This window comes from Motacilla alba, chromosome 4, assembly GCF_015832195.1.
Source record: "Motacilla alba alba isolate MOTALB_02 chromosome 4, Motacilla_alba_V1.0_pri, whole genome shotgun sequence".
Lineage (NCBI taxonomy): Eukaryota > Metazoa > Chordata > Aves > Passeriformes > Motacillidae > Motacilla > Motacilla alba.
Genome location: NC_052019.1, coordinates 46164164 through 46701626, shown reverse-complemented (window position 1 = coordinate 46701626; position 537463 = coordinate 46164164). Strand labels below are relative to the sequence as shown.

At 40.1% G+C, this 537463-nt stretch overlaps 4 protein-coding genes across 9 annotated transcripts; 2 read left to right on the top strand and 2 right to left on the bottom strand.

Annotated features, from left to right (window-relative positions):
- The first annotated feature begins 169436 nt into the window (after positions 1–169436).
- RPL34 (ribosomal protein L34) lies at positions 169437–172340 on the top strand. Its single transcript, XM_038136266.1, has 4 exons — positions 169437–169597; positions 169694–169793; positions 170512–170615; positions 172214–172340. Exons 1-4 carry the CDS (start codon positions 169533–169535, stop codon positions 172296–172298), a joined length of 354 nt encoding a protein of 117 aa, XP_037992194.1. The 5' UTR covers positions 169437–169532; the 3' UTR covers positions 172299–172340.
- Positions 172341–174878: 2538 nt separating this feature from the next.
- Positions 174879–179599, top strand: OSTC (oligosaccharyltransferase complex non-catalytic subunit). The gene is made up of 5 exons (XM_038136265.1): positions 174879–174995; positions 175131–175419; positions 175621–175714; positions 177261–177458; positions 178555–179599. Exons 2-5 carry the CDS (start codon positions 175281–175283, stop codon positions 178571–178573), a joined length of 450 nt encoding a protein of 149 aa, XP_037992193.1. The 5' UTR covers positions 174879–174995; positions 175131–175280; the 3' UTR covers positions 178574–179599.
- A 31164-nt stretch (positions 179600–210763) lies between these two features.
- On the bottom strand, positions 210764–224576 carry ETNPPL (ethanolamine-phosphate phospho-lyase). The gene is made up of 13 exons (XM_038136322.1): positions 224416–224576; positions 222833–222951; positions 222511–222670; positions 221585–221659; positions 220050–220143; positions 218863–218979; positions 217081–217163; positions 216360–216585; positions 215339–215493; positions 214516–214605; positions 214174–214304; positions 213218–213285; positions 210764–212361 (listed from the first exon to the last, which is right to left on the bottom strand). The coding sequence occupies exons 1-13, from the start codon at positions 224469–224471 to the stop codon at positions 212230–212232; spliced, it is 1506 nt and encodes a 501-aa protein (XP_037992250.1). The 5' UTR covers positions 224472–224576; the 3' UTR covers positions 210764–212229.
- Positions 224577–229924: 5348 nt separating this feature from the next.
- Positions 229925–528198, bottom strand: COL25A1 (collagen type XXV alpha 1 chain). Of its 6 annotated transcripts, none has more exons than XM_038136316.1 (39): positions 527271–528167; positions 526631–526700; positions 377165–377209; positions 375070–375077; positions 349767–349784; positions 332798–332824; positions 332606–332632; positions 321279–321338; positions 319358–319465; positions 316319–316354; positions 304726–304752; positions 302226–302270; positions 293453–293506; positions 291863–291889; positions 289447–289491; positions 285415–285447; positions 285215–285250; positions 281298–281342; positions 269928–269990; positions 269372–269440; positions 268419–268463; positions 266390–266434; positions 265788–265865; positions 262827–262850; positions 261888–261932; positions 260272–260316; positions 259889–259969; positions 258978–259040; positions 257348–257398; positions 256962–256988; positions 254825–254905; positions 252950–252985; positions 252050–252103; positions 247149–247202; positions 245960–245986; positions 245170–245223; positions 239386–239472; positions 236505–236543; positions 229925–235752 (listed from the first exon to the last, which is right to left on the bottom strand). In XM_038136316.1, the coding sequence occupies exons 1-39, from the start codon at positions 527661–527663 to the stop codon at positions 235750–235752; spliced, it is 2175 nt and encodes a 724-aa protein (XP_037992244.1). In that variant the 5' UTR covers positions 527664–528167; the 3' UTR covers positions 229925–235749. The 6 variants fall into 6 exon arrangements, with proteins under 6 accessions (XP_037992244.1, XP_037992249.1, XP_037992245.1 ...); XM_038136321.1 differs by lacking the exon at positions 239386–239472 and adding an exon at positions 238865–238942; XM_038136317.1 differs by lacking the exons at positions 262827–262850; positions 268419–268463 and having other exon boundaries at positions 527271–528198.
- Between the last annotated feature and the right edge of the window lie 9265 nt (positions 528199–537463).

Genomic DNA, 537463 nt, shown 5'->3' with positions numbered 1-537463 from the left:
GTGGGAACTGTGCGAGGGGTTGACCAGGCTTGCCCGCGCCCGCATGGGACGAAGGGCAGAATTAAGACATCCCCATTGAATCCAGCAAGTGCCCGCCAGGAACGAGTAGTAGCCCCCGAGAGACGGGGAGAAGCCCACCGGGGTGAGCTCGTCCCGGTTTCGGACCGGTAAATGGAGCCAGAGCAGTAACGGAGGTTCACCCCTCCACCCTGTCCCGTTCCTCCAGCACCGCGCTGCCCCGCTAGCTCCCGGTTGATCCGGCATCACCCGGCGCCAGGGCACGGGTGCAGTAAAAAAAAAAAATCATCCAGACAAAAGCAGGCGCTGCGCTTGGGGAACGTCAGGATCCGCAACTTTTATTTTGCGAACACGATGGGCGCACATTTTGCAGGAAACAACTTCCCAGTATTTTGGCATCGGAAAAGTGCGCTTTGTGCTTTGCACATGCCCCGTCAGGTTGCTAAACCTTCAAGCGCCGGGAGCCGGAGGAACGGGAACATGTGGATGCTCAATCCGTTTTCGGCAGATGCTGGGTTCGGCACGGCGGCACTGCCGGCCGGGACACGGGCGGGCTGAGCCCGGCTGCCCACGCCGCCGCCCGCGGCTCTGTACAATCGTCCTCGAACGGGTGATTAAAATCCCGCTGAGAAATTAGACCCTCCAAACCCCGAGAAAGGGAGCAAGGTAGCGGGAAACGGGGGGTGGACTTGCCAAGTCGAACAAGTGCGTGAAATAAATGATCGAGAAAGGAAGAAATTAGAAATGTAACTTCTGGGAAAGGGCTTAATTGTGCAGAGCTCCCCAGATACAGGGAGACCCCCTCTCTCCCGGAGACGGCTGCAGAGAGGCGACGGGGAAGCGGTTGTTTGGAAAACGACAGACAACTCAGGGATGGTTCCTGAGCGGAGATGCACATCTCCGCATCCCTCCCGCCCCTCTTCTCTTTCCTGGCGCTCGGCGGGCACCGGACACCCGGACCGGGCAAAGCTGCCCCGGGACGCTCCCGTTCTGAAAAAAAGACCTTCGCTGCGAGGCTGAGCTTTGCAACTCGCTCGCCCGACGGACGGGGCGGCGCGGCCCGGGAGCAGGCAGGGACCCCGCCGGAGGAGCCGGCAGCGCGGCCACTCCTCCGCTTCATTACCGTGTCCCTCTGGAAAAGCAGCCTCCCCCAGCCCCTCCGCCGTGCCTTTACGTGGGCTGGAGTCTTTCCCGGATCGTTTTTTTGGTGGAAGGATTTTGAAGGCAAAAAAGGGCCGGGGTGAGGGCGGCGGGACCGGGGCGGGGGAATGTGTGTGTGTGGAAACCGTAATGATTTACGACAGAAAGATAAACTCAGGAAACGTCAACTCCAACGTCAGATTTGACTGGAGACAACACAAAGCTGTCGCTTTACTCGCAGTCCTTGGGGCACGGCCGGAGGAGGGGGGCAAAGCCCGGGGTGCGGGGACGCCCCTCGCTGGCCCCGCTCTCGCCCCCGGCGGGACCCGCTGCCCTCCCCGGGCCACCGGGAGCGCGCCCGCCGCCGTGCCCGGCACCCGGCTCCGCAGCGGCTACCGCGCCGCTTGGTACTTTCGTAGGGGTGATTTTTGCGCCTTTTTTGTGTTTCTTCTTTTTTTCTCTTTTGCTTTGAGTGTGAGTTTGTATTTTCCCGTGGTTTTGCTTTTGTTTTTTGTTTGTTTGTTTGCTTTGTTGTTTAATTACGGGCAGGTTTTGCTGTTTGTTTTTTTTTTTTTGGTCGAGTGTGTTTTAGCGTTTCAGAGGGAGTTGAGGAGTTTTTGTTTGTTGGGATTTTTTGCATTTTCAGCGTTGAAGGCACCCGCACCTCGAGCACTCCCCGACGGCCAGCCCGGCTTGCCCGGGCTCAGGGCGAGGGGCAGCGAGGACGGGGAGGGCAAAGCGGCGCCGGGGCGGGCTGAGCTCTAGCGCTCGGGAAGCGGGACGAGACCCGTGGAGCTTCAGGGCGGCTGAGAGGGGGGAACCGGGGTGCCAGCGACGACCCCTCCGGGCGCAATAAGCGGGGCGGGGGAACACAGGACACTCTCGCGTGCGAAGCGGCGGCCGCCGCCGGCGCCCCCTTTATAGGGGAAGGGCGGGAGCGGGGCGGGGCGGCGGCGCCTTTGATGTCCCGCCGGCGGCCCCTTTCATCCCCCCCCGGTTCCCCCCCCGAGCTCTTTGTGTGACTAAATTTGGCAGGAGCATGGAGGCGCGCCAGGGCGCCCACGTGTGCGCCGAGCTCCCAGCTGAGAGAGCCGGGGTTTTCTTCCGGGTAAGGAGACAGCGGGGGAGATCAAAGAGTTTGGGGAGCTGGAGCCGAAATGTGCAGTGGAAATAAAGTGAAATAAAATAAATAAATAAATAAATAATAGAGAAGGGGGGAGGGGGGGGAAATTCCTCCGTCCTGGACGCGTGCCAGTCAGAGGCAAGGGGGAGCAGGGGGAGCACATAGTGGTCGGGGGCACCGGCGGGAGGGAGGAGGGGGAAAAAAGTATTCTCGCAAAAGGGGGTTGCAGTTGTTTTCTGAAAAGGGAAAAAAAATAAAAAACAACCGACGAACCAACAGACCAAGCCTTTTGTTTAAAGCCGCCGGGCTGTGGAGCCAGGCGGGCTCCGCTGGGAAGAGCCGCCCGAGAGCGCGCCCAGGAGCGCGGCCGGGCCAGGGCTGCGCGCCCGCGGGGCAAAACTCCTTCCAACGGCCTGGGAAACGCAACCAGCGGCAAATATCCCCTTCTCCCGCCCGCCAGGCCGGCGCGGAGGTTCGAAGGGAGTCTTTCTAGGCAAACCCCCCGCGGTTTTTCTCCCCTTTGGAAGCGATGTCGAGGGTGGTCTCCCGAGGGGTGGGTGCCCCGGGGGCCAGGCGCCCTTTGCGGCAGCCCACGCTGTGCCCCGCGGCTCCCCGGCGGGCTCAGGGACAGCGGCGCTTCTTTCTGAGCTGTGCTGGCACGGCCGGGCTGCGCCACGGGAATCCCCGGGGCCCCGCTGCCGCCCTGCGCACCCTGCCCGCCCCGGGCCTGCGGCGATGGTCACCCGGCTCTCGCTGCTCCCTCAGGACTGCAAAGCACAGCAAAGAATGTTGGGTTTTAAAATTTCTCAAATCGAGCCTTCTCGGTGCCTTTCAAGGCAATGTGACTGAGTTATGCGTGTTCCCCGGGTCTGCGTTTGCCACCCCATTTAGATAACACCCGTGAGTTATGTGTGAGTTGAATATATAGGCTGAATTCCCAAATTCCTTCTGAAGCAAATAAATCCTCCTGCTTCAGGACATGGGGTGAGCAGGGCCAGGGCAGAGATGTGATGATTAGCCCTGGCTCTGCAGAGTTATCGCTGGTGTCCTGCACAACCCGCTGCTGCACAGCATCACTGGGGAGCCAGCCCGGGCTGCCTCAGGTTGTATGGATGTGTTTGCAAATATGGACCTGTTCTGTGCCTCTAAAACAAGGATAATACTTCTAAGGCAATTTTTTTACTCTGTGAGAATAAATGCATTGTTGTGTTTGAAGAGACTCCTCTGATGAACGCCGTAGGGAAAGCTGTAAGTAACAGATGAGGATTTTTGGGGGGGAAAACCCAGTGTCCTCCCTCACTCTTGTATTGTACCAAGCAGACAGTCCTTTTGGTGGTGCAGTCCCTTTTACAAGCACAGTGTCCGGATATCTGGCATACTTTTGGATTTGGGTCCAGGTTTGGATTGCAGGCCCTGTGGCTCACACTCCATGGCCTATGTCCAGCTGTTTATCGGGGTGGATCACCTGCTGTGGCCTTCAGGTGATGCTGATGCCAGTTCCTGGTTGCCTTGAAGGAACTTAGGTGTGGAGGGGATTTCTCATTGCCCTTATGATCCTTCCTGTCATGGTGGCTGAAAGGGATTCTTTCCGACAGTCAAGTCAAGAGGATTCTGCTGAGTGAAGGGAACTATTCTGTATTTGGTGCAGATTTATATTTTAAATGGAGAAAAAAACCAAAAAGGGAATAATGTGTTCTGGTTTTGAAGACTCATTTATTATGAGCCTTTATGAAATACAGACTCATTTTTCAAATTTATAACAAAGGGCATCCTGGCTGTGTTTCTAGCAGCTATATCAAAGAGTAACTGCACTTCTCATTTAAAGCTACTTTGAAAGAGATCACATGTAATAGGTATTAGGATATTAAGAGTGTATATGTGCTTTTTGCTTTTTAATTTACACATCCAGCTTTCTAGTTCTGGGATGCCATTAATGTTCTTAGCCCAGAATTACTCTATTTAAAGAGCTAGGTTTTCTTAGCTCTCGCAACAACATGGGCTTTATGAGATTTGAGTGCGCAAATCTTACCAGTGCATTTTTACTGTAAGAGCTTTTGTTTAGAGGAAGGCATTGGTGGCTCAGATCTCACGAATGTGTTTTTATCTTATTTTGAGATTAAAATAGTTAGTAGTTAGTGGCTGCTTTCTTCTTTCTTTCTTTCTTTCTTTCTTTCTTTTTTTTTTAAGTGCAAGATAAAATACAGGGCAAGTGGCATGGTTTATTGAAATAAATGATGACACAAAGTAGCTTGCAAACTAACCCTTACATTGAGCAGCAGGATTATTTCTGATGACTCATCAGATCAGATAATCCACAGCATGTGGATAAAAGGGGATGCAGGACTCAGAACTAAACCCAGAAAGCCACGCTTGGAAAAATGCAAAGTGTGAGGTTAATGTTGTATTAAAGGTAAGACCTGAAAAGAGCACGGCAGCATGCTGCCCCCCAGCAGGGATTTTTAGCCTGGCATTTTTGAAAGGACCAAAGAGATGTTCAAAGGGAGTGGAGTAAAATATCCCTGAAGGGGCCTTTGAAAATCCAAACTTTAGTAGTTTTATGGGACGCCACATTAATGTGAGATTCTAGCTGAAGAAATGTGTTTTAATTTCAGAGTAGCACTTTTGCCCACTTACGTCAACATTTCCTACTTTCTTGGAGGGGCAAGTTCTGCTCCTGAATAAATAAATGTTACACGTGTCCCAGAACGGATGGGATTTTCTCCATCCCCGGGAGCCAGGATGCCACACCCAGGGGCAGTGTCTGTGGGCAGGCTTTCAAAGGCCCCTCCAACCGAGACCTGCTTCTGCACCTCTAGCTTGGACTCAGAAGTGCTGATGAGTGTCTCATGCTGCAGCTTCTTGGATGCACCAGGGAAAGCCCCTGAGGGCCCCTTTTGCTGGGGTTTTGTGCACGTGTCGTTGGAAGCCTTATGCTGAAATTGTTTATTTCTATTAGTACTTGATTGCACAGTGCAAAATTAGTATCTGGAGCCCCATAAGTACATGAGGTGCTTTGTAAAGCAGTCACCCTTTTACAATAGCCCTTGGCTTGGTTCTAGCTTGGCCTGTTTTGGAATTCAGCATACACCAATTGATATATTCTGCCAAATATATAATGAACATGCAGAGCTGACTGTGCACCAGTGTTTCCTTCTAGCTTTTGAAATGGCGATCGTTCCCTTTCTGAGCTCCCAACGAAATCAAAGCATCTTGTAATCCTTTGCTTGTTTTTAACTGACAGTAGTCCTCTGTTCCCTGACAAATATTGCCAGCAGAAGCCTGGTAGCTCCAGACAAGGTCCTTTGAAAGAGGTGGGAGGGAAGAGAGGCTCTGCAGGCAACTTTCCAGCAGCAGCTGTGCACTAACGGCATGGGAGTGTGGGAGGCTACTCCCGGGTTAGTAAGACAGTTCAGCAATGCAGTGAATGTGTGCTCACAGTACATGACTCGTATTTACTTTTTTTTAATTCCCTGACCTTTGTCTGACCAAATCCGTCGCCGAAACGCAGCTGGATGGGGAGGGGGAACAGCAGCCAGGCTGTGCCAAGGATCTCACTGCGCTTGGTGGAACACACAGCACTCCCCCAGGGAAAATGCTTAAGGCGAGTAACGAGGTGGCGAGTTTTCCTTCTTGCTGAGAAAGTTATTTGGGGTTGGGTCTTATTTTACTGTACCATCTCTCACTTCCCATGGAAGTAAGTGCCATTAATTTGCCTGACAGAGGTATTAAACTGTAACAGCTGAATATCACTCAAAGGCAGCACTGTTTGATAGGGCAGTGCCAGAGAAAGAGGACTTTGCAGGAGTCTGGGGTATTGTTCAGAGCCTTGTGATCTCAGCTTCATCACAGCTTCACAGTTTCAGGTCTGGTACTGATCTGAAAATACAAGTCTTCATGGTGACTGGAAGGCAGAGAGGCACAGCCTGTAGGGACAGCAGTTAGGGCTCACCTTTTGATGAAGAGCAAGATCAGTCTGAATTGCAGCTGGTCATTTCACCTTCAGCTCCATTTTCCTTTGAGTGGGTCTCATGGACTATTTGTGTCCACGTCCAGGGGAAACAGGCAGTTTTGGCTTGGAATTAAGAGTTTCAGAAAGACTCTCTAAGACCAAGGGAAGTAAAGAAATGTGAGCAAAAGTTCTGCAAGTTGTCAAAGGAGAACATCACATGCAAGGAGATTTCAGTCAAATCCTGCAGAACCTGACTCATAATTGTGCTGGAGCAGGGACCTACAGATGAGACCCCGTGCTGAAAAAGAGCTGATGGGGGTGACACTAAGGACAGTGTGGGGTAGAGGAGAAAATTGCAAGTGAATGGTGTCACTTGAAATTCCCAAATTCCCTGCGTGGTGCTGCTCTGAGTCTCCCAGACTGCTTGTGGTTCATGCTGAGCTCAGCCAGAGCATGGATGCTCAGGCTGTCTTCAAATGAGCCCTGCCTAAGGAAGAGGATGGTTTCTGCCCTGCTGGAGAAGGGTAATGAGAGAGGGGGACCCTTTAGGCTGGCTGGGCTATTGCAGAGGCTGGAAGCAAGGGTTCAGATTGTGGCCCTTGTTGCTCATCTGCCAGGTTACACCATGACTGATCAGCCAGCTTCTGGCCTGTACATCTCCACAGAAAGCTGTGCTTTTTCTCCTGTTTCTACCTTGCCTCCTCTGCTGCTTTGTGCTGGTCAGAAGGAAGGCGCAGCTGCAAAACTTGCAGCCTCCAGTCGTCAGCTGAGCCGACAGCCCTTGCCCACGCAGCAAGGCTTTTCAACAAAACAAGAGACTCCGGATGAAAATACTCTTCCTGACTAAAAGACTTTAATAACTTTTACTAACTTCAGCACCTTTTTAAACAATGTGTAATTAAATTATGAGGTTTCTTGCTGCAAGATGTTATGTAGTCTGACAGGATGAATGGATTCAGAAAAGGATTAAGCAAATTCATTTTGTCTATGAAACAACCGGTTGGATAGAACTTCCAGCTTAAAAACTCCCTGAACCTCCAATTGCAAGCAGTCATTCCGGGCACACGGAAGGTGATGCAGCACAGGAGTGCAGATTGGAAAATCGAAAACTGCAGAAAATTACTCAAATGCATGCTGTGATGGAAAAGTCAGAATCTGAATTTGCAGCATGCCGTCAGTCACTGGCCTCAAGCTATAACCAAGGTTGATACCAGCTGATGTATGCATGCTTCTACTTATGTTGATAGTGAAATAAAACTTTCCCTGCTTTATTTGTCTGTCCCTTGAGGAATTCAGTTTTTCAGACCTCTTTCACAGCCAAGACTACTTTTTATTATATTTATTTATGTTTGCTGGCTGTGAAGCATCTAAATAGTGTTTCATTCTAAAAAAAAAAAAAAAATTATATGAGAAAGATCAGAAGCGTTCCGTGGTATTTATTTTTCTTTAAAGAGGGTATCTTTGGCATGCAGACAGGCTGTGGCTCACCATTATAAGTTAGCAAAGGATCATCCATGAGCTATTAGCCATAACCAGAATAATATTAGATAACTAGAAAAATCAGCTTTTAATGGGATTTCATTTCATGTAAGATATATTATTTTGAATTTCAGTAAAGTTTTTCCTTGAATGCAAACAAACACCTTGTTATTTTGAGTTCTCTTCCTCTAAAACACTGTGCATTTAGCCCTGATATGGGCATAGGATTCACCAGATTATTTTGCATTAGAAGAGTGCTATCTTTAGTGAGAGCAATTAAGGCAAAGGGGCTGCAGGCCAAAGCACTGGAGCTGTGTAAGGATAGCAGAAGCTGTAGATTAAGCTGTATATTAATTACTTGGTTCCCTACTTGGAGCTATGAACAGTGAATTCTTTAATGTTATGTTGCATTTTTAAGGTAGTTTGTGGTTCACTAAAACCCAAAGCATCGGGAGGTTTTGCAGGTAGATATTAAAATGGTGAAACTACTACGGATGTTTTGAAAAAACCAGCTGAAGCAGACTGCAGAGGTGGATCCAGAGGGAGGGGAGGGAGGGCACAGGGCAGCATTTGGAGATGTCCAGGTACATTGCTTTATGCAAGCTCTTGCACAGGGCTGCAGTGAGATGGGTTTACTTCATCCACACCCTGACTTGGGCTGTGGATTTGATGTTGTATGAATGAATGTCTGGTTCAGGCAGGAAGGTCTCCCCTCTTGCTCCACTCCATGGTTTATGGAGCTGCCCATACAGCCCCTGTTACACATGGTATGCTCTCCAAATTAACAGGTTTCTGCCCCAGAGAAGCTTATGCTCTGGAGGAGGTTCATATCTTTGAACTTATTTGAATTATCCTCATCTGGGGAAGTGAATTCCTTCAGCTCATTCTCAACTCTCAGAAGCTCCTTGTCCCCTCAGTCACAATTTTTTCTCTCTTGTTACTGCTGCACATCCTCCCTGTGGACTCTTCCCACAGCTGGGGAAGCCTGCAGGATCCCCTGGGGCTGCTCCTGATTTCCTGCCAGGCACCAGGGCAGCTGCCTCTTGCCCAGTGCCCGAGCAGGGGAGGGGGCCCTGTTAATGTCACTTTGTTCAGTTGATCTGGGGCTTGTCAAACATGTGTGCCTTCAAAGGTCCTGGCTCTGACCTGGGAAACAGGTGGCACCTTATTAGCGTTTTCAAAGGGAGCTCTCCTGATCTGCTGTGTAATTTAGGCTCCTGTGTTAAATATAACTCGGTGTGGAGCGATGCCTGTAACCATCGTGCTTGGGCCAGTGCCTGCATGTCAGCTCTGTGGGGCTCTGCACAAATGCAAGAGCTCCCACTGGGCTTCCTCCCACCAGGCTGAGGGTCTCTGCCTGTGGTGGCTGTCATCTGTCATGCAAGGAAAGGATCTTTTGTGCCTTACTCCCATCAAAAGCTCAAATGCCCATTTACTCTATGGTAGAGGAGGAAATGGCAGCAGCAGCAACACTCTTCACACTGATTCTGAGATCCAGCCCTGCCACAGAGCCACAGAATCAATGACATTGGAAAAGACCTTTGAAATTATTGAGTTCAACCTATGACTGAACACCACCATGTCAACTGAGCCATGCCACCAATCTTTTCTTAAACACCTCCAGGGACAGTGACTCCACCGCCTCCAAACGTAGCCTATCCCAGTATCCAAATTCCCTGATAACAGACAGTAGTGTAATGTAACTTAGTAAGTGTGAAATAGTTAACATTTTACTTCTCTGCCCCTTTTCTTCTGTCAGGAGCCTAAATGCCAGCCATCACCTGGCTGATGTGGAAAATGCATGGCTTGAGATTGACCCGAGGGCTGAGCTTCCTTCAAAATTGCTGTGTGGCAGGAGGATCCCAGAGAGAGACATGGGCTACCATCAGGCCAAGGAAGAAAGAGTCTGTGCCCAACAGGATTGTTGGAAGTGGTTTCCACAATCTCTCCCTGGAAAGGCAAGAGGCAGCTAAACCAGGACATTTTATTTGCTGTTGCCTGCTTGCCCTGCCTGAGTTCAGTCCACATAGCTGTGGGACAATGTGAGCACACCTCGCTGGGCTGATATGGTGGCTGCGCTTTCCATCAGCAATGAAAGGTTTTCTGCTGTGCAACTTATTGTGCTGGGCTGTGCCAGGAGCCAAAGTGCTTATCCCAGGAGGAATAAAGAGTCCACCATCTCTTTTGTAAAGGTGAGTAGGTCTGGCCATTCAGACACACCAGGATAACCAGAAGGTGTTATCAGTAGGCATTTTTCAGGAATACGGATTTATTTAATTTACATAGAGGCTATAAAGACAGCTCTCTAAGTTTGTAAGGCTTTAAAAGCTTAAACCAAGTGAAATGGTTAGAAGAACACACACCTGCTCACTGTACTCTGTCAGCCCAGCTCCTCTCTCAGAAACCCACCTCTGCTGGATGCAGCCTAGAAATACATGATTTACAGTCCATGACGAGCCTTTGCTGATGCTGTCCTGGGAAAGGCGAGAAGAACTCTCCATAAAGCTGAAGGAGCCTCACAACAACTACAGTCCCCTGGAGCCCTTGCTCCTTCAAATCTCATAGCGTCTGGTGCTCTGTCAGATGTGATGGCTGTGGAGCAGTGCATGCAGAAAAGCTGCGAGCCATCTGGAGCAAAGAAAAAATAAGACACCTGAGAGTATGATGTCACATGGAAATATCAGGGGCAATCAATAGTAATTGCACCTGCCTGTTATTTATCAGACACATTTTGGGGTTGTGCCGGCCTTTTTCTTTATGTGCATGAGGATCTGCCCCACTTCTCCATTGCTTCCAAATTCTGAAGTTGTTTGACAGGAGTCGGTCAAGTACACTGTCCCATCAAGTTTGTGGGGGTTTTTCTGTGTTTCAACCTAGAAGTAGTAGTTTTCTTCAGCAAGATTTTGGAGCAAGATTTATTTTCAGTTTCTTTGAGGCAGTTTGGAGCCAGAAAGGAACAAAAAAGCCTCCAAACACCAAAGGAAATAGTGCCACTGAACAAAGGGTCTCTTGTTTGTGAACTTCCATTTTAAAGTGTTGGTGCATATTCTACTGGAACAGTTTTTCATTTTTCACTTGCACAGTCCAATGCTTTAAATACTAACCTATTCAAGAGTCAAGTGTTTTTTAGGGCCCTTTGGAGTGTCTTTTCAGTGCTGCATCTGTTTCTGAGAAAGCTGAGCCGTCTTCACTCCTGTGTATCGATCCTCTTAGATAATGTATCCAAAGAGAAAAAGGAGAGTGTTTCAGTTGCAGAGAAGCACAGCTGAAGAGAGGGAGCTGAATCTGTCCTGTAATCTGTCAGCTGCAGAGCCTTCATCACTGAGTGATCCTCACCTCATGTTTCTTGCAGCACAAGAGCAGGACTCTATTTCAGAAAAATAACAACCCAGGAACGAAATAAACTAAAAAAACCCAAAAAAACCCAAAACACTCCATTGCTCCCCCCTCAAATTTCCTTTGAATGTAGACGTGGTCTAACCAGGAGAATTTTTTTTCTCTGCACTTTTACCTTAATATTTCTGTCTACATTACTGTGCCTCTCTCTCTGCCGCCAAAGCTAAGTGTTTGCTGAATTAAATAAACCATGCTGCATTGACAGAGCTCGTGAATGCTGCTATTGTCACCAGAATCCCTTTTGCTGGTCTGACCCCAAATCCTAATGCCAACTGTGGTGCAGTCATAAGTGAACAAGAATCGATCATGCTGATGGGACTAAGAGACTCTCCAAAAGGTAATTTTATAGGCTGGTTTTGTCACCACGTGGCAAAACTTTGGATATGTTACATCTGGTCTTGTTTGGAATTACTCCTGTCTGTCAGAAAAGGTTTTTTAAGAAAGTAAATGCTCAACACATTCAAGAAAAGCTCTTGTCATATGGCTAAAAGCCCCAGGTAATCATTTCAGTTACAGGGTCATTAATAATATTGGATTTAATGGATTTGCAGTGTTTGCATAATGCAATAGGGGTTCACAAGGAAATGGATTGTTCCTGTCTGTATTGTGGAGAAGAACTTAAGGCTGATGCAATATAAAGTCTCTAAGATGAAAAATTCAAGTAATTTCAGACAAGATAGTTTCTTAAGTCCTGATCAGGAGAGGTCTGAATTTTCAAAACAGAACTGTAATAATTAAAGTCTCCTAATTTTGCATGTCTTCAATGCCTACGTGCTGTTCTATATTCCAGAACCACGTATTACTGAGAAGTCAATATAAAATATTGGGTCTACTCTTTTTTGTGTGGGGTCTAGAGACAAACATGTCCAACTTAGAATCCAGCTGGTCTTTGTCAAACTACCCAGAAAAAAACCATCCCACCTCGAATCCTATGCCGTTATTTCCTCTGGCTCCTGTTGTTACTTCTCCTTGTGGACATGCTGAGCAGCAGCTGCAGCAGAAGAGTTGCTTTGGGTAGTTCTGGTGAGGAGCTGATAGCTCAGACCAGTATTGGAGTTCCAGAAGTGGTATTGACCTGTGTGTTTCAATTTCTCTTCCAACACAGTCGCGTGAGGCAACACTATAACCCTTTTTAGCAATGTTTTCCTCTTCACTTTGTCTTCCTTTCTGCCAATATAGCACAAAAGCCTCGATGCGGTTGTACAGAGAGAGGCTGCATGAATGACTCAGGCTGTCTGCAGACATTGTGTTCCACTGACACACATCCTCACCTGGGAACTAGGGTTTCTCCCAAAATGGGCACTCCCTGTGTGAGCTTTACAGAAATAAGGAGGCTGGAGAGACCTTAAGGCATGAGGAGAAGTGTCCTAGTCTGTAATACTTTTAGGTTTATAAGCAGAAGCTCTGGGCCATCAGGGCTTGCTCTGTTCTGGCTCTGGTGTCTCGGAGGATTGCGGGAGCGCCAGTTCTCCTGAGCTCTGGAGGCAACGCGAGAGCATGGCAGGAGGAAATCCCTTCCTTCCCAGCCAGGAGAGAGAGACCTGCAGCTTTTACAAAATCCCTTGTTCAAACAGTGATGTCAACCTTGCCATGGCGGTGATCAGCAGAGCCCAGGTTACCATTTGACTCCTGCTATGCAAGCAGAGGCTAGTACAAACCAAACTGATAATTCACATCCACCAGAAGTCAGATTGCACCTCAGAAGTGACTCTTTAAAAGCTTTGGAATAATTATTTCACCTGTAGTTGGAATTTTTCTTCTCCAGGCTCGACTTACAGTTTATAAATATGCGAGACAGGCGATTGGTAATTCAGTTTATAGTTTGTATGAACCCTGAAGCTTATGTCAATGCTGTTATCTATTATAGAAATGCAAACATGCTCTTTGATGTGTTATTCTCAGTGACTTGGGAGGATAAAGACGGAATACTCTATGGGCATTTGTAAAAGAAATTCAGAAACTGCAAGTCTACTAGAATCTAACTACATATTTTCATTTATTTTTTTCTCCTTTACAATATGCTTGATTGCAGTAACTTAAAAACAAGAGAAATATTGCATCCATCTAGATTTCTGCAGTAGGAGAGCCCAAACTGGCTCCCCTGCTATGCCAAAAGCCCTTTTTGGAGTATGCCAAACGTGTTTTGTATTATAGCAGAAGGGAAATTTGGTGCCACAGATGTAGGATTTATTCTGTTGGACAGATTTCCTTGCTATAGGAGCACCTCCTGCTGGCTCTGCACTGCGCTGCCCTTGGACTGCCTGTGTTTCCCAGACTTGGGAATAAAAAAGGAAGCCACATGAGGTTTCTGGAGATAGAGGAAAACGGTCAGGTCATGGTGGGACCAGTTCTGCTGCTGTGAAGGGTGAGAGGGAAAGCTCCAGTGACTGACACTTCCCAGTCTGCTACAGATACGTATTTCTATAGTCCCTAGTGGGGTGTTGGTACTCCGCTAACTCGGTTCAGGGGTTACACACTCTCTGCTCCCTCGTGTCTGCAGTGACCCAGCTGAAGTCCACAGAGCAGCTGGGAGTAAAACTTGGTAATTAGGAGGTGACAGAGAGCAAAAAGACATTGTGTTTGTCCCTGGTAGCTTCAGTTTGTCCATGAAAAATAGCTCACAATGCTTTTCCACACAAAATGCCTTTTTTTTTTTTTTTTCTTTAAAGAAGAGTATACAGGGGCTTTGTGGTCATTTTAGTGAATTTTATTTGAAAATATAAAAGTGAGATATTAATATGTCCTTTTTGATTGCTGCTACAATAAGCAGCTTCGGTGTTTTTTCCCAAGCAATTTCTTCCTTGAAGGTGGTGGTTTTGTTTTTGGTTTTTTTTTAGGAAGCAGTTACTAAGTAGTTTAAAAAAAATAAATAAAGTCAGCCTACAAATGATACATTAAAGCTAAGTGAAATAAGCTATCCTGACCAGAGTGCTTTTCTTGCTTGGAAAACTAAACCAGTTGAAAATACTTGCTGTCATTCTGATGCACAAGAAAAATAAGTCCAAAATATCAACATTTTCCCCAGAATGAGAACACTGCCAGCTCTGACATGTTTCCTTTGGTGATCAAAGCTCTTGGGATGGCTGGAGATGACATGAAGAAAACGTGGCTTGTTCGTTTAAATGCAGTGGGTGGGGAGCATGAGAGAGCAGAGTGTTGTACGGAGCAGGACTCAAACACAAAATGAGCAGTAAAGATCTGTTCATCAATGGCTTTTCCTAATATTAAGCATTAGCACTGCAGCAACACTTAAAGGCTGCTGTTATTGTTATTCCTACAGTCTAGAAAGGGGCTGTTGAAATGGGCACCAGTGAAGAAGCACAAGGAGACACAGACCTTGTCTCTAGAGCAGTTAAACTTCTGGTTTACAAAGGGACAACCCATGGTTTATTAAAAAAGCATTTTCTTCTTTACTGCCCAGTTTTACTATTTTGACACGTCCTAGTGAAAGCCCAGCAGGCCACTGCAGTGCCATGCCCTGTTGTCATGCACTGTCTGGCTGTCCCTGCAGCCTCTCCCTTGGTCGCTTGTCACTTGGGGCAGGCTAGCTGTTCCTGGGAACGGTGCCACCAAGGTGAGCAACAGGGATTGGTGACACCCATTGCAAATGCCCCAGAGTCAGCCCAGGCAAATGCTCAGCCAGGATAGTGCCCTCGGTCCTACATCCTGTATGGCACACATTTTACAGGAAGAAAAATTGGGGAAAAAATTCAGAAATACTGTAGAAAATGGTTTAAAACTTCTCTGGAACTACTTTGGTAAATCTTGCTGCTTGTAAAGCCAGACTCCTTTTATCTCATAGGAACTGAGAGGCAGAAGAAAATTATGCCTACTATATTTTTAAGAATTTGAAAAAATTACCTAACCCCACATATTTGGAATATCAGAATATTACCATTTAAGGCTGTGATTTTCAAAAGAGCTTATGGGATTGTGGCACCCAGACCTACTCCTGCCCCCATGGAAATGCATATTAATTTGCTATCAACTTCCATGCGAGGGATCAAAACTCTTCAGCTCTCACTGCATTTCCCTGGGAGGTTGGTGACTGTTGCAAAAATCCCAGCTCAAACCTCTTCGCTGTCACTCTCTTTTCAGTGGAATTCAGTGACTATTGCAAAAATCCCAGGCTGAACAACCCGATAGCTCCTGGCTTTCAGGGCAGGAAGCAAACTCTGTGCATCCTACCCAAAACCAGCAGCAATCTCTCTTCCCCAGTTCAGAGGGGTTTGACACTTTTTGCCTTTGACATTCCTCATGCTGAACAAATAATGACCTGTCTGAAGGTTGTGATGGGTTTCTGTTATTTGGGCATTGAGAAAAATCCATGTCTGGGCAAGAGAAAGCAATCCTTAATCTGGCTGCAGCGATCCATTTCTGTTAAGTAATTACTGTTTGAAAGGTGTCCGAAGCCAGGAGGTCTCATGAGCTGGGGGCAGAGGGCTGGGTCAGTCATAAACACACATTCCCAGCCCATTTCATCTGTACCAGTCCATTTGTACAATTTGACTGTTTGTGTGTGTGTGTTGAGGGTGCACACCCTGCTGCGTGTCACACGTGCAGTTTCTTCTGCTCGCAGAAGAAACAAATCTGCTTTACACCAACAGCTCTGGATCTCTGCTTGTTGGACAAAAATACTACTTACAAACACATAAACCAGCTGTGCTTGCCTGTGCTCTCAGAGCAATGGTAATTACATCGATTTTTGGTCAGCCCTGTCATATTTACTCCACCAAATTGATTAACCTATGTAATGAGTACAGGACTGTGACCAATGTTGACCCCACATCAAAGCCTGATATTGCTGCAGTGTGCTGACCTGAATTTTAATTGTTCAGTAGGTTTTGTAATTAAACCGTAAATGTGCTAAAGAAGAGATTAGGCATTTCAGTCTATGTATCAGCTAGCAGTCTATGTATTTTTTCCCAGGTGTGCCAATTGTGTACATTATAAAATGTCCAATGCCTGCCTCAATACACAAAGTTCTAACAACATGCCATTTTACAGATGACTGAAGCTGCTTCTATTTTTTTTTTTTTGCTTGATATATTAAAATATGGAAAAAAATGTAATTTGTATCCTAAAATTTTCTGTATACATTATCATGTAGCATTAAAGCTCTTGCATAAAGGTATATAAATAAATCAACAATGAATAAATAAGGACTTCAAGTCTCTGTGAAGTTCCCACAGGCTTGGTCCTCAGAGTCCAAAAGAACTACTGCAGACAGATGTGTTTTTGTTCTTCAGGATCATCAGTGTGGTACATCTGTTGCTTCAGCCAGTGGCTATGCCAGACTTGAGAGAAAACACGTTGCTCATTAAATGAAGACAACTATCATAAATAAACGAAAACATTTGGAAAACTACCCATGCCTCACTTTTGTTTGAAAGAAACTTCTCTTTTGGAAGTTCTCGCAACATAAAAGAGAGGAACTGCACTGCCTCATTCCACATGATTCTTTCCTCTTTCATTTTTCTGGAGAAAAACATGCGTTTCAACATCTGGGCTTCCAGCAAATGTTGCGTCCTACCTCATGCGCCTGCTCCTTTGGCAAGGAGAAATCCAGTGTCTCTGTTGGTGCAGCTCCCTGCTTTATTTTCAACCACACAGAGGAGATGGAGCTAGAACAAGGTGGGTTAATCTGGAATTGGGTGGGTTGCACTAGAAGGGAGCAACTGGGGAGAAGATCCATCTTTCATTCATAAAATTTTGTTTGAAACACATGGGGAGAATTAGGAGCTACATTTTCATCTTCATGAGCTGGGATTTGGGAGCCTGCCTTGCGATTTATTCAAGACCATGAGTCTGGTTTGAAACTGTTCTTCTTTGGTGCGCTTGTGCTTCTTCCATCTTCCTGTGATTTAGTCCATCTTCCTGTGATGGGTGTCACCAGAACTCAAAAAGGGGATTGACTCTGTGGGTTCCATTGTGAGCAGAGAGCTTGGCTGAAGGAAGAGCAAGACCAGGTTTCTTGCCTAGAGGAAGACTGTTGTGCATAAGGAATAATGAGGGCAAGATGATAAAATGTGTCATGTTTGGGGAGTAGCAGTCTGAGACACAGGCTATTTGTCTCATAGATTTGGTACCCAGAGTTCATCTAGAATTGGCAAAAAAAAAAAAAAAAAAAAAGTAGTCATCTACTGATACTTGGAAAAAAAATTGAATGTAGATATGTAATTTACTGGAATGGTGAGACAGTCCTCATCTTATCTTTTTTATTAAAAATTACCCTGCAGACTAAAAAGTACCCACCTGGCACTGAATAGCATCCTGTAGGCACTGATCTTAACGTAACACTGACAACTTATTCTCCAGGAACAATCTCTGCTTTGCTTTTCTTTCCTGTGTTCTGCCCAGATATCCCAAAGGCATCTCTGGGAAGATTTCTCTTTCAATGGGGAAATGTTTTATTCAGCCACGTAGTTGAGTTCACCAACTGGATGTGTTTTTCCCTTTGCAGTGCACTCCAGGATGCCTTGGTCCATGATGAGAGCCTCAGAATCCAGCTGAGCATTGCTTGGGTGTGAACTTCCCTGCCTGTTTCCCTGCACAGGTTCCTCTCAGGCACAAGATTCTACAAGCTATTTTGGTTGGTCCTGCCATGAAGGTATTTTCTGCATGCTGGAGTTTTTAAGAGTGTTGATTTATGTCATTTTGGCAACAACGTGCTGAATTTTTTCTACCATTTTGCAACTGTTATTCATCCATTTAAGCATGTGACTAGTCTTGATAAATCAGTGAAGGCTCTTAAATGCTGACTGTGGGAACCTGTGAAGAATGATGCCTTCATTATCACACTTCACTATGCACTGAACCTTGCTTCCCTGTCCAGAGGCACCCTCTCCTCCACTGAAAACACCCTACCTGCCATGCCTGACTTTCTTGAATGTATTTGCAAGGACTGTGCATTAAGTAAAACACTTGTGATCGAAATAAAACAATGTAGCCCCTCTAAAAAACACCAACGTGTTGTACTCTTTAAGAGTAAATGCATGCACCTGAAAGAGCAGATTTTTAGTTTGCTAACAAGACCTCCACATTTTCCAGCTGTGACAAAAGACCTTGCAGTGCATAACGATGAGTCCAAACAAAACTATACAAATATGCCAGATAAATAAGTTTTTGCTCGCCAGAGATGTCAAGCTCTATGGAATAGGTTTGGACTCTTAAATTGAGACAACAGTTTTCAAATAAAATTAAATGAGGTACCCAAAGACTGAAATCCTAATATAAGAATTAAGAGGCAAGAAAAGTCATAAACAAATTACTGATATATAATTTTAAGGTAAATATGTTAATTTAAAATAAGTTTGCGTACCCATTTGAAAGATGTAATTTCAAGAGAGAATAACCAGTTTAAAATTAATATAATTTATTAACAAATAAAAATTATAACACAAGCAGAGCTAGGTTGGAGGTGCAATATTGAGTTTCCTTTGATAGGTGGAGTAATTATGAAGTATGCTTTTGAAGTTCAAGAAGAGAGCCTTAGGACACAACATTTTTTAAAGTAAAAATTGGCTTGCACTCTGTTCAAGTGATTTATTTTGCACTAAGAAATGGGTGTGAGACATGATGTGATTTAAAATGTCATCCCTTGATGGAACTGCTTGAGGGTGACATAATTTTTTTTTCTTTTTTTCTCTACTTTTATTTATGTATTTGGCTGCTTTATTTCTAAAGTTTTCTATCTTAGGGAATCTAATGAAATCACATAGATATTTTAAAAAACCCAAGCCATCAACACCTTTGCCATCCCCCAAATAAAGCTTTCCCCTTAAGTTCAGGAAGCTAAAAGCTAGACTCTGGAGGGAGCCACTGGGAAGGAGCAGAGGTTTCAGCTGCACCCATGTCATCTCTGCTGTGGCCAGCTTTGAGGAATTCCACTTGCACGTGCCACCAAACAAACACATGGAACAAAGGCTGTGGGAGTGTTGCTTGTCTTCAAGACCAGGCTGTCCCACACATCCCTGGACAGGGAGGGCTGCTCCTCCTCTGTCCCCTCCTGCTTTTTTTTGTAGGGACCTGGACATTGCACCACCTCTTACAGGATATCTTAGAGGCCGTGTGCTTTGCAATACATGTGGCAGTCAACAGCATGGCTTTTGGGACATCTTTGCTTGCACTGGGCTTCCCTGTCAGGGGCAGGAAAAGCTGGTTCTTGTGGCAACAGACCCAGAGGACAGAGGTTGTGCTGTGGCCAGAAGACACACTTGCTTTGCAGACCTGCCTCTTGAGGAGTTTTTGTTTAACCTCAGTGGCGTTTTCGTATGCCTGGTGATTTTTATCGTAAATCTCTCATATTCTGTTCAAAGCCCTAGCTGTTGGAGGCCGCGGATTTATGTGAGAATGTCATAAATTTAACTTAAATGTGAGTCCCATGATGTTTTCCCTACTGGTAGCTGAACAGATCTTGAGGGTCCTGGATGGGACAAGATTCTGGACACACAGAGTGTGGTTAGGCAGCTATAGGGCAGATCCACCTGTGCTTCTTATATACAGAATTATAGAAAAAAATAACCCAAACAGCAGCACCACCACCCCGCCAAAAGAACCCAAAAAAACCAATCCCCTAGGGAAAAAACCCAAACTGGACAACAAACCCCTCAAGTTTCATACAGATGTGCTCTGAAAAGCAGTAAGATATGGATGGTCTCTGAGCTCTGCAGGCTGAATGGCTAAGAACAAGGGGACCGTGTTTCGTCGCCAGCATCAAAACATTATAACCTAACACACACAGGCACAGATCTGCTGAGTAAGAGAAGCCACCTTTTTCCTTGCCATTTTTTCAGCTAAAACTGCCATCTAATCTAAAACATGGCAGTCTTGCTGAAAGTCTGTGAATTCTCTTTGTGTGAGGAGCTGCAGCAAAGTTCATAGCCAGATTGTCATAAAAAGACAGAAGTTAAAAATAGCTGCACAGTCAGGGAGCAGGATCCAGCTCTAAAAGGGTGGCCCAGTTTGCTCTCACAGTCAAGTATCGTAAACAAAAGTCAACCCTTTTGTTTTTAGGCTGCTGCTGATAGCCTTTTCTTTTCCAGGGGGAAATGTTGGTGCTTCCCTATAATTCGACAACTTTCAACTCTTCTTGTGGTCTTTGTGAAAGGTCTGTGCCAACAAAGTGCCAGTGTCCTTTTGACTGCAAGCAGGACTTTTTGGGAAGGTGTTATTCATGGATGAGAGGGAGTAGCTTTTTTTTTTTTTTTTAAACTGAAGAATGTTGGAAAGATTTCTGCAGGAACTTTGCAAGGAGCTCACAACACTTTTCTTCTAGGCCTGCTGCAGAAGTTGCTGCTGCCCTGGTCAGCAGACAGAATTACGAGTGCAGTGGGAGATGGAGTGGCTCCTTTTCTGCTCTGACAGCCACGAGGCTGCATGAATTACACAGCCTGGTGTTCTGGGTGGAGCAGTTCCAGAGGATTCATCCCAGCTGGGTCTCACACCAGGTGGCAAAACAAACTATAAAGGGCTCAGGGGCTGGGAAGTGGGTTCCCTTCTTGCCTGCTGTGCTGTGGGCAGGGATTGCTGTGGGTGATTGCTGCCCTCCTCGATGCACAATGGAGAAAGCTGAGCCTTTGAAAAAGGAGGAGGGGGTAAGCGATATCTAAACTGGTATAAGTCTGTTATAACTGGAAGGTTGGGGCTCTTTAAAAATGCTTGCTTGAAGAACTGAGTCAGTTCTGTGTTTTCTTGTGTTGATCCCCAGCCTGGATAAAGCCAGTGCTGTATTGCTTTACAGGCTATGTACATTAAATATAGCGTGGAGAGGTCTCTCTCTCCATCTATGAAATGGGAACATAGTATTTATTGATCTTACAAGGTTTTGTTTTTTTTTCTCCTGAGGTAATTTTTTCTTTTGTTTTTAATTTTAAACCTTCTGAGGCTTGGTTCTTGACTTGTGGGACTGCTTGGTGCCAAGCAGAGGTGATGTTAGAGACAGACTGTAAAAAGTGCCATAAAATCCATGGATGCACAGGCTAAAGAGTGAAAAGACATTCCTTTATTTTAGCTGCTTAAAATGGGGACAGTCCATGGAAAGCTGTAGGCATGTTCTCCATTACTGACTCATATTTTAATATGTGGTCTTGTGGGAGCAAAAACATCTGCTGTTTTCCTAAAGCTGGTATTCCTAATACTTTATACCTCTGATGCTGTGTGAGGGATAAAGTCAAAATATGTATCTGTTGCCTAAGATATATTTGATGATATTGTAGCCTGTGGTGTCCTATTGCTGAATCAGCTCTTGCAAGAGGCTTGGAAATCTGTTACAAAGCTGGGAAACACACAGCTAATCCATAAGACCTTAAATATATGTAAAGCAATGTGCAAATGACACCTACTAACTGGAAATTGCTACAGATAAAAGAGATCTGGCAGCTGAATCACAAAAATATTATTCAGAGTAAATACTTACACCAATTTAATAGCCTAGGAACAGTTCCACCACTCAAACAGCCTTCAGAAGTATCAACTGGTTTGAAAGAGTGGGCTGCTGTTAAAATAATAATGAATCCAGCCTTGTCCTTTCTCATTGGTATCCTCCAGGCTTTCGCTGGTGGGGTGTTTTGACTGCTGTGAGGATTTAAAAGAACTTTCTTATCACTGATAAATATCAAAGCTGGTGGGACTGCTGTGTGTGGCAGAGGGTTTGCAATATGAGAACATTAAATACTGATGCTATACTTGATGCTGTAACAATTTCTGCTACTTCAGCAAAAAATACCCAGGAAAGGTCTCTAGTCCTTTCCCAGAGGGGAGTGGGCACATTAAAATGAATAACTAAGAACGTGACATGTTGCTGGCGTAATGCATTTGCATATATGGCTAATGAAAATCAACTTGTTTCAGTTTTGGTAAGGCTTGTGTGGTGTCTTGCTTGGCAGTTCAGGACCTATTGCCCATGCAGTATGAGGGAGGTCCTTCCCTCTGGTCAAGCCAAAATGATGTTCTAGATTTTAGGGTGGTGATCTAGGGCATGGCAGCTTTATGTTCATCACTGTACTCCCTGCTGATGCAATGTTAGGCTTTGCTTCCCCGTTGAAAATAGTAAGGATACAGGGGTGGTGCGAGATTGCTAAAAGTTGCTTTTTGATACTACAGTGGTGTTATGGGTCTAAGATGTACTTGCAGAGGATTATAATCTACCTTGTGTATATTAATATCTAGAAAGCTTGGCACTGGATTGAACAAAAGCTGCTCCTATCATTCTGAAGAAAAAGTAACAAGAATATTACTTTAGGTTGTTTTTTTAGTTAAGGACTTCTGATGCTGTAATTTCAATAAAATTATCTACATTCTGCTTATTGTGGATCTCTTCCAGTGTTGATAGAGAGGTCATCTGCTGAGCTTGATGCTGCCTAGTCTGGGCTGCTTCTCTGGGAGGTGATTTGCTGAAGGCTGGGTATCTGCCCTGCCATGCAGGGTGCCCTGGGGACACGCCTTCAGTGTGTGATTTCCTAAGCACTGCTCCCTCACGTACGGCAGATACTCCTGGGTGGGTGCTAGTGCTTCACAGGCTGTGGCTCAGGTTCAGGTATGCAACTTATAGATTGGGCATGAGACATGTAAAAGACTATTAGATAGTGCCTTCTGAATTCCATGCTCATAAACACTGTGAAAGGCTACCAGGGTCTCACAGATTCATAAGTTGCATATTCCTCATGCATTTCTTCCATTACGTGAATCCAGTGCTCAGCATCTCTAAGGACCAGGTTAAGAGTTAAAACTCCAAATTTCTTAGGCTGAAAACCTCATTATAACTACTTGACCTCATTATTTATTGAAGAACAGTGTCAAATCTTAAAAAGAAGAAAATAACCTGTATTACACCTGTCAGAAGTCGGGGAGGATACATCCTGGCACATCCATGGGTGTGTGCAGCCCAGCTGCTGAGTTGTTAGCTCAGCTTCTCTCAAGGAGAGCTGAAGACCCTCATGGTGTTTCCGGGTGCTGGATTTTGTACTTTGACCTGTGCATTAGCACCCACATGGAGTGGCAGCTCGCTATTGGATGTACATCTGAAGAGTGCAAGTCATTCCAGCAAGGGTCTGCTATAAATTACACGTGGTAAATTGCCTCCAGACAAATCTGCCTTGGACTCTGGAACATGAAGAACTCATGTGGTGTGCTAAAGTCTCCTATTTCTCGCTCAGACCCTGCCTTTTTGCAAGGAGTTGCTGTGGCAGTCCCAGGAATACAGATTTTGAATCGGGTTTGGGATGGCAAAATCCTCCTGGGTCACCTTTTGCACCAAGGCTGCTATCAGCCTCCTGGGCTTATTACTTAACTGGGATGCAGGCAGTGGGATCTGAGAGCTGTATCAGATACTTCATATAGCTGTAGCAAGTTGTTTTTAAGTGGCAGATTCATCTTCATTTTTCATCTTGATGCAGGCTGAGATTATGGTAGAGGTAGACATGGTATAGTTGTTTAAACCTCAAAATACATTTTAAATAATTGATTTCCATGCATCTGAAGTAAAGATCAGTGATTCAAAATTGTATTTATATTTGCAAAAAAAAACCCCAAACCAAACAATATGACAAAACAAATACTTATAAATAATTTACAACATATTTTGAAGCTTTTAATGTTGCAAAATATGTGTCTCCAACAGTGGTAAAACCTCAATAAATATGATTTAACAATTCTTTGTATTTAATGCATAATTGAGCTACTGAGTAGAAGAAAAAAATTAGGTTTAATAAAAAGTTTGACAATGTGGTGGATGAGCTAGAAAAGCCAGCCTTTAAACTGACACCTGTTTAGTGAAAGGCATGCACAATTAACAGTAAATGGGGAGAAACTGGTGTTTATTAAGAATTCCTAATTATTGATCCAGTGCTGGGTGCAAACAGTGCTTTATAATCTGATAAAGCTGTGTTGGGAGGCTTCAGGCTTAACATGGAGCTGAGAGGGTGGCCAGACACTATAATCAGCTTTCTAGAGAGGTGATTTGTGTCCCAAGCCTGTCAGTGATAAGTGGTATTTGCAGAATGCTCTTAATGTGTGTTAACGTTTGGTCAGGCAGTTGGGCTGGAGGATCATGGTATGTCCATTCCAGCTGAGTTTTCTGTACGAAAGGCTAAATATTCATTGGAGTTCTGCAGGCTGTTAAGATCAAGAAGTGCAAAGGGAAATTTAAAACGGCTGGTGGCATCTAGGACAGACTTTATCTCAACTGCTGAGGTTTTGACTGGTTGCATCCCTTTGTCCCTTTGCCCCAGGGAATTTCAGTTCTATGCCTGAATCTTCCTTACTGATACAAACAAAAGGTGAGGTATAGATCTTGTTTTATGATACTAGAGGCAAGCTGGCTGCCCTTCCTTGGGCGGAGCTTCTACTGGCTTTACTGGCTGCTTCCTTGGAAAAAAGACATCTGAGCATCCACCAAAACAACATTTAGGTACTAAACAGTGGGCTTCAGTCTCACTTGTAATGTAATCAAGTTACCTGCCTGTAATTTCCTTTCCTTTTGTAAAATAGCTGTTGTTTGAAGTCCACTGCAGATACTGATGTTCCCTTACTACAGTAAAATCATTTCTGGCAAAAGTAAAGACAGACACAGGAGTTCTGCAGTCTGTAGGTTTTGAGCTGGCTTTGAGTGTGTGCCCATCATGTGTTGCCATAATGCAGTGGGCTTCTTTGTGAAGAGCTGCTGGTCTCAGTAAGTTGTAGGCTTGTCTGCATGGAGTGTGTTTAATAACTGAGTGAGAGTGTGAATGAAACTGCATTAGCTTTTCTTCATGTCTCTAGGAAGATACTCTTTATCAGGTCACCTTAATAAAGATTGGGCTAATCCACGTCCGAAGTTACTTAGCACATTAATCTGTTCTATGCTAACTTTTCCAGTGCTTGGCAGGCTCATACATCGCCTGTCTCTCTCCTTTCTTTCATTCACCCCCGTTATATAGCAGTGTGATTATACACACAGTGTTTCCGAAGTATCCTCAGCCTGGTGGTCCCCAGTTAGAAGCTAAAGGTTTCATGTTGTGCTCTCTGTGAGATGATGGGGGTGCCCATAAACACGTGAAACTCCTGGGTCTCTGCAGGGAGGAAGTTTAGGTGAGCATCCATCTCCCATCGCACCGAGCGCTGTTTCGCGTGCTTTTGTGGAGAGGGTAATGCAACACAGAGTACTGTACATGGGTTCTTCCAGCTCTGAATTAGTCTCTTTTATCTGCCTCTGACCACAACAGATGTTGGCAGCCTTTCTATTCCATATCCTTAAGTCAGACTAAGAATATAAGTTCCGCTTAGAGAAGCTGTTGGGGAAAAATTTAACCCTTTCAGGAGGATTTTTACTGTGTTTTTCTCTTGAATGCTCTTGACTTAATTTAAATGGGGAAAAAAATTCAGCAAATGATCGGCATAGTCTTTGGGGCCTCCTCAGATTGTTTTATAGTAGTGCTCATTGGTCTCTGCATTTTCAGTCAACTTCCCTGGACAGAGGGTAAAAAGACCACAGTAAATATTTCTAACACAGTTTGCATAAGAATTTGCAAAAGAATGGTAGCAGTTCTGTAAAAGGCTTGTGAATATAACCTTCAGCATAGACACCAGAGACAGTACTGGCCATATTTATGGAAAATTAGCCCATCTGACCCTTCTCTAGCAATCAATCAGTTGGCTCTGTTGCATTTATTATGGTATGAAACATCCTTTAAAAAGTCTGAAGTTTGCCTTTTCCCTGTAGGTGGAATTAACAAAAGCTTCACATGCTGAGATACTCTTCAGGATAACCTTGGGCTATTTGCTTTCATCTTAAAACAAACAAAAGCAAACAAAAAAAAAAATCTATAATTTAAAACAATCACAAATGTGCAGATATTTTATTCCTATGGTTTACTGGGAAAAAAGCTCATTAGAGTCATAATTATAAGAAAGTGCCCTCTCTCTCTCTCTCTATATATATATATATGTATTTATACCATAATAATTTGGGAAGTGCCCATTATATCTCCAAAGAGCCCTTGCAGACTGTTCACTGCTGCTCTCCAAGATGACCAGCTGTCGGAAAAACCTTGGCAATGGCAGAACCAAGCCAGCATTCTTCTTCCCTGCCTCGCTCATGCCTCTCACAGAGACCTGTACAGCCTGATGTGTAGCTAGTTACTTGTCTTCGAGGGAGAGGGGTGTAAGGATCTAATTTTCCTGACTGACATGGGCTGCAGAAGCATACACAGCTTGCTCATATCCTTTTGTGGAGTTGGAAGTGGAGTCACCTTTTTTCTTTTTTCCTTTATTTTTTTTTTCCACCACCCAGAGACGCCATCACATATGTTCAGAGGCTGATGAGCTGAAAAGATCTGGGAGCCACATGTGACCAGCAGAACGAGCGTCAGCCTAGAGTAGAGTTTCAGTGGGAGATGACTTTTGGGAAAGTTCCCACAGAAATACCATGGTAGCATTTCTGTCCTTGCTCAGCCTGATTTCATTTATTCTGAGGCTACTTTACATGTCCCTGGCACCACAAAAATACCATTAATCAGACATAAGGAGCACCTGAGATCCCGTCAGTGCTCTCTGGCATCACCAGAAGGGTGCCAAAGGGTTGTGTGTGTCAAGGTGGACCTGGTCCAGTGTGTTTATTGACAGAGTAGCTTGTGCTGAGTCACAGTGCCTGCCCCACAGCCAGGAAAAGGAAGGGCTTGTTTTCATTAGGGGACATTAATGCTTTCTGGAGGTTACAGAGTACTGGGGTGCAGAATGTGCTGGGGGAGGGTCACAGAAACCTTTTTGGAATGTTAAAGCAGAAAGAAGTTACTGTTGTGAGTGGCAGAGTTGGAAGGCTGATATTTTCAATAACAGCACAACAGTCTGTCCTTAAGGTTCGATCTCCCAAAGGGGGGTCTGATCCTTCTCCTCTCCCATGAGAATAGAAGCAGAAGGCCTCAGGAGGCTGGGATGACTACACGGGCGGGTGAATCCCCAGACAGCTCTTGTTAAAGCATGGGCATCACCTTCTTCAGGGGAGGCCCTCAGGTTGCCTCCAAATTAGCTGCCCCTTCAGAGAAGGGAGCAACAAAAGCAGACTGGAGGAAATGCAGAGGAAAGGTTGTATTTTCCCCAGGTTAGAAGTTTTTGACATCCTAGGGAAAGTTTGTTATCCAGCTTACAATGGACTTTTTGGGTATGGCAGGAGGAAGTGGTGGTTGGGGTGGCAGTGGGGGTAAGTGCTAAGGGGAGAGCTGCTCTCAGAGGGTTGATTTTGTTCATCTCCTTTGGTGTAGGAGATGGTGCTGTGGAAACACCAACCTACAGCTGCTGCCTTCCAGCACCCTGCTAGATGTGGGCAGGAGGAGTCAAGAAGATAAGCAAGGGCATTCCTCAGCCCTCCTTCCTGATGATAATAGGATGTAGTGATGTCTAGAATTGAGAGTTTGTCTCTGGGGGAACTGTCCAGACTCCTGACTGAGGGAAAATATCAGATTCCACTGATTACTTCTGCTATCTAAGTATTTCATGTGTGAAACTTGTAATTTGGGGAAAGCTGCAAGCTAAGAAGTTCAGAGGCAGCCACCCCCATCTCTGTGAGACTGTTAAGGCAGAACTGGTCTCTGCCTCTAGGAATTTGTTTCCTATATTGGAGTGTGAGTAACCTCCAGCACCACTTTCCTGGGTGTCCATCTCCTGTAGTGCCAGGGTAGCACTAAGGGCTTTTAAGCCATCCTAGTGCTGTGCACATGATGAGTATCTGTGGGGTTTCGTGCCCCAGATTGGGGTGACCCCGAAAGATGGAAAAGTCTCTCCTCCAACCTGTGCCTTCAAAGAAAGACTCAGTAGTCCTCTGTTATCCGGTCTCAAGGTAGTTTATTGTTGGTTATCTAAAAGATTCTTTTCCTGAACTGCTGTGGCCCGTTCAGCAGGTCAGACAAAGGCACACTGCCCTCCCAGGGGGCTGGTGCCATCTTTTATATCATATATTACATACTACAGTTTTATACTTTTTTCCCCAATGCCTACTATCTATATTGAATGGTGACTTTCTACTCTAAACCAATCTGTGAGTGCCGACATCACCAAAGACATGGAGGCTAGGAAGGAGAAAGAAAGAGGACAGGGCACACCCAAATCCCTCCATCTTAGAACCCTTGACCCCTATGTACAAAACTTGGACCCCTGCGTACAAGGCTTAAAACCCCCCTGTACAGCACTCAAAAATCCTTCCTTTCACTTCGTGACTACTTCTACTACAATACCTAAACTTGTGTGTGGCTTGTAATTCTTCCTACAGAGTTGGTAATTTGCTCCATGGGCGAAGATCAAAACCCCATGTGTGTCTTTGGCTGCATGCCAGGGTCTCAGAGCCCCTTGCCAGCAGCTCTGGCCATCCAGGGCACCCAGAGGGATGTCCTGGGTTCCCACAAGTATCTGTTCATTTTCAGGCAGAGGAGGGTCTGGGACAGGCTGAGTGCTCTATCCACTTTTAAGGAAGTGGGACATGCAGTGGCCTTATGCAGTTCTGTGCATCTGGCCCTTGTCTTCACTTGATTCTCCTCCAAGCACCTGCAAATGAAAAGTTACTCACTGAGAGCATTTTGTGCCTGATAGCTTGCTTTCACTGTTGTAAGAAAAATGCAAGTTTCAGAGGGGTTGCAGTCAAGACCCTCCCCTGTCCCCCCTGTTTTGTTGCCAACCCAAAAAATCAGCTTTTCCTGTAATGCGGGTGCCAGGACAATACCAAGTGTAAGGGACATATTCTGAAATAACTTATTGTGGTGAGGGCTTTGGAGCTTCTCTCAGGAGACTCCTCTTTCTGGGAGCTGTTCTCTCATGCTTAGTGTGTGATTTAAACACAAACATATCCTGCAACTACTATAAAATAATGTTTAATTATTTTAGAGCATGCCAGGCCTCTTGGTAAATGTTTTCTAATAATTGATTGTTGGAGTGTTTCTTAGTTGCTTGTGGCAGTGTGGTCTTCCTCTTTGCAGAGCTATTTGTCTTTTAAGTAGTACCCAACCACTTTACTCAAAAGAGTGGAATTCTAGATTCAGCTAGGAAACACTTTGAAATTATATTTAACCTAATGCTGCCAGTGTTACAGAACATGAAGGGATAGTATTCTTTCTCTCTTCTGCAAATTCACATGCACATGATTAATTGCATTATTTATCCATGACTAAATACTGTATAAAGCTCTATCTTTATCAATCTCCACTGCAATTCAGAAGTGATTTTTTATAGATGCTATGTATAGTCTCTGCTAAGTGTTGACTTTTCTGTTTCATTAATATGTACTTTTGCATATACATGAAATTCTAATATACTGGAAGTCTAATAACTAGTCATTTAATGCTTGATAAACCTGTAATATCAATTGAAGAATATGGGTAAAAAATGGGATATGAGCCAAATGGCACAACTGAGAGCCATTGACTTCCTGAACTCTTGCTCTGTGTTCGTGGGGTGACTTTCATAAAAGGATTCCTAAAAGCATCCAAAGTTGCTTCTACCTGCCCAAGAACATGGAGAAGTCCCATTGACTCCAGGTTTGTTTACACTGCTGTGTGGCAGAGATTAGCTCTAAATAAGATGGATTAAATTCCAGAACTGCAGGAGACAGTCTGGGAGACCTAAAACTGGTCTAAGAATAGCGCTTGGAGATAGGAGAGATGTAAAAGAATGAATTAGGTACTCGAAGTTCTCATGTCTCTTAGTGCACTCCTCTCTGTGGCCCAGTCCAGTTAAACCTGGAGTTGAGGTAATTCTTCCAAATTTATTTTTTTTATTATCTTCTACTAATTAGGGCCAGCCCATTTCTGTGAAGTAGGTTATGGTGTCAGGTAAACAGGCCATCAAGGCTGCTCTCCTCCAGAGGTCTGTGAACCTGGAAAAAAGGCTGGTCTACTATCCAACAGGTAGAGATTGGAAAAGTACTCATACAAATCATGTTAAATTCGCTTGTGTAGTGTTGGAAGAACTTGGGTCTGAAGCTGCTGAATACTTGGTTATCTGCCTGCAGGCTAATTTTGGGGCTGAAGAATTCTATGAATACTGGTGCATGTTCACATGAGATTTTGAGTCATATTGCAATCACACATCATATAGCATCCTCTAAAAGGCTGTGAGTGACATATACAAAATCAGATTTTCTGTTCTCTAGGTTCTTCTGTCTTGGTCTTTTGAATCAAGTTTTCTTGTAAAATAGTCCCCAAGTTAAAATTTTACTAGCCCCCTGTGGCAGTTTCATGAATTGGCTGCTGAGATCCTTATTGAAAAAAATCTGCACTGGTTGACTCAGAGCAGGGTTATTTTTTTAAATCATGGTCCTCAGTGATGTGGGAAAAAATGTTGCAGCTTAGTGGGCTATTTCTCTCCTCCATAATGCCTTTCTCGTCTGCATATTTTTATTCTGGGATGTGTCATATTACAATATATTTTGCCTCAATCAATGCCTTCTGTTGCTGTCAAATGTAGCTTTTCTGATATTTGACCTTTCAAGGAGTATTCAAGAATAGGATGTAGAGAATCCCTGAGTCTGTCCATCTATGATCTTCAGCAACATTTGGCTACCTGAATCCGTAGACAGGAATTTCATTCTGCCATGGTCATATTTTCTTTCATCTCGTGCCTTGAACATTGCCTCCATCTTGTTGAAAAAATAGGAAGAGAAGAGTAACTCCCCTCTCCTTTTTCATTGCCATCTGATGTTTTGGCTACAGATGGTGGCTGACTAATGATGAACATCCTGTTCCCTTATGCTGCAGGAAGTCCACACAGGAGAGGTAAGAGCACAGATGCAAGGGCAGCCTGCTGGGCTCCCCACCCTTCAGAATCTGCAAGTGGCAGCACTGTTCTGAGCTTCCAGAAAGTGGGAATGGCACAAGAGATTGCCATGTAACTCCTGATGCTTTGTGGGTAATCGGAATGGTGATGCACCTGACTGATTGTTTTTTAGCCAATTGCTGCAGTTTTCTGAGGTTGGCCATTTTAACCCACGGTCTGAAAATTTTATGGTTTTTTTTGAGAAAACTAGGTCCCTTGTGACCATATCTCTGCTCAAATGTGAGTAAAAATACAGTGGATATTCAAAGCAACACAATTCTTCAACCTGGAGAAGAAATCCCTGCAGATTTCAACTCCAAGTACTACTTGTGCCTTGTCTGGGTGGATGGAATAAAGAAATAAGGAGGCTCTGAAATGCTAAGCTCAGCTGCAGCAAACTCACCAGCTTTTGCCTGAGAAGATACTGCTTCTTGAGCTGTACAGTGAGCATGAGCTATTTAGTCTCCCTTGAGACAGGAAAGCCCTGAACTTTCCAGATAAATCCGTCGTTTAATCCAGTTCTGGAGTAATTGCAAAGGCCCTGAGCAGAACTTGAAGTTGTCTGGGCTGGATATGCTGAGCTACTCTTCACTCTTTCTGTCTGGGCACCTTGGAAGCACATGTGTCCAGTTTCAGGAATACTGATCCTCAGAAGTGATAGAGCCTTAATGCTTAGGTCATGCCAGAAAAGGTGTACAATGATTATGTTCATCCCAGCACAAGGGTTGCTCATTAACTAGTTTCCAGTTAGCATTATTTAATGTATAGGAAAGATAGTAAATTTGCAGGCTAAGTAATTTCTCTGTTTTAATGCTCCATGGATTCCAGTGTTTGGCATAATAAACTTCATGTGGTAAATTACACTTAGGTTTCTTTTCACTTGTTTTGCTTTTGCAGTTGCATTAATAAAGTCTCCAAAACTTACCTCTAAATCTTAAGAAAAAGAACCCAAGTATCTAGCTGAGAAATTGTAGCCTGAGTGATTTCTTCTTTCTCCTACCTGCCCCTCTACTACAAATGCCTGATGTTGAAAAAGAAAAAAATGTAAGGATAAACTGAAACTAGTTTTAGGAAGCTATGTGTCACAAGCAGGTAGATCTAAAAATAGGGTATATCTGCTATTAGTGATAGCTTTTCTAAGCCTCCCAAAGCAGGCTAAGAACTCCTTAGGGCTTCAAGGAGCAAGATGATGGATGTTAAAGTACCATAATTTTTAGGCATTTTTCAAAATAAATGGCTATTTTTCTTGCCATTTGGTGCTACAGAGCAGTATTAATGGTAACTAATGCAGTGCAGGTTTAGATAAAAAGTAGTCACAGCAAAGCAATTTTAAAAGTCTCTTCAACATTATCCAATACTGTAAATAAATAGGAACACATGATCACATGGCTTGCTTCATTGGCATGACTGTGAGATACTCATGTTGCTTTCAAATAGCATATAACTTAAAATAATTTGAAGAAAAAGGTTTTCCAATGTCCATTCTTGAGTATTCTGTATGTACTGCCTTTCAGTGTTTTGCTAGATATTGTGCAGTTTTACGAGTCCAGTCTTTCTGGCAAAGTTCATCAAGAGCTGGACATTTTACAAGTATTGGGTGGTTTGTGATCCTTCTGATATATTAATTTTACTTGAGGTCACAGGGGAAGCATTGTTTCTATGCCTTGGGAAAAAGCTGTAAACTTATAGCAGGATTGCTTTATAAAGTATTTGCAGCTGTTGATTTTTCTCCAACTCCTTTTTCTCCCGTTTTTGACACTTTCCTCAAAAGGTTAGCAATTTTCAAGAAACATCATAATTTTACAATATATTTAGCTTGTGAGGTTAAATTTGGCAATCTTAACTTCAAGTAACTCCTTTCCCTACAAAGAGGGAAAATAGAAGACTGATTGAAAAAAATGTGCTAGGCAAAAATTTGCAAATAAGATTGTTGAGAAATAGTGCCATTATTGATTTAGCAAATACAGCTATTAAACAAACAGTGAAATAATTATCATTGTGGGGCAGCTATTCTGTGAGAGTTGCAAAAATGAGGATAAGGGTCCACACTCAGGGGAGGGAAGGGGAGCACAGACAGAGGATGTTCAGTTGTGAGTCAAGAGAATAATGACGCTTCAGCATGTCTAATTGTCTAATGCTGCAGCATGTATAAACTAGGGCAAGCTGTATATTATAGAAATTAAAAGCAAGCCTAGGCTGACAACTTTTTCTCTGAGTTCTGCTCTATTGCAGAGGAGTTGGCTTTGGTGGCAGTGGTGTTTTCTGCCTTGCTTGCTGCTTGGCCCTCTCAGTGTGGAAGTGAGGATGTCGTTCAGTCAGTTTTGAAAGATGCAGTTGCAGCAGCATGGTATTGCTGTTAAAATTCTTTGAATTATCTCCAACAACCCTTCTGCCTTGCCCTCAGAGATTTAAGCTGGCAAGTGCTCAGCATTGCTCTAAGTCATGTATTTGGATGTGAACTGAGCGTCTTCCTTGTGACCTTCCAAGTTGGCATGTGGAGTGCTGTGCACAGGATGCACTAAAGAGAACAGGAGTTGTGCTGGAGCAGGGAGGCTTTGCATCATCTGGCTTCAGGCTCTGGAATTGTGTTGACTAGAAGCTTGATCTCCTTTGTAGTGAATGCAGAGACTGAATCTCTCCTTTCAGGAGTCTGAGTCTACACTAGAAGCCTATCTCTTGCAAATTTTTTTGAGTTTTGGAATTACAGCATCTGGAACAACCCTTCTGAATATATTAAGACCTGAAAAACTCTTGTTTGTGAAACTACTGGAGGAGATGGGAGCTGGCACTGAGAGAAATAATGGAAGCTAGTAAAGTGTAAAATATTGCAAATTACAAAGAATAGTTAGCTTGGGAACTTCTGTTTTCCCTGTCTCACAACATTCTGCCTTCCAAACTTACTATGCTATATCACAAAAACTCTTCCTTTGTTGCCTCCATGGGTATTTGTCTATTAATCATCACTGTCTGCTTTTTCCTTTTAATCTCTATTTTAATCATCTTGTTAAAGATCTTAGCTGTATATTTTATTTGGTAGTAAAAGCTGGCTAATCAAAAAGTTAAACTGAACTGATTTTTCTGCAGCTTGATGTTTGTGTCTCATCATGTCTTTGACTGGGTTATTCAGAGTCTAGCTCTGTTCCAAGCTTTTCTGAGATTAGGGTGCTGTCAGCTGCTCTTGTGGTATGCTAGTGAGCCTCATGCAACTCAAGGACTGAAACTATTTTGGCTCAAGTCTTAGCAAATATTATTTAATTATTTTCCATTGTAACTTAAACCTGTGCAAAAATTAATGTAAATTAACAGGTTACCTAATGTGAAAGGAAATTACTTAGCATGGGATCCACTCATGGAACAGAAAAAAAGAAGCAATTTGGCAGCTTAACTTTACCTGGTGCTGAAACATGGCAGCCATATAGGCAGCCGTCCTCACACAGAATGTTAAAATATCAGGTGAAGAATTTCATCCCTCAAAAGCCAAAGACAAGTTCAGATTTTGGGTACCCTGCTGAAAACTAAGTAGTTGCTGCCCGTGTATCACTATAAAAACCAATACCTTGGAGAGATAGGAACATGGACACTGTAGAGGGATTTTGCAAGATCCCTGTGCTTGAACAAGGATTAAAGCACTGCCTCTGCTCCCAGCTGCAGCAGAACTGAGTTTATCTGTGTTTCTAATCTTTATAGTGTCAGGCTCTTTTTGGTTCTATGTGGGACTGGATGGGTGAATGGGAAAATTAAGAAACTTATGAGAAGGCCTTAACCTGAGGGGTTGCCTGGTTCAGGCTGAAGGCTCACCAGACAGAGGTTATTAAGCCATCAAACTGGAGAGTATTTATCAGAAGAAGGCAGGCTTCTGAACTGCTGGAAGCTGTTCTGTGAGGAGTTGAAGGTCACAGGTCAGATCCTTCATCAGCTTTCCCTGCAACAAGCTTTCAAAGGTGAGAGCCAGCGCTTTGCAAACTACCAACATAAACATCATCTTTCATATAATGCTGGCAGGTGTCTGTGTATGCAGGTATATGCATATGACTCCTATTACTAAAAAACCTTCCAGGGTCAGACTAAAAAGAAAGCCACAAATCTGTATCTTTAAACACCTTGGTATAAACCCATGGATCTCAGCACACGTGACCTTTGGAGAGTTTGAAAACCTTATACAGATTTGGATTTTGTCTATAACACATCTCTACTCTAGTCAAGTTCAGTGTGCTCATGCCTTTTAGTAGTTATGCAAGAAAATACCCAGAGACAGATTTCTGTAATTAAAATCCTGATTACTGAGTAGATCAGCATGTGATGAGGCAAGAAATGGTGGCTAATATCTGATGCTATCTTGCAAAAAAAGAGAGCCCTAAGCTTGAATTTGTTTAATGCTCATTTGCCTTCCCATATACGAAGATAATGATCATTTTTTGACAAGAACAGCTGTGATAATGGGTGAGTACAGGAGCGTTGCTTGCTTTGGTTTGCATTGCTGAGCATGACATTTAAAAGCAGGGAAAGGCATTTGTTTAGAGCCTTTCAAAGAGCATTTTCAGAGTCAAGCTTCACCTTCTCACTTCTGTGGCACTAGGTGCTCACAGGGCTGAGCAAGTGTGACCCAGCATCACCACCTGGCTGCCTGCACCTTCTCTGTTGCTGCTGAAGGACACCTTTGTAGTTTTTCAGTACATATCTGTGAAAAATGTTGAACTATGTGTTTGACTTCTGGAACAAGGGACAGGATTTAATGACCTAAAAAACCATCTGAGAACAAGATACACTTGTATATAGTCAGTGTTTCTCATGAATTGGGAGCTCGGCAAAGAAGACGACCAAAATTACTTTATTCCCTCTGAAATTTCAGTGCTTCTGAAAATCGCATCCACAGAGAGCTGTAGTCAGACACTGACAAAGAATCCTTGCCTTTAATTAAATTGTAAGTATTTCTGGGTAGTGATTACAGTTATTTTAATTATTTCCTCCAAGTAAAATCCTACTGGCTCACACTGGAGCTTTTCAAAATACATATCTCTCCCTAGAAGGGCAAATTGTATGCTCTGATCAGTGAACTCATGTGATTTGGAGATGCTGTAGTTAACAGGGATTAGTGTTTCTATGATTTTAAAGATTTAGCTGTCATCTTCCATTTACTTTTAAATCTCACTTTTCTTCTTTTTATCCAGAGGGTATTACAGAAAGAGTTTCTTGCTAAATTTATCTTGGAGTTATGAAACTGAGAAAAGAAAATTAAAGAGGACTCATAGTTCCCACAAAAGGTAGAGAGATTATTCAAGCTTTATTGGGAGGGGAAAAAAAAGGCAAGAGAAGAATGAAGCAGATAAATAATTCTACCATGTAGATCAAGAGGGCATCCCATCTTAGAGACTATTGTGTAGAGTGGAAAAATCATCCTGGTGCCAGTGGGGTGGTGGGTATGACTTGCTGGAGCTCCCTGTTGAGCAGTCCCCTGGTCATCCTCATCTGTTCCCTGTTGCCCCAACTTTAGAACTGTGCAAATCCCTTCCTGTCACATGATCAAGGGGACCTGCTCGTGCTCTTTGAACAGAATGACAGTCGTGCTCAAATGAGGAGCATGTGTGGTGCCTTAGAATGGAACAAGTTCTGCTGTGATAGGTTGCCTCATCTGAATTGCCTGACAGTCCTTACACTCTCTGCCTAGGGAATAATTGAGGTGGGACCCAGGGGATATCTCTAATTGGGTAGTACCTCTGGTCACATCATAAGGGATGTATCCTGCTGTAGACCCCATAAATATGATGATCAGTGTGTATCAACAAATTATCCACTTTGAATATAGCTTTGCCACTAAGTTCAGTATTTATACTAATGCTGAATTACTTTTATTATTTCCTCCATGGAGAGAAAAATTGCAATGTAAATTTACAAATGGAAAATAAAAATCATTGCAAGAAACCCTGTGGAATGTCACTGGTCACTGGTCTCCACTTGGACCTTGAGCCATTGATCACAACTGCCATACAGCCAATTTCTTATTCATTGGGTGGTCCATCTGTTAAATCCGTGTGTCTCCTGTTCAGTGACAAGGATATCTTGTGGGCCAGTGACAAAATTTTAACATCTATTTAACATCTGAGGTAGTAATTCCCTAACATGAGGAACTGGAAATTCCTAGAGCTGGTTACAGGTAATGCAAATACCACAAGGTACCATGAAACATAGTAGATGGAGCAAATTTTCCCAGAGAGAGAAGGAAGGGGTTTCTTCTTCAGAGAAAAGACTTCTTGTGGAAGGGTCCTATTTCAGTTTGTATTAGCTCCTTTAATGTCCTATGAAGTGCTGATTCAGTGAGTATGGTGTTGTCTCTGAGGATTGGTCACCAGTACTAATTCCTGTCATTTTTTTCTCAGTGTCTGAAATTAAGGTTATTTTTAAGTGCTCTGCTGGGCCACAATTCCTATAATCACTTGGTCTTGTGTGTTTCAAAATTAGTGTATCTGTGTTTTCTTCCTGATACTTTCATACTTCCCAAGGGGTCTTTTAAAGTGCTTCTCAGAGGTTGTCTAATTGTCTCTGTGTCATAATCCCCCAAACCATTTATTTATGAAAATAAATGGCATCCTAGCTTTTAACACTTCCATATGCAGCCTTGCCTGTAGAATAACTGAGCAGAAATCAAATACTACTTCCCACTTATGCAAAGTTTGTTTCTCATCAGAGCATTTCAAAAAGACATCTATTATGGTAATAATTTTAGCTATTCATATCAACTTACTCTCAAGATTTGTGCTTCACCTCTTTCAAAGACTTGCTGAAACATTTCTTCTAACCCTCCTCCAAATTTACTCCTTTTGATTTCTTTATAGTTTGGGGGTTTTTTTGGTTTTTTTTTTTACCTTGCAAACCTTAACTGGTTCTGCCTTCTCATTTAGTTTCTTCCTCCTCCTCTATTTCCAATACAGATTATTCTTTGTCCTTGGAGCTTTGAGTGGTCCCATGTGAACACTCATCCGTTGTTACTGCTGCTTTGCTGACATGAGTGTTGCAGTGTGCAAAACAGGAGAGTCAGCAATGCTTGGACCTTGATTATGAGAAGACCCTCCCCCTGCTACTTAAAGCCTCCCTTGCAAACACTGGAGGGGAGGGGAAACACATGGTGGAGCTGATATATTAATACACATACAATAACACCAATTGCCTGCAGGAGTAAAAAACCCTGAACACCTAACTTGAGAACAAAATTAATTTTAAAATGTAGGTCATATGCTAATACAGCTCCCAGTGTAACCTGTGTAGCACCACCAAGCATAACACAGGAACTGATTGTGCCTTGCTCCTCTTGCTTGTTCTTTTTGCTGCTTTCTGCATGTTTACAACTAAATTAGCTGTCAGACTCAATGGCCACATTAAAGAGAGGATTTTTTCAACTAATGATCAATAACAAAATGTTTTGCATAATTCTTAGGGGTGGGTTGAGAATATTCCTCCTTCATTAATGGTGAGTGAAGAGAGACAAGTAAGGATTTCTCCCATGATCACAGTGATCCTGGTGTGCAGGCTGTGTTATGCTGCTGTCCCACTTGCCTAGTGCTCTGCAGCAGCTGTGCCCAGATGTTCTGGCCAGGGGGACTGATGAGCTCCGACCTACCAGCCAGAAGCTGGTTGTGCTTTATGGATGCTTTCTGTGTGGTGTGAGTAGACTTGGAGCATGTGCAGAGTATGACTTGATTTACATGCATAGACCCAGTGAAGCTGGACATCCTCTTTCCTGCCTGCCCCTCACAGTTTGTCTCTGGCTGCTGGCTGGCTATTCAGCTCCAACAAGATGGATTTTCTACCGCTGTTGAGGTCCTGTCTTTATCACACAGTTCAGACCTTTGCAAAGTTCAGGACATTTCAACAAAGGCAGTCACAGAGTTAGAGCTGCACAATGAAAACTTATGAATGCCATATGCTGACCTGGGTTACTGGGCTGTTTACTGCATTATGATATTGTTTAATTCAATACAGAGGGGTGGAGAGAAATAGGTGATAGAAAAAGATTGCCATAAGGGACAATGCCAAAAGAAGAAAGAGGGAGAGCTCCTCAAGAACGAGGAAGCAAATGCAAGAGTGGAATTTGAGGTAAAAAGCTCCAGCATCTCAAGACAGAGGAGTGGCTGACTCTTTGAACCCCTGCAGCACCTATCTGGAAAAAGACTGAATATCAGTGTCTGAGCAAATTGAGCTTGCCTGTGTTAGTGTCTGCAGGAAATGAGCATGTAGGCAGATAGTGATCAAATCAGCTCTTCAGGGCTGGGTGTACTTCACAGTGTGCATCAAAATGGGTATTCGGTGATGCCAATTAATATTATAGGAGTTTGTTTTTGTCCTGTTTGGCTGTTCAAAAAATATTTGTAAAAGAATATTTTCTTCCAAGACCATTTTAAAACATTGCCATTTTGTGTCAAAAGGCTTAAGAAAATGTAAGTCAAGCAAGACATTGTTTCAGGCAACTAAATTTATTTTTCCTTGCCTTTGCTTTTCATTTCAGTAATAAAAATGAGGGGATTTATGCAGAGCAAGGTCTCTTGGATCTTCTGGCAAACAATCACTTTGTACAGCTGCTAATAGTTGGTTTAGTACTTTAGAAGCAGCCTCCTCAAAAAACTACCACGGATTTGGTTTTAAAAAGACTGTCAGACTGATCAGTGTCTAGGTGTGGTCTGACTTTGATGGAAGAGCTGGGACCTGGACCTGCTAAATGAGAGCAGAGGCTTTAATGGGTGTTTTCAGCCAGTGCAGCAAGTGCACCAGAATAATGCATGCTGCCAGCACTGGGCTGCAAGCTGCTTGGCTACCTGATATCCCAGGAGCTGTGGCCCCTGCTGTGCACATGAAAGTTGGATTTCTTGGCAGACCTGTAGCAGCCCACCTTGATCTCCATGTGTTTGGATCTGGAGTAGTTGGTATTACTGCTAGCGTGTCAGAGCTGGCACAGCTGTGCTGGTGTAGGCACTGCTGAAAGCAGCAGAATTGAGAAATACTGCCCTGGACAGATATAAACAAGACCCTTGGAAAAAGAGCAGAGAAGAGGGTGGCCTAGCTTCCCACAGTCACAACATGAGTTTCAGTTAGAGGAAGGACTCCTTATAGTTTGTGATTCAAGGACTGATAGCCATTGTGTTGGGCTGTTCCTAGTAAAGGTGAGCATGTGGCTCCTGGCACGGAGCGTGTAAGCAGAGTGTGGGTGTTCTAGTGTTTCATTTTTGCTACTACAAAAAGCAGTTGTTGCTCTTAATTTGTGGAAGTGGCTGGATAAGGAGGTTTTGAGAAATGGCTTAGGTGTTGTGCACCCAAGTGTCCACCCTTCTGAAAAAGCTACTGCCCATTTAAATGTCTGCTCAGTTATGGTGGCGCCAGCTTGTCCCATGTTCGTAACAATGTGCCAGCATTTTTACAATAAACCTTCATTATCTGAATTTTATATTTGCCCATAAAATCTTGCTCTAGGCAGGGATGTGGTGTATAAGATAGGAGGAAGGAAAAATGCAAACACCCATTACAAGTTAAGGTATAAGTGGGCATCTTGATTTTGAAGAAAAGATTGTGACTTGGCCCTACCTAGTGGACTGAAAAGAAATGTATGCCTGCTGTTGAGAAGAGCTGGGACCTTTGTTCTCCCAACTGAGTGGGAAGCTGAGGGTCTTTCACCTTGCTGATGGCTGCGGGTGGGGTGATGTGAGGTTCACATTGGCTGTCCTGGACAGAAGGGCAGCTGGCATGTACCCATGCAGTACCCTGCATGCTTTGGTGTGATAGCCCCCAGCTGAGCCGTGCTTGCCACATCTGCTGTGATACAGCCCTCTGACCAAGCCATTTCATGTCTCCACTGCACTGCCATACCCTCAGCTCTTGCCTGAGATGACACGACACATTTTCCATCCCCTTTAGCTTCTTTTGTCTTTTCCCTCTGCTTTTATCGTTTGTTTTTGACTTTGGTTTTCTTTTTCCAAAGTAGGCAAAACAGGAATTGTTTTACGATGTTTCTCAGCATCACAAGAATGCACAAATGCAATATTCAACAAACCAGAGTTACCAATTCCCACACACCTCTGTGTTTCTCTGTAGTTCTCAGCTCTTTTTCTTAGAGTCACAGCTTTATGTGCTCACTCCAGTGACAGAAGTAATTCAGAACAAGAAGCTCTTTCCCTAGTTGTCATCTGCTCGACTCTCTTGCCTCTATCTCAGCTGTCCAAGTGCTTCTGTAGTCCCCTAAACCCAGGTTAGACTGGCTCACATCTGTTGAAGTGCCTGCTTGTTTACAGCACTCTGGTGACATGGACTCATTTATTTGACTAAAGACAGCCCAAATGAGCTGCAATGACCCGCTCAAGGGAGAGCAGCACAGGCAGCAAATGACTGTCAGAAGGAAAAGGCAACTCTTCTTCTCTTCTGTGTTACTCATTGTTTTTAAAGAAAAATTTTGAGCAAGATATATTTTTAAAAGCAGTTAGTGTTGTAAGAATACCATGTGATACCTGAGTTTATAATTCTACCAGTGGTGTTTTCAGGTTTTTACGTGCAGTTTAAAAGTGTGTTGTCAGTTTTGCTCACTCATTTCTTTCACCTGCAAGTGTTCACATTTGTGTAAATCAGGCATTTAAATGTCAACACCCCCAATCCAATGATGTCTTTGGTTCATCTTCTCCGTGTTGAGGTAACTGCAGGGGCCTCTGATTATCAAGTAATGGGAATTAGCAAGACAAATGTAAACATTTGTTCAAAGGGATTGTATTTGGAGACCTTAATTAGAGGGCATGGAGCCATTAAAGAGTAAAAGCCGGCTGGCCTGGGGCTGGTGGGGAAGGCTGGCCTTCACAGCTATAAGCCCAGCCCACTCTCTACCATTTCATTTGTTTTTAGAGAGACACAGCTGGAATATTCTGGGTTTTTTTCACAGTTAAGGCTCAGACACTTTTTTTCACTTCATACCCAATTGATTACTGTATGCAATGTTTGCTTTCAGTTGTGTCCTAGAAATACATCCACGTGCTTCTTTCTGGCACCTAGTCTGGCTGACACTGAGATGCAAATTTTGTAAAACTTTTTGCATTTCTTTGTTAAAATTCATGCAGGTAAACAAAGCAAAAGCCATAGAAATTTTTTATGGTGTTAGAGTAGCACTGAACCTCAGTGGCTGGTGACTTCTCTATTTTAAAACACACATCCTAAGGAATGTTAAGCAGAATATCTTGATTTTAAAGAACATGAAAAAAGGGGAAAGAAAAAAAGTCATATGTTTTGCAGGTTAAAAAACACTCAAGCCACAAACAACAAAAAATCTCCAAACAGCATTACAAAAACCCTCCTCAAAACCCAGTGAATAAATTCCAAATGAAATGAAGAGAAAGTCTGCTGTTAGTATAATGCAAATGTTACTTTTGTGGTTAAAAAATGATGTTTATTGGGCCTGGATGGCCTAGAGTTAGCTGGCTTTGTAGAAGATTGTGTGGGGCTATGTTTTGGATCTGTGAGCTCTTGGTCATCATATCAGTTCTTTCTGCCTTGTGTTTTCTTCTGCTTCCTTGTTACAAGAATTATATGTGACAAAAGCTGTGGTCTGGTTATTTTATTTATTTAAGTAAAACACAAAAATCATTCCTGTTGGGGGTTCCTATGGGATCAGGATTGAATCCTTCATTAGGGTCTGACCAATGAAGCTGTTAGCCTCATCCAGAAAGTTTGAGATCTGCTACACAGTTGCAGGTCTAGGTGCTGGTGCTGGATGAGGAGGAGTGTCTGGGTAGCAGTGTTACTAACAGTGCTACATGAGTGCAGTCCTGGGGGGACTGTGTCTGAAACACACAGCGGAATGAACTGGAGCACATGACTGAATGGAATGAGCTTCTACTTTGATGGCAAAATGACTTCAAATGCAGGCCTTCTCCCTGCTCCAAAAGGCTTCTGCACATCTGGTGCATCAGCTGTGATCCACACCCATACCCTGAAGGGCCATTTGTCCACCTTGTTGCTTGGTGTGGCAGTACTCCCTGCAGAGTTTCCTTTCAGGTGTCCTTGCAGTATCGTGAGTTAGAGATTCATGAGGAAAATCCAGCAAGTGCTGCTTGAGATTTTCAAATGACAGGCAGATAGCTATTAGCATTAATCCTCTTTCTGTATTCTCCAAAGAGCTCTTTGACAAGGGTGTGTGCAGGACAGGAAACACTTGACAGGATTCAGCTCCTACTCAAATCCCTACATTAAAAATGAAGAAAACAGAGCCCCTTTCCATCATCATCCCTGGCACTGGTGCAGACAGCCTGCCCTGGAAGGCAATCTCTCCACTGGGATGAGTGATGGGGGATGTTCTCCAGCATCTGCCTAAAAGGCCACCCAGTAGTTGTGTAGGATTGAAGAGCAATAGGCACTGAAAATTTTGGTTAAGGCACAAGCCTGCATCCAAGAGCCCCTGGAACATGACTGAGATGAGCACTGAGGGGGGTCATGCGAGCCCTGTGACACCAGCTCTCCAACTTTCACCCTTCCCTTGCTTGTCTGTGATGGATGAGGTGCAGTGAGGAAGTGCTCCTGCCTCTGCTAAAAGAAGTGTGATCTCCACTCAGTCAGATGGGCCCCATCAGGCCCCACAGGGTCTACCCAGAGCTGTTGGCTCCCTGAGGAAAAGGGGAAGGGTTGTCTTAGCTTGAGAGGTTCTGCACCTTTGGCCTGAGGGGATTGTGGGTCAATGTTAGTTCTAGAGACTGAATAGGTGCTTGCGCTGCGGTTTTGTAAGTGGCTTCTAAAGAAGCATGAAGTTATGTATTTTCTTTAAAATGTATATTGCTTATAATCTTATAGCTTGAAAAGGGAAGAAGTTTCCCTAATGGGTTGGTTGTGGTGAAAATAGCCAGTGTTGCATGTGTATAGCCAAGTGTACTGTGGAGATGAGCAACTAGAGGAGTCTGATTGTAGTTCAGCTTATGTCAGTGAAGCTACAGATTATAAAAAAAAATCAGAATTTGTCTCACTAGGTTCTTCTTTCAATCCACACTTCCTTGATCCATAGTTGTAGCTGATTTGCAGTTAGTCAGTGACTTTACAATTCCAGACTTTTCTGCTACAATCCATCAGCCTTCCCCATGCAGATCTAAGCTTTTATTTGGGAAGGAAATAATTTAGTTAATTTGCTGAATAAGTATGTGGTAGAGTTTTGTGGGAAAGCCTAAGGGAGAAGATTAAAATCACAAAACACATTTGAACATCAGCTGGCTGTATGAAATACAAGACAACAAAAGTCAAGACAGTGACAACAGCAATTTAATAGTTTTCTTAAAAATCTGTAGCATTTTGCTACAAAACTGCGTATTGATCAAGGTTCTGAAACACCTGTGATGAGGTACTATAGCACATCCCATAGGAAGGTAATACAACAAAAATAACAACTGGAAGAGCAATAGTTTGTAGGAAGTCTGAGGATGCTCTTCCCTCCTTTGCTGTCTCATGATCAGTCTAGCTATTGCCACATTTGAACTCTTAATATTACATCACCTCAAGGAAATCTGCACTCAACATTTGCATTAAAGGATCACTTTTAAACAAATTCTGGCCTTAACCATGTGATAAGTCTTGGCTTTCCAAAAGCTTGATTGTTGTCTGCTTCTGACTGCCCCACTGGCATTGTATCTCTCTTAAGACGCTCCAAGTTGTTGAGCATAGCTTGTGGTTTCACAAACAAAAATTTGGCTACAAAAATGTCACCAGACCATGTAGCTGACTTGAGCAGGTTTCACCATCCCTTGCAGGAAATTCTAATCTGAGAACCAAGATTGGAAGAGACAATAGAGTTCAGGTTCTCCGGTAAGTGGTTTTGGCCGTGCAGTGGTGGTCAGCATAGGAGCAAGGCTGAAGTTTAAAGATCAAACAGGCAGGTCCCAGGAGCCTGAAGATGCAACATGTTTTCATTACATTGCTTTTTGGGTGTACTTCACAAACAGTGATTCGGTCTTATCCCTGCTGATGGACACTATCTACTTGGTTTCCCTTGCTCATATTCACAGACTTTTCTGTGAAATATCTCAGTCTCGGCCTCGAGGATGCTACAAACATGAAAAGCAGTTTGTTTGGGTGGTCTAGGAAAAGTAGTCCTTCTAAGAAGAGAAACAAACTTCCCCTGCTTTTAAAATTAAAAAGGTGAAGGAAATGGGGCTTTGAAGGGCTTCAAGAACGGGGTCTTTTGTATTTGGCCTGACTGGGGACAAGTGAGTGTCTGACAAACTGGAGGCATTCTTCATGTTATCCTAGTAGATAAGATTTGGATTTGCAATGTTTAGGCCTGCTAAAACATGAATTGAAGTTGTGACCAAGACCTTTCTTGAAATTGCTAGCAATAACAATGCCTCTCCTTTTATAGGGTCTGTTTAAAGGAGGATGATGAAAGGAGAAAAAAAGCTAAACGCTCAGATGCTAGGCTTTTTAATGCTTTCAGGTATCTCAAGTTTATCACAAAAAAATCACAGGTAAAGTAAAAAATAGCTGGAAAACCTGGTTTGATTTAGGGATCCCAAAACTACATCTCCTGTATGTGGTATTGTAATCTCTTGTGTTCAAAGCAAGGCAAGCTCTTAAATCAGCTTAGTTCATAGATGATGTGGCCACCTCTCTAGCCCTCCTGAAATTCAATGCTCATGGCATCACACTTTAGAACAAAGGAGGACTGAGACCTTTCTTAGTTGAGAGGTCCTTTATAGAATCTTGTAACTTCAGAAAAAGCCATAAGAAACTTTATGTGCAGGACTTGAGATAAAATAATTTTGCAGTACTATTGTATTATGTTCTGCCCTGTGGTCAAAATGAGGCAGGTATATTTCATCTGCCTGTGACAGAGAAATTGAGACAAGGCACAGTTGTGTTGTGCCTCTCAGGATCACAGTATGGGGACAAACCCCACTATTCCTCACCCTGACCCTGTTGCATTGGCTACTGAACTAAAGCATCTGCTGTGCTTAGCTAAATGGTGCTTTTAGTTACCTGCTGATGCGGATAGGAATCTCTTTGGTGTTTTATCTTGGTTCTTTTGGTGCTTATTGTGGTTTACACTATCAACATTCAGAGTGCGTGCAAGTGGCATTTTGTAACTGAAAGGTGTTTTCCATTTGCATTTCCATTTTGTTCATAGCCCTTGAATTAAGTCACCATGGAAAAATGCCAAATAATACACCCTTTTTTGGCAAATAAATGTAAAAAACTTGATGCCTCAAGCATATTACATGCTTTGCAGGAAATTCCCAGCCTCTTACAACAAAGAGACAGCCAGGCACCGTATCGGCTCTTCAGAGCAGATCAAAATTGCAGCTACTTGCAGAGTTATGGGGCTGAATGTCAGAACTCGCCTCTTTGAGCACCATTTACATGCACCCCTTTCTAGGGGGCTGGTATCCAAGATGAATTCTGTGGCCGCTGCTTTGTCTTTAAGGGGCATCATTAAATGAACCAAATATCCATGCCAGTTTCAGAAAGCTAAGAAGGAAAATAGCAGGTATTTGTCAGTTATCTCAAACTGCAGACCCCAAGCATACAGCAAGTTACCAAGGTACTATAGTGTACATATTTCACTAGTAATAAGAGAACTCTTTGTACTGGAACACTTGAATGTGTTTGGGGTGAATAGGTAGCTTCCATCTCACAGCAAGGAATTTAGGAGTTGGACACCCTGTTATACAAGGATTATTAGATCTGTATCTATAGAGCATATGCTGATAAGCCTAACTGCATTTTGGTGAAAAAATGGCTTATGTGTGATCAGACTGTGTAAAGTAGAGCTACCCAAGACAAAGGGCTGAACCTAGAGGATGCTTTTTTGATAAAGTCACTTGTGCTGCAGCAGAAGGATGTAAATTACCCAATCCATGTTCTCTTTCCATTACATCAGCTTCTACTGCTTGGTTTTGGCGTGGCAGTAAAAATGTGGGGAAACTGGCCTCCCATATTGAGGCAGAAAGGATTGAGCAGTTTGCATATGTCCAACCTCACAAGACATGGCTTGTCTCAATTCTGTTCTCCTAATTTCCTGGGTATTACAGTCTGGAGGGTGGGATTCTCCCTAGGGAGACGTGAGGCCTTTGTGGTGTACCAGGACTGAGCTCTTCTACACAGGCTTCAAACAAAATTATAGTCCATGTCTGAACAGCTCTGATTTTTGGGGAAAAATATTCAGAGCCAAATCTGGACTTTGCAATTCAAGACCTTGGGACATCTTAAAACAATGGCTGTATTTGCACTGTGACTCATGTTTGGGGTGTGGGTGGATGACGCCCTAACTGTGACTGAAGAGCAAAGAAAAGCCAGGGGCAGGACTCCTGACCTCATCCTTGCATTTTGTTCCCAGAGAGCAAAATCCTGTTCAGAAGCTCAGTTGATGCAAAGGGACCAGTGGGCTTCAACTCCTGCCACAGCTGCAGACTCCACTGCATATTGCTCTGGATCAGTGAGGCTCATTCCCGAATGTCACTTTTGTTTAACACCAGGGAAAAAAATTGGATAAAGCTGATCAAAGGGAAAACTTAATTTGCACATTCCACAAATCTCTCAAAACTAACTTCTGTAATTTTTGTTTTGCTCTTATGCCCTCTTGAGTTACTGAGTAAGGGTTTTTTTGCATTATGGGTAAAACAGGTGTCTGGACACTGCAGAATGTATTTTTTTTCCCCCCCAGTCAAACATTTTGTTCCAGATGGAATGACCTCATTTTGCTCTTCCTCTTCACCTGAACCTGATTTCATGTGGTTGGGCACTGAGGTAGCACATGGTGATGCAGGAGTGTAACTTCCTCCTGCTTAGTATCTCAATGCTTTTATTGCGTACTTGGACTACAATCCCTTGCTTCAGTTTATTTCCCCCTGCCACAACTCTTTGAAGACACTGGTAAAATTTGCAGTTTTAGTGGTTTCTGTAACATAATATATAATTTTATCAGATAAAGGTGGATATCCTATAGAGCCTAATGATGTAAAGGAAGGTGCCAAGCAGTGCCAAATCCAGTTTGTGAATATTAGTAGCTTTAATGACAGAGTTCATGGTGGCAACCCGTTTTGAGAGTCCCATGTCACTTAGACACAAAACCTCCTGACTGTGGCAGTAATTAACTTTGACTTCTGCAGAACCAGGACCTGCAGTTTTAGTTTCATAAAGGAGTTGAGAGCTGAGTTACTGATATATATCCATATAATCAGAAACTTACATTTATAGCTCAAAGACTTAATTGGAAATGTGGAAAAAAATGCTTAGGAAGGCTGTGAAAAACTTTTCTTTTTCCTCACCTTTTACTCTCATTTATTTGATAGCCTGTGGAATGCTGTCTCTCAGTTGTCCATCTAGGAATGCCTAAAACTTTGAGCCTTCTTCTTAGATTTAAAATTTGCAAAGCATTGTGAGGCTCCAAAGTCAGATTTTGCTCTTAATATTTGTGTGGAACCATAGGTGATTTGCATGGCCTCTGGCCCAAAGACATTGCAATCTAACTGAAACTCTACAATACAAGGTGCTCAGAGAGATAACAGCAAGCAAGGAAATGGAGGAGGAGTCTGCTGGACAGGTTTATTGACTGTTTGGGATACATCATTACACAGCATGTCAAAAACTTTGCATTTTTAAAAGTAGGGCAGTGATTAGCCTGCTATTCTGTGGAACAGCGTTGTGGATTATGGAGCTATAGGAAACAGTCTTAAGGAAGGGGTTGCATGAAGCCTGTGGGAGCAGATCCATAATAATCAGACTGTGCTGCAGAAATAAATATCCTATTTGACTAGAAAGTCTAAGATTTTTTTTTTTCTGTACTGAAATGGGCAGTGCACTGCTCAGGAGCATTTGAATCTAAAATGAACATGTGAAGCATCTAATACACTTGCATTTTCTCTTCTAGTTGCTTTTGGATTTTCTCGCCTAGTTGCTTTTGAATTAACCATTAGCTAAATAAAACCTCTGCCTTCTTCTGTCCCACAAGCACCAGCTCACACTCAAAATAAGTATTTGTGTAGGTTAAAAAAGGACCATTTTATTGTGTATTTTTATTATTTATTATGTTTCCTTTACTAACTTCGATTTTTGAAAAATCTTCTGATTTTTGAAAGACTTTCCTCTGAACCCTTTGCTGCCTCGCTTCTTTGTTTCCTGTATCGGGGTATTTTCCTACATCAGCTTTTTTTCCTAAATCAGCTCTGACTTTTGGTAGCAATTATAGGCATTTTTTCTCCCATGCTTTTGGACTGATGTCCTTGAGAACTCCAACCCCTATAAATACTTTTATACAGGAAACTGCCAGTTTTGTCTTCCTTGCTCAGTTAGAATATCAAGAATTATCTGCACTGTGCTAACACTCTTGGTTGCAAGGCAAGATGAGTCTTTTAAATGTGCTCAGTGTTCAATTTTAATGTTTTGTGACTATCTGGAATTGATAAAATATCTTGATAATATAAAAACATACATAAAAAGCATACATGTTCTAATTTTATCAAGAATTTATCATGCCTTATAATCCTGAACACTTACAAAGTATCAGTTTTCAGACAGGGAAAAAACCTGGGTATTGTTAAATTAAAACAGTTACCTTTTTAATCTGAAAAAAAGATGGTTCATGTAGAAATAAACCAAAATAATTAGTATTAAAGATACAGCTCTAACCTGGGAATGACAGTGTCCTGGCCAAATTACACTTATAAGCAGATCCAAAGAGATTTCCTAAAGCACTGAGCATTTTAATTCTTTCACAGATGACTGAGTTAACTCCTTCTCTGCTATTGACCCTTATTTGTTCTGACATCTTTTCATATGTCTCTTACTCCAGAGTGCTTGGATGTAGCATGACCTATGATATTCCCAACAGTCTGACCTCCTAACAAGGGCATAATGCTCTGCAAGTTAAGTAGGAATTCAGGATGGTTTATCTACCTTGTTCTCACATCTAGCCAAGGCTTTGATTTTTAACAGGAAATTCTGCTGGAAGGAATATCTTACCTACCTGTCATGTAAAAATTCAAAATGTGAGAAACATCCTTCTTTATTTTGATGACAAAAGCAAAGTTTATTGCTGATTTGCAATGGCAGCTTTCTGTTACCCCAAAGTAAGTATCAGCATAATACTCTGAAATAATTTTCTGGTTCAGGCAAGTTGGCTTTCCATTATTTACTGGATGATATCCCTATTCTTATTCACTGTTAAATCCAGTTTGGGCTTCTGGGCTGAGGGTGCCAATTTTAACTAATCTGACACATTCATTTTACTGTATTGCAAAACATACTAAAAAAGGATGCCCCTGGCCACCCTAGTAGTGCTGGACTCCATCAGAGATCCTGCAGAACCAGGCTGGCTCTCCTGTGGATGCAGCCCAGGGTAGGGGAAGGGAGATAAAGGTAGCCTCGAAAGCAGATTGATGCCTTCTGTTTTCCAGCTGCTCCTGCAAGTCTCGTGGCATCTCACGATGCTTTGTGTCCCAGTGAGCTGGCCCAGAGTAGTCTTGGAGATCATGTACATTGGACCTTGCTTCTGCCCCTCCAGCCTGTGACATGTGTTTGTGCTGGGGCTTCACAGGAGCTTGCACGTGCACAGCTTGTGGTTGTGCTGTGCGGGGCTCATTCGAGGGAGTCAGGACTATCAAACATTGCCCTGCTTGTCTTACCTCTGGGAAAAACTCAGGCATTTATAACTAGATTGGCAAAATTTGGACAAAGTGACTAAAAATCACGTCCTCTGATGTAGGTTTTTGTGGAAATTGCTTTTTTGTGAAGGACACGGAGCCAGTCAGCTTTGTTGCTTTACTAGGTGTGTGGATGATAGTGAGAATTCAAGCTCTCATACCAAACCTTCACTTTTTGGAGTGTGCAGTAAATTGCCAAGGGCCATTCAAATGTCACAGGTTGCCTGTGTGCCTCTGTGTGTGAGACCGGCAAGCTCTGTGCTGGGCTGCAGGTCAGAGCACTGGCCCGCCACAGCTCCATCGCTGCCCTTCACCTGGGTTTTTCTTTTGATAGAAAGCAGGAGGTGTCAGGTGGACAGTGCACTTGAGGCTCATCAGCATCCAAGGGGAAATGTGAATCTGAAGTGGGAAGTGCTCTTAGGGTTCCCTGAGAGTAGCTAGACCCACTGAGACCAGTGTTTGGTCAGCTTCATTATACCACCCTTGTAAATGTAGGAAGGAACCACTTACTGATTAAGGGAGCATGAAATATGAGCACAGCCGGGGGTTTTTCTCTTTCTACTGCTTCTGCTTGGAGCCAAAGCAACATTGTCCTTAAATTTTAATTTATAGCTGTTCTTTGCAGCAACAACAACAATAGGAAAGAAGCTTTCTGGCACTATTTGCTGAAGTACTCTTTCTCTTAACACAGTCAAATGATTCATAATTAGAAAGAGTAGTGTACTTTACTCACTCTTTTCTGATTATACAGAAACTCATTAAGCACCATGCATCCAAGTGCACTGTTTTATGTAAACAAGACCTCTCAGAGAGATATAGATGTCTGATAAAGATGAAAAGAAAAACAGACTTATACCAGGCCACATTAATAATGGCCATGTCATGTTCTTAGAAAACAAAAGTCATCTGCTATGCAATTATTGCACATTTCACAGCAGGATGGGGGCAAGGTAAAGAACAGAGATGTATAAGGAAAGGTCAGTTATGGATTTTAGATCCAAATTATTTAGTTGCAGCTAGGTTTGAAACTTGGCGTGATTTTTGGTTTGTGATGAAATGGGACGGTCTCTGTTGTGCTTCCAAGTACTTGAGACTGGTATTTTGTGGATGTTCTTTACTGAGACCTTCAGGATGCAGTTGTAACTCATACTGAATTCATCTAACCTTCAGCAGCTGAAGTTGCCAGCATTTCTCTTGTTGTGTCTAGGTAAGGTTTAGGTTATTGATGCATTTAGCTGTGGCCTCTGCTGTTAATAATGTATTTAAACTAATTGGATGGTTCGAGCTTAAAACTGTTCCTCTGGCTGTGTTCCCTGGTGCTGAGTGGATGGTTTGAGCTCTCTGAATTAGTTTAGCTTTTCCCATAAGATGCGCAGGCTTTGACCACATGAGCTTCACAGCACTGCCATGTTCTCTGTGGTTTATGGAGGGGGCAGTCCTTCCAAGCCGAAACCAAGATTTGCCCTGCTCCCTTCAGCTTTTCTTTGCCTACATTCTGATCCTTCCTTTTGGAATACAGAAAGCAGAAAAACGACATGAGAAAAATCCAAGTTGAGATGGCATGGGGAGGTTTTCAACCCAGTTTTATGGAATTGAGAGAATGAGATTTTCCCTGTGTAATGAGTCCTTGGATTTGCTTAAATATTGGAAAACAGAAGTCAGGCCCCCAAGCTGCACAGCCTGTGGAAGATCATCCAGCTTGCATGACTCGAAGTAGCAATGTCTCAAGACCATGAACACCTCTAAAATGTATAGCTATGCATGCAAAGTTTAATACATAAAAATAGTTATATTATATAAACATAGATGCATATGAAGATGCACTTAATAAGCAGCATGCTGTTTTCTAGTAAAAGGCAGGGGTTTAGGCTTGACCGGTGTGAAAAGATGTAGTATGTAACTTCCACCATATGGTTTGCTCCATTCCAAAATAAGCAAAATTTAACTTAAAATATGTCATTAACAGCTGATTGCATTATCCACTTTAAGCAACATAAAGGTCAGGCACTTCCACTGAGACTAGATAAACATGCCAGAAGTATAATTGCTTGCATTTCAACTGAGATATTGCAAGCACAGTTTACATAAATATTTGTACTAGTGTACTTTTATGAACAGAGCTATCTTAACTTCTTCCACAGATAATCATATAAACTCAGTAAACTCTGGGCTGTAGGCACTTATGCCATGCCTTTTGCTGACAACAGTGCTCCTGTGTAGCTTAGTAGGCCTGATTGCCACCAGCACTGAAGGAAGAGCTTCAGCCTCTTTGAGTCTCTTTACAACTCTCCAAGATGATTTCTGAGTAAACCGCTTGTTTCTTTGTTCCCTTTTCCACACACTTAGTGCTGTGGCTGATGCTATGTGCTTATGATTAAGAGCTCCCAGAGCTCAGATTCTGTGATCACAACATTTCTTCTCAATGATAATAAAATCTCATAGGGCAAGAGGATGTTAAAATAAAGGCTGGATGAATATGAACATAATTGGTAGATTTTGGCCTTTTAGTGTAAATTACCTGTTCTTCAAAGTAATTTGGTGAATTTAGTTGATGGGTTTTTTCTCTCTTTCTTCTGAGGGAATGACCTGAAGTTGTGGCATGGGAAGGTTTAGGTTGGATATTAGAAAAAGATTCTGCACCCAGAAGGTGTTTGGGCACTGCAACAGGCTCCCCAGGGAAGTGATCACAGCACCAAGTCTAAAGAGCTCAAGATGAATTTGGATAATGCTCTCAGGCACCTGGTGTGATTCTTGGGGATGATCCTGTGCAAGGCCAGGAGCTGGAGTCAATGGTCCTCATGGGACCCTTCACACCCCGCATGTTTTGTTGGTTCTGTGATTCTTCATATTGTTTTTTCAGCTCTTTTTCTACCTGTTAAATTTCTGATGGTGTCTAGAAGTGACCACAGTGCTCTTGTCTACAGAAACATCTTCTGTTGAAGGTACTTATCACTCTTTCTACACCTCTGTGGTCAGAGGCTAATGGTCACAGAGGTGACAAATGATTCTCAATAAAACTGAATGAGTGTCTGCTTATGTCCTGGAGCCAGAAGGGTCCAAGTTCCTGAAACAAAGATGCAGTTTCAAGGGGTTTTCCTTCAAGGAGTTTGGGACTCAGAAGAGTGTTTACAAGAATTGCGCTGCAGTCCAGCTGGGGATGGGAATTGCAGTGCAAGGCATATCTGCATCCTGTGTATTTTCTACTATTGAAGATGCATAAGCAGCTGATTCTCAGCTGTTATACAAATGCTTCCATAAAAAAACCAGTAGCTCTCCAGTGCTACCTTTGAAGGACACTCAAGGAGAGAGCTGAGATATTGCTGGGGTGTTAACTTGAATGGGTTGAGCAATGATAAGATAATATTTGCTAGGTAGGAAAAGTACTTTGCTGGTGCTAAATGATTAGTGCACAGTTTTACTTTACAAGCAATGAGTCCCTCAGTTTGCACTTGCTCAGCTTACATGTAAAATTGTATTTTCCTGCTATCAGATGCCAAATGACACTCTTCCTGTCATTCTCAAAAACTGACTGAATGGAGATATACACTAGGTGAGTGCACTTAAAAAAAAATGAAGTAACTTTCCTCTCCTGATGAACTGCATACCAAATTTGTCAAGTGGCTGAGAGCCATCCAACCTGTATCTTGGAGACCCAAGGAAGGGGAAGCAGTAGATGCAGTTCACTAGTTCACTAGATGATCATGACTGTGACCTCTCACTGCAAAAATAGGAATGGAGGGGCATAAAACCACATGTCAGAGAAACTTGGCAATACTGGCCTGTGCCCTCCCTGCTGACTGATGTCCCACTACAAATGCCATTTTGGACTGGCACAGGATTTATGACGGCTCAGCAGGGTCCCTAGACATAGGCTTCATCCTCAGCCTGACCGGTGTTTGAGCTGCTTGCAAACTGCACATACTGAAAAGGCAGAGCCCAACAATCCTTACATTAACCTATGGCTGTGCTTGTGAGACTCATAACATGGAGTCCACCTCAATGAGGCAAATCAAATCAGTGCTGAGTGTGTTTCAACATCCTCCTTAGTCCCCAGTGTATTCACTGCTCCAAAATGTAGGTAACATAGAAACACTCCTATGTCTTCCTCCTCCCCCCTTTTTTGCTGTTTTTATTATTCTTCTCTCCATGTGTTTCTATCATGATGCTGATTGATCATCAACGACATAGAATTTTTGGCCTAAGCTTGATAAGTTGGATCCTGAGGATTTGTCTTGCTTATTGAATATCTGTGACTCATATGTTTTTGGGGGAAATCCACTGAAAAATGAAGCACGATAAAGTATTACAGATTATGGGTACTGTTACTTCAATGCAATGCTATTATGGAGCATGACACTAAAAGTATAATTTTCCCCTGTTGAATACTTGCAGACATAGTCAGGTGGGTTACTGGAAAGATTCTGATTGAAGTACTGAAGTGGTCAAATTGAAACCGAAACCCTCAAAAGTTGATTGGTCATTGGTTTTGTTAATTTTTTGCAAAGATTGGGGTTGATTGAAGGAAGCAAAGTGCCAATGTTTTCTATTGGAAGAATTGAGGTGGGCCAAGTGCCTTTCATAAGTATCTCCAGAGGATTTATTTCAATCACAAATCAAACATAACTAAAAGTAAGAAATGCTGCATGCCCATAAGATCCAACCACAATGGAGTTAACAATGAATTGATTTTATGCCAAACTGTTACATCCCAAACCAGCAGCAGAATTCAAACCCACTGCTACACTGGGAAACAATGCAGCTGCCTGAATAGGATTCTTCCTCCCTCCATGGTTGCAGCATAGTGTATGTTTCGAAAGACAGGGGCTGTATTTTGCCAAAGAAACTGTCCTTTTTTTTTTTTCCTTCAAGTTTAAAGGCCAGAAAAATCAATTAAGAAAGAAAAGCAAACAGGTCATGCAGAGGCAGTAGAATGGCCTTTCATATGTCCTGGAAAGCACCTGGCACAAATCAGAGTAGCAGAAATGCATTGGTGGCAGCTTTTAGGGTAGCCCTCGTTCCCTGTCCCAGCCCCTCTCCTCCCTGTTCTGTCAGATAGGGTCTTGTGAAACACTGGCTTTTTCATCCAGTGTTCTGAAATCCAAGCACCGCTGCATGTTTGACAGGTATGTTGCTGCTAATCTTACAGATTTAAAACTGAAAAAGTGAAAGCAGAGGATAATTGGTCAATTTGTAGCCAGGAGGTGGTACTTGTTTGAGATACATGCAGATTGTGCTTTTCTGTATCAGTGCAAAAATCCCAACAAATGATCTGAAGGAGCAGCCGGCGCTGGGGTGAGGATGTGTGTGTGGTGTGCCTGGTAGGGTTTTTTTACCCGCTCTCGCAAAGCACAGGCCTTAATGAGTTCCAGGGGGACAGTGGCTTGTCAATCACAATATACTTTTCAAGTAATAGTCATCTCTGCCCCATCACAGAACCACAAGGCATGAAATAATTAGAAAGCCCAGAGTAACTGCTCTGTTTTACAAGAGCAAAATCCTTGTGTGGATCATTTACATAAACTTGTCACTTCCCATTACGGTTCTAATGCAAGCTGGGTAATAATCATGGGACCAGGAGAGGGGAGGTCAAGGTATGATGCTCCTCCATGTTTGAAGCACAAGGTACGCATGTGCCCAGCTTTCCATCCCCCACTGAATTAATGTAAAGTATCTTTTATTTTCCATTAAATAAGAACTATTCATGCTGCTATGGTAGCAGACCATGTGCAGCCTTCTCTTCTTAAGAGAGAAAAAAGGCTTTTGCGTCAAGCCATTGTTAGGGGAGAATTCACTTTGAGGAGCATTTCAAAGCTGATCCGATTGGGGAAGGAATAATGTTAAATATTTGGTATGAAATATTTATAAGATGCACACATGAACATCTGACAAAGTAGCCTGGAAAATACACATTCTCATCTTTGACAATTTTAGCTCTTTCCCTGTGAATGAGAGGGTGGAGAAAAGGTGTGTGCAGAGGGAGAATTTTGTGTGTGTGTGCGTGTGTGTGTGTATAAATGCATCTAAACACTCGCACACATACACACTCAGGGGCAGACACACTTGCATACGAACGCCTGAATGGGTTGATGGGATTTAAGGCAATCTGCATCTGAATACTGCTCTCCAAAGATGGTGGCAATAAGGGCTTGCTGAAGTCTGTTTTAATCATTGTAAAGGAGGAAGCTCTGCACTAATGCCTATCATGAGGGGCATCTGGAGAGTGATGGAGGTGATGGCTGCCGCTGTTGCTGCTGCTGTTTTCCAGCAACCATTTTGTTGGTGTTCTTCACAACTGTTGTCAGGCACTTTTTTGTCACATGAAAACAAGACTCTGCTTTTTGCACAGATTGACTTTCCCCACCTGCATCCCTGCATGGCTGTTTCATTTCACTTTTATTTTAAAAAAGGTGTGTAAAGAGCAAATTTACTTATACACAGCCAGTATTGTTGGGTTTTTCTACATTTTCATCTCTTTCAGATAAAAAAGAAGGCAAAAATTTTGGTGTTTTTTTTTTTTTTTTCCCAAGGGTCTGGAAAGGTTTCAGAAAAATGGGTTATATCACCTCATTCTCAGTCCTTATGACAAGGGATAAAGAGAGAATGTAATGACTCACTCCTTATGGCAGTCACAGTGAAATGCACAGGGATGGCATATATTAAATAACCAGGATAAAGGCAACCATGTGATCTGCTCTCCTTGGAAGGGGATCTAATAGCTCTCTTTTAGAAACCTTATTTCCTTTTCCTTTTCTTTTTTTTTTTTTTGCCTTGTCTCTTCTTTGCCTACCCCACTTGTATCAGCTATAGGATGTTGTTATTCTCTGATGTAAATGCCTGCTTGGTTTAGGCTGTAAACAGGTTAGAGCAAGACTTTTGTGTCTGTAAATATCCTTTTTACACATCAGTGCTAAACACATATTAATAGCAATGGTCTTGATGAACTACAAGGCCGTATATTTCTCCTCCTACAGGCTTGGGGATTTATTCTCTTTAAAATTTGCTAGATGAAATGCTCTGGGCGGGCTTCATGCATTGTACAACATGTTTTTATGTGAGCAGGCGGCTCAATAGCAAGGCAGCATCGTTTGCCCTCATCTGCCAGCTTTTGTCTTTGAGTGGAAGTGTGGGGCCTGGTGAGAGGTAGGATATGAACTGTGGCCAGACTCTGTTCCTTATCTCTGAGATCACCAAGAGGGAGGGCATTGTTGATGGATTTAAATCAGCTTTTTCTCCCCTTGTGCACAACAAAAGTCTAAATCCCTTTTCAGGCCAGATTGCTCCATTTCGCTGCATGGGCTAGGCAGATTGGAAACATGTTTGTCACTCAGCTTTTCTCCCAACCTAATCAGTAGACACTGGGATGGTGGGATTTCGGTGCTCAGTGTATCACCCTTTAATCTATGGAGTTGGCCTTTAAAAGCTGCTGATGCTGTTGCTGCTATGTGCGAGCTGCTGCTGTCTTTCATTTCTGAAGACAGATATAAAAATAATGTTAACCACGAGCACAAGCAGAGGGTTTAGCAGGGATTTGAATCCAAAATGTGATGCTTAACACTGACCAACTTGATTTGGTCCAGCAGAGCAGAACCCCTTATTCTGTTATAATAAAGTGTGTTGTATGTGGAGATGATGGCGGTGGGATTTACTGTGTCTGTATTTTAGTTCTGCTGATGAATGGGCCTAAATGGGGAATAACCATAGGCCACAGGGAACACATGGTCCGAAAAAGGTAGCTTGGCAGATTTGTCTTTGGGTTTCAAAGGTCTCTCTGATAAACCTACAAGTTCACCAGTGTCTTTGCACTTCTGAGCTCCATGGAATACCATCCTCATCTGTGCCTGGTACCATGGTCCTAGAGGGACAAATTGCTACAACATGCAGGTATGAAGAAGCAGGCCGGCTCTTGTGAGTTTGCAGAGGTCAGAAGGATGCTAAGAGGGAGAGTTATGTGATAGGTCTGATGAAGGATGTTAAAAGCACTGAAACAATGTAGGCTCTTTGGAGCAGAGGCTGCAGCTCTGTTTACACACAAACAAGTCTGTATCTGTTTGCACACACACTACCTGTTCTGTTAAGCACAGCCTGAATCAGATATTGACTGGGGTCTCTAGACAAATACAAGATAATTCCTTCCAGGAAAAGATATAATTCATTGACTAGGTATGCGATAACATTTCTAATTCTTTTTCTGCCACTAAAATACTCTGCATGAACTACCTTGCATCCTCTTGAGCCACATTTGTACTGCAAGGTACAGGTAGCATGCAGAATTGCATCTACCAGCCCTGTGTAATGCCTTGTTTGGCCATGAGAAACCAGCTACAGAGGGAATTAAGAACTCTGCATTTGTGAAGCAGGGATGGTTCAACTATTCAGCCCAAATGTTCAAATGTAACATTTTGCTGTAAGGACAGGCTAGGTGGGTTTTTCAAGAACCCATTTTGTTCACTGATAGATGGGGGAGGAAGGCTTGCTCCTGTCAGTCTGGCATCCCAGATTCCCAACATCTTGCCCCTGGTGGTGTCAGGTCCCTGCCTGGAGCTCTGACCAACCTGTAAGAGTAGGAAACTTTTTAATTTCTTCTTTTTCTTTTCATCATTTAAAATACAAAAGAGTTTTTGAATGGAAGTTCCATTTTCAGTAAGCTTGAGTTCTTTCTTTTTAGTGGTTGTGAACTATGCCAATTGTTTTGTTTAAATGCTGAATAACTCGGTTTAGTTTTGGCTTCCCAAGGACAGCAAGAAAAATACCAGTCCTCTTTCCGAAACCCTCCTTTGTTTTTGGGAAAGAACACAATTTTTTCAAGACTTTCCAGATTCTCTTTACCCCTAGTAGAGGAGAGGGAATATAAAACAAGACATAAAAAGGCAAATTTCCCCAGATATTTCTACTGGTATTGATTGTCCCAGCCCTTATTCCTTCTTGACATAATAACTGGGAATGTTTTTAGCAGCTTCCAGTATTCAAGTACAAAATTTCCAATGAGGTGGACAATGTCAATATCTACAGTAAGAGCCTGTGGTCTTATTGTGAATTAGTAATGATCTTTCTGAAGATGCCATTCCAGTGGGTAACTCTAGGAGTGGGAGCTGAGGCCCTTGATCTTCCAGGCCTTTTCCAGCCTGGAAGAGTTGATGATTTCCATGTCTTGCTGGGTGGGTCAATAGCAGAGGATAATTGAGGTAGATTCCAGGTAGCGTCTCTGAAGAGCTGAGCGACTGTAATGAAAGTGATAACACTGAGAGAAAAAATGTGAAGGGGTGTAACCCACATCTCTTGAAAAAAGCAGCTTTCCTGCTGGACATGGTACAGTTCATGGTACAAGCCCAGTTGGCAGGTGGGAGAAGTTTTTAACCCACTACCCTGGTGAAATAAATCTAAGCAGTCCATACAAGGACTGGACGATAATGAAAATCTGATTCCAGCAATGGGAAGCAGGGAAAGCTGGTAGGCTCCTAGCTGATCTCTCTTTTCAAGCAACGTGTTGATATGTATTTATTTATATTTCTAGCCAATTAATTAAACAAAATTCCTTACGAGCTGAGACTGCACAAGACAAGATTCACTCAATAACTGCCTTTTTTTTTTTTTTTTTTTTTTTTTTTTTCCAATTCCCATGTTCAAACAGAAGTCCCTAAGAAAGAAGGGCTGGATATTCCACACAGAAAAGTATTAGTTTTTCAAACAGGTTGTTTACAGAAGGTTTTAGTTAAATCATCTAATTGATTAACAACAATTTGGTCCCTGTCTATGTGAATGACAGCTATTTCCAGTTGGGCTGGCAATTAAATGACGAAGAATTAGAAAAGAAATACAGCTCAGGTTAACTGAAAACTTAAACAAAAGTTTTACTTCTGCAGAATAATTTTTTTTCAACTAGGATGTAAATGGATTTTTCTTATTCAGGACAAAATTTTGTCAGATGTAACATTTTCTTTAATGGCCCTTTTAAGGAGAGGAAATGACAAAGTAAATGCAATCTCTTTCATCCAAGAACTTGGTGATTAGGGCCCTTATTTTGTGTGTGGGAGGCTAGGATTACATTTTTTCCTCACCTTGAGGACATTTGAATTGATATCACTCATATATAAGGGCATTATTTAAGTGGAGGAGAGAGTTCTTAAATCGTCTTATTGCTTTAATTTTATTGGGAAAACACTTGAAATATTTTGAAGGCCATGGAGAGAATAATTTTGGGGCTTAGTGCACTCACCTTGGAGGAATAATATCTGTGCTCCTGGCTGTATTACACCAACTACCTAATTTAAGTGTTTAAATGTCTCTTGGAGCAGGGACTGCAATCCTTTTCTTCTTTTTCACCATGACTCATCTAACTTTTTAGTGATGAAGTTGTTTTGCTTGCTGGGCCCTGAAGAGGGTTTTATTCTATGTAAAACACACAGATTGAGCAGGAGGGACTGTAACTGTGTGAGCACAGACAGGCAGCCTGCAGAATACGGCAGGCAGAGGAGAGATGGTACCCAGGTCAGCGTAGTGCCTGAGTGACAGTTGTGCCGCTACCCGGGAAGACTTGCAAATGTAGCAACAACTTTTTATTTCTCTTTTTTTTTTTTTTACTTTCACTAGACAAAGCTAAAAATACTGGTCTGTTGTTCAAAATACCTGTGGGAAGACAAGAAACCACAGTTAGTCAAAAAACCCTTTGCTCGGTTCTTTTTCTTTTTTTGACTTCCTAGTCACAACTGCAACTTGAAAAAGATAATTAATAGTTACCTTGATTGCTTGGTTGGGTGCTTAAGAAAGGAAAACTGAACTTCAGCAAGACTCTAGACTTCTTGTCAGATCAAACAGTGTATGAAAAAAACATTGGGATTATAAAATTAATACAGAAGACAAAAGGTACAGGAGGACACTTGTATTTCTTTTCCTTGTTTCTTGTGTTTGGGGCTGAATCTTGGGGGACAGCTAGAGGAGTCAGTGCAAGTAGCATGGGTAAAAATGCTTCCATTGCTAATATCAGAGATGTATCTCAGAGATAGCACCAATAAATTGTTACTGTTTCCTTCCCCTTGAAGTCTGAAGGGAAGGAGGGACAAAACACCTGAACTGTGGGAAGAGCAATCCTGTGTGGTCAAAGGGATTATCTAGATGAAAAGGACTTTCTTGCAACTTTAAACTGTTTTATTCCTTTTCTTGCCTTCCTATTCTTCCTGAATGAAAAACCCCTGAGTCAGGTCAATTTTATCATTTTTTCCCTGCTGTTGCACTGTAAGACTTTCTTCTGCTCTCATGTTAGTGCTTACCCTGCTTTCTTCCACAGCGCAGGTCCTTTCCAGAGTGACTGCAATCAAAAGATTCCCTAGCTGAGAAGGATGCCAAAATAAACTGCTTGAGGTCCCACCTCCCAAGACTTTCAGGAATCCTAGCAGAGACTGATGAGTTAGATTTGGCACCAATTTCGTATTTTAAATATATTAGTTTTCCCCTCTAGGTCATGGATATTTAGACAGATGTGTTCAGTGATTTGCAAAAATTAAGGGAATGACAAGGTTAGTTTTGTGTTGTATAAGTGACCAAAACCCCAGTCATTGCCACAGCAAGTGAGCAAGTCATCAAGGCCCAGCTATTCTAGACTGTGATGGAGTTGTTCTTTCTGATAGCGACAGCTCTGTTCAACAGAGATGTTATGACCCTTATGACCTGAATTCTTGCCAGGGTCATTCCTTTACAGCAACTCATTATACCTTTGTATTGCCTGAGCTGCTAAAGCGCTTGCTTAGGCCTCATGAGAGACTGAACTGGGCATCTGGCACCACCTGTGAAAATCCCACCTGTGATGCCTTCACCTCTGCACTTCTGCTGGAAGCAAAGCCCTTTTCCTAAGCAGAGGTGTGATTCTCACTGCTGTGCCTTCAGAGAAGGAAAGCCTTTTAATCAAAGAGTTACACCTGAATGACTGTTATCCCTGCAGGAAAAAGAAATAGAACCTGTCTCATGGGACCAACAAATAACTCTTGAGTCTTTCTACAGAGCAACAGCAAGAAAAGTATGTCACCTTGTCTTGTTTGGCTTGGCAGAGCCAGACTGCTCATAAGAGGTGAAGCTGCTAGGACTTGCCTCCCCTGCTCCCAGAGCCACGCAGCCCCGGCTGCCAAAAGCGCTCTTCCGTCTCAGCAGTGCGGCAGGTGAGCGTCTGCCAAGTGACAAAACACAAACCTGCAAATGAGCAGCTGAGGGTAGGGTGGGGATTCCAGATAGAGACAAATCTATGTCCCTCAGGAGATCTGGTGCAAACCGATCGGTATAAGAAGTATTTCACTGCTAATTAAGTTTTGATCCTTTGGCTTCACTTAAAACAATTTGAGAGTATATCAAGTTGGGAGAGCAGGTGCTGACTGGCTTGAAAGCGCTGGTCCATCAAATCAGGTAAGGGTTTTATATTCAGAAACTCCCCTAGAAGGGAGACTGTAACTTGCTAAGTGATAGATATACCCAGACCCTTTCAAGTAAAATGCATTATTGACAGAGTTATAATGCTTGTGACTTTTATTCCCCCAAACGCTTGCAAAATTCCCCTCTGCTCTGAAAGAGCCTCCTCTTTCTCATGTTCTGTCCTCTTCATTTATGTGTATGGAATGAATGCCGAAGGAGATAAATAGCCAGGTGCAGCTTGGAGATCCAGGAGCAGTTGCTTCTGGTCTTCCTGCCTTGATTTGGAATCCAAATTCAAACAGGAAATTCTGATTTAAAGGACATGCCACTTCTGTTCCACTGTCTTCAAAAATTCCAAAGGTTAAGAGCAGAAGAAGGTTGGATTCATAGTATGTCTTCTCCCCTGATGCCAGAATATTTAGAGAAGTGGTCACCTTTTGTTAGTAGCTCTTAGGTGTTCTTGACTGACCAGAATAAAGGAAGGCCCAGCAAATGTGCAACTGAAAAATAATTAGCTGCATATGCAGGGGGGAACTGAGAGAGAGGTCATTAAAAATTTGGGTTATGTTTTTCTGTATCTCAAAAACTTCTTAATGATCTCTGTGCTACAGAGAACAACAAAGCAGATTAGAATAAATAAAGGCTGTACCGTGCCTCCCTACTGATACAGCTGCCTGAGGACTGAATACAGAATGGCACATACTTACAGTGGTATGACCAGCTCCAATTGTTCCAAATTATAAGTTGCCTTAGAATCGTGGTCTAAAAGTTTTTTTTGGGGTTTTTTTGGGTTTGTTTTGGGGGGTTTTTTTGTTGTTTGTTTTTTGGGGTTTAGGTAGTTTTTGTAGTTTGCTTCCTGAAATTTAGGTCTCTAATGCTCACTTTTTAAAAAAAGAAAAATTTCAAGTGTCATATTACTTCATTTCTGGGGCCAAATTAATTCTTCACCCACCTCATCAGTTGAATGAAAGGCAAATGTAAGTGACGGAGAAATATTTGCAGTTACAGAAGTCATTCTTTTTACTATTCCCCATTGCATGGTTAGTGAACTTTTAAGTAAGCATTTATTAGCATTTTTGGTATGCCTTCAAATTTTTGCTGCTCACACTGAGAATAGTATCAATAATGGTGATAATATCACACTGGTGATCAATAATGGTAGATGGATTTCCCTCACCATGGTAAGGTTTTGAGTAGGGTCTTCCCTCAAGTGTTGTAGTAGTGGTGCAGTTATCAGCTTGTTTCTAGGCTTGTGGAATTTGGCAAACAGCTGACAGTAGGAAATTTCTTAGAAAAGGCAAAAGAAGCAGCAAAGGGATGCTTTACTCCCTGATAACTTGCCTTGTCCTGAGAAATCTTTGCAGGGCTTTGTCTTACTGTAGAGTAGTGCCCGTCAATGGCTCGAGGTGTGTGGTGCTCTCAACACCTCAGGATTTTTCACTCTACAGTTCCTGAACAGTTGACATAAGGCTAGTGGGACAGCTATTGTCTAAATCAATAGCATATTTTGGATGTAATTGGAGGTAAAATTTTACCCTGCAACAGATAAATTAAGTCTGGTGGGCCTTGTACCAAGCAGCAGATCCATGTTCTTCAGGCTCCACTAGTAATGTGTCAGCCAACAAAATCACTTACGCTGGTTTTGTAATGGGGACTCCTCATGTCTGTGCTTCAATCATTGTCCTTTCCTACCAGAATAAAGAAGTCTTCCTATCCAAGCAGAAACAGTGGAAGGATTTTGTTTTTTCTATCAACAGATCTGTTGTAAACCATCCATTAATTTGTTATGACAGCTACACTTGCTGAGAAGTATTTCATTGAGTCTGAATATCATAGGTAAAGAAAGTTGCTCAGTGTGTTGTGTGGATAAGAAGTGGTTGAAGTGTGGTGTGACAGAAATTACAACATATGGGTGCATATCCAGAGTATCCCTGTTTCTGTCAGATAAAAACATGCATCGGTGTATGCCCATTGTTATGTAGTACCTCTGAAATAAATGTGTGAAGATTTCCTGAAGAAATTGTGCCTAAATCGTTTGCAAGGTAAAGGGTCTGTGGAAGAGTCCTGAGAACTTCTTTCATCTGAACCACAACACTGTAGGCACAATGTAGTTGCGTGAATTTGCCTTTTCCTTTCAGCAGGGGAAGTGAAAGAGGGTTAATAAATTCAGCGGAACATCCAGCAACACTAAGCTATCATCTCTAATGGTTATACCTTTCATTTTCTCCTAATTGGGAGCAATGGGTAGTTGTTAATGGTGTGAGCCTAGAAACAGAAGCTGGAAAGGAAATAAGAACGTAAGATTGTGTCTCTGCAATTAAAATGCATTTGTGATGGCTGTTCTCCATCCTGCTGTAGCCTTTTTGTGATGGTGAAGCACTGAGGATGAAGGCTGCTTAGCTTTATTCTCCCTGGGCTTGATTTTGGGGTGTGGTGATTTGAACATGAGGCTGTAGTCAGGGAATGTGCCCCTTCCAACTACTTCTACTCACAGAGCACCATTGTCTCCTTTCTCAAGGCCCTGTTAGGTGAAGCTAGCACAAGAGGTCATGGAGCAAGAGAGGCTTGGTGTCTGCTTCTAGAAACATAAAATGCATGTGGATTAGGAGCCCTGAATCTTGTACACAGCAACTGAAACATGTAAAGTGATCTGGGCAAGCCCCATGAAGGCATCTTCTGAGCATGACCTGCCAGTCTACTGCCCTTTTTTGGTGCTGCCACCACACAACCAGTAATCTACAGTGCCTTGCACTCTTTCTGGTTGCTGGAGACCCTCTTAGATCTACTTTAAGTTAGTGAGTCTATTCTAATGTGAAAAGGGTGAGAAAAAGTCCCCAGGTTTGCTTAGTCTTTCCCTCTTTTTCTTCATTCATGTGTTTGGTAGAGCTTGGTTGAAATGTTGGTATTCACTGGCTCTAGTGGTTTCTGAAGTTATTAGCACGTGGGTACAAGTTTTGGCATGCTTAAAACTGACCCATTGATTCCAAGGTGTAGCCGCACTGAGTGCCTCAGCCAATGCTGGGTCAGATATTGGCAGCAGGAATAAGGCACAGGTTATGTTCACCCATCCCTGTATTGAAAGACCATCTCAGCTGAATTCACTGAATTGTCTTCTATGCTAGTTTCTCCTGCATGAGGCTGAAAAAAATCATGCATTCAAATTAGTGTTAGGGGCTGCTGTCTTCCCCAGCTAACACTGCCTGAGTCTTTTAGTGCTGATCAGGGTGTGGATAATTTCTTGTGGAAGAATTGTGAGATGCTCTTCAAGTATCAAGAAATAATTTTTGCATTGGTTTTTTTTATCCCATACCAGTTTTAAAACAAACAATATTTGAAGCTGGTGTGCTGGAGGAAGAAAGCTAAAATTATCTCAGTTCTTCCTCGCTTTAAATGTGACCCTTTCCTTGGAAGGGGAGGAAACCCCACGCACTGATGTACTGCTGTCAATTCTTGGGGAAGCCTGACTAGCTGGAAAAAAATGTTGATGCAATCAGCAGTCTCCTCGCCGCTGCCTTCCGGCCTCTCTGGGATGGATATACAGCACCTCCAAGATATGGCAAATGTCAAGTTGCTTGCGAGGCCACGTCCCCACGTTTGAGCTTGGAGCTACCAGCTGGCAGTGGCAGCAGCCCCGTGCAGCCCGGGTGGTTGCAGCAAACAGCTTTGAAGTTCTGCCCTTCAGCTATCTCCTGTTGCACGCAGCTTGTGATACATGAGTCTGTGTCCTGCAGCTGTCTCCGTTTAAGTCAGCAGGCGTTTGAAGCAATGCTGGCCACCCCAGGGAAAGGGGCAAGAGTTGAACAAAGTGTTCATCTTCAATTAAACCGTTGGAATGCCGGTGCAGAGTCTGATTCCCTGCCACTTTCTCCTCCAAAACCAATGTCGTGTTTGAGCTTTTTAATAGGGGAGAGCAGAGGCAGCTGTCAAGGTCTGCTAGTCAGTTCAGGTTTGAAACAAAGGGAAAAATCAGTAATGGTATCAAATGGTTTGTGAGGGAGACACACTGAGTTTTAGGCAGTGATTTCAGCATTCTCCGGCTCCCCTTTAGACTACTGTCTTCAGTTTGAAACCTTGCTGCTGAATATGTCGGAGGAAACTAACAAGGTGATATCCAGGAAGCTTCACCAGCAGAAGGGTTTAAAAATGTTTCCTTGCAGTGAGCCAAACTCAGCTCCAATGTAAGTGCAATTCCTTCTAAAGTCAGTTCGGAAGCTGCTGCTGAAGATGGGTTCAAACCGGCAGTCCAGGTCTTTGCCTTGAATTGGGTGACCTTGGTTGTCTTCACTAGGAAAGATTTAATTATGGTAAAGATAAGCTAGAGGAAAACATGACCCACCTGGCTGCTGCACCCATTTAGTCCTGGGCTGAACTTGCTCAATTCTCTCTCTTTTTTTCTTTCTTGCATATCAAGTATGGCTGTCTGTTTGGAGCCACAACAAAAGCAGTAACAACAGACTTTGACACCTGTGTTTCCTCCAGCTGTGAGTCTCATCTTTCTTTCTACAAACAACTTTATCTGCCCCAGAATGTGGGACCAGTTCTCAGAATTACAAAGGCTGCTGTGCAACAAATGGTCTCCTAGTTTGCTTTAACTGTTCAAACGTGTGCTTTTTGGTCCAACTTCACATTTTCTATGAACTTTACATGCTGCAGGGTATGCTCCTGACTTATGGAGTGAGTTTGATACAAATTGCGTAACAAAACAATTTACAGTGCAGGCTCGTATGTTTAAATCCATGGTTATGTTCTTAAGGATCTGACTTTTGCCTCTCCCTTACCAGCTGTCCTCTTTTAGTGACTTGTGCTGATAACAGCCCTGCTGAGAAAGCAAATGGTAGAAAGCAAATTGCTTCTTGGAAAAAAAAAAAAAAAGGCACTGGGGGGAGTGAAGAACTAAAATGAAAAAGAGGGTCAGAAAAATTTATTCTAAAATACAAACTACTGTTATGGCTGGATAACTAGCCTGGCAATCTTTGATATGGCTGGAATCATTGCCAACAAAATGAGCAGAAAGTTTTGTTGTCATTCACAGCAGAAGAGTAGCAAAGGAATTTATGGTATGAAAGTTGTCTGTCTTCTAGTGCATCTGTATACACCATGTGCTGGGACACTTGGCAGGCCAGGAGATTATGTAAAAAAAAAAATATTGGAAACTCTGCTGTCTTTGTTTAATATATCAGAAATGCTATTCTTCCATAACCAGGGCAGCAGCTTGGTAGCAGAATTTTTAATACAGGGTAGGGAATGTGCGCAGGAGGAGTGAAAGCTGTCCTGTTCCCATTTCATGAACTTTCAAAAGGATGCTGAGGGTAGAACCAGAGCGGTGTGGTGGGGAGTAAAATAAGAGTAATTTCTATAATTTCTTATTCTGTAAAAATATTTTATGTTGACAAGAAAAGGAGACAATCCAAATAAAATTACATTGTATGGATTTGCCTGCTCTATTGCAGCAGGAAAAAATAATGAGAATAGAAGAAAAGTCACTGCAATGCTCCAGAGGGTGCAGTCAGGAAGCCAGGAATGCAGTATGTAGTTGAAACCTTTTGAAAAGCTTTGAAAATCTGACCCTTAATTTCCAACACTGGATGAAATTTAGGTCATTTTGATCCACCTGCTTCCCCGTAATGGGTCTGAGAGAGGAATTCTGTCTGGGTAGACACATCTCCCAACCTAGATAATTAATTACATTCATTTATTTTAATTTAATTAAACCAGGAATAATTTTACATCACAAATTAGTTGTCACTATTTTTTTTTTCTTTTTTAGTGTTCGTATTTAAGTCAGCTGGAAAGATCAAATAGACTTGTTCATTTCCCTCCTCGCTTGCAGTTGTTTTTCAGTCTGCTTCCTGTTCAAGTTTTTATGCACATTAGAGTTCACTTTTTATTTAAACTCTACTGTATGTTTTCAACAATATTACTTAAACCGTGTCTAATGCTGCAAGCTTCTTTCAAGCCATTTGTGGTCTGCTGGACTTTCCAGTCTCTTTCATAATTATTTGGAGCCTTAAGCATGAATTGGTAACTTCAGATGTGCAAAAGAGCTCACTATTCTGGTTAGGACTTCTGCTATTTGAGATATGTGTGATCTGTAGGACACCATTTCATAGCCCAGATATGCAATTTAGTATAAGAACAGATAGCAGGTGATTAAATTTGGAGAAGTGCTTCATCATTGTTTTGAGAATTAATAGGCAGTCTGGGACTCTGATAAGCCAGTCTTTAAAATGCTTTGTTCTAGCAAATAAAAAAAGGGTGATCCTGATAATTTCTCAGTCTAGTCTAAGCCATCGCTTTCAATATTTTGACAAGAAAGAATTCAAACCTTGCAAATATACTTAGTTTAACCTGGAATATTTGTGCATAGGTAATAATAATCTCATTCCCAACCTATGTGCATCTTCTATTCCCTTTATATTACTTTCCTATATAAAGTGCAGAACCCATACCAAGCTCAAAAATGTATTTGCAAAGATCTCATGCTCTTATTGTGACCATGTTTTATATGGGTCTTCCCCAAACAAACAGTACTAATTTGTCAAAAGATATTAAGTGAGTTTTTTCCACAATGGGTGCCTCATGTAAGCCTATACTTAAAAAAAATATTGGTTTTTATTTCGACAAACATAGTAGAATTATCTCATTACACTCAGTCTCAGCCTCCACAGTTTCACATAGTCTGTCTTCATACAGAAGATTATGTAACATGATCAGGAAAATATTGAGTCTATTTTTTTAAGTTCAAGAGCTTTTTTCTCATTTTAATTTTGTAGGACTTTCCTATAAGGACATAATATCTGTAAAATATTATATTACAAAAGAAAAAAAGGAAAAGAAAGGGGATTTTCTGCTTGAACTGTTTTCTGTCAGGGCTAGTTCAGATAGGTTGGGCAATGAAGCTATTGTAAATTACTATTTTTGCCTGAGTTTCTGACTTCTCAGCTGGCTCTGCCCATCTCTAATGGGCAGTGGTATTGAGGGCTGTGCACTTGCCTCTGGGTCTGTCATGAGGCTTGGCTGGAGCTGGACCTTCTGAGAATTGGCACAGCACACTTTCACACGCTGCAGAAATAATTTCTTGTACTAATCCCTTGTGGCATTTACATATTACACAAGACCCTCTTTATAGAAGAAAAAACCAACATTTTCCCATGACCATAGTTAATGTACTGTAAATCTGTGAACTGTTGGATCTGTAAGCCACATCTCAGGATACTTTTTCCTCCAGAAAAGGACTTGGAACAGCAGCGTGCTCGCTATCACAGAGGAAAGTTCTGGTGTGGTTAAAATATTAGTTCTAGGTTCTAGAGGTCTAACTTAGAATATCTGCTCATCTACTGGTTGCCTTGTAACTAGATTTTAGGGCACCACATGAACAGAAACCCAGGGCAGATTATCTGTGAAAGACAGAAAATTCAAGAGTTTAAGAACATCTGTTATGCCTCTGTCTGAGGGTTCATTGTGCCCTCTATCCAGGTGGTTACAAGAAGATGCACAGGGAAGAATACAAGTATGGAAAGAAATGTACTTCCTCCAAGTATACTCCAAATTCCCAATTTCATTAACCTGATGTGTGTTTTTTTACTATTTGATAGCTCTGAAATATTGGTTTCTTCAAGTTTCTAGTGCAGGTTCCCTATCAGCCTGTGTAAACTTTTTCCATCCATGATATTCTTTTCCAAGGAGTTCTGTAACAGACAGAACTGCTGTCTTTTGTTTTTCCTGAGCCTTGTTCTTGCACATTTCATGTTGTGTCCCTTAGTTTTTGAGCTGAAAGACTCAGCATACTTTTAATTTTTTTTCCAGTTTTTCAAAGACACACTTTAATTTGTTGACCTCTCTCATGTGTTACCTGTTCAGGTTGTCTCTTCTCCAGGTTTACAAGTCTCAGCCTGCTATGCTGTCTTTTCAATTGTATACAAGGTGGCTGTAATGCTTTTTCTCTAGTGGGAATCCTGGAGAGTATTTGGCAGCAAAATCATGTCTGTCTGTGTGTGTGTGTGTGTGTTTGTATGTATATAAAATAGAATGAAGATTTGAGAATGGTACTATGCAGCACAAGACTAGTATTAGATATTTATTCCAAAGCTAATATTAACAAGATAAATCTATATAATTATAATCTTTTGGAAACAGGAAAAAAAGTGACCATTACCTTGTAAAGATCTTGTAGCTTCCTCCTGTGGGGCCCCTCTTTTACCTGAAAGACTTAAATGTCCATTTATGCAAAAGCTGGAGCTCTGGAAAAATGCCCACTGAGGGCAAGTGTGTAACCAAGCAAATGCCCAAAACCTCTGTAATGCATTTATTGAACTTGCCTCTTAACAGTCTATTTTGTTCAATCTTTTTAAAGAAAATGAAGGCTGACTCTCACTGCTGCACACTGGCTTCTCACCATTCGACTCACAAGTGAAATCACAGGTCAGGTGGACTGTCAAGACCTTATGACCTCCTGTGGCCTGCTTGTGTGCTCAGGCTGAGTGCATCATGTGCATCTCTGTGGCTGTGGGGGTAGCGGGGGAAATGCCCACAAGTTTACAGTGTCTTTCAAAGCATGAAAGACACTACAGTGTCTTTCATGCTTTGAAAGACACTGTAAACTTGTGATGTTTGGCTTGGTGCTAGGACCTGCCATCTTCATGCTCTATCAAAGGCAAGCAAATGCAGAAAAATGTTACAGAGGCTTGGAAGATCCAGTTTCCTCCCCAGTGACCCCAAGGTAGACATTCCCCTGATTCCTCACTTGGGCTTATCATTGCTACCTTTGCCTGAGCTGTGAGACCTGTTGTTTTTGCACTGAGGGGATAGCATAACCCAGAGCAGGTAAAATGTGAGAAAACCTTCAATTTATACATGATGTACATAATGACATAATGATGTTCTTTGCTAGGAACTACAGAAAATCCCAATATTTTATTTGCTTGGTTGGGTTTCGTGGGGTTTTTGTTTGTTTGTTTTACTGTTCCTGACTGCTGAACTGATGTTTAGGAAAGGCAGTTCATAGTATTTGCAATGCAAGTGAAAAAAAATCTAGCCCCAGTGTGGGCAATAGGATAGAGCATAACCCATTGGAACCTAATGCATCTTCTGGTCCCTTTATATTGTTGAGAAAATGAATGCCTGTTCTTTAAAAAGTAAATTGGGTTTTGACAGATAACTTTGCTTAGATCTCGACTGAATTACTGTAATCTAATAAAGGTATTTTTGTTGGTGGATTTGGCTAGGAAGAGGTTGTATGCATGGAAGGAACCCTTAAAAGGTGGGGCAAAAGTCTACTGGTGATGCAGGTGGAATGGGGCTGATGGAGACTAATGGAAGGAGTGAAGCTCACATAAGGGTTAGGGTAATTGTCTGTCTAGCAGCCAGAGAGAAAGTCCTGGCATAGCCTGAGAAAATCATCTACTTTGGCTCCTTATGCTATTGCTCCTATAGGCTGAAGGAGTTTCTTTTTTTTTTGCGTTTGTTTCCCCAGCTTCTGTTCCAAATCACTTGTATGGGATTCAAAAATGGAGCTCAACTCCTTGTTTCAGGACTAGGGTATAGCAGGGAGCAGAGGTACTTGAGTACAGTCAAGTTTTGCTTGCCTTCCACACATGTTTGTTCAACCATCTCTGCCTTGCTTGGTTCTGAAACTGTTTTCTTCTGAGATTGCAAAAGGAATCCCCTCTCCATTGCATGAGTCTCACTTTATTTACAAACTATGTGTAAGGTTCTGCTCTGCTAAAGCAGGTAGCAGAGTAGTATGAAAAGTATTTGTGTTTTTTTAACTGCACCTGTTTTTTTGGGTTTTTTTTTTTTTTTTTTTTTTTTTTTTTTTTTTTTTTTTTTTTTTTTTTTTTTTTAATTTTCTTCTTTCTCAGAACCAAATTACAGCCAAAATCTTAGCCATTTGCTGATTCAGGAGTGCAGCCATACTGAAATCCTTTCCTCCTCTCCTCCTTCTTCTTTTGCACAGACAGAATGAATAATGCTGTGCATTTTGTGCAGAAGGTGATAGATGAAGAAACTAGTTAGGTGCTTAAATATTTTGGTAACAGGGTACCAGATGAGCATAGAAACTAGTGAGATTATTTTTCTCTTTTTTTTCTGAAGCTCTCATTTTTTTATCTTTTTTCCTACACATGCATCATGACTTGTATGCCTATAGGCTGCTTAAATCTGAGGTGGTCAGTGGAAATGAGGCCCTCTAAAATCAGATAAAAGCTGATTTTCCTGTCCATCAACTTTCCTGTCCATCACAGAATTTTGCTTGGGCTGCAGACAAGGAATGATCATACAATCCACTCTCATGGCTGACTCTAAATCTCCAGCAGAGATCCACCAGCAGACTAAAGAAGGGCTACTTAATGATGAATGGGTTTGTCCAGGTCCTCAGTCTCTGTTAAAATGCTTAAGGATCATCTGTGCACAAGTGCTCAGAGTTGCTGTGGAAGTGGCACAGGCTTTCACTGCAGTGCTCCTGTGCTTCCTGTTCATGGCAATTCTCTTTCTGGAAGCCTTGAGCAGAAAAGCATCAAGACAGTGAGATGCTGACTTTGACTAATCCTTCTGAGCTGTTTTTGATCAAACACAGTCTTAGACCCATGGCCAGAAGTCTTTTTTTAGAAAAATAAAATAACTAAAATAACAAATTAGAGATCTCTCTTAGAAGTAAAGGTCCATCTGTCTTCTAGTAAAAAAAAAAAAAAAACCAACAAAACAGTCTGGATATTTTACTTTCCCCTGCAATGGAATGTTTTCAGCGAAGGAACACAACCTTTCACAATACTCCAAGTATGTAAAATTACAAGCCTATGTGGTTTTTTATCTCCTTCTCCTCAAATTTAACAATAACCCTGCATGCGTACAGGGTTACATTGGCAAGCTGCTTACAAGAAGGCTGCCATTTCTGTTGCTGACATATCTCTTACTTTTTACTCCTCCAGACTGTGTAGCATATTTAATTAAACTTTGCAGCTTTGGTATGAAGTTTAGGAAAAGACAAAGATAATGTTCATGGGGAGAAAAAGGAATTCTTTTCAAGTCAGCTTCATTAACTATTAGACTGTAGAGTGAGGGTCACTTTGCCCAGACTGAAATAACTGGATCTCCCTAATTGCATTTTACTGGAATTATTTCTTTATTTCAAACATGTTATGCTTGTTAGTGATTTAATATGACTGCAAGCACAAATTAATTATACCTGGTAGCTAATTGTAGGAAAACTATGGTGATCAATGTTTATGCTTTTTTTTTTTAATGTCTACCTTTAGTATACATACTTGGATCAGCTCCCTCCCAATCATGAATAAATATTTGCTGCTTATATGTTCCCATGCAAATTGGATTAATTTTAGCATATTCATGGAAGAAGGACATCACTGCCTACCCTCAATATTAAGCTAGCTGAACAAGCAAAGGTTGGGGTTTTTTTCCCCTACTTAAGTAGTGAATGAATGAGACAGACAGAAAATTCAGCACAAGTTTGCTTATCCCAAATGGTTTGGGGGCATCCAGGGTATTTGGAGAGATGGAGGCAAAGTCAATCAAAGAATTGACAGAGAAAAGCAACTCTTCCTGGGGCACTGACCTTGAAGAATTTCAGTTAAGCACTGCTCAGCTAAATGAAATGATAATTGGATAAACAGAGTGGTGGATGTTTGGGTCTGGGTATGGACAGAACTCTGCACATGCCTGTAAGGTTTTCTCTTTACATTTTCAGCATCTCATGCAGCCTTTGTGTCTTCTCTGACACCCCTCAGCTGCCTCACACTCTGTGATGTAAATGCACCACAACTTTGGCATCAAAGACTCTTTCTCCCCATTTAATCATGCGCCATTTTGGATATACTTTTTTCCCATGGGGCTCTAAGGACAAAGGAGCTGTACCTTTTCTGTATGTCCCCAGCTATGCTCTGTATGTCCTCTGCATGCTGACTCTGGGAGCTGATCCTATGTGATGCGACTCTCTTCTTGTAGTGGTAACTTTTTTCCAGAGCTAAGTCTTGATGGTACCCTCTAAGTTGTATCCTTTTCAGGGGTTTGCTCATCTTTTCCCAGTTTTCCTAACAATATGGGTGGGTCATCCCTTACTGGAAACTGCACAGTTGAGAAATCCTCATCTCTGCATTTGTCAGCTGAACAGAATTGTGGAATAAGCCTTGAAGTGGAAAGCCTTTTTAGTCAGAGATGTGACTTTTGGCTTCTTTTTTTTTTTTTTTTTTTTTGGCAGATTGATTGGTTGTAGGAGTGCTGTTCCCTCTGAGACAGCAAGTTGCTGAGGACTTGGACATTGTTCTTGTGTTGTGATATGGTATCAGGAACAATCTGGAGACAAAGGCACAGGGGTCAGGCAGTGCTATAGCATGAAAGTCAGCAGCCAGCTCTGTAGGCTCTTTACTGTGGAGACTCTTATCATTCACTTATTATTGACTGAGAAAGGCGCTGTCATGCAACACCATTTTGGGTGTTCAGCACTTAGATGAGGTGGTGTGCACAGGAATTTTAGCCTTCCAGCTCTGGGCCATCAGGATTCAAAAACCTCAGCCAGGATTCTGAAAATACCTAAGAAAATACTGGGATTTTTGTCGCACCTTGCAGACTTTACTGTTCCATGGTGAAGGCAGCTGGATACAATCAGTATTTACTTGGTTCCTGATGTTCTAGAGGATACAAGGCCTCTAGAAAGGGCCTTGTATCCTCTAAGAAGGATAGAATGGAAGAAATTAATGGAAGAAAGAGCAGGAACAAATTCAGATTTCGATTTTGAGGCCCTTAGACTTGATCTTTCACACCAAAACAAAAGGATTGGTGCTTCTCGTGCCCCTGTGGTGAGTGTTGCCAGTGTGTTGCTTCCTGTCCCATAGGATAGGAAGATACAGAGCTGAATGATATTGAAAAGCTCAGCAATGAAATAGTCAAGACATCATAGCTTCCAGTCCTCCTCAGAATAGCAGATCCAGCATCCCTAATGAGCATGTGGACACGCACATGTAGATGACCCGTGCTTGTGCAGCTCCTTCAGCGTGTCCTGTGCATGCCTGCCTCCCGTGATGTCTGTGCCTCTCAACTCCTGGGGTGCAGCAGAGCCTTGTGTGATATGGAGCCGGTTTTTGCATGGTTGGTGGCCGATCGTCTGGAGATTTCCAGATGTTACAGCTGTTAATTGTCTGGAAATCTGGTGGAATACTGCCCAAAGCAGTTGAGTTGGCCAGCGTGAAATGTCTTTTACATGTCTAATTAATTTAGTGTGCATGTAAAATATCTTCCCATGCAAAGAGGACCAGGAAAAAAGCGTGAGTTACTAATAAAAAGGCTATAAATTAGAACTCCAGACCTTCATTTTCACATTTCTTATATCAGTGCTACTATTCTACCAACATGCAATAATGAATATTCAGCGAGTGTACTTGTCTTTACATGACGTCTTCTGCAACATTTTAGTTTCTGTGTGTGTGTGCATGTGTGTGTGTGTGTTAAAATTCAGTCGCTGACTCTGTTCCCTTTCTGCTGCAAACTGGAATTAGATATTTAGTGACGACCCAAAGGAGCACAGCAGATCCACACTGATTATCATTGCAAGTGACACAAGACTGGGGGGAAAAAAAAGAATTATGAAGAGACCTATGACATAGACCTTACTGTCCATGAATTGATAAGGTAAAGGAAATGTAATTATTTGAATGTTTATACAATCAAGATAGGATGGAACATGAAGGTAAAAATATTAAAGCTCTGATAGCAGAATGGGAGACTCCCTGAGAAGTGACGAATTTAGAGCGTAGTGGAAATTTTCTAGCAGAGAGCAGTGGAACAGTGACTTCATGACATTCTTTAAGATGTTAACCATCATTGGAGACATGAGCAAGGAAAGGTAAAATATAAACAGAGAATGTCACAGCAGATCTAATTGGGAATTCTCTGCAGTGTCACATTCTGTCATCAAAAATTCAAAGAAACTGATGATAAATTGGAGACAATTCAGGGAAAAGAGGAGATTGCTCAAGGAGAAAAACTCCCGTAGGGTGTGTAGGAATGCTGAAACTCACTTTATAACTTACCAAAAGGCAGATAATGTGAATTATCTTGGTCAGAGTCTGCCAAGACCTAATTTTGTACTAGCTTTGGAAATAGACTATTCTAGATCTAACTGCTGGAAATTGAAGCAAAACACGTTTTAACTAGTGAAAATGTGTGGGTTTCTAACCAAGAGGGTAACATGGGAACATGTATTCTTAATTGAGAAACAGCTACAGAGCATGCAATTCCTTTAAAAAAAAAATAATTAATTGGCATCATTGCTTTGGAAACAAAACTAAAGGGAGTATTGTTGCCTGTGAAAGGGGACCCATTCAAATTTTATAAGAATGCTTATTCAGCTGAGCTAATTTATCTTGACCAGAGGTATATAAAATAAGAGGACTTTTTCTAAATTTTTTACTGTCTTAAAAATTCCTGTAAATATTTAATGAATTAATGTAGTTTGACATTTGTGCATATTTTGTGCCTTACCATGGTAAAATATTGAACTATGATAAGGTTTTAATAAGTCATGAAATTTGGTCCAGGTGTGTTCTGTAAGTGTCTCTTTGTGGCCAGAATTTCCCACTGGATCTTCAGCCACAAGGAAAGGTTATTTCTGATGCCTGTTGTTGGTAGGCTATTGTGAGATCCTGACATTTAGAAAAGAGGAAAAACAGTGACCTGAAAAATCCCACCCTGTATTATTCTGGAAGGACTTTGTATTCCAAAGCAACTGTATTTAAGGGGGGTGTTTAGCAAGTGCACATTAAAATTTTTTGGAAGGAGATCAAGAAATATTATTTTAGATGTGTGGGAACCAGAATTTCAAAGAAATGGGGGGGGGGGGGGGGGGGGGGGTTACATGTAGTTAACATGATGTATGTGATAGAGATAAAAAAATAAAAAAATTAGAATCATCTGAGTGAAAATTAAAATCTCATGATGAAACTTTTCATAGTCTCTCTCTTTAAAAGTAAACACTTATAAAATGAATTGAAATGTGTATTTTAGGCCACATTTTCTAATGCTCAGTCATGCTGACTTCTTCTATAAAATCAGAGATTGTACATTGTCTTTTAGGAAACTGTAAAAATGTGTTGGAAAGGGTTGTGAACATAAGACAGAACCATGTTTGTCTGTGCTCTAGTCTATTGCACCTTCAGAGCTGATATGCAAACAAATGCTTTTCCTGGTACGCTGGCCTTGAAAATGTAGTCTGGATCAGAAATCCAAAGAGTCTTTTTTTCTTTTAGCCCTGCCTTACTATCCTGTTCCTCTTTTGTCCAAATGGGGGAGGCAGAGGTGAAAAGGTTGATTTAAAAAAAAAAAAATACTCACAAAGTAATTAAAGATTATTCTAAGTAGACCAAATGTCCTGCAGAAAAATCAGCCATACTGCTTTATACATTTGCAGTAGAATGGTTGGGCTTGCTTTAACTTCTGTGATCCGTGGCATGGATTACTCAAAACTGCCTGGTAATAGTGGCTGATGTTAGATGTGGGCATGCCCTGCCATGCAGCTGGCCGTTATCAGTGTGTATTGCCTGGTGAACTGTTCTAGTGACAGCCTGCTTTCATCTTTCATTTTGTCAGAATTTTAACAGGATATTCAGTGGGTGACTCTCTGGTCTGGAGGGCTGTGGTGTGAGCATCCACAGCAGGAACCTCACTGCTGTCAAGTGACTACTGTCACCACAGGAGCTGTTTTGAGGTCACTTCTGTGGTTGCAAGGATTAGAAAGTTGTTCTAGAGTGAAGAAGATTACGTCTCATAAAAAGAGGCTCTAAGGAGGAGGAGTGGAAGGGAGACATCAAATATCACAACATTCACAACAAAACTATGCGTGGTGACCACGCTGCTCGCTCTCACTGTAGGGATTGACTGAACCTTGGATGACTGTGATTTCTGTTAATAAGAAAAGGAAAAAAAAAAAAAAGTCAGTTCAGGCTAAGGTAGACCTTGTATTTCTTTCCACTCGCCATGCTTTTTTTGTCTGCACATGTGGGTGATTGCATTGTACACGAGCAATCTTGCTCCCCTCTTTTTGGCAGGCTGCTGAGCGTGCTTTCCTCCTCCTCAGTGAGAATGCTTGTACTCCTGGAGCTGATTGTGCACTGGTACTTATCACGGAGGGAATGGCTGAGTTCCACCAATGAGGCAGAGGGGATAGCGTGCCTCTGACTTCAGCCCTGTGCTTTTGTTCAAATGAATGCTTTCCCAGTGATACACCTGCCCATCGGATAGCTTCCACCAGGTCTGGGCTTGACCCATTGTTCTACCAACAATATAGTCACTTCAGCAGTTAATGCATGCGTGAGATGAAAGCTGAAAATAAATATCTCTGCCAGATATAGTACATGTTTTAGTGCTCTGCTTGCTACAAAGCAAGCATACTTCATAGTATTCAAGTTGGAAGCTGTAGGAGTTGCCACAATATTTTTCAATGCCAAAGGTCATGTCTTTTAATCTTTCATGATAACAAAACTAGGTTAGCCCTTATGAGAAGAAAGTGACATCATTTTGCCCCAGTAAATGAGCTTTTAAACAGGTAGAGTTCAACTCATTGTTGGCACCAAAATGCACAGCAAGGGATAAAATTAAAATTTTAGTATATACTTTTGAGTCAACATGAATAAAGAAGAATAATAAAGCGAGTGAAAATAAAATATCAAATGGGAGGTAGTTAAGGCTAGACTTACATGATGTTTCAAAGCATGAATTGTCATATGTTTAAATTATGACTGTTCCTTTATTCTCAGAATGTGGGTTAGATTTTGAATGTGGAAAAGAACTTAGTCTTTTTCAGAAGTTGCATTCTTAACAAATTATTCTTAAAATGAAGCTGTTTAATGAAATTGCTTTGTAACTGCTGTATAAAACCATGCATTATTAACAGATGACCATGCATAATACAACATAACACTGCAAGGTAACAAGAGCTTTGCTAGCCTTGTGCAGTTTTAAATTTTACCACTTTTACTTTAAAATATAATGGGTTAAGCATAGTTTTTGTTGGAGGTCAGTGACATGTCTAAAGCGCAGCTCTTTTGGCTCAGCCTCAGCTCTGGGAAGTTCAGGGTGTTTTGCAGTGAGCAGGTGGGCGAGTAAGGCGTACACTGCAGGGCAGATTGCACAGCTGTAAGATGTGGAATTCCCCTCAAAAGTATCGGCATGTCTTTGAAAATGAATTCAGCACTGAAATAAAAAAGATTTCTGGTGCAGGGGAGGAAAATGGGGTTTGATTAGTTTCAGATTAACTCTTTTTGTGTTTATTCTGTCTTAATTTCCCCCTCTTTACTCCGTTTTCCCAAGAGATGGTTTTCTAGAGAGAATGCAGGGGAGTTTTCATGTTTAAAAGGTGGCACTGGACTGTTGGAATAAACTCTTCAGTGCAGCCTGCTTCTTGTAAACACAGAGCCTGCTGGAAGATAGTGTGTATGGAACACTGGATTTTGCAAAACCCATGTTTTCTCAGTATCTCTTAGGAAATATATTCATTACTTATTTTCTCCTCAGAATTCTATTTGCAATTATTTTTGTTGTATATTTTTGTGGATGGTGGCTGAACAGGGCACGATTTAGGAAGAATGGCTGCAAGGATTCAATGCTGCACGCTTTAAAGGGACTTGCATATGTGCAGTACCTAGCAGGATTTGAAATATATAAAATATATGTAGCACTATAAAAATGTGTTCTTACTTATGAATACATTGGCTGCATGAATAAAAATACTAGGATTTAAATGCTAGGTTTCTTTCCTTATGTCCTTGAACTTGCTTGCTGTCAGTTAAGACCTGAGCAGACATACTCTCCAAGTTTTTTTGCAAGTGCCATTGCTTTCTGCCCTCAGAAACTACCATAAGGTGGGAGCTGATGATGATAGGCCATGGGGAAACAAATCATCTGCCAAGAACTTCAGAAGTTCTTATTTTATTTTGAAACGCCAGCATTTTCTCTGCTCTTGCTGATCAATGTGAATAGTTTCATGGCAGTGCGAGTCAGCCAAAAAAAACATTTCTCTTTTGCATCTGATAAAAATTTTATTGCCATATCAAGCTCCAAATAAAACTCCTACTCTTTAAGCAATTCCTGAAAAACACAAATTAATTTGGGTTCGAATAATACCCCCAACATGTTAAAGCTGCCAACTGAAAAAGGAACAGATAATTAGGAGATGACAACAGACAGTACAGAGCCAACGGAGGAAAAACTGGAACACAGCTAGACAGCAACACTGGCCATCTAATCCATTAACAGCCTCCTATAATTGTTTTGCTTTTGCATTAAACTGGTACAAGCACAAAAAGACATTACTGAAGTTTTAATCTCCAGCAAAAGAAATCTCCTCCTGCCTAACAGCACGCAGCACACACACAAATGTGACTTCAATTAGCACTACCGTAAATTTTAATTTAGCACTTCGTAGGAGCATTCAGTAATGTATGTAAGAAACAGGGCCTGATGCTCCATTGAAGACATTCCATGCAATTATCCCATTGATCTGTTGATCCCTTGATTCACATTTGTGGGGTGAACAGGATGGGGGAGGGTTTAAGAATTTAGAGCTTATGAAAAATGCTAGAAGAAATTTTTCCCCTGAAGTCTTCTGCACCTTTTCCCTGTAGCTGCACTTTGCCTGCTAAAAATGTGTCACTGCCACCTTCCTGATGCCTGGGGACTCAGCTGTCCTGTTTCTGTAGAGGCTGGGATGGTGGGGGAAAAGCAGCCCAGGCTCTCTCCTGCGGCTCAGCCAAGCCCATTGCCCTCTGCAAATGGAAAGCACCCACCCAGCCTGCTCTTCACAACTGCTGCCATTTAATGCCCTTGAGGTTAGAATTCTGTCCCATGGACATGTTTTCTCTCAGCATGACTTGGATAACCTATGGCACACCGAAGCATTCTCGTTTAGTTTTGCACACTAGGCCGTGCACCTGACAGCAGCCCAACAGGTTAACAGTGTTAATTATTAACACTGGTGTGCATTTCAGAGCTGCTGCACAGCGGTGCTTTCTGGTTGTGACCATGCAGAGCTGACTTGTAAAGTCTCCAGTATCCAGCTCTGTCATGGTGCACCTGGCTCTCCTTTTTTATACTGTCTCCTTTTTTTACTGTCTTGTGTGGGTAGCATATAGGTTTAATACTAGCAGCCAGCTGTGATTTGGGTTTAGCACATTAGAGCACCAAGAAGTTGTTTGTTGTTGTATGAAGTTATTCCCTGGTGGCAATGCTTATTTGTGTTTAAACTGCCGATGCCCGCATTTATACAATTTGCATTGTTTAAAATGTCACTATTATTTGTTGAAAAAAAATTCTGTTAGGCTTGACAGTGTATCCTGTGATTTATACTACAGCCCTCTGCTATGCCATTTTATTGAGGATCTTGAAACAGAGCCCTGTGGTTTCTTTTCCCCTTTTGCTGTTTGTTCTGCTCCTTAATTACATTCATATCAGCTACTTTGAAGTTAATGAGACTGTTGGGATATGTAAAAGAGAATCCTGTATTGATTTCAGTCCTAATATCTTATCTTTGCATCTTTCTCTTCCTGAGTGTAATGTGCTCTGAGTCACAGCTGCTGACATGTTGTGATGGGTGCAATAGTTTTGGACTGACACAGAGCTTTATCTCACAATCCAAATGTAAGAGGAAATAGACAAACACAAGAATCCAATCTGCCTTTTCATTTGCTTATTAAAACTGGTCTTTAAGGAGTATAATATATTAAAGTTACTGGGTTTCATATGCATCCTGGGCTATAAGAATTTTTTTTTCTTGCTACTTTTCAAACAAGCCTCCTCCTGACTTGTCTTCCTCTCCCACTGAGGAAAAAAAAAAAAAGAGAGTAATACATGTGCAGGTGATAATTACAATGATCAGATATTGATTTCAGGTACAATTTTAAAAAAAATTGTTCTTATGCCCATTGGCTGGAGCCAGGTTCTTCAATACAGTCAGAAAATGACAGAAGAGTGTCTGCTAATGTGAAGGGTACAAGTCCAACACCAATTGTTCACATAACTGTTTTGGTATCTTGAAAAGAATTTTGTAAGCCATTAGATTTTATCTGGAGTTTTTTTTCCAGTCAAAACAAAGTAAATAGTCACTTTGTGGTTTTGGAGCTATTTCTGAACTTAAGCCCTTCATTTAAGCTCAAGTTCACCTGTTCCATTGCCAGATGGAAATTCCTGCAGAAATGTTACTGAGTAACTCTCTTCCAACTGCTTTTCCTTGGTTTTATTGGCAACCCAGAAATGCCAGGGAACAGGAGCTCAATAGACATACACTCCACTCCACAATCTGCTTGACCAGCTGAAGACAGCAAAAACTAATGGTGTATTTTTAAATCAAAGTCTTTGTGTGCTGCTTTTCAATTTTACAACTCTACTGTGCATGTGCTCTCATTCAAAAAGACTGTCCTATTGTGTTTTGGTTTTGGTGTCATTTACGATTAAACCGTGATTTACACTTGTGATATCAGATCATTTGGAGCCGTGGGAGAAGCCTGTGTTGGCAGGAAAGCATCGTAGTGTTCAGCTTGGTTTCAGTTTACAGAGCACTTCCAAATTCACCCAGAACTGATTAAAACATAATTCAGGCAACAGAGTTTCATCCTGTTTCCCACCAGAAGGTTGACTTTGGATATGAAATAGCATCACTTACCTTTTGTAAGTTCTGGTGCTGAGGTGTTTAATGATACCTGAGGCTCTTTCACTCCTGGTATTTTCTCCAGACTGTTCACCACAAGGCTTATTCTATCTTTGTAAGGGATCAACTTGCGTTGTCTGTATTATAGAACTCTTTATTTCTTGTAATTTTTTTTACTAGTGTGTTGTATGGGAATTGAAAGACAAGAATAAGGTTTAGAAAGTATACTCCTGTCTGTAGGAGTAGCAGAGTGCCAGGACTCTGTACAGGAGAGTATGAGCAGAGTCAAGAGATGACTGGACTGTAGGGGCCTGTAACAACATTCTGTTAAATTCTCAATCCAGTAAAAGATGTAAGGACATTCTCAATGAGAAGAAGCCAACGATTTGTTTATGTTCTTTATAGAGTTGTGTTCTTCTAGTGCACATATAGGCAGAAATGCTTTGTAATATTGGCAACTAAATGTATGTTATACCCAAGGTTTGAATACAACAGTCAAGTTCCTTTCTTGAACACTCCAGTGGCATTTCCAGCTTTACTTTATCTCTGCTGTACTGAAAAACTTTGTCATATTTCAGGAGGGCGCCTAAAAATTATCTGTGGACAAGGATGACCTACTTAATAGTCGGTGCCGAGAAAAGCAGTATGTTCAAAATCAGTTTCAAATTTTAAGTGCAAAAATGAACTGGCCTTAACATGAAAGTGTATTTTTCCCCCCTGTGAATAAGAAGTCTTCCTCTAGCAAAATGAAGCTGCTTCAATTCCCAGAAAAGGCAGTATCAGCTGGAAACTAGGGTAAGAGTCCCTATATTGCAATGTATCAGGGTTCTGTAGGAAGAAAAATTCCACACACTCAGTACTATGTATTGGCTGTAAGCTGTATATTTTTGATGTATGAGAGCAAACTGTGAGGACAACTCTTTTATATCCTGTAATTTTTGACTATGTAGATCCCTTGAAAGGCCACTTCCCTGGGTTCTGTCTGCCTTGCTCCCTTGCAAAATGAGGTTTCCCATTTCAGAAAGCTCTCTGAGATGTCCGGGCAAAAAATATCTACCTTAAGTCTAAAGTATTTTCAATTATGCATATACACACCTGCCACATGTATTTGGATGGTACAGTGTTTTACTGATTTCCTTCATGGCAGATTTCTCTGATTTCATTGTAATTTTTAAAACTCTGTATTTTTCTATTCACAAAAAACCCCAAACCAACCCTGCATAAAGTCTATTTGTCCATTTATTTGTTTTTAATTTAAAATAAGATGATGCCTACTACAATTCCATCTGTAAAAAATATCTTGGCACATCCTTTTAGAATGAGCTTATCTAGCCTATTAATCTTTTCTAAAATTCAAACCTTTCCTACACTATTTTGCAGTAAAAATATATTTTAACACAAGTGAAATTCCCTCAGTACAAAGTGTTTTATTCTATAAAATTATGCTGTCAAGCAATGATAGAATAAAATTTCCCCAGATAAATTGGGCCATTGTAACATTTTTTTCTATTTCTATTCCAAAATGTGGATTTTATGTATGATAAATCATATTTTTGTTATGTAGTGGCAGGAAGCTGGCCTAAAGTTCTAAAATAAAATATGCTTCATTGTCACAAGGAAATCTACTCACCACCTGAACTGCTTAGGATTTTGATTCCTATACAATAAATATGAGGCACTTGAGGCAAGAAAAATTATGACATAATTGGCACAAGTCCCATCTCCAGATGGAAGAACTTCTAAGACTGACACATTAGACTCGCATAATTTATGGGAGAAATAAAATAACTGAACCCACCTCTGATTGCTCCACCCAGAAGCAAGGTTTAAGCAGGCATGTTCTTTCAATTAAACCCAAATTCTTCCCTGAAGTCTTGACTAAGTACAGAAAACCTTGTTCTGAATGATACAAAAAGGGCAATTGCTGCAGTTAAGCCTAAGCTGTGGGACCCAAGAGCAGTTCTCAGAGCCATTACAGATTTGTTTCTACTCCTGCAAATGCATCTCAGAGATTCACATTTCTCCTGCTCTTCTAATATTAGAGTTCCTACCAGTCTCTATTCTTACAACACTTTGTGCAGAGGAAGAGGGTTATTCCTCAGATGGAGAATGGCAGGATGCAATAAAGGGATAGCTTGTTAGGGAAAGGGAATTGAACCTCTCTCTGATGTACAAGACCCTGCTGTCTCCTTTGGGCAGTAGCTGTTCTGGCTTATGCAGAGCTTGGGCTGTGTAAGACCAGGCTGCCACGGCACAGTGATGCAAAACACTCGTGTGCCAAGCCAGCTGGATGTGTCTGTGCACAAGGACACACTTACCAACACTGGAGGTGGCAGGCAGGAGGAATATTTGGACTAGCTGGGGACTGAAATGATGGTTTAATGAAAACATCTCACACAACATCTTTTGAGGATCACTTGACAAATGTCAATGCTCACTTTTCTTCCCATCTCTGACTCTCCTTGGTCACAGAGAATACAAACTGAAGAAGAAGAAACAAGAGCATGAGTAAGGTTGGGAAGAATCTTCTGATAACTGTTTTCCTTATCTTCTGTCCTCAGTACAGGTTGTTCTTGCTTTTGTTCAAGACAAAAGAGACTGTTAAATATTTTCCACTAGCACTTAATATCTCCGAAATTGGATGCCAATAGCCTTCATGCAAGATTTTAGGGTGCGTTTTCCTGACAATTTTTAAATAAAGGGTTAACTAATTTGTTAGCTCATTTAAGAAGCTATTACATTCCTAGCTTGCCTCAATATCCATGCAGCTATAAGGAGATGGCTCCTTCAGTATATGCTGCTGCTCACAGCAGACACTAGTGTTGGGTGGGAGGCCAGACATGTGCTCACAAAGTCTACTATTCATCTGCTGCCCACATGGCAGTCTTGCTGTTGAACACAGTCATTAGAGTTTAAAAAGAAATTTCCTTGTTTCTGCTCACTGGTCTCTGAAGTATCAACAGTTTGAATCTATTTATGAATGTCCAAACTAAAGGTGTGACATGCTTTGTCTGCAAAGTGGCAGGAAGTTGGCATTCTGCCTAACTTTCTCTATGTTCCCAACTTTTATGTGGTAAATAGATTTATCGGTTTTTCATTACTGGATTTGTTTGATTTTGGTTTGGGGATTTGTTTTGTTTGTTTTTTAACTATTTAGGTTGTGCTCTTAGCTGAAGTGTGACACTTTTTGTTGGAGGGTGTACAGGAGTAAACGAGATGGCTTTGGTTTGCCCCACCCTGGTAGCTTTCCCATTGTAGTCACCCTGGAGCACAAGTGCTGTGGTACTCAGCCACCCTCTGTCCTGTATCCTCTTGGGATGTAAAATCCAAAATATGTTTCAGGTTCTGAGGGATTTTCTGCCACACCATCAGGTAGTTGCAGAATCGTGATGAAGGGAGAGTCGCAGCCTTCTGGGTCTGAGCCTGAAGAATGGGAAAAAGAGGAAATGAGGAGGAGAACGGGCACAACTAGAAGGATGCTTGTCTGTCTAATAGGTGTTTTAACAACTACCTTGGGAACCACCTGTTATTTTAACAGCCTGTTCCGCTCAGCTGTCCTGAACTGCCTCCAGAAAGCTTTGGCAAACACCTTTACAGAGACATTTGTAGGATAAATAGACAGCAGAGATTTTTCTTTTTTCCCTAATCTTACCATTTAGAAGTTGGCTTATACCCTAAAAGTTGGCAGTTATGTACTTCTGTTTATTGTAATAATGATATTTCATTTTTAACTCCTGTTGTAGTGATTCTTGTCAGCCACAAAGTTCTCTGGTCTCTTCTGAAAATGGTGTTTGGCTCTTGGTCTCTTGGAGGATACAGCTGGAAGGTAGGAAATCCTGTTCTTCTAGGGATCTTATTCATGTGGAAAGTTCTAAAAATAATGTTTATTTCATAATTTAATGTTTGGCCTTGCTCAGATCTTCTCTCATCTCCTTTCTACATGCTTCAGTAATTTTATTTTCATAACATACTTGGAAATAAAAGCTGTGAAAGGTTTGAACTAATGATCTGCCTGTTCAGGTGTTCTGAAAATTTCATCTGTTATATAGTGCTAGTCTGGATCACACAGTACCCTCTAGGGGTCCTGTTGTCTAATCCTATTGTTATTCCTGTAAAGACTTACTGAAAGGTCCTCTGCTGTTGGGAAAGGACTCCTTTGAAACGGATTCTTTAAATATAACTCTGTATTTGTAGAAATACAGAACATAATATTCTATTAAATTCTGTGTTCAAATACCTGTAACAGTTAATCCTACTTTCAATTATAAAATACATTTCTACCTGGTAACAAGTATCAGAAAAGTGAGCTAGTTAGAAATACCAGGAGCACACCATTTGTTGTATGCCAGAGATCAGAGATTCCAGAATTATTCCCATACAGTGTGAATGTACTCGCTGCTGGTCTGAACAAGACATGAGCAGCACAGGTTGCAAGTCTTCTCTCCAGGATATGAAGAAAAGGGCATGAGGTCCTTGCAAAGCCATTTATACCTCACTCCTGAGCTGGGCAATGAGTAAGGGAATGTGGCATGGCTGGGTGGTGTGCATGGAGGTCTTGGCTGTAGCCCAGTGAGGTAGCCCTCATTCAGTATGTCTGACACCACAGCAAGTTTGCCTGTTAAAAGAGGGGACGTGCCAGCCACGGCAAGAGAATGCGTGTGTGCCCTGAAGGTGGTTTTCTGCAGCCTCTGTAGCGTGGAGCATGTTATTGTGGGTTGCTCTTTCACCCACAGCACTAATCAGGTCAGCTCTGTGCAATCCCCCACAGATGCTGTGACTCATGTGTTTGTGTTCTCCCTGAAACTCACTTTTAAGTTGGCTTGAAGTCTAATTCTCCTAGTTGTCAGTCTCTTTGGACACATTAAAACCTGGATGGGATTAGCATACAACACAAATGTGACTGCTGTCTACAAGAAGCTTGAATGGAAGATCCTTGAGCTCTTACTGTCTACCTTCCAGCAGTCCCTTTTTCTTGCTCTTTCCTGGCTTGTAGTTCTGTGATGCTGGTAATGCATACACTGAAAACTACCAAGAGACCTCTTGTGAGCCTCATTAAGACAAGACTTAAAACTTCTTTGAGATTAGTTGAAAGTCTGATGAACACGCGCCCCCTGAAAATACCACCAGGAATTTTTAAAATCTTTCTCCATTCATGCTTAGGCACCTGAGCTGTCTGTCATTTGGCATTTTTCTTTGCTTAAAATTGATGAGAAGTAATTTTATGTACAGGGAAAAGTAAGTGTATGGATAACAGAGGCAGGCTCAGAATACAAGGAATGCTCTTCTGTGTGTGAGCTTTGTTGGGTGTTGGAGGGCAAAGCTGCTACCTGTTCCTTCAAGAAAGGAGTCACAGCTGTTTCATGCAAAAATTCAAAATGAGTCGTGTGTCATCTGTACTTCCCTACAAGCAAAAGGCCTATGAGGAAGAAAATCTACATCTAGTATTGTTGGTGCTTCCGTAACACATTGTCTCTTCAGACTCTTAGTACAAACATTAATTCATTGATGTGATTGCTTTGCCCAAGATCACTTAACCCTTTGCTTTCAGTTCTAGAGGTGATGTTATTGAATTGAACTGCCAAACACTCAGACTCAAAGCACCTCATGAAAGTTACATCCAGTAAACCATCGGATCCAGTCAACTATCACTGGATGATGATGTGGAGTGTGTAAGATTTATGGAAATTATACAGATCCTCTGGAAATTGTATAAGATTACTCTGGCAAATAGGAGCAGGTAAAAAGATGACAGAATGCAAAATAATTTTCTATTTGCTCTCTGGGTTGATAATAATAAGCCTCTTATTTTCATGAGGCCAGTTTTGTTAGAAATTCTATTCAAAGGCACAGCTGTCAACAGCTGGCTGTAGTATGAAGCCTCTATTTCAGAGCTTCTAATTCTCTGTTGTCTTAAGTTAAAAACGCTGCGCATTCAACGTGGTTTCTTTTGCATGCAGGCTATAAGAAGTAGTTAGCCTCTCAGGAGAATGGCTGTCAATTATGTTATGTTATTGTACGTCCTCCCTGCCAGACAGTGTCATACTAGATGTGCCTTCAATAAGAGCAAAAGCACAGTCCTAAAGTGTTAAAAAAGCACTTATAAGTAAAGACCAAAAAAAAAAACTGTAGGCTGAGAAAAAGGAAGAGTTGTGAGAGCACGCAAGCAGTAGAGGTGGCAGGCAGAGGTCCTGGTGTGGTAGCTGTCAAACCGTCACCGCTCTGCTCGCGGTGCCCTGATAATGATCTCGCAGCAGTTGTATCGGCTCCTTCCACAGACACACGCTGTGTTTGATCACAAACGGATGTCAGCCTGCTGCACTTTTCTCCAGTAGTTTAAATTTGAAAGTTTGTACCCTAACAATGCAGGCTGTGCTTCAAGATCCTTGGTCTGTCTAAACCAGTGGCAAAATCATTGGGACAGAGGGAACGACTGTGGCTTGTTCACGCATTGACAAGAAAGAGGAAGGAGGACTCTGCAGTGCTGGCCTTTGTGATCAGGGGCTGCTCATTACTGGCTCTTTTACCAGCCTTGCCAGATTTCTAGGCTGGGCTCTCCCTCTTCCTGGGGTCAGGAGGAGGCATGCTCTGATCTTGGAGAAACACTCAGGAAATGGTTTAGCAAAGGCAAAGAGGCCTCTATGAATTTCCATGTTAGAGAAGACTCTGAAATCAATACTCTGGCCCAAATGAATGGAGCTATTCATTTTGGTGGGGTGTGTGTGGGAAGAGACCAGGATTTAAAAGACTGCCAGATTTTGTAGAGGCCCTGCACTATTCCTGCAGAGTGTGTCTAAGAGCCCTGGCCAGCCTCTTCCATGGCAGGGAGGTACTAGTGAGCAGGCCTCTGAATCATGGCTGCTCTCCCATCCCACCTCTAATTGTTGTGATTACTGCTATCCTTTACAATCTCAGCTGAAGCTGCTTTTGCCTTCTTGGCTGACATCCTGCTTGACCTCCTAGCCCCTTGTCCTCTTTCCTTCAACCCCTTGACTTACAAGCCCAGAGCAACACTCCCACTCACTGAAAGAGCCCTGCTTCTGTTTTCCCAAAACACTGGTTCTCCTCTGTTCAGTTTGAGCATGGCTTTCTCTCTCACATCTCCACTTCCTTCAACAAAGCATATTTACCCTCTACCCCTTGACTCACCCTGCCCTCTTGAGACCTCCAATCCATTAATGTCTGTCACTTTTTTGTCACTCTCGGCATCCTCTCCCTGTTCTCTTAAGTGATCTCAGCTATTGCTTCTCTCCAGTCTTTCCTTGACCGTCAGCTCTTTTTGCAGTGCCTCATCTGAAAATCTGCCCCATGAACCCACTCAGCCCAGCTTCATGACAGCAGCTATCACCACACTGTGCTTGTAGCCTTCCCTATTTGTTTTGCTTCTTCGCTCTGTGTCCCTGGCCATCACTTAAATTCAGAAAACACTTTCCTTAAACTGTCCTGTAACCTATCTCTCCTTCAGATCTTCTTCTGAAATCTCCTTATGTTTTGATACAAGAAACATTTGGAATAGCAAACATTGTTTGATGTTGAAGATGTTGTTCCTCTAAACATCTTCATGTGACTTGTTCTTCCATGCCTTTTGCTATCTGTCAACTGTTTTGGTATGTTCCTTCATACTTCAGTAATGTATTCTTGCTAAAAAGACAAAAATGTAACAGTGCATGGATCCATCCAGACAGGAGAGCTGAGGTCTTTTCTTGCTGTCTGAACAGGAGGAAGATGCTATACTTTACTCTTTCTAGGAAACAGGGTCTTCCCAGTTTGGTAATATATCTATCAGCTTGACCACATACAGCTGCCATTGGTGGGGATTGAACACTGATTTTCCTCTAAATTTACCCCAGACTGTAATTTCTGTAAATACCTTCTGTGCTGTGCTGGTTTTGACTGGGCTAGAATTAACTTTCTGCACAGTGGGAAGATGGGGCTAAGTTTTGGATTTGTGCTGAACACAGGGTTGATAATACAGAGATGTTTTTGTTACTGCTGAGCAAGGCTTACACAGAGCTGAGATATTTTCATACTGCTGTGTTTGTGAGGAAGTTGGGGGTGCATTGGAAATTGAGAGGAGACACAGGCAGGGCAGGTGACCCACACTGACCAAAGGGATATTCTTGACCATATGACATCATGCTTAGAATATAAAGTAGAGGGAAGAAGAAGGATGGAGTGACATTTGGAGTGATGGCATTTGTCTTTCCAAGTTGCTGTTACGTGTGATGGGGCCCTGCTACCTGGGGAAGGCTGAACACCTGCCACATGGGAAGCACTGAATTCATTCATTGTTTAGCCTTGCTTGTGTGCACTGCTTTTACTTTCCCTAATAAAATCTCTTTTTCTCAGCTCATGAGTTTTTGACCTTTTTAACTTTTTGATTCTCTTCCCCATCCTGCTGGTGAAGGAGTGAGCAAGTGGCTTTGTGGGGCTTAGCTGTTGCCTGAGGTTAAACCACGACATGTGCTTTGCACTTTTTTGCTCAAAAATATTTTTTAAAGCCTCTGCATTGTCTTTTCCACATTAGCAAGTGAATCAATGCCACCAGCAGCTGATTCCTGAAGAAGGAAGCACTGTCTATCATGTCCCCATTGGTTATTGTTTTAATATCCTTGAAACATTACCAAATTTGCTAACAGTGCTTAGCAGTGAGTCCAGGAAACAAATACAATTTTCTCTGCTCAGAATAGGTTTCTTCAGAAGCCCATCAGTAGTCTGGAAAGGGTTAATGGAGGCTTGTATACCTCTGAGAGCTGTTGCTGCAGCTCAGGCAGGATGGGACAACAGGTAGAAGGCAGGAGGGTGTTTCAGTCCAGTTCCTCTGAGATGTAACCCTGCGACAGGACAACCTACTCAGGGCAGGCACAGAGCTGCAGTGTGGGGGCTCACCTCTCACCCTCTCTGTAGATGGCTCCAAACACTCTTGTCATTCATTCTTTGTAGTCAGCATTGCTTGTAGTTTATTTTTATGCTACTGTATTTGTCATGATACCACTTCTCTAACTCTTTATTGTAGAAACTCTTCTTGTTTCTTAACTTAGTATGAGTTTCCTATATCTCCCACCAGGCCCCTAAAGTATCTATTTATTTCTTTTTTTTTTTTCTGGGGCTTATATCAATTATATTTTATGTACTCTTAAACAAATATGTGTAGGATTTATAGGTGTTGTTAGATATATTCAGAATCTTGAGTCTTTTGACTGCTACTTTCCAGAGAGCTGTCTTTAAATTTAAACCAGGAACTTGTTCAGGAGATTTTTTTTTTTTACTTCTAAAAAAAATACTGTCCAGAATTCTCTACAGCAAAGGAAGAACATTCCTTCTAGAAAGAGTCTTAGTAGCTGAAATTTGGTTACAGTATTTGCTAGGAAAATTTAGCTGAATTAACGTGAAAAATTAAATAATTTTAAATTAAATTATATTTTTGATACAATCATAAATTTGAAAATGATTCTTGATTTCTACTGCTGAAGCTGGAAAAGTGAATAGCTAGAAATAATGCTGATTACAAAGACTGTAGAATAGGCTGTAGAGCTCCCCAAGGAAGCCTTGATTAAAGACAGCATTAAGCTCCAAGGAAAATGGAGGCTTGGAAAAATCTTTCAAAACTTGTAACTTGAGAACGTTTGCCTTTTTGGAAGGGAAGGAAGATGGATGATGCTTGAACTGTGCCTGAAATAAAAGTGCCTTTACCCTCTCCTCATGATTAAAGCTTTTAAAATTTTCCTGGAATACTGTGATTGTGCTTAAATATATATTTGCTTTTGAAACTTGACTAGTTTCAGGAGGTTCCCTGTCTTAATTATAGAAGATTTGTGCTCAGTTTCTCATGTCACACTCCTGTATTATAAAAAAAAAAAAAAAAAGAAAGCTGGAGCAAGTCTTACTAACCTCTTAACCTAGGAATTGAAGAAATCTCTCAAGCTAGTAATATGGTTAAAAAACCTAAGAGAAACTAGTTTAAAAATGAGGAGGATTGATTTTTTTCACTTTCAAGGGCACTCTTCATGCAGGTGCTGGTCCAGCTCTTCCCTCTTTGGGGCTTCATTCTAGTTGTGGCCCTGGCTGTCGAATTGTTGCACCTGCTTTTCTTTTTGATGCACAATAACTTGGAGCACTGGCAATAGCTATGAGGGTACAGAAGATCTTGGAAAGCTCAAGCCTTCACAACCAAAGCTCAGCTACATCTGCTTCTCCATTTTACATCTGGTACAAAGAACTCTTCTAGAACAGTCTGTCCTTCCTTTGGCCTGACTTTGTGGTCCTGTGGGAGTCCTGTCTCCTACAGGAATGTGTACTTCAGCCTGCAGTTTGCTGTTATGGTCTGTGTTCCATACCTCATGGTGTTTGTCATCTATCTGTTCAAATCACTAATGAATAATAGCTATAGCCAGCAAAGGTGTGGTATGCCATTCCTGTAGCCTTGCTGCTGCTTGTTTGGGTGGTTAAAGGGTTTCCCCTCCCTTCCCACCCAATAGACCTTCTCCCTGCCACTGCTGCCTCCAGCGAGGAGGACAGTGAGGGTTTGCAGATGGATGTGTCCCAGCCTAGACCGTGGTGGTTTCTCTGTGAGCGAGCCAAGCCCCCTCACTGGCCTAAGAGGAGAGCACCTCCTGCTCCCTCCTACCTGCCATGAGAGGGCATGGACAAAATAAAGTGCACTGGAGCAAAAACAGAAGACCCCCATTGACTGTAAGAAACATAGACTGTAAGTCTCCACTATCTTGATTATTACTCTTAAACAAATTGAAACACAGCATAAACAAAAAAACCCCTGTAGCCTTGTACAAGTTCTGCTTATTTGTGTTTCGTATTTGGAGAGAATCAAAAAAGAAAAAAAAGAAGTTGTATTGAGGTGCCAGTGAGTGGCAGCTTAACTGAAATAATCATAGTCCAGACAAAGGCAGTAGTGCTTAGACTTTGATCAGCACCTTTTAATCCCTCCTGTGAGAATTGAAAAAGATTCGTCTTCATCTCCAGCTACTGGAGTTGGATCCAGTCTGGTGCCCAGATGACTCAAGTCTGGTGTCCTGTCAATTTTAAGGAAGTTTGGCTCCAGGACTACTTTGCTGTTACAGTCTAGGGTGTAGAAAAACAATGCAGACTTTGGATACATTTCATTTTGATCTCTGGAGATCCAACAGACTAGTCATGACTGTGAATGTGGCCAGTTTGTAGGAAAATTGTCCCACATGCTGATTGTATATCTGATGTCCAAATCTACTCTGTGGATCAAAGGGCTATCTGCAAGGAAACAAGAAAGGAAGTAAATCTGAAAACAGCCCTAAAACTTGTACACAACATCTGAAAGAATTTGGCCCCCTTATGAACTGCTGACAATTTTGCCACTGCAATCTGTGTGAGAACCATCAGAAACACTGGAGGGAAGCAGAAGTCTAAGACCAAAGCAGAAAACACTTTGCCTCAATCTAATGAACTGAAAAGGGAAAGATTTCATTTCCAAAAGCACATCTGCACGATGTGAATTCAGCATGTCAAAGACTGAACACAATGGCACATACTGAAGGAAGACAGAGTAATTAGTTGGCATGTTATCAATTTCTCTTGAGAGTAATTTTAGTGACACTGGTACACTTATACTTGAGTGACTTTGCTCCCAAATAACAATTTAATTTGATAACAATTATTAAAATAAAAGTAGTTTCACAGGACCTTTTTATGAAGTCGTTATAAACAGTGAATGGAGAATATCAAAGCCTCACTTAGCAGTTCCAAAAGGTATTAGTTGGGTTGAGAAAAATAAATAATTTGTTTGGGGCCAAATTCCAAGAGAAATCATGTATATCTGAGCATTTCTCAACCAGTTATGGCAGAAAGCAGTAACATGAATATTCTTCAGAAACTTATTTTTTAATGTATCTAGGAGGAGATGGTAACCATCTAGGTTCAGCAGGCCTTGACTCCCATTCTTATTACTGTAGACTTCCTAGATTTTTTTCTTCTGGTCTATAAATGGGTGTATGGTGTAGGTTTACTCACGTTCTCTCTCAAAGTCATGCCAAACTGATCTGATTTCCTCTTAGGTACAGAAAATACACCTCATAAGAGGAACCACCATTTAACCTTACTTTGTCTTTACTAAGGTGTTTGACATTCTCAAGGGCATAATAGCCATTGCCTTAAGATGAACAAATGGGGGCAAAACTGCTCAGATAATGATGATCACTTCCCTGTCAGATAGAGGAATAAGTAAAGCACAGCTGAGATTTGAGATGAGTCTTGTTCTGCTTGATGGCTTTCATTGCTAATGGTGGGCAGTTACCCAATGGAGTACAGAGAGTCCTTACTGTAGTGACAGCAACCCAGAAAAGAAGAGTGAACACTTCAGAGATGAGCTTTGGAGTCTAAATGATCTTGATGAATGGACAGCGTGGTCTGGAGGAAGCAGGATGTTTTTCAGCAGTGGTAAGGAAGAAGACAAACTCGGCACCAGGAGCAAGAGCTGCTGGAACAGGGAGAACAGAACTGGGTAGGTAGTAGTGCACTGAGGGATTTGTACTCCATGGTTTGTGTGCCTCTGGGCAGCTGAGCTCAGAAAGTGTCGGGTTTTTTAAATTGTTATTTGGTTACTTGTGCATGTTGTACCTGCTTTGGGCTGATTTCTCAGGAGAACTTACAGACCCAGCTTCAGTTGAAATCAGTGAGAGTTTTACTCAAAAATACTTTTTAAGCATCTAAATCCCTGTTCCTCATCTGTAAAATGTAGAAGATAATATTTCCCTCCCTCACAAGTGTGCTTTTAGCATAAATACATTAGAGATTGTAAAGAATTAAGATGCTCCAGTAATGGGGATCATATAAGTACTTCAGATAAAGCTGTTTTTCTTTCCTCCTTGCACCTCTCTACATGGCAAATTAGACTAAAATTAATCCAATATAGCTTTCTCATCCTTATAGTATTTTTATTCAGGCATTTACATGCTTTACATTGCTGGGGTTTGACACTTCTCTCCTTTAGGGCATTGCAAGGAGAACTGTCTGAGAATTGTGGACTCGATGGGACAGAAAATCTGAGCATGTGGATACTAAAAGGGTTTCTTGGCAACAAAAATAATTGCAGAACTCCCAGAACGTTCCCTTCTTCCTTTTGACAGTCTTTTTTTCCTTATAAATTCATAACGGAATATCTCAAGTTGGAGGGCACCCATAAGGATCATTGAGTACAGCTCCCAGCTTGTGATAAATAATCAAATAGTGGGATTCCACTTCCCAAATTGGTTCAAATTAAATCCCTCATAGCCACCATTTGGAAGTATGCACTTTTAAGCATATTTGGTTAAAACCTTACCTTAGACTGCAAGAAATACAGGAATATACAGGTGTGTTATGTCTCCTCGGAATTTAGAGTGAAATGAAGCAGCTCTACACATGGTTCTTCAGGAGGATTTGAATCAGCAGAGGACACTGTTTTTAAGTGAGGAAGCAAAAAATGGCTGGAGGGAAAATTTGCATTAAGTATGTCCAGAATGGTCCCAGATAAATACTCAAGAAATGAAAGAGTCCATGTAAAACCAAGAGAAAGGGCAATTAGAAGAGAAGCCCAAGTCTATCTCCCTTTCTTTTGATAGCAGAAGAGTAGGAAGCTGGACTTGAACATTTTGAAGCACGTTTTGAATTATGGGACAGTTCAAATTTTAATCCAAGTGAACTGATGTTCACCATCTGCTGAGGAGGGATGTAGGATAATGACAATTAGTATGAAACAGCACTGTCTATATTTGGTAGGGGACTTGAATAGCAGCAAACCAAAATGCTTTTACTGCTTACATGTCTTCTGTACAAGACAGTTAACATCAGAAGCAAGGTGACCAGCAGTGACTAACAGTAGTGCTGCTCAGGTCCCAGTCTATTGGCTCTTCCTACTCCACTCAGGAGAAACAGGTTGGACTGAACAAAAGAGAAGTTTTATGTGCAGTCTGCTTTCAGCAAGCGCAATGGCTGGCTGTGCTTGAATTTGGAGCCAGAGGAACCAAAGGGAGAGCATGGGGAGGGAGCAAAAAGGAAGTGGTGTCTGTTGCACAGCTGAAGTGGTGTTGCCTGTAACACAAGCAGGAACCAAGGTGTATGTTGGACAGAGAAGTAAATATTTGTGGTGCTTTGGTTTTCAGGAGGGTTAAGACTTGAGACTTTACAAATCTGGTGGAAGAGTCAGGCTGCTTTGATGTGGAAGTAGTTCTGTAGTAGGTCTGTAATGGGACTTGTGTTCTCTAGTTTCCGAAAGCAGCTTTAATAAATAAATGTTTTAGGGTGGCCTATGGAGAAAATTTTCCTCAGCATTTTAATATTCACGGGAGTCATGCCTGTGAGGGCCCTTCAAATGTACTTGGTCTTCTAGGGCAGTTTCTGCTGCCGTGACTGGGCTCACTGTTAGCACAGCAGCAAGAAGAAATTCAGGCAGAGCTTTCCAGGCTTTATCTTGTTATTCCTGTTCCTATGAAGTCTCTTTGAGCTCACTGGCAGCAGATCCAGCAGCCACAAGTGAGCAAGCATCAGACCACCAGACAGAAGCAACTACCCAAAGGTTTTAGGGTTTGCCCATGCTGGCAGGATGTATGAATAGCAAAGCATTGCTCATGTGCAATTTTAAGTTGTTTGTGACCAGATGTGCTTCTAGCACTGACTGCACAGTGCAACTGAGGCTGCAGCCTTCAGGGAAGGCACTCAGGTTCGTTGTTGTTATTATGAATGCAAGCCCAGTTAGTATGACCTGAGGCCATATCCTGTCCACTGAATTCAAGAAAATTCAAGCAGGGCTTTGCAAGAAACACCTGTATGGCTTTTCCAAGTGGTTGCCAGAGTATACAGTGGTCGTCAGCAACTAAAAGATCAGGGAGATAAGGGGCAAGAATGACTGCAAATTATTCATAACTTTAAATGTGTTTTAGAGGCAAAAATGTAGTTTTCCAACACACAACACCATTGATCATGAGTGTCAGGAGTGTTATAAACCCTAGAGTTTACAAACCAATGTACTAGGTTGTGTTTTCTTTAATAAGTCTATGCAAGGAATGGGAAGATAAGAGGGTTAATAAAAAAAATTGGAAGCATCTTAGGAGTTTGCATATATTTTCTGAAGGAAGCTTAGGGATCTTCCCTCATGGAATTTAGCTTCTCATTTGATAAATGTTTTTTCCTTAAATGCAATTTTTGTGTCATCCTTGATTTTGAAGCTGGAACATGTCTGTGACTGCTTGTTTGTGAAGGCTCTTCATGCTTTCTCACTATACAATTGTGAAATGTCTGAATGTGCTTTGATTTGCATTATTTCTTTTCTGTCTTTCTTCTCATCCCAATTTTCAGCTCCCTTTTGTCCTGAGAAATTAAATAATTTTCTTTTTTTGGCAGCAAAGCGGCTGCCTTGTTGGAGTAAAGATGTTTTTTTCAGCTGTGTCCTCTTGCTGCAAGCCCCAGGCCAGACTCCCTGAGAGGTCACCCTGTGATGGCACCAGAGTCCTCTTGGGAGCAGTGGGAGCGCTGGTATTCACGGCAGTGCCAGGGAGGGGATGCCAGGCCCAGCTGGCCCCCTTGGTGCCCCCGAGGCAGCCTGGGCTACGCCACACGCAGAGTGCCTACGTCAGGAGGTGCAAGGCAGCCAGCAAAGAGCCCACAAAGCAGAAAGGCAGGCTCCTGCTGCCAAATATCGTGTCCTTATGCTCTGCATGCCTCATTGGACACCCTGCAGCAAGGGCTCGTTATTCAGCCTCTTCCTTGCCCTGCCACATCAGCAGGAGGTTTGCTGCCAGGGCTGCACCAGGACCCAGAGCCCAGTCTGAGGTGAGGGCTCGCTCTCCCGCTGTGTGGTGGGCAGAGAGGTACCTGGATGTACAGGCAGGCTCTGTGGCCCTCCATGTTTTGAAGGGAGGGAACAGAGCTGCAGGAGCAGCTGGAAGGGGAGCAGCAACAGGCCAGCAGAACAGACATGTCCTGTGGCTCCCACGGTGCCACGTTGCCATGCATGAGCTGTCTCCCCACCCTCACCCAGACGTGGCCATGCTGGGTGAGCCACAGCCCCTCCTGGGTTCCATGAGTCACTCCCCGCCTGCGGTCTTGCTGTCACATAAGATGTTTGGTTGTAGCCCCTGTGACTTATAGGTGAGTCAGGGCTAGCTGTTCTTGTTTTCTCTTGCCCCAAAACACAAGGTCTGGCGAGGAGCGGAGTGCCTGGAGCTGTATGGAATCTCAATGACACCAAGTTGTGTGGGAGTGTTGATCTGCTGGAGGGTAGGAAGGCTCTGTGGAGGGATCTTGACAGGCTGGATTGATAGACCAATTGTGTGAGGTTCAACACAGAAGTGCTGGGTCCTGCTCTTTGGTCACAACAACCCCAGGCAGTGCTATAGGCTGGGGAAGAGTGTCTGGAAAGCTGCCTGGTAAAAAAGGACTTGGGAGTGCTGGCTGACAGCAGCTGAACGTGAGCCAGCTGTGTCCAGGTGGCCAAGAAGGCCAATATCATCCTGGCTTGTGTCAGGAACAGTGTGTCCAGCAGGAACAGGGCAGTGATTGTCCCCCTGTACTTTGCACTGGTGAGGCCACACCTTGAGTACTCTGTTCAGTTCTGGACGCCTCACAACAAGAAGGACACTGAGGTGCTGAAATGTGTCCAGAGGAGGGCAATGGAGCTGCTGAAGGGTCTTTACAGTAACTTACAGAAGCTGAGGCAGCTGGGGGTGGGTATTCAGTGTGGCAGAAAGGAGGTTCAGGGGAGACCTTATTGGTCTCTACAACTACCTGAGAGGAGGCTGGGGCCAAGTGGGGGTTGGCCTCTTCTCCCAGGCAACCAGTGGCAGAATGAGAGCAAATGGAATCAAGCTGCACCAGAGGAGGTTCAAGTTTGATAGCAGGAGGAGTTTCTTCATGGAAAGGGTTGTTAAACTTCGGAATGGATTGTTCAGAGACACGATGGAATCACCATGCCTGGGTGTGTTCAAACAAGCAACTGCATGTGGCATGTAGTGCTCAGGTCAAGTTGACATGATGGTGATCAGGCAAAGGTTGGATTCAGTGATTTTGGAGGTCTTTTCCAACCTAAATGATTCTGTGATTTTGTCAAAGTGCCCTGCAGGTTTAAGGCAGGGTTGCAGATGACGACACTTCAGCACAAGGCTAGGGTGTTGGGATTATGCTTGGAGAGAATTTAATGGACAGTGACAGAAGGTAGATGGCTCCTATTTTTCATTCAGAGTGCGAACTGTGCTCAAAACTAGGTGAATATAAGCCAGAGGACAAGCAGTGTTCATCCTTAAATGCTGCCCGGCTTCTCAAACCTATTGTGTATGGTCTGTTTGTGGCTCTTTTGACTAGTCCTCTTCAGATGAGCATAAGCCCTGTCCTCTGAAAAGATGTGTCAGGCTTCCCCAGCTCTTGCCTTCCTAAAGCCCCTTGCTTTGAAACATGACCCTCGTGCAGTTTTCAGTAAGGACCATTCCAGTAGGGAGGCTGTTGCCTGGTGTAAGGGTGATGCCTTAAGACCCTGGCAAAAGTCCCATTCTGGAGCACCTGGATTGCTTCTCTAGCAGCACACCTGCCCTACAACCCATAGAACGTGCTCACTGCTGCGTTAAGAAAAGCCCACAACAGAATGCTTGCCAGATCCTTTTGGACTTTGTTTCCCCCAGTGCTGTGGTGTTCATGTGCACTCTGTGCCTTTTGTGCTACACCAGTGGTGACGTCTCCGTTGGTGGGCACAACTTGTGGGACAATGCGCTCCTGTGGCAAATGGCTAGGATGGTAGGTCGCCAAAAATGTTGCTTTTAATAAGTAACGTGCAGAAAGCAGGAGAGCCTGTCATATGCAGTACTGTTTCCTTCTCTGTGAGTTATACCAGGGGAAGGTTAGTGCCTTCTTCTTCTTCCAGTCCCTTGCCAGTCTTCCAGTCCTTCCACAAGAAAGAAACACAGTACGGGGATGGGATGCCACCACTATGAGTGGATTGCTAATGCTGCACAGTCAGGCTTCATCTGGGGAAAAGGAGCACTGCCTGTTGGTTGTGGTCTAAGGCTGGAGAGCCTTCATGCAAACCCTGACATTTCCCTTCATGCAAACCCTGACAAGCTGGGTGGTCTTAGTGGAGACTTTTAACCTCTCTGCCCTTCTGCTTCCCCAATGTATAAAATGGGGAGAGTAATAATTAACTCTTTCACAGAGGTGCCATGTTTTCATGTCCATAGAGTGCTTTGAAGGGGTAAAATACTTAGTGCTATTGTGGCTTTTTAAGTTTCAGCTGTATTTCATTGCAAGTATAACAGAAAGTGATATATTGGTTTAAAAACATATTTGAAACTGTTGGTAATTAAGAAGTCGGGCAATGGCAATTAATGCTCTCAGACATGGTGTTACTGCTCTTCTCCAAACTATAGCTCATTTAAAATGCTAGCCCTATAATTTATTAGCAATATTTAATACCTCAGTGACCATAAAACTCAGTGTTTTATTACCACTGATTAACATATGTTTGATGTTCTGCCCAGTGTTACACAATCCAAAACAAATTACTCTCAGGAAGCTGGATATTATATAAATACAGAAAAGCAATAAATAATGCATTGAAGAAACAATTTTCTGTGGGTTCTAACATGCCACAATCTCTTCAAATGACTTAGTATTCTTAGGCAGTTTCTCAGTCCTCCAGGACTATTTGGACGAAAGAACCCTCTTCACACCACACTGGCTACTACCTCTGCAGCAAGTTTGCTGGTGATTCTTGGCATCCTGTCAGCCTCTGACACTTCAGTCTGGTCATGCCCTACCAGAGAAAACCTGGAGTAGCTTGGTCAGAGTGTCTTCGGGTATGATAGTCTCCTTAATAAGCTACAGATGTGTGAGAAACAGAAAGGCTCTTTCATATTTCAGGGTGATTTCCCCCTCCCGCCCTCCATCTCTCAATCTGGTGTGAAGAAAAAGAACAACTTAACAAACACATGGATTTTTTTTTTGTTTTCTCGAGGCCCTTTAAGACACAGCTTGGATAACAGTGAGGGGTGAGGAGAGGGAAAGCTGATGGACATAGGGAACATGAACTGCCCAGAATCAGACTATTGTCAGCTAGGTTTGATGGTGCAGCTGTGATACATACCAGTTGAAAATCACAATATCTGGTTAGATTTTCATTGACCACACCCAAAACTCTGCAAGTTTCAGAGATTCCAGTTAGAGCTAACAAATCCAAATGAGAAAGGTCCAATTATGTAGCTGATTTATACCTGTACAATCCACAGCTTATTTTTCTGAGGACCTGAAGTTCCACCTCTCCTAAGACCAGAGATCATATGAAGCACTAGTAGATGTGTGCAGCAAAAGCCCAGACTCTGGTCAACAGTGTCTTTATTCAGTAGTGCAGGCCTGGGCTTCCCCTTCCAATTTAAACAGCTAGATGCTGCAACTTGTAGAAAATGAGGATTTTACTTTCATTTAAAGTCATATTTTCACTGAGAGAAGGGGGATAAAATTGTTTCAACTAACTTGTCATATTTATTTTAGGAAAACAAAAAAAACCCAATATTGCATTTGAGAAAAATTGTTCTTCCTGTGGCAGTACAGATTTGTGGTGAAAAGCCTTTACAATGGACCAGGCAGGTACTGCTCAGGCACAAAATAAAATATTGCTTGCTATCCTGAGGAATTTGCTGTTTGAGTCTGTGATGCAGAAGTGGGAAACAGGGAAGAAGAAACAGTAAGATAATGACAGTGTTTCTGGCTGCTGTAATCCAACCCTGGCTCCAGCACTGTGAACAGCTTAATGGCTCCTTTCACGCTTCTGCTCAGCCATACGGTATTTGGAACCTCAAAAAATGTGCTCAAAACCTCAACCTCAAAAATGTACTGACTGCACACCCTCCCTTTTCCTTAAAACTGTTTCTTGCCTCCAACACGTTCTAGCAACAGGAGGTTTTAGTCATTTAGCCAAGTGGGGTCAATAATGGATATTTTGTTTCGGTGGCTACCTTGAAATTGGGTTGGGCCAAACAAAATGGTTTATTTTCTTTTTATTGGTGTAACACCAATATGAGAAAATTCATGTTAAGGGTCAATGTTGACAATTTCATTCATCTTCAAACAAAAAGATTTTTTTCAGTTTTTGACTATTTAGCTTTCTTTCTTACTCTCACACAGGACGACCTTTAAATGAAAATGGCATTGCACAATGACAATTGAAAAATCTATTTAAAAATTTTTGAAAAAAATATTTCAGCATCTTTGAAGTGTGAAACATGTCAAGTTTTGTTCTCTTTTGTTTTTTGGAAAAAACCACAATTTTTGAAGAACTTACCAAGAGATGTGTCTGTTGTGTATCTATTCATAAGCCATCTAATAAACCACTCCCAGGACCAGACCTAACATTCCCTTCTTCAAGGAGCTTTCTGTCAAGTCAGTAGACGATATCAGAAAACAAAGTTTTTGGAACGGTGTTGCAGGCTATTTGCTATATAACCTAAAGTTTTCACTTCTTTCTTTGCCCTCAAGCGGTATGAAACAGTTTCATGTTGGCACCAGGGACAAGGTTCAAACTTCTGTCTTGCTGTGACCTTGCCGTGTACAAACTAGAGACTGGGTGCTGCAGATTCTGTATATAAAACCTAACACTCCCACAAATGTAGGCAATTTCAGCCCACCTTTTTATACTCCTGGAGAGTATATTCAGAAGCTGAGAAAAGCGAGAAAGTTTTATTGGAGGCAGTGTTATGTTAGAGGACATCCAGCTCTTTCTCAGGCTCACCCCTACCCTGAGAGATTTCTCTCTCTAAAACTCCTCTCATGAACATCTGCTAATTTCTCTCAGAAATATCAAGAATAAGGTTGTGAAAACACCAATTAAAAATTTACAAAGAATTGCTAGTGACTTGTTTAGCATTTTCTGAGGCAGATGAGAGATTTGGGTGCCAAAAGATAAAAGGATTTTGACACTGTGATTTATATGTTAAGAAGCCTCCCCCCTCCCCCATTCTCTTTTTATTTTTTAAACTCCCCTTAGTCCTACTGCCCTGCAGCATTCATTTTGAGAGAGGCTAAAGCAACTTTTTATTTTCTTGTGACTGCATGTCAGTGCCTGTTCCTTAATTCTACATCTGGCTTAAGTGCATTCAGGTGACTCATAACTTTGGGCTTAGGTTTTTTTTTTTTCTCTTTCTTCATTCATCAACAACAATAATATTATGTGGGAAGATTTTTTTTTTCTTCCTATTCTACTAACCTGGAAAGCTGTGTGAGTAGCCCTGATGTGAGCAAATAATAAACTATTAGACAAGATAGTGAGGGAAAATGAGATTGCTCTTTCATAATGGTTTGGTGATGAGTTAAGCTCCCTCCTGCTGTTATCTGGATTTATACTCATCCATGTAGACTAAGTGTACTGTCAGGCTCTACTGAAGTGACTTCTTTTTCTTCCATCCCTCTGCCTTGGCACAGAATTCTGTTCTTGTCAGTCTTGATCCCTGCGACTAAGGAACCCAAATTACAGATTTTGTGCCATGACAAATCATAGAATCGTGGAATAGGTTGGGTTGGAAGGAACCTTAAGGATAATTTAGTTCCAGCTCTGCTGCCATAGGTCTTTCACTACACCGGGTGACTCAGGCCTCCACTCAACCTGGCCTTGAACATTTCCAGGGATAGAACATCCATAACTTCTCTGGGCAACCTGTTCCAGCATCTCATAAATTTCAGAGTAAAGAATTTTTACCTGTATAATCTAAACCTACCCTCTTTCAGTCTGAAGCCATTCCCCCTTGCCCTGATACTGCGTAAAAAGTTCCTCTTCATTTTTCTTACAGGCTCCCTTCAGGAATGCTGCAATTAGGTCACCCCTAAACCGTTTCTTTTCCTGGCTGAACAAAGCTATGAATGGACCACAAAAATTCACTCTGCCACCAATGTGCACTGGGGCTTTTGGGAAAGGGAGCAGCAGGAACAAACTCCAGGAGTTGTTCTAGTTCATGTGACCCACAGTGGTCTCTCCCACCTCTAGGACAAGTTACTGCAACTTATCTGTGGAAACTGCGCATACAACTTGTGAGAAGCAGGAGATCCTGTGATATCTTGCACACTTCCCTTATCTCAGGAGCAGGCATGGCTGAAGTTTCTGGCAGACAGGAACTATCATTTGCTCTTTTTCTCTGTGTTACTAAGCTCAAAGGGTCCAACTGAGGTCAGAATACACTGCTACAGCATGTATATATAATAGAAAGCTGTCATCAGCTTCTAAGACAGTAAGCAGGGCTGTTCCTGTTTTTGTGGGACTTGGAAAAATTCACTTTTACAAGGAAAAAATATATGTCTCTGTTCACAAGAAATGTTGTTGCCACTGTTGCCAGAAGCGCCCACTATCACCAGCATATTCAAACAACAAAGCCGAACTGAGCTTCCGTCAAAATTTAAATCAAATGTTTTCTTGATAATGTGGAAAACAGGTCTGTCTTTGTTTTTCTATATCCATACTATAGATGTGTTTATGTCTATCTGTACTCTTGTTTGCTTAGATAGATGCAGGTGTCCAGGAGCTCAGCAACATTCATTTACTAACAGTACCTAAGCTACTGAATTAAATTATTATTCAAAGTACAGGGAGAGGAATACTTAAAAAAGATTAATGCTCATTTTGCTAAGTTTCACTTAATGTAGAATGTGTATATATTTGGAAGATTATGGAAAACAGTGAGCTTTGTGCCACATCTTTTTCCTTTCTTATCTCAAAGCCAATTTGTGCCCAATTACACCAACCACAGGGATGCCTTTTGCTCATGCTCTGTATGTTCTTTGCTGCTGCAACTTTTTGGTCTTCTGCATCACATGTCCTAGGCTGGAAGAGTGACTGAGAAATGTGTCAAATTAAATGTATGGTAGTTTCCTGAAGTCAGTGTTTAGCTAGTCATGTTCCTAGACATCAGAGTTTAGGTACATAATCCAGAAAAGTGTCAGCTGCACGTGCTGGGTAGCTGTAGTATTTTTAAAGCATCTGATGATGTTGCCTACGGTCAAAGTCAGGCCACTAGTCAGATGTTTATGGCTGTTCCTATGTGTGTATATGTACATGCATAAATAGCAGAGGCATGTAGGGTAACTTGCTAAGGGCTTCTTCTAGAGCTCAATACAGAACAGGAATAATGCTTGGTTTCTGATCTGGAGCTGCCTGCTCCAAGGCCCTCTGCCAGGTGTGGCTTTCACTCTGGTACTCAGTGTATAAGTTTACCTTGGTACTCTACTCACCCGTGATGTTATTTCTTCAAAGAGGTCTCAAGAGTGCCCCAGGCCTGGCCTGAGCTGGGAGCATACCTTCTTTGCCTGCAAAAGGCTAAACAAAGTCAAATGTCTTCCTGTTTCAGTTATTCAAGGTAAATGTTGTACGTGGGTTGCCTTTCATGCCCAATAGTAAAAAGGCTGCTGTTTGTTTTTGTGCCTGCTTACGGGGATCTCACTGGTGGTTTGCTTGCCATCCTCCACTCCGCCCAGGTGAGTCATGTGGGAAGTCACTTGGGAAAGTCAGAAGCAAGCCAGGTGCAGACACTATCTGGTTTTGGTATCTCTTATGTACAAATATAAACAGAAGGAGGTTCTCCTTGAGTGATGCTGGAGAGCAAGTTGACTTTGAACTGTCTGCCCTGTTCATTCCAAATATGTCTTGGCAGTATTGTTAAGGATGCATTTTGTGTGAACGTTATGCCATATTCTATACATAATACAGACATGGCTTTCTAGAAGTTTCTTTTTGCAGGCAATGGGCTGCAGGCTATGTCATCTCCCAGGTGCATTGCTTAATGTTATCTTCTGAAATGAAAAGTTCATACATGCTTGACACATCCCTATGTGAAAAAAAAAAATCACACCCTGAATCCAAACAAATACCTGTAAATAGCAGCAAATATAAGTTAATTTGTCATCTGCAGCCCCAGTAAAATTACAGTATACAAGTCAGATAAAATGAAAATAACACTGAAGTCCCAGCCACTGGGGAATGCTGAGCTCAAGCCAAGTCTCCTTCCTGTGCCTGCCTTCTTTGTGTGTGTTCAAGTATAAGACTGAACATTGTGAAAAGACCTTCTGAGAGACAAACATGCGGGGTCTTTTTTGAAAACCCAGCCACAATCTGGCAAAATGTCATACTTCAGGGAGCTTCAGCCACTCTCTGGAACTGCTGTCTTTCATGGGACTTGTAAAGGAAAACCTTTTGATCCCATTTTGTAGAACAGATAAGCAACTACTCAGTCTCATCTGGCTTACAGTAGCGGAGAGATCGCTCATATCTGTCCTGTGTTTTGCAGCCATTCTAGGCAGCATATCTCAAGCTAGATTGTATAATATAAAACTCAGGAAGACAGAGCACCATAATTCCATTTTTTGTGATAACTGCCAATATTTTTAACAAGGGACTCCCTCAAGAGACTTCCAGACTTAGTCTGGGATAAAGCTTGTGGCTAGAATGTCTGTCTTCCCAGGGGAGAAGGAGAGGTTTGGGCAATGTACTAATTTGTTTTTTCCATTCAAAATAAATGCTGCTTCATAACCCAATCAAGGAAAGGAACAGCACCACCCAGCAAATAAACTTTGCTGAAAATGATCCCAGTCTGTTTTTGGAAGTTGGTTGAGTATGTTGGAGCCAGAGTGCTTGGTTTGCCTAGGTCAATATGGCACCCGGAGAGACATCAGGAAAAAAGAGGCAGCTTCTTGTCACTGAGTACAACCTGGTCTGTTGCAAAAGTATATTTCAATAGCCCTTTTGTGATTCTCTGGGCTAAATCTCTTCTGATGTAGGTGACTAAGCAACTTCAGAAAGGAGGTGAGCATCAGCAGTGTAGAGGAAGTTCCCTGTTGACTTTTTGGCAAATAATGCCTGTAAATTCAATTTATCATGCAGCCAAGATCATCTTCACGGCAGTATATTTTCAATGCAGAGAACCATTTTAAGCTTATTTCATCACTCTCATTTTTTCCCCAAGCACACATATCCATAAGCGCCTACTTCACTTGTGAGGTTACAAAATGAATATGAGGATGGATTTTGCCCACCAAGTCAAAGTGGTCATATTATCCCCACTCATTAGTGAGGTAAGCCATTGTTAATGCCTGCAGAAGCTTTCCAAGCTCAATTAAGTTATAGCACTGTAAAACAAATGTTTGCAATAGGGCAAACTTGTTCAGCTCACATCCGGCCAAATCCGACAGTGAGAAGTCGGCAGACTGCCCATGTTTAATTACATTTATCCTCTGCCTGCAGTGTACCACAGGCCTCTGGAGGAAATCCAGGGCCATATATATTTTGTTTATATTTGCTTGTAATTTTTAATGGTTGATTGGAGTTTTGGAAAATCGTTATGTTTAAAAAGCCCCAGCTTTGGAAATGGATGTGTTAAGACTCTTTGTCGTGGCTTTAAGGAGTTGCACTACGGAAAAGCTGCCGTGAAAGAAGATGGGGAAGAGATTCCTGCCATTTACACCAACACAGCTGCAAATATGTTTTGTTTTGTTTGTCATCATGTCTTGTTTTTTTTTTTTTGTGGCCTTAGTGCATTCTGTTCTAAGTTTAGCTGATGTGAGAACAGGATTACATTAGAAGTACGCAGGTTTGAGGGAAAGTTGGATAGCTTATGAATCCCAAGGGAGTGATAGGTTGATGGAGACAATTCAGACCATGGAACAGGTGTTGCTACTGACCCCAACTGTCGGTCTTTCTCAGTCTTGTTCTGCTCCTGAATGAGTGCCAGAATTGTTGAAATTAACAGCTCTGATGAGGAATTCCCAGTGACCGCCATGTTCAGATCACACTTCTCCCCTTGTGATGAAAACTGTAGGATTTTTGAAACTAGTTCCTGAGCTACACTCACCCTGTACGGAATGGGACCAGCAGCTGAGGGTGGTAACCTGGTTGGGCATTCCAGGCTCACTTGTCAGTGAAACATGTATGTAATGTAGGGGGAAAGAGAAGAAAGAACTATTGTTTTGAGTAGTTATTATTGAGTTATTCAGTCATAGTGGTCTGGAGTCTGATTTCCAATGAGCATTTATTGCTCCCTCACGGCTGACTCAGCAGAGAGATTAAAAACTAGACTTGTATACATGTTGGAGTCTGTTTTTTGCTGAATAGGGGAAGGCAAAGTTCTAAGTAGTCTCTGTCTAATGATACCATTCAACTTCACAGAAGTCACGTGTAATTAAGCATCATGGAATAGGTTGCTTCTATGCTGGAGTTGCAGTATCATCCATTATTCTGAACGTAAAATTTTTAAGGCAAAATTTGGAAAAACATATTGATTTTCATTTTCCTCCCTAGCCATTTTGAGGATAAATTTGTTGGTATGGCCTTAGTGGATAAATATATGAAAATGGCATACATCTGCATATGTAAATCCAATAACAGAGTGCATATATTTACCTGCAGAGTCGCCAAAATTGCATGTGCTGGTGTGCTGTTCTGTGGTCACCACCACCTGTCTGCAGGAAATGCAAACTCCTTCAAAGATGGGTCCTTAATGCATTACTCAAAATAGTCTTGCTCTATTTCCATCTTCCCACAGGTTAAATTGTCAAAAGGAGTGAATAAACTAGGTAAAGTCAATGCCTGGCAGATTGTCATCTATTGGACAGCTACAACTGTGCTAGAAGGACAGGAGTTCCTGAAACGAATTTTGCATAAAGGACTTCTAAGTCTTCAGCTGGAATTTGCTTCTGAACAGCTCTTAAAAATGAGGGTCTATAATGATTATGAAATAAACTTTCCAAAGTTGTACATCATTTTGTTTATGAGTAGCCTGAGGGAGAGAAGTTCAAGAATCCCTTTCTGGGTTTCTCAGATTACCTGAATTTCATCATACGTAATAAGAAAATTATTTTGTATTAAATATAAAAGGTAGTTTTCAACAGTTAGGACTTGCTATAATTTTATTATGCTATAGCTTTAAAATTTTATTGTGTTCATGTGAGTAAGATTTCCATTCTTGTTTTTTTCTTACACAAAGGGATTTGATGTTGTTGCTAATATCACCATGCAATGCTTGCCAGGACTAGAGCATTGTATGTTGGTGCAAAAGAAACATGTAGAAAAATCCATTCTCTGCCTGTCACTTTGGTTTTATCTGTCTTTGTTACGGGTAGTGTGGGTCATGGCACTGTACCTGGTACAGGGCGTCAACTTTGGCTGAATTCCATGTCAGCCTTCTGCGTAGGCTTCAGTAGGAGCCTAAATGACACTTGCTCCATGAACTCATCCACTGCACAAAGAGAGATTTTACTTCTTGAGGACTAGCAAGTGTTCAGTTGTCAGCAGTGACCATGTGTTACCAACTTCAAAGAGATCCTGAGATCACTCAGTTTATTTAGAACTAAGTATAATGCCATGTCCCAATAACAGTTGCAGAAAATATTTACTTCATAATTTTATTTATTTATTTATTTGGATTAATACCACTCATTTGAAAAAAAAAAAAAAAAAAAAAAAAAAAAAAACCAAAAAACCCAGAAGAGGTTGTCTGGATGGACAAGGATGTCCTTGTAAAACTTGAGAAAGCTTCTGGAGTTTTACATGCAGAGAGGCAAGTGGGTGCATGTGCTGGCAAATGGAAAGATGGTAGTAAAACAAGGGTAAACTCACATCCTTGGAAAGGTGAAAAGTGAATATAAACTATACTGTGCAAATTAATCCTCCCTTATATAATTGGGTCTTGCTTCTAAATGGAGTTTTTCCAGCTGTCTTTAAGTACATCTGTGTATTGTTTACATTCTTAGGCTGTTCATGTTCATCAACTCGTTAAGCTTTCTAGAATTCAAAATGAATCTCTAAAAGCCTTGCTTCAGAGGAAGCTGACTGTCTAGAAAAGATTTGGGATCTTATTTTAGTTATCCAAATGTCAGCAGGCAGAGAAGAGAAATTTCTACAACTTTCAAGTAACTTTTGGAAATGTACATGCTTCTTAGGTGCAGAGATGCTCCAGATGACTTGGTATGAGCTACCAGGCAGCAGGACAGTGCACAATGCAGTGTGACCAGTTCTGGCCCTGTAGGTCGTGTTTTACCATAGCTGTGAGTATTGAGCCTGAGCTGATTCTTCAGATCTCCTGGGAGAAGGGTCTCTGGCTCGTGTATACCACTGCTGAAGTATGTGGAGTTGTGCACACAGTAAAACAGATTTAGCTGAATTTACTAACGAGCCATGGGTATTGACAACAGCACTTTTTGGTCTAGAGCTGGTGTGCTCCAACAATGGCTCTGAGGTGACAATACATGTATACAAAAGGTGCTGGAGGAAGTGAGTTGCTCTGAGGGTGCTGTAGATCTAGAAACCCCAGACAAATATCCAGAGTTCTGACATTCTACCTCATAAAGATTACCATGATGAAAAGAAGGATGTGTATCCAGCAGAGCCACATATTTTGTCCTAACATCTTAGAACATGGTGCCTCTGAACCTTCATCAATATGGTTGGGATTCAGGTTTGAATGCAGTGTGAGGCAAGTCTAGGGTGAAATATTTGGTACCTAAGTCAGAGAGACATGTTTAAATTCTACCTGAAGCCCACAGCTGTTGCACTGATGCAAATACCGTGAAGTGGCTTTTGTTCTTTCTCTTAGTGTGCTCTGTTTTCCCTCTTTTAATCTGCTATAGATTTGTGGCAAGGGTGTTTTTATGCCCAGTTCTCTGGCTGGGATGAATAAAACAAACAGAGGTCAAGTGACTAATTCAAACCCAAACAGTGCACCAGCCCTTCAGCTAGGTTTTTGGAATGAGCTTAATGATGTTTAACTCCTTGCTGTAGCTCCTGCTTTAAAGTGTTCCCAGTTCCCAGCAGATTGTCAACCGGGTCTACCAAGCTACTAAGGACAGCAGGCCTGTTCCTTGCCATTTAAACCATCATAGTACAAATTGCCATAAACCCAAAAATGTTTGCACCAGTGCATGGACAATATAGTGCACAATTCTGTGTGTGACTATTCTCCAAATGATCCTGGTGTCAGTGTTCAGGGCTGTGCTGCCTGTGCTTAGTCATCAGAAAGGCAGAATCTGCCTTATATGTGATGACTGTGTGATTGATCCTTGAAACTGAGGTGGTTAGCTGAAGAATATAGTGACACATCCAGAAGTAAATAGATAGTGCCCAAAAAGCTGCTCTTGGCAACCACAGAGGCCTGTGAGAGGGGCAAGGAGGCAGAATTAAAGCTGGGAGGGTTAGAGTGTTAGACAGCTGACCAAAGCTGATGTTTTTTCAATCACAGTTGGGAAAACAATGGCCCTGTATGCACTTCATCTTAATCTCTTCTGCAGGAGCCTGGGGCTTTTTTCCAAGCTTTTCTTGGGGTTCACATCTCCCTCTCCTAGACATGGCTGTCTGGAAGGGATAGGGATGAAAAAAAAGTCTTCCCCTTGCAATGCTGCCTTTTCCTTTTGACACAGGAAGGGTGTATTCCCTGCCTGCTCCTCACAGTGAATTCAGCACTCTGAGGGGAATATTAAAAAGCCACTAGCGGGCTGTCTTGTCCCATTTTGGCCAGCCTGGGGAGACAGAGACAGAGACAATCTTTTACCAGAATTAGTAACTGTGGGGCCATGGAAGGGAAAATGCCCATAACGAGAGGGCCTTCTACATGACTCCCACCAGAGGGGTTGAGTCCAAATGACACAGCCTTGTCTGTCGCAACTTGTCTGTTCCAGTTTTATGTGACTCAACAATAGAGTTTCCACTGTTTCCCTTGCAAGACTCAAAAGAAAGCAGGTCTTACAGACCAGATAACCCTTCCTTATTCATGTGGAATAATCCCACTAAGAAGTCATTCATGGGTAAAGCAAAGAGAAGCTGTCCCTAAAACAGCTTTCTGCATATATTTGAACCAGTGGATTCCTGCATGTACACTGTTGTGCTTGTGGAGCAGAACACACAGACTAGGGGCACCCTGTGCATGTAACTTCTCCTCAGCACAAGCAAAATAACCTCACAAACAACTTTACCCTTCCTCTCCCACCTGCCCCCATCTTTTAGGGTTCTGCTTGAATGGAGAAGTAGAGAAAACAGGTCATGGCAGGAGTTGTGCTTGCACAAACAAGGAACAGTATCCCTCACATACAACACAACCAGACACCTCTGGTAGGTGTTTCAGACAGCTTGAAATCTTGAAGCCCCGTGTTATAGGTGTTATATCCATCCAAAGGAAACAAATTTAGCTTCTTTGTCACTTGCACTCTTTTCTCTTAGGAGTGGTGAGGTCTGTGAGTAATTATGAACCCTCAACAAGAAATAAGTATTACTTGAGTCTGTGAACTTTGCTGAGCTTGGACTATCAGGTTGTGAATGCAATGGCAGTCCCAGACTCTGGAGAGAGACCCGTGAAGAGCTGAAAGACAGGTGTCTTGTCAACCAGTTGACACAGCACTTCCAGCTTATCATTTGGCAATCTGCACTTTGAGTGAGTCAAGTGCAGTGGCCTTTGGCACAGCTCCGTAGCTTTGAGCAAATACACTCTCATATACGCTGCAAAGGGATGCCAGGTAGATGATGTCAGAGATGAATCCAAAACCTGTTATTGCTTGCATTGCAATCCTTCAGATAGATTGGTGTTGCGACGAGTGAGGCATGGTTTGATAACTTGTCCAGTGGGACAGCTTCAGGGGCTGTGTGCAAGTCAGATGAGGAGTGACATGCAGAACAATGAGGAACCCCGCAAGCCTCATCAGCCAGTCTCCCTGAATAACAGCTTGAAAGGATTAAATCTTTGGCTGGTTGCACCTTACATTCAACCAGACCATGTGCCTAGAGACAGCACAGCATGATAGTGACAGCTCAAATTAGTGTGCTTTTGCTGAAGTTCTTAAAATCACCAGAGTTAAAAGGAGATCCTAGGGTCAGATGTGACAGCATCCAAGAGTCTGTAAAGTTTTGTAGTTGATAAAGAGTGGAGAGGGTAACACTGGCTGTTTGTGGGGGGAGCAAAATCACCTCGAACCTTCTCTAGATAAAATTTAAAATTGATTTCCAATAAATCAGTTGTGTTATCAGTATGGGATTTCTTGGGCATTTTCAAAAGAAATAATATTGGAGCTTTTGCTTACGCCAAGGATCTTGGTAAGTAATTACCTCCTTTAAGACCTTTTCAGCTGGTCTCATACACAGTATCAGGCCAATACTTTCATGACAATGTTGACTTGGAGACAGTATAATAAGATAACAAAAGTGTCAACTAGTTTGCTTGCGAGTAAGAAGATAGTGTCCCCAGGCATTATGAGCAGGTAGCTTTTTTGTTGTGTTAAAAATGAAGTGAACTTCTTGGACAATTTCTTGGCTGGCTATTCCCTAATGCCAATGGGAACCAAAAGGCAGTGTTGATTATTTGACAGTCAGTCTTGCTGGCTGAACAGTCAGCATGAACAGACAAAGTGAGGAAATATTCCAACTTCCAGTGACAATGAAACAGCACAGTCTGGGACACAGCTGCAGCTGCAGGTTGCTTGGAACACTTGTGTTAGGAGTTCTAACTGGCTTGAAAACATGATAAGATCTAGCAAAATATTTCACTTCTTTATTCATATGGATTTAACAAGGAGTATTTCAAGATAATTACAGGAGTGACCTGTGACTTTCATGAACCTAACATGGACAAATGTATTTGATTCCTGCAAGGGTAGGAAATGCTTCTCTGTCAGTCTTGCACTATTTTATCTATTAAATACCTTGATTGAAGCATTAGGGACTTCATTTCTAGACTGAGGTATGTCAAGGCAGTAATACAGCTTCTCACAGTTAACAACAAATGGTGTCTGTTTCTGTGAATTACCACTGAGTTGAACGTGACTTGTCAAATAATTTTAAAGGCCTCTGTGTTAAATAGCAAGTCTATTGCTATGAAAATCCCATGGAGAAAAGGCCATGAAGATCAGCACTTCAGTACTTTTTCTGTGGTAGAAAGCTGTGGTAGAAGCTGAGCTATCCAAAGAATGCCTGTCTGGGTTTTGGCACAGAGGCTTATTGGATTGTTCCTATCAGTATCTGAAAATTACGCCAGCTGCAATGATGCAGCAGTCTAAGAAGGAGGGCACTAACCCCACCAATTTTATATTTTCTCTTTACAACTTGGGTATTTGATTCCTTAATAATTTCTAAAGTTGCTCAGAAACATGTGACAGGCAAACAGATGAATGCACAACCTCAGGCAGAAACTTTGCTGAAGAGTATCTGGAAAGCGGAATACTCACAATTCATTGCAAAATTATTGATGCAGCAGAAATATCAGATTGCAAATGCCTGACTCTCCACCAATTTTAGTAGTCTCCACTGACTCTAGTAGAGTCAGTCCTAAGGAATATGATCACATTAATAAGAGTACTTGGATAAATATGATCCACTGAAAAAGTACCAGTGTGGCCACTGTGAGGGGGCCACACATTCTAGCATTCTGTAGAGTGTCAGTAAGCCTGCAGATAAAAAGGAATCCAGTCAACATGTTATGCTGGGATGCTCAGAAGATCACTGATTCTGTTCCACAACAGAATATTTTAGCAATATAAAGTTGCTGTAGGGTTAGAGGAAAGGTTCATTTTCAAACTGAAAGCTGATTAGAGATGAGGAAGCTAAGAGTAACTTAGTGGCCGCTTTTCACAATGGAGAAAAGTCAGCAGTAAGATCCTTTTGAGATCACTACTGGCCCCATTTTGATTCTGAAACATCATCAGTGACAAAACTGAGAGTGAAGAGTTAAATCTCTAATTTTTGGATAAGCATTTTGAGTAAATCAAATGCTACACCAGTGGTGAAGGACATTCAACGAACATCATAAAACTGAATGAGCAGAAAGCTGGTGGATACACTTCACTTTAGGTAAATAAGAGCAAATTCATTTATGAAAAAGTAACCTTAACCAGGCTACATTGTGCTGGACTTTAAACTTGTTATCACTTCCGTAAAAGAAATTTTAAAGTCATTACCAGAGATTCCCTGAAATTCTTGGCTTAATGTGCTGAAGCTGATAAAAAGCCAATGAAGTTGTGGGCATCAGAAGGAATGATACTGTGAACAAGACTGACATTTTGCTCCTGTGTAAAACTGATGTGTCTACGTCTTGAGTGTTGGGCACAGTTCCAGTCTCTGCACCTGAAGAATAAAATAGTGGAACTGGAAAATGCCCAGAAGAGAATAGCTAAAATGATTGACACAGGAGAGCTATCGTCTTCCCAGGAGAGATTAAAAATACAGAGACTCTTCAGATTGGAAAGAAAAAGGCTGAAGTGGTATATGATTGAGATGTAAATTGGGATGTGAAAGTGATGTCTAAACTAAAGGACAAACTGCTAGCACGTCTTGTTACTCTAAAGCTAAGAAGCATTTTGGGAAACAAGTAGGAGATAATTTAAAAGACATAAAATAATCTTTGATAAGGCAGGTAATGAACTTCTGGACTTTCTTACCCAGGATATTTTGCAGGCATGGTGTCAAAAGGTGATTCGACAGATTCACAGATAAGTAATCTATAAAGAGATATTAAAAGGAACAGGCCAGGGAGTATATAGCCTCTAGCACTAACACCACTGCAGTTCCTAAACAGATAAGAGGGAAAGAGACCACAGAAAGTGGTCTCCCTAAATAGCATCACTTCATGTCCTGCAATGCCCTTGCCAGTGATCTGCTTTTTATATGCTTGAGTGGGTCTAATTTCATGACAGGTTTTCCCTCAGCAATAACATGGTATGGCCAATTTACGGCAGATGCTGATATGAAGTGTGTGCTGAGATTGGTGTTAGTGCACTTTTGACTACCACATGCTGCATTATACCAACTGACTTCTGACTTGGTACAATTGGGTTACTTTGGGGCTTCTTTGCCAATGAGGTGCTCAAGCTCTTAGGTTTTGGGTGAAGGGGAAGAGATGTTCTACGTGGAAGAGCAAAGGCAAGATACATTCCTATTTTCAGAAAGTACTTGTGGGGAAAAAAGGTTATTTCTATAGGGGTTCTTGACTGCAAGGACATTCTTATGTAGGAATTACTGTTTGAACAGAGCTATAGTGAAAACTAAACCTTGTAACTTCCAAAGGTATCACTATCAGGACCCCTGTAGTGTCAGAAATAGGACAGAGTGGTATTGACCCTACTAAACAGGCTGATGCAAAAAAAGGTGTCTCCATTGGTAATTGACACCTCTTAACTGGATCTGACTTCCTTTATACAGCCTCTTTCATTAGCCTGTACAAGTCACTTCTATGGACATGGAGTAAAAGTCTCTTTATTTCTTGCAGAATAAAATAAGAATAATTGTTGTCTTGGATCAGCAGGCTTCTGTATTTTCCATGGTTCTTCTCCTTTCCAGAAATGATTCTCAGTGTCTTGGAATGAGTGCCTTGCTAAATAAGGACTATCACAGATGTCATCCCCAGCTTCAGCGGGGACTTGGGTGTTTGCTCTTGGCAGATGATACTGATGTGGCTGAGTTCCCAAAGTTCCAGTGGGTTTCTCAGTGACAACTGTGATGAAAAAATGTGCTTGTAGGGTTTTCCAAAATATAAATTTTCTTTCTATATATTTGCATTCACTCAGTGCAAAAGATCTATTCCTGGGTGACAGTGAAGTAAATCATATAATCACAGAATGTTTTGGGTTGGAAAGGACGCTAAAAATCATCTAGTTCCAATCCCCATGCCAAGGGCAGGGACACCTTTTACTAGAATCAAAAACTCCTCCACCTTTTACTAGAATCAAAAATCCCTCCACCTCATCATCTCCAGAGGAGACAATTTCTCACCAAGCTACCAAAGTTTCATTGTTCAGATATATGATGCAGTACAATGGGCAACCCAGCTAACAACAGCCACAATAGCTTTCTTGTTCTGCTTGTGAAATTGAAATCTGTGGCCAATGACTAATGATGTAGTAGGCAACAATTGTGCCTTCAGCAAGACTGCAGTTCTGCTGTTTCTCTCCATGTGAGGCAAAGTGAGAACTATGAGAAATATGATGATGACAAATGTCTTAGCTCCAAAGAACTACAAAGGGAATAGCCTGTTTCTGATTTGGACTGTCTATCTTGTTGGCTTCAAGGTGATGTAAAAGTCATGCATAAGAATCTCATGATACCTCTGGAATTCCTCAGTCCATCCCAGAGTAGTCATCTCAAATTGTGGGAGAGCCCATTTGTTTGTATCCCGCAGTGGCAAAGCTTTTAGTGCAAGGGCTTCCTGGTTGAAAGACTCCTTTCACCTCTCACTGGCTCCAGAAGTCTTGCTGTCTGTTCCTATTCCTTAGCAGAACCCACTCCTGATGAATGGAAATTTGACAGCTTATTTATGGGAAAGATTGCAGAGACTTAAAGCAGCAAGCAAATGTAACTTTTTCACTGACAGCCCTATGAAGTACAGCAGTGGATGAATGGCTGCCCCGATTCCCTTGGCTGTTGCTGGATGAAGAAAGAGGAGAAGGAACAGAATACAATATGATTTTTTATCCTTTGGTATAAACAAGAAATAGAGCACCTCAGATAGATAGGCATTAATGCTCCATAAAATTGAGGTGCTCTTAAAATGATGCATATATTACCTGAAGGGAATATAGAAAGACTGTGAACCAAAGAATTGATTATTGCTGCTTTGAAACTAGAGCAATTCAAGTGTGAGCCTGCTTAAAATACCTGTTGGAAACCTATTTCTGACTAGAAACATTTAGAGATAATTTGTCACATTGCTACACACCATCAAGAGGCAAAGCAGAAAGAGATATTTTAACCTCTTGCCTTCCAGAAGGAAGTGCAAAGGAGAGAAAGGAGAAGAGGGAACTGCCAAGAGCAGTGTTTCCATTAACAAAAGAGGAACCTACCTTGGACTTTCATGATCTCCTTTCAGCTGCAAAACTGTGATGAAGCAAAAGCAGGAAAGCTTGTTCATGTAAATGTGAGGTGGAGAGGTTTGGTTCCTGCCCAGTATGTGTTTCTTAGGAAAAAACCACAGGAGTGACTTTACTTGCTATCTAGATTGTCTACCTGTCTCTCCGTACTGATAAGTTGGTGCACAGAAAATGTGTGGGGGATGATGCTGACAGAGGAAATAGAAGCAAAAAAAGCATACACTTTATTTATGCAGAAGAGTAGGCCCTCAAAGCTACAAAACAGGCTAATTGTTTAATTTAATGGGAAATTGTGGGAGAAAACGCTTATTGAGGTAAATTGCCACTGGGAGAACAAATTCAGAAAATTCTTAAGTGCCTTGCAAATCTGGCTGATGCTGAAATACAGCTTTGGAATCTAAGTTGAAGATACGCATTTACCTCGATCTGAATGAGGAGTTATCAGACAATACCTAAAGCCCCTGAAGGAAAGCCTTGAGCAACACAGAGTGCATTAGTTTTAGGTAGTGTGGGTTTACAAAAGTCGTCAGGTGCTCTTCTCCCAAATACCCACTAAGTTCTTTTCTCCAGCTTTTGTGCCTGATGCATTTCCCAAATGGTTGGAGAAAATTAGGCAGGGTAAGACTCTCAGTCTCCCACACTCTTCCAAAATATTTTTAAAGGAGCACATGGCAGGAAAGTTCCTAGTAGCTCACTGTAATGATTTTTATCCAATGTCTAAAGGTGTTTGTTTATTCTAAGTGGTATTACTTTCATCTGCTTAAAGGACGTAATAAAATCCCTAAGAACTATTATGGCAGCATCTATCTTGATTAGTTCTTGGCAAGTAGGATTGCCCATTGTCACACAGACACCCTCACCTAATTATGCCCCCCCCATAAACAGAAAAATATTTGGTCATTAAAGCTACAAGAAATATCTCATATTACTCAAATAGGACGGTACTTTCCATTTTAGTTTACCTCCGGCAAATTAAACAGGCCCCCTTGAAACAGTGACAAGAAGAGTTATAGGAGCTTAGCACCAGGCACCAATTACAATTTGAGAACTAAATGCCATAATTAACGAGACGTACACTTTAATCTAAAGCAACTCAAATATGTGGCTGGATAAAGAAAAAAGGTGAGGGTAAACTCTGTAATTATAATAAATCAGTGTACTGAGAAAGTGTGTACCCTTGAGGTATATTCTTTTATTCTGCAATTAACTTTCAAGTGTTTTGCTTAATAACACCCTCTTCCATGCACACATAAAAAAAAACTTCCTTGAATTCTCATATTCCCCAGTCCTCTGAATAAGCATTCATTTCCACAGACACATTTCCTCCTGTCTGTGAGTGATAGGTGTGTGCCAGTAGTGCTGCCTGGTAGTTTCTCCCCTAGCTCTGGGTTCTTTTGGATACCCTGTAATGGCCCAGTTTTGCCTTTGTGGGCAGGAGCAGAAGCACAAGGAGCAGTATTTGTACATCCCACTCAGTGCAGAGCTGGGGCAATGCTGAGTGCTTTTGAAAATCCCATTGCAAACTTCTTTAGCATAAAGGAAGCTTTAAAAAAATATAAGGTTTCTCACTAATATATATAAGTAATGTGAATTTTTATACTTTGTTTTACATTATTATCTGATAAATAAAATCACGCTCCTGATATTTTCCCTTTAGTGTATTTAAAGGACAGCCTAATGCATCCTCCCAAGAGCCTTATTTATGCAAACCTCTGCTTTTGCCATATTTCTGTCATCTGCAATAGAATTCTAGGATATAGTAATCATCTAGAATTACTCCATGCTCTTGCTAACAAAGATAGGTGAGAATTCCCTTGCTTTTTAAGACAGAACAATAGCATCTTCTAATTTAGAAAACTATGTGCCAGAACCAGACAAGTGAAGAGGAAAGGAGAAGTGACTGTTAAAAGTGAAGCTTTGTGAGTATAAGATAAATGTGTCAAGGTTAAAGTATTCCTCTAATCCCAGAGTGAGGAAGGAAAGCTGTAGCTAATAAAGTCCATCCATGCAGTTTTATCCACTTGCATGCACTTTACTAGAGGAAGAGGTGCAGTCTGGAGACCAATTACAAATCACTTGTCTGATTCTTTTAATCCTGTTATTTCCATATCTGATCAAAATAAAGATTTAGTTTTTTCCCATGTCTAAGAAAAGAAAAGAAATCCCAAATTTTTCTGCAACACATTGTTTTCTGTTATTGACATGCAGCCTCATATTTTATTCTGAAGCTTTTCTGTTCCTCTGAGTCTGAGTTTCTCATGGCTATGCATGGGTCTAGATTTGTGTTTGTTCATTGTTTTTTGCTGGTTTGACATGGTTTGGGGAAAAATGGGACCATAAAGCTCAATTCCATTAGAAAGTCCCTACTTTAGATTGACCCTGGGCAATCCCCACTGGAACCAGGGCTGGAAATTGGAAGGACAAGCACATGCACAGCAGCAGACAGAACTGATTCCTTAGTACTGTTCTGGTTATGCAAATGTGTTTCTGTTTTCAAACTACTGTAGTCTTTTCTAAAACTTAGACCATGAATTGTGGTACAGCTGCACCCACAGTTTCAGCTACAGGCGGAGACAACATCAAGGACTTCCAGTATTTTGAGTGAGAGCAGAGGAGGTCAATGCTTTACCACCTTCAACAGGTCACATATTTGGGAATGGTACTGGGCAAGGCAAGGGGGGAGTTCCCTCTTCTCACCTAAGTGGATTTTAGCTACTTCTGGTCATCAGGGAAGGCAGGGAATGGTTCAGAAGCTGAACATATTTTGTTCAGCACCATGATGAGAATTGAGAATGTTAACAGAAAATTCACAACTTCAGGGAGTTTGAGTGCAAAAGTCTGAAAAAGCCTCAGTGTATGTGTTGGTGTTTGGACATAGATACTTGTTAAAGAAGGTCCTGTCTTGGTTGTAAAAAGGTGGAGCACTTAATTGAACCTCTCACTTATTAAGGATATGTAATATTATTCTCCATTTTAGAAATTTGTTTTCTGCGTTTCATTAGTCCTTTGAGTGATCTCTTATGTGTTTTGTGCTAACCAAGCCTAATAGCCTATATTATCCCTAAGCAGAGCAGTGTGAGTGAACATGACAGTTACTTCTGGCACTCAGTGTGGTAGAACATGTATTTTATTCTCTTAATCATTACGCTCCAGATGCAAGAAGTGCCCCACATCAATGAAGTGAGCTTCAGCCTACGTCTGCTGTGCAGGTGCTAACACTGCAAGCTCTTTCTGCTCCTTATCACTCATTCCCTCCCTGTTGTTCTTTCACTCTGAGGCTGTGTTTCTAATGCTGCTCTCCAGCAATGAGAATAAAGTGGGTGCCTGCAAGACAACAAACCCTGAAGTCTGACTGTTGCAGTGCTGGTGATAAGATGCAAACTAAGATTGTATAACTCTTCCAGCAAAGTCTAGCTGCGAGTGAGATACTCTGAGCAAAGCTCATGGGGTTTGATTCTGTCCTCAGATAGGGAGAGCCCCAGTGATGCAGAGTGTCTTATCAGATCAACCACCTGATTTTACAAGATTTGCAGAATGCTGTGCCCTTAAGCTAAGGTAGATGCTGAGCACTGGGTATGTGTTGCACTTTTATTTAGTGGTGGTGTAATTTCTTAATACCTTCTCTGTCACTTAGAAACTGTGCCTTTTGTTAGAGGAACCCAGCTGTAGTATCACACCAGTCTCCACTGCCGACTGGGCTCTGTTGAGAATTCTCTATCAAGAATTACCTGAATGTTATGAATTGGTGAGAAAAAGCCAGACAGGGCCTGTTTGAATACCAAAGAAGAAATCTAGAGTGCAAAAAGGTTTGCATGTAGTGGCCAGGTGTCTGCTCTGGGCTGATCTACTTAGCATGGCTTGCTTTACATGGCTGGGAACAGAGAATAAATGATTATTTAACTGATGTGTTTATGGAGTTAATGAGTAGCAGTGAATGCTACTCAAAGCTCCTATGCCATGGTTTGCTCAAATGTCTGGAGAATCCTCCTCTTGAGATGTTTACCTGTCTTTTTGCCATTTCTCTCTGCAGTGCCTTATGGACCCAAAGGAAGTGTGAGCCTGGTCCACTGGCAGAACTGAGTTAACAGGAACTGTCAGCAATACTGAGCTTAATCCATTTGTATGGGAGTATTGAATACCTTGGTTAACTTCTGACAATATTTTCATTCTTCTTTTTTTCCCTTCATTATTTATTTATTTAGTTAGTTAGTTAGTTATTTTCACTCTTTACTTGCTTTTTCACACTACTCTGACAAGTATGAACCGTTATTGATTTGGCATTACTAGGCTAAAATATCATTAGTACAGCATGCTAGTGACCTACTGGTCATTCTTTGTGTGCTTATATTTCTAATGTGTCTTTTGTGTTTAAATAATGAAGTGAGTTTTGCAGGAGAACAAGAGAATCAACATGGCGGGTTTTGAATTTGTAGCCTGTGCTGTTACTTGTGGGAATAAATCTGGTTTGATTGTGGATGAAAGTTTCAAAACCATGTTGAGGACTATTCCTTTTTGAACACACTTGTCTAAATCTCTGCTAGAGGCTTGATGTTTTCAATCCACATCTAGAAGCACTTGCACAAGGTGGCAGTGCTGAAGCTCCTGGTCACTCCTTTCATTTTACATATCTCCTGGCAAAAGTTTCTTAGAACCCAAACTGGTTTTGAAAGTGGGGTGAAGACCTAAAATCATTTAGATGTCTTTGTTCCCTGTCTAGTAATCAGGCAACAAATTCTGAAAAATCCAGATCAGCCTGTACCCGAAGCAATAATTATCTTTTCCGTGTGCTGCTTTCTTGCTGTTTCTGCACTTGCTCTCAAGCATCTGGGTTGCTTTTCTGTGTTGGATCATGTCAAGATGCTTTCCTAGTCCATTGGATCTTGCAGGACATCTTGTGAAAGGAATTTGCAGGCTCACGTGATTTTCTTCTGCATTGTAGAGATTGGGTTTCTAGAGAGGTCAAGGTAAAAGTCTCTACAAGTTGCAGTTTTTGGAATGAGATTTAGGTGTATAAATCAATATATGCACTTGAAAAAATTTACTTTTGCTCTTCATTATTAGAATTTCCAGCATATTTTTGAGGTTGGTATGATTTCTTTCCTTTGTGCACATGAAATGCTTGCCCCTATCTTTTCATGTATCTGTATTTTTACATATGCTACAAATAAAAGTAGATTTGAGCAAATGCTAAAGAATATTGCCTCAGGATTTAAGCTGAGATTGTAATATGTTGCTTGAAGGCTCTGGACACTAGTGCTTGAACAAAGAAACTCTTTCAATCCAAAAGGGTTTGTTTTCTGTAATGACTCTCAAACCCAATCAATATTTGTTTTATTAACCTGATGGGTGGATTCAGTTTAAAGTCTTAGTGTAGTTTGTTTGAAGTGCTTTGTACTTGGAAGCTCTGTGAGAGGTAAACAATACTGAGAGTCACAGCAACAGTGGCCTATTGTATTGAGCAGGTCCCTTTTGTATGGAGGCTGTTGACCACTTGTGTTGTTTTTTGAGGATATCAGCCTGTGCTTTTTGTCCTGACACAACCTCCAGCATTCAAACATCCCAAAAGTTGGTAAATATTTATCAAGATGCTTTAAAAATATTTTTCTCACAAAGTGTTTGCTGGCTCTACTGTGCACTTTTCTTCTCTTTTAATACTGTGGTACAGATGCAGGAGGAGGTGAACAAGATCATTGTTTGCCAACATCAAGAGCAATGCAGCTGTGCCTGATTATATTAAATCATACGATGACGCACCATTTTTGACATATGCAGCATCTCTTTATTGTAAATTAATCACCCTAAGAATCTATTTTCATTAGTTAGAACATTAGTGTTTTGCCTCTTTATGTTTTGCATTATTTAGAATCATCATGGACCGAGATGTTTATTTACATAATTAGCTCCATATGCCTTCGCTATAGTCAACATATGACTGCAGCCGTGCAGGACTCCTGTCCCTTCAAGAAGCTGTGCTGGCCCTGGAGGCAAGCCTGGGAGAGATCCTCTGGGGATCTGCATGAGCCTGCAGTCTTCACCACCTTGAGTACTGGTGTGGTTTGGCAGCCACTTGGAACCTAAAATTTCTTTAACTGGGATAATAAAGAATAAAATACCCATGCCTATGATGGCTGGTGATAGCTCACCAGTGGGAGGTTGTGTGGGGAGAACCAAACTGTTCAGCAAAACCCTGGTATTATCTTAGCTGCAAGGGAGAAGCCTTCTCAAAAGCTGACTGTGGCCTCAATTTGTTATGATTTTGAGGCATCTGTAGTCCTGCCAGACTTTCATGCTCAAAAATCCTGAGTTACTCTCCAACATAATGTGAGGTTGATGGCAAAATCATGAGATTTCAAAGAAAAAAAGAAAAAAACAGTTCTGGATTCTTTTATTTTCTTTGATATTCAAGGCTTCCCATTTCCAAGCTTTTGTTTGAGAATATGAGCACTAGAAACTTTGCTTTGAATTACAGCTGAGAAAAATCCAAAACTGCAGGATCCCTGGGTGCTATGACTTTGACTATGACTTTCCCTGCACTTCAACTTCAGATATTGCAGCATTTGAAGTCCTGGCTCATGGTCACTTGTTAGTTGTTTCCATGAATGCTGCTATGGGTACACCTCATATAGCAGCCATCCTGTTCCTCTGATCCTCCATCTGCTCATCAGCTGATCATCAAGGGGATGAAGCCTATGTGCTCTGAGCCATGGCAGGGAGGTGCCAAGTGGAGGAATAAAGCAGGAGTGAGTTTGTAACTCAGCAGGAAGGAAAACTACAGACCTGCAGAGAATGTGTGAAAGGGAAATACTAAAAAGGGGGCAGGCAAAGTTTAAAGAGAAGGAATAGACAACCTAAACCTGGTGAAAGAGAGACCCATTTGAATTTTTAGTTTGTTTCTGGGAAATGCCGCTAAAGCAGCCTTGTTCTGGTATTGGTATTTTCTACATCCTTATCACAGTTTCCACGTGTGTCTGTGGAGAGAACGATTGTACCCACGTGCTGGCAGCACCTAAGGTATCTGACTGAGTTTAGGCATCAGATGTAATTTGGGAGCATGGTTCCCCAGTGAATGCTTCAAAACAGGGAAGGGTGCTTAAAGGTGTGCTAGTCAGAGGACATGCAATTTCCCTGTAGCTGCTGCTTCCTTCTGATTTTATATTCTGTTTCATGAAAATACTAACTGTGAGTGCCCCAGATCTGCAGCACATATGCTGGGTAGTTAGCAAGGGAACTCAGTACAGCCAGGAGAGCTGTGCCAGCCATCCTCTCAGTAGTGGAGCACTGCTCTGTTATTTACCAATTTTATTCCCCGAGCCCTCAGGAATTAGGGAAGAATTATTGCCCCTTTCCAAAGGATATCAACACTCAGGCAGATTAAAGATCTTGCTGATGGTTGCACACAAAATCTGTACTTAACCTGACAAATTAATTTAAGCCTCTAGAGTCCTAATCCAGAACCCTTTCTACTACAGGAAAGATAGCTAATCTGAGCTCTTGAACTCTATGAGTGTGAGAGCACTTTCAGCAGGGTTGGCATGGGAAGGCAGCAGCCCACTGCTGGCACAGGCTGGCCAGAGCAGGCTCCCAGTTGCAAGGCAGCAGAGTTAGTGCTGAGGTGGCCCTCTCTGCTCCTGATAGTAAAGTGGTGGAATGCACAGAGCTATCCTATTCAGCCTTTAGAGTTTTCCCAAGCTTTCCTATCTGCTGCCTTTTGAGTGGCATCTTCTCAGCCAGAGGCCTGGGACGTGGTTAGTGCCCCAGCTGTGTTCTTGCGTTATAGGCCAATAAAAGGTAAGGGGATACCCACAGAAAGGAGACATAGGACTGTGGGCCAGGAAAGAGCTGGGGATGAGTTGAAATACAGTCTTTTTGTCTTGTAGCTCTACTCCCAGAAGAGTTTAATATGCAGTTAGTAAAACCAGAAAATTTTGCTTCCACTTTTTCTATCCTGTACATGGCTTATGCATGAATGTAGGACAGATTTAGCCCATCAATGACTACAAGTTATGTAGTGTACCTATCTTCTCCCCCTCCTCCAACAACATGTGCTTCATCCTTGAGCTTCCAACCTGATCCTCTTTTTCTCCCCAGGCTGTAGTTCCTTTGCTCTGTTGCAGTGGCTTTGCAGGCTTGACTGATAGACTGCTACACATACCCACAGAGAAGCATATGCATGGGCAATATGATTCATGTTGTGTGACTGAACTCATCCCAACAGCTTTAAGCAATTGGTAATTTCCCTCAGGCTCTGCCCCTTCCAGTGTTTGCCACCCCAGCAAGAACAATAAGGCAGCGACACCAAGAATGACCTGTGTTACACATTGACCAGAAGATACTGACCTGGGCTAAGTATTTCTGTCAATCATGGGCCATCCCACATCTACTCACAGAGAACACCACAGTGGATTGTAGCATTAAATCCTCTCTCTGCAGTTATACTGAATACCATTCACTTTGGACAATGCACAAGAACTGTTTTTGTTATTCATTACCAAGTCCTCTGAGGATATGCCTTTTTTCTCTCTTTCTTCTGGTGATTGTTCTAAAACCCTTGAATCTTTAATTGGAATGAAAATTTGCTTTATTGCTCAAGAGTCTTAACAATATAGCAGTTTGAATGAAATGCTCAGACACAGCTCAGCATGCATCCTTCCACACTGTTCTCAGCCCCCCTCTCTCCCATGTGCTATGCAGACATGTACACTTTTCTTGCCTCCTTAAACATATTCTGTTCCAAGACTTCCACTCAGAGAGATGCTGTATAACTCCCACTGCATGAACAGCTACCTTCTCCATCTGCACCTGGCTCCTTCTTCATCATACTTGTTCCATGTATTCTCTCCTTTCCCTAACACCTCCTGCACTGAGGTGCATCCTGCCACTGAGGTCCTGACGTGGTGACTGCCACCATGTCAAAAAAAGAGCACAGCCCTTGCTTCTCCATGTCTGGGTTTTACTCCTGGCTGGAGTGGTAAGAAGAGCATCCCTCGAATGATAAATTGGCTTGGGCTTTCAGAAAGAAGAACATTTCCAATGGACTTGAGCTTAGTGTCATGAATCTCTGCATAAATTAGTGGTTTAACAAAATAATGATCTTTATGGAAAACATATAAAATATTTCCCTTTTCCAAAAAAAGTTATCTCAGTAAATCTATATGACTTTATCATCCAGCCTTTAGAAGGACAAAACAGCTAAGAGTCCTCAAGTCTATAGGTCACTCACCTCTTTTCCCCTGACACATAAGGATTGCTCATTCATCAGATACTTAGTTTTCCCTTCAAGTAAAAAGGGACAGGAAAAGTTGAAACAAAGATGACTTTATTCCCATTTTCTGCTTTCTCAATGCTTTTTGTGCAGGGCTTAAGTGGGAATAGTATTCAGGGGAAAAAAAAAAAAAAGTGTGTTTGAGTACAAGCTCCTGTTTAAACAGGATACATTTCAGGCTGCCAAGAGAACTTTTACAGAACTAAATACAAGGTTCTTAACCGAAAAGGAAAATTAATTTAATATCTTGACAGAGCCTTTTTTATTATTTATTTTTACAAGGGACTATTCATGCATGTGCACGATTCCTTAGCCTTACATAATTGACATGGTTTTTTTGCATCTATAAATATTCAGGTTAGCATATGCAGGACATTGATTTTATGGGTGATACAAAGTCTTCTATTTGGTGCAGAAGGACGGTTCAGATGACTGGCTTGTAATTATTTCTTTTTTAAAATGTGCAATCCGTGTGATTCAAAAGCTGCTTTGTTGTTGGAGACGTGGCCTGAAAAAAAAGCTCAGCAGCTCGTTATTTCGCGCAACCGGGCTTTCACCGTCGCGGCGTCGAGCAGAAAGATGAGTCTGCTCATGATGTTTACCCACCTTGGGCCCGTGTTTGCCTAATATATATGAAAGGGATCCTGTTATCATCAGGCAGGCATTCCGGAGGAAACACTTTGGGAGCCGCAGCCAGGGAGGGGAGCGGGGGATGCTCCCTCCTTCTCTCCCTCCCTCTGTCCCCGCCGCGGTCTGTCCGTCCCTCCAGCACCATCTAGCGGGACCCCCGTGGGTGCCGGGCTCTGGAGATTCAGGGGAATGCTCCGGTGGTCTCACCGAAGAGCGTGGACACTTCTCGCCTTGCTGCTGTAATTTTCCCAGGCTGGGTTGGCACCCGACCCGCTTGCCCGCGGGCACCGCTGGACGCCAGGGCTCGCCGCTGCTCCCGCTCGGCTTTTGCTGCTGCTCTGCACGGGCTGGGAAAACCGCCGTGCCTATTTTTGCCTTGGCTTTCCCATCTGTGTAACACATGTCATGGTTGAGTAAGGTTAATAGAAGGCATAAATAAAGGCAAATGACCACGAAATCCTGAACTCAGATCTGCTGATAATACAGTTTTGCTACTTATCGCTTGATTTGCTCTCAGCTTTTGGTGTGGCTTTACCATCCTGCTCTCCGCACACCAAGGCAAATGCTGTGCCTGCATCCTAGGGCAGCTGGGCTGCATGTGCCCCGGCCAGAGCAGAGTGTTTATTTAGAGTTAAAAAGTAACATTTGGCCGGCGGGAAGGGATAAGGAGGGAAACAGACTGGGGCAGCATGCTTCCATGGAGGAGTAAATAAGTTGCTTGAAGAGGGAGAAGCTCACCTGGGATAAGGTGGCAGGATAGGGCACATGTGCCAGGAGTATGCCCAGGGCTATGGCTGCAGAAGTAGAGATGCTGCAAAGCAAAAACTTTCTGAAAACTGGAGCAGGATTTCCCCTTACCTTAACTGAAGGCCAGTATTGCCTGACATACATATTGTAGAATAAAACCTGACAGATTTGCACTGATGTTGCTTTAGTTTTTCTTGACCTGGGCAGGGGGCAAGACTGCCCTGTAGCCTCCATGGGGATGCATAACACAGGCCATGTTCCCAGCATCCTAGGATAGGAGTGCACACAATTGTCATGCTGATATTCCACTGCAGGAAGCTACTGGTTTCAAAGAAAAATCGTAGTCACTGTGTATTTGCATAAGGCAGTGCTCAGAGACCTTCTGGCAAGCAAAACTAGAAATGTCTTTCCCCCAAATGCAAGCAACCCTTGCCAATCAACTGGTGTGTTGAACATTTAGTCATAGCTCAGAGAGACCTTCCCAGTGAACCATATCAGCCTGTTAATAACATGAAGATGCCTACTAATAGACTGGATATAGCTGTATCCTGGGTTAAATATACTCAAAGGCCCTCAGGATATGATTAAAAACTTGTAAACCCCCACCATCTTAAGCTGCAATTCCACCACCTCTCTCTCCTGCATTTCCTGAAGAAAGGGATAACAATTCAGAATTTTCTTTTAAATCACATAAAAGTTCATTTTTCAGTGCGTACTCTTAGAAACAAAGGCTTAAGCTTACCAGTGGAACAGATATGATTGTGAACAAGTCAAACTCCCCCCTTAGCTCTCATCTGTCATCTGAGGCATGGTTCACACTGGGTGTCTGCTCTATTGGCAGCAAAGGTGCCTGGTAGCATCAGCTGCCACGTGAGATGCACACCTATCCAGATTAATATTTTGGAGGGCACCAAACAGATGTGATAAACTGAAGTTTGATCTTAGTTTTACAATAGAATTAGGTCTTAAGTAGTTCTCAGATTTGTGCCTGGTTTAACAGGGCAACCCAGCAAACAGTATCTTCTTCAGCATAACCTTCTGTTAGATTAGAGAATCAGACAAACAATCTTTTGGTAGGTTACAACTTCACTGAGGTTTCTCATGTTTTGAGACCTTGCCTGATTCAGACCCACAAAGATTATCAGTTCCATGATCTGTTATTTCTTTGTTAATTCGGTAGTAGTTTGGGGAGTTGTAAGTTGTCATCCAGAATTTCTACCAAATCACTTCTACCCCGGATTACTGATCTGTGTTTTTGCAGATCTGGCTGGGAATGAAATTTGCTTCTGAGCAGCTGCCAAACAGGGCATCTGTCAAGAAATTTACATACTGTTATATTTCTGTAGTTCCGTACTCTATGTAAATAATGTTTGCCTCCTGGCATCTTCCTCACAGAACTGATTTCTTCCCTGTGGTTTCTTGCCAGATTCTTGGCCATTTCAATAATTGAGTCTCACACTGAGACCTCAGAAATGTTAATACCCAAAAGCACTAAAATCACAGAACACTGCATGATTAAGACTGTTCTAAAAACTGCATCAACAATCAAAATCAGGATATCTAGAGAAACATCATATTTGTTTGCTCCAATTCTGTGCCCCTTCATAATACAATAGATGAAAACTGGAGCAACACCTGCTCAGTTGATATTTGTATTATTCTAGAGAAAGGTGGCCAGTACAGTTACGCCCGTTCCATTTCACCCAGCACCAGAATAAGGGGATCGAGGGATGTATGGGAGTGTTGAGAAGGTAGGTTCATCACCAGTTTCACCAATCCATATGTAATGCAAACTATCCCATTACCCAGAGCCAGCTAGTACTGTGCTCCTCTAGCTCAGTTCAGGAAATAGCAGCAACCTGAGAGTCAGGAATTTATAACCAGCTCCCTAAGGATCTCTTTAATCTTGATCCAGGAGGGAATGCATCTCCAGCCTTTATCAGCAGGGTCTTCCCAGGCAGGGTCTGATTCTTGTCTCTGTGAGTGCTGTATCAACGAAATCATATGTGCATCTAGGCAGCTAAATAAACCAGGTCCAGGGAGCAAGCTGGACTGCAGATTGCCTTTGCTTCCCACTCCTTACACAAACCAGGGAAAAGCGTACACGAGGACTATTCCCAGCTGTGTGGTACTCAAATGCTGCACTGTCTGGCTCCTTCCAGCTTCTGTGGTGTGCTTAACTCCATCCATGACACCATCCTCCCAGGCATCCTCCCACCCTTGGGAGGCCCCCTCATGCCTACCTGCCCCAGGGCATGCAAGGTATAAACTCAGCATCTCGCTATGAAATCTCAGAAGCTGCAACACATTATGCACACACTTTGAACTGAAATAAATAGATGAAAAATAGTAATTATGTATTAGACTTCAGGGCATCTGTGGAGCCTATGAAAGACTCTGGAAAGTGCTACGTGGTGTGATTAGGCCATAAAAAGTCCCTGGTCCTGCTTGATTACCTCTATAGTCAAGGTGTTGGTATTAGAAAGAGTGTTGTTATGTTTATCGTGTTTCAGACAGCGTAAAAACTTGGTGAGCTGTGTAATCCACAAAGAAAAATAGCATCAACCCATCACCATGCCCCACAAGCAAGTGGAAGGGTTGTGCAGTATATGTGTTTCTCTAGTTTTGCATAATATTTCATATTCTCTCCCGTGTTAGCTGTCCTAGTAGAGGCCCATTCTGCTTTCAAATGAAAAGTTACTTCATTACTTAAATGCATAAATCACAGTATTATCTTTCTATCTTGAGCTATGTTTTCTAATGAACAAATACGTGGTCCATATTAATTGACGCTATTGAAGAGAATTGGGTCCTCATATTTTTAAAGCTGAACTGAAAGGCATTCATAATTCATTCTCATCAATTTAGCTTTGCAGAAAAGAAGTATGAGATAGGAACTTCTTTGCTTTTTTCATGCCTTTCTGTGGAAGATATTTTTGTATGTGATATGCTGTGAGATACAGGGAACAAGAGTTTAGAGAGAGAAGAAATATTGTATACATTCACAGAATTGCACTGCTTTGAATTATAGCACTACAAACTCAAACCAAACCCATTGGCTCTTAGTGAAGCTACTTTGGTTTTAAAGGCTATTTCTTTCTGGTCTACTAGAGTACAGACCTGTGAAATCTGAATAGGCAAGGCACCAAATGGGGCAAAGGCATAATAAAAAGAGCAGGGCATGTGAGGTGGAAGCACATGGCCAATTCACTCCGTGAGATCTGCATCCACGTCCTGCTGAAGGTGAATGAGACTGGAAGGTCCCAGCCTGGTGGGAATGTTCAGAGAGGCAGTGTGTTGCACGATCTCCACAGTAGAACTGGACAGGATCTACTTCATTTTCAAGGTGTTTAAAAGAGTTAGAAAGGTTTTTATGGGGCCTTCCTCCCACTTCAAGATTACCCTAACCAGTGGAGCTCTGGAGGGTCAGAAGATCTGTTGCTCTTTGCAGGACTTCCCAGGGCACAGAAGTTATGCTGGGATTCTCTGAGTGAAGGCTCAGAAACATGCTTTCTTGCTGTTATATAATTATATTTTTCTCTAGGGGATGTTTACAGTAGATTCACATAGAGAATGAGTGATAGAGTGAGAAACTGGCCCTCATTATTTTTATAAAAACTCCTGCTTGATCAGATCATGCTAGCAGAATCACTTCAGTCCTCTCTTTCTCTTAATTAGTTTATTTCTTCAGAAGGGATTTCATTTTTTTCTGCAGTTCCACTGCATTTCCCATGTACATTCTAGAGCAAAAAGAAATCAATTCTTTGAAGAAGCTGCTTATTTCAAGAGGAAAGATCCTTGTTTAAGTGGGCTCCAGTGCATTAAGATCTGAGCTGGATGCTACTAAGTTAACAGCATTTCCAAACACATTCCTCGGGTGTTTAGCAAGGTTTAGGGAGTTGCCATGGAGGCTTATTTGCCTCCAGATGAGTCAGAATTATTGAAATACATCTATCTGAATCAGAAGATTTTATTCCAAGTTATGAAATGGGTGCAAGCCTTCCTCTTTGAACAGCACCTCCCCCTGCAGCTCCCTTTCTGCCAGCTTGCTGTCACTTAGTTCCCAAAGCACTTTCCCTTTTCAGGTCCTCTCCTGCTCTAGTGATTTTGTGAGTGTGTCTTCTCTCTTCTTCAACTGGAATTTGATGCCATGTGCCTTTCCACCACAGACCTGGTGGAAACTTTTGAAACCAATGGAAATCTTTTCTTTCATTGGCTCTGCTAGTTGTTTGATTACCCACACCCCATCTGCCACACTTCACGGGAATTAGATGCAGTCCCTTTTGAATCCCCAGTAAATGTGCAATGACTGGAATGTCCCCTCTCTCCCTGTGCTTTTGGGCTGCCCAATTGCTGTATAACCTTATTCTTCAGTACTGTGTTGTCCTCATCCATGGAAATGTAAACTGTAGATTGAAAGAGTGATTTAGGGAAAAACGGCCTTCACTGGGCATTAAATCCATGATTACCTTAAAAATTTGTCCCTTTTATGTTACCTTAAAAATAAATCACAGACCTGAGTGGAGAAAGAAATATTAATAGAGGAGTGATCAAATGTTACCCTTTCTTCTTCCCAAGGTCTGTGAACTAGAATGCATTTGAAATCCTTCAGTCTCATGTCAACAGGAGGAATAGGTGCTCAGACCTGTCAGAAGCAGAGCCCCGTGCTGTTCTGGGCTTGCAATTTCAACAGCTCCCTTTTGTGTTAGGAGGGCTGTCCTCTGTCTACAGAAATGTCACATCTCCCTGAGCATCAAGATGTTTTTTTTTCCCCTACATCCTCTGAACCCTTACAGTATCAGGAAAGATGCTATCAGTTACCCCTTTACGCACTCCCACATTGGTTTATCTCGGTAGTGAGGAGTGTAATTGCTAATGGCTGTTGAGGTGCACATACAGGTACAAAGATCAAAATAGTAAGCATATGTCAAGCATAATTATGATACACCTGTGAGCATGTCTTCATCTCTGTGGAAAAAAACAGCACCAAAACCATTTTGGTTGTGGTCTTAACCCAAATTTACTTCACCAGCCTCAGGTTTTCACAGAGCCACTTATCACTAGTTCTGCGTTCCCTCAAAGCAGGGATTTCCCATGTTACTTTTTGCAATGCCAGAAGCACTAATCAAATGGGAAGAGGTCTGATGCAGCCATATGTAACAGCATGACCTGCAATTGCTTGCTTTTGGCTGTGGGAAACCTTGCTCTACCTTTATGAGGAAGTCTAGAGGAAAGGAAGATTGTTAAAGTGTCTGCAGCTACAGCAAGGTGAAACCTGTAGTCCTGAAGGCACAGAAGAGCAGGCACTCACCTGATGTCACTATTCCTAAAGTTTTTCATTAAGTGAAATTAACCTCTTTTCCCAAATACACAGTGCTTCAAATTCTAGGCAAGACAGTGTGAGCAGAGAAGTGGTACCTGACTAGAGTAGGTGGACACTCAACTCGGTTTCGTGAGCATGGGTTTTGACACAACATTTCTTCTGGTTAACTCCCACACCACAGAAGGTTAAATGTAATTTTTATTTTTCATTCTTAACAAAATGACGGAGTAAGGTTTGATAGGAATGTGTCTAGCAGTCTGTCTTTAGAGATCATCCCAGGCACGTGCACTTTGTCTCCTACAGCTTTTGTTGTCAGTGACACGTTACTTTTCTCATATAATCATGATGTCAAAGCTGGTATAAAACATATTATTGCTTCTTTTTTTTTGTGTCACATTGGTTTGAACTCAGTGGTAGACACTTTCACTATTTATGCAGAGTCAGACTTATTAGCCCAGGGCAGCTCACAAATTAATGACAAAATGCTGTCATTCATATTCAGAGCTCGGACTGAAATATCTGTGGAAGTGTGCTAAGATTTGATTATGCTTTTTGTTGAACAGGTGTCTCACATCTCAGAATATTATTTGCTCTTAAAAAGTCTTTCTCCTATCAAAAACCTTGTAGCACCAAAAAATATTGTAAAACTAAAGGAACTGAGTGGCCAAGTTGTTACGCTCAAGAAATCTGGGAAGAAGTCACGCAAGTAGGATCAGTTTGTGATTCTTCCCATTTGCAGCAAAGTGAAGTAAATAGTTAATAGTCCACCAAATGTCTTCCTTCCTTGGAGCAAAGCATTCACTGTGCCACCTTTTGCAGTTTCCTCAAACATGATCTCACCCTAGTGCTTGTGTTCAAAGTGCTAACAAGAACAGGCAGATGAGGTATTCATCTTCCATCATATCCCAAGGGATCTGGAGCATTTGGTCTTGTAACACTTGCAGCCTATGTGTCTGGAGAGTTGGGACCCTCTGGGTGGGGCTGACCCATTTGTTTTTCCTCACCAGGATGTGACTGACTGGCAGCTCATACAGGTCTTGGCAATTATTTCTCAGGGGAGGCCTCCTCTAGCAGAGCTTTCTGTGGAGATGTGGAACATCAGAGACTAAGGTGTTTGCCACCACTATGGTCATTATGTTTTCCTTCAAAAATGGCTTCCTGCATGCAGAGTATCATCCAGTTTCTTCTGGAAGCTGTAAGCTTGGAGAAAAGCAAGCACAAAACATTAAGTAACTGATTCCCCAGCTGCACAGAGATCCACTTCCATAGATTTTTACATTTCATGGATTTATATCAACTTTAGCTGGCACTTCTATTGCTTTTAATTTACTATATTCACCCTTTATAATGATTTTCTTGTGTTCCTGCTAGTGCTAGCTACATTAGGATCCTGTCTTTGTTATTGCTCTTTATTTGGCTTCCAAAAAGTACACAGACTTCTGAGCTGTAAACATTGAAAAACATTAAGGGGAGAAACAGACTGAAGATTTCACTTCCACACAGAAATGTTGCATCACCAAAATTATTGTAAAATTGAAGGGAATCAAATTTTCAGTTTGCTTATGCTCTATACATTAACAATTTTAGGGAATTTAAGCTACAGGAGTTCAGACACCTACCTAAACTCCTTAACTGAGGAAACTTGGCTCCCTCTGTAGTCAGTGAAGAGAAAGAGAGAATCATGTCCAGATAGTAGTTCCAGCCCAAGAGATGAAAATTGGCTTATTATTTTCCATGAAGAGCTAGAAATCTGCCACCATAAATACAACTTGCAGGTTTTTTGCAATTTTCTAATGCTTTCATGCATCTTTCACTTACTTAGTTTCTCACTTACTGAAAAAAGACTTTAAAAAAGTATTCATGAACCAGAGAAACTTGCATGCAGAATTTTTCACGTGTTCTAAGTCCAGGTCATGTATAAAGCTTTCTCTTTTGAGAATTTGGATTAAATATTCAAACTTTTAGGAGAGTCAACACCAGTCTCTGCAACTGAGCCTTATATCTAATGTCACACCAAATTAATGCAAAAGCTCCACAAAGTCAGCTTATCCATGCTATTTTATCTGTATGAATGAGATTTCTGGTAACTGTTTCACACACTGTTCTTCTGCTTTTTCCACCTCTTCTGCTGATTTGGCATATAAATATCAGCCTGTTTTCAGTACACACAGAAGAAATTTTGAATATTGATGAGGTTTTCTTCTGCTTTAAATGTAAACAGCTTTATGCCATGTGAAAACCCTCTTTCCCTCTCTCTTTCTAACATGTAACTTTCCACAGAAGTTAAATGACTTTTTTCTTAAGTGACAAATGTGGCCAAAAGGTTTGAGACCCTATAAATCAAGCAAGGTTGCTTTTAAGCTGTCATCTATCTTTTGCTGTATAAATTAGGGAAAAAAATTGTATTATCTTCCATGACAATGAAGATACAGCTGGCAGGACTGAAAATGTTTAATAAATAAGAGTGTAACACCTGTCTACCTTGCTCTGGGGCCAAGCACAAGTCCTCTTAGTTTGCTGTTACATTAGTGGGAATTGCTTATCTGCTGAGTAATTGGCATTGCTCTCAGAAGGCTCTTCCTTCTTTCTCTGAGATACAGACACACACACATGTAAACAAACTGGTCTTTTAATCTACTAGGATTTATTTTAGAAGATATTTTCTCTACAGTATTTGACAAGAAATGAAAGAAAAAATTCCTAAGATTTCTTTGGAGAATTTCAAGCTTTTTAAAATCTGCAAGAATAATGGAATTTTGCACTTAAAATTGTTTTCAGGTTTTCAAAAAAACATACAAATCTATAGAAGCAGAATTTTTCATAAAAAAAAGCATCTGTCCACATTGATACACATTTTGTTTGCTTGTTTATTTTCTTTACTTATCAATCTGATTCTGTTTCAGGATGTTCCTTTCAACAGATTACAAAACTGCATAGAATGATCCCTGTCATTCTTGTGGTAATTTTCTGTGCAATATGACTGACTTCAGCACAGCTGTTTGATATTGTGGTTAAACTGAAAGGAGAAGGCATATCCTTCTTGCAATAGATGCTTTATCAAATACATATCTTACATCTGTTGCTTTCACTAATTAAATCAATTTAGCTGATTCATAAATTTTTGGCCAAGCCCAAACAAATTTCCCAGTTATCCTATAAGAAATGTTGCTCCGCTCTAGGACTTTTAAAATCATTATTCATGGAAAGGAACGATTAATATTAGTAAAATACGTTTTAGTAGCTAATGCTTTCAAAAGTTGTTCTTTTTCTAATAGAGTTTATAATTTAAGAATGGAATTCACTCATTTCCAATGTATCTTAAACCTTGTTTTGTAGATTACCGCAAATCCACTGAGGAAAAAAACCAAGGAGGCATCAGAAGTGAATATTGGTGACGAGAAGGATAAAAGCAGAAACCCAGCAACAAATACTTTGCCTGTTTGAGCGAGAGATTTGAAACTTTCCCCAGCTTGTGAGTAATATCAGATTTCCCCCTCCTTGTCCCCACCCTCCTACTGAGATCAAAAGACAATATTCCTGCCTCTTTGTAAGCACTGTGCCATCTGCACGGCTCCATTTGCAGCAGCAAAGTCCAACTCACCCTCTGTTCCCTCACTTAGATGTATGATACCGTCTCTGCTGCCAGAGATCTGATGTGGTAGGAGCAGTTTTCTTGTATGTGAGCCTAGCAAATTGAAACCTGCCCCCTGTGCTCAGTCCTAGCTCAAACAGCTTTCCACAAAGTCAAACATCAAGATCACAGTCAGTGTTTTGAGGCAAAAAATGAGGAATGCATGCTGATTTTTCTAGTGCCACAAGTGTGGTGGGCAAAAATGCTATTTAATAAATATTTGTGACCTGATGGAGTTATCTATTCTCTTGCTACACTGATGAAGGTAATATGTATAGGAAGCCACATGAAATGTTCTTCAGATGGTGGCCTCTCTGTCACCATTCAAAGACGTGTTGAAACTCCAGCTGACTGAGGACCTGCCTGGCCATGGTGGTCTAGAGAACACTGCTTATTTTCGTGCAGTGTGACAAATCCAAGCTTCCCATGGGTATTTCCAGCCCTTCTGGTAGTGCTGAGAGGGGACAGATGCCTCTCTCAAAAAGTTATGGGCCAAATCAGTTGGAGGAAAGAAATTTTAAAAGAAAGTAAAAATTGTAATTGACAACTGAGGAGAAACATTTTCTCAGATGGCCAAAACTCAGAACTTAACATTTGGAAAAGGGGATTGTCCTGTTTTTCTAAAGAAAATACCTGCAAGTAAAATTATTTAAACAAAATAGAAAAGAAAAAAAAATTGAGACATGGATAAAAACCCCCAAAACAACTAAATTAAGGAAGTTCACAATCTGTATAATTTAGATGTTAGAAATTTAAGAATTACAGGTGAAAAGGGATTGTTTCTAGAATAAACATTTCTGGTAGAAATAACTCAGGAATTATTTTGTCTCTTTGGAATCAACTTATTGTGGATATATTTAAAAGTATTTTTAATAATACAGAAAAGGTGAAAATGCGTAGAAATTATTTTACTCTCATGTGGGAGTGTTCAGACAATATTTGGGTGAAACCAATAATGGGTAAAACACTTTTCACTCCATGCAGAAATGTGAATGTGGGCATTTTCAGTCTGCAGGTTTGGCCACCCTGCATTCTTTGGTGAATGTAGTGCATCTCTCCATGTCTTGTAATGCTTTTTGTTTTTATGTGATCCCTTCCTGATGTTTGGACTACTTGAGGACTTCCCATGACACTGCAGGCTCTCAGGTCAGCCATTCTCTTTGCCTCAGTGGTTTACTGTCTTGGTAAACCCATGCTATTTCTGATTTCAGGTTCTAGATTTTGGCCTTTGATGCTTCACAGAGGGAAGTTCAAAACCTTAAAACCCTTCTGTGCTGCATTTCTTCTTGTGATCTCTGTATCATGCTACAGGTTTTGTATCTGCTTGAATTACAGGGAATATATATCTACCTCTCAGAAAGTAGCCCAAAAGTGTGGATGTCAGTAAGACCAAGACATCCAGGTCACAAAAGTATGACCCTGTCTGAGACCTTGCAGTGGAGCTCCAAGTCTGTGGAGCTGGTTGTGAAAGAATGAGGTCGTTCACTATCCCTGCGTAGCAAAAATAGAGCAGTTTGTTGTTCTTTATAAAGACTGACGTGCCAGGCCACAAATATTCAGGAAATGCCTCTTGCCAAGAACAGCAACAGCTCTGAGCAGGTCTCGAGGTGGGCTCTAAGGAACTGCAGTATTTACACTGTGCCCAGCCAGGGTCTGCTCTGACTCAGCCCCCCTGAGCCAGGTTCTAAGCTCTACCAGTCCTCCCTTAACCTAGCAGCACAGCTCTGCCTGCCGTGCTGTGGCCAGAAGCAGTGAGCTCTGCTGCAGCACTCTCCCAAGGGGACACTGAGGTCTCAATCCTGCAGGACCCAGAGCTGGCTCCTTCCCAAGCCTCTCTTTTGGAACAGAGCTATGATGTAGGACACCACCATCAGTGAAGAGGACCACTGTTGTTCACCTCCAGCACCTGGCTCTGAGCCACCACACATACACACATTGTGGGATTGTTTTTATCTTAATGGCATTTTTTAATGTGCCAACAGGACTTCCAAACCTTCAGGATGCATTGAATTTTATTTTCAAGTTCCTTTCAAATGGAAAACTTAACTGTGTATTGTGCTTAAAGGAAACTTTTCTGTAAGCCAACAACTGGCTTTTAAAAAATGTGACCCATATTTTTAGGCCAGAATCCCCTCTGAATCACTTTTTCTTGAGTTTTGAGTTTTTACCTCCATTTAGCTCCACCAACATCCACAGCCCCCTCTGTTTCCCCAGGGGAAGGCAGAACAGGACCCAGCCTGTTCTCCTGAAGAAACAGAACAGGAAGCCAGCGTGCTAAACTCTGGTTATTTCTCTGGCTCTGTGTATTTCCTGAGAGATCTTGAAACAGAATCATATACACAAGCTATTTAGCTGGAGGTGAACTATGAAGATGATAAAAAAAAAATATTGTGGAGGGAGTAGATGAAGTTAGCACATGATGGCTTTTGTAACAGCAGAATATAAAATGCTACTATCTTTTAGGATACATCTAAGTGTGTATACAATCAGAAAACAAATTTCTGTGCTTTAGGCTGGTCTACTTGCTCTGAAAGAGAGCATTCGATAGCTTTTGCTCTGTGAATGGGTCTCTTGGCTTTTGGGTGGGATCTAGGCAGAGCAGTTGCAGATCTGTCACCAGCCAAGACTACCCTTAGTCGCTGTGATGTGACCATGGATGGGCATTTTTGGGAAAACACTATGCAAAACACATAGCTCTCTGTTAGTTTTAGTGGTTGTTGGGTGTGCGTGTGAATCCATCAGAAGAGTGGCAGCTGAAAGGATTTGATTCTCTTCCCATCAAAAATAAATTGCAAAAATTGTATTGATTTCAGTGCAGGAGGATTGGACCTTAGCCTTCAAGAGGATATTTAATATATTCTGTTACTAGCATCTTAATGGGATACAGCTATACCATGCTGCACACGGAGCTACATATGATACAGCTCCCTCAGGCTGCTCGACAATATGCTCTCCACTTCAGAGACTAGTACATAAATACAATTCACATGCTCTGTCTTTAGTCATGCCACAGTTTTGTCAACCACATCACATTTTTCTGCCTCAGGCTGCGGTGTGTGCTGTTAACGCAGGTCTTCAGACTCAGGTCAGAGAGTGCAGGGACAGCATTGCATTGCTTCTGTTTTCATGGGACTTTCCTGTCTTTTCTTGTCATGCAATTAACTTGTCTCATTCCTATTTTGGCTTTTTTATTATTGTTTTTTTTTGCCTACCGCACAACATCTATTTAATGTAAATACAATATAATTTGTACAATTCGTTCTACCGTATTTTTCAAGTAGATGTAAAAAATGCTGAAGTGTAGGAAAAAACCTCTGTAGCATATGATGGTTCTGAGTAAGTGAAATCCACTAATTTTCTCAAATTGCCTCCAAATTTTCTTTCTTAAGTTTTCTTCCAGATGATTTTCAGCCAGTGATTCCTTCAAATTGATTGAAAATTATCATATGTTGATATCTTGATTAACCTTTGAACTCCTGAGAATTAGCAAGGGAAAAACCTTTCACCCACTTACAAAAATATCCTTCCCAGTCATAGAGCTGGTCAACAGTTTTGGAATTTCCATATGAAATTTCATAAAAATGGAGAGGGAGGGGGAACAACCATCAATATCTCTTTTATATTTAACTAACACCAAAAACCCTGCAGCTGGAGAGGCTGCATGGTGGATCGGGTTCTTTGTTGCTCCTTATATTCATGGGCAAAGTTTCTCCCAGGATGCTGGCATTATTCTGGGATTTCCTTCCCTCTCTCTCCCTGGACTGATTTTGCCATGGCCTCATGTACACAGCAGTGAAGTAGATGAAAGCTGACCAAGGGCATAGAGAAGGCAGTTCAGCTGTTACTGCAAATCCCTCTTCCTTCATCCTTGTTGACTGACTCCACCCATTAGAAAAGCTTTTGTCTAAGAAAAGCAAAATCAACATAAGACTGTGTAGACGGGTGACTTGCTTTGTCTCCATCAGCAGCAGTAGCTGGATGAACAAAGAGACTGCTCAGCTTCCTGTACTTTCTGGATTCAAAATGGAGAATTACCTTACAATAACAGTTACTTCTTTCCTCTTGGACACATTCATTCATAGAGAAAATGTAGCTTAAAAAATCATAATGCCGCTGTCTGGATTTTTCTGTAAAAATTTAGTGGCTTGCCTCTAAAGTTTCTAATGCATAAGCATTCATTGCCACCATTGTAAATCTTTTAAAGCAAAAGAGAGTGAGAAATGTTAATGACAAAGGGGAGAAAGGGTTTGTCTTTGAGAAGTTTCTTTCTCTGCTGGACATCAAAACAAAATGTAAAAGGCAAATTGGTCTTCAAGACATGCAGCTGGAAGGAACTCCAGCGGCAGGCAGGCACACACAGCCACATTCTGGCCTCCAAATAGAATTTATTGAGTTTTAGAGTTGTACCATCCAGATGAAGGTGGTCACTGTATCATGGCAGAGCTTTGCTCTGGCCTTGTTTCTGTCCTTTCCTTGATGGCCATGGGCCTGTCTGGGTGCACGGTGTGGTGGGACCAGAGCTCTGTGGGGATGGGCAGGGCCCTGCCCGGGTCCCCAGCTCTGCCTGGGCTGAGCGAAGGCACAAGAGGAATGTGGGACATTTTATCTCTTGTGGTGGGGTCAGCTTAATAGAGAGTGATTTCAGGAGTGGTGAATTTCTCCTGGATGATTTGAGGTGTGTGTTCAGCCCCACCACTTTGTGTTCATTGTGGGAGCTTGACTTTATTTATTCTGGTAAAGATAAACTGAAAGGGAGCCTAAGCTGCCCTTGGCAACAAGTGAAATATGTATTGATCCTGTTAGCTGTGGTCCTGAGCTCTCAGTGGTGTGAGAAGAGGGGCAGTAAGGGGACTGGGGAGCGGGTGGACAGTGCCTTATGCAGCAAAATCCAAGCAGTTGTGGAAATGTAGTACTGACTTTAGCAACAGAAACAGGGGAATAACTAGCCTTGATGATAACTTGAAGCTTTCTTGTAGTCAGAGTAAGGAAATATTGGAGGGAAGCGGTGGAGTCACCATTCCTGGAAGGATTTTAAAGACATGGGATCATGGTTTAATGGTGTATTTGGCAGTGCTGGGTTAATGTTTGAGTCTGATGATCTTAAAGGTCTATTCCAAACAAAATGATTGTATGTAGCACATGACTTTGTGCTGCTCCTTTAGGGATGTGTTATTCCCAGGGAGGGAAAGGCTGGCCAACCGAGCTTCAAGAAACCAGTCCTAACCCCATCCTGGGCTCTTCTGCAGCTGCTAGCCCCTGCAGGTTGAGACCTCACAGAGCTGGGACAGCCATGCCATTTACCTGGGGGCTGCTGGCCTGCCTTAGGTGACCACAGTCACCCTAGTGCTGTGGCCCTGCCTTGCTCTACCACTGCATGCTGGTTTGGCCCAGGCAACTGTGAGTGTCATCGTAATTTCCTTCATTAGTGACATAACTGACAAAGCCTTTTAGACATCTTTACAAATCTCTTCCCTGGTGCAGAGAGAAAATGTCCTTATGTGAGTACTGGGGCAGTGCAGTGGGTCTTGTCTCTAAGCAATAACATAACTTCATTAAGTCCATGCTGTCCTGATTTCTCATTCCTCACAGATAGCTCAGCATGAAGTGTAAGCCTGTCTTTCTGCTCTAGGCACTCTGTGGTCTGATTACAGCCATGCAGTTCCACATCCCCCTCCCAGGGGACAGCTGATGGTACTGCAGCTATTAGTTCAAACCCTGAAAGTTTTGGTTTGGGAAAAGGCGCACAAAGACTCGCAAGAAACAAAGGGAAAAAATACCACAAAATTCTGTGGAGTAAACAAGATCTGGTTTGCAGAGGCTGACTAGAGACAGCTCGGCAAAGGCACTTCCTAAAGTCACAAATTTTCTTTGCTGCCTCTGTGCCTGTTTCCTGAAGGACCTGAAGTGTTTTCATGGACTCCAGATGTAGGACAAAAGGTCGTATAATTGAATATCCAAACCAAAAGCTATCATAGCTGCTAAATTGTATAGTTCACACCAAAAGTTGGTATTTTTACATCAAAAGTGTCATTTGGTTACAGGACCTCAAGTACAAACACACAGAACAGCCTCTTCTACCAGGAAAGGCAGGTCTTAGGATCTTAATCATGGAGGTCTTCATGTTGTTTAGGCATCATGTGTGAGAAAGATAAAAGAGGTAATTTTTGTTTTGGTAAAATGTGTTTATTTTGCATTTTTTAAACCCACATATCATTTTTGGAAACATTCCATTCTCCGTTCAGTCCCCGTAGTACAATGTTCATAAAACCCAGGGGAAGAAAAAGTACCCTAGTATGCCATAAAAAATAAGTAGGATGTGGCATTTTATGTAAAACAGCAGGGTGGGGTAGGAAAAAACCTCAGTATTAATTCTGAAAAAGGAGCAGTCACTTGCTTGAGATGCCCTGATGAAACAATGGAAATCTTTACATGAACAGCTGCTCACTGGTGTAAGCACAGGTTGCTGGATTTGGCCAGCCAGTACTTTTACTTTGTTAAAAATAAGGCCCAGGTATGATTTTTAATATATCCCATGGGCACCCTTTCTTGTGATTTTATTGATGTACAATTGAAAGGAAACTCATCTAGAAATAAAGAGACCAACGTGTCACATCCTGATATTAGTGCAGAGTTACATTTTGTGGCCCGTGTTCAGTGCAGCCCTCGAGTGATCTGTTCCAATAATGCAGATAAGAGCCAGTGGGATGATTCACCCATCAAGCAATAATGAGCAGCCATTGCATCACCTTCTGTTGTTTATTGTACCCTCAGGCTTTTCAGAATATAGTTGCCTTGATAAAAAGATAAAAGAAAGGAACATAAAACTTGGGTGAAAGAAAAATCTTATTAAACTGAATCTACTTCTTGTCTCCCCTTTCTCTGTTCTCTTTAAAGTTATTATTAATAGGGTTAGACTGTTTGATAGTGAGCAATGTTTGAATGAGATCCATTGCTTGTGGAGCAACACCTCTGAAGGCTTTTGGTGCTTTAGTCAATGAATAAATGAAACTCAAAGAATGTAGGATGGATTAAAGATAAGTCCAGCCCAGGAGAGAGACAGGTACATTATGGGCCAAATTCTAAACACTTTGTTCCACATATTTGCGTTGTCCAGAGGTCAGTAAGAACTCTACCAGCATAAGAGACCTGAGTAAAACCTGAGTGATCCCCACAGGCTTTGAAGCTATATTAATGTTTATGCCTCAACCTCCTCTTAAAGTTCATAATGAGCATTAATTAAATACACCTCAGGGCTCCCTGTGTAAGAGTAAAATACTCTTACTCTCACTAAAGAGAGAGAGGAAACCAGTCCTTGCACAGGAGGGCTTGAAGTTTCTTCTGGCTCTGGGTCTTATTTCAAAGGACTTTGAGTGGTCAGCTAGACATCAGATTTAGCTGTGACCAGAAAGATTTAGTTGTGATGTTTATCCTGTGGCTCAGTTTTTGGGAACTCTGACCTCTTCCAGCTCCTCATATCTTCAGGCGGCGATGTTGCTTTGAGATCCATATGCCAATGGATTTATTTATCTTTAAGAACATGGGGTAAAGCGGCAATGTATTAAGTAGATCGTCAATATAAATGATGTTGAAGATAGCTAGTGTACTTAATTTATGTGAGGTAGGCACCAAGTGCAAACTTAGTAAGAAATACACTTTATTTGTTAGCCTCAAAAGTCACCAATATGAAATCCTCTCAAGTCACCGAAGAAATAATTCAACAAATTCATTTAAGTAGTTAAAACAATTACATTGATCTGAATGTGAAACAAGGTGCCAGACTTCACTCTGGGAGGGAGCACTGACAAAGTCTTTGTCACAGAAATGGCGCTGGATGTGTCAGCATGAGCCACAGCACACGAAGAAAAGATGATGTAGAAAGAAATTTATTGCCTGTGAGTGCTGAAAGACTTACAGGAACAAACCTTGACCACTGCCATCATAGGGCCATTTGCTTAGATGTGGCCCATGTGCTTAGACAAGGTCTTCTGATCAGGTGATACTTCAGTTTCCTAGCAGCTGTTTCACAACCAGCACCCACAAGAACCTTGACAATGGTGAAAACTTGGAGGGTGAAGAGGTACTTACTGTACAAGTTATCATGGTTCATTCTCTCTTTTGCTGCTGTTGAACAGATTCCACATGTGACCATCATATGCTCATGGGCATGCAGGAGCATTTCTGCTCCTTCTATGTCAGATGGTAGCACTAGCAGAGCTCTCTGTTTAAGCTCACTGGTGGAGTTTAGGCCATGACCATCACTCATCTCAGTGGCAGCTGAAGAAAGCAGAGAATAATGTTTGGCTCTTTTAAAGAGCTACACGGGAGAATCAGCACAGAACTTTTTATCTCTAGAACAGGCCCCTCTTGGGCTGGGAGTCCTGCAATACCAAGCAAGTGTTTACATGCAGATCCCTCACACAATCTGCCTGGGAGGCTAATAACCTAAAGCATATCATCTGCACACTATGTGCAGGTTCCCTTCATATAGACCATTTAACTCCAAAAGCATATGAGTGTACACACTTTCATGCTAATTCTCATACTTATTTCTTTGCATTATTCCTAAAATTTTACAGAATTAAATCACTCTCCCTTTTCCCTAGACTAAATCAAATTTGCAGCTCTTCTACTTTTCTGAAGTTCTCATGGTTTCTCCAAGTTTTCTGTGGTTCACTTAAAAGTAGTGTTTGGTTTATAAGTTGTGACATTTTCACTTTAGTTTTTTATATCTAGATTATGCTGTAAAATCTCAGATTCATTTAGCTGTCTAAAGTAAAGGAAAAGTTATAAACTTTTGCCCCATGTTTGAGAACAAGACATTCCTTATGGCAAAATGACCGTCAGGAGGAAACTAGCCAGACAGTCTGAGTGATGACCTGTGGGGGGGTGATGGAAGCCCCTCTGGGACAATGCTTTTTCCTGCTTCTGGAAGTCCCTCCTATTTCCACATTGGCTTCTGCATCCGGTACTTTACCAGGATTCTCTTTCACATCAAAGCATCTCTCCCCGGGCTACACATGTAGGGGCACAGCCTTAGTTTCCATGGGAAATAGTTTTATCCCAAAGGAAAGGGAAAGAAATGTTTGGTTTAAACATGCTTAACACTCCCCCTTCTGTATAAGGCGCTCTGTTGTTGCACTTTCTCTGGTCCCTTGGGGTATCAACATGCTCTTTACCACACTTATGCTTATTTTCTTAGTTGAGGTGTTTAGAAGGGGCTGTGGGGAATTTTTTCTTTCATCCATATTGGTTAAATAAGCATCATCAGGCTGAAAGCTTGCTAAATTAATTGCACCAAATTATTTTTTGTTGGTTTCACCCTTAGGATGAGTTGGTCCCAGTTCTACCATTTAAAAGAACTTCATGATGTGGACAACGTGGAGTTCGTGTTTCTCTTCTAAACTTACTAGAAATACAGAGGGAGCCAATGTATGGGTGATAAAGCTGTTGCTTAGCTTAGTGAACAGATCCCTGAATTACAAGTGTTTGCTGGTAACCATGACTGATACCAAGGAGGAAACAACCAATGTTTTCCATGGTCAGGATTAAACCAAATCTGAACACACTAACCACACATGTTCCTCCTTATCCCAAATACTTAAAAAACATGTAATTTGGTAGCCCAGTTACTCCCTTTTTTGAAGTCTCCTGAATTTGTTTGTTTTTCAACTGTTGATGCCATTAGTTCCTCCCCTATTTCCCTCTGTTGGCATGTAATTTCTTTAGGTTGGTTGCTCATGCCTTCAGGGTTGCTGGGTTTCATTCCATGACAGGCTCTTTGATTTTGCCTCTGTTTGGGGGTGGGTAGTTTTTTTGGTTATTTGAAGTGCTTTGAATGCTGACTTTAATTACATTGCCTTGTAAGATGTTCTTCTGCAAGGGTTGCTGACTGCAAGGCCTCTGACTGGCTCAGGAGCCATGCTCTGCTGGGTGGAGAAAGTGCCATGGAACACATGTGTTTTATAAAGACAGTAGCCACTGAAGTGCAAAACTGACAAATTCCCTTCAAGAATGTGAGACTTGGTGTTGTTTTGTTTGTTTATATATATATATATATATATATATATCTCAGTACTAAATGAAACTAAAATGCTTACATCTACCATGGAAAAGTGCTAAATCTGGAAACAGATCTCTAGCATCTCACTCAGAAGTGTGGTATTTTTCTTAGCAACAGATTGTCAGGCAGGGCCCAGCAGAGTTGAGGATGTAGATGAATTGGAGACCATCCAGAAGGAAGCAACAGGAATGACAAAAGCTTTATAAAACATGAGTGATGAGGAAATGTTAAAGAAACTGAGTTTGTTTAGTCTAGAGGAAAAAGACTATGGGGGAAAACCGTATGAGTTTTTCAATATGTAAACAATTGCTTTAAAGAGGACAGCCATCATTTGTTCTCCATGGCCACTGTGAGAAGGATAAAAAACATCAGCATCATTTGCAAGATAAAAAAAAGTTAAGCTATGCTTTGGGAACTCGGTTTTGTCTGGACATTGAGCCCTTTCATCGGCAGATTCGAGAACAGGTTAGACCAACACCTTACAGGGAGGAGGTGGCTAAACATTATTCTGACTCATGGGAAGGTATAGGAGAAAACTACTGCAGGAGATTCTTTCCAAGACTTCTAGCTTTATAAATTTATGAAGAAGGACTTCGAAGGGAAAATATTTGAGCTGGGTGTAGTAGCTTTTCCTAACTGTTACCTCCAATCACCCTGGTGTCTCTTCAACAGTAAGAAATTAAGTCTTCCCTGTGTCAGCTTTTCTGGGAAGAGTTTTTAAAGCCATACAGCTACTCTGTTTAGCAGAAGCTCCCATTCTTTCCTCTTTGTTCATCCTCTCCACATTCCTCCATAAAATGTAAAATACATTTTGGTCTCCTGCTTGAAGGACTTGGAGGAGCCACATTCAGCTTCTCCCACTGGTTTGAAAGAAATCCCCAGTCTGCAATCACAACCAATCCAGTCTTTCCAGCAGGGAAAATGATTCACAGTGCCATGGGGGGATATTACAGTTGCAAGTTTTAGGTATCACACCTCAGGCAAATTGTTCTGGGCCCTCAGTGCCACCCTGAGGAAGTTTTCAATCCACATTCCTGTGATGTTACGGTATCGGGCTTGTCAGTGTGCATCAACCACCATTGTGTGGTCAAATTTGTAGCCCTGTTTGCAACAACAGAAGGAGTGTAGTGTTTGCTGTGCCTGAGTAACAGTGGAATTAAAATCATCTGGGGAAAGGTGCTTTCTGACCCAGCCAGTTGGTGGGTCAAGGGCAAAGTGGAGGAGCAGCTGAAAAAACCAAATGCTTTAGTAATGGTTTTAAAATCATTAGAAAACTTTCATGCAACAGAGGAGGTTAACAAAGAACCTTTGGAAAATGTCTTACTGCATTTTCTACCTTCGACGTATTTTTCAGGGAATGATAATTCATTTATAATTAATTGCTAATGGATTTATTATTATCAATATTGATTTCACTTGACAAGGCAAGACATAAAGTTAACAAGTGTGAGGCATTGTGTGCAAAACATGAAACACCTCCAGCTTCATTGCCATGCCAAGTAGGTTGATCAAGAGCCAAATTTGCAAAATGTGGCATCAGGGGACCCCTTACTGCCAGTCTGACAGAGAGGACAAGAGTCCTGGAGGCAGAATTGCCATCAACAGAGGAGGCATAAGCAGGCAGCCTTGAGCAGGCCATAGGGGAGGTAGTATACTTCTGAGATTAAATCCTATGTGTCTTAATAGAGACAGCTTCTCTCTACAGTATCTTTCAACATTCTGTTAATTAAAATGAAAAAAAAAAAGAAAAGAGAGGACTAGGATAGATTTACAAAAATAAATAAATTAAAGAGAAAGTAACTTCTGTCAAAAAATGAACTTTCATGTTCATCTTGAAACTAACTTCCCAGGAGCCAGCTTTCTCAGGGAATAGCCTGTTATCAGATAAAGGAAGGACTGAATAAGAAAGATAATTCCTTTGTTATGAACATCATCCCCCTTTATCAGGACATTCTCCCCCAGCTTTTAATGCTCACCGAAATTCTTCTGATCTCTTAGCATCTTTATATTTTCCCACCTGTCTGTCAACCTCCTCTGAGGGTATTTTCCTTCTTGAAGCTAAACTTTGCAACATAACTAAGAGAAAGCAAACAGAAATTTCTTCAATCACTCTCATTGCTTAAAAATTCATCATAATTTCTATAGCCAAAGGCAGAAAAGCTAATTATTTACTGTCCCAAGCATTTTAACACCTCCTGGGAAAATGTACTATTGAGCCGGCTGCACTGATGCATCCACAGCAGGCAGCTCTCATCACTGGGACCCGAGTGTGCCAGCATCACCAGTGGGACTTCTTCAGCTTTGAACAGGTCTGCTGCAGCAGGCTAGCTATAAGGCAGAGGAGCTCAGCCACCAGGGACTGGGAATACAGCAGCATCTTGCTTCTCTCCCTTGTGAACCTTCTGGCCATCTTCATATTGGCATTTACAGGAAAATGAACTATTTAGGAAAAGATTGTAATTTTTCTTTTTTCAAAGTGCAGCCCATTAAAGCTTGGTACATAGGATATAATGGAAAAGGAGCACCAGTAGAATTCTGGCTGATGCAAGCAAATACCTGTCCAAAATGATTCACTGAGTTGTGGCTTTGCCTTTCTGTTTATGTGTTTGTTTGCCTTTTATGGAAAGATGCCCAGCTCTGGTTACTGCTGTGAGAGATTTGGACTTGCTCTCTATCTCACATTATACTGCTGTCAGATTCCACTGGAATGTATACAGGCATCCTCTTCCTCATCCTTTTTCAGGCAATTTTTTCCCTCTCTTTCTTATGTATTTTCCAAGGGCCTTTCACAATCTGCCCCTGAGTTCTCATCCAACATTTGTGACTTGTTTGTAACATGTTCTGAACCAAAAAGACCTTTCTCTCAAAACCTCAAATTCTTTGAACTGCCCCATCCAAATTCCCAACGGACTCTTCTTTCCTGTCCTTTTCTTGCTTTTTGTTGTCAGCTGGAGTAGGCTTGCTACATTTCTCTGTAAAGACTGAGGAGGATAAACCTGAATACACAGACTTTCCTGAGGTCTCACCATGGGTTACCTCAGGCACTGTCTGCTGTTCTGCACTGGAACAAGAATAGTCAGAGAACTATAATATGCAGTAATTTACCTGGTCTCTGACGAGCTTTAATTACCATTGCTGATTAAAAAGACCTGGAAAGGCTAAGTGTGAGTGGTGGGGATCTAGCAGAGGTGGATGGTCAGGGGTGATACATCAGGCATGACATGATGATAGTACAGAGAGGATACTGTGCTGTCAGCACTGGAGCTGCATGTGTCAGAACTAAGAGAAGCAGCAAATCTGAGACAGCAGTGATGGGAAGGGCCCTGCAAGGCAGGGAATGAATATGGGGGAACATGATGCAAAATGGAGGAGAGGGCATTAGGATGGCAAACATATCTATGATTGGCAGGTGCAAAAAGCTAGACTCATTCCTTTTCACAGTGAATGTTGTGGAAAGGATTGTGCTATTTTTAACCCTTGGAACTAGATTAGGCTAGTGTGATATGCATCATAAATCAACCAAGCATATATGTAGTACTTGCCATGCATCCAAGACAGCCTAACTTCTGCCAAGGACACCCCACAGAGGTGCTTGTGGATTCAAGCAAAAGGCAGAGTCCCCATTATGGTATTTAGTCTAGACTTCAAGACATCCAAAGGGCTGCTCAGAACTCTGCCCTGCTATTGCTCCACTGTGGCCTTTCCCACCTTGGCTGTGCCCCAGCTCCTAGATGTCCCAACTCTTCCTTCCATCAGGCTTTGGCTTCATTTTGCAGCCCCATCTCAACACTTTCTCTCCCTGCCCTGAGCACAGCAGCCGCTCTGTCAAGGCCACTCTGTCTCCCACCCTGCTTGTGAGGGGCAGTGCCACCTCCTCCCAGCACGCAGCTGGGGTACCTGGCACAGCTGGGGCTGAAGCCAGCACAGTTCACCAGCCATAAGGAAAACCTCTGGATAGTTAAGCCTGCTACTGTTTCTGGCAGAATAATTATACAGACACATGCACAGGAAGTTTCTACCTTTTCACGTGTTTTCACTGAGAGAATTCAGCATTGTTTCCCAGGGTTACTATGAACTAATAGACTGCAGACATGGAGCAATGACAAGATTTTTCCCTTGTGAAGGCACAGGACTAGTGACTTTCTCCTACAAGGATAGCCCCATTCCCTTCTTCCCATGCTTCCACTCTCCCATCCACCCAGCACAACTTGATGTTGCATTGATTGAGTAAATTGTACAGAAGGATGCAAACATCTGGGTGTTGGCAGAGTGTCTCCCAGATGGCCAACACTCTTGCTTCCTTCTTTTTCAAGATGAAAGGGTACATTTTAAAGCCAGTTAAAAGAATATTAGAGAATTGATCCGAACACAACAAAGTGAATAGGCCAAGTTACATTTTCATCCTCTACTGCCCTCTATTGAGAATGGATACATCTGCAGAAAAAAAATCTAAACTGCAGTTATTAACAACAAAATTCAGCATAGAGTTTTTGCTCCACAAAAAAATCACTACTTTTAAAAGCCCATATGTTCAGTTCCAAACAAAGCTTATGATTTTGCTTTTTGACATATTTGTTAATGTTATTTTTAGGTTCCATACACGAAGGCAAAATCCTTCCCTGGGATACGCTTACGGAGAACCTGTTATATTAATAACCCAACTAATAACCAAACTGCTACAATAATCCAAAATAATCCATCTGGGACACGATGATGCCAGGTGGAAGCTGCTTGGAGGGTTCTGTGTACAACATGTTCCACATACATTATGGCAAAAGCACTTTACTTTCACCCTGACCTAATCAGCTCAAACATCAGTGGATGAAAGGGCCATTAGCTATACTAGTCATGCTTGGAAACCAGAATGACGATGCATTTACCTAAAAAAAAAGAACTCAAAAGAAAATGTGCCTCTTGACTTTAAAACCACTCTCTGGCAGTGTAATTCCTTGGCAACATCATTCCTTCTTTGGCAATATTTGTGGAAAAATGTAGAGGAACAGAATGAGTTATAGTGATGCTAGCAAAAAGAAGACAGAACAGACTGTCATGTCCTGTATTTTTCTATCATGTTATCGTCTGAAGAGCTCTAAAGGCTTACAAATAATTGTTTACAAATTAATTATTTGCAAAGTAATTATGTGGAGGTAATTATCTGAAAAAGCAGAATGGACAAGCAAAGATTAAATTTGGTTTTGTTTTACATAAAGGGAAATTTGAGGAAAAAAAATCATATCTAAACTGTTTAGGTCTGAAGCCTAAAACTAGAATACTCCATCTCATCTTCTCCTTTCAAACAAAAAAAAAATATTCACAGGTCTGTAGCACTTTCAGCTACATAAAGGATGGCAGGGGAGTCATATTGGTAAATAACATAACCTAATATTTTTTTGAGGTGAAAGTGTCCCACTGTGACATCATCTTCATTGTGGAATTTAAGAGTGAAAAATTATGTGTTCTGGATAAAGCTGTGATGATTGGAAGATGAATTTGCAAGAAAATCCCACCTATTTTGGATGCTGATTCCAGATAAGAGTTGGAGAAGATTCACTTCTCTGGGCTTTCTTAATTTCCCTGCTATTTTGATAGGTGCCCACTGATGTTTCTAGATCCTCTTCTGCCAGTGACCCCTAAGCTCTGACAGGCTTTCCCCAGCCCAATTTACTTCTTCCTCCCTTGTATACAAAATGGTGTAATTTTTACAGAACTTATATTTTCCTAACTATCTTCTGCATCCCAGATGCGTAAAATGGCTGGCTTACATTCCAGAAACACTAGTCCTTCAGTATAAATCTGAGCACCCTGAATGGGGAGCTGGGATCTTAAAAAACAAAGCCCTCTGCTCCTAGAGCTCTCATGGCATTTCATAAAAGCAATAATCCATCTTTTGCCAAGCAAGGATTCTCTCCCACAGACCATCTATGTGGTTTCCATCTGCACATTAATTGGAAACTGCTTGGGGTAAAAAAGCATTTATATGTTTTGAATTGCAGCTGTTCCCATGCTCTGGCAAGGTGCAAGGGAGCTCTTTTCCCACAGTCCAGCCCTCCAAGGAGAAACCACAAGCTGACTGCAGACCTGGAGCACTGAATCTCTGGGGCATTTGGGTGGCATAGGCCAAGGTGGAACCGTGTGCCAACACTCACTACACAGAGCAGTGTGCCTGTTTGCTCTTGGGCAAAGGGCTCTCTGCTGGGCACACTCCTGCCTGCAAGTCTTCAGCAGTGTCTCCTTCTCTCTGCCAGCTGTGGTTGAAGGAACATGTATTTTATATTGTTTCTGCCAGATAAACATTTTTAATGCCCCTGACATTGAAGATGATGACTTCCTTCAGGCACATAAGTCTTGCAACACCTGCGAGAAACCTAAAAACACAGATGAGAACTCTCATCTGTGCACAAAAACTAAGCTGAAAAGCATCAGAGGCTGAGCAGACAAAGCATTTCTGTCTTACTCAGACCCTCTCTGGAAACTGGGACTTGCCCATACAGAAAATTAAAGGGACCATGAAGAACAAAAATGATAACAGGTAGATAGGCTTTGCATTGGACTTACCAGGAATAATCTAGCAGTGGCTTACACTCAATCAGTTTCTCAAAACAGCTTTTCCCATGTGCAAGGGCTAAACAGCTTTGGCAACATTCATCCTCCAGTAGCACTCACCGATCAGATCTAAGTAAGATTTTACTCAAAAACTGCTCTGGCATCTCCTTACTTAGGAAATGATAGGCACAAGAAACTGGAGAAGTGGCTTAGATGGCCTGTATCCTAACTGGAAAACTGTTTTGCAGACTTGCTCTCTGTGTTGATCTTCCTTGCAAACTCATCTTGGGATCTGTAAAAAAAAAAAATCCCCAACATTTATAAAACATCAGAGCAAGTTTATCCATGACATGAGAAACATTCCATGGGTATTATTTTAGCAATAGATCCAGATGGTAATCTATTGCAGCTTAGTAACCAGAAAGATTTTTATGCTGCTGTGAGATAAAAATTTCCCAGGTCTGAAATCAGAGAAATTGACTGACAGTCTCGCTGCATCAAATAAATAATGTGAAGAGACAAATGGAATATTAATTTTTATGATTAAACGAGTCAGCGGGTTAGTTTTAATATAATGTAAATGCAGGTTTTATGGAAGGGATGTACATAGCTAAATGCTATGCACCAGTTTTCCATTGCTACAGGGATCTCCCTGCAATGTATTTAAAGCCCCGTCCTATGTTTCAGCAGGGCTGAAAGCCTGCTAGTGCTTTGGAAGGATGAAAGCAAATGAAATTGAATAGCAAACAAAAAAAGTCCAAACTTGATCAGTGATGATGAGAGAATTCCAACTGGGTCCACTTGGGAGCAATGATCAAGAATTAAGGTCTTGATTTTTTTAAGCTAGCAAATGAAGCTTCTTTATTCTACTTAAATGGGATAAGAAAAGCCCTATTAAAGGGAGCTAACAGTTGTACTAATCTGCAAGCCACATCTCTATTGGCCCCTGTAGGGAAAAAAGGAAAGACTTCTAAAAATGTTTAACAAAACCCACAGAAAATGAGAAGAGCAAGAGTTAACTCTAAAATGTGCAACTTTGTTTCTGTGGAAGAGGAAAATAAAATCTGTTTTCATAACTGAGTGAAGAGGCAGGAGCATGAGGTGCAGCTCTCATCCTTAGCGCTCCAACCTCCGGAGTTTACAGTCTGCAGGCTGCAGAGGGGCTCTTGCCAGGTGTATGAAGGTGGCCTGGGGCTCAGGGTTTTGCCCTTTTTTTTTTTTTTTTTTTTTCGTTTTGACTGAGGATTTGATCCCCCCAGGCACCTGCCTTACCAGGATTACTTGCATTTCTGGCATGACTGATCTCAGCAGGTGGCTCTATGAGGGCAGTGTGCCCATTCCTGGCCAAGCCGAAATATTGGCCCTCTCTGCTGTCACATTGGCAGCCTTTAATGCATGCTCATCTCCATATAAGTATTGCTTAGGCTCCAGATTTGGCCAGTTGTGAGATTACTGTACCATCTGTAATCTGTACCTTCTCCTGAATCTCTGGCAGGCTCGCTGGCTAAGGGGATCTTTCATCACTCCTGCTGTATCTCCTCCATGTCCATGTGCTCTTGGTGGCACCATTCAGTGTCACTGACTTGACTCTAGCTGACAGGGAGAGCAATAGCTGTGAAGATGTGTCAACATCCCTGGCTGCCAACATGTGGAGGCAGCCTGAAAGCATGCCCAGGACTCCTGGGGAATTAAGATCTGGCTTCTAAATCTTGTGGCTGTCTCTGCTCAACCCTGGTGACCTGTGCTGGCTGGATTAGTGACAGAGTAGTGCTGTGAGGACACTTTCCCAGGGCTGGTGGACTAATCTCTCAGCAGGGGAGGAGAGAGAGGAATAGCACGAGCGAGATAAGAGAGAAGATCCCTTGGCAAATGTGTAGCAATAAGTTCGGAAGGAACCATTGCTCTGAGAACTAAGGACAACATGCCCTCATTAGTCTAAGACATAGAAAAGACAGGGGGTGGCATGGGGTGTGCAGGGACAAAGGATAAAAGTTGGCCCCACTGTAGAATTACATAAAACAATAGTTGAACCAGAGTCTTACTTTAGTCTTTTTTTCATATGGACCAAGCCCAGCAGTGAATTGATAACCAAAATACAATTTTGTCCTCAAGTCAGTGTTTAAATGCATGTGATGAGGAAGAACTCTCAGTAGGACCCTGAGCTCATTAAGGAGAGAAGGCTCAAGGGGAATCTTCCCAATCTGTAGAAATACTGAGTGAGGGAGAATAAAGAACACAAAATCTGAAACACAACAAGTATTGAAATACGGGAAACCAAATTTATACTTAAAATAAAACAGATTTACTATGAAAGTGGTCAATCACAGAAACAGATTGCTCAGAGAGGTTGTGGAGTCACCACATCTGGAGGTATTCCAAACCCAACTCCATGCAGCTTTTTGCAAAGTGCTCCAGCTGACCCTGCTTTGACCAGAGGGATTGGGCTAGATGGGCTCTAGAGAACCCTTCCAGCCATTTTTCCCCTTTATATCTAATCTCATCATGGATTCAAATTGCACCCTCTTGATGAGACTTGTACAGGTCTTAAACTTCTGCTCAGCAAGCACATGTGAGATATCCCATGGAGAAGCATGTTTTTACATGAAGTTCACAAATCTCCCATGTCTTACACTTTTAGGTAAACATTTGCCCCTAAAATTGCAAGCTATAAAGTGCTTCCTGACTTGCTGTTAATGACTGCATCAAACAGAGCATCAGTGAATTCAAGGCTAAAACAGGGGGGTCTGTCAATGAGCCTCAGAACTTCCAGCTGCTGCACACAAACCCCATTAGTGCAGAATTGTGACACAGAATAATGAAGTAATTTATCCAGGCTAAAATGGGTCAGAGTTTTGACAGTGATTTCAGTGAAAGCATGGTGAGGTCCTTTGGGTTTGGATATTTTTTTCAAAGAACCAAACCTGATTCCTAGTACAAGGAAGTGTGCCCAAGTTACATGGCTCTATATTTTAAATAGAACTTCTTTTTAATAACCTGGATTTAATGTGTTTTACAATGTATTTATTATCTCACACTGTGATATTTTGTAACTTAGATTTTCAGCTAACGAGTAGCTCATCTAATGAAAATAATGATTTTTTCATGCTGTACTACATGGAAACTTAAAGTATTTCAATTAAACAAACCACCTCATTAGTGTGCCTTGATAACATAGTTGAGTTTTCTTTGATATGGTCAGAAATATCTAGCATGCTTTTGGGATGCAATCAAACTCTCCAATAAACTTGTTGCTAAAGACAGCTGCCTAGCACCATGTATTTCTTGAGCAGTCAAATGACCTAGTTTAGAAGTGTTTGAAGCCATTTTATACTCTGGAAGGAGAACAAATTAACCTTGTTTAACAAGTAGTCATCAATTTCTGTTCAAGCACTCTTCTGCACTCTACCATCTCCAGAGCAGTAGCACGGCCTTATTTCATCCTTCCTCTTACATACCCTATATACTTAATGCTACAGCTTTGGGAAGCACCTCTCATCTGCTGCAGGGACCCCGGGAGGAGGTAGTGTCACTGCACTCAAAATGCATTTGAAGCCATAAGTCCTGTTAACTGAAGTCTGCTTCAGTTTTTTTGTACTTTATAAAGAACTAACAGAAAATCAGGGCCATTGTTACATTTTACTCAGATTCATTTTGCCTGTTCCTTTCAAAGGCTTGCTCAATTGGATATTGCCAAGATAGCAGAGAACTCTGTAGCAAAAACCCAGCCTTTGGTTGAGACAAGACCACACTGATCTTTTTTTGCAGAAGATTTCTGTGGCTGCAGCTAATTCTGTTGAGATGTGGGGTCAGACCTGTGGCTATTATAAATCAACATATCTCTGTTCAGGGAGCTGGTTTTTATCAGATGAGCATCTGGATTCACAGTTCCATAGTTTCTCTGAGAATGCGCATTTCTGGATAATATTCTTTCTATAAGGCTAGCATACATTGAAGTTACAGTGAGTTGCTGCCTTTTAGGCTATTCCCTTGAAAAACTTAGTTCAGATTTGGATCTCATTGCAGGCAAAATGATTTGCAGAAAATGTCTCTGATTGTTGAAAGTAATTTGCTACTTTCTCATCAGCTGCAGTAAACGATGCATTTAACACTAGGTAGCTACACCATCTCTAAGAATTCACTATAAAGGAAAAGCAGATGAAAGGCATTTAGTCCATGTGCCAGCTCACCTGCACTAACCTTTCCTGTCACTGTACTCTTTTGTTAATTATTTCAAATGGGACTTGAGGGTGGCTTTTTATCACTGTGACAACCACATTAAGCAACAAACAAGCAAGCTTTTCACACACAAAATTTAAGTGGAGCATTGTTGCAGTTGGGAAGCTACATGTTATCTCCCCATCTACATTCTTTCTCCCTCGGCAGCAAAACTAAAGGGGACCTTGTTAGTTTTCTATTCAAGTTAATTTTGATGCCCACTGTTCTCAGCAGATAAGGTCTTCATCCTGCTGCAAAGAAATATTTACAGCCAACATGCAAGCTCTCATCCACCTTTGCCTGCCTGTTATAAATCCTAAATTCTAAGATTAATGTAAGTTGGCAGTGTCCCTTTAATCAAAATTTAATGCTTGTCTTCAATCTCCTCAAAGCACTTAAAATCTAGCAGCTTTAGAAGGGAGAGAATCATTAGTGCTGCCGTCCTCCGCTCCCCTGCAAGCAGGAGGCTTGACCATGGGGTGTTACAAAAATGGGGGTGTTGTGTTGCCCTCCACTGAGGCCTGTTTGGGATCAGCCTGTCCAACTCCTGCTGTTTTTGCTGCTCACAGGGAAGAGGGTGCAGAGCAATCAGAAAATCTGCTCAAGAATAAGATGAAGCCAACACTTTCCTTCAGAAGTTCAGAGCAGGCTCTTCTTTGCACCTGCCATCTCTGGTCAGACAGGTACTAAAATTCACATCTGACTGGGTCAGAAATACTGCATTCAGCTGTCTCAGCCTCTGTCACAGGCATATCTGCTCATCAGCCAGTTAGTCTGGGATGTTCATAAGAGATTGGTATCCACTGAGTCATTCTGATTCCTGGACCTGTGAGAAGCCAGGCTTGCAGCTTGGCAGCCAAGTGCTTGGAAAGCTGGCTGTGAGCCCCTCTGAAAGTCTGGCCTTTGCAAATCTGCAAATATGCAACTCGGAAACCCCCGTAAGGAGCAGCCAGTCTGATGCCAAACATAAGCCAAGTTCATCACAGCTTCATGAAAAAAATACCACCTTCTGGGATTTTTGCAATGCACAGCAAAGTACAGCGTTGCAGAAATATTTTGTAGGCAGCTTTCTGTATAGTAACCTGCTGCTCTGCAGGCATGGCTACCTAATGTTGATCCAGGCATTTCTTTCAGCACAGTGTCACATCTTGTGTTCTATCAGTGTGATGCTTTAAGATTTAATATGCTCCATTGTTTGCTTCTCAAACAATTTAATTTTTCTTCCAATTTCCCTTCAATCAAGGTGAATTTGCATTATTTCTTTGTTACAAAACTTCATAAATGCAGAGGTATATGGATACTTCTAGGCTTTAATTGTTTCCTGCTGAATACCGATAAAAATGTATCTGGATGGACAGATATTTTAATGTGTCCCTAATTACTAATGTACAGTTTAGGTTGTACCTAGCAAGGAATATCCAAAGCCCCAGATGCACATATTTACTTGCTTGCTTTTGCTCTGCTTCTCTCCCTTTTGCATCTAAAGTGTGTAGGATTGTTCTGGACTTTTACCTTTGGAGAATTTGGTTCAATCTGACTTACACTGTCAGCAAAATTGAGTTGCAAAAGATCATTCTGATTATTGGTAGTATTTGCCTAATCTTTAGCATGTTACAGCCTGGTCATTACCATTTACAGTACATTACATTTTTAGCTTTTGGGCAGTATCTTGATAGCACCTGCACTGAAATCTGGTGTGAGGGGAGTGTATTCTGCATACAATAAATACAGCATGACAGTCTAAAGGGCAGGAGACTTGGTCCAATGAATGTCCAGTAGATCATTGTTTGAAGGTGAATAATTTTACATGTAGCTAGCTATACAGAACACACATCCAAAGGGATTCTTACCTTCATGTCTTCTTGAAGAAAGAAGGCATTTATGGAGAAGTAGGGTAAGGAGACACGGGGAGAAGACAGGAGGCAGCTCATTCATAGACTTAGCACAAAGATATGGATGCACTTAACTGAAGAGGGAAGGAATGATGTTTTCTTCTCTCTTCATATGATGAAAATAAAAAGTGATCAGGATAGATTTTTGTTATCCTCTGGGCATTAAAAGCTTAAATGCAAAATGCATGACTTATTATATCTAGCCAAATCTTAGGGGTAAATAGGCAGTACGGGGAATTAGTTGTTGTTAATTGGACTTCTGAGCTGAATTCCCAGGGTGCTGCACTGCCAGCATTTCCCTTTTGTTTTAATACTGAAACAGGGAGAAGCCAATTCTATGATGGATTCATTCCACTATAGAACAGCAGAGCCCGCTAAATCATCTTCTTCAAAAGAAGTTGCATTTGTTGAATGTAAATATTTTAGGGTTAATTTCTGCATGTACTGTAAAAGGTATTTGTTTCTCCATTGAGCATTTTGAAACTGTAAAGTAAATCTTCAAGTAGCATAAATTGCCTAATTGTTCTGTAATATTTGAAGATATGAATTGCTGTTCCTTAAGCTATTGTATTTAGATCACATTTTCTATGTAGTTTGGGGCAGTCAATTCTGCTGCTGGTGAGTTGACCTTTTCTGAATTCCATGGCAGTGAGTGTGCTTTCAATGATACTAAGAGAACATTCAATCTCAAAAATCATATTTCATATTGTTTTATCAACACTATACACAGTGTTCCTTCTTTAGAAAGTTTTAACAATAATAACAAAAAAAGCCCCCAAAGCCAAAGATATCTCACAGATTCGGGAGACCCAGAAAAAATAGTCTTTGCATCAGGCTTTTGTTCTAGCAGCCAGTCCAGTGTCACATGCTGAAAAAACCCCTAGAGCCAAGCAGAGGCCACAGGTCACACACCTCCTTTAGCAGCCTGTTGTAATTGATGCTCCTTGCATAGCTGATTTTCACTCGTATAATCCGAAAGGTAACGGAGAAAAACAGGCTTCTCTTGCATGTTCGATTTGGTAAAACATCATGAAGAAATGTTCCTAGTGCTTCTGAAGTGCTCAGAAAAAAACCAGGGAGATGTTTGTATGAATTATAAGCTCCTCAGAGAACTTAAGCAGCAAAACCTTCCTGTACTGTTAATGTATCTTTAAATCATTAAGATAAGTATAATTTTTTTAAAAGGTACACTAATGCATTATTGACCTTTCTTCATTCTTTATCTCTCCCCCTCATCCCTGTATGGTCAACATTTGCCTTAGTAGGTACCCATTCCTTATTTAAAGAACAAAGCAACAGAAAAGTGTCCAAAATTCCAGATTCCTCTGACACTCAACCTCTCAGTCAGTGGTTTGGTCGCAGTCAATTCAAAAGAGTTTTATTGCTTATTAGACTTAGATAGAAATAGAGTCTATCCTACACCTTTCTCACCTGTTCATGGGATCCATTTCAATTTATGGCAGATAGTTTTGAATAATTTCTCGTGGAAAGGGGCAGCTACACGGGGCAGCTAGTATTTGGTGCTTACTTGCTCTTTACTTGCACAGGTAAAGAATTGTACTTTAATTGTCTTTACAGAGTCCCAAAGATTTTATTAAATAATAACATCAACTACATTTATTTTAGAACAGGGAAGGTTGGACTTAAACCAGTTAGGACTAGTATTTAGGGAACTAGATTGTTAAGGTATTTGGGAGGCAACACTGAGCAACCTGCAAACATTACATTAAAGATACCCAAAATCACCACCACCAGTGCCCACACAGCTGATTACACTGCCCTTAATTAAGTGATTGACCCAAGTCTGCCACAGGAAACTCTGGCAGTGAGAGTGCTTTGCCCCTTTGATTCTGGGCACAGGCACATCCTCCCTCTAAGGCAGGGAAAATTTGGCCATGTCCCTTGCCTTGGGTGGCTGCTGTTGGGGGAAGGAGCAGTGTGAGGTGATGATCCCAAGCAGCTCTGGAGACATTTCCAGTGTGAGTCTTCCCAGAGATGTGAGATGCTTACAGCATAGTACACACTGCTGGGGAAAGATTGCCTCTATGTCCTTGATGCCTGGATGGTCAGAAGGCTTAGACGTGAGTAGCAGACAGGGGGTTTAGCTTTATTTGGCACAAAGGGTGAAATGCAGTTTTCACAGCCTGGAAGAGCTGTTCAGAGCCTCTTTATTTTTCCATTGCTCTGTGTGGAAGATGCATGGCCCGGCTTATCATGGCTGCACCAGGAGAACTGACAGGGGATGTTGTAGGCCAGGGACCCTGACTTCAGCCTGGGGGCTGATGAAAAGCAAACATGAGCTGTCACCATGAAGAATTCACATCTCAGCTGCTTGTGCTGCCCATGGGCTCAGTACCCTGCTCTGTCTTAAACACTTTTCACAGGGGAGGGTGAGTGCACACAAAGCCTGTTTAATTAGGTGTTGCATAAGAAGGATGAACTCTATCCCAAGTGAGATGGAGGATTGCATGTCTTCTCCAGATGGTGAAAGTCTTTATTTTCTTTAAGGCAGGAGAAAATAAGCAGGTGTGAGTATGGGACCTACCTGTATTGGTTTTAATCGGCAACTTTAGGCAAAGTCAGTGTTCTCATCAGAAAAAGGGAAAAATAAACAGCTGAGCACTGTGATTCATTTACACTTCAAATATACTTTGAGTTGGTTATTCCTCAATTAATCAAATAGCTGGTGTATCCCTAAAGTAGTATAAAGTGACACGCTGTGTGAAATCAATTTTCCCTTCCAAAATCATTAAATTCAGTAGCCTGTGACTACATCCCTGCTAATTCTAGTACCGGTCCTTTCATCCTCCATTAACTTTGGCACGCCTAACAGGCTGTCAAAAATAATTTCCCAGAACGTAAATAATTCAGAAATTAAAAATTAATAAATAATAACAGAGAGCTACTGGGAGATAGACTGGGTCAATTAGTCAGCTCTGCATTCTGTTTCTTCGCAGCAGGGGGGCAGCCACATTCGTTACTAGAATCTTTCCTCCGATTCCTAGGTCTGATTTACGGCTCTTCATTACTGGATCCAGTCAGACACAATTACCTCCATCACTATCTCAGTTCCTAACTTCAAAGAAACACACATTTTCTTGTCTGCTTTTTTTCTCCTTGCAGCAGCCTCAGCTTGACGTCCCTGGAATTTCTTCCACGCGGACTAATTAATAAGACTTTGACTTATCATATTCACTTCTCTTCTTTGATGTCCTACCTTAGTCAATCATCCTATTTAATTAGAATTTCAATGATAACTTTACTTATCTCGTAGCTAGATGTAAATTAAAATAACGGGATTTTAATTCTCTTTCTTACAGGGTTATGACATTTTTGACAGAAAAAGTTTCAACCCAAATACGATATTATGTACTTCCTATGCTAGGACTGCATTCCACTAAATTGTTTTTCCCTTTGCTACAAAATAATTTTGCTTGTTTAACAAGCTCCACTGAAATGGAAATGAACTACAGCTTCTCATAACGTAATTTGCACAGGTCTGTGTTGTGGAAGGTTATGTTGATAGAAATTAGTATAATCAGATTGCAACACATGCCACATAGTTAACAAGGAAAGGGAATGAGATTTTTAAGGAAAAAAAATCAGCTCTGGAGAGACAGTGGAGCCGAGGACCTCTTCTTTCTACCCTTTCAAACAGCTGCTAATACTTTTCCAAAAGGTCTTGCTTCCTTTCCACATTTATGGATCTGGGCCTGTTGGTTGTATCCAAGCAGCACCTGAGGTTGGATTCTGACTTCAGTGTGACACTTCTAAAATATGTACTGATACACTGTTCATGGAAATGGCATCCTGACTGCGACTTAACAGGAGCACCTTACCTCTCAGCCATCACATCTTTTCCTCTCTGCAGCACTCAGTATGTGCTTGCCTACAGGCTTGCTTTCCTTCCCATGCCTCTTAGAATTTGCTAGTCTGGATTGGTACAACAGCAAGTGAATATGAGTGAAAACATGTCTCATTTTTTAATTGAAGCTTATTGTGGAGAAAAGCCCTAGAGGGATCCATGAAGAGAAGTTAATGGGGCAGTGGAACCCTCCTGGGCCTGGTAGATTCCTGGAAGTGGTACAGAAGTGTGAGGAAAGTATAAGAGGATCCAGCCAGGCTTATCAAGCCTTTTGCCTTTGGGAACTCTCACTCTTACTCTGTTGAAACTTTCCACGTGACCAAGCAAATTGTCATGCACACAGATCAGGGCTTTCAGTAAAAAGAGAGATCAAGAGAGGACCATGTGGAAAAGACAGGATGGTCAACATACCAAGAATTGGTCTTAAACTGTGAACAAAGTGTCCTTCTGATGCATTAAACAGAATATGGTGACAGCCCGCTGGCCAGTGCAAAATACATTCCATTACTAAACAGCCATCAGAGATGATTATCCTTCCAGTTGGATCTGGTGGAAAAGAGCTTTACGGTTTTACACTGCTGAGAAGCAAGTACACCCTGGAAGCCAGCCTATAGTTTTCTCAATGAAAAGGCCCACAACCTCAGATGCTCTGCTTCCACTGACATCCTAGAAGAGAAAAAAATGGATTTTAGAGGATGCCACTGTTACTTTTCCACATTGTTGTGCTGTGCATTTGCTAACCCATCCCCTTTCTGGCATTCAAGGAAAAAAGAAAATGCAGAAAGAGTTAACAAGACATGTTGGATGTGGAAAATGACTGCTCCCTAAAGAGACGTTTTGGTCCTGTGAAGAGGTAGGAGTAGCAGAGAACATGAATCACTTGACTAATCTGTACAAAATGGGCTTAGTGAGATTCTGCTTCAAATCTTATCCCCACATTAGATAGCATTAAACCAGTTGTCATTAAGCTAACATTTCCAGATGCTCTGGTGAGCCGTTTGCCTGATAGCCCTGTTCCTCTTTAAAAAAGAACTGAAAATGCTTGAAAAACTAGGCCAGTACATCAGCAGAAGCAAATGGCTGGAATTTAATTGGCAGTTTCTAAAACTTACACAGGTTGAGTTTAGAGCCTAAGTGGGGTAAATTCAAATGTGTATCAATACTATTGTCAATAATAAAATAGTTACCTGTTCCACTGACAATATCTAAACTGTTCTATCATAATTTAATAGTGCTGTTCTTTAACAATTGGATTCTGTTACACTTTTATATCTAGGCATGATTATTTAATCTAATTTAATTGGCTTTTTTATTCTCCTCAGGGTTCTGGGCCCAGAAAGTTCACGTTAAATACTCTAATTGCGCTGAAATTTACTTGTCTTCTAAAATATGCGCCTATTTTAAATATACCCTAAAATCTAGTTCATACATATTTTCTCCTCTTTCATGAATTAAAAAAAAAAAATCTGGTGTCCATGATTTGCACTTAAAAAGAGTCAATAATTAACCAAAATAATAATTATAGATTGAAAACAGGGAGGATGCCGTACAACAAACTGCGAGTTACATAAATAAGGCCAGGAGCACACATCAAAGCATTCTGAGCACTTGCTAATCTCCAAAAGCAGAGCTGAAGCCACTAACGATGGCAGCAGCAGCACCCTTCATGCTTAATGTGTGGGTCCCTGAGTACCACTGTGGAACAGCGCTCAGGTCAGTGGAGCAAAAGAGCACTTGAGGGCTCACAGACAGTGGGCCCAACCCCATCCTCCTTGCAGATGGTGATTTCCCATTGATGCTGCATGGAGATTTTGACTGTGCGAGTCAGTATCAATTGTGGCAGCAGCCACAAGGCATTCACACTCACCGTGAGAAGGAGGACTCGGTGTGGCAGTGGGAACACGCCACGAGAGGCTGGGGAGCAGAAGTGATGGAAAAGTGTGCTTTAAAACCTCTTGGTCTTTCATATGTCAGAGTCAGGTGGCAGGGTGGCATCCAGGTCCATTAGTAAGGTCACAGATGGATAACAGAGGCCAGATGCTGATTTCAGAACACAGAGGCAGCCCTGCTTGTCAACATGCTCTTCAGCTTGGCAGGGACTGGGGGTGTGGGATGGGAGCTGACACAAACATCTGGGAGAAGTGTAGTCCAGGGAGTGTTTCTCCTTTCCTTCCTATCAACACAGTGCTTAATAAAAAGGTGAGGGGCTGCCAGAGGTACCTTCTGTGCATTTAGATTTTAACATGGCAGATCTGGCACCACTGGAATGCTGTTTCTGCCTACTGACAAGCCATCATATAGTCCCTTAGCTCTGGCTATTTCCTTTCTTTTCTTTTGTCAGGGGTCTACCAGAGGCTATTAAATAGATTTCACAGAATATTCTGAGTGCAAAGGGACGCACAAGGATCATTGAGCACAGCTCTTAAGAGAATGGCCCCTACAGGGATTGAACCCACAACTTTGGTGCAACAGCACCATGCTCACACCAACTGAGATAATCTAAGGTCAGAAAATGTGACCCAGCTCAGGACCCTTGGAGGCTGCTGATGGATGAATGCAGGGAGGATGTGTCAAGGGACAGTTCCACTAGCTGTGTCCTGTTTTTCCCTATGCTTTTCCTAGGTACCTGTGGCCTGGAAATGGGGGGTTGAGTCAGGCGGACCTTTGACCTGACCAGCAGAGAAAGGTTTGTAACTTCATGCTCCTGTGTGAGCACCTGCTCCAGAGCATGTGGCACAGTGAGTGCAGCAAGGAGGTGGCAGGCAAGTGTGGACATTGGATGGCTCTCCAGAGGGTCAGTTTCAGGATAAGCCTGTCTGCCTGGTCCTATGCCTGGGAAGGCCAGTGCTGGTCAGGAGTGAGGGCATCTCGAGGGGAGCATGGCAATGACAGCCCTGCAATGCTCCAGGCAAGGCTTTCGAGGGATTCCGTGGGACCAGCCTTTCCTTGTGGAAGTTTTGTGTAAGACACACAGTTCCCAGGTGTGTCGCGAGGCAGTGTGCCATGGAAAAGCCTGTAAGAGTGACTTGTAATTCAGAGCAGCATGGGGAATGGCTTCTGGGCCCACAGCTACGTAATTGCCATAATGAAGCACAAACCCTTCTTTCCCAGGACAGAAGCCGATAATTTAGTCAAACAGTTTTTCAGCAAAACACACGACAAAACAAAACGGTGCCCCCATGGCGCCCATTGCTCCGGCTCCCGATCCCGCCGCCGAGCGGCGCCCCGTCTCGCTTCAGCCGTACAACATGGCGCCACCCAGCACCTCCGTGCCGTACAACATGGCGCTGCCCGCTCGCCGCCCTGCCGGGTAGATGTACTCTAGTGCGCAGGCGCTGCTATTTCTTCCGGGCTCCAGCGCGCCGCTATTTCAATGTTGACCCGCGCATTTCCGCTTCCTCTTCCGGGTCCGGCGGCGCCAGGTATGGCGGGGGGCGGGCGAGGGCTGTGGGCGCCTATCCGCCTCCATCCGCGGTCCGGCGGGCGGCAAGCGCGATCCGAGGCCCCGAGGGGCTGTGGGGATGGGCCGGCGGCGCTGCTGCTGCCCGCGCCTGGGCTGGAGCGGGGCGCAGAGCCGCCCGGCTGAGGCCGGGCCTGCCGAGGCCTCCGCGGTGAGGCTCCCGAGAAGGGCCCGCGTCTCCCGGGGCTGCGAGTGACGCTTATGTTGACTTAAAAATACGGAGCTGCTAAAGCTTTAAGCAGTCTCTTAGGAGAGCGTGACATAATCCAGGCAAGACAAGGATGTTTTAACAGTGTTCCAGCTAGTTCGGGTGAATTTCCATTGCGGATCGCATCGTGCCCGCTGTCACGCGATTTGTTGTTCTCTAATCCAGTCCTGGTGGTTGTCGCTGGTCAGGAAAGGCTTTAGTTGTATTAGTATCGAATCGGCAGCTGCTGATGCACATCTGGCTCTGTACCGGTGATCATGTGAGATGCGAATTCCTGTGTGCGTGTCCAGCTCTTAACTAGTGCCTCTTTGGTTTTGATTTATTTAGGGGTGAAAAATGGTGCAGCGCCTGACATACCGCCGTAGGTTGTCCTACAACACAGCTTCCAACAAGACCAGACTGTAAGTAAGACAGTGTGCAAGAAAACTTCTGTTGTAAACAGGTGATGCTTCACTTCCGATTGTTACGTTAGCTGAGTGTTTCTCTGCTGTGCTTAGGTCCCGAACACCCGGGAACAGGATTGTTTACCTTTACACCAAGAAAGTGGGAAAGGCCCCCAAGTCAGCATGTGGGATTTGCCCAGGAAGACTTCGTGGTGTGAGTATGAATAAACGCCCAAGGGTGTTGCTGTGCTGCAGCTTTTCTTCAGGACAAAGAGCCTTTCCAAGTATACACTGGGCCTTTTTACCGAGCAGTTCTTGTTGAAATAACCTTTTTCTTTTAAATATTCAAATCAAATGTTGTAAAGTTTGCTGGCAAAATAAGCTTTGGAAGCTCAAACTTTTTTTGATGTTCCTGGTTTGCATTATAATTAAATATAATCTCTTGCTTTAGAAAGTCTGAAATTTTTGAAGCTAGACAGGGCAATTCTATAGCAGGTCTAAACATGTAAATTGGACCTGTTAGACTTGCAGAAAAAAAGGGTAAGCCAAGTTTGGAAAAGTATTATATTTTAGGTATATTTCTTCAGAGTGTTTTCATGAAGTAGCACCATTGCTTTTAACAGTTACGGGAATGCTTGACTAATGTTGATCTTTGAGCAGTTCCTGTCTTTAAAAAAAAGTCGTTTTCATCACCAATTTTTTAATGAACCTCTTGTGGAGCCCCTGTGGTGGAATTAGCAGATCAGCTTAGGAATGCTGAGGGTGGCCCATGCAATGAGCTGCAGCCTTGGTCACTTTTTAGCATCTTGAATAGTAAACTTCAAGTGTTGCTATTTTTTATTTTTAACTGTAAAAGTGATGTTGTTTTTTACGTGGCAGAGAAAAAAAATTGCTGTCCCATGACATGCTTGTTTACTTTTTGCTGTCTGTAGGTCCGTGCTGTGCGCCCCAAAGTTCTGATGAGGCTGTCAAAAACGAAGAAGCACGTTAGCAGAGCCTACGGTGGCTCCATGTGTGCCAAGTGTGTCCGTGACAGGTAATTTACAGAAAGCCAGCTTTTTTCATGGGGTTGCTTCTTACACAATTTTTACATCTCTCCCAAATTTTGAAGGCTCTTGTCTGACACTGGTATGTGGAGATAAAGAGTGTGAGCTTGGGGCACATCAAGCAATGACGTGTGTGGTTTTTGTCCCTTGGATTTGAGGGAGTTCCTGCGTGTGGAGCTCCTTTGTGGAGACCTCGTGTTCTTTAGGATTTCTTACTGCAGTGTTGCATTGATACCAAGTAGTCTGCTCATGGTGGATTTTTATCTTTTGTATTGACTGCCCGTAGTAAAGATTATTCTGTTCTGTTGTCCTGTTTTGCCTTCTGCAGATCTAATTGAATTTTTCATTTCTTTGTAGTGTTTTGGGATTTGCAGATATTACTTGGTAGTGCATTTAGCAGCTTTATGTGGTTAAGCTTTAAAAAGGCCTTTGCCAGGCCTCACTGAATTCAGTTTTACTGTGTAGCAATTGCATATCCTATGCTTCCTTGGCAAGTTTGAGGAAAAATGTGACAATGAGTGTGTCATCTCTGTGAATGGTAAACAAAGCAGATGTCTGGGGTCAGCAGTCTAATGCCAGGGTTTTTATTCATCTGTAGTGCCAGCATTTTTTTTTGGTTTTTGGCATTTGTAAGTTCTAAGATAAATTACATTAGGCACCCCACTGAAGATGCAGAGCCATAGCATAACTTTTCTATGTTAAAAGCCACTTTTTTTCTGAGTGTTTTCCCAAACCCTTCATGAACTTGATAGGTAATTTTCAGTGCATCAGTGTGTTTTATTCCTACTGTGCCTAATCCAGAAATTACAGCCACCTCCTTTCCTGTAATGGTCAGGTTTTCTCCTGCACCTGCTTAGGCATCTTTGACAGGTTTGTGTACTGCAGAAGTAGCCATATCTACCAGATACTTACAGGAGGCATTTTATTGTTTAAAGGTAGAAGAAAGTGTGTGACGCACTTGTGCTTTTAACTCAGAACCATCAATAGTCTGTTGGTGTGTGAGTGCTGGTGCACAGATCTGTCCCATCTACCTGGTGGCCCTGCACGTCTTCCAGAAATAGTCATATTTGGGCACAGCTTGACTTGCTATGCTTTGCCCTGTTGATGTGCAAGGAGCTTTAATCCTGACAGGGAAAGTATTCCTGTTTTTGATAACTAGATGCATGTAGTTTCCTGTAGTTCTGAGGAAGAGAGCTGACCACGACTCTTCACACCAATTCTGACTTCAACAGAATTAAATTAATTCTCCAGTTAGGAGTTCTGCTTTTTGCCTTTGAAGTTTGTGAGGATGGTAAATTTTCCCATGTTCAGCCATCAAGTATTACCTTGCTTCCCTCCAAGCCACTTACCTTAAATTTGCAGGCACTGTAGGCTGCCATCCCCAAACTGCTGCATTCCTGCAGTGCTCCTGTCCCTGCCTTTTGCTGCTGGCACGAACAGCAGTGAGTTCCCTTTTTATGTAACTGTGGAGCTAACACCACACGTGCAATGAATGTGGGAGATGGTAAAATTAATTGTAATTTGTCTTATTTTTATGTTTATATTTTAGTAGATAGACACATATCCTAAACTAGTTTTTCTTTTCCAGGATCAAACGAGCTTTTCTTATTGAGGAGCAGAAGATCGTTGTGAAAGTGTTGAAGGCACAAGCACAGAGCCAGAAGTCAAAGTGAATCTATTTGTAGTTTCAGCCCAATAAATGAAATCTCCACTTCTCTTGTGTCCTGTCATTCCATGTGTGACTCAAAGCTGGTAGGAGCTGCTGCTTCTCGCAGGTTGTACAGTGCAGAGCTGGGTTTTGCTGCAACAGAGCCTGTAGGTCAGGATGCTCTGTTCAGTGCTGCCTGCTGAAAGGAAGTCTGGTTTAACAGGACTCTCAGCTCAGGCTCAGTCATGTAGAGGGATTGGAATAATTTTCAGCAGTGCAGGCTTTCTTTCAGCAGCTGTTTATGAAGTCATTGGAGGACCTGGCTCAGAAGAAAGTTAGGACTTTAAAAAGGAAAAGCAAGCAAAAGAGGACATCTAGTATAAGCCTAAGGTAGGTGTTTTTTTATTTTTTTACTTTTATGTGGTATTACTCAAGTGAGGGTGGAGAGAGTAGTTTTAACTTCTCAAAGCCAGTGCTGCAGTGCTGTATCCACCAGACAGTTGCCTACTTCTGCATCTGGATCTCTGGAAGAAAGCTGCAGCTGCTGTATCCTGTTAGGTCTTCTGGATCAGCAGTTACAGGTATGATACCAACAGAGCTCTAGGGTGCAGCTAGGACAGACCTTTAAAGGTTTCCTGATTTAGACTAGCAATTTGGGCCTCTGGTATTGAAATTCGAACCAAAGTTTGTTGAAGGATGCAATTGTAATGTAAGAAGTGAAAATGGCTTTGCTTCTTTCTGTTTTGTAGAGAACTCTAAATGTTTTTCTTAATGCTGTCCAGGAGTGTTATAATACAGTCAGGATAATTCTTGCTTTGCCTGTATGTGCAGTGGTATTCCTCAGCCCCAACTCTGAATTTTGAACTGCTTTTAGTATCTGACAGGCATCTGTTTTTACCTGTTTTTAACCAATAACTGTTTTTTCAAAACGTAGTGAGCTCTGCCATGAGAGTAAGGAAGGAGGAGAAATAATAACAGCACAGAGGCTTACTGGGAGCTGTGAGAGTGCCACTTTAAGGGGTTTCTAAGGTCACCTGTAGTGTCTGCTCAGGCTGTGGCTCACGTGTGTGCAGGTTGCTCTTGAGTGCATGCTGCCTTTCTACCCTGCCTAGCTCTGTCAGCTGTACAGTCAGCCAAGGGACAGAGGACAGAAGGCTGAGTCAAAAAGCCCTTCTGGTGGCAGGGAGCTGGTGCTTTGGGTGAGGTGCTTGGCAGCTCTCAGCTGCCTCCTGGGTGTGACAGCAGGAGGTGGCTCTGGTCCAGGATACGTGACTTAATACCCTGCATGTTGAAAGGAGTTGTACCTCCCCAAGGATTTCTTCACAGTGTCCCAAGGAGTTAAAATAATCCTCAATATTCTCAAAAAGGATAAATGTGAAACATTTCTCCTCAGCTCAGGTGCAAAGGCTGTAGCTCACTAAAGGGGGTTTTGACCCTAACATTACTACTCTTAACATTTTTGGATGTTGTTACTATAGTTACTTTACAAGGTTAACATCTCTTTAGTTGTCTTATTGTTCTAGTGTAAATTTTAGTAAATTTGCTGGGGAAAAAAAAAAAGCAGCAGCTAGGGCAGGTGTGTGTAACCTGCCCCTGTTTTGCATGAAAAGAGAGTTTTCCTTCAGGCTTTTGGAAAGAAGTAGAGATGGAGGGAGAATAATTTTGGAATAATGAGGATAAATGTCGTGAACATCTGTTGACAGGCACTGCAAGGGAGGTTCTTCCAAAGAGGAAGGGTAAGACTGTAAACAGCTAGCTATAAATGACATGATTGCACCAGAAGGCAACAGTTAGGAGTTAGGAGAAGTATTGCCACTATAGGCAGAAATCAAAGCAGTCCTTAGGCAGTGTGTCAGTGAAATGGTAATAAGGCCTGTAATTGTTTTAAACTGTGCAGTTGGCTGCAGTGTAGGAGTGGGGGCAGACATTTGGGGAATGGCTGTGCAGTGGGAGGTAGGCTGGGTAGCGTGGCAAGATGGGCGAATTCAGCTGGTGCGTGTGCTTCGGGACGAGCTCCTGTGTAACCTGAAGAATTCTTCCCCGCCCCTTTCCTTAGAGAAGCTTCCACTCAAAAGGGCGCGTTTTTCTGACGTGCTGCCTCGGTGCTGCTCTCCAAAGCGAGCTGAGGACAGAGGCAGGAGGGGCCTGGCTGGGCTGATGAGCTGTGTGCACCCTTACAGGAGCGTGTGAGATGGGCTGTAACACACGGTACCCTGCTTGCTCTCAGCAGCGACTGCTGTGATGTGCCTTTTCCTGCCTGCTCTGTGTGCAGCGGTCGGGGTGACCTCTGGCTGTGGGGTCAGGACGGCCCCACATCCCATGGTGCGCCCAAGGGGCATCCCAGCCCCACGCTCCCCTGCAAACACAAGGACCGGGGCAAAGTCCCACTACAGAACTTGGTCTGCTCGCCGGCTCTGCATCTCCCCAGTACGACTGTGCAAACTCACTCGCGGGACGTGGCTTTTCCTTGCCCCCGCCGGAAAACGCATCAGCACAGGGGTGTCCAAAGGGTGCTCCTAGCCGTGGCAGGGGCTGCGGCGCCGGTGTCGCCCCTGCGGCAGGAATGCCCGCGCGCGGCCAGCGGGCAGCGCCGGGGCACCCGCGGCGGCCACGTGGCTGCCCAGCCCAGGGGCGGAGCCTGCGCCCGGCCACGCCCCCGGCCACGCCCCCGCCCGGAGCCGGTACCCAGCGCCGACACGTCAGGGCTGCCGGGTCCTGGCAGGTGAGTAATGCGGATAGACACTTCGTCGGCGGACTGGCGGCGTTTCCATGTCTTTATGCAGACAAAAAAAAGTCCGAATCTGTTATTTAAGCCTGATCGCAAGTTTCTAGTACTTTGTTTGGTTTGTCTTTTCAGAAAGGGATCCCTTTCCCCCTGTCGGGACGCGGCAGCCCATTTCCGTTTCCGCCTTCGTGTCGGTGGCGGAGCGCGGCCGCGGCGGGCGGGAGCGGACAGCGCCGGCACGGAGCAGCGGGGCCGCGGCCGCCCCGGGACCGCACCGCGGCCATGGAGACGCTGTACCGCCTGCCCTTCGCCGTGCTCGAGTGCCCCAACATCAAGCTGAAGCGGCCGAGCTGGGTGCACATGCCCTCGGCCATGACCGTGTACGCGCTGGTGGTCGTGTCCTACTTCCTCATCACCGGAGGTGAGGCCGGGGTGAAGGGGTGAAGGGGAGGCCCCGCTCACGGAGCGGCTCTCCCTCGGTCCCTGCCCCGGGTGGCTGAGCCGCGGCTGGCCCCGTGTCCGGGTCCGAACGCGAGCCTCGGGCATCCCCCAGCGTGCCCGCGGTGTCAGGGCGGCTCTCGCTGCTGCGGGTCAAAGTCGGTGCTTGCTTTCCTCCCCGCAGGAATTATCTATGACGTGATCGTGGAACCTCCGAGCGTGGGCTCCATGACAGACGAACACGGACATCAGAGGCCGGTGGCTTTCTTGGCATACAGGTAAGAGCAGGGCCCTGTTCCCACTAGCGACGTGCTGCACATGCCTAAGCTCAAGGGAATAAACCCCGTCTTGCCGAGCTGTGCATCTGTCCCTTCCCTTCCCCTCTTTCTCTGCAAGGCAGGAGTTGTTTTATATCAGTTCTTGATTTGCCAAGAACTATTTTTTGTTTTTTTTCCGAAAACCCCACCAAACCAGCATTGCAACCAGTGGAAAGCAAACAACCTAGTCCTAAAACTTTTAAAAATGAAAGGTCTGGTTTGGGCTGGGGGTACTTCTTTTTCTTGCTCATCAGGTAGAACTTTATACTGGATGAATTTCATCAGTTTTTGTTGCAGAATATGTAATGTTTGGGAAACTTTTGTTTCTTAGGTTTTAAACGCTAGCGTACTTGGGACTTTGGTGGGGAACATTGTTACAAATGTGTAACAACAGGGTCTTCCTTGTGCCCTTGGCTTCCATTACTGAAAATGAGCTGGAGACTCCTAGTAGCAAACTGGTCTGAAGAGAGTTAAGTCTAGTTTTGTAACAGGGGGGAATCTATGTGTGTGGAAAAAAAAAAAGATTTTTATTAAATACCAAAAAAGTTGGTTGAATCCGTGAGGTCTGTGACATGGTTGATGTGACAGATTTTGGCTTGGACTAGATATGTGCTTCAGACTGGGTTGGATTGTTGCAATGTTGATGAATCAAGTTGCTGCAGGGAGTTGCTAGCACTGTCATTTGTCAGTGTAAACAAGACCAGAGAAGACAAACTTGTTTGTTTCCAGAGTATGAGGCAGTAATGATAATCTTTATTTCTGGGTGGCCATCCACAGAAATCAATGCCAGTTTTATGAGGTTGCTATTTAGGAGGATGGGAATATGGCTCAGTGACTGTGAGAAGCAGGGGATTCGTGATCCAGGTGCAATACTCTTTCTGTACCCCAGCTTCCTCCTCTCTCCATCTCTTTCCATTTGTAAGAAGGAAGTCCAGCTGTCTGGGCTGACAGAGAGCCCCAAGGGGCACCCCCAGGCTCCCTGCCATGGATCCATGCAGGCTCAGCAAGCAGGCAGCAGAACATCCTGCAGGATTTGTGCTGGAACCAGCAGATGTGCTTCACACACTGCCGTAGTGCTTTGAGTGGAATTTGTCCTGAGAGGAGGATTGAGGCAGTCCTGCCTAAACATGGGATGGAAATAAGGAGGTCATGGTGCCATGCCTTGGGATCATCTGTATAACTAGGGACCTCCTTGGACTAGGTGGTTTTGCAAACCAGTGAGCTGGGTGGTAGCTGTTGGTATGCACAAATATGTATAAATCCTCCTGTGTGTTGCACTGGGCACCTTGCAGTCTCAGTTCTGGACATAAATTGTGTATTAATGTCTTGATGTAATTGTATAACATTTATAACATTTTCCTACTTGCTCTAGTTAGAAAGTCAGCCGTCAAAGTTAATCATCCTGTGTGTTTGTATAGCTAAAGTGTGTTGAGTAGATAGGGTTGTAAAAATGTAAATAATTTCTTTAATATTTTTCTGACTCTTTTCACCTTTTTTTCTCCTTTAGAGTAAATGGACAGTACATTATGGAAGGCCTTGCATCCAGCTTCCTCTTTACAATGGGTGGTTTAGGATTCATAATTCTGGATCGATCCAATGCACCAAATATCCCCAAGTTGAATAGGTTTCTTTTGCTCTTTATTGGATTTGTCAGTGTGCTTTTGAGCTTCTTCATGGCCAGAGTTTTCATGAGGATGAAATTACCGTAAGTGATTTGTCTTTCAGTCTTTATTCTCTTGTGTGGCTCGTGTGTGCTGTGTTAAATTTAAGAGTAACAGAAAATATAGTGATCTTCAGTTTGAAAATAAGTTGCTTTTTTCACTGCTTTTTTGGAACAAGTTACCTTAAATGAGGTGGGATGCTTTGGGAGTCAGCTTCTGTAAGATCAGGCTGTAGTTAAAAAAGGGTGACAGTTCCTGGTATGTTAGAAAATATGTTTAGTGAGTCTGACTTGCTCAGTGTACCTTAAAATTCATTGTTTGTACTAGTCAGGTAAGTAGCTACAAAGCAGGGCTTTGAGGAATATGGAACTGTCAAAGTACTGTAGCTTTCAGGCTGTGCAAAATCCAAATGCAGGTTTTCCAGTTATGCCCCCCTCTGTATTTTTCAGTCCATCCATTTAATTTAGAATAGCTGAAACCTGATGTTTGGAGGTACTGGTAGGTAATTTATGGAGTAGCTCCATGAAGTGTTGAATTAATAGTGACAGTCATTCTTCTATTCTTAAATACTTTTTTTGGCCTCTGCAGCATGCATAAGAAATTTGTTTCATAACACAGAAGAGATGGGTTCCCTGGCAGCAGGTATCTGGATAGGGACCTACCCTATATTTTCTTGCTTCATTGATGCTATATGGGTTTTTTTTGCTTCACTGAGTACATGTCTGTCTGTACAACAGTTCTCATTCTAAAATTCATGAAAAGAACAGGGCTTCACAGAAATGAAGAGAAAGAGACAACAGGTTTGTGTGAAGTGTCAGAAAAGATCAGGTTGTATTGAATATCTTAACTCTTGTAGTTTGTGTAAAGGACAAATAAAGAACATTTCTTAGGGTATAATGTGGGCTTCAAAAATTCCAAGCAGTTACCAAAGCTGGATTAAGAACATTGCTAATGCATTTTCACTGTTCATTGAAGAAAATCAGCTGAGGAAGGAGTGTGTAGTTAAGATGGCCAAATAGTCTTGATCAGCAGAGGCTTTTTCAGTCTTAAGTTTTGGTTTAAGATTGTCTGCCTCTTGATTTTTGAGGAGTGCTGCCTATGTTTGCTAACTTTTTCTCTAAATTTATTTTCTTCCCGTAGGGGCTACTTGATGGGTTAGTACCTCTTGTGCTGTGTGAAAGTTTGAGCTGAATTTCCTCCTCTTCACAAAGTGTTTTAAGAAGAAACAGCAAGAAACAAGTTCCAGTCACCATCAACAGCAGAGACCTGGCCATGAGAAACAACTAGGGAAAGAGTGCTTTCTCTGCAGACAAACTGTGACTACCAGTGGCTGATCTGTATTTTCAAGCAATGTTTTATCATTTCTGATGTAGAGCTTTTGAAAAAGAGAAAGTTAAATAGCTGAGTATTTCTTTTATATTCCATCTCAGTATGAAGTAGAGAACCTACCTTTAGCTCTACCTGAAATGAGTATTTGCCATAGACGGTTCTTTGTTGCAGGTCTGTCTCCTCTTCCCTGTTTGGGACAATTATGTATGTGAATCAGAGAAGAAACACTCAAAACATTGATTTCCAAGTTGTAATCAGAAAATTAGTAACTTTGGATGCTTTACAGCCAGAATACAATGTGTCTGAAATTATTGTGAAGGCATCTTTGGCCTTGATATTAATGATATTAATGCTCTATGTGAGCAAATGCAGACATGCACTGGGAAGGGCAAACTGTATGAATGTGCATTTTTTTTTTAAGAAAAAGTGTACAAAAGGAGCCAAATAAAACTTATTTTCTAAAAAATTATTTTAAATTTGTTCAACTTGTAAAGCTTTTTCTTGTTTGCATGGACTGTTCTACATTCAGACGTGAGGTGCCATACCATGACCATGTAATTTCAGCTTTGTTTTTCACTGTTGGATAATGATTTTATTATTTTTTTTTTAGTATCAGGGACAAGAAACCTCATTTTCCATGACTTTGTACTGTATGCAAACAACATGTTGTTATCAGCAGCCAAGAACACTTACTTCTGAAGCTTCTGCTTTTTTGTGTGAGGCAAAGTTCCAGTTTAATTTGTCTTAATTTTAAAAGATTGAGTGTTGCTGAAATGTTTAATTCAAGTAATGTATTGCATTTTGCGGGAAGGAAAGATCCCTCTGAATCACCATAAATGTCTTTTTCTGCAATCCATATGTGTTTGAAGCACTATTTTAATCAGTATAATAATATAAAGTAGAAAAGTTATTTATTCCTGTAATTGTGAAGTAAGCATTACTGCTCACAAACTTACTCAAATTTCTGAGCTAGTTGTTAATCATCTGCCCTCAGGATGTGTCACTTCCACTGCCACATCCTTACATACGATGTGACACTTTTGCATCTGTTCATCTTACATGCTTGTCATTAAGATTTGAGGTAGTTCGAGCTGTTTTATGAGGCTCATAACTGCAAAATTTCCAGTCTTTTTGACACAGTTATCTTATGGTCACTCTGGTTTTGGTGAGACACATGCTTACCTTCAGGGGGTAGTATTGATATTATGTAAGTAAATTACTGGATCTTAAGTCGTCTTTTTAAATACTCTTGAGAGGTAAGTCAAACCAGAAAGTCAGTTCACTGACTAAAATCAAGATTCCTCTGGCTCAGTGCTTGTTGTAGTGCAGTTGAGCTTCAGTGTCCCGAGTTTGCAGCTGGTTCTAAACGAGCAGGCTCTTGAACATGATTTTAAAGGCACAGTTCAGTGCCTGTGCTATGTGAAGTGCCTTTCGCTGTACTTGCAAATTTGAATTGTAACTTGAAGCAACAATTGAAGCAGATGTAATTGCAAGATAGAATATAGTTTTGGGTGAGTAAAACTAGGTGACTCCCTTTGCAATAAATAAGGCTGTAGGAACATCACAGATCTTTGGTCGCACACTCCCAGCTAGGTCTGATATGATCTTCTGCCCAGGTCTGGCACAGAGAGAACCAGGACAACAACAAATGCAGAGCAGAAGATGGACTACGCAGAAATGAGGCACATGGTGGGTTGGAAGATGGCAGAATGCACTGCTGGAGGTTGGTTAATTTTGAATGTGGTTTGAAGGCTTCCTTGTCACCAAAGATAAAATTTCTACTGAGTCAAATAAACTGCAAAAAAGTATTGCAGTGTGTTAGATCAATCACCTTTGCAGTAAAGAAAGGCTGGTATTTTCTGTAATTGCCTGCTGTTCTTTATAGGTAACAGCAGGTGGCCTCTAATGTAGGGGCTTGGAATAGTAAGAAGAATGTTTCAGTGACTGAAGGAAAACTTTCTGTAACTAGTGACAATATCCATCTGTGTTTCATGTTCATAGCTTCAAGGTTCAACTGAACTAGATCGTGGGTGAGAGGTTAAAAACAAGGTAAAGGTAAAGCAGAGCTTGCAGGAACACATCTTTCCTGATTAAAACCAGAAATTTGGCCTACTTCCAAGTGCAACAGAAAGAGTCAGGCTGAAGTGTAGAGGTCTTGATTTTCTGGCTGTCTTTATGGAGAAAATACTGAATGCATGGCTTCAGTATAATCTCTGAGAGATGATGCCTGGTCAGTATAGTCAGGAAGACATATATAACTTGTGTAGCTTTTGAAAGTGAGTATATACATATATGAACCCTTAAATGATTTTATACTTAATCGAGTTAAGTTGAAAAATACATCTAGATGAAAAAGAACAGACATTCTGACTTCATTTTTTTTCCCCCTCAATGCATTTCCCAGACTCCTGCATATTGTGGAACTGTAACAGAATAATAGAATCATTTAGGTTGGAAAAGATCTATAAGATTATCAAATCCAGCTATCAACCCAGCACTGCCTAGCCCACCATGAAACTACGTCCCTGAATGCCACATCTCCATGTCTTTTAAATACCTCCAGATGCAGAGGTGCTGGTAAGTGATGGGAAGTGGCTGAGTGAGCAATTCTACCAATTGCCTCTCCTGAGGATCCTTGGATAGATCCCATCCAGGCCCATAGATCTGTGTGTGCCCAGGCTCTATAGCCCAGGCTCTGACCACTTTCCCTTGGATAAGGGGGGCTTCATTCTGTCCCCCATCCCTGTCTTCCAGCTCAGAGGGCTGGCTACCCAGAGAATGACTTGTCTTGCTATTAGAGACCAAGGTGAAGAAGGCATGAAGTATCTCAGTCTTCTCATCCTTTGTCACTACGTTTCACTCCAGATTCAGTAAAAAATGGAGATTCTCCGTAGACTCTCTTTTGTTGCTAATGTTTTATTTAGTTGTAAGTTTCAGTTGTCTTTTATAGCAGTAGCCAGGCTTAAGGTCTAAGTGGACTTGACCCTTCTAATTTTCTCCCTGCATGTCCTTTTGACATTTTTGTGCTCCTCCTGAGTTGCCACGGCTTCTTGCAAAGGTCATAAACTCTCCTTTTTGTTGTGATTTTCAGCCAAAGCTCCCTGTTCAGTCTGCTTCCTGCTTGTCTTGTCTTTAGGCATATCAGGATGGCCTGCTTCTGCATCTTTACAATTTCCTTCTTGAGGAATGTCAGGCCTTCCTGGACTCCTTTGTGACCCAGGGGACTCTGCCAGTCTGGGCCATAAGCAGGCCAAAGTCTGCCCTCTGGGAGTCCAACACAGCAGTCTCACTGACCCCACTCCTTACTTCTCCAAGAACTGACACATATTTGGAAGATTTGTGTCACTGAAATAATTTGTGGGAGAAGGAGGATGATTCAACTATTTTGAAGAAATATGCATATACGCTCTTAATATGTTAATTAGGAAGCACTATGTGTTTGACTTCTAAAGAGTTACAGTCTTATAACCTGAGACAACCCTAAATTTCTTCTGCTGCCTTCAATACAGGATGCCAATGTGCCTGTGGGAAAGACAGCAATTCTCATTTATTTTTCCTGACACATATGGAAATTCTGCATGAAATGGAAACTGTTTTCCTACAGCATAGCAACGTCTGTGATAGTTTAATTGGTATTGCATGTTTGTGAATGTGATTATTGCATTTTTCCTACATCTCTATGATTTTCCCAAAAAAGGTTGCAGCGACAACTGGCCTATTTTCAGAATTTCTGATTGGTACTTCGTAGCACTGCAGTTTCTTTAGAATATATTTCTTCCAGAACATGGTAAAAGAGGATCGAAACAATTAGAAGAAATTAAGTGGAACAGTTACAGTAGAAATCTCAGAAGAATGTTTTTTAATACTCTGCAGTCACATTAAGGTTTTTCAGCTATACTACTGTTTGGAGAACTCTGGAGAGATCTGGATTTTAGTGATAACAAAAAATATAATTAATGCATTGAACTCTTTTCAAAGGGTAGTGTTTCATGGGAAGCGGCTAGTAGGAATATGAAAGTTTCTAGGTGATTTGGTTTCTTTGGTAAAAACTATTTGTGCTGGTGTCCTTTTTGTTTGACATGGATACCTGTCAGCCAAGAACTGGACTGAGACCATGAGCTCATTTCAGAGCAACAGCTGTGGCGCTGTAATGGGAGTCAAGCATGTCTGATTTCTACTGTGTTTTAATTAGAGATGCAGATGCAGGGCGCTGCATTCTGCTGTCCACTGTCTTCAGTCCGTGAGGCAATTTGCCTAGCTCCTGTTTGATGGTATCAGTTTAGTTACTAATGTTCTTCAGGCATGAGATGGAGTTACACTTCATCATGTAGCTATCCCATATGGGTTCTATAAATGTCAAAGCTCTTAGACCATTCTACCTGCAGGCTGGAAGAAATAGTATTTATCTCTCAGTAAATCGGACCAATATGGTATCATCTGCTGCCTAACGCTTGTGAAAGACTGACATTTGTAATTTCCTTCTCATTTTGGTATTAGTTTTCCCTACAGAGATCAGTGTGGTTGGGGATACTGGTTTCCCTTTGTTGTTGGTGGAAATGTTATGCTTTTAGCTGTAAACAGGGAAAGAAAAAGTTTGAAAGAACTCAGACTGGTTGTAGTATTCTAAAATAAACTGTGAAAGTTAAACTTTGTAGACAGCCTAAATAATTTAAGAATTTTTAGGTATTTCTGACAGATCCTGGATGATAGATAGTATGTGTACTACAATCAGCTTTCCAGTGCATCATCTGTCTTTAAATAAAAAAAAAATAAGCATAACTGCAGTTGGAAGAAAAGCTTTTGGGGTGTGGGGGAAGCATTTTAAGCCCCTGGAAGAAAATGGCAAAAAGATGAGTAGCCAACTTGGATTTTTAAACAATAAGTCACATGAAGATAAAGGCATATATGAGAGTTATGGGCTCCATGGATAGAAGAAAATCTTGTCCAATCTAAGATGTTTGGGCTGTAGATTTTGATACTGTCTAGCGTGTTTTGGAAACTTGGCTTAGCTGAAACAGCTATAAGCTGAATTCCAAAGTACTTTGAGAAGCATTTTCATGGAGTGTTTGCTGATTAGTTGATGTCCTTATAAAAGAGTGGAAAGATAACTTACTTTTTAGGTCTGTCCTGTGGCTAGTTTTGTTCAATACCCACTGACCTGTATTGAATAGAGTTTGCTGACTAAATAAGCAGAAATCATAAAACTCAAAGACTGCTGGGAGGACAGAATTAGGATGTATAGTGATCCTAACAAATCAATGAGTGGTCTAAAAAACCAAGGCTGGTTTATTCTTTCTGGGAACAAGTGCAAAGTATCGACGTTGCTCAAGGAAAGTAGCTGACAAAATGTGGGATGTGAGTAAGTCCTTGGGTCCTGCTGCACCACAAGCTGAAGAGGAAAGCAGATTGCCTTTTGTGCAACAATACAACATCACATGGAGACACTGGAAAATCTTTAAACTTCCAACTACACAAGGCATAAAAATTAAGTGTGAAAATGAACTAAGAACTTTTTTTTTTCTGCATCAGTAGTAGATAGAGCTTCAATAGCATCAAGGAGGAGTTGGGGTAATACTAGAGGAGTTTTTATAATGGTAAAATAATTTACTACTGGACTAGATAGTCTGTGCCAGTGACAGCATTTCTTCTTTGTGCAGCTTTGCAAATGCCTGTTAAAATTTGCAGGTACCTTTGGCTTCTTTTGGGATGAATGACTGGTTTATTGAGATGTCTTTCATCGACTGCCCATCTTTATTATTCCATGGCTGAGAACAAAACTTTTGACTTTCCAAACACCAAGGCTCTGTGTCTTTAAAAACAGTTGTTGAAGGTCTCTGTAAATAGCTAAATCTGCCCTTTAAAAATATCCCTGCAGTGCAGTTGTAGGACAGAATCCTGCTGGACTTGATTCAGCCTGAAAAATCAAGTGGTTATATGAGCTAGACATGACAGCAGAAAGTGGCTCCATTGACTGCCTACAGCCAGAACAGGAAAAGGAATTAGCTGTTTGGGCAAGGAAAGTAGAAATGTATGGAGGAATGTTTAAGGCCTTTTACTTTTCAAATTTTCATCTTAGTCCTTCACCTAAAATGTGTTATAATTAGACAGCTGTCAGTATAGCTGTTGTATTAGAACAGGGTGATGAGTGGGAGGAAGGAGCCTGTGATACTTCTAGGACATATTTTGCTGATGGTGCTTTTTCTCTGTTTTTCCCCTCTTGGAGCTGGAGCAGCAGTAAGATACTGACACATTTCTCAATTACACCAACTTCTCCAGACACCTCCTTTCAGCAACTGTTCTTCACTGACCTGTGGAATTTAACTTCTATTGTGTTTTCCCCAAGTGTGTCTACCTCTCTCTGCTACAGATGGTTGTTAAACCAGCTCAGAATGCTGTGTCCATCTCCTTCTGCTTGTCTGATGCTGGTCTGAGCTTATTCAAGGTCTTTATCCTATTGTCTTTCAGCAGCTGCCATCCCTTGTTTCTTCGCTGTCATTCCAGATTTCTGAATTTCAGGATACCACCGTTGGTTTTGATTGCTGTCTTTCTAACTGCTGTGGTATTTCTACCTTCAAAGGGTATTATTTATCAGTCTCCTCAGCTTTTCCACTTCCTTATTCCTCCTCACTGGTACTTGCTCTTTTATCACACTGAAATCCATCACTTAGCCCCAGCAGCCACCTGGCTGTCTATGAGCCTTGCTCCTCTTAGTATTCCTACCTCTGTTCCTTCTACTCTGACCACAGGCCCTTCAATTTTCCCTGCTGGCCATTGTTTGAGCTACTTTACCCTGTACTGACTCCACACATCATTAGCTCCTGCTATCTGTGGCAAAGCTTAACCTTCTGGCTTCTCTCCTGCTTGCAGCCTCTCTCATCCTCTGGTTGTTTCTTTGTCTGTTCCAGTTTTCTCTTAGCTGTCTCATATCTTTGTCTTTATTGTTCTACACTCTACACCATCTGTTGTGCTGCTGCCTGCATGACTCATCCTGAAAACAATAAAAATCCTACTGCATTCCCCATCATTACACCAGAGAGCCAAGGAAGGCATGCCAAAATCTACATCAATAGCAGTCAAACCAGGATCCACATGGAATTCAGGTACATAATTTTTGTTTCAATCAGTATAAGTTAACTGCCAAATACATCTGAGAATCCTGCCAAAGCTTCATGGCGACTCTAAGGAAAGGAGGCAATTGTTTCCTGGGGCTGGATTTAAAAACACCTCTGCAGGGATGACCTGCAGGTTCTTAAGTTTCTTAGCAAGTAACATGAAAACAATTTTTTCTGCACATACAGTTACTGAGTGTTTTATGAGCATAGACAACATATGGTCTGTACACAATAGAACAAACTAAGAAAAATCTGTCACAATTATCAAGACTCATATACGTAGTAGACAAGGCAATAAATATGAAAGGTCATAAAACCAGGGAAATGGAACATTCCATCAGACTTTCTTTAAAGGTACACAAGGCACACAATGCTTAAAACCACTGCTAAATAACAAAATTATTAACAAACAATATTTGAGTCATAGTTCGGTTTCATAGCCTAAAGAGGAATAATTTCAGATGAATGAGAAGTTTTTTTCCTCTAGTGTTTTAAAAGGCAGCAGACACACAGTTACCTTAGGTATTTTTTAGTCTCACCTAACACCTAGGTAAACCCAGGCTGCACTTCACTGAAATCAATGGAGATAGACCTGTGCAAAGAGGGAAATAATACTTGTAGTATTTTGGATGTGTCTAAGGATTGTGTTTAACCACTGCTTGTTTACTAGACTGTAACTGAACAAGCCTAATTTTACCTGCTTTACATGGTCAGTACAAGGTACTGCCTTTGTGCCCCTACATTTGGAAAATAAATGACTTGTACTTAAACAATGTCAATAATATCTGAAGCTGACTAAGAAAATTCCTTCCATCATTGCTATTTCCAGTCATTAGCTACTACTCAATTTTTTCCAACCTTGACACCTTTAAATTTTACCTTTCTGCAGATCCAATCCCCTGTTAAGCTGTTGGTTCCCCACTGGATGGCAGTCCCTGCAACGTTATTTGTTCTGGGAAGGAAAGTCCAGCTTTAAAGTAGCGAGCTGAAATCTCAGACTGCTTTGTAGATGAATATGTACACGAAATGTTACAGCTGTGAGTAGATTTGCATTCTTTTTTCTTGTTACAGTGTAAGTGTGTGAAGGATTTTGCGGTACGTGTCTTACAGTCAAATTAATTTTCCAATTGAGACTTCAGGGCTTAAAGCCATGCAAGAGGGTAACACTTCTGTAGATCAATCCAGTCCAAAATTTCAAAGTATTTTACACAGACTAGGTCAATTAAAAAGTCAATGTGTGTGCATGTGTTGTGTGTGTGTGTGTGTGTTTATGTGGATTTTATACATAGCTCATAAAAAGGAAAAAAATATGGAGTTTTAAAAAGTCCTATGAATTACACGGAACTACACTGCTTACCTAGAAAGATAAAAAAATAAGGCTTCAGTGTTTTGATTGAACATCCACAGTACATCTGATGGTGGGGATGGAGTTCAATGGCTAAAAGGAACAGATTATTTAAAACACAGTAAGTATGCAGATCAGAACCACATAGTACAGAAATTACGACTGATGTTTTTAAATTAGAAGTCAAAGCATAGGTTGCAGAGGTAGAGAAACCCACGTGGACTTGGGATTTCTGAGTATTTCTGTGTCTATGGTTTTAGAAAAATTCCTGCCAAAATCTGGGGCTCTCTGTACTGGCATCTGTATGGAAGCAAAAGGTGAAAAAGTATTGGTACAACCCCATAAAATACTTCAATCTCTAAGGTGCACTTCCCCTAGGTGGAAAGGTTTTCACCCTAGTATATTTTAATGCAATAAGAGTCTGCTGTTTCACTTGGATAGAAATTTATATAACAGCTTATTACAAGAAAAGATGTTTCTCAACACCCTGAACATTTCAAAGCACACAGGTGGCTGGTTTTGTGCAACTTTTAGAGATGTCATGTTGAGATGGTAAAGTGACTAGCTTAAAGTTATGTAGCAGCTTAATCACTGTGCTAGGAATAAAATTAAGATCTAATTGTCAGTTCTGCATCGTACTAACAGCACTAGGGACTGTCAGCAACAAGCATTCACCAAAGTTTTTACAATATTTTTTTAATTCTAGAAAATTTCAGGGTAACAATGACTTTTTAAATGCTTTTGTCAAAGGACACTTTCTGTAGAAAAAAAAAATGCAGCAACATTTTATTGAAAGTTTAAGCACAGTATGTCCTTCTTGCTGGTTTGTTGGCAAGCTCTGTCTCTTCTGTTTCCTGAAATGTAGACAGCGAGATCATTCCTTCACCCTCCTTCACAACTCATATATTACTGAAATGGTTACTCCCAGCTCTCTCCAATTAGTTCATTGTGCTAAACTTTCTCCCTTGATAAATTTTGAAAGGAGTTCTGTCAAATTTTCACTTCTGTTAGGCTTTTCACTTGTGCCCCATATACTTCTGCTGAAATATCATGTTATTCTTTCCCAAGCACACCTCACTTTGAAACTGCCTCTGATCCTGGGGTACCTTCAAACTTAGAGGACTGGATTCAGCTCTGGTGCTGAGACCAGCTCGATGCCCCTCCATCTCCCCCTGTTGCCCATCTATTTGCAAATTGCCCAAGGGCAATTTGTAAACTCCTTGGGACAAGGGCAGCCTCTGTTTCTGCCACACCTTGTCCAAGTTAAGGACTCCTCAACATTTTGGTTACACCCATAGTAGATTTTGCATTAATTACATTTTATCACATGAAACCGTATCACCAAATTCCTGACCAGCTGTACTATCTAAGTTTTCAGATTACTTCTATCTGACTAAGGTTTCAGATTACTTTCTTTCTAAAACTGTCTTTGCCACTTTTCCACACTTTTCCACATCCAGCTTTCCTTTCCTTCCCCTCCACCCTCCTCCCCAGCTTTCTGCTTGCAGGGAAATGCTGGTGCCCTCATTAGTGTGGCCCGTTTCTTTGCATTTCCGAGGCCTTTATTAAAACCCCGGGCCAGCAACTTTCTCCCTGTTTATTCTGAGCTTTTCTGTGCCTGGGAGCGTGCCCTGACACACCCTCTACTCCTGCCCAATCCTTTTCCATGCTGACGCAATTTGTTTTTTTTGGTCTGCTGCCTGTCCTGAGATAACCTTGCTCACTATCCCCCCGTAGTCACATCCTCTTCCTTAGGAAGAGAGTGCTCTCCTCAGCTGGACAGGCTTTGCTGTAATAAAGTGCAGACCGTGGTAGTTAATCTGGGAGACAAAGCATGTTACTTTTAGCTGTACTTCAAGCTGATACCGAGGGCAGAGGCAAGTTCTGCACAGAGCAGGGCAAACAGCCATGTGACAATGAAGCTACAGCAGCTCCAGCCTAGTTGGACTCATGCAGACTCTTTCTGAGTGACTGTCCCATCTGAAATGGTGAGGAGAAGGAAAATGTGTAGGAATTTATTGATTAAGTACTTAACTGCAGGGGAGGCAGACTATTCAGTTATTGTTGATTTTTTTCACTTCCTACATTGAGGAAAATGTCCCTAAATAAAAAATGCCCCACAGGGTTAGAAAAACCAGTCATCCATTGAGGATGAACTTGGAGTACAGTCCAAAACTTTGTTCCTGACTGAGATAGAAACTACTTTATGGTGTGGGTACACATGAGTCCAGGGTTTTGATTTGGACAGCTGTAAAGACAGGCCCAGCTGTGATTGGTATCCAGAAATATATCACAGGGGTACCACATTTGGAGATGTCATTTAAGGCTTTTCTCTTGCATGGACAAGTGTCAATAGACTTTCTTGGTGCACACAGTGGAACCACATTTGTTCTCTGAATTTTAGGTGGTGATCTTTGAGTTGCTGTGTTGCCCTAATAAATTCAGAACAAAATATATCTGCCTGAAAAGTCTCCTGTATTCTCTTGTGCTCATTTATAAAATGGACTTGTGCATAGATTAAGTACCAGTGGACAAAAGGAGGTTGCTGTAACTTGTACCTACTTCACCACAACATGACTTTAAAATATTTTATTATAGAATTTTGTAACTGACACTCCCTTGTCCTGTACATATTTTCCTGTTTTGTACTGGTGACTTGGATGGGACTTATTCTAGGCAGCTTTGTGATATGTCTGCACTGCAGGAAACATCCTTGGGTCCTATGAAGCACTCGGGGTTCCCACACGAGCTTTAAGCCCATGCTAATTGCCCTCCACACAACCTCTGACACTAGTGGCCTGTGACAATTCCCATTTCACACCTGTATTTTCTTATTGATTACCTAGTATTCTTTTTGAGGTTACCATTATTAAAAATACATGGTCATTGCTTGTTCTGTGGCAATGCTTAGAGGAGCAAGATGCCTCTGTGTTTCACTGCTTTAGTTATGTAAGCCCTGGGATGGCACTGCTGAGTTCACAGGAGAAAAGTTTTTGTATCCCTGTGGGTAGGGAGGCAAGAGGAGTCTGGTGATTAGAGAGCTCTTCGTACTACCTGCTCCATCCCTCCAACCTGAAGGACTAGCATACACCATGGAATTGAAACTTTTTGGTACCTGCCAGAAGGTTGTTTCTGACACATTTCAGGAAGTACTTTCACCATACATTTGACATGTTTTCCTATATCCTTGGAAAGAGTCCGCTAAGCTTTAATTCTTACCTGGTTTTGCTTTTTGGGAGGACCTCTCCTTCGCTGATTTTTGGATGGAACCTCATTGCTCCACATTTTACTTAAATATATTGTTCTCTAGGGGTACATGGAAAAATTCCCTGGTAGGAATTGCCTCTGGGTGAACTGTGGGTATTTATGTCTGTGAAAGCTGGATGTTTTGCAGCCTGTGACCACAGACTTCTTTTAAAGCCAAAGAGTCTGAGAAATATAATTGCGTTATGTTATTTGATGACTTTTGACTTTTGTTATTAATGCAGTACTTTTTTTGATGATGAGAAGAAAGACGTGGGAAATGTGTTATCTTGGTCAAAGATCTGTCATATGATTTCAATTCACAATAGGGTGACCACCAGGACAGCAGAGGATGTGGGTTGTTTTCAATAGTTTCTGTATATATGTCATATGTCTATGTGACTGCTGGTATTGTCAGTGTAAAGGGTTAATATAGCCCCACCAGGATTAGAGATGTGCAGGAAGGCAGACTATACTTAACCTTATTACTGAAATGTTTAATCAGCCAGTTCTGACACTAAAACATATTTTTTTCCTGAGTTGAAAAGAGGACATCCAGTACAGGGCAAAAGCAGAACTATACAGCTTCATGAGCAGCAGAGTCTGCTGACTGGCTGAATCCATCTTATCTGCTGTAACTAAGAGAGAAGAGAGGAGAGTGATAAAACCTCAGGGGAAGGGCAGGAGGAGACACAGATATTTACCTCCTACTCCTTAAAAAGGAAGTTATTTGCAGCAAGGGAGCTCCATAACTAGAGGTGATGCTTGAAGAGAAATGCACCTTTTGTTGCTGTGGAAGATGCAAAAGACGCTGAGGAGGGTTTAGGCAGCTGAGCTGGAGTCCTGCACTCATGTTTCAGATGCACAGAGCAGCAAGGGTAGGTATGTCTCAGGTGGTGCAGAGCTACAAGGTGGATGCTGACATGAATTATCCACATGCCACAAGACAGGGCCGTGCAGGGATGCTTGCAGGAGTGCTGGAAGCAGCACAGCTGCGTCAGCTTGGTGCCATAGAGATATAAAAGCTTGTTAAGTATTGGGTGCTAATGTTCACTGTACTGGGCTGCTTCAAGAACTGAAATGAGTCACTTGGTGATACCTAGATCTCAGTTGTGCTCTGTAGCTTAGCCTGTCTATTTCATTTAATCTGTGAGTAAAGCAGCTGAGGTTGAGAATTTCCATTTGACAAATCGATTGTAAGGGAGTAGAAGGTGGAGTTGTAGCAAGAACACCTCTGGACTGTAATGGAGTCCTGGAAAGTTGTACCTTAAGGTCTTGAGGAGCCTGACAGGGGGAAAGAAAGAACATCATTGCTGGAGTCTGGAGAATAGTTTCAGACCAGATGTTGCATCCTTGAATGAAAAGTCTTCCCAGCCAGAGCAGTAGGAAAAAAAAATGAGGTCTAATATCAAAATGAGTTGACTGTTCACAGAATGATCTCTGCCAGTGTTGAAATAATTTTCTTGTATTTTTTAATGAGCATCATTTAGTTGTTGTTATCTTCTTACCCTGTTTTAAGCTTTACAGGAGAACTTAGATCCTTATGCAGATTCCCATTGATACCAATAAAAATCAACAGCACATCAGTGAAATCCTGACCAAATACAAATTTTCCCTGCAACACCATTCATTTCCAGATTTATCCAAGAAATTCATTCTTTCCTTCTCTTATTGTATAAAAATATGTGTTCAGTTGCTTGCAGTGAGGAGCATGACAGTAATAAGCCATTAAAAGAAGGATAGGGACTTTGGAGATGAGCTCAGGAAACTTGCTGCTCATCAGGGATTGGGGACAGTGATCATGAGGGAAGCTGATGAGAGCTCTGGCAGAACAGGTGTGGCGAGGAAATGTGGAGTTAGACAGGGAGGGATAAATGGGAGGAGGGGAGGAAAGGCAGCTGTATCCTGGGATTTGTAGGTGGTGACAAGAAAACTGTATTTGCTGTGACAGTAGATAGTGAGCAAGCGGGACATCTGTCATCTTTACTTTTCAGCCCTATGGAAAATACTGCTTAGAGCTTCAAAGTCATATTGCCTTTTCAAAATGAAATGATCAAGTACCATGTTTCAGGGAGGATCATTGTCTACCTTAATCCCATGCATGATCTTTGCCTTTTGGCCCTGGTTTGTTAATTCACTCAGCTGTTTTGTGCACACTTATCAGACATGTAAAAGCCAGGCCAGCATTTCTCATCATTATCAAGGATGATACTTTGAGCTCTAAAGCAGCCATATATGTGGGTAAAAGGCTTGCAATTCGTGCTATTTATTAGCTACTGTTTTCCAGAGCATGAAAATCAGGAAGATTTATAACCCAATTGTAAATAGGAAAAGACAGACTTTTAACTGAGGAAGACAGCAATGGCAATGAAATATGCATTATGAAACCATGAGCAAGTTCCTTTATCACAGAGCACTGTTGGGAAATGCATTAACTGTTAACCACCAGTTAACTGGCAGGTCAGGCAGGCAAACCAAATGTAAAGGTCTATTGCCCCTCACAGCAACCCTAGGAATGACAGCTCATCTGGGAAGGCAGCATAATTCAACAAGATCTTGTCACTGTGCTTCCCCTGCTGCCATCTATTTTGTAGTGATTTTGGGAGAGACCATCATCTGGTCACTGGAAATACTAGAATGATCAGCAGTTACTCTCAGGAACATTTGATCAAAGCCAATTCTCTATGAATAAATAAAAACTCTTTGATGTGCATCCACATAAAAACCCCATTTGCTATAAAATATGGCTATGAAATGTATAGAAAATGGTTGTATTTCAAGTGACCACTGACAGGTTGTGGCTTTATGAAAAAGAACTTTGAATCTTTGGAGAAGGGATGAATTAAAAAAGAGGGTAATGATTAAAAATAATGAATTTTGCTTGGGAAAACTATTAGCAATTCATTAAAATACCTGAAAGACAAAATAAGTTGGTTTTGTTTTTTAGGAAGTTATGTGTAAGAGCTTTCAAATTTAGCATTGCCTTGAGAATAATTAAATGTGTTTTGGAGGTGGAAGGAAAGCAAATTATGGAGATATGTGTTAGAGGGAATATGAGTCTTGTCCACTGAGTTTTCCAGACCTGTCAAAAACTGGGGGTGATGTACGAGACCTGAAAAAGTGGCAAGATAGAAGTATTTCTAGTCATACCAGAAAAAGCTCTACTCTTGGCAAATAGCAAAAGTGAAGTTTCAGAAAATGTTTGAACCAGTCTAAGAGTGTGCTGCTTTTTTTAGTGTGATTCTGCAGTTTTCTGAATCCTCAGTGAGTTGTTCAAACCGTAAAAGCAGAAAGCTAAACCATGAAAAAAACAGTGATTGATTTTCTGCCAGCTAAGTTTCCTGACTTGCTTCTCCATTGCATCAGATGGGTGCCCCTGCTGGCCAAGGGGAAGGGTGGGAAGACAGCTAGGGGTCTGAGGAGGAGGAATAATTGTTTTGAGCAGCAGCTAACCATTCAGTAAGGCACAGTTTTACAATATGGCAAAGCCAAAATTAACTCAAGTACTGTGCAAAGAGGAGGTTCAAAATAATAAGATTTATCTAGTTGATAGGAACATTTCTGATTTTTTCTGTTGATATAAACATTTCTGATTTTTTTCTGAGTATTGTGCTCACCTCTGTGAGTTGTAGCATATGAAGAAGAACACAACATTTTATATTCCAGATTAGGATACTCATGGAAAATTAAAACAGAAAATAAAGCATTTTTGAATTGAAATGAAGGAGATATGGAAACATGAATTCAGATGCACATCAGAAATCTGGAGAGGGGTTGCAAATCTGTTGTTTTACTTTTAGACAGACTGAAAGATTTTAAATCAATAAAAAAACCCCAGGGTTTTACTAAAAAATAGCAGCAATTGTCCAGTTTCCAATTCTGTGAAGCAGGCCACCAAACACTGATGGTCAGTGCTTTAGTTCCAGATTTTTCCTTTAGTTGGCACGCAGCTAAAACTCACAGGCAGTTCTGGTGGTCACCCTCCAGATGGGAATGACAAAATAACTCAGCCATCCTCCCATTTATCAAGTAATTAATTCTTTTTTTGGGGTCAGGCATGTACGTGGAGTGATGTACAGTGGCATAATAATTAGGAAATTGCCTTTTTGTTTTTAAGTACATGAGATGATTCCACTAGTGGCTTGATCTGTCTTTACTTGGTGAAATATGAGGTTCACTAAGTATTTTGCCTGAATAAGGACTGGAGAAAGGTGCCCAGACTGTGAATTCAGCCCCCACACCACCTGCGGATCTGTCACCCAAAGGCTAACTGGTAATTCCCTTCACTGCCACATGTGTATCCGGGGTAATTTCAGAAACATCTAACACCCTCCTAGCCCAACAGGAACCCAACTCTGCTGCTCTGTGAATTGAGGTAAGCCATGGTCCTTTCCTGTTTCTGTTGAGAAGTTCAGGAGGCATGTCATGAAAGGTTGTCGGTGTAACCCAACCGGAATTCTCGCTGGATAAACCCAGGCACTTCCAAGCAGAGGAACAAAAGGTCAGAGCACTGCAAACCCAACACCGCCACCAGCATCTTGGGTTACAAGGTTATGGTACAGAGGAAGGAGGGGGATGAAGCGTAGCCTAGTAAACACTCAGTCAGCTCTCAAAAATAGAAAGTGACATGGGTTCTAGGAGTAGAAATATGAAGCTACTGTATAGTGTATATTCACCTGTCATTATCACTTACATGGGCTGAGAGGTAGGGCAGCTGGCTCCAAACTTCTCCCCCAACTGAAGAGATATTTTTAAATAAAGTTAATGCAGTAAATTTAATTTACTTTAAGGGCAGGAGAGACTCTGGGACTTTCATGATCATTTTGGAAATGCTTCACTTTAGACAGCAGTATTTCATGATGTCTCATGTTGAATCAATATTGTTCCAGCAGTTTACATTCAGGTAAAACTGTATAAAAACTGTATAAACTGTATAAAAATGGCCGAGATCTTGTTCTGATACGCTCTTAATTCATTTGAACAGCCCTCTGATTAAACTGCTGCACATTTCCTTTCATTTGGAGCAGGTCTTTGAGGGTCATTAATCTGTATTTGTTTTTAGGAAACCTCTAAGTGAAACATGGTTCATTGAAAGTGAAGTATCCTTGGTGCCATCTTTGAGTCATGGGTATCTCCTCTTCAACATAATCTGCAAAATTCTGTGTAAGGCAACAACTTATTTAATGTTGTCTGATACAAGCATAGAGGAGAGACTGTAACCGGGATATTTACGCTGCTATTGCAGTTCGTACTGGAAACTGGAAATAAATTATGCACACATAGATACTTAACACAGCAGTAATAATTTTAGTTAGAAAGCCTCACTTTACATTTGAAAAGAAAATAGAAGACACCAGAGTAAGGAGATTGACCAAAAGACTCTACCAACTGTTACTCTGTGTAAGCCAGAGTCCTATTAGTCTCCAGCTGCGCTCCTGAGTCACCCTGTTGGATTAGCTGGAGTGCCAGATCCTGCTTTGCCTCTCAGTGCATGTCAACATTGGAACAAGCCATAAAAAAGCAGGGTTCTGTTTCACAAATACCTCAGAGTCTTTCAAAACTTTTGAAATCTTCTGAAACTTGTAATCAGGTATGACTTTGTTGAAACCTCTGCTTGCAGAGTGAAAAGGTCAGTCTCTCTATTTAAGTGTATCTCTTTTATGTACACTGGACTTGCAAAATCTAGTCAAAAAAGTTGAAGCTGATAATTTGAACAAATGTGTTTGGTTTGACAAAGCAATTTCTGAAGGAAAATCTATTATTTAAACAGACTTGTCGCAGTTCCAACATAATAATAACGCAGCTAAGAGGGATGTCTATTTCATTTAAAGACTCCTGCACAGAACAGGATTTTTGTGGTGAGTCCTTCTCACCACATTTCAGTCCTACTGTCCTCAATGCCTCTGGGGGTCTGGAACTGGTTGCATGGTTTTGGAATTGTTTTGATCAAAAATTTTTTTGGCAGGTCATTCCTGCATAAGGGCTGTTGATGTACCTCTGCCCTGTACTTTATGGAACTATTATTTAACTCTTTTCAGGCAAGACATGGGCTTTTACTCTCCTGGTAACTATGTTCCTGGTGTTCTAGTGCTGCCAATGTTTCCATGTATCTGGGAAAGCTCCTGGGTATTTTTGTAGGAGACTTGCTGTGATTGTGAGTAAAGACTGAATGTAGCTACCCTGTCCTAAAATCAGGCAAACTGTTTTGGATCACCTGAACCAAATTAAAGTAGTTCTTCTTTAAGTGCTTTGAAGTTTGATTATCTCTTTATAATTTATGTCTAACTTAATGCAGTGTAAACAGTACTGAATTGGGCTTCCCAGTGACATGCAGAAATGCTATGCAAGTTATATAATCCAGGAAACCATGGTGTTTGTCTAAACCCACAATTTCTACTTTTATTTTGGTATCCAAAACCAGATTGGGTTTTGCCAGGGTATTACAGAGACTGGCACTTACCAGTGATTGCTCTTTGTATTTTAGTTGCAGTTGTAGGAACCATAAGTCTGGATTAGGATTTTGATGTTCCAAGTACTACACAACTAAACAGAAAAACAACAGTTCCCCAGAAATTTTCAATGAAACTTAATAAAGCAATTCAATAGTGGGATGCGGCCACTTAATATTATCTTGATAAACCCTAAGGAAATTCATAGGAGTAAAAGGCCAGAAAATATAGTTAGGGTTACCTGATTTGATTTATTAATACATTCCATCCTACCTCATGCCTGAACCTTGCAGCTAAATTGGAGCATTTATTTGAAAGGCATAGAAAATAAGTAGAATTAAGTTGAAGAAACAATAGAGAAAGGGATTGGAGTTACCATGGGTCACAGTAATACAGCTTTGAGTAGACAGACAGGGAGACATATAGATGGATAGATAGATGGATAGATAGATGGATAGACGGATAGATGGATAGATAGATAGATAGATAGATAGATAGATAGATAGATAGATAGATAGATAGATAGATGGATAGATAGATGATATTGGTATTGTTTGGAAACTGGGATTGGAGAAATGAACTGTAAGTCAGCAGACAGTAATTCTGTACCTCAGGACCCACCATAAAAAGTGCTGCATTCAGATACTTGTTTTAAAACAAGAAAGCTGGAAGAGAGGGAGATCAGAGACAGCTCTGGAGTAAGTCTGGCAAAAACGAGTCAAGCAGCAACACCAGCAATGGGTACAAAACATAATTGATAGAAACCCACATACACGATAATTTATATATTTATAGCTCTGCTGCACAATAATGTCCACGTTTTCCACACTGCTTATTAATTTCCTCAATCATCAAAGACGCAAAAAAAGACACCCTTTAAATTCAGGTGAAGAGTACTTATAGAGTGGTTTTACCTTTTTTGTTATTGACTAAGCTACCTGGTAACTAGCTACAAACAAATGATTACTCATGGTTGATGTAATTTGTCCTACCGGGTCGCTCAAGGTTCAGTAAGAAATTAAACATCAAGCGAAAGCACTTGCAACAGCTAAATGAAGCAAAACAGCTGAACCATAGCTCATGGGGAATAGCTTTTGGGTCATGCCCTCACCACCTCTGCAGGGTCTATCTGCTGGCCACTGCTCCCTCTGCCCTCTGGTTACCCTAAATCACACACAGCCCAGGAGAAGAGCCAGCTTTTGTGACTATAGATTCCATGAAATTCTTGCATGAGTGGGGTCAAAATCTTGCTGCTCCTGAAGGGCACAGGCACCACTGAACCTTTGCAGTACCAAGATGGTTCAAGAACTTATGAACTGGAGAGGGGAAAAAAAAACAAGGTCAGTCATTTTAGACTGCTTGTTTCAGGTGTTACTAGCTGTCTAATAAGTGCTCCAAAAAACCTGATTACTGCACAATTTTGGGGAACACAAAGGATGTGTAGGGTTTCTTGTACATTATTTTATGTTTGTTTTCCCTGTGCCTGGGGGCTTTGCGGTATGAAAACAGAAATCACATACCCAGAGTTTAGGCGATATCCTCTCTGTGTTCCAGTCCAACATTGTTCCTGTGACACAATCAAAGCACAGTCACTAATTCTGTAAGCCTACAAGGATGTTATATCACCTCCTGTGAAAGCCTCTGGTGAAGGTGACTCAACCCACATGGTAAGCGGGTTATCCTATTGCATAATTTGCTTAATAGCAAAATTAGACATGGTCTCAACCAACAAAGTTTGCTTGGAGATCCACGTTTTTCTGAGACTCAGGTTCACTTGAGTAATTTTAAAAAACCATGTGTTTCTGTACTAACTTGTAAATTTCCATGTAAAGTTAGACCAACAACTGCAGAAGGACTTCAGGGCTAGCCGCACCAGAAATAAGGATAGTAAAAGATGTAAGGGTGCAAATGACCTTGTAGTTTTGTACTAAAATAAAGAAGTCCTTATTATTTGTCACCTGCTCCTGTGGCCCAGAATGACTCACATCAATGTTAGCCTCCAAGAGCAGGATGAGTACATCCAATCTGTCACTTGGGAATGGTCTACTTGCACCAACTCCCTAATTTTATCCAGGAAAGTCTGGAAAAAAGCTGTGGGCCATCATCATGTGTGCAACACACCATGAGAACTTAATAGGACAGACAGCTGAGTTGTTTTATCCAGAGATGTTTGCAGGGCCTGCTAACAATAGACAGAGCCAAAAGTTATCTGGCCTTTGTTTCCAGCTGAAAAGAACCAGGTTGTTCCTGCACTGCTGACAGTGAATGTGGTTGTTCATACTGAAGAAGTTTCTTCTCCTTACCAGCCTAACCAAAACAGAAACAACCTTCCAGGAGGGAACTTGGGGTACACCAGCGTAAAGAGCAGAAGATCCGAAAACAATATCCTGTGTCCTGGGGCCATGGTGGGGGAAAATCTGTGCTTGGGCCACCTCCAGGCCTGGTGGCCATGTGGCTACCTGCAAGGTTGTGGTGTTTTGGAGGGAGCAGTTTCTTCAGTGAAACAATTTCTGCTTTTTGTAGAGCAGAGGCAGTTGTGTTTTTCCAGGTAGTCCCTGTCATCCTGACAGCCTGTCTGGCCTGAGGGCTTCATAGGCAGTCAGGAGCTTCTCCTGGTGGCTCTTTGGTTTCTTTGAGTGTCAAGGTAAAGAGCTTTCAGCACTGAGCAGGTGTGACTTTGCCTGACAAGCCACGTGCTCCAGAGCATGTGAGGCATTGTGATGGTTTGTTAGAGGGCTGATGCAAGGAGGGCTGGGTGCCTGTGAGGGCACAGAAATATTTGATCCCCTCGAACAAGCACTGGGAGGGAGAAATGTCATGGAGTGCAGCAGACACCTAACTCTACAGCAGATTCTGTGTGGGCTTGACAAGGAGTGTGGGGGGTTTAGGAAGTGAGGCTTAGCCTAATGCTATGGCTCTCAAGGGTCTTTTTTGTTTGCCAAGTTGATCATAGGTTTGTGGAATAGTAGTTCTAAGTTTAACAGATGAAGCAAAGCACATTGCTTTGTTCTTTGCCCAGATTTTAAAATGTACATGTTTATATGGTTAGGTTCTTTGAAAGTGTGTTTCACCAGAAAGTGTTCATGTCCATGGAACTAGATGATTTTTGCTGAAAAAAAGATTTCTGAAGTGGCTTCACATAAAGCTTTTGAACACACCTGGAAAGTAAATGACAAATAAATATTCTAATACATTACAGATTTTTTCCTAGAATGTGGTGATTATTAGAGATCTCAACTCATAGTTTTTGGAATTTGTTTCTAGCAAAGAATGTATCAAGTAGATTTCACAGAATAGTAGAGGTTGTTCTCTTGTATTACATTGACAACGAGAAAACTGGAGGGAATAGATGAATTCTTTAAAGGTTTTGAACACCAAAGGAAATTATTGCTAGGAACAAAGTAAATTCAGCATGGTGCTTGTTTGCAAGCCAAACTGATAACTCTTTCAACCATTCTCAAAAATTGTGTTGATGCTTCATTTTTATGTTAGATTAGTGCAAGATAGCATAGCCTGAGAGCGTGTGAGCTGCTGCAAACAGATGGACTGTGGGTTTGTACTTCAGGCTATCTGTGTACTTTGGGTGTAAAACACCACGTGTTTCATACAGTTGTTTGAATGCATGGGACAGAGGATGAAGGACTGTGAATGAAGATACTGATCCAAGGCTGTTGTGACTTGCACGACTTCACTGAGGCCAGAAGTGCCACAGTAATTTATACCATCTGGGAATATGATACCTCCTAACAAATTTAAGACTTGCTCAATAGAGCTGATGAGCAAGCAGAAGTTTGATACATCCTTTCATGTGGAAAGCTCTGTGTGGTTCAGATATTTACATGCATGTTTCAGGATGGACATGCACACTCTTCCCTCTGTCTCTCTTACTCTGCAAGGTTGCTCCCGACCTTTGAAATGCTCAGATTCCTGAGGAAAAGTGCTTCCCAGCATTTTAAAAATGAACAGTCCATGAAGGCAAAGAATTAATGCAGGACAGGTATCAAGATATATTTCTGTGCAGAAGTCATAAGCAATGTAGATAATCTCTCATAATCTGAAACATCTCATCTCTTTTAGATTTATCCTACTATGTATCACAACTTAGTGAATATTAGAAATTAGTGAAACACCGGTGAAGACCTTCCATGTCCCTGAGTTCAGTCTGCACCATCCTCTGGCTGAACATTTTGGTGTGAAATACAGGATAGCACATGCAGGTTATTTGAAATTCCTTACAGTGGCTCCCTACCCAAGCCATGCAGGGTTTCAAGTGCTAACATACCTAGGTAAGTAATGTAACTGTTGTCACACACTGAGATTTTATGTGCCTTAAAATGCACTGTTTGCTGCTGGCCATTTTACATCCAGTACTGCTGCTGAAGTGTAGAGACACTTTCAGAGATGCTATATCTCTTCTTTTTCTCATTTGATTGTCTTACACTGAAAATCATCATCCTTGGCATGTTCAAAGCAGTGAACATGCTTTGGGTATCATCTGCAGCAGCATTCTTCATCAGAACAATCTGAGGATCACCTAAGTCCTCATGTGGTGATTTATACTTGCAGTTTTACCAGAGAACTGGATGCCTTTTTTGGGCATCTGTGTCAGACTGGTATCTAACTTCTGGCCTCAGGGCACATCATCCAGGACCAGATACTGGCTCTGCTCATGTCAAAAGCATTCTGGAGCCATGATTCCACAGAGATGAGATGAATACACTTGATGACTGAACTTCTGTCAAATTCACCAAAGCACATCACATAGAGTTTATAGACTCTATGCTATCTGCACAAGGACAGTATAAGCCTCATCCAGCATAATATTTGTCAAAATATTTGATCATATCCACGGAACTAGATGATCATGTCCATGGAACAAGATTCCACTCTCTCTGTCCCCAAAATTTAATATGCTGTTTATATACCGAATCAGCTCAAGATGGCTTGTGGCCACATTGGTTTTGATCTGGTAGTAGCCAGCCTAAAATTGTCACATTAAATCCTCACCCCAGGTGTATGCTTTGTGGTCAAGAGCACAGTACTGAAAAATGGGCTTCCTGCCTGGCTAATCCAGGGCTAGGATACAATCAACCATTTTGTTCAGAGCAGCAGCTTTTAGGACTGTCAGAACTAGAGCCAAGGAAAAGAAATACTGGCTGCCTTGAATGATCTGAAGTCATCTATTGACATGACTTTGAATTTTTATTGTGTTTCCTTTTTATATATGTTTTTTGTTCAAACATTCCTAATAGAAAGAGTGGCTACATACATAAAGAAATATTTCCTTTTTGACTTTATGAGCCCCACTGGAGGAGATTGACTATCCCATTCCATGAGAGTTAAAAGTTATTGAGTAAGCAGTTCTGGCCTGCTAGATGGTGCTGGAAATGAGCTAATTTCTAATCTCTCTTGCAGGCAAAAAGAGTAAAACACTGTCTAAAGAGCCACTGATTCTGATTCCCAGTATCATCATTGCTGTGTTCAGAGTCTCTAGAAGACTATGGCAACCACAATTTTGAGCAAAATGATGGATATCTCTAAATATAATGTTATTGGATGTCGTGGTCATTCATTGTGCAGTTGTAGTGTACAAGCTGGTCCTCTCCCTACTCCTTTCAGAGTTACTGAGACAGAGTCTGCTATGCAAAACACAAAAGGGACTTGGGTACTGTGGTTCTGAAGTTCTGAACCTAAAGGTACAGATAAGAACATTAGTTATTATATCTGCTGTAGAATTCAAGGATGTCAGCAGGTATTACTCGATAAGAGGTTCTCCAGAAGAACTCTCTTATCTTTTGTTATTCCCTTTATCCTTGCTGCAGAGCTAAATTAAATGTATACCAAAAAGCCTACTGGAAAAGGAAGAATAGTGAGAGAAAATGTCAAACTCAAGTACATCTGAAAAAGAGATCTCGATTCTGATTTGTGTCGGATCCCAAATTCTTCCTTTCAGACTGAGTGAATTATCCAAAATGGAGTGAGGCAGACTGATTCCAGAACAGGTTTTCACACATGAGTTATTCTGCAACAGTTATTGCAATGTGAGTTCACTCTGTCCTGGTCAGAATTAACTTACTAGTACAGACAAGTCATTCCATTAGACTTGAGCAAATTGCAAAAACATTTAATAAAGATAATTAGTTATAAAATCTGCAGTGGCATTTGTTGTTCATTTTGGTTTTGCTTTTCACAACATTTTGTGAGCTGGAACTAACACCACACCACCCCCCCCCCCCCCCCCCCCATATTTTTTAAATAATGGAGAACCTTGTTAATTCTTCTGTGATAGTGTATGCCCAAAGAACTGTTGATCTGAAAATTGTTAAGGAATCAGCAACTCGGGGACCATTTGAAACTTAAATAATGAATTCTCTGTTAACAACACTCATAGCATCACAGATGTAAATTATTCCAGAGCAGCCTAGCGGGTCACATGAATGTTTACGATTTTCATAAAAGGAACACAGAGAGAACTGTCAAAGGCATGAGCTTACACATCCCCTTTTGCCCAAACTGTGGCCATTGCCACCTCCATTGCCACATATTTGTCCTTCAGTGTACACTAGCACCGATCTCTAAAGCAACAGGAGAATGACGTTTTTGGTGCATCTTGTGTCAAGTTTCAAATCAATGTCGACTTTTTCACTGACATTTCAATGGCAAGCACACCTCCCTACTCAAAGGATGAATTTTGGCACTGTCTACTTGAGTTAATCCTTTTAAAAGTGCTTCAACATCAGCAGTAGTATTTGGCTCTGCATGCATGATTTCTGGGCAGCTACTCAAAACTTACTAAGCAATAATCTTTTTGTTTAATCATTCACTGCAAACATGTTACATAAAATGGTCTGATAACAGAGTCATGAGACTATTTTTTCCACTGCTATTGTACAAATTATGAGACTTAAAAAATTTTGGAAGATAGGCAAAGCAAAATTAAATTTCCTGCTGTGGTGAGAAACTGGATTTTTTCAGACCAGTGGAATTAGGTCTTGTTAAGTAACTAGTGCACCTCTTCCCATGGTCTACTGATCATCTTTTGGAAAACTCAGGTGCTGAAGTGCTGCTGCATGTTTTTTGTTCAGTAGCAGTAGGGGTGAGGCAGACATGATGCACCATCAGGAGCTGGGTAGGCTTTTATGGAGCCAACAGTTGTGTACAGTCAAAAAACTTAGACCAGTTCAAGAGAGCCATCATTGCATCCTCACTGGGAGAGATTCTTGGGTGTGAGATGAGGCAATGCTGCTGCTCTAAGGCCCTCAGCAAGTCTGTACTGGGACCTGCATTGTGTTGATCTCCACACAGATATTTACATGGTATGGAAATATACTGGCACTGCTACATGCTCCATTGGCTGGCAGAGATTTCTCCCATCTGTCCTTCTGTTGCGCACTTAGAAGGTGCTTAAATTGTACGACTCTCTGCTTCCTTGTTGTTATTTCTTGTTTGCCTCTTGCTTAAGACAATCTGTTTGTCCGTGGGCTGGAACGTGTCACCACTTTCTCCCCATGTGATTTGCTCTTCATGCCCATGGTTCAGCTGCCACGAACCTTCTCCCTTGAGCAGCCTGCTGCAAGTCGTGATCAGCCAAAACTAGCCAAAAGCCATGTTTGCTCCGCAAGGAGATGTTGCAAATGAAACCCTGTTCATGCAGAGAAGGCAAAAACACAGTGGTAGAAAATGCAGGTGTGACCGACGAATGTTATTGCAGAAGTAAAAGCTGTATTTGGGCAAGCCGTGGAGCTGTTTATTGTGCATGTGTAAAGTAGTTAATTGAATAGAAACCAGTCCGGAAAAACAGGAAAGAAAGAACGGACTGTCTTGAAGTAATTCACCATTCAGCAAGCATGGGGGATTGTTACTGGACATGCCAAAGTTGCCATCTTTGACTTTCAGCTCCCTAGCAATTGGCCTAGAAGCCTGCCTTGAAACAAGGCAGGAGGGAGTGCAGTCTATGAATGGCCTTAGAGAAGGGAGATGAGGAAAGTTAGCTGTGCTTGTTTCTTTCCAGATGCATTCTTTTTGGGGGAGGTGGTGGGGGAGTGAGAGGAAAAGCAAGCAGAAAGATGATTTTCCTCTAGGCAATTTTGAAGATCCTGGGTCTTCTGGTAAATGTTCCTGTAGGTGCCACAGTTTTACATGTTGAGAAAGAATTTTGTTTTCAAAGAGCTAAGAGCACAGTCACAGACACTTGAGCAGCGCTCTGCAGCCTGTAGCATCATTGCAGGTGCAGAGACTTACAGCCTTACACTCACCCCCAGAGTAGAGCTACTCCAGCTTAGGAAAGCTCAGGACCATAAAGTCTGATGCCTAAGACATCGTGTTGCCAGTTTTAGCAAGGAAGACAAGCTCTGCCCCAAGAACTGCAGGTAAGGTTGAAAAGTGGTTGTAGCTTCCAGCAATTTTCCTGTGTGAAGAAGCCTTGCTATTTTTGTTTACAGGCACTCTCTAGGCATTTAATGTTTCAAGGCTCTCTTATGCACTTTTTGGCTGCAAGGTTTTCCACAAAAACCCTTTCTGACAGTATTAAACCTATAGGTAAACCAGGCTAATCCATACAACATGTTTTGGTATAAAAATTTCTCAGTTTGAAGAATGGCATGCAATCAAGACCTGGACTCTTAAGTGGTGGCTTCATAGTTGTTAATGTAGTCTAATTTGTCAACCCCACTTTTAAGTCTCTGTTTTCCAGGATTTGTGCTTAGATGGTATTTTCTTCTTTTCCAGAACTGGCCTACAGATATCTTACTGTCTTTTCCTTTTCTTTGCCCTCTGTGGAAACAACTTTTCCCATGACAGCAGTATGAGCAAGTATTCTTAAAGAGTTCTCCTGCTAGTATCAATCTCTGAAGCCCTCTCCCTTCATAAATTTTTTTTTATCTCAAAAATATGTCCAATGAAAGTTCCCTCTGTTTCATATTACGTTTATTGAGTATAAAGAGGTTGCCTGTCAGATAAATTGCTTTGGAACGCATCTGTATACATGTTTCTGTAGGCTTTTGTGCATATTTGTATATATATATATATATAAACCTACTCATAGATGCATAACATACATGCACACATATTATTTCCAGAAGAAATGCTAGTATAAGCAGCTCCTATTTGTTCTTCTAGACTGTTCTTCTGGAATGTAAAATAACAAGTTTATACAGAAGGCAGTATTGTTAGAAGCCGGACAATTTTTGAAAGACAAGGCAGAAGAAGATGTTTGGCAACTTTATGATGCTGGAATCAAAATAAAGTGAGGACAAAATATACCTGGAGATGAGTACCAGCAGCAAGCACCTGAAGGTTTATGCTGCTTTGACTGTACTATGGGAGGAGGGCATGTTTCCAATATGAAGTGCTCTCTTAGCATGCTTTCCAGTGTATCCCATCCCCCTGCTCTCAAATCCAAACTGGAAAAAGATTTACAGTGTAGGGTTGGTGCAGTAAAAAGAGAAGAGGATTCTAATTGGAATGAAGCAAGTAAGAAAATAGGCATGAAGAAAAACTCTTCTGAATTTTATATGAAGGCTTTTGCATTTCTGGGCAAATAGTTTCCTACAGTGCTTGCAGTGCTCCAACCTCTCCCATGAATTGGGAAGTAGTTTAAGGCACTTTAGACAAAAGAATGAAGATGCACTCCTTTCCTGTAGGTATTTTCATATTTACACCTCAATATCAGAAAAAAACTTTCTTGGATCAAATCTAGCTTGCACTGGAAGTAATTTCACTGGCATTTGGACAAAAAACCCAGTGTCCTCCTTTAACTGTGAGTTAAGAAACCAGCAATAAATGCTGTGATTATTTTTGCATAGAGGCATAATTTGGAAGGGAATCTGGTCCTGTCTCAGAGACTAGTAGGTCTCATCTGCACTCAAATGCTTTCTTCAAAGGTGAATGTGCAAAATATAGTCTGTCCTTATAGCCTCATTTATTTATTATTTATAAGCTCTGTGTCTTGCCTAATAGAGAATAGAAGAAGGCGAACTTAATTGAGAGCTGGTTATAAGCACTGTGAACAGAAACCTTTGTTCTCAAGAGCCAGCCACTGGAGCGTGTTAGCAGCACATTTTCCAGATGAACTCCTTTCATGCCTTACTTTGTGACTAGAATGAAGAAACTAAGCAATGAGTACCAAAGGCCTTCTATTTGTTTGAAGTATCTTTTAGCAACTGAAAATATATTTACAGACCTTTAAGCTTCCTGGGAGATGCTAGCCAGACTGCTTGTGTCATGCTTCTGCGGTTGTGTCTTTTCATTTCTACCTGATATTTCACATAATCGCTCTCTGAATACCTCCTGCTCATCATAGGGGTTTATTCCCTGACAAAATCACAGGCAAGCAAGGAATAAAATGAGATAACTCCAAATAAGTAAATTGAGCTAACTGTACTGTGGGTCTTGCAGTCCAGTATCATCAGTATTGTTCCTGATAAGGTGATTAACCTTTACAAAGCATAATTAAGGTTATTACAGCTGATCTCACATGTGGAAGTAAATAGAGACATAAAGATGTTAAGTCACTATATGAGCCATGTAATGGATCAATAGTAGGTTGAAGCCAGGAATCCTTTCCAGGTTTTCTTGTGACCCCAGAACTTTCTGCCTTGTAGATTATTAAAGTCTTAGCAATCTTCAGTGCTGTGCCAAAACACATTTTTTTCATGTTCTTCCCCTTCCCCTTCCTTTAATTTAGTTTTTAATTCCATATTGTTGCAAATGTATGTCATTGTGATATTGGAGCAGTGTTTACCTAAGACACATGAATGGCTGTGAGCAGAGGTGGACAGACTGAAGACTGTTTTGCTTAGTGCACATTGGTCTTGAGCTGCAAAGCTCAGTGAGGGCTTTAAAATTTTGGTGCTTTGTACCTTGGGTTTTCATTTCAGCCCAAATGTTTTTCCTTTTGAAATATTGCCATGAAGAGCCCTCCTCTGCAGGGTTGTCTCTCCTGGACTTTGTCAGATACCCTGCATCTCTGGAAGCTGAAGCCTACAGAGACAGCACGACACAGTCCAGGCATACAAGTCAGTGGGAAATGCAAAGGTGTAACTTGCCTCTTCTAATTCAGCTTTTCTGCTGAACCACAGGCACCAACAAAATCAAATGTTCCAGGTAGGAAAATACAAATGTGTGGATAGCAGAGATAGGGAAATCCCGTCACAGTCATTTGGCCTTGTGTTCCCTTGCATAATCCTTCTGGCAGAACTTGGCTGGCAGCAGCACAGGCCAGGTCCAGGTTGAAAAGAGGCACTGCTAGCAAACCTGCTCAAGTCATCACTGAGAAACCTGGAAAATTAAACCAACCTTTTTGCTGCTATGAGCTATTTTGCCCTGCTTGCAAGCATAATTCACCTGTTTTTTTCAAAGTTATTTTATTAAATGGAGACAAAGTCCGTGGTGGCAGGTCAAAGATGCAGCTACAACAGGCTTCAATGTGTATGCCTAGTACATAACTGTGCATCCCAGTGCCTTATTTGATCTAATACCAATTGCCTCTTCTTTGACACATTCTGTTTTTTTCAGCTCTTAGCTTAGAGTAGCTGTCGCTCTGGGGGCTTACTCTCCAAGAAATACCTGTACAAATTAATTTTGCAAGAGCATCCACTTCCTTATATTTTTATGAGTGTTTATGACTGTTTCTTAGGTGTGATTTTTTTGCATGTTGGTGCTGAAATTGTTGCCCCAGTTAGACATTTAACTCAAATTTTACCATCTTAAAGATTAATTTTTGTCTTTATTTTACTTTTTTTTTTAGCAAAAATGCCTTGTGTGTTGCAATGACACATGTAAAATAAGTTTTTCAGGCTTGTCCCTTGGTCCTCTTAATTTACCTCCCTTATTTTATGAGCTACAATCAGAACTTGCTGCTTCTGGTTGTGTGTGGGGTGGGGGGGGGGGGGGAGGACTTTGGGAGGACTTTTCTGGACTTTTGGGAGGACTTTTCTGGACTTTGCTGTGTTGGGGCTGTCTGTTATTTCCCAGCCACCAGTTGTGAAGATTATAAATGTATTATCTGAGAAGAGGCTGTTGTATGTCTAAAAACCATTCATTTAAAAAGTATAATACCCCTTAATAATTCTTCTATTCAGTGTAGTCCCATTGCAATGTTTTACAGAGGTGAGGCTGAGGCTTTTCTCTCCAGATGAGAACACGTGGCATACCCTGTTTCCCTGGCAGTTCTGCAGCGTCGTGCTGACATGGCAACTTTGGATGCTGATTCCTCTCTCCAGAGCAGTGCTGTCCAAGGCCCAGCTTCCTGACTCCACAGAGTCTCAGTCCTGCTTTCTTTTGTGCAGCAGAACTGGCAGTGGATTCAGACTCTCAGCGTCACATTTTCATTGGTATTTGCAGCAAGCACTGTCCTTCCTTGTTCCCTTGTTCTAACTGGTCTGTTTGTTGAAATGTATAAATGTGCAATATAAAAGTGATGAAAAAAGTTACAAACTATGAGAATTCAATACCATTATCTTGATTGGGGTTCCAGTAGGATGATGAGCTAGAGTGAAGATACAAGTGACTAACTCCACTGGTGTGTCCACTTGGGATGGATTCCTGCCTTTCCCTCACTCCAGTCTCTTACTCCTGCACGAGCCTGTTCCTTAGCCTTCCAGAAAACTTGGGGGGGAAAGGTGTGGTCTTATATTTATTCTGAAAGGTTAGTGAGTGGAACTGGCTTATGGACGTGTGTGATGATTGGAAGGGCTGGGTGGAGGTTGAAATACATGGCTAAAACCAGGACTTGCACAGCTGGGACAGGAGAGGTAGAGAGATGAGAAAGAGAGATGGAATTGGAAAGGGGAAGAAAGTCTTTGCCTGTTTAATGGAAGGAATATATTTGATCAGTTCAGCTGACTGGAACTGTGGTCCCTGTGTTTCACCTTAACTATTACTGCTTATACTCTCTCATCCTTTAGTCACGTTCTTCTAATGAGTAAGGCCTTCATTTCTGTAGGGAATGTGCATAATCGTCCAGGTGGACTGTGAGATACTGTGGGAACACTGATGGGGTAAGTCTAGTAGGTCCAGCTCAAATCTTGGTAACTGTTGAATTGTTTCCTCCATTTAAATGACAGCGGCTCTTTTTAGTGTGCATCATAGGAGTGATATCCTCTCTTGTTTAAAGGAAATAAAACACTTAGTTTTCCTAGGTAACCTGCACTTTGCAAAATGAGCAGAACCAACAGGTAGAGAACTTCCTGACTTGTGAAGCAGAAGCTGGGTGAAAAACACAAGTGGATTGGAGCAATGGTTGTTCCAAATATTTTGAGCATGTGCAGAACCAAGGCACAGGTACAGGGAGAAGCAGAAAGGCACAGGCCTCTTGTGTTTATGAGGTTGCAATCTTCAAAGCATCCCACCTTAGATTTAGGGTAATCAGATTTTTTAAGTCTAGTTCTATGACATACTTCTGAAAATTAAATATTAATGGCCACAACAGCTGGTGTCATAGTACAGACTGGTACTGAGCTCTGTGCCTTTGGGCTTAAGCCTTCTAATAAATCACACAAGTATTTGCTTGCTTGTTGCTGCACACAGTGGATGAGGTGAAATATAAGTAGTGGCACTCCATACAGGGAGTGACTTAAACTGTGCCCTTAGACATACCAAATTAAGTTCACTTAGTTCTTTGTGTAGTTTCATTTTGGAAAAGACCTGTCCTTCCTGGTGCAGAGTTAGCAGGGAATGAACTGTGGCAGCTGAGGCAACATTTGGCTCGAAGGGTAAGAGCTGCCAACAGCTGAGTGCCTCAGGGAAACACCGCCTAGTCAGTTCTGCCTTGGCATGGGGACAACCTCCAGCTAAAACTGAAGTAACTTCCCTCAGCAAATGGGTGTTACTGCAGAATAAAATTAAAACAAACAAATAAACAAAAACCCCTCTTTGTGTAGGACATCATAATTACAAATAAGAGATTTATTTTTGTGGAAGAATTATTCAAGGATCATGAAACAGAAAATAAGCCAGCTTGAGGATTTTGGAAAGAGTTACACCAGAAACATAGACATAAATGTAGCAAATTGTGGAAAACATAAAATTAGATAAAGTGCTCGATTTTCAGTCATATCAGTAGGATAATTAGCAGCAATTAGGAAATAGCAGAATTTAGGTATTAAGATTGAAGAGGAAATAAATACGCTTTATATTTTTTTCTGAAGCAGAAACTATTTGGAAAGCCCTCAGTGTCCTCCATAGCACGGAGCTGCTCATGTATTAAGAAAGAGAAGCAGGGCTTGTGTGCTGTCATTGAGATTTAACACTGACAGTGAGGCAAGTCAGCCTGAAGTATCTGCAGCACAGGTAGGCACTGGTTGCATGCATGGTTTATGCAGTGGTCCTCTCCTTTCAGTAACCTATGCAGTGTTACCATTTTTGTGTCAGGATCCCATGGAACTGGTGTGCAACTCTTCACCAACACCGACAAAAAGTACCAGCACCACTTTGACAGGATCAGGCAGTAATTCCCATGACTCTCAAAACAGCTCAAATCCATGGGAATGCAAGTTGGCCTGTCCCTGGGAACCTCATTTTTAGACACCTTCGGGTTAAATTCAGTCAACCAGTATGTCTGAAATGACATACACTTTACTTGCATATTTTATAGACTGATAGGAGTCAACCTATAGACTTTAGGGGAAAAAATTTGAAATCTTACTCTATATAAATATTTATAAAAGTTGCTTTATTCATAGAAAATTAGATTCTTTATTTTCCTTGAATTTATAGTGAGAGTGCTCTGCAAAGACATTGTGTCTCTACACATAGAGTTGTAGACTCTTAGCAGAGCACTGCTGACATTAGCAAAGCTACTCCAATTTACATCAGCTGGGAATATGGTCCATAGGACCTAAGTTACACTAGAAGATAATAATGATTTCTTTTTCAAGCATTGTTTAGTGAATTCAGCCATTAAAACATGGGAAGTAATTAACATCTCAATATAACATATTGAAATTTAAAATATTGTAAAAATAGCATGTTAAGCATATATTTTTAAACTTAATAGGATTGGCATCTGTTTTATGGCAGTTAAGCAAATCAGATTCTGCATAACATGGATAAATCTGCAGTTTTCACCAAGTTTGTGTACCTATGTCACACCGGCCATCAGCACCAAGGTATTTTTATATCGCTTGTCCATTCTGTCACATCTAGATTTCAAGCCAAATGGCACAGTTCTCATGCATCTGAAAAGGGATTTTAAACCTAGTGAAGCTAATAGAAATTCAGCCAGTTTATGAAAGGCATGACTAGGCTTCAAACAGATCCTAGGACTCAGGCTATTGCACTCTTCATCTCAAAAGCAAGACGGACACAAATTCAAACTGAATGAAGAAACTGTCCCTCTTCATGTTCTTATTCTTTTACTTGTCACTGAGCGTTTTTTCGAATAAATCCCATTTTCCTGTCGGCAGGCAGCTCCATTCATGTGGCCGATGCTTTCACTGGCACCTTCTGGTTGAGAACTCTCTTCAGTGGTCTGAAACAGAAAGGACATGTCAGTGGAGGCACGTGTGTGCCTTCCACCAGGCACCCACTGGACCTGGTTCCCATCAGGTAGCTCTGCTTGACTCTCTATTGCCACAATGTCTTAGTTCTGAAAGAAATTGAACTGATTGTGTAAAAATGTCTGTAAGAGTAGGCTTGCACTCCAAACCTAGTAAAATCTAGATATATGGCAAATAACTCATCAGGTCTCTGCTTAACTTTCACACCCCATGGCAGATGAGCTATTGCGTTCCCCTCCCCACAGCACCAGTGGAAAATCCACCAAGGGACAGTTTGGAAAACTTTCCTGTAGAGAGGGTGACATGTTTTTAAGGGTGTGAGAAATCCTATGTGATTTATCCAGAGCTGGGGCTGCAACCTAAGAAGTCCTAATTTGGATGTGTGTCAGCCATTCATACTCAAAGAGCTATGGTGGAAACAAAATCCTTGGAACTCTCTGAAAACCTGGACACCTTCCAGGCTGCAGGCTTGCTTAGAAAGCCAAATATCTTTCAGTAGCATGTAATACCAAGAACCAAGAGTTGCTGACTGCTGTGCTCATGACTTTGTGTAGCCCAAAGTCTGGTTGGTGTTGTTTGCACGCAAGCAGATAAGGCGGGTGGCTTGTCTATAACATGTTGTTGGTCTGGATTACTCAGCTCTTTTTAGATTTAACCCAGTGAGACAGGGTAAATCCTCTCAGGTTTCTAGTAGCGAGTTACCCTCTGAGCTCAGTTTCAATGCACAGAGCCACTCACACTACCAAAATGAAGGCATGCTCTACCAAAGTAATTTATACTTGTTTTGCCAAACACCTATCTGAAAGAGTTAAAAAAATGAAAACATACTTTTCTTTTACACTGCACATTTGTAGATGCATTATTTTCTGTCTTCATTCCAGTGGCCTCTTCCAGTTCTGAAAAAAAAAGTAATAAAATAATTAAAGTAAAAAGAAGTGGGGGGAAGTAAGCATATCATCAATTTAGTAGCTGCCTGAAGTTAAAAATCAGCTATTCCTCTGGGCATTTATCATACAGAAGAATAACTGAAGAGTGATGAATACTTCCTAAAACATTTTTTGAGGCAATGTGATTAATCTATCAGGACTGTCTAGCTTGATGGTATTTAGAGAAAAGAATAAAATTAGCACGGGGGTATCAGAAAGACCTTTCAGGGTGGAATTCTGCCTTTTTCCAGCAGGTTAATGGAAGTCTAACTTTAGTTGTTACATGCTCAGAAGATGGGAGCCTTTAATGTATAACAGGGTCCAAGAGCCCTCATGCTAACAGTATAACTGATGTTATTTTCCCCTGGGTTGGTCCTCAGGTAAAAAAAAAAAAAATAGAGGTCGAAAACCTTCAGGCTAAGTTTGAGTGAGACAATCACATTCCAGTACTCTAGTTAAAAGATAAACAAAAAGAAAAAAAGAAAAGGTAGAGAACATTATGGAAAGTTACACCTGTGTATCTGCAGTGTCTTTCAGGCCTGTGCTGAATTAATAGATTCACTCCTTAACAAACAGCACATGTGACCAGAAGTGAGTAATAACATTGAGTCTGTAAGAGAAAGGCTCAAGAGCAGGATTTTGTCTAAAAGTTTAGATGAAATACATACGGGGGGGGGGGGGGGGGAGGGGGGGGGCTTTGTATATATTTATAATAATTGGCATTGAGATAGCAGTTTGATGAATGGTAAGAAATGCAGTTGATTACTTTCTCTTGCATGTAATGGCCTAGTCTATGATGGTGTTTCATTGGGAAATGAACAAAGAAGAGCATTCCCTTGAACCCTAGAGCACACATACCTGTAAGAAGGGCATCAAGTGTCTCCACTGCGTGTTTTGCATCTTCCATTGTGAAACACATTGGTGGTTTAAATTTTAAAATATTCCTGTAGGGTCCATCTGCACTAAGAAGGATTTGATGCTCTTTGAGTCTGTGGAAAGAGGAAACACCTGTGTTAGACACAGGTACAAAACTATGTTGTGTCCTGTCACTTCCTTCAAGCTGAGACAGATTTTGAAAGTTTTCTTTTTTTAGTACTATGTCACCAAAAACTACAAAAATTGAAATAAAAATTAATGACTAACTGCTGGAAAATATTAGGAGGGTTTGATCACTGCACACAGACTTTAAGAACTACTTACTTGTAAATAAGATGAAGGGCTTCAGCTGTGGCTGGTGTTCGCTTCTGCTTATCTTTCACCAGGTCCACTCCAACAAACAATCCAACACCCCTGGAGTAGAAAAGAAAAGTACAGACAAGTGAAATCCGGTGTGAGTAACCCAAACCTTCTGCTGCAGATGCAATACCTGTTTCTAACAACTGCAATTCCCTTCCCTGAAGTGCAAATGGGGGATGGAGAATGAGAGAAGAGACTTTGACTTTGGTCACCTTTGGCAACTTCAATCAAATGGGATAACAGGTATTTCTGGATAAATAAATCTACCTGGCTCATTAATGCTATGTGGCCAGATAAGAATGACAGAATAATTTTCTTTTGTGCTTATCTTGAAGATTGCAAGCCAGGGAGACAAGTAATGAAAAAAAAAGAAGTACAAAACCCCTGCAACCCAACCCCTTTCCCCCAAAAAAAAACCCTGAAGGCAATTATCAATGGTAGTAACATGAGATGAGGAAAATCCATAGTAAATCTCTCTAGGAAATTCCAGAGATTTTAACAAGGTCTGCATGATTACAATGGTGTGCTGACACCTTGGTTATTGCATGTGGATGGCTCTTTCTCCTACTCTCCCAGAATTTTTTTAGTGGCTATGCTTGTAAGTAATTAAGCAGAGGAATGGACAACTTTAAAAAAAATATTGCCTTACAATACCAGTTTTGGGCAGTCTATTTTAAAAGAGAGGTGTAGCAAAATCATGGCATATTTCTGTGTTCCACTCACACCAAGTTTGTTGCTTTTTCTAGCACAGTTACTTTCTTCTCTGGCATTGCTGTGATGCACCCACCTGATATCTCCCACTAAGGGATGTTTCTCCTTTTGCTCAGCCAGCAACTCCAGGAGATAATTTCCTACACGTGTGGCATTCCCTTGAAGATCTTCTTTCTCTATTACATCCAGCACAGCCAAGCCAATGGCACAAGACACTGGATTGCCTCCAAACTGAAAGCAAAGACAAAACAAAACATGTCATCAAAATCAAAACCTATCAAAATAAAACATTCACCTGCGGCTATCCACGTTGTTTTCACTTGCCCTCTCCTGCTTGGCATGTCATGAGGAAAGCTCGGAAAGGTGGGGGTTTTGCGGCATTCAGGCTGTGGAACACCATCCCCTACATTTGGGCAAGGGAAGGGCTCCCTCTTCCTCTGCTCCAGGTTACAGTAATTTGAAGATCTCAGGACTGAAGAATTCAGCTGATTGCACGTGTAGGTAAAATGCTCCTGGGAAGAGCAGTGGGTGATAGATTTGATATATTTTGATTCAGAGAGTAAAAAATCCATTTGAAACAGGGGAATTCACGGTAGCTGGGAAGAAGGCTGAGTCACAGGAGCAGAAAGTGGGCTCAGTAAAGGAGAAGACTGAACCTCTGTGGCATGCAGACAGATGAAATATTTTCTGGTAAAGGATCACTGTTTTGTTAAGTGTCAGTTGCAGAGCAAGGTCTGCCAGGTCATGAGCTCCACCAGCACAGAGCCTAGCCTAGAAAATGGAATTTTTCATAATCAACATTTCAGAGTGAGGGGAGGGAAAGAGATGTAGGCAAGAATTTATCTGTATGGATGTGAGCTGAGATGCATGACCTGCCAGAGAGCTTGTGCTGGTCTACATGATAATGTAACACTTGATACAGAGCATACTTCAAAGCCTCTCCACTTGCATTTAGATACTAGACTGTGGTCGACTCAGGCTCTTAGTAATATGATGCAGTGATTGCTGCAGATGTTGTCTGGATCACCTGGAGAACTTCTAACTGGTAAATGCAGACCAAAAGAAAAAAAAGGGCAAAGCTTCACCTATGAACTTACTGTATTGAAATACTCCAGTCCAGAAGCACCAAAGCCTTCAGCAATTTCCCTTGTTGTGACCACACAAGACATAGGGTGTCCATTGCCAATGGGCTTTCCCATGGTGACAATGTCGGGCACGAAGTCTTCACCTTGCAGCTGGAATGCCCAAAAATGCTTCCCAACTCTGCCAAAGCCAACCTGGACCTCATCAGCTATGAACACTCCACCTGCTGCACGCACATACCTGAAAAGAATCACAATACCTTGAAAGTCTAGTGCTGCAGAACACGGGTAGGCAATCAAGGACAAGGCAGTCTGCATCACAGAAATTCTGCAGTGTGAGACCAAGTTAGGAAAAAAAGAAAGAATACAGTTATAGGTATTTTATAGCTATGGAATTTTTAGTACACTACATGTTAAGAAAAAGAAAATTGACATTTTAATGTCAAATAGGAGTACTGTAATGGTACTGTAGGATTATAATTGGTTTAACTTCATCTTCCATCAAACTTATGGCTGAGGATTAAATAGGAAAGGAATGGCAATTATCTAGCTAAAAATTAGCCAATATTCCATAAAAAATTGAACTGAAATCATACTCTTCAATAAGCAGAAATGAACCACAGATAGCCAAAACCAGGAGAGGTTAATAGCTGAATTGATTAGATAAATCTATAGTGAAAAAAGCTATTTCTTTGTTTAATTTCCCCGTTATGCCCCTCTGAAGTGCTGTACGTACTCTGCCACTTTCTGGAAATAGCCAACAGGTGGAATTACTTGGCCTCCACAGCTCTGCATGGATTCAGCTATGAAGGCAGCAATCTACAAGAGACAAACTCATGTGAGAGCTGTGTTCATCTACTTGGCCTTGGCAGAGACATCTAACAGTCTAGAAATAAATGTTTAAATGTGGGCCTTAATTTAATCACACAATGGGCTGGACAACTGAGAGCTCTTGAAAACAGCTATGGCTAAAGGATTTATTAATTTTGTAATCAGAGTGCCCAAATTTGCAGTAGCCAGGGCCACCTTTGCAGCCTGATGGGAATGCAAGGATCTCCATTAAGCCCTTATGTTGAGCTGGATGACACTTCCTGGTGTCAGTGGATGTTGGATTAGGCTCCTGGGAGCTACATAAATTTATTTGAAAATGTCAGTTTACAGGAGGCACACAACAGTGCGTACCATCTTCCCTAAGAAGTTAATAAAGCTTGCAGGTATATGTGGGTTTTGGTTTAATCCTGAACACCAGGCAGAGGCGGGTGGAAGCTGACCTGTAAGATGACCTGTGGCTAGCCTTTGGGCACTCTTGCCTACATATCACTACACAAATAACATGCCAGCATGAGGCACTTCACAAAAGAAAAGAAAAATTCTACAGATGGAATAATTCCAGTTGCTAGGAATGAAAAAGGAAGTTATTTCAAGTCAGGAAGGGTAAGAACAGCAGATCAGACACACTGGAACATCAAAATTCGTTTCTTGTCAACAGCAGAGGTCTATGCAGCAGAGATACAATATTACCCCAAGGTCTCAGCATAAGTCTGCTATATAAGGGATTGCATCCCCACACCACTTGTGAACCCCTCCCTGAGCATCAAGAGGTCTCTGTGCTGGTGCAGTCTTCCTGGAAACAAGGCCGAGCAGTAACGTGTAAAGAGCCGTACACTACATGTGAGTACACGGCCAAAGAGTACGGAGCTTCCCATAGCATGTCAGGCTTAGCCTTTAGCACAACTTGTCCTGCCACAGGTCTATGTCACCACAACCTAAGAAATGTGCAAAAGAAAGGAAACAAGGGAAGAAAAAACAAAACTATCTGTTAGTAGAGAATAAAAAAAAAGTTGATGAAGAAACTAAAAGAGGGGTGATGTAAGTCCATTGGACTAGAAGGGAACATGTTCCAGTCTCCGCTGAAGTCTTCTGGGACTTCAGTGGGTTTTGGAGCAAGTCCTACAAGTCTCAACACACTAATGCCATCATATAAAAGATTAACACACATTTTAGGTACACCTGTTCAGAAACTGTCCGTTTTTATCAAGGTCATAGTGTGTATGAGTGAAAGTTTCACCTTTTTATATGACTTCAAAGTTATCTTAACCGAACAGGCTCAGAAATGTAGTATTAAGATTTTTTCCAACAGGTTTTCTCCATGTCCTGGATTTTTTTTTATGTGTCTTTGCTAAAATTTTTGATGTAGTTTCTCAGCTGGCCTCAAACCTTTCCCTATGATATTAACAATCTCCTGATTCAATGCATAAAATAGGAAATTTCACAGCTTTGATTGTATCTGCTTATATACAACTGTATTATTGATCCTTTCATTGATGCCTAGAAAAATTATCAGAAGGGCATCAGATAGAAAAATGGCCCTTTTCGAACAGAACCCATCATAGAAAAATGAAGGGAGAGGATAGCACATGAAATTTGGAAAGAAACAAGTCCTTAGTTGCCTGTTACACACCCCCATGCCACAATAAATAGGTGAAGCCTCAGCATTTCTAGAGCACAAAACACATACCTTGCGTCCATTCTTCTGTGTTTCTTCAATAATCTTTTTCACCTCTTCAGCATAAGCACTTGCTGGGTCTGGGTGGTCTTCCCTGTATTTCCCTCTGTAGACATCTGGAGAAGGAGCCTGAAAAGACCAATTTATTTATTTGTTTTTATGAAGGCAATACTTCTGTGAAACTTTTACTTTCTTTTCTATTGTTCCACTTTATTGGCTTTTCCCACAAATAGGTAATAAGAGTCAGTACAGCCTGAATGTTTGCTTTGAATTGCAAAAATGCTTACTAGAGCTTAAACTCAATCTGGGCCTGTCATGCTTTCAGTATTACTGAACACAGATGTTTTAAGAACAATCAATCTTCCTCATCCACCTTTCAAGACTGTCCTTCCTCTCCCTCAAGACACAATAATGAGTTCCCATCCACCACCTTTTCCAGATTCTCGCAGAAGATCCGTTTCTGCAACTGGAGAGTAGGGTTTTCCAGTCTGCCACCTCCCTTCTGGCATTTTAGTCATGGTACAAATCTGTGTGACATTCAAGCCTCTACAAACGGTGTTAGGAGAGATTCAGTAACTAAGAGACAGGAAGTAGTGCAAAAAGGTGGATGCTACTTTGGCAGTGTGGTTAATGTAAGGAGTCTTAGACAGGAAAGGCCTGCTTGCTGTACATTTCTAGACTGAGAAAAAAATTTGTCTTTTTAAGATACATAAGTTTATGTGAAAAATAACACTCCCTTAGACACTCAGGAGCCCTTTACCCCAAGTTGTGCAAACTTGTGCAATCTGCATTTCCAGTTTTGGAACTAGACTCAAAATCCTGCATATCTTTAACCAAACCAACGCTATGGATATTGGCTAGTTTCATCAAACTGTGGAACTATACAATGCAGTGACTAAGAAAACCAGCAGCACAATGAAGGAAGCGTTCAGCCCCACAGCGGAACACCTTCTTAGAAATCCAAAAGCAAACAATTTTGCTGTATTTATTCCACTGAAATCAGCCGAGCATATGTACACTAGCATCAGCAAAACAGAATGAAAATATATTTACACCAGAAGTAGGTAATACAATATTTTGCATCACAGGCAAAATGACAAAAAAACCCCAAACCCAAAACAAAATAAAACCACAAACAAACAAACAAACAAAATCCCAAAACCACAAAAAACCCCAAAACAAACCAAAACCATACTTACCACATGCACATACTCCTTCTTGCTGTCCTTCCCCAGCTGATTAAATTTATAGGGGCTGATGTCAATCAGAGACGTAACATGGCCATGGTAAGCACTGTGTGAGTGTTAAATATCCAAGTCACTTTTCACCAAATATATAGAAGAGCCAAATTTACAACTGTGCCTATACATAATCCAGAATAGCAACCATATCTGCATCACAGCAGCATTGTTTGTGAAGGGATCTTGATTTAATTTACTCAGTCTTTCCCTCAAAGACAATATGAAATTGATGTTGACTTTAATGCACTAGCAAGACTGGAAACAGGATAAAAACAAATGCCAACATGGGGACAGACCAAGATGATGTCTGGACTGCACTGACTTCAAGGTGGCTGCACTAGCAGCCTTACCCACAGCTGAAAGGTGGGTCCAGCTGCTTCACTTACAGCCCATGGGCCCCACTCTTGCCAGCCCAAGCTTTGCAAGCTAGACCCCACCACCATTGTGAAAACTCTCAGGAATGTGCATTGCATGGAGAAGTGGGGACCTTGTGCAGCAGCAGCCCATCACTATCTGCCCTGAAGGCATTGCAGGCGAGAGAGTTTGGCAGAAGCCACTGTCAGGAAAAGGATATTGTTTGAATATAAGTGTTTTTTACTGATTTAGAAATGAGGAACCAGAGCCTTTTGAGCCTAAAGCATGTAGCATCTTTATTCAGGGAATTCAGTAAACACTTTTGATCAGCCATAAACTTGAAGTGAAGCAAACCTCAAACCAAACCAAAGACGCATCACGATTTCTCAGTAGAACACATGTAGGTTAGTGTGTTGCTAACTGGGATCTAAATTTAGCTGAGTCAAACAAGCTTTGTGCTGCTCAGATAGAGACATGTGCCCGTGCATTTGCTCTGGCTGGACTTTCTAATCACAACCTGAGAAGAAAATCCAGCACTACAGCAACATCACCAAACCTACAGCTGCATCTAGGATAGGAAAACCATGAAATGTGGTCGGCCACCTACCCTGAAGCTGGCAGCCCTTCCAACACCTCCTGATTTTGCAGCCCCTTGGTTTTGTGGGCATACATGTGTTCACTGAAGGAAAGCTGAGCATCATAGCAGCACTGCTGCAGAACTACAGGATCTTTCTTCTTGACCACTGAATATTTATTTGTGCAAAATAAAACGTGTCCAGCAATGCGTGATGAAGAGAAAGTACTTTTCCAGAGCAGCCCAGTAGCCAGACCACTCACTGCTTTTGAAACCAACATTTAAGTCTCTGGCATGAATTGCTTTGGGAGTCTGTGGGAAATGCCCTCTAACAGGTGCCTGACCTTCTGGGGTGACCAACAATCTTATTTTTCAGAGATCTTCAAAACTTGTGTTTATCCAAATGTGGAAAAGGGATTTCCTGATCTGTTCTAATACAAAAGCAACAAAGCTTTTCTTTCAGCAGGCAGTGGAGCACAAACAGCAGGGGGTTGCTGCAAAGCTGCTTCTGAAGTAATGGCAGGGGCTGCTGGCTGAGTTCACATAAGCTACTCCGTGTACTTACTTTTCCAGGGTGATCACATCTTGGTGCCCACGGTACTGCCGAGCCAGTCGTAAGGCAAGATCATTTGCTTCAGACCTGCATAACAGATACAGCAGCAGACCAGTGAAGGAGCACTTCCAGTTAAAAGGGTATTCCGACAGAAGGCAAGGCATGGGACTCACGGGTGTAAGAAATCAACACAGCAGATTCTGTTACTGTACAGATTACAATGCTAAGGTTGAGACTATAAGTGCCATGTAAGGGGGCAAAGACAAAACAGCCCTTTGTATAAACAGCAAACAAAGAGATGCTTTCTTTCCCTCCCCCCGTTAGCCTGTAGATATTTACCTCCCCTTGGTACAAAGGAGGCAAATTTGCAGCTAAGAACAGAGTGCAGCCACTAACCCTCAAAAAGCAATGCCCCATCTCCCACAGTCCACAACTCCTTTTTCCCCAGTGCTTGCACCATCACAAATCTGCACCCTGGAAGAAGACTCAAGCTTCCAGCCTGATCTGTCACAGCCCCTCTGCTCACAGGCTGTTTTGGACATGTAAGTGATCACAGACTACCAAACTACCTAAAGAAGACTAACTTATTTCCAAGGTTGTACATCAATTTACAGATGGCATTCATCAGTCTGTACATAACATTCACCAATTTGCAGAATTAATTTCCTCTCCTTGCTTTCCCCCCGCAACCTTTTTTTTTTGCATAGCATTCAGCAGGCCAGTTTCATGTTTTGGCTCTCTTGCTTTGAGCCATCACTCCAAATATGATGGCTGCAAATAGGGAGCAAGTTTTGATCAGTGCTGGATATATTTTTGTTGCATATTACTAAGTCCTACTTAGTAAGATTCAGAGCAAGCTGTCCTGAGTGTCTGTCTCAAACAGGAACAAAATAGTCATAAAGAACAGTCATATTAAAAAAACCACAACTCAGACCTACCCAGAGTTAACAAAATAGCAAACAGAGAGTTTCTCAGGCAGGGTGGCTGTGAGTCGCTGCGCATACTGAACGAGGTTGTCATGCAGGAAGCGGGAATTTGTATTGAGCAGTTCCATCTGTTTTGTTGCAGCCTTTATCACATATGGATGGCTGTGGCCCACTAAAGAAGAAAATTATTAGTTATTACTAGCCAGCAGTCAATTACTGAACCACACAGGGAAGTTCAGAGAAGCACTGTGAACATCACCACTTGGCAGAAATGTGTCCTGATCCCTACTGGAAATTAAGGAATAGAAGCAGTCTCACAGGTCAAACTGCTTACCATGTGCAACATTGTTGATGCAGTCTAAGTATTTTTCTCCTTTCTCATCAAACATATATTGGCCCTGAGCACGGACTATCTTCAGAGGGTCCTTGGCATAGAAAACTTTGCAGGAAGGCCTAAAACATAATAAATATAACACCATTTTAATTTTCTCACTTTTTCTCCCTCCCTTGAGTGTTGAGGAGGTTGATTTTTTTGCAGCTCTGGAGACAATTGCCTCCTTCTACAAAAAAAAAGCTTGTGAGTCATTCAGGTGGTGGTCAAGCAAGGGCTCCTGCTCACAGTGAAAACCCATGCACTTCCCGAGGCACAGTGGGAACAGAAGCTGGTCTTTAATAAGGGTGTTTTCAAAGCCTGACTCTGCCTGCAATTGATTTCACAGGAGAACAGTGTCTGCACGTCGTTCCAGGTCCTTATATGTCCTGCCGTGTTCCTAGGCTGTAGCTCTGCTTGTTTACATGCCTTACAGACATCTATGGCCAAATAACTCTCTGGGACTAAAGTAAGCTGTTAAGCACTGTTTTATACTATAGCCAAAATATCATTACGCAATGGATGGCTGTAGCATATAGAGGTCACAGTCAAGAACAAAACACTAATGCCTTGCAGGCTTTATTTTCAGAGGTGCTGAGCAGGTCCTAAAACCCTCACACTCTCACCCTGTCTGCTTTGGATAAAAATCTTTAAAAGCAGCATTTTGTAAGCATCTCAATCACACTGACTTGCAGCAAAACTCAGGCTCCTTATAAAATTAACCAAAGTACTATTTAAACACTCTTATATTTCTTCCACTCACCCCCCCCCCCCCCCCCCCCCCCCCCCCCCCTTCTTGGAGATCGTGCCAGCTATGTAATTATGTTAAATGATATTACTGAGCAGAGGGAAAGTCTTCTGAACATTTAGCAGTGTTTATATGAACTTGGATAAACACAGTTATTTCTAGGTAAGTCTGAGAGCTATTGTTGGGTCTACTGAGGTTATGAACTTGTAAATGTGACTCCTGGATAGTGAAGGAGTTTGCTTTCTTTCTCACAGCTTCTAGCCGTGTTTCAAAGCCACACAATTTCCTGTGCTGATGATACATTCTTTTTCTTGATCAGTATCGGTCACAACCTCTGGCAGCCCTCCTGCACGTCCCTCAGTTAAACTCAGCTAAAGGAATAGCAACAGGTTCATTCAGCGGACGCGGCTGTTTTGCAGGTGCATGCACAAAACCACCCCAACCCTGCGCATCCTCATTTCAGACATACACCTGGGTACCACATTCTGCCCGCTTGCTTTGATCTGTTGCAAAAGCGAATGATGCTTTTGACGGGCAGCGTTCTAACGACGGCATCCCTCCGCCCACCTAGGGAATTCCGGCTGGCCCCGAGACCTGGCAATCCAGAGGGATGACAGCTCCTGTGTGTGTCCGTGTCCCCCTCCCCGCTGGTTCTCGCCGCGGGCCCGGAGGGGCTGCCCAGCGCTGGCAGTCCCCGGGCAGCGCCGAGCGGGTCCGGACGGGCGCTGTCACCAAAGACAGACCTTCCTCCTCCTCGTCCTCCCCTCTGCCCCGCTCCCGGCCCCGCCGCCGCCCCTACCCGATGTGCTTCTTCCGAAGGGCGAGGGTCTCCGCCTTGCTGTAGAGCTCCTCCATCCCGCTGGCAGACAGGCACGGCACGGCACGGCACGGCTCGGCACCGGAGAACACCGTCCGTCCGAGCCGCCGAAGGGTTCCCCGCCTCTTATCCCGGCGCCGGCCCCGGCCAAACCCCTCCTCCCCGCCTCCCTCCCTCCCGCCTTCCCCGGCGGGACGGGGCAGGACGGGACGTCCCGTCCCGACCGCTCCCCCATCCCCCTGGGCTTTCCTTTCGGGGGGACTCGTGTTTCCTGTTGAGCTGAGGCGGGCCAGCCGCGGGTGAGTCCTGTGCCTTGGAGCTGTGTTTTGATTTAGTTTTTGTTTTTGTTTTTTTTTCCTAGGGGTGCAGACCAGCACAAATTCGCGAAACAGCCGGCTTGGTGCGTGGGAGCGGGTCTCAGCTCCCACGCGCGATCCTGCCATTCCTGCCAGTCGTCGGTCAGCCTGGTGGCCACAGCGCCACGGCCACAAACATTCGGGAGGGGGGGTGAGGAACACGAAGCGGATTATTTAATCAAAATCAGGCTCATTATTCAATGTCCCTCTCTGTCTCTTATGTCCCAAAATCTGCTTGTAAGAGTAGCTGAGATATTACCGTATATGTCCATCAAAGCCAGTATCACTATTTCCGCATTTCTTAAAAAGGGAGGCAAATTCGTAAGATCTACAGCTTGCCAGGTTTTGCACGTGTACCTCGAGAGCCGCGGTGCTCAAATACATGGGCTCACTCTTAGGTCCAGGCAGCATCTAAATATACCTAGTCCTTGATCCCTTTGTAAACACAGAATCAAAAAAAGAAATGACTTGCTCGAATGTGGCATTTCTTCGTGATTACACTTGATAACCATCTCTTGATAACCATCTGGACATCAAAGCCCACAAGAAAAAGAAGGGAGAATAAGACGGGGGAAGAAGGACAGAATTCCCATCAAGAGGCATCACATTTCAAAACAGCGAAGCTGCTGGTGGAGCACCTGGGATTTACCTTCTGCCTGCCAAGCACGCACCGTCTCCTCTGGAGGCTGCGTGAGCAGACAGCACGAACACTCGCCCACGGCCCTGCTACCCCATCTGTAGCTCGTCTGTGCCACCTGCAGCACTATGTTTGGAAGAGTTTTCAGAGAGCATATGTAAAGCCACACAATTTCCTGTGCTGATGATACTTCCTTTTTCTTGATCAGTATCCAGCAAGTCATCCTAAATTCTGCATATTGAAGAAACACACTTCCTGATTTTTACTTTTTTTTTTTTAATATCTCTGCCAGCAAGCCACCTTTCTTCTTCTCTAGACAGCACTTCTTTCCATCTAGTCATTTACTTGAGCTTCCTCAGTGTTAAATTTGAAGCTTTGACATTCTATACTCCTGCTCCATTGGAAACCTTGCCTCACCAGCCAACAGAATAGCAGAAGTCATAGCAGCTCCACCTCTATATCCCAGCAGAGACAGCTGCTGCCTGTCTTCAGTGCCTTGTCCAGGCAGAAAGACATAAAAAGACATAAAGGAATTGCCAAAACTGTCAGCTAGGGCAGTATTGGACAGGCAGTGATGAAATTCATTGATGGGTCCTCAAGAAGAGAACATGCATTTAGATCTGCTAACATCCAAACAGAGCCAAGGCTAGAGTCTGTCAGGAATGCTCTCTGCAATGCTTTTCCTTTTTGCCCGCACCTCTGAGAAGTGGGCAATGCTATTCAGCACAGGGTAGATGCAGTTCAAGTTGTACTACACCTTACATACTGACTTAGCAGCAATCCCTGTGTCCCAGCAGTGTACAGAAGGGCTGGGCCAGGCAGCATCCAAGCCTGTGTGTCCCAAGGCATCTCAGGAGAGATGGTTTTCCCACACCGGGCTGCTGCCTGCCCTCTGTCGGTGCTGAGCGCAGCCTTGTCCCTTCCTCCAGGGCTGCTGCCGATGCCAACACTAGAAAATCTCAGCTATTTATGCTGATATGCCTCATCTTGCTCATGCAGAAACCCTGGGCCACAAACAGATTTAAGGTATATGCAAAATATTGTGCTGCTACTTCTTTAGAAGCATGCACTGACAGCCTTGTATCAGGGCTTCTGTTTCAGGTTTAGCAAAAGCAAGTTTGCTCATACTAGCTTAGTAACTGCTTGAAGCAACAGCAAACCTGACCAGGAAACCCTGAAGTGGCAGGTGAAGTAGAAGAGGGAGATTGTTTCTCTGTTCCTTTAAAGCCATGGAAAGGGGCTTAACAATCAAGGAAATATCCCTCCCTCTTGGCTCATAGTTCTTTCATGCTCTTTTGATGCTATAAGCAGCAGCAAGCCTGCCAACTCTCATGTGTGGAGTCTCTCCCAAGATTAGCAGAGATCCTGACCCAGACACAGGCCTTTGCAGCACCACTTGCCCTCATAATGCTAAGCAGTAAATACTGGCCGCTATCTCTTCATGATATATAGCAGGATTACAATAGATTCTTTTCTTTCTTTTCCAAAATACTTGTGTTTTAGTAAGAAACCAAAAATGCAAACCCAAACATGCTGTTTACTCCATCTTGCTTTACAAAAATGTCTTTATAAACATTTTGATTTTCTTTCTTCCACGCTTGCTTATGGGCTTTGTCCTGGCATGGTACCAGAAATCAGAAGCCTGGCTTCCTGCATGAAGGATGAAAAGGAGAAAATATTTCTAACAGTTACCCAAAGTATTCAAGTAAGGTGCCTCTGGCTACCTATGTAACTGCAAAGGAGTTCCTCTGAAAAACAGTATGTTGCTGGTGAATGCTGAGAAGTAAACCCACTGCAGATGGATTTGCTGTGGAAATTGATCTGCACCAAAGAGCTGTTTCAGTGCAGAAATTTAAAGATGGACAAACCATAGCTGTCTGCACCTTCTCAGGGACAGGCAGCTGCTTGGCATTTGCTCTGGAAGAGGAACGGACTTGCCTGCGAGTTCATGCAGTGACCGGTCCAGCAGGGCCCCAAGTCAGTTAAGCACAGGGTGTGTTGGCAACATTTGTTTTTATCAGCTTTAACTCAACCAGAATCAATTACCTCACAACGATTTTAATATAACAAATAGAAGGGAGATCCTAAAAGCTGGCAAAAAGTTACCAGATACTTGTTAGCTCCAGGAGGGAGCAGCCAAAGGTGATGTCAGAAAGACCTCGTGACAGCTCCACTTAGGTGTGGGCACTTTGGAAACTCAGTCAAGCTGTAACCTGCACATAAAAAAACAATCGGGATATTTATTAGCTATTGAACATTCTGTCTTGGTGTAAGCACATGAAAAAAACCCTGCATCCTGGTTATGTGACAGAAGCCATGTCCACCTCTGATCTGGAAGATAAACTAAAGCAGCTTGAGTAGAACTACACTAGCAGACAGAGAGAGATCTCTCTGAAGAGGTTTGTGTACAGTATTTTCTGAACTCTAAAGGTTTATATATATATATATATATATATACACACATTTATATATGTTCATGTAGACACATGAAGACATTAATATACATATATATGTATATACATATATACATATATGCATCTATGTGTGTGTACATATATATATACACACGTATGATACGCATACATATATGTACACAAATATATATATATGTAGCAAACCAATGTATTTTTTTACTACATCTAGGAGATGGAAAAGTAGAATGCCCTGCAGCTGGAAATTTCCAGAAGCCAATGGAAGCAAAGACAAATTATTAACCCTGGGAAGACAGAACCCTGCAGCAACATGACTTATGTTTTGGCATTCCCTTGTTTTCTTTTAATATTTATTTGGGTGCAGTTGTTACTACTTGCTGGAACATGAAATGCTTTGTCAGCTCCTTAGTTTGTTTTGTTGTTTTGTTTTTGTCAGTTCGTTTTTTAACATTTATGTGTTATTGTAATGGAACAAGGTGAAGCTCTGTGAGAAGAGGACATAAAAAGCCACTTCTGTTGCATTATTTGGGTAGGGATTAGCAGGTTTAGTAGCTCCACAAGGCAGAGTTGCATAATAGCCTTTAGGTATTTAATTAAAGCTCCATTAAAAAAAATAAAGAGGCAGAACTGGCAGGCATTTCACATGCAGTCCTGCATGTGCTTTGGCACATCACAAAATTATGAAGGAGGCATGTGAATAGCAGGCAATGCCAGAGGAAAAGTCATGTTCCATGGGTGCAGTAGGATGTGAAGGCTCCAGGATATTGGTTACCTGAGGTTTGGCCCTGAAGCACCTGAAAGGAGCATAGAAGTGAAAAATAACAGGGATGCTGTCAAAGCACGGAATGGGAAGCCCAGGGGGTGTTGGCTCTGGCAGCAGCTCAGAACACACGTTTGTGCTTTGGCAGGACATCCAGAACTGCATTTCTCTATGAAAGCAGAAGAAAGGAGAACGATGGAAGCAAGAAAAGGGCAAGAGTGGCCACAGCTGAAGCAAGGACATCACCTGGGTCAGGCCTGCCCAGCTGGGGTGACAGCAGCACTTGCAGCCCTCGGGGCCACACGCTCAGCCTGGCACAGCATAGCACATTAAGCTGGAAGTACCCCATCCTGGAAAGGGAGCAAAGATATTTTTAGCCCCTCCAAGAGTCTAAAACAGAGCTAGACAGATTAATGGACATTTATGGGGATTAGCAAGAGTTAATAGGAGAGGCCAAACCTCTCCACCTACAATTCCCTCCATCTGCAGTGACTGCATTTTTGAGGTGATGGAAAGGTAAACGTGTTCTGTTTGTCTGAAATATTTTGGGATTTAGAAAATCCAAATATTTAAATAATGCGTTTAAGAAATTACAGCTGCTCCTCAGTGTTTTTTTTGCTTTTTAAGTATTTTGTTCAGGGAGACTCCTGCAAATGTATGTCTTCTTAAACCAGAGAGCTTAAAAATATACCATTTTGTAATAATTATTATTAACATAATAATTATTACAAAACAAGCTAGATCTGTTGAAAAGAGACCCTCACATTTTCTAGCTTGCACTGTTACTTGTGATGCTGCCTGCACACATTTTTATTTCTCAGCAGTTCAGGTTTATTTTTCACCTTCAGAGCTACACAAAAGGGAGACTGGTGATTTTCAGCTTTATTTCTTTAGATCCCAGGGGGCCTCTGAACTTGCCTAAGCAATAGTTTCAACTTCTGGTGAATACACAGATCCTTGCAACATTCCCAGAGTGAGGAAAGGCTCCAAGCTCTGCAGCAAAGCTTCTTCCTTACATAATTTGTGGATGCCCACATCCTGTGCTGGCTGTTTAGAAAAGATAATGAAGAGACACTGCTTTGAAGGGGAAAGACACACTAAGAACACAAAGAGGAAGGTGAGTTTTCTTACTGCACACGTGGCAGAGGCCCTGATTTTTGTGTGAATATCTGACACAACTTGGTCTAGACTTCAAACTTCAGGTTGGCACAAAGCAGCACACACGTTTTCCAATCCAAAACAGACTAGAACAGTTTTTTGCATCAACATAAAGAACTTTATAGCTATTCAAAATCAGCACCAATGGTTGGATTAATATTTTAATAATTACACACTTTTTACATTATGAAAATAAATCATAAATAGTGTAAAAATAATTCTGAAGATCAACTTCTCACAAGCAAGAAACAAAATCTGAAGTACAAAACTGAAAGAAAACAAAACAATATTCAACTGAAAAACAAGGAGAAATTTTAATAATAAAAACAAAAGCATGCTGTTTGATTGGTTTCAATTAAGTCCAGAGCAGTGGCCACAAGAAAGTGGTAAATAATAACAAATTAAAATGGGTGATTAAAACCTTGCAATTCTTTACACTACTCATCAAAAGAGGTCTTGTGACATATTTACAGTGCTAAGACACTCAAAATAGTTCTAGTATTGATAATATGATGCTGACCCATGTATTTCCCCCCCAAACACTGAAATCCTTGCCAAATAACTTTTCTTTGTATTTTTATCTCTTCTACTTCATTTATGACACAATTTGCAATACAAAAATAACGGCACATATAGATGAACTTAAAAAAGTAAAAAATACAAATAAAAATATATAATATTTTCCAAAGGAAAAAGTCAGATACATACATCTTAGCAACATTTTTAAAGTTGTGTGATATTTTCCCAAACATGTACAATAATATAAGAATATCCACATATATGTTAACAATATGTAAAACATTCTTCCACCAACCCAACTCTCCATAATACTTCAGGGAAGTGTGCAAGTACCAATGGGATCTGGGAAGTTCATACAATTTCTTTTTAAAATAGAAACAAGTAAAACACTAACGGTCCCAGGTTAAGTTAAGGCCCCCTGCTTTCAAAGAAAATTCAATTTCCAAGCAGCATTGATAATTGGATGCATTCAAAACCAAAATGAAACAAAAACAACACTCCAAATCCCTTTTAAAATACAAACTCCATTTGTTCTGTAGAGTATCTTTTTCAGAAATGATGGTGGCAGGCACTTGTTTCTAACTGCATTTAATGAATCCAACCACCACGTAAAATACTTTAATAACAGAGGGTGCAAGAAAACCTTCATTTGTACATTACAGCAACATTGACATCCATAAAAACAAATGGCAGAAAAGAAAAAGAAAAATCAGTGTTAGTTTTAATTCCAGTCACTGAAATAGAATTTTTACAATGACTACAAATCAGACTTTCTTTTGACCACTATCTTTGCAGATGCACTTTGTGTGAGTCTTTAGTGTGAAAATTTAGGAATCTCATTTGGTAAAACACAGAGATTTAAAAATGCAATTAAATGGCCAAGTAGCAGATATCAGGAAACTTGAAGGGAAGGGTCAACCTCTGCATGCCTTGAACCTTTTCACCACTTTCAATAAATAGGCTGACAATATCTCTGCAGATCTTGCTGAAGTAGCCGTGATTTAGGCAAAACGCCACTGCTGAAGGTGGTAATATTCCCCTTGTTACAAAGTGTAACACCTGGGTCCTTCCTCCTGAGTGTCTCAAAGAGCTTTGCAAGGAGAGGACTCATCTCTGTCCCCAGTCCTTGCTGCAGGTGGAGAGGCACAGCCAGGGCTGGAGCCTGGCAGGCTGAGCCAGGTTTGCAATCCCAGTTCTGGGGCGGTCAGTGGGACAACTCCCTCTACAGCCCATGGGATCCAGGATCTCAGCCAGGTATCCTGGCACAGCCCCCAGCCCTGCAAGCACCACCCTCCCAGCAAAGGCCTGCTGATGTCATTTGGGGTTGCTGTGTCTCTCTCGTGGCATAACCAGTCACGCGCACCCTGTCCACGGGTGCGATGCTCAGCGGGGCCAAAGCTAACTTTCCACACCGTACATCAACCTTAACAATTATTCCAACTCTACACATGTGCAGATAAATGGATTTGATCGTTCTGAAACTCGTTCAGACTACTTACACCATAGAATAAAAGAATATACAAACAGCTGGATGAAGAGTATCATTCTGCTTTGCTACACTATCAGAATATGACATCACGACCAGCAATAAATAAAAATATAAATCAAAAAGACATTGTAGCATCGTTCTGTGATTTAACATCTCATGCTTCATCTCAGGAAAAAAAAGAGTTTTCCAAAGCATCCTGAAAGAAAGCTTTCCCATAGTTAGTCCATGAGTATGAAGACAAAGACCATGTATGTCAGACATATTCCATACAGTGCTTAAAAGATTTGTGGCCTCTGTAGCAGGACTTCTGCACAATGTGGTTTTAATGCACTAGAGTAACAGATAATTACAAAACTTCATATGAAACAAATACTGAAAACTCTCCAAGAAACAAGGATTAATCATACCTGGAAAAGTCAGGGATATAGAAACTGTGTAGACTAATACCACTACACATTTCTACAACTGAAAAGACTGGTAGAGGAACTACTGTTCCTGTCACAAACTAAACAAAACAAACCATATCTATCTGGAGGAATGCCACTAAAAGATACAACAACACACTGGCATTTCAAACTGTAGCTTTGCCATCAAAAGCAAAAATATATACTAGCACCAAAAATAGTTGCTTCTTGAACAAAACAAACACGTTGCAAGTCTTCACAAGGTGCTTTTCTTGATGAAATATTAAACCAAATTATTTTTTTTTCTTGTACTGACCATGCAACTTTTCTAGATATGCTTAAGTTTCATTTCAATTCAATCTGAGATGCAAGTATTAATGCCAAATCTATGTATGTAGTTTAACCATTCAAATTAAATTGTTTATCTACTGCTCACTCATAGTTATTTAAAAGGAATGAACATTTCATGATACCGAAAAACACAAAGGCTAAAAAAGCCAAGTAAGATTATTTGAAAAAAAAAAAGTATTCCTACCTGATGGAAATTTATTAAAGAAATTAATTTACAAGATAGAAAAGAAAGCAAATGAAGGTGCTTAAGTGTTTCTTCAGTAGGGTCTCGGTGTCAGGGAGTTCAAGGAGAATTGAGTTTTGACTAACATTTAACAGTAGCATCTCTAATTATTTCCTGAATGACAAAACCATGGACAAAGCTCTGCTAGCTTTATTGGTGCATATAGAAATGGATGCTAAGAGGGCAGTTAAAAAACATAGGAACACAAATAAATTAAAAAAAAAAGGAAGTGCTAATTATTTATCAGCATTATTTATCTTGTTGCTATTTCTTAAATGAGTTGTGTTTGTGGACAGTCTCAACATGGAGTGGCTGAATCATCTAGCCAGATAATAAACATCCTACTTGATTCTGCATGAAAATACTCTGAAAGACCTTTAAAAATATTTCATCTTACTGTATTGATTGCCAGTATTCAATATCTTCTGAAACATTCAGCTTCTGGTCTCCACATCTACCATACACCCAGCCAAATGTGCCAAGTCAGGACACTGACATGAGTGACTCTTTTCTGGCAGGCAGGAGCTTGCTCCTCACCCAGCCTGCTGGTTCTTTGAGACAGTGCTGCCTCAACAAGCAGGCTGAAAGTGGCAAGTCAGAAGCTCACATGCTGCTGCTCCTGTCCTCCCTCTGAAAGGCTCTCAGTAGTGTTATTTATTGCTGTAACTCTCTGGTAACGTTTTATATCCTGTCTGTGCCTCCTGAAGGTTTTCACTGTTGTAATCATCACTATTCTAATGGGCTGATACTTGCATCTCTGAAAATTTAGGGAAAGCAAAACATATTTCCTTATATCTGTGAACACTTGTTTATTTCTTACTATTGGAAAGAGGGAATTGAGCAGTAAAAATACATATGTGTTCAGTGTATAGTGTGAGATTTTTGTTTTTATTAGTAAGATAATACTAATTGGAGGCCACTAAATTGACTTTTTGCTTTAAAAATCTGGGTTTTCCTCAATGAAAAGCTGGGTTTGACTCCAATATACCAAAATGACAATAAAGATTTATCAAAAAGAAAGAGAAATATTCAATTATAGCGGCATTTCCATTGATCTGAGATTGTGAAGCAATACAAAAAGTGTGACCCCATCTTCACATGATTTAGAAATGATGGAGCAAGGAAAAATGTGCGTTCCAAGAAGGGCATAAGGTGCCCTCATACGAATGGAGACAAACTCTCTTCTTCAACTTTAGTTTTGGTCTACATATGAAAGACAACTTCTCAAAAAAACCCCCTAAAAACGGGACGATTCTGCTATATACATTAGGAACAGAAGTGATATAAAAAGAATTTCCATCTGCCAAATATGGCACCATTTCTCATAAATTATACTCTCAAACTAACTTCAGTGCACCATATGAAGACTCAAAATTGTAAAAAATACCTCGTGGCAAAACTACAAATGTGCACAAATCATGTATTTCTAGCAACAAAAAAAAAGTGGAGAAGGAAATGTTTCTCTAGAAAGCCATCTGAACAGAAAGGGAGAAAAATCAACACATTCAACAGTGGAGCGTGGTGACAAGCGTGCAGTGATAATCACACAGAATTGTTTCTCACCAATGGTTTTTGAGCAATAATGTCCACTAAAATCACCATGACAACATAAAAGGAGCAAGATGAATACATCATTCTATGAAACATAAAAATAAACTCTTTCTTTACTAGACTTAAAGGCTTCAAAGACTCTGAAATAAAAACTCTTAATACTGAAACAAGATGAATTTGTGGCTTGAAAGTATTTTCTCCAATGCCGTCATCACAAATGTTGAATAGATTATTGAAATGCATTCTTTATGGCAACAGAGAAACATGAAAACAAAACCAACCATTGCTTCCAAATTCCCATAGAGAAGTTCAGCTAGGCTAGAAGTTCAGCTAGTGTAATTTAAAGTGAATAACCTGAAAACCACACCATGATACATACATCTCTGGTCAGTTCCATTGTTATCCTCCTCTGGAGGATGATCTGATTCATCCCCACCTCAAGAGTGCTTTCTCCTTCAGCAGTCCCAAAATACAATATGCAGAGTGCATACACTCTGTCCATCCTCCAGTGAGGTTGAGAAGCGTCTGGTCTCAGGCGGTGTCTGCCATCAAACGATCCCTGCAGCACCTCTGTAACCTTTTCAAACAACCCACAGAGAAGTCTGGTTTCTTCTTCAAACTTCTGTCCCTCTTGATTAAGGACTCGACAGGGCCTACCGTGAATGTCTTCACGACTGTGAGCAGTGCAAGGCAAACCGACGCTGATCAACAGGCGGGACCCTCTCTGATCAAAGGGGCCAAGTATCCCGCAAGAATGGAAGCCATCCACCTGCAGCTGGAATGCTACTCCCCAAAAATTCAAGGCCTCTTTCTACGCTCCTCTGGTTTATCTCTTTTTAGCAATGAGCCATGGTGTGACTCCCTTGAGATGACAAAAGGAAATGACTCAGAAGCTGGAATCAAAGGTCACCGTCAACAGCCACTCATGATCACACAGCAAGCAGGTCTGGCACACAAACTCATGCTTTTAGTTCATACGAGCAGATGCGGTGTCATGGACCAGTGACGTGTTTAAGATGGACATGGAAGCCAAGTCAGTAAACTCCAACAGCAGCTGGTACAGTACATTTCATAGCATTTTTTGCTCTTATTTGGTCACAATTTCTTGTAAACTAGTTCATGGCACTCATTGTCCATGCACATCCACAAGCCAAAATATAAGAATTTACAGAAATATTAATTTCTATTATTGATCATTGTTTCGAGATCTCTCCCATTAGAGAGACAATCTTTGCAGGTTTATCCTGCAGTTATTGTATCATCTAACTGCAGGTGTAGGTGAAAAACAGATGTACGTATGGACTATTGCAAACAAGTAGAAGCAGCTACATGTAAACATATCTCAGACTTGTAAAATCAAATTTTCAGTTCTCAACTATAAATAAAAAAAAGTGGAGCACTATATACACAACTTCATGCTTGTAAGGTTAGATTCATCACTGCAGAGACAAAAAGAGATACAGATTAATCAAATTAGTATGATATTTCAGACATCTATTACAAATCATAGATAAGGCAGAGTTGCAAATATGGATAGTTATTTCCTCAGCACCAACTATTCTTCAGAGATAAATACACCCAGGATTTCACTTATGCTTCATGTTTTCTGATATATTATATGCCAGTATTCCCCCAGCTAAATTATTCTGAATGCTATGTTTTTAAATCAAGCGCTGTCTAGGTTAAATCTTTACTAAAATAATGTCACCAGTTAATATTGCCATAAAACACAAAACCCATGAGGATTTATTGAAGAATAGAAAAGAAAGGCAAAGAAAAGGTCAGGATACACTGTCCTTCTCAGTATCCCAGAAAACCAAAATAATAATAAATCCACAGATATATTTGACAAAAATGCCACATCCATGAGCTTTTATAATTAATAGGAAGCACTGATCATCTGCAGAAACCAAAGGATGTGTGAGTCCTCTTATGAAAAAAGAAAAGTCTTGGAGTTTTCACAAAACTAATGCCAACTATTTCTACAGTACTGCCTCAATGAATTATTCTACATAAATTACAACATATCACATGAACTACTGTCATGGAGAGGTCTGATCTTGCATTGCTGGACATGTCTATCTAGGAGGCTCTGAAATGTATCTTGATACTGTTCAGTATGATTGTGACAGGCATTTCTGTGTTCTAAGGACATACTGGTCCTGAAAAGAAAAAGCTCTGCCCATCCTACCTTTTGCCAACAGCCAGGCATTGGTAATCCATCAGGACCCTGTTTCAAGGGGAGTAAAAGGATGAAAAAAAAAAAAGAGCATAAGTAAGTTCACCAGGATAGATATTTCATCAACATCTGTTAGAATAGCTGAAGCAGCTTTTTACCTTCTATCTAAAAAGCAGCTACCAGTTAAGTTATTTCCTATCTTATTCTCAAAGTGAAGGAAAAGCCAAAGGCAGGAAGGTTTACTCTGTAAATACATACGTGCACTCCTCTGCCATACAGATTATTTTTTCTAAACCATTAGCAGTTCTTTATCAGTTTGTCATTACTACTAGAGCTCAGGTTACATGTTATTTTAAATATAAGCTGTTTTATTCACAATAATCTGTATCTGAATGTACAAGATCAGTGAGAAAAAAAAAACGATCACTTTTATCTGGAGAGTATTATGTTTTATGGGCCCCTTGTTCAAAGGTCACCCTGTGATAAGACAGCAAGACTCGAATGGGAGTAGGATCTTTTCACTTTCAATATCAGTTTTTGAATGAAGCAGTGAAATCCTAAGGCCTGAACATACCTTGAGTGCCACAGTGGAAGAAGACATCAGCAATGGAAGCAGGGCAGTACAGCACCACTGGTTATTCCAGTGCTTGGACAATATGGCCATCTAATTGCTTACCATGTTAGCAAGAGTCACTCCTTTTCATGTATCATTTTTTACCTTCATGTATCTCCATGCATCCAGTAAGATCAGGGCCAGCTTTTGACCAGAGTCACACTGTTTTTCGTGGATCTAATTCTGATTTACATGGCTGCCCAGGGTTTATTCAGGGAGTTATATGCTCAGAATTAGGAGCACATACAATGTAACTAGACTGTGCATAAGCAGAAAAAAATCAGGCCTTTAGATTTCTTACAATTTAGAATACCAATACTTAATGTTACCCTACATGTGAAGATAATGGTTAATATGGATTTTTTAATATACTTGCATGTGGTCTGGTGTGAATTACTGGCTGCCTAAACAAGAGACAGTGCTGCATGCTAAAAAAACTTATTCTAGCAATTTTCCACGAACAGAATGTTTTTGATCCATCAATGATTGTTAGTGAATCTTGAGATACAAATGATAATACAGAGACAGAGAAGCATTTTTAAATTACAAAAGCATGCTTGATTATCCCCAACAAAATATGAGATATGGTTACCATTAATTGGAAGCAAACAACATGGACTATGGAATAATCTTAATGGACTATGTATTTACAATTAAAAAGCAATTGACTTCAAATAGAAGTGCCATAGTCAAAATACAACCACTTAAATTTAACATTCATCTCAGAGAACCGTGCTTAACCACCAAACAGTATCAGAACATGCAGATCAAATTTTACTGTGAACAATTAAAAAGAAAATCCTCCTTGTATCTTTAGGAAATGTGTATGTACTATTCATTCGGAGTTTTCTTTCTTAAATGGAAAAGAGTTCCAACTTACTTTACCACTAAATAAAAATCATTGTTGCCAGATTGGTACAAGGGAGAGGGTCAAGAAGTAGCATTTTAGTATAGGTGGGAACTTGAATTCATGCTAGCATAGGATGGGGAGTGTTGTGTGTATTCCAGGAGGGTAAGTTCCAGGGGTAAGACCATTAAATTGAGGACATTAAATAACAAAGACAATGAGGGTTTGGGCTGCAGACTGTTATATTCTTACAAATATCAGGTAAGCTTTTTATTTTCAGATGTGTTTGAATACCCTGATGAACAGGCCAAACACCACAAACATTATTTGTGAATGGTCTGGAAGCCAAGCTCCAGCTTGGCTTACTGGAAACCTTGATTTTTAGAAACAGTATTTACATCCTTCTGTTTGTGATTCTCATTTAGGCCAAATTGTGAAAACATGCCCCTAAGATGGCATGGATTTGGGAGGAAGAACAGGGTGCAGAGTAGCTACAGGACAGGCCAGGGTGTGGAACTGAGCCAGTGCAGACAGAAGTCATCAGACCTGATTAGAGGTGAACGTTGTGCTGGATTTCTACAACTTGGGTTCAGGGTGAGTGAGGCAATGGGTATTTTGCAAGGAAAGTAACAAACCAATGATTCTCAGGGAAAATGTGGGAAGGACACAAACTTATAAATTACCAGGTGATGTGGGAGCAAATTGCTGAGAGTTAGGCTTAAGGTGTCAACAAAAACATGTGTTCTCTCACGGTGGTTATGATCACTTGAAGCAGCTGGTTTGTTCATGCACATGCACGTGTTATGTGAAAAATGTCAAGCCAGCTCAGAAAAACATTACTTTATATTGAGAATGGCTGACTACAAACAAAGGAACTGCATGCAGGGTTGGTAGGAAAGAGAAATACTGTACCAATTGGCAAGGGGCATCCAGCCCATCCAGGCCAGGCTGGCCTGGCTCCCCTTTTTCCCCCTTAATTCCACGGAATCCCTGTTTGTAAAGATTAACTTGCAATGTTACTGTCAAGGAAATGCCTTCAGTATTGACTTAAATGGAGTGAACAAAAAACAACAGAGAGGCAAGAGGAACAAGCTGACTGCTTATGACTTAAACCTGTGGGGTACTGATTCTGGCACATTCCAAATTTGGCTCCTTTACAATGTATTTTGCAGAAAAAAATGAAAAAAAAGAAAAACCAAAAAATCCACTATCAAAACCTCACAAACTTAAGACTTCAAAGGACTTAAGTCTGGTGCTTTAACCCCAATTAGGAGGTTTACAAAATCTGCTCCAGAATTTGCACTTGAGATGAAGCTGTGTTAACAAAGATCAACAGGTTACACAGTAGCTGGTGCTTGTTCCTCTCCCCTCATTTCTTATTCCATCAGTTTACAGCAGGATGACTGATCTTCCAATACACAAGCGAGACGTACCAATGGGCAAGGTGCATCTAATCCAGGAGCACCCTGTTCTCCTTTCTCCCCTTTAGGCCCTTTTTTGCCTTTCTTTCCCTTTTCCCCCTGTGGATACAACGGTTTGGATAAAACAAGTTTCATTCTTTTGAAAAAAAAAACATTAAAGAAAGATTGGGTTTAAAGTTTGGGTTTTTTCTTTTTAAGCCAATGGAGAGCTGAAAGGACACTTACCACTGTGTTCAGGTTTGGATGGTGCATTATGTGGAAAAATAAATTATATGATCACAAGCAAGAACTGCAATCAGTCTCTATTAGTTTGTGTTGGTATTTCATATCAATATTATGAATGTTTTGAAACCTAGAACAGGGCTTGAAATCATTGATTTTTTGAGACAGAGGCAAATCTGCAAATCCCCCCAATCTGCAGTCCAAAATAAGAGGCCTCCTATTTTGTTGATAAGTGATAGCACTGAAAGGTACATGCTCACTAAGCTGAACTTGTCAGCTTCCCAGAGGATTTGCCACTAGTCAGAAGTAACTTTGGGAGAGCAGAATCCATCAGCAGAGTCTTTTGACAAAAGACCTGTGGCACAGATGCTCCACAGGGATGACTGACTCAATTCCGTCAGCTTCCAGGGTGTCACATCAAGGTTGAACCTGGCCAGGAGCATCCTCTGCTAACTGACCCTCTGCACGCTGGTAAGAGTTTGGAACAAATCCTGTTCTCTGTGGTGTCCACAGAAACCCATGGACATAACTGAGGGTGCACTGCTGTTACTCCAAATACAACACGACCATTTCAAACCCTGTTACAGGAATCAAAACACTCAAACTGCTTGATGGAGAGGTGCTATGACGCTTCCAACAATTTCATATTGTCTTGGTATCATAAAGTAACCAGAAGTGGTAATTAGATTATTCATTTAAGCATTTCAACGTTCAAATATTCTGTCTTTTGCAGGCAATGTTTCATCTATTTGCTTTACCAAAATTCACTCCTTTGATTTCACCCTGAGTTTTCTTTTTAAATGCAAAACTTCCAATGTTTTCATTCTCATGGAAATTAGTTGATGCCCCTGAACAAAGCCACCTGCAAAGATGACCTCACCTTCAAGCAGTGTAAGAGGTTTAGAGAGTTCATTTTATAATTGATTTCACACCAGTTGATCACAATGGTAAATGAGTTTCAGGTTGCTCTCAATTTCACAAAAATCAAAAAGGGATCACTTAAAAAAATAACAAATTGGACTAGGATTGTAAAAATGGGATAGGAAGGATGAGTAAATCAGGATATCACAAAGAAATGGGAAAAATAGTCATAGGAAAATTAGTATAACATTGGAGTACCAGCAAGTGAGGTTGTGGCTATTGGGAGGATTTAATTTGTGAGGAAAAGGGTAAAAAAGACAGAGGAATTGTAAGGAATGAGGGTAGAAGGAGAAGGAAGGAATGCCCCTTTGGAAAGACAGACGGATTTTGGTGAAGCTTATTAAATAGACATTCAACTTGTTCCACACCAGTACAGAAAGGCTTAATCCATTAGCAATAGAGAAAAATATTTTTTATACTTAAAAAAATTATATAAATAATATATGAAAAAGGAAGGAAAGCACATTAGTCATTTAATATAACAGGATACTTGACACATTCAAATAAAACAAAATGTTCCACAAACAAAACATACTGCATCCATGTCATGATAGAAGCTAAGTTACTTGTCTACCTTTTCTGTGTGCCAAAAGGTCACAGGATAATATTTGGAAAAACAGCAACTCAGACATTACCAGATGACACCAATGATAAGATCCTTACCAAATGATAAGACTGTGATGTAAAAAAATCCTCACAAGAAAAGAACCATAAATTGCCTACATTTCCTTCTTAAACCTACAAAGATGACAATGTAGCAGAGTTCATTGCTCTATGCTATTTATTCGTGCTCAGTGTAGCACCAATATATCTGCAATGAGTGTATGCAAGCACAGAGCATGGACATACTTCAGAAAGGATTCTGAAAATGAACAGCACAGTTTGGTTTCTGACTGTTTTTTAAACTTTTCAGATTTTTTGTTTCTTTAACTTCTTGTTTTACAAAGCCAGCAGGTAACTATTGTAGTTAACTAGGTAACTTCCAGTTTTGCAGGCAGATCTATGATCTTGCTCAAACCAATGCTGCAGTCACCTGTGTATTAAAAAGTCTGAATTTCCTGGGTACTTTACTACTTTTTCCAGAGACTGAGTTCTTTCTTTTTAATCTTTGATCTTTACTCCTCATCCTGAACTATAGAAACTCACAGGAGTTCTGGGGTTTCTACATGTCATGAGGATAAAAAAAAAACAACTCCTTTCTGTCCTTCCTCAGTGCCTAGAGAAATAAAAAACTGGCACTTCTGCAACATTATGGTTGGAACAATCTACAATCCTCACATGCACAGATTTTCATCAGTGCAGAGTGTAGGGGAAAAGGATAATGCCTTTTCATCCTCTGTTCAGACACACCATAGTCCTCTGTCAAATACATAACAACAGTCACAACTGTGCATCTGGGACCAGGGGCCACTTTCCTCCCTTCCCCGCAACACAATCTCTAACTTTTGTCAAAGCATATTCGTTTTTGAAAGGACTTTCTTTTCTATTCATACAACTTGAAAATACAAACCTTTTTTTTGTGATGAGTGCTCCTTGACTACAATTTCATGTGAGTAATTACAGCTAGAACACTTTTTAAAATACTTTTACAGCCATATTAAGAAGACATAATGCAAACACTGACTTGCTTTCACTGTAGCAGAACTACTGATGGGCGACAACACAGATCAGCAGTCTAGACCTCATTTCAAACTTAAGAAATAAAGATTTATTCCCTGCATGTCTATGAAAGAAGTGCCACTGGTTCTCTTTAGAATGTTCATAATTATATGTATTTTTGGAGTGCAATTTAAGTTTCTTAACTAGAAACTCACTAATCTCAATTTGTATTCTGTCAGACCAATAGCCAATACTGTAGAAATATTTAAAAACCAAGAAACCATAAGCTAGATGGTCAACTTGTTTATCTGTTATTACAAAAATGGTTTATCTGTTGAAATGGGTGCTGTTACACCAATCTGGTCATAGATAATTTGTAATTTACATAAGGAAAACCACCAGAACACCGAAAAATTATTATAATGAGAACTTGGATTAATTGTATTGCTTTGTATCTTCTGAGAGTCAGCTTTCTACTTGGAAAATGAACTACTGATGCAGCACAAGTAATTTTGGTGAAATAAGTTTGCTTGCATGATATAAATATTCCCTAATTTATGGGAAAAATGCATTTAAGCTGTGCAATGGAAGTGTCTTCCACAGAGGTCTCAGCTATATCTTCTGTGACTTTTCAGTGGGAAAGGCCTTCCTTTGCCTCCTAGGTTTCCTTAAATACTCTGGGAATTTTCAAGGCAGGTATTCAATCTCCATTTCTGCCCTACAGACTTCCTGTTAATCCTCTTTCTGAAAGTCCACACAACAGTATGTTTTTTAAACATGTAACAGACTTGCTAACTACTTTATCCCATGCATTCTCCTCAGGAAACAGGATTTGCCTTTTCATGAATTTGTAGGGGGATGGAGGACCAGAGTTCCCAGGAGATGCGTCCTGCAGCACAAGAGAACAAGTCTCTACAGGCAGCCTAAATCACAGCTGAAGTCCAAAAAGGGTGTAGCTGTGCCACACACCATTCCCTCACTCCCTTGCAACTGGAAGTCCCATGTTTGACTTATCTGGTCAGTCCCTGGGAATCAAGTCTCATATCCAAAAGCAGCATGCTGGACTCTGGAACATGAAAACATTTTTACATCCTGAGTGCTGAATCTCATCTGTTCCATTTTCACATGATATTTGTATAAGCGAGATTTTTACCAGCTTTCCATCTTTTCTTCCAGAAATCTTCTGGAGCTCTGGTGGTTGAAATTTGTCTGCCTATCTGCTCTAGCTGTGCATGGAAACACAGACTCAAAGTCTGGCTGAAAGGGAGTTCTGGAGGTTGCCTAAGATTGCCATTGTGATCAGGAAGATTCCTGGCCCTACGTCAGGTCAGACCAGACCACGTTCTGCAGTGCTCCTCGGGCAGGGGTCCAGACCCCTCTCAGGACTCACTGTCCCAGTGCTGTGCTGTTCTCCTTGTGAACAATTGCTCTGAACCTCTCAGGAGCACCTTGTGGTCCTGTGTTTCCCCATTTGCAATTACCCAGAAGAGTTTTGCTCCATTATTTTTTTATCTCCCCTTTCGAGTAGTTTGGCCACCCCATTGTCAGACTAAGCCAGTCCACCTCCACCCTCTGCTACTGGTTGTATTTGCCCTAGACCCCTGCCAGCTTGGTCAGCTTCTTACTCTCTGTTTTTTTCTTGAACTGTGAGGCTCAAAAGACCATCTGCAGTATTCAAGCAACCTCACTGGAACTGATTAGAGAGGCATAATTACTTATTTTTATCTTCTGGACACGACTCTTTGAATGTATCCCAGGGTGAGATCACACTGTTAAGCTGACTCAATTTGGCACCTGCTCTAACTCCCACTTAGCACAAATCGCATTTTGACCATCACCTCTCTGAGCTGGCACTTATCAGTTACACCTTTCCACTGACAGCTGCTCTCAAGGAGAAAAGCTGTTCACTGGTGGCAGACAGACTTGTATTCTGAGAGCAATCAAGGGCTCACCATTCATTGTGATTACTCTGCCAGGTCAAACACTGCCTTTATAATATTCATGGAGCGCCTGCTTTAAAAACTGTTGTTCTGCAAAATCAGTACCTTACCAGTGATCTCTGAGTTCCACAGAAAGAGCAATATAGGAAGGGACAGAAGGGAAGGAAGAATTTCATAATACCCTTTCCCAATGCATTCTTGGGAAGTGTTTTGCCTAACCAGATTAAGAAATGGAGATGAACTCTAACACTCATAGTGACATTTTAGCCCTGCTTCTTGTTTAGGACACCATAATGAGAAATTAATCCAGCCTAACCTGCGTATGTCAGCTTGACAAGAACATTGGTCTGAGCTAGAAAAATCATCTGCTGCATGTATGGACTTTTATATTAAGTGGCTTGGTGTGAGTTCTAATTCAGCAATTTCAGCAGCTGGGCTTTGTGTTGGATAGAAATGGAAGAGATTTGCTCATGAAGTTTCTTTACACACACATTAAGTCCTGCATTGCTTTTTACTAAACAGATTTCCAAGTCACTGAGTGGACACTGAAAAGGAAGTCAGCTGTTTCTGTTAACTTCACTGTCTAGTTGGTTTACCAGAATGGTAGAATATATGATTCAATTTAAATCCACAAGTATCACAAGGTCCTTAACTGCAAATAAAACCTTACCAAAAATAAAAATTCAAACAGTTCTTGTCTTAGACACTTGTATAACACTTCCATGTGGAACAGGTAGCTTGTACAGGCATGCTACACTAGCATCAACCATTAGCGTGCAAATAGTGCCAGGGAACAGAGCTGGGCTCTTCAGTATAAAATCACTGTCACAACAACTAATGTCTGCATTAAACATTTCAGGACTTTCAATAAGTGCAGGATGGATTGGAGAAAATGAGCCTAAAAAAAAAAGGCTGTGCTTTTGGACACTGGTATTTCTAGTTCTGTACATACATTTTTGTGGCTTTTCATGATTTTGCTCTAGCATGTATCAGTGACTTGCCTTTTGGCACACAGTAAAAACAAAGGTAAGCTTTGATGAGACAATTCATAGCATAAGGACAGCAGAAGTGATTAGCTGAGGAATCAAGCAACAGTTATGAACACTGTGGTCACCTTTTCTCCCTTTTCTCCTATATCACCCTTTTCTCCTCGAGGACCAGGGAAACCCTATAAAAACAAAGTGGACAAAGATAGGTTGACTTTTATTAACATGCAGATTAAGGTCTCAACTACTCCCGGAAAACCTCAAAAGATGATTTCACTACATGCTCTGTACATAGATTATGTGTGGACACATGCACAGACACAAGAGCATGTGAGACAAGTAAGTCACAGAGGGTAGTAGAGACATTTTGGCAGCTACAGAAGGAAATCATACCACTCTAACTAGCAATCATCCATGCTACATAGCATATGTGCATTCTTAAAAAGACTCCTCCAAGTCAGGGATATCAATGTAGGACTACAGAAAAGGACTTTCAGTAAGTATTTTTAGCGTGCCAAGGAAAGAGACTATGTTTTGAAACATATCCCTTACAGGCTACAGAATGATTCTCTTTAATTAAAATAAATTTAGTTAGCTAAGTGCTAAGTGACTCCTTGTTCTTCTACAAATGAGTCGTCTGAACATTTTCTTAGCAAGCATTTTTTCAGCCTACTGACATCGAAAGGACCAAGTGCTGGCATTGCTAAGCATGACTATCTGGGGGTGTCTGTCGATAAGGGCTGTACATTGCACAATCTTTGTCCTCTCTACCACAGAGAAAGAGCAAACACAGCACTCAGCACACTCTGCAGTTCCTGCATGCACGCTAAAGGGCAGCAAAGGTGTTGTGCTCCATAAGGGATTCTTGGCAGACTCTTACCAACCCCTGAGGGTGCCCTGGTCACACACATTACTTACATCAAGGCCAGGCTCGCCGTCTTTGCCCTGCCAAAGAACCACAGGAACTGCATTAGCTTCCTTCAGACAAGGACAATGCTGCCCACATTTAACATTTCCAGGAACTGATAACCTGGCTGCAAAATTTTGCTCGACTGTAAAATTTTGTTTGCAGGCACATTCCAGGAGCAAGCTAAAAATACAAAACCAGCTAAAAAATCTATAAAATTTTATTTTTAGTTTGCAGGAATGGGAAAGAGAAATAGGATTTTATAAAAAAAAAAAAAAACTCACAAAGGTGACCCTCACATAAAAATGCGTGGCAAGCTAATTTAACACTCCATGGAGCCTGAAAACTGTCTCCAGCCACTGACTCCTGATCTAATTAAATGGATCCAATTAAACCACAGGTCTGTATTCCAGCTTAAATTAATTAATCAAATGGATTAGACTGGAGAGGGTATGGAAACACTAAAAGTCTCCTGGAAAGGTTGGTTGTGCCTGGCCAAGCACATTTACATGACTTTCCTTGCGTCAAAGTACAGAACAGACTTGTTTATATGTACACACCTGATCCAGTCATTAGCAGTGTAAACAGGGAAAGTCAACTGATTTTATTGGGGATATCATTGTCAGGCCAAAGGAAGTTCTCCCTCATATTTTAGAAATGGATAACAGAATGAAATTTATTGATTTAAAACAAATAATTTCACCTAAGAGTGAAATTTCACCTATGAGCAACAACGAAATTCTCACATAACTTGTGAGTAGATGCCACAGAAATGAAAACAAAACGGGTCTCTGAAGCAACAAACAAAACAAAAACATAATGGCGAAGAAACCTTGCAGTATGGAAATCCAAGCAGCAAACTGACTTTAAGAAATTCACAGCTTTCCACAGTTCCTCCTGAACTCCTGGGACTTTCACATGGTCCCCAGGCAGCTGATGGCCAAAGGCTTCTGAACCAGCAGCACCTGCATTCTGCATCTCCTCTCTCTTGCTGGTTCATGTCAGGTCTGGTTTTTTATGTGCATAGGTAGAAACCCATGAGTGAGACACAGAACACTGACCTTGCACTGTCAGGGCTTCTTATCAATCTCTGCCTTTTCCAACTAATTCTACTGCTAGGTGAAAATCAGCCATAAAGCACACAAAGTTTAACCAGGGAGGGATGAAAAGTGCAGTGTGTACAAACTCTGTGCAACTTACAGGCAAGCCGTATGGTCCTCTGGGTCCAGGGTCACCTACAGTTCCCTTCTCACCCTAAGAAAAGATTACAGAACAAGCAAACAAAAACATTGGCTATCTTAGAAATTATCTCTACCAAGTGCTTTAGATTAAAGTTTATGCATTCCTAAGTATTTTGAGTGAAAAATATCCAAGCTCATTTGTTTTCATTAAATGTTTAAGGGAGAAAGAGAAGGTGTGTATTACCATTCTTTCTAGGAAGAATGACTTTTTAGGCATATGATACCACATTCATTTCTAAATACCTTAGTAACTGAAAACATGTTTCAACTGAACACGCACCAGTGTCAAGTGTAAGCTTTTGACAGCTTAATGTTCCTCTCAGTAAATGAGAAAGTTGCAATGAAAACTGAGGATATACAGCATCGAGCTGTAAATACACACAGCAGCTGAGATGCAACACAGTGACAGGCAAAAATAATGTGTCAGTCAAAGCTTGATTTAAGTAGGCAATGCTATTAACAGTGACATTGTGAAGATTATCCTACGCACTGTGCTATGTTGCTAAATCCTCTCCTGGATTCTAGATAAGTGATGCAAATACCCTGGTTTATTAAAATCAAAACAACTGTAACAATATGCAAGACAAACAAGTACAGAGATTACTCCAGAAGTCTGATCTCATTCTGCACTAAATTCCATGGAAAAATTACCAGTTTCCAGAGGGATGCGGCCAAAGTAATTTTGCAAGCTTAATTTTGCAAACTTTTCCAAATGGAATGGAATTTCAAGGCAATGGATTTCAGGCTGACAGTAATAATCACCTTTGCTCTCTAATTGGTCTTTACCAAGATTGATATGAAGTTAAGCTTCCCAAGCCAGCCAGGACTAGCCTGTGTAACTGCAAGCACAAGCCCTGTGAGCTTGGTAGGGAGTCAGGGCTGGGAAGAAGGCGTGGAAAGCAGTCTTGTTTCAGACTGTTCTTCTGAATTAAATCCATCAGAAAAGCATTTCTGTCTGGAGAGAACTAAATGGCTTGAAGTGTTGATGAAATAAAAGAAAATAATCCTGACCACCACTAGTTTTCAAAGCTCCTACTCTGGATTTGCCATGCAGGGTGACTTGGATTCCTTTGTCACCCCCTTTGCTGAACACACCCTAACATAAGGCTTCCTCCAAACTCTTGGTGTGCACAGGTGCTGTGTTTCATCCTAGCACTTGCTGAACTTATGCTCATCAGAGAATTCTCTGTACAGCACCCTCTGGGTTATTTACTACTTATTATTAATTCATTAATGGTTCTATCATTGAAAGCACAAGACAGAGATGTAGATGCATACCTAATTAATAATGTTGATCATTGGAACAGCCAAGTACTTGGCACAGCTCTGAAAATGGGATGCTATGTTCTAAATTTCATTGACTGAATTATACAAAAAAGCAGGCACCAGGACCAACAGGATCTTAACCTGTGGTTGAATAATCCCAGCAATAAGGAGTTTGTTGGAGTAACTGACACTTGATCTGTTTTAAATACTTAATATTTTTACTCAGATGGGCACTTGCTTTAGTCTAGAGTAATGAGATGTGCAATGTCAGGTCCTTCTGGATTCTGCTACTAGCCTGCTAATTTCTGAGCAGCATGTAGGCTGGATGCCCTGGCAGGAAAATAGGAGGTATTGGGAAGAAACAGCTGATTTTCAAAACAAGAAATCCCTTGCAGCTTTAAAGCTTTCTGCTAAGAAGAAACTATGTGCTGACCTATGTAGGTAAGAGCTACAGAACTCTTCGATCAGTACTTGAAATATGTGAAGAACAGTTAAGCACCTTTTTTTTATATTTAATCCACAACAGCAAGATGACTGTACAAAGTCCTCTCAAGATAGGCTTATAATATTGCTAAACATTTGACAGACATAAAAATACTGAATGTATCAGTCTAGGAAATAACCACATCTGTTATGTAAGAATATATTTGGAGAACTGTATCTCAGAATTTTTTGCGTCCAATTCAAAGCACATGCTGAAACATGTTTGGAAGATTAGATGAGGTCCTGAATGTTCATAGATTATATGAGATTAATCAACTGTCATGAGCACACTGCCCTCAACCATCACAATTTCCTTCAGGGTAGCAGATATTGGCAAACTTCAAGATTTTTCTTTAAAATTTTTTGTGAGACAATCCATCAGTGACCAAAGAATAGAAACCATAATGTATGTTTTTGCCTCCTATTTCACTTCAGTCTCCTGAATCATGGACAAATATGACTTACAATTTGAATGCATAAAGCTGAATAATTTGTGTCTCCATTAGGATAGATAGGGAAATTTCATAACATTGCTATGGTGAGAAATATTTTAACAAAATTAAAGACAATGCACTTTAGCTACTAGTACTAACTGTGTATAATGATGACAGTGCTGCACAGGCTACACATCTGAAAGCTAAAATCAAGCTCAAAACCAGGTCTTTGTCATCAATGAAAAAAAAAGAAAAAAAAAGAAAAAAAAAGAAAAAAAAAGAGAAAATGTTTATTTCCAGCTCTCAGATTCCTTTAGCTGGCCAAGAAGCTGGATATACATTATGCCTGTCATCACCCTTCAGGCTTACATGTCCCCTTTCATCACTAGTAGCTAAAGATGACTGTTTCCAGTGTTCTCTACTTTCACCCAAGACAGTATGCAAGTGAAAATAATAAGTACACAGTGAGATTCAGAGGCCTATTACGACCTACTCCTCCATTTAATAAAGAGGATCTCAGTAAAATCTCTCTAAGAACCTGGCAAAATGTAATTCCAATAGCTGAAAATTATTAAGAACTAATAGGCACTGTCCTCATAAATTGTATTAATTCACATTATTAATTACTCTTTCAGTTTCTACTAAAAAACCCATAAAACCACATTATAGTGTCATGATTTTCTTAGTCTACCTTTTCACTGTTTAAATAGACTTTGTATAAAGATGATCTGACGTTTTCTATTTTAATAGTTAATTGAAAATCAACAACCCACCCTAATTTGCACAACAGTTTGTTCTACCTCAGAGTAGTAATTGACATCACCTCGAATGCAGCCTGTGCAGCAATTAATTCATGATTATTCTGTTAAACAGCCCTAATGCCCTCCTAGATTTATACTGGCCCAAGATTTTTCTTATCAATACAGACAAAAGGGGGCCCTACCCAGTGACAGTGAACACTGGCCCTATGCACTGTTTTTAATTAAAAAGTAAAGCCTGAAATCTGCAGACAAAAATGTTTCCCTCCTGCTTTCACGTAAACAAGTTCAACAGTTGCAAATGCAAGTTGTAAAACAGCATTAAAAATACAGGATTTGTTATTTAAATAATGAGACATATATCAACACTGTGCACCTGTTACATAACTATGCTAGAAACAACTTCTCCTCCCAAATGGTATTGAATAATTAAATGAACAATTACAGCAACAATCCTGCTGGTTGCCTGCTTGGGAAAAACCCTTCCATCTGTCTTGTGAACTTCCTCCTATTCATTTAGCTCCACAGAACATGGTGGGTGTGTAGGAATTTTCTGCACACCTTGGTCTCTCTATTTTTGTGAAGTTCTCCTTCTGTGCTCATGCAATTACTGATTTACATCACAGCAATTCCTATCCCCTTTGTAGCTACTGCTTTTGAACAGCTACAGTAGGGCTTATTCCAGATCCACCTTGAATACCCTCACAAGAAAAAAAACATTAGTTGCTGTCTTCCACAGACAAAAAAAAAAGCCTATATTATATTCCATTGCCAGAGACATTTCAACTGGTAGCACACATGCATATCCTTCAATATAAAAGGTCATAATGCAAGAATAAAATGTATTGTATTTTTATGTACTTCTACATGCATATCTCATCTAAATTTTTTACTTAAGATTAGAGGATGTTCAACTATCTTTTCACAGAGTTGACAGAAGATACATTTTGTCCTAACTGAAGAAAAAAAGAATTGAAATCTGTAATCCCCTAGAAAAACAAAAAATACTCAAGTCCTTCAGGCACTTAACTAGCCTGAGTGGTAACTGCAGCCTACTGTACAGTTTAATTTGGACTGTGCTACATGTCTTGTATTCATCCCTCAGTACACAGCTCTGTAAAAACGAATCTTACCTTTCTCAGATGAAGCTAACTGGACCTCTGCCATGTGGCTGTGTCCTTTTTACAGCTAGTCTGAAGTTGTTTTAGCACAGATGTTTTGTTAAAGTGAGGAAATCAAAGAGACAAAGTTCTGGACTGGTAACTCCTCGGAGGTTTTAGGATATCATCTTCTGGTTCGTTGTAAAAATTGATGGTTTTATTGTTAAAGGTGACAGACTTATTGTTAAAGACTACAGTTCCCATCCTATTTCCACCGGAGAAAATTTACTGTGAATATTTAAAATTAAATACCAGGGCTCCTATCTTCTAAGCTTAAAAAAAAAAAAAAAAAAAAAAAAAAAAAAAAAAGAGTCTATATTTTACAGAGGCTGGAGATATTTTTCCTGGATGAAAACATTTAGGTGAATAGAGGAGAGAAATACTCCTTTTTTTTTGCCATTGCATTCTTATGTAATCAGATGACACTATCTTTTGTACCAGCTTGTTCTCAATTTGCACAGCATAATGAAACCAATGAAAATCATGTTCTGTTTGTGGCACTGTGAACTAGAAAGTCCAGTCAATTTCTTACTGATTAGTCATTTCAAAATACCAGCTCCCCTGAAGTTAATGAGTTACAACGTCAACCTCAAACAGATAAATGTGTGTGAGTAGAGCACATACACAGTTCTGGGCTGCTCCTCTACAGGTGAGATACTGTTCTGTTCTGTAACATCTAGCACAGTGTGAGTCCCCATATGACATTTTTCCACTGTGGCAGTCACTTTGCAGGGAGGAGCACATGGAACATATACTTACTCTCTCTCCTTTGGGACCTGCAGGGCCATGGGGACCAACTGGGCCATCTATGCCCTACAAAAAGGAACAAAGAGGGTAAGAGAGAGAGCTTGTTCTTACAACTCTTTTGTTTTAATAGCTGTCTTGTACACAACAACTAACATGGAATCAGTCTTCATTGTTTGAAAATTTGGATTTAATTGTGATGCAACCTATTTGGCTTTTAAAACTCCACCTATAACCTCTCCTGTTACAAGGCAGAGCATCTTTCTTCTATTTGGCGTTCACTACGTCCATAGAAGCAATCAGATTCACAAAGATCTTGAACTGATTGGAAGAAGATGGAAGGGTCAAAATAAGATTTTTAATTATTGTTTTATTTTTAAAATTTATTATTCTTTAAATTGAAATGTCCACCTGTAAGCTGGACTTACCTATTGCCGGGATCAATGAGAATCTTACTTCCAAGATATAACTCTTTCACTGCATAGATTTCTTTATCATTCAAGAAAGCAAAAGATTTAACATCTATGATGTGCAATATAACAATGTCTGTTGAGGAACCCAAGCACATCAGCATCTCCTTCACTGATTCCATATTAGCACTGAACGGCTCTGTTCTCCTGTAAGCTAAATCCCTAACCTCAGGAAAACTAGCAACCCAACCAAGGCAGTTGTCCAACCAAAAATCAAAACTAAGCTGCCTTTTTAAGATTCAGAGCTCCTTCTACAGAGAATGACATTCTCTTTCCCACACATATTGCCCTAAGAACCTGCTTGAAGCCCCCTCCTATGCAGCATGGAAAATGCCTGCAGCATTTGGCCTTCCTTCCTGTGTGCAGTGAGGAGCTTGGCTTCCAGAGCCCTGGGAAGCACACGGACTGGGTCACGAAGGGGGACACAGAAAGACAAGGGACTCACCCGGGCTCCTGGCTTCCCGTCTAAGCCAGATGCTCCCTGTGTGGTTAGGTGGAAGCATGGATGATGGGCACGACACGAATGACAAGAACGTGAGATTAGTAAGCGGTGCTGATGAATAAACACAATTCAAACGTACAGTACACGCTGTGACAGGGTTCTGGAGTGGGTATCACATTACTACAGCATGTTAGTTAAAAATTCACATGAAACACCAAGAGCCTGATTCTGTTCTCACTTCAGTGTAACATCACTGACCCACCCCTGCCCTCACATCAAGTATATTAGAGCAGAATATTGTCAGGCTGTAGGAGCGCTACAAACACCAGATGTTAGGGTGTTTTTGAGCCTCAACACACAAATATTTACTTTGTCATTTACTCGCAGGCTTTCTGATTTGCAAATAGCGACAATACTGAATAGTATACACAAAAGAAGAAAAATGTGCGCTAACTGCGATAGGAAACATTTAAGTGCAAGAATACTGCATTATGCAGCCGACAAAATCTGGATGCTGGCCACAATGGGCTCATTCATTTCCAAGAGCCCGGGAGACAATGGCATTTCCTGTTTTCCCGCTGCACTCCCAGGCACGGGCTGCGCGGCCGAGGAGCCGGAGCATCCCTGGGGCCGGGGGGACCCCTCGTGGACTCGGCGCGAATAACACAGCAGAGCCCGGGGACACGGGCACAGGGGACAGCGCCGCTCGGGACACCCGCAGAAATCCGGGGAACACCTAAAAAAGCTAACCAAACCAACCCCCAAACAAACCCAACTAAAATCTCCAGCCAACTCAATAAAAAAATAAAACGAGCCGTTGTTTTGGAACGTCAAGCGCTTGGATTTTGCTGCTGAAAATGACATTTAGAAGCAGCAAGCAGGAGCAAGACAAGGCCTGTGTAAATTTGGAAAACCTAGTAGGGTATTTTATTCTGGAGTCTATCTTGTAGCCATTTTCAGAGCATCTGCTCAGGCCTCCAAAGCTCACTCTCTACAGAGATGTAACTGTCAATGTGAAAATGAGTTTCATTTTTCTCAAAATAAATTAAAATTCTCAGTGACGATGACCTTGTCCACAGGCCCTGCACATAATTCTTGAAAATATTAATCGTAGAGGTTTGTGCTCTTTTGGGTCAGCTAAGTCTTTTTTCTCCATTTTACTGTTAACAATGTAATCACTGGGAGCAATCCTCATACAATAACAACAGCAAAGAGGAAAAATGAGCTCTTTTTCTGAGAAAAAAATAAAGCTGCCTTTCCAGCATGCCTTCAAACACATAAAGTATTTTCTATTTTATCAACCGAAACTTTAAGAACTCTGATGTTTCCATATTTTTAAGGTTCTTTACTTGTAAGACAAAATTTATGCTAAACACTCAGAATGGGAATTTTCTAAAGAACAAGGCAAAAATAAGAATCCAAGGGAAAAAAGATCCCCTAAAAATGCAACTAAATTCCCTAAACCAATTTTTAGCTTTCCTCAATTGGACCTCTCAATTTGAACTGCAGAAGTGCAAAAAGAGGAAGAATAACTTAGGAGACGGGGGAAGGGAAGACTCCTTTTTTTAATGGAAACACCATACAACACTGGAATAACAGCACGACTAATGCAGGGGGGCTGATGACATCCTTGTGACACTGAACACTCTCAATTGACACACAACAACAACAAAAACAAACCCCTGACAGCACTGGGTTTTACAGGACATTACTTAGGATGATAGCACAGATTTGGGACAAAACAGAACAAGACTGATGCTCTGCTCCAACACGGTATATTCTGTGTATGCTATTGAGTAAATCAGAGTTGTTCATGAGGAGTAGAAAGAGATGTTTGTGATTTGCACTGAAATTGAATAGTTGGGTTTTTTTACTTACTGGAAGACCAAGGGGCCCTCTGTCACCCTTTTGACCTGGTTCACCCTTCAATCCTTTAAGACCATTTAACCCTGGTTCACCCTAAACGTAAAAGTATAAATGCCAAATTTTTGGTGCTATAATGGGTGTTTAAGCTGGGATAGAAGAATCCAGTCTCAGAAATAGCTGCAAATTCCAGTTTGAAACAAATTTAACCTTCTCAGCTTACTGCAATTTACATACTGATTTAATAGTGGGCGAAAGTACCTGGGAGGTGTCTGCTTGAGATCTAAATTCTGTGTAAAAAAAACTACAGGAAACTTATGGGTAACAGATTTTTTAAATCTTTTACTAATAATTATCACTATAGATAGATGGTTTGAATTAGCATGAGTTTCAGGGGGTTTTGGAAATTTTTCAAATCCCATAAACCACCCGATGCAGATAATTCAAACTGAAAGAAAATGTTCATAAAAGTAAGCCTCAAAACTGGAAGTTGCTACAGTGGGATCTCCTGAAAAGTGCATTTGGAAGGAAGCAATACTTTTCCTTCTAGTAAACTGGAATTTGCAGCCAAATCTTACACAAGGATATTTTAAACCTTTAAGCATACATAATAAACAGTAACAAGTTAAAAGAAACAGTATAGGTTACACAATGCCAAGCTATTTGGGAGGTCCACAGTTTCTGTGTTCATACAGAGAAATTTTAACAATGTAAGAAATGGCACTTGTTGTGATTATTATATTATGCACAGGCTATTACACTAAACATCACTAAGATGATAATACTGGGCACAGAGTTGCCAATAAATCATTCTCTCATAACGAAAAACTGCATCAGCATGAGGGCTGCTCAGTCAAAGAGACTGTTGACCACACCTGCCTCTTCTGGGAAACAGAAATACACGGGTATTTCATCCATGCTCCCCATGGCCTCATTGCTAGATTTCCCTTTGATGTATTATGTTACCTTATATTATATTCATACTTAAAAAAAAAAAAAAAAAGAATCTCAGGAGAACCCAGTCTGCTCCTTTAAGTAACTCCAGACATCATCTGCCTGCTTTGCACCCTAAGTGGTCATTTCTTCATTCTTATTCTATTTGACTCAATGTGACTTTCAGAGCAGTAGCACTGGAAAGGCTGAAGTTTTGGAAACAGACCTGAGAAATCCCACAAAAGCCTGAGTCTCAGGCCAAAAGCCTGAGGTAAAGCAGGGCTGGTGCTAAAATGGAATACACTTCAAAAAATGATTTATGACTTAGGTTTCTTGAGCCAAGGTAACACAGTCTCATAAGGAGTCAAATCTGTGATTTTCTGTCTTGCAGCTTTAAAAACCTGAAATAAATCCCCAAAACGAAACAAAAAACACCCTTTCCTCCTCTTCTTTACTTTTTGAGAAAGGTGTGATTAGAGACCCATAGTGATTTAAATGATCATGCATGACAAGACCACTGGCCTTAATGAATAAAGTGTCATGCTGAATTTTAGCTTACTGGTGACTACTGAATTAAAGCACAAATAAAGTATTCCAAGTCTGCCAAAAATGCACTTCCACTCTCCTGAGCTGTTCTGATGGGCTAAGAGAGTCCCTAAAGAATATCTATGCTGTGGAAAATGTTCAAATTGTATTGCAAACCTGTCTGATCATGAATCTAGTTTGGGAAACACAAAAATGCACACATCATTTTGTGATGGTGAACCAACATAAGATGTAAAGAAACTGGTCAGCAAAATACCTGCCACCTAACAAAGGCCATGGAGACTGGAAGAAGCAGGAGATACAAGAGAGCATAAATGGAGTTTATCTGACTTCATTTCCCGAGCCTGTAACATGCTTCTGTATTCCAAAATAATTCCAAGGGCAATGGTAGCTTGCCCATAAACAGGAAGCCAAATAATTTAGTGCCACATTCCTAATATTCATACAAAAAATGAACTCAGCTGATGCTGAGGAGAAATACTACTCAGAAACAATCACAGACAATTTAAAAAGCTTTTAAGCTGCTAATATTATAATCTGCTTTAAGGTTTAAGAATATCAGAAACGTTTATTAAATGAGGTATGACAAAACACAGCTCCATGCATTCATGAGCAAAGCATGACACTTTGCAGACATAAAGAGCTCATATATTCATGACAGATATTAACTTACCTTCGGGCCAGGCAGTCCATGAGGTCCCTGAAAATAAAAGTAACATTTTTCATTATGAAAATACACCACAATTTTTTGGACTTTTTGCTTTGTAGGAATACAAATTACCCCTGTGTTTCTTTACTCTCAAAAGAAATGCAGCTGTCAATAAAGCAACAGTAAACACCTGATTCTGAGGAGGAACCAGACCACTAGCATGTTAACAATAACAGGAATGTGCAATTTATTTCTCCATGTCCTAAGAATTTTAAGAAATGCAAAAAAGATTTGCAAATTAGGTCCCCTCTTCAATGACCACATATTCTGATAGCACTTTTAGTAAGCAGGCAATAAAGTGGCAAGAGGGCATAGACCATTTCTAGCCCTTCTCTTCCTCCCAAGCTTACCATGGGGCCTGGAGGACCATGTGGCCCTGGTGGTCCAGGTGGTCCTATCATCTACAGATAAAAAACAATGGTATTAAATCATGCAGAGCAAAGAACTCCCACAAAAATACCAGAAGTCAGGCTGACCCTTGCTGGCAAGCACTTACAAAAATAGCTATGTAACAGTGAACACTGACAGCACATCTAGACAGGGCTTTAGGAATGGGAATTATTTTGATTTGAAAGACAGGGTACCCAAAGTGCATATCTGCCTGTGCCATATGGCAGTGTGCCTGTCTCCAGATTCTTATTCCTAGAGTCTACGATACACTTTAAGACACTATGGGGGAAAAATAATAAATCCCTGAAAAACAAACAATACTGAGATGGGATACTTGAACTTTTAATATTTTATGGTATGTGCTCTTTAGTTCTCTCTTGTACTACTTATTCTACAGAGCTAAAAGGTGATGATGTGTTATTTTATTCCTCCTCAACACTGACAAGTGAAAAAGATACTAAATTCAAGCTGGGCTTTGGCGTAATTTCAAAATTTCCCTTTGTCTCTCTTTTTATTTCTTTTAGCCCACTTGTACCAAAAATTCTCTGAGGTCATTAAAATAGGTAATCAGGTTGCTCAGCTTTTAGTGCATGCATATTCTGCACTGGTTTTCCATGTTCCTAACAAATCCATGGAAAGAATTTCATGATGATATATCCAGCTTAATATCCCCTCTCTTCCTGGATTTAATCCCAATGGGTTGCTGGCATAACCTGCACAGTGGCAGCAGGGATGCTAATTCAGGTCTCCAGACTCATGCCCTGCTGTAGCAGCTGTCGGTGGCAGCAAGAGCAGCAACAAGAAGCACTTTGAAACCAAAGACAGATTCCATCACCTGTGAAATCTCATGAAAACTGTGAGTCTTCCTTCAAGTGTAAGTAAGCAGAACAGCATGAATGAATTAGTGAATTAATTTTTAACAAACCAATCTTCTCATAGAAAGAAACTCAGAGATGAGGGGTGCCTCCTGTGCCCTGCGATGGCACAGGGCAGCCTCTTTGACTTTTCCGAGCTACGGCTTCTGTCAATAACCTCTGCTCTGAGGTCTCTCATCTTACTGTGCTCTGATAATGAAAGTTACCCACACCATAAAGGCACTATGTAGGAGTTTCTTTGGGTTTTTTCGGGTTTGCTTGGTTTTGTTTGTTTGTTTTTAATGTCTTTACAATGCTTTGGAAAAAAACCAGGAGAATGTCTGGTCTCATACAACTAACTCACTACCCTGGGTCACACATCTGAAGTCAGTCTAGTCTGGTTCTCACTGGACTATCTGAGATTCCCAGAGTATAAGGTGTTGAGAGAGAGATTATGGTTTGTTTGGTTTTTTTCCTTTCTTCCCCATTTATCTTTTGATTCATTACAGAGCCAGAAGTCTTTGACTGAAGTGAGCAGGACTTGTTCATAGTCATTTAACAGAGCAGAACAGGAATTACATATTTAAAATTTCCTAATCTGTATTTAGCTCTATGACCAGAAGTCTGTTTATTCTCGGGGAAGATTAGTCATGAATATCAAGTATTGCTCAGAATCAGAAGCTGGAGAACCACTGCTGGACTCCTGTGCTCATTGCAATGCCACACTAAGACTTACTGAAGGACCTTGGGCACCAGGCAAACCAACGTCTCCTTTTTCGCCTTTCATGCCATTGGCTCCCTAAAAATCATTACAAAACAGCATTTCAGCATTTATAAACAGCTTTAATCTTACTGGCAACCAATCTAGAAATGATAATGTTTATTCGCAAATAATTATCATTTAAGAAATGAATAACACACATATAAAGGAAATAGTTTAAAAATTCTGGCAATACTTTAAAAATAATTTTTAACTAATACAAACATATGCTTTTATATTGACAGCTGTCTATTGTGGCATGATATTTATGACAGTTCCTTAAGCTGGCACTCCATTCATAATGTTGTACTATGGATACAATTTTGAAATTGTTTCTATTTTTGCTGAGAAATTTCATGTGTATGCATATAAATCGATGTGTATATATATATATATATATATATATATATATATATATACATATATAAATCTACTGATTTTTATATATATATATATACAAAATAGGAAGAATATAGATTTATATATATACACACACAGAATAGGAAGAATGCGTCCATAACTAGCCATGCATTTTTTCTCTTTCCTCAATCTAAGTCACCTGAAATTTCCATTCAAAACGTAGCTCCTTTCTCCTTGCCCAAGTTGTCCTATATATTACAAGTGAAGTACAGCTTTGGTCAGCCTGCCAACTAATCTCTTTCTTCCCGACACAGTAATTTTTTTTCACTGTAAGTGGAATGAAAAGTTCTGACAATCTTACACCTCCTCCTAGATTTGCTGCAAAACTATCTCCAAGTTTTCTCCCCAGTGCTTTCTGTCCCATTTGCAATTTATCAGCACTGTTGGAAATTCCTGATAATGGAAGAGAGAAAAAAAGAAAAGATTTTTTTTTTGCTAAAATTAATTAATTAACTTTTCATACTCACTGGTAGGCCAGGCAGTCCAATTCCTCCCTTTTCTCCAGGCATTCCAGGATCACCTGTGTCTCCTTTTGAGCCCTTAGGACCCTAAAATATGGACTTATTCAGCAAGTCATGTAAAAAACTAGAGACATCAACAGAATTCTACCTTTGATCCCAACAAGGAGAAGTCATGTGCACGTTATATCTTTGCCAGTAAAATGCAGAAATGCAGACACTATTAGACCACAAAGTATGCAGCAGCACTACAAATGATATTTTTAAATTATTATAATCATAATACTTGGATTATGAAAACTAAATTACAACTTAGAACCATGGAAATAATCTCTTAAAACACCCTATGGTTGCCCACATGTTCTTCACTATATGATTTAAACAAAATGTACCTGCTCTCCATCAACTCCTGGAGCTCCTGGGGATCCTGGTTCACCCTATAAGAGTTAAGACAGAACTTGATTATTCCAGCTGCCCCAGACACTAGAGAAAAGAGCCAGAGAAATTGCCATAATTAACAACAACAAAGCTAGAGACTATTCTGTCAAAAGTGTGTATTTAGTACCTATATTAAATAAACAGCCCACCTGATTATGACATTACACAAACTTTGGGTTATATAAAGGCCAGACAAGTGCATAAAAAGAAAGGAAAAAGAGACAAAATCCCTGGGGTGAAAGGACCCCAATCCAGTGGAAACTTTGCCTGCTACTAGAATAAATACAGAATCATGCCCCCTGATTTACCTACGGTAGAGAGACTTCATGTTTTTTTTTTCCCTATTATAAACCACCCAGTGAAGGAGTTCACATTCACCATATTGTCTTATGACCAGTTCCTGGGTACCATTCTTCAAGGGAGCAAGTTATGGTGATGGGTGGAGTTGATGACATTAGAAACAAGCTCCTGTGATGTTGAATTCTGCTTTACATTGTAAATTTTGAATGAGAACACTCACCTATAGAAAGGAACACAACCTCTTCCACACTCCAACTTCTCTGTTTTACAACATACTCCATGTTGCAGAATTGCTGGGTAGATGATAATGCAAAAAGCAATTTCTGCACACTTAACTGTATACTCTATCATCAGTTTTCACACAGAATGAACCTTGTTTCTCACAATTTCTCAAAACAATGTACATGTGTATTGTGATGTATTTCTATATGAAATACTGGATTAAGTCTAAAATTGAAATGTCTTGTACAGTTATTGAAGATGCACATATTTGCTCTTTGGAACAGCATACAGACACTGGGAGAAGATGCAGTATCTAGTATTTGAGAAACAGGAGAAACATCTCAACTAGTTTAAAAGCATTTAGGGTGAGTCCATTAACTTCAAGACTTCTTTTCTGAGTATAGGCAAATTTATTATTTAAATTTTATAGAACAGTGCAGCATATGGAACTCATTGTCTCTGTGTGGGCTGCTCACTAACCCTTCTGTACTACTTATAAGCACCAGCCAGGTGGTATTGGCAGGCTTGGGTTTCCAGCCAGGCTCTGCCCACATGTGTACACTGTAATTTTTACTGGCATTAGACAATACTGCTCTTATTTGGGTGGGTGCCCCCGTGACAGAAAAGCTGCATGCACATGCACTCACATGGTGGCCAGTGGTCGTGCACACAGTTTTGCCCACCTCACTCCCACTCAGCCAGAAGTGAGGCATGGGAGCCACTGTCTGGTTGCGTAGCTGTTTTACAAAGTCCTCAGGAGCAACCTCAGTGCCAATCCCTGAGTGAGATGCTTCTGCACTCTTTCAGTACTAATTAATTTTGCTGGTCCTTAGTTACGCATCTCTGTGCGGCAACTAAACAAGGGCACCTATTCTGGAAAGCTACATCTCAAGAATCTGGGATATAAAGTTGGAAATATGCCATATTTGTTAGATTTACAGTTAAACAACTGCTGGAAAGCTCCATCTACCTGTACATGTACACCATTTAAAAAAACCCATAAAATACTCCACCCTTAAGATACAATGAGTAAAGTAAGGAAGATCACCTTTGACCCTTGCAGCCCTTGGGGTCCTGGTGGTCCTGGTGGTCCCTAAAAAGAAACACACAAATCTCTCAGATTTTAAATAAACTCCTGAAGAACTTGTCATGTAAGCACAGGGTGAATGTTAATACAGCTACTGTAAAAAAATGGGTTAGACTTTTAACACAAGGGAAACCAAGACTAGTTATGGACAAGTTGTTAACCTATGACAGCTCTCAACAACCACAACACCACCACAAAAAACAGTGTTAAAATAACAGTATAACTCATATTTTATAATAAAGTCCTCTGCTCCTATTGATGAAATGGCACTGCTTCCCCTAATGGAAGGGAGACCAAAACCCCGTCATATTTGCCAGCCCTCACTGCCTGATCCAAAACAATCTGAGACCAAGAGAAATCTCCAACCAGTTGTAAAGAGGATTCTGCTGAAAGATGCTAAGTGCATCTGGGGATACTCAGTGCTTTGTGAAATTGCCATGGAATAAGCTGTAACCACTTCTTTCATTTCTACCTCAGGCTGTGGACACAGTGTCATATATCAAACACTGGTTGGGATGGTGCATAGGGGGGATGCTTTAAAAACCCCACAACAACATTTAAAAATCCCCTGCATTAATACAAAGAAAGGGTATGTCCAGATGGGAAAATACGACTAACAGCAATGTTGCAGAGAAGAACTTAAAAAAGAATGTGCTTTCCCAGTCTCGTGCTTAGATGAAGTTCTGCCATTAATTCAGAAGGAGCAGAATTGGTTCCATTGTTGGCTTTCAACAATGGGTCCTCTGCTATGGGAACACCAAGCAAAGAAGCCAACACATGTTATGATGAACCAGGTTGACATCCAATCAAGACATGTCCTGAGCTAGCAGAATTATGAACATGCTGCAGCACAAAGAAGTTCTACGGCACACAGTAAGTCATGCAACAGTAATGAATTACCGTGACAGTCAGGGTGGCAATCCTCTGTTGGCAAAAGGTATTAACAACAGTTGTCAGTAGCAGAATTAAACAATGACATAAATAATTCTGTTTGCTACAGTTATAATCTCCACAGAACCTATGCAGCATGTGGGAGACACCACGCCTTCAAAAACATGAATCTTTTTAAATCTTGGTGTTTTATTAGCTGCTTGGTTTCTGTGATGAATTAGATGAAGGCAGTACTTCTGTGCAATGCAAGAGATCAAATAAACAATGACTAAATAGCAAAATCTACGCAGAATGCTTCAAAGACGTAAGAAAACATAATGGGTTTGTGTCTGAAGTTGACCAAAAGACTACCCCTATGTTTTGTAATGTCTGCAGGATATGCACCAACATTTAAGTAATAAATACGACTCCTGGAGTGGAGCTGTAACAATAATTTTCATATAAAAATGCAGTTCTAAATCCAAAACTGCCAGTCTACAACTCAGCTATGTATATTACAATTCTATTTTGAATTCTTGGAAAGATAAAGGATATTTTCATTATGGAAGGAGGCAAAATATACTTTGACCTGTCACGAGGTTTTTTTCCCAAAGAATCTAATGGCAAGTGGAAAAGTATTAAAATGTAATTTAAATGCTTGTCTATATTTTTAAATGGAGTAAAACCCCCATATATTGCAGCTCACACATGCTTTCCTTTTGCATGTGAAGAACTTACTGGCCTACATGGAACAAGAAATATTTTGCATTTGTAATTATTATCCAATGTGCAAATAAAAGTTTGCAGATCTTCTCTTTTAAGCTGTAAAAGAATCTCCACACATCAGTGTGACAATTCGTACTGTTGCCAAAGATCTGGAACCTACTTAATACAAAATACCTGAGCAAAATTGTTTTCTAACACATGGCTTTAATATACTCATATTCTTTGCATTTCAACATATTAATGGAAATATATCCAGAACTTTAAAAATACTGAAAAGTTCAAGTAGGAGCATATCTAGGTATGAAAACCTAAAAATACCATTGCAAAGAACTGTTTACATGTTCACAGTCATGGATCACCTTACAGTGGCAGATATTTTAATATCTAATGCTGTAGTCCCTACAAAGGTTAAACTTCTGAAACTACTGCTTTTTGCCCAGGGAAATTCTGCAGAATAGGTGTGAAGAGCAATTTTGACAGAGAGATGAATTTTGTATTTGATCCTCCAAGTGAAAGCCACATACTCTCAGCAGGGTCTTGCTCAAACCACGACGGCAATTTTAAGATTGCACATGAGACTAAATAGGAGGCACAAGGCAAAGCAACTAAATTGCTAGACTGCTTCATGATTTATTACTGAATTCGAGCAAGAGACAAGGAGTCCATATCTTGCAAACTCTTGTCAACTTCTTAAATCTGCAGGCCAAATTCTGGGCAAGTTCACAGTTCAGTGCTGAGCACTGAAGTTCTCATGTGCTTTTGTGAGAGAACTGCAAATCTCAGAGCCCCTAAGAATTTGGCACCAGGAGACATAGGAATGGGTGTTTGCCATCTGAAAGGACTGGGCTGGATTTGGCAAGGATATTTTTGACTGATCCTATATAATCTTACTTACACCCTCCTTGCACAGCCATTCCCATTAATATCAATTATTTGTTGCCCTGGATCAGAAGGTGATGACATTTAGAACGATCTGCAATGGGATAAAGGCTTTCTAGAATGTTTCAACCACTGCAGAAGGCTTTAGTCCACTTTTAAGGCTTCTTTATGTGCTGCAGCTTTTCTGAGGAACCTGTAAACTAACACTGATGCCAGAGTTACAATACAAAGATAGAATATAGGAGATAAAGGGGCTAAAGCCCCTGCTAAATCTCTGTATGGTAATACACAACATGAATTTCAGGCTACTTTAGGTACATAACTCAGAGAGGGATTCTGATGACTTAAAGTTGTGGGTTTGAAGTCCCTTGCAAGCAGACCAAATGAGGCAAGCATAATGCAGAGCCTCACAACATGTCTATGCAGACCTCCCCACAGACACAATAAAGAACGGACTCAGCCTTAGTGACATACAAGGCTTTTAGATTTTAGTAAAGGCAGTGAGAGTTTTTTATTTTTTGAAAGCGTCTCGGAAACTAAATGACGGGTCAGACATTTACCCACTCCCACTGCATAAATGTAAGGAAAAAGTTCAGCGGCTTCAGTGAGAAAGTGATCAGATGCACAATGAGCCAAATCCAGTCTTCAGTTTCACATAAGCAAGCCATTCACTTTGGTGGAGTTATACTGCACAGAATTTGCATCTGAGTATGCTGCAATGTAAATCACCTTGACTGCAATGACATATGTCATCTTGGTCCTTTGCTTTTATGCAAACACTCATTCATTCTTTTTTGTAACCCTACTTTAATCCTCTACACTTTTCTGCACACCAGTCAAAATAGGTTTTCCAGAAATGAATAAGTGAGAAGACTGGTGCTTGGTCTACTTAATGTACTCAAGTTGCTGATTGAATCCACAGCTTGCTAATGGAACCATGTTACATGGTTTCCAAATCTCAAATATTCTGCTCTTTGCATTTTACAGGAAGAGGAGGAGGAAAACAAGGAAAAAAAAGAAATGTCAATATCATAATATGTGAATTGAAAAGCAGACACTTCTGTTGAACTTGTGTATGTGGTTTATTACATTAATTCAGCACTAAACACCAAAGCCAACAATGAATTAGTTTCGTCCTGATTAGGTGTTGTCAGTAGTCTCCAGGGAACATGAAACTAATTCACTCAGCTAATTTGTATCAGGGAAACAGTTTTTCTAGCACAGAAAACCTGGTTTCCAAATATCGAAAGTGATACCTGATTAATAAGCTCAACAATTTTGCACACAAAATGTTTTCAAGCTCTAGGCAAAAGAGAAATACAATGCTGTCAAATGATCTTTTCCCAGACCAGACTAAGCAAATTCAGCCTTGTTAGGTTTGCATACCTGCAGAGCTTCATGGATATTGCCATTATAATCAATTATCTCTGTTGCACCTTGATCACCCTTCTGTCCAGGTGGTCCCTGTAATACATTTTCCATTAGAATTTTGAGACAACTGCTGAAGACTATTTTAGACTCTTAACTACTGTCACATGCTTTGACTTGACTGTGGGGTGTTAGACTCTAATTGTACTTGCAATATACTACTATAAAACACAGAATTTAAAGGAAAATATTTTTTAAAAATAAAGACAAATAAGCAAGTCAGTACAAAGTGACTTGTGCTGCAGTGGGAAAGGAAACACATAAAACCTCTGAAGGAAGACATTTAAGGATATTCCCACACTCTAGTTCTGTATTGGCAGTGAACAATGTCAGAACACCTGGCCTGTAACATCCTGCCCACAGAGTGTGGATTGCAGACTGCTTCAAATAGTGGCAAGTGGTGTTAGTCATATTAATGTCCAGTTAGCAGCCATGTTCCAACAGCGTCAAGTACCCAATTTCACCTGGAGTTTTAACTAGAATTACTTGCTACAATTTTAGTTCACATGCACTGAATCTAAGGGTACAAAACAAAGAGCTGAGGTGAGAAGTAGACTTACCCGTGGACCTGCAGATCCTGTGTCACCTCTCTCACCTGTATCACCCTATGTAAAAATGATACATGAAAAAAACAGATATGCCATTTGACAATATATCACATGGTTCTTCCCATTTAAATATGTTAAATATGTTTTCTTACATGAACTGGTTTACAGGGCCTGTCATCCTAAAAAGAATGTGAATCTTCTTTAATGAAAGGAAAAAGTCCATTAAAATCTCTGTACTGGTAATTGACAGAATTGACAATGATGCATTTGGTTCTGTGTGAATATTATTGTATTGGTTTGCAAAAAAAAATTGCAAAGAACCAAAAGAATGGGCAGATTGACCAATTAAGCAATTTGTGCAAAATCCCTATTCTTAATGACACTACTATCAAAAGCTTGAAAAGAATACTAGAGAAACGAAGTTACTCAGTCTGAAAACAGGCAGAAACTTCTTCAAATGTGTGTTTCAAAATATATAAACTTTTCTTTCTGTGATCATGCCTCCACTAACCTTTTGAACTGCCCTAGTATGAGTCACTGCCTCCCTACAAACACAACTGTACTATCAGATTTAGAGCTTCTTGATGCCCTTTCTGTGACAGGCTTAAGATTACCAGCTTACACACAGCTTTTTCTTCCTGGCTATTGGCAATATGCTTCAAATGATGGAGGGAATTTCAAACATGTATGCATTCATCTCCCAGCATCCACAATTCATTTCACAGTCCCCTTCATAGCAAGGTCTTACATTTTACTTTTAATATTACTCAAAATTAATATGGGTAAGAACTGCAAATTTTGCTCCTGTTGACAGAGAACTCTGGTAAAAGTCAGGAGAAGAATTATTAATTCACCATTGGTAAGAGAACAGAAAACCTTCTGGTAATAGAAACCAGGAAACTTTCACAGAGATAATGAAGGCATATGGAGAGCAGGCTGGTGGGCAGGGCATAATCAAGGTTGTGCCATCTGCCTTTCCCTTCAGTGCTGCTTTGGCAGAAGCTAGTGAACATTGGAACTGCTAAAAAATGAAGTTCCCCGCCACTAGATTGACTTCTGTGGGCCAGATTTTCATGACAGGTATGCAGGTAAAATGAAAATCGTATATCCTTTTTTGATAAAAAGGGACTTAAAGGGGATATCTTTAGAATTTTGGTCCGTGTGGGAGGTGCCCAGGTACTGTAGTCAAATGAGAGGCTGATTTACTTTTCTGCTCTCACTCTGATATTTTAATTCCCTCATCAGTTCTCTTGCCTTCCAACACTTCTTTCTGGTGGCAATGCATGAGGTTAAATGGCACTTGTTTAATCCCATCTTTAAACACTTAAGGCCACTCTTCAAGGACCTTACAAGTACTGCAAACAGGATCACACCAGCCTACATTGTCCTGTCACCCTTATTCCAACAGTAGACCTGTCAATAACCACCTACACAAGTACCTTTTCATCCCTCACACAACATGAAGGAATTCAGAAGGAACAGTATTTGCACAGCAGATAAAATAATAGAAAAACCATACATTTTATCTCTCCATATATGTGAACCAACTATATTTACAGAAAGATAAAAGGGTGGAAAGATATAACCAAAGTAATCTTTTTAAAGCAGGTAAAACAGCAACACAATCAACAATTCTTGCCTTTGTCAGACTTCTGACCATCATTTCTCAGCCTGCAGTACTTGTAATACATCTGATTCCTAGCTCACCAAAGTGTGGATCCATAAAATTATTACAAACCAAATAACAGCACAGTCAGGCACTGGGTCTTGGCATGTGGGAGGACTAATACACATCAGTTACACAGAGAGAAACCATGTTGCATGAGGAAAACAGCAGCAGAGTGGAATGGATGTTGTAACAGAAAAAGGATTAGAATATCAGTGTTCAAATATTTTATCTAATATTGAAGGTCAGAAGGTTTCACTTATAAAGAACACTGCAGATTGTTACAGGTTCTTTTAAAGAGAAATTTTACAAAAAATTGATCCTAAAAATCATCATGTTAATTAGTCCCCTAAAGACAGTTCCTTTACTACTAACCTTTGACCCTTTGGGGCCTCTAGATCCAGGTTCACCTGTTTTCCCCTGTTTGAAGGAAGATAGGAGAAAAATGGTAGAGAAATGGGAGTGCAGAGAAAGAGAAATTAGTAATGACTAACTACAGTTTGGAACAGCAGAAATACTTTATATTGATATTATCAAGATAATGAATTTTAAGGAATTTATATTAACAGCACCCAGATCAATATATTTTTTAACACTAGAGTGCAATGGTCACAAATTCCACTCTTCCAAAGGAAAAGTAGTATTGGCATTAGTAAAGACAGGCATCATTATCACTGGTTTTCAGGAATGAGCTATATCATTCCATTGCTCCTGAGAAATGATAGCCAAGAGACAGAGAATACAGCTAAATATTTTAACAGAAGGAGTTTAAAATAAAGGAGCTTAAACTTCTTTTCCCAACAGTCCAGGTGAATACAAACTTAACCGGCCAAGAAGCACAAAATTAACCTTATTGTTTTCAAAATCCACCAGGAAAAAAAACAAACTTGACAGTATCAACACCAGGGGAAATATTAAGACAATGCTAAAACTAGTTAGACTGATGTCTTTCTTAGAGAGTTAGAAATCAGCATACAAAATGGATTTTCTCTGCATTCAATTGCTGCAGTGGTCAAAGAGTTCAAACTTCAATGCTGAAAGTTAGGGACCTGGAGGTCAGTACTTCAGCTGGAATGAATTAGGCCAATTCCATGACAGTGTATGTAGGTAGTGTCCTTACTTTGTAGACCAAATAAAAGTCCATTCACACTGCAGTTTCACAGCTGTGGACACAAAACTGCCATTGTCTTCTGGAATGAAGCAGAGCATTTGACAGCATTTTCATTTAAAAGTTCACTCACCAAGTTTTGTTCTACTTTTCAGCAGGCAAAGATGTGTTCATAGGTGTAAAACTAACAAAACATTTCCAATGTAAAAATCAGACTGACCTTTGGTCCAGGGATTCCAGGTTCACCTCGCTCACCCTTCCCAACAGGGCCTGCCTCTCCTCTGTCACCCTATTGCAACAGACACACATATATCACAAAATACTGGGCAGCCTTTAGCACACCACCAACTCAGCAGGACCAAAGAAACCAAGCAAACGGGAGAAACAGTGGTTTAGTCTATCTGTATTTTCACAATCTAGTGTGTAGTATGAAAGTTCTGCCTCCTGCACAAAGTCTCAAGTAATTTTCCTTAAAAACCCCATGTTTATGAAAATATAGTTTCTTCAATCATGCCTATTTTGCCTCTTGAACAACTAAATTTGGGGATTCTAACATGAAAAAAGATGACTTATTAATTGAAGTTATGATGTAACATCTGCCTTCACATTTTTGAGGGCACCTACATGAATACCTATATATCTATCTAATAGCACTGGTCCATGATTTTTCACATTTTCTCTAGTAGCAGCCTCAGTCTCTGCTACTTGCTGAGGGAAGTTGAATTTGACATCAGCTCAAGGGACTTCACACCCGAGCACTAGCCCATTACCCTTACCTTTGTTCCTGGTAGCCCTGGCAACCCAGGTTCTCCTTGGGGACCAATGAAACCTGGTTCACCCTTTAAAAATACAATATTAGAGGGTTACTTATTTAGCAACACACAATTACAACAACATGAGTTTATTTTGGGTGGTATTTTCCCCTGTACAGCTTACAGCTTTCCAGCTGTGATGCAACAGTTATACAGAAGTACTTTTTGTCATGAGTTGCTTTCATCAGCACAAATTCCTGTAGCAAGCCACCAGGCAGCAGATGAGATGCAAATGAAGCAGAAGGTGTTAAACATGGGGTTTATGAGGTTAAGGACTGTTAATGTGCAACCTGGTCTGTAACGTAACACATCAAACTATTATCCAAGCAAGTCTGAAGGCAGGAGGAGAGATCTGAGGGTTCCTAAATTTAAAAAGGGACAGTTCATTTCAGTGATGTGTTTTGAGGTGGTTTCCTACTGATGGGCAGGAATGGTGTGTGACAAAGCAGTGACAAATGGAGATGGCACTGCTGTGATGTGTTGTGTCTCCTTTGAGTCAAGAGACTTGCAGTACCATGGTACTTTACCTCCTCATTCTGACAGTAAAATACTTCAGTTCTCTGCACCCAGACAATTTCTTGGGCTGTGAACAGCTGGGAATGAGCCACAGCTCTCCTCATCCCCTCTCTGCTCTGCCCCCTTCTTTCCCATTCAATTGTAGAAAGAGGACAGACAAATAGCAAGAATCAAGGAGAGTTGCAGCAGAAGCAGCACTGAGAAGAGTAAGGCCATATTTTATTACCTATCTCCATGCTTGAAGAGAGACAATGCAAGATTAATAAGCCATATGCTTTCCTTCACAAACTCTCCTGCATAAGCCTTCCTGCTATTTAATCTTGCATTTTTTTTCAGATATATTTGAACCAAGAAGATATATCCACACCAAGATATATCCACAAACTAATCTAAATTTTAAAATCAGCTATGTAACCCAATTAATATTTATTTAATTAGCCTTTTGGCAATATCCCTGAACTTAAGAAGTAAAAATTACCCATCAAATGCCTCTTAAAATAGCTAAAACACAGATAGATCATAATCCTGTGGTGATACCATTACTGACAATATACAGAGCCAGTGCATATGAGCAGTTGAATAATATTTCTCTTCATCTTTTCCCCTCCTTAGAAATACAGGTATGCTGCACATGGTGAGCAAATTAGGAAGTATTCTTGCACATTCATCTGTGCTCTCATCAACAATCCATCATTAACAGTTCAAAGCCAAAGAAATCTTCTCTGTGGTTATATCAAGGATGACAGCAAGCTCCCAGAGACCTCCATTTAGCTTATAAAAAAATACAAGTAAATAATGAGCTTTCTCACATGAAGTTCCAGCTGGCTGTGGTTCAAAATATGGTAAAGAAATAAACTGAGACAAACATGACACAGAGAAGCAAGTGGGGCTTTCTTTTTGCTCTCGTAAGAAAAAAACTTGGAGGCTTTTTTAAGTCTTTATATTAGTACACACCAGTAAGAGTAACATAAGGTTGTCACTGCAGATGGAAGCACTTTAATTTCAGTAAATGAAGAACAATGCAGCTCAAATAATTTATTTTAGAATGAGAGGGTACTCAACAGCTTCATGTTGTTTTACTACTGAATTTGCCCAGGCTAATTTTTTGGCCAACTTGTTATGACTTAAGGCAGAAAAAATATGCAGTGACTACATGATTCTTTTCAGGGGTAAGGCTTAGAAGTGTCACTCAAAGGTTGATGCAGTTTTTGAGTCAAATTCTTCTCGCTGCTCAGGACTATACTAGTTGCACAATACAAGAAAACTTCTGGCCAAAGTCCAAGAAGCAGCCCCAAAATCTCTGAAGAGAGAAGAAAAAGATGCTTTGCAAAAGCTAGTGAAATTGATAATGGTATAAGCTGGCAGTTTAATTAGCATAAGTAGAATACAGGTCTTATATGCCACAGAGCTTTAAAATGTTTTGAAATGTGGAGTGGAAGAAGCGGTGTGTCAGCAGAGAGCAGGAACTGACTGGGTGAGCAGCAGCTCTGCTGGGAAAGATGCAGCAGTTACAGTGGATGCCAAGCTGAACGTGATCCAACAGTGTATTCTTATCACCCATGAAACAAACTGCAGTGGTTAAAACCTGGCTACATAAAGAAAAACATGAAATTCTCCCTCTATCCAGTGCTAGAGAGGATAAGTAGATTAAAATCCAGATCTGATTTGCCATCTCAAGTAAGCTTCTAAGTAAAAAGACAACATGTTTGAATAGTTTGAAACTAAGCCATGTCTTCTGTAATATTTCAAATCTCTTGAGTGTTACCACAGCATAAGGCATTAAGTTAAATGCTCATTGGATGTACTTCTGCATCCTGCCATAATATTGATGACTTTGTGCTTTATGCTATCTTTTATGCCACTCAGATAGCAAAAAACCAACCAAACAAAAAAGGAATCTATCAAAACTGGCACTGCCAGTGATGTGTGAAATGTAAAGAAAACAGTTTCCTCTCAGTAAGGCATGCTGGTGTCCTGGTTTTGCAAAGGCAAGGGAAAGACCTTTATGATTAGTCCATGACACAGAAACTATTCCAGAGCTGTACAGGAATGTGGTTAGAAAATCAAGGGCTTTAGCTTTTTTTGTAAATACATATTTGATTTAGCTAGCACATAGCAGCAGGAAAGCAAGGGTAAAGGCTTGCTTGGGAGGGCACTGTGGTTTGACAACATTGCAGCTCTGGTGTTCACGGAAGCACCTCCTGTTCGTAAGTCTCTTCCTTAAATGAACTCAGAATTTGTTCTAGCTACTTGTTCTAGCGAAAGGCTGAGAGGAATGCAAAGGATCAGAGTCACCAAGACTTATAATACTTTTCCAAACATCTCACTACAACTTCTTACAATAAAATCAAGGTTTTGTCCAGTTAGAATGTACAGAAATCTTCTTTGCAACACAAAATCTGTAATACTGTAATCTGAAATACTGTTTGGCAGCTGTATAGCAAATGATGACTCTGTCACACATTTTAGTTTTTAGTTTAACACTTTGGTATAGTTATGAAATCACTGCTTAGAAACCACCACATTGCACAAGATGTCAACAAGGCATAGTTCAGCATTCAAACTTCATCCACTGTTAGACTTGGAGTGATTTGTATTAACCACAACACAGGAAACTTGGTTAAAAAAAAATAACAAGCTTGTGAATTTCTTCCAGTCTACAGAAGTGATGTGTTATGATATTAAAAATAATTTTTAGTGTCTTTATGTGTTAATATTTTAAGAGACTACCCCCATGCACGCTCATTTTCATTCTCAAGTATTTGCTGACTGTGGAAATACTAGAGGGTCAGATAACAAATTATATACTACCATTCACAAACATTGTTAATGTTCATTTTCACCTCTTATAGCAGTCTGAAGCAGAAATAGGCCCTAAAATGCCATAAACCTGCAGCAATGTGAGCGCAATCAGAATTTAATATTAAAAAGTCACCTTGTTATTTACTTCAGAGGATAGTCAGATTTTGATGAGGGTTATTATCTAGAAATAATTAGGACTGGTTTTTGTGATGATCAAAGCTTTCATGGGCTGAGGCAGAGGCTAGCTTTGATACTAAAGGTTAACCCTAAAAACTACTTCAGTTCACTCTCACTGACAGCTTCAAGTTTTACAGAACCCATGATTGCCTAAAACCTGGACTTTTGCTTAAAAATGGTACAGCGGTTGAAATAACATTTTCACTGCAGGTTTCTGTTTTAAACATCACTAATTTGGCAAATGTTTATTAACAGTGTAGTTCTAATACCATATTTGGTCAGAATTAGCCTCCATTGCACAGCTGGGACACACATCACCATCATTATTTGAAACTTTGTTCTCACAGACACACCTATTCCTCTCCCAGTGCCTGAAATACAAAGCTTTATGCTGATGCAAGCGATCAGCAGAGAACAGCAGTTGTTGGGTACGCTGTTTTCCCACAGAAGTTTCTTCCTCCTTTAATCATTCTCCTAATGACTATACAACACATTTTCACATCCAGATCAATGAATTCCCAAAAAAGAAACCTGTGCTGCAGGAAGACATCCAAACCACAACTTTCCTATAACAATTAAATAAATTCTCTTCCATTTCTGAAATTACCATCCTACTTGTAAGTGCCCTGGTTACCTTACTATATATTCCAGCTACATCAGATTATTACTGTGTTTTCTCTGTGCTACAGAAATGTGACTAAACCAACCCTTAGACCATGAATTTGAAAAGAGAATGTAATTTCAAGCCTTATTCTTATCTAGTGCTATGCACTAGAATTAGCCAGAGAAATTTAAATGTCTAACTCTTTTATTACACTGTTCACTGGTCCTGAAAGACTTTGTGCAGTGTTGGCCCCACTGCCACCACCATGGAAGTTCTGTGCCTCCTGGGCTGACTGGCAGATCTGCCACAAGGCAGGACACACAAACACCTTCCCCTGGCATTCTCTTGGAAATCCAAACGTACCAAGACCAAGACTCCTGAGTGCAAACCTCTGAGTTGGCAAACCACACTAAAGTATCCTGTGGAGGACACCAGAAAGGGGGATGCACCCCACCTTTTCCACCAACAGAAAACCCAGCAGTGTGGGCAGGAGGAAAACCACAACCACGTTTAAACATACAGCTTTGGACAAGCTTGGAGATTCCAAACTCCTGTCTGCAAGTCTAGTGGACATCCAAAATTCCTGCCTAGCATGGGCCAGCATACAAATTCTTCAAGAGTCACAGAATCTGGGAGAACCCCAAAGTTCCTTTCTGATGAGGACTGATGTGGAAAGGTCCTCATTTTAATAACATCAACAGACAGTCATTATCTTCAGTGTTACCCTGGCTCATTTATGAGCACATTTGAAACAAAAACAGTATGATGCCCTTTCCTTACCTAACACTACCAAAAGAATCTTGCAAAGGTGGGGATATATAGAAGAGCTATGAAAAAAGACTCAAAACTCAGACACAAGACAATCTGAAGAACAGCTATGAAGCTGTAATAAATTGGACTTGGTTCATGGGTACCTGTGTTGATTTTCCATAAGTTGCCATCTGGTGTCCTAAAAGATTTTGGTTTTGAGGTTGCTATCTAACCAGAACACTGCAACTCCTCCACTCTGGAGAGGAGCGAAGGCCAAATTCTCAGGATCCTGTAACACAGCATTCCACGGTGGTCTATGGAGCTGCATTTGCTCATGCCCTCCCTCCGTCTGCAGCACTTAGCTCCAGTGAAGCAATTCCTCAGAAACTCAGCTGGCCTTAGACAAGTCAGAGAGTACTTTGTCATTGTGAAGGGCATTAGGGGGACTTATATATACAGCCTGATGTCCATGGGAATTTTCCTCTCAGGATGCCTACAGCATTCAGCTCCTAAGAAGGAAATTAACAAGGTACAAGGAAATCTGATAAAAAAAAAAGTAACCCTAACCCCATTTCATAAGGTCTTTCTTAAGGCTTTTCATATCACTTTAGAATTGGCTCCAGAAATTGCCAGTTAAAACAGGTTGTCTGGCTCACTCATCGCATTTGAAACAATATCTTTACTCCCTAATCGTTCTCCAAACTTAGAAAAACAATTGTGGTTTAGAATTTCCAAAAGCGTATTTAGACTTTATGATTCATTTGGAGTTAGGGAAGTAAAACCTGGCTAAACAACTTGGCTGAAACCCTGAGGTTTCACAACAAGCCTCACTTTGTATGACATATATTGCTTTTTAGCGAGCCTAATTTTCTTCTTGCTTTTAAGTTCTGCCTCCCTAGAAAGTATGTTGCTTTGGGAGAGTGCTATCAGAACCAGTAATGATTCTGATTAATTCTGCATTCATTACTCATATAAGGGACTTCTTACTTTAAGGCTAATTATAATCCAAGCCAGCATGGTAACTATTTTTGAGGATAGGATAAAAACACTTGTTGTAATGAGCACCTAATACTTAATTCTTTTCTATGACCAAACTGCTAAATGATGAAGAGTTGGCTCCAAATTGTTTCTCTTAGAAAAGACTTACATGATAAATCTAAGGAATTTTGTTGCTCTTCTGAAAGCTAAGGAGCTTTATTGCATGCCCTGATTTCTGAACTTATAAAAATTTGTATTTAAGAAATAATTTCAGATTACTGATGTCAAGTCTTCTTTGTGGATGACAAAATACTTGATTTCTGAATACAGTAGGGTGTTGGATTCTGACATTATTAAACTTTTTCCAAAATTTTTGATTTGCACTTTTTTTTTTGTACAATGAAAAATTAAGCTATGCTATAAAACATATGCTGTGAAGTAGCTCTTATAAACTCAGTCTTCCAACCATTAATAGTTTTAGAGGAAACAACATTCTGTGTTTCAATTCCTTATGTTTTAGTTTTTTCCAGAACAGAAAATAAGAGATTTGGAGGATATAGTTTGTGAGAAATCAATCAAAACTTGAAGAATTTATCTAGATCTTACACCCAAGTAAGCACCCCTGACACACGCATGCCATCCACTATTAGTGATGATTTTGTTTTCTGGCCTTGATTCTCAAAATCGGTTCATGGAAATTCAATGTCTACCCTATGCAACTGATTACTGCCATAATACATGGAAAGCAGACAGCTAGGAATCAATGAACAAAGCTAGATGTGTAATATACAGATATATGTTTGTATATCTACTTCCATTATGGAAAGGGAATACCCAAAACACATTGCACAGTCGTGGAATGTATTTTACATTTACAATGCACAGAGACACTTCTGAAACCCAGCCCACCAAAGGTGGGTCTAAGTCCTATTTTTTAGATCAGTTCCATTTACACTCAGAACCTGCAGAGAGGGGAAGAGAGAGAGAAGTACAGAGAGAGACCTCGCAGGTTTACTGTTGACGCTATCAAGGAATAAAAACAGGAAGAAGAGTGGAAATACAGAAAAGGAAAAACGCATTAGGAAAATTATAAAAAGAACAGCCTTCCTAAGAACTCCTGGGAGAAAAGGAGAATTTACCAAACTTTCCTGTAGGCGGTAAATGGCATTGACTCCAAACCAAAATGCGTAGAACTACCATTCACTTCAGATTTCCTTTCATTTTGCTGCCAGATGGTAAGAGCAGCACTTAAAACACATAAGAAGAACAGTTGCTCTCTTTTCTACAAAAGTTTAAATAGGAGACTAACTTCTATGCATCCAGCTGGAAAATTCTCTCTCATTTCCTCCAGAATTTCTCTTTTCTAACAGAACTAACTGGGTGAAAGTAGTATCAAGTCTTTTAGACCTTAAAAAATACATTCTGTGGAGCAGGGAGTCATTTAGACGATAAGATCTCTGACTAGGTATAGATAAAAAAGAAATTTAGGTACAGAAAAAATTAGAACCGCTTTTGCTTTCATAAAAAGAAAAATAAAATTATATAAAATTGATTCAAATTCCCATATCTTTATCCAGGTTCTTCTGAAACCTTGCTCAGACACAGTCCCAGGGAAGTCAATCCAAAATAATTGTAAAGAAAGATGCAAGGCACTGCATACTGGCAAGTCTATTGAATCAGCCACTTCCACTGAATTTCTGGAACACAGAAAGCTTTCCATACTTCCCAAAAGCAGATGGGCTAAGCAGCCTTTCTCTTCTCATGTCAAACCATTCAAAGGTTCAGTTTTCTTGAACACGATAAAATAAAAACTTATATGTGCTCATAAGCTTTGGTTCAGTATTTGCTTTAACATCTGAAGGACAAGTGTCAGAAATACCATAGAAAATCTAGATCCTGCAAAAGGTGCTGTTACCGAGAAGAGGCTTGTGTTTTGTGAAGGCTTCTCACTGCACTGAAGAAATTGAGGCCTGTACAGGCCAAATTCCAGAAAATGCAATGGTACAGATTTGAGAGGTCTGACATGACAGTGAATGAGGGCACGCATGATTTCCATCCCAGTAAGCAAGTGCTGCTTTGTAAGTATCTTCCTGCAAAAGTTATGAAGTACAACAGATCTATGAAGTTTGTGTTTCACAGACAGGCTTCTGTGTCTGCTTGGCATCAGTTGGGGGATAGTAGAGCGATGAGTTAATATGCTGAGTTTAGGTGGAACACATTCAGGGCTCATTAAGTTTCCAGCCATTCCTAAACAGCAACAGGTGCCTGAGAAATGTTTCTCCAGTATGTCACAGACAGCCTCTACGGTGTCTTGGGAATAACTGACTGCACTTGTGTTTCCTCCACAGCACCGACAAAGGAGGAGAGAACGAAAAGGAACAGGAAGAACTCCCAAAACATCCGCATGTGCCTGGTAAATGGGTCTACAAGAATAAGCAATAAAAGACTCTGCTGTATGCCCTGAATTCAGATATGACACTTGCATGTCTGTCCAATGTTGCCACTCATTCAGACTGCAGTATCACATTCGGCCAAGTCCTTACAGGTTCCCAGGAACCTTGATTAATTAACTGAAATGGCGTTATAAGAAGCTGAAAGTTTCTCAGTGATTAGCGTTCCTTAATCCTTTATGTATGGTGAAGCACAGAGGACTGAATGTCTTGGAAAGCTTCTTCAACCATGGGAAGAAAGATGAGTTGTAGCCGGAGAGACTGCCTGGCATAGCATTTGTGTTAGCACAGGTTGGTTTAGCTTTTGTGAAGAGTGCTGTGCATGTGTACAGTTGCCTAAAACATTTTATAATATAGCCTGCCACTGTAGAGAAACATGCACAAGGAAACAATTTCAAGTTCAACTGACAGATTTAAGGAAAACAGGACTTAATATTTAACATTTAAGAACTACATCCAGGAATTTTCAATGTGTAGAATATATCTGTATCTTGATCTTTTCCTTACCTCTCACAAAGTTTGGAAAAAGCCTGAAAAATCTCTGCCAATAACTACTGGGCTGGCACACAAATGCATGAGAATGGTATAATCTGTTTGTTAGGAGAAAGTTCCCTTATGGAAACTTAAATTTTGTAACAAGTTCTTAGATGTTGCAATGACACTGTGAGAGGTTTCTGCTAGGCCTTTGATGTTATACTACTACTGCATATCACTGTTAAGATAGAGTACCGAAGACGTATCTTGGAGAGTTTTATAAAGTCCACACGGGAACAGAACCTGGAATTCCAGAAGAAAATTGTAACAAACAACAAGGATCACTGTGGAAGGAAGGAAAAAAAAAAAAAAAGAAAAAAGAAGTCACTGCTCCAAGTAAGATTCCTCTTGGTTTTGTACAAGATGACAGCACCAACTGATTCCAAGTCCAGACAACTGAGTTTCCTCCATGCTCAAGTTTCTCATCCTGTCACTGCTATTTCAAAGTAGCTTTTGATCAACACCAGATCACTGGAAATGTGTTTCTCCATGAGATAACAATGATGTTGTTTTTGGAAATTGACGTAATGATCTTACTGTGGTGGTACAAAAATCTTTGCAAAAAGGGAGGGTGAGAAAGGGGGGAAACTCCTACTTGACCTTTGCTGATGAGTGCCCATAGTCCTAACTCCAGCCATTCTCTGGTTTCTGGTGCCACTTCTCGTGCCACAGACACAGTCTCGATGATTCAGAAGAATCTATGGTTTTTTACTACAGACTTCTTAATAAAAGACAGCTTACATATGCCTTGAAATAAACAGCAACCATCCTGCAAGTCTGATGTGACCAGATATGCTTTGCTCTGTCCTGTGCATGTTCTGCTTCCTTGTCACCATCCAGGTCACAGGTAGCCACCTCAATGCAGAATTGCACTAGATGAAATTTCTTCACTGAAACACCACCAGTCTCCCTCTGGACTGGATTTTAAACAGAAGAAAGTATTTTCCTAAATGATTAATATTTGACTAAATTATTCCATTTTGCTCTGCAGGCAACTGCACTGTTTTTCCACTGTATCCACTGAATTTGGAAACAAATTTTCACTGGGCAAAACTCCCACACTTCATTCGTTTTTCACTTCACATTTTATCTTTCAGGTGATTCTGGAAGCTGCACTTCTGAGCTGTTCTTATTGCCAACAAATAATTTTCCCAGAGCAGGCACTCAGATGTAGACTTTTTTATTTACTGGTTGGACATGTGGTCTGCATGAACATGGGAACCCCAAAGACCAGCCACAGCTCCAGTTGCTTTTGGCAGGTGTCCCTGGGATGAGTGCCTCAGGCAAGTGCCCCACTAACCTCCATCTGAGCTACCTCTTTGCTCACTGTTAAAGTAAACAGAATAGGGATTGCTGCCAAAGGCCCTAATAAAAATAGCTTAATCACACAAGACTTCTCCTGCATGATCTTCACTACTCAGTACAGAGTTTATTCTTGCAGAAAATGAACAACCTCCACAGGAACTATATTTTTAAGCTTTTACAACACACAAAATTTAATACGCGCATTCAATTTTTTTCCACGATTCACTAGTAACACAGAAGGGACATTATGCTTCAATACTGTGGCCATTCACAGGTCCCTTGAGAAAATCACTGCAAATGTTACATTCCATGAGATAAATCCTGAATCCTACCACAATGGACAAGAGTTTGGTCTCTGACTTATCCTCCTCGTTATGGGGGAAATCCTATAAACTTTCTCCTTGAGACATACGCAGGCCCATGCTGGAATGCTAAGAAAATGTTTCCAAGAGATTTTGTTTTCTGAAAGGACAGTCTTTGACACAAAGAAAAGTGGCCATTTTGATCTCTACTCAACTCAGGATATGTGAATCTGCTCACTCTGTGCAGAATTACACAGTTACAGCTCAAACCGTGCAAATGTCTGCAGATCCTAATGCAACCACTTATGCTAGAACTAAACTAAGTTTGTGTCTTTGGTAGCAACTTACCTAAAGATTCCAGACAAACTGGAAACCAAGGTCTGAACCAGGCATTGTGTCAGGGACTGTAGCTAATACTGAACAGAATATTATTAAAACATTTTGACTTGTCAGTGGAAATCACTGCTGTGTAATGGAGCACAGAGTATTTTTGTCAACAGAGCCAGGTCTGCACTGCCTGTGTATAATTAATGCAGCTCTCTGGCTGGAGGATCAGTTAATTCACTAGAATATTGCTACTGGAAAGCAAACACAGAAGTGGAAACCAACTAAAACTTTGATGACAAGACTTTTCCATTAAAGAAAAAAAAATAAAAAACCTCTACTATTTTTGTTTTTTAAAAGAAATAAATAGAACATTCTGCCTCACATTTTAATGTAAGAAATACTGTTTGCCTACTCATAGACACTTAACCAATTTTCCAAGTGAGAACTTGCTGTAAAAATCCCCAGTTTAATCCCAGAGACACAGAAAAGGAAATAACACATTACAGTAAGTCCATTTGAGTCACATTCTTGCATTTCCCCCCCTCTTTGTGGTATTCCCACCCAGTACAACAGGTACTACAGTATTTACCTTTATTCCAGGGAGTCCAGGAAGCCCAGGAAGGCCTGGTTCACCCTACATAGGAAAATTACATAACATTACAGACATTATCCAGTTAGGGTCACTATCCATTGAAGAGCCCTGTAAATTATGCAGGAAGATAAAAGAGCATGAATGATTGCTAGTCACTCCAGCAAGATTGTTTTTTTCAAAATGAGTGACTTAAATGTACAATTAGTAAGAGTCATGTTAAGGACTTGGATATCTTCTGGGAAACTTCAATGTGAAGATGACACACAGGGCTGAAAATCCATGTCAGGAAAGCCAAATATGAATTCACGTTAGACTTCAGCAAAAGAGAAGAAAACAAGCAGCACTGGTTCATTTTACTGCCATTTAAGTTCCATACTTATGACAGATGTTTAATTCTGCTCCATTTTCAACCCTGAGCTAGATACTGTGCTGTGCAACTCTCTGATTTAGCTACAAAGACATTCAGAAGAGCTTGGTTTAAATTGCACAATTCAAGGAGGACTGCCTAATTATAACTGGGCCATCAGCTTTATAGAGCTATCCACGGCATCATTTCAGAGCTTGTTCTTTATGTGTGAACATACACAGTGTCATGAAGGATAGTGGGAATGTAACCTTTTACTGCTTTACCCAGAAAAACCTTGCTTATTTAAAATTGCAATGGAAAGACCTATAGAACTCTATTTGCAAGGTAATTTTGTAACAAGCATTGAAAACTGAATGCATTGATTTTGGAAATAGCCTAAGACAAGAATGACAATATTGTCACAAATGGTCATTTTGAGATATCAGCTAAATGAAAAGATGTTGTCTAGGGAAATAAAGATGGTGAACAGAAAAAAAAAAAGGCAATAATACGTGAATAAAACATTATTTTAAAGGCTGGGGATTTTATTTTAACACAGAGATGGATTCTAACCAGCACCTTGGATCTGAATATTCCCTGAACTTTCTGGAAGCTCAGGTTTGAACTCTGAAGCCAACTTTTACCTTTATAATGAATTGAACTATATTCCAGATTTTTTTTACACTCATGAGCTTTACAGAAATCCAGACTTCAACTCTGTGGTTTAGGCTGATACCTACAGGTTGTGCTATTAAAATATTTTATGTGTCTGCATACACGCATGCTTACATACATCCATACACCCATGTACACTGGTGTATACACACACAAACATAAACACACCTACACATAAAACAGGCGTCCATCAAACTGCACTAACAGAAACACTTCTTTGAGGCAGAGCTATTACAAAGACTTGAAACACTCGTGACAAAATTACACTCTGTCACAAAATGAAAAACACACAGAGGGTCTGCAAATCACTTCACCAAATGGAATGATTTTTAAGTGGTGTAGAAGGATCTGATAAAAGCTTCTTTGTCTGTTTTAGTTTCTCCAAAGTTCTAACTGTTCAAACTGCCTAAAAGCACAGGAAAGATTTCAGTCTCCAAATATTAACTATAAAATCAGATGAAAGAACAGAGGCTAGAATGCCAGTTTCAATAGACACTTTTTGGTATGTTGACGATCACTTTCTAAAGCAGAAAATAGGTTTCTACTCTTGCAAAAGAATAGTGCTCCACTGCACTAACAAAATTTTAACTTCAAACGCCTACTCTATCTTTCCACTTTTAGTATGAGCAGCCATACATACAGCACTACGACCATCAACTTTAGCCACCTAACTGAGGAAGCCCTAAACTTCACTTGCAAGCACAGAACTGGAATATTTATAATTGATATTATATTAGTGTTGCTGCAGTAGGTTACTCTTTAGCCTTGGGACAGAGCTAACCCCCATAAACTCACACAAAAAGCAGAAAGGATCCACCAAAGCCAGTTCAGAGTCACAGTAATCTAAAACAATTAAAATGCCCCTAAAAGATACATCAGTATGAAGCACAATTAAATCAGTCATTATTTCTTAATTACAGCTAGCATTATAAATTAATGCAGAGTATTTTTTTTAATCTTTCCTAATATAAAAACTCTGAGTATGATTTATAAGATGAATGACTTTTAAAGAAACCAAGGCTGTATACTAACTCTATTATATAATGGCAGAGCAGGTCATTCTGTCACCTCAGCACACAATGTTGCCCACAACAGCCTTGTCAGACTACCAAAATATTGTCACGGTTCATTTCATGCAAATAGTGTTTGGGTGGGCAGCTCAACACATAGCTGTCCTTAGAAGATGGATAAGGGACAACGAGAAGATAAGAAGGAAAAAAAAAAAAGAAAAGAAGACAGAGGAAGGAAATATGAATGGAACACAGAGAGGGAGAAAAGCATTGAGATGATGCAGATGACAGAGACTTGCCTCCAACTGGAAAAAGAGCGTCCCACAACTTCTGGTGGTGTGAAAAAGTCCCTGCTGAGCAGGGGTGCAGGGCAGCAGATATGGGACACCTGGCTGGAGGAGGCATGCTGACTGGGCAGGTTATGAGAGCTGATGGTTGAGGCTGGGACAGGAGTTGTGACACACCAGGAAATCACAAGGTGAATGGAAGGAAGACACTAAGCCCCGCTCTGGTGTCAAAAAGAAAGTGAGAATATAGAAAGTCTGAACTGCATACCTCTCACTCATCCATGTTCCTTGAATTAGATCAAATCTGAGAGCCTGAGACTGAGAACCAAGAGCCTGCTGATAAATCACTGCTAGTTTTGCCTCCATGGCAGCCACTTAATGAGAGTCTGAATCTCCACAGGCGCTTAAGTGCATTTTCTAGTTTATTAGCCCAGCAAAGCATACGCTGCAGAATGCACACGCTTAATGATTCTGTGGATTAGATAGCGTTAAACTACTTTGATTACCTTTCCTAATTAAAACTGCACTTTACTAAGGAACTGCATTTGCAACCATAATAGTCTTATTTAGTCTCTGATGGGAGTTATAATTTCTTAAATAAAAGTACTTAATTTCTTATTTATTTCTTATTTATATGTGGCTTAGGGTTTTGCTTAGTCACCAAAGTATCTTGAGTATTAGAAATGGTTGTCTTGCCATCCACAATATAGAATTTTAGCTCTTGACTGTCTGTCTGGAATATCTCAACTGGCAGAAGGACTCTGTTTGACTCTGGCAGCAGTGTGCAGTGGAAAATTTTCAATGTTGTATGAGGCGAGAACAGTGCTAATGGCTCCAGAGGGAAACCAAATATTGCAATGCACAAATCCAGTTCTCTCATTGTCTCTTTGCTTTCCCTGCAGGACCTGCCCCCTACTCTCAGGAAAGACAGCTGAAGGCACAGCATTTGCTGTGTTTGATGCACTGTGCATTCAAAGAGCACATTCCCCAGCTTCACAGGGCCTCGTGCAGTACAGTTATTGTAACTCCTGCAGGACCTTTCCTTGCAGAAGTACCCTCAGCCACACAGCACCCAGGGGAATTTCTTTCACTGGATGGAAGAACAGAGCAGCATTACCTGGTCTGTGGCCTTCCAAACACACTGTGTGACACTGATAGTTTGATTCCCCTCACAGGTGCATGTGAAAGGGATTCTAACCAATATTTATTTCCTTCCTGATGAGATCTAACAGTGTACCACAGTTTGAAGATTAATAGTCAAACATGCAGGGTTAGCTTGTGATGACCCAAGGAGCAGAGCCATTCTTTGTTAGTCTCACCAGCTGCAAAGGGTTAGGCTTTAAATGCAAGAAGTGTGCTGGGGCTAGACGGGAAGGTGGGTTAGTCAAAATTGCTTCTCATATTAATTAGTATCATTATTCCTGTGCCTTTTTAAAATACAAAATAAACATAGATCAAATGTGTACAGCCTTGGGCTGCTAAATTGTACTGCTTCAGATTCATCCCAGTGCAGGTAAGTACCACTGGTAACACAGATGTAACATCCTTTATCACAAATCCAGCAGAGAAGGAAAACTTAACATTTCCAAGCAGTACCTTTTGTCCAGGCCGCCCAGATTCGCCAGGTTCACCCTAAAAGAAAACAGATGAAAGACATGAGATCTGAGAAAATGAATTAAAGATGGAGCTGTGGAAAACCGTAACATTAATGATACCCAAAATGTCTGTGACACTGTGAAGTAACATGGACCAACCACCCCTCTTCACCCTGCACAACTTCTTTAGAACTCCATTACCTTAATTCCAGCCGCAGAAGAGCCAGGGTCACCCTGATACAAAATCCACAAGAAATAATCACTCTTACCACATAAAAATTTTCCAGGAAACACAGAAATCACATAGGAGTACAGCAACATTATATAGCAAAATAACTGCATAGCAAGACTGCCTGTTTTCTGTGCTGCTTGTAGGCTAAATAGACATTTAACTAATTAATTATATCAGTGTGATTCAGAAAAGGAGCAGTGTTGTTTTCAAGTCTATGTAGAGAGAGATTTAGCTTCACTCACCCAAACACCTATTATAGTTAACTTCAAATTTCACAACTAATAATGTAGATCTAATAATTGCAGATGTTGCATAAATGTACTTCACACAGCCAGAATATAGGACATACTTTGACATCTCTAAATTGCTGATCTACATTAAAAATAATTCACTGTTATTTACAAAGAATATGAGCGACCATTTGACCTAATTTTTTAGATGGCAAGTGTCAGGACTCAATTGACAACATTTTTTGCGCTAATGAAGATTCACATTGAAAAAAAAAACAAAAAACAACAAACCGAGTGACCGATGAGTTCATCTCCATCAGGACAGGTCATAAATTTATTTCCTCAACACTCTGGTGTATTTAAACAGATAAAACGGTGTATTTAAACAGAATAATGCATGAAGGGCTATACTTTACAGGATGAGACAGCTATGATAATTTACATATTCAGGAGAGGTCTCTGTTCTGAGAGGGCATCTAGCATTCAAAAAGATTTGCCTACATTTTGCTGGGTTGACTGGATTTCATAGACAATGATAAGCACAGGACACAGGATCAGTTAATTTTTTTCCTTAAACAATATGCCAAAGGAAAAAAAGCCCTACCGAAAAGTTTGCTAGTTAGGCTATATAGTACTGAAGATGACTAACGTGCTTCTATTTGAAAAACTGTTTAATTATTCATTATGCAGAATAAATGTAGATTGTTCACTGAAAGCAGCGAGTTTTGCACAGCAGCAACTTCAAGCTCTGAGCAGCCTTCCAGTGATTTACATAGGTAGGATAGAAGCAGAGATGTATAAGCAGAGTATAAATGTTTAATATTCTTTCTACAAAATACAATAGGGGATACCCATTCCTGATGTTTCTGTGAATACCATAGCTTTGCAGCTGGTTTAGGCATGGCATCTTTCTGGTATGGTCTTATAAAATTAAATTGTACGGTTAACATGCTCACTGGCCTCCGAAGAATAGGAGTACACAGTTACTGCAGCTTGCAGTGAGTGAAGAAAACACAAAAATCAGTATTATGAGATTGATACATGCATGGAAACCTGAACTGCCTCCTTTTAATAGACATGTGTGAGTGACACTGCTAATATCCCTTACAAGCATGTACAACTGAAAGCCTCAAGAACCTTTTGTAGCTATAAAGAGCCAAAGCAACTAGTAAGACACATTAAACAGTTAAATATTTGAAAGGGCAATGATGAATATGAAGAAGACACAAAATATTTATAATCCACCTTCATGCAAGAATAAAAACTAGATCAAAGAAAAAATTACAGTACAGTATGTTCACAATTCACTGCTGAGTCAAGACAGTTTGCGAATGAAGAAACTTTAGCAGGGATACATGTACAAAGAAGGAAGATCCTTGGTAATTTCTAGGGACCAAGGCTAGAGTGGAAAAACAGAAGGAAGAACTCAAGCTTGGCATTGACATTGTCTTCAACAACTGAACAAAGACATGTTAATTCTAAAGTCTCACATCAAAAATTAAGAACCCAAGTCCATATTTTTGAGTGTCACTAGGTACAGCAGTTCAGTGAACAAAGCTACATTTTTTTTCACAAACAGGAACCTGCTCTTAAACCAAGTCTGGATCTGTTGACATGTGGCATCTCACACTCCCACCACGTGAATAAAAATTTATTATTTATCTCACAGAAACTCTACTGAAGCTTTTAAAGAAACGTTTTTAAGTTTTATGGACTATGGATTAAATCTCTTAAGCAAAAACTTCCCCCTATGCTGAAGAACAGGAAAGAATACAAACCCTGTTAAGCAGCTCAAGTGTAATGTAATGACACCAAGTTTAATGCTTACTCCTAAATTATCTGTCAAAAACCACCCTCGTAAGCTCTCTAGAAAGTGCTGTTTGCAAAGCTACCTATCAGAAACTTTAAGCCGCAGCTCTCCTCTAAGAACTGTATCTTTTTTTCTGGTTGGCAGATCCCTGTCTTGTAGGCAGGGAAAAAGAAGAAAAATATTGAAAGTCAATGAAGTCGCAGCTCTGGAAAGTCTGGCTAAAATGAATGCAGAGGACTCTAACCCCTTATGGTTAAAGCAGTGCACTCCAAACAAACAGAATATTCTATGTCACTATGTCACCTCTGAAAATAATATGAAACCTAGAAGAGATGGGAGACTTCGGCATTATGAAGTTTAGGAGGTGTCTTGAAATTTCTTAATTTACAGCAATATAAGAAGTCTCCTGAGAACCTCTACTTTATACAAGTTGATCCCAAATCACCTGCCTAACTGCTGAATGTGCACACAGCAGTATTTAAAACTTTATACTTGAGCAGAAAGGATCTCCCGCTGAAAGAAGGACAGAACTTTTTTCTTTCCTCAAAAAGGACCTCATATGGGGGGATGTGCATGCTGCTGATCACAGGGCAATATGGGCATCCTTGTAGATGCAAGCTCAGCCTCAAGGCTAATGAAGTAGAAAAGCAACAGGTGAAGCTGCACTAGGCTTCCCAGAGAGATTAAAACCTTACCATTTACTTGTTGTAGAACTATCCATCTGAACAACAATCTCAATCCATATTTGTAGCAGATTATATTCTTAAATCACACAAGAGTGGATCAAGATTATGTTACCAGCATACATCATGTAAGTAAGTAAATAAGGTTCTTAAGACTTTCATCTCTAATAATAAGCATGACTACAAATAAGTATTATTTAAATTAACTCCAAAAATCAAGTAACTTGACTGTTCTTAAATCTAATGTCTATTTTTAATTGCTGATTTTAGAATATGCCTTAAAATCCTTGTGCTCTTCAAAGTGCAGATTTACTGTACCCAAATGATAGCTCCTGAGCGATTTGCATGCATTCCTTACCAGCCTGATAAATCCATCATAAATTTCTCCTTGAACTGAAATGCTGTAAGTTAGTTAAGCATTACACATGCAGGGGTACAAGAAAAAGTACTTATGTTTCTGCCCAGGTGTAGTCATTAAAATAAATGTTTTTTAGAAGAATATCAGTTAAAAAAAGATGGCCAGAAGAGATCAATATGCCTGACCCTTTCTCATGTGCAACACAGCCTTTACCCTGACTGCTAAAGACTGGCTTTTGTAAGGAAACCACACTGAAAATTCCAGTTTGATTTTCTGAGCATGAGTCTCACATAAAAGAAAACTCAGGAAAATCAAAATTTTGATAAAATCTATTTTTTGTTGATTTCTACAACATCTTTATACTCTGCAACAATGAACTAAGAAGATATAAAGCGAGGTTATTGTTGATGTCACTTGGAATAAAGATTTGAAATGTGTTTATTGTCAACTCTTGATCTTCCAGCTGCCAATATGGGAGGGAAGTTGCCTATCAGGATACCATAATTTTTGTCCCATATTGGTTTGGTCCCACTCTTTGTTGCAAACATGGAAGGAGAAAAGATAAAGGGTATACCAGAAAACATGGCTGTAATTCAAAGGGGCAATTCCAACTGGCAGGCTGTGACCGAAGTTTTTGTATGATTCAAATTCCAACAAAGAGGAGTGCTACCTAGAACCATGATGAGAGATTCTATACTAGGGCTACTGCATAAAGTAAGAAATCTTATGCTCAGTTGGACATAATAGTAAATTTTTTTTCTGCTGTTCATAAAAATGAACTCAACCAAATAACTCACCTTTAATAAAAAAAAAAGGTCAAAATGCTTTTTTCTTATGAAGAAATGATTATTTTCATTATTGGCTATGCTATAAGCATGCCTAAGGCACACATTTTCTTCTCTTCTAAAAAGTGTTGTTACCTTTTCTCCTGTGTCACCCTTCAGTCCATTCTCACCAGCATCCCCCTATAATTGAAACACACATTACATTTTAATGATTTTCTGTGAGCACAAGTATGCAGAGAAGAGTCAGCATTCCAACATGATTAACAATGCGAGTTGATTTTGTTCAGCAGCTAGTCAGTCTCTCTCACATGGGTCAGGAAGTGGCTATGTCTTACACAGACTTCACTATAACTGCAATCCCATGTCACAGATCTGTAAAAAAAAACCCACCACAAAGCATCAAAATATCTGTTGGTATAATTACCATCTTTCTCAGTTCACTGCAGTTTGGCAAGGAAGGAATGATTTCATGATTCCATGATGATTCAGCACTTTAAATTACAAATACATTTTTTCTTCCCAACACAGACACATTCACATAGATGCATCTAATAAAATTCAGATGACAGTTAGACAATCCCAGTAGTTTTTATTGAGATTCTCAAGTAATTTATAGCATATACTCTCTGAGTCTGCAGTCCTTCATGAATGATTCACAAACTAAAAAAAAATTCACTAAATGTCACTCCTCCAAGGAGCTACCAAATTGACTTTATCTCTACATAAATTCTATGCACTGTTTTTGTTTAAAAAGTGATATTTAGATAACACTTTCTCATGGCTGAATAGACATTTTCTACTCAAAAAATGCACAAAATTTTAAAATAAAAAATTCATAATATTAACCTATAAAAAGACCTTATTTCCACCTAATCATGTAACCATACAAGAAGTCCAGATTACATGAAATATGCTATATGTTGTTTTATGTTAAGAATACAGGCTAAAAATTTCTGTGGGACTTGAATGTCATGTAAAGGGCAGTAAGTATTTAAAATGCCAAAAATATGGATAAAAACAGCGCCTAAGTAGACTAAAAACACATTCCTGGCCTTGGTCTAATAACCAGTAGTACTGCTGAAATAACATTACTCAGTATCTGTCATATTGTTCTGAAGACCTTAATGTGAAATCCTTTTGGAGAGGACTTAGCAATTTATACACCACAGCCACTGATACAATGGGAACCAGCAGCACTGCAATTAGGGAAACATACATGAAACATGGAAGAGTAACAGTGAGGAATGTCATCCCAAGTTCATTTAACATGATAAAGCATATTGAGGAGATCTGTAACTACACTTTTTAGAAAAAGACAAATGATAATTATGGAAAAATAGAATGGTTTTAAGTAACAAAAATTCACTACATAACAAAATTCATTGTTATTTCTTTTATGTCTGAAAACAAACTAAGGATTACTGAAGTACTTAAAATATAATTTTAACAGAAGAAATTATTTCATGATGCATATTTCATGATTACATAGCTCTGCATGTGGGGTACAGACTTTCAAGATTTCCCTAGATTATTTTTATGGTGTGCTTTTGAAAATGTGAAATTGATAGCCTTGGCAAAGCATGCTTCCAGCTGCTATTACATAGATTTACATGAATCTGGAAGTGAAATTCAGTTGTAGCTGCAAAGACACAGGTAAACATTTCTTAAGAGCAAATTGCACCCCAGTACAAACAACTCACTTTTTAAACATAAGCTCAGTATACTTACAGAAGATCAGGCTGTGCATGAAATCCTACTCAAAATAAGGCTTATGCTATTTCTCAAACTGCCCGTGTGAGCTGGTGAGGAAGCTCAGCTCTAAACTCACTGTGCTCCTACCAGCCACTATGCCTGGAAGAGCAGAACTATACTCCTCTCCTGCAGCATGGAGCTTGTTCCACCCCCTTGTCTTGCCGTGGTATGACTGGACACCAGAGAAGCAATTTCTTGCTAACTGTCTGCAAGTAGAGGCATCAGCATGCCTCTCCAGACAGGAGATCATGGGGGCAGTCTCCCTTGCTTTTACTTAAATGGACCCAAAGAAAAATGGAACACTCAATTTTTATTTTTTTATCCCATTTTTATTTTTTATTCCATTTCCATTTTTATTTTTAGTACGTGGAAAGCTTGTTATCCAGGTATCACTTAGAATCCATGTAGTTTTACCATTCTGTTTTTGGAGTAAAACCTAATTGCTTTACTCCACACAGGTGTCAGAACATGAAAACCAAGTAATGAGAAATGTGTGGATCTCTAATTTATTCAGACAGGCTCATCATTTTCTGAGACCCAACACAGTTAGGATTAGTTGCCTGACTGCTCAACTGTGCAGCCTTTAACACACAATCACTGCACTCTGTGACTAATCCCACTGCAGTAATCACAGATCAATAACTTCCATTAGCAGGTATTATATGACCCTTGGAAAGGCTGCACTGTGCCACTTAAGTTCTAGTAGGAGCTGTGGTTTTTTATTTTTAAACATGGGATCAGTGCACTCCAAGGAAGTTACCCAAAACAGAAACACAACAAAGGAGGTGAAACATCTCACCTTTTCTCCTCTTTCTCCAGGGTCACCCTAAAGAAAATAATTGGAGCAAAGAAGTGGTAAGTTACTAAGGCAGAAATCAAATTGCTACCCTTTCTATCATTAGTTATTACTAATGTTAGTATTACTATCCTTACTAATAATTATGTCACTATGATGACAACGTCTCAGGTGATGCAATACAACAAGAAAATCTCCAATGAACAATAAAATATGTAAATTCAACAGATCTCAATGGACCATACAACTGCAACATGTTTTTTTTAAGCTTCAATGGTTTGCATGTGAAGACGTCTCTCTCTTTTTTGTCCTAGACCCTGACAAACAGGTACATGCCTCTGAGAAGCAGCCTGCGGGCTCCTACACGTGGCTCTCCTTGTTTTGGGAACAAACAAAGGAAATAAAAAGTCTGAATGTGAAGGGAAAGTCTTATGATTCTGTCAACGGCTCAGAAGGTTCCTCAAGAAAGAGTAAATGCCTTAAGTGTCTTGAACAAATTCATAACTGTTCCAGAGTAAAGAGCCTTCACTGCTCTTTATATTTTCTGTAACAATCTCTGTAACAAAAAGATGGCTTATAGCCATTACTTTTTTTCAAAATTAAAACGTGCTTGAGAAACTGCAAAAGCACTTTTGCACACCAGCCTGACCCTGACAACTCATCTCTGCTTTTCTGGCTCAGAGCTGCACTCCGGCTCATCTTTGCCCCTTCTGATGGCTGGCAGTCGCTAGGCAACTCAGGGACTACAGCTGTGAATACGAATGAAGCATCAACTACCATAATTTGGCTTCTTCTCTATACAAAGTAAGAAAAGGTCATGCTCCCAAATGGTTTGTTTTCATTCCTGATGGACAAGCAGCCAGTCAGTAAATGTAAAGAGGCTGCCTTGCATGTCTGTCAGCAGCGGCATGATGCACAGAATCAGCTGAGGAGCACATGTGCACCAGGGACGCTCACTCACAGCTGATGGGATTAGAAATTAGCATTACCCCCTCCAGGAGGCCCACAGATCCCATCATCTTGGACGTGTCAAGTTTTCTTTTAAATGAAGTTATCATCATAAGCTTTATGTTCTATTTCACTTGTTCAATATTAAAGCAGCAGAACAAACTATATAACAATAAAGTGCAAAGAGTCATTCTGATGCAACAAATACAGGCTGAGACATGCTTCTAATGAGACTTGTTGCTAACTTCCATAATAGCAGGATCAGCCCTCAAGGCTTCACCCTGACATTTGTTGAAGAACTGACCGCAGCAGCTCTTGAATAGAAGCCTGAAACACATTGTAAGGGGCATAAACAAAGCCTTTCCAAAAAGGTCCCCAAATTCCCAAACACTTGCAGGCACATTGCATTCAGCTGGCAGTGGATGCCTATGAATCAGTGCCACTGACTGGAATTATACATGCACAGCAGAAGAAAATGCTTCTTTATGATGAGATGTGTAAAGCCTCTTACAGCACTGATCACTGGAGGGAGCAGATCATTAAAAGCCACTCAGAATATAAACCCAAGTTGGAAAGCACAACTGTCATCTACATATGCACTCACATACTCTGTGCTTCTGTTTTTAACTCATTTTCAATACTGACCTTGAGCCCTGCTTCTCCCTTCTCTCCTGCTATGCCAGGCAAACCAGGTTCACCCTAAAGGCAAAGAAAAAGAAAGATGAAGTTAAGAAAGACATGATGAAATATATGAACATTTTCATAATGGGTCAGTAATGGGGACTTATTTTGTCAGGTAGGGTGGATTAACTTGAACCCATGTAAGGTAACAAATTATTCTTCTGAAAAAGGTGACAACACACAGATGTCACACTAAACAGAAAGGAGACCTGTGACTCCTGATTCTTAAAATCTGTCCAATTAGCCTTAAAAGCACAGTCTTCCCAGCAAGACTGCCAATGCTTTCCTCTTCTCTGCAACTTAGAAATGCTGCAAGAAAGGCTTGTTGTAATTTATTCTGACATTTGTGCTTCTGGTCTCAGATGGAAGACAGATAATGAAAAAAATGAGAAAGGCCTGCTTCAGAAATGGAAGAATTTGGAAAAACAGGGAGCTTTTCAATTTTTTAAATATACTTCACTTATCCATTTTTTATACCAGCAGTTGAAAAGTGGTTTTAAAAGATTAAAAAACTGTCAGCATTACATTAATGCTCCAAATTTTGGGTATGTTCAATGGGAAGTGTATTACTCTTCTGCAGTTTAAGAAGTCATAAATTATTTTCATGAGTCAATCAGCAAATAACACTTATTTTCAATCTTCTTTCCCATCTTCAATTTTAAAAATAAAGAAAAGAAACAAACAAGTAAAAAAAACAAGTCAAACAAAATAAACCCTCTAAAAGATATTTTTCAGTGTTTATATCCCACATTTATGAGAAAATGGCAGATATTAATTTTAGATGTAATAATGCAATGGTTAGACTTTACTGTAAAACAACTAGAGCTTATGGCTTATTATGTAAATGCTTCTGCAGATGTATATCTCAGTTTCACAAGAAATACCTTTGATAAACCTCACATAAAGAACTGCATCACACTTCTGACACGGCAAAGCACATTAAAATAACAGCCAAAGAAAGATTTTTAAAAGTCTGGAGCTAGGTCCTTCTAAAAGCCCTTTGCTATTTAAGTGTAGAAAAATGAGGAAAAGTTAAATCCAATAGCTAACATAGCAATCAAATTTGGAACAGTAATTTGTATCAGAAACTCAGTGAACAATTTTCACACGGTGTTCAAATTTAGTACACATGATGAATCAATCCTCTACTCAAAAGTTAGAGAGGCATTAAGATAAAGGCTTTTCCAAACACAACAAGACACATTTTCTAGTCCTCCATAAAAGTCTCCTGTTAAGAACTTATCTCTTTCTTACTTCTGCAGGCAGATTTAATCATAGATGCATTAACTCTGATTGTCTGTGAAAGCAAGTTCCATTGTATTTCTAAATTAGGTAATGGAATCATTAATTACATTTAATTTCCTCAAGAGTTAGACTGTTTCAAAAAACAAACCAAAATCATCGAAATTCTAGCAAAACTCTAGTGAGGCATTTTCCAAGCTAGAGCAAAAAATATGTACCATTAAGCCCTGAGGGAATGAAATAGTCACTTGTGTCAGCCCCTTCTCAAGGCCCCTTTGTACTACAGTAGCTGTGAGGCTGATAGAGTGGCACAGGCATTTGATATATGAGTGCTCAGGATCTGAAGCTGTTGGAGATTAGGTGTGAGTGTCCTAAAGGATTGACCTAAAAGGCTCTGGAAGAAAATTGCCAGTTGACAAAACGAAGCAGAAGGGACCCATGAATATACACTTGTTTCTCCTCATCCCCACACCCCTAACACGCTTGTTTCTGTCCCCTTCATTTTCAAACAGCTGCTGTTGGCTGATGCTTTCGGGGGCTTAAATCTCTAATCAAAAGGTTGAAGTTCCAAGCTTGCACTTTCCTCCCAGGTTTATATATCAGTGCTATGGATGCAGAGGGCTACTGCTGTGAGAAAAAAGGAGATGGCAAAAAAAGAACAAAAAATTATTTTCTTAGGAAGAAAGTGAAAACCTCAGCCTGTAACCTTATCATAGTAAATCCCCATTCATACCAGCAATCACATTTCTCACCTATATGCAACTCTGCTATGCTCAGCACTACACTTACTCTACTGGAAATACTAGGCAGAGATATCTGAAGTGCAGAAACTAGCTCTGGGAATGAGAAAGACTGAAGGCAAACCTAGAAGGATAACACAGAAATGACCTTGTGCCTTCATGTTTTTGAAGTGATTATCATTCAGTTTCTAATGTTCAGAACAGGGAAAATATTCCTTTTCCTACGTTAGACCTCTATTTTCTTGTCTATACAAAGAATCAGTGAAAAGAAGTGAAAATGTACAGCCCATAAGATGTTCTATGTCCTAGCCCTGATGAACACTCTCAGTGCACAGCTAAACAAGCTTTGTGCTCTTTTTGTCACTCTGCATGTCTTATAGGCATGGCAGTCTGGCTTTATGCGCAGATATTTTTACAATTCCAGTAAGCCTTAACATAAACCCCCCAAAATAAACAGGAAAAACCAAACCACACAACAAATAACAAAATCCTCCGCTCAAAGTAGTTATGAAGCCAAGAGCTGTTAACTTTTGAAGACGAGTAGATTGATAGCTCTTCCCTACTCAGATACTTTGTCACTTCAGACATGTTCATCCCAAAGATGATTTTGATTCTTGGCATGAAAATAATTTAAAATATTTCTGTTAGGAAGTATAGCTAGTTATTTTTCTTCTGTTTAGTTACTTTTATTTATTTATCTATTTGTTTCTAAAAGCATGTATTAAAACCAGAGTGCAAAATGCTATAAGAGTAAATCTGGAGTGTAAAATGCCATATAAGTACACTTCAGCCCCACAAGTTAGTGTTTTGAGATGGACAAAAAGGAACAGCTGACCTTTAAGAGGCTGAAGATGACGACACTGCTGTTCAAGGAGTGATGCATGCAAGGGAACACCAGACACTCAACAATGTCATTCAATGCAACAATTTAAATCAGACTGCTTTTCAACCTGGTAAAATGGAAGACACTAAAAAGCTAAATCCTCAATGTCACATGTTTTTTTACATTCACCAGGCCATGGGTAATGTCCTTCCTGACTGCTGTTGTAGTCTCTCTTTAGCTGCATTGACAGCAAAGGTGTAGGTTGCAGGAACAATTGTCTTCTGCACACCAGCTAGGTTTCAAACCAAGGCAGCATATTTTTATCTTTTCTTTCATAGAATCACAGAATGCTTGAACTTGGACGGCATCTCTGGAGATCACCTTTGAGGCCCTTTCTTGGATTCTACCCAGTATGTCCACGTCTTTCTTGGAGTGAGGAGCCCACAACTGGACACAGTACTCCAAGAGTGGCCTTGACAGTGGTTTTTTCCCATTTAAAGAGTAATTTTTTCCTATAGTACATCTAACTTTAGCTCACAGCTCACCCTTCTCCAGCCATGAACCCCTAAGAAATTATTGCTCAGTAAGAGAGTGATGGCAATCATTCTGAAACTTTCTAGTGTCTGTAAAACCCAACCCATGATCCCAGTCAGGGAATTTATGAGGGCTAAACTGCACCCTCACACAAGAAAAAGATACAAGACCCTGAGAAATTGTGCGAAGGTACCCTCAGAGCATCTCCTTGGAACTTTTCCCTAAAAGGGATGGACAGTGGGGAAGATGTTGTAGTGAGGTGTGAAGTGTCTCGGTACTCACTTTAAAGCAATTGTTACTCGCCCTTTCTGCCCTTCCGCACTCTTATTTCTCAGCTAAACCACAACGTAGAAGCTGTCCTGTGCAACAAGCACTGTGTGGAACTACCATGATACACCAAAATAAAAATAAAATTCTCCCTCCTGGCACTGAGATGGGCTGTAATTTCCAAAGGCCACCTCAGCAATGTGCGGCTGAACTGACACCATGATGGAAAGAGCTAGAGCTCTGTGGGATGCTGGGGTACCAGCACCATCTTATCTGAACATGCTCTCTATCAAGGTTCTGCTGTACCAAAGCAGCAACAAAACTACCAGATGCACAGATGTCATGCCCCGCACTGGTAAACATGAAAAATATTGCATTAGAAATACTGTTTAGGTAACCCTTGACTTCTTTTTCATATGAAGTTATTTTTATCTTGCCTTCGTGTAACTTGACCAAGCCCCTAACTCCTTCCTGTATTTGGGAAAAGATAAATAGGCATATTTAAAAAAATAAGTAGGTGTAGCAGTTTCCTCAGATACTCTTGTGGTGGGGGCAGTCTTAATGCTTACACTGAAATGAATCTGAATTTGGTGAGTACTCAGGTGTATAGAGCATTGCTTGGTAATATGAGAAAAAAATCTGTCAATATGAACTCATAAAATCTACTTCATAACAGGTCTGAAAATGTATTACCCACCAGAGTCCATATTAGAGGAGTTGAGGCAGTTGAAAGCATGCTTCTCCTTACTGGAGTGCTTTCTGCCCCTGAGGCATATACCTTCATATCCAAAATTGATCAGCTAAAAATAACATGGCTGGAGGCCCCAGCTTTTCTTGTTTGCAACAGAAAAACAGCCTGGAGGCTGCAGGTGTGAAATAGGTTTTGTTTTGGTGAGATGCATAACCCTCTACACCAGCTGGTTGATATCCACCTCACCCTGAAAGAAAGGCTGTCAGTATTGCTATATTTTTCAGTCACTAGAATGTAATCAATTTAAGGATAAGGAAACACAAGAGGCCCCAAACCTAATCCAGTCTAATTTTACTCTAAAATGCATAGATGAGAACAGAGGGTGAAAAAGAGTTTTTTCAGATATGTTACTGTGATTTCCATTTCAAACCAGGGCTGAATTCAATTCCTTTCAACTGGCTTTTTGTGCCCCTCAAAAGTAACTTAAAATTGTTTGTTTAAGGACTGGAAATCTCTCCTGACCCACTCACCAACTGAAATAAAGTGGAAAGGCTCTTCAACAAGACTCTGCTGGCCTGCAAACCTGTCTCAGAATTTGTGAATTACATTTATGATGCTTCCTCCCTTTTTTTGAAAAAATGTTAGTACGTGCATACCCTTCCTCATTTTGCTGAAGAAATTTTATGCTGCCACCTTCAAAATGTGTTTCTACACAGCACTGTACACAGTAATAAGGAAATACATGTAAAAAACCCACCAAAAGATCAAGAAAAAGCGATTTATGGAAGTTTAGAGTGAGGGGTTCATGCACTCCAGACAAACTCTTATTTATAACAAAGAGAGTTATTTGCACAAACTCCAGAAACTGGGTTCCTTCAGGCCAAAACCACCTAAACTTAATGAATCTCTGTTTTTCTCTTTGTGTGCTGCTGCAGTCATTGACAGCCCTTATCAAATCAGCACCACTTAACAAATACCAGAGTATATATTCTATACTTGCAGAGTTTAACTTTCCAAGAAGCCCTCTGTGGCCATTTCATCATGATTAACGTACGGATATGATATCCTTAGATCCCTGCAACCTCCTAGCTCCATGCAGAACTAATGCTTTTTTGTACTTTTTAAGTGACTGAGGAGCTTCTGCCAGGGATAGAGAAAGGGGATTTTATCTGCCATTGCATAGGGATAGAAAGAAACCTGAGGATAGCACAAGGAAAAGGAGCACTCAGAAAGATTCCTTATTTCAGCAGGTTTTGGTCCATCCCAAAACCAACACTCTCTCCAGCTGCAGGTATTATTAGGCAGCTCCTTTCCAGTTACTGTTCTCCAGATAAACATGCTGCAGTTTCTCAAATGTAGGAACAAATGAAGACTGTAAATGTCCCTGCAAGACTACCTGTAATGTTTCACTGGATTTGGCCTAATGTGTGAAGGTTTTATGGCAGTGATTTTGCTACTCTGAATACAAGAAAAATCTACTAGTTAACAGTCCTGCAAAAACATGTGGGTTGTGTAAAATTACACTTACTCTAATATCTAGAGACTGTCTGAGACAAGGGGTTCATATGTTAAGGGATTAAAAGACTGTTCTAAGTGCACTCAGAATTTATGATCTCATTCCCAGACCTATGGTCAGACTTGTCAATCATCTCCTGTAACTCAGTACTTCAATTAAAGAAGAGGAGAAAAGAAAGAAAAAGGAAAATTACAGAGGCACGTAGATGATGGAGATGACCTAACTCTGTTTTGTTCAACTGCTTGAGGACAGAGCAAAGCTAATTCACTGCTGACATTCATAGGCTGAAAAATACTTCATTGTCCAAATGAGAAAAGCATTCACACACTTAATTTTACGCATGTGCTTAACACTCACTGCCTTTTAAGCCAAGGAAAAATATTAACTTGGAACTTAGTGCACTGCACATGCTGCTGTCTGACAGAGCAAGCTCACTGACCAAAAGGCAACCAAGACAGTAAGGCTTTTGTAAAGTCCTTTAACTACATAACTTCTAAAAAGGGGATGACTCGCATCACACATTCAAGTTGAACCCAACTATTCTGCAAGTCACTGTGAATCTGAATGAGTAAAGCCAGAAGTGCCAGCAGCTGGCTCACAGTACAGTCCAACTCTTAAAATCACCACTCTGGTCCTCATCAACATCTTGTGGGTTGCACTGCACTGAGAATCTGTTTTTTCATAGGAATTGGAAGAACTGACCTTCTGATAGCAAAATATTAACATGGGATTGCTAGGCTGCATTATATTTTCTAACGTTAGACAAACACTGCGTCAGTTTAAATTTCATTTCCACCACTGTTTCCAAGCTAACAGAATTTTTAAATCTATTTATTAAAAGAGATAGCAACATTCAACTTTCATCTGCCTAGTATTACATGAAAATAATTTATTTTTTGCAAATAAGAAAGTGGTTTCCAGTTCGTATCAACCAACAGTCGAGAAATCAAACTAAAGAATGCAACAGCAATTTATTTTTATCTGTGTAGCTTTTGTCCTGGTACCTATGTTTCACTTAAGTAATTCAGTTTTGGTTTTTTTAAAGGTCAAAAGTAAAGCAGTCCAGCTACACTAAAAACACACTGACATCTTTAATAAAGTGGTAATAATTTTAAAATGTCTGCGAAGTTATAGATGTGATGAATGTTGAAGTAAATCAAATAAATAGACACCTATAAATTGAAAATTTTGGAATTTTTTTAAAGCACAATTTAAAATTAATAATCAACATTTAAAGATGTGTTTTCATCTTCCCATAATGTTCAACTGCACATTTCTTTTATGCCCCCTGAAACATGACAGCAGATAAGTCTATGTGGTCTCCTAAAAACAGACATGCAACAACCTTGCCAAAGAGCTTAAAAAATTCCCTGTCTCCCAAAATGACACATGAATCACACATTTGACACATTTCATTAATATCAATATTTTTCTGCTCATTAGAGTGGATTTTTCTGGCTGGAGTTTGCATGATTACTATTAAAAATAAAGTTTTTGAATAAAATATGAATCATCAGTTCTGTTCTATCCAAAGCAGTTTCCAAACTCACTTATCCAGTCTTCTTAAATATTCCTACAGATATTTAGCATCTGCTTGTACAAAGTAAATTTTCACTGGCATTCAGTCATGCCACAAAAATCACTTGAATTATGTACAGCAACAGCATATCAGCTGGTAAGCATTCTACCAATGTCTACCATTCCTGTTGCAATTGAATGCAGTTATAAAATATGAAGGAAAAAAATCTGAGGACTTAATGCAAATTTGTTTCATATAATTTTCTTATAAATTCTAGTATTAAATAAATAAATAAAGAGTTAATTATAAATATTTTTATTTTGTTGTTTCATGTTAATTGTAATACTCTGAATAGTTTAAAATAAATTCCTATCACTATCACAAAGGGAAATAAATGATTATTGCATTATTTCTTATAACCACTCTGAAAACACAGGTCTAATACTATGTATTGCTATGTATTATGCTATCAGAAACAATACTTTTTTTTTTTTTTTTTTAGTAAAGAAGAACTAAAAATAACTTATTCGAAACAACAATTTTTCCTAGGGTGAATTCCTAGAAGAAGAGAGGATTGTCTAATACAGCCCTTATACACTACCATCTGCTGCTGCTTGAACCTGGTGAACATATATATCATACATTTTCCTTCTGGCATCCCTTGCCAGTGCTTTTGAAGTTCACTAGGAATGAAAGGGCTTGTGAGAACAACAGATGGATAATACTCTTTATAGTCAAGGAGGTATAATATTTAAACTTCATCACCCAGACTTGCCAAGAAACCTTAGCAATGCTGTAACACAGCTCTGCTGCTTTATTGTGACCTCTCCTTATGGAGGGCCATTCTGAACTCTGACAATGACTTGCCTAAATTAGCATTTCCTCTTGGTTGTGTTCAAAAATATTTGTTTGATTTATTCCTCTGTGTTTTCATCCTCAAAATTCAATTTCAAATTATCTTCCAGTTGCACTCCCATTTATTTTTATTTCTCTATTTATTGGTTGCATTAACAATATATTGGCATCATATCAATACCCAGTATAAATGTGTTTGCATTATGGGACTCAGTAAACAAAAAGTAAAAAACCCTTTTTTTGTAAACATGCTGACTCAAGTAACACACTAATAATATGCATTTCTTTCTACAACCTATCAATCATCACCAAATTTGAACACCAGACTTTCAGCCTAATTACATTTGCTGCTTGTTCAGGTAAAAGTAGAAAAAAAAATTCTTCAGAGCACAAAGCACATTATGCTATATTATACATGGTCTTTTCCATGAAGCCAGTTTGAAACCACAGTTCTGGATATAAGGTTGCATATTACCCATGTGAACCAGCCCAATATTGCTTTAATCCACTACATGAATAATGGCAGTGCTGAAAAAGTCAGAGAACTCACCACTTGTCCATCTCTCCCTGGAACACCAGGCACTCCAACAGAACCCTGGAGGGAAACAGACGCCAGTGTTTAGCAAATTAAACAGGTCATGAAACCTTTCATCTCATAATACAGTATTTAGAAATAATGGTGAATGTTTGCTTATTGGAACTGCAATAAATTTTTCAAGAATTCTTTTTTTTTTCCAAGCTGAGCTCTCCTTTCAGTTGAGATTTTATACTAATTAGACATATTCTCATGTTGTACATTTTAAAGACTGTATGACCTTTTCCAGAAACAAGCTTCAAGCTCATGTTTTGTGATGTTGTGGATGCTTCACAAGAAATGTAAGAATTGAAATGCTATTCCATTTAATGCTCTCAGTAAGTTTTGAGACTGATCCCATGCAATTGAATACAGCACCTGAACAAAACTATTAATGCTTCTAGAGGGACCATTCAAGCTCAGTAACTTGTGGCACCAATCAATCTCAAGGCTTTTAAGAGATAATATGCAGTGATTCAGTCTGACAGTACAAATTACAGATACACTTTGAAACTGCACCAATATTAGTGCAATCAGAGTTAAAAGGCCAATACAGGCCAAACACAAGTGACAAAGAAGGACAAAAAAATTAACAATGACATAACATTGGAGAGATCTTTTTTACAAAGCTCTCATACTGTAAGTTTCTATGTGATGGATAAGTTTTTTGAAGGACCTTGTGCAACTTGCTAGGGAAGTTCAGTGAAAACACAAAACATGAGGAAAGCAGGAAAGCTGCATCTGCTTGTACAGCACTCTCCTCTTATTTTATAAAGATGGGGCTCCTCAGCAAGGGAACTGAAAGAATTGTGGCATGGCAATTCCCCCTCTATTTTGCTTAGAGGTGTCACTAAAATTATCACTAACACCCAAAGGAAACGCGTTCAAAATGGATGCAGATATTTGTCAATTAATAGAGTTGGGAAATCCTGTGGAACGGGAAAAGGAACCAACTCATGAGGGTCTCAAGTACCCTCCAAGAGCTAGTAACAGAGCTTTGAATCAGTAAGAATTAATATACTGATCCCAGCATATCTCCTTGACTCACAGTCCTCTCCCCTTTCTCCCAGAGCTTCCACTTTGGCATCCTTGTTGTCTCTTTTTACTGGATGCCTGGTCATGGAGCTTTAAGCTACTGCAAAGGGGCCTGAGTGAACATTTTCACACCTCTGTATAATTTTTCCAGAAAATCAGAAGGCAAAGCTCAGGAGGCCATTAAACCATCAGTCTCAATAAACTATCCTATGTGTAACAGTTCCTCCTCTCAGTGGCAGCTGATTATTTTTCTTACGAAACACAGGATGTTAGAAAGTGTCAAATGAAGCTGATTCTACCCTGGTAAGTAAATGTTTATCAGATATTCAAAAGTTCATCAGCACATGGGTTTTGCTGATGTTGTACATGCAAAATATCCTCCTCCACAATTGTTAGGGTATAGCTTTGCAACAGCAACTTAGACATGAGCAACGAATTCCTGCAATGCAAAACACAAAGGGTAGTCCTCTCCTTCAGCCTGCAAATTCTATACAGCCCACAGCTGCCAAAATTCCACCAATTTGTGTACTTTGGGATTATGTTTTTACATATCACAGGTTTTTCTTTCTTTTGTCAAAAAAGTTTCGTTTTAACAGATGCTTCACTCTAAACAACATTATCTCAGAAGAAGGAAAGCAGGCATCCTTCTGACACATCAATACTACGTATTCCTTCCTCTTTTTTAGTTTTTTTTTCTTTATACAAATTATAGCTGTTTTATTTAATATCTTTCATACAACTTTTCAATTTTTTGAAATCAGCTAGAAAATTACTCACCTTGGTGGTATGTGAGTCAGATGCCGCCAAAGTACCACTCACTAGCTGTTACTGCTGATATTCTGAGGACTGTTTTAATGGCGTAATTCCATAAATCCTAAACTCACTCAATCAAACTGAGGCAGTCAGCTTTAATGAGAGTAAATAACGCTGAGGGCATTCCCAGGAAGTCAGGTCTCAGGTTACCGAAGGAACAGGAAGACACCGGCAGACCACCTGAACACCACCGACCAAGCACTGTTTATCAGCAACACCTACGTCCTTTGTTTCTGCTGGTCAATTCTTTAGTCATATGGCACTGATCTACTTGAGTAGAGACATGCATTTAATCAGAAACTTTATCTCCCCACCTTTCACCGCGTTTTAACTTTGGCTTCCTAATCCTACCAGTCTATGAATGAGAAAATTATAGTGACCTTTTCACCTGAAAGTTAAGCAGACAGATTGAAAACAGTCTGCTCTGCATTTCTTAAACTCCTTATGATGGGGGAAATGAGAAATCTCGTGTCTCACATTATATGGCTCCATTTTGCAAAAACAAAATTCAGAACCTAAGCTAATTGATTCAATGCAGTGTACAGTAGCGTATTCCATTCACCTTTTCTGCTTGCAATTTGGCACGGGAGGAATAATCACTTTCACAGCATTGTTGTTTATACTATACCTTTTGTCCTGGAGGTCCCTGAGGTCCCTGCAAAGGGAAAACAATTCAATTAACATCAAAACTCCAGCCAATTTAAACTGAAATGACTAATTAAGACTGTCTTATTGTGTAAGCACTCTGATACTGGACTGAAACCAGCTGATGTTTTATAAATCAAAGAAAAGTAAGAGTTTATGTTCAAAAGGCACAATGAATGTTTCCTCTTCACTTTTGGAACTGATCTAACTACTACCCAGAATACTCAAATTTTCTCCCTTCTAACCTTTTCTCTTCCAAGCCATCTGTTTCTTCTGACAAATCTCCCAGCATTAAGATGAGGGGTTTTTCTCTCTTATATCAGCCAATAGCCAGTTGTGTGTCCACAGTAATACATCAGCTTGTCAGCATAAAAACAACGTTTACACAAACAAGCGTTTTTGCAACAGAGAGAAGCATAAACCTCAAAATCTTCTCACCTTCTAAGAATCAGCACACATGACCATCTTATACCCAACTTGTCATGTGTGCCATTATTTGCAAGTTAAGAGAAAAATCTTTAACTTCAGAAATCATGTTCTTGGGAAGCAAAGAACAACCATTTTGTCCCCATGACCTGAGAGGGCAGGAAGAGATAGCTCAGCTCAGGAAAGCTTAACTTTCCTTCATGTCATACAGGAGTCAAAGCCTTGTTGATATTAAGAGGACCCATCTCTCATCTGGTGTCTCCAAAGTACCCAGGTGGCCATAGTGGAGAGGGGAAACAGATAGAAAGTAGATCAACCAGCCACATCTAGGACACTTTGGCAATCTGTTTTGGTAACACCCAGACCACGTCCACCACAGTTCTATGCAGGTTTGTCCCCAGGTTCTTACTATGGGCACTGGTGCAAACTGTGGGTGCTGGTGGCGCACCAAGCAAAGAGAATTCATAGTCCGTCAGAGTGCAAAACCCAGCTGGGGAATTCAAATCCTTCTGATGTGAGAAAGAATAAAAGAAGAACTGATTGATACTGGAACTGAAGTTATTCAGGAAAACAAAAGGATTTCTGCCTCAAAATGTGACACTGATTTTATTCTTAAAAGAGTGTGAAGTTAGGCAGAATCCTCCACTGTTGGCAGATGCAGGACTTGTTGGAACATTGCTTTGATGCAACTTTAAACTGCTAACAAGGAAAAGCTCCACTGGTGGTAATTCTGAGTGCTGCATCCACTGATGTGGATGAAAGCCTTGCAGTTTTAAATGTGGATTGGTATGTCTAAGGTTTGGTATCAAACCTTGCAAAAGCATAGATCGATGTTGCTTCTTGAAAGTTTTGCCTGACTGTTTTAACAGAAGAAAAGTATTGTGAGCATCTCCCTTAGACTGCAGATACAGATTCTGATAAAGGAAACCCACCTTTACTCCTTTGCCTTCAAAAGAAAGCAGAAGTACCTAAGCACTCAGCACTGGTGATGATCAGACCAATGAATATAGTGAGTATCTGCTTTTTCAGATGGAGAAAAATGTCCCCAGCTCACAGTGTTTCACAAAAACTGCTGTTTAAATCAAGTCTTCTTTTCAGTAAGTGCTTGAAAGTGAGTGATCTGCTGGGCAAGGAACCATAAATAGAACAACAAGTCCACAAACAGTGCTCTTCCCTTTCTTTGAGTGCCTGACACCATCCTTTTCTTTTGTAAGAAAGACACAAGTCTAGCATTTTAAGAACACCAAAAAATTAATGCTCAAACTAATGCTTTCCCTCCAGCAATGTTATCAAAACAGGTTCCAAATGTCTACATCCTGGGCATCAGTTGTCTGTTGACCTGTTGCAAACTAACCTGCTACATTTCAGGGTTATTTCAGGTCTTGGGAAAAATCCCTCCATCAGTAGGCCAAGAACAACTGAAGACCTCCATCATAGCTCATACCAGCTATTTTTATGTCCAAGGGATGGATATATCAGTTTCTAGATACTTAAGAAGCTATTAAAACCTTCTAAAGACCCTCAGCTATATTAAATTACCATTTGGGAGCCCTTAATACAATACTACCATATGAAGGAAAAATGATAATTCACTTACTAATATTAGCCCCCAAAGCAACCTGTTAAATGTACTCTCTGTGGAGGACTTTCTGCCTGGTGCTTGCAGCTGTCAGCCTGTCAGGGATGGATATAATTTAAGACATTGCAGAAAATATTTTTTTCCCAGAATTTCCTCTTCATCCCAGACATCATTCCAGCTTCTCCAGATGAGCTACTGAATATGAAAATATTTACACAGTAGCATAGTCTTGCCCTTATGGTGACTTTAAAATTAATCATTCAGAGAAAAGATGCAGCAGATACTTATCAATAAATGTCTTGTGCAACTAGAAGTTTTCCATTTCTGATACTTAAGCCTTTACTCACACTGGAAGTAGCCCTGGTGTTTCACAGCCACTGAGCCTCTTGATGACATGAACAGCCCCAACAGCACAGCCACCTTCAGAAAATGTATGGTATTGTCTCAAAAAAAAAAAACCAATTCAAATAAAAGCTTACCTAACTTGATACATTTCGCAATTTAGATAGGATAACGAGTCCTTTTTATCCTTAGAATGTTTCGACTGCAAAACATACCCAAAGGGAACCAATTTTTTTTAAAGCACAGCTCTCTAGCATTGGGAAAGAAGCTCAAAGTCAATGGAAAATTAACAGCTCATTCACTGACAGCTCTTGTCCTGCCCTCACATAAGCCAGCAACCATTTAACAGAAAATGTGAAATTAGGTTACTAACAGAAAACTTTAAAAAACAAAACCAAACAAAAAAGCCTGTAGAACACCTAAGAATGGTGCTTATTTTTCTACAATTACCTAAAATCTCTGAACAAGGCACAGAATGACACTGGAGAGATGCAAACAAGCAAATAAATAAAGTATGGTAGAGAAAAACAAACTTAAAAATTTTAAAACAAAAAACCAAAACAAAACAGAAAACCAAACCAACCAAACCAAAAAATAAATACAAACCAAAAACCCCAAACCAACAAGGTGCTTTGGTTTATTTCTAGAGGAATAAGTGACAGCAATCTATGTAGAAAATTACGCATGAACATGTGGATTCCCCCTCCCCCCCCGTTTTATTCTACTGAACTGGGGAGTATCCTGTGGTACCCACTTGATGAGCAGACAGTAAGGCCAGCAATCAAAATCTCTATGTAGGTCTGGAGACAGAAGCAGAAGGCAAGAAATATGTGAAAGTTTCCAACCAATTCCTCAGGATGCTTTGTTTTGATGTTTTTCTCTGTTCTTCTTCAGCTGTTCTGTGCTCCTTAACAGCTGCAGCAATATCCTAGCCCTGTTGTTTGCTCCAGCACATCCAAAGGCATGTTTTGCAAATGCAGGCTCAGCTAAGCTCCCCCCTGGACTGATATTCTGCCCCTGGGTCCTGGCAGGCAGTGCAGAGCTGCTGCCACAGGTCCCCACCTCACTGCCCTCAAGCCCAAAGCCTCAGCTCTGCACTGACCCCACACACACACAGAACCCGCTGAAATCTCCACCAGCCGCAGGCTCCATCTACAGCACATGTGACATACTGCCCCTCTGCCACCAACAAATCTGGTGTATAAAGGAGGCAAAACAGAATCACACAGCCCTTTAAAACCATTGGCTGATCAAAACAGCAAAACAATCCCAGAAGTACAGAATTCTTTCACCTCCTAACTACATATACATATATATGATATCTGTCATTGATCAATGACAGATTGTATTGATAGCAGATATTTGACTTTTGCCTGCATCATTGAAAGCTGCCAGACTTTCCACAAAGGGATGCTTAAAATCAACTCCTAAACCACTGGCAATTGATGTCAAAAAGCTCTTTTTATAAAGAGCATTTAGGCTTCAAGAATTCCAAAGAAACTTTGTGAAAACTGTTCAGATGAAATGACTGCTCAGCGTTTTCTAGGATTATGCCACTTTTCCTCAAATTGACACATATTCAGAGAGGAACTTCAATTGAGAAGGCTGAATATTTTGGTTGCAAGAAGTCTTGAATAGCCCAGAATAGGAAGATAACTAAATATAATGAAACTAAAATATAGTTCTTGCTCTTTCAGCTATCATGAACATTTCAGAAGAGCCCTTTGCCATCATGTCCAACTGAATAAACTAGCTAGGCAGCTGTGACAACTTACTGCAGGTCTTCACTGAATTAGGTTCTCGTTCGAATAACCCCACAGTAGGAGGATGAAAAACGAGGGGTGTTGCTCCAAAGAAATTCAACTGCCCCCCATGTTTCTCTGGAGAAGGAGAATTAATAATAATAATATCTAAACACTTATAGCATGTCAAGTCCTTGCATTATAGAAATGGTTGAATGAAATTGGACATTTCAGTCGGTCCTTAACAAGTAACTATTCAGAATAAATTAAAACAAAAAAAACCCCACTAAACAAAATACAACAAAACCTAACAAAAAACCCCACCAACAAGCACACAAAACTCAACCCACCCTCACCCCGCCTAAAATCAAACCAAACTGAAAAGATTTACCTAAGTGTAGTAAAACAAAGTTTGGGGTCCAGCATTCTTACTACACCTTCTTTCTAATGTTACAATTGTATTTTCCCTGTGTTTTAGCAATCTGCAAAATAAGAAAATTCCTTCCTGTAAAGGTTAAAGCTGTAGATTCAAAGGGACAGAGAGTAATTCAGGGTGTGATACATTAGCAACCTTTTGCACTGAATTTCTAGGGACTCTATCGCTTAATGCTTGAAGCAATGCATGAATTAAAAAGTTGGGGCATTTTCAATTTGCAGGTCTGGGGCAGAATAATGATTTGTTTTACAAGGTGTTCGAGTTCATGGACAATGAGCACAAACACCAAATGAAAATGCCTAACAAAAACATAATGAAAACATGAATGTTTTTGTACACTGAATAAGTTATACAGCAAAATAGGTCACAATGGTGCAATACACTGTCATACAAAACCTCTCTTATTCCAAACCTTGCAAACAAGAAAACCCCAAAAAACACAACTGAAGAGCAACAAAACAACCAGAAGAATTTCTTTTTACTTCCATACCTTCTACGAAAGTAAAAGCTCTTTGTAACCTGAAGACCTCTGGGAAGTATTGTGTCTGTAATTTTAAGAAACAAAAGAAGTTCCAGGACTGTTCCTGAGAACAGAGATTTTCCCTTTGCTGCCTGTAAGAATCATTAAACACTTAGAACAGAATCATGGAATTGTTTCGATTGGAAAATATGTTTGAGATCATTGAGCCCAACTGTTAACCTGACACTACCAAGTCCACCACTAAGCCATGTCCCTGACCACCACATCTATGCAAATCAAACAACTAAATAACTATTTAGTGCAATACAACACATCCTAAACAACTCCAGGGGTGGTGATTCAACCACTTCCTTGTGCAGCCTGGTCCAATGCTTGACAACTCCTTCCATGAAGAAATTTTTCATAATAGCCAATCTAAACCTCCACTAACGCAACTTGAGGCACTTTCCTCTTGTCTTATCATTTGTTACATGGGAGAAGAGATCAAACCCCACCTGGCTGCAGCCTCCTTTTCAGGTAGCTGAAGACAAGAAGGTCCCCCAATGAGCCTCCTTTTCTCCAGACAAAACATCCCTCCCCAGTTCCTTCAGCTGCTCCTCACAGGACCTGTGCTCCAGACCCTTCAGCAGCCCCACTGCTCTTCTCTGAACACTCTACAGTGCCTCAATGTCCTTCCTGCAGTGACTGGCCCAGAACTGGACACAGCACTCTGGGTGTGGCCTCACCAGCACCAAGTAGAGGGGGATGATCCCTTCCTTTTCCCCACAAACCAATTTCTTACCAGTCCAATGGCATAAAGAGCTGAAAATGGAAACCTGAACTAGCAAATATACACGAAGAGAAAGCACATGTTTCATAGAAAGCATTAATCTGCATTTCAGTGGAGCCTGTATCTGGATCCCATTTCCTTTGTGTAAAACTCTGCAAATATGTACCTGCATGGTTGAGGAGTGTTTCATAAAGATTACAGTTTCTAGAATGCTAGAACTGAAATGTTCAATGCTGTAATATTGATGTATAACCTAGATATAAGAACGATCAGTTAAGAAAAGAGATTAACTATGATGAAAAATCTCTTATAACTTCTTTAAAAGGAGTGAACCCCTCCCACGCTATCTGCCTTAATTGATGAAAAGTGCTGCAGTTAATTAGTGCTCAAGAAGAGCTTCTTATCTTCATTGTTCTAGTCACTGTTGTGGCAGCCATCACCAAAGTGCAGAGGTTACAAAATGCCTGACCATTTTCCCTGAGATCTCCAGCAAGTTCAGCCCAGTGCAACTGTACTGGTGAAAAAAAAAAGAATAGTTGCAGTGAAAGGCACAGGCTGAGAATTTCCATTTCATCTGCTAGTTCTCATAAACTTTTGCAGCTAAACAGCTTAAGAACAGCACCTTATAAAATTTACTATGAACATGCTACCAGAATAAAACAATGAAGGCGCCTATAGAACTCTGGCCATTGAAAACAAAATCACAATTAGTAGCTTCCCAGAGGAGCTATGAAGATTCCCAGCAGCTGAGATTCTGGCCTTGACGATTGGCCTGAAAGGCTGGATTGAAACCAGCAGAACTTCCCAGACAATTCTGCCTGGTCCCTGAGAATTCATTTTAACCTGAGATGAAAAACAGTATTAATTCATATTAAAGATGTGGCATTCTACAGACTTAACTGCAAGGTTACACTTTTCCACTGTCTTTCACAAATATGGCTGTATCCTTTGGAAGAACATTCTCCTTTTTCTGAACAACCAGTGAAAGCAATAACATTACATTTTACTTTCTTGAACAGATGCCCAGCAAGTCTGTATAAGCACAAAAATGCTACTTTGGAAAACAATGTATCTTAAAGCAGAGGGATTTTGCATATGGGTTAATAATCATAGTATAGATTTCTTTTGCAAAGAGACACCTTTACCTGAGTTCTCTGGTTATTCTGGAGTGTTTTCATGCAAAACATGTGCAAAATTACTTATATGTCTTTAAGGCCCATTTTGGGGAAGAAAATAATACACTGAGGTTTTCTTTCACTAACAAATGTGGTTGTACACTAAATATGTTTAAATTTACTCCTGGAAAAAGGAGCTGAAAACATAGCATATTTTAATAGTCCAGATTCTTATTAATATGAACTAGTTTAAAATACTTTACACATAAAAGCACACAAAAAAAATTCTCCTAAATGGAAATTAGGAACAAAACCATCCCATGCACACCTTCTATCCCACTGCAGTTTATGAATCTGAACATGTCCATCTGCCAGTGTCAGCCAATATTTTCCATCACTGATTCTAATTTCTCATGAATAGTCTGCAACCAGAAATTCTAACACTTGGGTAGAAAGGAATCACAAAGCCATCTATCATTCACTCTGAAAATGACAAAATAAACTGGAAAAACTCTTGCATGGTACTTAAGTTCTTATCATCAAGAATAGCAGGCAAATGGCAGGGAAAGCAGGATGAATTATGAGAGGCAGGACACAACTTGAACTGAAAAGGTTGAAAAGCTATGGAAACTACTGCCCTTCTCTCTTGAGTAGCACATATTTTTCTAGTTCCACATAATATTTCAAAACATAATCCCTTTGGTCACCCCACTCCTTGGCCTTCCCCTGAATTATCTTAATCCTTTCTGCACAAAGGAATGATACCTTCAACTCTTGAAGAAAGTACATCTGCAGGGCTTCCAATGTCATGGAAACCAGACAAAAATTTCAACAAGTCATTCTTTCATTCTCTTCTAACATTAAAGAGGCATGCAGTCACATCTTTATAACCTAAACCTCCATCTCACCTAAAAAGAAACTGAAATTTCTTGGCTCAAAAAGCAAACATACTCTTCCGCAGCAACATACAGTGTCAAAAAACAAAGTCTTCCCAAGAATTCTCCCAAGCATCTCAACTGCAAGGACAGACCAGCAAAAGAAGCATGCTGGCACTAAAACAACCTGGAATGATTTTTAAGAGAGACTCCTGTAAGAAACAACATAATCTCCCACATCCTAAATTGTCCCACCACCATGCCATAACCCACACTTCTTTTTTTACAATGGAAATAGGGAAAAAGAAAGGCCATTCCCTGTCTCAAAGATGAACTCTCTTGAGCCAAAGCAGAACTCATGTCAGAGAACTCAAACACTGTCAGTGTCAGTATATGGTCCAAGCAAAACTCTTCTGCCTGAGAGGGAGAAAAGTTATTACTGCCCTCTCCCAAAACACCCTGAAACATCATTTCATTTTTTATTTACTAGCACAGAACTTCATTAAATACGAAGAAAAACATGGCAGCCGATTCACAGTTGCAGCAAATTGCCATCTTTTCACTAGAGTCACTAGATTTCCAGTTTCATTGAAAGAAGAACATGAACATTCCCAGAATTCCAAATGCATTAAAATAATTTCAACTTTCTGTAAATCAAGGTACACATTATTGCAGGTGTTGGGAGGAAAGGGTTAAGCCCACAAGATTTTTTTAAGGAGGAAATAATTTCACTCCAAGTGACCTTGCAGCTGGGAACACTAAAAATTTTGGTGTGGGGAAACTCCAGTTATTATGTCCACTGTTGTTCATCCTCTGCCTGTTTTGAGAAGCAGAATTCCTGTGTGGAGTCAACACACTGTCACAGACATGCTTGAGCCCTCTTTCTGCTGGGAGAAGGAGTGAGCATAGAAGCACAGCCTCGTGATAAACTGCTCCTGCAGGAAACCTTTGATATACAGGGGCCAGCAGCAGCCCCACCGCACCCCTGCTGTGCACCAGGATGAGCTGAGCCCAAGGGAGCCTGTATCCCTGTGTGTCTCTTTTCACTAGGATAAACTGAGCCTAACAGAGCTGGGTCTCTGTGCGTCTCCACTGCTTGGTGTTGTCAGCGAGGTGATGAAATAAATCTGCTCTTTCCATTTCAGCTGAGGCTTCCTGGTTGCCCTGGTTACCTGTAAGTATTGATGCATACAGCAGGTCACTCATTACTCAGTGTGTGTCACAGGTTCCAGGTACATCCTGAGGAACAAGCTGGAAAACACTGCTACCTATTTCTGTTGCCATATCCTGTAATTTTCAAGAAATTTATTCTCCTTCTTTTGGGAGAAAATAGAAAACTAAGTAATTGCAAGCTATGCCATTGTTGGTTCAGAGGTTCACACTAAAATTGTCAGCTCTATCAATACCACGCACATTCATCTAGAAATACCAAGGCATGCTACCAAATACAGGTGTAAAAAATGCTTCTGAAAGAGAAAAATGTTCTGTCCCCAATACTATAATGCAGAGGTCAGGCTTGCTGCTATCCTTAACTTGAACAGCACCATGGGATTTAAAGCCTCAGAGAGTGTGACCCTACAGGCCATAAATAGCCTTCATCTTCCACAACCTTCAGCATGTCACCCAAACTGTATGGATTCTCTTCCAGCATTTAGTGCTCTTCTTGGCAGCATCCCACCTCTATCTTGAAGGAAGAGTCAGAATATATGCCACAGTACTTGCTTCTTAATGGAAAGGACGTTGGACAGGCGGGCAAGCAGGAAACCACAGCACACTCCAACATATGCACTTTTGGGAGACTAGGACTGATAGTACTTTTTGGAACTCATTGAATTGAGAGTTTCAATTTCATCAAGAAGAAAAACAGGAATCTAACTCAGACTGGAGACTCTTGGTGTGAAACAAAAGCAAGTCCTTACAAAAGAATTCCTGCAGAAATAACATAGAAGCTCCTCTGGGCAGAGATCCACATTTTCCTTTACTTTGAAAAGATAATAGGTGAAAAATGCACAAAAAGAAACCCAGGCAGGAAAAGGCCTGTGCTCCCCACCACATAATATACTATTTTTTGTAGCAATTCAATCTTATAACATACCTGTTGGGAAATCAGCTATTCCTGGAGCAGTATCTGAATTTCCAATATGGAAATACATGAAATGCATGACGGAAGTTGTCAGAAACAGCTGAAAAGTCCCTGAATAATTGTAACATTTTCCACAGGGAAGAGAAGTCTGCAAATCTGTACTAGAATAAAGAGTATGTCAGAAGCACCAAGAAGAATAAAAAGAAACTAATTACCTCCCTGACACTCTGATGCTCTTTACTTGATCTATACATAACCTAACATTTAAACCGTCAGACTGACTTTTGAAGCAGACATTTGGAGCTGGAAATTCATGTAATCTGGGATCTTTCTCCAACTCAAGCTTGCTGATTTGATTTTTAAACACCTTTTCTTCCTATCTAAACATATCTGCATTTAGAGAAACACAGTAGTAGCATTTTTTTAGTTCTTACACACAGATGATTACGTTAGAGCAGTGGGAATACTGTGAACATGGGGAATAAAAGGTGACGGATTAAAAGCCATCAAGGATCCTGTGACTCTGCAGATCTGGTGTTGAATAGAAGGACACTTTTGCAGAACCTGATTGAGTTCTGTCCAGAGGTCAAATTGGAGAATATTCCAAATACATGAAAACAAACCAAAAAGTTTTGTTCTTACCTATTGTATCTATTCTTCACAGGCACTCAGAAACCAAAAGAACAGAGTAAAAAAGAGCCCCGAAGGATGCTAAAACATGAGGCAGTACTTTTGGGAGGCTTTGGTTGTAAAATTAATAAATCTTTACTGCAAAATGAAAAAGTACAGGACTTCAACTACCTGATCACAGCAGATAGTTCCAAGTCTCAGAATCTTTTTTTTTTTTCTTTCTAAAGATATTGGATTTTGTCAATTGAAAATATTTTGCCATTTGTCAAGGTAAAATATCATCACACCTGTTTAAATCTTCACAAATTCAGATAGCAATCATATCTGCATTGATTGTTGAGCTGATTTTTACTGATAATCCTCCTTCTCAGAAGCACTCAGGAATCAAAACCACATGCCCTGAGCTACAATCTGTCATCTCTCATAAAAATAAAAAAAGACCGTGTTTAGAGAGATCTTAAGGGAGAAGAAGCACTGCATGTTCCACCATTCTGGGAATATGTGACAGGCAGAAACTTATGATGTCTCAACCTGTGGCTAAAGCTGATTTACAACCAGTGGAGCTTCAATTTAATTCCAAATGAATCGGAAGTATTTGACAGAGGAAAAGAGAGGAAAAAACTGAAACCTCAGAACAGAACTTTCTGACAGTTTCACTGCTGCCTCTTCACTGTTCTGTCAGGCAAAGGTCCAGAGCCCTTGCCACACAGATTGCCTGAATTTTGGCCTGTAAAACATGTAGATGGTTCCTATGCTGCTCAATGGACTCAAGGTAGAAACAGCTCAGCTTCAGAGCCAGTGTGAAGAGGGGGCCAGGAACTGGGAACCCCTGGCTTGATTCTTTTTTGTTTTACTGTGCCCTTAGCTGGTTTATTTCCTTCTGCTTCTCCAAGCTTAAAGAAGTTGGCCTTATGGGACAGATGACTGTATTTAAACAGAGGATGTTTTCTTTCTTGTGTTTCCTTCACAAATAAGGCCTCAAATAGCCTGTGACAAAGGAAGGTCTGGAAATACACAGCCATAAAGCTTTTTAGAATTTATCATCTTAAAAGGTATATGTCATGTTAGACCTTCTTAGAAAACTGGAAGGATACTTACTGTCAATCCTTGTTCTCCTGGTTTTCCTGGCTCACCCTTCAAATAAAAAAAAGGAGTGAATAATTTCAGAAACACATCTTGAATCCAGTTTTCTATCTAGCAACAAATTATCTTTAAAAGTTTATTCTTAAACAGGTATGGCAACTAACTGCACAAGTACAGCTTCACAACCATGTATTGTTATAGTTCTCAAGGCAAGAATTAAGTATTGGTGTTCTGACTGTCCCTTGGTTCCAAACATAATATTCCATTCCACTGTGCTAGAGGACACAGAGAAAGGTTATTTTCACACATGTGCTGTATCCCACTGTTTATATATTCCAAGATTACTGGTCTGTATCATCACCTCACTCAGCAGGCAGAACTTACTCTTGTCAATTACCAGGTTCCATAAAACCATGAATATTGGTATTTTGAAGCCATTAAATAATTACTCAGCTGTTAAGTACCTGGACTGGCTTTCAAAATGGTAAGCCATCATATCCTCAATGTATTCTCTCTGTGGGCACAACTCTATATACAGTCAGAATTTATTTTCTCCCCTTTCTTCCCATATGAACACATATACAGTAAAACATATCAGTCATACAATATGGGCTAAAAATACCCATCCAAAAAAACCAGAGCTCCTATCATTTTAGTGATCTCGTTTGTATACTACTCCCTTGAAAACCCAACTGAGCACAGGGCAGTCCATGCGCTATTGTATCAGCTCAGCTGCAGGGTCTTCTTTAGCAGCTTTGTCATAAAAGAAAGCCTGTCATAAAATTGATGAGAACTGTTCTGATGTTGTTCCTGGCAACTGAAAAGAATCAGGGCTGCTTCTCTGGCTACACGTGCACTGCACTCAGAAGCAAACACACAGCATCTGCACTCACACCAAGGACAGCTGGGAGCAAGAAGCCATGGAGGAAGATGTTCCTGGCCAGTCACTGCCCCAAAACACCATCTTACAGCTGTGGCAATTGTAAACCTTCTTGCTTGAGAAGGACAGGCTGGAAGAGAAGCCCTGCTTTGTCTAACCCTGCAAAAGAGGTAATGTCTGCCTAATGGTCATTGGTCACTCTAAGGACACCCTCCTCCAGCTGTGTGATGCTGCAACCCCCCAGCTCACAGCACAGTGCAGCTGCTGTTTTCAGCTCACAAGGTCCACACAAGTCTTTACCTCAAAGACAAAGCTGTCCTTCCCTCTCAGCTAAGTTCTCCCTTTACAGCTCTCCTGTTTGAGTGTGTTTCACACAGCCATGGAGGAACAAGCCTTCTGAGGACCAGCAACATTAACTTGAGGGTACAGAACACTAGCAAGGGGCAGCAAACTGGATGGTTTTTACCTAAGTGCTTGTTTGTATCTAATTCTAAAGCAGTATTATGATTTTCCATAATGTTATAGGGCTTAAGATAGCCACAGCTTAAAAACTATAAAAAGAAACCCTCTCTTGCCATCTAAAGTCAAAATCACTACAGAACTATTATAAAATGGAATGACCTCATTGCATAAAATGCATGACTCTCCTGTTATGAGAAACACTAATGATCCCTTTGCTAAAAAGCACAAAGCAACACGCAGCCACACTGTAACTAGCTAGGCCAGCTGATTCTACTAGCCCCATCTATGTATGTGAATTATTAAAACACTACTGCTGCAGTCAGAAACGGATTCTGGTTTCAGGCTTGCCCTTACTAGATCAAACCAGCACCAACTCTGCTGACCACAGTCCATTTGACCACAACAAGAGAATGCAAGAGAGACCCAGAAGAGGCCCAGAGCCTGATGTGCCACAGGTCTAACAAGAAATGAGAAGGTTGCCAAAGTAAAGCATCGTGAGAGCTACAGACTTCTAATGTCATTTCATAACCTTGAGCTAGAACTTAGGAGGGCAGGAGTGGTAAAAAAGCCAAGCCAAAACAACAACAGCAGCAGCAGCTCTAGAGTCCTAGATGTCTCAACTAGCCAGCTTTGCTGGATTTTCACAGGAAATTTTAGCAGCATCTTCCTATTATCATGCTATATTACATTTAGACAGTTAATACCTGAATAGGGTTAGAACAGGAGTGTAGGTATTTTCTTTCTCAGTTTTAGCTAAAAAAGCCCTGCAGGAAAAATTTATGCTGTCCTGGCCTCATGTAACAAGTGGTGCTTTTTCTTCAAGAAACGAGTTTCTGTTTCCAGTGCTGGTCCTCACCTTGCTGGTTCCCTATGTGCCTTCTTGGTCACCATCTTCACCTTTCACGGATGTGAACGTGTGTGTGCATCTGTACATGTGCCATTTCATTTTTTGTGTCTCCCTCCTGCCTGTGATTCCATATCCACACTGATAACACAGCGCCATTCATAGTGAAAAGAGAGATACTTCTTTCAAGGGAATAAAAATTAAGGAGGCCACAAAGTATAAACTAAAATCAAACACATACTTTTCTAAAAAGTCATGTGTTTAGGCATCTGTTTAAAAAGTGTGGGATTCATCCTGTGCCTAAAACAAACAATACACAATGTACTGGATTCTGCTGCTTGTCCTAATGAAGTATGGGGGCAGAGCCAAAGAAAATGGTACTGTTCTTCTTGTTTAAAGATAGCAGGATCTAACTCCAAACTTCATCATCCCCTGGGCAGCTTTAGCAGTTTATTACTTTATTCCATGACTTTTGAGGTTAAACCATTAAGAAGTGAGAAGTCAAGCACATCCATGCTATGAGGCCCCAAATTCAGTTTTATCTTGAAGTTTGAATAGAAACATTTACTACTCGTGGAAAGGGGGAGACTCTCCTCACACAGCTATTAAACATCACCGAGTGACTGAGAAACCTTAGAAAGTGTAGGGAAACTGCCAGGGGTGGAAGGCAAGGAACCTTGGCGTTACTTCTGGCCCTGCTATACACTTGTTCTGTGTGTGGGGGACTTCAGGTACACCCTGAAACCTGCCTGTGGTTCAGCTTCTGCATGTCTTACTTGCCAGTCTGACCTCAGAAAATGTCTTTGACACTCTGCTGGCATAGGCTTGAGAGAAATGTGCACACCAAAGCAGTAACAGAGTAACTCACCGTTAAGCCAGGCATCCCACGAGGACCATCTTTGCCGGTATCTCCTGGGGGACCTCTGGGTCCTGGTGGCCCTGGAGGTCCAGGGGGTCCAGCCTGTCCTTGGTCCCCCTAAACCAATAAAAACTCATCACAAAACTGGCTTTAGAGGCATCAACCACATAAAAACACATCAATTCACCCATAAAGAGTGCAAGACAGGCTGGAAGAAGCTGCCATGAACTGGACAGTGGCTTCTTCACTGCTTATGGCAGAAACAGCACTTTGCCTTGAAGACCAACAGTTTGTATAGGTCCGGTGCAATCAGCCACAGAGCAGAAGGTTTAGATTCTAAACTGCTTGTTTTACCACATCACATTGCCAAAATTTGGGATGGTCTTGAAATATTTTACTCATCTAGTTCTCCAGAGCAAGTGACTGTTTTTGATAAGCATCTGTTTGCTTCATGATTTGCATAATCATAACAAAGCTGAGGCGAAAAAGAAAAGTCGCATCTGAGAATATACAGATTTGCACAGCAATTTTCCAAGCCCATGAATGATACATGGATAGATTTCAAAATTGAGCATGGAAAATAACTGCTTCTTGATGGAGTTGTACATTATTTTCCATCTGTTTTGGGAGGCTGTTTTATAGTGACAATTAGCTAACTCTCTTCATTTTTACCTAATAATTTGTTAAAGTCAATTTTCAAGAGAGTTGTCAAAACATATTACCTTCCCCTCTAAAAAAGAAAAGACACCCCAAAATGGTGCTTTAGTTATTTCCAGCACATTACTGCAAACCACTGGAAAAAAGCTGCTGGCATCTCAAACACGGCTCACTTAGCAAAGCCACCCATAGTCTTTTAACTGTTAATACCATTAACAGTTGCTTCATTTCAAAGCATTTTCAAGTGAACAACCTGCTGTAAGAAGGCATCTGACAAAAAGGTACAGCAAAGAGCAAACTGAATGTAAAGAAGAACCAGACTCCAGTGAGATGAAGCACTACCTTAATGAGGCGGCGTTTAATGAGCTGCTGATCAGCAGAGAGAAACCCATGATTGATTTTAGGAAACACCATCTGATCAGGCAGGTGAGGTCAAAGGTTGAAGATCAGAGATGAGAGAATTGAAGAATAGACATCAGAAGGCCCGAGAAAGAAATAAAGACATATTCATTAGATTTGTAATAGCTATTATAATATGAACTGGTGCTTCTGCCTGAAAGAAACTGTGCATTTTATTTTGGAAAAAGATTGCCTCTACTGAACAGGACATACTGCAATGACTTAAATCATATACAGTGACTTAAATGCATAACTGTTTTCTCTCCAGATTTTGCATGAGAATTCTGCATGTGTATTAGTTTTTTTCATTACCCAGGCTCTAAAAATCAGTAGTTTTATATATTGTTCTTTCAGCAAAGCTTCTAGAGACAAAGCACCAGTTCAACTTTCAGTCAGATTTTCTAACCAGCATAGTGTGCCATGAAGAATGGTGTTATTTTTATAAGGTCTGAAGTTCCAGCTTGACCAGATTGCTTCCTGCTTAATTTGCAAATTTGAAAAAATCTGGATGTACAGATTAAACCTCTGATATCTAACACAAATATCTGACTCTACGTGTAACCAGTATAGAGTTCACTGACATTTTCCACACACATGTATGCCTCAGGGAAGCAGCGCAACAGAAAAAACTCATCTGAAAATAAAATACTGACCAAGACCATGGGGAATGTAGGCATTTCCAGGGGTACACAGTTATAGATTTGATTCCATGCTCTGCATCAGGAGTACTTAGATCAATGCAAAGGCAGTAAGAGATTTGGCTTAGATCCACCCTAAGAATTCACTGGTATTCCATGCTAAAAACAATTTTTCATGTGCACTTTTATGCTGATACAGAGAGACCTGACTGAACAGGTACATGTCAGCCACAAACCTTGACGGTGAGGATCTGATTACTGTGCAGAGCAGCAACTGTGGGGAAGCCTGGCAGACCCTAGGGACACAGCATAACATGGTACGAGAACAGCACGACACAAACATCACAGAGACCATTTACTAACAGACAAACAGAACAAACACTACGTTTGGTACACCCCACACTGCCGACAGACAGGAAACGGCCTCTCTGTCATATGGGAAACAGAGTTAGGGCTGCACTGCACTGCAGAGGCAAGTTGATACTTCACAATGAGAATATCAAGAGATTTTAGAAGGAGCAATCCCATGAAGGTGTCTCTCCTTAAAATTAATTAAAATGAACAATAAATTGTTATGATATTTTTGAAAATTGTTAAGACTATCAGCCAGCAGACTAGTGAGCCATTTTCAATTGAAATGTACTACAGCACTTCGAGATCTATGTGGAAAGCCTTGACTCTGGATTGCTGCAGAAGCTGACAGCAATGACAGCACACTCTGAAGAGCTCTGCATAATTAATGTCCTGCTCCTCACATTCTGTTTAACATATGACATTTAGCACATAAATTGGTAGCACATAAACAACTAGGAACACTGAACATAAATCTACTGCTAGATCTTGGGAAGTCCATAATGGCCATGGTCAAAGTTTTCAAGAAATACATAGCAGTATTTTCACATCCATTTTTACCCCCTCAGTTGCTATATGCCACATATGGTTTCTCATGTTCTACTCTACCAAGATGTGCAGAACTTGTACTGTACTGGCACAAAAAGGGAAGAGTGCGGTGATTGTGGCCTGCTGTCACACTATGAGGGGGTGAATTTTGCTCTCATTTCAACACTTTTCTTGAGCTGCCTTGTAGGGTATGAATTAAACTTTCTGATGAAGCCAAAACCTTATGCAGTTGAGCAGTGAATTCCTAAAGAGGAGGAAATCCCTAAGTCCTCTCCTTGCCTTTAGCATAGCAGGCACTGTTAGAAGCAGAGGCTTGTTCAATGGCAGAGAGACATTAGGCTGAGGAACATTCAATAAAATACATCCAGGGAGCTCTAAGGCCCCTATATGCCCACAGACCACCTTTATGAGGTAGAGTTGGCCACACAGCCCCGCTGGGGGCTCCTCCTGGAGCAAACAGGTGCACCATGCCAGCTTAGCACCTCCTAAGGGGAAGGCTGTGCCCAGCTCTTGCTGCCAGGCAAGGGCCCTTCTGAGGAGTCTTGCGTGAAGGTTCTGCTGGTGCAGCCCATGTTGCTGTAGCACATGAGCTCTCTGCAGCCCAGTTGGCCTGCTGGGGAGCACCAACAAGCCAGGGCAGCCAGCCAGGTCTCTCAGCTGCAGCAGATTGTTTTAATGTGGCAAATACTTGCTCTGTTCATCACACCAGAGAGCCTGTGGAGCACAAAGACTGCACCAGTCTTTACAAAAAAGGGAGAGTTACTTTTTGATGTATACATATCTTTACTAGCATCTTGGAGTTGCATTTAGCATGTTTATTCCTGCTCTACATCCATGAGATGAAGCTGAGACCCTGTAAGTTGATCCTCTAAAGCCAGTGGCTAAATGCAGCTTTCCCACTTCATTGGGATGAACCGCAGTGTGGCTAACTGCATTGCCCAGTGCCCTGAAATCTCCTCTTTAGAAACAAATAAACAGAAAACAAAACCAAAAAAGGCTAAAACTCACAACATATAAAGGGACTCACTCCTGAGACACTGGTAAGACTGGAATGATACATCATTTAGGAAACAGATGTATCAAGTTTTCATTTATCTTATTATGGAATGTAAGTTAAAGTTATTAGAGAGTAATGTGTCAGAATCTTTACATCTGTGACTCATTAGCCCTGCTGTGCACATGATCCATTTCTCCTCTAGATAGAACTACAACACTCATGTAATGGAAATGAGCACAAACAAGAAACGTACGTAAGAAGATAAATCTGAATAGGAAGCAATAAATGACACATATTGAAAAAATGGATAAACATAAATTTTTTAAACAACTTCATTTTTACTCATCAGCCTTTAGAATTACAGCACAGTAATTTTCAGTCACCTCTAAATTAGCATATTAACAATTTGATGTTTTAAACTCCTATTAATTTTATTTCATCTCCAACATGAAAGAGAACTGAGAATTAATTTTAAAAAGGCACTTATTCAGAAAATACAGTGGTTTGTCATGAAAGATTTTCTTTCTCCCTGAGGAGAAATAAAAGACTTTGGAAATATTTGTGTAGCTGTACACAGAACCATTTACATTCAGCACTTCACAGTCCAGCCCCAGCATTCCCAAAGCTTCCCAACACCACACGGGCAAGTTCAAGATTAGCTGTCAGTACTGCAGTTTTCTGCCTACATGAACAATACATGAGAAAAGGGTCCATCCCATTCTTCCATCTGCAGCTTAGTTGCTTCTTCCACTTGTTCCCAAGTAGGACAAAGCTTTCCTTCCTTTGCCCAAAGTGGCCATAATCTCAGACCTAACACATGCAATGACAGTTTGGACCTGGATCATCTCCCCATCAGTAACACACATCTTTGGAGAGAGCCAGAAACATGGGAATGCTAAATGGAACCCAGCAAAGACACTACAATAGGTCCATAGTTTTTGCATGTGTGGGAGGCTTTAGAAGGCATTGCATCCTCTGGCATGCATGAAAGATAATGCTGGCACACAATGAGCTTCTAAAAGGGCATAAAAAGAGCTATCCTTCCCACAAAATAAGTTCTCTTCCTTTCCTGTCACTCTGCTATAAATATAGCCACAAATATCCCCTGGATCTGTTTTATTTTTTCCCTATCGAAGGCTGTTCTGAACGACGGATTCAAAGTTACTCAATTTTCTCTTTATTTGGTTCGATTCTTGAACTGCACATAGGAAGGGTTCTTGTTCTACACCCTGGGAGGCCCTAACAGAATACAAAACACTACAGTCATCAACAGCGACCACTGGTCTACTAAATTCCTCTGCTGACAGCTACTCAAGCTCACCCTGAAATGCTAGCTGGTTACAATTTCTAAATTAGCACAGTTGCTGCATGCCTCGCTGCCATTTTTGCCCAAATGCCAAGCAAAACACGATGCCTGATGGAGGCCAACAGCCATGGGACAACATTACCCACCTGAAAGTGTAGGTAAAGCCTATTTGCCCCATACAATGGCTATTGAGAAAATCGAGGGATGCCAGAACATTGTAACATTCCCCGTCTGATTTTTTTACTCGGATGAAACAGTTCTCCTTTTACATTCATCACAGCCTTGAAGGATGTAATTCCCACTAGCTCTCCTAGATTTTACACAGTACTCTCAGCTTTGTCCACTGGTCCACATGAGGTCAATATTATAAGGTCATCATAACCTTGTCAGAGGCAAGTATGATAACATTAGGCAGCAGTGTTACTGGTTTTACACTGTGCTCCACACACTCCAGTTTGACTACTGCATTTGCTCAGTATAGTAAATGTCACAGTCCTCTCTAGGATTTTCCTTCTGACCTGCCAATAAACCCAAGCTGCACAAGCTTGCATGTTCCTGTGAAGACATGGTAAATGAGACAGGAATTACCACCTGCTGTTCTCTTGCACTTCCTAAGGTTACAGCCAGCTGCTGCTATTTCACATCAAATCACACAGGCTTCAGGCCAGAGTGATCCTGACACTCTTTATGGCTGCTCTGCCTCTCTCCAACACCACCTCCAGCTCTAATTAATCCCTCAGACCGAGTGCCAGTCCTGTGGCTAATTATTGTACCTGCCCTGGGGAATACAGTGTTTGGTATCACCCTGTACAGTGCCACGCACTCTCAGCAGGAGCTCTCTTATATAATCCCTTTTATCATAACTGCTGCTTTCTCCAGCAGCAAATCTGCTAGCAAAAACAGTACACCACAACAAGACAAGAATCCATAAACTTCTTTTCACTTAGGTAAACATTCAGCAAAGAGTTCTGATTTGAATACATTATATAATGGTCCAGACTTTGCAAAAAATAGTAAAAATGCACTGTTTAAGATCTAGCATAAACAGATCACTGTAAAAGCATTATTTCCTATAATGACCTCTGTGAAATCTACCTGACACTGCATTCAAACTGAATAGAACTGGACAAAGCCAACACTTCTCCTATTATTAGATGAATTTTCACTGAGGCAAAATGTCTTTTCTCTACAACTCAATTATGTGTTGTGATGAGTGATCACACATCTGACCTCCATAAAATATCCTTCCTGAAGGCAAACCTGCTACTCTCACTGAAAGTGGTGGTAGGCATCCAGTTAACTGCAAGATGGGATGGTCCATAACCAAGTTGGTTCTCAAAACGAAAATCTTCTCTCCTGGCTTATGTTTATCTTCAATTTTTTTACCTGCTGCAGTTATGTGATGCAGGTAAGTGGTTCAAGCTTCTTCTCTGATGTTTATTAAGACTGGATTAATTTTTTTAAGAGCTGTTTTCAATCAAATTTGTCTAATTCAAATGTTCAGTGCTGCAGCACTTCTGCGTGACAGCTGTAGTTCGAGACACAACAATTCCATGATGTATTTTCAGCCACAGGACAGGGCTGTAGAAAAAGGAACAGGATGTACAGAGACTTCCTTCCTCACCATTCCTCTGGCATTACTAAAAAGGGGCAAGATGCAAACCAAGCGGTGGAGAGCGAAGACACGCACTGCCTAGCTCTTAAGACAGGAATGACAACATCCTCCTCTCGGGAGCAGGTATGTGGCACTTTCTCTGGAGCGTCACAGCTGTTCTGCATTCCCCAGGGGAACTTCAGGAGCTGAACATCAAAGGCATAGCTTGGCCCTAGAGAGTCATTCACAGCCAGAAGGACACTCCTGTGAACTCTGACTCTCTGAGTGTCCAAATGCTTTAGACAAAGTTGGCAGCCAGGACCATCTGAGTTCTTCCCTAACCTCTCCTAGTTACAGAGCCAAGTTACCTTGCTCCAATATGTTACCCTAGTTTTGCCTTAACGGAAAGCAGGGGAGCCACAACAGCCCAATGCCAGTGAAGTGCAGATAATTAATCCCAGGAATGAAGTAGGTAAATACCCCTGCTGCCTGCTGGCAGATAAGGAAAAAAGTCTTAGGAATTACATTAACTGCTCACAGACAAATTGGCATCAAACCGCATGTCCAGTGGTTTTCTCAATGAGTCTGCTTCAGTGAAAGCTGTGTTAACAGAAGGAATCACTAATGCTTTTTAAATGTTCTTATTGTGGCCCACTAAGAGTGCAGGTTGAAACATTAGTTAGATATAGCTTATATAACTTGATCTACAATTTGATTTAAACAGGTCAATTGACAAGAGAAGAAACAACCAGGAGTGTAATCACACTGGTAAAGTACGAAATTAAAGCTGCACTCTGTGTCTGCTATATGTTTGATGCAACATACAATAAAAAATATGCTTTTAGACATACGAATCATCAAGAGCAGAAAAAATTCACAGCACTAAATGGAATTTAAATTATGCAAAATTGTATTTAATTAACATAAGACTTTCACTCTAATACTACACATTTTTGCTTTGGCAAGATGTGGAATGAGGATCAAAATTACCAGCATAAAACATTTGGGAACAAATTTTCCTGTAACATAAATGATTTACCTACATTCACTACAGTTAGCAATGTCAATCTGACCTCACTCCAAAAATCTGAGTTTTGCTTTTGGGGAAGGCAAAACATCAGATTAGTTTATATACTATTATTTATTTTGTGAAGCAAACCTGTTCCTTTCTTTACAAACACCAAACAACAACAAACAAACCAAAACCAAAATCCCCCATATAGTACAAAACTGAATGTATAGTACAAAAATAGAATGGTTTTAAAGGGGTGAAAAGTTAATGGTCATGGTTTAATCATCATTCAGTAACTAGTATTTTCTAATTTAAGATTGAAGTGCTTTTTCTAAGGAGATGAATACAGCTTTTCCATGCATTGTCACTAGGAGCAGGAAAAGGCTGAAAATACTTATATATTTCCTAGAAATATATTAACTAATAGTAATGCACATATATTAAAAGAAGGCTTTTTAAAATTTTCATTTGAAAAAAAACAAGTCAAAATTTACTGCTTGCACACCTTTAATTTCCTTTTAATATGGCACAGTTTATAAAAGTTGTGCCTATAATAGAACAAGTGAAGCAATGTTTCAGCTTGAAAAGAGAGCTTATGTTTATATATACACATATATTTGTATTTAGTTATTTCAGTAAATAGACTGCTTTTAGGACTACTATTGTTAATATTAGGTAATTTTGAAAGAGTCTGTCAGCATAGAAGAGTAGAAGTTGCAAAGCAATGATTTCTCTCTACCAGGCAGCAAATAAGTAGCAAATATATTAAAAGTAAACAGGGGAAAGGGTTAACGAGAAAAGAACATTATGCCTCTATCTGAACCTAACTGTTTTAACAGGACTCAAGGAATGTTTTTAATCTTCAAGTCAATAAAGGTTAACAAAATAAAATAAACTTCTGAGTTCCTGTCTTTTCTAGAACTTCATCTTTCCTGCTTAAGATATTTTAGTGATATTATCAGTTCTGTGTCACCCCAACCAACAGGAAAATTTATTTAAACATACCAAAAGTAGAAAATTATTTTATGGAAATACTTAAGTATGGCTTCTGGGTGGTATTTTATTTCACCTAGCCCAAAACCAATTTAAAACCAGCTTCTAGCTAATGATTTCTAGCCCTGATAAGCAAGAAATCTCTCATGTATCTGAGATAAAGGACAGAAGATATTCATTATGTCATTTACAGATGGCTGGGAAAAGATCAAGAATCATGGAGTCACTAAAGCTGGAAAATATCTCCAAGAATATCAAGTCCAACTTCCAACCGAACACCACCCTCATCCACTAGGCAGGTCACCTGGTTGTGAAAGAATATCAGGTTGGCCAAGCAGGACCTGCTTTTCCTGAATCCATGCTTGCTGGGCCTCATGCCCTGGATGTCCTGTACATGCTGTGTGATCTTATTCAACATGATCTGTTCCATAACTTTTCCTGGCACTGAGGTCAAGCTGACAGACCCATAGCTCTCCAGATCCTCTTTCTGACCATTCTTGTAGCTGGGTGTCAGCTGGTCAATCTCCAGTCATCTGGGACCCACACAGGTAGCCAGGACTGATGATAAATGATGGAGAGTGGCCTGGCCAGCTCTTCCACAGCTCCTTCAGTACCTTCATGTGAACCCCATCTGGCCCCAGAGATGTGTGAGCTTCTAAGTGGCACAGCAGGAATAACTACTTCCTTCTGGATTGCAGGGAGTCTCTTCAGATCCCTATCCCTGTCAACCAGATCAGGGGCTGGTTGCCCTTGGGACAACCAGTCTTTCTGTTGAAGACGGAGGCAAAGAAGGCATTAAGTACCTCAGCCTTTTCCTCATCCTTGATTACAACATTTCCCTCCACATCCAATAAGACATTCCATACTAGCTGCTCTGATCCCAAACATTCACCTCTGAAGACCTATTTCCATTATTAAGATGCAGTCTCTACTTGGACAATATATCCTTTGAAATCCTACCATCACGAGATTTTCAAAGGCCTTTTTTTAAATTGGACTAGAGCTGATTAACTGTAACTGAGCAGCCCCATATCACCATTTATTCTAACAGTCCACAGGCTAAACTCCATCATTTTTAATTTTCTCATGGCTCAGTACAGTAAAGCAAATTTCGACGGACATTTCATGAAGCCATGCTCTCTGCAAAAAGAAGAGCATCCAAAAGATATACTAACATTACCATTTATTACAATGGTATCAAGGAAAGCTAGTTCTGCATTTGACCTAAATGTTTTGTCAACCAGAACTTTAGAGTAATTAGAGATCTCATATAAAAATACATAAAGAGATAAAAAAGAATTTTTCCAAATAAGATCAGGACTCACTATCACTACCTTATTGGTGGTCTCATGTGATTAAAAGCTATATTAACTTGCTGCTCAAACTCATACTCAGGGCATGAATTTCTATACCACTCACATTACTAGAATGTGTTTTGGCTTGTATTTTCTACACAATATGGACATTAGTAGATCAAGTCGCATAGCATTACAAACTAGAACCCTTTTGCCATCTCTGCTCAATGAAGGAGACTGATCCACAGACTACTTCTGAACATGTAAGAAAACTCTTCACATTCTTTAAAAAAACAAACAAAACCCCCAAAAAACCCCACAAAAGCCCAGCCACATTATTTTAAAAATACAAGTGCCTGACCTCTGGCTGGTATTTGCATGGCTGAGTTCTTCGTGTATGACTCTATTGAAGGAGTTTTCAAGAAAACCTGAACTTCAAAGCAGTTCAGTACATATTCTACAAGCCCAGTGAATGTGAACATTTTGAGATAACTGATTACTATTTTTATGGTTTTGACATTATTTCAGAAAGAACAATCCCTCAAAAATCTCATGGTGAAAAAACCTGGGTGGGACAGAAAACAATATCTTTGCCTCTTGCAAAATGTTTTCACAAATACCTTTCTATTTTCTTATCAGCAGATATTTGAAAGTTTAAGGTCTCATCTTGACTTGGACAGTCTTTACATTTTATTTTGATTTCTTTTACAAAAATGCCTGGAGGAAAGAAAGCAGCTTTTCTAAAGAAAAAGGGTAATTTTGAAATTTCACTCATAGCTTGGAAAACTAACAGGTTTTTGCTAAGTTAAACACATGTTTCAAGCCAGTATGTAAAAATATAAACCCAAAGAAACCTCCGGCTCCTTACCTGTAAAAGATGAATTAGCACTAAAACGTTCACTGCTCTTAGATATTATATCCAATCTGTCTGCAAACTTGTCAAATCCAAGTATTAATGTCATGCCCCAGTTACTTTCAGGTACATTATTTCTCAAAAATAATATTGTATGCCATTACCTCCAAACCCATTTATTTTACACACGCAGTGATGGAAAACTATGTGCAAAGGTAACCAACCAGGACTAAATGGGTTTAGTTTCATTTGGTGCATGAGTGGCTTACACATAAAAATTCTGTTAATTATATTGTAAATCCCCTGGCACAGCAGGTTGAGCAGACTCACCCTGAAGACAGTTATGAGAAGAGATAACTGCTGTACCACGAAACATAAAATGGTCAGAGGCTTCATGGTACTTATTACTTGTGAAATAGGGAGGGGAAAAAAGAAGAGGCTGTAGAATACATTCAGAATAGATTAAGGGAAAACCAACAACACTGGGAAAATTTCCCCAGTTTGATCCATATACTCAAAAAGGAGGTATGTTACTACAACCTGCATTGACTAAAGAGTTGGTAAAGTTTCAGTTTCTTCTTGTCCAGAAGATGATAATCATCACCTCTTCCTCCCCACTGCTGGCCTTATTGCATTCCTTTTCTGTAATCACATACAGCATTCAGTCTCAAGTGCCAGCTGCTGCTGCAGATACAACTTTATGATGCCTTATATAAGAATTCCTCAGGTTGGATATTTTCTGCTTTTTATCTCCCACTTGATTTACCAAACCCACAACAGTCATAACCATGATTTGCATGGCTCAGTAAGGACTCCATGATTTGCATGGCTCAGTAAGGACTCCACTGCCTTCTGTATGTCTTGGCAAAGTAGGACTTAACAATCTCTGCACAGCAGAGGTCCCATTGCAGCAACACTGACCAAACCTGCATCTTCTTCTTGGGCACTGCCAATACCTCCAGACCAAGAACTGAAAGCCACATATGCCTAACCACTTAACAGTTCTTACACCTCTTCAACATTTTGTCAAGATTTCTGTGTCCTCATTCCCTTGTGTTGATACCACTTCATTTGTTCTCCAGTATTCAGACCTCTGGGGCTTTCCCTGGAAACTTCTCTGACAGTCATAATTCCAGATTCTTATCCTCAGCTATGTAATGATCTTCACAACACTGCTCTTCCATATTTGTTATTGCACCCTCTCTGATACTGCCACCACATATGCCCTCGTGTTCTTTTGAATCTAAAGGCACCCTGTGAATGTGAATGTAAGAACATGCATTCTTCTGCATGTAAGGCCACTTAGTGCAAGCACTTGCACTCGAGCCTGTCCTACACCACCTGAATGGAGCATCCTCTCCTAAGCCACAGGCACTGCACTGCTCTCCTCACATTCCCTGCAAAGGTCTATAGCACAGAACCAGACAAAATACACAGCCCAGTATGGCCTCTGAGAGAGACACTAAATTTGCTTAGAAGTTAAAAGAAAATTTTTACATTATTCAGAACCTTTAGTTTGTATATTAGTTACCTAGAAAAAAAGCTACATTGCTCTCGTTGTTACTCTCTACTTTCTTTTTTATTTATTTAAGCAGTTTTTCAACTCCTACTAAGTTTCAACTGAAATAATATTTAAAGCTGTTCACTCTCAGGTTGGTGACTTTATGATGTGCAGCCCTAGCACCAAGCGTAACAGGGCACCCTGGCAGTCAACATCAAAACAGCTGTAAAAGCATGTTGTGACTTTGGATAATCTTGGCTGAAAAAAATGTAAAATCCAATTAAATCTAATTATATGAAACAAAACAGTAGAATGAAATAAAGCTGCAAATTCAAAATATTTAACATAGTTAACAGAAGAAAATAATCCATGGAACATACTGTTATGGGAAAAATTATAAACATGTAACCAAAGAGAGTTACTATATCATCTGAACAATGTAACCACGCATTTTCTAATGAAGCACAGATGTAAAGAAGAGTGAACCAGCACAGCCAATCCATTCGAATTTACACTCCTGTATTCCTCTTACTTCTCTGTTAAAATAAACATGACATTTAGAAATTAAAAGAACCTTCTCATTTCCTCAATTAAACCATGTTCTAACTGCCTGGATTGTAACTACAAGGTGATAATATTGTTATTATTAAAAATATTAAATACATATATGTCAGGAAAAAAGCTAATACATGCATACATTATATTTGTTTATAATTCACTAAATATTAGCTACATTTTACATGAAATCCAGAAGTATATTTATTAGAAACCCACTGGCCCTCTGCATTGTGGAAGCCCATGCATGGCATGAACACACTGCTGGGGAAACTGAATGGTTTGGTTAGGAAAGCCAGCTTTTTACAGCAGAGCAAAATCACTGTGGAACCTGCTTCCACCCGCAATGGAAACTTTACACTTTGGAGTCACTCAAATCTTCCCAGACACTTCCTGCTCACGTTCAGCATTACTGTCCTGCAGACACTTCAACATGCAGGGTAAATGCAGCTAATAAGCATAATTAGCTCAGACAGTGTATTTTAATTTAGTTTTGCACTAAAGACTAATTGCCTACTCAGCGAAGGGGAAGTGGAACATTTTTTTAAGATGCTTACCCGAGGGCCCTGATCACCTTGATCTCCCTGCAAAGTGGAAAGATGAGATGATAGGTTTAACACAGCATCTGTGTGCTACCCAGCTCTCTTACATAATCTAACATTTCACTGCATCAATACAAACAGTCTCTTGAGTTCATGCTGGGAGGGCTTTCCAGTCACCTTGTAAGAATCACCCAAACATCAACTCACCTTCTCGCCTTTCGGACCAGGAGGGCCCTGAAAGAAAAAAAGGCAAAGATTATTTACTGATGCTGATGAAGTCCTGGAATACAGCAAGAAACAAGTCTGTGTCAATCTGCAATTTCTTCCCAATAACTTATTTCCTTATAGTTCGTAAGTCCAAATGCCAGTGCTATTCCAGAGATGGTTTCTTCACTGTACTAATAATAGGAACTGCACGCTATTTCTTGAATACTTTGCTAATGTGTGTGGAATCAGTCTACTTAGACAAGCAAAACTATGCCTGAAATGGCAAAATATCTACAGATTTCACTTAGGGACAATAGTTTATCTCCTATCAGATAAAAAACAGTTTTCTTAGACTGTAAAAGTTCTTTGCAAGTGCACTTAATAAATTCAAATACATATAAATCTGTCATGTATTTTGGCACCCTCCTTGTATTACATTGCCAAAGAAAAATGAATTTGAAATTCTAAAAGTAGGGTTTTCATTCCTTTCTTTGGCAATACTGATGTTTAGTCTCAAGCAGACTGTTTAGGCAAAATGAGCACTTTGTGTATGATTTTGCAGGAGTATTACTTTTTGTTACTCACGACCTAACAAACAGTAAGGTGACAGAATCACAAATAGGAAGTCCTTTCCTATTCCATTTTTATTGAGCACTTTCTAGAAAGCTAGCAGCAGGTTTCTAAACCACTAGGTTTTCAGGTTAGTATCTTGTGAATAAAAATGCTATCAGTCTGCAAAAAACTGTCTGCTTACACAGTGCAGACTCTACCTCCAGCTTTCTGAAAGATATGCAGGTGTTTCATTACAAAGAAGGACCTGAGATACACATGAAAGCAGCTGTAAACAGAGAAGGAGCCATTCAAGCCAGCATGCTTCACTGTGATAACACAAAGAGAGTGTGTAGCAGTGTGTGTGTGTGTGCGTGTGTGTTTTTGAGGGTTTATGCAGAACAAGAAAAGATTCTCACTAACAACACTGGTAAGAAATTCATGTGGTTCACATAAATGCAATGGAATGGAGGTCAGTCTGCTGTGTATTAAAGACGTGATCAACCACAGGCAAGTCTTTGAGAATCCCTGTTGTAGCCAATTTTCTGCTTAGTTTTAAGGGCTTCTGATGCATGCCAGAGGAGAGCATCTGCTGCTGAATTAAAGGAATTAAAGCATATGCCTCTCCTTCCATGGCCTGCCATCTCTTCTGTCTACTGCAGAGGACACAGAAACAAGTCTGCCTCCTGATGTCCCCACGTCTCCTTCAGGAAGGGCAGTGCTCACTACCAGCTGAGTGGAAACTCTGCTCAATTAACTATGACCCCAGCCCACTTTGAATTGCCCTGCAAAGCACTTGGCCTCTTTAAAAACAAATTAAACAAAATAACTTAATTAATAGATACAACCTGGCTGCACCTTTGAGGTCTCTCCATATATTTTTTTTAATGCTTTAAGCCCTACTGTCCTTTCCAAATTCACATAAACGTATACTGAAAACTAAGCGCAGCACTGTCAACTTTTAGCTACAGCCTCCACATATATGTACTGCAACGTGACATTACAGTAGAGCAGGTCTGCTTGAAAGCTTACACATACATGCCACTGAGCTTGTGAATTTGTGAACTCCCAAGTAACACAGTAATTGCAGGATGGGAAGAACTAAAATCAGTAGGTGCAGGCTGTTGCTGCCTTCTCCACAGTGAACGTGAAGCACGAGCAAAGGGTTGTGCTCACGTGTTCCACCTCTTTGAATCATCAAGCCATTACTGGCTCAGAATATCTCACTGGCTGCAAAGTGCAAATAGCATGACCCCTATCTGCTACAGTCTGAATCCTATTTCTTGGGCCTTAGGCATGAAATGACAGGTAACGTGACACAACTGAGACTATAAACAGATGTTGTTGTCTTGCGGGAGCTGTTGCTGCCTTCATTTAGATGCTCAATGCCACTCTTACACCCAAGAGTGGCCCTGCTTCTGATCGGTTTAGGCTCGTAACTTTCTGAAGCGTGCTTGCCACAGCTCTGCCTGTTGGTAGAAACTACAACAGGAGAGATCACATCAGCTGCCTGACTAAGAGAAACAAGTTAGAGCTCACATGAGGGGCTCAACCACCAGATCTGCAGGGCTACTGCACTGTCTCCCTGGCACGACTGCTGGCAGTTATGTTCAGCCATCACCAGTGCACAACTGGCCCCCTCCTCTACCCTGCATTTTTCCTCTGCTAAGAGATCTCTGAAAGTACAACCTATACCCAAACATGCTTTTTTAATAAGACTGAATCATATCTCTTTTTTTCCTCCTTTTTCTGTGCAGGATTTTCTGAAAACGGTCTGTGCACATCATAATCAGAACTTGTTTTGGTTTTTATTGCTTGGTGTTTTCTCTCCCTGAGCAGCACACATGGTCATCTCTAAAAAGTCACCCTTCCAGTACACAAATTTTTCATAGAAGTCTTCATAAACATCTGACAATTTTATTGTAGCAGGGGTGAAAAACAGCTTTTCAAAAGCCCACAAAAGCACTTCTGGTGTGAACATTCTCACAAGTCTCTTCACTTGTACTTGCAATGCTTTTGCTTTCCACAAGAGTCTTGAAAAACAAACAAACAAATGAAAATAAAAATGGCTCTTTTGGATGCAAGTGAAGAGAACCAGTGGGCTTTCATCAAAATAAAAACTAATGGAATACTTTCATGGCTTGTTCACCCATCTCTGGCCTTCCCCCCACTGTTTCAATTGTCCTCTATTGTTTTTGCAACTTTAAACAGAAAATTCCTATCCTCAGCCTTTGACATCTTCTTTCCATTTGTGCTGAGAAATTCTCCCAAGGTTTTTACTGCAGAGTTTATTAGTGCGTGTACAATGAGTGGAGGCAGGGAGGAAGAAAAAATCTGACGGAAAGTTGGGTTTGTGGGGGTGGGGTGTAATTAGGAGACAGATTTATTTAAAGGAGGGCAAGGTTTCTTCTGTTTAAGGGTACAGACACAAAGCACAGAGTGAGTAAAATAACACTAGTTGTGTAGGCCACAGCATGGACTTGCTGCTTTTTTTCCCAGGGAGACTTCTGTGCTTTCGTTTATGAGATGGCAGAGATCAAGCCACGAGCTGCCGAACAAATGTGAAAGCATTTTGTGTAAGTTATATGAAACGTCTGAGGTCAGAGCATTTCTGAAATAACTTCACAGTGTTTTCACTGGAAACAGAGGCTCTTTTCTCAAAGTGTAATTATCTACTCCAGACTACTATACATTTCCAAGCAGAGTTTATAGCCTGTTTCACATAAGCAAGGCCTTGTAAATCTCAAACACATGCAAAATCTGCATTCATAATTAGGCAAAAAATACTACTGTTTTTAAAACAAGGTCTCCTACAGCAGACTGAAAGGCCTCCAGGCACCTGCCAGCTAAGAACAGAGCTGAAATCAGGGTCAAATCCAAAAACCAGCTATATTCAGGATTGCTGACAGGTGACCCCCTGTTTTTTTGGTTTTTTTTGCCATCAAAATCCCATTTCCACACTCTGATGAAATTTTACATTATTATAAATATGTGTACAGGAACAGAAAGACAAGAGAATGCAATACTACAAAACTGGAGTGAGATCCTTGCAGTCTTCATCAAGCAACATTCCCTTATAATTAACAGAGTGTGATCAGCATGATTTTTTCCACACAGATGAAATGTAATTTTCTTTCCCTGAAAGAGACTAATTTTGAATTCCACCCTTAAGACCATTGCCACCTATATAGTTTTGCAAAAGTTACATCCAGAGACCTCTTAAAAAGCCAGTGGCTGACTTATATTTGTTTTACAAACATTCATAATTATCAAAATTCTCTTACAGATACATTCTCTCCACATACCTATTGCTACAGATCTGCCTTTAGCCATAATACAGGAAGTTCTGCTGCAAACTCACCCAAAAGGCTCCAAGCATTGATGGGACTGAAAACAGTAAGGGATTCTTAGCACAGAGTACAAAGCAACGTTGAAGGTTCTGTAAAAAGCTCCACAGCCAGTAGATAGGAGTGCAGATTTTTCCTGACTGTTAGACAGCCCATATGATGCCTCTGTAAAAAGGACTAGCCAGTCCCCAGCACAAGCTGGTGACAGCCAACCAACCAACCAACGTAATCAGTTGGACTGTGACAGTCCCAGCTCCCATTGGGATCATCCACCCTTACAGCTCCTAAGGAACACGACACGCCAAACCTGACAGTTCCCATCAGACAGAAGCTATCACGGAAGACACAGGTGATAAAACCTTTCAAACACAGTCACTGCTTTCCTACCACAACAGCCACGGGGTAAGGCAAGCTGGCAGCTGGAGGACTGAATGTAGTTTGCAAGGTTCAGCCTTCATTTTCATTTGGGGGATTGAGTGGTGTACAGTGCAGTCATCCCTACCAGCACCCGCAGTGTGACTGGCAGCCTAAGGCAACAGCAGCCTTGCAGAAATGAACAGAAATGTGAACCAGCTACTCCAATGTCACCCAGACAAATCCAAAAAGGGAATCAATTTGCTAGCTTAGCTTAATTATGTTTTCACAACTAAACAGCATGCCATACATTGCCTGGGTTAATTCAATATTGCAGATTACTTTAAGGGTAAAAGGTGGCTTTCGCATGTAACAACAAAATAATCAGATACAAAAGCTGAACTTTCTTTCTTTGAAACTCAACTCATGACTTCAGTAAATTACAAGAATGTGACTGGAACAACAGTCCCCAGCCTATCTTGTAATTGCTGCAAAATATTAGGATCAGATACACTGAATCACAGGAGGTTACACAGAGCATTATGAAACATCGCTGTGTTTCGTAACTATTCCGAAGTTCCTACACCCATTTCAGTCTTCTGTTCACTATGCAAACCCTGAACTACTGAGGCAATGTGGTTTTGGCAACTGCTCAGCTTGGCCATGTTTTCAGCCAGTGTTTACATATGCTAGTTTACAATGCCAACATTTCACCTTGCAACAATTTTACAAGTACTCAGAAGAATTTTCAGTGAATCTGAACAGTTTCTACTGTTGAAGTGCCTTCTTTTTTACGTTTTATTCTCCTCCTATAACATGACTGACTTACAGTGAAAACTTCAACCAACCACATCTCAAAAGACTCTTTATAAGATCTCATTTTCTCCCCTTATATTCTAAAGTTTTTGTTAAAAATCCTAAGGCAGAGAAAAAGAAACCTGAATTTTTGACACGATAAGAGTGACTGCCTTAAACAAAATTATGTAAATGATTTAAGCTGAGAAACATAAAACTGATTTATATCGCAATCTAGATAAACAGCTCCGTTAACATTCACAACAAGCAAATTATAAATGACTCCTGCTGTAAATTCATACAACTGTATTCAAAAGTCAGTGATTTATAGCCATATATAAATCAGACAAGTTTATAAACTATAGGCAGGAGAACATAGTCTACCCAAAATGTGTCAATAAACCATTTAGACATACATTTAGATACTCATTTCTCATGCAGTGCTCTCTGAGGTTGGGATGGGGTGCTTATTTTGAAACTTATAATGCTGCTCACAAAAACCAGGAGCTCACATTAGAAGCTGCAGAACGAATCCAGTACCCAGGAAAAACCACAAGGCCCAGTGTCCCAAGCAAAAATCTGCTAAAGGGGATCTCCTCTTCCTTTCTCTGACATTCTTTCTTTCTTTGATTAATCACTAAGACTGTCATCTTCTCCTCCCCCTTCCCTTCCTTCAAAGAAAAATACAACATTTTTCTTTGAAAGCCTACAAAACAGCACAAACAGCCCAACAAAGATACTATGGTACACAGAGCATGTGACTTTGTACCCATTGCCTGAACATGAAAAAACAAGGATCAGCTTTACTATTTCCACAAATTAATTTCACTAAACATTATGATTTGGATCTGCTAAGTTTCTTGTGAGTCAAGTAGCTACTGTATGTGACAGTAAGACCAATTATATGGTGGTAGAAAAAACTGGCACATTCTTAAAGAAAAGAAAATGGTTCTGGTAAAGTCAAAAGCCTTTCACTTTGACTTTCACTTACTGCTCAATGCACTGTAATACATGTATTTCCTGAATCTTAGCCCTCATTGCCTTGTCCACAATGCACCTTCCTGTTCTCCTACTTGTCAGATAAGCAGAAATTCACTAACAATGTTAGAGATTTGATGCAATACCATAAAAAAAACCAAAAAACAACCAAAAAAATCCACACCACGAAGGAAATGCCATTCTTGTAAACCGGAAAAACAGGACATAAAAGTACAGATGAAAAAACCTAATATTTGCTGACCTAAGATATGCTGTATCTATCATGTTATTAAAAAAACAACCAGAGCTTCTGATTTCAAACACAGGAAGAAGATTGTGAGGAAGATACAAACACAATCTTTGTTACTTCAAAATCACAGAAACACAAAAAGTTTTGGCTGGATCTCAGATTTGCAGGACAACATAATAAAACACAACTGAATTGGACCCGACAGAACCAAAATTCAGAAAGCAGACTGAATGGGAAGCTTTTTTCTATTATAACTACTATTATATTTGCAGTCTCAGGATTTTTTTGAGTTCAATCTATGATTTTTAACAATATTTTAATTGCAACATAGGATAAGCTTCAGTGTTCAATATTTGGTTTATAAAAAATTTCAGAAATGAGAAATTTTTGACACAGACTGGTTGAGGTTTCCTATTCTTCCACCCATCCTCCAGCAAATGCCTGTCTCATTAGATGTCCACCTGAGACTTGAAGAAGTATCACATGCTACCTTAGAATCACCAAACAGTTTGGGTTGGAAGGGTTTAAAGGTCATTTAGTCCACCCCCACCCTGCAATAAGCAGGAGCCACTTCAACTTGACAATTAAGAAAATATTTCTTTTTTATAAAAATCTTCCCTTTGGTAGATTTTTATCAATAGGCCAGTTCTCTCATTTATTCCTAGAAGTTTAGTAAGAAAAAAGCTCCTCAGTGGGAGTTAACAACTTCTTTTATTTTCAGAAACAGTAGCTCACATTTCAATGTTTCAGCTATTTTTACCCTAAAACTTGGATGGTGGCTTTTGCAATACAAACACCTCTGGTGTTTCCCTGATTTTTTACTAGCCTGGTAGATAATTCAGGTGAAATGACAGTGCCCTTTGCAAGAACCTTTTCAATGAGGATGGCAGGCTGAACTTCAGATATTTTGAAGCAAACAGACAAAAGATGAAAGCAAGGGAAGAGGGGAGTTTCAGAGCAACAGAGATTGCTCTGAATAGAGACTGCCACTACAGGAGAGGTACCTATGGTCATTGAAATACATCTTCCAAGCTCCCTAGCATTTCAGATATTTCAACTTTGCTGTCTGCATTACTACTCTGTGATGAAACTGAAACAGCATCAAGTATCTACCAGGCAGATCCTCCTTTGACCAGCAGTTGAGTCTAGGAGATTTATGTACTTCATTAACAGATGCTGCACACGGTCCAGCTCTACAAAAAAAGTAGTAACTACACAGAAACAGAAGATTGAAATTCCAAAAACCCCTCTCTGTTCATCTATTTGAAAGAAGGACTGGTTTCAAAACCAGGTGAGTTTTGGAAGAATTTTGGCCTGTACCTGCTATCATATCAAGGCAAATTTATAAAGTAATAAAAGCTGAACTTGTGTAAACAAGCAAATCTACACAGCTCACAACTGAACAAGGTTTTGCAGACAACATGTATTTGCTATATTTTTAACACTAAACCTATTTTCAGCAAGAGGATTTTAACACAGACTTTGAAATAGGAAAAGCCAATTCCACTCTTCCATTTAATGTGGTGACTCCACACCAGTTCCAGCAGCAATGCTCTGAGTTTCACTCAGTATTTCAAAAGCAAGGCACACTGTCAATACACTGTTTTTTCTTTTCCAAATGTTGCTATTCAGTGCAGGAGATATTTTCTCATTCAGGGTAGTAGAATGTCAGAGAAAGATTGAGATATTCTTTTAGTATTGTCTGCAAATGCTACTATAAAATGCTACTGTGAAAGATATGTGTTAGATTACTTAAATCATGAATGGTTAAAAGAAAATGGCAGTAAAATAGTAGTATAAAGCCACAGCCACGTAAAAAATAGCCCTGGGGTAAAAAGGCCTCTGAGACATCCACAGATTAAGAGCAATGGATTATTTCATAAAGTAGGTAACTTTTTAAACTTCAGCATATGCTCCTGCTTGGGAAGAATCTATTTCAGCAAAATACCATACATTCCTCCAAGAATCTTATTTCTCTTTCTCTCCTATGACCCCTTGCAAGTTCTGTAGTTCCTTAAATTGTTCTCGTGCATAGGCTCCATTGGTACCCAAAAAAGCCTTTTCACAAGAACTGTCTGACAAACGTAATGATAAAAACTACACTGCACAAACACACCTGAAGTGACCTGCAAGTATTAGGTTACTGCAAATGTTTCTGAACTATTCCAGGTACAAGGCATTGCTAAAAGAGGCAAAGCTTGACAATCTAAGTTACAACTCTAGTCTTGATGGGGATGTGTCAAGCCATAGTCAAATTAATTTATTTAACGTCAAATAGTGTACAGAAAGAAAAGCACAAAAAAGCATATAAAATACTATATATGTTACAATAAGATAAACAAATATCAGCACAAGAACCAAATCTTTCATTTATCCTCACCAACTCCTTTATCTGCAAAGGGGAAAGCTACAATGATGTATTTCACAGAGCTATTTTGAGAACTGTTCAGATTTGTGAAGTTTCAGATGGAACACCAGATAAATGCAGATGAATTTTTATATCCACTCCAAACATACACATACTTTTATATGCAGACATATGTAAAAGTGAGATGACTGAATATATTCTTGTAACCTATAAGGCTGGAAACATCTTTATACAGGAAGCAATTTAAGACAGCATAAAGTTTATTAAAAACAAAACTGTTTTCTCCTGAAGACTAAGAGTATGGACTACAAAATTCAGAACATCTTCAGGGGAAATTAAACACATATGTATATTTATACTTAAATGGATATTCATTCTTTTTGGCAAATGATCACTGGCAGACATACTGGGCAATATAACTGGATTGTATTTCTGAAAATACGTGATTCTCTTACATGTTTCTCAGCAGCTCACAGCTCTTGAATATTACTGATGGATCTCAGTAAAAAAAACTATATTAGGAAATCCTACAGTGTTATAGGGACAGACAAAGCATTTTTGAAATTTGCAATCTGGATCAAAGCCCACAGACAGAATGGACACTTCCATGCCGTGCTCATTAGTCACGTTACTGGCAATACACAAAATACTCCAGTGAAAGTAACTGCTGCATTTTCTGCCTTTTTCTTCCTTCTTGAAACTTGACCCATACTTACAGGAAAGAGTAACATATCAGCACAGTTCTTATTGCCAGTACCAATCCATTATAAAAAAACCTAAAGCATTTCTACTAACCCATCAATTTGCTTCAAGTAAAATTTTAGTTCACAGGAGTGTCACTTTAAAAAGGGAAATATAAATTTTGAAGATTTCCTCTACCAGCCTGAGATCCAAATCTCCCAGGTCTGCTCACGTTTACAGGGCATTCAAGCATCTAGCACAAAGCATCACCAGCCTCTGAAATTATAATGGCTTTCAAAGGAACTCTGATATTTTGAAAACCTTGTAGAAGACTAATGTCTTAGACATCACGGCATTATCTTCAAGTCACAATAAACTTGATGAAATGCACATTTTTATAACTCCTATTTTTTTTATTTTATTAAAGCTAGTGAAACTACTGGGATCTGCAACAAATTGAACTGGATTTCAAAGCTAAAATACAGCATGAAGATCACTAAAAACAATAAGCCAGCATGAGTTTAATATCAAATTAAAAACATGTGCATCAGGATAGTAAAATACTACATAATATTCCTGAACACAGTTCAGTATGTTGCTTTGACATAATCCCTAATAGAACACAGAAGAGATGAGTGTATTTCTGCCATATGTAGAATAAGAGGAAGAAAATATGAAGGTCATTTGATAAAGAAATTATTTAGGAATGCAAGAAATATTTCAGAGTCCTTAATTATATTTTGACAACCTTTTGTAATGTCATAATGGAACCACAATACTAAGTTTGCAATTGCTTTTTTGTACTCATATGTACTCTGTTAAGCTAAGCAAAGCTTTACCAAATTAAGGCTTGCAAGTAATTTTTGCTTCACAGTTTCTCACTTTCTGTTAGAAGATCTACTATGCCCTGGTGACAGCTGGAACTTCTAGACGAATAGATGGAATGCTAATGTGTGATTCCCCACCACATTTATACTGGCATATGTAATCAGTGAATCAGATCTTCATATTTATTTTATGAAAAAAACCCAATTCTTAAAAACAATTAATGATGCCACCATGAAGAAAAGTTGGTAACAGCCTACAAATAGAAAGCTATTTTCTTTCTATTTGTAGGATGTAAGAAAATGCATATTTTCTTTAAGAGTTTTAAATATTAGTTTTATGTATTGTCTAATTTTAGGGCTTGTTTTTTCAGACTAACAGTCATAAATTGTTGCTATGTGAACTATGAAATGAGGAGATCAACTTCTAAAAATTTTGCATCAAACTGTTTTCTAAGCCCATCTTCCAAGCTTTCTTTATCTTTTGCATAAGCTACTCCCAAAGAAGATCTTCCAATTCAGTAAAAGAAGCCACCTTCATAGGAGCAGAATTTATTTTACAAGCACATCCAGAGCTGATAATTATGTTGCACGAGGAGTCCTTTCCACAGAATTTTGTACAATTAATATTCTTCTTTTGCTGTTTGTAGAAAATCAAAACCTAGACTGAATTGGTAATTGTAAAATTAACAGAATTCAAGTCTGATACTTTCTGAATCAAGCAAGAAAATAAGAAACAAATTATCTGTTCCAGCAAATGCTGTGGAACATCTGAACATCTTGCCATTTCAGCACCAGACAGTTACCGAAATTGTAACTCAAAAGCTTGCCTATCAGAGTAAGTAAAAGAACACAGTAGCACAGCTGGGGTAGGACTCTGGCCTCCTCCTGGTGTCTGACAGAGCCTGATGAGCAGAGCTCTGAAAAGTCTAATTATCCCCAACTAAGCTCACTTAGCAGGGTACTGTAGGGAAGTCATCAATCTGCCATTAGAGGCTCCTTTGCAATTCCTGATAAAAGGGTGGGAAAAGCCAAGTAAAAAATATGTTGAAAGCAGAGCATAGTATCTAATTTTAAAAGAATTTTGTTTGTTGATGCTTGGAACTTTTATTCTCCTCTGCCTTTTCAAATTATGTGTGGTGCTTCCTTAGTGTTGGTATAACAGATAGTTCGGAACAATTTTCCCCTAAAGCTCCAATTCTGTGCTCTCTTCTTTACAAAACAAAGAATCCTCTTACTTGCACTAGTACTGTCTGCTTAGCCAAGAAAACCATTTAATATTCACAGCTCTTCTGGTTTACACATGTGCATAAGTCTACCAGGGGAAACTGAAGCGTTTTATATTTGAAAGTGCTCATTGTTGTTATCAATGCCTTTTAACAAAATTAACTTCTATTTTATTACACATGAAGCTGAGAAAGCATCATACTTTAAAAAAATTAAATGCACAATCTCCTTCTGAGAAGACACATTTCTGGGTTCTTTTGTGTCATAAACACTTTTGTATACAGTAAATGAAGTTTTGAGCATGATTTCTCCTCGTAACATTATCTGATGTGGTTCCTTTTAGCAACTAACATAAAATGAAAAGCCATGAAAATGGCATTTGTTTCTTCTTGTTCACAAATCAATATGGGCTGTTTCCTAAAAAGGGCTCACAATTTCAATGGTGTTCACAAATGCTATTACCATTTAAGAAAGGAGAATGGCAACTAAACTCAAGCTCTGCCTGCTTAAACACATATGAAACAGTACAAGATTGTTTATTTATGTGATGCCCTCAGATTAATTTCTGATCTCATAATTTACAGTAAATTGTTTTTAGCAGCAAAGGCATCAAGGATTTATTTTTGCTGTTTGTACAAATAAAGTAAGAAAAAGACTGTTACAAGTCTACTACCTAATGTTAATAAATTAATTGTTGAAGTTTGACAGCAAAATCTGACCTGCAACTTGTAACTCAAAAGCAGACCAGCATTTGTATATTCAATCTGAGTAATACAATTCTTCAGAAGTTTAAAAAGGAGCCTTGGGTATGAGTTTCTAAGAGAAATACCCCACAAGATCATTGTCCACACTGAGAACAGCTGATGGCCTGGGTACAATCACTGGGATTCTCCCAGGAGCGGTAACTTTACTGCACTGTGTATCTGAAAGTGAACTATTGCTCCAGTATCCAGCTGATTTTTCCCTTCCTAAGTGTATTTCTTGCCTCCTTCCCCACTCTCCATGCAAGTGAAGAGTCTTGAGGCATTCATGAGAGGAAACTGCTAGAAAAAAATAGAATGTGGAGTTCACACCTCAATTTATGGTGATCAGAACAAAAGAAACATCTAACAATCTGACAGGTACAGACTACTGTGCAGCACTGATCAATAGGACATTATGTACCTTGCCCGTAGCTTAAAAAGTCATAAAAACACACACGATCACTTGATGTTATCAACTGCCTCACTACTGAATGGCATGCACTGAGAGCAATATTTAACAGGTTGTGGAATGCAGATGGCTATCCAAAGCTACCAAAACTGAAATTCAACAGGAATTAAAACACATCTGTTTATACACCCCTTTTTCCATCCTTCCTACTGTCAGATACTCTTTTCTAAGATCTAGGAGTCCCCCTACCATCACAATGCTCTCTAGGAAGTGATAAATATCTTCCCTGGACTGCTGCCTTCCAAACCCACCCAAAACTAGGGCCTGTGACCTGCTGTGTTTCTCTGTCCTTTGACAAAAACCAGAAAACTAAAAGTTAAAATGGTTCCCACCAGCACCGTTGACAGCACAAGCCAGTAACAGCCAGTTTAACCATGAATCAGAATCTCTGTCATCAGAAATTAAAAATACTCCAGTCACATACCCTGATGCTTGGTGGTGAAAAAAAAGACACACGTACATTTGCCACTGCAATCACTATGGAAACCTTTATCATGCACCAGGCACTGGGAAATTTCAGGCTGTTACAACATCCCATCCATGGACGTGCCACACAAAGGAAAACAAGAATCTCATGAAAACAAATACCAATCATTAACACTTTGTACATTTTGAATGCAGAATTGGACAGCTGCCAAAGAGAAAGGAGAAGCATCTGTGAGGCTGCTGTATGTCAAAGTCCCACACAGAGACAGCTCATGTATGCTGACATGAGAGACAAAGTATGTTGAGCTAGAGATGGGCCAGGGAGAGGATATTGCCCCAAAGAAGGAAACAGCAGGCTGGCTGAGACCAAGTCACACCAAAACACCACCCTAACCCCACACTTACAGTCTTTAATAGTTTTAGTTCAGCAAGACTTTTTTAAAGGATTGTTTTGTCTTCCTTCACCACGGTATTAAAAGCATGGCTTCTAGTATTTACATGAACCTTACCTCTAAACAACAAAAAAAAAGTTTAAAATAGGCAGCCTTCTCTCTTTATCCACATAGTACATTTCTTACGGAATTAACATTAGACTAGAAGCTTAACTGTGTTCTCTGACTAGCAGGAATACTTCCATTATTTGAAAAAGAGAAAGTATGGGCAGAATTTGGTTGTATAGATTTACTGGGAGAAGAACCCTTTCTGGTTCAAGCTAATCTAAATACAAATTTATATTCCAGATAAGAAAAAGAAGATTTTTTTGGGTCACTCAAGAGTCAGAATTTAATTTCTGCAAAAATATTAAAGATTTTATTACTTGCTCTTCTAAAGAAGAACACAGCTTACATGCTATTTAAAGTAGCTTTCTTTTTAACAGAAAACCAAAATCATAAGAAGATAGCTGATTTTTTTAAAGATTAGGCTAGAAATTCTTTTGGTTTTTATCATGGTCTTTACTTTTCAGAGATGCAACAAAACCATAAGCTTTTTCTGGAAGAATTTTAAAAAAAGGTGCCTGTAAGTTGTAATAAAGCTTGTTGTTACCCAAAATGGGAAAATGTGAAGCAGAATTATGTTTTGAAAAATTATCTTTATCTTGAAGAAAATAAGCAGTAACAAAATTAAAATGATAGGAGGATGTGCCCAGTAATTAGGTGTGTGGTAGGTGAATATTGTGTGTACTTTATAAAAATATAGTGAAAAAGAACACGGGTTAATAAAACAGCAAGTATAGAAATGATTAGAAACTATCCCTGGCCTTAGCATAGACTTGCATGGCTAGGAGAAAGTTTCTTCACCAGAAATTTTCTAAGTGCTTCTCCAATCAGTGTAATAATTTTGTTCTTTGAAGCCAGGAAGACTTTAGTTAGTAACCAAACTGATCAATGCTTTAAAATTTTGAGTTTCTCACGGATGCAGTTAAGACCAGGGATATTGCTGACAATCATAACAGGCTGGAAATTCTGCATTACTTAATGACATGCCACGGGGTTCTGATTTATTTTATCTGTTTGGGAACGAAATGCATTTTCTGTGGATATTTTTGATTTTTAAAGGTCTTGAGATTTTCAACCACAGCTTCCAATATTTAAAAAACTCCATTTTTAGTATTTAAAAAATGCTGTTTCACCAAGTTATTTGGATCTGAGTTTCAGTTTAAGGGGATAAACTTCTAAATGTACAGCCTCCATGTAGTTGCCTGAGACTCGCAGATGTCAACACTGGCAAGAAAGCAATTCAGCAGAAGGGTTATCTAATTCAGTATCTGCCTACAGTCAGAATCTGGAATTAGGAGGCACGAATGTGCACAGCTAGTGTCATGTGAGAGATCCCCTAGGTATCCAAGACAGCTGCCTGTGACTGACAGCTCCAACCACAGCCCAACACAGACTCCAGCCCGTGTACATAAACCAGCCAGTGGCTGAGGCCAGAGACGCTGCATCAATTCACACAGCAACAAACGCCTGAATGCAGCCCATGTAACTGAGCCCAAGGAGTTTGCCATGAGCTGAACAGGTTTCTAGGTGCACTGAGTATTGACTTAACCTTCACTGACTGCCAGGAGTGCTTAGACACCTTGTAGGTCAACACCTACACAACACAAGCTCCTGGGTTTAGGCATCTTAATGTAAAGCTGAACACGACTGTTTCATGCCCTTATGTCTTCCCCGCCAGTGCTCCAAACAGAATTATTCCTGGACTCAATCAGCCAGTCGAAATGACTGAGTACACACATATCCTCCTGACACAGTAAGAGCATCTTGAGCTGAAAAGGAGGAAAAGGCATTATTAAGAATAATGCTACGTGTTTGCTGAGGACAACAGTGATGACCCAGAGGCGAGCATTTCCACTGGGAGGAATTACTGAAGTTAACATGTAAGAATTGTCTCTCAAAACAATATGCGGAACATTTTTAGAGGGCTTTTTCTTTGGTTTACAACTCCCTTCTCTTACACCCCCGATGAGATTTCTCTGCCTTTCTGCCCTTGAAACAGCACTGAACGCTGCCATCTCCATGGTGGTTCCTTGCCTACAGCTATCCCAGGGCATTTCAAGCAGAGATATGAGCTCCACAGACTGAGCAGCTGTTTACAAGCATTAGGCAAGAGACACTCTCTAAGCAACTGAAATGTGGGAGGTGGGGGTCCAAACCCAGAAGGAAAGGACACGGGTGGCAGCACAAGTTAACATCAACTAGAGGGCAGCCCACAGGCTCAAGAATCAGCCTCAGGTCCTCAACAGAGCTTGTTCAGAGCTACAGTGCCACACAGAATTACAATCTCTCTCTTCATCAACCCCCAACAGCACAGAGGCTGAAGATGTCTTTCTGCATAGTCCATACATCAAGAGCCTATTGTGAAATATAAGTGCCATGGGCAGTGGTCATCTCCAGTATCATATGGATTTCTCACACAGTTCTGTTAAATGGAGCCTGGCACTGCAAGGATACTGTGCATTCAGGCCAAGTGGTTTGAGGGTTTGTAAATCAATCAGTCTTTCAACAGAAAATGATGTTTAGAAACTGAAAACTCTAAAATAAATGCTAGTGTCTCAAACTCTTAACTTAAATGCTAGTGTTTCATAATGAAACTCTTAACTTAAAAAATTGCCAGTCAATATGGTGGTAAAGCTCTAACTTTTAATTATGATTCTGAAATATAAAAAGCCCTCATAGAAATCCTGGTTTGGGCAACTAAATTGTGCTAAGACAGTTCCACAGACCAAAGCTTACTTCCCACAAAGCATATGGAGCATACAAAAAGCCCGAGTTTCTCAACTGATTTCACTAAGTATGGCATTGGTGTTGGCTTGGTAATTTATTTGTTTTTCATATTTCCTTGCTCTTCCATATTTTTATAGCACTCAAATAATTCACATTTCATTTTGCAACATGTAATGTTTCATTTCTGCTGATCTATTTCTTCCTTAGAACTGAAGTTAGGTCCCTAGATTTCCATGTCTTCAATTACAGCTCACAAGACAAAGTTCTACTATTCTTAAATAAAGCAGAACTAATTCAAAGCAGTGTATCTAATTAATCAAAACAGCAAGCAGTGCAATATTTAAAATAACTGAGGGCTGCCTGGATTACAGCAACATTATTAGCATGTGATTAATAAGCAGTTGAAGTATTACATTTGCTACACATTTGCTAAGTTATTTTATCTTGCTTTAAAGTTTGGTGGCAAAGTTTCAAGCCATAGTTAGGAGATTTGCTCTATTCAGTATTATGTTGTTAACCCCACCATCTGGTCAGACAGCTGAGGGAACTTAACCATATGTGGGGGGCACATTTCTCTCTTGGGAAATATTTTTCTTACAGAATTATGCAATGGTTATCAGTTTCTATCTTACTACAGTAGGATCAAAAAATATAGTAAATACTTTGTAGACAGCCTGAGCTCAGTGTGCACTGTATTTAACTGTTACTTATGTAAGAAAATAAGATGCACTTACTTGAGGACCAGGCTGACCCTGAAAAAAAAAAGAAAAACAAAAGATTATGGAAAGTTGTGACAAGGATGAACTCCTTAAATAGTAGAGAATAGTGCTCTCTAATAAGGAGCTAACAAAATATACAGTGACTGCATTGAAGTCAGATTTTGGACTCTTAATTTGATATTGAAATTGAGTGTTTTAATTCAAACTAATGAACTTTCTTGCAACTAACTGATTCTAGAAATAAATTACAATAACATATCAAAACTGCATTTGTGAAACTTCTTATTTTAAGTATTATTAACAATTTGGAAATGACAGGAGGACTTCATTGACAGTTCTCAAGTGAGAAAGAAGCCAAAGGTGCTGAGCTGATTCAAAGCAGGTATTATAGGTTTTTTGCTCTTTCATTTCTTTATTGTGGCTCCCCCTCCATACTTCAAGGAGATGCTAATTATTTACTACTACTGCTTGTTGAATGAACAAAGTCTCAAAACCGGAGAGTTTGAGGACAAACAGTAGTCTTTTTGCCATTGCTACAGGCACTACTGTTTTAAGCAAGTATAAACCACTATTTAAACCAGCAGTTGTGGAAGGTCTGAGATGAGCTTTTGTCAGTCAATCCAAGAAGACAGCTGATATATTTCCTCTCTCTTATTTATCAACATCCCCTTTAGATCATTCCTGGACAAGTGGAGAAGCACCCTTTGCACACTGAGGAACTGTATTTTTTCTTGCTACAAGCCCTTACAGAGTAGAATTCCTATCCCTGATTTCCCTAGACCAGAAAAGCCAATGAAAGTCATGAATTATTTTAGTGCCCTTAACAGAAATTACTTGCATGAAGCAGAACTATTTTAGTAAACAGCACAGTAGCTGTGACTATAACCAACGTGACCCAGACAATCAGCTCACACTGTAAGGCAGAGAAAAATAATTACATATTTCTCTTTAGAGAGAATTCCTTTAAATGCCTAGGGCTAGCTTAGCCTCTGGTGTTTTATGACAATTAAAATAATACTTTGGCTAAACTGAAACTACGTTTCCTTTTGTTGACAGAAACTAAGCATGAAGACTTCTTTTAAATCTTATAAAACCACTTCAGCAGGAAGGTACTTCTATAGAGAGCTGAAACTTGTCTGTCTGAACATCAGGAAACACTTTTTTATTGTTAACCAAGCACAAGACCATGGGAGATTGTGGAGTTTCCATTGTTGAAGACACTCAAAAACCATCCAGACATGATCCTGAGCAAATTGCTTGAGATAGCTCTACTTGAGCAGAGAGGTTACACCAGACGACCTCCAGAGGTCCCTTCCAACTTCAACCATCTTGTGATTCTGGGAAATTTTAGATGGGGTGGGAGGCAGAAACATTTCAACTGGGAACCATTATCAACACAAAAAGCAAAAGAAGAAATGCTTTTTATAGTAACTAATAAAACTTCTTGTGCCAATTGAAAACCAAAAAAATGGTATTTAAATTCACACAAAGCTCTTAATTTATTTTTTTTTTAATATATGCAATCACATTACAGAGGAATAATGGTAAAATACAGAATTATTGTGGCTATCTAATCTTTACACTGAATGCAGCATAAAGTATTCCTTGTTGGGGATGCTGCAGTTTTCTATTCATTCCTTAGTACAAAACTGCACCATAGAGAACATTAAAAAACCCAAACTTACTGGCTGAGGTTGGCAGTTCAAGTATTAGCTAAAACTTTCTGAGTTAGTGAGCTCTATGAAGTTACACATCATGCTGGGTTGATGAATATGATTGAGACTCCTCAGCACTCATATATTACCTCAATCGTCCCCTCGCTGCAGGTTTTAAGCTATTTTATGTTATACCTGATCTTAAAATCATCAGGAATTGCTTATAGATGCAGTACTGGGCAGCCAGTACAATAAAATTGTATAATTTAGCTAAACTGAGGTCTATGCCTGCAAACTTTATACATAAAATTCAGAACACATTTGCTCACAAATATATCTAAAGTTGCAATAGATTTTGACTAAATCATTAAAGGCTGTCTCCAACATATATACATAGTTTTTAAAAACCAAAACTTAAATGAAGGTCTGAAATTACCAAATTGTTTCAACAAAGGGTTGATTTAAAAGCAGTAGAAAGCAAATAAACTGAATAAATGCATATATCTATTTTAACAATGAGATTTGAACATTGACCTTTTTTCCTTCATCTAAGACATAGAGGCTGCTAAGGGTCTACATGGCACATGCTATATGTATGATGCAAGAGACATACACACATAACACAAACATATCATGAACTGAATATGAGGTGAGGGTTGCAATCATGCTCTCACAAAAGTGTTTTCTACTCTCAACAGAATCACTACTTTGCCTTTTTGGTACTAAGCATTTATAATCACTCTTTTTTTCACATCTCCAATACAGAAAAAGCTGGAAAATGAATTTTGATAGGACAATGTATTTTCAAGTAGACAGAAAAGTCAATGAGATATCAGGGAATATAATAGCTGCATTACTCTTCGTTTATATATGCTGCCAATATAACAATTATCCTGCATTTAGCTATAAATGCAGATGCTGAATACAAAAGTACTCAAAAGCAGGATGATTTTAACCCCTTGGGTATTAGCTCCTTCAGCATAGAAGGAAATTTGCATTAGTGAAGGTAATTATTTTCTGGTTTTCACAATGGTTCCTAATCCTTCAATATTTCTGAGTAGTCTTATCTTCTCCTTGCCCTACTATCCACTGCAGTTACAGTAGAACTTTCCCTTCTCAAAAGTGATCCAGTAAGTGACACTACCCAGAGGGTGCAGCAAGCACTGAGTTATAGAACTCATCAGCCTTTCTTACAAAGATATGGGTAGAAAAGCATCACAACACTGACATTTTTAATTGTAAAGGGTTACTGTCAAATAACAGCAATTCAAAGTGTGGGACACAAAAAAGGGGCTGTTAATTTTGCCATCTCTCATTTTTTGCATGTTGTGAAAGGGTCAGGAATAAAGCTCCTTAAGTTACATTGGCGTTCATTAAAAAACCCTCTAACATGAATTCAATTTGATATCATAACTCATTGGAGCAAGATCAATCTCAATTTATCTGCTTGTGTTCCCAAAATGGCCTTAGGACTGCTGAAATCAGTCTGGTTCACTGCTGCATAAATCATCCTCAGTTTATGTTACTTGTGGATTAAAATGTTTTAGCTGTAAGTCTTTCTCTAAATTTTAGATAATCAATGGAGAGAAAATACTGTTCAAGACTGAAAAGTCAGCATTACTTTGATTTTTGTCTAATGAATATCTCTTTATTCAAATCTGTTACATACTCCAAAATTGATTCATTGATTCTAGCTACCAACTAATTGCTAGCTAGTCATTGCAGGCATGTAGGGATCAGTCCCACCACCACTGACTGATTAGGTGCATTTTGGTGGCTGCTGCTTTGAAACCTGGATTATTGTTCATATACTTGATTATCCCAACTGAATGCTGCTTTTTCTTTATTTGTTTTAAAATCTAAATTACTACAGTGGATATAGCCGCATAATATCTTATGGTTTCAGTAAAATCTCCAGAACAATTTTCCCTTCTATACTCCTATTTACTAGCTTAATACACTATTTTGAGGCAAACAAAGGGATTTGGCAACCTATTCTAATTGCCATGATGGAAGGTTTTCTACTGTTGTCAATTACTCCCTTCCTAGCAATTGAAACCAATATTAGCTACTGATATATAAATTATATTAAAACAAACAAAAAAAAATCCATGGTGTAACTAAAGTCAACAGGTAAGTTATCAATCCCCTAAAAGAGATTAAAGGAAAAGCTTATTGACTGCATGTTGCAAACTTTACAGACAAGTTACTTAAAAGTAGAAAGAAACCTCAAAGACCAAAGAAAGAGGAGAAAATGAAAGCTGATACTGCAAGTGAACAAGTTGAGCTTGCAAAGGAAATGGAGCTTGTAGTAAGTAAAAGAATAGGAAAGAAAATAGGTATCCAGGGTATCAGTGAAAAGGAGTGCCCTGGGAAGGGAGAAAAGAGAGGAAGCAAAAGGAACAGCAAGAGAAAGTGCCGAAACTGGATTTTCACACCTTTGCCATGGTGTTAATCTTTAAAGAGCTGGGAACATAAACTTCCAGGCTCATACATCTAAACATAGAGCTATACAAATATACACACAAGTACAAATGCATTAACAAATGCATTGTATAAAATTAACTGTTATTTCTAACTTAATTCAAGCAGCATATCCCTAATGAATATCTGGAATATCATACAAATGCATTTATTATGGTACATAAGGCTGTTCAGATTTAATCAGCCAACACAATCCAGGCACAGAAATTAAAACGTAAAAATTAAGAATTTGTGAAAGAAGGAAGAGTCACAGAAATGTAGTCAGAAGTGAAATCCTGCTGTTTGAAAGGCACCACCAAACAACCCTTGGACAGAGCACCCAAGGAGGAACATCTGCCTTCCAATCTAATTCAGACAGAAAATGAAAAGTGAAGAGGAAGAGCAGGGCTGACCTCCATTTCCTTGCAAAGGCACAAAAGACTCAAGTGGCTTTTCAGCAACCTGTTAAAAATCCATGCTACTGGAGCTGAACTAAGTTATGCTGAAGGAAGCCAGTATTTGACTAATACATATTTCAGTATAAGAAATTATAAAAAGCAAAGAGGGGAATATGTGAAAGACCTAAATTACACTGGTTTTGAACAAATCACCTACCAGCTTTCCATCCATACCAATCGGACCCTGGGATAATCAAAAGTCAAAACAAAATGGAACAGTTAAATCAGAGAAACACTGAAGATGAGGGGGGAAAAAAACAGACTTGGGGAATACTGTGGACTTCAGAAGCTGAGTAACTGTGTCAGCAGCTAAATGCAATACATTTTGAGAACGAAGGCACAGAAGAGAAACAACAAAAGAAGCAGACCTAAGACAGGATTAATAAAAACTGTTTTTATTAATGCACGGTGGGAAGTAGCCAGGCAATAGCTGATGTTTAACAGAAGACAGGTTCAACATGCAATGAAGGAATTGTTAGTCTGGCAAATCACAGTGGTCCAACATAACCAAACATATGAAATAATGCATCTTGCTTTACTATTTTATTTCTGTTATTTCTTTAAATAACAGAAAGCAGCTACTTACCTAGCCTATTTATTTATGTGGTTGCAACATAAAATCTTATAACTAATCTGTATTTAAATTAACATTACAGAAATTATTCTTAATAAGAAACTTTAGCTCACACTATCCGCAGGGATACTAAAGATTTCCACACACACCTTCTCTGAGAAGTCCTGTACCTTACTCCACTTCTTCTTTTTTCCCTTGGGAAACATGGAATTTTCCTCGCTAGTACTTTGCAAGTTATTTATTTTCTTAAGAGTCCAGAAGTTGGTTGCAGTTATATGAGTGCAAATTATACAAAGGATTTAAAGTGGATGTATACTGCTGTAACTGAGTAACTGGTCTTGTATCAACTGCCTGTTTAGGTGATCAGAGGAGAGAGAGGAGGGCTAAAGAAAGTTGGATTGATTCCAAATGTGATGTTTATTTGCTATGTCTTCCGACAATGAGCAGTCAGGTTAACTTTCACTGGCAGTGGAATAAGAGCAAGCAGAGTATGCCAGTTTTTTCTGCCCTTAAATTAATGTTTTAAGCTGAAATCATGAGCTCTCAGACATTTGCCCTATGCAAATGGGACACTACTTTGTGTCTGCTGAAGAGAAGCTTTCTCTTAAATGCATCCAGACTTTTCCCCTGCAGCTTCACAGGCACCCTTCTCCAGACTGCCCCTCTTAAACATAGAGCCCCTTAGGGCTGACTGCTCACACTGCTAGATTTGGATCACTGCTGCTGAGGAGAGAGCACACAACATATTTGCTGGTTTTATGTTGACCTATATTATCCTTGCTGCATTTAGCCCCCTTCCTAAGCACTACTTTGGCTTGTGAGCTAACAATCAGTGTAGAAGCTTAGTCTAAAATCAGGTCTGCAGGGGTTCTGGTGACTACTTCATCCAGGAGTGTGCATTCATACCTTCTGCACCATGACTAATATGTACTACACATAGGTAGACATATATAGAGCTAGTTCAACAAGCTATCAAGAAAGCAATAAGCCCTACAAAAAAACTGTTGCTCTATCATCTAGTGAGTTCCCTAAGTATCTGTCTTCTCCCACCCTAGATCCTGGACTATGCCAAAAATTCCAGACATACCTAACATGAACAGGGCCATCAGCTGGATGCACACATTGTCAAACTCATTATTTTTGGTACAGTATTGGCTTTGTAAGAAGCCCGTGCACCAACCTACTTGTCAGATCCAATAACAAGTTACTGGGTCTGGGAAGCCCTGTGGGAACAAAATGCCTTACCTCACTTTCCCACCAGCCCTCGCTGTGGTTTCCTGTCACATCATGAGTGGGTGACATGCTGAGAGTGTAAAACAGGTCATCACTGTCCTGGCTGTCTGCATGACCACTACCTTATTTATGTGCAGACGTCCTAGGGAGGTTTGTGACTGCTGAGACGACCCACACTATCTTTCAGATGTTATCACTGAACAGTCCTTCCCTGGTAGCAAGGAAGAAGAAAGCAACACTGTCCAGTGGATTAAAATGGTAGAGCTTTTAATACTATGTTTCCTCTGTGCCTCTTGATTTCACACATGCAGCACACATATAACACTTACTAATTTTCTCATCATTATTTGGCAAATATGTAAATACAGTTCTATACACCCCAAAAATTAAGGTATTTCCAAGTTATTAGTTATCCCAGATTTTTTCTAGTACTGTGTACTACAGGATATTTACCTAGTAATATTTACACACACAGTCTGTTGCAGGCACAGAAACAAAGGCTGAGCTAAACTCCGGCTATGAATAACTTTACTTCGTGAAAACAAGCTGGAGATACCAGTTAAAACACTCAACAGCAGGGTTGTGGTAAGTATAAAAAGTTCCCCACAGGGCTTCACGGCAGGTAAGTTTAACTGTTAGGTCATCTGCAAGCTTAGCCCAAGAAATGTAATTATTCTTATGATGAATTAATGCAGAAAAATGACTGTGCTAGTATTTGTAGAAGGAGGATTAGGGGGTTAAACTGGCTTACAGGGACCATTCAACAGCTCTTGTACCTGTATTAGTGCTTGTATTGTCAATATAAGCACTGGTTTTAGGGAATGTTTCCTTATCATAGGAGAAAATATACTATTTGTGCTCCTTTACAATGACAGGTGTTTTAAAACTACTATTGGATTTTTGCCTGCTCTTTATCCATGCTACATAGCTCTTGTATTTGAATCAAAGGACTGTACATAGCATCTCAAAGAGTCTCTGAAAGAAGATTCTGAAATTCCCAGCAGACTGTAGAGAAGCATCTGCTTCTCTACAGGAATAGAAAACAATAGGAATTTCTCCCATGACTCCATTTTTACCAGGGCTATTTGGTCTGACATCTCAAAATGCCTTCTGGGATTTGCTTTGTAGAATACAGGAAGAAAGCAAAACTGTCTTGAGACACACTGCCTTCCAGAAGAAAAAAATACGGTGAAACAGAATACTATTCCTTCATTGTAAAGATACTGAATCTTTAACAGCCAAACATGGGAATTTCCTTCTTTTCTCAATTACTTCTTTCTAGTGTTAGAAAGAGAGAGAAAGTTCTTTTCAAAAAATAGCAAAGATCAGAATGTCCACAAAAAAACCAGGCTGGATGACAAAGATGAGCTGAAATAGTACACGATGTTGCTACAGGATGCACTGAGATAAATCCCATATATGACAATATTTATTGAAATTCATTACAAGATTCCACTGGAATTCCAAGTAATTTTCTTGAGATGAAGAAAATTTAATTTTTTCATTAATTTTTAGAGAAAGAATTCAAGCCAAAGTCATCCGTCTTTGACTTAAACCTGAATGTCTTCAGAGCCATGCTATGTAGATCAAACTACTTTCTATAACATAACTGCCATCATAGATTAGCAAGTAATTTTTGTCAAGATGTACCAAATACATGGTCTTCCCAAACACAATCCCTGTAGTGCAGTTTAGAAAACTAAACAAGATGATGAATCATGAAGAACTGGATGAGTGGGTTTAGACAACACATGTACACTAAATATTTTTTCACTTACTGCAGATAGTACAGATGGTACTAAGAATGTTTCTTCTGGATTTTGCATTTCCCCTCTAGGTTTCCACTGCAACTTTTAAACGTATGCTAGGGCTGGATGCAGCAGGTTTTGCTGGAACAGAGTGAAATTTCCTCGCAGCAGCTCATGTGGGGCTGTGTTTTGTACTTCTGCTAAAAACGGTGTTCACAACATAGAGATGTTTCAGTGACTGCTGAGCAGTGTTTATGCAGCATTAAAGGCTTTTCAGCCTCTCAGCCCACCCCAACAGAGAGGGGACTGGGGGAGCACAAGGAGTTGGGAGGGCACACAGCTGGGACAGCTGATCCAAACTGATCCAAGGGATATTCCATACCACAGTGCATCATGCTCAGAGTACAAAGCTGAAGACAGACGGTAGAGAAGGAGGCAAAAAAAGGAAGGAAGCTTACATTCAGAGTGATGCCTTTGTCTTCCCAGATAATCACTAGGTGTGATGGGGCCCTGCTCTCCTGGAGATGGCAGAATGCCTGCCTGCCCATGGGAAGTAGTGAGTCAATTCCTTATTTACCTTGGCTTGTGTGCCCACATTTTGCTTTAACTGTTAAACTGTCCTTGCCTCAACCTTCAGGTTTTCTCACTTTTAGTCTTCCAAATCTCTCCCCCATCCCACCAGGGGAGTTTGAGTGAGTGGCTGTGGGGGTGCTGAGCGGCCAGCTGGGATTAAACCATGACACTATTTACTTACACTCGTACATGCACCTTTTTTTCCCCCTCAGAATCCTCAAAAGTTGTTTGTACAGTAGATTTCTTTTTTCCCAAGTAGTACCCAACTATTTACTTAGCACTTAACTACCTGTCTAGTAACCCTATTATGGACAGAGACAACACATAAGAGATAGGAGAGTATGAGTGGCATTTCAGGCTGGTTTGCACAAAGTAGCTTCCACTCCTCAAGAATACTGAAAATAAGATGTCTCTCAAAGGAAAATATGTTCAGTGCTTCACAAAATCAGCTGTTTTCCATTTAAGCAATATCTTTTTGCTTTTTTGTTACTCGGCGGGTAAATATTTTAAGGACTTAAGGGTTTTTCTTACAAAGTGACTATGTAAGCAAGGGCATCAGAAACCTTTGTAGAATTTCTGTCAAATAGATGGCAACTGTTATTACTTAAAGCAGCTTGAATGTGATAACAATTTCTTCAGAAATTTCTTACAGAAAAGGTGAGAAAAGATATTATATGTTGAAATTAACTGTCTGATAAAAGAAGCCTCCAAGCAAAGAAAAAGAAGAAGGTATGGATTATCTTCTTACTCTTAACTTCTCCACTCATACTTCAGTGATCTTTTCAATTAAGGAATACTCATCAGAGCACTGTGTTGTGAGCCAGGACAAATAATAAACAGAAAATAGATATGATTCCTTCTTATAAGCTAAAACCATACCCTACATAAAGGTGTTTTTTTAATTTGATCTTTTGTTTGTTTTGATTTGGCTTTTTCAGAAATCAGAAACTCTTATCCTGAAAAAATTATGTGACTAAATTTTTTCCCATTTATAAACTATCTATTATAAATGCAATTGTTAGATTGTTACTTGCAGGTGCCTGAAAATCTCTCATGTTAACACACACACAATTGGAGATTCAGGAGAAAGCACACATCAGCTTCACAGCAGCTTTATGAGATGCATGCCAGTTACTATGTCAGACTGAGTTTAAAAATACCTGTGTGGAAGGGAAAAAAAAAAAGAGAATCTGTCTCAAGCTGCAGGTTTGCACATCATCCTGTCTAAGCTCTGGTGAGGTGACAGGTGACACATCACCTTTTCAAAACACCCATTTCAGTTTTAGATTGATAAAAGTCAAAAAACACACTGTCAGGTTTCCTTATCATGATACTATTAAAATGATTAATTTCTTTCTTTCTTTAAAGGATGTATTTCTTTCTTTTTTTCCCCTTAGTTTAATTACAGGTTTACCAAGGATGACTTTATTAGATTTAATACAGTGTTCCTAGGAAGGATATATAATTCCTAACAAGTCTGATGAAATTCCTCTTTAGTGAAATTTTGCTTTAGAGGTATGTGAACAATGAGCTCAGTTAACATCATCAACAAGCTAAATCTCTTCTATTGATGAAACATTATTGTTACTTTTTCAGTGACTGAAAATTATTACTGTTAAGATCAGTGGGAGACAACAGCCCAGGTACAGAAGTCACTTGCTCCACATCTGGGAAGAGAAAAGTGCACTAAATCAACCTGCAACAAGTCCCTCTGCCCAGCAGTCAGGTTATTACTGAAGAAAACTCCAACCAACCAACCAAACAAAAAAAAAACCCAGATCGTTTGGGCAGGAGAAAAATTTACTGTAAAAAGAACAGACTAAAAGAGTACAAGAAAGATGAGCTGAGCCTCTCTAAAACCCTTTACTGCAAAAAGAAAAATTACTGACAATGACAAATGAAGCACTACAACGCTCCTTCAAAAAAAGCCAATTTCAGAGTTTCCAGAATCCTTCCCTGAAGCAGTTTGTATCTGTTACTACCTGAGACATAAAATTCAGCTAGATGGATCATCACCTGGAGTCTGCAGAGTTTAACTGTGTTCTGAGGTAGAGAGGTAGAGGTTTAAATGAAGTGGGTTTCTTTAGAAACAAAATCGACAGTGCTGTTAGGCTGCTTGATTTTCTTGAGTAGAAACTCATGTATCTCCATCTTAACTACCAGAGACTTGATCACATTCAGCCTTCAAAACCACCTTGTTTTTCCTAGACTCTTCCAAAACACTGGTGCAAAATTAATCATTCAAGATCTGTACTACAAACTTTCCCAAAAACACCTCACTGATTTCATTGGCATGAAAAGGCTTTCTTAATACCTTGATAGAATTATCCTGTAATCCCAGCCATCTTTCCCTTGTTTGCAAGCCATGTATCAACTCTCTCATATAAAAAATTCCTACAAGATCACCTTTATCAAATCAACAAGTTTCTCAAAGCATACCATGGAAGCACAGAAGAGTCCTGGAAGCCACATCCTGATAAAACCTGGAGAGTGATGAATTGCAGCACCACGATTAAGGCTCCATCAACGGGAAAAGTTACACCATGCCTAAACTAGGTTCTAAGTACTGAGACTTCCGTTTCTGAACATAACCTGAAGTTATTCAAATTTATATTTTAATCCACCTGTCAAGTGCAGTGTCTTTAGTGCAGAGAAATATGCAGCATGCACATGTAAATCAATATGCCAGTGTTAATAGGTTTTGCTCAGCAAAAGTGGCAGCTAACATGTATTTTGCTGATCTTGTGACATAAAAGAAAATGTTTGCATTTTTCAATATTTTTTAGGTAATTTGAATTTAAAGAAACAAATGGACATTGGACCTGAAGCCACAGATTTCATGAAGTGTCTCTAGTGTCCATATTAACCTAAATTAGATAATGAAAATTATCAATAATGGAGTAAGATGGAAGATGAGGAACAGTTTTAAATATTCCCAAGTAAACTAGAAGTGCCAGGTACCATTTCCAAAACTTCTTGAAGCAACATCACTCTACATTGCAAGACTCTTAGCTGAGAGCCCTACTTGCAGTCTGAATACCCTTAATAGCTCCTTTGCAATTATAAGATGGACTGGTTATGTCTAGAAGTAAGCAAGTTAAGGAACAAAAGAAATTGCTGAGAGTTTGGCTATTCAGGGAGTGGCTGAACTGCAAAAAAGCTCTGCATATGGTAACAATAAGGGAGTACAAAGAGTTCTGTGCAAGAAAAATTATAGTCACAGCTTTACAAAAGCATGTTTCACAGATGAAAAATAATTGCCAAGATACTTTTTATTTTATAGTTAATGCAGGAGATCTGAAAGGCAGTTTCTTGTGGTGCAGATGCATTTTTTTAGTATCTCAGCACTATGGCTGCTCTTGCTGCTGAAATTCATATGTAAAAGAATCATGAGAAGGAGCTGGACAGATCCAAGTTGGAAGGAACTTTCTCTTCTCAAACACTGTGGGTGGACATGCTTCTGTTTATCATGGCCACCATTGTATCTGTTGCAAGTATATATTAAAAAAAGGGCCCTGTATGAGTGTGAATCCCAAACCATGGAGTACCTCTGTCGTCTTCATACATCAGACTACAAAGAAGATTATTTCCAGACAGTTTTCCTAAGCATCTTACCAGCATGTACTACATTTTTACAATCTTATCTGTATGACAAATTACTGCAGAGGGAAACTACTGTTGACCCCAGAAAGAGTAAAAGCGACATAGTTCAAGTCATGGTAAAGAATGGAGCCAAAATGCTTCACCCATCCACTGGGTGAATACATTGAAACACTCTGGTGAAGTTTTGCAGAACTATGTGTTTCTGTAAAAATACTCAATTATGCTACTGAATTCCAGCACAGCTTAACAAGTACTTGAACATGGAAAACATTTGTGCAGACCAGAGAGAAAACTCCTACATTCTACCAAAATCTTCTCTTTTCACCCAAAGAAACTGAAATTCCTGTATCTGTAAATAGAAAGCACATGGCTAATTCATCAATGCCAACATCACTGAGTGATTGTATTTGATGTGGTTGGTGCCATGTTGATGAGAAAACAATAAACTGTGAAAAATGTCACTTCTCAAAAATTAGCTGGCTAGCCTTCAGTAGGAGATAGATTGTTGTAACAGCTGTGGCATGATGACTTTGATGAATTAGATTTTTGTTGTTCTGGAATAATTCTGAAGAATGTGTCTCCTCACACCACCATGGAAGCAAATCCATTTGCTCATTGAGACCCTCTTAAAGAACAATCTTTCTTATTACCTGTGTTTAGATAGCTTTAGATAGCTTTAGAGAATGTGAAAAAAAATCACTCTCAGTTCTTTCAGTCAACCCGGTTTTTGGCTCCTAAAAATCTCTTCTATTTGGGGGGAATAAGGTCTATTAAAGGAAAAATAAAAATATAGTGGGTACATAACACAGTATCATATGGACGTAACCTTCAGAGACCAATTTTTTCACCTTGCCTCAGTGGAAACATTGGCTTTTGAAGATTGACAAACTCAGAAGTAGGAACATAAAACAATTTTTGCTCCATTAGGACCAAAGAATCCTACCATCATGCTCCTTTTATCTGCCTATAGAGGCAAATATTCTGAATGAGTCCCCCAGGGAATTAAGAAAAAATACAGCTGCCATAGACACTCCTCATTTGAGTTGCAATGAAGAACATCAACCAGAGTGGATACATCTTCATAAAAGAGAACAGTTACAACAAAGGGTTTAGAAGAGAACAAAAATAAGAGCCAAGGTACTGAAGCATTCAAGAATAAACTCACCGAAGATAAAACCCCAATCTCTTTCAACTATCATGAGGTTGAAGAAAGATTTGTTTGAAGAATTCCAGGATAAGGAAAAAAGCTTGTTCAGATATACTATATTAAAACTTAAACTGCAATGCAGGTGCTTTCAGCTATGGGCTGCCATATGTGGTCAAATACTGGAAAATAAAATTCCCTACATGCAAGTCTATTCAGATACTTCTGGCATTTACCTATGAGATTTAAAAGGCACAAATATGCATGCAGCTAATTTAAAGACACCCCGGTTGTTCTAATTACATTATACCTAAATCACTTATTAATGGTTGGTGCTGTATACAACTATGCCACCTCCAAAATGACTTGGAATCAGTCAATTCTCAAAAAGCATAAAGCATAATGGAAAAAAACATAGGAAGCACACTTACAAAGATTGTTTCAATCAGAGAAATAAAGCAGAATTCAGGGATGCAATATGGATTTTTTCCCTCTTTCTTCCTGAAACAATTCGCTATATATTTTTTAATGATGCACCACCTGTTCTATTTCCCCAGTTTAACAAGGAAAGAGGGATGTAGCAAAGGAAAGAATTTGTATTGCAAGAAAAGATTATGTCTGGTTCTTGAAAAAATAAATTTCACACAAATCATCATCAGTTTCCATAAGGAACTTCTATTACTGTGACTTCAAAAACCAAAATCATTAAGCCTGTGAAGTGCTCAGACAGGCATACAGTAGCTTTATTTCCAAGTCTCTGCTTTTATTAGATATATTAACTGGGGAGCTGCATAGTACCACACTTACCATCTTAATACTCTTTGCTATCAATCTAAGACCTCAGTTCTAATGGCCTGTCACACAAAACACTGGACTACTTTGATTCTAAATTCTCTTTAAACTCCAAGTACAGCCTCATTGAACAAAAAGAAATCTTTCTTCCTTCCTTGACAACTGCTGCACAGAAACAAGCAAATTCAACCAACAAAACATTTAACCAGGGAAGCAGAAATTCCTGAAATCCGACCTACATGGCTAGCCCCCGAACATGGGCCACCCCGCAGCCAAGAAAACTTGAAAATCCAAGTATGTTATACCTGTACCTTTCTGAGCCATACTCGAGGAAATTATACACTCCTCTCGGCTATTTCCTAGTTTCAATCAAATTATGCAAGTTAAACTGAAGTCCACCAGAGCTGAACAGGTGAATCCAAAGGCAGAATGTAGTTCAGTGTAACCACTTAAAATCTTCAAGCATTTACCAAATTCATTAGTTCATTTAATCTCAAACTCTATAGACTATTCTCTTACATTTTGTGGATCCACACATGAATACCTCCAAATAAAAAATATTCATTACTTTCTTCTGACTGGTTTTCAAGACTATAAAAGGATTTTGGCAGAGGCTGGTGACAGCATTAAAAAAAAAGAAAAAAATGGTTCTTCACATTCCCATCTAGGGAGAAAAAAATTTGGATGTGATGGCAATACCAGATTATACTTAACATACCCTAAGGGCAGAGACCTAGTATTCATGGTGGATTAGAAAAAATCAGGATAATTGATCCACACAGCTGGAAGTGGAAATGTTGAGGTAATTTTCTCTTTGGAGACTGGCTAATCAGTCAGAGTACCTGAATGAAAACCACAGGCCTGACTCCTGCCTTTTTCCTATTAAAAAAAAAGGAAGCTACAGTTGCACTTTCTCAATGACTAGGAATGCAAATACTACATTATGCATAACAAAAGTTACTGAACTGCAGTATGCTACTCTTGGTTCTTTTGGAGTACTTTCTTTCAATGTTCTCTCTTACCCATGGAAAACTGTACCATTATTAATATCAACAAACTAAGATCACTCCAATTGCTGAAATCCACAGCCTCAGTGTACATATCTTATACTTCTGAACTAAAACATGACATTGAACATAAGCTCAAGTCCAGTATAGCAATAAAACTCTTGTTTCACAAAAGTCTGTGTACTGAGAAGTAGAAGAATCTACCTTTAAAATTTGGCTTATCTTAGCTGTAATTGATCTATAAAATGAAGTACTGCTACAGATAAACAGTGTAACTTCTTAAAATTTCCAATTTTTCCCCAGGCTTATTCACTTGCTAGAATTTCAGCCTTCCAACAGCAGTTTATTTTCATTAGAATATCATGCTGCAGAAAGAAATTGATTCCTACATCAAACTCATGAGTGCTCACGCACATGATGGTTTTTCATGAGTCAAAGCAGCAAAGGGCTAAATTCCTCTCATTTACACTGGGAGCAGACACCATGAAAATGTACAAAACAATCCAAAAAGAATTTTTAACTCAATAGTTCTCTGTTAGATTGTCAGTACATTATAGTACTAGAAAGGTGAAAAAAATGAAAGTAAGAACAGTCCAAGAAACAGCCTAGAATTTTCCCTGTGGTTCAAGAGGCAAAGTTACACCCTAAATATGCCCATCTCAAGACCCCATAAGGGAGGAAAAAGTACTTAAAGGCATTGATCTACCAGCTAACTCCTGACCTTGGAAAAGGAATCCAACACCTCAGAGCTGAGAACCCTATTAAACTTGACAAACACTAGCCAAATAATTTTTGTGTCATTACTGAATGATGCTGTCCAGTGTGGGGCCCAGTAGAGGTGTATCAGAAAATGATTTGATTCCCAGAAAATGATTTGATTCCTACTAGGGAAGTAGTTCCTCACTCGGCTTTGTAAAGAAGAGCCAGTTCAGGTGACTGCCTCCTCCAGATATCACTTCTCTGGTAAATGGAATCTGAACACTGACTGCAGAGGGAAGTAGAAGTGTTTCAAGGGAAACCTTCCCCCTGCACTTTCTGGAAATCACAGAATCCAACCACCTAGTCTAGTAATTCAGGAACAAGTTTCTACAACGAAATTTTACACCCCTTGACCTCAGCTAGGATTAACAATGCACTTAAACTCCCACACAGCATTAGTCATCTGGGAGCTGTATGGGTTATACAGTTTTACACATCATTCAGAGTATCATAAATCAAAATTAAAAATCCAGCATGAAAGAAAATCTCAGAATCATCAATGTAACCCTCCTTCCAGGGAAGGAACTGACAACTTAAGTATTCTTAAAGGGTAACTAAGGATTTTTCTTCACATTTATGACAGATGTAATCTGAATCATAGCATCATTTAGGTTGGAAAAGACCTTTAAGATCATCAAGCACAACCATTAAGTAATTAAATACAGGATTTCTACTGTAATTGATTTAACCTTGTCTTTGAATTTCTAAGCTTCCTGTGAAAAAGTGGCGGTTCAGACTAATTCCAAGAGGCATTTTTAACCACCACTGGTTAATCACTCTACATCCACATGCAACTGTCAAACACAAATAGAAAAATGAGACATAGAATTAAAAATCATTTGGAACAGAAAATTTTGCTCCAAGGTAGTTTATTTCATAAATAAAGCTTGTTCTGTTATACCAGAGAGCTACATCGTGCACTGGGAGGAAATGACTGGAAAATTTCAAGTGGCAGGCCTGACGAAAAGCAAGTATGAATGATCGTAGGTACAGTTCAAGCATTAATTAAGCCTATCAAAGTATAAATGTGAAGATGTTAACCACAGCCTTCTGCATGGCACCTGCTAAGCTGCCAAGCTGAACTCAGTGGAGTAGCCCAGAGAGACCAGAAATGTATGTATGCTGTCAAAAAAATGACAAACCAGCTTAATTCCTTTCTCTACCTACACACACTTTATTATGAAAGAGGGAAATTTCTAAGTCTGCAGAGGAAAGTACTGAAAAAACACATTTAATTCTTAAATTACACCTACCCCCTATCTATCTACCATCAGCTATAAATCTTTATTTATCTGATAGATATATGCATTTGTGTCATTTTGAATTGACGTCAGCTGTGAATCAAAACTGTACTGACTCACACTAGCCTTCAGTATCCTAGCATTTTGTGCTCAGTTTTTAATCACACACTGACATCTAAAAGTCCCATGCAGAGATGTGGATTTTATAGTACTGGAGTCTGTGCATCCACTATGGAAACTGCCATTTTAAAGAGGGTCTTGGTGGATCCAGCATATGGCAACAATTGTCTGTATTACTCATCATTGACTGAGGTTACTTATTATAATGTTTCTTTGTTTTTCTATTAGTTTTCTGCATCTTTATTTGTAATGCTATCTATAAGATGGACTCAATTTAGAAAGTTTAATGCATTAAAAGCAGGACACACTATGTAGGCAGGCGTTTACTGCAGCACAAATAATTTTCTTAAATCTCCATGTGGACTTTCTCCTTTAGCTTATCTACAGCAATTTATTTTCATAATTTTCAGTGAAGAAATGGGTAGAGATATCTTTCTATATTGCTGGCTTTTGCAGATGAGGAAGTTGTTCCTTCACTATCATAGTCACAGAAAAGGAATAGCTTGGGGCTCTCTGAGTTTCCTCCAAGGAGCTGCAGAAATAAACACTGCCTGCTCTTATTTATGCAGTCAGCATTACACAAATGTAACAAATGAGAGGATTTAGCCCATAGTTCATTCAAAATGGCAACTGCCTTGTAAGTGGCTAATAAACGTGTTCTGATGTGTAGCTTTGTTCCTGTGACACAGAATTAACAGCAACTGTAATTTTAAGAGGTCTCAAATTTTTTTGTTAGAATCATCTCTAATCATCTTTACTGTGAAAATATTGGCATACAAAAAAATTAAACCCAGGAGTTGCAATACATATTATTTATAGAACCAAAGGTCATAAAACCCCATTATTGTATGAATGTGACTGACGTGACTACAAAGGCCACAGTTAGCACTTAGCCATGCAGATTTAGAGACCCTCCCACAATTTCTAGGAAGAACTGGAAGTTTATTTTCTGAATAGTATCATGTGTCCTCAGCTACACTATGTTTACAAAAATTACCACATTTTCACAACCTTCCGCTGGTTCTCATAGCACAGAATTATTACAAAGTTAACCTGCACGGCAGCAACTTTAACACTGCACTTGTTTAACCTGAAGCATCTATTTGGGAACAGTGTTGAGGTTTGTTGAGGATTCTGTTATTCTGTGTGGTTCCAAACAAAGGAATCTGTAAACCCAGGTATCTTTTAAGATGGACAGCTGGCTACTCGTATCTCTTTCCACTCCCTGAGAACAAGCAAGGAGTCTGAGGCAAATGGATCAACTGAAAACCTCACGTCTCCTAAGTCCATCCCCTCTGCTGTGACAGAATACAAGGATAAAGCATATAAACTGAGAAAACACCTACTAAAATCACAGTACAAAGAAGCAGTTGAGACTCCGTATGTTTTGAATTTTCTGTTCATTTAAAAGGAAAAAAAAAGTAAAACCTGAAATAGTTATCAGCATTTCACTACCAAACCCAAAATTTATTGCAAAAGTTTTGCTGCCATATGCGTAAGAGTTACTTTGGGCACATGCCAGAAATGAAAGGTGGTCTGTGAAGACACCTGTTGAGAAAGAAAAAATGCTGTGAAGTGGGAAATTTCTATAGAATCAGCAAGCCAAATGCTCAGGGTTAGGTCAAGAATTAAGAGAGCTGCTCCTTGAGCTTAGACATTTATATTTTTGAACGATTCTGAAAAAAAGGAGACCTGACCACTTATTAGAAAGACAATAACTGTGGCAAAAATGCTTAACATTGCCACAGGCTATGTTCAATCACAGATAAAAAATGCATAATCTTTGCTCATTTCTCCTCTTTTGATTATTCCAATTCTATTTGTTTTACAACAACTGAGTTGCCATTGTATCTGAGGTTGAAAAAACTTGCACTTCGCTGAGATTAATTTTATGTATATCCAGAGACATTGCTACTTATTACACACTTGCCTAGGCAGCCCCAATCTCTAACTGGAGACACAGAAGAAAACCAAATATCACCATCAAAGACAAAGCAACACAGCAGGATAAAAAAAAAAAGCCTTTTACCAATTTCTCACAAGGGTGGTTTTCATGTTCTTCCCCACCAGGCCTATTTCTTCCAACTCAAATGTCCTTCACTGCTCTACCTGGAATTCTCTTTGCCTTTTGTGATATAGGAAGAGAAAATGACGTGAGGAAAAATCAGAGACATAACAGCAACCTGAAATTCCTTACAGATCAGGATAACAGCTTTTCTCATGGTATACTGGTACAAGTTTTTATGGGTGCAAAAATCAGAAGTGTGATGACAAAGACATTTTGTAATCTAGAAGAAATTATACCAGACTAAAGAATAATTGAAATTTTCTACCTGCAGTCCAAAGCTTTTCCCCTATGTTCTCTTGAGGCAAGTCTTTTGAGAGCCAGGAAAATCTACAATTTACTGACAGGTGAAATTTCAAAGACCTACATTTCAGGTTTTATCAAGTGATGATATTTGACACTTATAGAAGAATAATCTCCGATTTATACACTTTTTTTCTTCAGGAGAGGAATCTGTCAATATTTCTTGAAGATGAAACAAGGACATTAGAAGAAATGGGATTTAATCAAGGCTCATGGTCACTTGGAGCAGACATGACCCTCCACAGCTCCAGAAAGTTTTGTAAATGCATGAAGTGCTCTGCAGACCAACTGTTATGGAGAGATGAAGGAGAAATTTCCACATTTCTCTGTTTATGAAGAAATGCTCTGTGGGTATTTCCACATTCTGAAACTTAATTCTGAAGAAGTGAAGCTTTACCACCACACACATGGCTACTTCCAGAATGGTTTTCTTGGATGCTGAGCTTGACCTTGCACAGCTTGGGGAAAGTGGTAGGGAAAAGAATTCTGTTTGCTTCAATTTTTCAATGGAAAACAGTAAAAATCGGCTACCCATTTAACCTACAGAGGTTTACAAAACCCCATAGTTTGTGTATTTGGCCTCCTCACTGCATTCACAAGATGATCTTTCTTTATCAGCTGGGTAATTTTGGGGTAGAGGGTTTGGTGTGGGTTTTTTTTAGGGGATGTTTGTGTGTTTGTGTTCTTTTTTCCAAGTTCTAGCATTATTTACAAAGTGAAATTGTCATACAAAATGCTTGCAAAAGCTGCCTGTCATCTCATTCTCCAATGCTTGTGCACTCTTTTCCCTCTTTTATTTGAGTAGTCTATTTCAATTTAAAACTCAAGCTGAAAGAGTCACAACTCTGAATTTGGGCACCGTCTGTTACACAAAGCTTGTTATGAGGAAAAAAAGGAGTTGTACCAGTGAACACTTCTTTAGTATTACTGTTGCCTTAAATAATAACCAGTTAATAATGGTTTTATAAACCCCTTAATAACTGTGTTACTCTTTGGCAGTAAACCCCTTATTTTATTAATTTTTTGATGCTGTATCTTCCTGGGAACTTAGATTTCTGACTGTAATTCCTTTCACTGTTATAATTATTCTTGAAGTATCTTTAAAAACTAGAATGAACACATTCAAAGAAAATTTAAGCCGTGGAGAAAAGAGCCACTTGCTTTTGTGAGAGAGCTACACCAGGTTAGGTTACATGTGGCAGATATACCTCACTATCCTCACAGACTGTCCCATGAAATCCAATACAGATTTAAGCAAAAGGCTTCTACAGGAGCTAAATAAGACTCTGGAGAAATAACTTAGAACACTAATAGCCTTCTAATAGACCTCTACAGGGCTGTAAAAGTACTTTAAAGTACACGGCACTTGCAGTTGCATATTTCCCATTCAAAGCAGGAGGGTATGGCTGTGACTGAAAAGATTGAAACATTCAGCCACATGACAACTTTCAGGAAGAAACGCCAAATTTTACACCCAGTAATTTTCAAGCAGGAAGAGGCAGCACTCAATCAAGTGCTAAGCACTACTGACAGCTCACATCACACATGAGGAGAAATGCATTCAGACTAAGTTTTGCCCATAAAAACACCATTAGACACAGCAATTTCAATATCATGGCTCTGAAGTACCTTCATTGTTTTCAGAACCCACAACAAACCTCTTCAAGAAAACAACTTCTACTCACCCACAGAGATCAATCACTCTAAGAGAAATTGGAATGTGAACTCAGAAACCTGATAATGGTTTTAGTACATCCAACCCAGGTTTCTTGATACTGATGATCAGCTCCTCACCAGCTGACTTCCAACTACTTGTAATTGTAAAGATGGACACTGGATGATGACCCATTGGTGACACCACTCTGGAATTCCAGAGTCTGCCCAGGTAAAAGCATTGAAATAGGCTGCATCAAATGAAGTGTTGCCAGCAGGTCAAGGGAGGTGATTCTGGCTCTCTGCTCCACTCTTAAGAGACCCCATCTGGATTACTGTGTCCATCTCTGGGGCCTACAGTGTCAGAAAACACATGGATCTGTTGGAGCAACTCCAGAGGACCACAGAGATGATAAAAGGGATGGAGCAACTCTTCTACATAGACAGCCTGAGAAAGTTTGGGTTGTTCAGAAAAGGCTCCAGGGAGACTTTACTGCAGCTTTTCCAGTACTAAAAGGGGCCCTGAAAAAAGGTGTGGAGAAAAAAAAATTTTTTTTACCAAGTAGTGACAGGACAAGGGGTAATGACTTTTAACTAAAACAAAGTTTATATTGGATATAAGAAAGAATTTTAAAATTTTAAGAGCGGTGAAACACTGGAACAGTTTGTCCAGAGAAGCTATGGATGACTCATCCTTAGAAGTGTTCTCAATCCGTCTGAAGTGTTCAAGGCCAGGCTGGATGGATTTGAGCAACCTAGTCTAGTGGAAGGTGTCCCTGCCCATGGCAGAGTGATTGGAACTAAATGATCCAATAATTTCCTTTCTCACCCAGACCATTTTGAGAGTCTGTGATTCTACAAAATTCTCCTCTAATTGCAGGTGCTCAAGGCATACAATTTATATTTTACCAATGGAAACATTTTTAAAATGCACTGAAAAACTACATATCTTTTGTCTGAAAAACATAGGCAAATCAGTCTGGGAGGGCCCTTTAAGCTTCACTATCAAGTGCTATAAATAAGATCATTACTATACTTCAACAGTCACTATGTTGTGCACATAATCACATTTAGTCACCTGGTTTCTAATACCCATGTGACAGCAGGCATATACTTCTTTCAATGAATGGGACACTGCAGACAGTTTCCCTGACTACTAGAAAGAAATGTATTATTAATAGATTCTAGAAAGATGCATTATTTCATATATATATATATATATATATATATATATATATATATATATATTTAGGCAATAAATCCTAACAATATGAATGAAACTGACAGAAAAATGAATTGTATCCATTATCAAAAATTAGTCTGTGATAGTCACTGCAGCCAATTGCTGGGACCTCGGTCATAATACTTTGCTCAAAATGCAGTGAACAACACAGTCAAGTGGAACAGGAGAGAATTAAAAGAAAGGACTCAGAGGTTCCATATGGCAACACTACTGCTTTCTAATATGGAAAATTGAGATGCAGTATCTTAGCAAGTTTTTTAATTAATTAATTATGAATTTTGTATGCAAGAATGAAGAATCTCAACACAAAATATGTACAACATCAAACAATCAGTGCATCTCATTTATGCATTGTAAATAGTCTGGTTATTTTCGGAAACTTGTCACAGGCTTTTTATTTTGCTTTGGTTTTAAAGGAAAATCCTGCATTTTCTAGGCATCTGAGGAAACAAAAAAAACCAAAGGGTCCTTTTGACAGTAATAAAGAGAAACCAAAATATACCAACAGAATTTTAGAGTAATCATAAATTGCTATCATAAATATATGATGAGTTACCGGATAGCCATTTCGCCCTGGTGGACCCTGGTTGAATGAGATGAAATGGTATGACACATTAACAACACAGTCATGACATATGACATAACAAACATGCAGAGTACATTACCAGGAAATTATCATTTGTGTATTGCTTGACTTTTTTGGATGTGATGATATTTCAATACAAGAAATATGAGTTGGGTACTACACAGTGAAGAAACGAGGCTTTGGCAACGGAAATTATGAGTTTCAACTTATATAAACCCTCTGATTAAAAAGCTACTGGCTACTTCTGATGCCCAGTGAAATTCTGTTTTTTATTAAGAGAATTATCCATGTAAACTGATGGACAAAATGTAGTTAATTAAAAAAAAAGGTTTAGTGCTTAGGCAGTAAAGTATTAGATTCCACTAGAATATAGATGGCAAAGAAGAAATCTGAGATTGCTGTAAAAGATCATAAAAATATTTAAAATCCCCAGCCTCTGACTGCTATTACATGTGCCACTCAGTAGTCATGCATAAGGAAAATAAACAGAGCAACTGTGGCAGCCTTTGAAAGTACAACATACACCTAATTCTCTAGTTTAATGCGGGATATACAAATATTTGATGTTTTAAATGAAAACTATTACCACAGTCTCCCAGGTGAAAACAATACTTAAGTTCACGACAGTTGCCCCTAGCCAGTGTCTATGCAAATAGAAATTAATTAGGAAGAGAAAGTACACTTTTTAATGCCTTGTAACAACATAAACCATTGCTGCCTGTCAGCAAGATGAAGTTTTGTAGGTTTCACATATGAAACTTGGAATTTGAAGTTGCTACTTCTTAAAATTACCCAGTTTTGGAACCTATTTCAGATTTATTCTAATATTGCCAAGATTGTGACTTATTTTTGGGGGGATTGTTTGTTTGTTCGGGGTTTTTAAATGTACCTATACTGCAACACTGGGGAGCTAAAGTCAGAGACATTCTCAATACAGCGTATAGTGAATTCTTGCCACATTGCCTTGGTACAGGAAAATAGCTTGTATCATTATTTATGTTTGCTCTTTGTATTTCACAGAAGGACTGCAAAATAAATTGAGGAAAACAGTGTTTCTCTCAAATAAACAGCACCTTTATGCATTAAGCCTGGCTTTTCATTGATGGCTTATTAAATGAATTTGTCACTATTAATTGCTGAGCACATGGTCAAAGTCTTAAAAGGGTAAGTAATATCGTGACTCAATATATGCAGTTTACAGTAAAATCTTTAGGTCACAGCAGGAATTCAACACATTAATTAAATATTCCTACACATGCATCTATCATAGAATAGACAGATGATAGGGTCTTGAAAATGTTGTGGAAATATTGCATCTATTAAGGAAAAAAACATAAGATTCCTTCTAACTGTAAAAGAAATACTATTTTAACAGTCACATTCCTACACCATATGATGCACATGGATGGTATGACAGATACAAAGGTTTGAGATATATGTGCTTAGTCCTGTCCTTCAACTCAGACTTTTGACCTACTCTGGGAATATACACAAAAGCAAACAAAAGACATACAAAAAAAACCTAAGCAAAAAACAAAACAACCTCAAAACCTCAGAAGAGAGAAAACATTTTCTCACAAGAAGAATTAGCACAAGATTTAATCGACTTACTAAATGGAATAGCACTATTTAATAACAATTTTACACAAGCACTCATTAGTATCAGTCCCAATTACAGTGGAATGAGCTGGACAGCCTCCATGCCTCTAAAGAACAGGGAGCTTGCACCCCATGACTGTGTGATAAATGCAGAGGAAGTTACTACCCAGGTTTATGCTTAAGATAGGATACTCACACATTTTTATACTTCAGTAAAATATCTGTTATGAAGTCACAGGCAAAATGAACATAACATACTTACATGGAGTTGTGAATCCAAATGGCAATCTGGAGCGCTGAACATAAAGCTTTATTGGTTTAGAGACTCTTTTCTTAATGAGCTTTCTGATTAAATTATTCAGCTCCAAGATACTGTGTATGTATAAACATCAAAATTCCCTCGAGTATACATGATCATTTTATCACGTTGATAACTTAACAGGATCTAACAGATTTCTGCCTGATTCTGGAAGAACCAACAATGTATCACTGTACTTACAGGAGGTCCTGTGGGGTGGGGGAGAGGGGAAAAAAGGGTAAAAAAAAGAGAAAAAAGAACACATAAGCTTATGAAGTTTCTGGAGAAAGACACACACAAGTCAAGCACAAGGCCTTGGGATTGTCAGTGAGCAGCATTGGTAATACAGGGCACACATTTTCCCACTTAAGTAATCTTGTGCTTTGGTAGTGCTCTGAAACTCGTGAATATGACTACTGCCTAAATGCATGCACTTACCTTAACAAATCTTCAATTACAGTCATGCAAGCTTATGAAAGTTGCTTCTCCCTTCATTTCCATGCAATTTCATGCCAGTCCAAAAATACCAGCCATGGATACAATTCATTTTGTCAGGCTCCACATAAAGCATATGTAACCACACCACCAGTTTCAGTTAACCACACAGTGAGCACTGGATCAGAGCTTGGCTGAGGAATTGCACAAAGTACCCTTGGCATTTAACCTGGGCATCTTGTCAAGAATACATGTACCAGCATCTTCCAGACTTCAACTTTGCCTGTGAGGGGAGGTTACAGTGGCCACCTGACAGTGCTGAACTTTATTTTCATCGCCTTCCTCTCTCAGGGCACACATATAAAATGCTCCCCATTAAAATGTCACACTTCATGAAGTGATATTTGCACATTTTTTCAATTATTTAGACCTCAAAGACTTTAGTGTAGCAGTTCTTGGAAACATTATCAAAGGCCTACAAATCAAATCTACTATTTCAGTCTTATTAAGGTGAGCAGCTGCAGCTCCCAAATCAATGGCATTTCATTAAGCTTTTATGCCTCTCTCTAATTTCTGAATAAAGTGAAGTGCAAAAGGAGTATAAAACAGCAGCAGCTGTACTTTGAGATTGCTTTTAATACTGACAGCCTTTTGGTTTTAACAATGCAACTTTTATTGTCCAGCAACTAAGGTAATTTCTTTATTCTGGCAAACATTCTTAAACAGCATTTTAAGATGCAGGTCCATTTTTAAATGAGAGATCAGTTTCCTTTATTAATAGTTTACCATGTGTTTATTTGAGATTTAAAATGAATCAATAAGGATCCCACAAAGTAATTTCCAGGATCATTTGTAACTCAGTCTTAAACCACAGAACTTCCCTCTGTATCAGAGCCTCTTTCTCTGAAGTACATCCCAAGACAGCACTGAACGGAAACACAAAGGTGATTTGTATCAACTTTTGGCAGGATTTGGTTTTAGTTTTGTGATACAGGAAGATATGCAAATAGTTTTTAAGAGCCAGATAAATTATCATTTACATAGATAAGAAAGGCTACAGAAGATTTACAGAGATCAAGTTGATTGGAAGACTTTCCTAGCTGGCAGATTAGACAAGACAGCCAAGGAGAATAGAAATGCTCATTTTCTACTTTGCTTCCAGAAAGTTCACCTTGATGAAAAACTCAGTCCCACAAGGTAATTGATTCAATTCCTGTGAATGTCAACAGCAAGAGGTGCTCAGCATCTCATAACTTTGCCTCAAATGTAATTTCAAGCTACACACCAGCAGCAGGTTTCTATCAACAGCAACCTCCCTGGTACAGGGTAACGAACCAACAATGTTTTTCTTATTTCTGTTCAAACTTAACTGCTCATTTCTATAAAACAGCTTCTCTCATACAGAGTAGTCTACTTATCACATTATGTCCCTGATTATCAACATTCTTGACACAAGAAATTTTATTTCCTATGTAGTTTCCTTATAAAATTGTTCTCCTCCAACCAAAGGGGCCTGATGTAACACTGACACGGTATTCCAACTAGTGACTTACATGGAGTTATCCTAACTTGTGCATGTGTGAGAACACCCCTGAAGGGTTTGACAGTCACAGACCTGTTACCAAAGGCACTGCGTCAAGCGTTATGAAGGGTGCCAGCAAATTAAGGGTGCCCAAGACTAGAGAAATATCTGGAAGGCCACCAGATACATGCCAAGGGTCACAACATTTTACCAGAGAAGTTTCAGATTTCTTTTTCAGAGCACACATGCAGTACAACTAAAAATCAAGGCATGCTGGGTATGCATCCTCACAAAAACAGACATCAAATGACAACAGATCTTATGAAATTCAAAACTTACCAGTCTCTCCTCTTCTTCCCCGCTTACCTCTTTTCCCTGGAGGACCTAAAAAGAAGATGGAGGATAGTAACTTTTCCCCTTGAAATTACATGTAGAATGTAATTTGTTTGGATGTTAGGGCATTAGACTGATCTACTACATGATGTTCAGAGACTTCGGCTGAGCAGGGGTAAAAGATAACCCAAGTAAGATTTAGGAGTTTGTAATAAATTTGACAGCTATGGTACCCACTACAGCCTCCCTGAAAAAAGGCTGGGAGAAACTTTAAAGGTCATCCAGTTCATCCGTCTTTTTCAAGGAAAAAATTAACCACACCTAATTTCTATTGCAACTTCCACAGGCTTCCCCCCCCCAATATTTCACTGTTCTGACAAGTGGAACATTTTTCTTTATGGCCAACTAACTGCACTGAAGCCCATCAAGTCTCGTGCCTTCCACCATGAACCCCATAGAAGAAATTGTTCCTTTTCTTCTCTCAAAAACGTCTTTGTATTCCTCAGAATTGCTGCACCCTTCCTTCAGTCATTCTAAACCAAATATATTGTGGGACACAAAGTTTTATTAAATTATTCTTGTATTAAGCCAAAAGATTAGTATTCATTTGTAAGAGTAAATACTCTGGAATTTGCTTTCAGTCTCTATCTGAAAACATGCGAGAGATAAAGAAATCATGCCCCGGCTTGCCATCCCCCAAACATTTAGCAACAACGTACATGTTGCCAGACCCAGTGTACGTTGTTTTGCCTCCAGTTTGTACTTGTTTATTTGTCAGCAAACACAATGGCTTAGTTGCTGAATGCTTTTTGCTGACAAGTCTTTACTTCTCATTGTCCTTTCTCCACAAATAATTACATAATACAAACAGCTTCTGCTATCACCTCTGAAATTAAAAAAAAAGGAAAAATCCTTGTTGTCCCTCATTTCTGCCTTCAATATTCTTCTCCAAAAACTGCAGATCTCAGATGTCAGACTGCAGACACTTTCCCCCCTCTTTTTGGTAACCTTGACATACTGTTCCTGAAAGTGCCAGGAGAGAACACTTGCACTTCTCCATGCACAGCTTGGAGGAGAAGCAGCAGCTGTGGGGGTGACACAAGTCCTGAAACTTGGCTGCTCTGAACAGAGAGCCACAGGTGGGACTCTCAGAGCTGCAGAAGAGAGGCGAGTGCATGGGTGGAATTTCCAGAAGCAGCGAGGCGTGCAAGAGCACAAGTACCTCTGCTGTGGCTGGATCTCACCGTTTGTAATGGATATGAGGTGCACAGGTGGTTTTGTGCAAATGGCTGCTACTTTAAACTTTACAAATCATCTGAAGCATCATGCCATAGCTTTTAAATAGCTTTGCATTGTATATTTGCAGCAATCTAGCTTAGAAGACTAAGATGCTGAAAAGCAGCATTAGTGAAACGATTTCAAGACACATATTAAACAGCATTAGTTCTCCAGGTGAATAAAATACTATTGCTTCCTTTAAAAAGGAAGAGGGAGAAGAGAAGAGAAGAGAAGAGAAGAGAAGAGAAGAGAAGAGAAGAGAAGAGAAGAGAAGAGAAGAGAAGAGAAGAGAAGAGAAGAGAAGAGAAGAGAAGAGAAGAGAAGAGAAGAGAAGAGAAGAGAAGGGAGGAAAAGGAGGAGGAGAAAGGAGGAGGGAGAAAATAGAAAAGTAGCTCTTGTCTTGAAAGCAGAGAGGTTTACTCCTATTAGAGCATTATAAATTTGACTAAAATCCTTTTTGCCTGTTCCTATAATTACAATAGTGGCATGATGCAACAGAAGTTTAAGACAACAATATCATACAAGGCAAGAATGGCATGGGATATTCAGAATCAGTAGCACAAATACTTTGGCACCATGAAAAAATAGTAAGTGTCATTTAAGCATGGGAGAATCTTGCAACTTCCTCTTGCAAGGGATATCTAGAGAAACTTCTTACACAGGGAACAGAATGTTACAGACACAGTAAGTTTCTATATTGCACCTCCTTTTTCCTCCCCCCACAACACCAAAAACTCTTAAGAGTCCCCCTGCATGCACACAGGCCTGCAGAGGCCCTCTGTGGAGATTTCCTGAGCTGTACCCAAGCTCACAACACAGATGTAGAGCAATTTGGACTCAACACGAACGTGGATGTGCAGTAGAAACTTAGAATGTTCTTCTCCAGGTAATGACATGTCATTGTGCATATAGCAATCATATTCTCCCAAACAGGGTGGTGATATTTTATTTTATTAAAATTCAACTGTGCTATAGGTGTGCACACACACACAAACAAGTCTACTACCAGGTTTGCTTTTGAGAAAGGAACAGTGCTTGGAAATTAAAAACTTTGGCTATGCACCAGCAAAACACTTAAAAGTCACTAGGAGAAAATACTGAAGGTCACTTCATGCAATGAATTTTAGGAAGGAATGAAATCTGTCCAGAAAACCAGACTTCCACAGAGCATTATGTTGCTAGCTTAGCTGTGTACAGGGACAGCAAAAAACCTGCTCCAGTCCAGCTCTTTCCTTTGTCATCAAATGCTGGTCCCTTCTAAGATGTTATTCTAAGATTATTAGATTTAAATGCGTGAATCATCAGAAAAATTACTATTATTATTATGTTTCCAAAGTAACCACACTGCTGAGGTTAGGAAAACTACTCTTGACTTAGACCAATATTAATGAAACCATACCGCTGCCCCGATCATCAGACCAGCAGTATTTGAGGACCATTGAGGGACAGGTATCTCTTCTATCTCATTAAAACTTTTTTGATTTGTGCACTATTGAAGTCTGCCAAGGTGGTGGCATTTGCAAAACTCTAATTAATTGTGAGATGAGAGATGGATCTTGCAAACTTTTTTTGATTTTTATGATCATTTGAGGAAATAATTGCTGTATATTTACCTATTTACTTACTTTTTACCAATACAAACTAATTCCTTTTAAACTGTTTGCCACAGATGGTTTCAATTCACAGAAAACTAACTCTGAAATTTATGGTCATCGCTAGATGACCTACTGCTTCAGAAAGTACACAAGCTTTCATGTTTTCCTGAACAGGCTGCCTTCTCTAAATCTCAACTGCTAACACATCATCTGTAGCTGCAAGAGTTTCAAGCTATCAAAACCGTGGGCATTTTTCTATAAATACTAATTTTCCATCTGTCTATAATTTTATAACTTTGCACTAATTGGAGGATTTGGTGGAGACACATCACAGCAGAAGAAGTGAATAAAGCTGTATTATGGACAATGCCAGCTTGCATCAAGTCCACAGATTTTTATAGCTTGCACGAAACACTCAACATGACACAACTACACTGAACATTCCTGCCTGGGGTAAAAAAATGTCTCTTCAAGAGTATCAGAAATGTCTATGCTGATCTGAATTTATTCCAGATTATTTTACGGGTATTTTGTTTTAAAATATATTTTCATAATAAAAATATAAATATTAGGAAGAAAAATTGGCATTTGAATCTCAGTGGAATTAGGTGGGTTAATAAACATTAGTGATACTGAGCAATAAGCAAAAGCCTGTTTAAAGCAGCCAGCTTTGGCTAAACACTGTTTTTCCAGAATCACTACATTTACCTACCTGTAGAGAGTAAGAATAAAAGGCCAGACCATCTGGTTTTCATTTTCAACCTAATTTAGTTGAATTATATCTGAAATTACATCTGAAAAAATATCTGAAATTATTTTATTCTTCCAAAACCATTTATGAAACTAATTCTTATCAACAGAAAATTTAGAAAGAATTTTTTTCTATTCAATTAAAAAAAATAATGCCACTGCTATTCCATACTTATGAAGAGAATTTTGGAATTGAAAGAAACTAAAGCTAATTGAAACTAAAAGTCAATTATTTATCTAAATTTATCTTCTCAAGCACAGAATGTCAGCCACTCAAAGAGCAGCTCTTACCTACCATAAGACTCTGTCAAACAAACAAAAAAAAAAACAACAAATAAAAAACCCCCTCCCACACTGCACAAAATGGACAAAACTACCTGTACTCTTTAAATTTATTTATATATTTACAGCAAAAAAAAAAAAAAATCTACATTTCAGAAACAGCACACAGAAAAAAAAAAAAAGAAAAAACAATGAAAAACCCACCACATTTGGTGGGTGAGACACAGTGTTCCTCTATCAGCACCTGCCAGGAACATCATATGCTTGGCCATTTATTCACCAGCTGATCTAGAATGTCAAGTTCCTCCTAATTTTTGAAAGAATTACAGTGGCATTATCAAATCAAAGGAAGCATCTTTGGTTATAACAACCTCCAGAAGCTTACTTAAGCTCTTACTTGCATTGTCATTGCAAGTAAGAGATACACCAAACCATGCACCAGCCTAAGAATAACACAAGAGTTCAGAACCCTGCTCCCTCTTTTACTGATGCCCAGCACTTCAGTCATATGTTGTTTCACACATACGTAGCTACTGTTAAAGGTAACAAGTATTCCACGTGCACATGAGAAGAATAATATTTTTCTGGCTATTTCAAAGGACATCCCATTTCACATGAAGGTCACAGAAACACAGGGGTTTTGCCTGTCAAGTCAGAAAAACTACACAACTACACACAACTACAGTCTCAGAATAAACCCTGAGCAACTTTGCTGAAGGTAGAATTACTTCAATATCATCAGTCATGAAACTGTCAGCCTTGCTGAAATCATCTGCATTAAAATATCCATCATTCACCTGAACTATACCAACCAAACCATCCTTTCTGATTCAACTCTGACACTGGTAAAATAACTGCTATTGGTAGCATTTCAAGCTCCATCACTCCAAGATGCAAATGGACCCAACTCTTTCCGCTTCCAAAGTACAACCTCGCTGTCATCATTTTATCCCACTTCACATTTCTGCCTGTCAAACTGACTCAGGAAGGAGTAGGGCACTGAAGGGAGCCAACCCCTCACTGCTCACAGGGAGAGGAGAGCCTCCCCAGCAAACTGGCACCCCTGCCTCAGAGCTGTGGGAGCAGCAGCTCTGCAGGTAGGGAGCGGAGCAGAGCGGCAGCTGCTGAGCCTGACACCTTCCTGTGAAACACACATGCCATGAGCAGTGTGCTGGCTCCAGGTAATGGTGTCTGAGTGCCCTATCCTTACAGCCTCCACCTGCCAGCATGGTCACCACCTCCAGCAAACAGCACTGAAACATCCCAGTGGGATGAGCACACACCCAGTGGATGTCTGTCTGGGCAACCTGAGATTCAACAGACACACCTGTGGTCCCTTCTCACAGCATTGCCATCAGTGGGAAGACTTCTATCTCCAAAGCTGACCATGCTCATATAAACTCTACATGAATCTATTCCAGGCTACTTCATCAGCCTTTTCTGCTCTCCCCTCTTTTCTCAGCTTTTTTAACTCATGTAAAACTTGGACTCCTCTTTCCTCACACTCTGCATAACCACCTGACATGTCCATCTTCTTTGTACCTCAGTCTCTCTGTGACAGCCTGCCTGAACTTCCTACCTCATAAAATTACCCCATTTTGAGTCCTGGCTGGATAAATAACATCCATTGTTTCACACACAGTACATCATCTATTTGGCTCACCCTGAAGTCTCACTGCATTGCACGGTCTTGGATACATGTCAGAAACTATTATGCAACTTGGCTGAGGAAATGTCAAAACCGAGTCTGTCTGATCCCCACAGCAAAGCAACCTGACTGCCCTAAATCAGATTGTACCATTTCTGCACATGCTAAATACCATCTGATTAGAGACATCTAGCATAACGTAATTTCACTAGTACCAGATGCCACTGAGGAAGACTCCCACTATCGTCACCTGCAAAAACAGCCATATATTTTCACAGAATCATAGAAAGGTTGGGCTTGAAATGAACCTTGAAGATCATCTGGTTCCAACCCCACTGCCATGGGCAGGAATGCCAACCACTAAATCAGATGCTCAGGGCTCCATCCAACCTGGTCTTGAACACTGTAAGAGAAGCAGCATCTGCAGCTCTGGGTAATCTGTTCCACCATCCTCACAGTAAAAAAAATTTTTCCTAACACCTAATCTAAATATCTTTATTTTTTCTTTAAAACTGTTGCCCTTTGTCCTATAGGGCACTATCTGCCTGCGTAAAAAAAGTTGTTCTCCCTCCTTTTCATAAGCCCCCTTTAGGTACTGAAAGGCTACAATGGGGGCTCCAGAGAGTCTTCTCTTCTCCAGGCTGGAAAATCCCACTTTTCTCAGCCTGTCCTCTCAGGAGAGGGCTTCCAACCCTCCGACCATCTTGGTGGCCTCTTGTGGACTCACCCCAAGGGATCCATATCCTTATGCTGGGGAGCTCAGTGCTGGCCACATGCTGGCCTTGCTTCTCATGATGCAGCCCAAGCTTTCTGGGCACACTGTTAGCTCATGTCCAGCTTGTCATCCACCGGTATCCCCAAGTCCTTCTCCACAGGGCTGCTCTCAATGAGGTCTTCCCCTGGTCTTGACTCACATCTGGGACTGCCCTGACCCAGGTATAGCATTCTGCCCTTGGACTTGCTGAACCTCATGTGGTTCTCGTAGGCCCACTTCTGCAGCTTGTCCATGTCCCCCTGGTTGGCATCCTGTCCTTCTGTCGTGTCAGCTGCACTGCTCAGTTTGTGTCATCCACAAACTTGTGGAGGGTGCTCTCCATCTTGCTGTCTATGCCACTGACAGAGATATTAAAGAGCACCAGTTCCAGGAGGGAGCTGTGAGGGACACCACTTGTCACCAGCTGTTTTCCATCTCACCCGCAAATCCAAGGATGCTTTCCTTCTATAACAGCTACAGTCAACGGTTCACAGTAATCCTGGGTTTTGAGCATTCCCTAAACACCACACAACTTCCATTTCTCTCTCCCTCCATCTGCACTCCTCACAGAGTTTTGTTGCATGAATGTATTACGCCTGTTTGGTTCTTTTCAGATTCAGGCTCTGGAGTGTCTGAAGTCACGATTTCCCTGCCAAGCCCTCAGATAATTCTTTGGGTTGAAGCTGCCTGAGAACTTTGTGAATGCTTCTGGTGCTGCTTTCTGGGGCTAGATGCTTGAGTTCCAAATGGATATTCCCCTTTAGATGCTCTGCTGGCTATCAGCTCCCATCCCAACCTGAAGCCTGAGTTCATTAAACACTACATAAAATATCAGATGCATGTGTCTTCTCTAAAAGCCATATTATAAGGTGGGTTATCTGCTTTCTACGGATACCTTACATGACCTTATTAACAGAGGTAAGAGGTGTGAGAGCAAATTGTTTTCTCTACAAATCCTCCCCCATTGTTTTTCTCTGCATTTTTATGTTATTGTGATTTTCGTGTTCTGTAGGGACAGCAAAAGTGGAGCCACTGGTTTCCCTAACAGGGCTACAGCATATTTTGCATTTAACTTTATCCCTATGTATGCCAACACTTTGGCCGTGTCCTTGGCCACATCTGTAGTTTTAGGAGTGCCTTCACTGACCTAATCATACATACATCAACATCTTCCTGAGTCACAGAAGTCTCACAGTGTGTTACAGTCACAAAATTCAATCATAATGACATTTTCTCTCTTTCTTTTTTGTTCAGTAGTAGAAGGAGTGGGGTAAGAAACACTGCGGCTTTCGTAAGCTCATTTTAGGAAGATTTAACAATGCAGAAGGAATAGGTTCTTGAACTTTGCATTTTTTACAGGTTACTGCATCACCACAGAGCTGTGGCAGAACACAAGTAACTAATGATAATTAAAATACTGTCAGAGGTAAAAATTCACATTTATAAGGCAACCAGTGAAATTATGCAGGTCAGATCCCAGCATTTGTATCCAGATATAATTATGACCTATTTTGCCTAAGTAGTCTGAAATAGATCCCAGTACCAGTAGCCTGAGCTGGAACAGTTTGATAGTTCTTACAGACTAAATTTTATTAGTAAGGCTGTTAAACTATTTTAATGAACATATAACACTCCAAGCACACATGGTCATCTTGCAAACACAGAAATAGCTGCTATCACCTGGCTGACAAATATTGCTGAGGGACAGCTGAACCGTGTAGGGATAGCTATTCTATACTAGCAAGGCATGACAGTATTATCATTTCAACTGGCCATTCCATTGTATTATTATCATGCCATATCAATAGTTGGCCCTATGATGCAAAAAGCATATGTCATATTGAGAAAAACTATTTAAGCTTCATTTAACTTTTTCAGATAATAACGTGGATGAAATAAGAAATAAGGTATCAGAATTAAATTACTCTTCAGCCTCAAAAGAATTTGAATTAACTTTAGAAAGAAATTTTGAAGACACACAGCCAGCCAGATGGTAAAGTAACTACACAGTACAAATGCAGTCATATAAAAGCAAAATCCTCAGAATTAGAAGTCCTTAAAAGCTAATCCCTCATCCACCTTTAAGGAAGTCATGTTAAATCTCAGTGCCAAAATTCTGCCATCAGAATAATAACTAGAGCAAATAATAACAAATAGTTAGAACAAAACAACAACACAAAGCATATTATCCTTCTCAAATGCAGTGCTTTGGAAGCAATAGGGCTCAAGTAGAGAGTCAAATTGTAATGCCCAAGAACGAGTCATTCTTTCCCGACTATTTACGGAGTAACACCAGATACAGGTGAGGATGGAGAAGGACTGCAGCATTCTAGGTCTTATAGCTGTGAAATGAGGACTTCTCCATGGCAGGCAGTACCTCCCTCAACCCCAGTGAATGGCAGCTATCTTTCCATGCAGTAGCAGGGAGCAGCCATCCGTCCTGGCTGCGAATTCAATGCTACTTGTGTGTCTGAGTGATTTTTCATCTAAGCCTTTCATGGCCTTGCATGTGCATGGGAGACTTTGGTCATTCCTTTCTCTGAAGGCTCACTCTAACCTGAGTAAACCCATGGCCTCAAAGCTTCCTCAACCAACTAAATGTGTACATCTCTTCTCTCCTCAAGAAAAAAGGACACCTCTCTCCACATCACAGCAGAATGATCCACATGAATTATCCTCTCACCACATTCACATCAGCAGAATGATCATAGGCTTAGATGTGTGGGCCACACAAGACCTGAAATCCCCACACCATGGTAGACTTAAAAAGGCGTTTTCTATTTCCTCACAAGTCCTACACAAATTTATTCCTGACATAACTTCCCACCACATGCCTCATGTCCTTTTCCCTTCACATTTCATCAGTCTGATTTTGTTTGCTTGTTTTGCTCTTTTTTTTGCATACTTTTTCCTTGCTGGCCACGTGGCTCTCAGCTGCCAGGCCCAGTACAGCAGCAAGCTAGGTGCAACAGCTGGACAGAAGTGCTGCTCAAGCACCGGCACCAGGATTAGACACACTCTCAGTACTCTTGGTAGATGAAACACAGGCTGCTAGTTTTGCTTTGGAACAGTTGGGATAGCTCACCTCAGTGCAAACATGGGATATGTTCAGCATATGAAAAGAATGATTTTTCCAAGGTTTCTAACTTTGTGAAATTTGGGTTGCCATCTTTTAACCACACATGAGAACAGCAGAAGGTCACATAGACCTGATATCAGCCAAGGTTAAATCCCAGTCTTTCACTCCAAATTACAGCTATGTGAGACCTAATTCACAAAGAAGAGGTAAAGCCAGAATATGTTTCCTTTAGCTTTCATTCTTAAACATCTGGTCCTGCTTGCAAAGAAAAAAAAAAAAAAACCAGACTGCATTTGCTTTTTGGCAAAAAGGTAAGCCACTGAAAACCCAGCCTCACAATGACAGGGAAGAGGCAATGCTAACAACAGTATGTCAGGTCCTCACAACACTGACCACAATTGGTGAAGTTATTTTCACTGGTAGTAATGAAAATAAAATTACCCAAGGATCACAGATTACTCTGAATGCTCATCACAAAACAGGAGTTTTGCTAGAATTTTCACCAATTACAGATTTTAATTAACAGAAGTGTTTAGAAGTGACTAAGGTCTCGCAGTTTTAGTGCATTTGTAAAACCCGGGATATTTTTATAAGGTACTCAACTTTTCCATGAATTCTGATTTTTCTTCTCAGCTCAAGAGCAAACCTAAAATCCAAAGTATTGCCATGAACAATTAAAATTCCCATCACATAATTTGTCATATCAGTTTCATATTATTCTAAAAATTTTCTCCTGCAAAGTCACTGAGTAACCTTTCCAGATTTTTAAAGATGAACAACAACATCAACACCGTATTCAGTTAAAACTGTACAACACAACTGAAACCAATTTTTAGCATCCTAGACCATCTCCATTTACCATGTGGAGTCCAGGTGTCTCCTCTTACTGCAGATTTGATCCACATGCTTAACTTTTAAGCCATGATTGACAAGAGTTCGTGATTATGATGACAGATTAAAGTGTTCATTGAATTCAGAGGGTTTTTATTTCAGTTGTGACAGTAGTGTACTGGGAGACAATGAAACACAATATCACAGGATTAAAGGCAGCACATAACTAGTCAGGCACTGGTACTGCAATCATCTTGGTCTCACACACATGCTGATCACCCATTTAAACATAAAACCCTACCCTGAGCACTGCATATTCCTTTCAAAGTCTTACTCACGTGCCTCCTCTCATTTCTAACATAATAAATATATCATCTGACGAGGAGCTTAGTGACAGCTGCACAAGTTAGTTCTAATAACAAAAAATAATAAGTGGTTTTAAAAGGTTCAATAAGTCTCTATTGCATAACAGCAGCAAAGCAGCACAATTGTTGCTTACAAGCAAAAGTAAAGACATAATTAAAAATTGTGCTAGGATTGCCTTACTCCTAAACTACAAATGTCAGTTAACACAGGAGGTACACAATTGAAAAAGACCAAAAATTATAAAGAGGAAACTATATTCACTTTGGTCTACATCTTACAGCTGCCTGTGAACTTTAGCAGTGATACAGGCTTTGGTTTCCAAGGAGATGCATATTCAGCCTGACAGACACCAGTAAAATATTTTTATTATCCTGGGCTACATCCTGCTCCTTAGTCTCAATTATTTCCAATAGCAAACTTACCCCCAAAAAAACCTTCAAAGAAAGGGCAATATCCCATGCTTTGAACACTCTCATGAGACTACACTCATGAAATATAGCAGCTTGTCTTTCATCCACTGGACATTACTTCAGGTTGAGATGTGAGTGCAGTGCATAATGACAATAAAAGAAGACTCCCGCAGATGCCAAAACAACCAGAACTTGGATAATTCTTGCTGTGCAGGTCTCTTTTATAATTTAAGAGGAAAACCAAGGGAAGTTGTACTATGTCAGGCGCAGAGTAAGATTAAAGAATTAATGCATAAAAGTCTTTCATATCACCGTAGAGACTTATTTCATAACATTTTTTTCAATTGTTTTTAACTTTCAAAAATTTTCTGCTACAAATGTAAATCTTAGTACACATCCCACATATGGAGAACTTGCAGAAAAGAGCACAAGAGAATGGATGCTCTCAGCTGCTTCTCTGTGACCAGCTGTATCTACGGTAGCTTGGAAACCATCCAATGCTGTAACTTTGTCAGCCAACTGTAACCCCATGTTGAACTTAAAGAACTTAATCCACTCTATTATTGCCTTTTCACAGGTGGAACCTGTGCCCTTTTCTTTTACCAAGATCCTTCCCGTGACATAATAAGAGACACCAAAAATCGAATGACTGTTCATATTAATTTATATAGCTCATCTTTTACCCGTACAAAGAGAATGAACTAGCAGCATAAATAAGTAAAAAAATTCCATCTCAAGCAAAGCAAATGGAGTTGAGCTATCATTTTAGACTGCCAGACACACAAATATACACTCAGAGTTAAGCACACACACAGAAGAGCTTTCTACTTTATAGGCAATTCCAGAGGGCCTTATCAGCTTTGACTGATGCTAATCTTCCCCTGAAGCGGTGGGGCTTTTACTTGGACAAGTGCTGAATTTAAAAGAAGCATCTTGAGATTTGGCAGAGTTTCAAACAAAAAGCATGTCATGGATATTCTTCACAATATATTGCAAAAGTAACTGTCCTCTAACATATAATAGTTTACATATGCTGTTCTGTAAATAATATAATAATTAACACACTAGTTACACATAATTCACTATTTATGCAGGAAGATCGAGTGCAAAATTTACTCACAGTATTTTAAGAAAGTAAAAGAAAGACATGAACAAAGTTTTTACACACCTACTACTAGCATGGAGTAAAAGCTGGGATTGAAGTCAATCAAGTTAATCAAATTATAGATAGCAGCATACTTTCTGAATTGTGTCCATGCATGACTGGGGATGAGTATAAGCCAGTTGCAAAGGAAACATCTCTCACTGCAAAACAGGGCAACCTGCTCTTGATCTTCTATCTACAAAACGCAACTGCAGCTTTCCACCACCAGCTAGTTGCAGTAACATTGGGAGTGAAATGACAATAATGCATAACAAGCTTGGAAACAATGAGATCATGGCTTTTTAACTGCAAGTCAAGCTGCAACAAGTCTGACATGTGCAAAACTATTGAAAATCTGGCTCTCAGCATCACAACTGAACCTTCAGGGAGCTGACCATAATGGAAGGCTGTTCCTTGTACAGATGTTTGAGCAAGAGTTACAGTCTTAACCTGCCCAGATGTGACATATGCAATGTGTCACTAAAGGAATAAACTACTTTTTACAAACATCTTTCTTAGTGAAACTGGACAGCATGACTTAACACAGCCTTAAAAGAAGGGGATGTTGAAAAGCACTAGGCTCTGCATTACATCTAAAATGCTGTCCAGAGTTAATAAATTTATATGGTGCTGTACCTAAATGTCCTGAGAGTAGAACTTACAAGAAGTTAAACATTAGTACTTTGCTATAACTAAGTGTTGCATTTTACTAGAGGCAGGGAAATGCTATATTCATCATATAATGGGAAGTTGTATTTGTAACCCCTGCCAAGGTTAAGCAGTAATCAAAGAATCTTCTTTTAAAGTTTAAACTTTAGGACTGAGTCAGGAAGTGAGTCATCCTCATACCCCCTTACAGTTACAGCTATGTCCTAGCAAAGGCCATAGACTTGCTAAAAGTGTCCAGTCTTCCTTTTGGGAAAACATCTGAGCAGAGCTCTCAGGCAGGAAAAAAAAAAAAAAAAAGGCTACAGCTTTACTTAGTTCCCAAAATCAGTGACATGAACTCATATGTTCCTGAACAAAACACTAACTTGGCAATGATGTTTGGAACATGTTATAGTTTGCATATAAACCTACTTGGCAAGCCAGACAGCAACTGGAATAATTTTTCTTGGATAAAGAGACAGACTAACTCCTCAATGCCACTCATGAGCAAGCATGCTAGGGGGGTCTGGCAATATTTCTCAGACGTTACTACAAGGTCATGACCATCTGCTGAATATCAAAGCCCAAACATCAGTGCTGAATTGAGACTAAAATATCTACCCTAGTTAAAGTGATAGTGAATGCAATCAGCAAAAGCCTACCCCATGTCAAAAGACACTGGGAAGCCACCTGTTTGCTGTGGCCTTTCAAATACAGCCACAAAGCAGATAGTGCTACAGTGCACAAGCACACACGATGAAGGAAGCAAGGTTTTGCAGATCCAGAGGAGGCAGCTCCTTGCTGTGATCCACACAATGAAATCCCCCACAAATGTCATGATTAGTGAATATGAGTCTCTAGTCCAAACAAGCTTAATTGAATTAGATGACATACAGATTCCAAAAATGTCATGAGAAATCTTAAAGGCAACAAATGTATGAACAATTTAAAATTAGGACTACTTCTTAGATAAAAGCAGACCTTTAACTATTCATCTATCCTTCTGAAAGATTGTATTAAATGGATTAGTTCCTGTGGAAAAGAACATCCACTCAGCTACTGGTGAGATGTCAGATAAGTACCATTAAAACTGCTTTTGAATGAGGAGAGATGAGAAGACAGAAATCTGAAACAGGGTCACTTAGAAGCTCAATCAGAGTTCAATAGGGGTGGCCTATTATTCTCAAGCTCTTCAAACTCTTGCTGAATTCCCCACGAAGAGTACTTTGACTCCCAGATACTGAGTCTGGGTGTTTAATAGGCTGTTACCTATTAAAATCAAACATTTGGTGGGGAAAGGTAGGAGGGAGAGAAGCTTTATGCCTGTTGGGATCTCATTATCACAATAGCCAACAAAACAGATTGTTTCTTCACCTATGGAACAATCAGTAAATACAACTAGCACCTTATGAGCAAACCCTGATTCTGATAAGCCAGGCTTTCAATAAGATGTTTTACTTTCTTCTAAGGTACAACAAGATGTAGAGCAAACTTTACTCTAAAAATAAAACCCAACAAAGACAAAAACATGTGTTTAGTATACAGGCTATTACAATTTCCTCTATAAAGCACTTGAGATCTAGAGAACAAAATGCTTAAGTAAAACCCAGTTGCTGTTGCCACCATTACTAGTAGTGCCACTGGTACATTGTCCGTCTTAAATAAGACTGAGTTCATGTTCTGGAGCACAGTAATTTTCACCATTCAATAGATGAAAAAAAAGGTAAGGTAAAAATTAGAAACCTTTGATCTAAAAAAAAAAAAAACACTGAGACAACAAATTCATAAGTTTCCCTCATTTATCAGACTGCTATGCATAGCAAAAACTTATTTCCTCTGAAGCGTTTTGCTATAGATGTTAAGGCTATTAAGTCATTATTTCTTCTTCATAATCAGGAAGTGTGCATTCCAAATTTTTTATGCTAAAGTATGCAATCTATGTAAATACTTGAGGAAAACAAGGTTATTAATTCTGCTTGAAGAAACAGATTGAATATGGAAAACAGTGTCTTAGCACCAGTAAAATTGCAGGTATGTGGAGCTTGTGTAAATCTTCATGTATTTATATCCTCTGGCTAATACAGATTTTTTTTTTGAGCAGGATCAGCAGGGGATTAATGAAATTACCTTCCAAAGTCTTCTAAATTGCATAAACAACTCTAAGAGTTTGTTCAATGCTGTTGTGCAATTCTCCCACACAGTGAATTTATCATACAGAAAATCAAGATGCACTGAATTAGCACTGGTACCCAAGTAATTTGCTCAGCATGCAATGCAAAATCTTGATCACTATGTTTTTAAGACATCATAGAGAGCTGAAAACTTCAGCCATGACTACAAAAGTATCATTCCTCCTCTAAGTTTTGCACCATACAAGGTGCAAAACAAGGTAGAAAATAGCATACAGGAGGAAAAAGTGCTCTTTCATTACAGTAAAGGTGCAAGGATGTTTCTGTTCCACCCTCTTCCTGAAATCCACAGAGTCATCACAGCCTCCTGGAGCCAGCACCTACTCATAGTAAGGATCAGTCTCATTTTTCTGGACTACCTCATTTTTGCTTGTTGCTCAGTGTAGAACCATCTTCCAGATACTTCTTTGCCTTCCATGAGACCTAAGGGCATCTGGACATTCTTCACAGCACACCTGCACAATGAAAATGCTGGCCAGTTGACCAAAGTTACCTTAATATTTTTTCCTTGTATGAGATTGTCAATACATCCCATAGCAGTGAAGTGCACAGGCATCACATCTTATTTATATAATTAATTTTTCAAATTCAAGATGCCGTCACATAAGTAAATTAGTAAAAAAAGTCAGATTGAGGATTGCAATCCTTCTTAACCCATGTTCACATTTTGTACAGCATCATAAGCAACTGTCAATTTGTCTTCCCAATTGCCAAACCATATGTTGAAAACTTCCTTCAGTTAATACCTGACAGAAGAATGGCAATTTTTGATTAAAGGATACAATATGTAGAGTTCGAAATTAGTAGCTCCTTGTTGGGGTTTTTTAATTAAAGTAATAAAAATCTGACAAGCACACAACTGTAACTCTGTTGTCTTCACATCAGCACAGCAACAAAGCATTCTGAGGACTACACCAAAAATTCTTACAAGAGTTCAAACTGCCTTCTCAGTCAAGACAAAAACTCAGTTTCACAGCCTAAAGAAACTGAGACTGAAAATGGTATCTAAATTAGAATCCTGCTGCATATGTGAATATTATGAAACTTTTCAGTACCCCTAACGTCTAGACAGTAATTTGTTATTTTCCTTTTATCAGGAGTCACTCATTTTGGCTCCCAGGATCACATCATCAACATATGAATTGGAAAAATATAGAAGCTAAAAGCTCAAATTAGAACGCGCATCATTCAGTATTTACAATTTCTATGCTCTGCATGTGGAGATAGGAGATTTCCTATCAGTTCTTAGATCAGCCACCTACAGCAAAATCGTAGTCAAGAACATTAAAAGCATCTAACCTACATTTTGTTTTCCAATGTGGATTGTGCCTACTTCCCCCAATATCCAAACTACTCCATTAGAGAAGAGATTAAGTGGTTCATATTCACAAATCATAATGAGCTGAATCTGGAAGGTTTATTTAATAGGATTATTATGTATAAGAATAATATTACATTACTACGTTTATTACTGTTTCTGTCAGCGCACAGTCAACACCTATTATCTAGAATGCTCATACAACTAATACACTACTCCACATTTCAAACCTAAAAATACCTAATCTCCTCACTGTATTGTGGGTATTTCTGAAATTAAAATGTACAGTTTCTACCTTAACACAGCAGTCTTTTGGATGTGTTTCAATTCAAACCTTAAACAGGATTAAGAAATACATACTGGAATTTAATGAATCAAAACAAAACCCTCAAAGTTAACAAAAACCAGCCAATCAAACAAACAAACAAAAAAAAACAACCAGTATGTGCAGGTTTTCTTTTTTCAACATTAAAATCTTTTTTAAAAATAATTTTTTCAGATATTTCAATGTCAAGAACTACTTCTCAAAATTCACTAGTGCTAATAAGAGGGATCATTTACCAAGCTGTGCAAGAACTTTAAAAGGCCACATCTAAACATCACCTGCTCTAGAGCACTAGTACGTATCAGCCCAGATAGCTATGCATGTTTTCACATCAGTGACTTAACATTATCACTGCAGGAGGCATAACTATTTTCTCATTAGCCTGCTCTCTTCTTCAGGAGCTCATGCCAACTCCACAACAGCCACGTGCAAACGTGCAGACTGGGATTTTATTCCAGTCTAAAGCAATGAACTCTAAAGACATCTGCAGCTGGGCACAATGCCCACACTGGTACAATTACAATGCTATGTCAGCTTCTCATTGTTTAAGGTGATTGATTTCATATCTGGGCACATTATCTTGCCAGAGTCAATGGTATTTTTTTCTTGGAAGCACATTGGAATGGCACAGGACTGTGCCAATTTCAAAGCACTGTAATGTGTTTCTACAGCCTTTTCATAGGTCACATTATAAAGCAATTTCAATTTCATAAGTCACATTATAAAGCACCCTGCCAGCACTTTATCCTGAACAGGTGCTAAACAAACTTACAGACTATTACAGTGCAATATATTTGAAAAAATCAAGATATGAACAGGCAACCCTCTTAACAAAACAGCAACAGGAGCATGCAAGTAGAATGGCACATTACATTTAACAGGCCCCTCAATAGGATCCCACTTCATTTATTAGATCAAAGATCACATATTACATCCACTAGGGCAAAAGACCTTCAAAATTTGAAACAGTAGATGAAATTCACAGCAATAGCTCCCAGTTGTATTCACAACTAGAAAGAAGTATTTTGGCTTCCAAGTATCTTTTTGTTACTCAGCTACCACAGAATTCAGCATGGTGCAAGACGTTTTCCCAATACTTACTCTTACTAATGCAACAAATAAAACACAGTATCTGTGGTACCACAAATAAAATACAACTGCCCATTTACATACTTGAGCCTACAGTCTCTGAATAAGGTTTGTAATGCTCTGTACAACAGACAAAAGGACCATGAACATTAAGCAGCTGGTTGCAATGTCTTCATCACTAACACAGACAGTGGAACTGAGATGCCTGAGGGACTGGATGCCATTCAGAGGAACCTGGACCAACGTGTGAAGTGGGTTCTTGGGAACCTCATGAGTTTCTAAAGGGCCAAGGTGCAAGGTCTCTTGCTTTTGCAAGATATCCCCGCGCATGGCAGGGGTGCTCAACCAGATGACATTTGGAGTTCCCTTTCAACTGAAATGATTCTACTATTCTATGAAACATACAGCATCTTCATTCAGCATTGTCTGGTTCACAAAATGGGGAAAATAACCAATATGGAGCAGTCTAGAAAAACAGTCCTGGATAAAAAATAAGAGTGCCTCCCACTCCAACCAAAATCCATTAAACACGATTCACTATAGAAAAGATCATAAATATTGAGACCATACCACATGCACATTTTATATGAAAAAAGTAATACAAGAAGCCATATAAAAAACCCCACCAAAATTACATTAACATCTTTTTAGAAATAAATATATGTGTCTCTACAAATAGAACTAACTATGAACACCTATCCCAAAGGGAAGCATATATATAAGCTACAAATATTTAAAATACCATAAAGGGATAACTTTCCACTACAGATCCTGCTCAGAGGGGTCACATTATCAGGCATTAAAATCACCTGAGAGACGTTCACAATGAAACAAGAAGCTGCTTCCTCTGCAAAGGTCTGCACAGTGCAGCACCAACAAGCCCTAAAAATTTCAAAGTTGACTACCTTTATGAAGTCTTCATTGCAGACCATCCACGTGTTGTGCTGTTAGCACAAATGAGGCCAGAATATCATGGAAGGAGAAGTTCCAGATTCTTAATTGATTTTTTCTTTGTGATTATAGGCTGCTTGTAAAACTTCTCCAGGCCCCAGGCACAACCATCACAGACTCTGGATGATGCTGGTAAATATGATGTGAGCAAAGCAGCTTGAGATATTTGATCAACATACTGAGAAAGAGCAAACTAGTACTAGTTCATCATCAGCTGCTGCTCCATGCTTGGCAATCCAGTTTCAGTAAAACAGAAAATCACAATACCTTCATGGATCTTTCAAGGAGCCAGTAAAAAGCTCCACCAGCATTCTTCAGGCACCTAGAGAGCATTATCTGAGTGCCACAAACAGATTCAATCAGAAGTCCAGTGGAATGGTATGTTGTATTGTGTTGGTCAGCAGGGGTTGAGGCAAGAAAAGGGTTATCAGACAGTGAGTAATGGAACACCTGCTGTCACCTATAGTCAGCTCTGAGTCCATGCTATACAGTTTCATCACTGACAGCACCAGAGTGTAAGTAATGCTGCAGGCCAAACATGGACCTGCCTGTCAACCTCCCGGTGTTTGGACAAAATGTCCTGAGAAGCTGATGCAGTGGCGACATTCAAGAAATGCAGGAATCATGGCTGGATCCCAGCAACTCAGCAATGGCATTAGTGATTCATGCTGTGGGTATTATTCCTGAATTCTGTGAAACCTTTCAGTGTGTGAGTCCCATACATGGAATCAATATGGTCCCTCAGGACTACTCAAAACTTTCGTCACTTTTAAAGCTTTTCAGCACCGAAAAGAATTTGAACTGGTATCTCTAAATGGAACCATCGGTGCAGACAAAAGTGTTGCAAAACATCCAGACATGGTGCCTCAGTAATACCAGCCTGATCCACTGCCACGTGCTGACCCAGTGCATTACTCCAGATCCACCTTCCAAGCCATCATTTGCACAGGTGCAGGACAGACCTCCTGACAAAATGGAAATAACCTAAGTGCTCATTTGTCATGTACAGGATGTGTGGTCGAGACCTGGAGGCCCTCTTCTGCACTTCGCTTCCTCGGCCTCTCAAAGCAAGCAAAGAAAAACATTTATACAGGCCTACAGACAAGGATTACAGGAGCTGGATACAGTGCCCCACTAAAACCAAAGTCTGAATTTTCTCTCTTCCCTTAAGATATTACTGTACAGGAGGAAAAAAAATTCTAATAATGATTTTGAGAGTTCCCCTCTCAATCTGAATCAGCATTTCTGTCTCTAAAAAAAGTCAGCTCTGTTCTAGGAAAGTTTCCAACAATTTTAAAGATATGTTTCCTTGACTATGATCTGGAAGATTTCTGGTACTTACTGCATTGGTACATTGTGCAAAAAAGGTCTAACAACTCTACATCTCTTTCCTAAACCATCTTAAATCTCAAAAACCTGAGGATTAGTAGAAATATGTCCAAAGGATTCTTTACCACAGAATCATACAGTGCAATATTTATTGAGGAATTATATATGCTACTATATATGCTATATTATTTTATATTGGGTTAGGAAAAAGATAGGCATACTGTGGTGTTCAGATCATTACTACACACATAGAAGAAGTTAAGTATCAGCCTACAGGCAAGAACGGCCCTGGGAAAGTGACTTTATAAGCTGGAAGTACAGACATATTCAGCACTGGAAGACACTGTTTTGCTTTCTAAAAAAGGATTTCAGCCAAGTGCCACTGAATAAGTAGTTACTTCTCTGATGTTCTGCAGGTTCTTCAGCCAATTTACAGTTGCTGCCTACCTAAAAAGAATGAATTTAAAATCACTAAAAAAATTTTCCAAGTCAATAAAAAAAAAAAATCGCCTTTCAGCATCAGTCTTAAAATAAAATATTTGTTTAGGCACCCTTCCATCTTGCCAAAACTCCGTTACTGGGGAAGTACTGTATTTCACACAAAGACATTTGAGAAGAAAAAAGCTTCTACAAAATACCTTTGAAAATCCAATTTTCAACCACTCAACTACTTGAGCTCTGAGGCTCCTTTTCACGTGAGAACACAGAAGTTGGCATGGATGGGATGGGGAGAGCAGAACCACAGGTGGGTAGCGCAGAATACTCCCTTTATTACAATATTCAAACTAGCAGGCACCTGTACCACCTTCCTGTAGTGCTGCCATTAGTCTCTCTAGTTAATATTCTGCCGAGGATTCTGATTTACATGATACACAACAGCTGCTGTTAATATACCCAAGGCACCACCTAAATAAATGAGACTTAACCAAACCTGTCCAGCTCAAACTGACTAGATGAATGCAGCATGTGCTGGATAACAAAGGCAATGTTTCCTATATCACATATAGGCAGGCAGCCAGAGGGTGACAGAAACCACAGCAGCAACCACTAATTAGCCTCAAGGAAGGAGGAAGTCAGAGAGATTGGCCCGGGGCTACGTGACTGCACCAATGATCTAATGGAGAGAGCAATAAAAAAATTAAGACAATAGTCCCAGGGCCCACAGAGTGGTCAGAGGGGAGAAATGCAATGCCTGGAATTCAGATAGCTTGTAGGATCTGCAGTCTGAGGAGAACAACTGCTACATGTAGTACCGAGCTGCGATCCGCACACTGCTGAGTGAGTATCCCATTCCCCTGCCACAGGACAGGTTTTAAGTGTAGGACTGAAGCTCTAATTTGTGATATATGCCTTTCTGTAGAATATCTGCACCTACTGGATCTGTCCTGCCAAGTAAGTGTATTATAGTTTATATGTCACCATGGGGTGTGATTCCCTCCCAGTGGCTACCTCACTGACCTCCCATGGCTACTTCAGTGTTAGCAACTCAAGTGTATTACATATAAAGACTCAAAAGCCTCCATTAATGTTCTTAGAAGAATTAAGAAACCAGGAGAAAAAAAATTATATTTAAATTACCTCATAAAAACCCAAGCAGATGAAGGCCACGATGTAGCATACAAACATCACGTTCTCTTTTGGAAAGGCTAACAACAAAAAATCTTTTAAAAAAATGCAGAGCCCTGTGCCTCACATCTGAAAACTTGCCAGATGTATGCTCTTACAAACAAAAACTTCCTTTAAATGACAGAAATCACTTGTGGAGAAAGTCAGAATGTTTTTAAATGAAATTATTTCTCTTGAACAAAAAAGTCTTTCTACAGTTACATAAAGTAAGCATTTTAGACAAACAAGAAAAACAGACATAGGAGTGTTGTCAAGCTTTTTCCAAGGTTTAGCCATTAGATAAAGCCTTTGATAATTTATTCATGAATGTTTAATCTGCAGCTCTAATCTTCAAACAGCTTCCTAACTTTATTTTACTACTTTATTTCCCTTCCATATTCTACCCCACATAATTACTTTTTAGTTTTGGAAGTGATTTTATGCACTGATTAGCCGAGCAAGTAACAAGTCCATCATTCAAACTTAACCATGCTCCTCAGAAATTTGTGAAAACTAGTGGAGAAAAAAAATCCCACTCATCTGTGTTTACTTAAGAGTAAATTAAAAGGTACATTTCTGGCCTATGAGGCAACCACGAAAATACTGCCCGTCTAACTACTGAAATGTAAATGAAAACTTTCCTTCATCTCTGTTTTTCTGTGTTAGCATTGTGGCAATTTATTCATAAGTGTTACAAAGAAATACTTTCCCTGTCACTTGCAATTGAAATACAAACACTTCAGTTTGAATTTCTAGAATAATACGCTAGATTGAAATTATACTTGAAAGCTTATTTTCTCAATCAACATCATCTGAGCTTTTAAAACTAACATCACTCAAATGAGTGATTATTTTGGGTTGAGAATGAGGTACTGGGTGATGAAGGCAAAAAGAAGCACACACAGAAGAGGATTTTCCAAGATCCGGAAAACAATGCTTATGGTATTTTTGAAGAATCCTTTGTAAGGTTAAACATGCATATTAGCCAATGAATAAGAAATACCTTTTATAACTGCAGTGACCAGTGTGTAGAATAATTATGTCCTAATTTTTTAATGTTGGGGGGGGGGGGGGAAATTAGTAAAATGCAGTGTGTATTTGTAAGAGCTTTAGAAAGGCGTGAAGAACTTTCTCGTAATTTCTGATTTCGCCAAATTGCTGCAGGGTCAACCAGGTCAGCTTTTCACAGCCTAAGTAAAATGGGTAGCAAAATACTCCATTCACCTTCTGCAACAAATGACAGTTCTGTAGCTAAACCAGTCATTTAACCAATTTCACCCTTTAGAACTTGATTAAGTTGCATTAGTTACTATCTCAAAAAGGCTGATGCATTTCAACATTTGTCTTGAGTGATCTGTCACCAGACTTGCAGGTAGCAAGCTGGGTACAAGATTTTCCAAGGACAACACTCTGCTGTTGAATATCGTAGATCAGAAATGAGCCCAAAATCCGAACCCCTGCTAACAGAAACACTGGAAGTTAATGAACCCCTGATGGTATTGAGATCCATGGTATTTATCTAGGTGTCCAAATACAGGCAGAAGAACCTAATGTCTTGGATTATTACTGAAATAGACCCTTCACCTGGATGTCAGCAGCATGTGAAGAAGAAATTTGGGTATCAGTTACATTCCTGTACTTCAGAAACACGTCTTGATGTCAATCTCAGTAAAAATCAGGAGTCATATGTGAAGAAGAGATTAGGCACACATCCAGCATATTATGGAAACATAACTATATTTGGCAAACTACTTGATCAGAGGGTGGCTTAGGCTTATACTAGGATGAAAGCACAAAACTCAAAACTACCATACTTAGAGAATTTTTTAAAAACATAGAACAAAGTACTACATTTTATGAAAAGAGACTCTTTTTAATTTTATGTTTCAAATCTCATATTACATATCACTATATGCCAAGCTCTTAAGTTTTGGGATTTTTTTAGTAATAGGATAATCTGGATACCCAAACTGGTTTCAGATATTTTCATTTTATGAAAAACACTCCTTTAGAAAATGTACAGTGCAATTTCTGTAACACTGTTTTTCATGGAATTTGATGGAATGGAAAATTTGATGACTGCATGGAATAAGGTCAATTATATACTTCATTATAGTTCAACACAAACACTTATGGCGAGGCGAATTTGGTCATTTAGGGCAACTAGTCAAATTTATAAAAGGACCGGACTTTCCCAATTTGGGTGGTCAGCTTTCACTGAATCCCCTTCAACACATCTTTGAATCTCACTGTTTTTTCTACTACTTTAAAAAACCCTGTTTTGATATCATCCCATCCTTTGACTAATTTATTTTTTCACAATACCATTACAGAAAACTTTTTACAGGCACAGCTGACACATCTCCCAGAAACTAATCATATGAAATATGTGATTTATCAATCAGCCTGCTGAATCAATAAAAACAAAGACACAAGGTACTGAGGTACTAGGTACTTTGTGCTTTCCCATAAAGCAGAACAACACAGTACACGATGGATTTGTGATTAAAAAACTCCCATTTCACAACTCAACTCATCCTCAGCAACTCCTGACACAGTATTCTCTGGCTGTGTCACAGTTGAAGCAGGCTCTGCAAACCGCAGGTGGAATTTTTTGAGCTCTGACAACTATAACTACATCAATCTTCCTATAACTGCATTAAGTACCAGTCACTATCGTATGCACAGCGTGGACAAAGGCCACTGCACAAAAGGTACTGCTGATGCAAATGTGAAGTACAGAGACCTCATGAAGTACCAAATACCCTCCTTACTTGCATTAGGGCAATTAAACACCACTTAATCCACCACCTTTGCTGCCTCCTCACTTTCAAGGTTTCCTTTCCAATGCTTTGTTGCACCTGACAGTCAGTCCCCAGAAGGAGGGAAGCTTTCAGAAACAGCTCCACAGTCAGCAAAGGATCCACCAAACAGTGGTTTTCTGGTGATAAAGGCTATGCTCTCCTGAGAAATAAGTTTTCAGTCTTTTCAGATTTTTCTCTTTATTACAAACATTTTTTCAGCATTAACAAGATTTCCCCCGCTGATAAAAAACTTCAAAAACTGACAAAGTGGACTTCTACCAGAACAGGAAAGCACTGATTCTGAAAAATTGTTTTTTGGATAGGCAATTTTATCTTTCCTGAGAGATAATTTGTATTTAAAAAGGGCCAGTCTCTAGAGGTGTGTCAGAGATGAATAGCGTTGCAAAACGGGGAAGAACTGAAATCGGCATTACATTACAGACTAAATCAAAGCCTGCATGACACACAACTTTCCATATGCTACTCAGAAGTATCCCCTCAAAACTAAAGCCTTGCCAAGCTTCTCCCCTCCCTCCCCCACAATAAAACCTAAGTGCCACCCAGCTCTTTGCTGGTGAGTGACATCTGTGCTTCCTGGTGCTCAGGCAGTCCCACAGACCAATGTCAACCAACACAATAAGCAAATGTGATCCTGGTTTTACACAACTTGCAAATAACTCGGCCAACAGGCTACCTACAACCTTCTAGCCAAAGAGCCAAACCAAAGCCTCAAGGAGGTGCAGTCAGGCATCTGTACAACACTGGATTAACATGTCCCACTGGCATGGGGGGGGGGGCAGAATTCCTGAAGTGACATTTTTGGGAAAAGATGGCAATCCAAGTGGTGGAAAATTACTGCTCTCTAAGCACATGGATGGGTGTGTCTTTTGAGAGACACAGGATTTCTTTTTACCAAAAGCAAATTATTTCTGCTAAATTCATCAAATAAATTCACTGTCGATCAAAAGCATTTTAACAAATTTGGAGAGAGAGCAGATTGCAGTCTTGCACAGAATGTCCTGTCAGGGCTAAGAAAGCCAGTGAAGTTGTTCTCCAAACGTATTTCTATGCAGAAATAATCTGGCACCTAGCCCACAAAACAAACAAATACCTTGCAGTCTCACAGTAGAGCTATTTTGGGAACCCAGAGCTATTAGAGCTGTTTTATGAGTTCTAGAAGCTTCACAATAACACAAGGAATTTCTCCAGAATCTACTTTATACTGCATTTAAGAGGAACTGACTCTGGCCTCTGTCACAAGGCTCTCTCTGTCTTCCTCTGTAAGGAATGACTTACTTATAGTGACACAGCAGCAGAGGCTAAATAAAAGAGAAAAAAAAACCAAACAAAAACCCACCAAAAAAGCTTGGGAAGAAGGTCAGCAACCAAAGGCACTCTCTATTTTGGCTCACTTTTTTGTTCAGAGACAACAGACCTTCCTAACTGTCCCGTGACAGTATCCAATGGTAGCCATGCATATGTTATTGACTTGGAGACTTACTAAGGATCAGAATCATTTCTCCACTAAATCTAGTTTAGCTTCAGCACTGTATATGTCAGATTCTCTGAGGTGCCAATTCTGGAACGGTATTCAACATTTGTTGTTGCTTGAAAGCAACATTACAGAGAAATAGCAAGCAATTAAAAAAATAGTTTTAAAAAACAATTTGCATTTTAATGCTCAATCCTTAGAAACTCTGTAACAGGCTTTTTGATCCACTAACTAAAGAAGAGTTTCAATAAAAAGGCTAGGGAGCATATACCTATTTAAAGCTTTGAAATATCCGTCTCTAAGACTATTTTGTTGGAACAAAGCTGCACAGTCAAAAAGCCTGGTAGAATCTAAATTTTATCCTCTTTCATCCTACAGCATGAGAACACATTACGGACGGATTTAAAAAACTATTTTTGTGCATTTGTTCTGTTTATCTTTTAAATGCTTTGTAAGATATAAATATCCTTCAGTCAAGGACAAAAAGAGAAAATATAAGTTAAATCTGATCTTAAAGAAATATTCATATTGCTTTAGATATAGTCTGACCTGTATCTGAGTGATTCTAGCAGGTTCTTTTTTGAATCTGCATTTTATTCTTCTATTTTTTTATTTCATAAACTGTTTATGTTTTCAGATTAATTTCCTCCATATTGGCATTTTAAGCAAAATCTTCGTGAATGTGCCTGGAAGCAAGTGCTCATCTCTCCAAGTAGTTTTAAGAGAAAAAGTCTCAGGGGAGCTCTGCAGACTGGATGTCCCACTGTTTTCTAATTCTCTTGCTATTGCATGACTCCATTTTCTAGAAAACTGTGCCCTTTGTTTACTTTGTGTCAGCACTGTGATTGCTATTTCTCTGTTATCAAATGCAGCCTTCTAGTTACCTGGTAGGATAGCTGAAGTTAGGTATAACGTTATAAGGTTGCACTGCTGGAAAAGAAGGCAGAACAACATATTTAGAAACAAAGCACTGTAGCTATAGAAAGAAAAGAATGTTCTGAACAAATTACGTCTCTGTGCAAAGGTAATCCACAGTATCTAATACCAAACTCCAATAAAGGATAAACGTTTGTGACATTGGTCTTCACTGATTAGTATGAATTAAAAGCTTTTCTGGTTTTGAAAGCAATTATCCAAAGGTTATAAAAAGTCCAGCTCCAACTCTCCTTTTATTTATACTTCATAGCAGGATTCATGTATATTGTTCTCCGGTTTTATTTCCTTACCTGTCAAGAAGCAAAGAAAAATCTATTTCTACCAAACTGCTCAGCAACCAAGCTTAAGTTTGTATGTTCAGCAACTGTTCACTCAACGCACAAAAACTGTGCCTTGCCATACACAGAGGCACCCTATAACTTATGTTCACTACTTTTTCTGAACTGGTCATTGTAGTTACTATAGGGTCAGTTATGTAACAAGCTAACACAGCTATCTTCTCCCCTACAGGAATAGATCCTTATTGTGCTTTCATCTATTTAATACATAAATACAAACCAGGTTACATAAGTGAGGGACATTATTATACCTCACTTAAAGACCTTGGGAAAAAAAAGAGGTCACTACTGAAATAACATCAACTTAGAATAACAGAGCCATTTAGGTTGGAAAAAGACCTTTGAGATCAAGTCCAACCATTAACCCAGCACTGCAAAACCCACCACTAAATCATGTCCCTTAATGTCACATCTACACCTTCACAGGTGGCAACTGAACCACTTCCCTGGGCAACCTGTTCCAATGCCTGACAACCTTTTTGGATAATAAGTTTTTCTAATATTTAATCTAAACCTCTCCTGGTGCAACTTCAGGCCATTTCCTCTCATCCTATTTCTTGTCCCTTGGGAAAAGTAGAGGTTAAGAGATCAAAGAAGAGGGGTTGTAGACTCTCCTTCTTCATGAATATTCAAAATCCACCTGGAAACAATCCTGTGCAACCTACTCTAGGTGAACCTCCTTTAGCAGCAGATTCGGATTAGATGATCTCAAGAAGTCCCTTCCAACTCCAACCATTCTGTGATTCTCTGAAAGGAGCCTGACCCCCACCTTGCTACAGCCTCCTCTGAGGGAGTTGTACAGATCAGTAAGGTCACCCCTGAGCCTCCTTTGCTTCACGCTAAACACCTTCAGCTCCCTCAGCCACTCCTCATCAGAATCACAAGATCAACTAGGTTGGAAAAGACTTTTGAGATCCAGCCTATGACTGAACACCACCATGTCAACCAGACCAGAGCACTGAGTGCCACATCCAATCATTCATTAAACACCTCCAGGGATGGTGACTCCACCACCTCCCTGAGCAGCCCATTCCAATGACCAGTCACCCCTTCTGTGAGGAATTTCTTCCTAACGTCCAACTTAAACTTCCCCTGGCACAGCTTAAGGCTGTGTCCTCTTGTCCTGTTGCTGGTTACCTGGGAGAAGAGACTGACCCCACCTGGCTACAGCCTCGGAATTGTAGAGAGTGAAAAGGTCTCCCCTGAGCCTCCTTTCTCCCAGCTAAAGACCCCTAGCTCCCTCAGCTGTTCCTCACATGTTCCAGAGCTTTGCCAGCCTTTGTTGCCTTTTCGTGGACACGCTCCAGTATCTCAACATCCCTCCTAATTTGGGGGGCCCAGCACTGGACACAGCACTCAAGGTGTGGCCTCACCAGTGCCAAGTACTGGGGAGGAATGACCTCCCTGCTCCTGCTGGCCACACTATTCCCGATACAGGCCAGAATGCTGATGGCCTTCTTGGCCACCAGGGCACACCCTGGCTGATGTTCAGCTGCTATCATTAAGCATCCCGCTTCCTTTCTGCCTGGCTGCTGTCCAGCCACTCTGTCCCCAGCTTGCAGTGCTGCAGGGCTGCAGGGGCTTTTTGAGGACAAAGTGCAGAACCTGGAACTTGGTCTTGTTAAATCTCATACTGTTGGATTTGGCCCATGAATCCAGCCTGTCCAGGTCCCTCTGCAGAGCCCTCCTATCCTCCAGCAGATGATTGTTCTCCCCCAGCTTGGTGTCATCTGCAGATTGGCTAATGGTAGACTCAATCTCCTCATCCAGATCATCAATAAAGGTGTCAAAGAGGACTGGGTCCAACACTGATCCCTCAGAGACACCTCTGGTGTCTGGCTGCCAGCTGGATGCAGCACCATTCATTACCACTCTCTGGCCTTTCAGACATTTCTTAGTGCAGTGAAGAGTGCTCCTGTCCAAACCGTGGGCTGCCAGCTTCTCCAGGAGAATGCTGTGAGAAACAGTGCCAAAGGCTTTGCGAGAGTCCAGGTAGAAACAGTCTTTTCCTCATGCACTAAGCAGGTCGCCTGAGGTCGTCCACTTATATTCAGTATGGTACACTAATAGCAACTGATTGTCTTGTTTATAAACAATATTAGCAGTATGTTTCTGTAACTCTTCCGGCAACATATATGGGAATCCTTCTTCATTTATTGTTACTTACAGAAGAGTTTATCTTAATCCGTATGTGTACCTAGTGCACAATGTAACGTTTATGGTTTGGTTAGGAAGCTGTCAGAGTTCAATTAAATAATTTGCATCACTCAGCAGTAATGCAGAGGCTTTGGTAATGCATTTCATGCCATCTGTTTGAAAAGTTTTGAGAACTCAGAGATTAGTCAAACAGAATTACTAATTCTTACTTTGAATGCATATTATGATACTTTATTTCCCAATAAGCCACAAGGGAAAGCAAGCTTTGAAGTATTAATTCAACCTACAAAAATATAAAAATAATTTGCTGGATCATCTGTAAGCTCAGGTGAACAAACTACACAAAACCAAGAATTAACTTATAACCTTTTACAATTCAAAACCTTTGGGGGAAAAGATAAAAAATAAATACCACTTAGCTTGGTTCTATATTGGCCACATGTAGAGAACCAGGTAAAATGATTTAAAAATCTGATAGTATTTTAATTCCAGTCTCTGCAGCTTTTGTCTACTTGTAACTTGGAGAATTTCTGAGGCAATTTTACTTTAGGCAAGGGCTCATGAAAAGAAGTAACTCCCACAAAATAATCTCTAGAAAGAGGAATCTTGTATGTACTGTTTTCTTTAAGTTAACAATACTAAAATCCTTGACCTGGTTAAGAACAGAGCCTGGACTCAAGGTAGATACTACATGACACATGGGGTTTTGAGCATAACAAAGCAATGAAGAGTCCAAGGTGGAAAGGTGGGACCCACACTCTTCACACAGCTGAAGCCTGAGAAAGGTCATCCAGCTCCTCACTGAGAACGACTCCCTAATGAAGGAAGCCAAAGTACTACCTAAGGAGACAAAATCAACCCTTGCCTGGTAAGAGCTCAACACCTAAAAGGAAAATACAAAAAAAAATGCATCAGATTTTGACGTCAAAAAGTTTAGAGTCGCTGATAAGTAAATCTAATGGACACAGGGGTTGTTGAGTGGTAAGAGAAAAGGCCAAGGTACAAATAAGGTTTGCACTTCTCTTCAGGATCTCAACTGATTTGTTTCCTGAGGACAAGCACTCGTTTTCCTGATCTCATTACCTAAAACAGAAATTCCATCATTTGACTTCAAACAGTATCTAGGGAAAATGACTTACTGATGAGTTATGTCATCATCTCATGAGTTATGTCGTTTCTAGGTGTTCTAAGGCTTCACATAAAATATTCACTTCTATTCATTTTATTGGCAGGTCTGCACAGGAGTTTACGACCACTGCAGAAATACTTCACAGCAAGGAGCTGGTTCTGATCACAGGGCTGCTGCTGGCATGTGAACTTCCTAAATAGATACTGCATTATTATTAAGTAAATAAGAAATGCCATTCTTAGAGCAGTAAAGGAAATTCATTTGAAACAATGAGGAAACAACATCCACAGAGGGACAGATGCTCTACTGACTTTCCGAGGACCTCCTCCATGCAGTCCTACTGTACCACTCTATGACAGAGTGTTCACTAAGGCCTTCTTTGCTTTGGACAGTAATTTACAGTCTTTCATCAAGATCACATGCTTCTTGAAAAAAATCCTGGACTTAAAGCATGCTGCTTTTATTAAAGTAGATGCAGTGCTGCTACATTGCTTAAAGCTGGCGTTTGCTTTGGAAGACACAAGTAACTGAGTGTGTCTGTCCACAGAGAAAGTGCCACTTGGTAGCTGAAGCGCAATGGGCTGTTTTAACACAGAAGACCATAGGAAATAGAAGGAGCATTGGAATGCCTACAATTTTCAGAGACCTAGCTGCTGCTGAATTGTATTACCTTTTGCCAGTGCTATTCTCTAAAAATATATTGTCAAAGCCCACACTTCCAAAGGAAGTGACTTAGAAGACACGAGAACCACCTGCTGTGCTCTAAGCTAGGGAAATATTTCCTAATGTGCAAGCAAGTATGCTTGAATCTAATTTAATTATCTTGGGCATGCCAGAATAGGTATCCTTTTCCATTTCTCTTTCTTTCAGAATAATAATTAAACATTTTTTTTTAGTATGAGACTAGCTTTGATCCCAAATTTACACCAGCCGTCATCACCACCACTTGAAAGCACTCCTGCTGTTTCCAGTTCTTTGTTTAGCCAACTTGGAACACTGGCTAATCTCACTCAGATCACTTCACCTGTTTGTAAGAAATTTAATACGTACGGGGAAGGAGAGACAAGGATAAAGTGACATGATGCATCAAGCTCCTTATGCCAACAAGTTTTTTCATGGAAATCACTGTTTGGCAAAGGAGCATGTCAGATTACTGAACAATGTGCCGCCTCCTCTATTTTGTCTACAGGGTATTATGCAACGGCTGCTCTACTGGCAATACTTTCCCTTTCTAGGGGAAGGCAGGCAGGCAGGCAGTAGGAAAGCAGTTTCACTTTGAGCTCAAAAGATCTTTCTCCCTGGTTGGGAAAGGTAAACCTATCAGAAAGAGAGGTTACCAACTTATTGGGTAGCAAGTGTTGAGCTTGTTCTAAAACTTCAGTGTTAGCATGAGCTTTCCAAATCCAATATTTTGATGTCTAGACAGGGAGAGGCAATATTTTAGTGCAGCTTACATAACCATTAATGGAACAAGAACAAGCTTTTCATGCAAAGCGAGTGTGTTACAATCGTTTCATGGAAGCAGCCATGCTAGTCTTTAGTAAAGATAATACTCTAGCCATACTTCAATACCACACATATATTACATTATACATGTAGTGAGAGAGAAATTCAGGAAGTTCCTTCCACGTGAAACTGGCAAAAGTATGAAGTTCAGCAGGAGTGCTTTTAGAAAGAAAACCCATGCTCAACCAATTCCCTACACTGCTGTGAAGGAGAAATACATTTTTTGTCTCAATTCAAAATAAGCTGTGTTTTATTCCACAACTTAACAAAAACTTCAAGAAAACACACAGCTCCATTGATCCACTTGGCGTGCCTATCACGGGGTACTCAGATTCATATGTCTAAGAAGGCATATAGTTTAATGATCAAAGCCAAGCAACTGGGAATCAAGCCACCTGGTTTATTTTACAGGAAAACAAATATAAAGTGGATTAATTGATTGAGGTTGGGACTGCTCTGGTGCTGAGCAGAATAATAGTTCAGTTCTGAAGGAACAGCAATAACTACATGCAACCTCAACCTCTGCCTTCTCCCAAGGCCAAACCTGCAGAGGGAAGATATTTTGAACTTAAACCATCACAAAGGTAAGAGGCAGTTCCACTGGAGGGTGGCTAACTTTACATCCCAATTTGGAGGCAGTGCAGTTGAGCAGTGTCCAACCTCTGCTGGACAGAGCCCTGCCTCAGTGCCACTGTCAGCACTGCTGTGCCCCTGCTCTCCTCAGCAGTTGCCTCATGCTCACACTCTGAAGCTACATGGCCTTGAAGCAGCAGATCCCAGTCCCTCTGGCCAAGCAGGCATGGCAGGAACCAGCCCTCCATTCGCTCTCTCCTACAGACTCACTTTCCCACTGGCACCTCAGCGCAGTGGGTTGAGAAGTGAATCAACTGGACCTTTGGCAACCTTCTCCCAGCTGCCACCTCCTCTGGGGAAAGAGAGGGAATCTGATCCTCCCTCGCACTGTCCATGATCAGATTATGTGCCTTCAGCATTCCCAAACATGATGCCACCATCAGCTGCATAAATGACCTCAGCAGGCTGCAGGAAGCCTCTAAGCATCTTCAGTAAATGAGTAATTTCATTGGGAGTTTTGGAGTGCTTTACCAATGAGGGAAAGGTAATAATGGTTGATTCTGCCATGAACAGCATTGAAACAATTAACAAAGCTTTTCTGAACTCCTCTTCCAAGGAGCCACATAATTAGTGTCTCCTTATGGGAAGATATTTACATAAAAATCCTGTTTTCTTTAGTCAACAAACACCAAATACCACTCCTGAGCCTCCCACCGTCATGTAAGACTACATCTTTTATTGCTGCCTTAGTACCAACAAAAATAAATACTAAACATATTTTCACACCTAACTCACTATTCCCCTCTAGTTACAATTAGATGCTTCAGCTCACAAAGCAGTGTGATGCTGGCTTTTTTACACTACCACTGATCTCTCTTTTCAGATCTCACACAATCACCCTTGAATTTTAGGAAGTTATTCCTATCTCTCATTCTTGATCTAAAACATCTGGAAGTGGAATTCCAGATTTTGACTTATGTAAGTGAAGAAAAATTTAAAATAACAAAGCGCAAGGGCCAGATTAGATGCAAGCAAAGCAACCGTGCAAGGCCCTTGGAGGGTAGGAGGCCGAAGGAAGGAAGGCCAGATGGGAGAAGAGGCCAGATACAGTAGTTCACAAGAACATAAAGTTTTCTTCACTCGGTTTCAAAACAATTATACAGTGAGATCTTTTAGCACTTAAGTATAAACATAAATTTCCTGATTTGACAATGCACACTAAGTGTATTTATCTGTACTGTTTGTACTAAGGCTTTTATACTTCTCAGCGAAAAAGCACAGACAAGGATAGGATCACCTACTACGGGGAGTCTTCCTTTGGGAGCAAAGGCTCTGAACATAAATACTGCCATTCAAGAAAGGCTTCTGGAAGAAAATAAAATAAAACCAGAGACACTGGAGCAATAATAACTGTTCAGATTTCAATAACACTTGCACTAATTAAAAAAAAACATTTTTTCTACAGTTTTTATGTGAGATCCATGATACATAACACTGTATAACTGTAAGAGTTAATGTGAAGAAGCTTTTTTCACTTAGCTACACCTAAATCAATTCTTTGATTCTGCAGTGAGCGCAGGACTGTGAGGGCATTAATGCCAAACTAAGCCTCCTACAATTTAATTGAAAATTAAACTTTCAATTAAAATTAAATATATAAAACACATAGCACCACGGAGAGATAGTAGGAAAGGAGAAAGCAGGAAAGGAGAATATTTCATTTTGCCTCATTTGTAGTGTATCACATGTACAACAAAGCACAATTAAGACACAAGTCCTAGATCATCTCAGACAGGAGCAAATTACATTGATAGCAAAGTTTATTTTTAGTTATATTGAACAAAGTAAGATCAGACCAAAATAGCAATTTATGTGAAGATGACAAAGACAGAGATGGAATATGTAAATAGGTAGCCTTTGAAATGGACAAAATAACACAGGGAACAGCTTTTTCAAATGGTTCCCTACTGTCTCCTTGAGTGATAAACTGATCACCATACAATTCTTGTTAACCATTCCCATACAGCAGAGCCTCCCCTATACCACTGTGCTTAATATGGAATGGTACTCTACTTGTGAAGGGCAATTCCTTCCAGTTGCCTAAGGACAATAACCTTAGTCTCAGTTAACTTGTTGGTTTTGTCATATTTTGAAAGTAATGTCACAGCTCATGACATCTCAACAAACCATAAAAACGTGAACTAGTGGCAAAATATTCTCTACTCTATTGTCCACAGCAATACAGTTGTTACCAAACCAACAACACTACAATACCCATCTTTTAACTTCACTTCCCTAGAACCAGGCTGGAGATGGATACTTCAGAACACAAGTATTCAAGGACTTAAAAAAAAAAAAAAGACACAGAAACATTAGGATTAAAATGCCACCTGGCTCTCAATATCTCCTTACTTTGTGATGGTGCTAATTCATCCATCCTGTTGTCTCACAACATCCCTCAATACTGCCTTTCTCTAGAAAGAAGTCTAGGTGTCATTTGACTTCATTTATGCTTTTTTACTTCAAAATAACTTCCCCGTAACTTATTCCATATGTTTACCATTCATTCTCTCATGAAACAGCCCATAACCTGTAAGAGAAATGGATAAAAATTTCCCCACCAAGCTGACATCTGGCTGTCTCTTTCTGCTTCTCCTGGGCCTTCCCTGCATATACACCAGGCTGACTGAGCTACCGATAGAGTTTTCTTTTCTCTCCCTAGTGAAAAATTTATAAGCAGCAGTTCTTTGTGTCTCACCTTATTGGAAATGTATGCTGAAGTTGCTTCCTTTTTTTCAAATACATGTCACGAAACTTAACCTTTTGTACTGTTAAATACTTTAAAATATGTACTGTTTCCTTCAACAAATTCTTTGTAAGTACTGTTATCAAAGAGCAGTGAAGGCCATTAATAGTCTCAGAAACTCCAGTCTCACTTATATTTAAGAAGAATGTCATCAGGCCACATCCAGGCCCTTGTGAAAAAGTCTGATAGATACAGTCTCACATGGTTCTCCTTTACACACCAGTCTAAGGAAATAAATTCCAAATAGTCCATTACTAGCATTAAACTCTACCACAAGAAAAATTTAGCTTGGTCTTGAATTTATACCAAGACCTTGGTATTCAGAAGAATCACAAAAATTGTACCTTAATATCTTCCCCACTGTAAGGGGTTCCTTGAGGGACAATGTGCTCTGTCACTTAGTGAAACGCTGGAGCTGGATTCACAGAGAAAATCCACAAATACCTCAAGGGGCTGGTTTTTGTTTCCGTTTTCTAATACAAGCTAATTTAGCTAGCTAATTTTCACTGAAAACTCAAAAGAAACGTAGGCAACATTAACAGCAGAAAACTTATTGAAAACAGCAGAATTCCATGTTGGAACTTGACTGCCAGTTTTGTGGCGCTGCAAAGCAATTGGTTTTACCAGCTTAAAGGAAAACTGCAGTTGAAATCACCAGTGATTTTATTGAGGAAGGAACCACAAAATGCTCCTGTAGCTGATGACTGAGACACTATTTCCCTTCTGTTTTGCCACAATACATGATGTTTTCTTTAAATACAACCCATTAAATATTGCTCTGAAAAATCCTTCAGTTACTGAAAGGGTTTCTAAGGAGCTCAGAATGCTGGAATTTCAAACCCCAGAGGAGAATTTCGTTAAAAAGACAGATGTGGTCATATTCATGAGAACTTGTTTTCCATATTCCTAATCACCTCCAGACATTGCAGAAGTCACATTGTGCAGGAAAGGTACAGGAACATATGCTTTGTTTGCTGCCTACAGTGTGCTACATTCCAACTAAGTATTATGTATCTGGAAACCAAACAAAACCTCAGGCTTTATCAACAGAAAGAGAGCCCCATAACTGATAACATTATGGAACATGCTTGAGAACTAATGGTTTCTCTGCTGCAGAGTGAAGGAATAATCATGTAATTTAGAAACCATAAATTCTACTTTACAGTCTTTCGATTACATTAGCCATCAAAAAAAAGAAAATAACCCAAACCAAATCCATAATTGATATCAACACAACTCCACCTCAAAGGTAATAAAAGTCAGGAATTAATTCCTGTTCCAGCCTTTATGTGAAAGACAGAAAAAAAATCTGGTCCTTCTGATGCTCAAACTCTGTTAGTGAAGAGCTTCAAAAATAAAAAAAAAGCAAAGCCTAATGCCAAGTATTTTTCCTTAAAATCACTGCTAGTACAAACCATAAATAATACTCAATTCTTTCTTTTCTCTGATATTTTGAAGCAAGTGCTGCCAATGGAATAAACATGTGAATAAAGCTTGCTGTCAAAAACTGAATCAAGTCTGAGACTTACCAATGTTTTTTATAGGGAAAGAAATGACTAGCAGGTGAAGTAGTTATTGCCTCATTAAGCCGTCACATTACATTTCATTAATGTCTTTCAGTTTCTAGTGGGATGAGAACTCTAAATGTTTACTAAATTGCCAAAAAAATATGCTCAAAATGTTTCCTTTAGCTAATAAAAATTTGCTCCTGCAACAAGGAGCAAAAGAAGCAAAACCTATCTGCATACCTTTCCTTGCTTGCTTTTTGAAAAACAAAGAAAAGTCACAAAGAAAAGTCACCATGCCACACTCAGATGGCAGAGTTGCTAACAATTTAAGTCAACAAAATGAACGAGCGAATGAATCAACAAGCTTCTCCTCTGCAACATAAAAACAAGCATCAAAGGAATAATTATATTCTTTAGAAAATTAATTTCCAGTTGGAAATGTGTTTTTAATAGTTCTCCCTATTCACAAAAATAGCCACAATTCATCCTACTTAGAATGCTAGTCAAGTCTGTTTCTGCAAAGTTTTAAGTCAGTACCTTTCAGCACTCAGATAATATTTCTAAGGAGAAAGTGTGATAAATACAGTCTTGCTGCTTGACAAGGCAATAACGTTACTGAAAAGAGATTTTTCAACTTGTATTCATAATCCTCTTCCTTTCTTATGTCATTCCATTAAACAAGAAATTATAGCTCAGTCACTGAAACTGCAACCTAATTAGGCTGAGGAAAACACTCAAGTTTTGCAGAGTTTTGAAACCTAACTCTCGATTTTTTCACAAAGAATTCTTCCATAAAACCTTTCTTTGATTTTAGCACCTCATGATGAATTCAGGTAGCTTTTCTGTTACAGGCTTTTTGGTTTGGCTCTGCTGAAAAATTCTGTATAGCTTTGATTTATACTCTGTTCCACATATGAGGGAACAGATCATTCCAGATGCTGTATAAGACAGTTTTCTGTTTTCCAGACAGTGTTATCTACAAGAATTCAGTTTATTTTATGTTTTCCTGTAGATTACAGTAACCAGGAACTGAAAGGTTACTTACAGATGAACCAGAACATCAAATTATAGGTTAAAAGAGATAAATTTAAAAATAAGACTTTAAGGAGCAAATGCTGTGAATACACTACAAATGCAATTTTTCAAGATGCACAGAATACTTCTCTGGCAAAGAAGAGAGAATTCTTTTATTCCAGTCCTTACTTACATTCATATCTGACCACTGAAGACTGTCATTCAACACCAATCTTTTGTCAGATTTACTACCTACTCCAATATCTTAAGTTGTCACAACACTGGCTATGGCTGTTAACTACACCTTCAAGACTAATATAGGGAACTAGCTGCAGATTCCCAATTATTTTCCACCAGATTTGTCACAAGGTGAACTGGAGGGAAGTACCTGTACCTTCATAACCTTCCAACCACACCAAAAGGCCTGGATAGCCAGGCATTAACAAAACTTTGTTCCACATTTCTTGGTCATAATCTCTTATCACCTTTTATTTCCCCATACTCTTCCCAAATACCATTCCTCTAACCATTCCCTTCAGAGAGAATGGGCGGTTCAGTGATTATTGCAATTTCTTTCTGTGCGTTCATCTACTGCAAAAGGAATGCAGTCAAAAAGAGTCTACAGCTGAGATCATTTGTCATCTGGGTTCTGGAAGTAATTAACCTGTCGCTTCAATAGCTAAAAGTTTCATTACACAGATGTTTTGACACTGTGCAAGCCTGAGTGACTGCAGAAAAGCACAGACCTTCAGATACCATTGCCATTGAGCAGTGATATGTGATTCTCTTTGAACAAGCTCGTCATCTCTCAGAATTTTAGGGAAGCTAGACAACTTGAGAGTAGTACCCCACAAGGCTCTAGGGCTGGCCTCAACAGTTGTCTGTTGATCCTTACTAATCTAAAAACTTTGTCTGAGCAGATAGTTTCCCAGGTAAATGCTTCAAAAAGCTGCAAAAAGGAAAAGCCCAGACTTAGAAGCTCCATCCCATTACAGCTTATTAAACACTGGATTGAGTCCAGGCAGCTTGGCAAACAGCAGGCAAAAAAAAAGACACAAGAAAACGACAATCACCTTCAGCAGAACAGGAATTGTACTTTTCTCTTCTGGACAGCAAAAACTGCCAGCCCAGGGCAGGGACTCCAGAGACCGACCCTCCCACCACTGGTGAAATCAGCCCCAGGAAGAAGGGCTCTCCAGCTGCTATAACACAAGCCTGGCAGGCAGTGGAAAGGCAGGCATCCTGCTCACTCACAGAAGATCTGTGCAGCGCAGGAGAGCTGAATGCCAAGTGACAGCCCAGGAAGATCTCTGTGCCGCTCTTTCAGTGTCCAAGCCACCCCATTCACCACTACCCCACCTCATACACCAGGAAAGACATTGTTATACAGAGGGCTACTGCAGAGAGGTTGGTTTGGGGTTTTTTCCTGATGATTTTTGTGTTGTAGGGCTTTTGTTTGTTTGATTGATTGATTTGAGGGTTGGGGGAGTTTTGGGGTTTTGTGTATGTGTGTCTTAGTTGGTGTTTTTTGGGGTTTTTTTTTGAGAGGGAGCAGTATCGCTGTTGCATTGGATCAGTAAAACCATATTCAAGCTATCAAAACAATAAAAGTTCACTTGAATCCATATATCATGTCAGTCAGAGAAAAAAAGCCAGAACAAAGTAGAATAAAGAATTATTCAAGTTCTCAAATCAACCATCACTTCAGGCTTTTCATTTAGGTACTGTTCTGGTTGCTTTATAGTTGTGTATTTAATATTTCTAACTAAAAATAAAAGGGTGGCAAAATCAAGTATCATCTATTAAAATTCATGAAGTATATTAGAACAAAATATACTTAGATTCACTTCAGGTTCTATGAGAAGAAACAGACAGCAATAAAAATTCTTGTAATAGAGAATCTTTTAAATAACAATCATTCATAGTGATTATAAAATCTCTCCTAAGGTATGAGTGCTCATTTTCTCAATTCCATCAAAGGCTATGTATACGTAAAGCTGTACAGCTCTCATGGTAACAGCCACGCCAGAAACATTTTTCTAAAATAAAATTTGGTGGCAAATATTTTTTGCTCTCACCTTTCCTACTTCCCTTGTCTTACTGGATCCTCTCAAAATAGAACCAGTAGTTTTTTAACAAAAAGAAATACAGTTCATTTCTCAGCTCACTGCAACATTGTAATCAGTTTCTCTGAATTGTTAGGAAGGTATTATTGCCCTTAAATCTTAACTTCTGTAAGGAATTACTCCTGCCCCCTGTAAGAATTTACTTCTGAAAGAATAAATTATAATTTCTCATCTTTTTTTCCCTTTTCTTTTTTTTTTTCTTTTAGGAAATGCCAACCAATGCAGTAAAGGATATCCATAAATTACTAAAAATTTCTTCTCCTAAATTTCTGCTTTATCAACTGTCAAACACTCTTGTGAAGAATAATCTTCTCTATGTTGAATCATCAATTAATGAAGGCATACCCAAAATGCCAGACAGCACTTTCCACAAACATCCTTCAGTCAGGCTATGCATTAAGATAACCATACATCTAAAATAAGTCAGAACTCTGGAGACTACACCATTAAGTCATGACACACAATGAACTTTGTTTCCTGGCTGATGACCATGTTAATTGAAAAATGCCCCATTTCTTTCCGTCAAATGATTTCACAAGTTTACAAAAAATGGCTCAGAAAGACAGGAAAAATAAAGCAGTTCACAAGATGACACCTGAAGTTCCATATTTTCTTAACACTGGATGAACAGAGAAAACAAAAAGACAAATTTTTAAAAGGAAATGTTATAGAAGTATTGGACAACTGTGAATAATCTCTTTCCTGTCATGTATTTCCCAGAACAACTAAGGGTGGATTAAACTTTTCTTACCAGAACAGGAAGACAAGTCCTACTTCAACCTCCTGATGAAAGGACCAAGGGTTTTTTGTAGCTATTAGGGAAGAATTGCCACAAATGTGCAAAACAGATCTCTCCTGCTTGATACTACATAGAACTACAGCACATCAGTTTCCACCATCACAGGTTTATTTCTCCTTGGCATGCTCCTTGGTGATACAAAGGTTTTTTACTTTATGGAAAGTGTCTATACCTTGAAGTGTCCTTTACTGTTGGCAAACCCCACACCACCACCCAACCTCTAAAAACATTGCCTATCTCGTTTCCAGTTGAATTCTTTAGCCATAAAAAAAGAATAGAGAAAGAAACAAAAAGCCCAAAGAGATGCCTATTTAAAATAACACATGTTCTGTTTTTAAATAAACTCCTTTGAAAACCATCAATATTACACAATGAAAATTATTATTTATTTTATGTCTGTTACTGTTTTCTCAAGTCTGTTTCCAAGCCTCTACTTCTCAAAAGCACATTCAATAAAATCACTCAACTGAATGACTTCCTATTCAACACTAAGAATAAAGAGCTTACAATCTGGTTTAAAATTAATGATGTCTAAAAAGCATTTCCAATTAATGATAAAGTTTATGTATGAACAGTAAAAATAGTGAAAGACTAATTGTAGCCATAACTGCTACATCATCAACCCCCTCACACACATTTTGTTTACTTACATATTTTTATGTCTGCATTCTGTATGCATTTTTACAGGCTTTTTTTGGGTTGGTTCTTGTTTCTCCTTCAGTACGCAAGTTTCAAGACAGAAATGGGAAGGAGAGTAAGAACAACTTTAGCATTCACCAGAATGCCAATAGGAGATGAAAGCTGCCCTTATCCCAGGGAACAGCAAAGCATAGAAGGTGGAAAGGTAAGTTCCTTCGTGGATTTTGCTGTCTATAGCCTTGTTATCACCAGGAAAAGATTCTGCTTATGACAGAAAACGCCATCACAGACATCTCTGTCCAGTTGATTGATTCAGATGGAAGTATCGATGTATCAGTTACATTCTTTCGTGATTTCATAGATAATAGTTTTCTAAATGAAAATGATGAATGAGAACACAGATATGCAGGAAGCCTCTTCCTTCATGTAGTTTGTAGATAAAAAAAATCACTTTGGCTTAGGCCCCATCTTCAAACTTCTTGCATGTGAGAACTGGATAGATGAGACTGCCTCAGAAACCATATATCTGTTCTACCTCAGGTTATGCTTGCCACAGGAAAAATATGATACATTTCCTACAATGTTAATGATGATTTCAACTCTAAGTAACAAGCTGGGGAGAAAGTCTCTAGTGGATCTACTCCAGATGCGTTGTAAAATATTTTTCATTAGCATAGAAAGCAGTATTTTTGACTGATTTGTTTTGCCAGAAATTGAGCATCAAAGGCAGTAAGTCTGAGCCACAGGTGCTTCAGGCTCTGCTCAACTCCTGCAATGGTTTTCCACACAGATTGCAATTCATCCTGATGCACAGAGTTGGAAGAAGGATTTTGTTTAGTAGTAAAAGGAGTAATTTGAATAATGTTTTTTCAAGGACATTTTCTTTTCTTTGCTTCTTTACATACTCATTGGGCACCATAATTGGTGATTCTTATATGGTGTATTAACACCTCTCAGCTGATAAAGAAAGAAGAGTCCTTAGGTCATGAGTATAAATCCTAATATCTATACATGTCTGAAATACACCTTGACACCTACAAGATCATCACCTGTGGTTTAGAAGTCAGCTGAGACTAAAAAATAATGCATTTTACAAGGGCAGAGAGCTTTCCTTCACCTTCTTGTAGGCTAAATTAGAGGTCCAATAACTGTCATTGGATATGATGTTACAAAATGGGGACTACAATTTCAGCATTAAACAGACACAAGTAAGAGAATAACACTTCAGAAGTCGTTGCTTAACTGTTTCATTGCTAATTTATTTCCTCCATCCTCATTCTGATAATCTGATAAAGTAATTCACACTGCAGCAAGGACAGGAAGAAGCTACATGCTAGAGAATATAGATTCTGAACAGCACTCTGTACTAAACAGTAACATGTCTTTCTTACTATTGTAAAAGGTATATAGAGGGAAAGAAAGGAAACTATGACTCATAATTTCCACTCAATTTATACAAAGGCTTCCATTAACATACCAACAACCAAATGTGTGCAGCAAGGAGAGCATACTCTGTTCCCCTGTAAACGTAAACTATATGTCCACATGCGCACACATCAAGAGGATATGATTACACCCGGTGTAATCAGAAACTCAAATAGTTTGTGACATCTAAACCCAAGATGCATACGTAGTCTCAGGACCATATTCTGTCCTCAGAAGGATACTCACAGGTTGCATGGATTGCCACATTTTATTGAAGCATTGCAGGAAAACAAATTCTGGTAACGACTTTTGTACTTCTGCAGTGTTTGGCTCTAGCACATCACAGTCAGAACATAATTCATATTAAGCCACACCCTGGAGCCTTGGATATTGACAAATTCAAATTCAAACCTCCCCTCTTCTACACCTGCTCTTAGGTGGATCATGTAACTGCTGATTCTCTGATTAATAAATAAATAGATGTCTATCAAGGAACTCCTTAAGAAGTGATACTTTATCATTCAGAAAGCAATGATTTCGCAGTGTTTCTCAACTTTCACCACACCATAACAGCACTTCTCTCTAACAAACTCTACTGTGTACCCATAAAAATGATGATCATCATCCTTGACCATCATAAAAATACAGACAGCAGAGACAACGAAAACATAACTCTCAATTCCAATAAAGATACGCTGGGATAATAGCAAATAAACTAGTGTTATTTAATTCTTCAACTTTAGTGTTAGACTTACCTAAGAATAATCAAAATTGCTCCATAAGAAAAGATAAGGGAAAAGAGGAGGGGAAAAGGATGAGGCAGAGCCACAGCTGTTACTCAAGGTGCCATGTAATGGTTCTGATTTGGCTCTTTGCAGCATGAGCAGAAGCAGGTGAGCCTGACGTGGTCCTACCCGCCCTGTGTGCCAGCTGGTATGGCCAGGCAAATCATGGTAGCACCATGGCTCCACTTCTCTGCATGAACACCCAACAGCATCAAGCAAACACAACAAGGAAGTCTCGCCTGGAGATCTCTACAACCTGTCTAGCACTTTCTCTTCCTTTAGGGAGAGGAGCAGAAAGCATTTGTGGTTTGGATAAGGGATTAATCTCAGGGCAATGCACTACTCAGCTCTCTGATTTCTAGAAGAGAGCATCTACAGAGAATAAAGTTCTAGAGTAAGACCTCTGTGGTTAAACACCAAGTGCTATGAATCCCCTTGAATGATGTAAAAAATTTTATAATTAAATTAAGAGTACATAAGAACACCTTTCATACCAAAGCACGTAGACTCGACCTTGTGCCAAAAGCCAAAATAAAATAAAATTTTCCAAATATTCTTACTGTTACTACACTTACTTGGTACTACAGATCCTAATGTTTCAAAATAAGAATGCAAATAGTATTCAGGAACAGTGTGTTAAAACTTGGCAGCAATACGTCAAAGCACAAAGTAAAAGAGATGGTTCACTATTTCTTCTCTATATTACTGGAGCACCAAAACTTATGGCAGCTTTCAGAGCTGCCTTCATCACTTGAAGTACTACTGCTACTATTTTTGGCACACAGTGGTCCAAGGACACTAGCCTTGGGTTTCACACTAAAAAAAAAAAAAAAAACAACCCTATCCCTTTTATCAGTAAAGTCAGAAAGTATCACTGTTATGAATACAACTACCGAAAGGGAAAGGTTCTTAACAGAGAACCTGTATAAATCAAGCAACACTTAACCAAAAGCTAGTAGACTTAGTGGATTATTCTTTTACTTCACAGATTTTTTATTTCAAAATGTCCCTTTCCTTCTAGAAGAGGTATTTATGTAAGAGATTGTTGTTTATAATTTGCATAACAGGGTATTATTCAAGTATTTCATATACACTTGCTTACCACTAAGCATAGGAAGAAAATTTCCTGTGGAAGAATGGAATTTTTTTTAGGAAATCCAGAGGTTCAGGCCGTTCATAAAGGATCCCTATGAAAGCTTACATTTCAAATGCAGTCCATGAAGTAAATTGTCAGAACTACAGAAAAAGAGAAAGAAATCTGTGTGCAAATCAGCCTTATTAATCTCTCCAGTACTGCTGCTCAGAACAAATAGTTCAGTGATTACAGTTCAGTCTATATTTAGGATAAAGTAAGCAAAAGGTGTCGTGTTAAGAACAAGAAAGTGTGGGAAAAAAACCTAATCATACTTTGAGAAGAGCTTAAGTACAGTTGATGAAAATAGGTTGTTTTTTTTCCATAAGGTATATCCAAAGGGGTTTGTAAACCCAAGTTTTTCTTGCTGATTCCTAGGCGGTGAGAAGGAAGAGAAACCAGACTGCTGTCCATAGGGGAAAGACTTCGATGTGTCCGCATCTGACTGTGTTCATCTGACTATTCCTGTGAACTTTATCATCTATTTAACATACACCTTATCCTCAGTGGAAGAGAGCACATTCCTTCAGGATGCAATACTGTAACAGAAACCTCTGTCAGAAGAAACGTGGTACATAGCTCAGGATCAGAACAAAATATTAATACCTGATACGTTTTCCTGGACACATATTCCTACGCTGCCATGGAAAAGGGGGTTTGCGGGACTGTACAATAGTTTTGAAGGCATGTCTGTCTTAGACATATTATTCAGAAGCTTATCCTTGACTATATGCACTTGCATTATAGCTTAGTTTCCCAAGCAGAAACAGTTTGGGGTTTTATTTTCTGTTTCTGTCAATTTTGCTGTGTTTGAAAGGTAGTATTTCCTTTCTCACTCACATACAACGTAATTTTGTGAGAGAGGGACGAGGACAGAGTGTCTTTGGCCATCTTAAGTCTTTTACTCGAAAGGCCAGCACACCTCAGAAGTGAAAGATGCCAAATCTTCTTGAGGAGACTCAGTTCATCAGCCAAAACAAACTGAAATACAAATGAAGCCAAGCCTACAGCTTCAGGCGCTACTTGTATTTGTGAACTCCCCAGCAGCTCTCCCCTCACTAGTATCACTTCAAGGGCACAAGCTTCAAATGATGGAAGCTGGTGTCATAAAGGGGGTGTATCTCTTCTGCAGAGACAGATCAAATCCTCCAGAGGCAACACATCCATATTTTTAAATCCAAATTCTTACTGGTCTGGCAAAATTAAACCTAAAGCTACTACCGCTCAAAACCAAAAAAGCACAGAAAACATATCATCTTTCAAAACACTGCAGAAAAATGTTACTTTCAGATTCACCTGGCCCTTCTCTATCCTCATGCAGATTTTGGTCTGGTCCAAAATCTGGGTCTAAAAGCAGCCATCGTCCACCTTCAAAAGCCACAAGGGAAGCCACAGCTTGGCTCCAGGACTAACTGGCAGAAATTAATAAAATCTTCTGCTTTTAGCTAATCAACACAGAAAACAGGTATTTTTAATCAAAATTTCAGTGTTTGACTTAGCCACATCATGCTAGATTCCCCGACAGGGGATTAAAGTTTTCAGTAAGAAATTAAAAAAGACAGTCACATTATAGTTCAGAAAATCAGTCTTTCACACAGGAGATTTAGTACAGTCACTAAGAATTTTTTTAAAATATCACGTCTTCCATCCAAATTGAGTTGATGCATAAATAACTCTTTCTGTATTTAAATTTTGTTGATACTCTTGTTTTTGGTATTTCCTTGCTACTAACTATGTAACTGAAAATTTATGCTTCATTCTAGTTGAGGAAAAACTAGAGGAATTCCACTACAACACAAGCAAATCCCTCAATAAGGATGATGAGGAACTCTGCTGGCTCTGGTTTTAACCCATAAAACTATAAACAAGGAGAGAAACTATAAACAAGTTAAACCCATTTAACTATAAACAAGGAGAGAAAGCCCCATACATCAATTCTGCAAGATGATTAAATATTAACAAATTAATAAATTTAGTTCCATCCCAGTTTCACATATCAACAGCTTCATGTTGTTACCTATTATTGTGTGTCTACTGTAATTGTAAAACTTTCTCCTACTCCCATAAATGAAAATCAAACAAATATTTCACATACATATTCCACATTTGGTCTTTGGTATACAACACACTTGTATCTTCCTTTAAAGTCAAGCCACTGCATGTTAGTACCAGCAGGAAGGTAAATCTCCAAACAATAAGCTGTGATGATACATAACATTTAACACACAGCTGACTGAACACAGTTAAGTGTTCATCTCAAAGTCATTGTCACCTCTGCCCACACCAAGAATATCAAATACAGCATAATCACAGTGCTATGACAACAACAGCCCCACAAAAGGCTGTCCATGGAACTCACTGGCATTATGATGGATCAGTGAACTTTGGTATGCACCTAGCTATAAAAACAGTTGCTTTTGCAGAAGTTGCACTGCATGCCTGTGTGTATTTGTCTGTGGAAATGTTTGCATGTGAACATATGTACAGATGCCTATTTGCCCACCCTGCATCAAGATTAAGTATTCAAAAAGACTAGTTTTAATAATCACTGAACATTTTAAAACAGCTTTTAAAGGACTTGACATTGCACAGATATGAGAACTTATTCTCCCAATTACAGCACAGGCTGGATCTTCAGAAGAGCCTAAGGGTCCAATGTGCATGGCAGAGAAAGAGGAGCTGGCTCTATATGAACCCATTGAAGGTGTAAGACTCAATATGTGCTTCTCAGCAGGGTAAATCATCATGTGTGGGTGCTCCATGTGAGCCTGATGAACTGCCTTTGCCATTGACCACAATGAGCTTCTCTAGAGCTGAGCACAAACTCACTGGGAGCACAATCAGGTCAATGAATCAGGTCAATTCAGCTTCTGAATATTCAGGCATCTGCAAACAACTTCTGCTGTAGCTGAACTTCAAGCAGAACTGCTATTTACCAAACCACAAAATCATTTCAGTTAGGAATGAGAACTTTGCATTGTTTAGACTAGCCTTGTATTTCAGTTTGCTTTAAACATTTCAAAGGCTTCAGCTATCCCCCATACTTGATCATTAGCAGGGCTTCTCTTGGACCTTTCTTCCTTAGATCTCACACAGAACTTACCAGCACTTCAGAGTTAAAGGAATCAATCTGCTAATACGACTCAGCAATTAGAATGCCTCCACTGTTTCAGCATGGTTTTAGCTCCCAGGTACTGAGAGAAAATGGATTGAATCAACTGCTGTATACAGACACATTTTTCCTGAGAAAAATCTGGACCACTGCCAAATGCAAAGTCATGCCTTCACAGGCAAAGCATGAGGGGCAGAGTTATGGCAGGGTAACCTTACCAGAGACAGCTATGAATTGGAAGAGGCTGCTGTGATTGTGGGTAATAACCCAAACAAGAGCAGTATCTGCAGATACTGCAACTGAAGCCATTCTAGCTTACACATATTACCTCACAATATTAGTTAGATTCTTACTGAAATTAAGAGGTCAGTATTAGTATCAATTTTATAATGTGAACCTGACTATTTGGAAACAGTTCAGAGAGCAGCTAAATAGTATTAGCCGAGGCTTGGAAATGTGCCTCAGAATGAAAAGCTTAAGCACTTAATCTATTTATTTTATCAAAGAGAAGGTTAAGATGTGACCTGATTATGGTTTATAAGTAGCTACACATGAACAGACTCCTCAGATTAGACAGCCATTTACTCCAGCAGATAAATGCACGGCTAGAACCAAGGGCTGGGAAAAAGGTGAAAGTATAAATGTTTAAGTGAGATGAACTAACCATTATGGGTAAGACTTTTTTTTTTTTTTTGTACACTGGTGCACTTAGCCATCAAGCATTGTCTAAATATATATTTACCAGATTAAATTATATGGCCTGTTATGAGAAGAAAAGAACTGTCCTTACCACCTGAGGACTTAGACAGCCTTCACATTACAGTGACATTTTCACTTCAGGCTGCTGATCAACACAAAGTACTGGGCAATTACATACCAGTAAGGAGATGTCAGAAAAAGAAGGCAACTCCATTATCTCATGTATATGTATATTCTGTCTAAAATCAATTCCACTTTGAAGTACTGACACACAAACGTAAATAGGTAAACCTGCCTGTACATGCACCACTCACAAAACCTCAGCAGTATTGAAACGGTTTTGCAAAGTTTACAAACTTTGCTCGCTATAAAACTCTGGCCTGAAGAACAATTTAACCAAGATATAAAATGCGAGTAGTAAGATCCCAAACATTAAACAGTTCTGGCACCTTTTCTTTCCCTTGGCAGTATTAGTTTACCACAGCGATCACAGGGTAACATAAAGCTGAGTGACTGCTTCATGCTACAGTTTCTTTGCATTCCTTTATTAGCACAGCAGCAAGATAAACTATTTCACTCTTAAATTCTTCTGCATCACTAAGATCTGCATTGACCAAATAGCTCTGTCTTCCTTTGAACTCCCAATCCCTACTCAGAACAACTGCCAAAGAGGATATCAGAATGCAAAAAATAGCATAATGCATTTAAAAACAAAGAAAATGTAATTGCTTTTTATCTGATTCCTGTGGAAAAAAACAGTTGAGGAGAGATGTTCTGAACCATGATATCCTGCATGGCCTTGTTTGGCTCTTTAGAATACATGCTTTTTATTACATTATTAGTATTATTAATAATAACAATTATCAAGGATACCATAAAAATGATGATAATTTAATGTACATAACTAATATTCTTAATCATGTTTGATAAAATATCATTTTTGTATTTGTGTATGGCAGTCAGTATTTCCTTTACTTTTATTTTAAAACTATGAAAATTCAACAAAGCATTCCACTGCAACTGAAAAGTTAAAAAGTGAGTTTTCCTGAGAAGCCTGTTGAACCTGAAAGTGAGGAATAGGGTCAGATGGCAGGTTTAAGAGACAAAAAAATGATGGAATAGAAATGCTGTGCTCTTCAACAATTCAATCCAAGGAAGACAACACAATGTACATCTCTTCAAAGAGAAGTAGTTAAAAAAAATAGCAGGAAAGCACAGGAGAAATATTATTATATTGTGTCTTTAGGTTTATAGATACAGACAATACAGGGTTGAGTTGGGACCTTCAGAACTGAGAAGAGTCAAAGGACTATCCCACTGTAAGGAATTAACTACTTAACTAATTATAGTTCATGAGAAAAGTGTAATGAGGAGGAAGATTTTGGTGTTCATGAGGAACTGGGCAATGCTGGTGACATAAAGGCCAGCAGAAGCTGATGAAAATTCACGTGGTGATAACATGGAGGCATTCTACATCTGTGACATGTTTTTTTTGGTGGAATGTGCCTGTAATTAAACCCTTCCACAGGGTATATACCACATTGGGTTTAGGCTTTGTTTTGTGCTCAGCTCCTGCATCTGCTTCCGTTTCATGACTGTCTTTTGTTGCCACATGCCTCCAGGAAATATGAATAAATATGGAAATATGGATAAGCCTGCTCCCAAGGGGATTTACAATTTTTGCAGCTCTCTGTGCTCTTTTCTTCCTCTTTTACATAGATATATAATAATCTCCCCTAAAGGTAGAGAGGAGGTGATTCATTGAGATTTTCCTGGAAGACAATATTCCTTTCTCTTTCTTCTATCTACCAAGCTATCTGACTAAGCCACACAACTTTTTAGGACTTAAGATAGAAAAGCTGAGGGCTGCTTTTATGGAATGTGGTTAGCATATTTTTTCATTTTATATATATATATATATATATATATATATATATATATATGTATATTCAGAGTGTAAGAATCATAAGTAGACAGACTAATTTGTAGTGACTTCATCGTTAAAAACCTTGATTTTCTATAATTTATGGCTGTATTTTATGTGCTATTTATGTGTATTATGTGTAATTACTATACAAATAAAATCAATAAAGATGCATGACAAAAGGAAAGGGTAATTTACTCTCAGTGACACAGCAAATAAAAATAACACAGACAATCAAAAACAACAGTAAAATAAGTAATACAAGAAATACACTACCCAGTATAGGAGGGACAAATTGTGTTACCTTTCCTCTGCACCCTCCCTCCTGCCAGAAGCTGATGTGGCACATTGTAAATGGTAGGGTTTTAGGAAGGATGATACAGCATCATTAAAGCTATATTAAAAAAATATCCTCTTGGCTCCAAAACTGGGGTGTGCTCCACTCAATAAATTACAAGTGACAGCTCTTTCACTTCACCAAGAGGCCTGTTGTGTGAGACATTGTGCTGTTGCCTTGCTGCCCCTGTGAAATTCCATTTACAGTGTTTGCAGTGCTTCTGCTTTTGGAGTTGCAGTAGGATTACTGACAGAAGAATTATTCATCTTCATTTTTAACAGTCACAGAACAGAGATCTATAAATGAATCAAGGCTACTAATTTTTTTTAACCTCTCAAAGATAGCATCATAATGACAGCTGATCATTTGTTTAATCTATTTTGCATTTAGATCTCAGAATTATGCAAAAGAGACATGAAATGTTCTACCAGGATGACAATTATCTAACTGCTTCACCTTTGTTTCAGCAGAAACATGAAATATTCCACCTTCTTCATGCATTACTTCTGAAGAGAAACCAAGAACCAAAGTTACTCGTAGCATGAGTGACTCTTAAACAGAGGATTAAAAATAAACAATAAAACAAAAATAAAATAACAATTTTATATAATTTCTATTATACTGTCAAGATATATTATAATCGTGTCTTGTGTTACAATGGAAAACAGCACAGTACAAATAATTCTGCATACTGTGTTTCTAAAGTGCTAAAGCTAGGGAGTTATTTTGTATTACGCGTCTTTGGACAACTTTGCCATGAACTTCCTCTGTACTGGGCCCCATGTTTCACTGTAAGACATTTTCCTGAAAGGCATTCAGTCATGAAAAGACGACAATTGAAATAGAGAGACACCACTTCTCTTTAAAGCATTACGCTCCAATATTTAAGCCTCTTTTTTTATGTTTCTAGCTTTCTTTGATATTGTCATTAGCCCTTGCTCTTCCATTCAGGTCTACAAAAAAAGGCAGCTGGTACATAATATATTTTATTCAAAAACTAAGAATTATAATTTTTTGTTTTAATAAGCTGCATCTTCTTCCTTTTGCAAAAGTCATATCTGAGAGCACAGGAAGACATTTCAATATAGTTATTGATTGTATGGTGTTCCATACACCATCTAAAATGTCTAAACCCATTATGCTTAGAAACCCACACATGCATGCCCTTGTAAAATAGTAAGAAACTATTCTTAACAATTAAAAAAAATATTTAGAAAGGCCATATCACCAGGAAGTTGATCCAGTAATGCCTAAGATGGAAGAATCGAGCAGTACTTTTATGTTCTGTCCTTAGTGTCATTAATTAATCATGGCTGTGCTCCACAGCAGGACACATACTCAAGGCTGTACTAAGATCTGGTAGTGAGAATTGCCAAGATAAACTAAATTGGCAACTCCCCACACAATGTCTCTCAAATATCTTATGTATGTTAAAGCAAGGTCTACTTAAACTCATCCTTACTTTTATCTGCATGTATCTTAAACTTCGTAAGACCTTAAAAGGAATCTTCTAAGAAAGACTATAATGTCTAAGACATTTTTATCCTCTACTTCCTGGGAGAAAAAAAAAATACCAAACCCAAACAATGGCCTATTTGTGAGGGGCCCTGCTGCAGGGACGCTGCTGTCCTTTTAGCTTTGATACTTCATGATCTATGACACTCCCTGCCTATCTCCATCTAGCAAGCGCCAAAAGGGGAGAATAAAACGGGCTGGTTTGACCTCCACATGCCTGTAACACTCTGTGACATTCAGTGCGGCCGAATCTCATGCTCCAGGGCTTCAGCCAGATGCTGGCGAGGTCAGTTCCCTCTACTTGGGCAGGCCTTCCCAAGGACCATCAGAGCCCAGCCACAGGTTCAAAGCAGAGAGAAGATGAAGTGCCCCACTGTTCAAGAACTGCAGCAGGAATCCGCCTTTGGGATACCTGACTGGTGTGTGACCAGTTCACACGTCCAAGGCATTGCTGATTATCAGACCATTCCAATATGAAAAGACTCCCCCTGCTCTTGCTTACTGCTCACGGCCTGCAGTTTCCAGATGAATAAAATATTTTCATTATGCACTTTGGTACTGCCTGTGACATACAGGAAGAAGTCAGCATAGGTTATCTAGAAGTCTCTTGAAACTATGAAACTTTGATATTAACTCCCATATTTTTTAAGGGGGATATTAACTATTGTATTTTTTTAAAGGGCTAATTCCAAATAATATTTTTGTCCACACAGCAGAAAATTAAATAATTTACTGCTATAAGCTGCTATTGTTTCCCTGAATACATGAATGTACATATGCATTTGTATATACATTGATCCACAGTTGTATGCTTACATGAATTAACACCGAAGCGTAACTAAACAGCATACACAACAAAGTTGGGGTTTTTTTTAATGAATTTGTTTTCTTGTTCTGAAGCAGCTTAAACCAATGGAGTAAATTGCCTGTGGGTTTGCTCTCAAACAGCTCTCTGTGCTGGACAGAGAGGTAAGACTATGAATCATCCATTGGTCATCTACTCAGACCAAAACAATAACAGACAGTCTGAGAACTGCATCCAGCATCATTGCTGGAGTTCAGGAATTGTGTTCCTATCTCATGCCTCTGTTTTAAGAGGTTTTAAGAAATGGCAGTAAGCGCACTTGCTTTAGGCTAAATTTGGGGTTGAAAGGAACCAATTCAGAAGGAAACATGCTGAACAAATTAACTCCCTTCCAGTGTTCTACTTAACCATTTTAATTAATGTGAACATTGAAAAGTGAAAAGTCAGCTAGTTAGTATTGTTTATTCTGAGCTTGCCACTTAACAAGAAGGTCAATTACAGAACCATACGCATCAAAATATGTGCATGTGTGAAATGGCTCTTGATAGCATAAAATTATTTAGTGGTCCATTAAAGCATCATCACTAAATACTTTCTGCCTTTAGATTTTGAACACAACTTGGTAATGGATTTGTCTACAACATTTTCTTGCTCAGGAGGTACAAATCTTGAGATTTTTACCAAGCAGGTATGCAGCCTGGTGTACAGAACAAAAAGTAGACAAGATTGCAAAAAAAACTAAACTAGTCATTTGCACTAAGAAAGCACCAAAGAATGAAAGCATGTCATGGAATACAATCTCAGCCCAGTGTCTGTGGACCCATAAACTGGATTTGCACTGTTCCTCAAACAGAGAAATATCCATAAACCTATTACTAGTAGCATGTTTAAAAACGTAAGAACTCTCACTTTATCCTCTCAGAGATCTAAGTTTCCACATCTCCTTTTTTGTTATTTTCAGACCTTTTTCCTTGTGTTAATGAATATATGTAACACCAAAGAGTTCAAGTTTCAAACCTTGATCAGCAAGGTAAAATTCACATATTAATGGCAATTTAACATATCTATTTCCAGGATCAGATCCTTCCCAGTGACCTTGACTTAACTATAGCACTTGTTAAAAAATTGTAAAGGAAATAAAATTAGAATTATGGAAAGTTACATATATAATTAATATATTCAAGTTACTGAGATCAACGTTCATGTGAAGTCCTCCTGTCATTGCATACAACAATGTATTCTCTATTATATCCTGAGAAATATATGGAAAGTCACTTTGCTAAATATTACATAACAAGAAAATCCTTTTAGCTCTTGTTTGCAATCTACGCTTCACTTAGACATCTTAAAATCACAAAAGCCATCCACAGAGAGGGATTTAAAAATCATTACTTTAGAACACTCGTTTAATAGAAAGTGATGGCTTAAATGCTACAATATGTTCCTTGAATATCTTCACATTAAATGGAAATTGAACAAAAAGCTGCCTGGTCCTCTTCAAGGGCAAGGCCCACAAAGCTCCTCATTATCGTAATTTCCAATTTGGAAGCCAAACTAAATAACAAGAAGTAATTTGCCAATTAGAACTTCCTGCTCTTTTTCCCTTTATTCCTTAAACACCATTCAGGGGCTGAACCAGTCAAACACTTTTAGCTTCAAAACTGCAACTGAAAGAATTTAATTTGTGTCTCTCCACGGTGAACCTGTCAAGAGGCAGCAGTGATGCATACCATGGCCCGACACAACAGTTGCCCTTAAATACACAGAGAGTTCTCCATGTACTTGCTCTGCCTCAGGTTTCCCTTAACCATTTCCTTCATTTTGCTTCCCTTAAAGTATATGCATGCTTTTCCAAACATTGAGATTTCTCATCAATGATTTCTGACATATGGAACAGTCCCACAGACAAAATTCATCTTTTGTGTTCCTGAAGCCTGTAACAAGTAAGAGGCACATAATAATAAAACCAACACAAAAGAGTGCTCAAAAGAAACAAGGTTCCATTCAGCCAGTGAAAGCCACAGAGACCAGATCACTCCAGAGAGATTTACAGCTTCAAAAACAAGACCATGTGTGAACTGTGCTACATGCTGTCCTGAGAATTAGAACACCGACCAAAAAAATGAAAACTTTTACTTTTCAGAAGTTCATTTGAAATGTGTGTATGCAAGGCCAAATACAGATACAGAGATGAACAGCAATGTGTAAGAGTGATGCTCATCTAATGGACTATTCAAAAACTATCTGAAACAATCAAAAACAAAGGCATTTTCTTAGGTAACAAGGTATTGTATTGTTACGAAAGTCTGCCATATATTTGGTTTATAAGAAGATATGTAAACACTAAAAAACGGTACAATAACTTACGGAAAAATAAGTGCTAAATACTGAAAAAGAGTTTTTTAAAATATTTTTGTCTCTATGTATATACTCTTTTAACAAAAGCCAGCACAATTATTTGCTTAAAGGAAGGTTGGTTTTTTTTTTCTTTTACTGATTTTTAGAAGATTTTCCCGTCACCTTTCAGATCAGCAGCTTGATCTAAAGAGAATCCAGTACTTCCTGCAACAGTTCATTATGTGAGAATAATGAAGAGAAGGATCTAATAGCACACAGATCAAACTGCCTTTTGAGGTATCAGGGCCCTGAGGTCAGAACATCATATTGCCACAATGGATCCCAGGGGAAAGAAAAAGTGTGTTATTTTGAAAGACATAAACATTTAGAACACTACATTTGTGATTTTTAACTTAACTGTAAGCCCTTAAATCTCTCCTGCAACTGCCACGTCCATTATATTGACTATTTAAACAGCTTCTTCTGTTGCTCAGCCATTTCTGGCTAAACACTCTGGTTTTGGGGAAAAAATTTCAAAATCTATTGAAAAACAGCACAAGGAGATACTTCCCTCAAACATACTGTGTGAATAATACGAGAGAGATTGCCCTGAACAGGTCTCTTTTCGACCTTCGTGCTGCTGTCTGTGCCACTGTTTTGTGGTGTAAATGGAAAACAACATTTGAGGAAGGCTGCAACAGAGGGAAATTCAGTCTAACCTAGTCAAACTTACACTGTATGGCTTGAGTAGCTGAACTGGGTTTGAGAGAGATAGTAAGAAATGGTATTTCTGGTGGTAAATGGTGCAGAAAAAGGAACACCAGACACACACATAAGTGCTATCTTTCCTGATCACCTCCATGTACCATTAAACTTTACACAGATAAGTTGGTGTGGACTTAAAAGTTAAAAAAAGGTACCTCAACAGCATTAGGCCTTTATCATTTCCCCAGTAAAGACTTCCCCAGCATGGGAAGCTGCTGTTTTCTAGGTACCTGCAGCTTGTGTGACCAAAGAGATTTTTCTGATTTGTAACACAGAGCATAAAATTCAGCACTCTTGCTGCGTAGACCAATCAAAACATTCCTTCCCTTATTAAACCTCACAGAGGCATGTGGATAACAAACCACTGCCTAGCAATCATACCTAACACATAAGGCTGTGCTATATATAAAGAAATCTGAAATGTACTCTGAGACACAAGACTGAGGGTTTGCACTACAACACTTAAATTGCATCACTTTCAGTCAAATTCTACATTCAGCCTCCTGGCAAGAAACACAACCAGAAAAAAGAGGGGGGGGAAAAAAAAAGCAAAGCATGACCAAGAACATTTAACTGGTCTACAAGATGATAAAAATATAATATATATTTAAGTGGAGGTGATTTAATGACACCAGATTATAAGTTGCAATCTCATCTGTAGTTGAATTCTGATGGGAAAGATGAAATATAACCTCTGGTCATCTCAAACTAGAGCCTAATACAAAAAGCTGGGGAAAAAACAAAAGTTCATTCAAAGACCATTATCAATATAATATAACTACGTACTTCAAGATCAACCTTGTTGCAAATACTCTGAAAATCGGCTAACCCCAGTGCAGTTCTAATAACAATAAAAAAAAATTTAGGCTTCTTGAATTTCAGAAGTCTTTGGCAGTTCTCCTCAACTCAGTTAATCAACTAATACCTCCTAAGAGTTCTTCTGAGACATGTAAAAATCCAATTTTCGGCATAGTCAAGGAATTATGACCCAATCCTAATGCATGGGATAGGACCCAAGAGTGAATCTATGAAACAGCACTTTGTTTGGCAAAAAGATAAATATATCTACGTGAAGAAGCATCTTTGCAACTTTTTAATTTATTTTAACAGCATGCATCAGAAATAACTTCAGTTCAAAAAGAGAATGAGCAGGGAAAATGTAATTACATGCTAAAAAAGGAAATAACTTTTCTAAGTCTACTCTGAACCTCCAAGGAACAAACTTCACAGCATGCTGAAATCACAGACAAATATATAAATCCTTATATTAATATTCACTAGAAACCAAATACCATGAATGGACTATTTATTACACCCAGAGATCTCGAAGTTGAATATAAGCTAAGGCACTATCCCAGTTCCGTATGACATGAGCATTACTACACCGATGTTCAGTGTAGGTAAAAGGAAGATGAAACTAGTTTTTCTATTTCTTAACTTAAGAAAAGTAATTCACTATGGTCTCACATCCTGAAAAGAACTGTTTGCCAAATTAAGACAGCAGTGGGCAAACTCCTTTGAACAAAATTAGCAGATTTGGAAAGGCCAAAAAAAGAACTCAATAATGGCTATTGTCTATGCCAAACACTGCACAACTTCTAAACAGGTATCATCAGTTTCACATTTAAATGACTTCACTGTCATATAATCCAGCATAATTCAAAATACTTTGTCATTTTCCTATCAGACAGCAATGAATTAATGGGACAACATCCAAAGCTGTTCACAGCAACTTAGTCATCAATTAACTGAGATTTTAAATGAAATTCTGTCAGGCTGTGAAATCTTCAGACCTAGAAGTTCAGGGAAGGTTTTATAAAAGCAAGCATTTCAATCCTTCACACCTACAACATGCTTCATATGGCCAACCTTGACTTAGACACAAAATGTACAAATCTCCGAAGCCCAAACCAGGACTCCTCCAGCTCTTTCTACCATACTGCAAGGGTGACAAGAATATTCAAGGCACTTTTTCTGACACATGCCTGCAGTTCATTTGGCTGATGTAAACCACACAGCGATAACCTGGGTCCACGAGAGGGCTGTAAGAGCAATTAGGAACACATTCAAAATGCCATAGCAATGAAGTGACAAAATTAAACAAACAGTAGAACACCGTGCTATCAGATGTGAACTGGTTTACACCATCAAGGGCCAAGGCCATGTATTCTCTGAGTCTGTCCTAAACCACGAGACAGACTGTCCCCCATCCCATGCTTGGGCAAAATGGAGGAATCTGAGGGAAGAATACAGCCAGCAGTGCACTGCCTCCCTTTGCCAAAACCTCACAGAAACATCTCTTTGGGTGGTCCATATGCACTGGTCTTCATTTCTGGGGATGGTATGCACCAGGGAAATCCACAAGAGGAAACAGGTAGGTTGCTACAAAATGGCCTTTCACGACTATTGTGCATTCCTGGTATCAAACTTACAGTGTATTAAATGGGGAAAATTGCTCACAAACAGGAAGTATCTGTCACGCAAATTCAGCCTTATAGTTTTTCACACATAATATAGAACCAACTGCAATGTTTTATTGTGTCAATTAAAAACATTCTCTGCAAAACTCATAATATGGTGTATAAACACTAAATACACTTAGCAATATATTTACATATACGGCAATATTCACTTTTTTCTGTCCCTTACTGTGTAAAATGGTTTAGTGGTCTAATTCCTCAGGAACACATGTTAGCCACACAAAAACCACCATCATAATTTGGAGTTTATTGGTAGCCTGAGCAGGGAGGCAAATGACTAGCATGAGGAATGAACTGCCCTCAGAATGTGTCATTCTGCAATGCAGCTCAGGCAGATTGGCAGAGCTGCCTGCACTAAACCTGTCCTGACAATGAACATTCCTATTCAGTGAAAGTGATTAAAAAACCCCGTGAATACAGCTTTGCTCAAGGAACCACACAAGGAGAAGGCAAATGACTGTTGACTTCAGCACAGGTGTCCGGGTCCTATCATATCTCTTCTTAATTCAATTCCAGTAAAGCCAAAGACATGGGGTATAAACAGCTAGAGGGAAATGTTCTCAGAGGGCACCCATCTTAGTAATAGTCACATCTGCTCGGAAAACCCACAGCCTGTAAACTTTCACTGTCTGGACCATTTTGGACAGCAAACCTAGAACTGCCACGAGCTCCTGATGCTATGTGCAGGTCCCACATCCTCATTAATTCACTTTTTTTTAAAACAAAGACAGTGACAAGATGATGGATGGGGTCTTCAGGATCTTTATTTTAGGAGCCATGGAAAGAGATGATGTTTTGCTGTGACTGAATATAAATATTGCCAGATACAGTATGAGAGGATGTATGACTCAAGACCAGATTCTGCTGGTGGTTAATACTGTATTTGGAGAACGGTCCTAACTCGTAACTAAGTCATATTCAGCTCACATTTGTTAAGCAATTAAGTTCTTTAGCATTTAATTTAAAATATTTTATCAGGTAAGCTACTTTTTTCCATCTATGATGCTTGTCTCCACTTAGCATTTAGATATAATGGCCATGCTTTGAAGCATGTTTGTTTCATAATACATAAAAAGTTCAGTAAAAAGCATAATTACCATATATGTAAAACTAGGTGCATAATGATTACTTGGAATTAAGAAATTGTTTTAATAATGAACTTAGGGGAAAATTCATTAGCCTCACTGTTTATTTTGTTAATATCCTAGAGATGATGTTCCACCAGGATAAAAGTTCAATTAGTTAGGACTCCTTGAACTTCACAGACTTCACATCACGCACTTGAGAGCAGAACAAAGAGTTCCACTAGCTTCAGTAGTACAGGAATTAATAATGTAACAAATACATAGGATAGCAGACCAAATACCATTTTGAAATAATTGCTACCCCAGCAATGAATATTACTTTTAAAATATTGAAACTGCTAGTTTCAATACTTAAACTCTATAATTTAGTGAATCATTTAATTCTCAAATAAATTATTTTCATCCCATACTGTACCTCCCAGTATCAGTATTTTAAATAACACAGATGCTAGAATTGAAATATTTAATCACAATAAAAAAATTAAATTACATGACTGCTTCAAAAATTAATACAAATAAAACTGAGTCGACTACATCACCTGAAATATTATTTTAATGCCCTAATAAGTACAAATATATTTATTTAGGTATTTATCAACAGCTTCTTTCTGAAGAATCTATGCACTGAGAAGAACGGTACCTGGGTATTTACGCCCATCTGGTTTACAAAAAATGAAAGATCACCCAGAAAAATGCAGCATCCATCAAGGGTTTTTTTGAAGTAGAAATACTTTTATTTAAAGAAATAATCAACACATCTCATTACAGACTGAAAATTGACTAATTGCCACTTCTGCTAGAGTAAAATGAAAACAGGCTTGAAATAATCTTTCAGCAGTTTGGTGATGGTGGTACCACTGGGTGTGACACTCTGCCATGTACAGACCTTAACTCAAGAGCCCATAGCCTGCACCAGCTACTTCATGATGAGTTCCATCATGGAAAGGCAGGATGCAAGGCTGGCTACCCACCCTCCACTGCAAGCTCATCCACTCATCCTATGAACAAGGGACTGCTTCAGTCTGTCTGTCTGAGGCTCTTCTTTAACATCTATCACTAAGAGCTGAATCCACAAAGACTACTGGATACAGATAAACAAGGAAAAAGCCACATAATGGCTTGTCATTACCAATGAAAAGGGAAAAAGCTTAGTATATTAAGTACATTAATTTAAACAAGTCTGGACAGCACATACATAGAGCACCATCCCACCTGAGAAAGGCAGCACACAGGATGAACTGGCTCTTACAGCCTCTTTTTCCTACCATTCCCAAACAGTAACTAATGTACTATGACGGCATTTAATAAAACCTAAGCCCATAATTTGTTTGGATGATGGTACCACAGGCAACAGGCTGGGAAATTCACAACAGAAGGCAGTAATAGTTGTAAAATTAAAATTTATACTAGGAAAAAATAGAAGAACCTTGAAGCAATTTCTTAAATTGCTCTGAGTCAATTGGCCTGTTTGGATTTTTGGCTTGTTTCAAACTGGAAGCACTGAGGCATTCTACAGAAAAGGCAAGGTTGCCTGTACAGCTTGTCTGACCTCCACATCTAACCCTTAGCCTAACAGGAGCAGCACATTCCAAACTCCCATTTATCACTTATTTTAACCACCATAAATTACTTTTCATGCTATAAAACAACAGGTTATAATCCAGTAAAAATTTTAGAACTGCAGAAAGTTTATTCAGGCTTAGGTATCAGTTTTAAACATCCTACCACCCCACCAAATTTGGTTATTATAAGAGTTGGTTTCAACAGCTGTAATTCATAAGTGAAGTGCCCTTGCTACAGAGAAAAGTGAAGCAGTATTTGGTAGCAAAGTTTGATCCTACATAAATAGCATTGTATGGACTAACAAAATATGCCTAAACAAAGCATTCCATTGACCCTGCCTGCTCTTTTTGAGTTACTCTAGTTTCATTAACGTATTTTCAAACTAATGCTGAAGTACAAAAACACTACATACATATGAATTCCAGATTTAAGTTCTACTCTTAGTTTTCCCTTCCCACACCCAGAGAAACTCCACTGGTTTTTGACTAAGTAATCCTAGAACTGCATAATAATGAAAATGCAAACTCCAGATCTGTTAAGCTGAGATACATTAGTCTAATTTTACAGCATGCTATTGCTTTTGAATGCATTCATAATACTCTAAAGCAATTCTGCTTAGAATATTAGTAGAGTAGGAAAATATGTAAAACAAGAAAGTATTCTTCTATATGATGTTAAAATAAACCATTTACAAATTTCAGGGAGCTATCCACTTCCCATTCCTTCCAGACTCTTGTTTGTTTCTCTCAAACATAGACACGCCCATATTCACCCACACAAATTTTATTTAAAAGGCATTAGATTTATACGATCTCACCAAAAGGACAAAATCCCTTATATTTAAGGTAAAAAAACAGTCCGTGGGAAAGTAAACTTAAATTTGTCAAGCAGATGCACTTTCAGAGTCAGAAATTTGGTAAGGGTTCCATTTCAAAAGATGCTTTTCCAACTGTCAGCCTGAAGAGGCAGAACTGCACCAGTCCTGTCAGCTGTCACTGTCACAGCTCAGTGTGCAAGTTCTAATTTGACCCTTCTGAAAAAAAAAAAGTACAATTAGAAACACATAAAAGGGAAGATTTAAACATCTCTGTTTAGCACACTGGCTAAGCTGATGTGTAGGTGTCAAGTGAAACAAAAAGATAAAGAAAGTTTCTAAAGGGGTTTGTGTGTTCCAGATAAAAGCAAAGACCTTTTAAGACCCAGCTTTTGAAGTGGGCTTCCCAGGACTCAAACACAGACAAGACTAAAACATATCTTCATTTCCTCTGACCTGTAAGTATTTAAAGATCAAGTAACTGAGGAACAATGCAGTTAGGCATCTTCATGCATCTGTGATCCATCTCGAAGCACCTTGAAGTTGTACTTTTTATCACATTCATATTCTAATGTGAAGTATTAGAGCAGCACAGACAGCTTTAGACATAAGCATTGGTTCAACTCCGTTTTCTGAAACAGCATCCCACCAGCAACACCCCACCAATAATCAAATCATACAGACAAACAGAGCTGGCCCACAAAAGACAAGACAGGATTTTGCACAGTATCCAAATGATTGAACTGTAGACTCCAGACTATAAACAGGTGAAAGAGAAAAAGAAGTGTATAAAATTTCAGTTATACACCTTTTTATCTGAGCCATGACAGACAAGGAAAATCTGTTTCAATGACAGAAGTTTGACATGACATTACCAGAAAATCAGAGATCTTAGATTATCAGCTAAGGCAATATCCCAGTTCCAAATGACATGAGCCTTACTACACCGATTTCAGGTAACAGGGAGGTAGTAGGTAAAAGGAAGATGAAATTGGTTATTCTGTTTCTTAACTATAGAAAAGTAATTCACTATGGTCTCAGCTGGACACAGCTCTTGAAGCAAGAATTGATGCACACTGGGCAGGCATACAGTAAAAAACATCTTAAAGAAGTTATCATGATTATTCTTAGTACTAATTCTCCTTTTTTCAAAATATTTTCGGTTTCTGCTTTTGAATTATTTCCAGCAATATTTTTACGATTAATATGATTACTAGATGAAAGAACTATACAAATGACATCTTTCAAAAACCTACACAGATTACTTGATGCAGTTCAGCAGTCAAAAAATGTCTTCATGACCTTCCAGTCAAACCCCCACTTCAAGCATTCATTTATGTTTGCCGCAGGGATTTAAGTACAGCTTTGTTTACAAAATCCTCTTTGTCAAAGGCTAACACTGATAAATCCAACATCAAAAACTCCTAATTTTTCAGATGCAAGCAAGACCAAGAAGCCTGTGAAAACTATATAGTCACACAGAATGAAAACTTTATTAGTTAGGTCACCAATATGAGAAAATAAATTAAATTTCAAGGGCCTCCTAGGGGGAAGTGAAAGTTAGCCACCCACCCAAGTTCTCCCCATTCTCAGTAAAACACATGGATTTGTAGACAATGCATTAAAAGGTGAATTTATCAGATGTCAAGAGCTGTGATGACAACCACTGTCTCTTCTGTCCCTCCACACTATCATTTTTCACCCATACAACATTCAATACATGGTAGTATTGCATACTAACCGATTGCACAAGGAATTGTGAGCTATTGTTTTCATTTTGGGTAAAGAAAAATTCACACACATTTGCATTACACATTTCCCTAATATTTCCTTTACCTTTAAAATAACATTAAATAATTTTCAAAGTTTTTAATGTAAGCTTTTGTCTTCTTTCAAAATACTAAAATGAAAGAATATTAATAATAATATCCCTTTCCTGCTGAATGGATGATGACATTAAGACCTATTTTTATTTCAACAGTTGTACAGGATGTGCTTGCTACCAGTGATTATGCATGAAACACTTGCTACAGGAGATTTATGGCAGGGTAATCCTCTAATGATCCCAATGGAGAACAGTCCATGTGATTAATACAGATTGAGGAACAGTAAGACAGACTATATGAATGCTGAATTCACAAAAAAAAAGGTGATAATGTGCCCTATACATAAAATGGACAAATAAGTGTCAATTCCCTTTCCTACCTTCACTAAGAAGATGCATAAGATGAAAGGATTGTTGAAGGTGGAGGAGTGGATGGCACTCACATATATAGGGTGTTACCATCCTTTTAACCATTACCGAAGAGTTACACAAGTGCTTATCAGTATCTGTTGGGCAGAAAACCAGTGGGAATACAGACTCACTCCATAGTTTGCTGTTTATTATTTTACTGTCCTAGGAACCAAGCTCTTTCTGTGATAATCCTTCACAGGATAGATTTGGTGCATACCGGGAGGTGCTTTTGACTGAATAAAAGGCATTACAGAATCCCAGAATCAGCCAGGCTGGAAGGGACCACAGTGGCTCATCTGGTCCAACCTCTCCGCTCAAGTAGGGTCATCCGAGAGCACATGGCACAGGATTGCATCCAGATGGTTCTTGATTATTTCCTTTTAGAGAGACTCCACAGCCTCTATGGGCAATGTGTTCCAGTGCTCGGCCACCTGCACAGTAAAGAAGTTCTTCCTCGTGTGCAGGTGGGACTTGCAAGCACACTGAGCCATTCTTTCTGAAGGCATCTTCAGAAATCCAGCACCTGAGACAAACAGTCCCTACAGGTTTTTCTAAAGGGTCTGAGATTAGATAGGTAACTGCGTTCCTTTAAACAGACAATAAAGACCTGCTCATATTGCTTCTTGTCTTTACAACAACAACAACCAAACAAACAAAAAAAAAACCAACCTACGCATAAAATATATAAAATACTTCCTTTAACCATGTTTGCCTTTTTCGGTGAACAGTGCAGTGAAAAGGCTAGGTCTGAAAACAAGCCTATTACATCACAATCTTAGGCAACCACTGAAATTCTGAAGAACTTGATGACTGATCTTATGGACTGCACTTTTTCCTTTTTCCAACTTTCCTGATTGTTCTAATAATAATAAATTATTTGCTGTGTTAGTGCTACACACTGCAGTTGTTCAAAGAAATCACTATTTTGCCAATTCCCAGATAAATCATCAATTTGTAATCCTCTGTCTGTTCTTAGTTCCTGACCAGTCTCTTTTTCTCTAGAAGCTGCTGTACCAGAATGTCAATAATTCAGGGGATTTGAATCCTAAATTTCCAGCTCTTCGCTATGGCAGATGTTTTCTTTCACTAAAGCTGAAGTGGCCTTCAAATATTATAACTTGGGAAGCACAAGGCAAACATCCAGACACAATTTTCTCTTTTACGAAGGAAAGTAATACTTTGATCAGTTAGGAACAAAAGCTTCAATAGATCATTCATTCCACACTCTTACCTGAAGAACTCTTACTTCTCCATCTTTGTATTCCTTAACATCATCAGTAATCCCAGATGTGACCACCCTCAAAGAAAATAATATCTATTCCATTTTAACGGCTGCTATTATACGCACCAAATTATGAAATTACGATTCTGTATGGGTAACACCCAAATTAGTTAAATGACATTTTATCTCTTAAATTAACATTGATCTCTGCTAACTTGAAGGTTCAGAATCCAGTAGCTATGGTGAGGAACAACAGGCCTAGACTTTGAACAAAAAAATGTCTGACTGGCACAGCAATGAGCAATCCTGCGCATTGTACTGCAAACACCGGCCAAAGAGTCCAACACCCCGATGTGAAAGAAAAAGGGTTACCTAGCACTTGTCAGCACCCTGGCATGGATCATAAGGGTCAAAAGGAGTATCTGTCTTTTATCCTGTCTCCTGCTCAACAGTTTTGATTCTTGTCTTTGGGCACTGAGGCCACTCCACACAGTGGGAAGAGAATATCCACTGGCAGGGGTGTAACTTCAGCATCCTCCTCTTCTCAGTGCTGAGCTGCTGCAGGACAAAGAGAGTAAGAAGACAGCATGGAGCACTGCTCCTCTACACAGGCTTCAAGTGCTTGTTTATCTTCCCTATTGGCATTCCTGCTCCTTAATAGGGTGCTTTAAACAGACAAGAAGAAACATGATGATGTCCTGATCAGTGAGGATGATTGACTTTTCTCTCTACATTCATGTACCCTCACACTGCTCTTTTTCCTTCATCTGTTTTGATTTTAGTGTATCCAAAGAAAGCCCAGTCTTTTCCTCTCTGAAGCTCTAAACTTGATAACAAGTAGTTGAGGTGTTTGGGTTTTATTCCATTTCAAAGGGGTGGTGTTTCTCATGCCACTTCCCTGCTCCTAGTGCACCAAGCACTACTAGGGAAGATCTAAGCAACCACTCCTCTTTCTTTAATTTACAGCTTCCAAGGCATCAAACAAAGCAGCTGCAAGTGAAAAGAGAGAAGCAACTCCAGAATACACAGAAGACCTCCAGCAACCCACTAAGCAAAATTTGAGAGCAAGTGAATTAAAAAATTAAGCATTAGAATTGATTACTTTTTATTTCAGTGGCTACAAATTAGCAACCTAATGTAATTACAGTTAGATGTTACTGTAGAAGGGTATCTCCTCTGCAGTGTGATTTTAAGGCCACAAAAACCATAAAGTAGGAAAAAAATTAAGTTTAATTAATGTTATTGGGGGATCTCCACCTAAACAAGGAAATTCATAGTTCAGATTAAAATGAAAAATTTCAGGCTAAAGCAGACAAGTAACAGTTTTTGCCACAGAAATCCTGATGAGCAGTTAGAAGAGCTTTTTTCACTTCCATTTACACATACTGGCAGAAATCAGAAATGAACACGATTTTATTTCAGGCTGATGGGCAGAGTGTCATGAATATAAATCTCACAGTTTCTTTTTCACAAAAAAGGCACAGCAGCATAGCCTGCATCAAGTGTCTCTAATATCAACAGCAAAAAAATCTGTCTCTTCACCGTACAGGAAACAACCTCAGGCTCACTGCTAATCAATTCCTTTTACAGAGATGGAATCAGACTTTAAACACATTAAGGATCCTTGGTGCTATCACAGGAACAAAAAAATCTAGCAGAAGTAAAAGTGCTTGTGACCATATTTCTCCTTTCATGCATTCTGATAGGGGTTAAGAAAGTCAGTAGAGATACTCAATCTAAATAAGATGAGAAAGAAATCACCTGTCAGAATAAAAACTGAAAAAAGATAATATCACTTAAAAAATTGAAAAAAAATCTAACAGATTTCAAGTTACTTGGCTTGTTATAATCCAGGGATTTAAAATACTCCTTAACCTACTCTTCAAATCAAAAAAGTGTTCTTATTTCTTCCTAAAGATTTCAGAGAATGCAATATTGATCCTCTTGAGAGACAACAAAAATAGAACACACACACTCAGAGCCCACATGGACCAGAACCATTAACAAAGGTGATACTTTAAACCATGTGTGATTATCTCTCCACTTATTAAACTCCTCTGTTCAGCTGATGGAACGTCATGCATTAGCAAGGGGCTTTTTTTACTGTGATGTTTGTAACACGGTGCTCATCCATATTATCAACAAATCTGCGAAACCCAAGCTTTACTACTCCAGCTGCCTTTTACATGCACAGCATGAGCAGTCATTGACACAAGAAAGAACTGAGCTGGCACCAGGCACACAACCATGTAGCCAACACTGACACACACCGAGTTTAAATAGTGCCATACCATTCCCAACACTGCAGCGCCAGTATCAAAGGCATGGACATAACTGAAATGCCATAGTCTATGTCTCTAAAGCTTCTGAATACCTCTATATAAAATTACAGTTATGTTGACAAGCCACCTGTTAGGCTGAAGAAAAACTGAGTAACATTGTACCCTTGTGAGGCCACCTTTCACTGCATGTCCTCCTGACATTTTTCCTTTTCCCCAGCACACCAGCCCTGGTGTGTGACTCACCATGGTGTGGGCTCGAGGCAGGGCAGAGCCGGGTGATGTTTGCTAGCACCCTGCAGTGGCCTTGGCTCAAGCAGCACATTGCCTCACTCAGCCAGGGCACGCTCCCTGGGCACGCAGAGGTCCTGCCAACCCCCCAGTGCTGGATCTCCTCTCTGTTCCAATGGGACAATATGATAGGGGGAGAAAAAGGCTCCTAACTCTCACAGGGACTTTACTGGAAAAGAAGCTTCTAAAAAAATTCACAGACCATGTGTCATGTTCTTAAGTTGAATGACCAAGACAAAACTATTAAATTATACAGCTCTGTGACTCTTTTAATTTGTAATTTTTTTCAGATTCTCATCTGTCAAAGTCTCTCTCACCTACAGGCAGGGTGTATATCTGTTGAAAATATCATGCTTTAATTTTGACTATTTGCTTTTCAGCAAGCTCAAGTATCACTGTAGCTTTGTTCCAACAGAAGACTGGGATTGTCAAAAAGGATATGGAAGACAATATCAGATGATAACTAAAACACAGAACAGGACACAGTTTCAAGGAAACACCTTGAATTTTAATTCATTGTTCTTTTAAAGTCTTAAAAGTAATGCTGCGGAGCATAAAAAAACCCTTTTTATTGGTAATAGATGAGTTCTGATCTTTAGATACTTAGATGACGCTGCTCTCTTTTTAGAAAACTACAGTTTCTGACAGAGACATCTTGATAACCACAGTAAGTGTTCTAGCTCCCCTTATTTATATTTTAAGAAAAGAGTATGAGAATTATAAACTGTATCATTTTGCCCAATAAATTTCAATGCTAGTTTGGAGAAATAATTTTCAAGGGCTGCAGGGCAGTTTTATTCTACAACACAGATTTTTGCTCCCATACAAAGACTGCAAGCTAAGCTAACAATTGTAGTAACTTTTTTGCAATGTGGACACCTGTTCAGTACAAACTGAAGTAAGACAGGCTACTCATTTCACATAAACCACCAGCTGTTAGATGCTACCAGGATTCAGTGACTACTGACCTGGGATAGATTTGAACTGGTGACCCAAGAGTGGAAGACTGTATATCCAATTACGAATCCACATTTAAAAAACTCGACCTTTTTAACTGCATTCTAATTGCAAAGATCTCAGTTTTAACAAATGTCCTCATTTCAGTGAAATGCAGGCATATCTAGGAACTTTGTTCTTTCTAATTGTGGATTTAATTGCACATGCACTTGGTTGCATTGTAATGAAAGAGGGTATTTCTTGACCTGCTAGCTGGCTCACCATATATGTAATAAGAATGTGTAAGTCTTTAAAATCTGTTCCTGGAACAGAATGGTATTTACACTTCCTTTGCAGTATATGAGTACCACTACAGAAGAAGGTATTTAGGCAGAATTGGGGTAAATTCAGCAGTTCTGAGCTCTTCGGAGGACATGGAGTGAACTAATAAGTATTAGTAGATGGTTTTCCTTAATTATGCAGAACCAAAAGACTAACTACCTGTAAAAGCTAGGAACAAGTTGACCTGGAGAGCAAAGACATGGCTTGAGAAACACAGGAACTGAAAGAAGCTGTAACATTTAACAATCCTGGAGTGATGGCCCTGTTCCCCTGGTTTCTGCAGAAGAAGAAACATGGCAGCTGCACTCTGTAGGATGATGCAGAAGGATGGAAAAGGAAAACCAGAAGAGAACAGTGGGAAACACAAGCAGCTTTGCACTAGTAGTGAAGGTCTAAATGTTGAGGGTATATTTATTTATTTATCTATCCATTTATGACTGAAGTTTCATAGAGGCACAGAACAGACCATTCTATTCAGCTTGCTAGATTTTAAGCTAGCTTGACCGTCTTTTGTGAAGCCTAGATAAAACCTAAGCCTCATGCAAAGTGTTCTGGCTGCACTCTAACTTAGGTAGTTCTGGAACATAGGAAAAGAGACAGGAGACTCCAAATCTGATTTCAAGTCTAGAAGAGCACAGAAGTAAAAACAGTTTGGTAAATACAGAAAATTACACCTTAGATGGCAGAATTATATGTTTACTGAACACAGGGTCTTTGCAAGTGCTCTGAGCTGACTAAAAGTGAATGTGGTGAGGCAGGCCTAAGAACAATATACAAGAAAAACAGCAGCAGAGGAGAAGCAATATGAAGCGGACAGCAGCAGATGGGAGAGCAATAAAACCAAAGATCACAAAATAAAGCCCCCCACAAAAAAATCCCCAAACCCACAGACTTTACACATGCAGAGAGTAACTCATGCATCCCAGTGTTTGAGGATTCATTTTTCTCTCAACATTTCTTCAATACCATACATAATGCACAATGCACAGAAGAAAAGAAAGCAGCAGCCATTGAATTTGGATATGCTGGGGATAGAAAATTACTACCAGAACTGCTTCTTATGGTAGACATTAAAACAGCAGCAACTTGAGTCAAAGACTTGGAATTTTCAATGAGGCACACCACCTGCAAAAGGAAGCTATGGGATTGCTCAGAGGAGAAGTTTTCAGTTAGCCATTAACCACAAAGCAATGAATTAGTCTGTGTAAAAAAACCTGTAGGCTCACCTCCTTGATTCTTTAAATATCCTTTACATTTACAGTGCCCCATGAATGTTAACAACTACTCTAAATCACAGGGATTTTACTTGGACTAAAAAAAAAACCCAAACAATTGACGTGTATTCTGACCCATTTAAGCATAACTCCAGAGCTTCTCTGTAACTTGAGGCAGATACAGTGGGAGAAACTTGCATATTCATTGTGCAAAATCATTAGCTTTTCTGTAAAGCACAGATTAAAAATTGCTACCTATTGCGGGGGAGCCTGGGTCTAACCTATCCCCATAAAGCTTGCATGATAAGTCTATGCAAAAATCACTTACTCTCATTACACTGTCCTTCTGCTGGCTTCACTGAAGTAAAAATAGTACTGATTTGGTCTTGTCAGAGCCACACACAGATGTGAGGTGAAAGCCAGCCAAGCCAGCTAGTAAACTCACTGAATTATGAGTATCTTTAAAAATCAGAAATAAGAGGCAGATTTTAATTCAAAAGTAAGACTGCAGGGTTATTAAATATGAAAATATGCTGACTGAATCACAGGCACATAAACACACAGACGCACAAATATACGTACACATAGATACACCCTGAGGCATAAAAACAGATTTGCCAAAGCACCTGATACCACAAATTGTCTGCAGCCTATTTTCCTGCACACATTATTTTCTCCTTGCAGAGCCTGGCAAGGAGACTACAGAAGAAAAGGCTTTGTAAATTTCTCAAGGTAATGAAAGAAATCTTAATCCACACAGCTCCTTTCAGATAGGAAAATTCCCATTTGAAATGACAACTTGCATCATGCTGAGGCAATTTACAGGTGACAGCATACTGTATTAGATCCCCAAAGAGCATAATAAGTTAAACTGCAATGCAGCCAACTGCTGCAAAGGGAATAAAAGGACAAGCCAAGTAAAAGTAAAACTGCACACAAGAGGGGAATTGGAGGATCAGGACCAGCAGCATATGGTGCACCAGCACTGGGAGCACACAGCCAGCTCTCACTCCAGGTCCAAAGAGAGTCCTGTCTGGGGCTGACCATACGACCATGGGACTGGCAATCAGGGACAGGATTTGCTGTCACCCACGCTGACATCACTGCCACCCACCTGTTCCCCTGCTCCTGCTACCCCTACATGGCCACCTTAGCATACTTCACAGAAGGCACAGTTTTACAACACGTTTCTAACACTGCTCTGGCCAGGTCCCTCATTAGTTTACTCACAATCTGACCTTTCAAATGATAAATATTTGTTGGAAAGCTACGTTCCTAAAACATGATGGTAGCCGCACATCTGATACAGGGAATTAGGGATTAGGGATCATCTAATCAACCTCGGGAAGATGACCCAAAATCTTGAGCTTCTTTTTCCTCCCACCATATGTTTCCATCAGTCAGAAGCTTAAACAAAACCAATGAGAACGTACACATCTCAGATACAAGTGCATAAACAAATGGTACTCAGTTTTTTTCTTTCAAATCACACTTATAATATACTATTTAGTCTTTGAATGCTCAACGGTATTGTGTGGTTAATATCCTCTTTCAAGGTCTATTACTGGAACTAAACATTGTCATAAAGATATAAGGATGAGTATAATGCATTTGATTACACAGATAGTGTAAATGTGTAAAACCAAGTGTTGTTAACGGCATAATTTAGTAAAGTTTATAAATAATTATATTTAAATCTTCAAGGGGTCAGAGTCCTTAAAAACCTAAAAAACAAAACTATGAGCAGTTTGAATTATGGGTATTTTCTCTCTGCACCATATTTATACCAAACATGAAGCAGCTGCCAAAGAATATTTCAGAATAATTTAAGAAACTCTAGGTTGGATCAGGTGAGAGTGAAACTCTTCAGCTTACATTGCTCTTTTAGCTTTTAACCACAGGTCCTGCCATGGTCTGTATATTCCTGTAAGTCTGAACCCTGTCCACCGGCACAATCTGGCCACATTTCCTATCATTAGGAGAAGAGTGGTCATTTGTTAACCCAGTGTCAGCTTCCACTCTGGGCCAGTAGTGAAGCAAGAGGAGACATGTGACCTTTCCACTGACCTGAATGACGAGGTGATGACCTCTGCAGTCCAGCCCAAAAAGGAAAGGGGACACTGTAAAAGGGTCATTATGATTAATGGTTTTCTCAGGCTAGGCCAAACGAGTAACTGCTCAATCAAAAAGCCCTCAGGCCCCAAATACTTAGCTTTATTACCTGTAGATATGAGATATCTTTTTAACTTCTAATCCTCTCTGCTCTAACAGGGAATTACATGGAAAAAATTCTCCTTGTATTTTAGGAATTCAAATTAAACTTTTTGGATGAAAGTACACATAATTAAAATACTTAATTAAAATACAATCCACCTGCAAAGCAAAGGTGACTTTCATAACTCTGTTATTTTGAACTTTGGGTTCCATAATTAAAATACAATCCACCTGCAAAGCCAAGGTGACCTTCATAACTCTCTGTTATTCTGAACTTTGGGTTCCAGCTAGTGAGCTTTGCTTGTAGCATCCCAGTGCTGCTTGCAAAAAATTGAATTCCAGGGAAGATGTTTCAGAAAAAGGGATAATTAACAAGCTGTAATCGTTAGAAAATTAAGCATGCTTTCTCAAGTTGTTGTCAAGTGAGACAATTGCCTCTTCTTGTTTTGAAGTCATTAGCAATCTGTTCTGTCAGCCCAAAATGTTTGCCGTGCCAAAAATTGAGCAATTCAGCATTATGAATTATCAACCTTTATTCTAGCACAACACAGGCAAAGTTTATATATATTGTAGCTCACAAGTTCACAACCCAAGAAAGAAGTCACTAACTTCTTGACAGGACATTGCAGACGTTACCATTATGTGACAGTTTGCTGGCAAAGCCACCCTATTCCCTTTCATAACTCATCTAATCTGTGAAGGGATGGCAAACTTAAAAGAGGCAATGACCCAAATATCCCAGTAAAGCACTGGTTTTTTCCCAGTCACCAAAAGTTAACATCACAGGTAACTGCAATTAATTGTAGAAGTTATGTAATTTGATAGTGAATAGAAGACACTCAACTCCTAAATCCAAAACCATGGGGCATTAAATTTGCATGAGGGGCTGTACTTCTCATCTGCTGTATTTCAGTGCAACTGACATCAGAAACACGTCTGATACATTTCTGTTCAGTTACTTAAGCATCTTTTTTGGCAAGAAGGATGAGCAGAGCACCTGTCAGCCTTCAGGGAAGGAGCAGAGCACCTTCAGCCTTCAGCCTTCAGGGAAGACTGACTCGCAGGATGACTGCATATTAACCTAGGATAAGGTCAGGGATTCTGCCATTTATGGAACAATATAACTGTTGTCATAAAGCATATCCTATTAAAAAAAAAGAGTCCCACAGTCAACTTAATGACCATACGCAAATATCTAGGGAATATACCTGTAGAGAACAAAAAAACAACAACAAAAAAAATCTGTTAAGAATTCCAGAAGTACTGGGCAGAAAATATCAGGAACTGCTGGAAAAATTACTATGATTGGGCACCTGCTATTCACTTACCTAGCAGTCAGGTTTTTTTTTTTACACCTTTTTTTTTTAAAAGCCAGGGAGGCCATCAGTAATACCATTCTGCATACATCCATGGAGATAACTGACTTAGCAATTGCACAAATTAATTTAAAGAAGGTTACCAGTAGGGTTTAATGGAGAACCCACACACTGCAAAAGTGAGACCACGGAATCATGAAATACTGCATTCAGTCCAGGAATTCAGTACTTCATTTCCTATGAGGTCAGTGATTAAATTCCCACAGAAAAATGCTAAGCAGTCTACAAAAGCAAAGGTTAACTGATCACCCAGTTAGGACAGACCTGGTTAAGACAAAGGTTGACAAGGCTATAAAAAATGTACTATAAAAATAGTTTATCAATTTTCTTTTTTAGTTTTATTTAATCTTGAGTGGTACTTACAGGTAATGTCAGGAGACATGTTACAGTCTTCTAACTAAAAGCAAGTAATAACAAAGAAGTTCTTTGGAAAGGAAAGTGACATTTAGAAATCTGAACCCATAAAATGTTAATGCAATTGTAGAGTCTTTATGCATAGTCACTCAAACTGAAAATGAAAATATTAAAATGCAAATGTTTACTTGCTCTTACATGCAGTTTAAAATAGCCACTTCTTTCCTTTTAGAAAAAATTATTCATTATATGATTTTTTTCTTTAAAAAATCAGCTTTTTATCTCTGCACTATCTTCAGGCAATCTTTTAATGTGCCTCTTTAAAATTGCTGCCCTTATCAACTGCTCTCTCTTCTCTATCTTGTCAGCCTTTATAAAAGTTTAAAATCCTGACATTTTCTGCTTCTTTTCTGCATGTGTAGTTCCAAACCTGTCTATATGAATTGGCCTGCATATTGGATTAAAACTTCTTCACAAAAACTGGCTTCAGAGTGAAAAAGAATGTCAGAATTGTTTTCAACTGCTATGAGTCATTACTCAGTACAATTTTTCAATCACCTGGTTTCTTCGTTTTGGTGGATTGAGTTCCTGCTCCCTGTTCCAAATCCTGAAAGCTTCTAAATTTTTTTCCTCAGGCCACAACAGAAGGACTTGAGGTAGCAGAAAACACATTTTGCTCTACTTTCACTAGCACCATCACATAGTCCTCATTTTTTCATGAAACATTGCATTATATGATGTTTTATTCCTCTTCCCCCTCTAATTCTTCTAGGTGGAGCATTTATGGCCCATCTTGTGAATCAGCTTAGTTCAACCAATACAACAGCAGATACATTTAACTATTACTATGAAGGACAAACACTGGCAGAACATGGCTGTAAATCCATTGTTCGTCCCTGTATCACAAACTTCCTTCCCAACTCCCACCAAGTTTTAGGTACAAAACATTCCATGCTCTGCTGATATGCAGACACTACTAAGAGCTTTCACCCATCTAAGCTGGCATCTGGCTAAAAGCACCCTCACCCCTTTACATTTTTACTTTTAGAATAGTAGAAATAGCATCTCGAACTAAAATTCTTCAAGTTCTTGGATACTTCCAACCTCCCAAGAGTGTTCTCAGTCACGGCAATACAAATTATTGCAGCTCCATAACTTCATATAAAGCTTACGAAAGATATATTTGTTTAATCACACTAGTGACACTCACCATCATTCTCTGCATCTCCTCCAAGCACTGAGGTTTCATTTTAAATTTTTTAATTGCTTCAAGCTCATTTCCATTAGACAGCTCCAATAGGCTGAATGTGTTTTGCCTACAGCATCCCCACAATCTAGAACCAACACAATGTCCAGTTCTACATTCACATAGTTATCTGATATGTTTGTTTGAAAAAGGATATTACTTTATATTTGCCTGCTAAAGTAAATTCTAGAAAAAAATGAGATCATTTGTATTATTACAGCAATCAATATTCCAGGCAGTACTTTCACATGTGTAAATGAGAAATCCAAAGCTCTAATCAGTAAATAAGCCTCTTGAAAGTAAAAATAAAGCCTAAGTAGTATAAAGATTCATTGCAAAATAGGCTCAGTCATATCTCTTCAAAGGTTTCGATCTATCTACTAGAGATTTGCTTTAATGTCTATTGAGCATAAGACCCATTCATAATGCTAAGGAATTTGATGGAGAAAATACATTTGTACTATTTTAACAGCCTTTAGTAGACAGTTTTGACAGCATTCCACATGAAACTTTACTTGCTGGAAGGCAGAGCAGCAATTAATCACGAGTTTTATCAATCCATTCAAATTTGACATGTTTACCAACAGAGAGCAGTCTCAGCTGCTGAGCACATGGAGTCCAACCATGGAATAAGATTTTAAAAGCTTCTGAAACTGCCATAATCACTGCTCTGGTTCTGGTCCTGATTTTTACATTTTCACTGCAAATACTGGACACAACTTGAATTTTAACAGCATTTTAAAAATTCAATGTATTATTAAAGAGTTGAAGTCAGATTTCAGTTATTTTACTCCTTCAATTACATATGTATTTTTTTCTCTAAAAGGAGCAATAAAGTAGAAGAGGAGGAAAAAAAAGCCTTTCTCTTACTTTCTGTCTACTACTTCTCCCCGTCCAAAACCCTGGAGACTGAGCATGTTACCTAATTGATTTAAGCCTGCTATATCCATCTTTTCAAATCACAGCGCACCAACCAGGAGTTGGTGCAAATTCAAATTTGGGTGAAACAGTGATGAAATATAATGTCTGACAGCACTAGATTATTTAGTCTCTTTTAATCCTATTCTGACTGGGAGGGGCAAAGGGGAGAAGAATTCTGCAAAATGTAATAAAGACAAGCAAAATCTAACAAAAAGAATACAACAGGATGGAGGGTTATACTGTGAACTCCCTAGGACAAATACCATTTTCTTATGACATGTTCATACCATGACCAACAAGAATTCTGCCAGCCTATAACTAGAGGTTCTAGGCACTTCTGCACCACTAAAACAAAACAAAAAAAAAAAATTTTGACTACTAATGATTATTCATAACCAACTGGATAGAGACTTTTTTACACTTCAAGAGAGCCTGTGTGTCTGACATATCCCTGGATGCAGTATAGGAAATCTGACCATAACTCTTTATTAAAATACAATACAAAAACGTATGTATGCACAAATTGATGCAGAAGGAAGGGGCAAAAATTAATCAAGGAGAGGGAAATTGTTTCTTGGGAATGACTGCTGGCATAATTCTAAAATACACTTCATTTATATTAAGTACCAAGCTGTGCTAAAGAGTTTCAGTAGCATATATTTTATTCCCTGTTGGTAACAAATGTGTTTCACTTGGCACCACCTCATGTCAATTGCCACAGCCTCCATCCATCCATCACTAGCTGATTTTCAAAACCTGAAAGATTTTCTTTTAGATACAGCTGTAACTGATTAGCTTCTTTTTGCCAATCTTGTTGCAATGCATTTCTTTAGTTCCTACACAGATGCAGCTTTCTCACTAAATGATAAGACTACTTTTGTGCCTTGGTTTTTGACTCTGAAGTCAGTAAAATTAGAGTATCATAAGCATGCTCACTGTAATTCTGTTATCCTTTCTGTTTCTGTCTCTCAACTGAATTACTAAGCTCTAGTTTACCAATATGCTTGTCCTCTTAAACTTATTTGAGCTTTTTTGGTGGTACCACAGCAGGGACAAAAGCAGCTATCTAATCAGAGCAGAACTTGTGAGGGGAAATTGGTACAGTGATCTTGCACATTCAGTAATTTCTTCTCAATGTCCATCAGACAACGGACTGCACTGATTTATTATCAGTTTACTTCTTGGCCCCTGGAGTTACCAACCTCATGCTGACTAAGGAATACAAACCATGTACCATCTACCAGGCAGAGGCAAACATAAAAGACTCAATTTACTGAACATATCCTATCTCTATTGGAAAAACTTTTAGGTCTAAATTAACCCTCAAAACAGGGATGATAAAGCTCCAGCCACAAACACTCTCTTGACAGAACACTGCCCTCTGCTATATCCACATTTCACAAAGAAAAGAGTCTACATTATCTGCTTCTGCAGGATTATAAGGGAAACAATGTTTTCTCTGTCTGAAAAAAATCTATCTCCACAGCAGAAGAGTGGTTGGTTACAATCTGTAACTTCTTGAGATGTGGATCACTCTTCATGGACCATAAACTGTCCAGGATTTTATTCTGTATAGAAACACAAGTCTCTTTAGTCCAGAGAAGTATGTAAAGAATTCTGTGCCATTTCTTGAATTAGTTTATAAATTACAGCCAAGAAACAGTCCTATTCCCATCTTCAGAGTATCAAAAAATATCCAAAAAAATGCTGGGAGGTTTTGTAACATCTATTGAACACATATAATTCCACTATATCATATAAAGGCTTAACAGACACTCATCTAGAAATACAAGTGTAACTATTCCATTGTGAATTAAACTACAACAAATGATATATAACTAAATACTCTCTCTGTAGCTCTTGTTGAAGAGCTTTTTCTGTCTCTACCACTACGTAATCCTTCTCATTCTCTCTTCTCCTGGAGCCATTAAAGTGTACAGATGTAGAGAGGACATGCATGCCTATAAAATGATGAGGCTCGGGAAAGCTGGCTGAGATCGTACTGTGCTGTAACCTTTTAGTTTATTGACATGAAGAAGCACGAATGAGCCCTGGAAAGTTCAGCACCCTGCCTGGGGATGTTTCTACCTGGCAGGTTCCTGGTCTATAAAGGTTGCACCCTACTGGTGTAAGAGAGATCAGGACAACAATAAACACTTCCTATACGTTCCAAAGCCAGACCAGCTACACGTTGCCTCCAGCTTGGTATCTACAGAAAAGTAAAAAGGAAGTCCATAAATCAGAGCTTTTTCAGAAACATGCTGCCACATGAGCAATCACTCTGCATGGCAAACTTGTCTGCAAAGTGCAGCTTAGAAGCCGAGTGATCCTCAATATTCCAATAATATTTCTTAAAGTTTTGTGGAGTGTCTGGAGCATTCGAGTCTCAAGTGACAAGCAGAATAAAGTAGCGAGTGCCTGCAAGTCAGTGTTTTCACTCTTGTCTGTTCATGCATGAGGGTCTGTAAGACCACATAACTTTCTTAAGGTGAAACGCTTTTCTTGAGTTATGAATCCTTCTGTCATCAGTAAAACAGTAAAGCTAGGAGTGCCAAAACCACTCACTTTATAACACATGTACAATAACAAAACTCTGTCCCCTCTGACACAAAAGCCTCTTCGTTTACCCCATATGACTTGCCCACAAAATAGGTGTACACTAACAATACCAAAAGAAGCCCTGAAGACGACTCTATTCCCTACCGCCTATTTCCTTCCAGTTTTCCAGGAGACAATTTCACAGAACCAATTAGGACAGAAAAGACCTCTGAGATCACCAAGTGCAAATACAGTGGACTAAGGCAATTACACTGAATTGAGCATAGGCCAAGTAGGAGGAGGAGGTGCTCCAGGCTTTGGAGCAGATGTCTACACAGCAGTCCATGAAGGAGCCTCGTGCCCAGAGCACACAGATATTTCCTGAAGGAAACAGCCTCTTTAGAGGACCCACGTTGGAACTGCAGGAAAGCGGGAGGGAAGGAACAAGAGAGAAAGAACTGTTGTATGGTGATTGTTTCCCCTCCTAAATCCCACTTCTGCCACTTGGGCCAGGCAGAGGAGTGTGGAGTAAAGGACTGAAGTTGTTTGAATTGGGGAACAGGTGTAAATGGTTAATATTTATTTGTTTCTTACTACCCCAACCAAATTTATTTGGCAGCCAGTTAAGTATCCCCAAGGCAAGTTCTTTTTTGCCCGCAAAGGTAATCAGTAAGAAACCCCCCAGCCTTTATCTTGAATCACAAGTTTTCTGATTTCTGTTTGTTTCTTCGTTTTCCCATCCAACTGAGGCGTGGAGAGCGCGGCTGTGTGGAATTTCACTAACTCACCACGATTAATTATAGAATTTTAATGGTTTTACTGGGATTATTTGATCTCTTAATGCATTTGAGAGAATATTAATTGTTCATTCAACATTTTTCATTTTCCTGTGTTTCTCTTAGTCATTTGATCTGTTGGATATGTTACATTTGTCCATTAAGCAGCTGTTAAGTCTTCTCAGCACCACATATTTGCCAACTAATACTAAATCACCATGTCAAACATCTATTTACAACATGCTAATTTTACTTCAGAGCAAAATATTCTCTCAACATCTGAATTGTTCTCTCTGTACTTTTCATTTAGCTGATAACACAAGTTGCCCAGTACACATCTGCAATGTGTTTAATGAACAGACATTTTGCCTTCCCTGGTAATTGGCTGGTACTGCATGTGCCACTCTCCAAGAAGGAATTTGGGAGGAAAGGTGTAGTGGATCATCTTCACTGCTCCCACTTTTGATGGGCCATACACCACCACGACTTGGTACCACATTTGCTTCTCATTATCACTAGCTAGACTTAGTGTTAACTGTATGTCTGCTTCAAAAGTTTCTCCTCTTCCAGATTTCCCGTTTCACTTCTCTGAAGAGCCTGAAACTGTTCTCCCCTTTTGTTTTAATTATAGCTTTATTTTAGGATTCACTCAATTGCTCCAAGATAAAGATTCTCATCTTCTCTCAGATTGCTCTCAGGTTCTCTTAGATCTATTCCTCTGCAGGAACAGAAACTTAGTTCTAGAACACAGATTCATCACTTAGTTAAATTTACCATTATGCAAATTAGTTTTTCTAGTTTCATATTAATGTTTTAAAGACAAATTAATATACAGACATACACATAAATCTATAAACAGTAATCATAAGACTAAGCAGTGGTTTAGCTCCACTCCCCAAACAGTGAAAGACACAAATTTGTTTACCCCATTTAAACCAACTTTTTTTTTTTTTTAATCCTGAAGTGAAACCAAATGTGTTCATATTTTAAAGTCAAGACCAAGCAAAATATGCTTGATAGTACTGAGACAACAGTTTTCCAGAGAAAGAATGCAGGGAGAAGGAAATTAAACAAGCATTCTTGCATATATTTCCTGATGTTATTTTCATTACAGAGAAGTAAAATTACATTTACTCCCTTGACAGCAAAGGTCAAACAATCTGATAAAATCTATTTAATGCACTGAGAATGATTGATGTTTAAATGAAAAAGTCATGTTATTTTATGCAGCAAAACGTGTTCTCTCTTCTTTACTCTCTCCATATCCCTAATATATTTATTCTTAATATAACAAAAAGGTCTAAAAACAAACTAAAGGTCAAAGGAGCCTTCTGATTTATGTACTCCCATATCCAATAAAGATTTAGCCATCCATGACATTTTTATAATGGTAACATGCCTCCTTTTTCAGTACTTGAACTACGTAGTTTAACCACAATATTGATTTTTAGCCTTACCCTGGTATTAGTACTCACACACCTATTTTACAAATTTCATGCTTCTCTGAAAGAAGCAGTACTAGATGTTACCAGTAATCATATGTACAATAAAACAAATGCACCCATAACTTCTTACAGATTATGACTTAAAACCCCTTGGAATCAACCCTGAACATGGCTTTTTAGCTCTCAGAAACTTCCCTCAATGCCCAGATGCTATGGAAGCGTTCTACAGAGCTGCAGAAAGGCTGACAGTGTTTACTGCATGTGAAGTTACTGACATGTTCCAGAAAAACATCTCATTCTGTTCTAGAAAAACATTTAAAAATTCTCCCTGAAAACAGATCGGATGTACCACTCTCTCCACCCACCAGCAGAACAGCCATTTGCTGCCTTGACATAGTTCATGATTCTGCTCCTAGACCTTTGAAACAGGGCAGAAAGTGGGATGATAAAAATGCAAGGACTTGCATGATTTTTTTTTTTTAAGTCATTTGCTAGTTCATCTGGCAGCATTGATTTAATTTAAAGGCAATGGAGCTGTAACAGGTGATCAGTTCTTCAGTATTCTGTATAAAAATCACCAGGGGACAGACAAACTATGTTGGTCAGCTATTTAACAATGGCACACAACACAGATCCATGGCGTTAAAAATGTGCACTGTTATAATAAGCTGGAGTGACTGAAACAATATTGGTGCTATTTATGAGTATTGTCTGTCAGGGTAGCAATAATTGCTTACTTTCAAATACAGTTACAACCATCAAAGTCACATTTTCTGGTGTGGACACCTAACAATACAAGTTTTCCCCTAATTATCTGCCTTCTATTTTTCTCTTCTTATTAAAAACCCATTTCAGTTTGGCAGCTGAGATTTGAGGCTATCTCAGACTGTCAAATCACCATTATGGAATTTTTTTTTTTCAATTCAGGAAGACTGCCACCTGAAATACTCTAGCAATCATTTGCAGTGTCTGAGAAGCAATGACTTCTCTATTCTGGGTACAGAAAAAAAAGCACCTAAGGTTATTGAGCAAAATAACATGGATTCTTTTTTAAAAGAAATAGTATTAATATGTTTATTAATATACATATAACTGCTAGTAGACCCACAAAATTAATCAAAAACTGAAATACTACAGGGTCATACCAAATGTACAGAAAAGTGCATAACTATTAGGTTGGCTGTTTATTTGGTACCATTCCATTTATTTACAGTATTATACTCAATTAATAAGCAGTCAGGTGAGAAATTCAAGCTGGGTTTTCATTCTCTGCCAATTGCAAAGCCATTCCCTCTCATACATATACAGTCCTTAGTCCTTCCACTTTGCCTTCCATGGATTTTCTATCACCACTGACCTGACCTCCTACCCACAGAGACCACCCCTAAAAAATGTCTTGGCTTATTGGACATAGCTTTCAGTCTCCTGTGATACTAATCAGGGGCCTGAAAAAGATTACTATAGGCCCTGATACAGCTGTAGAAAAAAAGCATTTAACTGCTCCCCATGTAACCTGAAAGAAAGCTTAAGCAAAGTCTAGACAACAGACCAAGGATTCATTTGTGGGCAGCTGCCACAACTCTGCAATGCAGAAATATTATTTGCCGAAGGAAAATACAGATTAAATTTCATGCTTTAATTTGCTGATAAAACATCAAGCTATGTCAGAGCCAGCCATCAAACTTGCATTAAGTCTCAGTTATTTGCAGGTGTAGCCTTACCAAGTAAAGTCTGAAACAGAAAAAAAAAAAAGGATGTGGTATACAAAAAGAAAAAAAAAATCTGATCGTCACCATTTCCTTCACAGTACACCAAAATACCATGCAAAAGCACAATTCTGTCCTTTTATTATTACATGTCTTACACAAACACCATTCTCTATCACCCTCACAACTCATTTTAGTTGAAAATCCTGAAAGTCTTGGGGACAGTAATTTCCAGGATGAAATCCTGATTTCCGCCTACCTTTAAATTATTGTAAAAACACTCTGATTTCAAAATAACCAAAATTTCATCCTAAATACCAAATATATCAGTATCTCTATACATCACGAAAGCCAGCAACAAAGCAAAGGAGCTTTGTTGTTTGTTTCCTACTTGTGATGCCTTCAATTTTCATGCAAATTAAAGTTAGACTTGGCTACTGAGCTCTTGTTTCCTTGCCAAAAACAAACATGTTAATGCTTGCTTTAGAGAGAAGTTATGGGAATAAAAGGGATTTCTTTTTTCCTATTTAAAGCAATAAAAACACTAGGCAATATTCTCTTAAATTCCAGAAAATTATTTTAAGGAGGAATCAGCTGCAGGAATCACAGCAATGCCCATAACTTCTCCACAGCAGTACTGGATGCTGTGTACTGCACTCAACCCATCAGTGACAGGTGCCTACATCACTGAAGTTTGGACAGTTATTCTCCAGCAATACACGGCAGTAAGTTCTTCCTTCTCTACCTCTGCATATTCAAATGAGTAACAAAATCATGTCCTAACCACGTCCCTGCCTTTCAGCCTGGCCCATCATGTGCAGCCGAGTTCCTTCAGAGATAAGGAAGTGGGTACCATCTGCTGTCAATACTGTCCACACAATTCCCAGTCAAGACTTGTTTCAGGCCAAGCTTCTTTCCTGAGTTAACAGAAGGTGACAAGCCTGCCAGTTTGCAAATTTTCCCTGCATGACTGATTCAGCCTGGCTGACCAGATACATGCTAATGAGAATGTGCCAGCTCACAACAAAAACATTTTTGAATAATTTAAAACTTCAGAGCTTGGTGTGCCAGATAATACAATTCATTGTTTGATGACGGTGCCAGCAGAATGTACAGGCATCTACTACAAACACAGACTGCAAAATCATCATCAGACCTAACTTCATAAATAATGCAAAAGGAAAAAGAAGCAAAGCCAACTTAAAACTTTGCTTTCAACTGCATCAGCAAGACTGATGACACGAGCTATATACATTTGCCATATTCTCGATTTTGAGGCTTCACGTATTTGTGTGAATCCTTAGCTTTCCTTCAGAGATAAAGGGCACTGCTGACTAAATTTATGCCCTGAAATTTTTCAAAGAAAATACTTACCCTTATTTTCCTTTTAGCTTGCCTGTGGAAGTGTATCACCAACACCATCCACTCAGCAAGACAAAAGTGAATCAAAGACATGCTTCAAAACAAAGACATAAATATTTAAGACACTGTCTTTGGTGATAGGTCTCATCATTCCACACTCTGCCTTCACTGCAAGTCCTTAAATACTAGTTAGACTTGTTAACTTGGAAAATACTGCCTTTAACTACATTTCTACAAATGAGTATTTTTGATAAATCCATTCTTAACTGCAAGAGTTGAAGTCTGTTGATCCCAAATACTGTTGAAAATACAATCATGATATCACTTTTTTTTCAGTTTAAAATGAGTTTTTAACCTAAGAGCGAGTTTGGGATTGGATTTTTTAATGTGGTTTTGTGCGTGTGCTTTGTGGTTTGTTTCTTTTTCCTTTTAATGTTTAATACACCGAACTTGTGCAATTTTCAATCAAAGAGACTCTGCCAGACTAGAACAAAACCAGTCTTATTCTTCAGAACAGCTGGCACTAACAGAAGAATTGCTAAGCTAAAAATCAGATTAAACAGCAGCTCTGAAGAGCACAAAACTGTATTTAGGTGCTTCAGAGCTGATGAAAATCCCTGGTAAAACACTATACTGGGGATGTAGGAATACTCTCAGCATCTTTATACTATTTTTTGCAATAGCATCAGTCTGACACACATCCATTAACGACGGTAACTCAGGCATAGAAAGCCTTGCAATTTATTAGACAATTTAATAGACATGGACAGATAATTGTTCACTTTTGTAACTACTCCCATCTTTCCAAATACCGCAGAAGACTGGCACACTGTCTAGAATAGGTAGTGTAATACAAGTTCAATTGTAACAGCAAAAATGGTCACTGAGTGACCATTCTATTAAAAGAAGAAAATACACACAACTCAAGTGTTTGGGGTCTGTTTTGTTTCTTCCACTCCATGCTGTGCTTTGACAACTGGCTGTGTGTTCAGAGATCTATAAATTATAAACTGGCCTTTGTTCCAGGAATCTGTGTCTTAATTTTGATAACTGTTTGGACTTTTTTTTTAAAATATGCTGCAGCATGATTAACTTGTTCCACCATTACAGATTTATTTTATTCACGAGAGAAAATTTCTTCTTTGACAAACTAGGAACATGTTCTGCCACCCTCCTACAAGCATGTGCTTGTCATTCCCCATACCTTGTTAGCACTTTCTGTTCACTCCAGGCCAGCATTTGTCAGGCTGTGACCACCACAGGCAGCAGGCACCATCTGCATCCTCCCAGCTTCATGGGCTGGACAGCTATTTGGAAATTCCTCCAAAATGGCAAAAGTACATCTTGCACCACCTCACAGACTGCCTTCCACTGCCAGCTGCACCTGACACCACAACTGTTTGGACAGCTCCAGCCAGCACTGCGGATTTCAAAGCCCTGTTCTGGTAAACCACACATGCTGGTCTCGTCCTGGTTATACCATAGGCATCCAAAAACCGCTGAGAGACAGCCAGAATCCCAAAAATTTGCTACATCTTCCTGGGACTTCAGAAACTAAACCTTGTTTAAAACTTCCATGTACCCCTTTCACACTAGAACCCCTTTTAGTATCAGTCTCTGGTGTTCTATTATGTAAGAACTGACCTGCTATTTAGGTATCCTATCCACTGAAAACCTAAAAACAACTTTTAAAAAATCCTAACGATTACATCTATTTCTCCTGCTCTTCTTCCATCTCCTTGGCAAAGGAGCAAGTATAGCAGGGCGAGGGTCACATTTAAGACAGAATGTTGAATTGTTGCTTTTGCTAGTATCTCGAGATTTCAGAATCTTATCTTGCATGTTGGGTGCTAGCCTCTGCTCAGCCAACCACCTCTGGGGAGCCTACCAGCAGTTCTGAGCTAATTACAGAGGCTATAGCCTCCCTTGCCCTTCCTATGCTTAGATGGAGTTGGTCACATTCTACATTAAAATAACTTCCTTTTTATGAAAGAAAGGCAGAAGTAGGCTTCACCTCATTTTCTGACTCATTTTATGCGTCTGCTTATTTCAGCATGAGAATTCTATTGCAGAGATAAGGAAATGCATGACCTGTTTAAAAGGAAAGAAAAAAAGCTGTCAGACTTTTTGACTAATTAGTGAGTGTTCATAAATTTACAATTTTATGCTAATACCAAGCCAGATTTTTTTTTTTGTACTAAGGGAAAACAAAGGAAGAGGAGGTTGCTGATACAAAGATGCCAAGAAAGACCAACAGAACCAGCATTCTCAAATTCCTGTAAAACAATGGGCAATGAAGTCGTGGGCCCTGCCCCTGAGGTTTGAATTCTTGCTTCCCAACTAAACAGTGGGGCCAGGTTTTCCTACCTCTCCATTTGCTTTCTTGGATCCTATTCCCATTTTGGAGGTCACCTGCCAAGTGACCTCATGTGTAACAGATATGGGAGGCCTTGTACAAAACCTCTATTTTCTCTGCCAACCTTGCTGTGCCTTCACCATTACACCATCAGAGGAACCAGAGAGAGAAGAGAGGGGTTTGACCCCAAGAAACTTTGCATCAACATCATGCTATGTTTGCTGCCTGGATTTCACTGCAGTGATGGCACCTTCCTTTAAAATGATGCAGGATACAGACTCCATAGAAGACAGTTGTTCCACATGCCTTTTTATGAAGAGAAGACACTACAGAAGCTGCTTCTTCAGGTCTTTATGAAAATAACAGAAAAGTAGCTTTTTAACAGTAAAAGTGGCAAAATAATCAGAGCCTTCTAAAAGGAACCTGCAACAATCTCTTCCAGACAGACCATAAGCAAACCACAGCAAACCTGGAAGGATTATGCATGTTATCTCTGCAGCAGCCAGGCTACCCTGTTTTTCCTGTCCCTCCTTTTTCAAACACATCCCAGAAAGGGCAAGCTGTGCTCTTCTTGGCTTTTGTGGTCCTGTAACCATGCAAATGGATCAGTTCCAGTACTAAGACTTCAAGGAACATTGTTTGTAGGATGATAGTGAACTAAATATTAAGTGGCTAATGCATTTTGTTAATTTAAGAATATGCTAGAGGTTTGCACACTTTCTGAAAGTCTTCTTACCTTCACTATTTTTCCCATAAAGAATGTCTGATTTTATTTGGAAATTTTACTAACATGTCCAGAATACTTGTTGAAATATTTCTCTGAAATTCAGGTAGTGCTTTTAGAAGCTTATCAACAAGACAGCCTAGTTTCTTGTCTTCTTTTTTGGCACTGGAATAAAATGGATGTACTGGCATGTAGCCTGAGGACCACAACCTCACTCTAATGAGGTGTTACAGGGTCAAGCAGAAAATAATTCTCCTGCAGAGTCCCTTGGTGTCTAATATACAAGTACAGTACTGGTATTTTCATAACTAAAAGCAGTCATGAGTACTTAAAGCACAGACTGAACAAGTTTCAATGTCAAAACTTTGCAGGGAAACTAGATTTACTTGGAAAGCTCAATAGGATCAGGATGTAGCAACTTCATGGTTGTACTTCACCATATCAAATGCATACTCCACATTCATGACAAGATGACTTCCCAAAGCAGGGATACCACCTGTAGGTATGATTTCTGGGCAAGGAGATCCCTTCCACTACAGTCCACAAATAGGCACATGCTTACAGTATTATCTGCAAGTGTAAGAGACACATTTCTACACTATCCAGCCCTTTTGCATCTACTAAAGCATCTGTTAAGACACTGAGCTATATGAAGAGCAGCTGAAATGTACCACAAAGTCTCTGCTTCTTTTTTTTTTTTTTTTTACCAGAACTAGATGTTAGTCACCCCAACCACAAGCTAAAAGGCAAGTTTCTACCCTCCTTTAATACTGAAATCTTTATACTCTTGGGAGCAAGTACTTCAAGAGCTCAAAAATGATTGCCTTATCTAGATAGCATCGAGGGGTGCAATAGCCAGTTAAGGCCTCTGAATTTTTGAAAACACTGTGTTCCACCAGCCTGCCCAAAACACTAAAGGCAGAGTTTGGGTAGGTTATAACAGCATGCTGTTTCAAACTTCAAACAGGCACAACTCAAGGGCAGAGAAACCCTGCAACAAATTAGAGAGATGGGAAATTGCCAACAGCTTATAGTTTAACAAGGGCAAGTCCTGGACTCTGCAACTTGGGACAAGGCAACCCCAGATGTATAGATGTGTACAGACTGGGAACCTCAAATCCTGTGGGCAGCTTTGAGCACCACAGTCTAAAAAAGATACTAAACTATTACCAAGTGTCCACAGAAGAGCTACAAGGATGGTGAAGGGCCTTGAGAGGAAGATGGATAAGGAGTTGCTGAGGTCGCTTGGTCTGTTCAGACTGGAGAAGAGGAGACAGAGGGGAGACCTCATTACACTTACAAATTCCTTGTGAGGGGAAGGAGGAGGGGCAGGCATTGATTCCTTCTCTGTGGTGATGAGTGACAGGACTCAATGAAACAGCATGAAGATGAGTCAGAAAGTTTAGGTCAGATATCAGGAAAAGGTTTTTTCACCCAGAGGGGGTGAAAAGTGGCCACAGCACTGAATCTGTCTGAGTTCAAGAAGTGTTTGCTCTTAAGCAAACCAATGCTCTTAAGCACAGGGCGTGATTCTTGAGGTGTCCCATGCTGGACCAAGAGTTGGACTCGATAGTCCTGATGGGTCCCCTTCCAACTCAGCATGTTCTATGATACAGCTGATGGCTTGCCCTCCTGTCTGGTACTCCTACCTTGAAGCTACATGGAGGAGGGAGACTTCAATCTGTCTGCAAGCATGCAACAGGGCTCCCTTACAAATCCAATGAGTCTAACTGCCCCGTCTGGGATAAAGTTTAGGTCTCACTGCAGCTGCAAAAACAGCCAAAGGGTGCCAGAATGCCAATTCACCTGTCAGTGTGTGGCCAGGGCCCATAACCATTCTGTACCTGTGCCAAAAATAAGTCATGAGTCGCAGCACATACCGTTTCTGTAACAGCCAGGTAAGCAGATTCATTACAGGAAACATTACAGAACTACAAGGGGGGGGGAAAGAAAAAAAAACAAAACAACTTTCTCCTTCAGAGTATTCATCTTGTGCTTAATATCTTGTACTTTTAGAAAATTCCTCATGCCAAAACAGTAATGAGCAGTCTGAAGAGTCAACACCAAATCTCTGAAAAGGATATGCAGAACTACTAGAACTTCGTAAATCCAATTAATACAAGGTGATGTTCACAAGTGGTACAAACCCCAGTAACAGCAGATGGATTTACTATGGACTTAAGGTTAGCAGTGTGATTAAGCACCCATCCAAACTGGGGCAAGCTGCTGCATTAGTTGTCAAAGCAGGTAATTACTGAAGCTTGATAAGAGAGTAGAATATTAACCTTTAGTCACATTAAGAGAAACTCCTTGTGGAGCAAAAAGCTGGCATACAAAATTCAAGGAAGTAGATAAATGTTTATGCAAGTCCAAGAAATAAGGCATACTTGATTACCATGACATTTTGTATTTCTACAGCACATATTATTTAAGCATTTTCCAAACCCTAAGCTTCTGAAAAATAACTGATTTTTGCTGAACAAACTCAAAATTTATGCTTGATAGAAATTTTAAAATGTTATCTGAACAGAAGCCTGACTTCTGTTTTTCCCCATAGTTAAATGCCTGGAAAAACATAGTGCCATTACACAGGAAAACCACAAGGGGCCATTACTCAAGCTCTACTACGATATGTGCAGACCTTTTGAACCCATCTTCTCCACATGAATTTCCAGCTATTGTAAACAGAGCTCTACCCACTAGTCCTACTAAGCTTACTGATACAGAGAAACGCCACACTTTGCCATCTGCAGAGAACACACTTCATACTGCTTCCAGATCAAATCCAGGGTGAGCACAGTGGCCAAACCCACACTTGGTGCAAATTGGTGCCATCTCACTTCAGCACTGGGGTTTTTCCAACTAATGCCAGCTGAGTGGCCATTAAAATGTAGTGACATCTTTGCCTTACAATCATTTTTAAGTGGTAACTGCAGCTAATGCAGCTATAACAGGATAGATAAAGTAAACTTGGAAGGCATTGCAGGACTGCAGACCTCAGGCCTCACAGGGTTTTTGTACAGTCTGCAGTCAGTACCCTTTAGCAGAGCCTGTGAAGTGGGCAACGAAGAATGAGGGTTGTACCCAGGCAGGGGTGGAGGAGGTGACAGTGTTGAGGACAAGTAGACTCCTCGTGACACAGAAGATCAGAACCAATGTCATTTGTGCCAGGAAGCAAGAAGGACCTGTGTCAGTGCCCTACCATCTACCATTATAATCAGCCAAACCATACTGCTTGCAACATACAGCAGAAAAACTGTGGTACTGGGCCTTTTACCTGCCTACTAGACAGCAGCCATCACACAGGAAAGCCAACCCTCAACTACCCTGCATGTGCTGTGTAGCAGTGAGGCAATGAAAACTGGAGAAGTGTTGAAGAGCTCAGTCTCACTGTAGGTTGACAGACTTGCCAGACTGAGTAGAAGTCACGTTTCAGATTACTCTTCACATGACCTGAGCAGATTTAGACCAAAGTTCACTGCAATACCCAGTTATGCATAAGACCTTGTAGGCTGGCAGGAAGAGCACCCCGTGGGAAACGCAGAAGAGAATCCCAGTTATCAGATTTAGGTGCTGAACTTCAACAGCAGAGGTTGTGAACCCCAATGTCTCTTCACTCTCTCTGTCCCTAAAAGACATTTCATTAATCACCCAAAAAGAAACAGAGAGAAGATGAACTTAAGCTGCTGTTCTGAAGAGACCAAGTACTCACAAATTAACAAGCAGGCTCTGAAGTTCCTCCAGTGCCCAAACTTGAAATCTGTTCTTCCTTTGTGAGCAACGTAGAAAGATCACCCCAAGCAGCCAATCAACCAGGATGAGCTGGATAAAATACCTTACTCAAAGTTCCAAGAATTAGAGCAGTAGATGGAAACAAAGAGCTGGTTAAGTGAAAGCTCCTCATAGTGTAGTTTCACTGGCAACACCACTGCCTTTTTCCCTGTAACATCATATTCCTATATATTTGGACAATGGGAAATCCTATACACTCCAAAACAGGGAAGTGTAAGTAGTGATTTGTGACCACCAGTTAAGGATACAGACTCACATACCTCACCTGTGATCTTAGTTAGAGCTTCACTGAGATCCATGTGCGTAGATTGGAAAAATCTGTGCTTTTATCTGACCTGCAGACTAGACCACTAAATTTTCATATTCAAGTAGTATCAAATGACTCACAGAAAAGGCTGATGGACCAACATTTTTACCCTACTTAAAAGTACTTACTTTGCTAAGTAAGAGGCTACTAAAGAGAAAAGTGACACACAAATCCCCTATGAACTGTTCTTTGTTCAAATAAAATTTGAAGGATTACTTCCTTCAAAGATATGTGCATCAGTACCTAAAAAGCCAGGAGTCCTCTGTCTCTCCAGCAGTTTTTCTTATCCCTCTGACATTAGCCTATCTTTTTGAAACCTTGCCTTCCTCAAGGAAGTCCCCACAGATGCCATGCTTTGCACAAGCAAGGTCCTGAAGAGCAGCACTCTGCACTGCATAGGACAAAGATTTGGTTCCAGGGCAGCAACAGGAACACAATCCCTCAATCCCTTACCCCTGCAGCCTTTTTTAGAATAGAAGTATTAGAATACAAGCAACTGGTGTTTGATTTTTTAACACATCTTTTAAAACATGAAGTCACACAATTCAGGGGTTTCCATTCCATATTCATTATGAAAATGTCACCTTTCAAGATCTTAAATTTTATTTTTTCTTCTTCTTTTTAGTTTTTCTGAACCACAGATCTTAGCTGAACAAGGCAAAGGAACCCCATCTTCACCCCCCCAGTCCTAATTTTTCAAGAACAAGGCTGAAGGAAAAACAGTCATAAGGTTCATTTCAGCTCACAGCTCCTAAAATGGTCACAAAACAACGAGAGCACACAGATGCCCATCCACTTATCTCCATCTTTTCAACCTGCCTGGCAAACTCTGTGGACAACACAGAAATACACCAGAATCCTGGCCTCAGCAGCACTACTGGAGTGGGATTTGCTGTTGCAGTATATAATTCTGTGAAGAGTTGCAGGCAGGCAGAGTGAAAGGCCAGCAAGACACAGCTGCGAACCCAAACAAAACTATTAAGTCCAGTATTAGAGCCAGCAGCTTTGTCAGCATACCTCTAATGTAAACAAAACATAGGCTGCGCAGCACACCCTCAGGAACAGAGGGAACAGCCTTCCTCCAACTACCAGACTTCCCCTGCAATTTGATGACAAGGCTCAGGATTCATACTTGAGACCTAACTAAAATTTACAGTTTTCCAGGCCCTATCATCTTGAACACATCACGACACACAGAAGCCAAGGCAAACAAATGGAATTCATGTTTTACTGGGCTCCACATGCTGCGATATTTCCAAGCCTGCTAGCATCCACCGAGAAACATGCAGAATGCTCAGTTCTGAAAACAAATCCATTACCGGGACAAAGCACAGAACAAAATCAACTCAACAAGCTACTCCAGATGTTTTTCATTTAACTGTATTCTGGAGAGGAAGTGAATTTGGTTCAAAATATACTTGGATTCAGTCCATATTTGTTTTATTATTAAGCTTGGTGGGGCAGGGAGAGTAGTGCCCATCTTTGTGGTCAATTCATTTTCCTTCTTGGTGTAGCTCACTCCCACTCAAAGCAGATGGTACAGAAGAGTCACCCATTCAAAGCTAGTTGCGGGTGCTACTCTGGCAGTGATGTACACACGGGTAGATAAATTAATGTGTACAGTAGACAGCACACATGCTGTACACATACTGGATCAACAAGACATGAAGCTGGACTTGGAGACCCTGGCATGCATACACAACAGCAGAGGAAAGCTGACAGCAGCACAGGCAGGCAGCTTTCCCTTTCCCCTTAACGATGTTAAATCAGCCACATAAAGATGACTGTACACCTTGGCTGTCACCCAAAAGTTTACTCTGAAGGGAGAAATCTCATTTACCCAAAATTATGTGCTGTATAGATACCATATGTACAGTAAATACATACCTTCTGGAAGAAAACACACCCACACTTATTTATTTATAAGCAACTGACTGAAGTGCCACCAACTCCAGCAAGTTAAGCTTCCTTCAGCAAGCCACAGGGGATAGGGATACCTTTATACAATTTACTGTCCCAGTGCATTCCACTTGCACAAATGGGGAAGTTGCTGCATGTACCTTAGGTCTGAGAAACATGTGTTTAAAACAAAACTGTTAGGCAGCTCTCCCATGCTAAGCAAAGAAAAAGGTTAAGGAAGAAAGAGGATGTGAAATAATTTTTTTTCTGTGCAGCACATTCCTCCCACCAAACAGTATATCTAAGCATAGTCAAAATAATAGTATAAACAGAGCAGATTAATAAAACTGTGAGGATTTTATTCTTGGTACTAAACTAAGCACAGTTTGGGCACAAATATGATTAATCTGAATTGCCTTTCAAAACCTACACTCTAATGTCAAAGTTTGAAGAGAGATTTTGATACTAGATTTGATTTCTTTGTCCAATAATATGAACTACTACTTAAAATATCAACAAGTTATTAAAACACAAAAATTGCCAGTCTATTTCTGTGTTGTTAGCACGATGAATCATTCATCTAATTCCTTCATTAAATGCCACCTGATTATTCACACCCCCATCTAGCAAACATTTGAGCATTGTGCTTCAAAATCTAATTGCTGCCAATCACTGTCATGCAGTTATTCCCTAGCAAATTTGTATTCATTATCCACATACTACTAAAGTTTATTAACTATGAAGTTTCTACAAGTCTAAAAGCAGACTAAGTAAATATGTTAACACAACTGTGTGTACATCTGTACATATATAAGTTACTTCCAGAAACTATTTCTAATTTATCTAAAAAAAACCTCTTCAGTTGCGCAGGAGCAGATCCACGTTTGGGAACATACAACTGGAACTTGATATCTACTGAAAGAGCGTTTCTGGCCAGTATTCCAGGACATCACTGCAAGACAGCTAAATCTTCTAAGGGCACACATCCAGCCTTGTGATGAAATTTTGGGAAAACTCTCTTTCTACCCAAATAACGTGATATAGAAAGTGCCAGAAGAGTCACTTTATCTCCAGGGAACTACAAGCCTGCATGGTTACAATGTAGATATACAGCCCTTTGGCAAATGCAACCTCCACCTCCTCCCACCTCTGAATCTGACAAAACCATAAAGCACCACTGTCAGATTTCCTGCATATTTAAAATCCTCAGGGGGACAGCTATTTATTAATGCTATATATATAGCTATATTCAATAGCATTTACTTATTATCTCCAATTGCATTTTGTTTCCATACAAAATCAATGCAAGAACATTTTGCTATTGGAAGTATTTAGGCTTTTTAAAAGAATATTTCCATACGTTGTGTTCTACTTCCTTTCTAAGTTTGCTTCCAGTTGTTTTATTGCAGCTATGAAGGTGTGCACCATTTCCTTGTCATTTACAAAGCACCCAGAATAAGCTCTTCAGTGAGTAAGCCAGCACAGCTCCCCACAGTTCAGACACACAATTAAAACTTGGAAAATGGAATTACTCCATCCTTTCCAGTTAACAGTTTACTTTTCATAACTAGGTCAAGTTGTACTTTCAGGCTACAACAGGATGCATTTAGGAACACAAAAATACAGGAGCACTCTCAGGTCATCAAGTTCAGCGCTGAACCGTTACCACCAATACCTAACAAACTCCATTTCAAAATTCTTTGGGATTTCTTATGTAAACACTCTAATTAGAAGACCACTGCAGATCTTTGATTTAATGGTGCGAAAGTTTTTTTCTAATTTGCAGCCAGAACTTAATCGTGTCTATTTAAAGCCAATTTAGAAGCAACTCACACTCCTTCAGGTATCTATAACCCTAAACTAACCTCAAACCCTACCTGATTATATGTCAGCCTAGTGAAAAGCACAGTCCAGCAAGAGAGATTCCAGTGAGATTCTGCAGGATTTGAAGGAAATGCTAGCTATAATTCAATGCTCCAAGAAGGTTACACACAGAAAGAAGATATAAAACCTAAAGACAGAAGCACCACTAAAGACAGAAGCAACTTCTGTAAAGCGCAGAAGGGGTTTAGAAAGGCAAAAATTACAAAACTGTCATCTAAGGAGGATATGAAGGTCACAGGGTTGACATTGTACTTCTGGGGAGCTGCCTGCTTACTGCTAAAGGATCTGGGCAAACATTTGCAAAGGGCACTATACCTACACTTTTCCAGCAAGCATGTCTTTTTTGTGCACAAGTCACGTGTTTAAGAGTGACAAGAGTCAAAATGTTTTGACAGCGTTAAAGGAGCTGCTCACACAACCATGTTATTACATGAACACTGCCATAGAAGAACTTAAAAATGCAGATGTTCTGCAGATATTCTTGTCCTAGAAACTCAGTTCTTTTTTGTCAGTTCTTAAAAATGTGTTCTAGGCTTTTAAATCTACACTTATACACAGAAGCAGCTTAAAAGCAGATGCTGAATTTAAGCAGGCTGGAGTTAACAGACATCCCCTTTGTTTTGTCAGAGGGGGAATTGCTAAAGGTCAGCGTGTTTTCAGTGCACGCTACAATAGCTATCAGTCACAAGAGAGATGCAATACAAATCTCTGTTTGAAAGTTGATGGCTACAAGGATACAGTTTAAATTCCACTGTCACTGTGTTACAGTAAAAGGCACATCAAGGAGAAACTTCCACTGCCATGGCAAAATGGGCAATACCCCACAGCAAGCAACACCTTTTGTGTTGCTTTTATCAATGGTGAGAGTGCACAGATGTCTGAGAAACTTTTCTAAAAATAAAGTCAAAACTTGAGGGGAGGGGGAAGTTTAAAGAATGTTGACCTCTCATGTCATCAACCTCATCCTATTTTAAATGAATGATATGAAGATGAAAGAAATTACAGTATAACTGACCAGACACAGGCAAAGCCATCAAGAAAGAACACGACACAGAACTCCAAAAATTGTTAGAACCACATCAGAAGGTACAGTTATTTCAAGTCATACACTCTCTGAAGTAAGATCTTCTGAACAAGATAAATACCGTTCTTGAGAGGTTAGAGAGTAATAGAAATGCTACTTTAGCAGCAGCTGTCATCAGTGTTGAGTCTTCTCTTTCACACAATACAGCCTAGTTCACGCCCTCACCTTAAGGAAAACTGCTTGGGAGTACACACAAAACACTGGGCAGCCATGTAGAAGTGATCATTTTGGAAAACATGCCTATTTCATCAACACCAACTCATAACATTGTTGTCTGTATGCCTCAAAACTGAATACACAGGGCAAGGCTTAAGGAGATCTTATCATTGACTGTAACCAGAAGAACAGTTTAGACAAACAGAAGAGACAGTTTAACTTATTAGTTGTACTGTGCTAAAACAGAAAAGGGACTAAGTGTCACCACAAACTGAAACCCGATTTTATTATTATTTTTATATATTGGCAGCCAATGAGAATTAGAATATCATCAAAATGTAAGAGAGGCTGCATAGTTAAGATCTTATTTTTTTAAAAGTCAAAGGTAACAAGGGAGTCAACAGAAGCTTCATATTTTTTTGTTTTCCTTTTTTTTACCCCTCCTCTCCTGTTTCAGGGGGAAGCACCTTTAATAAACCAAATACAGAGGGAGATCACCAATGATTAAGAGAGATAAACAAAATTATTTGGGTAAGTGAAAATCAAACAAAGGGATCAGGAACTTCAATTAAGGCCAAACCTCAGGAAATACAGAGTGAAGAAGGTGTGCATCCGTTTTCTTTTGATAGGACAAGATTTGTACAGATTTCAGCAAACTTCTGTGGAATTTCTCTGGGGTTTTTTGAAAGTCATATTTCTTACTTACTACATTTCCTGAAAAGGTGAACCGAGAAACCATAGTCCAGAACATTAGAGCTTGAGGAAGTGGTGTAGTCGAGCCAGTGTGTTTGGGGAGCTCTAAAGACAGCTTAACTACAAACTTTCCTTCCTGTTAAGTTACATTAGACCAAGACCCCATGTGTAAGGGGAATGTCAGATAGACAAGGCTGGCTCCTTTACAGACCACCAACACAAAGATTTAGGTATACCATGGGTTGAACACTGTGGCACCACTCACAGTAGCCTGGACAGCATACAAAATACTTTCAAGGAGTATTGACAACTACAGCTCAACTCTACCCAAATCCATCTGGAACAATTTAACTGAAACCATTGCGCTATTGCAAGATGAACCTTTGTGCAAGAGGAAGTTGATTATTTTCCACTTATTGGGTCCTTTTCTTGTCAGTGTTAGGATGATTTTACTCCAAATATTTCACTGCAAAAAAAAATTCAGAGCATAGAAACAATACAGTGAGAGGAATTCAGGGAGATCAAACAACACCTGACAAAAAGTCATCTAAGGCCACAGGCAAAACTGCAAACTCCTCATTCCTGATGAAAAATCAGATTTAGGGCAAGACCCAAAGTGAAGAGTGCCACCTACTGAAGTGCCAATATACCCTACCAAAAACTAGGTTTTTCCTGGAAATTTCCCAGCTGTATAGTACCAAGTTAGCTTTGCAAGGTCACAATATCACAGACTATGGAGATCTGGCTGCAGGCCATGGAAAAGTAGACACTGTACAAAGGCCAGAGACAAAGAAAGCATTTGACACCGAAAGCAGATGGAAACCTAAGAGGTCTTTGTTTGTTTGTTTTGTTTGTCAGCAATTATCCCAGACACAGGAGGACTGGGATTTATCTGTTTAGACTTACCATGGAAATCAAGCTGTGTTTGATCACAGATACCAGAACTTTCAGAGTAAAAACATGGCACTTAAAAGAACTCATCTAGCTCAGTATGCCTTTTTGTCAAGCACATACAATTTCTCTGGGATGCCAACAACCTTGCCATTAATGAGATCTACCTCCCTAGTCCAGTTAGTCTATTTTTCCTAGTCCTGTTTCTACTGAAGGAACATGCAGAAACTCTGAACCGACAGAGTCCTGGTTTCTTGCTTCAGTTCATTTGTAAACAGTTTATACCTCCTTGTTCCTGTGCCAACATTATCCCTAAGCTTAAATATCTTTCTCTTCCCTGGTGAATAGCCCTGTTCAATTCATTTACAGACAGGAAGCATTTTCCTTCATATTCACTTTGCAAGGCCAAAGAAATCAGTTTCTATAGCCTCTCATAAGCCAGGCTCTCTTCCCTACAGTGATTTGTATGCCCCTGCTCCAGCATGAATTCACCTTTTTGAACACGGTGATACAATACTCCAGATAAGGTTTTGGCAACACCCTGCACAATGGAACTAGTATTCTCAAGATTTTTCTTATTTTGGGGGGCTTTTTGTGTTTGTTTGTTTGAGGGAGAATGAATTTTTTTGGCTTTTTAAATACAGAGATAAAGGCTCAGCCCTTCATGGAATAAAACCCAAGCTCTCCTGCTTTCTCAGGGATTCCACCTGCTGGTTCCCCATCTTAAAGTAGAAATTATGATGACTGTTGGTCTCCAAATGCATGACCTCTCACGTTGAAATAGACTGCTTTATCTCTGTCTTATTATTCTAGTGCTGATGGTCATTTAGTTCTGCATATATGGTTTTCTGATTGGATTGATATTTGTATTTTAAATCCCTATAGGCAGAAAGCTGTATTTCTGAGCTAATTTTATTCATGAAAGTATCAAATAAAATTTCATTGAGGACAGAATAAAAACAGTAGAATTCCATTTACAGTATACGTCTTTGCAAAATCTTGTTATGTTCCTGTGTACTTTGTTACACACATTTCCTGAACTAACTGCATCCTCTACAGCTAAATTAGCAATATCTCAGGTCCTTACCAAATTCTTGGAAGTCCACATTAGACCAATTATACCTTCTGTCTTCAACAAGACAATTCTATTATAGAGCAATTTTAAGTATCATCTCTGTCAGTACTTTCTTAATCATTTTTATTAGTACTGGCAAATACTTCATTAATTGATAAACCCATATTCTGTTCTGTGCCATTACATGCATCCATAGTTCCTCTCATAATTTCATTTTAAATTGCCATTTCATGTAAAAAAAATCTGGCATGGGTCTACAGAAGTAAAAGCTGAGAAACAAGATTAGGCAAGAATTCTGAAGCCACAGCATGTGTTCTATGAGGGAAAATGTGGATCCTCTCCTTATTTGTCAAATGGAAGAAGAAATGAACTTTATATTAAAGAAATACTTCAACTATTTTTGTAGTCCTAGAAAGATAATATTTTAAAACTTCACTACAAAGAAAACATACAAATGGATTAATAATAATGTGAACAGAAAATGAACTAGTAAAAGAGGAACTTTTAGTTTAGTCCATAAATTATTGCGTGTTTTACCCTTATCTGATATCTGACACCAAAGCAACTCTGGCTAACATCCTGTTTACCCTCACACTGGGTTAAGTGAAAGACTTCATTACTTTTGGGTGAAGTGCCAAGTGTTTCAGTGTGCCCCGTGCTGATATCGGAAGCTGCCAAACATTGAAATTAGAAATGAGCATGCCAGCTGCCCCTGTACCTCACCCTGTGTATACGTGATACTGCCAAGTCAAAGGAGCTCACATCAGATAATCAATTAGCTGGAGGGGGGAGACTTAAAATCTTGGCACAGCCCTAAAGTATGGTCATAGAGATGTAAATAATATCAATGCCTTCATGAATAGCAGAAGGGACATTCAAGGTCTTACTATTAAACAGTTGCCACTCCCTTTCTTACACATGCTCATGTTTGAGCTGTGCTACAGCATCTGCAAGAAGCTTCCAAGTCTCTGCCAAGCAAAAGTACACAGTGTCTCCCTCTCCATTTCCTAACTGGACTTCCATTTCCGATACATGCTTCCATTCAATTCCCATTTTAACATGAAGTTACCATATGCCTCTCCTTCCAAAGACTGCAATGTTACCAATTAACATGCCTTAAAACTTCATTTCTGAATTCAGATTCTGTCTCCCTTCACAAGGAAAGAAAGCGTGAAAGACAACTAAGCTCAAGTAAGAAATGAGAACTGAAACTTATGTCCATAAGAAAAAAGGCTGCCTTTTACAGTAAAGGCTTCACTATATTTACAAGCCAAACTGTCACCATAAGGGTATTCTAACTGCAATGGTAACACCATTATTATTGTGTTCTTTCCCATGGTTAGACAAAATTAAACATAATTATTCTTGCTGTTGTTATTGCTGTTATTGTTGATTCTGACTGGTAAATAGTTTGGGAAATACCAGAAAAATTTCAAAAGGGGAACAAAATTGGAAAAGCAGCATCCTGGCATAACTCAGGTAAAGGTACAGACAGAACCATTTATTCAGGAATTCACCCAAGTCCAAGCCTGCATGCACAGGCTACACTCATGTTTCTGCTTGTCATGTTTAGGATATGCTGGGATTTTCTAGCTAATGAAGGCCTTGTAAAGTGCATCATGGGATAAGTTCCCCATTGAACATGCTCTCCTCAGGAAGAGGAGAACTGGCCTGCAGTTCTCTTGTCACTTTTTTCCCACATGAGGCTGATAGTATCTGATCATCATGTTATGTTTACATTTCCTTGATCTCAGAGCTGGACTTGGAATCACACAGCTTTCAGTGCTGTTAAGGGAAGTAATCAAAGGCTGTTCTCTCCAACCAACCAGAATCCTACCTACCCTCTGCATTTCTACAAACTGCTACAGTTTGAATTCAGCTAATGAAGCAAAGAGCAGACGTTCCCATACTGCTTCCCCTGCAACACTCTCCAGACCCACAGGGAATAGACAAAAGCTAAGTTTCAGGAAGCCCAGGAATCTCACTGCCTCCATCCTAAATTTAAAACTGCCATTGAAGTAGAGAGAACAATACTTATAACTGTTCAAAATCAGCATTATCCTCCAACAGACTGAACACATGAAGAAATTCACAGGGTAGGATTCTCAATACCAATGCTGATGTCCATACACTATCCCGTCCACTGGTGAGTCTAAGCTATACTTGAAGATCTGAATAAATTCTGTCCTCAGAATAAATAAGTAAATTCTAGACCCATATTTTCCATTTGAAGAATGAAATATGCACAATGACTGAGGTCCATAATACCTGTTTTAGTGAAGGAATGTTGGTGTGATGCTTCTGCAACAGCATTTCATTTGAGCTAGCAATGGCTGTGGACATGAACTGATCTTTAGAAGACAGTTTCTACATCCATCCACACCTTGTACTTTTTATCTTCACCCACCGATGAAGAGAGACTTGTCTGTAATGATCATGAGGTAAGAAACAGACCAAGTTCAGCCAGCAGAGCAACAAAAAGCAGCAATGTACAGCACATTTATTCACTTATATTGAAAGCAGCAGCAACTTCTCTCTTGCTGGACAGGAGTTAGTGCTACAGAATCTCAATCCTTACTGATGCCTTTAAAAGCAAAACCATAAAATCTCTGCATTGACCATAGAAGAAGCCAGTCCTTACAATCTGTTATTATAGCACTACCGAGGGGCACACAAAGACTGAATTAATTAACTTCATTATGATTATTATTCAAGCAGTCCTATACAAGTCACCAAAGTTGATCGCACACCCTGATACATTCTTCTGCTTCTCCCTAGATATTATTCCCCACACCTAAGCACAATAGGACTAAGAGCAAAATACTACTGAAATGCCTTCATCACCCTTTGGGCTTTGGTAAGCTCCACAGTTGTGTTGGTGACTTGAACTTTCCATTCAGATTTTCTACAGGAATGCCAAACTGATAGCTCATCTGGTTTTTTCCCCACAGCATGTAGATTTATTGTGAGAAATCACTGAAAACAATATTTTCCAATTTCCCATATGCAAAGCCACTTGTAATAAAAAACATATTTCCCTAAATGCACTTTCTCTTCAACACCAACTGCAATTTCAAACCAGCAAACTACTCATTTTTAGAGAAGCAAGACAATTCTGAAAGCAGGCTCCCACTGGATGTTTTTTCATGTCTCCTTGAAACTTTGTACCTTCTGACTGAGGTTCTATTACACCCAAAAACCTTACATGTTCATTAACATCACGGATATTAATAACATAAACAAGAAAAAAGTTTATAGGACTCTAAAAATGCACTCATAACACAGAATATGACCCATGTAATAAAGAGACTGTAACATAATGGATTGCTGAACAATAGCCATCAATATCAATTCAGTTCTAAATATATTCATACCATTACAACATTTAGAGCAGATACCTAAGCTGTTTTCCAGATAGCTGTATGCAGTATAACTCACCACTGCTCTAGGACTTCATCCTGCACTGCACAGACATGGACTTAATCATTACCATCACAATGATGCATTATTAGCCAAAGTAACCAGCTTAAAATCACATTCCATTGATAATGATGATGGAAGTTAAATGAAAGGCTACATCACAACAAAGTTAATGTAAAAGATGATCAAATTCTTGGTACTTATAGCAATACATATAACAGGACTCCTGCATTATACAAAATAAGGTGATCTGTGGACACACAAGAACTCTTCAGACACACTGGCAGGACTCTGCTCCAACGGTGGGTTTCTCCAAGGCTGGCACTTCTGTGCAGCACAACTTCTCCAGTGGCTGAAAACCAGCCACTGTCAGTGCAAACATGAACACCAAGCCTGGGAAACACAGAGGAAGCAGCTAGACAAACAGTGGGTTTTCCTACCTTAACTCTGAAGTGCCTTTTTTTTTTCTTTAGTATATTCAGGCTACTGGGAAATACAAACTCAGCCACACTTTTACTTTCCTACAGCCTTTTCAGAACATTTTCTCTTCAAGGACTGCAATCCAGCCTACCAAAAAGAAAAAAAAACCAAAAAAATACCAGCAGGAGCACACTGTCTGAAAAGTGTGCTCTCATCTCACCACCATTTGGGAGAACAGAGTAGTTCTGCAAAAAATGACAGCCCATCTATGCTGCCCAAGAAAAGAGCTCGTAAAAGCCTCAAAAGTGATTTTGGTATCTGAGAGGAGGCTGTGCTACAAGGCAATGTCTGAGACTTCTCTCTATATGCTGGCTGTCAACATAAACACTAAGAATGTCAGAGATCAAGCGTTCAGTCATGTTTTAAACATCAGACAGTCACAGTTTCTCCACCCGCACATCACATCTCCATAAACAAGCCCCAAACATGTCAAATGGATTGATCACTGTGCCAAACAAGCTCAGTAACATCAGCTCTTCAGCTTCCATTCTTTTCTCACCTCTTTCCACACTGATGTTTTGCGTAGCAGGCAAATGGGTGCCTAAGAGACCACACAGAAAAATGGAAAACTTTCTTGACTACTGGGCTTCTAAAGTATTACAGTATCTAGAAATGCAAATCAGTGCCCCTAAAATCACAAATGGGAATTAAGTGCTTATGCATTATTTTTTAAACCCAAGAAATTTCTATGCATATCTTTAAGCACTCAAATACCTTTGAGAATTTGGACTCTGGAGCACTCAAGTCAATTGAAATCTTTGTGTCTACCAAAGAAAAAAAATGGATCAAACACATTAGAAAGCACAGTGTTGTCTGGGAGATATTATAGGATGATGTCAGCTATGTGAACTGTGGTTTCTTTATTTGGCTCACTATATTTTGTCGTAACCATTAACTGATTTACTCTTCAGTAGACCCTTGTTTGAACCTTAAGGCTCCTTGAGATTGAACAGAACTCCAGATCACTCTAGGTACTTGTATTAGCAGTTTAACTCGCACTGAAGAGACATTCAAAAATGACCATACAGAAGACATCTACTAAAAACAAAGCAGTTCAGTAGAGACAAACAGATTGTCTACAAAGGCCATTCATGCAGCACACATTGGCTTTTTTTGGCTGTGGAATGCAGAGGGAAAAAAGTTGACCACAGAATTTTAATTATGTTAAACAAGACTCGCCTAACTCTGCCAGTGCATCAAATTTGAGTTTAATAGCCCTTAATCAGGTATACAAAGTGCTGAGCTGACAAAAGGGGCTGTTTTGTACATACTTACATTGAAATACATTGCTCAGTCGAATGAAACCTTTTCCAGAGAAAAACAAGCAGACCTGAAGTTCTCTTCAATTTATTTCTAAATCCATATAATAAAACCGAAAGTATTTACCAAGCAATCCTATCAAAAGCATGGTTTCCATTTCAGAAAATGAGGTCTAAATCAACATTTAATTTGAGCAGATGGAATTAATTTTCCCTTCTGCAGGACAAACATGCAGCACTATTTAACTCTGAGTTTTTTCAACACTTTGTTGGCCTGATTACATCACGTTACAGTACGTCCAGTTATATCAAGGCATCATCATGATCTGCAGTAAAGAACTCCAGTAAGCTACACATAATGAAATAATGGTGCCTTCAAGGTAAAATTACACACCTAAATTCAGTTCCTTGTGGACTGAGCTGCCCCAGCAGCTAATTCAGCAAACTGCTACACATTGCCAAATACTTTTTTTTTTCAGCGGCAGGTCAGTTGAAATGCCAAACTCTTAATGCAGTTGATTACTGCCAGACAAGACGTGCATGTACACAGTCCTGATGTACTCTCTCAATCAGATGCCTTTGCTCACTCAGGTTAAATCAAGTGAGCCATTTCTAAATCCAGGCAGCATTCTAAAGAAAAAAGCCCTACATTTTAAATTCACCTTAACCATCTACTAAAGCGCAGACATGTGCTTCAGAGAACTGCACACAGGTCAGCTATAGAAGCAGATCTACCAAAATGTGACAGAGAAGCAGAGGGATGCCATACAGGTATGACACAGAACTATGACACATACATGACACATACATGACACAGAACTGCCCTTCAGGACTCAACTAGTTTACACTAGTCTGCACTATGAAAAGAATCAGCGGTGTAAGTTTAAATCGTGCATCAACTTTGCAGCTGGGGTTGAGAGTGAAGCAGGTTCCTAGAACACCACCAGTTCATCTATTCAAGTAAATAAACTCTATTTTCAGCATGTCTCCCATTTAGTTTCTGAACACGGCATATAAGAAGCCTTATCTCGTTAGCAAACTAAAGTCGAACACTTCTTGAGATGTAACTCAAGAAATACTCTGAAAAAAACCCTCCCAATTTCAACTAGTTGGAATTATTTCTCCTTTAAAAAAAAAAAATAAAGTTTATAGCTATTGCCATAGCAAATAGTAATGAATAGCTTGCTGGGATTAACAATTCCATTGATTCCTCTGTGCACAGTTAGCCGAAATTAATTCCTTACTTCACACTTATATTTACGTGAATGGCACTCATCCTTTGACCTCCTGCCGAACCCTGCACTGGAAATGCATTTATGCAGCACAATTCACACTTTGTTAGGTCTTATTCCAGAAAGCAAATCCTTATTCAGGCTGTAATAGGGGCATGCCAGGGAGGAGCTCTGTCCCAGCACTATGCTTCTGTGGCTATTACGATGGCTTACTGTCTGTTCTATGAACTTTTTCAAGAAATCTGATGGAACCGGCTGACAAAGAGCCCAGTAACTTCAACAAATTCAGATACTGAAACCTAGAAGAAAGTGTTATGGTTAACCATCTAATTAGATCTCTCGAATTTCACGAGCTGATGCTTTGAACAGCTCCATAGCACATCTTTCATAAAGTCATTTGATCTTGATTGAAGTGCATGAAGTGCTGGAAAATCCACTGAATCAAAAGATACATTCCAGTTTTTAATTGATACTATTCTGTTTTAAATCTCTCCTTCAACAGGAGAAAATTAGGAGAATAAAAAAATCCTCAACATATGGTGTAACTTCTAAGGAAGAAAAGAATCAAACTGATGTAACAGCTCAAATTTGGTTTTCCTTCCTAAAAAAAGCAAAAAACATCCAATCAAGATTTTAAAATCCACTAATGCTTAGATGAGGGTGGGAAAAAAAGGTAAACAATCTTCCTGGATGACATTCTGATGGCAGTAATGAGCAGACACATTTATGCACCATGTAGTTTTCCAATTTAATACCTAGCATATCCAAATTCTCCAGTCACACAGAAATAAAAAAAAACATCTGCAGATTTAATGCTTTCTGGCTTTTGATCATTGGTAATTCTTATTTAATTTAAAAACAATCGCATATCACTTCCCATAGTGTGTTAAGACCTAAAGATCAAGATTTTTCAAGTTATTTTGGTGATACCTAAGGACAGCTTTGCCTTTAATTTATACAAAAAATATTTTTACTGTTTGTTTAAATTAAAGGGAATAACCAATTAGTAGAGTTATTTGCAAAAGCCAAAAGTATAGGAGCGGTTGGGGGTAGGTTTTGGGGACTTTGATGGATTTTAGGTTCACCCCCTCGCTCAAATATAGAAAAAAATATACACTGTTGCATTAGAGGAACAGTACCCTTGAATAAAAATATTATATAAAATCATTATTTGCCTGTTAGGGTATCTAATAGATTTGTTTCCATAAAAGATCACCTAACCCTTATTCTGTGGTTCTGTACATTGTAAATGGCATTATTTAAAAAAAAAAAATTGTACAGCCCTAGAAGACAGTGCTTCTGAAAGCAAAATTAGAATTTAATTTATACACTGAGAACAAGCACTGAATTTTTGAGCATTAAAGAATTCCCCAGTACTAAAGTTTTAATCTTCTAATTGCTGCACCTCTCTAAGTACCAAAACCATTTATATTCAGAAAATAGAAGTCCATCATCTAGAAATTAATTTATGGAGATCAATTCATATTCTCAGAGTAGGAACCATTGTGTCTAGACAAACCTGCTGCTTAACACAGGTCCACACAATTTCCAACATTAAGTTCAAGCAGAAAATTTACAAATTCAACATTTCTCTAATTCACCACAGAGAATTCTGTGTGGATTCTGTCACAACACTTATCTCAACATGTACAAAATTATTCAGAGACACAACTCAAGCAGAACTAATGCAGGTACTTAGTTTGTCTGCATGGAAGACAAGACTGCTGTCCTATTCTTAAATGACAGCCACTTCTAGAAATGAAAAAAATCAGAGGCATAAATAGGTATTAGAATTTTTTTTTCCTTCAACAGCTTTGTTAATGCATTGTTTCTAGGGCCCCCAAACCGGGCCCTAGCAAAGACAGACACCTACACAACTGGTGTAGAAAACAGGAACCGAAGGCATGTTCAACCTCTGTATTATAGAGTAATCCTTATGTGATTTGTGCCAATACATGGGAGAGGAGAGACATAGTTTGATCCTTTGCTCCTTGAAAACTCCACGTGCAGCCAGTGTTAACACTGCTCACCCATTTTTGCAGTGCTCTTTAAAGAACAGGCAAAAAAGCACCATATAAAATCAAAATTAATCAACTTATTTGTATAATGCAGCTTTCTAAATTTGACTGTGTACCTTTCTCAGTGGTACAGATGTATTTTCTAAACTTTTGGAGAAGTTTATATGTGCCATGCAATTCTGAAGACACTTCACTAGTTTCAAGCAATTAGAGAATTTGTTTATCAGACCACAGAAGGATGTTTAGGGATAGTTGTTACAAGGCAGTAGCACATAATGATGTTTTCTCAGAAAACCATCTCAGCAACACTGCAGCTCAGGCATTTTCTGAGGCAAGGGTTTATGCCTAACAGGCATAAACATTTATTTTATAAATTCATAAAGATCCTTTCTGAATCCATGCACACCATCAGCATCCATCATCTGTGGCAAGGACTTGCACAGCTGAGCCTGCACTGCACAGAAGTCACTCACCTCTGCTTCCTGTGAGGAAGGCACTTCTGACCTTGCACGAGGGAAACAAGTGCACTGTCCCTACCTATGTACGTTCTCTGGATCAGTGGGGATGCTACACACTCCTCACTCAACCCAGGCTTCATAATTCCCTGCACAGAACAAGCTCCACAGCTTTGGCCAGCCTTTCACCCCTTCCTGTGACTTTTCTAGTTCTGCCTCATCCTTTTTCAGACAGGGAACCCAGACTCCACATGCACCAAAGAATTAAGCCATGATACTACAAATTTGTTTTCTCTGTTACTTTCCACATGACTCATCCATGTCAGAAGAGTAACAGAAGCCACCATACAATCAAGTACAGCAGAGGCTATATTTAAGAAAAACCCAACCTTATCTGACAGCTACTATTACTGAGCTTTATAATAAATCCAAAACAAAACAAAAACAAAAAAAAAAGAAAAATCTAGTAATTAGATTGATTCTAGACCAACAAAGCTTTCTCCAACACATCTATCCCCTTCAGACAAAGCTTTTATCTTGATCATTATTATTACTATTTACCAGTCTGGCACTTTCACTTTTCAAATAATGTAGCTGATATTTAGATCTTCCAAAAGAAATGATGTAGCAAAATGATTCAATTCCACATAGATGGAATATCAGGCCATGATTTTTTACTCTTCCTAAACTTGGATCTTCACTGACATCTTCAATATTAAGCTGTGATGATTTACTGCCCTGGTAGCTTGGGATCCTCTTTCTTTAACCATGAGACTAACATGCACTGCTGCTAGGGACAGTAATGAGATCTCATTGATATCCAAGCCCAGTAAAATTTACAGGAGCTCCTTTTTCTACATATGAAATAGTCCAGTGTCAATCTAAGCTTCATTATTCTGTAGGACTATTTCCACACAGTTAATGGAGATGGGACTGAACTGCTACATATAATCCAGTCTTAAGCACCTTATTAGAAACCTACAGTAGCTGATCATCTCGCCAGTACATTGAGCCAGTTTCTGTTACATGCGAATCTGACTTTGAAATCCCAGATTTTTAATTTTTTTTTAAAAATAAAATTATATATTTTTAAAAGTCAGTATTATTTAACACACTGAAAAGAAACTTACAATTTTATGTGACAGAAAAAATAAAATTTCAGTAAGTCTCATGCTTTTATTAGAACATGTATAGACGGCATATTATGCACTGTGAACCAAGGTGGTAGACACTCAAAAAGATCAAGAACTGCTAGCTTGACAAAGCCAGAGCATAGGGAGCCACATTCTTCATGAAAACACCACAGAGGAGATCCTCTTAATTGCTCACATTTAGAATGGGTTTTGAAGCAAGAGTTCATGGCCAAAGCATATGTACTATGGTAATATATTATATTCGATAGGGTATTTAGTTACCTTGTTGGGTAATGATTACTGAGAGGTAAGCCTTGAAACTTCTATCCATTGCTGAAGAACAAAGCATTTTAAGCACTTTAAGTCACCCGGTTATTCTTCTGAGGTTAGCCCTAAAATAACCTTGATGTCTTAGTTTCAGTGTGCATTCATTTTTAAAATCCAGCAAGAGAAAAAATATTAAACAGAGCCAAGGAAGCAGCTGACACCACCATCACGTGAAAAGAATGTTCCTCAAAAGTTCAAGCATCTGCATTGCTATCCATCACAGTTTCCCCCTCTAATATTTCAAAGACATAAGAAAGTGCTAATTGCAGTCTTAAGTGAGAAAGAGGAAGTAATGGACTGCTGGAGTGAGAGAGGATATGGCCCCATCCAACTGCAGACAGACATGCCTTCTGCTTCCTGGACACTGCCAATGTCACAGACTTGCTAACACTTAACAGCAGCCCAGAGAAAAAGAACCTGAGGGCACACAATTCTACAGGCTTTAATAGAACGTGCAGATGCAGAGCTTTTGTAGTTGTAGCTTCCCAAGGCTCAGTCCCCAACCATCATTTCTCTCGGGTGTGCTCCAGAACACATTTGGATTTAAAAGCTCAGCACAAAAGTAAAAAGGGTGAAAATAGGATGCACAACAGGGAGATATTTGTACCTTTGTATTTATGCTTCTAGCTTCAGGTAACTAATTAACTTGATGCGCTAAAGCAGGGACCAGTTGTTTCCATCTCCAAATGACAGCTTTTTCCTCTGTCAGCACACCATTACTTGTCTTTCAATTCTTTCCAAATATACAACAGACTTTGGGAACTGGTTTTTCAGGCCTAACATAACTTCCTGCTATCTTATGGAGTAAGAAGTACCTAACACAGACTATGCCCAGAACTTCATGAAGTCTGAACAGAACATATTCACGCATCAGGAAGTGACAACAGACTGCTCAGCATCAATGTAAAAACAATCTTTAGGAGGGTTCTAAGGCTTATTAAACACATTGAGAAATTTATGACTTCTGTAATGCAGGAAAACAGAACTTACTAATGTCAACTCCTCAGGCCATATTAGCTGTCAGGTTGGCTAAGAAATGCCTCTCAAATAGAGCCTTATGCTCTTCACAACTCCAGACACTGCACTGTCTATCTGACAACTAATGGCTCCACTAACTCCACTCTCCAATACAGCTGTCACATGTCCATAACCTATTTTGAAACAGGCTAGACTGATAATAACAGGAACCACAACAATCAGCAGCAGAATCTTCCCAAGGTATACGGACATCACCTAGCCTTGTTCCCCACTTCACTGCTATCCCCCAGATAGCCAGGGTGTTTCTCACAGCTACAATCACCACTTCCAAGTACACTGTAGATCCATCCTTCATTACACCAGTATGAGGGTGGGATTGAGTGTACATGCTGCTGTGTTGCTTTTGGCTGGGAGAGGGTTAAATTTTCTTCACATCAGCTGGCATGGGCTATGTTTTGTATTTGTGCTGGAAACAGTGTCAATAAAACAGGGATGTTTTCATTCCTGCTGAGCAGGGCTTACAGTGTCAGGGCCTGCCCCGCCTCTCACACCACCCAGAGAGGGCTGGGGGTATACAAGAGGTTGGGAGAGGACAAAGCCAGGAGATCTGCACAACTAACCCATGGGGTATTCCATGCCAAAAGTCATTGTGCTCAGAATATAGAGCTCAGGAAAGAAGGGAGGGACATTAGGAATGACGGCATTTGTCTTCCCAAATAACCATGAGGCATGATGGGGTCCTGCTTTCCTGGACATGGCTGAACAGCTGCCTGCCTGTAGGAAGTGGTAATTGAATTCCTTGTTTGGCTTTGCTTGTCTACATGGTTTTACTTTTACCTCTTTTTGAGATAAACTGTCTTTATCTCAAACCACAAATTTTCTCACCTTTACTCTTCAGAGTCCTGCCCCATCCCATAAGGAGGAGAGAACAAGCAGCTGTGTGAGGCTGAGTTGCCATCTGAGATTAGACCACAACAGCTACGTAAGCACAAACTAAAACACTGGGATCTTCCAAGAGATAAAGGATTTTAAACACAGAAGGTAGACAACAGAAAGCAGAACCTGAATTAGCCTTGTGTTTCACAACATGTCAGAAAGCACAACATATTCCTGATATGGTCTTCTAGCTATTCCACGAAAGCAGAATATCATTTCAGCTCGTCTTTGCATGCCTTGTCAACCTTCCTGATCTACCTGAACATCAGGATTTTGTAGCAGGGCCTCCCTCTAGACCTGGCTCCCATAAAATGATGTGTGTGTGTGTGTGTCTGCTTGGAGAAGGAGCGCACTACTGGGCATAGCTGCAGCACAGAAACCCACATCATCACAAAGTGCCCTGCACATTTTTACGATGTGACTCAGAGCAGTAGTGGCACCAAGGACAGGCTGTGCCTCTGGGACATCACTGTGCCTCTGGACCTTCCCCTGTGCACTGCTCTCTTACCACAGGCACATGGCAAAAAGCACATTCCAGTTGCAGTCACAGTTTAAAGTCTAACTAAAAAGTTAAGGTTTTCCATTTGACACAAGTTAATAATGCTACCAACCTGCTATTTTTCAGTCATCTAAAAGCTATTACTCTACTCTTCGTTTAAGCTCTTGAACAGTTTACATTTCAAAAGAAAGGGTGTCATTGTAGAATAATACGTTAAAATTGCCTATAACTGCCATGAATGCGCACTCAAAATGGGATTAGTGTTTTCAAAGACTCTGAACTCTTGGCATGGCACCCGCTGTTCATCTTGTCAGAGTGCTACCTGATGCATATATGTAACTGGAAAAAAAATTTTGTTAGTCACAAAAAAATGGTTTAGTGCAGTGCTCAAATATGTTACATAAGAGACACATAAAACCAATTTTCTTTCAAGACGAGATCTGTATTCCTCTAACTGCCAAAAAATTGAGGCCGGAAGGGCACTTTTAACTGAGATTTAAGACTCTCAGTACAGCTGTAACTTCTCAGATGTTTTTAAAAGCCTCTGCCAACAGTTATCACTGCCCACTGGACCTGTATATTTCATAAATTCAGAAAGTTAGAGGTTACTTATAACTAGTACACACCCTATGAAACTCTTCACAAAATTGCATCAAAACTCACTTAATCAAAGGCTCTAGAGATTAGTCCCAAGCTATCACAATTTTCTTGACTGTTCAAAGTAAGTTACAGCTTATGAGAATTAGTTTATTGTCAGGCAGAAACTTCCCTTCCTGAGAACTGAAGATCCAAATTTATTGTAAGAACTAGTAGCAGGTAGTGGAAAAAATGGTGCCCTTATTCACAGTATAGACACTATGGAAATACACTCAGCAGGCAGAAATCGGTGCTTTGATTTCAGTGACATCGCTCCAATTTGTGCAAAGTGATAATCTGACATCCAATACTCTTCCTATCCAACATCCTCAGTCCCAGGAAAGAATTAAAAAACACTTAGTTCATTCCTGTCATTCCCAATTCAACTATCAGACAGCAGTGAGGTGAGTGAATGCTAAGAGTGTTGCAAGCTGTAACAGTTACGCATTTTCACTATGGGGAAAAGAAACTTGACATTGTTTCAGGTCCTTGCAAACTGAGGGCCAGATAAAGGAAACTATAAAGTTTGTTTACCATATCATCCATGTACCCTCCTTGTTCTGGAAAACACATCTGCCTTAAAAAACTTCAATCGGTATTATCTATGCAGTCACAAAAAGAGAACCATTTAGATCATGTTCTGTTATACGTAAACAGTATCTGTTCCTTGAACTGATAACCAGATGGTTGTACATGTTAAAAAAATACTTAAAATGTGATTGAGTTCTTGGAGAGATAAGAATTCTGGTTTACTGAAGGTGACTATTTGGACAAGCATCACTACAACATAAAAACTAGATGGACACATTGCCATAAATAATTTCTGAATTAAGGATGAACCATACATCAAAGCACTTCTGACAGCACATTAGGAAAACAAGCCATTGAAAAAATTGTATTGCGTTCTTTATTTCCAAGTCTCCCATTATCCTAGAAAAGAAAATGCATCTTCTCTCCAGTGTAGGAGTTTAAACAAAAAAAAAAACAAAAAACAACCAAGATCTTTCCTTACATGAAAGACCTAGGCTGCAGATTGAGAGGCTATGATTTCATGAGACCTCACATGCAGTTCTCCTCTGGGTTATTACTTACTCAGAGAAGCCAGAGAGCTACAAGTGCTAATACTGATAATTCACAGCTCTTGCTACTATTCTGCAGCATGGCCTGTAGGCAAACTGTACAGATGGTAAGGTTGCCATTTGTCTTGTAGGAATTTAAGTGCAATTTAAAATCTCTACAGCTCCAGATTTGAAAATGTGTTTTTTAAAGCTTCAAGTTATTTTCGTTCATTTATTTTTTTCCCCACAGCAGGATTGCCATCTTTACTCTCCTCCAAGCAACCTCAGGAACAGAAACTCCCTTCTCTGGACACAACTTACTAGCTCCCTGCGCCAGACCCTCCCTTTCTACCTGATTCCCTCCTGTTCCTGTGCAAGGAGAACTCAGCCATGGCTCTAGCTCCTTATTCCCCCATCCCTTTTCCTCCTCAGCAGCCCAAGAGGTAGGCTGAATGCATGATGCTTTCTGTGAGGAAATTCAGGGGGGACGCAGGCCAGTGCCTACGAGCAGAGCGGGGAACCTGTGATTCCATGGCTTGAAAGGTGCAAAGCAGCTCCATGACCCAGTGAATGCAAGAGGAGAGGTGGATACACTGTGCCAAGTCCCCATGCTCATACCCAAAACTCCTTAAAGCATCTGCATACCTCCAGAAAGCCTGGCTCCCTACTCCTCCCCACTCCAAAATTCCCTTGCCTTTTCCAGGCCACCTCACCCACCAGTGATTGACCCAATTCCTCCAGAGAGCCACTGCACCTCACCCACAGCCCAATGTGCACTACCATGAGAGGATACCCTCATCATTGAAACGCCTTTAATTAATTCTGGTACATGTGAGCTTATCTCTCTCTCCCTCTCTCTCTATATATATACATGTAAAAACACAGAAAAAGGTTGGCTCATTTAAGTAAAGAAATACACGTATTTTATAAAGCATTCTGAAACACACTGTGTTCAGACTTTGGATATTTACAATTACCAATATCAGCACTACTGCTGCTGTCACCATGGCTCTACATACTGAACAAATTCAATTCTGGTTAAATATCAGGAAAAATACTTCCACCCTTCTCTAAAAGCAAACTCAGGCCAACTGCTCCCCCTCATCTTTCCTTTCTCCTATGCTCCATTAAGCACAATATGAGGCAAGTGCCCTTCCTACCAACCCCAGAAGGATCACTTCTTTTGAACAGCTAGCCTCCACCAGGATGTAATAGTTTCTGGAATAGGAGAGGAAACAGAGCGTGGTAGGAAAAGGACTTTCAGACAATCTTTAGGGGAACATGAGCTAAATGATGCCTTTCCATCACGCTTTTGGCCAATGCTAGCCCTTGTAAAATAGTGCAAATGAGAAGAAGTCCACTAAAGAAGACTTCCCTAGCAATCAATACAGAGTATATGACTGGACAGATGAGCAGAGGTACTGGGCTGCATGGACCAAAAATAGTTTGACAAATAGTTTCTCATTAAACATGTGGTTATATCAACACCTGATATTTGGAGCTAACACCTGGCTGGTGACCAGTCACCAACAGTGCTCACAAGGGAAAAATTTCAAGGACCAGTTCTGCTCAATATTTTTATCCAAGATCTCAACATGGGAGTTGAAGGCACCATTAGTTAGTCTGGCGATCATACCACACTGGGATCTGCTGCTGGGATCTTTTTTGAGGGATGAGAGGCCTTGCAGAGGGATCTAAATAAATTGTAGAATTAAATGGCATAAATGGCATAAAATTGAACAAGAAAAAAACCTGCCTAATTCTGCAGCTAGGACAGAGTAATGCCAGGCACAAGTATAAACTGAGAGAGGAGTGGCTGGAGGAGTGGAGGAGTCCTGCAGAAAGGGATCTGGGGGGGGCTGGCTGACAGCAGAGCCAGTGTGAGTCAACAGTGTGCCCTGAAAGCCCAGAGGGCAAATCCCATCCTGTGTGCATCAAACACAGCACCACCAGCCAGTCAGCAGAGGTGAACATCCCAGCGGACTCAGCATCAGTGCGGCCTACCCCGGAGCACTGTGCACATTTCTGGGCCCCACAATTTAAGAAAGATGTGAAGATATTCAAATGCATCCAGAGAAGGGCAGCAAAGCTGGTGAAAGGGCTGGAAGGCATCTCCTGTGAGGAATCCTGAAGTGGTCAGGCAGTTAAACTAGATGGTCATAGTAGGTCTCTTCCAAATGAAATAGTTTATTTAAGAATAAAGTATCTTCTGCACATATGGCTGTATCAAATCTTGCCATTTTTCATGTGAGAACTGAAGTTCATTTTCCCATTTCATATCAGGAATGAAGACAAGTACAAAAGCACAAATATATATATAATGTATCAGAATATTTTTTCCAAAATAGTTTCAGATTGCAAAGCGTAGCAGTAATCTTGAACTATTAGTAGTACTGAATCCTTCCACCATAAATAAGGATTAAAAGCATTTGAACAAGATTAAAACAGAAGAATTCAACTTTCTCCATGTTTTTTTATGGAATATGAGTTGTGTGATAGACTTTTAGCTACAATTGCATTTCTTTACCCAACATCTACATTTTCCATTCAATTCAATTTTTTGACTAGGTGAGAGATATCAGATAAAAATACATTCTGTACATGAATGTAAATGAAAAAACCTATGGCAACACTACTGCCACATTGAATAGGACTGCAAAATAAAAGGACCTTTCAGGAATCATTCTCCATAGATGTCTCAGTTTTTAGCTAAAGCAGAGGAACTGATTTATTAAATTTAATCAGGGTAGCATCCAGAGAACACCTAATACAAGCATTTCCAGGGCTGGGTCAAATGGAATTCACTGCAACAGAATTTATTGTACAAGTGTTATGCAGTCAAATTAAATAAGAGGGGGGTGGGGAATCACCTGTACTGATACCCAATGGCAGACAGAAAACAAAGTTTCAGAAAGGTATTTGTGAGGAAAAAGTAGATCCTGCATCTTAACTTTTCCCCTCCAACCACTTCTTTTAGAGCACTTCAGACAAACTTTACTAAAACTTGTCAGCACTGCATTCCTTTATCTATGGATACACTGTTCTTGAAAGAGGTCAACATGAAACACACAAGCAGGCTTTCAACATCAAAAATCCCTGCCTTTTCTTTTGACTCCTCCCATGAGAAGGAACTTTGTCATGTCCCTGTAAGAGATTACACTGCTCATAAAAGAATCTGGGGCTTTATCTTCCCACTCTCAACTACTCTGACTTCAGCCTTCAGTCTGTCTAGGTATGTTCTGGAAGGTAGGACTTTTTTGTTTCTATTTACATATAAACACATATATATGTATGTGCTACACTGACATTGACAATTTAGTTCTTTAAAAACTGTGGATGCCAAAGTTTTTACGCTTAGGCATCTAAATACACATCAAAAGACACATTTTTCCTTTGAAGTCAGTAGGAACACTTTGAAATCAACTGCTTACGCAAGTGTCCAAATACAGAGTGGCGTGCTTCATGTTAGGTGCTCAAGGTGAAAAGTTTATCTACATCCTTACTCTTGTAATGGAACCGCAGAAATGGCCTGTGACAAGGTGTAAACATTACAGAATTTTCCACCTAAAAATAGAGCCAGGCACTACCACAAGAGTAAAACCATTCTGTTCCTACTGAAAGACAGTGGGAATTCTGTCTACTGACAGATATGGCATTTTTCTGGTGCTCCATCTTTCTTTCTTCTAGGATTCTCTCTCAAAATTTCAACACCTGTCCCCATTCTTAAGTGAGGTGATGATGCACTGCAGTTCCAGAGAAAAAAACATCATCTGCTCATAGTTCTGCCACAGAATTCCCTGAAGTTAGCCTGGATTCTCATTGAACTAGCAGACAAGAATATGCACTACACTACAGATAAAAGGCTTGGAAAGTCTGTAAATTAATTTCAGATGAAGGCAGAAGAACAGAAACATGTATGATCTTCACAGCACTAGAAGGAATAAGGCATTACATCATGAATGTGTCTGGCTCTGTGATGTAATGAGGAAGTCAGCCTCTTTTCCTACCACAGAAAGACTCGTATTTTCTATATGGCTCCAGGGGCACACACACGTGCTGCATTGATTCGTAAAAAACAAACATCTGCACATCAGCTCTTATAAGTACCTACCCATGGTACTGACACCTAAAAACATCCAGGTGCCACTGAAAATCTTCTGGCAGCATTAATTAAAAAATAACCTTCAACTACATATTAGGGGAACATGAGCTAAATAGCCAGTGACTTAGGAGAGAGTTCAGCTGACTGCAATCAGTTCAGTACCACTGAAGTTGGACATAACTCAATTGCTCTTAGCTGGGAATCTGATCCTAGCATACAGTATGTGAAAAAATGGGAATAATGTTTATGCCATACACATAGGCACCTGTGCACGCTGACAACTCCATGATTACAACTGCAAAGTCAGTGTGTGCTTACTTCAAAAACACAGCAAATTCTCCATTACTCAACTAACACAAAGCAGAGCAATACTGTCATTCCCATATCCACGGGATTTAAAATACTTCCTGTTCTGCTTATCAAACCCCAAGTCTCTGTATATAACTCCATCAGCTGTAGCAGGATAAGCAAACTATTGAATCTAAATAAAGAAAATTAGCTCTCAACAGTACAGTGCTTTCAGCATTAGATACACCACGTGCTACTCCATAGAATTTCTGTGAGAAATTTAGGTAAGAGGCTGTTCAATTCTATTCCCCGTCCTAACAGGATGGCAGCAGTGCTGAAGCTGATTTTACAAATCTGAATATTTAATACAGCTATTCTTACTTTTTCTCCATTTGCAATCAAGGGCATTTGGCTCAAGCAAGCAGGCTTTCCTTCAATAAATGTGGTTTCAGCCAGCTTGAAAGGATTAATGAATCCAGGTCAAATTCACTGACTAACTTCATCTGGGAAAAAATAAACTACGAGCTAATGTCACAAAACCTCCATCAGAGGCTGGAATTGTTCCCTCTTTACCCAATACCTCAGAGTGCTGTGGATACGTGGGAAACCTGGGCTTCACCTAGCACGTCCAGGGCAGTTAAAACAAAGCCCAAGCTATCAGGTGAAAGGAGATGCCTTCTCAGCAGTTCAAATCTCCATTTTTATTCACTTGGACACAGAGGGTCCAAAATGAAGTATCTGGCTTCTAGTCAGACAAACTATTCCATGTCAAGTGAAGCATCATTTTTATCTTGCCATCTAGAAGCACACAAAAATTGATCACTACCTTCGGTTCAACATTAATTATCAAAATTAACCAAAATTAATTTTGTTATCTTAAGGGTTTTGAAGTGCAGATGTTGAAAATACCTTTGTACTGTTCCTTACATACTAATTAGAAGAGTAGGCTGCTCAAGATGAAATCTATATTTCAGTTACTCACCATGCAAAGGAAATACTTACTTTTAAGCAATATTCTCCCCAAATACACTCAAACTGCCTTTTCTAAGTTCTCTCTTTCTAATACACCTTTTCTAACACTATAAAATGTAAACAATGAAAAAAACACTCCACAAACAGCAAAACCTGACTACAAAATAAAATGTAATTATTTCATTCTGTTTATCATGCTGCTTTGGAGACAGTTTCTTCCTTGAAAACCAACTGCTACAAATATATAAATTTACCAAAATATTGCTCGCACCTTGATTAGGTCCCAAAATTTCAGTCCTTTCCCAGTCCCTGTCTGGGAACACCCAGACAGTCATAATTAAGGTCGATTCTTGTCTAATTTACAGTAGAGGAGACATTTTGCAACTGTTGTTGAAGTAATGCAAGTGAAACCCCAATAGCTCAGATCTCACCCCCAGACAGGTACATCAATATCAATCACTTATCTTCTTAAGTTCCTGTTGGGCTCCTGAGTCTTCCTTACTGTAACAATTCTACTTTGCTTCCACAGTGCCTTGGCATCCCACCCCTCAAGCCACATTTTTACATAAAGCATGTGTCATCACAAAGCAGCATTTATTCAATTCTTGCATTGCCCTCCTTTGAGCTGTTTCAGTTCTGCAAACAGAGAGTAACAAACACAGGCAACAAGCTTCCTCTCAAGTGTTACTAGCACAGTCTTGCTTTTTCTCTCAAGCATATCACATTTTGTAAAAACAACATTGCTGCTCCAGTGCACCTAAGTGGGATACCATATGTCTTTGTAACACACTTCTCATGCATCCCATCAGTCTGCTTCCCCTGTAAGACAACAGCCAAAGAAGAGAGCCATGTGTACAGCTCACTAACATAAAGAACAATCGACCCTTAAGCCCTCTAGGGCTCCATGCTGATCTTCACCCAGATTCCTAGCCAGTATTTTTACCAGCAGGTGCTTTACTTTTGCACAACAGACACCAATCTATTAACACCTTATGACCAAATCCAAAAACAAGAATTTTTTGTAATGGAGGTTTCCCTGATGCCTACACACATACACCACTCCAATTATTATTATTAATAATCGTGTTATTATAGTCATGTAATAACATGAAGGGTAGGTTTGCACACATCCACAGAGAAATCCTCACATCCTTACCAAAGATGGCCACAGGTTTGCTCATCATTGCCAAAAAGACTATTAAGTGGCTTCTGGGGGCACAAAGATCCAGCTCCCTTTGGAAAATGCTTTCCATAATACACTCTCAAGGGAGACATGGGAGATGTCTGGCTGTGTATCAAACAAGGGACCAGCTTGGAGAAATACCTATTAAACCTGTTAAGATAGGTTTAATAACCTATCCTAAATACAAACCATAAACCAGCTGCTTTGCCCAGATTCTTGGAAAGAACTGGTAAAAAATTCCATCAAAAGGACTTGAATGGAGAATACCAAGCCAATACACAAACCTGTGTATGTGCTGTCACACTCTCACTTAAATCTTCCTCTCCTAACTCATTCTCCTGCTCTGAAACTTGGCTTCAGACAAAACAGCAGAACATCAGTATTTCAATACTTAATTAAAATAAAAACTTTATAAATATTTTTGTATTTATCAGTATTTTTGAGCATCACTTAAAAAAAGAAGTACATCAAGTAATATGCTCCTGTAGCAATTATTTCTACAACTTCATTACAATAAAATGGGTGTACAAACAGAAGATTCGAGAGAAAAAGGTGAAAAAGTTTTCTCTCTCTGAAGAGAGAGAAAAGAACAGAAGGAGACAGAGAGCTGAAGAGAGGGAGAACCCACATACATGTATTTAAGCAAAACCTCCAAGTCCTTCCTGGTACAGAAGTCAAGAAAAGGCCACAAAAAAACCCACTAAGCCTGCAATAAATTTATGACACTTTTGGAGCATGGAAATAAACATACTGGCAGCCATACCCAGTACTACAGGAGCTCTTTAGTCTCTCCATCTCAGTAACTGTCTTGCAAAGCTCAGCAACAAACTGCTTGCCTGCATGCATTTGCATGAAAAACATTATTTATCAGTCCAGCTTTTCTTAATATTTTATATATGCTTTGATCAAGTACCCCAATTAAAAATTTCCAACTAAACATCTAAAATAAAGTACATCTCCTCATTTATCCTCATTTATCTTTCCAAAATTTACTGGACTTTGGGATGCTTTTACTCTCTGGAAAGGGAGATGTGACCTCAAATATTGACATGTTTGATAATTCAGCATTAATCAGAGGACAGCTTTGAGAATGACTATCCTGGTTAATTATTTTCTCCTCAATCCTCCTTCCTATGAAAAAAATTACAGGGTGGTGCTCTTAAACAATGTCAGAATAAATATACTGCTGTCTACATTGCTCTGTTTGGTGCTCTTTAAACTGATGCAAATTGATTTATTAACAATATACTAGAAAGCGTACTTTGGGCTTCTGGAACCACCAAATATACACAATCACTAGCTACTGTTTTTTCATGGAATCCCTTTTATTAAAGGGATTCATTCAATCCTTGATGTCTAACTACAGAATAAATTTGAATTCTTTCTCATTTCTTAGAAGCAGTCAGCTTTCCCACTTGAGACCCTGAGCAATGACACCTGAAATTCAGAATCCCACAAGCCACAAGATCCAAAGAATGACTTTGTTTTGCTGGTGATTTAGAGCGTGTCTTTAAGTGCCCTTTGAGGACTTGAACAGTTTCATTCCTTCATGGTACAGACTTCCCATTTCCTTTAAACATTTGAAGTCTCTGTTTTTCTCTGTAGCAGATTTTTCTGTAAGGGCCAGGAATCTGATCTGAAAATTATTTTTTCATGAAAAGCTTATGCAACAAGCTACAGCAGTAACCCTTCCTTCTCATCTACCACAAAGCTTACAGGAAGAAAACAAAAGAGAGTTAATAAAGTGAACTTCAATTTTTGAAAAAGTAAGCATATGTTTGTTAATTAATGCAGTAGGTGTCTTTTTGTAGGCGGATTTTTTTTTTTTTATTTTAAGGGTTAAAATTTCACATTTGGAAAGTAAAAGACCTGGCCATACCAACATAATCTTCTTTAATCACACCCCTAAAGTTTTTTTTCTACAAAAACTCAAAGAAAAACCAGACATCTCAAAACCTATTAAACCATTAAGAGATATTTTTCTTCTTTTGTCTTCCCTACCCTCTGCATCCTCATATCTCTTACAAGAAGGAGCCTAATTTCTCCACTGTGGAGAGGATGCTGACAGTCAACTTGCTTTTTGAAACAGTTCTGGGATTCCTATCACTTTTGAAGTGTAAAACCAGCAAGTAAAGGAAATTCCCTGGAGTCATGTTAGTCAATACAGTGAAAATTCATGCTTAACACACAGAATGCTAATGAAGACAAACTGTGGTTGTTTTACTCTATAAAAATTCATTAAAACTATGCATTATTTCCAAAGACTCAGTTTTAGGAGCACACAGTCTATCTGAGATGGTTAGAATAATAATGTGCCTGAAGTGATGAAAGGATTACCTCTGAGAAGCCCCTCTTATTTGTCAAAGTAAAGGTAGGAACCATGTTACCAAAACTGATCTGAGAGGCATCCTCTATCCAGCTCCTTCATTTGCCAGGATAAAGTATTTTGAAAGTCTGTTTTATCATTGAAACATCTGAGGACACACATATTTCAAGATAAAAAAGCATCCCATAAACATAAAAATTATTTTCTAAGTAACTTTTGTAGCTTTATACCCTTTACAATAATTTTTTCACAGCCCCACTTGGGTTTGGGGTTTTTTCTGCACTACCCCTTTTACATCCAATATAAAGATTTGTGTCACTAGGTAACCCTCATGTGCCTAAATGATGATAAAGAGTCCTGTCTTCTGTCATTTCAATAGTGACTTTTTTTAAACTGAATTTGAAAGTTGTCTCACAATTGCCCTCTGTCTGAAAAGCAATTAAAAAGGAAATCAACTTATCATTAAGAACGCTTTCAAGTCCAGTTTAGCATTTTAAAACTATTAACATGCACCTGTAGTTAGACAGATCAAAAAGACACTTTCACCCCATTCCCCAATTAATAACATGAAATGTTAATCCACAAAATAAAACATACATGCAGTGGCTAACCTGAGTATATAGTTCTGATTTAACAGGAATAAACAAGCTGAGGAGTTCATACAAGTTATTTTGTGTATCTACATCTTTTATTAAAACTTAACCTAAAACCTACATAGATCTCTCTTCAAAGACTAGGAAAGGAAGCACATGCTTCTCAGGGATCATAAGGTTTTTTAAAAAAAACCCAACATTTCTTTCCTAGCTCTCCACATGGCTGACAGAGTGTTACAGCTGCTTCTATTCAGGTCAGCTTTAGTTTAGGGAAATGTACCTTTGAATTTTCTTGACATTAACCTGACCCGTGTGGAAACTGATGAGTTTGTCTTGTTTTACAAGGAGGCACAGGGCAATCTAAATATTTAAACTACTGACCAACAGTATTCCTGAAGTGTGTGTATCTGGCTAAATCTTTAGACTCTAGTAAATTAACAGACGAATGCTGGGACACACATGGCAATAACCCAAAGTTAGAGATACAGGGACAACAGCAGAAATGGTTGCACCTTTCTGTGCATCAGGGACAATTAGCTGTTACCTGCAATCAAATAAGAATTAAGATAATTATTAATTTATTCATGTATTAGAGCTGAGTCCAGAGAGCTCTCGTTTCACCAAAAGAACTGGGCATGGAGGGAAGGAAGATAACTGCCACCAGTTTTCTTTATGGTTTCATAGCTCAGGAATCCTTTCAGACACATTTCCACCTACATTACAACTTCTGGCCTACAATCTCTTCCTTTCCATATATGAAGCAAGTTGCTTTAATGGGCAGACTGTCTAGTAGCACTCATACGGGCCATCTGGAGGGTCCAGAATTATCTTTTTTTCCCCTATATTCCTTGAGGAGATGTAATCAAATAACTGCATTTCCATTAAATATCATAGGAACTTCCACAAGCCTTCTCTGCAAAATTACAGCAATTGTCTATGATATGGAAATCCAGAAGTTTTTCATTATAGTTTTTCCTCCTCCCACCGCATATTGTGTTTTACACATCTGGAACCAGTAGAAAAGCTATCACATTAGTGTGAGCAATAAGAATCACAGCAAATCCACTTACAGTACAGACATGCTGTTCCAAAAAATACTACCAATAATGGACTTCTTTTCCCCTCCAAAGTTCACATAACTTTGGAGGAATACCAAACTATTCTTCACTAGCATACACAGACAGAAAAGGTATGTCTTGATTTTTGGGCATTTCTGAAAAATCAGATCACTTAGTGACCTTCTGCAATCATTTCATTCAGCAGCAGCCCTAGAGCCAAGGGTAAGGAGCAGTTATGTGCAGATGGAAAAAAAATTCATTTAGTTTAGATTTTTTTTCCTTTTGAGCAGGTACTATAATTGTATCCTCCCCCTTCTAAATATTGAGCGTCCTTATTTTACCACCCAATCATACCCGTACTTGTATACAAGATTTGATTTTAACATAATTTCCTTTCTAGCAAAAAGACTACTATGAATAAATTTGGCTGAACAGAGGCACATTTACTCACTTTTCCTCATCTCTCAGAAAAATAACCCTCAGACTGGAAAAAGCAATATATGCCTGTGAAATCCACGCACCTGAGTTAACACTGGAATTAATATTCCATGAGGCACAAACTAGTGCAGCAGGCAGCAATGACACCAGATCAGGTGTGCAGAATCCCTGCTTTACAGCCGGTACGTTTTATCTGAAATTGCAGACAGGAATACAAGTTTTCCTTTCTATTCACAAGCAGCACACTTACCTATTAACAGTTTCAAGTTTAGCAACCATATCAGACAAAACACACACATACGCTGACTTCTCCTTACCACATCTTACTTTTCAAAAAGAGCAGTTCCAGAATGACAAGCAAAATTTTTCTACATGGAACATGCCTGGATCACTGCAACACTGCTGCAAGTGCATCACTCTGTTTTAAGGTGACTGCCTTGGCTGAGGGAGGTTTTGGCTGCTTGCAGTTGGGTACTTCCACAGCAGCTTCCTTCACTTTCACCAGAGTGAAATAAAAAGGCAAACTGTTTTCCTACTATACATTTTATATGTTTTAAAACAAACACACAAGTTGGAGGAACATGCTCAAAGACACCTGATTTGCTTTTCAAGACATTTCAAGAGGTATGAGAAATATGTGATGACCCTTTCACTGGAATTGCCATTACACATAGGAAAGCAAGTCAAAATTCAGAAATAGAAAAGCATCTTAAACTTGCTTACTATCATAATTGATTTTGAAGGTGAAGAAGCAGAATGAACTTGAACATTCACAAATCATGAGACAAGTCATTGTCACAATCTTTCCCCCTTTAGCTTCTCTTCATTTGTTAGTCTGTATTTACAACAGCCTCTCCTACTACCCCTACTGCTAACATCAGCCTCTCATCTCATAGAATGAAAATAACTCTTAGGCAGACTTTTCTCAGGAAGATGAAAACATTCTTGTAAAGCAAATTTAGAAAGAACTATCCCAACATAATATCAGAAGCTACCACACACTTTAGGTGTAATGAAATGCCAGTAGCACTTTCTAGAAATTCTGTGTTCATTTTGGGTGGTTTCGTTTTTTAATAATGTAATTGTGCTCATTTGCTTCAGACTGGGGTGAGTTAATTTGCCGGAGTCCTATCACAAAGTCTGGATTCAAACTTCAGCTTGAAAAGAACAAAAAACCTCAGCTGCAAATACCATATTATGCTGAAAATACACACTGGCTCAAATTCTCACAACCTCACCTCAGAAATCAAATCACATTCTTCACCAAAAGAATGTTCGCTAAACTTAAGATTTAGACTGAGATTTGTGAGCTTAAACTGTCAGAGATTTCCTAGACAGGAAAAAAAAACCCCAACATGCTGACATGCATCTTCACAAAAGGTCTTACAGCAACTTCATTCTCCTAAAAAAAGTGCTTTTTAGAAGCTTTTAATACTGCATGCAATAAATGCAGGATCTGAGGTCTGCAGGGGGTGTTTTCTCAAATCCTCTTATTTCACTCACTCTGAGAACTCCACAGCTCAAATTCACTAAGCAAGTGTTCTGCAGTTCCATGGCAAACCTTAGCTATATTTGAACCCCCTAAAAAACCCAGAAAAAGCCCCAAACTCAGATCTTTCTTCTTCTGCAACTACTCTACAGAATCCAGCCTTGAAATACTAGTTCAAAGTCATGTGCCTATGCCTCACTGTGTCTCAGACTCTATAGCGCATTCTATCTTCAAATTACAAAATGTCTTCTAATGTTTCAGAGCAAATCATATTGTCTGTTGCATGAAGGATGTGTGAATATTCAGCAAAGAAAATGATGATACATTTTGGTCTTGAGCAGCAATATGACTTCATTGCAATTCCAAGCAAATCTGATCATTTGTAAACTCATTTTTTAAGAAATGTAATTAAAGCACCATGTTCATGCATTATGCTCAGATGGTGACAATTGTGACATTTTCAATTTGAACAACATCACCAGGATGGACAGATCTGAGATGTACTCATTTCAGCAGAGCCTGGTTACATGATAGTACGTGATTTAAACAGCCAGAATTTTAAGTCCTAACGTGTTGTATATGTGTGGCTACTTTTTGTTTGTCTTCACAAACCACTGATCAATTTAATATTTTGGAAGTGTAGCAGTCCAAAGTACTCAAGAGCCTAGACTAGATGCTCTTGGCTTGATGATTCTGTCATCAAGTCTGGTCCGACTGGGCTGTGCTACACGCAAAGTACCATTGCCAATGGAACAGCAATTTTCAGCCGTGCATGAGACTGCTAAGGGTAACTGTGTGGTTTTTCATATATTTGGTGAAAAAAATAGATACTTGGATTAACAAACTTCTGAAGGATGTGTGTTCATAAGGCAAATGTTTGACACACATAATCATAGCAGGGACTTGCGCTTACATTGATTTCAGCACCTACTGCCCTTTTTAATTAAGTCAGTGAGAAGCAGGCTCCAAAACAGCTTCAAAAATCCAACCTTCTTTTGGTACTTAAAATTTTAGTTTTCATTAGAATGCTTGGCCATGCAGCATTTCAGAAGAATGAGAAACAATACAGAAAGTAGTAACCTTATCAAAACCAGTTAAAACACGTGAGTATCAGGAAAACACGAGCTTGTACAAATGAAACTCATGAAACTGGGTAAAGCACCCATCTATTACAGACAACTTTCAAGAACAAGGTTCACTTCAAAGGATGCTCAAAGATTTTTATCACCTTAAACCATGCTGGCTGAGGAAGCCTCTGTTTCCTTTCCTCAGTTCTTACTATTTCTACCTCCATGAATATTCTCTGAGTTTTCTCTAACTCTTCCAATTCAACAGTGTGACCAAGATGGAGAATTCCATAGTGAAGCCATACCAGTGTCCAGGGATAATATGTAGCATATGCCTAGATATCTCTTATTTCTCAACTCAGAATAAAAATAGGCATCCTGATCCTTCTCTCACAAGACTTTTCTGTGTCTCTCAATCCAAAAGCAGTGTAGAAGTTCTTGGTCACTCAGGAACATAAGTTGAACATCATCTTGGATTCAAGGCAGATGTGAAGACCTGCATGGAATTCTATCCCTGAGTGTCCTGTCTCTCCATCTCTTTGTTGGTGCTCCTTTCTCTAATGGATCAATGCTAACCCATCAAGTTCTACATTCCAAATAATCTCATCTCCAAAACACCAGTCTTGATGCCAAAACAGCAAACAGCAGTGTCTGCCTCCTTTTTTTATTTCTAGTTTTCAAAACAGTACCTTTTAAAAGAGCTTCTTCCCTCCTGTCCTTGCCGTTTTGTAGGACATTTACAAAGACCAGCAAAGCTTCCTCATTATCTTTCTTGAAGTTCCCACGCGCCTGCACTGAACATAAAACTTTTTTCTCTTCACACAGACTATAAACTATCAGGAACATATACTGTTCTGCCCTCTCCCTTCACCCACCCTCCCACTTCATTTGTGCAATACTTGGGGCAACAAAACCTTAGTCTTTAGCGGGGGTCCTAAGCACTATGAGACTACTAAAAGGAATAAATACACTCTACATTGGACTAGACCAATATAACATTTGTGAATCACTGTTGTGGTCTCTCCTACATAGGAAATAGCACCTTAAGAACTGCCTAGCAATCTAAACCGAATTTGAAATAGTGACAGAATTCAGTACTGTGTTTGGAAATCCGCCACCCCTCTACTAAGGTATTCCTACCTTTCCAAGCAGTTAGGACTGTTCCTTCAAAACTTCTCTGAGCAGCAGCTTGGTGCCAATTATACTGACTGGGATTAGGAGATGGTTTAGAGACATCCACCAAGATCTCTGATACCCAAAAAGTTACTGATGACATAAGGAACTTTCCTTTGCAGTGCACAGCTATGATGTGAGAAGCTGTTTCACTTTTCAGTGATAAGCAACTGCTGAATTCTTTAGAATTCATGAAATATCATCAACATTCTGCTCTCTATATTAAAAGAAAAACAAAACCAACACCAAAACCACATGAAAACTGCTGACAGTTACAAAACCCTCTCAAAGCAATCTAATGAAAATAATTACTTTTTCCAAACATAATTAAGAATTTTCTTACTTTAGACTCACATTTCTAAGACCATACAAAATAACAAGTGCTGCTCTAAGATATGCCTTCATAGAATGTGTTTAAGAAGTTAAATTGCTTAAATCTTAAGGTAGGCTATAATCCACTGGTTACAAAAATCAGCCCCCTAACTGACACATTCAAGCAATTTTTATGCGCCTTTGCACTTGCACAGAAGAGAAACAGCCACCCTCCCATTTGAATGAATCTAGATCACAAAGGCATTTCCTCTTTTCCCCTTCACACTAACAAATCCCCAAAGACTACAGACAAGTTTCCCATCACCACAGGGCTACCAAGGGCAAAAAGCAAACTTAATGAGGCCAAATGGAGGCCTTCTCTTGCAGAAATGTTAATCTCGCTTTTAAGAGAAAGGGAGGTAAAGAGAATCCTATAAAATCTGTACAAAATCACTTGTAATAAAAACATCTACAGCATTTCTTTTGTCCAAGGTTACCACGAAGGACTTTAATTCAGAGGAACTAGTGGGAATACTGTTCCTCTCGTTAAAATATATTAATTAGTGTAATATATACAGTTGTCTCCTTTGAAAAGCAAACCAATTGAGAGAGAAACTCGTGAGAGGAACAGCAGGGTCCTGCAAGGACCCGCCCCCAACCCTGGATTTACTCCTCTGAGGATGGAGTCCCAGAAGCTGCCTCTGAAGCTTCATCTCTTTTCATCTTTAAAACCTTCATTTACAGGCATAAATAACAATGGCATAATTATTAGCAACAGCAAAGAATCAAACTTCAGCAAGAATTGCTATCATTCTTACCAGTCTCTCAAAATAGAAAGTCCGGTTTATACACTGGCATCTAGCTTTAAAATTGTAGATTTTTAATGAAATCCCTAAATATATTTCCCAGGTCTGAAACAAAACAACTGTTAAGACACTGGTGTTGATGCTTCATTTAGTATATGCACATAATGGATATCTTGACCCCTAAATTTCCAGCTGCAATGTAAGTACAATTTCTCCTATGTGCTGGCTGATGGACAAATACCAAGTTCTAGCAGTGAGCAACCACCTCTAAAGTGCTTATTTCAGGTGAACGTTTTTTAAAACATGATTTTGGATACTAGTTTAGATGCTAAAATGTAAGTGCCTACCCCAAAAGACATCACATCTACCTGAAACTCGCTCCAAAAATAGAATTATTGGAGGTTACAAGCGTGTTTTGCGGAAAATTTACTGTGTGTATACAGCCAACAGGGATGTTTTCCATTTCATGTTTCTAATTTAAACTTAAATATATGGTATCCACTCTCTGTCTTTCTGCAGATCTGCTACTGGCTAAAAGATATGGCAGTAAACATACAGATGTTATTAAGAAGTAAAAAAATAGTCTATAGCCTATTTGAAAAGAAAATCCACAACACCAGACAAGATCATTGTCATTTCCGTGCACATTGTTGTCATAAAGCTTGTGTCAGTCCAAACATATCAGTCCTTTAATTAGCAGAGCCCTCTGCTACACGAGCTCGTGAGGGTTCGCACGGGTAAGAATCATTAGCCTTTTAAGTCATACAACAATTCTGATGATGCTTAGGGAGAAAAATAGTAGCCAGTTTACTCTACTGCTGACAGGACTAGGAATAATGGTGTTTTTGTCTCTTCTGTCTATTATACTTCATGTCTTCGTGCACATACGGAGCAAACAGTCAGTGAAGGCGTTAATTTACAAGTCGGTTTTTAGAACCCAGCCACGCTTTAAAGTCATGTTTGCTTAATCACTGCTGCCACCTCATATATACAGAAACGACGCCAACAGTACCATGTTTTTGACTGCAAGCTTTTTTTCTTCTAAAGCACTGAAAGCACCAAGTTTGATCAAACTGTGACTCAAACTAAATAGAGGCTCCCCTTGCTGTGAGGCCCTTGGTTTTTCTGAACCTAAGGAGCATTCATCCACCACTCTGGCAGCTAGCTAGCCATGCCAACTTTTTAAAGGTGTAAGGAAGACGTGGGGAGAAATGAGGAAAAACACATCAGACTCAGAACCTGTTAAATCTCGAAGGAAACTTCCCACTAAAGTAAAATAATTTGTGAAGAAGGAAACAGGTAAAGGTTTGTGTGGAAAGAGGACTAAAGGAATACAGGAAGCACACCCATTCCAGGTTCTATATATATATGTAAAAAGGATGGCTCGCCCAAGTGCTCCCCTAACATATTTCCTAATGTTTTCAGAAGTCTTGAGGGTTTAGAGAGGTATATTCCATCCTAACTCTCATTAATATACTTTATGGGTTATTTTAGAAGCAGAACTACATCTGCTGTATCAGTGATCATGATTTCAGCAAGCACCTCACAAAAAACAAAACAAAATGAAAATAAAAAATAAATAAAAAAACAAAACCCACAACTTTATGCAACTGCTTTAAATACCACTGTGGCATATTGAGTCAGCAAAAGCACAGCAGAGGAAAGACTATGAAAATTAACTTGCTGTCCTATCTCCTGTGGCATGTTTGCTTTTCTAACTTGACTGCCCACCAACCAAGTACTTACTACCGCCATAGTTGTTTGACTTGCATGTAAAAATACCACTGAAGAACCACACAGCCCCACTGAAACCCAAGTAACAATTCTTACCCAGAAAATCCCACATACAGGCTAAATAGAAAGAAATCCAACACTGGCAAGCAGGTCTATAAAACTTTAATTTCAATGCTGCTAAAACAAATACATGCTCAAAACCCACTCCTCTCTCCCCCAAACTGAGTTAGCAGCAGAGTTTATTTTTATCTTGGAGATTATAAGGCTATGAATTTCTTGAAATAAAATCAGCTGACTGAAGTGTTTCAATATTACCATTCTATGGAACAAGAGAGAACTGGAAATGAGAGTGTTGCCCATCTTTTGCCTCCTTGGAGCCTTTCTCTCATAGACAAGGTGTACTTGGCCATGTCTTTTGAGTTTTCTTTCTCCTTTCTGAATGGGGTTGGGTAGGGAAATATACATTTGTGATATCATCTACATCTACAGGCAGCCTAACTTTTAAACTGAATTCAAATGTAAAGAAGGCAGTGAAAAAATGCTGGGGTTCTAAAAAGCAGTGTCTATGAAAAAGAACCGATGAAGCAATGTTATCTACCAGAAACAATGAAACCATATTTAACTTACAAGGTGTTCAAGATCGGAAAAATTGAGAAGCAAAACTGGAAGTAATTTCCAAAGATCAACTAGACTGTCACCATAAAGTAAGGGCAAAAGTTATTGATACCACTCCTGACAGATCTTTACAAGTCTTGAAGACATCTTGTGATAGAGATGCTATATCCATCAAATAAAATCAGTTCCAGTGCTTACAGTGGAACAGCCTTCAGCAGAGGGAACAAAAAATAATCACACCACTTAGGTTTCAAACACTGAAAAAGGAATTAAAAAAGAAAAACTTACTCCTCCCCTCACTTGTACCTATTCTAATCTAAACCACTCCAGAAGGTCCCTTTCTACCGAACGGTTTCCTTCTGATGGCTGGGATAGCTGTTCTTGGACTCTCCTCACTGGAGCCATATTTGCATTTAAATGCCTCCCAGAATGGGACAATATTCTGCAAATGATACATTACTGGGAGAAAGAACCATTTCACACAGATAGCCTGTTTTAATATACATGCATGCTGTCTGTCATTTCTCAGAACAGGAGCACACTTAACTTATGCTTACCTTGGGATTGACTACAAACCCCAGAAATTTGCATGCAATAACTGGAGATTTAAGTGCTAACCTAAATCCTTGAACCCAAAAAGAAAAAAAAAAAAAAAGGGCTATAAGCATATATGATATATGCATGGACAGGAGTGTGCCAGTACATTTGTATGGCTGCACAGGCAAATAAGTAGCTAAGCACCTAACACCTCATATATATGTAATACCTACCCTATTAACACATCCAGCCAACAGCAATACACATCTCTTTGGGGAACTTGCACCTTCATCTTAGAAATTGCAGCCCAATCATTATTTTAATGGAAAATAAGAAAGTAACTTAGAAATGTCTCACTATTAACCAAGTCTTTCCTTCCTGTCTACATATCCTTACATCTCAACAGCCATCTCTACATGCAAAGAAGAATCCCCCTAGAAACCAAATAAACAGCAAAAGTGCAAATGGCTTGTTCTACCTCCTGGTTCATCAGAACTACCTCAAAAGTGTTATTACTGAAAGTGAGTCCTGGTGAGGGACAAGGAGAAGGGAACTACATTGAATACAGGCTTGTGTTCCACTTGTTAGCTTGAGCTGCAACACTGCCAAGTAGAGAGAAAAAAAACCCTTCTCTCACCTGCAAACAAAACACATGTATGGAAGACAAAGAATACACTTTCTCAAAGTTGCTTTTTTTCCTATATATCTGAACTACATTGCCTTAAGCAAAGACATTTTCTAACTCAAAATAAAGGCTGGGCGCACAAGGAGTGCTGTGGAACCTGAAGTACCACAGTGCTACCAGGAAGAACAAGGCATGGAGCTATTTGAAGTTGTTAAATGCAGTAGCAGTAGGAGAAGGGGTTTAGAGTAAGTGCAATGTACTGTAAATCCAACTCAGTAACAACCCAGAACTTGTACACTGTGCAAAGCAGATTTGTAACCCTTGAAAATTAAGTATGTCAGTATGGGTACTACTCCATCACCAACCACTAAATCTGCAATGCCTTAACACTGGATTCATCAGCCCAACAACAAAAAAAGCAAAAGATACCAATAAATAAAGGCCAGTATTTTTCAGAGACCGCAGTATATTCCAAGAATCCTGTTAATTACTTCACCATATGAAGTACTGAAACTTTATAAAGTTCTTATTCAAGTAAAATTAAAATATTTCTATCAAATCAAGTAATAAGAGATCAAGCCTCCAAAGAAAAATCACTTTAAGTTCCATAAATAAGATAAAATTTCACAAAATTAGCTGCAAGGAACTGTTTTTCCTTGCAACATAAGAGGACACACTTGGGTAAGGTCAATAGCTCCTGTAAGAAGGCCAGAAGAAAACAGTAATAAAACTCTGAGCACTCCATGGCTCCACTCCCTTGATATCCTGTAACACCACACGCATCTAGGAATGCTGCACAGCACTGGGGGATGCTTTTTTGCCTATAGCAAATCTCCTGCTTCACTCAGCCATTTATCAACTTTTTAATGAAAAGCTTTGTAGTAAAAATGGGAGCTTTTCTGGTTTTGGTTTGTTTAAGATTTTCTTAAAGTTTCATGTCAAGAGAGGTATTTGCTCACAGACAAATTTTCTGTGGTTTCCAAACACCTTTCTTGGCAAGTAAGGTTCTAGGATTTGTCAGGGTCCAAAGTTTTTGAGTTCTGTAACTTCCAAAGGTACAAGAATTTTCCTAGTTCTTCTGCTGTTAAAAAAAAAATCCACTGATAGTCTGTTCAGTGATATTTTTTAAGAAAAACAATTGGTTTATCTAAAATACAGAATCATATACCCTTACCCAAATTCCAAGTTTTTTTAACAATGATCACTGAAAAATACACTAAATATGAGTACAGGTTAGAAAGAGATTTTATCTAGAAACACTTTTAACCACACTTTGTTCCTCTACACTTTGTTCCTTATACACTTTGTTCCTCCCTTGAGAAAACTTTTTTAATAATTATTTTCATTAAATGTGTTCAGGCGTTGAAAACCAAGCAAACCAGTAAGATCTGTATTTACACTTACTCCTGATGCACATATTGAATGGGCAAATAAGAAGTGATATTAATGCGTTATTAGTAAAAAATATTGTCATTGATTCCCCATAACAGATGTTCCACTTGTGCTCTAGAAAAAATTCATACTACCTTGTATGCCATGTTGGTATAAAATACTACTGACTTCCATCCCATTGTTTTGAAACTGCTCTCAACTGACAGTAGAATAAGTAATCATTCCCCATAGGTTAACCAAGAAGCATTTTTAGACTCTGGAAGGACCAATGTCATAAGATCATATTTTGTACACAACTGAAAAGTAATTGAAAGGCAAAATGCAGCATATATAATGAATGCAAATAAATATGAGCTGCCTGCTCATATCAGTTGTCCATTAGTAGCTGTATTTTGCAGCATGTTTAGGAAAATGAATTTATATCCCTTCTCTGCTAATCAAAGAGTATGTAATTAACTTTCTCTGCAGAAAAAAAATATTTTATTTAGTTCAATCATTTGACAGCACAATTTTTTAAATTAATTTTATCAAAATACAAACATCTAGAATTTGGAACTACTGGTTCTAGTCTTCCTTATGGGGGCCAGTTATTTAGAAGGTATACATTTATACAACGTTATTCTTCATGAAATTGTTGCTTCATGAAGAACCCTATTTCACTTTACAAAAGAGCAGTCATTCTCTCAACAAAGCAGCTGAAAGTAAAGTAGCATCAAGAAAATTCCCCCTTCCTAGTGCCTATGGAAAGTGTATGTTCCCATCATGAAGCAGCCCTGCAACCCCACTTGGTGTGCACATAAGTGCTGCTGCTGCTCTGGTATAATCTGCACGACCTCAACAGGTGGAAAAAACCTGTAGCTTTGCTACAGCACTGGTAGCTGCTGGGTGGAATATCTGGGTCTTCACAGTTGGTAGCTGCTATTTTTTATAGCTCCCCTGACACAAGATGAAAGCAAAAAGAAACTCGGCACGTAACTAAATTTTAATTTGGCCTAATCTTTCCAAATCCTAAATTGTTACTGTTTTGTACTGCACATTGAGAAAGAGGGAGACTGATACAGCTAAGGCTGGAAATACTTTGAAAATTCATCATTCATAAAAGGGGCTCCATGAATCTCTCCTCACAAGTCACTACAGATTCCTTGCGGACTTCAAACCGATGGCTTGGTGTCACCAAAGTTCTGCTTGAGCCACTTTTACTCAGCAGTTTCATAGGGCTTAGACTGAGCTGACAAATCAGAGACTAACAAAAAGATTAGTGTGCCTGAACAGAGTGCAATACAGAGGTGTGAGTATCCCTCTGTGCCATCTTTTTCAGGTGCCCTAGCAATCTCTCTTTTTCCCTGCCTTCAATGGCTCTTAAACCATATTGCTGGAGATTCCTATTTGAGGAGATAGCTGTCTTCACTTGAAAGATAAAGGTTCTTTCAAACCAGTAGGAATTTTCTGAGAGGGTCAGAAAAATTCTGGCTGCATTAGCCCCTGTCTAAGTGCTGTTATTGGTAACTGCCTAAGTTGAACAATTACAGTTCATGTCAAAGCATGATTAACAGCAACATAATAGTATCATACCCACTTCTCTGTTTCTGTCAAGTCCCACATTTTACAAGACAGAAGATGAAGCATTTTTAATGAATGCAAATTAACATGAACTGCCTGCTGCTGGTCAGTACCTCAGTAGTTAGTTGTATGTTGCAGCATTTTTAGGAAAATGACTTGTGTCAATATGTTGCCACAAGGTTACTAAGACAAACACATAAACTACAAGTCTGGGAAAGAAAAAACTGGAAGTATCATTAAATTTTACTTCTAGCAAAAGAGCAATCCATAGGAGGCATCAGAGCTCAGCAACAGCCTAGTTGCTTTCCTTTCTACTCTACACAAAGCAGGAAATTAAAGAGAGAAAGCACTCACAGCGACATGATCAAGCAAGTAAGGGTGATTAACAGGTTTTGAAATTATTCAAGTCCATCTGTGTGCCTTTAGGACCTCAACACTAACTTCTACCACAGACCATAGGTCTTGACAATCTAACATGTTTCAACAGAGGTAACACAGAGTATGATACGTTCCTACAGGTTTCAGGGAACACGGCTCTCGCCACAGAGGAAGCCAGCACATGCACTGTTTTCATGGTTCTGCCCTGGTAGTCCTGCTGCCAGACCAGAAAGTGATGCAGAACTGGAGTTACAATCAGTGCCTTACTTAAAGAATACCTTACTGCTAATTCCCACTATCCTTCATCATCCTGTAAATCCCTTGTCAGAACCACACAGCCTGTCAGCACCCTCTGTCAGGACAACAGCCAGGCTATGCACTCTGCCTGCTCACCACTTTCCAGACAATATGCCATGACTATATGCATCATCTAGGAGTAACCCATAAATAAAGGACACTTACCCACCTTGTGCCACTGTTTAAGTCCCCAGGTCATCTGTCCCTTTAGCCACTACATCTGGACATCTTAGAGGAGTAAACATCTTAGATGTACTTCAGACACGACACCCCACAGACATGTCCCTTTTTATTCCTTCTTCACAGGACTTGCATTTGCTCAGTTTTGAGGAGCCCTTTCAGCAGATTACACTTCAACATACCCTGCTGTCATCCAGTGCTCAGACTGAGCGAGCAGTATGCACTGAGATAACCTCTAGGTAACCACAGAAAAACATGAGAAGATTTTTTCACTATTTTTTCTCTTAGGACTGTGTCAGTCCTTAATTCTTCTTCATTATCTCTATAAACAAACTAGGCACCTTGCTACCAACTGCCTCACTCAACACTGCACTGCTGTGGCCTCACCTCAGGGACTGTGCGCAGCTTGGGGCACCTCAACAGAACGACATCAAACTATCTGAGTGTCCAGAGGACAGAAGAGTGAAAGGTCTCAAGATGCCTCAAGTGACATCTGCTGATGCCACTTAGATTGATCAGCTTAAAAAAAAAAGGAACACTCATGTTAAGCAAATAATGACTTTTCAAGCCTAGCATCATCAAAGTGGAGAATGGGAGATCTAGTTCACTGAGTTAAAAGAACAGACTGCCTTGAACAGAGGCAATCACCTCTCATCCAAGTATAAAAATCTTTGAGTAGAAACAATTTGAGTAGAAACACACAAGCATATGCATACTTCAGTCATGTTGGTAAGGAAACTAAAATGAAGGTCCAGCTGCATATAGTGGTCTTTCTTTCCTATCCCTCAGAACTGAAGTTCTGAACACTTTTGTACAATTTGTAGTGATTTTATCTAATGAGTTCAAGCAATAAACAACCCTCAGAACAACACTCCTTGGTCTGTGAACTATGAATTGAGATGCAAGAATATGTATTTTCCCCATGAAGATAAGTAAGTTTAGTAATTTTTGCTATTCAGATTGCCTCCGAGTGCAGCCAGAATTCTTACAGTATTACAAAACTAGTTCAGTATTCCTAGAAATAGATACAGACATAATGTTCTTGCTCAGAGACTGAAAAGACTAAACAATAAACTGAATGGCAAATGAATAAAAAATAGTATTTGTATCATGGAAAATAACTATATATCAAACCTTAAGTAGATGGCAATGGCTGCATCCATAAACACACATTCCCAAAGATCCAGAGGCAAAAAAACAACAAAAACTCCAAACAAACAAAAACCCCAAACAAACAACACTGAGGCCACACTTTGCTCTCAGATTCCAGAGTAACTACTTATTTCAGTTAAAATCTTTGGGATTATTAATGTGCCTGAAGCAATGTACATGCCTATATCAGGTCTGATTATTATTGTCAGTCAGAGTTTTAGTCAAAAGTCTCTTTTCACCAACCTTCAGATAAAAGTAAAATGCTGTTTGGATATCAGAAATTGTGGTAGCAGAAACAGCTACTTCTGTGTATAGGTGATTTGAGCTGACATTGCCTACCTGTTCAATTAAAGACAATCTGCAGGGATAGGTTGTTTTGAAATAGGAACATACTCTAAAAAAGTTCCCAGAAGGTTCCTATAGCCATAAGTTTGTTTTTACAACTATGTTCACTTAGTGACTCCAGCTGACTATGTCCTGTCATATGGATCAAAATGGAGCAGAGAGCTGATTACAAAAGTTAGCAAGCAGAGGCAAGGAATGTATTGGAACCAAACCTCTGCTGCTGTAGACAGTAACTTTATTCAAAATTATGAATACTATGTCATTTGCACACTTTTGTTAATGTATTTACATCCATCATATTTTACAGATGCAAGACCTCTCAAATATGAAGACTCTATCCCACCCTAACAGTCCTGTACAGGAATATAGTCACAATACAGAATAGCTACTTCCTTTTCCCTGCTCTAATTCACTAAGCACACTATTTCCTCTAGGGTGCATTGCTTTAAACTCACTGTGAGAGAGCTTTTTTCCAGAGTGTTCCAGTTGTTATACTACACATTGAAAACAGATTAATTTCATCCTATTATCCTAAAGTGGACTGTAATTGTTTGAAATACATCAACATCCCACCTTGTAGCAGCAAACCAAATTTAAGAGATAAAAAAGTGAGGATTTCAGTCTTGCTCTATTTCTCTATTATTGTTGGTGGTTCAGTTTTCAAGGCTCACACTTATTTTTAATTGGCCACTGTAATGGCTTTTGTGCAGTCTCTTAATTGAATGTGATTTACAAAGTCCTTCTACCACACATTAGGACATGGCTGAGCATGGAATTCAAACTAAGGAATTACAAAGAGCTGTCCTAAAGTGAAATCCACAATGGTCAGACTTAAATACTAAGCTCTCTTATGATTAGTCTCCGTACATTAAAGAAATACAGTGCACTTACATGCTTGCTGCATTGGAAAAACACTTCATCTTCACACAGAGAAACCTTTCCAGATGTCTACAAACATGGCTGTCATCATTACAAAGACACCAACTCTAAGTGTTATTGACAATGGCTCTCCAAGCACCTGTTCATTTGAAATTGACGCCATGCCACTTCATTTTTCAGTCTCTCTGATTCATCATTATTCAGCGTGCCTACTCCCTGGAACCACTTGGGAAACATATTCAAGATGATCCTCACTGAACAGAGATGGCTTCATAAACACACATAGATAGTACAGCACACATCATGAGCCATTTCTGTGATAACATTGCATTTTTAAGTGCCAACTAAAGCCATTTCCTGAGCAGCTTATTATTAGTTGACACAAACAAATGCCAAGCATCCACCAGGACAGAGAACAAATAAAAGCTGAGCTCAAGCTCACCACTGCCATAAAGATCACCTTAACAATGACCCCACTTTGGTCTTCACTTGAGTCTCTGCACACAGCACATTTCCTGCTACAATGACCAAAGTAGTAACCAGAGAGTATTTTTACTGAGAAGGCTATTCTGTCTGAAAGGTGAAGGGAATGAAATAAACAGTACATTAATCACCTCTATGTCAAGCTGAAATGATAGCTCTCAACATGTGTCTCCCTTCAACTGGCAGTAACCTGCAGATCAGCAGTGGCACTGAAAACATCGAAGGAGCATTTGATAAAAAGCACCAGAAGAGCTGACAGTACAGAGACTCTCTAGCCAACACCAGACAGTATTTGTCACAGCAATGCCACTGGGCATCATCTGGATGTAAGCTCTGTGACTGGAGAAGAAAATATTAATACACAGGCTATGGAGTTTATCCTCTTAATCCCCTGTGACCATACCCCTATGCTCAGGTATCAAGGCTTCCTCTAAGATCAAGGGAATCTGAACAGGAGCTTACTCAGAGACTAAGGGAACAGGGTGGGGAGGAAGAGGAGAAGTGCCTTCAAGCAGCTGGTTCTCATATTCTTAAGAGATTATTGGAGGTTCCAGCTGAAGGAAATACCTCCTCAACTTAAGAGGTATACACTTTGACTTTCAGCACTGCAGTCCTCTGTGAGGACCCTACCATCATCCAGCTGAGGCACTGATACATAAGAAGCCACACATAATTTCCTAGCAACAAAACTAGTACTACCAGCACAAGAAAGATCTTGGTAGCCAGCTACGACCTTAACCATAAATATCTTTTTAGAGTGTTCAGTTAGTGTCCTTCAAGTTACAGGATGCTGTTCTGCTTTCAGATACACAAATCTGTCATTGCTGCAATGGCAGCCACACCTCTGATAAGATATTTTGGTCTCCAATTTTCAATATAATTTCCTGTGTTCAAAATTTCTTCTATGTTCCCCAAACACAGGCCTCACTCCTCCCCACACCCAATTTTATAAAGATCTTTTAAATAGCAGTTTTCCAGCACAATCTTAAGCACAGCATACTGAGAAAGAGACTATGCTCAAAGAAACCTAATTCATAATCTAAATTTTAACACATACTTGTTGTATGATTTTTTTTCTGTGCTTTTATATTCAGATAAGGAAAATTAAAATACTCCAATAGGAGGAAAATAAATGGGGGAGGAGGTATTCTTAAGATGGCATAAACTGCAAAAATAGTAGAATAGCAAAGGTCTTAAAACTACAGTTTTAAGTCTTACTTTCTACAGTCTTTCTTCCATTATATTTACAGCTTTTACTTTACAGCCCCTGACTCCTAAGAGTTCTAAAACTATTTAAAAGGGTAAAAAGTGCCAAGTTCATGAACTTCTTGTTAAAGAACAAACCAAACAAAAACAAAAAGAAAAGGAGACAAGGAAAACACTCGGCTCTCACAAATCTTTGCTGATCAGAGGAAGCACATCCCAAGTATCAAGACACTGAAGCTATACCCAGCACAAGCCTGTTATTTTAGCCAGCAGAAACCAGTGCTGGTTTTATGCAGGTTTTCCTTGCTAAGGTGAGCTGTGCTGTACACTGTGGCACCATGACTTAGCAAGCAGCCCACCCCACTGTGTGTCCAAGATAGGACAGAGTGTGCCAAACTACCAACACCATCATACTGCTAAATACACACACTGGTATAAAGTCCTGTGTACTGCATTAAAAGGAGGACCAAGGGTCAAAGAGAAAAGATCATTTGACACCCTTCTCCTCAATACAGAACATACCAAATGTGATCTTAATTAATATATAAAACAGTAACACACCACAACACCTTAGCACCTAAAAAAATTCACAAATCATTCAAAGTCTTCTAATATACTTACCCAATATATTAATTACAAGATTAGATTAATGCATAACCAAACTAAAATAATTCTAATGGCTAACTAACCTAAACTGAACCAAAGGCACTTCATCTATGACCTCACGAAATAAAATCTATACTTTCTTTATATTTGTCAACTGCCCGACAAATTTTAAGACAGTGCAGGGTAAAATATTATTGCTTAAAATGTGCATTGCTTCTTGGTTGAGCATGTCTAAGCAGAAGTCACTGAAATAACTGTACTAATTTTCAAAGATTCTAAAATAGAAAGTAATATCCCAGTTTTATCATCTCTTTTATTACACTCTTTCTTCATTCCATTTATTGTTTTTTCACATTATTGTTTCAAATGGCTGTCTTGCTATCTTTGGTAATTATAAGAACATATATTTCTGTCTAGCAAAAAAATTTAGATAGCTGTGTAGTAACTTCACAATTCTTCAAAGAGCTTAAAAGGCATCATTTTCATCTGTTCCAAAGCTTTCCCAGCATAAGAAGAAATGTTACATGCAGACATGCATGCAAAATTCACAATTACAGGTAAATGCCTCCTTCTATAAACATACATCTGCCCAGATAAACAAGAAACAATTTTAGTACAACTCCAACCCCGCTAAAAAAAACAACAAGGGAGGTGCAGGTACAATAAGTTTTATAATGTACATCACAGACAAGACTGTCTTCTAACGTATTTTGGAGATACGTTAGAAGGAGAGCACAATGATCAGGTTTTCTTCATCAACGGATCAGATGGGACAAGTGGTATGCTTCACAAATGAGGAAATTGTAGTCTGCCTGCTAAAAACTAAGTAATCTATGGAAATATTTCAATAGTAGATTATTTTAGCTAAGGCACACCTATGCACTAGCAATTTCTTGCACTATATGTTCACCTATTTACAGAGCAGAACTTATTTTTAGTTAAGGAGACTGTTTACATGAGGCTGCAGCACTTACAGAATTAAGGCTGATCAAACAACTTGTTGAGTCATGAATGACTCCACACTTGAGTTGTGAACCACCTGGAAGGAAACACTTGACAATGATGGCCTAAATACATTTCCTTCAGAGGCCAGTAGCACGCATCAGATGATCTCCTGGAGTATCAACCTGACCAGCACTTCTAAAGTTGCTCAAATCTACAGAGGCAAAAAAAAAAAAAAAAAAAAAAAAAAGGCAGTATTTACATGAAAGGGATATAAAAAACTTGCACTTTCAAGTTGGACACTCTGTTCTGAAAATTTGTCCTGACATTTATTTTGATTAAGCTCTTACAAACAGCTGGTTCTGCTTAACTTAATCTCATTAAAAGTCCCAAGCAGACAAATTCAAGCAGGCCCTGTTCTTCTGTAAGTCTAACCTGTAAAAACATGAGAGTCCACAAGTTTCCAAACAACGAGCCTTCAGCATCGTGTTCACTGGTGTGTGTGCGTATCTTCTAACTGCAAGAGAAGCGTTTCTCTCAGCCTGTGTTATTCTACGGCTTCTTGTTTGTAGTTTTAAGTAAGCAGACAGATTTCCTTTATTTGTGGCTGACTTAGGAAATCAACAGAAATGATGAAGGGGAAAGGTGCTCTGTGTCAACCACCCCTCTCAGAAGAGACTGCAGCTAGCAACATGACTCAAGGTCGTCTGCATAAAAGCATGATGGATGATTTCACTAGGTTGGTAACTTGAACACATTCATTATATTATTCTATTTGGTAACCTAAAAGGCGCTATAAAAACAGCTTCTGTCAGTCATGCTGTTTTCAGATTTAGCTGGTTTTTTACTGTGCTAAGTATAGACAAAACAGGCAGGTAAGCTGCTGCCAGTAAATTTAGAAGGGAGTGAGAAAGAAGATGAGTGCTGGAACGCAGGTTTATCAGTGCTGTTTTGGCAGTACATTTCCAAGAACCTTTTCACTAACCTTTAAGGAAAGGGACAGGGGGTAATTACAGTTAAACAGAACTCAGTTATACAAGCTTTAGAGACCCTTTAAGGAAACAGAGGCATATATTTCCCAATTTAAGAAAGACAACAAGAAAAAGAAAAACCAAAACCCAACCACCACAGATATTACAAGCATAATTCCAGAAATGGGCTTAACAGCCATTTTTCCCACTGCAACACTCACAGTATTTGAAGTGCTTTGACACCTCAGCAGTTTGAGATGGACCAGTGCCACAAACAAGGAAGTATAAGAACACATTTAAGAATATATATATGTAATATATAATATTATCCTCATACATTATAAGAGCAATTGGTGCGGATAAACAAGCCTTTCTTCTAACATGCCTAGTTTGACATAACTCCACAAGTCTGAATTTATTCAACTCAAGTAATAGAAAAACCTTTTGTTAATAACACTTTTGCAGTCAAATCAACCTTTGCTACAGCACTGCTGAGATCAATAATATTACAAAGGAGAGAAATCTGGTGCAGTCCACTGTCAGTCCTCTTCTGAACCACACTGTGCTTCATTCATCATGCTGCACACCCTACTTCCTTGCCCAGAGGGAAGGGAATTAAAAGGTCACCCCTTAGCCAATAAAATATATATTTAGCTATTTTGTGGGGAGGAAACAGTATCTTTAATCAGTCATTCAAAGACGACAGACTACCCAGAAGGTTGCATGCTGCTGCACATCAATAAGCATCTTGATCTAGGAAACTGAAATGAAAAATATCAAACCACTGAAGGTATGAAAGGGGGACTCAGAGACCTGTCAGAAAAATTACCAAATTAGAGCTGAGCACTGCATTCAGCAAATAGATGATACAGAGATGGCAGAAATAAGTAGTGCTGGGAGCTAGATTAAGACAGCACACTCTGAAATTTTCAGTAACAGGAAAAAAATCACTTTGGATACTTTTTATATCTATCTATATTTTCTCTTAGGTCCCGCTACTGATAAACACGTAAGTCAGCTCCTCTTTTCTTTCTTTACCTCTTCAGTCTTTCCAGGACTGCTTCACTGAAAGCATAATAAAAAATTAAAACAGTAATACCCTGCTGATACCTATTTCGTGATTCTTTTAATCCTGAAAATTGCTTTCTCCTCCATTCTTTCAGCCTCACTAATTGAAATGCTCCAGGGAACAGTCCTTGTGGAAATAAGAAAGAGCACCTAAACTGTACTTGCATTGCATGTCAAAACAAACATTAGATGCTTAAGACAACAAAAATAGCACCGGGACTCCGAGAAAATACACTGATTTTTGCTATCCATGCTGCTATCAAAATACTTATAGGAGATTCATCATCCCACTGAAGAACTGCAGCTCTAGAACACAGTTTTTGCACTGGAACTACTGTAACCAAGAAAAAGACCAATTGGTATTCTACATTCCCTCAAAAAAAACACCCTTGGCTTATGGCATTTCATCCTGAATGAACAGGTTTATACACATGCAACTACACTGAAACAAACCTGATGGCAGCAAATTGCATAGTGAAATTGGAGGCACTTCAAATGCCAAACCATAAAGCCCTCTAGGACTGGAACAGAGAATCAAGATGGTAGGGTTACAAAAACAGCACAAATAGCTGGCTAGGAAAGAATGACCAGAGTGTCTGTGGAAAGAGTTTGAAGCTACAGAAAGGGAAAGAGTCTGTGAAGGCCCTCAAGTCACAAGAGGAAGGAAAATGCTTATTTCCCATCAGGAAACATACAAGAGGAAGAACAAACAAAGAAATACTACTTGTGGCACAGAAGAAAAACAGAATCAAATTGCCAGTCAACTTTGACAAGTATCCAACACTAATGTTCTGGGGAAGAAAAAAAATCCCAAAACAAATCTCAAAACCTACAGACCCCATAACTTTATATGCAAGTTACAGTGGACATTCATTCACAGTGTGTTGCATCGCTATACAGTTAAAGACATCTCTTATGTAACTTATACTTTGTCAACACAGAACTTAAGAAATGTGTTCCTTTAAGGAATAAATTCACTATAAAGGTCTTCCTAAAAATAGAAGACAGAAAAAAAATGTAATGGCTTCCTAAAACTGGTCCCTGGTCAAAAAGGATGTACATAATCACCTGCCAGCCTTCCTGCTGAGAAAGTGTGAACTTCTTGTACTACTAGATTTGATTCCTACTCCTGTCAACATTATGTGACTCGAGGAGCAGGCTTTGAGGACCACCTACACAATGAGACATCATGGCACAGAACTGCAAGTGTCAGAACTCGACCCTTACAATACATAACGGATCAGATCACTAAAACATAAAAGCATATGTCCATTTTTGTTGAAGTCTACGGGTTTCGTTCACATGCGAATGACTTGGAGATGAGGGAAATCTGAAAGAATCTACCAAAAAAAAAAAATTCTTTAAATTCTATTGAATAAGGAGTATCCCTATGCTTTCTGTATGTGTTGCTCTTCCCACAACTGTGTAATTCTTGGCACTTAGGAAGAAGTACCCAGCATGGCGCTGGCCTGTTCCTCATAGGAGCTGATTGCGCTCCCACAGCCACTTAGAGGAAGATTTAGAAGTATGAAATAAGTACCTACACACCTACATTTTCTCTTCATCTTTTAAAGTAGGAAAACATCAACTTAGAATAAAAAATACATCTGGCAAATGAAAATTAATTTATTATGCTTAAAATTATTTCAGCCACTCAATTTGCCTCCCAGTCCTATGTGCAAAAGGCCAACTACCAGCAGTGACTGCAGCACCAGCTAAAAGCACAAGATTTACACTGGTACTCTTATTAGAGGTGAGGTAATTTAAGAGGAATGTCAGCAGAAATTTACTTTTCAAACTTTATTACTCTGCTTTAAGAAGAGAAAGAATGCCTGCTATTGTAATTTTTAAAATATTTACAATATCTTTGGTATCTGGTTTTAGTCGCACAGAGTAAAAACCAAAAGTCTAACATCACCCTACATCACATTTCTTTCATAAGAAAGCAGAACTAAAGAATAAGAAAAATCACATTTAGTGAAAAAAAAGTTTTTGAAGAGACATGTGATCACTCTTCAGACTAGATAAAATTCAAGCTGAATTAAAAGGAGCTACACATAGACTGCTCTGCAAGCTGTGAGCTTGTGAATATGGCTTCCATAGGTATCTGAGCCATTCAAACCCACTTTCCTTTGAATGTGCAGGTTCCAACCATAGAGAGGCAAAAGGGGATGAAAATCTCAAGCTAATCACATCTATGCCAGTTGCATAACTTTAATCCCGAACCAAAGGCCACATTCTCACCCTCCTGTCTGCAGATTGAACTTCCTTCTCTTCTTTTGGCAAAGAACAGTGTAACCTACTTTTAAATGATCTTTATTCCTCTTTAAAGAGAAGGATGATGGAAACTGTCCTGGTGGCCATTCAGCAGTGACCTTTTCTCACAGCATAGAGACATTTCAAAAATCACCCCTGTACCATGAAGGTCTTCCAAAGTCATCTCTAACAGACATGTATTTTATCATTACAGAAACACAGGAAAGAAATGAAGAAGTTGAGCAGAATACAGAAGCAAAAGGGAACCATGTGGGGAAAAAAGCAATGTGCCCTTTGGCTTTGCAAATAGCAGGCAAGAGAAAAACCACTGATGTACCATGATACTTTTCCTATTACACCAAACACCTTTTTGAACATAACTCTTTGTAATAGTGGCATTAAGAATTAAAACAAAAGCCATCCTATGCAGTCAAAAAAGGAGTTCTAACAGAGGGAACCAAATGAAGAAGCAACAATTTATTTGCTTTATCCCCTCCTGCTCTGCCTAATGCCTGCAGTTAGGAAGGCACTGTCCTCAGGTGGTGGTGCCACTCAGGCCCTGCTCCCTCAGACAAGGCTCCCAAGATGATTCCATTTTGAGGTAGACACCTGTCCACTGGCAACAAGCGTGAGAGCATCAACTGCAAAATGAGGCTACCACATGGCAACATCTTTCAGTCACTACAAAACTTGCTTCCAAATTGAAACAGCTACCAAGAGGTGAAAAGCTCCATATCATATTTCTAATCCCTCCTCTCTGCAACTTTCTTTTTTTTTTTTACTTTGTAATGATTCATGTAAGTTTTCCTAGTCTTATAAAACTTGTTCCCTCGAATATTTTCCCTAAATCGCTTTGACTCTCATGTAGCAAGGATTTTTACAATGCATGTGAGAAATACTCTGTTGTTTATAATCTATTTGAAAACGCATACTTAAGAAAAAAGGTCAGATAAAAATTGGTATAATGTGGAGCTCTAGTGGTAGTGAAGAAGTAAAGCAGCACATAACACCAACCATGAAAAAGTAGATATTGACCTTTAGTAGGAAAACAGTAAGTCAAAATATGATAACAGATGGATATAAACAAGGAAGAAAAAGAGAGAAAAAGCTTAGCATCAAATTAAACATAATTTCAGGCTCACAGAATGCATCACTGCAAACAACATGAGTAACTCTCTTTTCCACGCACAAACTTGCATCTTGTAATTCACTGCAGTTAAGCAACAGAAAAAATAAGATCAGTTTGCTTATGTTAGCCTTAAAGGAAAGAATATATATATATATATATATATATATATATATATATGTATATACTACAGCAGGAAACCAGTGTTTCTTACTAAAACTAACTGGGAGTTGAGTAATTCTATGCATTCTTTAAAAATAGTCCTAGTAACATATATTGCCCTTTTCATGATAGCCATGGCAACTCCAACACCAGCAAGTAAGTATTCTGTTCTCAGCTGTATCATCACAAAAATAGAGTACCAACCACTGTAGGCAGCTTTAACACTGAGATTCGGCAGTCCCTTCAAACTGATGAGTTTGGCAGGAATTGCATCCTAAACTAGGAAAGCTCCTTCCTTACTATCACACATCCTGCTGGCAAGCATAATCAGCTTAAGTCCTGTTGACAGTCGATAGTCCACCTGTAAAGGAGATGGTTTTTCAAACAGAGTGAGAGGATATACAAAGCATCCTCTGCATCTAGTGTGTCTCATCACAGAGGACGATGGAACTCCTACATCCCCCTGGGAAACACTGGCATTATTTTCTTAACTTCTGAGATGCTAGATGAACTTGGAGATACGTTAGAAGAAGTTTCTATAGCTAAAACAACACTGACTGTTACCAGACTATCTCAAAGGAGTACAAAGACCACAGAAACATTGCAGCGTGAATGTACAAACAACTGTGCAGTACTCGAAGGGCCCATTTCCAAAGTCAAGTGATATCCCTGCACAAACACACACAGCTTTGAACCTTCAGTAGGAAAAACCTGCAATTCCTTCCTAGGGAAACTGCTTTCCACCAAGACTACAGAAAAACAAGACTGTAAAAGGCTCATGTATATATTACTGCTAACTTGCAACAGACCCTCCACCTATTTCGATCCATGTTATAAATCATTCAACATTTTTGCTGGGGGCTTTTGCTCTACTTCCCAAGTCGAGTACACAGAGCCTTGATTCAGTACTACCCCATTTAAGACAGAATATATTTCATCTGCAAGAGTGGATCATTAACGTCTTCATAAGTGTTCTTGTTTGGCAACATCCAGCCTAATGAGTGGTTTTTATTAGCATTAATTCCAATCTACGGCCACAGCGACAACCAGTCATTCTGGGCTTTACATCTTTTGCACCCAAGGAACAGCTGTTGATTGAAGAGACATCCCTTGGACCTGATTTAGGTGTATTTCAAAAACATGGGATACCAAACAGCCCAGAGTTTCAAGCCTCCGAGAGGAGATCTCCAAGCTGCGTCTGTTACCTGGTGGGCAGTTGCACTCTGGAGCCGCTTCTCTCGCTACTCGTATTTTCGCCAAGTGCTCGTAGGATTTCTGGGGGCGAGAGAAGCAACATGAGGGCGGGCACTTGGCGAGCTCGCCCGCCCGCCACAGGCAGCACTCCCGACCGCGGCCGCGAACTGGAATTTACCGCTATGCCAGAGGCTGCGCAACCAGCGGCGGCTTCTTGCCTTGGACGCTGCCTAAGGGCGTCTCAGTGACCTCGCCACCCCCACACCAACAACGCCAAGCCCGACACCGGGGGTGTCTCCCAGCCCCACCGCAAGTGACCCCGCTCTTTCTGCCCGCTCCACACGCGCGGTGGGGAAGCGCAGGGCCGGCGGCAAGTTACAGATGAGGAAAGCGCCTCAGCAGCGGCGGCGCACGCAGGGCTCCCTCGCCATCCCCCATCCCGCCGCTCCAGCAGCCCGGGGCGCCGCCGGCCCGCTCCTTCCCCGGCCCCGCCGCCCCCTGGGGTTCCGGGCTCACTTTCCCGCTTCCACCTCCCACCCGAGCAGCTCGCCCCGGCCACCCTCCTCATGGCCTCGGCCGCCCCCGCCCCGAGCATCCCCCGTGCCCACCACACGCACACCGCACGGCAGCGGCCACCCCTGTCCCGCACACCTGGGCGAGAAGTCGCTCCACTTTCTCCTGCATCATCGCGTTCAGCTGCTCCAAGGAAAAGCCGGGCAGCGGCGGGAGCGGGGCGGCGGCAGAGAAGCCCCCTCGGGCGCCTTCGATGGCCGCGACCCTGGCCTGGAGGTCGCTGGTCCGCACCCCCAGGTAGACGCAGGAGGCCGCGGCCAGCGCCGAGAGGAGCGCGGCCAGCGCGGAGCCGACCGGCCCGGCCCGCCGCGGGCAGCGCTCCCCGCCGCAGCCGGGCTTCCCGAGGCCGGGCTTCCCGCTGCCGCCGGGCTTCCCGTTGCCATCCTGTCCTGCGGCTCCTCGGCTCTTCCCCAGCGTGCTCGCACACCCTTCAGCTGCGGCAGCTTTGATTTCCTTTCCTCCGCCCCCCATGGAGGCAATTAGTTTACAAACAACGATAACAAAAATAACAGCAACGAAGTAGGAGGAAATAAATAACCAAACGGCAAAACAATTATTTAAAAGAAGAAAAAAAAAAAAAAACACAAAAAACGCGGTAAGTAGAAGCGAAGCCCGCAGCCGGCTCACACACTTTGAAGGCGAAGCGGCGGCGCTCCGCAGCCCGCACCGCACCGCGCACCGCCGGCAGCGGGTCGCGACCCACCCCGCGGCAGAGGCGGCGGCGGGAGGCGGGGGCGACGAGCCACAAGCCAGCAAGCGGGGCTGGGTGCGAGGCGTGCCCCCGCGGCTTCCAGCCGCCCTTCGGAGGGAGCAGCGTGCTCTGCGAGCGCTTTGCCACTTGTCAGAGAGGTTTTCAGGCGCGGGGCGGGAAGCGCCCCCCCTCCGCCTCCCGCTCCCCTCCCCGCTGCCGCCGCCGGAGGACTTGTTGCTCCCGCTCCACCTGCCTGCCGGCGCCCAGCAGCCGCGCCGCGCCAGGCGGGGAAGCCCGCAGGCGGCAGGCAGCCCGCGCTGCCCCGCTGTCAGCCGCGGAGCCGCCGCCCCGCATCCCCGCCCTCATCGGCATAATTTATTCACCTAGGCGGAGGGGCGGCTTGCGGGCCGCGGGGGGCTCTCTTTGCATAATGCGTGCTCGGCGTGCAGGACACCAGACTCACAAATTAGGAGGGCGAGGGTCGCAGAGGCCTCGGGAGGGGCTCCCACGCCCGGTGGTGCCGAGAAGGGGGCTGCAAGGGGCGGCTGGCCGCGCCGGGGCAGCTCCGGAACACCGAGCAAATTTACGGCGGTTTATGGCTGGGCTGTCATGCCCACGGTGCGGGCATAAAGCACGGGAGTGCTCCGTTGTTCCGCTCTTTTTTTAGAGTGCTGAGGATAAACGTGTATAACTTACTGTCGCAGGCAGGCGACCCGAGGGCTCACTTCCAAAGAAGCAGCCTGCACAAACTTCCTATTGTATGATAGTTCAGTTCTAGCCAGTTTTCTTTCTGCCTGTTTATTTATCAAGTCCCTTCTTCACTATTCCATGCACACTGTGAAGTTTTCGTTGTGCTGCCTGCTTTGGTTGACTAGAAAAGGAGCATCAATATCCAAAGAACTGCAGGTATGGCCTGATGAGAAGCTTGGTGGTTTCTGGTCCTTTCCTCTCTGCCTCTTACTGCCCAAATGCTGCATTGACCTGCTGTAGTTTGGTTCTCACCTTGGCACTACTGCAGTGCATCTCCTATAAGGCACTTTTGTGTGACATTTCTTGTGTTGGGTACACTTTTTGAACAAGAGAAACTTCTCAAAGCAGGACCAGATGTTGAAAGAGCACATAGCTCACCCGGTTTGGTGTTTACTTATGTGAACGCTGACTACTTACAAGATATGTGATGAAAAAGAGATTTGTCCAACTATGGCTCTTCTCAGACAAGATCAAGAGCAAGAGTGTTGGTTTATACTGTGAATCAAATTTCCTTATGGAATCATATTTGTGCAGTTTTATTACCTATTGTTTCCCAAGTATTCAAGCAGTCACAACTGCCATGAAAACATGGATCCAAAAAAGCTCTGTGGGTTTCAGTGTAATTACTTAGACTTTTAATGAAGTGTACCAGAAGTTCATAGCTAGTCATTTATTCTTCACAATTTGTCTCTTCTTTCTAAACAAAAAGTTTTGTGTACTCTAGTCAGAGAGAAGAAGCCATGATTACATAGCCCTAGGTGATAGTTTCTTCACAATAAGCAGTTAAGGGTTGCAAGGGAGAGTTTACAAACAAATTCCACCAAGCAGCACATACCTTATGGTCAGGACTTGGGCATAACAACTGCACTTTTCAAAACAAGGACTTGCACACAGACTGTCTGTCGGCAATAAGAAGTTCAAATAGTATTTGGAATTAATAAACTGACAGCAGAAAATAAGTAATGGCGACATGCTCTTATTTGGCGCTCAGCATGGGCTCCCCGAGTATGGTATGAGCAGTGTCCAGGCTGCCTCAGAGTGGCTGGCAGCCCACAAGGCGCTGGAAGCCATTGGCGCCAGCTCCAGCGCTTCACATCACCCCCTGTTGTGAGTAGCCAGCACCATTACTCACCCCTGCTCGTGGTGACATCCAGCAAAGTAACGCTGCAAACCCTCAGGATACGATGGCCATTTTCTGCAGGGGGTTAGCGAGGCGCCGCTGGGAGCGGGATGGCTGCCCACAGCCTGCTGCTGCCTCGCAGCAGCACTGCCTCACTTGTGGCACACAACTGGGTGCTGCTCATCTGGGCCAGGTGACATCTCCTCCTGGGATCAACTCTTCTTATTTCAGGGCAGATACACACATCCTCTGGCTGCTTCAGTGCCCCACATGGGGCACAGACAGCCACGAACCCACAGGTCAGTGTGATGCGGCCTGATGTTTTGCTTGGCCAAATGATGCAGTCTTTCTGCCCAAGCATCTTTCTGTCCCAGCATCATGCCATGCGTTCATTTTGGACAAGGCATATTCTACATCAGAAATTTAATAGCCTGAGACAGAATCCCTTGTTACATTACATTTGCACGTTCTTGCCTTCATAAAGATTGCCAAATAAGCCAGATTACCACGTTTCTATGGGTCACAGTGCAAATCAATTTTCCTGCTGAATAAAAATCCCATCCTAGATGTTTTTTATTCTGAAGAGGTATGATGGGAAACCTTTCCTTTTTCTGTTCGGAACAAATAGAAAAATCTGCCAAACTAGAATCAAAGTCCAAGCCGGGAAAGCAGAACTCTAAAATACCCAACAAATTGTTTCCATGCTCTTTCTCACAATGGGTTGCTATACTTCTATACAACTGGGAGAAATGCTAGCCCTGCCTGGTCTCAGCTCTGAAAAGAGATGAGGCTCGCACTCATGTGTACATGGGTCTGCTCAAACATATCCTCAGACAAAGGGAAACATGAGGAAGAAGAGTGAGAGGAGAGGAGAAAGACCACTGTCAAGTCTTCCTCCTTGCCCCAGCTTAAAGTTACATTTTTCTTTTTGCTAAAGCTTGGTTCTCAGAAAGATGTCAGCTAAAATTTGTTAAAATGCTTAGAAATTACTTGATAATGGCAGAGTTAGAGAACAAATTATTTCCCATAGCTTTTTCCCTGATGTGTTTTCACCTAGAAATAGATAACAGAGTCTTTGAAAATGCAAATTAGCAAGTGTCCTCTTCTTGCAGCAAAACCACGGTGATTTTCATGATGGAGGCATTATTTATCCACTTCACGGCAAGGTTGGTCCAGAACAGACTGGACTGGACTGCAGAATCCAAGCAGCAAGCTAAATTATGCACAGTCTGATTAAATCTAGCACAGGAGTTGTTTGTGTAGGCGAAGAACATAACACAGATGTTTTACCTGTTATAAAAATCCCCAGTCACGTCTGCCCGAGTTGAGAGCATTAAAGCAGCCATACCCTCCCATGCTCAGTTACTTGATACCATCAAGTGGACAACCGGCAGCTTTGCAGTATGCTTGTCCCATCTAAACACAATAAACCAGAGGGGAAAAGTGTTAAGGCACAGTGTTTGCTGCTTTTGCCAGCTTTCCGCAAGCGGGAGGCAGAGCGAATACAGGACATGCATCTGCTCAGTGCCAGTGAGCCTGCTTCTTATTTTGCAGCCATGATGATGCCAGAGTCAAGAAGGCATCTACTTAAGATCATAACTAAGATTAAAACCAGATTGCTGTAGCACTTTTGACAATGCTATCCCTGCAATGAAAGAACAGGGTTTCTTTTTTTTTTCCCTCTCTGTCTTAAAAAAGCCACTATATTTTTTAACTTTTTTTATTGGTGAAGATTTATAGGTCTTGAATTAGAGGGAGTAACTTGGTCTAACGAGTTAAACTTCTATTCCAGGAGTAAACCAGACAGCAGTTCATATGGGCAAGCAGTAATTTAACTGCTTGCTGTCAGGAACTGTATCTCAGATGTTGCTGGTCACATTCAAGATATACCATGCAAGTTTAGGTAACAAAACACTTAAAATGCTTTAAAAGCCTATTTTGTATCTGATAACCAGAATACAGGAGTTTGAAATAATACCTGTACACCAGGTATTTTGAGCTGGCCACTAACACATACAGGTAGAGTATAAGAAATGGCAAATCTTACAAAGTAAAAAGCAGCACTCCAACTCAAACAGTAGCAAAAGGAGGAGAATTTTAAGTAAGGTCTGCTTGAAGTACTCATGTGCAAAGTCCTGAGGCAGGCATGCTTCCCGCCAAGAGGGAAGTGCTCTTGGTTTGAAGATTCAAATCTCTAAAGGCCACGTTTCAGCAGATCTTGTATATGACCAGGCCAAAGGTATTGACACGAGATGCTACTGTTTGCATTTCATGGGGTCTGCGTTTGAAGATGTGGATGGTGTTTGCAGATAACAGTTTTCCACCAGACAGGACTAGTGTCTGGAGTTCTTTCCATATTTCTATGTCTATAGCATGATGTATTCTGGCTGACCAATTCACAGTCCATTACTGGATTTCTTTACAAGATACAACATAAACTTGTGACTAAAACAGATGTGTGAAAAACAAGCATTCATCTGCTGAAACAACAAGGCATGCTCAATTTGTGATATATATTGCACATATGATCAGGGAAGGCAGAAGGCAGGGAGTAAATACCACTAGGGACTGGAGCCTAGGACCTCAAGTTAGAACTGAGGCGACACACACAAAGATAAATGCTCGAATGGTTAATAATGGTTATGCAAACCCTTCTTCTGCAGAGGCTCCCACTTTCAAAGGGAGCTTATATATTATTCATTCTATGTGGAGCCAAATTGTATCTGCATTCTGCTTCTTTCTCCATTCATCTCTCTCCTGCTCTCTCGTGCCTTCAAATCAGAGTGCATCTTGCACCCTAAATGAGATTTTACTCAACTTTTGTATACTTATATAGGGAAAATGCAAGGTGGAAGCAGAATCCAGCACTTCTCTCACTTCTTAGCTGTCTGACAGGTTAGGTAGTATGGTATTTCTCATCAACCTTCTCATAATGTCTGCCAAGATAGCTCAGAATCACCAGAAAAACAACTTACTTCACTGTTTGGGAAGAAAGTTGGAAAAGCCTTTCACTTTCAAATATCTAAATTGATTGCCTTCTGTCACTTTAAATTTAATATAAGCACATTACAGTGTACATGATGCAGTACATTAATACACTTAGCAGATGGATAACACTTGCTCGTGATTTAATATTTAGATATACTCATTTCACATCTACTGTACAAACACCTCATATATTTGGATTTTTAAGTCAGACTTATCTTCTGACTAGAGGCAATTGAGTCACATGAGCATAGGATTTAGTTTATTAGTTTCATAACCTGACTGGTATTTTGGCAAACCTGATATTAAAAATAAAAAATAAGAAAAAAAACCCCAAAACCTTACATCTGGATTTTAATATACTTCACAGCATTTACTTTTTCAACATGATCAAACCAGCTTTCCTAGACCCACAAACTGATTCAAGACAACAATCAAAGCCTATATTCATTCTTTACTAAAATTCACATGAATGTGTTACAAAACACTTCGTAACAGATAAATCAACTGTCTTACATTTTTCATAGATTCAAAAACTTGCTTTAAAATGCAGCTGATTCTTGGGAAGCTCTGGCAAGAATTTTACTGAATGGAGTGCCATCATCAGAAACTGGGACGAGGAGACCAGACCTGAGAACCTCAGACAGACAAAAAAAAAAAGTCCTCCTTGCCCTGGCTCCAGGCCAATTAATATCCCTTGGTTCCCTATCTGTTTATTTGTGTATGAATGAACACCACTGGAATGCCTGGGTCGTGGTGAAAGGCTGGGAGGACAAAGTTTTGACTAAGTTTCTGAGCCTGCAAAGTCCTATATTAACACATAACTTCACTCACACCTGTAGTCTGATCCAAATCAATAGGATAAGTCATGGAAGTAAACTTTCACATGTGCTGGAGTATTTTCAGGGTGTAAAAATGCCAACACGAGGGACAAGATGAATCCAACACAAAAAGCTAATTATGCAGCAGAAAAATTCTCTTCACCTTGTTAATTCCAAATTTCTTGCATGCAGAAGCAGTTACATTTAAGAAGAGCTTGTTGAGTTTTTTCCTCCAAGAAAATATAATAAAGAGAAAACTCCTGAGAGATCTCAGTGGAAACCACCTCTGAAAAAAGCAGCAGTAACTCTGCGTACATTTTTATGCCCCAACACAGCTACAAGAAATGTAAAGTTCCTGCAGGATGCTGGCAAAAATGGAACCATTATAATACAGATAAACTAGCATTTCTAAAAGTACTGTCAATGATTTACATGAAACAGGTGGAAGCTTCTAAAATCTACAGACTTGGGTGAAAGATGGACAAGATTATTGTGGAACAAGCAAGTAGGAATAAGGAAAGGCAGAAGACAGAGGAAAGTTTGGTTGCCAAATTAAAAGGAAGGTGTCAGGAAGCAAGCAGAATTAAAATCTCTAAATGGATTTTAAGAGGGTGAAGGAGGTTGTTGCAGCAGGAAATCTGCCTTGGTTCAGTGGATGGTGTCCTCCAAGTGACTTAAAAACAGATAAAGTCTGGTGATTTCCCCCTCCCCTCCCCCCACAATTTGGAATTAGTATATTCTGAATAATTTACCTGGAATACAATTTCTTCTTATAAGAACGGCATTTCTGACAATCAGTGCATCATTTTACACTGTCATCCACAATTCTGCTCAGGGCCATGTCCTTCTCTGTCTTTAACCAAATGACTATGATGCTATCAAATGAAAATTCCTATCAGGGTGTCCATGACACTTCTGGAGGTTTCTATTTTATGTTGCTAGGCCTGAAGAAGGCAGTGGTGGGCTCGGAAGATTTGTCTTTTCTAATTGGTTGTTGAATCTCTCCTTATTTCTGTGAGATCTGGGAACAGATGTCTACATGTCTACGCTACTGCCTCCCCAGACAGGCATGTCACAGGAAAAAAGCATCATATCATTCAGCAAATTGTGAAAAAGTCAGTGGTCTAAGCACAAATTCTCTGTCATAACTCTCAAAGCTGTTGAATGATAAAAGGGAAGTCTGAAAACTAATTTTAATTTCAGATTTGGTTTCCGGTGTTACAGAATTCAATGAAATGTTGATATAGGTTTTTTAATAAAGGATGACTTATCTCGAGCAAATTTATCCTACTCTTCTGAGGACAAACAGAATTCAGTTAGAAGATAGATTCTGGATAAAATACAAAAAATTCAAACAGATCAAACTTGGATCAACATAAATCACAATTTTGTTACTTTTTTCAGAGCTAATTCCTAATTTGACAAATTCCATCAATGGTGGTCCCCTCCACAGTTATTCAAGTCTATTTTCAAAATGCTCTGCCATTGTCAGCGGAAGATTTTAATGCACTTTTGAAGGACATAAAGTTTGCTGGGAAATTGTTGCTTACTCATGCAAAATTGCCAAACAAAAAAACCTTTCTTTCCTGATCATGCTGAGATCAGTTGTATATAGTATCTCCTATCCTGGTAAGAAAAAAAATGCCCAACCGCATCATGAGGGGAAAAAACCAAACAGAAAACCAACAAGCAAACAAACAAACAGAAAATCCTTATCTTAAAGGCTTGTTAACATCTGCAAAATAACTGCTTATCTTCTCTGGATCAGAACAAAGTAAATCTTAAAATGTCTGTAAGTGCATGACAAAACCTACATAATGGGGTTACTACTACGAGGTGTAAAAGACCTTTATGTGTATCATGGATTTCACTTCTTTTTCAGGGGTTTTGAGGTGACATCCCGGTTTTCTCACACCTTTTATCACCATCAAACTGCCAACTGCCAGATCAACCACTTTCCCTCTCTGCAATGAGCTTCAATCTGCCTCTCTGCAGAGTGGGAGCACAAGAAGATGGCCAGCAGGCTTTCCAGAGCTCCTGGCTTGGTGACTCTCTAGGCTTCTCTTTCTCTCTGCAGAGAGAAAAGAGCAGGGAAAAAAATCTCGATTCCTTGAAGGCTACAAAATTGTAAAAGACTTTAAAGGGTGTTTTGTAGGGAATGGAATGGTCAACCATTGAGGCTGATTCCAAAAATCAGTGTTAGAAGTCTCTTTCTCATGTCTTTCCATCGATGAACAGCACTGTGATCTCTTCCATGTGAAATGATTGGAGAAGGAGGTTGAGGTAAGATAGCTGCAATATCTAGACAAAATTTAAGTTATTAGGAAAATTACAGATCTGGGATATCTGAGCACAGCCTCTGAGAGCTGCAGAGCTAAACAATTAAGCTGGTGGTCAGAAAAGTGTCTGAAATCTTATCACAAACATTTAGGACATTTTTCCTTGCTGTGAGTAGAGAGATAAAGGAGGCCAGTCAGGAGATACTATCAGCTAAAGAATCCATAGATCTCCTGTAGATTTCACAAGAATAAGCACAATAAAATAGCCCGGCTGCTTGGGATTACAGGTCCCAGCCTTGTGTCTGCATCATCTCAGCTCCATCAGGCCGCCAGCTGCCAGAGCCTTTACTGAATCGTTCAGGGGCATAGATTCCTCAAATTGCTGTCATAGACTTCTTGTAGCTGTCATATTCTTTACACTACTTGTATTATTTTTATGCCAAAGGTAAAGTAAAACTACTTTGTTTTCCCTATTTTCTGTGCCTGTAAGAAAATTTAAGTCTTTGACGATAATTCTGGCTGTGGAGGTCTAACCTAGTCAGTACTGACATAAGGGAGAGAGGGACTGCTAGGTAATATCTCAATTTACCATCCTAGGTATAATTCATGCTCCTCAGTCCTGGAGCTCTTCTGCAGGACTTCCATTTTCCACAGCTCTGCTATGCTTCTTTCTCATCCAGAGCCCTCCACATGTACGCTTTACAGAAAGTTACACTGCTGCATTATAGATGTCTGTTTAGATGTCAACACCAACTTTCCTGCTCCTTCTAACTTTCCAAGATTGCACTGTCAAAAGCAGTCAACATAAGTTAAATGCTCTCTCTGTCTCAATCTCTCAGGGAGTTCTGAGACCCTCTCTTCATAGGTGAGCAGGAATATATTGGCAACTGCTCATATGAGATCAACAGCAAATGTGAGTATTGGTGAGGGCTGATAAAGGAAAAAGCTGGAGGAGAGAGTTAACTCTACATCAGTATTGCAGAAAGCAACAATGAGGGAAATATGAAGAAACAAAATTTACTACGGCCTTTTATTGTTAAGGACAATGCTTCTAAAAGCTGTTTCTTGATGGAGCAGAAGTAGGACCAAGAGAAGAGAATGGACAGGCTTTGATGGTGGGGGTGGTAGCATTCTGGATAAAAAAAGCAGAGCGTCATAAAAGATCTATGATGGTGACACAAAAGACTTGATATTCATATATACAGGGACTGTGAGAAGATACAGTAACTTTAGAGCTTGTATTTTACCAGCTAACTGGAGAACATGATGAAGACATTTGTCTGGGCTCAGCAGATCTTAAGATGAAGATGATGCCCCTCACATGCGGAGAGATTTCTCTGCACACAGTGCTGTGAATATCTTGTAGCAAGAAAGTGTTATTATATGGACTTAAGAAAGAGTGTCTTTCAGCTGAGAGCTTTGTTCTGGGCTGATTAAAACCTCTAAAAACATGTCTTTCTGGTGTTTCTGTTACTAACAGCTTAAGTCCAAAATTAAAACCGTCCTTGTGTTCAAGCGACAGGAAAAACCCCAGTGGGCTTTGGGAGTAGCATTCCCCCAGTGAGACAGGAAAGGGAATGTTTTGATCACTGCAACTGAAGTACTTTCTGCTTGATGTGGAAGGC

Coding starts and splice junctions, on each gene's coding strand:
- COL25A1 (XM_038136316.1), bottom strand. CDS start 527,663: ATGGGGGGCGGAGGAAAGGAAATCAAAGCTGCCGCAGCTGAAGGGTGT. Junction 332,633..332,797: donor CTGGTCCGAAAGGCGAGAAG/GTGAGTTGATGT, acceptor TCCACTTTGCAG/GGAGATCAAGGTGATCAGGG. Junction 293,507..302,225: donor CAGGGAGAGATGGACAAGTG/GTGAGTTCTCTG, acceptor CTTTGCCTTTAG/GGTGAACCTGGTTTGCCTGG.
- ETNPPL (XM_038136322.1), bottom strand. CDS start 224,471: ATGGAGGAGCTCTACAGCAAGGCGGAGACCCTCGCCCTTCGGAAGAAG. Junction 218,980..220,049: donor AGAAGGAGTATGTGCATGTG/GTAAGTATGGTT, acceptor TGGTCTTTTCAG/GCTCCTTCTCCAGATGTCTA. Junction 215,494..216,359: donor GACTGGAGTATTTCAATACA/GTAAGTTCATAG, acceptor CTTTGCTTTCAG/TTTGGAGGCAATCCAGTGTC.
- OSTC (XM_038136265.1), top strand. CDS start 175,281: ATGGAGACGCTGTACCGCCTGCCCTTCGCCGTGCTCGAGTGCCCCAAC. Junction 175,420..175,620: donor CTACTTCCTCATCACCGGAG/GTGAGGCCGGGG, acceptor TCCTCCCCGCAG/GAATTATCTATGACGTGATC. Junction 175,715..177,260: donor GTGGCTTTCTTGGCATACAG/GTAAGAGCAGGG, acceptor TTTCTCCTTTAG/AGTAAATGGACAGTACATTA.
- RPL34 (XM_038136266.1), top strand. CDS start 169,533: ATGGTGCAGCGCCTGACATACCGCCGTAGGTTGTCCTACAACACAGCT. Junction 169,598..169,693: donor GCTTCCAACAAGACCAGACT/GTAAGTAAGACA, acceptor TGCTGTGCTTAG/GTCCCGAACACCCGGGAACA. Junction 169,794..170,511: donor GCCCAGGAAGACTTCGTGGT/GTGAGTATGAAT, acceptor TGCTGTCTGTAG/GTCCGTGCTGTGCGCCCCAA.